This window comes from Psittacula echo (assembly GCF_963264785.1).
Source record: "Psittacula echo genome assembly, chromosome: 3".
NCBI classification, from domain to species: domain Eukaryota; kingdom Metazoa; phylum Chordata; class Aves; order Psittaciformes; family Psittacidae; genus Psittacula; species Psittacula echo.
The window spans coordinates 5283195-5801311 of NC_137736.1; the positions used below are offsets into that span (position 1 = coordinate 5283195).

The 518117-nt window shown below is 38.5% G+C and overlaps 2 protein-coding genes across 2 annotated transcripts; both read left to right on the plus strand.

Annotated features, from left to right (window-relative positions):
* Positions 1 to 13069: 13069 nt before the first annotated feature.
* On the plus strand, positions 13070 to 478048 carry EPHA6 (EPH receptor A6; the record flags this gene model as incomplete). The annotated part of the gene is made up of 19 exons (XM_080613276.1): positions 13070 to 13172; positions 52869 to 52933; positions 128914 to 129577; positions 245930 to 246085; positions 255368 to 255703; positions 334535 to 334659; positions 355126 to 355173; positions 355596 to 355758; positions 363733 to 363841; positions 367540 to 367610; positions 371014 to 371139; positions 378555 to 378740; positions 402072 to 402198; positions 414887 to 414944; positions 427885 to 428094; positions 463068 to 463217; positions 473225 to 473418; positions 474869 to 475018; positions 477934 to 478048. 19 exons carry the CDS (start codon positions 13070 to 13072, stop codon positions 478046 to 478048), a joined length of 3156 nt encoding a protein of 1051 aa, XP_080469402.1.
* Positions 478049 to 492971: 14923 nt separating this feature from the next.
* Positions 492972 to 505563, plus strand: ARL6 (ARF like GTPase 6; the record flags this gene model as incomplete). The annotated part of the gene is made up of 6 exons (XM_080613284.1): positions 492972 to 493094; positions 495554 to 495615; positions 496790 to 496858; positions 499549 to 499643; positions 503432 to 503561; positions 505057 to 505563. 6 exons carry the CDS (start codon positions 492972 to 492974, stop codon positions 505361 to 505363), a joined length of 786 nt encoding a protein of 261 aa, XP_080469410.1. The 3' UTR covers positions 505364 to 505563.
* Positions 505564 to 518117: the final 12554 nt, after the last annotated feature.

Below are 518117 nucleotides of genomic sequence, written 5' to 3' on the forward strand. Positions count from 1 at the left end.
AAATAAATTAGACACAGTTCTTTCCTTAAAAGTAACTCACCTGCAGTAAAAATGGTAGTAATTTTTAACTCCTGATTTTAAAGGTTGTCTTCTTTAAAGTTTGGTTTTATCACCTCTGGATTCATGTAACCATAATAGTACAGACTTGCCATGTTGTATGCTTCTTTCATATTAACATATATGACTGGAAACTCCTTGTGGGAAAGCTTTATTTAATGCTGTTGGTTTAATCAAAATGTTCCAGATTAGGTTTAGCAGGATTTTCCTTTTAACTGTTTTTCTTTCCATGGAATATGGGAAGGTCAGTAATCTATTTCGTTTAATGCTGTATTGTCAAATTCGCAATTCTCCTTGCAAGACTTAACAGAAAAACCATACACACACAAAATACTGGATCTGTCATTAGGCATTTCATGAGCAAAAATAATTGAAATAAAACGCATAAGAAATATGGAGGACAGAATTATATAAACCCAAACTTTCAATCAAACTAACAGTATCTTTTCTGAGTTTTTTTTGTTCCATTTTAACAACATGTTTAAGTTTCCTGCATTCTTCTTTAATAATGTTTTGTAGACTGATTCTAATATTTTCTCTACTATAATATTTTACTCTCCCAGTAATACAAAAGATTTCTCAATTTTTTACCATTTGATTCAGTCTGGAAATAAGAACATGATCTTTAAAGGCATTTTTGTGCAAAATAACATTACTTTCAAATTTGTGTTGGAAAGTTTTAAACGTCTTCCTTTTTCTGCCAAAAATACTATTTTTCAATATAATAAACACAGTTAACATCAACTGGAAAAGTAATAGAAAGAGATGATGATACTTTCTGTTTTAAATCAGATCCAGACATTTCAGTAGTGCAAAATTACCGATGTCTTAAATACTTTGACTCATTCATGTCTGGAATTTCAGAATACTGATTTTCAAGTTTTATACTTTTATCAGATCTAAAATTATACTCAAACTTCAACTGGCTATGTCCCTTCAATGATCAAAGTAAACAGGCACATGAAATGTGCTTCTCATGAATTTAAATTGTTACCCACTGCCTTTTCTATCTGCTAATATAAATTGGGACATTGTCTGGAATAAGTATGAAGCCAACTGTCAATGTATTTTAGCCACACTTTGAATTTTGCAGCAGGCAATTACACAGCCATCTTTTTGTGTTAGGTGGGCTACATATTTTACTGTCAAATTTTTTCTTACTCATAAGAATACAATGTTTCTCTTCTTGGACCAATGTTGTATATTTAGCTACCTGAAACAGATGTATAGAAAAGCTTGAAAGGACAGGTACATCATTTTGCTGCAGTTCAAGTATTCAATTTATAAGTAAAGGGCAGAAAATTCCTTATCCCATTTTAGCAGCTTACTCATGTGGTATAACTAGATCACTGTAAAGACCTCTTCTCAAAATTCATTTGAAAATTCTTCAATCCTTTCACCTCATGGAATATTCATTGTTTCTATATATGAGGTTTCTCTGTGAACTATGCATACTGTTTTACATTGCCTCGCTTGCACAGAAACAAATAAACTGTTTGAATTGCACAAATTGAATTTTAATCAAGGGGAGTGAGAGCTACTTAAAACATATCCAGAAGCCAAAGCAAAGTCTATGTGCTACGGATAATCTTAAAGGTATGCTCCTGATGATGTCTTTCAGGTTATCAATATTAGAAAAACCTAGGATACTCTCAAGGAAAGACAGAGATGGAAAGGCAAAGCTCTTTATAGGTGTGATTAAAAAATATGGCTATAACTACTTCTTATTAATATTTCCAGCTTTGTTAATAAATTATCCACAATTTTTTCTGAAGCTCGTGTAAGTTACTCTTGGCTTTACAAGTCCCTCTAGTGGCATCTTGTATGTAATAGATAACCTTAAAAGTTCGGTTCTGTTTCTTGTTCTTTACCATATACTATATAAAATCTGTCAACTGAACACGTAGAATAACATTCAGCTTTAAAATCATTCGATAGTCCCTGTAACGGTCCAGCTTGTCTTCGTGTTATTCATACTATGCATCCTTAAGATTAATTTCTTTTCCTGAAAAATTAGCATTGTTGATTTCACTGCCCTTTCAGTCTCAGAAAACAGTATTTGGAGTAAGGTGTGTTAGGATACTTGTTAGTTCTGAAACATTAAGAAGTGAAAGACTTCATGCTCTCACCCTTTTCTGGCTTCTGACTATAAAATAACTTAAAGTGGGTTTGTATGCCGCATTTTTAAAATACTCTTCCTTGTTCAAAATAAGTAGAAGTGATAGATTTTTAAAGTGGTATCAGTAGCATTATTTCATTTCATCTTTCTTATCTCTATGAAAACACCATTTACCCTAACACTTCTTAGGGCAAAAACATTAACTTCTGCCTACTGTTTATTTTCAGTACAGCATCAAGCAAACAATTCAGAACTACCAGCAATACACCTTGAAAAGATGTTTTGGAAACTTAGGCTTAAATCATTAAAAGCATCTGTATCAAAATACTTCAAATGCTTGTTTGAGTTGCTGTGATGGACTGATTATCCCACGATCAGCAGTTCAAATAGATTTGCTCGCTTCCAAACCCTCCCTTTTCTTAGAAGCAGCTACATTTCTAAATTGAAATGTCTAATTGTATATTTATATAATCTCCATTTGTTGCATTTTATAGCCAGTGATTATATACCTCTTTCAGATTCTGGAATGAAATAAAGATCACAGATCAAAAGATGATATGATTCATACTGTATAATGCATATAATATACTAAGATTTAAGCTGCTAATTCAGTGGCTAGGTTCCCAGAGATACCACCTACTCTTTATTATTGTTGTCTTCCCATCTTACATTAGTAGGTGATGACTACAACAAATATATTTAGTCATGTGCATTTACAGGAATAGCTTATTCTTCACAAAAATTATTGTGATGTCCAGATAGACTCTTTTAGAGTTTGTTTTATTGAGGTTTTTTTGGGGGGGTTTGTTTTAGGGTATTATAACTTAAGCTCATTCTTACATTATATAATAACCAATAACAAAGCTGACAAAGTATTTAAGATGATCCAAAAGAATAAATTTCAGGAACCAAAGTGGAACTGTTTCTGTTCTATATGAAGAAATTATTTGATTTAAAATAATCGGTTAAAACCAAAAGCATAATCTTACTGAAAGCCTGTCAGTTTCCACGAATTTCAGTGGAGAGGATGGTCCCAATAGGAGTCTTGTGTGTTGTGGACTGGAGATAAAACGTATGGAATAAAATGTTGACAACACTTGTTCCTCCAAGCCTTTAAAGAAAATTGTTTGGCTCAGTCCCTCTAAGCCTGAATGAGATCTTTTTAAACAGCCAATGCACATAGGTGTTTTTTATATATCTTACACAACACCGTAGTAAATTATACTGTGAATAAACCCTGATGAATAGAAGCAACCATGCATCTAGAAAGTAGGTGTTCAAATCCTGTTCCACATTATTAGAAAACAGTGCAAGGATTAGTGAAAGGCGGCCAGCTGAAGCTGTGGCAGCAAAGGATCTTAGCTAGCAACGTTAGGCAAAAGTTCTTAAGACACAGTGAATCATAGTGAAGATAAAGCAGCAGATACCTGTGTAGAGACAATCACTGCAAGCACAGAAGTTTCAAAGTTCAAAGTAAGCCCTCTGGGTGGTTACTGGCACAAAATTAAGTCATACACTCCTTGAAATTTCACTTTATACTATTATTATTACTTGACTTTTTGTTAAAAGAAATTTAAACCCTTTCCTATAGATTTTTGACAAGATATGCATTTTCTTGATTGAGGTTTTTTTTTTTCTTAAAAAATGCCCATTTTAGTAATTCTGGGGGTTTTCCCCCCTGTAGTGACACATTATGGGATAAATCTCACTTCTTTTGTGTCAGATTTAACAGCTCTTTAACAGCTATTTCTGCTCTTTTATTAGTTCAACCTGTCACACCTGCCTGAAGAGTCTTAAACAATAATGTATTACAAATGCAACTGGCATCTCCCTTTTATTCAATTTAAACCTCCTGTTATAAAGACTCCTTTTATATCCATCCTCTTAATTTGGTGGAAACTGAATGAAGCAAAACTGCAATCTGAGATGCCACATTGTATCACAGACTAATTGTTACGTGTGGGTCAAACCAAAAAATGTGTATCAATTTCTTTCTCATTTACCAAAGTTTTAGTTAAAATCATAATGGCTTTGACCGTGCAAAATTTTGGAAGGTCTTTTGCGTCTTACTTCCCACCAGTAACATCTCCCATGTTTCCTTACTGTTGTGTCCGATCAAACTAAGAAGTATATTCAAAATCTTTATGCCCGTAGAAGAAAAGTGGGTTGCAGTTAGAACAGGAGGTTATAGGAAGACAGACAGGGAGAGGGACATTCACAGGCAGGACAAAGGGACAAGACTGTTTGCAAACCTGTGGTCACTACCTCTTTTATCCATCACTGACAACTTCTACCTATGTGATCAGTTTAACTACCTGTAATTAGAATTGATTTCAGTGACTTTGGTGTCATAGAAAAAAGCTGTAGCAGAATTCAGGACAGAATTGAGTTTGTCTTCCTGAAGGCTACATTCTAGGACACACAAGTGTTGTTTGTAATACCTTGTTGCCTCACTTGATTTTACAGTCCTGAATACTGCTAGTGGTGTGCATTGAACGAAGCAGGGATCAGACACTAAACCGCGTTTTATACTAGTAAAATTTAAAAAATCTTCAATGCTCATTCACAAAAGTCTCAGTTCTTCATTTTTAACAATGAAGTTCTTGTCATTTAATTAATAATTTCAGCCAAAATTATTTTTCTTAATACAAATGGAATGTTCAAGATTTTATAAATAAAGCTTGTTGGCAATAACAACATTCTTCAACAATTCTCTTGATTCTCTGGACCCTTTGAATCCATTTGGACCCTTACCCTGCTACCCTAACTTCATTTCCTGAGAAGTTTAGGCCATTGTAGTCTAAGGGAGAAAGACAAGCGTAGAAGATAAATTTCATAGATCTTGAAGGCATTTTCAGGGTACCATGGCTGTCCACTCAATGCATTAAGCCCAAGAACTTGCCTTACGGTCCAGTCTAGCCCAGTCTCACTTTATGTGTTTTATTTCTAGCACATACAGGGGACCTTCAATCAGTTTGAAGGGGAGATATCTCTAGGAATACAGCTATATCCACAGATACTGAAAAGGGTCTGCGGATCACAGTGCCACAACCCAGCACCTAATGATACAAAAACATAATTTATAAAAACGATAAGAATGTAAAAAGCTGGGAAATTCGCACATGAAAAGTATGGAAGCAGCTAGACCCTGAGGATGTTCATGTAGTAGTTAATACCAGTCTGCAATTTGTCATCAATTTTATCATCTTTAAAATTTAAAAACCTTTAAATATTAAACAATCTCTAAATGTTAATTTGCCAAATGCATAGTTGGAATATGCATGCTACTTGATGTGCTCACAAAACAGGAAATTTCTTAGGATCACCAAAATCGAGAGCAACCATTTGAACTGCAGTGCTAGGTTGCGTATTCAGAAAACTGCATATGTGCTAAAATATGTATGTGCATATATACTTTTATATACAGATACATACACGTATATAAATATTTAACGGTAGGTCTGAAAGCATAATCCTATTACAGTTATGTGTAAAATTCCCTTGGACATCCAAATGCATTCCCCAAATGTCTAATAAATGAGTTATCACTGATGGTGGAAAGAAACTTGATGCCCAAGCAAAACCCCAATTTTAGGGCCTCTGACACTAATAGATGTTGTGTTTAAAAGTGTTAGACATTTTATGGATATTTAAAGTAAATAAACTTGATGGCATATTGCTATTTTGCAAAGATGAATTAATAGGTTTTGACTGTGTTCCAAGATGTCTTTTTGATGTTTCAAGGACAAAGGTTGCCTGAGAGGTCCAAATTTACTGAAGTCATTGTAAATGGCTACTTTCGATATGTCAGTTTGAGTGTGTGCCAAGGACAGACGTTTTCAGACTTAGAATAGTTTGTTTGATCCTAACACTTTTCCAAAACTGGTTGCAGTTAAAATATTTTGCGCAGAATTTAAGACCAAAAGATTACCTCAGGTTAGTTTGGTGATGCTATGAAGGACAGTTGCATATGACTGACAACAATTTGACTCATCAGTTCTGGAAGTAGTTCAGATTATATCAGTTATGTTGACATAATTGCCCCCCATGTCTCATGTACGATATAGTTACTACAGCCTGCTGCTAGTTTTTCATGGAACAATTGCTTCTCAGAGAGGAAATAAACTCAACTTGATGCAGAAATACAGAAATATATACATCACCTCACACCAGTTACTAAGGTAATGCAGGCATGTACGGGAGTTACTGTTCAAACAGAATATTAATCTGTGGTAATAATAAACACTCCTGCTCTAGTGCCTGAAGCAATTTCTGCATTAAGCTGTAGTTGGATAAGGGCAAAAAGATAATATGTCTTTATGATACGTGTGGTTGTTCAACTTTATTGTTTGTACTGAGCCAACCCTGATGTTTTCTCATTTTCATGTACAAGGCAGCAGTACCAAAAGGGAAAAAACAATCAGGAAGATTCAAATCTTTAAGTAGATACTGTATTAGTTCAAGTAAAATAGTATATAGCCACAAGGTTTGATTTCAGAAACATCTATTACAGCATACGAAAGTTTTTCCATTTTTCTAAAGTATTATAAAACTCAAGCAGAGTATTTAGATACAGACAGTTCCAATTTGTCCAAAGCTAACTCCATTCAAAAGCAAAACTCCAGTTTTATCATAACCTTCAATACGAGTTAATCTTTTGGACCTCGCTTTTGGTTTCACCATTATTAGGACAGTGTAAAATTAAAGTTCTTGCCTCTTCATAAAGAGGTCTGAATTTAAATGTAAGTATCTTCTAAAGTTTAAATGTGATTGTTTGGGGTATTTTTTCAAGTTTCAGCAATAATGTTTCAATAGCAATTTGAAACATAGGTCATTAAAACTGGGCATATAATCCTTTAAATGTAACCCAGAATGTTTCTAGCATTACCATTACATCTTGTTACATTTGGTTTTACTGTTACTTCTAATTACTGAAAACCACCCCACTACAATCATTACTCGGTTCTTAATATTCTTAGAAAAAAAAACCCCACAAGATTTATGTGCTGTTAAGAGTGCAGTAGAAGTCTTCTAACTTCCAGGAAATAAACAGTTTAGACACAGCCTTGAAGTACTCCCTCACTTCATCACTCCCAGTTATGTCAAGGGGACTTTTTGGGCAGTGTGACTAGAATCTGGTCCACTCTCTAGTGACTACAGGGTTTGTTGTTTTTTTTTTCTAGAGGATTTTGCTCATGAATATGATTCTTTTATCATTTTGAGATTCAACTCAATTTGCAATTAATTCAGCTGGAATTATTTAATTGACTGAGATGGATAAAGGCATTCTGTAAAAGCTTTCCTGCCTTGAACTCCTATTTGATTAGTATGTAATTCTGCTCTCTCCTGCATTTTAATTCAGATGCTCTACTAAACCACAGTCACACCTACATCTCTGACAATATCTCTGCCAATGCTATGAGGAAAATCTTGGCTCCTCCCTTGTCAGTGAATCCACAATATTTCTGTTTTGTTTTTTTTTTTGTGGTCTAGATGTTCTAGTTCTCTCCTTCAGCATCTGTGATTTAATTAATTTTACTACGTTTATCTGGGATCTCTTTGCCCCGCTGCAGCAAGATTCCACTCATGAAATTTAAATATTGAAAATATTCACTGCCAACCCATTTGTTATTCTTGAAAGATTTCCAGGACAGTTCTATTACTATTAGACCTTCCCGCAAAACATAAACTTCTTAGACTGTACCTTTTGCTTTGCCTATTAATCCAAATAATTAGATTTATTTGAAGAAACTGCAAGTGAAAAACAAGGCAACTATTTTGCCTCTATCACCACTTCACAGTCTGACTATTTTGTCTATTTTATACCTGAATATGGAAATGCAAAACGAAATACTGGAGATGAAGAAAGGGTTATTGTACGGACTGTTCTGTAACTGTAATGTGCAAACTTTGAACAACCTATGGCATTTTACAATCTTGTACATCGTATAATCTTGTAATCATGATTCAGTAGTTTTAGTGTAAAAATAATCTGAGACGATTCAAAGCTTGTGCATGAAACTACTATACTGCACATTTCATCAATAATTTCCCTAAAACATTTGGTATAATTGGTTCATTGTCACTTAATTTAATTGCATCTTCTTATATGGTGCAGAGCATGAGAATCAGTGTTTTCAGAATAGGTTCGTGCTATATACAAGACAACAGAAAAGAAAAATGTTGTCTAGTGATATAACTTAAATAATTAGCAGGCAAGATTTGGAAAATGGCTTTTCTGGATCCTATACATGTAGGAATCGTTGCCTATAACAAAATATTCTGAAGCATGGTAATTTCAAGACTAAAGTGCTGATGTTAGCTCTGTAATTCAAATAATAGTTTTCACGCCAGAATCCATATACCTATTCAGCCTAGCTTTAGTACTCTTATCTTTCTAGCAGATATCTCTGAATATACATCTTTCTTTTTGACTCCCATCCCTTTTTATTTCATTATCTTTTGCTGTATCAATAATAGGAAAGGCAATAAGCCTGGTAACTTATTAACCTTCTAACTTTTTTCCCTTGATGTTTGTAGGGATGCAGAAAACTGTCAAAATCTGCAAATACTTAGAAAACTTCATGTGAATTGCTGCACATACCGTAAGCATATTTGGGAACTAGGGTAGGAGGAAGGAAAAGTATCGGTAGTGATTAAGTTTCAGCCTGTCATTAAATATGCTGAAATTTAAAGGTTTTAGTAAACTAAAAGGCCCACTCATTCAAACAAACAAACAAAGTGTATAATTCTACAGAAACAAGAATATAATGTATAACAAAACGGAATTAACTTTCAGTTTTATGTGAAAGTGTAATTTATAACCCTGTATAAGACAAATACTGTTAAAGGGTTGATTTCTGGTTAGACTGCCAGATCAGCAGTGTATTCTGTTAGCTAGAAAGCTGTAGGCTCACACTGTAAGGGATGCATATGCGCTTGTATTTTTTCTTAGTATACATGCTATAGTTAAAGTCAGTATGTGCAAGTGTTCCTCTTGTAAAAAATCCTAATGCAGGTGTCTTGGTCCAAATATTACAGTAATTTTAAGATCACTAAATCCTATTGAGTGCTGCATGGACAACGTGTTTTAAGTTCACTGTAAATCTGTTCTTTGTCAGTGTCTTAATTAGAATGTTTACTTTGATCACACTAAACCACACACAGTTGTGAATGATGGTTCAAAGGACTAACAGACAATACAACACTACCTTATTGTGAATTTTAATAAAAAAGGAATGGCTTTAGTTTTTTTACAGGAAGTCACAGTTTTATTATAATCAATACAATCACGGTACATTAAAGATAAATTACGTATTGGTAACTACCCAGAGAAAAAAGGACTGCCTATTACATGTAATTCTATATCTTTGCTAGATTTTCTTTCTGGTTTGCTTGTTTTTAACAGAAAGATAGTCCATTTATTGAACAATAAAAATGGAAGCTATTTTTTTGTGCCCAGGACAGACCAAATTCTGGTTTGTTTTGAGAATGGGAATATAGGCATTTCCTTGCTTCTAAAAAAGCATACTCCAGAAATCTGAGGATGGAGGTACTTAAACCGGGGCTTCTCTTCTTTATCTTACCCTGTGCGATAATCCCTCGCAAAATTTATTGCTTCACTGTTAACAATATAAACTGGCTTTAAATTTCAGATAAAAAGTTATACAAATAGTACTCTACCTTCCTATATTTAATATTTCTGCTGTCCTCTGTTACATTTAGCATGTTTGCATACATCTGAAACATTAAAGCATGGTACTTAAGATTTAATTTGGAATTCATGATAATACAGACCGTTATAAAAAATTAACCTGCATGTAGATGAATAAGCGGTGTTTTGCCAGAGTTGTTCCCCTGGAAATTCTCTATCTGGTTAAAAGTTAGTGAAGGGATGCCTTAGAGAAAATGCCACCCCCCCTTCTGTCTTTTGTTACCTGACAGTATCCTGTGGCTTGTAGAGTTCCAAGGCTATCATGAGGCAAAGCTGTGCTTTGCATGCAAGAAAAAACATGAAAAGGTTCGTCTATGCTCCTGCCACATCTCTCTCTGCCTCCTTTTTGTATTCAGCTATAGTAAAAGCAAAGGAAGCAGTAAGCCAGACCTAAGCTCCTTGAAGGAGTCTAGTTTGGCTTTATTAGTGGCAAGCAAGGAAGCATAACATCAGCATGTCCACCTGAGATGCGTGCAGGTGTACATGGAGATGTACAGGCACATAAAAGTACATGGAGAGTACACATACATGTATAGCATAAACATATACGCACAAGTTACAAGGGCTGTCTGAGGAACGCCTATTACAAAAAGGCCAACTTGGTACTGCGCAGCAGCAGATGTGAGGGAAGGAATCTCAGTTTACATTTGCTGTGCTAATTGCCCTTTCATGTTAACACATGAAAAGTTCTTTTTCAGAGGTTGCAGTCACAGAGTGGCACTGATTGTGCTCAGGGCCCAAATGACTCATCTTAATTTGAGGGATCTTCATGTATGATGTCCTGAACTGATTTTTTCTGGCAGTCTGGTTTGGAAGCATCTTACTTCTGAACCAAGAACTGGAGCAGAATTAAAATCTGAATACTTACCCATTACCCCAGAAAGCTAACCTTCTAATGTCAGTGCTGCTTTCCTTTTGGCCATGTTAACTATAAGGCAGAACAGTGTTGTGACACACAGGATTACAGAATCATAGATTAGTTTGGGCTTGAATGGACTTTGAAGGTCACCTAATCTAACCCCCAAATGGGTCCTTTTTCCTCAACCATGAAACCGACACAAAAATACTAATGACTATATCACTATTTATAAATATTTCCTGAAGCTTTTCCTATTAACGTTTCTGACTAAAAGTTCATTTCCTTATGGGACATTTCTATTATAGCTAAATATGTGAAATACTGCAGTAGGCCAGCTGTAATCTGTAAAAATCCCCCTAACACACACCCCCACACCCCCCCCCATATTTCTCTGTTGGCTTGGCTCATAGAACAACTAATTTGAAAATAATCCTTAAATTAATAATTTAAAGATTATTTTATTCTTGCATTACAGCCTGTTTCTACACATAGCTTCTCTGAATGGTTGTTTAGGCACCTCGGCAGGAATTTTGCTATTCTCTGGTACAGGATCTTGTAGCTGCATTACCCATTGACTTCGACGGGGTTTATGGCCGCTCAGAAGCCTTGGGCATCAGGCAGTTTGTTTTCTCTTAGCTGTGGATTTAAGCGCCTGACTTTAGGAATCCATATTCAGTAATACGGAAGTGGGTATCTTCCTGTGCTGGGCTGGGTTTGTTTTTTTCTTTGTACAAATCAGCAACTGAAACGCTCGATGGGTTAAGAAGAAGAGTTCCCGTGTGCTTTGAGTAGGGCAGGGCTGCCAAGGAGCCGCACACCTGCTCAGGACGCAAACACCTCCACGCCCTGCGCACGCTCCTACCACCTAACCGAGGCGTTAAAAATCCCAACCCGACCACCCAAAACTAGAGCGAGCGTTCCGGGGAACCCCACCCTCGCTCGTCTCCTGTTCCCCCCTGCCGTTAACTTCAAGGAGCGGCGCTCAACCTCTACCGCAGCCGCCTTCTGCGCCGGTTAGCGACCGACCCCCGGGCGGCTCTCCCGCTCCCGCCAGGCGCTCACGGCGCTACCTGCGGGTGGAGGCCCGGAGCGCTATCAAACGGCGGCAACGCTGAGGCCCTTCCCGAGCGGAGCGCACCGGCCGGGCTGGGTTTTTGCTTCCTCCCTTCCCTTGCCTTGTCGACTAACCCCCTCTAGCGCTGAGCCGGCCGCATTTGACCAGCGGGCTGCCGCTAGCGGAGCGGCGAACGGGCGCTTCTCCTCGCCTGCCGCACGCACGCCGCCCCCCCACTCCCCTCCGGAGGGCGGCTGAGGAGGGGCCGCCGCCCTAACAGCTCTCCCGCCCCTCTCTCCATCCCGTTTCCCCCCCGCCCCTCCCGCTCGCACCGGGCCGCCCGCTGGCTGGCGGGGCGCGCGTTCCGGAGCGCCCCCGGCGCGGGGCCGCGCTGGCCTCCCGGCGGACCCGGCACCCGCCGGGCTGGGCGCAGCGGGGCGGCCCCGCGGCCGCACCGGAGGGGGCGATCGTTCCGAGGGCGGCAGGGGAGCGGCACCACCACCACCACCACCAAAAAACTGCAGCCGGCTGCGCCGCACGCAAATCAGGAGGGAGCAGCGAGCATCACACCAGAGCCGCCTGATTTCTGATTGCTCCGCGGCAGAGGGGGAGAGGCAGAGACTGAGAGGGGCGAGCGGCAGAACCGGGGACGGCGGAGGGGCTGGGGATGCTGCCCCGCAAGTTTCCTTGATCCCTTCAGGAGCTGGAGGAGGCGCCCGGCTCTTCTCATCCTCCCGCCTCGGAAGCGAGGCGCTCCACCGTGGGAAACTGAAGCCCCTCAGCGCTGCCGCCGGCCGGGGATGTGGGGGGCCGTGCGGCGCGGCCGGGGGAGGAGGAGGCTGCTCCAGCGAAGGAGGCTGCTGAAGCTGCTGGGGGCGCTTCTGTGGGGCTGACGGTGCCACCGGCCGGAACCGGCGGAAGGAGCGGGGCGCGACCCCCGCCCGCCGCTGCCCCTCGAAGTTGCCTGAGCGCTCCGGGCTCCCAGCGCCGCCGCCCCTCGCGGAAGGGCGGTCAGCGGGGTCTTCCGGCGCCCCCGCCCGCCCTCGCCCTCCGGGCCACCGCCGTGCTCCGGCACCCCGCCGGTGGATGCTCCTGCCCCGGCCCGGGAAGCCCCCGGCGGCACTGCAGGCAGCGCAGCCCGCCGGGCCGCACTGGACGCCAGTGAGGCGGCGGGCGAGGACACCGCGGCGGCGTTCGCCGCCGGCCTGAAGGAGGACAGGGAGCCTCGGCGGGCCGAGGACGAGGGGCGCTCGGCGGGCACCAGCCATGGGGTGTTGTGAGGTGGGGAGATTGCTTTGGAGAGTCGGCCTCTTCCTCCCCCTGCTGACAGCGCGCCCCGCCACCGCCGGTCACGTCGCCAGCAATCACGGTAAGGGCGGCCGAGGGTGCGGGTGCGGTGCGGGTGAGCTCCCGCCAACTTTCCGACGGCCGCGGGGTGCGAGGGACGGGCGGGCGGCTGCCGGCGGGGAGGGGACCCGCACCTGCGCCCCGCAGCGCTGGTGCCTCCCAGCCCAGGGAAGTGGGGTGGCAGCCGGGGCCGGTGTCCGGGCGTTGGGGGGTTCCCCACGGCAAGCTTGGCCGCCGCGGAGGTGGGCAGAGGGAGTGCAGGACCCAGCGCTGCCCGGCGACCCCCGCTTCCTGCCGCCTGTGTCCGCGACCCTGCGGAAGTTGGGTGTTTGGCGAGAGGGAAACCGGAGGACTCTGCTTTCCCCCCCCCCCCCCCGCCCCGCTCCGGGAGGGGCAAGGTTCCGACCCCGCCGGGCGGGGCTGGGAACCGGGAGGTAACGCAGCGGCGGCTGGGACTGTCGGGGCGTCTGCGGGCTCAGCAGAGCCACCGCCAGCCGCCGAGGCTTGTGTCTGAGCGGCCGAGCGGCGGGTAACCGAAAGTTACCTCCCAGCGAGCTGGAGCCGTAGAAGCTTTTTACTTGAAATATGGTTTTAAGGTTTCCTTCATTCTGCCGAACGCAAAGCGCCTTCAGAGTGGGTTTGGGTGGGCTCACTGTGCGTTAAGGGAAATTGCTGCTCGTCAGCGAGCTGTTAAAAGGTGCCTCACTGTCCTTAACGCCTCATTTTTACTTGCTACGTTCTGATTGTCCGAAAAGCCGGAACATTTAAAGTCTATGTCACAGGTGCATGCTCATCGGGTCTTACTCAAGACAGTATTTTAATTCGTAGGTTGTAAGGCGTACGTTAAAGAAAAATGCCTCAGGATTAAGAAGGGAATCATCCCATTTAGAAAAATATAAATGCATAGCACATCGTGGGGGTATGAAGTTTTGTTAGGAAGAATTGGAAAAAACTTGTGAAACATCGTGTTATATGTTATCGACCATCTGGATAGAGCAGAACATTTCCTTATCTGTTTGTTTAATGTACATCTCTATTTAAAGTTATGGAATAGGTAGGATGCATCTGTTTCTAAATTAGGAGAGTCCGTCCTACTTTTAATATTGTTTTTGTGCGATTTAGCTTTCATCTGATGGGGTATTAGTGTGATGTGAGTGAAAATATGGGAACTGAAGGGGTAGCCCTAATGTTGCTTCTGATAGAAGTCATTTTACTTGCTATTATTGAAAGGAGTGCTGAAAATGGCTAAGGTGGAAAGTAATGATCAGACAAGACAAACTGGTTTTAGTCGTGGAATACTATCAGATATATAGTTCATATATTTTCACACTTCTACGGTCTATTTTCAGTGTTCATTGTATCCATATGGGTAACAGTAAGAAGAGAGAATAAAATACCTAGAAAAAAGGAAAATATGATAGTACAGCAGCAAATACTGACTGCAAACACTGAGCAGTCAGGGGCAGCTACAGCAGCAATGTTCCAAGTTGGTATTGTTCCTTTTCCTCTTCTACACTGCATGTGATGAATAATTCCAGTTTGTAATTGTATAACATACGGTCATATCAATGCTATAATAGATTTCGCCCTTAGTCATGTCTTAGAAGCCATTGAATTTTTACAGTAACACAGTGCAGTTTTCCTTTCCTGTCACTGTCATTAGTGCATGTTATTCTCTGCCACATTAACATGAGGCCAGTCATGTAATGTGAATGTGGTTAAAAAAAATCATCTATCTGCTGTGTTATAAAATAGCCAAGACACAGTACATGCATCACAGGTAAAGAATTTTTATGGAGTAGTGCAAGTTGGATTATAAGTCTAAACTCAGATTTGATATTCCTGGGATTAAATGAGTAATGTTAAAGTAGTGTTTCAAAAAAGCAGGTGAAAAATTGGGGAAATAGTTACCAAAACAGTTAAGCCCAAAGGGAAGTCTGTCAAGGATGAAGTGGTTTTTTGATGTTGATGTAGCTTTTCCTAAGAAGTTCAGGTATTGCCTGTATACTACTGATGAATTACTGAACTTCTGAGTAACTGCTATTGCTGCACCTTGTTTCAAAACTTCCAATAAAATGAGTGGCTTCTTATCTTTGGTACTGTCACTGTAGCATGAAAGTCAAACTAGAAGCGTGTCACTGAAATCTGGCAAATGAACTCTCTAAACAGAAGGTGTAACTCATCAAAACTCACATGAACTGGAAATTTACTAAATACAGGTGCTTTAAAATGCATGTTCTACCGCATTAATGAAATGCTAGCCAAAGAGTTTGCTGTCTGTGATGCTTTTCTCGAAATACAGAAATTGGATGGAAGAAAATCAGTACAATGAAGAAGTTCCCCATTGTGTAAACACTTAAATGTGTGAGTTGAAAATGCTGGTTATTAACATTTGGAATCCCAGCTGTAAAGAATATTTTGAAATCTAGTGAGGAAAAAAAATCTTATTTCCATAAGGTGATATTTTCTGACTGTGCATCTTGGAAACATGTTTGCGATAATTGCTATTGGGCTTTTACTAATAATGCTAGTAATTATAACTTAGCTTGGCTTTACTCTCTTTTACATTTTGTTTCTGTTTTGTGTTTACAAACATAGCAACATTAGTGCTAAATAGCAAAGGAATACTTTATTTGGGTTTCTTGATTGTTTGAGGCAAAAAAGTGAAAGGAGAGTAAGTTTATTATTCCAATTTGGTAACAGACAGCCCTTCCACTTAATGGATTATTTCCCATTATTAAAGAGGGATTTTCAGAGAATTAATATACTCCAGTCTTATAATTTATTACTGTGTTGGGATTAATCTTTTTGTTTGTTCTCCTCAAACAGAAAGATAGATTTTATATATATATATATATATATGTATGTGTATATATATGCACACACACAGTTCCAAGACTCTTAGGTTGCTCATTCTTCACCCAGTAAATCAATGTGTGGTGTCTTAAAGTATCTGTAGCAAGGCAGACACAAACAATACTATCAACAGGGAAGTGAACTTACTCATTTATCTTGATGGAGTGGTAAGTTCAAAACCAAAGTATGACCAAGCCAAGGATTTTTTTCAGCTAAGAAAAGCCTTGTAGGTAGGCAAGGCCATAGAGCTGCATAAGAACAATGTACCACTGCAGCCTGAAACAATGCTGCTGGAAACATAAGCCTAAACTAATGGGGTAGGGTGAGTGCTTACATGTTTGTCTAAGTTTTCATTATCATAACCATGACATCCAGTTATGAACATGTTGCATTATTATGCAAGATATCAGCCTGTGTTATATATGTAACTATTCTATAAGTTTGTTGTTTGATTGCCAGAACACAATGAATTGGGCAATTCCTCTCAAACCTAAAAATACAGATAATAGCATCTGGGCTGTGAACTTCTTTGTGCAAAACTTGTGTGATCTTTTAAGATAACAGTTGCATCAGGTTAAGAGTTCAGTTGTTTCCTGTGCCAAGCACGTGCCTGCATGTATGTTTCCACGTATATGTAAACCAGAAAAGGTTTTTGTACCCTGGCTTCTTTTAAGCTGTAGCTTAAAAGATAATGGCTACATAAGGTAGCCATTATGTGTCACCAGACAATTTATTTCTGAAGTAAACTGTAGAACTTGATGAGCTTATAGCGTGTCACGTCTGTCAGTGAACTGTAAAAGGAAGCTGTTGCTTTGTCAAGTTACTGGGTATCTGTGTATCTTGTCAGATTATGCAAGGCTGGTCTTTTTATGCTTCCTTCTAAAAGGCACTTGTATTCATTTTCTTCCTCTTACAAAAAAAGTTGAGGTAAGAAATAATGTCAGATGTCAGTTCCGAAATTCTTATAGCCTTTATTTTCACAGTGATTACACTTGATGTAAATTGAGTAGCTCAAAGTAAGTAATAAAGCTTTTTGATTCTGGTGTTAAAATCTCAGGCAGATTACTAATGACCTTGAGTTATTCATCAGTTCAAAGAAGTTGGCTTATTTTTATTCACATATTTATTTTTATACAAGTGCAATCCATCACAGATAAGCACTCTTTTTGAATACAGCACTCAGAACCTTCTTGTAGCAATAAGGAGACCAAGGACTAAGCGTCTGTAGAAACTGAAATTCTCTCTGAATGAAACTCATGTTTTACTGCTAGAGGATATCTCTTACTTGGAGGACTTATGGTCCTGTCAGGCTGTGCTGCTGCCTGTATTGTATTTGTCCTGGTGGGTTCTGCTGCTCAGTTATCCAGCGGTAGTCTTTGTATTTACATCATTATGAAAAATGAGAAAACAAGCAAAACCACCGCAGTAGAAGTGTGTCATTCCCTTTGAAGTGTGCAGCTAAAGTCATGAGCAAAATAATATTTTAGTTTCAATCTACTAAGACATTTAAAAAAGGTTTTTACCCCTGTGTCCCACATCCGTATAGACTTGAGTGCTAAATGAAGACTTAGCAGCTCTGACGGTTGTAGATATGCGTAGAATGACTTGTTATCCAAAAACCTTGATCTGTATGCCATAAGTATGAGATGAACAGATTTGCAGTTAATGCCTCATGATACATTCCTGGTGGTGCATTTGGCAGCACTGAGTGCTGTTTGGATATTTTGTTAATTTGTTTTGGACAAATGAGAATGATTGGTATGGAAAGAATGAATATTTCAATATGTATGGCTTGAGCAGATAAATTTTTAAACCAAGTCGGCACAGTAGCTCTCCTGTAATTTGAGGGTGGCAAAACACCACAGAGGAACTAAAGTGTTTCCAAACCTGTTTATTTTTATATATATATATTTAATATATATATAACTTGGCCTTGTTGAAGAAGGAGGCAAGTCAAAATCAAGCTAAATGTTATAGGGAAATATGGAAAAACAAGCAGAAGAGAAGAGCTGACTGTTAGTGAGCAGTGGTTTTTCCATCTCTCATGATTTATTCAGAGATCAGTGTTTCCAGTTTCAGTCAGCATCTTGCCTGCATCAGGAAACAAGCCACCATAGTTCCTAGAAAACAGACTGACACCGGTGCAGAGGGGGTGGCTGTCCTGCATCTGCCTACTCTTCTGAGGCCCTTTTCAAAGCATCTGCTGCTGGCTGCTCTCAAATTGGCCTTCAGTATTAGATCAGATACAGCTTGGGGTTGATCCAGAATGACCGTTCTTCCCCTCCTACGAGTTTAACAGTTAATTTTTGGCCAGACAACACTTCTTTTGGCAAGTCTAATAGTTTACAAATGAGAGAAGGAAAAAGCATGTAGGAAACTGATTTTATTTTTTATGGAAGTCTCCTCTCTGTTTCCAGATACATATTTTTGAATCTAATTACTTAGATCTGAATTTGGTTTGAGGGTTTGTTTAGGGTACCTGATGTCGGACTTCTCACTTGAGAACTTCAGAAAAGTATTAAAGTTCAGTAAATTATATGTAAGGTACAGAGTAAATCAATATCCAATTTGTTGGCTGTTTCTTTAAAATGAAAAGGGTAATATAGTATGTTTAAAATCTCCTTTAACTGATTGGTAATATTTAGAAACTGATACACATGTGCAGTATGAGAAGGATTTTATTGTTCTTGTATCCCAATCTAGCATAGCTATGTTAGGATATGTTCTTTTTCCAGCTGTGTGTAAGATGGGATGTTTCCATTAGAATCACTGGATTTTTCTAACTTAACATTGACACAAAGAAGAGGCTGACCTTTTGTTTGTTATGCCTCTTTACATGCTGAAAGAGACAAGTAGGGAAAACAAAATACTTGTCCAAAATCTATCCTGACCTTCAGGAGCCACGTTGTCATGTAAGAGAGGTCAAGAAAAATCTGTTGGGAACAGTACATCTTCAGAAGTAGGTTTTGAACTTGTAAATGACATGCCAATCTTTATGGTAAGGCGTTGAAACAACGAATTGCTACTAAAAAGATTTCTCTTACGTGATATAAACATGAAATTCTTCGCAGGATTTCTTTCTGGTCCATACAAATCAACTTGCTCAACTTTATGGGAATGTGATTTTTTTTCCAGTCCTTTTTTTTTAGATGATTTTCTTAATTTTGAGTGCCACTTCCTTACCGTTTGGTTTTGTGAACTTGAATCTTGGCCACTTGTGTAAAATTCAGGGTTTTCCTATCAGTGCTTGTCTTTTCTTAGTTTGCAGAAGTGTGTATGAACTGTTACAAACCTAAAGATCTCCCTTTATTTTTTATTATTATTTTCAGTGCTTTTAAAATGCAGTTCTGAATGCTTCTTTCCATTTCAGTACTTACTCCTCAAGGTAATCATCATTCTGTTTGCTGTTGTAATGATGCCAGAATATTTCCAGACCATACAAAAGCCTGGACAATTTATCAGTGAAATTACCTTCTGCTGGTTCATTTCTCTTGTAATCCCCTTAGTCTTCCAGTCTACCACTTACTCCAACAATCCTATACTCGTTCCAAGTGTGCTTTCATTATCAACCTTGCAAAACCTTCTTCCCATGTCTAAAGTCCATTCAAAATAGGTAGGCATTAAAGACAAGTCACTTCAATTAATCCAGCATTCATTTGTAATGTAAGTACTAATTTGAATGTGTTAGAGAACACAGCTTAGAGGGCAATCTTGGCTTTAAATCAAATAACTGCATGTTTTATATGGATGTCTGAAGCTTGCTAATCCATTGTATTAAAAGCAACAATCCAAAACCATCCCAACAAAACCCAAAACAAAAAACCCTGCAGTTTTTCCTACTCTGTAAGAAAATTCCACTGATTTGACTCACCCACAACACAGTACTAATGTGTGTTAGCATTTCTGTTGCTTACTGGCTTGGATGTTTGTATTTGGACTAAATTCCATCATCCTGCTAAAAACCCATAAAGGTACTGAATACCTTGACAATGGTGATAGTTCAATAAATAGAGAAGTATTAATTTTAATCAATGAAGCTATTTTTATGATGCTTTAGGTAATTACATAGATAATAAAAAACCCCAAACACACTCAGGCAATGCACGGGTGCGTTTTTCCGTAGCTTACAATACTGTTTTCTACTCTTCAAACTGTTGTTTTACAGTATGTCATAATACACCTCAACTCTTAAGCCAGCAGATACTATTACTTTGGTTTATGAGTTTATTCACATTCTAAATATATACTGCCTCAATAATTATTATGTGTATTTAAAGAAAACAGCTGTATTTTGATCTTTAAACTAAGACTAGGTTAAAAAATGGTGTAAAATTCTCAACTGACGTTTATTTTGACAGTCCAGTAGGTCTGGTTTTTAAAAGTTAAAAAGCCCCACATTTAGGAGGAAATTGCATCTAGATTGACAATTAAATTTCCTTTCTGTAGAATAATCTGAGGACTTAAAACGTAATTTATCTCTAAATGTAAAAAGGTTGAATTCACATTTAACAACCATTCTGAAATCTTGATTCAATTCTCGAATCAATCGTGATTCAGTTCATTATTAAAAAAAATCATAATGAGATACAAACCAAGGTAGGATATACTGTATGAACTTCAAACACAGACTTGAAATAAGGTGAATCAAAATAAAGAGCTTTAGATTTGAATCTTTTTTTTTTCCTGTTCTCTGAAAATCTGTGAGGGATAGGATATTATAAAATGTATTTTTTTTTATTTTTAGTATCCCAGTGTTTTCAGGCCATTATCCTTAACTTTTCCCACATACACTTCTCTGGCAAACACCACACCATGTTTCAAAGTTCTATGTTACTGTGATTTATCTCTGTGCAATGCAGGAGACAAACTGAAGGTTAGAGGAAAGATTCAATCCTGATTTTGTATGTATTACCCACCAGAGTGGGCCATTCACTAGCTTCATGACTCTTAACATTTCCTTACTTGTGGTGTTGGTGTTGCTTGAAATACTCTGGAAAACATGGGGGTTAAGGGAGGCTGCTGCAAAGTAGAAACCTGTACACGCTTTCCAGGATGCTGCTGTGGGGAAGATGCACGATCAGGGCTGGTCCATGGATCTCTTTTCCTTGTACCAGCTCATACAAAACAGTCTCAGCATAAGAAACATGGAAAAGGTCGGTGGTCTTTTCCTCTCCTTTCACCGACATTTGCTTTTTCTCTCTTGCACTGTCCCCCATGTTGTATGTGTTCATGCTTTAAGTTTCTACTTAAATCTCAAGGAGGAAACAAGAACTTAAAGATGTAGTACTCTTTAAGAGAAATTATTGGTTTAGAGTTCTTCTCTCACAAGAGAAGTGGTTTTATTTGTTCTACATTGACTGAATACCAGGCAGTGTGTCTATGTTGAAGGTGTCTACTCTTTGCTGACAGGTTCTTCAAAAAGAGCAATACCAGGTTAATGAAGAATGCGCAGTAGCTAGAATGCACAGCAGCTCCTCATAGGTCGGTGCAGCTCTATTGGGTAGCATAAGGAATATTTGAGAAGCACTTATATAAGCATAGCAATCCAGGGTGAAGATTTTAATATATAGATCTGTTAAGTGCATTTGTAATAGAGCATTCCTTCATGACAACATGTTTTTCTAAATTATAGAGGTTTTAGCTTAGAATGAAATCCGTGCTGTGTCACTTCTACACAGAAAGAAAGAGGGGCAGTAGGCGCCACCTGTAACAAACCACTGTGAAGGTACACACACAGAATGAGGACAGAGTAAAAGGTGTGTTTACTGGGAGCTGTACCATCTCAATCCGTTTAATGGCTTCTGCACCTAGAACAAAAGGGGAAAAGTCACATACAGCAAGTAGTATCATTGATGCATGTAATGAGTGATTTGTTTTGGCTGGGAACCCTTGGTTAGAGTGCATTTGCTGCTGTAATTTGTGTTCTCTGGCTGCTGGTTGCTTCTTAGCTTAAAATAAAGGAATAAAAGAATGAATTGGAAAGCATTCCGTAAAATAGTGTGCTAGTGTTTTAATCTTGGTAGAAGTGATTATCTCTGAAATTTCCCAGGCCAGTTTTCCCAGTGGGTTCCAGCTGGTGGTTTAAAATCAAATTCTACGGGAAAAATTATGCTGAAATTTAGAATTAAGTAGTTCAAATATATTTTTGAACATATTAAAAGTATGAAAGAAGATCTAACAATTTTTTTCCTCTAGCGCTTTCATTCTTTGTGGCTGGAAATGGACTGCATGAAGAGCATTTGGATGAGGGATTTATATTTCAAAATGTGGTTTGAATCCTGCACTTCTTCTGCAAATCAAAGTGGGACCATATGAAATTGCATAGTCCTTCGTATCTTGCTGTGTCTTACTGCTGAAGATCTTTGAAGGGAAAGTAAGGGAAATGTAAAACCTGTGTCTCTGCTAGGTTGCTTTTGTTTGTATTACTGAAGTTGCTAAATGCTTACATGCTGGAATGATATAGTAGGAACACCCACTCAGAGGGTTATGTGAGATTTAATCATTCAGTTTAGTGGACTTTATTTTGTAGAGGAACATTTAATTTAGGTAAACAGGAATGCTGTTAGCATCTAGGAAAGAAGAAACATAATGAGAGGTGTGGCACCTGTGTGCTTCTCAGCCAAACTCATACACAGACTGCCATCAGCTCTGATGGAGACCCAAACTCTGTTGCTGCTAAGACAACAGTAGGAATGTTTATCCTGTGATTTTCGTATATGATAAAAAAGGTCATAAAATGTCAGATTTGCAGGTAGAGAATTTCAGAAAGAATTAGCTTAATTTGCTTCTTTAAGAAATATAGAAAAAATGTCTCCTGCTAAGGGTAAGACTTTGCTTTTGTAAAATGGTTATATCGAAAGTGATAAAGATGTGTTGTATTCAGAGGAAGAAGAATGATTGTGTACACTTCACAAAGAAAAAGGGTCTACCAGAGAGAGGTATTGTATGATAACTGCTTCTGAAGAGATCTGGGACTGTAAAAGTCAGCCAGGAAATCAGATGGTATTCTGTGTCATGTTAATGGTTCCTCTTGATGCAGGTGAATATAATGATGCTATCATATACTCCATTTTTCTATAGGCTATCTACAGGGCATCTCATCTAGTGTAGAGAAGTGAGTGCTGGTGGTTGGAAGGAGTCCAGCATTTCCTGTTGCCATTGTTTAATGCATGCTTCTGTGCAAACAGCCTGCATGCAGTTATTTTTTGAGTGTTGAATCTCTTCTAAACTATTATTTTTCACAGTATTCTTTTGAATGAGCCTTTTGTGTTTTTGTAGCCAACTGTACTAAAGAGAAGAGTTAAAGGCCCAAGCTTTTAGCTTAGGTGGCCGATTTGTGACACCCTCTGCGTATTTTAAGGAATTAATTTTTCATGTGCAGAGGTAGATGGCTTTCAGTGCAGTCTTCAGCAAAACTCATTGGGTTTTGGTGCTTGGTGGGGTTATTTTGTGTGTGTTTTTTCTTTTTGTATTTTTTATATTCCTGTGTATAATTAAGTTGTTCTCTGCTAAGAACACTTTGATCCTATTTTAAAAATTCATGATATATCAAAATGCAGATAAAGTGAATTTGTAGCACAGGAATTAAGGATCTGAAACTTCCTTGCCATTTTGTGTACCTGGTCTCTCACTGACCTTCCTGAGGTCAAGGACTCAACCCCAAAACATAAGTCTTGGCCAGCTGGCCCATGGAGCTGTTTGGCACTCATAGTCTTGGGAACCAGCTATCTTTCATGTAGACCATGAGCCAAAGGGCATACTTCAGTTCTGGCTTTTCCTGACTCTTTCAAGTGTGGGACTTACTCGTCCCAATAGCATAAAAATGTAGTTATTACAAAATTTCTTTTCCTACTGCAATTTTTATTTTCTAAAAAGTTCACTTTTTCACTCGTTCTTTATATATCATTCACATGAGATGGTGGTTTATGTAGATTGATGGTGTAATCCTCTATAAATGATCTGAATTACTTAAGGCACTAGAGGTACCATCATCCATGGCATAATCCTTAGACAGTAATGAAGGCATGCACCTTGCCAGTAGGTTATGCTGAGCAGCAAAGGAATTTTGAAACTTGCAAGTAAAATTGGCTCGTATTCAGGTAACACACCATGTTTATCCTCTCTTGGTTGAGTAAGAGCTCTAATGGTCATGACTTCCCAATCTGTGGCTCTTCTTGTTACTTCAGTTGTTGTTGCCTCTAGTGGGCATGGCGACCTGGTTCAGGAACGGTGCAACGGCCCACCCCTGGCTGACTGGACCATTAGCTCGCAGACACCAATGTGGTGGACGGCAAATGGCATTTATTGCTTAATGACATGGCATTATATAGCTTGGGTTTATAACATCACTTCCGTCTGCTTACATCATAAACTAAACGCTTTTGGCTATCAGGAGAGGGGCCCTATCTTTCCGTACCGCGCAATATCTTCCGGCCGCCAGACTCTGGCTACCCACATTTCCCCCCTCCCTATGCATAACTATATCAACTAAAATGTAACAAGCTTAAAGAATATATGTCATACTATTGGATAGAAAACATACTAAAAGAACCTTATTTTCACTTTGTGCCCTAAAATAATTTTGTCCTATATATCACAAACTCGAGTAGAAAACATAAGGCACATTAAGTAAAAGGTAATCAAGAGGTATATTGGAACAACGAGGTAAGATTGGGGGTAACTAAAGGGAATGTTGAGAACAAGTATAGCTGAAAAACAAGATCTCTCTGAGGTATTTTATTTCAGATCGAATTTATGGGCCCTGGGAAGACCATCGATAAACTATCTCCGAGAGGCATCACTGCTGTGTGAGGTGACAGACTCGACCCTAGCGGGCGTCCCCGCGCAGGCAACGTTGACCTGATGAGTTTTTGTTCCCTTCACTCAGCATGAGGCTCGGGCGTTCCAACTTTTAAAAGTGCACGCCTGTTACCACGTAGGGGGCCAGTCTGCATGGTAAAAGGGGGTGACAATGTCCAAAAAGGTCTCCCAGGGGTTTGGATTTGTCCAGATAGTTAAATTCAAGTAAAATAACTTGAGGTAACATTAACCAAACACGATATCAAAGCAATTGCCGGCGTTCTATTAACATAACGTTAACCATTTTTAGCCGGCTCTTAATAAACGACACAAGCTTATTTAATATACAGGGTCCGAAGACCAGTGCCAGTACAATCATTACAATCGGTCCCATCAAGATAGATATCAAGGAAGTCAGCCATGGTGATTGGGTAAACCAGGATGTAAACCAATAAACCCAAAAGCATGATCGCACAAAAGTACCGTGGCCCCCCCCGCGAGGGGCATTTTGACGTTGCTGGTGTTCCGTCGATGCGGGGTATTCAGTTGCTGTAGGGCTCTTAGGTGTGGGTAGGGAGTTTGTTGGCTCATCGTCCCCTTCTGGCAGTAGGAAGTACCAGTCACGAGGGTACCCAATGAATCGGTCCTGTAAACAAAAACTCAAACATTCTGCCACAACCGGGCCCTTCGCTTCCACAGGCAGGTTCGAAGAGTCAACCCCGGCCTGGAGACGATCCACAAACTGCGTAAAGCTTTCACTTTCGTTTTGCTTTATTGTGGCCCATGGCAATGGCTTAGCAATAACTCTAGAAGCTGTGCGAATGGCTTCTCTAGCTGCGCGAGTGGTGGTCATTACCTCGTGAGCCCGCAGGCCCTGGGCCTGCGCCTGGGGTGTAATCATTGTTGGGTCTGTACCCAGCAGCCGCTGCAAACTGGAGCCATGTAGTGGATGATCTACCCCGACTGCTTGGGCTAACTGTCTTGCACAGTTATCCTCCCATTCCTGTTTGAAAATGATCATCCCCGCTCCATCAAAAATCAATCTACAAGTTTGTTTTATATCGAACGGGAGCATATCGTCTCCCCCAAAGACACCATCTATAAGGGTAGAGACCATTGCAGAATTAAGGCCTTTATCTGCAATTGCTTTAACAATTGCTTGTATATCCTTAGGGTTTAATGGCGAGTGGACCCTCTGTCCCCCATCTGTCACTCGGACCGGAAACGCTAACATGGTCGATGGGGTCCAGTTGGCACACTCAATCTTCATTTTTCTCCAGTCCATGAGAGGGACCTCCTCCCCCCGCGATTCCTTTTTAATTTGGATGGGGATATTTTGGCCCTTAATTCTATTCATCTCCGTTTCTGGCCACTCTAAATTTGGACCAGTTGTGAGCCGCTCATCCCAACTATTGTCTGATCCCCAGCCAGTGTCTGATTCAGGATCAGAACTTGACTGACCGGTTGTATCCGGTGTCAGGTATCTTTTTGGCGGGCTCCGGCGCTGCCCGCTTCTCCTGTGGGCGGGCTGTTCTTTCCCCTTACGGGCGGGCCGTTCCCCCCCCCTTTGCCCGCCCCTCCTTCCTGGTCCGCTCCTCCCTCTTGGTTCGTCCCGCCCACTATTCGGGGGGGGGTACTTGCCCTATAAGGACATTTTTGCGGATAGCCACTCTGATTGGCTTCCCGCCCTTCCCTCACGCCTTCCCGCCCTTCCCTCACGCCTTCCCGCCCTTCCCTCACGCCTTCCCGCCCTTCCCTCACGCCTTCCCGCCCTTCGTTAGCGCTATCCCCCCTTCTCCAGTCGCTTCTGCCTTTGGTATCCTTCGCGTTCTCCTCCCCCTCCTGTCCGTGCTTGCTCGTTAGAGCCAGCGCTTCCTCCCTGTTCCTGCCAAAGGTGTCCTCGCCCCGCCCTCTGCCTTTGTGCTCTGCGCCATCTTGAGGCGCATAGGGCGGTGGCTCGACCCAACCTTCTCCGAGCTCTGCATTCCTCGCAGCACTTCTAACTGCCTCAGCTAGCCCACCCCAAAAGGATTCTGGCGGTTTCTGTTTATCCGGAAACAGATCGGGGTTCGGAAGATGGAGAGGTGCGTCGCCCTCCTGAGGTACCACAGGCTCAGGAGAGCCGGGATTGTCGGGGGGGTGTAGAGTCTGCGTGGCTGCCCCGACCCCCAGTTTTGGGGTGTCTCGCAGGCAGGATTTCGCCGCCTTCCAGGTTTACTGCTCATGTATGGCTTTCCGCAGGGCTTGTACAACCTTCCCCCACAACTTAAGGCTCTTGCCACAGCCCGAGGACATAGTCTCCTCAGCTAATGCCTTGGTGCATTTGTCCCACACCTCCGGGTGGAGAATATCCACCGGCTGATCAACGACCCCGAGTTGTAAAAGCCTCGCAACAGCGAGAGTAAAATCTCCAGGCTTACAATCAATACCCCATTGCCTATGCGTTTCGGATACGACCTTCACAATGGATTCCATCCTCCTTGTGGGTCCGGGAGCGTCCTCCCTGCTGGGCTGGTCCTGCAGCTCCGGCCGTCGTTCACCCGTCCAGGCGATTCCCGGGTTTCGGCACCACTTGTTGCCTCTAGTGGGCCTGGCAACCTGGTTCAGGAACGGTGCAACGGCCCACCCCTGGCTGACTGGACCATTAGCTCGCAGACACCAATGTGGTGGACGGCAAATGGCATTTATTGCTTAATGACATGGCATTATATAGCTTGGGTTTATAACGTCACTTCCATCTGCTTACATCGTAAACTAAATGCTATTGGCTATCAGGAGAGGGGTCCTATCTTTCCGTACAGTGCGATATCTTCTGGCCACCAGACCCTGGCTACCTACAAGTTGTCCTTTCCTTTCTTCCCTTTTTTACCTTTCTTAACCTCATTCTTCTGCTAAATGGCTTCTGCCCATGAGTGCCCACAAATTCCTTTTTATTTCTACTTTTTATGGTTCCATTCCTCGTTCTGCTGCATTTGTTGGCAGATGTTTTTCTTCCTTGTCCTTCCACTCTCTCTAAGCTCTGGGTGAGATCAGAGACTAGAGATGAAAGTTTTCTGTACTTGCCAGAAGATCCAGTGATAGGACCGTCTTGTGCAGTCTGGCAATCTTAGTATGGAGTATGCTTAAGTTCTCTGTGGTAACAGTATCAGCACAGTCAAATTGATATATAAAATCTGTTAAGGATTGAATTCCCTAAGCATAGGTAAGCTTTGGAAATGCCAACATTTCAAGTTTCTATAGTGAATATGTTTAGCTTGGGTAACTAAGCCTATAGCAGATGACATTGGTGAACGTGTATCAGGATGCTTCAAATCAGAAATGCAACTGTTCCTTAAGTAAAGGTGCAAAACATACTTTCCTTCCTTTCTCTCACTCTTGGAAATCTTTGAACAGGGTTTTTTAATTATTTATTATTATTTTTTTTGGGTTTTGTTGGGGTTTTTTTTGGTGGAAGTCCACTTCAAATTTGACCAGGAATGTTTTAGTTCAGGAAATGTTGAAAAGGCAAAAAATTATGTTAAAAGATGAGAGTTAAGTAACATGAGCCATAGCCATAGTTAGAACTGAGGTCACACTTGTAGCCACTTTCCTATTTTGTTCCTTTCTCATGGCACACTTGTTGTTGCCACAGTACATCAAGAGTTCCACTAATGCTTAACCTGTTCATTTTACTAGTAATAATTTTCCTTACTAATTTTGTAACGAGTAGTCTTGATTTTAAGTAATGTCCTGAGGCCTCAGCATTAGTGGGTTTCCATTATATTAAAGCAGATTAGGGAATTATTTTTAATACCTATACTCAGATATACTTGAGAGATGCCTCAAGAAATAAAAGCTGCTTGGAATTGGTGCCACAGATGGGTATTTTGAAAACAAAAAAGAAAATTAATTATAGATTAGGCTTGATTGGATGTTAACATTTAGAACTGCGCATAGATAATGTTCAGACTTAGTGACAACAGGCAGTCATCTTTCTGATTTACATTTGAACCTCCATTCTTGGTTCTGGTGGATCATAGTACATACAGTTTAAAGGTTAATGAGCATATAGCTCCCCTAATTGTTCAGGCTTTCGCATGGAGGGCTGAATGTTTTATAATCCACTTTGTTCTATGTGGAACCCAATTAGTTCTGGTTTTTTTTTTTTTTGTGTGTGATATGAAATTCCAAGTTGCTTGAATGTTTAGATGAATTAAAAATAATGTATGATTTTCTGTCTTACCTTCCTCTGTACACTTTTTTTACTCTACTGTGATTTAAGCATAATTGCACCTGACTTGCATTCTTTTTAAAGGAGAAGAATGTGAGGATCGTGGTCTTTAGTTACTTCATTTCTACAGATATATCAAACAGTGATCCTAACAAAGAGCATTGTTTCATCCTGCTATGTTGTTTTTGTTAACAATATCTAGCTGCTTATTCCTATTTCATTTTACCTTCTAGTCAGTTTTTAAAGCAAAACGGTATTTTTACCTTCCTGCACAGGATTACCAAGTTGATCTTTGCACCCAGTCGGCCTTTGCAAAAACTTAAGCCTTTTCCAGTTTATAACTAAAAGTGACTGAGAAGTCCCAAGAGGCTTGTTAACCCTGCCTCTCTGCTTTTCAATTCCAATAAATATCTTTTCCTGTTCAAATAATAGTCTGGGAAAGAACTGTATGTTGGTATTACTGCTGAAACCCTGAAGATTCTTTGGTGTTTGCACTTGGTTTTGTGTTTTTGATTTAAAGCTCACTTTTGCAGTTTGAGGGGAACATGTCCTTGTTAGCAAGTTTGCTGATGGCATACAACTGAAAGGAGTTGTTATGCCAGAAGTTGTGTTGCCATCCAGAGGAACCTTGACAAGCTGGAGAAATGAGCTGATGGGAACCTCATGAAGTTCAGCAGAGGGAAGTGCCAAGTTCTCCTGCTGAGGAGGAGCAATCCAGTGCAGTATATACTAGGGACCACCCAGCTGGAAAGCAGCTTGGCTGAGAAGTACCTGGGTGAGGACACCAAGGTAAATGATATTTTGGGCTGCATTAGGCAAAGTATTGCCAGCGGGTCAAGGGAGGTGATCCTTCCTCTTGGTGCTGGTGAGGCTGCACCTGGAGTGCTGTGTCCAGTTTTGGGATCCTCAGTGTAGGAGAGACAGGGACACAGTGGAAGAAGTCTAGCGTAGGGCCACGAAGGTGATGAAGGGACTGGTATGTGGAAAGGTTGAGAGAGAAAGGCTGAGAGGAAAGGTTTCTCTGTCTACAGAAGAGAGGGCTTCAGGGGTATCTTATCAGTGTATGTAAATGCCTGAATTGGGGTGCAAAGAAGACTGAGCCAGGCTCTTTTCCTCTGGTGCCCGGTGACGGGAGCAGAGACAATGGGCACAAACTGAAACACAGGAGATACCATCTGAACATCAGGAAACCCTTTTTTATGTTCTCTGAAACACCATGCTGTGGTGGTTCTCAACAGCGTTATAGTGGGTTTGGGTTTTGAGAACACCACGTTGTGAGGGTGACTAAGCCCTGGCACAGGTTGCCCAGGGATGTTTTGGAGTTTCCTGCATTGGAGATACTCAGAAGATGTCTAGACATGGTCCTGAACAACCTGCTGTAGGGTAGCCCCTGTTGAGCAGGGAGGGTTGGACATGGTGACCTCCAGAGGTTCCTTTCAACCTCAGCCATTCTGAGAATCAGCAAAATGCATCATTAAGCAATCTGAATTTTAGCTGTGGATGTTTCTGTGTCACTCAGACTTGGCTTTTCCTAGCCCAAGCAGTATCTATAGTAGCTTTCCATTGCATGTAGTTAAAGGGCGGGGACAGGGAAAGAATATCGGTGGAGGAGGAAGGTGAGTTGGTTAGAAATTGAGAGTGGGTTAAACCTTCTTCTTTGAATTGTAACTCTGTAATGATGTATTGAATTAAAAAAAAAAGAATAACAGTATGTTTGGTTTTTTTTCATCCATTTTGTTCTCTTTAACCTTGTGTGTGGACTGGCATAAGTGAATGTGTGTCATTTTGAATTGATAAGTAATTTCAGCATCAAAGTCTGCATTGATAAAAATGAAGCTGTGAATGATCAGTGTTCTCCCAGATATTTCTGAGCTATGATACCTTCTGCAAGATCATTTAAAGAGGACTCAGTAAGGACATAAGCATACCAGGCACTGTTAAAATGTGCAGATTGAAGAGAAATGAGCTTGTGTGTCAGTGAAAGACACTGTGACTTTCTCAAAGGGAGGTGTAGGAAAGGACAGCTGGACCATTTGTGTATCAGAGCGGAAAACCAAGACCAAAGCTAGAGAGCTAATAATCTCATAATGAATATATGTGCAAATATAATAATCACGTACCAAAATAACATGAATACATATATTCATGTTACTGCTGTAAGGCAACACCCCAGGGAAACACAATGCTTTCTAGATCAACTATGACTGAAGAAGTTATCACAAGGCATACCTTAGAGAATGGGAATTTTATCATGTCCAGTATACAGTAATGATGCCAAGCCAAGTTTGGTGATAGAAATCAAATGCACATACCAGTAGGTTTTAATAACCCCAAAATTCCAGGTTTGCGGAAGAGTCAAAAGTAGAGCCTGCAGTAGAGTTCATAGGGTTTTTTTTGTCTCATGAAACGTGGTAGGTCATTTCAAACTTTTCCATCTAGCCAGAAGTAAACCCCCAAGATTCTTAGGTAATAGCCCACTACAGCTGCTGGGTTTTAAGAAAATCACTAAATCATGGCTTGGGACTTGGTTGCATTAATATAGATCCTGGTCGTGTTTTTTGTTTACTTCCTTAGCTGTCAGTATTATTTCCATGTTGTTTGAATACAAGTGAAACGTGGCCATTTGAGAAGAAAGTAATTTTGAGAAGCTGTTGAGATGTCTGGCCTATGTATCTTATTGTACAGTTACCTTGGAACTGGAGCTGACAATGTGCTCTGTTACCAGAGGATTTACACTAGTGTTCTGCACAGCCTGTTCATCAGCTCCTAGGGAGTTTAGTAACTCATATGTCACTGTTTAGTAACTACATATGTCACTGTTGACAGAATCAGATTATTTCATTTATGTAAGTGGCTCACCTATGAAGTTGAAAGGTCCCATTAATTCACCTGAAATTCCAGAAATATGGATGAATGAAAAAATCCTCAAGTAGCAATTTTATTTCACAGCACAAAAATAATACACTGTATGTCCCCTTGCACACAGGGATGACTGAAGTGAGTCATCTGGAACTGTGTTATGTAAATAAAAATAAGGACACTGTAATTCAAAGGTGCAGTGCTTGTTTTATATAAAAGTCGTAAAGGGAATGGGTAAAACTGGAGTAGTTGCATTACAGAACTCAGGTCTAAGTACCAGACATTTACCAGGCAATGCTGATGATGTGGAGTATGAATGATACTAATATCACAGTGTATCAAAGCAATACCAAAGACTGGGAATGAGAGAGAAAGACAGTGGAGCATAATTGTTAGTTTGGGGTTACTGCTGTTAAGCAGAAGCTTGTTAGGTTTTGGTGGGGTTATTTTTTCCCTTTCTATTGTAGGAATTTTGTTTTAGAAACGTTAGAACTTGGTTAAAATCAATACTGGGGTTTGGGTGAACTGTTCTGATGCCCTGTATAAGGAGGAACCTTTTTGCAGGTAACAGGTTTTTGTGTCTTGCTCATATTCTCAAAGTAAGACCAGTTGCCACCATCTGAGCAGATAAGAATTTTTTACCTCTCCAGGTCAGATGAGACTGCCAAAGCAATTTGTGATTGGAGATTTTTTTCCTTCACTTTATAGCATGCCATATACTTTCTCATTAGGTTCTTAAGGACTGCTATTTTAGGAAAGGAAAAAGGAATAAACCAAACTGAAACTGCTGCAGGCAGTTTCTTCATAATAGCCTTCATTTAAGCATCTGCTTTTCATGCTACTGTATTTGAACTTTTAACTGTGATTATGGATGCTTGAGTCTTTGACCTAAGGAATTCTTTCTTTCTGTTATCTGGTGTTCTCATGTCCAAATGAGATGCGATTACACCAAATTCAGTGACTGCATTGTCCAAATGACCTGATTATTTGAGCTGCCAGGAAGTAGCTCAGGTTGAGTTCCAAGTTATTCAGCGTGCACAAAAAATGAGTCTGAATGTTTGGGTTTTGGGGCCTTTACCACATGGAACATATGTTAAAAGTTTTTTGGTCTGGCTTAAACCAAAAATGTGAAAAGAATTTAAGGAGTAGTCTGGGTATGAAATGATTGATGAATAAAGTTCTTGCTGGTGGGCTTTATGGGGGGTGGTATTCTTTGAGCAGAAGTAAATATTTATGCAGCTGTAAGGAACATAAATTTGACTATCATTGCAGTGAAGTGGTACAATTTATAGCTAAACCTCCTAAAATAGCAGAGGGCTGTCATTTTTTTCAGATGAGATGGAACTACACTTTTGATAAGGGGGAGGAGCAAAAAGAGGAAGAAAGAAGAAGAGAGCAAAAAAAATCAGGTTCTCTTGTTTCTCTTACATGAATATTTTAATTCACAAAATTTTGGGTTTAGTTTTAGCAGGAAAAAATGATTTGTTCAACAGTGTCATCCCTAGGTGTAAGCATCCAGATCTGTAGACTCCAAGCAGGTTCTAGTGCTTTTTTAAGATGGCATAATTTCAAAAGTATAATAAATAAATAAATTCCAGCATAGGGAAGGGAAGAAATGTCATCAACTTGAGTCCATTGATTCCACTTTTATTGCTCAAAACTGCTACAGTTCATAAAATGCAGTTTTACAGGCTATTAGTCCATAGTGTGGGTTATGTCCTTTGGAGACTTGCGTTAAAAGATAAATGCAGTAGTTCAGAAAGATCTATATTGCGGTTCTGGGAAAAGGGTTCAAGAATTATTTAAGTGCTTTTTACTGTGTTCCTGAAGGAAAAGGGTTGGAGGGGTGAAGTTACCACCGGCTTCAAAGACAGGGAAGGAAATTAGCAATGGGAGAGTCAGTTTGTCGTTCAGCAAATGGCTTAATTTCCTTGGAGGTGAGAAAATACTTTACTGTAACAGAACTGGCCTTGAAAGATTGTTTTTTAATTGTTCTTGACAAAAAAACCCCAGCATTTGTGTTAGTGGTACATGCTAAGACTTCTTACACTGCGTCGAGAGGCGCTGTTGACTGTAACTGTAACATAGGATTGGGAAAGAGCTGCTACCACAAGCGAATGCCCCCTGTGATGCTCTATAAAAAAAAAATGATTTCTTTTCATCTTAAATCTATTTAAGTGATGTTCCCTTATTGCTCCTGTTGGGAAGTTGCTCTGATTTTCAGTGCTATGAAATTAAAATGCATTTATAAACTGCATCTATTAGTGCTTATTATTTATGCTCATGCTGGCAGTGTCCCAGAGTTTAAGAATGAACGTCTTTCCATTCTCCATTTTTATCCAGCGGCACTGTTGCAGAAGGAGTGATATCTCTTCTTTTGGGTTTTGGTATGCTGTTTTCATCTCTCATTCAAGAGATTTCTGATCACGCTCACAGTTACAGTTGCCTTTGCGTGTTCTTCATCCTGTTTTAATTCATTCTTTCTCGAACAAAGGTGTCCAGATCCATATGCAGCTTTGCTGGTGAGGTTTTACTGGTGCTTTGTGCAGTAGTAGTAATTGCATTAGAAATACCTGACACTTTCTGTGATGGTGTTTGTCCCTGTACCCATGATGTTTGATTGGTCCTTGGTTTGTCTGTCATCAGCTAATATGTACACACCTTACCTTTTCTGTCTGCTGCTAGGCTCCCACTTTACAAAAGAAATTTTCCTTGGCTCCCTTTGGATTTTCTGATGATTTATATTCAGTGCCCTTCCTTTTTTGTTATCCTTGATACGAAGAATCATTCCTTCTCTACCCATAGCCCCCCATACAGTGTTCCAGCCTGCAATTGTGTTGACAATGCCTCCCAACTTTTCCCATGAAAAAATATCTCTTTAGAGCTAGCCTACTTTGGCCCAGGATATTACTTAAATAAGATAAATCTTATGACTAATCTTTGAGGAACTGCATTACGAATTGCACGGTTAAGTACCGTCTGTCTTGAAAGCATGCCTTTTACGCACTTCCCCACCTGTTTTGCTCTCTATTTAAAGCAACTAAAAACTCTTTTGCAGTTTGTTTCAGTTTCCTAACCCAGATTTATTTCTGCCATTTCTACAATAAGATATACATGATAAGCTGGAATGCTCACTACCAGTATGGTGTTGCCACACAAATAATAATAGTATCTTAACTATAATTCCACAAATAATATTTCATAATTTTTGTAGATTCAAAATGCTTTGCAGTTTGCATAATTCTGAAATAAGGCTGAAAGAAGTACTGCATTCTCAGACTCAAATAGGATGAAATTATCCTCAAATTCAGCTATAATTTTGCCTTAATGCATTATAATTCAGATGTCAGCCTTTTCTTCCGTAATTTGATTCTGCTTGGCTATTAGGATCGCTCAGTACTTACTCTGTTTTATTGCTCTTAGATGAAATAAATTAAGCTGTATAGCAATATAAAAGATAATATTCATTGTTATAAATTTGGCATTTACACAAATGAAACATCTTAAATTCCCCCTTCATCTGTTTCAAATTAAGTATGAGATTTAAATCACTTGTTCTGATTGAGAGCATGCACTGTGTTGTGGAAAGGAAGAGACTGTGGACAATCAAAAAAGCAGACTGAGATTCTGATCAGGGCATTCATTATTGTTGGTGGGAAACAGCATTAAACAATAATTGATTGCATTCCTGTTAGAGGGTAGAGAAACCTGCCATGAGATAGTATTGTGTTAATAGTCTGAGAATGATTTTGAACAGATGGAAAAGTAAGAGTAACAAACAGTATTTCGAATTGCTCTGGTGTGGTGGTAGCTAGCTCTTGTAAGAAAAGAGGCCTTAAATCAGTGTGGGTTTACATAATAGGTGTAATGAATTTGTATTCAGTTTTAGGCATGATCTCCCTTTATGGTTGCCATTTTCAACCTGGGATGTAATTGTGTATTTAATTTTCACCCTAAAATATTTCCTTTTAACACTGATTCTCTCTTAATCTCATTCCTTATTTAATTCTCACTGTAATCTCTCTAAATCCTTTTTATGGGTAGAAAGAAAATACGTGCAAGTAAAAAAAACCCTGTTCTTAGATTTAACAGTTTTAACTTAATGTTTGCTAACTCTATTGAGGATATTGTTTACTCCAGAATAGCTGTCATTACTTAAATGAAACCTTGTTTCTTGCAGACAGGCTTGTATTGTGTGGTATGAAATGAGAAGACAACTTCAGTTGTTGTAGTTTTAGTATGTCCTGTAAATTGCCACATTCTGAAAGACTGTGATTTAGAATTTTAGACAAATCAGTTACTGATGATATAATTTCAAATCTAGATACAGTTTTAGTGGCAAGTTATTTTAATGAAAGCAAGTTACATGAAAACATGTTAGCAGGCTGTTTCCAACTTGTACATCAGTCCTGACGTGCAAAGAGTTAAGAAACGTGTTTCTTTTTAACAGTCAGTGTTCGTCTTCCTGTGTAGCCCACATATCCATTATCACTTTTCAGTGTCTTTTCTGACTGTGTACCAGCCTCTAAATCCATATTTTCCTGCAACTTCAGTTCTGTCTTCCATTGTGATATTTTTTTTGCTGTTCAATGCAACACATTTTCTTTCCTCCTTTTCCTCCATCAAGTCTTCCCATACGAAGTTTGACTTCAGGCTAGCCATTTCTGCCTCAGATTCCTCAATCAATCTTTGGTCCCTCTGAAGCTCTATTACTGCCTCCGAAAGGCTGTATTTCCTTTTAGCCTCATCAGTTCATGTTATGTTCTTGCAAAATTCCTTGTCTGACTGCTCTAGTCTACCCACTCAATCCATTCTCTGCTCCAAAGGCATCATTGGTTTGTTGATCTTTAACCACCTTCATCAAAATCCTGTTCCCGCAGCATTATGCTTTCATTGGGTTTTTTCTTAACTGTAATGTCCACTCATTTGATCTTTGGGTGAAAAATATCTGGTTTTAACCAATTGGCTTTTGGTCTTAAGAGTTTGTTAATCTGAGTGTCCCTGGCCTTGTCATAAACAGCTAACCTGCTGCTCCTCTGCAGTGCTTCTTTCTTCTTGGTGCTTTGCTATTTGCAGCTTTCACAGATAACACTGTACTCTTTTTCTCCAGGTTTACTTCCATATTCTTTGTGGTCCCAACTAGACACTGACTGACTGCAGATAGAAATGTCACCCTTTAAAATCAAAAAGGGACCCTTTTTAGGCAAGACAAACCCATTGAATTATCTGTTCTGCAAGACTTGCATAACACCTGCAGTGCAGTAAATCTGGAGGTGGGTATACTAGGTGGTTCTTCTCCTCTCTCTCTTGTTTGTGACTTTTAGGGCAGCTAGTGCTATAGAGGCACTGCAAATCAGCCCACTGTCTCAAAGGGCTTCTACTCTGCAAGAGGAGCTGGAGGAGGAGGAAGCTGGTTTAGGCTCTACCCCATACCTGTAAGCAGGCATGTAACCGTACTGTAGTCTGTTTCTTTTAAAGGAAACTAGAATAGCCAAATGTCCCATTTTGGAAGGTTTCATTGGCAGAATTTAAAAACTTGTGTTAATGATAATTCTTTTAAGTTACTGTGCAAACCCAGTTCTCTTTAGTTACATCTGGTAAAATATTCATTTAAAGTTGAAACCAGGATATTAATATGGAACTGTGTATGTTAGGGCTTTAAAGGAGGGAGTCTCAATGAGCTACAGAATTTCCTAAAACAGGAGCATAAATTGCATTCTTCATATGCTTTTCTAAGTACTTATGTATAACAGACTTTCTTGGGAAGATGTAGAGGGGCAGTAGTATTTTTAGAGCCTTGGTCTTTGTTATGTTGTTAAAAACTTTCACACTAGATTATAGGTGTATATCCTGGATACATAGGTATGTAAGTGGATGTGAACTTCATGAAATTCAACAAGGCCAAGTGCAAGGTCCTGTGCCTGGGTCAGGGCAAGCCTCAGTATCAATACAGACTGGTGGATGATGAGATTGAGAGCAGCCCTGTGGAGAAGGACTTGGCAATACTGGTGGATGAAAAATTGGATCTGAGCTGGTAATGTGTATTTGCTGCCCAGAAAGCCAGCTGTTGCCCGGAGTAGTTGTGGATGCCCCATCCCTGGAAGCATTCAAGGCTAGGCTGGATGGGGCTTTGAGCAACCCGGTCTAGTGTGAGGTGTCCCTGCCCATGGCAGGGGGGATGGAACTGGATGATCTGAAGGTCCTTTCCAACCCGAACCATTCTGTGATTCTGTAGTTCTACAGTTCTCTGATATACTGGATAGACTTATGTCCTGGTTTTAGCTGGGATACAGTTAATTTTTTTCCTAGTAGCTGGTACAGTGCTATGTTTTGATTTTAGTCTGAGAAGAAGAATACTCTGGTGTTTCACTTGTTCCTGATGAGTAGTCCTTATTTAAAATGAAGGTCTTTGCAGTTTCTCATGCTCTGCCAGTGAGGAGGGGCATAAGAAGCCAGGAAGGAGCAGAGACAGGACACCTGACCCAAAATAGCCAAAGGGTATTCCATACCACAGGACGTCATGATGTATATAAACTAGGGGGAGTTACCCAGAGAGGACTGATTGCTGCTGGAGTTGGGCTCGGTATTGGTCAGTGGATGCTGAGCTATTGTATTGTGCATCACTTGGGTAGGGATTTTTTTGTTTGTTTTATCCTCCCCCCCCCCCCCCCCCCGTTATTATTGTTGTTGTTACTAGTATATTTTACTTCAATTATTAAACTGTTGTTATTTCAGTCCATGGGTTTTACCTTTTTTCAGTTCTGTTTTGTATCCCACAGCAGGAGGGGAGCATGGGTGGCTGGGTGGTACTTAGTTGCCAGCCGGGATTAAACCATGACACCTTCCCAGACAAACTGAACATTTTCCCTATATTATTGTCTTCAGATAGTAGCGAAGAGTAAGTTTTAAGTTATCCCCTATTTTTCCTTTAGTAGAGTAATACATCTTTTCAGTTGTTGTGCTCTTTGTCATATTCTCACATTTTCTGGGCTCAAACATTTCAGACAGAATGTCAAAAGAGGAGAAAATCCCACAGCTTTTGAAAAGAAAAGGTATAATTCAAATTTTAATTCAGCTGTTACCTGTGCAATAATCATTCAAATATCCAAGTTCTGTATTCTGCAGTAACAGTGTGGATGTAGTATTATATGGGCTATATTTGGCATTGCCTTCAAAGCCCCTTGGCAGCGCTCCAGCGATCCTCAGTGATCCTCAGTGACATTCCTCTTGCATCGGTGGGTTGTATAACAGGCACTTAAGTCTGAAGTAGCCTTTCAAAGCGGTGCTTTGAAGTAAATAAGTCACAGAGAGTGCTACTGCAATTCCAGCCCTAGCGATGCAGTGCTATACAAGACTGTTCATTTCAGGGCAGTGGAAGTCTCACAGTGCATTCCACCTTCATGCGTGTTATGCATGACAACCCCTTGTTACCTAAAAGTCTGTTTTCAGTCATATCAGAAGTGACTGTGTTTACTTCACACTGTTTTAGAATGAAGGGTTTTCTGGTTAATTATCTTTAAAAAAGTATTAGTACTATGCTGTTAGGTTCCAACTTCATCTTTTCTTCTGCTGGCATTTAAAGAGCTGTGGACTAGGAAGAAATAGATTAAAAAATGTTCCCTGCATCATATCCAAATCACCTCTTGCACTCTAGAAAATCTGCAAAAAAAACCCCCTAAAATAATATGGAAGAAGTTATCTTTTTGCTTTCTCTTCTTGATGTGAAATCAGAAGAAAAGTTTCTATTCATTTAGCTTATCATATAGTCACAGAAGGAAAAAACAGGGCAACTATATACTGTTAAATGTTAGACCAGTTATTCAGCAGACCAGGCACAACAGTTTGCTGCGTGAATGATGGCATTCTCAGATCCATTTTATGCTCTTGAGTTATCTTTGAAAGTTAATCTCCATGTATGTGCATTAAAAGTATATAGCATTCAGAGCTCAAAGTCTGCCTGTAGGAGAGGTGAGTACTCCATGATGTCCAATCTTTTAAAGCAATTTGATCTTTGGTTAGATAGTCAAAACTTCTTTCCTGTCAAGTAAATGACGGGATGTTGTATATTTAGCTGTTGAGAATGTTGAAAGTATTGCAAACCTGATTATTTTGTAAAAACAATTGAGCCTTCATGCTGATGTTCCACTGTAAGTAAAGAGACCAAGATTTTCAAAGCTACCCATTATTAGCATGTACTTTAGCTTGACAGCCTGACCTAGCACCTGTAAAATGCTCATGCTGTGAGAGCTTGGTGCTTGACACCATAAATTATAAATGATGACCCAGTGGAAGAAGTGACAGACTGATGCAGTGAAAGAGAGAATTACAAAGCTGAAAAACATTAAACTGGCTGGCTGTGTGGATGTTTAATCAAAGAAGATAAGAAACATTTTATCATTGTGAATATAAACCTGGGATGTCTCTGGGAATATATGTCAGGAGTGGAACAGCTCTTCTTCTAGTAAGTTGCATTTACTTGGGTGTATTTTTGAGGCTCTGCATTAAAAAAAAAAAGAAAGCATTCAATATGGACAAATGTTAACCTCATGTTTTCTGATTTGCCTTTGTTGCCCCTTCCTGGATAATTCTTTGCACATGAGTTCTGCTAAACTCTTTTTCTGTACATCATGGCCATTTTTAAACTACAGCAGTACAGCCAACTATATTAAATATTTGACTTTTAAAGTCGATAACTTATCAAGCAAATGAGATGCAACTTCAGGAAGCAAAGGAGAAAAACTGATCATTTTGATTGAGAGCATTGTCACCTTTGAAAGTCATGACTGCTTCTGTTTTGTTATGCTTACAGCTTGTGGCTATACTGATGGCTTGCCTTAACTGCTGACAGCTAAAATCATCACTAATCACATCACCTTTAACAAGCAGGAAAAATACAAATGTAGGTTTGATAGCCCTCCCCTATCACCTGTATGTCACTTGCTTTCTTAGGTCATTAGCAAGATCAGGGAGCATATCTTTTTATTAGAGTATGAAATATTGACTTCATGCTGCTTATATAGCATTGGCATAGATCTGTAATGCATAATAATGTATGTCCTGTCACTTTTGGAAGCTCATTTATATGATTTGTGGATAAATTCTGAGTGGTGGTTCAGATGGGGATTGAACAGCTATGCTTTTCCACCCTCTGTGCCACTTCATACGGACATTGTTAGCATTATTGTTAGTTTGGGAAAGCAAGGTAGTCAAGATGTGCCATTTGTGGGCTCTATGAACTCTTTGCTTTCTGTATTTTTTTCTGACTACAAAATAGGAATGGCCTTGTTTCATTTTATGATGTAAAAGTACGGATTGAATGTAGGTAAACTCTTATTTAGCTGCCTGGACTTAAGAGGTTATGCTGAACTACAGAAGCAGTAAAAGATGGGAATGGTTTTAAGATGACAGAGGGTAGATTTATATTAGCTATTAGAAAGAAGTTCTTTACTGTGAGAGTGGTGAGACACTGGAGCAGGCTTCCCAGAGAAGCTGTGGCTGCCCCATCCCTGGCAGTGTTCAAGGCCAGGTTGGATGGGGCTTTGAGCAATCTGGTCTAGTGGATTTGCCTGAATGTCAGCGTTTCAGACTCCTGATTCTTGCTCTCCGCCAGTCAGAAGCAGCATGCTCTGCAGCTCTGCATCTGTGAGAATGCCTTCAAGGGCCCTTCCAAAAAGCCTGAACTGGTCCCTTGCCTCAGTTCTTGAGCTAGAGCTCGAACAGCTCTTTACGGGGCTGTGTTGCCAGTCAAGCACGAACTCTTTAGTTGCTTCAGCCTTTGTACTTCTAACATCTGTCTATTCTGTTCCTTGGAGTCACCAAAGAGCTAATTTTTCATTATGGTTATTAAGTAACTACTTGAGTAAGCAGTGGCCATCTGTCTTCGCAGTCCCCATTTGTCACTTTGTCAGCTGTTCTCGTCAAAAATTCTTTCTATAATGGGACTGTTGTGGAAAAGTCTGTGTTGATTCTGGTTCTCACTCCACTTGAAAAGAAACAGATGACCAGGTTGAAAGGTGCTTTTGTATCAACCTTCCTAGTTATGCTTGGGGAAAAGGCAACAAACCTGCAATACTATTTCATATTTACTAATAGAGAGGCTAGGTCTTTCGATCAATGGCAGTGCAAGAAGGAATTGGATGCCTTGGGTGGGTTTTATTATCCTCTTGAACTCCTATGGGAAGTTTCTATGTCTCTTGAAGAGGGAGGTTAACAGCAAAGTGGAGAACATTAAATCATCATGATGTCCCTGCCCATGGCAGGGGGGTTGGAACCAGATGATCTTAAGGTCCTTTCCAGTCCTAACTATTCTATGATTCCACAACCGGAGTCCCAATCTAATAGGATTGACTTCAACACACAAGTAGTATATACTTTACCAGTGCAAAGACAGATAAATCTGTTTGTCTGAATTTCACTTGTTTCTAATTTCCCTAATGTCGATAGATTAATAAACAGAGCTAACAAAACTGTCAGGTAGTCATGTTCATTTAGAAAAACCTGCCCAATAGTCTGCTGTTGACATGAACGTGTTGGTGAATTGAATATCAATTAGCTTTTTTAAGTTGGAATGAAATTATTACATAGGGATCCTATCATAATTTTGTGTCTTCTGTTTTTATCAGGGCTATCTCTTGACCTTCTTGTATCTCACACATGAAACCAAAAGGTTAGGAAAATAGTACAGCTATGTGAAATAAACAAGCTCTGGTGCTATTTTCTGGACCTGCAAACAGCATTAATTTATTTCACTTCATTTTAACAGCAATCCCTGCTGAAGAGGAGTATCTTTGAAATGAAAGCTGAGTCAATAGTTAAGAACACACTGTTTCCCTGGTACCAAATGCTCCTATTTTCCCATCTTAATTCTTTGTGAGAAGTCCATTATAGCAGTCTGCTTCTACCTACCAGGACTTATTCTTCAGTTCTGTGTTCACTGCCTGTCCTGCAGGGCTGGTATTGCATTGCTAGCCCCTTCTGGTGCATTAACAAACATAGGAATTCATCCCTTCTGGATGATCTATGGATTTGGGAGCCTCCTCCTGTCTTGCTCCCCTGTTTGGAAGTGCATTGTTCAATTAAACAATTTTGAAGTCACTTTGACACTGCTCTCAGGGAAAAGTCTGTGTTACAGGCTAGGAGAGGTAGGATATTACCTATTCATTCTCAATTCCACAGTTACCTAAGGAGAGCTTGGCTGTTCATCTGTTTCTGAAGTAAACCCATTTCTTTTAGATGTGAATATGCTTTTTACTTCAGGAATTGTATTTTTTTCTCAAGCTTGTGAGTAAGACTCCCACTAGAGAAGCAAGCATGTATGTTTGACCTCAATATACATAATATTTACAGGTGTCTTAGGGCAAACCAGCATGCCAAGTGGTAGAATATGCAGTTAAGATCTAATTGTGTGAAATTTGTGATTGTGACTATTATCCCAGAAAGATTTTGGTGCAGAGATTGTCATGTATTTGTGTACTGACAGATTTTCTACATGCTGGGTTTGTTTGGTGCTACTGAATGTATTGGGTTGATTTCCAAGGCTCCCCCTGGTATTCATGAAATGAAACATGGAACCTGCCTTACCTTTTACTGACTGGTGTCACATGCCTGTGACTCATAAATTGTTTAATTTCTCCTCTTTCTTCGGAATATTTGTATTATGAAAACGAGTTAAAGTTGTGTGATAAGACAGCACACTGATGTTGAAGAAAGAAAGTGTTATCCTAGTAGAATAACCATTTAAAGATTTCTGTCCTTCATAAGTTGCTTTAGAGAGACATTTACCATGATAGTGGTCATATATGTATGTGCAGAAAAACCATTAAAGCATGGATGGATGCATCGGTGTGGAGAATCTCTAGTCTAGTTGCACTCCTGTTGGAGGTCATCATGCAGGCAATCTTTTTCTCAGTCCTATTGTAAAACAGCAGAAAAGGTATTTTCTCTTTCCTTTATTCATGTGTTTGTTGCTTCTTTTACACCAGAGAAATAAGTTTTTTCACAAGATATTTAGCACAGAAAGCTGCCATAAACATATCACACGTTGACTTAAATAATTGCAAAGGCTAACAGTTGGCCAAATGGTATCTATTTTAATTGTACTGACAGTACTTCAGGAATGAGCTCTGCCTATTACATGTTGTCTAAACAGAAAAACCCCTTCTTTTAAATGAAAGCATCTAGGCATAATTGACCAATTTTCATAATTAATCAGTTCTATTTTGTTTCTTTGTTGCTTTGTTTGTTTGGGATTTTTTGTTAAGAAGTATTTTAACACTATTCTAATGCTATTAAATGCTTAATGTTATTAAAACCAGGCAACAAAAATAATGGAAATAAACCCAGAACATAATATTTTACTACTTTTTTTTTTGGTGTGGGGATTCTTGTTTCAAGGAAATAAGTCTGTTTCAGGTTTTTTTATCATACTATGTCTTAAGCTTCAACTTTATAAAACAGATGTTTAAATTTGTCCAATATTTCAGATATTTCCTGATCCTGAAATAAAAAAAAGTAAGTATGAAAAATGTTATTTAAAGTAGAGGAGTGATAGGTATATGTTCAATGGGCTGTGTATGAGTTATAAATTGTAAATTATAATAATTGCTTATCAGAGCATTTTGATAGGTGTTTATAGTATTGAGATTGCTTATTTTACAGTAAAGTGACATAAGGAAGGAAATACATATGCTTGTTCGAATGAGAAATATTTGCGCTTGGATACTTCAGACACTGAAGTTAACTTAAAGTTTGTCAGCCTTTAAGTGACAAGTAGCCACAGACTTACCACTTTTCTTAAATCCTGATGCCAGAAACATAAGTGTTAACAATACTAAAGCCACAGTAGGTAACGAGCAATAGGTAACTAGCTGGCTATTTGTTCTAATTATGTTTTTTTATTATTGAAATAATACATAACGACCAGTGTCTATTGTTCGCTGACTGTGAAAGCCAAAGGCTTTCCCTGGAAGGGCAGACTTTTGTGACTATCTGTCAAAAGTGAGCATGATAATTTTAACATTTATTTCTAGATAAAGAAGGTTTAGACATGAAGTAGACAATTTATGAAGTCTTAAAAGATGCTGGTAGATGACTTTAACCTTTTTGTGCTGTAGAAGTCATAAAATGAATTAAGCCTACTTGCAGAGTTGTGAGTGTCAAGTACTGTTGGGTTTAACTCGGATTACCGTTTTGGTTTTGAAATCCTTTGGAGGTGCTGAAACACACATTAGGTTCTTTGCTTAGAATGTGAGGGTTTTTTTTCATTCTACCATGTCTACATGCCTTGTTATTTGGAAATAATTGTAAAATTGCATTCTTGTTAGTAAATATAAGTTGAGTGGATGTTCATATAAGTCGTTGATGCACAGATATAATTATGTATGGTGTTCACGACTTGTTCTTCTCAAATGATGTGATGATGTGGTCAGGGATCAGTTAGCATGAACAATGAATATAAAAATAACAGTTGGTTTGTGAAGCTAGTGGCTTATTTCTTCCTTCTACCTTCATAGACTCTGATTGCTGAAAAGTATGTGAAGCTGAAAATACAAACTTTTGGCAAATGAATTGCAAACAGAAAGGAACGCATAAGCTTGCAAAAGTGATATGTCCTATCCACTTAATTGTTCGCGTGAAATACCATTTCGTTCCAAGGTTCCATTAGTTGCTCCTTTCTTTTTCACTACCCTGAGGGGTTTGACAGTATGTGGAATAATGGTACCAAAGATACAGTTGGAATCAATTGCTTCTGCCTCCATCAGTTCTCTCAGTAGGTTCAAGGTTTACTCTTTCGTTTTAAATAATTACATAAATTAGATCTCTCAGTGTGGTGTCTGTGTGATTTTTCGGTAGCAGGAGCACCGTTTGGTTTACTTGCTTATTTACATGGTACAGTTGAATAAAAATATACATTTAATAATCCAAATTCAGTAAAGTCTTCCACCAAAAAAGCACAAGAAGATAATAAATCACAGCTTCATCTAGATTTTTCTGTTTAACCCTTTAATGCAGCGAAGTTACTCTGAGGGCTCTGCAATGGTTGACAATGCTGGTAATAATAAAGGGATTCATGTTGATTTTTTTCAAGTGAGAATGGAAGAAAGGCAATGTGAAAAAGAATAATGTAAAACTGAAGCTTTTGGTAAGAAAATATTGGCTTGCATTTTGGTTAGAGATGGAGCAGCAGGATTACCGCAGCCTTCCACTCTCAGGAGAACATATATGTTTGGACGTAAGATACGGAAAGGATAATTATATTGGCTCTGAAATAGCAGGAGCACTATGAAAGTGTAGGAAAGCATAAAATGATACAGCAAAGAGCATAAATTTTAATTTAATTTAAAAAATGATTTTGCTAAGAAATAGGCAGTAAGGTTTTGTAGGGAAAAAGGTTGAATAAAAAAGGTAGGTAGTGGCATTTTATGTAAAAAGAATCACTGTTTATTTTAATCTTGTTAGCTCAGAGCCACAGGATTTGAAATTACATCTATCCAGGTGGTAGTAGGGAACAGTAAGACTGAAACAGATAAGTGAATCAAATTAGGAACTAGGGTAAGTTGTCCCTTAAGCATCTGTATGCAATGCATGGAAAGAAAAATTGTGCTGTGGGGGGAATTAGTTTTTGAAGGTGCTCACCGGAGACCTCATGTAACTTGGAGTAAAACGCCACCAAGTTAAAAGACGGGCAGTTATCCAACATAAAACATAAAGCAGCCAGTCTAATAATGTTGCAAACTCTCAGGGCTGAGAAGGTGAATTTATCATGAATGGGATGTTGCATTTTGTACATGAAAAATTATTCTGACCAGTTCTCGTTCATTAGAGTTGAATTCTAATCACATGTTTGTGCGAGTGCTCGAATGTGAAAATGAAACAGTGGAAAGTGGAAATATGTTTTTCAAATTCTTGATTGGCTAATCAATGATCAATAAAAAAAGGCCAGTTTTAGGCAACAGTTCGACCTACATGAGACATGTTAGGTAAATAGGTGTTACATTAGGTAATGTGAAAGCAGAAGCTAGAAGTACGAACACTTGTAATAATTAATGGAAAGAGAGGATATATGTGGAAATAAGTACACATTAGAAAATATGAAGTACGGAAAAATTGTAAATAGGAGGTGAATATATTAGGTAAAAGCCCGAGTGTCACTACACTCAGGATAATGGGAATTTCTCTCTTTTATTATAGATAAAAATGTTCATGTGAATGGTATTGAACTATTCTAGAAAGACGCAGAAAATAAGGTGTTCAGACTTGAGAAAATTAGAAATCAGTGATTTACTCACATAACATGAAGAATATGAAATACTCCCCATCTGGCCTAAGTAGCTCTCTTCCAAGAATCCTGAAAGAATTGGCTGAGGAGATCTCTGGGCTACTGATGGTAAATTTAATGAGTTTTGGGACTTTGGGAATTCAAGAATATTGGAAGAGCGTAGGTGTTAGAGTACTGATTTGAAAAGGGAAGCACCATTAACCAGGTAACTAGATTTTTATAAAAATCACTGTATTGGAGAGGATTTGAGAAGTCATTTACCTCCCTTGCCCCAAGGCAACATGAGATTATGTAGAAACCAGGTCTGACAGTGTTTACACTGTCTTGAAAGCCTCCCACTGTGGAGATTCCCTAGCTTCCCAATTAGTCACAGCTATCCTTCTTCTTTACAACTGTAGGGGTAGTAAGGATTTTCCTGAAGTCTAACATAAAATTCTTACAAATGCTGAAGAGAGAGGAAGGATTACTTTATGTATTTTGCTGGCTATAATCCTGTTTATCTCAGTCAAACAGTGTTGGTGTTACTTTGTTTACTGTATGATTTGTTGTGACTCCTATATACTTTCCCAGCAGAATTGCTATCTAGTCAGGTGCTCCTCGTGCTTTATTACTGCGTCTCATTAATCTCGCCTAAACCAGATAGCTGTTGCATGCAAAATAATGGAAATTATGGAAAAGGATTCAATTGGCACTTATTTAATGAGCGCCAGTTCCTTTGTTTTATGGAAAGCAAACCTACTGAAAAATCCCAAGCATCCCAGTTGATTACATGTTAATCGCCAAAGGGCACTTGCATATTTCTCTCTTCTTTCTGTCTTCCTCAGGCAGACAAGCCACACAGGTAATATGTTTAGATTTTGTATAGTATGGTAAAATATCACAAAGTCTTCTGACAGTTAAAAGCTTATCAAATTTTTTAGTAAATGGCTTTAAAAAAAACCCTGAGGTCTGAGAAACCTCAAAGTAGTTTTTAGTGACCGTGAAATCACAGACTTTGAGGTTCAAAATCCTGAATTCTAACCAGTCAACATTTTTCATTAGTAACATGGAAATAAATATCAAATCAATGGCTGACAATAGACAAGTAAAGAAAGATGGTGTGTGGACAGGGAACAGCCCTTATCACTTTGTAAAGGTCAGCTCTTAAAAGTACAACTTGTTTTAATATAAACAAATGGATCTTTGTACATTCAAGAACAAAAATGCAACCCAAACTGAAAAATAACGATGAAAAGGACAGTGAGCTTAGTAGACTTACCAGCCTGTGAGTGCTGTGCTGCAGTCAAAAATAGGTTAATGTGACCTCAGATATATAAACAGGATATAAAAATAGGCAGAGTTCTTTGTCTTAATATATATGTTTGGAAGGAATTATTTCAGGATAGTGCAGGTGATCCAATTTTTCTGCAGCTCCCTGAGTTACTAGTGTTGCCTTCAGAAATTAATGGTTGGTTGTCAGTCTATTTTTCCTTACAAATCTTTGGCTTGCCCACCATAGCTGTAACTGTGGAATGTATTAGTTTGCAACGAGCAGGAGATCAAGCTGGGTTATCTCGTGGCCTATTCTGATGTTGGACTATGATTCCATATGATTGGCCACAACCCTTTATTCATTTAAAAGTGTTAGGGCAGTCTGCCTGAAGATGTGGAAAGAAAGAAAAGAAACTGGGGAAATGAATGCTTGGGGAGCTTTGTCCTTGGTTGTGCAGACAAGATTGTAGAGTTCGTCTTCAGAACAGCGTTTTGGAATTAGAATTAAAATTCCACACTGTCCTTGGAGTTCTGCTCGTCATAACGTTAAATAAAACAGTTCTCTCAGGACCAGGCAAAACCTCTGAAAAGATTAATTTCAGTTGTAAAGTCTAATAATAGTGGTGTCAGATATGTCCAGAAAAAAAAGGAAACTGGAGCTCAGTATGTCATAATGAGTTATAATAATGGAATCGCTATTAAAGTATGTACTAGAAAACAAAGATAAACACTTAAATTCTAAGTATGAACAGGGCACTTTAATACGTCTGCTGCTGTATGCTTAATTTCATATATTATTGTTGGGCAAGTTACAGTACTGTTAATTCAGTTTTTTAAGGAAGGACGTGAAAGTGCTGAATCTAAGTTCTTTCTATCGAAAAAGTTTATTTTAAAGCATCTTTGAGTTAATTTTGAATTGTGCCGTGACTTTGTAGTGGCAGACCTCCACTATTTCACTCTTGTTCACTCTGCAAGTTTTATATTCTATCTTGCCTCAAAAAGAAATGGCTGCTAAAGGTGGAGATTGGATATCAGAAATGTCAGTAACATTGCTTAGTTGCAGACAGTTTATTTACAGCTTTTTTTTTTCCCCTCATGTCAGTTCCAGACACATACTTTTGCTTATGCTGGCAGCTAATGTCTGTGATGGCTGTAGTGCATGAAGTCTAACGTAGGAGGGGACTTTTTATGGCATATAAAGGAGTAAATAAGTAAATGGAGGGACAAAGGTCATTCCTGGTTCCATTAGCTTTTCAGGGAATTTTCTCATTTTAAGCATCAGACATGTAGTGTCCATTATCTGTTTTTAGCCTCTTTGCAATGGCAAAACACTCCATCCCTAGCAGTGTTTAAGGCCAGGCTGAACAGAGCCTCGGGCGACATAGTCTAGGGTGAGGCATCCCTGCTCATAGCAGGGGTTTGGAACTAGATGATCTTAAGGTCCTTTTCTGTCTATTCTATGATTCTGTGAATTGTCAGTTCTCTTGAAACTTTCACTGGTTTGCAGTCAGAGGAGAAGCATTCACTCCTGTTTGTAATTTCAGATGTATCCATGTGGGCATTCTTCTTAGTCTGGGTTTCTTTGGCAGAAAAATGTTTTTGCTGGGGAGCTGTGAGTTGGAAGCTTCTTGGCAGTGTAAATTTGTCTGCCATCAGGTCTGTGCTGCTGGGGATAGACTGCTTCTTAATTACCTCATTTAAAGATAGCTTGGGTATCTCTGTCCCACGCTGAAGTCTATCATGTAGATATTTCCGAATCACTGAAGTGTATGCAGATTTTATTACTTTATTCGTGTCCTCATTTGTATAGCCAGCCCTGATGATTTTACCACTTTACTGGGGTTTGTACTTCTTTGCTATAATGTTTACTTGGTCTGCCAGTATTTGCATATTTTTGATCGATAATAATTTCATGTCTTTTAATGCAAGTACTGTTGGAAAAACTGTGTTAACTTTCATGATTTTCATTTCAGAGTCCAAAGGTGATAGCATCCTATGAAGGTGATAGCATCCTAATTCTGATTAGTAGCTTGGTGGTTTGAATTCTCAGGTTTGAAGTTCTAACAGATTTTGTGGGTATACGCAAGCATATGTAAACATACAAGAGGCTTGGTATGTAAAATGTATCAAAAATCATATTTTAACAAAACTTACTAATTTGGTAAACGTATATCCCCCCATAGCAGAGAAGCTGGAACTAGATGATCTTTACGGTCCCTTCCGGCCCAATCCATTCTGCGATTCTATGGTTATGGTTCAACTAAATTTAAACTTAGCATGCTTTCAGTGATGAATTTACTCTAGCTCTTAATTTTTAATGTGTAGCTTTGAGCTTTGAAGTAGCACTTGATTAATTTGGGCCAGAAATTAATTAATTGAATCTCCACTGAAGAAATGAGTTATTTTTCCTTGCTGTATTTTCGGGTCTGTTCCGTGGAAGTATTGCTTTTGAATACCTGGACAATGTTTATTAAATCATGGTCCTGCTGCCACAAAAGTTTTAAGGAATTAAAGTATCAGAATAGCACTTCCTAAGTAGCAAGGTATAACCTTAGCTGAAAACCGAGTATATTTACAGGGAGTCTGCTGGCTAGAGAGAGGTGGGGAGGAGAGATGGAGAGAATAGATCAGACTCTTAAGAGGAACTGAAATATTCTCAGAAACAAGCTGAGCATTTGTTCTTCCCTATGGAAAGGGGATAGCTGAACCCAGCGGCTTGATTCTTTTGGAGCTGACAGATCCTCAGTACATTGTAACTGGAAGGTTTACACTGGAAACTGCTGCTTCACAGGCCAGATGCTTTTTTGGCTCTTCAATAAGTGTATGGTAGCCTGATGCATGTAGAAAATACTGTAGCAGCTGTAAATCTCAGCTTTTTAAGTAAGCAGAAGGCAGCAGTAGTCTCAGTGGAGATAGTGATTTCTTTTTTTATTGTTTTTGAAAGTAAAATAGAGCTTGTAAAAAAAAAAAAGGTGTATCTTCAAGTTATTCACAAAGCTTCATAAACTGGTGAAGTGGCTGAGAAGTGGAGAGCGGAATGCTGCCGTTTGTTCAATATCCTTTTTCAAATGTCATTACTTTCTTCAAATAAATCATTAAATTTTTATTTGGTGAATGTTGAGCTTGTACCTGACTGTAAATTTGCTGATAAGACTATTTCAATTTCAGGTTAAAAGTCAACATACAGTTAAATGGAGAGGAACTCCAATTGTCACTAATACGAAAGACAAAGGAAGATGCTAGGTCAGGTTTCCTCTAATAAGCTGGCAAGCTCGTATGGTTCCCATGCCAAGGTGCCTTTTCCATGAGGCAAAAAGCCATGACCTGGCTTCTGCTATTGCTGCTGTACTGCTTTATAGAAACACATGATAGGTAACTGTACATTGATGTTTTGGACAGATAAGAGATGGAAGATAGTGCACAACAGCATAACCCCTCTCAAACATATGGGTAGTGGTGTCAAGTTCCAAACTAATAGCTTCATTTTTCTCCATCATTTAACCATCCAAGGAAGAACTAGAATTTGTGGGCTGTAAGGAGGAACTTAGCGTTCAAAGCATACCCACTTGATAGTTAAAGTAAGTGGCCCTATACAATACTTAATTTTATGTTTAAATGCTAAATTTGCAGTTCTTAAATTAGAGGGTCAGATGAAACAATTCCATTAGAGGGCAGTAGTACATGTAGGTACAATATCTCATGTATTAAATACTTAGTTTGCAGTTAGATTCCTTAACACTATGAGCTGTAATTTTTGCAATATTAGTGAAAAAGAAAAAATGAAGCCAATGTAATTTAACATACTAAGATAGTGCAGAAATATTTTGTAGTATACAAGCACAATAATGCACATCCTTTTTAACATATATTGAAAAACCAAAGCTAATGAGACAGAAGCGGTTCAAAATATACATATCTGCTTTCAGCATTGTGATATTCCAGCTAAAAAATCAACTCTGAAATTCTTAATCTTTCTGTTTTCTTTCTGAATTACACAATTTGTATATTGCATAGCTTTATTTCTGATAAGTTTGTGGTTTCTTTTTAAACATCTTACTTTTGAAACTCTGTTTTTCTTTGATTTATATGCTTTAACTTTCAAGTCCATGTGTAAATCTAGATTTCTGGGCAAGCGATTGCAGAAATGTTCACACCTGTTCAGGCACCTTTTAATGATTAAGCATCATTAATGTACTGTGATTTTACAGTGATTTCTTGCAAAGGCTTTAGGGGGGGTTTATGAGTTACATCTTCTGAGACATTTGATAATGAAATGTAAGCCATGAAAGCCTCAATGTTTAGATTCTGCTTTTATTCATACTCTGACATTTTATTTGCTTTAATAGCTTTAAGCAGACATACTTGGCTAATATGGCTAATTCAATTCATAACCTGTTTAATACTTGATGTTGCCTGTGTCTACCTAAGCAATACTGCAAACATACCATTTCTTTTTCCATTTACAGTTGTGTTACTTGACACTACAGCTGTTCTTGGAGAACTAGGATGGAAAACATTTCCTTTAAATGGGGTAAGTCACTTACCATTTTGGTTTTATTGTCTGGATTTTGGCATTCTGACACCCTGGAAGTGAATGGCTGTTATACCTGGGTGGATATTCTTGCAATCAGAATGATTTTAGTTCTCATGACTGGAGCAGCATGTGCTGTAAATAGGAATAACAAATGTAAAAATAATGTGAGTATGCATTATTATGCCCTTTTCTTGCTTTTCTGAGTGTTAAGAATATGTCTTACTTTAAATCTGATTCTCACTGTTACACATCATAAAGTTCCATATTAAAAATTCCTGTGCTAAAGGAATGTTAGGACTACACTTTTTTTTTTTTTGTGAAATAAAAGGAGAAATAATTTTTGATATTTTAACTTGAAACAAAACTTTAATAATTTAAGTAAGGATTAAGGTAGACTTCACCATCTGGTAAAATGGTATCAGGTTGGCTAAATCAGAAGAACATTATGGATTTGTTAGTATCATTAAACCAGTTTAAATATTTAAAGAACAGTTTTGTGGGGCTTTTTTTCCCTGCATTGACCATTCTAGTTTGAAGTTCTCTCTTCCAGTTTAGTGTCTTACATGGGTTCGCTGTGCTGTAACTAAAGATTGCCAGGAGGCACTTGACATTGTGTACAGGGCCCCAGAGTGATAGAGGTATCTGGTATACTTGGAGATGGCTTGGCAGGTGAGGCACAGGTGGAGAAGAGGAGCATTTTCACTCTCTGAATTTCAGCCATCAGTGCTTTCCCAGTGGCTACACTGACAAAACCCATCTTCTCTTTCTACCCAGGTAATGCACCTAACAGAATTTCAGAGGCATTTGTAGTTTCACTTTATAAGTGAGATAACATTATGCTGGCGCATTTAACACCTATTGTATCGGCTTCTAGTTCTGATGTCGCTGTGATTATCACCTCTTTTTATATTAGCTGGCGTTGTCTCTAAATTCTTGTGTATGAGGCATACAATTACTTGCTTCTCTGAAATGAGCTCAGAAAATACTGTTTTTCTGAGTGAAAAATCCTGTGTATTTTTAGTTATTTTATTTCTTGTGATCTGTTCCAGAAGGAAGTAGGAACTGTCTATCCTCAGAATCTTAATAATCCATTTCCATAAAATGTTGCCTGTGTTTTTGCCCTCAGGGGTTTAAAGCAATGTGGCATTTCTAATCTCAGCCTATTTTCAACTTTATGGATTACTCTTTTTCAGAGTTTTCCAGTTCTTTATATTCCTAGATGAAATTTCAGTGTGTTACAGATACTTCTATGTTTTACATTTGGCATGCAGGCTCATGCAGTCTGAGTTATAATTCTGAAGTCTTATTTCCTTCCAAAATTCTAGATAAAGCAAATACTGTCACATACCATGATGAGAAATGGTATATGTGAGGAATTTTTTGCTCTAGCTCTGTGAGGAGCGACACTGAATTGAAGAGGGAGATTGGCATTTGGAAAGCATACAAGATGTAATTTCATTTATTCTATGCATTCTTAAAAGCTTTAGTTATTCCAATAAAAACAGTCACAAATAAACAAGCACAAAATCAAAGTTGATTTAAAATGTTACTATTGCAACGTACCTATTTTGGTTGGTCATATGCAAAACTAACATTAGTTTTGCAATACACAGAGGTTTTCAGGTATCTTAGGACCTTTGCTGTGTTTTAGGAGTTGGCTGTGCTTACCAGAATAGAAGTTTACATTTGAGTCAGTACTTGGGATTCAGTTATTAGGGGTTTTCCCAAATAGGTACAATTTAGTTGTTAAAGAAGTAGCTGGAATCAGTAAGTGGGAGAAATGTGGTTTGTAGCTTGAGGAAAATATACAGAATAAGGCTTCCAGGGAATTTAATGGGCAGAAGAGCCTAGAGTGAAAACTGTGAGTCGAGCTGGGTAAATAGGTAAGAGAAGTGCACGTGTACTTTTAACTCAGGGAGAAAATATGTGTAAACTGTTAATGAATTAGCCTGAGCTGTAAATGGGATAAAGATTCATGTGCACTAAAACAAGTAAGTTTTTTGAACAGACTTTTGGGGAAGTTGTACAGATGAGAATCCATAATTTGGAGACGCATGATCCATTTAAGAAAGAGACTGTAAGATATTGGTGACACCCAGCAGGAGATGACAGGATATGCAGGCAAACAAGGTCCTCCATTTCTCACAGTGGAATGAAGGAAAATGCCTTAGGTCAAAAGGCTGCTGTGAGCAGTAGGACCTCGTGGCAGTGATGCTCCTCTGAAATGGTGCAGAAAGAATGAGCAAACAGAAACCCCCAAATAAATAGTGGAGGCAAATTATTTATGAAATGAGCGTTATTTCTCTCATGGAGAGTTATGCAGAACTTTTGATTAGAATCAATAATTGCTAATTTTTCAGAGTTAGTGTCATTCTGGCAAAGTGTATTAAAATATACCAAATGTACACGTTGCTTTAGATATTTAAACAAGTGAAGAATTGCATAAAGCTATTAAATATGAAAAGTCACATTACTTTGGCTTATAAAATATTGAATATGCTAAGTTAAAACTAAACTAGAATATATTTCTAAACTGTTTTGATATAGTTTATTTCTTTCCCAGTTTTATTCTGGGATTCTGTACCTTGCACAAAGGTAACAAGAAAACTGAGCTTACAAGTGCTCATGTAATTAACAGAATATGACATTTCTGCGCTTCTTCATGTCACTTTTGTACGTAGTCTCTGCAACAAAAGGTCAATATTCATGTTAATTATTATTTGATTCTTATTAAAACGTAAGGCAGAACGGTGCTTTTGGGATCATCTAATAACTTCTATAATACTTACTGATCTAGTAAAGAACAGTAAAACTGTTGTCTTTCTAAATCTCACACAAACATCAGAGATGTTATATGTCCACAGTCCTGTCTAATCCAAGTTACTTATCTGTTCTAATATAATTCAGAATACAGCCTAATTATTTGTGTGATCGAGATTATCACTGTAGAAATAAGAACCTATTCTGTCCTGTGATGGGTTGGTCCATCAGCATTTTCCCTTTTCTTGGAGGAGAATGGCAGGTTTTGGTTTGTTTGTGCGTTTGATTGATAGAGATTTTTGTTCAGATAGGCAGAACCTTCACCTCCCAGACTTATTTATGGTAGTTTCAGAAAATAATGTTTGCAAGCTTTCAGCAGTTTTGGTAACCTCTAGAAGTAGCTACAAGCAAGTAAAGATACAACACAGTAGTTTTCTATGTGGCATTTGTATGCAATCCCATCATTTAGCTGCAAAGTTGAGTTATGGACAACTGTGTTATCCGTTCCTTTGTCATATAATATGTGATTTTAGTTTTTCATTTTCTCCCCAGTTATTTGTGCAACCTTCCTGAAGCATGAGAATACAATAATTTTTCTTGCAAATGTGTTTTCTTTATTTTCTTGTCAGATTTTTTTTCCTTGTATTTTGAACAGGTAATAAATTAAGTGCTTAGAGCTACAAATGCAGCATAAAACATTAATATCTTTGAGGTCAGTAGGATCAGCTTTTGTTGATTGAATTCTAATTTAGCTTCTCAGTGATAGGCTGTCTAAGATTTCTACTTTAATAATGGACACATCTGATACTTCCTCTGTTCTTTGGGCTATAGTTCAAAATGACTGATTGATTTATGAAAAAGCATGCGCGAAGAGGTGAAAGTAGATCTTTAATCAACAAACTGTCACTCCATAACCTTGAAATTGTAGAACAAGTTGGTTTGGATTGGGAAGGAAACCCTTCATAGGTTTGAAAAGAGAATGCAAATGTGGCCTGGTGGGTAGACTACTTGAGTTAATATGAGCCATCATCCAGGGTTCCAGCTGAAGTCAGTTTGCTGACCTTGGGGACAGGATTATTTTGCTAGGTTTTCTCACGACAGCAGGTGGTGCTGTGCCTGTTAGAAGGGCAGTTTTTGTAGGGGATTAAGCATGGTTTGAGTGATTAATAAGGTTTTGAACATTAGAGAGGAAAGGAAAAAACTGAAAAGTATAACTGAAATGTGTTGGTCCACTAGTGGTAATGGTAATAAAATTATATACCTTGGGCAGCTCCAGTTGTCGGGTTTTTTTTTCTTCTATCTTTGGTGTAACTTCTTAAAATATTTATTTCCCATTACATTAAACAATGTAACACAATTTTGTGAGTGAAGTTTGCTCATGGGCTCTGGTTTGGAGGCTACTGTCATAAGGGCCTGTCTATTCCTGAAAAACTTCTACCATAAGCATCCTACAAACCTCTAAGAATGCCTTATTTCACGTGAGCTGAATCTACTTAGTAAATGTTAATTTGGAGTAAAGTCTTCTTAATTAAAGACGAAAACTAATAATGAAAACATGTGCTTCTACCATCAATCTAAATTTTAACTTGTGTGTGACCACTTCATAAACTCCAAAATAATTTTAAAATCAGTGTAAAAAATGGTAAGGTGACTCATAAAACAAAGCTGTGAGAACTTATTTACACGTGGGAGGGGCTTGTAGAATTTACCTTGTCACAGTAGGCACAATGTATAGCCTCAGCAGTAAAGAGCCTACTAGAAGCCCTCTAAGTTATTTGATGGCTTTGTGAATGATAAAACTCTTTTAATCGCATTTCCCACAGTTCTTTGAACAGCTTTCTTGTCAATTGGTAATTTTCCTATTGATTTATCCACAGAAGCCGTTCTGTTTTGAATATCTTCTTTGTTTGGGGGATCTTTTAAGCTTTTAAATAACTCTCAGTAATTTACAGTTTTAGTGGGGATTTTGTTTCTCAGTGGTGAATTTGTTGAGACTGGATTGGTCAAAAGTACTGATTTATTACTTTTTTTTTGCCTACCAGACTGATTATTTACCTTCTCTGTTCGAATAATCCTTCACACTAATGCATCAGTCAACAATTGACTTAACTCCTTCTTAGCTAATTAGAAGATACTATTATAGCTTATAGTAACATATTTTTGAATGGCTTGGTGCTAGTTTTCATCAGTACTCACTAATCGTTTTTCACGTTGTCATCAGAGGTGATACTGAGGTTATCCAGTGCTAATGTGTAAACATTTCTTCCAGTGTAGCAGCATCGATCTTCTCTTTCCCTTTTAAACTAGTACATCTGAAGGTGATTTGACCTGGGAATATGTCTGGGGACATTCTTACACAATACATAAGATTTTTATTTATGCATTTTCTGAAGTGGATTGATTATTTTTTCAGAATTCTCCTGATTTCTGTTGAAGTCACATGGAAACAAAACACTTCTAAAGAAAGAGAGAAACTTACACCCCTTCCTTTAGTAAAACTGTCAGTAAACAACACAGTATAGTAAGGAGTAGTATAAAGTGGGGAAGTGGTTAAGAGAGAACAGAGAAAGTAATGTGACAGTGCTGAAAAACAGGAAGATAAGCAAGTAAAACACAAGCATCTGAGATACAAGACTAAGATGCGCATAGTGAAAAACACTAATACACAAACCGAAAGTGATATTAGTGCATTAAACGTGCTCAGGTAGCAGTATGGCATCATAAAGAAAAGGTAGGGAGTAAATGGTATATATGGTGATGCTCAGTGTCCACAATTTAGTTCTGCATTTCATATTATCCAGTTATCTAAAAGCCAAGAACTACATTTTACAAAAGATGACATCAAATGCCTAGTACAGAAATATAAATGCTCCTCACTGTAGTTCCCAGTTGTTTTGATTTGCATAGAAATGGCATAAGTTATGTCTATTTGTAAACATACAGTTTGCAAGCCTACCTGGCCACTTGAATATTGATTTTTAAGGATGATGATAATTTGAACATCTCATGTAGCAGTGTGAATTACAAGATCATCAGTACTTTGAGTCTTCACCTTTAGTACTGTAACTGTTAGAACTCAGTAGATATTTAAATTATTAATGACCAGCAAGAATAATTCATCAGATTGGCATTTTTGTCAGAGGCTGTAAGATTTAAAGCCTCACCAGTGCGTTTACACAGAAACAAGTGTTTCACTGAAATAGATATTTTTAAAAGACATTGAGGAACCGTAATTCTCTTGGCTGTTGGTTCCATTAATTAATTAGAGCACTGTTTAAAAAAGGATTCCTACTGTCTGATTCTTCCTTCTCAGCCTCATACTGTATCTAAATCGATGAACAACTTGTGAGGCCTCACTTGGAGTATTGTCTACAGTTCCAATGTCCTCAACATAAAAAGGACATGGAACTGTTGGAACAAGTCCAGAGGAGGGCCACGAGGATGATCAGGGGCTGGAGCACCTCCCGTATGAAGATAGGCTGAGAAAGTTGAGGCTGTTCAGCCTGGAGAAGAGAAGGCTGCGTGGAGACCTCAGAGCAGCCTTCCAGTATCTGAAGGGGGGCTACAAGGATGCTGGGGAGGGACTATTCATCAGGGACTGTAGTGACAGGACAAGGGGTAATGGGTTAAAACTGCAACAGGGGCAGTACAGGTTAGATGTAAGGAAGAAATTCTTTACTGAGAGGGTGGTGAGGCACTGGAATGGGTTGCCAAGAAAGTTGTGAATGCTCAATCCTAGGCAGTTTTCTGCGCTAGGTTGAACAGAATCTTGGGTGACATGGTTTAGTGTGAGGTGTACCTGCTCATGGCAGCGGTGTTGGAACTGGATGATCTTAAGGTTCTTTCCAGCCCTAACTATTCTGTGATTCTGTATGTATAAGATAGCACAGATATTCTGTTCCATTCCATTCCATTCTCTTGTGTTCTATTCCATTCCATTTTATTCCATTCTATTTCATTCCCTACACTCACAATGAGTTGTACAATGAGGAGACCATTATTTACTTGAAATGCCAAGGGAATTTCATCAATAGAAGCACTTTCAAAGACACAAATCAGAATGGTTACAGGTGGAAAGAGTGTTTTATTTAGAAATAAAGTTATTTTAATTGTCTTGGTTTAGTTTAGCTTAGTTTAGTTAATTTTAGTCTGCTTTAGTTTAGACCCTTCAGTTGAGCTGGAAAAAACCTCCCTCGCAGCCTGACAAAGGCAAGGCAGGGCAGGAGCGGTGCCGTGGTGGTGTGAGAGCAGTGCAAGAAGAACCCAGCCAGAAAGGGCCAGGGAAGACCTGACAAGGGGGGGTGCTCAATGCTACAGAGGACAGCAGCAAGTCCTGGGGCCACGCTGGGGCCACCGTGGGAGTCCAGAAGGCTGCCTCCCTAAACCATGTCACGGGCAGGATCTCCTCTCTTGACCTGTTGGTCATGCTCCTTTTGATGCAGCCTGATTTTTTGTTTATGCCTGTGTTTCCTGTTAATATGGCACAAATCTTAATTTGCCTGCATAAATAACTTGAAAACGTTGGCCAAAGAAGTAGCTGTGACTGTGCTGAGAATGTGAGTATCTCCTGGACGGATGCAGGGTTACCAAAACATGCTTCATCTGAAGTGGTTAAATTCACAAAAGGCACTGTGAAAAAGAGATATTGTCTCCCTCATTCCTCAATTTTTGTGCATACATTTGGGCAGTATCCTGCTTATTTTTCATTTGGTTTTGTGTGAAACATCTAATTACAGATTCCGCGGAGAATAGTTATTGCCAAATACACTGTTGTGTTCTTACTTGGTTATCGCAAACACATTAGGGCCCATTTGTACTTGCCCATTGTGCAGTGACAGACCTAAAGCATTAGTAGCCTAAACAATGAGGTGGAATTTGCTGTAAATTAAACAAATTATAAGCCTACAACAAACCAAACAACAAAAGCCCCAACAAACCATTTGTAGGAAAGTATATGTAATGAAGGAGAATTATAAACATATTTGAATGGTTCAGTATAGAACAGCTATATACTTAAATAGTAACCTGTAATAATAAAGCAATAGAAGTGGTCTCTAAACTGCTCAACCAAAACCAATTGATTGTAGTTGTAGTGTACTGCGTGGCAAGTGTGAACTTTATGGTAGTAATGTTGCATATACTTTTTGCGTTATTCTTCGATTCCTGTTTAATTTGAATAGTATTGGATATAAATACATTCCTAGGAAAGCCAAAATTTCCTGTATATGACTCGAACTATGGGCCATCTGCAAAGCTGAAGCATTTTTCATACTGGTTTTCTAGTAGGATGACCTCTTACTAGGATGTCAAGCTAAGAGTTTGCTATCTCCATTTCGTTCTCTGTAACTATCCAAATATTTTACATAAAACATACCAAAGGGGGTAAAATCCATGTTGAATCAATAGCTGAAATTCAAATCTATCCATTTAATAGAGAAATGGTACAACACTTAATGAGTTTGGCTCTTTCTTGCCCAAGATCTGACTTCTTCAACTCACACCTCACACCAGGTACTCCTTGTTTTCTTACTTGTCTATATGCTTTCATGATCATTAAGGAGTCTGTTTTTTCAGGTTTTTTAGATCATTTTTGAGTAGCATGAGGAACATGATAAAGAAAGGGAAAACAAAGCAGGCAGTCTTGTAATCTTTGATGCAGAGAAGGGCTATTTAAAATACCAACCTTTTTTCCCTTAGAAAAGATTGTTTGCTCTTAGGTTAGTTGCAATTCATGTGTGCAATGCTCAGAAACTGCTAAATAGTAAACATAAAGCTATTTGCTTTATTTTCTTAGGATGCTGATCTTGTGTATCTTGCATATTATAATGCACAAAGGAAGTGTATTATTTTTCAATGTGTATAGCAAAAGAGGGCACAGGGTGGCAGTTGCAGTACTTATGTTTTATATTCTCATTCTAGGTGTGAGAAACATGATAGGTAGTGGAGCATAGTCAGCATTTAACTTTTTCAGTTGTGCAGTCCTACAAAATGAATGCTAAATCCTGGATTGCTTTTTCAAAATGCATTGGTTGGGAGTTACAGTAGGTACATGGGTTGCACATCTGCATACTCAGTGTGTGAAAAAGACTTTTAAGTCTTTGTAGGCTGCACATCCATATCAGAAGTTCACAGTATCTTGGCTTACCAAAAAATGCAGTAGGAAGAAGAAAAAAAGTATAATTTAGTGAAAATTAACACATTTTTGCCTTTTTTTTTTTCTGTAGAAAATTGTATTTTGAGAAGGAAAACATGCAGGGTTGAGGGAGAAGGAACGATTCATTTAAGTTGCATGGGGTATATTGTCAGAAGAGTTGAATTACAGAATTTTTGTGGTTTCTGCCAGCATGTCAATACTCCAAAATTCAAAAGATTCACTCGTATCCATTCCCAATTATATATAATATTTTTCTGACATAATTCAGTCTTCACTGTGCTTACACATGGAATGCCAAAGGAAAGAATGCGAAGTTGATTGCTGCATTCATTACTAAATCATGGAAAAGAAGGGTTAAAAGGAAAGTGGAAGAAAAGCAATATTTATGGAAATAACAGATGCATACTGAACATCTCTTTATCTGAACCATTGTATTTTCAGAGACTTAAGAAGTGCTATACTGAACTCCTGGGAAAAAAACCCTTGGAATTCCTGTGTGCTTAGGAAATGGCCTCATAAATGCTTAAGTAGTTGATAAATAGCTAGGTATTCTGAAAAGCAATCTCTCTGGATTGTTCAAAAGCCATAGAAATATTTTTTTCCAGGAGAGAAAGGTAAAAGTGGCAGCAGCAAAAGATGCTTCTCTGTCTCGTGACCAATTGCTGCTTTTTAGTCGTACGCTTTGTTCAGTAATTGAGGGGAACTAGGCAAACTGCCAAGACTTCTAGTAATTTCTAGTGACAGAAATAATCTGTTTTCTAAAAGTGCATCTTCTATGTCTAATTAAAATGAAAACAATATTTGTAAGGATTTGCAATAGTCTGACCTTAAATTGGAAGCCTTCTCTTAGAGTTAACAGAAAAAGAAGATAAAAAACCCCAAACAAACAAAACCAAAAGAACCCCCAAAATATTTACTTTTGAACCTTTCACAGATGTTTAAATACATTGAATGAATTCTTGAAGTTACAGCAAACTGACCGATTTGTAAAGAAATCTGCAAGCTTGAAGCATTCTCTAAGTTACTTTTAAACGCTAAGCACACACATAGTTCCCCCTTGAAATTGCAGTAAATCACTTGTGTTCTGATGGTGCTTCAAATTATGTTGGTACATGGGTACCAACAGTTTTAACAGTTGTAAGGATGGAAAGACTGTATGCTCATAGTTTTTCCAGTCTTCTGGAATTTTCGCCTGGTGGATCTCAGTATAGCAATTAGGAATGGTTTGGGCACAATGAAATACTGCTGTGTTTCCCAGAGTTTCTCCCTTGTGGTGCTGAGACAGACCTTCCCATTTCTTTTTGAGAAAGTGTGGGACAAGAAGGACACTATCACTTTGATGTTATCTGCAATTTTCATTTTAGTTGCAGTCTTCAAGGGGTTAATACATTCAGTCTTCATCCATGTAGGCAGAGACAGAGTTTTCCCTCTGCTTTTTCTTGCTCTTTTGCCTGTATTTTATATTCTGTTGAAAGGTACCTGTTTTATCTGCTTCCTCAGTGACATGAATTTTGTTGTTCATGTGTTGATGCTAAAAATTCAAGTAGACATAGAGGCTATGACTCTTCCTAGCTAAAAAATGGTCAAGAAGCTGTAGTAGAGTAGATTGTGCACATTCCTTGCCTGTTAACTTTCTCATTGCTGCGTTGCAGTGATCCCACTGTCTCTAAGACAGATCGTCTGTGAACTCAGGGCTGAGATGAGACCAAGCCCTCTTATAAATGCTGGAGTACTAAAACTAGGCCTGAGACTGAAAAAAATACTGAGTTGAAACGGTTGTGTTGAAGAAATTCTTTTCTGCTTTGCTCTCTGCCAGTCTGTCTCTAAACCCCTAATATGATGCTTGAGCTTGAAAACTCTTCTCTGAAGAACAGTTGACATTTAAAGTGTACAGCAATTGCTAGTCCGACATTTAAAGAGTTGAAAACTGTAGATTTAAGAACATAGACTACACATGTGATTCAGTGTGCATACTCTGCAAAGGGGTCCGAGCAAGTACAGAGGTCTTTACCACATGGATTATGTGTTTAAGTAAGCAGTCATAGCAGAAATGGATACTCATCAAGTAAGCCTAATAAGCTGCTTCAAAAAGTGGAAAACAGAAGTTGGCAGATATGTTTATTGACTTCTAATAAGGAAATGGAATTATTTTTAATAATCACAATTCTGTGGAGAACAAAATAGAAAGAAACCCAGTAGAAACTCCAGGTGTTTATGAATAATCATTTATAACTGTATTTCAGATTTAAGAGGATAATCCTCTATTGTATTTGATCAAAAGAATCCCTTCCTAAGAGTTTAAAATATAATATGTAACTTGCAGAAATAAATTGAAAGATCACAAATGCTGTTGAGATGCAGAACAGCATTTGAAGAATGCAGATGTTTTACTGGCTTTTGTTTTTCGGGTTTCTTTTTTGTAAGACAAGCATATGACCTTGAAATGAACAGGAATGGATGGTCTCACTTAGCAAAATAGTGCAGCTTTCATTCTATCCTTCTGGAAGCTTGATGATCCTGTGGGTTTTTTTAGAAACAAGCAAAAGAGTTTTCCAGTGCGCACACTGAGATAAGATGGAGATGAACGTGTCTCTGAGTATTTTAATATTGGGCAAGGATTTTATCAACCAGATCTGTTTAAAAACCCAAACCAATAAAGTCTCCCAAACAAGGCTATCACTGAATGGAACAAATACGCATAATTTCAACTAGCAACAGTTATTTTAAGAAGCCTGTGAATGCTTCTTTAGAATTGACTAGTAGTGTTAAAAAGCCAGGTATATTGAAGAGTAAGTAAAAAAAAGAAACAACAAAGTGTAACTTAGCAGACACAGAAGCTAAATAATGCAATGATATGCTTAACATGGTCTTGTTCAGTGATTTCTCTGCATGTAGAATCATAGAATAGTTAGGGTTGGAAAGGACCCTAAGATCATCTAGTTCCAACCCCCCTGCCATGGGCAGGCACACCTCACACTAAACAATGCCACCCAAGGCCTCATCCAACCTGGCCTTGAACACCGCCAAGGATATAGAATCAATGAATATAGAATGTCTGTTGGTAGTTTTCATCAGCTTTCCATGCTGAAAGGAATACTCCCAAGTTCTTAATTTTTCTTAAGGAAGAGCTCAAACGTTTTGTTTTGCCTCTCAGCTAATGGATACACAAATATTCTTTCATTATGCTTATGACCAGTAAGTCATGAAGTGGTGAGCGTTAGACATATAATTTATGCCCTGAAATTTGGCCAGTAATGTTCAACTTACTACCATAGATGTTACTGCATACATGCTGGGTCTTATGCATGTCACAAGAAGGCTAATAGTTTTGTATCAAAACAGTTTAAAAGGGTGATAGACTTCATTAATAACATTAGCATAGCGAAGGAGATTGCTTTGGTTGCCTGTTTCATGTAGGCTAGCTAAAGGGATTGACTTTAGCTCCCTGATTTTCACCATGATGATTAAGGGGATTTGTTTAAACACCCGATTTCATGTGGCATAGCTACTATAAAAGGATTAGTTTTGGATTCCACTTTCACGAAGGAAAGCTAAGGGGATTAGCTTTACCTTTTCATTCCATGACAAAATAACTAAGGGCAATTGCTTTCACTGACCATGTGGTTGCATCATAATTTTTCTTGCCTCTACTGTTCTTATTTCAGTTTCTTTTCGTCTGTTCCTTCTGCTCAGTCATTCTACTTCAAGTTTTCTTCCCTGCAATTAGAAGGCTCATACTGAACTTTTTCTCCATGTAGGGAAATTAATGAGAAGTAGTGAAATTCCATATGTTTTTGTTCTCTTCCTCAGTGAAACGCAAACATTAGTATTTCTTTGGCAGTACGTGTTCTTCTGCAATGTATTTCTGGCAATGAACATGACCATGAGCTTCAGCTCAGTAGCTGAAGGACTCAGAGGACTGTCTGTGCTGCCTATAGGAGCAGAACTGTAGAAATTCTTGGTTAAGTCTGGTGAATGGATCACCAGAACCACACATAGTATAGCCAGTTCCACGCAGCACCAAATCCAAGCCAAGAGGCACTCTGGAAGGGCAGGGTTTGTTAGCTGGGCAGCAAAACCCTTCACTTGAGTGCTCTCAGAAGCTCTCCTTGTGTTTCTGAACATTGTTGCTTCTTTGAATATGCCAGTCCCGGTAGAAAAATCTCAGAGGCCTTTGTATCAAATTGCATTGTTCAGCTAGGACAAATTAATATCTTTCAAACCACTTAGAAGCAAATGAGATGTCTGTATGTAAATTCAAAACAAGGTACTTCATGCACAGCTAATGAATTTATCTCTGTGCTATTAAATAAACCGGGATCTGTGCCCTGGCTTTGAAGACAGGTGTCTCTACAAAGCCATGATAAATACTTGCTCTTATCTGAATCTCTGTCTAGGGGATGAGCGTTTTAGTCTATAAATCCAGAAACTAATGAGCTTCTTTTTTTGACAATCTTTTTTTATATCTTTTTAATTGTTACTTATTTGCCTAATGGAATTGCTTGAAAATTTATGTATATGCTTACCAAAACACTGTGACATATGCGTGTTTTAAAGGTAAGTATTTATTTTGGTGTGCTTAAAGTTAAAAATCTGTTCAAATTCTGTGAAGAACTGCCCTTGTATATCTATATTGTGTCAGAATACATATGTATGTAAGCAGTCAGAAAAGAATGGATGTTGGCTTCTAGCTGAATGCCCTAACTCAGCTTTAAATTTCCAAGGCTCTTTTGCTGTGACATTTTTCCTTTGCCTCTAAAAGTAAACTGCAACAAAGCAATTAGGAAAGAAAGCTGATTTTACATGGAATTTTCCCCATTTCTGAAGAGAAAGAAATGCAATGAGGAAGTTCTTCCAGAAATGCTAACCTGCCAAGCATTGCTATCTTGAGCCTTTTGTGGAATAGGTAGTAGTTTATTAAGAAAAACATGCAGGAAACCACCTCAGTAAAAAATTAAATTCTCTGTAATGTGTTTGTGGTAGCAGTGCTATGAGAAATAAGGCTTTAACTCAAGCCCAGCTGATTTACCCACAGCGTAGCATCAGCGTGTGATGAAGATGAGAACAATTTAGTCTTTCCCCCCCAATTTGGGTCAGTGCAGGAAATTTCCTGAGGGAGCGTGTTTTGTTCTTCAGAATTATTTTGATTTATATGCTGAAGGCTGTTTCTAAGGGTGAAGGATTTCCTTCTTTGCCTGCTACAGAAGAGCCAGAGTAACAGGGTAAGAGTCACTGCAGTGGCTTTAATCTGAATATTCCTTCCCCGTGGGAATCATTGTGAATCTACAACCTGATTACGTGAGCTAAGTTATGATCAGTGATTATTAAATTTTACGTTTCTTTACTCCACTGGAATAAAGTTACTTCCTGCATGTATTTTAATATGAATGCACAGTACAATATGGTACTAGAGATAGCAAATTAATCACAAACAATGGGATAAATTTTGTGCAAGAGTAAAGCTTGAATCTTTATGGAGTCTTGAGGCAGGATTTTAAAAGCTGTCATATTTATGCTTTTTTGTGTAGTACTGTTGTATATAGTAGGGCTTTTTAAAATTTTCACCACTTAAGTGTGGTGCCAGCAGAGTTAGGGTTACTCAGAAATAAGACAGAACTTCAGTGAAGACAAATTTAGACATAGGAACATTTGCTAAGAGTTATGAGTGCAAGGGTTTTTTAAGTAAATGTCAAAAATAGGATTATAGCAGTAACTATAATACATGGTTATAGTCAACTGCATTAGATTATACAGAGGAATAAAGCATAGGAAGCTTTTTTGGCTTTAAGCCCCAGAAAAATGTTTTCATCAGGAGTTCCACTGAAAAGAAGTTTTTTCTTTTCAATATCCCTCTTTTTCTTCTCTTTACTAAGTAAATCAATTCAATGTTAGTGATAGGTTGCCAGTAAGCAAAAAACCCAACCTTCCTATCGTCATCATAGTTCACTTACTACCAACTATTGCAGAATTCCACAACAGAAATTTAAGCTGAGACTTGACAGTTTTTGAAAGCAGCGTAAGAATGATTTACTGTTTCTATGAACTGTAGTCCTAATTTCCCTAGCGTTTTACTTCTCTATGAACACTTCACTGAAACTTTATAATCGTGTGCGACTTTAGCCTATATGCTGCTGATTCACAGGATGCATTGAGGTTCAAGATACTTAATTGTATACGCTGGCTACACGTGATTTTTTAACTTGCCTTCTTTTAATATTATGCAAAGGTATATTAGTAAGATTTTGCTTACAAGTGTTAAAATTCAGGCACGTGATGCTGTTGAAAAGCTTCTCAATTTTAGCTAACGGAAATGGTTGCATTTGAAACGGCATCTCTAATTCCTTTTTTAGAGTTGTAATTTTAAATACAACTATTGTTGGTGCTATGTAGGAGAACTGAAGTATTGTCAAAGAAAGGTCCAGTAAGTGTTAAACTATTTGCTAAGAAGCAATATACTTTGCTGAAGCCACTGTTTTCTGTGATTGTACTGAAAATGAAATGGATTATCTACTAAGTTGTGATTTAAGAATAAGGTCAAGGATATCAAAGATACCAAAAATGTCTCAAAAGGGTAGTGAGAACTTGTTCCTATGCAGTTCTGTGGGTGATTTTGTACTTTTTTTTTCAGTTACTTTGAATAGAAACTTTTTTTGATTTGTTTTTCCTATGTTTTGACTTGCTCAGATTTTTCTTCATTACAAGAGTTGAATGTGTATTACTCATTTTGATCTGTTTACATTTGCACTGATACATCAAAGCTGGTTTGTTGAAATTTTAGGAGTGATACATAATCTTGTTCCTTAGCATAGGACACATAAATAACATTGAACAGTGTCACAACACAACAGTGTTCTGCATCAATTCTATCATACCTGGTTTCCTTGGAAGTGGAATTCAACAATTTCTATAGAGTGTGGTTCATATGGCAGGGGAAACACTGCCCTCCCTGTAAAGTTCATAGCCTTATGGGATATGATTTTTAATTACTTTCATTATCCTTAGGAATATGACATTAGAAGAATAATACTTTCATTCAAAATCTAAGTTTGTCTAAAATAATGTCACAGCTAATGCTGACTAACATGGTATTTGAGACAGCAACTTCCTTAATCCCTGGATTTTTAAAAACCCTTTTAAACAGTAAGGTACATTTTGAGACCTTAAATTAAAGGCAAATGTAAAGTTCTTACTATTCATGGATTTCCTTGCTCTTTTTCACTTATTAAAGAAAGCAGGGGACTGAATTTTACCATTTGCAGGTGAATGTAGAAGGAACAGGGAGAATGTCTTAGCCACCATCTGAAAGTGGAGTATTTTCCTATCTATATCTTGGTATAGATGCAGATGGCATCTGGCATGCTTGATGGAACTCCTTGATCTAAAATTGTATGCAGTATGGGTCATAAGCTATGTCTTTTGTACCTGTTAAACTCACAGATGTGGGTGATATATACAGTATTTGCCTCAAAAATGCGTGAAACCCTACAGATACTGCAATAAGAAAAATCTCTGAACCATTGGCAAACAGAAGTGGCATACATTAAATGCATCCTTGTCTCTAAACTGGAGTGACATACATTTGATGGATGAACCACCTGCTAGATAAAGAATTGGCTGGATGGCTATGCACAGATTGTTGCTCAATGCCCAAGTGGAAACTGGTAACAAGTGGTGTCCCTCAGGGGTCAGTGTTGGGACTAATCCTATTCAACATCTTTGTCAGCGATGTGGACAGTGGGATTAAGTGAGCCCTCAGCAAGCTTGCTGATGGCACTGAGCTGTGTGGTTTGGTTGATATGCTGGAGGGAAGGGATGGGATGGGATCCAGAGGGAGCTTGACATGCTTGAGAGGTGGCCAGTGCTAAACAAAGCAAAATGCAAGGTCCTAAACTTGGGTCGGGCCAATCCCAGGCACAGCTACAGGTTGGGCAGAGAAGAGATTCAGAGCAGCCCTGAGGAGAAGGACTTGGGGGTGTTGGTTGATGAGAAACTGAACATGAGGCAGCAATGTGCGATCTCAGCCCAGAAACCATATCCTGGGCTGCATCAAAAGGAGCGTGACCAGCAGGTCGAAGGAGGTGATCCTGCCCCTCTACTCTGCTCTTATGAGACCCCACTTGCAGCACTGTGTGCAGTTCTGGTGTCCTCAACAGAAGAAGGACATGGAGCTACTGGAGCAAGTCCAGAGGAGGCCACGAGGATGATCAGGGGACTGGAGCACCTCCTGTATGAAGATAGGCTGAGAAAGTTGGGGCTGTTCAGCCTGGAGAAGAGAAGCTGCATGGAGACTTCAGAGCAGGTTCCAGTATCTGAAGGGGGCCTATAAGGATGGTGGGTAGGGACTCTTCATTAGGGACTGTAGCAATAGGATAAGGAATGATGGGTTTAAACTGAAATGGGAAGTTCAGGTTAGATATAAGGAAGAAGTTCTTTATCACAGTGTGGAGAGACACTGGAACAGGCAGGCCAAAGAAGTGGCAAATGTTCCATCCCTGGCAGTGTTCAAAGCCAGGTTGGACAGAACGTTGGGCAACATTGTCTAGTGTGACGCGGCCCTGCCCTGGCAGTGGCATTGGAACTAGGTATCTTAAGGTTCTTTCTAGCCCTGACCATTCTGTGGTCCTGTGATTTACCTGAAATGAGAGCGGGCGCAGGACAATGCCTACAAACAAAAGCAAAGGAAGTATTATAGGAGCCTAAATGCTTGGCCTATGTTTACGGACTAAAAATATGCTCACCAGGGGCCACACTGGGCATGTAGATTTGTGCAAGAGACTTAACTGCATTTTCCATCAGAGGTGGAAGCATACCAAAATGGGGATTTTGTGCATGTAAAAATATCTGAATCTTTAGCTTAGATATGGCTCTTTTAGTGTACTTAAGGTTTAAAATATGCATCCAGGGATCTGACTTTCCATTTGCCTTGGATGAGGGCTACACAGTCAAAGGACATTTTGTCAGAAATCTCTTGCAGTGGACAGCAGTTATGCAAGTGTTGCTCAGAGCACAACTGAAAGGACCAACATTTTAGGGACAAGGGAATTCAATAAAAAGTTTCAGCTGAAAATGGATATCCATGTCCATAAAATTTTTAAATTAAATAAAATGCAAAGGATTCTTAAGTGTATTGATAAATTGACATAATCGTATAAAAAGAAATATCAATCTAATTTTAAAGACCCTATAGCCAAGTGACATATATAAGATTTTATTTTCTTAAGATCTTCTTGTCCCTTGTAGAAATAATTGTGCATTCATTTCTATCACAAACACAATGCAAATAGTTTTCAAGCTATGTGACAATGTGTATTTGGTATTGTACCTTGTAGAAGAGTCAAAAACTTTAGACCTCAGCTACCTGAGAGAAAAAAACCCCAACAAACCATTTAGAAGTACTAAAGGAATTTTGCTTTGTGAATCCTGCAATTAGTCAAGAAGAAAGAATGCCACATTTTTACTCTGATTTTCTTTGTATATAGATAGTGCAGTATGCTTTCCAGCAGAAAATTCACAATGTTTTCGGTAACCATGGCTGTTACCAGTTTTGTCACTTTCAGTTTAAATTAATTAAGATACTGTGTTAAGTGCAGAGAGCATTTTGTTTTTAATTTGTTGCTGACTTGTTGATAACAGTAATGCCATAGAGATGTGTAGATTGGTCTCTGTGACCGTATATGTCTTGTGATATGCGTCATTTTAGAAGTCACTATTATATTCCAATTGTTGTAAGTCTAGCTTTTTTGTACCCTGCTGTCTCACAAGTTTTCTGGCTGCATTTGTCAGTTCATTTGGCTTCCTTCTGCTCCCTTCCAGTCTGTCAGCAGGCTTGCAACATTTTCATTTCTGCTAGCTACATCGGTTAGATTCCCCTCAGTGTTCAATCTGTTCTGCATTCATTGTGCCACGTTCTGTGCTGAATTTGTAATTGTGTCCAGAAATAGTAACTGACAGTTGGTCAGTTGGAAAATGGGACAGCTAAGAAATTATGATGAAATTAGTTTAATGTACTTAAACCAAAAATGACAAATCATATATAGGATAATATAATAATAGGTATATCATTTAAGACAAGAGTATTATGATTGAATTTCTGAGTCAAGAGTGAAGTTTTGCCTCTTTAAAAGGTATTAGTACCTTGTAATTCAAATCTGTGGTCCACATGTTTTTAAACTTCCACTCCCATATGTAAAATATCCGCAACCCTAGCTAGCCTTTGAGATGTCCTGAGCCCACTTACCAATCACGGAGGGAGGATTTACTGCAGTCTACCATGTCCACATCATCTAAATTACATTATGGGAGGGTTTTTTTTATTGCTCATGTATGTTTATATTACTATATCAGATCTTTGTGGTTTGAGACTTGCATGCCAGTTGAGTATATCCTGATATCCTGCCATCAGTATGTCATAGGGCAGTATTAGAGTATCACGCAACTCTGATCAGTGGAGTCCTTTTTCTTTATTATGTTCATATTCATAAGCATAGCCTCAAAATCTTCAAGTTGTAAAAGATGTTATCACTTAATGTCTTCAAAGCATTGTAGATACTTGGAAAAAATACAAAGTTGTGCTTCCAAAACAGTACCAAACTGACCAGCCCCCCCAGACATAAATGCCTTGGCCTTACTCTGTGTAGGTACATATTGAAAACAAGTATGTTCATTTCCAGCTAACAACAATTTGGAAACATTGTGTTTGTCTCAAACAAAGGTATTTATCTCTGTAGCATAGCCACACTATGCAATAGCATCTACTTTTGCAATCTTAAACTCTTCTTTATTACAACTGTGCATTTGTGTTAAGAATATGCCAGCAAATACTAAAATGCTCCCTTGGAAAGTTTTGAATAAAAGATGTGCTCAGATTATTAGTTAAGAAGACCTTTCATATGAAAATTAGACTGGAAATGTTCATTACAGTAACTGCTTTAAGAATCAGAGAAGGTTTTGAGTTGGAAGTGATTTTAAAGATCGTCTAGTTCCAACACCTCTATTATGGGCAGGGACACCCTCCACTAGAATAGGTTGCTCAAAGCCTCATCCAACCTGGCCTTGAACACTTCCAGGAATGGGGCAGCCACAGTTCCTCTGGGATACATGTTTCAGAGTCTCACTACCCTCATAGTAAAGATTTTTTTCCTAATACCGCATCTAAATCTCCTCTGAGCTTGAAACCATTCCTCCTTGTCATGTCACTTTGTAAAAAGTCCCTCTCCAGATTTCCTGTAGGCCCCCTTTAGGTACTGGAAGCTGTTATAAGGTCTCCCTGAAGCCTTCTCTTCTCCAGGCTGAGCAACCCCAACGCTCTCAGCCTGTCTTCATAGTAGAGGCTCTCCAGCCCCTGATCACCTTCTGGGCATTCTCTGGACTTGCTCCAACAGATCCACATGATGAGAATGTCATGTGGGACAGTGTCAAATGCCTTGCAGAAGTCCAGGTAGATGTCATCAGTTGCTCTTCCCTTATCTAACAATGCTGTAAGCCCGTCGTAGAAGGCTACCAAATTTATCAGGCACGATTTGCCTGATCAAATTTGGTGGCCTTTTATGGAGTTGGAATTAGGAAGAAGGTGCATCCCTTTTTAGGTCATGTTAACTGGGTAATACTACATGTGTCACATTCAGAAGTCATTAAAAACCACTGGATTTGGACAGATATTCAGAGATTGAGAATAAAGAACTAGAGTTGCTGACAACTAGCCTAGCACTACTCTAGTTTAGATGATGAAATCCACACCTAAAGAAAGAGACCATATAGGAATTTTGAAGAGGCCATCATTTGGAGAGAAGGAGGGAGAAAAAGAGGGAGGCATAATGTAAGAATGATGAGGTCATCTTATCTTGTTACATATTGCTGTTACTTTTTGTTATGTATGACTACATTACCAAATATAGACATGCATTAGAATTCTAGTTTTTCTTCAGGCTGATGAGTACAATCAGATAGAACACATCATGCCAAATGTATACCAGATGTCTGAAGTACTTCAGAAGTATTGCATCTATAATATAACTAAATTGCCAGAAAAGCGAGTAAAGATAATCAGTGTAAGTAATCTGAAAGTGCATGGAAGTGACATAGGACAATTGGTAAAATTGATGCACTATAGATTAGACGTGAGTTCTGTTACTGTTTTAAAATGTTGCATTATATTTAGCTTGCAGTGGAATATACTGGTCTGAAAAGTACACAGTGTTATTTCCCTACAGTATGAATCTCAATAAAGTTTAGTAGTTGCATATATTTTCAATACAAATTTGACAGACCAGTTGCTATTTGGGAAACAATTTGCATCAAAAAATCAATAAAGAATGATGGTACGGTTTAATATAGTATTGCTTTCGATAGACTGGGTGATATAATACACAGTAGAAATCTTTCAGATCAGTAAAATAGATCATCTGAGAGGTAATGCAAATTGATTTTGGCACAACAGAGTTAGGTACAGGTTTGGAAGTTTGATCCATTCATAAATGTAAGAGACTACGAAATTATTAAAACAAATGTTAGAAATGCAAGGTTATATGTCCTTACTCCTAGGACAGTACTCCTAGGATTGATAGTAGGAATAGGGAATTTTTCCATACCTGCATTTCATAGAACTCAAACAAAACATGCTATCAATATGCTGGTCAGCAGGCCTTTGGTTAAGTCAATGATATAGTTATACCTATTTGTCTTTCGGGCAGCCATACAAGGAAGGTCTTTCAGCTAGGATTTAGTGATGTGCTAAGTCACCATGGCTTTTGCCTTCAGGAGAACACTGCTAGATAGCTCGTGTTTCGTTAAAAAACACCTACAGAAATAAACTCATCATTGCATGCAGTTCCTTTAGATCTGCTTCTGTAAAAGGTTTCTAAAAACCTTTGAATTTATTCATTTCTCTTTTTCTGTTGCAGCTTAGAGTCCTCTTTAGTTTTATTTTTTTTTAACATGTGTAATGCTCTTTCAATAAAAACCCAAAAGCAGAGATTGAAATGGGGGCTTACAAGTATTGTTTGTGTTGCTTGCAATTTATACTGAACTGTTTTGCCCCAGGCAAGTCAACATTGTTCTGTTGTTTCTCAGTTGTACTGACTGAATACTTTCCAACATATAATTTCAGTCATTCAGTAGGTAGATCTTTTGCAATGACTCTAAAGCCACGAGAGAAGGAAAATACCTTTGCTTATTGGTATTTTTTCTGTTGCTCTAAGCTGAATAATCACATCCATGAAGTTGTGAAATGTTTGCAAAACACAGGTGGGGGCTTGTTTTATTTACTCAAAAGCCCTATAGGTAAATAGAAACCATCTTTCCCTACTGAGCTTGCTTTATTCCTGTTAGAAGCTTCAACTCAACTCATACTTTCTTCGATACAATTTTGAAATCTTTTATCACTACATATAATAGTTAAAATTCTTTCTTAGGTTGTTTCTGGTAGTTGTAGACTGGCTCCCAGTGAACATTTTGTTTATGCTGCCAGGTCAAGAAAGAAAAGTGCATAGTAAATAAGAGAGGGGGAAGAGGACTTCACCAGGCACTAAACTTAGTTTTCCTTTTGATTAAAATAGGGTAAGTGCACCCCAGCAGTGGGACAGTCCTGTGTTTTACAGTGAACAATGGATGCAGTTAAGGAAGGTTTTGTTTCTTTGCTGTGGTGGCCTACATGTTGCTTTTCTTTTTGTTTTAACAAGAGGTTAAACTGAATTAATGGTGGTGCTTTCATAATACTAGTCTACTAAGAAAAAAAATCTAATTTGGAAACAGATAGGAAGTTCAAAAAAGGAAACATTTATATTTGTGGAGTCTACAATTTTTTATCCAATTGAAGGAGAAGAATGAAAAAACACACTGGTTAGGAAGACCGTGTATTTAGATGGTTGAATCGGGTTGTCCTTAGAGGATTGCCTTTTACTTAATCTCAGTAAAGATTATTCTCAGCTGCAATTTACTGTCACAAAACATTCTGTATTTTAGGCTGTTGAGACATACAAAGTTAAATCAATGGATGGAATTCCGAATGATCAAACTTTACATTTAATCTATTCATTGATAGCACAGGAAAGAAAATGGTGATGATTTTTGTAAACCATCTACATCTGTTAGAAAACTATCTTAATAGATAATTAATTTATTAAAAAAAAATTCCCATTCATGTGGAGATGTGGGATTATGGTCAACTAAACTCTGTAGTTAGGTCAAAAAGTATGGAAAGGAATTGTCTAGGTTTATGTAGTAGTTGCTGTTCAGGAGGATAGTTTACATATATGAACACAAGCAGTCACTTTTTTGATATGAACTGTGTCTCATGATTGGCTTTGCGAGTGACTTAAAATAATAGCTCTGCAAAGTACAGTTCTGGTGCTTTGTAGCATACGTGAAGTCTCCACTGCATAAATATATTCCTAAATACTCTATTACAGAATTCGTACATTTTGCAGAGGTTTCATTTAAGTTGCAACCTCTCCCTGTCCCGTAGAAAATGAGTTGTTCACATTCAGTGTCCAAATAATTCTGATGCTGTTAAGAGCAGACACAAGACAGAAGAGAAATCGCATACAATCGTCGTATGTGTACTCAATTTAAAAGCTAGGAGAAATTCTCCATGTTCACATTAGCTCTGCTTTCACTTTTGAGAGAATTTATTCTCACTGCTTCATCACTGCCTTGTACAGTGCCTACAACAGATGAAATACACCAGAGTTTTAATAAGGTTTTACTGTAAGTGTTTTATGGAGATCAGGAAGTGCTATCATATGATGGGATAAGTGGACACTTACCGTAAACAAACAAAACCACCACAGTGTTTTTTGTTACAGCTGTGGCTGTACCAGCTGTATGGTTTTTGCTAAAGGAGAATAAGAAAAAGCATGCATGAAGGTCACAACTTACTTAATAAAAGTGAGGGAAAAGTACACTTTTAATTAGCTTTTGTAGTGAAAGTCAGCTTCAGTGGCCAAAATCAGAATTTTGAGGTTGTCAGATTGACACTGACAGATATATGACCAGAAAGCTCATATACGTGTGTGATCTCTGCTTTTATTGGTATGGTTCTTTGCAGGCCAGACACCTAAGGAAAACTTTGAAGCATGTATTAGTCTCTTAAGTCTCTTATAACTGTAAAATGTTACAATATACAGATGGTTGGTCTTTGTTGGAGTACTAGAGTTTGTTTCTATTCAAGTTTCCCACTTGATGTTAGGTGTTGGCCATCATGCAAGAAAATTAATTCACTATGCTGAAGAGATGTAAGTGAACAGTAAACCAAACTGCAGTAAAGGTTTTATTTGGATACACAGGTTACAGTTAACCTATTTTTCCTATTGTCCCTTTAGCTTTTATTAGTCACCTGATCTCTTATGAGAATGGCAAAAATGAGTAATGAGAAATGGTTTAAAGGCCAGACAGCCTAGTTATTTAGGTACACAACAGAGTGTGTACCTGCACACTGTACTCTAAATCAGAGTTCTGATACGATCTAAACAAAGAAAATAAACAGCCAGTAAAGATGTTAGAAAGGGGTGACATCGTCAAAGCAACAGGCAATTAAAAGCAAGCTTTATCCATCACGTTTTGCATAGATTGAAATGGGCTTGTAAAAGTCAGAATATTCCTTTCTAGGAGACACGGTCCAAAGGTCATAAGGTAAAGGGTCATAGTTATGATCGTTAGGGAAGACTTCAACATTTGAATGTGGTCAGATGCCTCCTGAGTGACAGATCCTGTCACTGTTAAGTGGAAACGGCAAATTCTGTTTTGACGATGGTAAGATTGGTAAAGGTAATGCCAGTAAGTCAAGCAAGAAAACTCACAGCATCTTAAAGTCACAGATTAATTTAGCTTGAAAGGGATCTTTAGGGTCCAATCCCTTGCTCAAACAAAGCTAATTTCAAAGTTAGACCAAGTAGCTTTGGGCTTTTCCAAACAAATTTTGAATGTTTCCAAGGATGCAGATCCCTCAGTCTCTGGGCAGTTCAGAGCTTGACTGTGTTCATTGTGAACATTTTATTCTTTATAATTGACCAGAATTCTTATTATTGCAACATGAGATGTTTTCCTTGTGTCCTTTCACTATGTGCTTGGCAGTCTGGCTGTGACTTTTCTGCGAGCAGACATTAATTAGCTGCAGACAGCACAATAGATGCTCCGTTAGTGTTCTGTTCTCAGGCTGAGCACAGCTTCTGCTTACACCACATGTGCTCTACCCCGTTCACCACCTTCTTGAACCTCTATTAGACTCAGCCCAATATGTCAACATTATTCTTGTACTAGGAAGTCACATTGAACTTGTTGTCCACCAGGACTCCTGATCCTTTTCTGCAAGGCAGTTTTCTGGCAAAGCAGTCCCCAAGCTTTACCACTACATGGGCTTATTCCCTTACAGAGGCAAGATTTGACGGTTGCCTTTATTGAACTTTCAGAAGTTTCTGTTAGTCCATTTTCAAAATCTCTCTGAATGACAGCCCTGCTTTCCAGAATATCATCTTCTCCTTCTAAGTGTTGTATGCAACAAGCTGTGGGTTTATCTATCCACAGATACAATGGCAGAACATGCCAAAAGCCTAGATAAAGTCTAGGTAGACAGTAACCACTTCTCTCCCCTTGGCCACACAGGCAGTCATAGAATCATAGAAATCAAATCAGGTTGAGCAGGTGAAATTCGCTCTTGGTAAATCTCTTCTAGGTATCCTTAGTCACTTATTCTCCTTCATATGCCTTCCATAATCCTCACAAGGACAGATGTTAGGCTAACCAGTTTGTAGTACTCAAAGACTTCCTTCGTGCCCTTTTTGAAGATGGATGTGACGTTTGCCTTTTTCCTAGTCTAACATCAGACTTTGCCAGTAAAAATGGAGGCAAAAAATTTAGTGAGTGCCTTAGCTTTTTTCATGTCATTTATCCTCAAGTCCTCTGCTTCATTGTGCACTAAGCACACACTTTTCCTATTTTGTTGCCAGTGCCCTTACAGGAGCCTTTGTTGCCACCCTTTGTGTCCCACACCAGGTTCAACTGGGCTTTAGATTTCTTGATTTCGTTGCTGCATACCCAGGGTATGTTTTACTACATACCTTCTGTATTCTGCTCGGGATGGCTAAGAAATGCTCTATCATGCCTTATAAAGTATAAGTAGTACTGTTGTTAAGTTGATGGTGGTATGTGGACATAAATTAGACAAAGGTTGTAGGTGGAGGTAATTTAATTCATTAGACTACTTCATCACACAATCTTTCATGTATAAAAGCCTCTCTTCTGGTCTGCTTTAGACAGAGTAGAAAATTTATCTGCTTTTTCCATGATACCAATTCATCTAGGAAAAGCCGTAACGTCCACCTACAGATCTTTTGTTATCCATGGAATAAAGTAGGTTATCTCAACATGTAAAATTGCATGCAGCTAAACAATAATCTAAACCATATGCAAATTTCAGAATTTGAAATCTCAAAGCACAATTTTTGCAAATCCTTAAAATATGACAGCTGCTAAAATATCATTTGTCTAGAGGATTTAGTTAAGCACTGGATAATTGCAAATGCATTAGGGATATTGTTTCCAGCAGTATTTTTATTCAGAATTTAATAGAACCTCTTAAATTTGCATACTTTGGTGGGGCTGAATAAAAAATGCAAGTTTCAACTTGTGGAATGTGATCTAATTTGCATAAAATACACATTTATAATAAAAATCTAGAGCTCTTTGGGACCAACTAGGGCTACACTGTAGATAATTGAATCTTTAGCCTAAGTTCATTTAAATATATGGAGAAATTATAGAAATGACTACACTTAAGTGATTCATGTAAACAGATTTTAGTAACTGCTTAACTGTTCACGGTATAAAGACTTAAAAATGATTATATGTTTCTAGAGAAACCAAGTTTGACACAGAAGCAGAGAGACAGCTCACTAGAGTGTGGCTGAATGTGTAGGCTATGAGTCATTGCTCATTCATATTAAACAACTCAAGCTACTCCACAGATCGACACCCCTGTGAGATGTAACCAGGCATCAGAAGCCCAGGTTCTGTATAACTGAAGCAGTGTGAGATCAATAACTCCTTCACATTTCCATTCAGTTCACTGCAGAGTGAGACCATGAAATGTGCTGATTGTGGGAACACAAAGACCACAAAAAGTTTTTGAACTCTGTCCTGTTAATTTCCTGTTTTATTAAGGTAGTTAATTTCCTGTTTTATTAAGAAAATGGAAAAGCTGATTAGATATAATTTAGTAGATGTCTGTGTGGACCCAGTGAAATTATTTATGTAGTCCCCAAGCAGACACAGATTAAAAAGGATTAAGGAAGGAGCTGAAGCTATTTCTGTAAAGTATCTGAATATCCTTTAACAATGAGCAAAGTTTCATTCAAAGTTGTATGCTTCTTATACTACTGTTTCTGTTATGTTCTAATGTTGCACATAGCTCAGTGCAGGGGATGGTCCTTCTAGCAGTGGAACCCAGAAGCTGGGTTTTCTTCCTGCCAGTGTTACATTCGTGTCATGGTATACACTAAATCATGACTGTATGCCTTTAACAATACTGCCTTCCAAGTAAGGAAAACATCTTTCTTACTTGTCCTTGGAATACTCCATGTCACAAACAAATTACTTACTTAATGCTATTCCGGTTTACTGATAAAATGAGAGGCTATGTAATCAACTATACTTTGGAAAAAATGACACAGGCTGATGAAAACAGGTAAGGCATCTCAACAGACCATCTTGTAACCTGCTTTACTTAGCTGTGATGAAGGATATCTTTTGCCACAACAGCGTATTATTGCTAATCTCTCAAATCAATGCTTCCTTATGCAGTGAAGTTTCCATCAGAGATCTAATCCTGCTCCTGTTTAAGTCAGCGAGAAAAATAGAATAGGTTTGAGGCCAGTATATGCAGAAAACTATGTAATCCCTGTTAATAAACAGACATTGTACTTGAAATCAATTATGGGGCAAGTAGCAGCAAATATTAGGAAAAGACATGCAAATAATTTGCTTCTGTTACTGTACATTAAGCCTATGATTTTACTGGCTTAAGAATTTCAGTGCATGATAGTAGATAACAATGAAGTAGATGTTGCAAGGGCAGAAAATGATTTTTGTGTATTGCAATGCTGTGTCCCCCTGGGAAGAATAGAATGTGCTAGGAAAATGCCCTAGGGTTTCTGTTTAATCCAATGCCCAGCCAGTAGATACACACACTATGTATCTCCTTCTCTGATAACTCTGGAACATCTGTTCTGGTTTGACCCTTAACAGGTATAAAATGTTTTGAAGACTTTTCTTTCTAGTCACTGGCACAGCAGTGAAGACAAGAACATCATAGTGAATTAATACTGCTTGGGCTCAAATCTCATTTGTTTAATTTGTGATCTTGTCTCCTGGTATTTAGAATACCAGGCCTGGTTTTCAAAATGTTAATACATGGAAAATGATTAAATATGCTGATAAAGTGTCAAAAGACTGTTGATAAATGGTATTTAAGCTGACATATGTTGGTATTGTGTGCCACAGAAACATGCTATTTCCCCATAGAAGATGGATGCTTTTTCACTACAGAGGCATCATGTTTCTAAGACGGGTGCCTTGTAACTGCTGTTGATACTGTCTTTGTTCAGATGAAGTAACTGTCACAAGAAATACAATGTGGTGCTGTGTACCTTTGTCATGACTAGAAATAACAGGTCACATGTTGACTCTGAGATACTACCATCTCATCAGCTGTTCCCAGGGAAGCGGGCTAGGATAGATTGTTCACACGGGTTACTTAGTTTTCCTGTTTCAGTACCTTTATTATAGAAGGTGACCGTTTCCTGCCTCAAAAACATGTTCTGAAGATGAGTACACTAGTGATGGTGGTGGGAAAAGACCTAACTAGATATGATCTATTGTAGCAGCTCAGCCCCCTATATGCATAGTGAACATGTTTTACAGTGATAAAAACATTTCCAACTCACTCAGAAACTAAAGGTTGGAAAAGAAGTGGTGGTTTGCAGCATTGGTAGCCAGTGCCTGTCTGGTATTGACTGAGAGGGTATAGTTAGAAGTTTTTGGAAAAAGAACAATACAGACTGGTCTGTATCTGTAATATGATCTCAGATTAGAGATTTTAACAGAGGGAAATAGTTCTTCAGAAAAGCTAATGAGTTAGAATGATGAATGGAACTTTTCGTAGCAATTTACGGTCTTTCTTAGAGTTCTATGGTATTTTAATGTTAAGCATGAAAAGTAAAGTGTGAGGTTGTGTGTTGGTACCCAGTTCCTTCACTACAGTCTGCGCAGTTTCATTATTCACAGGCTCAACTGGCCCATTTATAAATCTCAACAAAGCTACCTAATGCAGATATTTTTTACAGAACTAGATTTTAGAGGAATATTGAAGTAGGTGATAAGAAATAATGTGTTTATTTTCTGAATGGGGACAAATGTGTTAGTTCTGTGTATACTAATAAGCTCTTTGATTTTTTTCTCTTAAATGCAAATAATGTGGGCTGAATGTTTAGGGGACAGATCCCCAGCATAAGGTTGCCAGAATGTGCAGTCTTTCAAATACAGAAATATGTAATAGGGATATCTACATCTTGCTTTCCAATAAACGGGGAATGGAGAAGGGAGGAAGAAGAGAGGGGGTTGTGTATAAGAAGATACAAATCACAGTTCACAGAATGAGTAACGAGCTTTGGCTGCTTCTCAAAACGTCTTCAGCTTCTTGAGCAATGTGCTACATTAGTGGACACTTCAAGCATATATTCTAATGTAGTACTTTCTATGTAGTGTAGTAAATGCAGTCACTTATACCTGTTGGCTTTTTTAGAAGTATATCACCAAATATATTACGTACCAAAAGGAAGATGGGAAAACAGTAATAGAAAAGAATACCTTCTTTAATGTAAGTTAATCTGTGAGACGTGTTAACAGCAAAACCAAGTTACCTGTAGATCTGTGTCCTACAAGTCCATTTTATTCTGCTGCTATCTCTACAGCACAAGAGTTTTGTGCTGGAGTTACCACCACAGCAAGAAGGATGTGCTGTATCTGGTTCCAGTTACATGCATGCTCTCTGGCAGCCAGTATGCAGCAGGGACCAAACAGCAGAGCTGCACTCTCCATTTGGGTCGTTATTTTCATGCTTCGATTCTCACAAAATATTTGCAGTTGGTGTAGCAGAGAGATTTTCTGTAAGGTAAGGGGTTCAATAGTTATTGATGGAAGGGATTAACGGACAGGCAGGCAGCAGTCACAGAAACCTCATTTCTCTAGGAGCTCAGCAATCTTCTTTCATATGTTAGTTGGTTTGAAATATTTTTCCTTCTTCTTTAGAGTCTCCTGTTCTTTTATTTTCAGTTAAAGCAGATGAGACACTACCATTAAAATACTACTGCAGAAGTTGAATCAAAGTTATTTCAATGCCTGTGAAATACTGATGTGAGGTGACAGAACTATGGATAAAGTCAGTGCATGCAGTTTGATGGAACCAAGTTACTGAGTCCTGAAGGTGGCCTTGGTCAGTAATGTATAAAAAATTAATGGATGTACCAGAAACAAAGGTCCAAGTGACGAGGGAGCACAAGTGGGAGTACACGTTGAGCCCTCAAGATGTTTAGGTGAAATCATAGGGAATTTGTTTTCATCTCTTTCCTGTGATTTGCAAAGAGGGCACAAAAGTAAATAAAGTAAACCAATAAATGCATATTTCAGCAATTTAATACATAGGGAGCCTGCATCTCCCTCTCTCTATCTAGATTAATTTTTCGCCTTATCTGCAGTAAGCAATATCCAATCCAGAAAGTCTGTTCACCTCGCTCAGGATATGATCATTTAATCTGTTCTTTGGTACACTTCCATATGCATGATCCTTTGTATCACAGACAAATTATTTCAGACTTCCAACATCATGAAATGGGTTATCCTCAGACTGTTGTATTTCTTCTTCCAGTAATTTCTCAGAACGTACCAGGTCACAGGAGCCAGTATTAGTTTCTTTTATTGTAGTGTTTTCAATAGCTAGCATTTCCATTACCTTTGAAAGACTCAGTCTACTTTTACAAGTTAAATAGATTTGTTGTGTAGTGGCAATTATCCTCAAATATATACTTGAAAGAGGGTTAGACGAATGGTAATCTATTTGCAAATGCTGTAATTAGAAATAGCAATCACAACATCTTTTTCAAGCAGCAACTGCCTCAGTAGTTTGCTATATGTAAATTACCAAGAATTTCTCCTTTGATATATTGGAGAGTCCTTTTTTCTGTACCCTTTAACATCTGTGACAAGTCCAATGGAATTCAAAATACAGCTTGATGGAAGAGAATGTTTAAGAGCATGTTTTCACTCTGTGATGCCTCAGAGAGGGATCATCATAGATTATTTCATAAACTGCTTGTTTTAAATAAGTATTAGAAAAAATCAATTAGATCAATTAGATTAGATCAATTAATTAGGCTAGGGAATAGATTGGAAGTTGTACTTAATATGTACAAAGACATATCTTCTGTCAGATGAATCCTAGGAGCACTACATTTAACTTAGCCTTACAAGAAGGTTTTCTGACATTTTCTCCTTAGACTCATAATAAGAAAACCTCCTACAGGATAAGCAGTGTAAGTGATACACTGCACAGCATTCAAAATAGAACACTGGGCCTCTGCCTAGCATTGCAAGGTCTGCCCCAGGATTGTATTGGAAGGTAATCAGATAAATCCTATTGAAAAACTTGAGCAGGGTAGAGTTTGTTTCAGGCACTTTCTCCTCTCAGTAAATAAATGCTGATATCACAGTGTGTATGGTGGAGCATATTAAGACATTGTGTTATGTGCTGGACTTAAATAATCACAAAATAGCATTTGCTGCTGTTTCAGATTTACGCAGCTATATATGCAGCTGTTATTGTTTTAATTTTTCTTCTTATGGTATTGTCCACATGCTATTACCTAAGAGAAAGACAAGAAAATTAAAATAAATTTAATAAAGAAGATGCATTTGGTATTAATGGATCATTTGGTGATAATTGTGTTGTTGCTGTCTGGGTAGGAGCACAAGGGATACTAATGTTCCTACCTCTGCTTCAGCAGCCCCAAAGCAATTAGTAAATACAATTAGTTGTGGCAAAAGATTGTGTTTCATTTGAATGCCAAGAAAACCTTGAAGACTGTTGCAAAGCAGCAAATAACCTCATTTGAAATATCTTGCATAAAAAAAAGAGATCTATGAAGATAGCAAAAGAAAACTGCCTTGCATTGGTTTAGGGGGCCTATAAGGATGCTGGGAAGGGGTTCTTTGTTATGAACTGGTAGTGGTAGGACAAGGGGTAAGGGGTTCAAACTTAAACAGGGGAAGTTTAGATTAGATATGAGGAAGAAATTCTTTTACGGTAAGGGTGGTGAGGCACTGGAATGGGTTGCCCAGGGAAGTTGTGAATGCTCCATCCCTGGCGGTGTTCAAGGCCAGGTTGGACAGAGCCTTGGGTGACATGGTCTAGTGTGAGGTGTCCCTGCCCATGGCAGGGGGGTTGGAACTGGATGATCTTAAGGTCCTTTCCAACCCTAACTGCTCTATGATTCTATGATTCTAAGTGAATGGTGCAAAGACAGAACCCTGCACAAATATGGGATTGTAAGCAGAGAAACATGTTTACAAAGAGAGTATTAAGTTGAATACTACTTACTAGAAAATGGATCATTTGTACTCCACATTTTCTAAGTCCCTTTTAAGTTTTGTAAAATTTTACCCCTTTTCTCTAATTATATCTACTGTTAGAGGAACAAATACTTTCTGATCTGATGTGAAAGGACAAACCCCAGCATATTTCCGGTGTAAGTGGGAGTTGAGGATAATTTGCTCTCAAGAAAGCACCAAAAAATGTATGACGTAATATCCTCCATGTTTTCTTGATTCTACCCATGAAGTACACCTACTTCATCATGGAAAAGATACAGGATTTGTTTTCACATGTTGCAGTCTGAGAACTTGCTCTTGACAGTTTTTAAACCTTTCTAGTTCAGCTATGAGAACTGTACCATATTGTCAGTGGTAATGTGTGTTTGTTGAGCGAACAGTATCAGAAAGGTCTTCTCATTATGATTTGCTGAAGGGTCATCAGCATTTTTCTTGGTCCCCCTCTTTTTTCCTATTAGATCCCTGGGAAGAAATCTGTAAGTATGATGAAAAATGCAGAAGGGACTCTGTGGTTAGAAGATTCAATCAGCTGCTTTTTCACTGTGGATTCAAATTCAGGTTTAGGTAAAATACCTTGAGAAGTATTTGTCTTCAGTACCCAAGCTGAACAGTAGAGTTGCAACTTTTGTTTTAATAATGGACATAAACAAAACACCTGGAAGAATACTTTGCTTTTTACACTGGGTTAAGCCTCAATAGTGTCCCAGATAAACACCCTGCTAACTTGCTGCGGATGCTATCCTGAAATACATCATTATAGGGATTTTATCTTCCTGCATCAGTTGTATTTCTGTGTGCTATGTCTCAATGTAATATGCGAGCCTTTACTTGCATATTGCTTGCTTTCTGTACTTGCTTTCCATTGCGTACATAGTTGCTTTCCAGTATCCTTTAGGAGCTGTAGTGAGAAGCAAGGCCTTCCCCTTGAATCATAGTGCATTTGAATGTATTCAGGAGATAGCAGTCCTCAGTCTTAGCACTCGTCTGCCTACATTAAGCAGCATTCATTCCTTTGAAGCTACAATTGTCTCCGTATGAAACACCAGTGGTGCTTAATGGTTTACCAAGGAATGGCTGATCCCTTCCCACCTCCTTCCTGACTGTACTCTTCCATCTTTCATGATGAAGTGCTCTGATGACTGACCTTTCTATTTTGTATGAATCTGTATATGTGTTATCAAATATACTTGATGAGAACATCTGATTAGGATAAGAATAGATCTTTTCATTGAGAGCGTATATAGTGACAATCAACTACTTAAAGCAGCAATGTAGCTGGAGTTAAGAATCCCTGAAATATATCTTTTCCAAGGGTTACGTTAAGCAGTTTTAAAGGAGTACTGTTTAAGGTAATCTGTTGTTTGGGGGAAACATGCTGTTTCAGGTAACAAAGTAAAAGCTTTCATCATATCCCTTCCTGGTGATTATGGGCAGAGTCCTTGTTACAGAAGTTGCAATATTCCTTGGACAGAAACGCAGTGATAAAATACATATTTTTCACTCCCTAACCTCTGCTTTTATCCTGCCAACATTCACATGAGATACACATAAAGGGAAAAGGTGCATTAAAGTGCATTACAGTGTTGATTTATAGTGGCTAGTAGTTCTTCTTCTGTAATCCGTCATACTGCTTGACCCAAAATGGATGGAGGGTTTTATTTCTTTTATTTTTCAAAGTCTGTATCTTACATGGAAGCTGCTGTATGTATTTTTAATTCAGAAAATGTCTTTTTGAAGTCCTGTCTGTATTTCTCTTTAATCTCTTTTTATATTATTTTGTCTGGTTTTTTCTATTTAAAATGTAAGTCAAATTAGTGCAGTCTGCATATTTTGTACTTTTAACGTGCTTCCAGCCCATTCCCTTACAGCTGTCTTTTCTGCTACATTGATGAAGATGCTTTTACTTTGCCTGTCTACATTGCTGCTTTTTTTTAACCGTCTTGTTCACTCTTTTTTCACCTTCGAAATTTCTGTTCTTGCCTAACACTAGCACATCTAGTAGGGCTCCTCTAAGTGTTTTCCCTTTGCTCGATATAGATCTTCTTCGGCTTATGCTTTATTTTTTGTTCTTTAACTAGTCCTATTCAATATTTCTGTTCCAACTTGATTGTTTGCTGCTTGTAGCCTAAGTAATCTATCACACAGGACTTCTATTAAAACTTTTCTACAACTGATGTAAACTGTGTATACAGCCATTGCGTACTTTATGGGGACCCTTTCAGTGGTTGAGGATAAAAACTTTTGATGACTATATCTGTCTGCATGATCTAGATTTCAAACTGGGGCTTAACTCAAAAGTGAACATCTGAAAGCTGTGTTCTAGCAGGAGATGCTGTTTCAATAGCAAAGTACATGACCTAGACTTACATTGCCGCAAAACTGGAGGGAAATGAATGGAGTAACAACCCTGTCAACAGATTGAATTGCAGTACACTGATGTGGCCACAATTCTATTCGTGTTAAGGAACTATCAGAAATGAGCATATGCTCAAGAGAGTAGTTGGCCAGGACAGAAACTACTGGCAGAATTCTCAGTGGGAAAATCTGAGAGGAAAAAACAATTTAAAAGCTACCTTCCTCTCTTACCAAAAAATACTATGTTTAAGTTTGGGTAAGTCTGTGCACCTCTTGTGGCCCTTATCTTTCATGACATCTTCCACAGATCAACTATTTTATATGAGTAGTAAGAAGATTTAAAGAATCGTAGAGTCATAGAATGGTTTGGGTTGGAAGTGACCTTTAAAGGTCATGTAGTCCTGTGCAACAATCAGGGACATCAACTAGATCAGGTTGCTCAGAGCCTCATCCAGCCTGACCTTGAGTGTTTCCAGGGATGGGGCATCTGCCACCTTCCTGGGCAACCTGTTTCACCATCCTCAGTCCAAAAAATTTCTTCCTTAAAGTCTGAATCTACCCTCTTTTAGTTTAAAACCATTATCCTGTGTCCTGTTGCAACAGGCCCTACTAAAAGGTCTCTACCCATCTTTCTTCAAGACCCCCTTTAAATATTGAAAGGCTGCAGCAACGGGAGTGTGTGCAAGCATGTGGGTTGCCTGATTTTGGATGTGAGAGCATCCTGGGCATGTTCACCTAAAAGGAGCTTTTATCGGGTTTGAAGCAACCAGCACTGCCACATTGCTGAAATATAAAGCAAGTAGAATGGACTGTGCTGTCTGAAAAAAAAGACCAGAAAAAGATTGCCAGCCCCCCATATCCTCAACCATAGAAATAGCTTGATGTAATCCAAGGGAATAATTGGTTCTTTTCTGGGAAAGATTTGATTTTCTGAGAAGAAAAAAAAAAAAAAAAAACAAACCAAAAAAACCAAACAAAAAAAACCCCCAACCAACCGAACAAAAAACCCCCACCAAAACCAAACCAACCAGCCACCAACAATAATCCCCCATCAAAATCCTCTGTCTGCATTTAACGCTAAGAAGCTACCATTGCTTTTAAAGATACTCTTTGTTAACTCTGACTTCTATTTCCCTTGCGACTGGCTAAGAAAATAAGGAAGTTTCTCAATGAAAAGCAAACTGAATACAAAAAGTGACTTTATGTAAATAATAACAAAAGCTGTAATCAGGATAAGAATATATAGTCTAGCCAGTGTATTTTCTCAAAGCAAGCCAGGTAATTTTTGTAATCCAGCTAAAGGCTGTTTAAATGAACAAATGAATGAAATTAGTATGTAAGTAAATAGGAAATCTGTCTTATTGCCGGTTCTAAATGATGCAGATATCTGGGAGCAGGCTTCATTTCAGTACCTTGTGTTGCAGATTTTTTCTTGGTTCCTTGGAGAAGAGAGCTCTGTCAGTATGATGGATTTTTTAATGCTCTGTAGTTTGTTCTCCTGCTCCTTTCTCTTTGGATTGCCCTTGAATTTAAGGTTGTTAAAATAAATGTCTGTGTTTTGCCAACGTCTTTGGCTGACCAAGTAGGGAATGTTTTGTCCATCTTAATAAAGAAAGGACACACTGGGTTTGTAAGGAACAGGCAAATTGCCAATGGTTGGAAATGACTGATGTTAGTTTGTGTATTCCCCCTCAATTTTCCCCTTAGCCTATTAAGGTCTGTGAAAAATTTCCCAGCTTTAGATGTCAAATTGATTATTTGGGTGGATGCATTAGTGGTTTAAAACCAAAATGTGGCCATCACCGTAATCAGTTTGGAATAGAAGATGAAGTAAAGATATCCCTTTCCTCCTCCCACATTTACCTTGTTCGACTTGCAAATTTAATCACTAGCACTGAAGCTAAGGCTCAGGTTGTTGGAGGCGAGGGTCTCCCCCTGATGTTGTTAGTTAAAATTTGTCTGATTTGAATGTAAATTATGAAAAAACAAATTAAAAAATCCAAAAACCCAAACCCAACAGAAATGGTTGGGGGCACTTGGTAAAGGTATTTTCCAGTTGAGCAAGGAAGGTGTTCTATTCATCAGGTGTATGAATTTAATAAAGAGCTGCTGCAGTAAGAAACCCTGTAACAAAGTTCTGGTTTTCGATGACCAAAGAGGGGTGTCTAACCACTAGTTCATGCTTCGTAACATGCACAGTTATGTCAAAATAAAAACAAACGCCAGTTTTATTAGTGTGACATCCTTTGCACTTGGCTTATGGTTGACCATCTTAGATTGAGTTGCAGTAAAATTCACTTGTATTTGCTGCATGTTTGCTCTAGGAAAAAAGTTTTTGAAGAGTGAAAACAGGGCTTTAGATGACTGCAGGCAATAGACACTGTTGAACAGCACTGCCTGAACTGAGATATTACATTAGATATTTTCTTACTTATTATATTGCCAGTTCAGGGATGGAAAACATATATATCACTTGGCTGGAGTTATTTGGTAATAACCATAATAAAGCCATGAAGTAGCTCTGAATTCATAACATGGACCTGCATTAATTTTGTTATTCATCGGTGTAAGAAGGAGTATTGAAATCACTGGTACTGACTGTACTTTAAGTACGATTTGTGTTGGTAAAGGGAGGTATACGTATGTTGGGAAATTAATCACTTCCACGCAGAGAAACTGTATTTTGATTTAAAATATGAGAGTTTACAATCCATAATCCTCTTTGGCTGTTCGTAAGTGCCAAGCTTATTGTTAACCACTGAATTATTTTACCTTCAGAACTTGTATTTGAATCTAGTATTTCCTCAGGATTCAAAGAGATACCATTGGTTAAACTCACTGGTCAGTATTTCTGAAAAAGGCAGATACGCAAAGTATATTAAAATCTGAAGGAGCTGGCGTAGAAGAGAAGCCTGTGATCTTTCAACAATGTTATTTCAAGTCTTTCTCAAAATAGTCCCTTTTGGGAATCTCTCTGGAGTTTTCTATTTCAGAATTGAAATGCGAAAACTATACATATTTGAAACATTTGGTAGCCTATGCTGACCTCGTATCTAGGGCCTGCATACTACATAAGCTCAGTGAACCTCCATATACTTGATAGAAACCTAATTTCTCAGTGCTTTGTTTCAAGGATCAACAGATAATCAAACTTACTAATGTATAATTTAGACCAGTTAGCATATTGCATGTATGAAATACTGAATGGACTGTTCTCATTCATACTGTGAATGATACACGTTTCTTTGGTGCTCATCCTGTCACTAATTCCAAAATTTCATTCTAGGAAATTAGTTCTTAATTATACAATAAGTCTGAAGATGGCAGTCATATTTCTAGTATCCTAGCTTCTGCTTTCTCTTGTCTCTTCCCTCTCTCTTAAATAAATAAACAACAAAAGACAATTCAGTTTACACAAAAATGTGTACAGTATTCATTTGCAACTTGCTAGTTCATTTCTCTGCTTATTTATTCCGTCTCTGAATCTTATTTCTCAAAATTTAAATAACATCCTGCTGATCAACTTTGCTGATGTGTCTGGCTTCCTTGTTTCACTATTACTGCTACTGATTTTTAGTTCAAATCATTATCTAACCTGTTCAACAAGGGTGAGTCTTGTTCTACTCTAGTAGCTAAATGGTATTCTCCAGGTAAAATATCATAGATCCTGCAAACTTTAAAGGTAAAACCCAAACCGAAGAATGTTCAAAGAATTTCCAGAGGAAACATCTCTAACCACAGGACAGCAGCGTCTTATTCCCCTCCATCACACTTTCACCAGTTTCATGGTAGCATCCAGTTGCATGTCGGCTGCATTGATAGTTCTCAGCAAATAGCTGAGATTTCACCAGATAGATACACTTGAGTTTTCCACGTGAGCCATGTGAATGTATCATTTGGTGTTTGCCAGACTGATTTGTCTTCTAGGTCAGCAAGCGAGGTGGTAAATGAACCAAGGGACAGAGACCTCTGCCCTGTATTGCAGACACCTGGGGAGCGTACAGTCCTTCTGGGGCAGGGCCTCAAAGTGCTTTCATTTAACAAATGTTATGGCCCTGTGTTTCATAGGCAGCCACAGACCTCCATCTAGTCTGGAAATCACTGCTTTAAAGGCAAATTGCTGCCACATTATTTTTTATCTGCATTTGTAGAACAAGTTCTAGTAGCAATGCCTTAAGTTTTCAGGTCCATTGAGGCATCCGTAGCTCCATGATTGCTCTTTGTTTCATGAAAAGCTTTGCCTTTCTCCTGCTTTTGCTCAAGAAATGTTTATTTTATCTTCTACTGCTCTGTGTTTCTTTTTGCTTTCTCAGTAAGGAAACAGGAGTTGCTTACCAGCTTCAGGAACATATTTTACATGAAAGTAAGGATGTGATTGCTTTAACCTGAGCCATGTCATACGAAACATTTTTTCTGTCTTGCCTGAAAATCTTAACACAAAAATGTCCCCCAAAATGTAATAACCAAGCAAAGCATCATGAAGTTCCATGATTTTTCCAGTAACTCAGAATCAGTACCATTTATTCATACTTCTGTATCCCGATAGAGTAATACCATCCTTTAAGGCTTTCCAGAGCAGGGAGAAAGGAGCAATCTTCTCATTCTCAATGTATACCTCTTGCAGCACAACAGTTAGATAAGATGATGAGAGATTTCTTTGCAAAACTTTCTGATTCTATTTTTTTCACGTTTAATAACTCTCTTCATCTTGCTTTCAGCTTTCCTCACTTTGCTGCATCATGCAGCAATATTAGTTTGACTTCATTTGAGGAGATAAAAGCTGGATACTACTGCCAGTGAACTCTGAAGATTCCTCATTGTCTAATATGGTGTTGCAAATATGGCAGTTCTGGCTACCTTACTCTAAGCACCTAGATGAGCTTTGCTTTTCTATCACAAATCACATGTGTTTTTCCTGTCTGACTAGCTTAGTCTTCTTACGCTTGCTCATGTATTTTCCTGACCTTGTTTCTCTCCATGTCTCATGTTTGACTATCAGTGCTTGGAGGGTGGCTTGTTATCATGAGACTTTATTTTATAGAATCATAGAATAGTGTGAATCAGAGAATTTGGTATTTTCCAGTTGCATTTGTTGTAGTGATTTTTAAATATTCATTCTTCAAGGGAAGTATTTGCCCACTCTGTATTAAAAGCTTTCAACTTGAGACAAGCTTTCCCAGAGCTATGGATTTGTGAACTTGTATAATAATAGCTGTTTTTCCTTGATAGATTCCTTATTTGGCCAATCCTGTAGCTCATAGAGACCTATTGGCCAGTGTGGTCTTGCTACAAAGAAGTCTTCAATTAAGCTTGGTTGATATAAAAGAGAAGTACCTATTTTGTCAGGATTCCAACAAACTCATGTGTCATAAATATTGGTGACTGCCTAAGCAGATTCTTTTCATATTTCTCTAAAGAAAAACATTTTACATTAGCTTTCTTTTTTGGAGAAAACTGGTCAGACAGATAACTCAAGGCTCTTTCAAAGGGAACTCTGTCACCAGTTCCCTTGGCAAATGAATCAGGAATGTCATTTACTCCCTCCGGCTGATGGGCCTGTAAGAATGTAACTTTCCATTTTTGAATTTCAATATTCATTGCACGCAACAGATTTCTGAAAGTACTTTTGCATTTCTGCTTTTAGAGAGTGAATCAGAGAAGTAAAATGCAGTTTTTTACTCTTTTACTCTATTTACTGTTTTCTTTGTAAACATTTTAATCTTTTATATTTTAGGGATTGCTGCTTAATGTTTTCATAGTGTTTTGGTAATTTGTTCCTCCTTTAGCTGTGAACACCCTGACTCCTATTTTGTCTGAATACAGACTCATTGGAGATGCATACCACCTATTGCTTGGCCCTTTTGTCTTTCAAAGGCAATGCCAGATCAGCTGTTGCAGAGAACCAGCAAATAGCTTTACTACAAGAAGTGCAAGGAATTAGTCAATATTTTCACCTTTTGACCTTTGGAGGCTGTGGCCATGTATTTTCTTCAGTACAGCATCATCCATCTGGTAATCCAAAGCTTCTTAATACTAAATCGAGAGAAAGGGATTTCTCTTTTCATTACTTTCTGCTTGTTTAACTTTATCACGATGCCAGTTGTACTACTGTGAGGAGACAAACAAAAACACCTAGAAAGATGAGGTGCTAATTTCCCATGCCAAAAGGATAAAAGCCTCAAGGGTCTGCAATTCCTACACATCTCCTGAAAACTGAGTGTTGTGCAGGTGGTGAGAAAGGCAAATTTTTAGTGGGAGAGGTACAGCTGCAGTGTAACTTCACAATTAGGAGGTCTGATTTGCTATCCTATCTACAGCTGGGGGCTGCCCAAGCAGGACATTGCTGGCAGCTGGCCGCACTGAAGGGACAGGAATGAAGGAGGAAAGGTGACTGAATATGCAAGGTAAATCCAGGGAGAGGGATTTTGATGTAGTGAGGTGTGGATTTAGATCATCATTTTATAAGAAGAAAGGCTGAGCTTCCATTCTTGAAGAAGAATTTCTTCGGTCTAGGTAAGTTTAATAAGTGTTTTAAATGGAGTATTGTGTTTGTAGGTATTTTTCTCATAGGTAGGGCTCTTCACCTTAGCTTTTTTAAGTAGAGCTTTTTTTCCTCTCTTTTGGGATTTTTTTCCAAGATGCTTATATGAATTTTAATCTTAGTTTAGCTACATGACCCATTTGTGAGCCATTTGGATGTTTTGCTGTTAAAGTCTAGCTGAAGGTCAGCTTTCCTCAGAATTTATGTGTCGGTGTTTTTATGTCCTGTGAAGATATATTAGCACCTCTTATAAATCCTTCTTGCCTTACTGTTGTTTTATTCAGGTTGTATGGGTGCCTATACACTGCTCTTCAGTAGATAACCGAGTCTGGAACCATCCTGAATAAATTCCTAATAAGGTTCAGTCCTTGCTTCAGAGAGTTTATAATCTAGTTCTGGCATAATGCTAGTGCCCTGCCTTCACAGAGCTAGTTTTTTCTTAGTCACTTTGTATAACTGGGAGCTAACTTTTTTTATGTTGAAGGCTGAATTCCTGAAGCAATTGCTTTGGCTAGTAGACTATGTGAAGTTCAGGTAGGAGTAGTTGATCTGTCATGTATGACTGCAAGCAGGTAACACCTCTGTTTCTGAAGTTCCTGATATGATGTTAATAGCTGTCTTTAATTGGTGTGCCCTTTTGACGATTTTGCCTGCATAACTTGCTTTTCCTAGCTAGCCTTTTTCTCTTAACCATTGTCACAAGGCTTTTAGCTGCACTAAAAACTTCAGCAAAATCATTCTAGGTCTCATGCTATTGATATTGGCTCTGCTGTCTTTGGCAGATAAAGCTATGTTCAGTTTCTGCAGCTCTGTACTCCACCTTACCCTACCTTTTGATTGTGTAAGTGAAATAAGTTTTGTTGTTGGTATTTAAGCCGTATTGCACTAACTAGTACTTCCTGCATGTTGGAAGTGTATGGGTGCAACTTATCAACTCCTTTCTGCCTAGCAACACTGATAGACTTTAATATACAAAAAAAAAAAGCTTTGTAAAATCCCTTAGGTACACTTCTGTTACCCCTCAGAAAACTTCTTCCAGATACCCACTTCTGTATTGTGCATGAGGACACTGTAGCAATCCATTGCCAGAGTATCCTCTTTAAAGGGTTAACTGAGAAACGGTATTTGGGTTTTCAAAAGGAAGAGGTAGAAATATTAAATTTGGGTGTGTGTGGAATACTTGAAATGGAGGCTGTTGGAGAGCTCAGAAGTGTTGGATCTTTGTGAAGTCTTACCTGGAGCATCTGTTCAGAGCAGGAAAGGTTCATAGCGCTGAGAATTTTACTTGAAGTTATGCTATGATGTGCAGGCAGGAGGGCAGCTGTAGGACGGTCTTTCTTTTAATGCACTTAAAATAGCTATGCCAGAAGTTCTTGTGGATGCGTGACTGTCTTCGTTAATGTGAAAATGCAACCTGCAGGTGTTCATTTACGTAAGTGGACCCCACAGGAGGTGATGTAGCCTAGCAGAGATGGAAGAAGGCCCCGTGTCTGCCTTCTCCAATCTTTGCTGTTACTGTAAGGGTTCTCTGTGTCTCTGTTCTTTCATCTATACCACAAGGTTGAGGTGTTTATTGGGGATAGCTGGCATGCTGCATTCGCATGCCAGGAGGAATGCAAAGTTTAATCTTTCATACCAAAATGAAAAGTTTCATTGTTTAAGTTACTTACTTATAGAATCATAGAATAGTTAGGGTTGGAAAGAACCTTAAGATCATCTAGTTCCAACCCCCCTGCCATGGGCAGGGAAATTTATGGAGCAAAGCTTTAATGAAATTGGCTTCATTAGAGCAGTTCATTTAGGTTCTTTTGTTTTCTGAAGGCTTTCTGAACTGCAGAATATTTGCAGAGTTTTAAGACATCATTTGTTTTTTAAACTCCCCTAACAGGCTGTCTTCCCACCATTCTTAAGAAGTCCAGCTTGGGAAACTGGAAAATCAGTCTTGTTTTGTGAACAGTTTCAACAAGCTGATCCTTTGTGAAAAAGTAATGAATTGCAAAAAGCAGTGGTAACTGCTAAGTATTTTCCCTCTTCGCAGAGACCTTTGAGATCTACTGATTGAAGTGATGATATTGTTATTTGTCCTGGTGACAACTGAAAAATAATGCATGGGAATTCATGTAGAAATTATTAATATATTGCTATAACACTTGGATACCTCAAGTGAATAAGTAATAGGTGGGTAATTGACAGAAAGTGATGCAAGTAATCTAAATCTCATTCTAGTCTTGAAGTCTGTCAGCAGAGGTGTTTAAAAAGTAGAATTTATGACCTGTGGGAAATTTGAATAGTTGAGCTACAAAGCATCCTAAAATGCTGTAAAGGATGAAAAAGAAAAGCGATGAATATTTTCACATAATGAAAAGTTTCCAGAAATATGTAGCTAAAAACTAGGAGCAAAACTCCTAAAACTCTAAAAAAAACATTTGAAGTGTTTAAATTATTTAAATGATTCTGCATATTAACATAATTTTTTGTATTGGAAATGGCATTTCCAAATTAAAATTATTCTTCATGTTCGTCTGAGTTATTTCTGTCACAATTAACCGAAATAAGCACACTTGAATTAAGAAATTTTGTTGTCCTGTTTCTGTGCTCATTTTAACTCGTACGGCAGCAGTAGTTCCTTCTAGCAAGGTCCTGATCATTATGTGATATGTTTCTTTGTAGAGCTTGGAAACATTAAAAAAACCCTGACCTTCTAGTTATGAAATTGTGGTGTAAGGTGGCATCAGTTACCTGTGCTGCTCAGAGGTATCTAAGCTATCAGTTATCTAAGCTGCTCTTGCAGTTCAAATAGGGATATTGGGTTCTTTGAAGTCTTACTTGGTTTTTAGGTTTCTGTGGATGGCTTGTAAAATAGGTATACCTTCAGTTAATAATTTAGTATATATGGGATGTGTGCTTGGATTTAGAGAATGCTTGGATTTATTTCAAAATTAGTAGGAGTCAATGTATGGAAGATGGCAAGATCTCTGAACCTTAGTCTATTTATTCACATGAGTGCTGCTAAGCAAAGAGGTTGTGTGTAAACCACAGGAAGAGGAGTCTCTCTTGAATGTAATTTTGATTAATTATGTTTTCAATTGAATCATGAAATGCAAATATTCCCACAGCATCAAGCATTTTGTTCATATTCAGAGAGTTTGAAGTGGAAGAGCATAGCAGTTTTGTTTTCACAATGCTAAATTAGATACCGTGATAGCAGTATATCATATGTCAGCATTTATTTCTAAGTTTAGTTTCATTAATCTTTTGCACTTTTTCTAGGTTAGCAGTTCCTCTGATACTTAGAAGAGCAGGCTGTATTTTAATAATTGGCCACTCTGTGTCCTGTCGTGCTGAAATATATTTCAGTATGTCCATGTCTTATTTTGTTTCATAAGAATTAAGATCTAAAAATATACTGACACTGGGAAACATGATTCACCTTAAATGTAATTCTATACCTTCTGTACATGGCACAATATTTATCTCAAAGGCTGGTTTTTGTGGTTGTTAGATTTAAATACCCAAGAAATCTCAGACTGAAACTCTCTTGCCATATGTTACAGTGACATTTGGCATTTCAGTGAATTAATACTACTAAAGTACTTTTTCTTTCAATAGGAACAAATTTATTTTATTTGAAATGTGAGTAACCATTTATTTTTATGCATGCAGACTATATAGGATTTGGCAAACTTTCTTAAGGTTAACAGAAAAGCCTAAAGAAGTTGTGGGGGAAACCCTCAGAATTCTTCAGCTTTTGAAGACTTGTAATGTTCATGGGGCCTCTATTGAATGCTATGAAGTATTTACTCTTTAACACAGTTGTATTCTCAATATTATTAATATATATTCCTTCCACAAGATTACTCCTCACTTATTTTTATCAGATGTCAAATGAGACCTATGGAGCAATCCAAGGGTCAGTATTTTAGTTTCCAGCTACTTCAAACTGAGACGAGAACTCTGGATTAGAAATACAGTTCAAGACAAATGTTAGTGTGCCAAGCAGAAGTCAGTTTAGTTCATTTGTGTTTGCTGAAAAGCTAACGGAATATAGCTTCCTGGTTGAAAATACATATGGCAAGCAGGATCCAGCTTTAAAAAGAAGGTATTTTAAATAGGAACAGTCTCTCTAAATACAGAAAATGCAGCTTAATGCTGTAGAGTTATTTATTTAAAGGTTTTGCCGAGCATTGAGTTTAAAAGGGAATGGTTCAAACTCTAAAACAGCTTTTTCAATTCAGGGAATTTTGTGATCAGAAAAAGTGTGGCACAAAGACTGAATTTTGAAAATACAGATATGTATTTGCTTTCGTATCTTCTAAACAGTGGGTTTGGTTTTGGGTGGGATTTTTTTGGTTGTGTTGTGGTTTTTGTTCTTGTTTCTTGTTTGGTTTTGGGGTTTTTTTGGGTTTTTTTAACAATCTGTATAATTTAAAAGGGATTTAGTTTGCTAAAAGTGAAAAGAAATCTTGGGGGGGGGGGGGGCTGTTTTAATCCACCATTCATTAAAGAGTGAATTGAGATTTCCTTGAGAAAAAGAAGTGTGTGTATCTATTTTTGTATTACTGTTTTTTTTCAACAAGCAGAACAATTCTTATTTTACTTCAGTCCAGTTATCTTCATCTTGGTCACTAAATGACGGAATAATTACTTGGCTCTGGGGTGCGTTGCCCTAATAAGCAGATGAGACTGGTTTTGTTGATGCATAAACTATTGCCTGTTTTACCTTGTGAAGGCATTCTTAAAGAAATTGCCTAAAAGCTTCCTGGACTTGCTGGTCTGGAGTTTCACACTTGATCCATTTTAAGCACATGTCTATGAAGACTGAAGAGCTATCTGAATAGCACATTTTGGGCAGGCTCTGGGCGTTTACTGCATTGGAATGAGAATGTGTTATTTCATCCAGAATTTTAGAGTACTGCATCCTGTTACAGCATCATGATCATTTGTATCTCTAACACCAACAAATGGATTTGATATCAGACTAACAACAAAATAAATTGGTTACTAGATGCTTCTGACAGTGAGAATTAGCTCGCCATTCAGTTGAAGACTGAGTCTTTCCAGTCAGTTTTGCTGACAAACATGCGTTCACAAGTGTCGTAGTTGGTACCATGAATACATCCCCATGCACTAGAAAGTGTTTGGTAATCTATTTGGCATTTAGCACATACCAGGAGTTAAACTCCTGTACCATGTATCAATTGCCTCATCTTTATGTATCAAGCACAGCACAGTAAGCTGTTTGAGAAATGTGAAAAAGCAGATGGCACGGCACAGAAGGGCCGCTTGGTGACCATGCCAGTGTGATGCTGTGCAGCATTCTTATTGTTCATTGCAAAGTTGCAAAGACCACCAAGCAAGCCCCATAAACCCTGTTTGATATAGCTTTCCTGTGGGTTTCCAGACCCACTCTCAACACTGCTCAAAAGGGGCAGAAAAAGAAGTTGCCCTTCAGAAGAATGTCCACATCAGACCCTGCTTTTATATCTATGGCTGTTGGTGCTGCTGCACCAATGGAGTCAGCTTTGATACATTTCTAAGAAGGAGGCAATGTGTTGTTTGTTTCTTTGGTTTGGGTTTTTTTGGGTTATGTCCCCTGTCATGTCCCTCCCCTTTCCCCCCAGTATGCTGTATAAGATACCTCTCCACACAGTGTTTCATACTATTTTACTGCAAAGTTACATCAGCAGTGTTTTCAAGTATTATAATATATTCCATGTTGGACTTCAGTATTGCTTATTAGGTGTTCTGAATATGAAAACTGATTTAAAACTGGATCCCAAGAAGGCAATTAGTTTTAAAATCGGCTTGTTGCATTTCTGGATTTGCATTTGAGTGAATTGGAAAAGCTGAATTTTCTCTGTCCAGGAGCTAAATAAGAAAGGCACTTGTTTATCAGCTGCAGCAATTCAGTGTGTAAACATTCCTGATGTGCATTTTAGTGGTCTCTTACTACCACTTTAAGAGCTTTCTGTTATCTGTGTCTCCTGTCACTTAAAACCTCACCAGCTACAGCTGCCCTGTATAAAAGGATTTAATGTCTTCAAGAGTTAACAGTTGTGAGGAGGATTTCTGTAGCAGCTGGTAGGTGAGAGGGCACTGACCTTTCAGTGGTGCTCACGGGCTCTCGTGGTTGTGACATCCTGAAAGTCCAGGCTGAGATTGCCAGAGGAGGAGATGGAACTGTTGGTGGCAGCATCATCATCTGTTGTTCTTTATTAGGACAACACTACCTGTGGGAATAGATTTGGATGAAAGATGGTGTTACAAATTTTATTATAAAGCCAACCGTATGCTGGACTGCATCAAATGGAGCATGGACAGCGAGTCGAGGGAGGCGATTCTGCCCTTCTGCTCTGCTCTGGTGAGACACCACCTGGAGTACTGTGTACAGCTCTGGGGTCACCAACTCAATAGGGGCATGGACCTGTTGGAGTGAGTCCAGAGTAGGCCATAAAGATGATCAGAGGGCTGGAGCATGTATCTTATGAAGATGGGTTGAGAGAGCTGAGCTTGTTGAGCCTGGAGCAGAGAAGGCTCCAGAGAGTCCTAGCAGCCTTCTAATACCTGAAAGGGGCCTACAGAAAATCTGGAGAGGGACTTTTTTCAAGGGCACATAGTGATAAGACAAAGGGGGAATGGTTTTAAACTGAAAAAGGAGAGATTTAGATGAGAGATTAGGAAGAAATTTCTTATTCTGAGGGTGCTGAGGCGCTGGCACAGGTTGCCCAGAGAAGCTGTGGCTGCCCCATCCCTGGAAGTGTTCAAGGTTAGATGGGGCTTTGAGCATCTTGGATCTAGTAGAACGTGTCCCTGCCTGTGGCAGGGGGGAGCTGGAACTAGATTATCTTTAAAGTCCATTCCAACCCAAACCATTCTAAGACTCGGTGATTGTATTAAGAAATTTAAACATGGGGGACTTGAGCTGCCATTTATGGATGAGCCATTTAAATCTTACTGAATTTAAGTTGTAAAGGATTCATAGCTTAATAAGTTTCCATTTGCCCTGCACTTTATGATATGATGTGAAGACAAGCTTGAAAGATGTGCTGGACTATTCAAATCAATTGGGATTAAACGTAACAGAGTGATATATTGATTCAGAATGCCAGTTTCTTGCCACCCAATAAACTTTAATTTGCTTTTCTGTTGTTTTGCCTGCAAGTGATCAATATTTAGAATATCAACTGTGCTGCTTAAAGGATATATATGTCCTTAAAGGATTCAAACCTTTTTTGTGTATTTTTTTTTTTATTAGTTATTAACCATTTAATTTCATAGATATAATGGATGCCTAAAAAGAGTAGTTAAATATGCATAGTGATTTCTAAATATACTTGTAGAACTGTTAAGCTCCTTTGGGAGACTGCTGTAGAAAAGAAGTAATAATCTAGGAAGGGGGGCTCAAAACATCAATCCCTGGTTTCCCAGCAAGCCATTACCAAAGAATCCTTCATGTTCTAGAGACGCTTGAAATACTGTGTTTGGGTTTGAGATGCTGTTGCAAAGGGTTCCTTTAGAATAGTTCCTTTGGGCCTTTTTAGTTATTAGAGTAAGTTGCCTTCCACTGAAACCAAAAGCACAAAAATGGGCTCAGCTGTCACAAGTGGTAGCTGTTAATTTTGGCAATGAGTGCACCCTCTCTACACCACAGAATGGCAACCTTTTGCCTGTAAAGACAACATCAGCATCTTCTTGCGATAAGCAATAGTACTATTTGTAGAGAGATCAACAACTTCTTAAAGGAGAAATGTTAATAGAAAATTATGAAGTATAAAAAGAAGTTGTAAGAATAGATATATAAATGCAACTATCTTGAATAGATACTACTTTAAGCCTTCCTAAATTGTGCTCAAGGAATTCCTGGGAAGGAAGCTCTGAGGCTGAACACTAGTGTAGCTCTGTTACCATAAACATGCCTTTTTCTTGTAAGAATTTTTTCTCAGCTCCTTTGTATGTCTGTTAAACATATCTCTTTCAGTTATCTTTCCAGTTGTCTTTAAAGTAGGAAATTGGCTTTCTGGCTTGTCACGTTCTGTTGTAATTTTGTTTCTCCCAAATGAGCAAACATTTTTTCTTGTTTTGTTTTTTTAATTAAGGCAAATATTTTAGCAATTATGTCAATTAATGTCTGAAAGAGTTTAAAAGAAGTAAGTAGGAAAATAGTGGACTGTGTCATAAAAGGAGAATTTAAATGGGACAGTGAGATTAACTTTGAAGAACTTTTTAAGCACTGGTATTATCCAGCAAGGCAAAATAAAGAGATATGTTTAACAGACATACAAAGGAGTTGAGAAAAAAATTCTTTGAAGAACTTTTTAAGCCTTCCTTATATGTATTATGTGACTTTAAGCTCTGATTTTAAACATTTTACTGTGAAATGGAAATAGACTTAAGGCAGCATTTCTTACTGCCAATTACTTCTTAGATGTTTTGATTCTGAATGCACAAGCATTTTAGTAAAATGTAAACAATTGTGTAGACAGGAGTTGAAATGTAAAGAAACAAAAAGCTGTATGATCTTGTTGTTTCATCACTAATTAGACTTTAATTATTAGTACACATGTTTGAGGAAAAAAGTTTTCAAAGTACTATTCAGCAGTAGTTATGTTAATATGTTAAATATATTAAAAGTAATGTTTGCAGTGTAATAACTGTAAAGGCATGAAAATCCCTATTTGAATATTGTCATTATTTTCTTGCTCTTGCGGACTTGCGGACTCTAAGGAGAGTTTTTCAATGTGGATGGCTGAATGTGAACATTTTAACTATAGCTCTTTGGTAAAATAATGTGAGAAGTTATTTCACATTTAACATTTCCATGACAAATTATAGTCCTGAATAATGTCTTGGAGCATTTATTTTTCCCAAGGAGCTGGAAAATTGCTTTATTGCTAATGGAAGTCATAGACAGGTATTAAGAAGGAAAAAGTGCCATCTAAAAGTTCTCTTGGATATATATTTAATTACACTTCATTTGTTTCATGCTATTTGCATTTTTAAGTTTCTCACTATGAAACTTTCAAAAGAAAGCCATCTTCCAATGCACTTAACTTGAATAGAGTCTTCAACAGCTATCTTGCATTGTCTAACTGCATTTTCCTTGTGTATTTACGATGCACGCTATGTATTTACCACAGCTCTTAGTATAGTCTCATTTCCCCTTGGCAATTTGCTGAACAGTTACAGGGAGGGAGATTGCAGTAAAAGGTAGGATTTTGTTATTGCTGCATGATGTATTTAGGATCAACAGTTGTGCAGTAGAACTACTTTCTCTGGTGTATATAGCAAAGGGGAAGAGTGACACTGAGTGACTTTTAGGATAATTCTCCATCAACTGTTACACAGTTGATGAAAGAAGAGGAGTATTTTTATTCTTGGTTGCAAGCTGGGATTGTTCAGCCTGGAGAGGGCTCCGGGGAGACCTTAGAGCTGCCTTCCAGTGTCTAAAGGAGGCCTACAAGAAATCTGGAGAGGGACTTTTTACCGGGGCATGTAGTGACAGGCAAGGGGGAATGGCTTCAAACTGACAGAGGGGAGATTTAGATTAGATACTAGGAAAAACTCTTCACTGTGAGAGTGGTGAGGCACTGGAACAGTGTGTTTTGAGTAACAAGATGATGCAACTAGAATCTTAGAATGAGTGAAGGTATTTCTGTAGCTTTGGCTACAGTGCTTTATTGGCTGTTTGTTTGTGGTTATTTTAGTGGAAATTAAAAAAACCATAAGCCAGTACCAAGTGCTACTTCTTATTTCATTACCTTTATGAAGTGCATCTTCTGTAATTAATACTGACCACAAAATTATTACAGCTACATTCAAATTTGTATAAAATCCTACAATATGTAAAGCACACCATGTGTGTTTCTTGAGGGGAATGTCTTTAGTCAAGTATTTGCCCACTTGGTTCTTCAGTGTCAAACAAGCAGAAGGGGTTTTATTTACTTAAACTTATTTTGAGCAGGTGTGCTTTGAAACCACAAAGTTCAGTGTCCTGTTTCATCATGAATATGTTGCTTCTAAGATGTTACTAGAATAAGCCAACTTTTAGTTCTGAGCAGTAACCATATTCCATACTGAGGGGAATGCACAAGACTCCTTTCCAAAGAGCATACACTTCTAAAAAGCACTGTTTTCTTGTGTAGAATATCCAGAAACTTTCTGCAGGTTTGTGACATCTATGGGTTTTCTTTATCTTTGGATTAAAAGTGTCTCTCCCATGTTCATTCCTGTTCTGGATTACTTCCATAACTCCTATTATGTTTTTCATAAAGTGTTCTTATCACTTGCAGTATTTTGGGTTGATGCTATTCTTTCTACACAAAAAAATAACTACTGGCTTTTTACTGTAGTGAAAAGTCTTGAAATAAGATTTAAATAACTAAAAGGAAACGATGCTAGATTTATTTCCTAAGGGAAATACAATCTTCTTTGTATTGTGGATTTGCCTGTACTGGGGAATAAGAAATGCAAATGATGTATTTCTTTTACCATTTTACAATTAGACTGTCATTGCTGAAGATGTGTTTTGTTTTTCATTACTCATACTATTTCCATAATCAGAGGAAGTTGTTCCACAATCAGTAGCTCTCTGTCAGCAGCAGCAGCATCTGAAGATGATCACTGGGACGGAAGTACAGACAGGTGAAACAGTGTGGGGAAATTCAAACAGCTATTGAGGAATCCTGGTTGTGGCTCATTTTGTCTTCTAGATTCTGTTCAGGAGCATTCCTTTTAAATAAAGGAGGGGTACAGACATTTTGTCATTCTGCAGGGCTGTGGTCTATGCCTTGCATTGTAATATAAAACCTACATTAAATGTACCGTGGAAGTGCTGTTTGTGTTTTGCCATTGGAAATTACCATTTGAACTAACTAGAAATAAATAAGTAGCTGACATTCTAAAGTATCTGTCTGTTAGGAATGGACAATATGCACTTTTACCAGAACAAATATAATATCTGAGACTATTTTACTTTTAGCACTCACATGAGAGGGAAGAGACAGGCTCTGATCAGCAACTGAAATCAAATGTTCGAATAAATACACTTTTGAGCAGTGAGGCATGGTTGTGAACTGTATCTCTACAAAAGATGAGAAGAAAACATCCTTTTATAAACAAAAAGGACAGTTCTTGTTAAGGATTGTAATCTTTGTATGACTGAGTATGAATACTGAATCTATAAAATAGGTATAAACTGACCACATTTTGTTGTGAAGACAGTAACAAAACCAATAGAACAGTAGTTCTTAATAAAGACAGTGATGCACGTGCAGTATATGATTGAAGACACAATTGTGGGACAAGCATTGCTTGATGCACACTAGATAACTGTCTCTCCATGAAGGAAATTCTGTTATATTTTTCCACTTGCATGTTAGAAGAATCAATGGGCCTATCTGATCTTTCATTATTATTGTTTTTTGTTATCTACTTGGTATGTTACAGCACTCCCAAAGCTGTTTCTAGTATGGGTTTTCTTTGAATTCAGAGTGAAACCTGCAGAATACTGAAAAGTAGAATTTTGTTTCATATTATCAAAGTAGCAAGGGTTTAGTTTGCAGCAGGATTTGAGCAAATTCTGCTCAAGTTTTGAGTTGAGTCTGAGTGAAATTCTCAAAAAGGCTGTGAGGTTCTTGGCACTTCTCTACAAGTATGAATATTAGCCTGTGCTAATATGAGAATCTAATGCACTGATGTCATTGTGTGCATTTTTGTGATTTTACAAATGTTTGTTTTGGAAAATAGTATGGCCTCAAAAATAATGGTTTATTGAAATCACATGCTGTAAACTTTGATTTTAACTGGTGTCACAGCAGTTGCATCAATGGCCCATCAAGTCTGTTCCCATTTCCTTACGAAATACCCAACTTTCTCTGCAGGGTCCAGAATGTACTAAACTTCAGCTGCTTCTTTTACCCAGTTCATTTAGCCTTTAGATGTGTAGAATTATAAAACTAGGCTAGAATATGAGGCAAAACTTTGATAATATGATCAGATTTTAATAATAAAATTAAATATTTGATTGTGTTGCATAACTTGCTGAATTAAGAAAGTCGTTAGTGTCAGGTTATGAATACAAATGGAATACCCAACTCTAAAAGGTTTTATTAATCAGTAAGACACATTCCAAATTAATTGAATTGTTAGATCATAGCATACAAAGCAGCTTTATCCTTGCAGTTGTGAGAAATACAGAATATTCTTCACCAAAGCTATTAAAATGGGATCAACATTTTGAATCGGGAATAAATTAACAGGAGGAAAAGACTAATGAATCTTTCCTTCCTTCAAAAGATAGAGGGAGAACAGATTTTCAGAAATGGAAGGCAGACTGAGATGGTGTTGGCTTTGAGACTGTAGGGTCTCTTTATTTTGGGGAGGATACATGCGTGCTGTAACAGGAAATCTGTGTAGACAGACTCATACATGTGCTTCACATCTACAGATCTTATCTATAGTGATTAAATATAAGTATTGAATTCAGAATAATTCTTATCCTCCCATTTTCAGATCTCTTGCTTATTTTTGTAATGTTGATGGTTAGGAAAAATTAAACTCTATTAGATATTTGGTAGCCTGAAATTCCCACATATGAGAAGACTTCTTTGAAAAGCTCAATGGAATAAATGATTGCTTGGATTTTTATCACTTTGCTATTACTATCGTACTTGTCATTTTCGGTGTGACTGTATATTTATGGCCCAAATCATATATCTCTATACTTGCAGACTGATGACCTGAAGTTTTCTGGTGTTAGTAAAGGGAAAACTAGAGCACAAAGAGGTTAAATATATTGCCCAGATGTGCTGCCAGGTCTCTCTGCAATAAGTGCCACTATCTGTACTTGCTAAACAGTGGATGAGATCTTCAGTCCCAAATGATTCTTCCAGCTTTCAACAGATTGTTGGTTTCCTGTTGCCGTATCACCTAAATAGAGAATGAGAAGATATGACAGAGAATCTGTCTTTTAGTACCGTGGTTTTGAGTTTTTGTTACATGACACCCTCATGTCAGAAGACATCATGGGTGCACTCCATTTGTTTCTCCCAGTCTTACAAAACTTGAGCAAAGATATATATATTTCTGTTTAAGTAATAAAAAGGCTTACAGTATAAGAATGGTATGAAAACTAATGTTTGTATGTCTCTTGGATTTCAAACACTTCTTGCAACTACCAATTTTATTCTTTATATTGTTAGAGTAAGGTGTATAACATGGACATGAATGGGAGGAAAAGTGTCTAGGTGAAAATCCAGGTAAATTCTGAGGGTGTTGAAGACTGAAGAACATTTCTGTGTATTCAGTTTTGAGAGACATACTCCTTGCGGTGGTGAGGGAAGTTGCAGGTATGCACTGACACCCCTCTGCCCCAGGCAAATCCTTGACAAAAAAGGGGTGGTAAATAGGGTTTCTTAATAATGAGATTTCTTCTTCCCCAGTGTGTTTAACAAAAGAATAAGCAAGAATTTTCACTAAATGATAGTACTTTAAACTGAAAAACATGACTTTAAATAACAGTATCTTTGCCCCCCCCTTCATCAGAATACTGATGTGTCAGTTTAGTTCCATTATGCAGAACATCAATTGCTGTTTTCTTGCATTGTCAGAATTTAAATTACCAGAGGTCTGCAAGATTAGTCCTGCCTGGTATGCTGAAGTTAAGCATGCTCTATTTAAATGAGCTGCCTTAAATTTACATTTTATAGGCGTGCTTCTCTTACAGAGAGTAAGTAATGTTAACTTCTAAGAAGAAAATATAGGTGTAATCTTGTGATAGAAAGTGTGATTCAGTTTGTGGAAGGAAGGGTTGAATGACGTGCAGCTATAGGGTCTGCAAAATAGAGCTGCAGTCCTCTGAGATAACCTTCATCTTAACCTTCACAGGTGGAGCTCGGTGAGTTTAAACCCCCAAAACTTTATTGCCCATGCCCAGTAGAGTAAAGGTTGTTTTTCTTTCTCTGGCAATGTTAATGATTTTCAGCTGACTGCATTTTAATTAAAAACACCAGGTAGCCTCTTGGCTCAGCACATGGGAATGCTGGTGTTTGGTGTGTGCGGGTGCTACCTGTGCATGCACACACACAGCCTGTGCAGCCAAAGTGACACTCACTTCTTTGTGTGAGGCAGCGCTTCACTCTCTTTGCATTTTGGGGGAATTGAATATCTCTTACTGCAGGAAGGCTGTCAAGGAGATAAATTCCTGAGTTTCTTTGGAGCTAAAGGCAGAAAACGAGTCTTTTGTATTTATTGCCTAAGCAAGTGCTGTGTTATAATAACTGCAAGTTGAAAATTTCTGTTCAAATGGATTTTTACACAAATTGTGCTTGTACATACAAATGCTGACTATTTTCACCTTCCTCAAAAGGGAAATGCTGCAGAATATACCACTGATCTTTTAATGTAGCTATTCTCTTGATGTTGTATGTACACAGAATTCAAGAAACATAAACCAATGCTCTTACTGTGAAAAGTTCTCTGTAACGCATACACAGAGAGTTAAGGTGATGCTGCTGCATGGTACAAAATACATTGCAGAAGGGGAAAGCAAACGCAACAGATACACTTGTCTGAAAATATTCAGTAGTTCTATATGCCTTATGTGCTTTTTAAGCCACCTCTACCTAGAAACTTGCATATGTGAGAATATTAAAAGATAAAAATAGGGCAGAGCATGGTTTCTTTTGCTCAGAAGAAGAAAGATAGACTAGATCAGACTTTCTTTTGCTTCCAAGTATGGTTGGGAAACAATGCTGAAATAGAACATCGATTTTTGATTGCATTTACTATTTTGTGAAGATGCTTTCACTGAAACTGTAGTACATGGATCCACTGATTTTAATGTGAATTGTTTGTGATCTATACTAGCATAAACTACTGTGTTCTTGCTGGGATGAGGAATGTACTCCTAACAAGACCTTGTGTTGCAGCCTGTATTTTGACAATAAGTAGTATTCATTTGCTTGTAGTTTTTCATCTTTGTTCTTGTGGACATCAATCTTCTCTCCATTAAAGGTTCCCTTATAAAGTGCTGTTAAGATTAAAATACTTAACTTAAAATACCTCAAACTAAGACTAAAATACAGCTGTGTAATACACTTTAGAATAGAAAAAAAAAATACATGGCATGAGCACACTCATGGAAAAGGTTAAAAATGGAGGGGCTGACTAAAATTGCCTTTTCAATGCTCCTGCGCTTTTCCTTAAGACTTTATAATGGGGGTGAAGCCTGTGTTATCAATACTGTCAAAGATGACTGGAGCACTTTGTTCCTTTTAGGCATAATAGGCATTTCAAAACATAATGTTGAAAGTAAGCAAAAGCTGACTTTAAAACCGAAAAGAGCAGGCTCATGGGGCTTAGTTTGTATTAAATATTGCATGCAGTGCTATCGATTCATGACACTTTATAGCATAATTGTTGGTATTCCGGTAGAGCATTCCAGCAGAACAGCAATTTTAAAGGCCAAGTGTTCTGTGGGAAAATGTACCTTAGCAAATTGCTGGGAAAAGCAAGAACCTATGCAGTTTCCAACTAAATTTTGACAGCACTATTTAAAATAGTATAACTTCACATAGATACATCATTCTGTTCTAAATACCTACCAATTCTATCAGGGCAAGTCCTGACAACCGAACAAGCCCACAAAAAGAGTTACTGTACACCAGAGCTTTTAAGATTACTTTATATGTGATTTACTAAACTCTAAACAATATGTTGTGAACACAGTATGGGACAAAAAGCATGGGCAGAATGCAGCAGCTAAGATAGGACCCAAAGTCTTTGATTTCAAAGATGGCAAATGTGCATTTACTAATTAATTCTCTTCCCCCCCACCCTCCCTTTTCTAGCCCTGTGTTTATTTAAGCTTTCCAACAGACCCTCTGATTCATCTGAACTGACTCAAGAGCTGTTGCTTTACGTACAAGAGACTATTGTTTTGATTTTAGTGTTACATTCACTACATTGACTGTCATCTTGTCATCCTACCTGTCATTCTCCCACCTGCTAAAATTCCACACAAAGGACAACTGTTTAGTTTATAAGTGCTCAATACCAATGTGCAGAGGTAATAGTGGTTGTGAAAAAGCACCCATTGTATATAAACCTCTCTTCAAGATATGCAGCAAGGGGCACTGGACTGGTGGGGTCATCCTTGTCCACTGGGAGCCTGAAGGCGATGGCTGACCATGGGCAGGAAGCAGCAGGAGAGGTAAGAGTTTGTGCCCCAGAGCACTTGTTCAGTTGGATTTCTTTCAGATCTGCAGGTCATGGTCCAGGGGCAGGTTATGGTGCTGGTGGTATTTGTACCTGCACACAGAATCTATTGTGGGAGGTTTTAGTTGTGCTCAACTTCAACACCAGCGGATGGAGCAGGGGATTTGCTCGCAGATGCATCATCAAGCAAACCAGCTTGTTACTGTGCCTATTGTGCACTTTATTGATGTTCCTGGTGAAGTCTCTGTGGAAAACTGGCAGGGAAATAAGCGGATTTTCTGGTAGGAATGGGGGGCTAGAACACTGCACAGAAAAATTAATGAGTCCTGCTGTCTGATTTATCAGAGAGCTGTCATTTTTGAATTATGATTTGTCCTAATTAGTTCACAATCATAAGATCTGTGTGCATATTTATACTGGATGTATCTATACTATCATTCTACAATTTCATGATACTTTGGCAGCCAAGGCAGTGTGCAAAGTCTATGCCCCAAGGTGCTTCTCCTACATCACTCTCTGTTCTCTCTCTATCATGCTATTGCAGTTTATCATAAATCATATTGCCAAGATGATGAAAAATAACTTTTCTGCACAGGAAAGCACTCAAAAAGCAGTGGCCAGTACTTTAAAAGTAACTCAGCTTGTGGAGTGCTGCCTGACACAACTACTGTTTCAGCCCCAAACAACTGAACTGCAGTGAAGTGCACTGCAGCAGGAGGAGCAGGCAGTGTTACACATAGCTTGTGTGTATGGCAGGGGTAGAATTGGTATTTGAAAATGTTTAACACAAGCAACTCCACTGCACTGTACATCATTAAATAACACTCTGAAGCTGTTTCCAAGGAGAACCTTCAAAATGTAGCTCTGAAAAAATTCTTAACAGTAGGAGGTGGAGATGATAGTAGCTCAGAATAAGAGATAACTCCTGGGAAGTACGGAGTAGCTATAAACTCTGAGTTCCTGGTGCCAATGGTTCCAGTAGTCTTGGGACCACTTAGTAAGACGTCTGTTATCTTGTTGTGTTTGGGCCAGGATTGGTTTATACCTTCTACATGTTATTATTAGATTATTTTTATCTTGAAACAAAAAGCAAGGCCATTAGTCTAAATAAAACCATCTTTTGTATGACAATATTAGGAAGCAAAGAATGGGCATATGGAAGACAAGACAGACACGCATTGAGTGTCCCCTCTTTCTAGGGCTGGCAATTGTGATAGAGTTGTGTTTATAGGCAGTGCTGACAAGTAATCTGTAATATATTTGAGGAAAGTGCAGTGAAAAGTGGGATTGCTGTCAAGTATCAAAGAGTCTGTGTTATCGATAGGCTACGTGAAGGAATTAGGATATGGAGAGGACCTGCTAATTCTGAAGAGCTCTTGAATTTATACAGAAACGTTACTGTATTTCTTAGACCCAGTGTGAGCTTTTTGCAGTGTGGTTGTTGGCTTGGTGGAAAACTGGGTGAGAGTTATTGAGTCTTTACAGGAAATGATTTTTCCCTGTTGGGTACAGGGTACGCAAAGTAACTTTCATCTGAAATTTTCCGAAATATTTTACTTTTTCTAATTTTTTTTATTTCCTTCCTCATCCCGAATCCAAGCGCCTCTTTTGCATATGCAGAATTCATGTAGGAATACACGTGCAGGGTAAAAAATTAGGAAATCTGTGAAGTTATAGTGAGTATTTGTGTCAAATTTTAAGTATGTGTCTTCTGTATAAAGCTGGACCTAGAAATCCCAAATCATGGCAAAAACATTGATTTATATCAATGAAGAGAGCAAAAACATTAAACCTTACTCTTGAGGAGTTCTTAATGCATTCATGTGTATTTACTGTGGTTTTGCCAGCTTGAGGCTTTAGTATAATTATCTTTTTTTCGATTTCCATTCCACAAGTATTACATCTCACCTTCCAGTTTATTCTGTGCCTGTCTTTTGTTTTAGTTAATCAGGTACTGGTTTTGTGTTTACATCTAAGGTGAAATTTTCTAGCTGTGGCCAGAACAAGGAGTAATACAGCAGCACATCAGACCATAAAGAAAGTGAATGTTGCTCATTCCTCTAACATCAAAATCACGTGTTGTCTCCAACATTTTATCTGCTACTTCTCATCTGTAGGAACTATAAAAGGTGAACTTTAGAGTACCTAGCTTACCTGAGCTGTCTGTCTGCCCAGTTAATTTGCCTTTCTGAAAACTAGCCTGTTTATTTTCAGAAACTAGTATTTAATAATGGGACTGAAATTAAAGTGCAGATTGTTATTAAGTGCTGTTATTTACTTTGTTATACACATTTTACTGCTTTCCTTTTGTTGGTGGCAGAGATTAATGAAACTTTTATAAAGTTGGATGGAAATGAGGAGGAAAGTATATTACACTACCCAAGCTTGCTGCAGACTAATTATTGTGTCAGATCTCGTTAGAAAGCAGATGCACACACAAAAGTATGCTTATTTGTTTTAGTATCTCTGCTTCAAGATAGGACTCTGCAAATGTGAGAAGGGATTGCAGGTAAATAATCTGCACAAATCAGTTTACAAAAGTGCTGTTCTTTTTGGCTGTTCTCCATCTCATGTTTCAGCAGAAGAATAAAATAGAATTAGGGGAGACTTGTACCGTTTAGTAGGGACAGGGGTGTGGGAAAGGACTGAATTCAGCACGTTGTACTCTAAGGAAGTACTTACTTTTGCAGGTATGGAATGTCAACAAAACTGATCATGAGACTGAGTAGCAAATTATATATCTCAATTTTTTTTAATACCTACACTTCATGCAAGACTTTTAAATCTGATAAATAAGGGCAGGAATCTTAAGATAGGTGTTCTCGTGAGAATCAGTTTTGTATTGAAAATGGGGTACAGAAAAAATGCAGTTTAGGTGACTAAATGTAACAAATACAATGCAGAAAAAAATATAGTATTTTGTGAAGTTAATAGAAAGAGTCTATTTCAGTTAATCATACATGATCGTTGTCTTTCTGCTCCCATCTACGTGGCTGTAATTGATGAAGGGGAGAAAAGTATAGTGAAGGAATAAGAAACTGGTCTCTGGTGTCTGTGGTTATATGGTTCTTTTCTACCTCCTCTGGGTTATGTCTTCATTTTCAGGTGGTTTCAGTCCCTTGCTCTTTGTATGAGGAGACTTGGATCCTGTGGTCTCTTCCTTTCTTAGAGGCTCCCATTTTTCTCTCCAGAATAATTAGGGTTGTAGAGAGATGGTGTAATTCCAGATCTCATCCCAAATACAGAAAGGTCAAAGAGTCAAGAAGTTTTGAAGTTTGTGTGGTCATGTCTATAAGAAGGGAGAAATATTGCTTGTGATTTCTGTTGTGTTCTGTCCCTGTGAGGGAATTGCAGAACTCGGCTTTCCAATGTGGTCATAGGTAATAAGCAAACTTTTAGGGAACTGAGGGTGCTGTATTTCGCCATATTTATTCTGCAGTAACCAAAAGCAGACAGTGGTATATGAATGTCAGGGAACTGCTAAACGGTTATATGTTCACTCATTTTATGATAATAGATAAAAACTGAACATGAAGTTGTCTTTTCCTCCCATTCCCTGGACTTTAAGTTCTTGTATTACCTCTTAATTCTACCGGATGGAATTTCTCTTTGTAATTTGAATTGTACTGCTTTCTTCCCTCATGTCCTGTGAGTACTGGAACATCCATGTTCTAGAAAACTGAAAAGTCTATTAAAAACTAAATTAAAATAACAAAAAAAAAAACCCCTTACAGAAGAGTTATAGCAAAAATTTAGCTTAGTCTACAGAAAGTAAGTTAAAGATTTTTGGTAATAAAGATTGTCTCCTTTTGGTGTGCATTCTTTAAATGACACTAACTGTTACGAAAGCTTTTTTCAGTGTTTTTAGTCAGACCAGATAGTCATGGCACTATTTTAAATAATATGTGAAGTCCTTCACTAATGTAGAACTTCTAAATAAAAATCTAAATCTTTTTAGCGTTCTTCATCAAAAAAATAACAGCTAAGACATATGCCAAAAAATCTGTTCCTTCTATTTTGGCGCTCAGAAATTACATACATGAATGGGTTTTACTTTCATGATAAAAGGACATCCTGCTGCCAGGCAGTATATTAAGTAGGGACATACGGCTTGTTGAACATCTCAACAATTGTGTTCAACTGTAACATAATAAAATATGTTTTCTTGGGCAGAGGTTGGTTGTGACAACTGAAAGAGAAAGTTTTTGAAGAGAACCATGCAAAGCGTAGTCTTTATTTCACTAAATGATGGCAGAACCTGGTGTCTGACTTGATATATAGCTGACATTCTATGACCACCCACAGCTGCAGTGATTTTTCATTAGCTTGTGGCTGCTCAATATATTTGCAAACTAAGTTATCTACAGTGGGGTTCAAATACAGTTTCAGCAGGGTGTAAAACACGTGGTGTTTGGATTTTTTGTTCTTAAAATAATAAAGTCAGTTGCTACCCTTGCTATTGCAGAATCTGGAAAATGTAAGGATAGTAAGAATTCCAAAATGTAGGAAATTAAGCTAAAAATTATCAACATATGTTTAAGTATCTCCTAGAGTTAAAAGTGAATGAAAATATGTGAAGTTTAAATATTTTTGCCCGAAATCATGTGCTTTCGAAATGACAGTTGTGGCTCAAGCTTGTTATCCTGTGTTGAATACGGAGATGCTTTTCAACTCAAGTGCTTGGGATGTCATTGAATTGCCTAAGCATTGTATAGTTTGTAGGAAGCTTTTAAGGATTTGGTACTGCTGCATGTTTTACCTTGTCTTGCTATTTTCATCCTTACAAATTCCTTTGTGATTTCTGTCAGACAGACGCATAACACAGCCATGTGGTCTTTGCTCACAAAAGGATCCGAAATACCTAGTAGGATGAATTGCAGGGTGGTCGCATGTTGTGTACTGTACTTGTCAACACTAACAGTGGACAGCTGGAAATATTTAAACTCAATTTCTAGTTTTATTTTGGTATATAACATAACTGAAACAAATATTAGTGGAAGGTTGGGACATTTAATGTTATTTCAGCTAGAAAGGGATCATTTCTACAGGACTGTGATTCTCTGAGGAACCTTCAAAATCTCTGCAGCAAAAGAATAAGAGTACAGCGAAGATGCCTTCATTAGGCATCGTATTCAGTAGGGGTAGATGATTTGATGTGGTGAGACATTCCTACCTTTTATTTTTATATCTATGTTCAACCCATCCCTTCAAAGGGATAAAAGATAGAGACATAAACATCCTTTATCTGTCACTGAGAAATGATTTCCCAGAAACTGCAGCTGTCTTGATCAGGATGCACTCCTACCACAGACTGCCCACATGGTGACTGAGGCCCCATGTTAGAAACAAGGTTCTTTTTGAAAGCCAAAGTTTATTTATGTATCTTAAGGGGAACTATGTGTTCTTCTAAGAAAAGAGTGAACTAAAAATACAACAAGTAAATAGATAAATCTCTCCACAACCCACTCCGTAGGTTTATCCTTCAGAAATATGAACCAGAGACCTATGGAAAAAATATGCTTACTGAAGGTCTTCACATCTCATTATAGGAAGTTATTCATTAAAGTAATACTTTCTATCTGTTTTCTAATTTGGGTGAACCAAATGAGATTGCAAACTTACATAAGAAGATAGGCTGGCCAAATATGCAGAAAAGAACAAAATGGTGCTTAATAGGTACCCGTGTTATTCAAAGGTGTGCATATAACATGAAGAACAGAGGGGATCCACTTTGCATAGGGTTGATGAATAAAGCTAAATGAAATCTTATTCTGTCTACCAAAATAAACTTATGTGAAATTTTCTCCTTTACTCTCATTAGCTTTGCCAGAAATTGATTTAGCAAAAATAGTTTTGATTTTTGTCTGATTGAAAATACGAGTAATGGAAGGATGAGAGGTTGAAAGAGTATGTGACTTATTTCTAATCATAGTTCATATGTTTTCTTATTCATATATATCTGAAGAATGCAGCACCATGTATGTAGAAAAGAGGATATGTCTGAGAGGTTGCTCTGATGGTACTGTACTCAGCTGTAGCGAATGGAGAGTTTTCAATACCGGCTTACATACACCATAGGATAACTAAGAATTTGATGCTTCCTCCATTTGTGTGCTCAAAAATGGGATGAAGGAAGGAGCAGTGGGAAAGGGTAGCAGGTTGTTTTCTTTCAGTACACTTTAACAAGTACTATTGAGCCTGGGCTCCCCCATGAGACAGTGCTATTTCACAAGCTCTCAGTAAATAAGCAATTACATGGGAAACATGAACAAACTGATTTGCTGGAAAACACTGGCGATGTTTTCTTTTCCTTTTTTGTTTTCCTGTTCTTTCTTTGGGGTTTGCAGACTTTATGCATAAGCTTGATACAGATAGCATTTCTAATCTTTTTTTATAATTATTTTTAAGTATTACAGACTTCTGTTTTCTATGTATTTATTTCTCTGTATATTTTGGATGCTTTGTTACAGATGTTTTCAACCTGTAATGGAAGTTACCCTGCCGAATTTGTGTGCACTGCTCTGATTTAACCTTGAAAATGAGCTAAGTTATACTGTATATAGCTATAATATATAAATAAACCTAGGAACTTGTATGCAAATAAACTGAGCTGCTATTTTACATTATTCAGCTTGCTCCATTTCCAGTAATTGGTTATTCTGTTCATCTCTCAGATTTTATTTCCAGAACTTTTGGGGTCAATTAAATGGCAGGGTATGAGGCCATTGCTTTTGGCTTTCACATCAGCGAGTATATCAGCATGATCCCCTGGAAGCCAATAATTACAGGGTTTTACCTTTACTTACTCCCATCATTCTAAAATTGGTTTTCCCCTGTTTGATACTCTGTTCAGCTTGGAAATAAAATGAAGTTGTGAATCGTGTTATTGGTATGTAGTGGAAGCACTTGTTAGGGTGATGGTGAAGGGCATGAAGGAATCTGTGAAGTATGCAAGTCTTCAGTTTGTTCATCAGCAGTTTGGTAGCAGGTATTCGAGCTAGGTGTGTGCTACAGAAATGGGCTCCATTTTGCCTGGTAGCATGTTGCTTATAGCTGAATGAAGGGCAGTTTTGAAGGAGGCCATCAGTAATGTGCTTAAAGGAATATCGTTGCGCTGCAGTAAAGTTTTGGAGTGGCATCGCTTCAATTCATGTGGGTTTGTGTAGTGTAAGATAAAGGCATCCACACTGATACAGCAAGCTCCTTATCACTCTATCTTATAGGGCATGCTAGTAAAAATCAGTGATCTGTCACTTAACCTTCCTCTCATTATCTTTAGTCTTGCTTCTTTAGTTTTATGTCTTAGTTTGAATTAATGAGTTAGGGTTTGTAAAGCACTTCAGAAATGAAAAGCTTTATATAGCTGCTTTGTATAGTTATTATTTTTAATTGTTTCCATTTGGTATAGTTTCAATTAAAAGCACTAATTGACTAGTACTAATTCAATGAGAATTTTACCCTTCTCCTTTTTAAACACTTGAGATGTTAGGAAAGAATCTGGGAGAAACAGGAAGACGGAATAGGCTGATACTCTTCTGGGTTTTACTTCATCCATATTAACTTCATTGACTGCTTGCTAATTGCAAGCTTGCTAAATGCCAATGCCCACATCAGAATGGACTCTGAGATCCACTACTTTAATGCAAAAACCTGTAACTTGAAGAGCTATTTATACAGCTGCTGCTGTCACTGGTACTGAAATGCTTTTTCTCTGAGCAATTGGTCTAGAAATGAAAATGGGAAACTTAATTATAGCCAGCTTCTGCATGTATGTAGCCACGACTGCTGTTTTGCTGCGTTTCTGTGGTATTTGCTTAGAGCTCTACTTTTTGGAGTGGTAAAGGCAAAAGATCTTTCTGCTTCTGAAGGTGGATTTGAAATATCAGAACTGAAGATTCAAAGCCTGGGAAGTAAAGGGAACAAGTGAAAAGGAACAAATATTTGTAACCTTGTGCATTTACATCACATTTGGGACTTGATGTGATGCACAATTTTTGAAGGGATTAACTGGTAAAAGCAGTCATTCATTCTACTCATAATACTGCGTGCATTAAATCATAAAGGAAACAAGGTCAGCTCTCAAACTGGGAGCTGAGAATATCTTCTACCAAGTGTTTCTCCCTGCCCTGACATTGTTCTGGCTTCTCAGGAGGCCAGACTAATTTGCAGGGTTGAGGTGCATGGGAAGCGGCAGGAGGGAAGTCTCCAATACCAGCTGTGTGACATGGGACATGTTGGGTCAGAGTCAGTGCAGGACTGCCGTGGCTGCACAGAGCTGGTCACAAACAACCAAGTGAGATTAATAGGTGACCTTTAAATTTGTACAAGTTTCTGAACTAGAAATGTAGAGATTGCCCATGGGTTTTCTTATCTGTTAAGGTACTTTCAGTCTAGGTTTTACTGTGTTTCTAAACATCTCTGCCCACATAAACATTTACTGTAACATTATCTCTGCTATTTTGGAGATCCAGCAAGTTCCCCCAGGCCACATAGCTGATGCAGCCAGCTATTGTGCAACATTACCAAAGTACCCAGCACAGCGGCTTCAATGAGTAGTAGTGTAATGTTCCTGCTCCGGTTACTCTGATCATACTAGGTGATGGGAAGGGAGGAGCCAGGATTGCTCCAGCCCCCCATACTCAGACATAAAGCAACACGACAGCAGTGTCTTCCGCTATTAAACAGCTAATATCTATTGGAGCCTGACTGAACTATATACATGCAGTCTGATTTATTTTTTTTATGATATCTCTTTCTTAATGGGTAACAAAGCTTGTTTCTTACGTACACACATTGGTTATTCCACAGCAGACCCATGTATTTCATTGCTTATTTAATATTGCTGTTCAGGGCTATTGCACTCTGCTTGTATTCTTGGTTAATCCCAAAAGTCATATTCAGCCAACTGAGGATTGCTAGATGCTTGTTCTCATTACTCTGCCATCATCAGCATTATACAAGTGTTTTGTCATAGCAGAGGGACTCTGCAGCTGCTGGCAGCCTCTACTAACTATAGCACAGAACTCTTACAATTGGGTAGATCCAACTCTTTTCTAGTAATAGATACCTGTAAATCACTGTTTTAAATATTTTAACTATTATTTCTCTTGTAAAACAGAGGTCAGCAAGCCATGGCACAAGTTCCAGAGATGGTGCACAGGCAGATTTTGAAGGGCACACAGCAGGGTTGAGTGCTAAGAGCCTTAGTGTCTTGAAAAGCATAGACTTTCTGCTCTCATGTTCCATTCAATTCTGAATACACTGGAAGTGTTGCATTATATAGGGATAAGATGTCCCTGGAAAGGTGACCAGCAGCACTTTTCACCACTGAGTTGTGGCATCTCTCAACCCCTACTGAGGTTTTACTAGTATGTCTCATTTAAAAAGTAAATTGCCTTCTGGAATGCTGTCCTTGCAGATCCTTGATGCAAGTCATTAAGTCCCTTATAGTCCATAACCCATTCAGGGAAACCATGGTCTTGTTCCAGAGCTCTGAGGAGAATGGCATTTCATATGTTAGTGGTTGGCTTCAATTATGTACCAGTTTATTATAAACAGACTTCATGCGTTACATGTATATGTGCAAATTCTGTTTTTCATTTTTCTTTATGTATCCGTTTTCTGAACATACTTTATGTTCTCAAGATCTAGAATGGAAAAAAAAAAAAAAGGTGTATTATTATTTCTGGCTTCTCTTTTATACTTTTTCTGCCATATCCAGACAGCAGAAACATTATTCCATAAATAACTTTTTTGTTAGTGCATTATGATACTGCTGTCTAGATTCTGGTCAGTTGATGGACTGAGTACCCTCAGTAGTTTGAGCCCTGCACCAGATTATGTTTTGAAATGTAAACCTGTTTCTTGGCACCTTGATCTTTTCCACTATATGCAAAAAGGTCCATGTTCAGGACCTGCAACTCCTTTTTCTTCTGGAACAGCCACAATGTGCCAACAATGCTTGAGCAGGGCTGTCCTATTTTGCCTTCTGATCCTAAGGTCCTATTCTGGTTAATCCCCAAGTGAGACAGTTGTTTCATATAGCTGAAGTTTGTCTTGCTTGGATGCCAAGGCTCATCCCTCAGTCTCGCCGGATCCTGCCTGGTCTTGCTGGCCTGAAGAAAACATTCACATGAACTAGAACAGTTTCTAGTACAGAGTAATGTCGGATCATCTGGAACAGCTCATCCTTGTTGGAGTTCGGTGTTCAGTGCTTCATGTAGATAACAGAAAAGGGAGTTGCTGTTTCGAATTTTCAATTTTGAATCCATTAACAGCTTCCTGAATCATCCTTCAGCCACAGAGCAGCTGTTCCACAGCTAAGACCTATTAACACTTGCTTTTGGAGAACACGAAATAATCTGCCACTTCCTTTCCTGTATTCCCTTGTTTATATTTCCTTAGTTATCCTTTATTTACTTTAAAAAAAGATCTGATTTTGTCCTTCCCTTTTAATTGCATTTACATTTACAAGTTTTATGAGGGGTTTGCCATTGAATTTATTAGTCTGTGCCTATATGCTGCTGTTTTTCTCTAAGCCTCTGTTGTGATTGCAGTTGCACAGAGCCAATCTAATGCATGTTATATATTTATATGCATTCTTTAAGCAACTTTGAATCAGCGTGATTTAAATGTAAGACCATAACTAGTTTAATTGCTGTTTTATTTTTCTATCTATGTCAACTTCTACTTGTTAGGAAATACATGAATAACTGTGGAGTTTGTCTGCTTTTTTTCTTGTTTCTCCCCTCCCCGTCCCTCTCTTCTTAAATAGTTACTTTTCATAAGCTGAGTATTATCATTTTTCTTGCTGGGCTTTGAAGGTCTGAGCATCTCTTTTCATATACAGAATTGTAGATCTCAAAAAAGGTGGAGGCAAAGAAAAATGAGTTGGAGTAATGAGTAATGGGGGAAAAATGTTAACTCAGTACCTTTAATTTACTGTAATTCTATGGTTCTTTTTAATATTCTTAAATCTTGCTGTTTTCAGTGTCATGTCTTAAATGCCAGCTGTGTTGTAAAATGTTCACTTTCTAAGCATGTTAATTTGAGAAGCTTTTTTTTTTCCCTGCGATTCTGTAATGTACTATAGCTGGTTTTGCTTAAATGTCACTACAGCAGCTAGATGTTTAAATCTGCATTCGCAGATGGCAGGCAGCAGCTGTGCATGCCAAGTGCAGGTCCTTCTCTATTGTTTCTTAGCTTAGACCTCTCTGATCTCATTTCTATAGAGATCATCTCACTGGAGATAGTATAAGGGAATTTGAAAAACTTTTAAAACTCTATTTTCATCATTCAGGTTGTTTCCATGGAAATGGGATCTAAAAGATTGTCAGTAGCGAACAGTTGAAAGCGAGAATTCACTGGTAGATTTCATTAGGTGACTCCCAGCTGAGAATTGCAATACCGATGACCAAAGTGAGTAATAAACCATTTATAAAAATGACAAAATAGAAGACGGAATTAAAATATCAGGAAAAAAACCCTCTGCCTTCTTTTTATCCCCATTGGATGTCATAAATATGGAAATGCTTGCTTAACTGTTCTTGTACGTGAGCTATGTGAACACACTTATTCTCCAGACTTTTTTAGGATAGCAGCAGTTTTATAGAATCAGCATAGAATCATAGAATAGTTAGGGTTGGAAAGGACCTGAAGATCATCTAGTTCCAACTCCCCTGCCATGGGCAGGGACACCCCACACTAAACCATGTCACCCAAGGCCTCATCCAACCTGGCCTTGAACACCGCCAAGGATGGAGCACTCACAACCTCCCTGGGCAACCCATTCCAGTGCCTCACCACCTTCACAGTAAAGAACCTTCCTCCTTATATCCAATCTAAACTTCCCCTGTTTAAGTTTGAACCCGTTACCCCTTGTCCTGTCACTACAGTCCCTGGATGAATAGTCCATCCCCAGCATCCTTGTAGGCCCCGTTCAGATACTGGAAGGCTGCTATGAGGTCTCCATGCAGCCTTCTGTTCTCCAGGCTCAACAGCCCCAACTTTCTCAGCCTATCTTTTTTAATTATTAGGGACCTGACCTGTTCCAAGTGGACATCTGTGTGCAGTGAGGGATGTGTGTCAGAAAATTGCATTGCTGCAGTTCAGGTTCACTGATTTTTCAAATACCTGCCTACTTTTTTGTGTAAGAAGTAGACAGCTGCATTTCCAAAATTACCTACCTCACTGAAACCAAGAGAGTAAACCGGGTCTCTGTAGCATGAACCTTACCTGTTTTGTTTCTTGATGTCATGGTTTAAGCCCAGCCAGTAACTCAGAACCACATAGCCGCTCGCTCACTCCCCCCCTTTCCTCCCCCCTGCTCCCAGAGGGATGGGGAGGAGAATCGAAGGAATGTAACTCCCATGGGTTGAGATAAGAACAGTCCAGTAACTAAGGTATAACACAAACCACTGCTGCTGCCACCAATAATAGTAATGATAAAGGAAATAACAAGGGAAGAGAATACAACTACTCACCACCTGCCGACCGATACCGGGCCCGACCTGAGCAGTGAGCACACCTTCCGGGTGACTGCCCCCAGTTTATATATACTGGGCATGACGTGCTGTGGTATGGAATACCTCTTTGGTTAGTTTGGGTCAGGTGTCCTGTCTGCTTCTTGCCGGCTTCCCCTCCTCCCTGGCAGAGCACGAGACTCAGAAAGTCCTTGGTCAGAGTAAACATTACTGAGCAGCAACTAAAAACATCAGTGTTATCAGCGCTGTTCCCAGGCTGAAAGCCAAAACCACAGCACTGCACCAGCTACTAAGAAGGAGAAAAATGACTGCTAATGCTGAACCCAGGACACTTGATATAAAAAGGAAATATTTCTTCTTTTGCCAGGGAAGTAGTAAGACTTATTACCATTGAGGACTTGCCTTTACAGATGTGTTTTATTTGGAGGTAGTTAAATACGGAATAGCTGAAGTCAACAGATTTTGTTCCCCGGTTTCCTATCCCGTGTTCTTTTTAGGCACAACTTTTTCCTTCAGCTCTCTGTGTGGAAATCCAGTGCTTATCACAGTATCACAGTATGCTAGAGATTGGAAGGGACCTCAAAAGATCATCTAGTCCAATCCCCCTGCCGGAGCAGGAATACCTAGATAAGGTTACACAGGAATGTGTCCAGGCGGGTTTTGAATGTCTCCAGAGAAGGAGACTCCACAACCCCCCTGGGCAGCCTGTTCCAGTGTTCCATCACCCTCAGTGAGAAGAAGTTTCTTATGTGTTTCGCTCAACAACAAAAGATTTATGTAGAATATTTAACCCAGGAGTCCCATTGTGTACTTAATATGGAGATGTTTTGTATGCTAAGTCTGCCACACGCTTTTCTGATTCAGGAGTGAGCTAAGATAAACTAGTTATGTGTAAGTGCAGAACCCTTCATTTTTAGAGAATTATCCTTTGGTTAAAAAGGATGAGAAAGGGAAGTGAACTTTCTAGCTTAGGATACATATGTAGTAAAATTCGTAAAGGTAGATGGTCTCTTCCATTTCTTCAACCACTGAGTAAGGGCATGGGCCTGAGTAACCGGCATCCCTGCATTTTCCTTAGAAGAAGTAAATATCAGTAGAAAGAATCTTGAGCTGTGCTAAATGCTAAAACTACCATCCTAGAATACCCAACTGCTGCTTGGTTTAGTGCCTGAATAAGTGTAATCTAAAATTAAGAACCCACTATTAATTCATCAATCAGTGTGACAACTTGTGGGAAAAGCATCTTTCACTACATATGAAGTTGTCTAGATATCATCTCATTATGAAGCAGACATTTTCAACTCCTTGACATGACTACCGCTATTAACTGGAAAAGCTTCTTAAAGTGTGACATACAAATAATATATTGTAATGAATTCTTCAAGCACAAATAGGGCTGCTGCTAAGTAGTGGGAATCTGCTTGGCCTTGCTTCTATGCAAATGGCATAATGGAGATTGCCAGTGTGGGAACCGAGAGGCTCAGGTAACATGGTGAAGAAGAGCCTGCAGTGCAGTTCTTCACATGGGAACAGATGCACTATTCCTGTCTCTGGTGCAGTGCCAGATCTGGTGCACTCAGAGTGACTGCTCTCTGCTGCCCATAGGCAGCACCTGGGACTGAAAGTCACAGAAGAGCTGTAGGGTTGATATGGGAGCATGCTGTTTTAGGGTGCTGCCAGAGAGGGCTGGGAGATGATAACAAGGTGAGCTAATGTCTTCACAGTCCTTCGTGTTCTCCATTCCCCCTCTAATTCCAATGTTTGTGTATGGTTAATACTAGGCAAATCGTGCCTATCATCAACTGAACTCTTTTTAAGCAGCACGATATGACCTCAAAGAGGTTGGCCATGGTTTAAGGGTAAGTCAAGATTCAGAATTTGTTGAACAAATTGGTGTCTTCAGGGAAGTTACGGCTGCTTCCATCAGACTGAAACTGGTCCGCTCTGTTTGCTTCTCTGTAGCATAGTATCACTAAGACATTGTCTTAACATACTGTAATGTGTTTTAATGTAACATAAAAGATGTGAAATGCAATCTCTCTTTTTGTAATGTTCATAGAGCCTTTGGCAATACAACTTACTGAATTGTAGTAAATAGCTCTTCCCAATTTTGTGTATCTGCAGTGTTTGGTTTAAAATAAGAATAACAAAGCGAGGAACACTGAAAACAGATTTTAGTATTATATATAACCTAGTACAAGACTTAAATGAGGTAATTTGCTCTTTATAGTGTTCTCTGTATAGCTGTTTAATATTAGTGAAGTTCTAAACTGAAACAGAAAGGGTGTAAAGCAGCTTGTAGAGATATGAAAACAGATGAGATTTCATCTAACTGAAATCTCAGAAGAGTTTGTAGCCTAATCTCATACTTCGTACTTGAATATGACAAGTAATCTTAAAATCTTCTCTCTACCAATCTTCAAATTGCATGTTCTTCTGTGTAAGTGACGTTTAGTCCTCCTTTATGCCACATGCGTAAGTAAAATGTAACCTCTTATCTATGCTGCTGTTGATTACGATTTCATATCGTACTATAATTTGGAAGTCTTTTCTCCAAACCTTGTTTTTGATGTTTTTCCTTCATAACTCCAGGTGTAAGGATTAGCTTTGAACTTCAGATGTAAGGATTAGCTTTGTGCTGCTGCTGCTTCCATTGTTATCAGTGGTTTTCCTTGTTTGAAAGCAATGCAGTGCATTGCAACACCAAGAGGCTTGCTTTGAAGGAAGTCTCAGCTTGTCTAAGCCAAACAGCAGCTAACTTTTGTGCATGTCAGGTTGGGTATTCTGGGGGGAGCTACCACGTTCTTGTGCCAGCATCATCAAGGAGATGCTTCTGTTAATCTGTTTTCGAAGTGTAGAATAGTTGTGCACAACTGAAATGCTTACAAATACTTTTATTTAATTAGGGGCTATAATATGAAATACACGCAAAAGAAAAGGAGTGTGTATTTGATAATTTGGTTGGAGTTTTTGTTGTCTGTGCAGAATCTAAGTATTGCTTTGTATTTCCTGGCTGTTTTTATCAGAAGGAAAAAGCAACACTTATGCAAAATTACAAGCAGATTGTATTTCACCCAAGAAGAATGTGTCCTTGTTAGAGGCTATCACAGATTGAGTTCTGTTAGGCTTTTCAGTAAATCACATTGTCATTTGGAGGAGGTGGAACTCACCTCATTTGCACTCAGTATCCAGCACATTAGGAGCATATGCCAATAAATTCACAGTTGCGTTTATAAGCATACCTTATACAGCATGTCTCAGTGCGACGGCTACGTTGAAATGGTACATGCTAACCTCTTTTGAAACTGTTTTATGTGTATGATGGTTAGGTTGTTACTTGTGTTAAACATTTTTGCAAAAGCCTTCTGAATGTTTTTCTTGCCCAGTGCATGAATTCTTTATAAACTGGGACTTGTCAGCAGGCTGTCTGGAGCTCAGTGGAAAGGCACAGGCATGAAGCATACAAGATCTCCTTTCAGGGAACCGCTGTCCATGTTTGATCAATCCTTCTTGTTTTATTCTTTAAACGACTTATTGAAGTGCTGAGCCTTTACTTTCCTACAGAAGTAATAGCTTTGTATTATTAACTACATGGTTAGCAGCTAACTTCAGGGCTTTAATTTTGAGGTTCAAATCAAGATATTGATTCAAATTGAATATATAAATATTTCTGAGGAGAGCTCCATGATAAGGGGAGGATATGTTGGATATATCCTTTTTTTACCCTTAATAGTTTTAAAAGGCAGTGATATGTTGAGGCTTTTTTGCTTCAAGCTACTTTACTCTGGTTCTGAAGACTCTTCTGTATTTTAAAAACTACATTGTCATCCCACCTACTACTCTGTTCTCCTGGGTTTGGTGTGGTGGGCTTTTTGTTCAGTTGGTTTTGGTTTGTTTTGGGGGGTTTAGGGTTTTATTGGTTGGTTTGTTTGTGCTGGGTTTTTTTGAGATCTCTCTGGAGCACACAGTGCATAGAATCATAGAATAGCTTGGGTTGGAAAGAACCTTAAGATCATCCAGTTCCAACCCCCCTGCCATGGGCAGGGACACCTCACACTAAACCATGCCACCCAAGGCTCTGTCCAACCTGGCCTTGAACACCACCAGGGATGGAGCATTCACAACTTCCTTGGGCAACCCATTCCAGTGCCTCACCACCCTCACAGTAAAGAACTTCTTCCTTATATCCAATCTAAACATCCTCCTTTTAACGTAGCTTGACACAAATAAATGCAGAAAACCTTTCGTGTTGTTTGGGGTGTGTGTGTGTGTGTGTGTGTTTTTCTTTGGGTTTATGTGGGTGGCTTGTTGTCTTTCTTTCTCCCTTTCTTCTCCCCACCCTCAATCTACATTGTGGCTATATTAGTGTATAATGTGAAGTTTGTGTAATAATGCTTAAACTTATAGTACATGTTTTCTATGTGACGAAAATGGTAGTATGCCCTTGGCTCATGTAACACATATAGTAGAGAAACTGGGGATCGGTGGCTGAGAGACTTATGTGCTTTGTTTTTAAAGAACCTCTTCTGATGCGGTTTTAAGGCTTGGGGCTGCGGATTTTAACTAGTTTTATTTAAAATATATTTTTGATCATTTAATCCTTCAGGGCTGTGGAATTTTGAATCAATTCAAGCTGTGTGGGTTCATGCTCGCCAAAAGGGAAGAGGCCTAACCAGCTAGAGCATGAAAGTCCCCTTTTCCTTTCCAAAAGCCAAGATCTACTTGGGGTGTTATAAGGCTTACTGCAGGGTAGGCTTTAATCATAATTCAGACCAGTTTAGGGAGAGTGGCATGAGAAGCCCTGTGCTATTTAGTTCATGATCAGTTTTGACCAAATCTGAATGTTGAAGCAGCAGCTTTGCCCTTTCTGAATACGTTCAGAGGTGAGAAGTCCTTGACTACATAAGAACCTCTTAAAAGTCAGCAGACTGTTTGCCAAATATTTGCCATTGTCTGACTATCATAGAAGAAGTATGTTTTGTGATTCCTAGGATAAGACCTTCAGATGATGATAATGTTCCTGCTGTGATAGGAAGAACCCCTATTTTTTTTGGCACGTTTCCCAGGTGCATGCTGCAGTGACCAGGAATCTCAGTCCTTCAGTTGCATCTGGCAGCACTTGGAATTCCTTTTTCCATGTGAATTCCAGAGATGATTTAAAATCATAGTTTTGAGAGGAGAGTAAAAAATTTCCTTCACATGTGAACTGTAAGAAAGAGAATTTATAAAGGCGTCAACCATGATATGATACCTGTGACTGATTTTTTTAGTGTAATGCAGACATTATGGAGCCAGAAATGTAGCATCTTTGTATATACAGTTAAACGCTTCTATGCAATTGTGTGACGCAGGACAACCTACACCGAACACCTCAGGCCCACCAAATCAGAGTGGCTGTATCCCAGCTGCCAATTGCTGCAGGTGCCTGAGCTGTGGGAATTGCCTGGGGGACTGTCAGAGCCAGCCCACCAGCATACCAAGGAGGACTGTTCTAGCAAATTCTTTCTGCACAGATGATTGAATGACATGCCCAGGAATGTTCTCAGGTTTACTGAATTTGTTACTATAAACATGGCCAGTATTGCCCTCATCTCTGAGCCATTTGGAAAAACTGTGTTTCTTAATAGAAATTTATCACAGAGCTTCTGAAATAAAACTTGTACCATTCTGGGGTTGGTATCTGCTTTTAACTACTGTCTTTCCACTAAAATAATTAGGCCCTAGGTTCATATACATGGAGCGTGTGTGTATGCATGAGTTCTGTGTATATGCATATTACATATTTTTCTTAGTTTTAAAACATTTTTCTTCTTTTCAGTGGGATGCCATAACTGAAATGGATGAACACAACCGTCCCATTCATACTTACCAGGTATGTAATGTGATGGAACCAAACCAAAACAACTGGCTTCAAACAAACTGGATCTCCCGTGATGCTGCACAGAAAATTTACGTGGAGATGAAATTTACCCTGAGGGACTGTAACAGTATTCCATGGGTACTGGGAACCTGCAAGGAAACTTTCAATCTCTACTACATGGAGTCAGATGAATCTCACGGAGTAAAATTCAAACCAAACCAATACACTAAAATTGATACTATTGCAGCTGATGAGAGCTTTACCCAGATGGACTTGGGTGACCGCATTCTTAAACTCAACACAGAAGTGCGTGAGGTTGGGCCAATAAACAAGAAAGGATTTTATCTTGCTTTTCAAGACATCGGAGCATGCATTGCTTTGGTCTCAGTCCGTGTTTATTACAAAAAGTGCCCTTTCACAGTCCGAAATTTGGCTATGTTTCCTGATACCATTCCAAGGGTTGATTCTTCCTCTTTGGTGGAAGTACGGGGCTCCTGTGTGAAGAGCGCTGAGGAACGTGATACTCCAAAGTTGTATTGCGGAGCAGATGGGGATTGGCTTGTGCCTCTAGGCCGATGCATCTGCAGCGTAGGATATGAAGAAGTGGATGGCTCCTGCCATGGTAAGAAAACATTGCTTATTTTGTGAGTGGTTTATTAGGTTTTTTTGGTGGGTTTTTTGGTTTTGTGGGTTTTGGGGTTTTTTTTATTCTTAAAAAAAAGAAAATAATCTTATGATGTTATATACACAGTGAAGAGCTCGTATAGTGGAAATATGGCATCTCATTTTCAAGGAATGCCTCTTGTGGAGAAATAAGGTTATTTGAAAGCAATATACTGTGGCTTTCTAAGAAAACAGTTACTTAAGAAGGCTTTCATGTTGTCAAACTATAGGTGCACATATGTATGTATCAAATAGTCACCTTGGCTCCTGTAGCTGCTGGAGAGAAGTGCATGCTTCGGAGGAAGATTTCTCTCCCATATTTTAGATCTCTGTCACAGGATGAGATGAGCAGTGACTGACAAAAAATACTTCTTTCCCCTCTGTATGCCTAAACAGAGAATCTAGTCACAGTATCATAGGATTGTTTAGGTTGGAAAAGACCTTTAAAATCGTAGTCCAACCATCAGTGTAGCACTGCCAAGTCCACCGCCAAACTGTCTGCCTAAGTAACACAACTGCACATCTTTTAAATACTTCCAGGGACAGAGGTTCAGCCACTTTGCTGGGCAGCCCATTCCAATGCTTAACAGCCCTTTTGGTAGAAAAAAAAATCCTAATATCCAATCTGAACCTCCCCTGGGACAATTTGAGGCCATTTTCTCTTTGTCCTATTGCTTGTTCCCTGGGAGAAGAGGTCAACACCCCTTCTCCTTTCAGAAAGCGATAAGAAAGATAGAAAGCGATAAGATCTCCCCTAACTACAAAGGGAAATGTATTTTCTTCCCTTATCAGTCCCTCACTTTCATAGGTAGGAGAGTGAACACATGCAGGAGCAAAAATGCATGTCTTCTTTGCAATCCAAGTGCTGTTGTGCCTCTACCACTTTTGAAAGTGTGGTTGCATTTGTCAGACTTTGTGATAACTGGATTTTGTGCACAAATGGAAAAATTCAGATTACTTTTGTGCTGTTTAGAACATGAACACATTGCTAAAACTGTGAATGTTGTGTATACTTGAGTCAAGCCCAGGTCTCTGAACTTTTATAGGTTCAATTTAAGAGTACTGTCCATGGAGAATGTGCAGATTGAGACTCATTTTCCACCTACCAGGACTGCTGGATAGGTGACAACCATAAAAAGCATGTATCTTTTCACACTGCAGAGTTTTTTAGGAGTTAGTTGTTTTGTTAGCTAAATTGCTGCTAAAGGATAAGTGTACTTTGTATATTCTCTTTTACTGTACATAATAGTTTGACAGTGAGTTGAGAATAAGGTACTTTTTCTGTAGTAGTGGTTGTAGAGAAAGCCTCAGTAACCACCAAGATACCAGTCTGCTTTGGTTCAACATTCACTTTGTAGCAAGAAGGAAGGAAAGAGGCCATATTCATACATCTCACAAGTGTCATTGCTGTTGCCCAAATATTTTGCTCTACAGCTCCTAAGATTTGATGGTATTAGGCAAGCTGCATGGCAACCTTAGGTAATACAGAGCATTAAAAGCACACTATGTGTTGTAATCAAAAAATGGAATTCACTTTGTCTGATCTTGCCTGCATTGATTATCAAAATGTACTCCATTGCAAAAATACAATTTTGACATTGTCATTACTGGAAGCAAGTATAATTTTCTACATAAGGTCAGAAGATGTCTCTCTTAATGGATAAGGGTTTTCTTCAAGACGTTCACACTCAGTGAATTTCAGCCCATTACATGAGTCATACTGTAGAACTCTACATCAGCAATATAACCAGCAAGGTCCACAAGAAAACCTGTCAGGAAACTTCTCTGCTGTGCATCGACTCCACTTGTTTCTTCAGTTGGCAGTCCAGTTTGCTGCTGAACAGGTACCTCCCAAGTGAAATGGAATACCCAGAGCCATTAGTGTTTGCATATTCTTATCTATTTGACCCAAAAGAAACAAATTACTGGTTTAAAAAATCATAATCTACTAGAGCTTCCATATATGTTTTGAAATAATTTTCATAGGTGTCTAAAGTTGTCCATTTATTCATCTTCAGTGTATTGTAATGTTAGTACTACTTTTTATCTCCTGTTTTCAAAGTAGATTTGTCTTCCATTCCGTCATGAACATCATGCTTAAGGCAAGCCCAAATGTATGACATACTTCCAGAAGTGAAGAGCAGCAATTTAATTTCACTAGTGCCTGTTCTCCATCTTCTGTGATTAAAGCATGAATTGGGAGGATTACTGTTGGGTGGCCATGTTTCCCTTTGTGCTAAAGCTGCTGGTGGAGATGTATGCTTGGACAGCTGGGAGTGCATTTTACAATGTGACTGTTTTGAGCATTGTGAACTGAAGAGAGATCGCTACCTATGTTGGTAGCAATCTTTCAGAGAACAGAAATGCCTTATTTTGAGACTTTGCTTCTTGCCCGAGGCACGAATCAGAAATTAGGAGTTTAAAAGATTGGTCACTTGTCAATACATCCTGAACTATTTCATACCCATTAAATTGTAAGATATCTGAACATTGCTAACTTTCTAAAGTAAAAATTGGAAAATTTAGCTTGGTTTTGAGGGATAGGTTGGGGGAAGGAGAAGCTGCTACATCTTAGTCTGGTAAGAAGCCCTGAGATGTGTTTATACAGTCTTCATGTCTTCTAGGTCCCTTGACCAAATCCCAACCCAAAGCCTTTTTGTCGCTTCTGTTCCACTGCTGGAGTTACAAATCTGAGTCTTGGATGTATTTGATGCCATTCTGTCGGTGCTTCTTGTAGACATACTCTGTGACATACTCAGAACTGATAACTGTTCCTTTCTTCTGCATGAAAATAGCTTTCAAAATAATAATTTTGTATTTTAAAATCTGTTCTGGCAAGTAAGTGGTTGGTGGGCAATACTTGCTAATATTTGAATATTTTTTTCTTACTTGCAAATGGTGTCAAACATGAAGTTATATACTAGCACGTATCTCAGTTGAGGAGTAATAAGCTCTTCATGGCAAGTATGGCTTATCTGTCACAGAATTTAAGAAGTAAATTTCTGTTTGATGTTTGTGGAGATACGCAGTCTCTATTCAGTAAGTCCTAAATGGCGTAAGGAATTATATTCTGCCTTTGTCATTGCTAACACTTTTGCAAAGGAGAAACACTGGGAATCAAAAAGTTTTTGATCAGTTTTACTACTGCTGTTAAAATCATAGGGAAGCAAGTAAAGCAGATCTTGGCAGTTGAAAATAACCTAACTGGCAACGCCTCAGTTACTTTGATCTGTGTAGTTTTATGCATATCTCTGTCTGTGAATCTATCAATATTCCCTATCAGTTGTATTTGCTTTTAAAAACATCATTTCTGAGTGAAAGAGTCCGAGAAGAATTCACAACTGGAGTAAAATATCTATACTTACTAAATGTACACCCCAATGTGTCGAGAACAGTTCATTTACTGTAGGTAACAGTATAGGTTGCTGTTAAGTAACCTACATTATCTGCAGGTAACTTGTTCAAAGCTTCTGAATATACTCAACCACATCTACCTGCTAGCATACTGCAAAAAACAAGACTTGATCTGAACTCAAGTTCTATTCACATTAGAGAAAAAAGTACATGTTTAGAGTAGATTAACACTTAAATGCTTATCTGTTGTGGGGGGTTATTGTAGATGCCACTGGTAGCAGTTTTGTGTTCATGCATACTGGTTTTAATTCCTGAATTGTAGGTCATGTGCCAAACTATTTCATGCTGTAGCTCACTTTTGTTTGCACTGTACTTTTTTTCTACTTACAAATAGAGATTGCTTTTGTCCTTGAGGCTCGCAGTTAGTGTGAATTAAAATGATACTGCTGCCTAGATGAAGTAGGAGGAAAATTATGTGTGGTGGACCACGTGAAATGGATGTGATATAACTTACTATCAGAAAGATGGATTTTTAGTGAGTTTGACTAGTCTGAAGAGATGGGACTTTGCTGTATTAAAAGACTTTGTCTTTTTCTCAACACTTTTGGGTTGGTTTGATAGCTTTTATATTTCTCAAAAATTAGTTTGTGCTCTTTCTTATACAGTGGGTAGGTACCAGGCTGGCTTCTACAAAGCTTGTAAAGGTATGCATGGTTTTGGTTTTGGGTTTGGGTTGATTTGTTTTGTTTGTGTGCGTTTGGTGCTTTTTTAGGAGCATTTTGTTATCTTCAGTGTTGTAAAGCTGAGGATATTTCTCAAGTTTGTTGCTGATTTTTTTGTTTGTTTGTGACTTTCTTACTGCCACAAAGTGTTAGGAGTTAAATGTATGTGAGGGCACCTGTCCTCAATGGCTGCCTGAGTTAGCAGCCGGAACATTCTCAGTACCATATAAATTCATGTTGCAGCTCACACCCCCTACCCTGAGCCCAGGACATTAACCTACAGCCATCTGCAGGTCTGTTCAGTTGGATAAATTGTAACACAAGAAATTTGATAAAACAGCTGGAAAGGGCACTGCTTCAGAAGTGAGGATTTATGAGAAGGCAAGCAAAAGACCTTTTATTTGATTTTATGTTGCAAGGAAACCTCACTGATATTAAATGAGCGCAAGTTGTTGACACACTTCTGTCACATCATACTGACTTATCTTGCATTCTTCTGAGCAAATAAGGAACCTTGCAGTAGCCACCATTAGCTGGTTTCCAGAATATTTCACTGTAAAAGTGCAAATTAAAACATAGATTTTCTAACTGCATTTGAATAAATTATGTATCTATAGGAAACGTGCTGTTTGTAAGTAGAATTAATCCTCAGAAATTACTCTTTTTCACTTTGATTCTGAAATGTGTATGGAAGTACAGTATTTGGTGTGAAACCTACTTTGATGGTTGAACCTCATGAGGTTCAATGGGGCCAAGTGCAGCGTCCTGCATCTGGATCAGCGCATCAATACGGACTGGGGATGAAGTGATAAGAAAGTACCCCAGAGGAGAAGGACCTGGGGATATTTATGGATGAAAGATTGGACATCAGCCTGCAATGAATGCTTGCAGGCTAGAAGGCCAATTGTATATTGGGCTGCCTCCAAAGGAGCTTGGCCAGTAGGTCAAGGGAGGTCATTCTTCCCCCCTGCTCTGGTGAGACCTCACCTGGAGGTACTGTGTCCAGCTCAGGGGTCCTCAGTACAGAGAAGATATGGACCTGTTGGGGATACAGGTTGGGAGCCCGTAGGGCCACGGAAATGGTCAGGGAGATGGAACACCTCTCCTATGACAAATGGTGGCTGAGTTGGAGTTGTTCAGCCTGGAGAAGAGAAGACTCCGGGGAGACCTAATTGTGGCCTTTTGGTACTTAAAAGGGGTGTATAAGAAAGATGGGGAGAGACTTTTTAGCATGACCTGTAGCAATAGTATGAGAGGTAATGGTTTTAAACTAAAAGAGGGGAGATTTCAGGCTTGATGTGAGAAAGCAATTCTTCACAATGAAGGTGGTAAAATACTGGCACAGGTTGCTCAGAGAAGTGCTGGATGCCCCATCCCTGGAGATATTCAAGGCCAGGCTGGATGTGGTTCTTGGCAACCTGATCTAGTTGAAGATGTCCCTGCTCATTGCAGGGGGGTTGGAGTATATGACCTTTGAAAGGTGCCTTCCAACCCAAACTGTTCTACGATTCTATGATGATTTATGGTGGAACAAGGAAGCCAGTTTAGGTTAGATAGCAAGTTTTAAACTGATAAACTGTCACTATTTTATGTTTGTACACATAGACATGAAGTTTCAGAAGCAAAAGCATGCTGATGACTCAGATATGACTTGCCTCAGGTTTTGTGTTAGTGCATCCTGTTGAATATTGATCCTATCAGCTATCCTTGGTAAGCAGTAGACAAAAATTGTCAGAGGACTGGAGTGATTGATTTTGTTGTTGTTGTGTATGACTGGGTAACACAGTCGCATGATTTGACGTTAGCAGCAGCCCATAGTAAATTACAATTATTTGTTCTTGCTCTGCTGAAACACGTACACTCCAGTGATGGTCACATGCAAAACTTGTAACTGCTAGAAGCAAATTGTTTCATAAAACACACGTATAAATACAAATGTATTTGTATATCTATTCAGCGGGGTATAGAATAAGTTCACTATAAAACTTTTGCTTGATGTATTACCATTTTTTAACCTGCTATGCAGTTTTCTTATCTACTTTGATATCTTCTTCTACTACCCACCCCATACATTAGGCTCATGTGTGGCACATCTCCCCACTGTAGGGTTAGTAGTGAGACTGCGTCCTAGGGTTGCATCACAGGGAGTAACAACAGTTTAAGTCCACAGACTCTCATGCTGTAAATGTGAAGGGATTGGCATATATAGCCCAGGAGATGGCAAGAGACTCTTGAGCTATGCTGCATGTGTGAGGTGCCAAATGAGGAAACAAGGATAAAGTCTATAGGTCTTATTCACAAATCTTATGTAAATCTGTGTGCAGATGGGTTTGCCTATATATAATAAGATGCTATGTTCCAACAGTGACAAGCTAGTTACAATTGAATTCTTGACTTTGAATGAAATTTGGTGTTAAAACATTCCAAGATGTTTATTTGTCAGAAATGAATATGCATGCCACCATACAAGTTTCTCTTGTATTGGTAAAAATGGGAACAATAGACTGACAGGTTGGGCAGTATAGCGTGGCAAGATGTGAAGAAAGAAGGCACTCATCCTGCATACTGTCCTGTGTTCCTCATGGTGATGGGATCTGGCCTTAAAACGTATGTTGCATCTTAGAGAGACTAACAGAAATGGTGCCTCACCATTCTTGGGTAATACAGTTTTTTCTTGCTTGCCCCTTGATTATTTTTCTTGTTCTGGGAATCAGTAGCTAAAGCTTGAGCTCAAATATTTCGGATTAATTTAAGTTGGAAAATGTTCATTGCTCTTTACACATGATCAAACTGAACTGTTTCAACAATCAAATATATTGAATGTAGGCAGGTTTCGCTTGAATGAAAAACTTGGCCTGCTGTATTTAATGAGTGTAAAAATACAGCACTGGTTGCTTCTATCTTGTTACAGTTGTAGGAGGCTTTCCTCCAGCTGGAAGTGTGATGGGGTTTTCTTATGGTTGAGTATCTTCACTTCAGCGTGTAGGTTTTGTCAATATGCTGAACAAACATGCATCTCTGAGTTCCAAAGAGGTCTTTTGTGACAAGCACATGGACAAGAGTAAAGCTGTAATGGTTCACTTGTAAAGACCTAGTAACACTTGTTGAATACAAAATCCCCTGTGTTAGGCATTGAATTTGTTGAAAGCTGCAGAAGAGAAGTACTTTGTGAGGAAGCTGGGATTTACCAACTTGACCGCTAATTGGACAAAGGAACACCTTGTGATCAGCACAATTGTGTGAAAATCATGTCTTAAGGATGTCCATAGCTGTGTCTTGCAACACAGTAACAGTTTTGACTTGTGGATTTGGTCTATTTGTCTTTGTGGAAATTCAGTTTCCAGAATGTTTGTTCATCACTGACTTTTTGTGGTGGAGCCCTTAGAAATAAAAAGAAATATAACCTGAAAAGTAATAGTAGTCAGGATGCTCAGTGAAAGTTTCCAAGTTTTCAACACTACAGTAGGCTGTAGATTTGTTTTAAATACGAAGACATTTCTCTTAATTCTTGAACCCTGTAAGAATGTATATGTTGATAACAGTCAGAAAATTCTGGATAAGAGAATCTCAGAATCTAGGAATTAGATTGAGAAAAAAAATACTTTTCTCATGCTGTTGCTGGGAAACACTTAAATTTATAGTAGGAAATAACTGAAACATTTTAGAATATCATTATTATTTCACTGTTGATGATGCCCCTTTGAGAACTCGTAAAATTATGCTCCAAAATCTGAAGATAATCACCAGTACTTCCTCCAAGGCAAGTTATTAATCAGTAACATATTCACAAATAAACCATAAAACCCATTCTTCTGTAATGGAGCTGCTCCCGTAGAGGTTTCCCATCATTTTATTCAGTCAATTATTAAAGCATTTTTGCTGAGAAATGTAATTTCAACAGCAATCAATAAAGGGTTTCCTTTTGCATAGTGTAGCCTAGAAATCATAAGCAAAAGTGAAATATCAGTGTAAAGATATTTCTGACAGAAAGTTTGTCTTGAATACAAATCGTGTGTATGAGTGTTTAAAACCTTGAACTATATTTGCTTTTTGTAACTCTTAGTAAGAATGGAACTGAGACGAGATTTGCTTTAGCCAGTCTTTTTCTTCCTAGAACTTAAGGTTGAAAATAATATCAGAAGCAGTTGTTTTTCACAGCAAGATTTATGTAGGCTATAGAGTCATTTCATGTCATGGACTACCTTAGATTTCAAGTGCAGTGATATTGAAAAGGTTCTCAGAAATCACCCCCACCAAATTTTGTGTCATCTTAGAGGTCTGCAGGGCAGTTTCAGTTCTACTCACAGATTTAAGTTCTTGCCAAATGAGAAGGTGAGAAGGGGAGAAGGAAATAAACCAAAACCAAACCTAAAGAACAAAACCCACAACAAAACCCTGTGTGACAAATGTAATGCTATTAACTGCAGGAGTTATGACTGACACCTTTCTATAAGACCAAAGGGAGAGAAGGGAGAACTCTCATTGAGTTGAGTGTTAGAGAGTTTTTTCTGTCTGCAGTAGTATAGGTTGGGGTTTGCACCGTGATGCTTCTTGAGGTTTCAGAAGTTTGACTATGATCTCAACTCCTCCCTAAGAAAAACAACATCCCCAGCAGTATATCACCTTGTGCTGCTGCTTTAGTGCAATATGTCCTGGAGCTGCTGCAGGGTCAGAGAGCGAGGGTTGCACATCACTCCCTAACCTTTATTATGTGGGGAAAGCTTGATGGAGGTGCAAGTGATGAGCAGTTCTCTGCTGTGACTTAGAGCACTGAGCCGGCAGCTTTCAAGAGAACTGATGAAGATGAATGCCTTTTGAGCTGCTGTTTGTAGGTCTCTTAGCAAGAAGAGAGGATCAGTAACTGGAACTTCAAAAGATCACTTGCTATATTACTTTGGGATGCCAGATTGTGAAAAGGAAACTGATTCTTTTGGGTCTATAGTGCCATAAGGCTTTAGTGTCTTCAGTGCTTTACAGTCTTTTGTAGGGAACTGGAAGACCTGTTCTGGGAACTGTGCTGGGCAGGCAGCATCAAGTGCTTGCTTGCATAACCATTTCACATGGCACCTGGTGCTAGTATAAAAAGGAAATGCAGCTGTACATCTGGAGGGGAGTGGGGTGGGAGAGAGGGAAGAGAAAGAATAGCATCTCTCTAAACATCTGTCCCTGCTCTGACATATCTGTGATCATCTTACAAAGATGGTGTTGCTGGTACTTATTTTACAGCTTTATTGTATTCTTACTTTTGTAATTGTTGTTTTTTGATCTACCCTGTAGAATATTCCTCCTTACTCGGTGTATCAGTTCCCCTATCTGTGTACTGTGAACAAATATGTTTGTGCTTCTACAAGTACTTGCAATTTGCTCTTTTGGTCTTACTGCTCTCTTAACATCAGTCTTGCTGGTATTTATGTAAATATATAAAAGTTTGTCTCTGACTCTTATTTCACATAACTTAGATTTCTTCAAATCTCATTTAGATTTTCCAAAGATGTGCACAAGGTATTTTGTACAGCTCTATGCAATATCAGAAACATTTAAAAACTAAACCAATAACCCCAAAACATTGAACTGAAGGCAGAAAATTCCTAAAACTTAAGGTTCATAATTACTATATGTAACAAGTGAATTGTATCCAAAGGGCTCATTTGCTGAGAAGTCTTTGGAAGATTCTAGTGACAAGTTTATATGTATATGCCAAAGGTCTTACTTTCATTTTCCTTTTAGGTAAGTCGGTGGCAGAAAGTTTTCTGTTAACATTTTTAGTGTTTTGTTGATTAAAAGACAAATTCTTCCAAAGGTAAATAGAACGAAAGAAATAGCCTGCTCAGTGATTCAAGTTAACTGTAGGATTTGAAAAGTCAAACTGAATACAGTGTGGGTGCTTTATTTGTGCCAACTGCATTTCCAGGATGTCTGTTGAACAGGTATCTAGTTGTTTAGACTAAAATCTTTGGAAAGTTGAAATGTGTTTATGTTCCATTTCTTCTGTATCAGCTTACTCTGAGCAGTGGATGCATTTGTCTAAGGTGAATTCAAGCAGAAGATTGCATTTGTTTGAGTGCATTTCTCTTCAATTTTCCACGTTGTTTGGGTTCCCTCTTTATATGATCCTTTGTATTACAACCTTTTTCTGTTACTCATACTTTTCTGTACTGAACATTGATGTTCAACTGCACAGGGTAGTTCTGTTGGGCTTTAGAGGAGCGTGGGTGTCTATTAGGTGTTTGGTGCCCACAGCAAGGGTATGGAAGAAAACAGCCTATAGAAATTGAAGGTAATTCTTCTTGGTTGCTCTATATTACCTTTTCCCTACAGGTTTATGCAGTTCATATGTTGCTATAATATGGATTTTTAGTAGTGCTGTTACAGCTGATGGTTCACAGCAGCTTCTTAACCATAATTTGAATCAATGTAGCCTGACATTTCAGGCAGTGAAAAGTGGCTCTGAGTTATCTATGGAACCAACCTCCACTGAAGCAGCCCCCATGGCTGCTCTCGCAGGAGCCCTTCACTACTTATGGTAGTCTCCCATGTTTCGCCCTTCCTTAGCCACTTTTCTGAGGCACTTGCATCCTGCATTTCCTCACCAGCAGCTCACAGAGAGTCTGCCTTAGACCTGATCTCCAGACTGTTACCTGTCACCTGGGTCACACTAGATTATAGGTGTATATCCTGGATACATAGGTATGTAAGTGGATGTGAACTTCATGAAATTCAAGAAGGCCAAGTGCAAGGTCCTGTACCTGGGTCAGGGCAAGCCCCAGTATCAATACAGACTGGTGGATGATGAGATTGAGAGCAGCCCTGTGGAGAAGGACTTGGCAATACTGGTGGATGAAAAATTGGATCTGAGCTGGTAATGTGTATTTGCTGCTCAGAAAGCCAGCCGTTGCCACGAGTAGTTGTGGATGCCCCATCCCTGGAAGCATTCAAGGCTAGGCTGGATGGGGCTTTGAGCAACCTGGTCTAGTGTGAGGTGTCCCTGCCCATGGCAGGGGGGATGGAACTGGATGATCTGAAGGTCCTTTCCAACCCGAACCATTCTATGATTCTGTAGTTCTGTGACCTCAGCTGGCATGTGCCCATTGTGTTTAAGAGTTGTCATAATCCAAGTGACAATAAACAGGTTTCAGTGATTGAAGTAGATCTAAAGGGGTAGACAAAGACAAACATTAACAAAGACTTGCTATCTGACACCTCAGAATTGGAGTCCCATAGTACTTTAGTTGATGTACTGAAAATCCTTTTCTTGAAGGGTTTAGGGGTTTTTTTCTGTTTGGTTTGGTTTGCCCCCCCGCACCCTCTTAGTTTTACTCTTAGGAGTCCCATCAAATCACATGAGAATATTCTGCAGGGAAGGATCCTGAGTTTACAAGAGGCACCTGACCTTATGATGGTGGTCTTTTGAACATCAATTTTTCACGAATCTTTCTGTCTCACAAAGTAAATCATTCTGCAAAGGAGGGTGATCCTTGGGAGCCTATCAACTGCAGTAGGTTTGTATTGTTCTAGTGATACATCTGGTAACAGTAGAATAAATTATGTAAAACAGGTCTCCTGCCTACCAGTGAAACATCTAACAGAGTCAAGGACTGCACTTGAAATGTCTTTCTTTAAAGAAGCATTGCTTCAAAGGGATAATGATCAAAGCATGAATACATTCCCTAAGGACATGGAAATGTATGCATACAGAGATTATACTCTAACAATGAATGTTTAGTTATTTGGTATCTGGCTATTATATAATAACAGTTATGTATGTGAAATGTCTTAATTTTGCTGTGACAGCTTGATGGTATTCCCAGATGTTAAATATTTCAAAGCTTATCTTACATGTATTCACAAACAAGATGAAAGTGTTAATTCTAATTAAAATGATGCACAGTTCAGTAGCAGCCCTAATAAAGTCCCCGTGGAACAGTAAATTTAATAGCAATATATCTTCTATGCAGAGTCAAAATTTAGCTTTCAGTTTTACTGTAAACCGATCTTCAAGGGAGAACTGAATAGTCAAGATAGAAAAACTGTGATAAATCATATTCAGAAGTCATTTGAATATGTGCAGTATTTTACATACCAGAATCTATGTGTATTGACAGTTCAGGCATGAAAGTGGGGGGACAGCTCCCAGACTTAATGGGTATTCTAGTTTCCTGAAGTAGTTATTTCACTTGGTAAATATGATCTTAATGGTCATACTCACTGTCATTTGCCATTCGCTTGTTACAGTTTTGTTTTCAGTTATTTTAAAGCAATATTTGAGAAACCACAGGTTTTTTAGTGTAACATACTTTAATCCTAACCCATTACATTGTGGAGAAGCCTTATACAGGTTTATATTCAAGATGCCTTCACAGGGGGGGTGAGAATTTTTAAGTAGAATTATTGAGATGTCACAGACTGCAATAATAGTTAAAGATGTAAAAGTATTTTTGTATTTGTCACTCAGAATAAATTTTCCACCACATTTAACAGAAAACATAGAAGAAGCTGTAAAGTCAGATGGAGTCAGGAGCCAGTAAAGACCCTGGGGAAAGATCTAGGGGAATGCCTGGAGGCATGGTTGGTTTGTAGCATTTAGGATGCTGATAGAGGCAAATCCCAAACTAGGAGAATATGTACACTTTCTTCTGAAAATCAGAATAGGGATTCTTTTGACTTACAGTAAATGAATAATACATTTGATTACCTCTGTACGTGCTTTTCTTTGTAAACTATGCATTGTTTTCATTTTGCATATTTATCTCAGTTGTTTACAATTATACACATAAATGCCATAGTTAACAGGTCCATGTAAGAGAAATTCTGTGGTTTGAAGGAATATGTTTGAAAAATGTCTTTTTCATTTCTCAATAAAAATCTGGATTCTCTTCAAAGGAAAGTTTTGAGGAAGAAATGCTTGAGGCTAGGACATCGGAAGATTTTCCCCCCACCCCTCACTTCTATGTGATGCGTTTTAAGTGTTTTCCTTAAGAAACATTAAGTACACTGATAACACAAATTTTTATAAGTAAAATTATAGATTTGGGACTGCAGTATCGAAAAGCCGAAGCTCTCGAGCTGCTTTTGGGCATCTTGATTCCTTTGTGGTGTTGATTCTTGTTGTTATTATTATTAGTAGTAGCAGTAGTAGTATTTTACCACAATCATGCAATGTTTCAATTTTGTCAGAAAATCGTATTCTGAGCATAAGTTATAAATATCTGGAGTTTATGGATTGTGGGGTTCATGTTTGTGGTTTTGTTTTCTTTAACTACTCTACTTTTCATATATTGACTTGGGTTTTGTGGGCTTTACTGGTTTTGTAACTCGATCAGGTGATTAAAATTTTTAAATCAAATTTCATATGTGAGAGTTCTTGACTTTTGCTGAAATTCCAAATATTTAGTGAGAAGTCCCCCAAATAAGCTACTGTGTTCATCTGACAGATAAGCAGGAATAGTGAAAGAGAAAGAAATCTGTTTACACCCTTAATGTCCCTTAGCAAATGGCCACCACGTTGTCAAAGTGCTCTGAACTGGTTGAGATCTCAATGGCTCTTGGTCAGTCTGTGGGAAACTGGCTCAGCTCCTCTTGCTAAACTTCATTAGACTTTCCCTTTGATGAACAGCTCAGATTAGCTGTGAAAAAAGTTGTCATGAGTTAAGATAAACATAGGTAATGAATCTGAATTTTGCTAGCGCAAAATGCAGGTTAGTGTGTTGTGTTTGTTATGGATCCTGGCAAGGCTGTTAAGAGTAGAAGCAGAGCAACAGTCGCAGATTATTGCCATTCGCATCCTTACCTTCTATGCAACTAATGTACGAGTGATTTATTAGCTTGTTTCTCAAGGTTTCACCAAATTCTACAATCATGTCTGTCAGTTGGTATCACCAATTTCAGAATAAAAAATGCAAAAAGAGAGGAAAAAATTATTAACAATAGCTATAGCCAAATGATTGTTTTGGACAAGCCTGAGCTTCAGAGACCTCTGCTAAAGCTTCCTCTTTGGTAAAGTTTTCACCTTACCCTGAATGCGATATAGTTGCCTTATCTAGGGAAACAGCCCCACCTATTATCCAGTAAATTCTCCTTCAGAACTTTGGAAATGGGGAAAAGATTTTTTTGCTATCCTGATTTATTCTGGGTAACTGCAACTGTTACAGACAGCACCAGAGAGCACTGAAACAGTTAAAAGAATGTGAACTTCCCTCTTACAGCTACATCACTATCAGTTATAACATAACATAGCAGAGTAATAAGTGATAGCTGTGAATTGTGAAATGGAGTAACGGGATAAGGTATAATTCATGTCATTTGATCACAGCTGAAAATGACCCAAGAAATACTTTGCTGAAAGGTAGTCTTGGACAGAAAAAATACTTTCTCTGTTCCTTACTTTGTGTGCTGATGGTAAACTGTGAACTTCTAAAGCTTTCTACAGTAAATAACTACAGAACAAAAATTGGTTATTGGTGTATTAGTGGATTGTGAAACTTAGTCTTTAACCTGATAGTAGGAGTGAGGTTGTAAAGAACCATAAGAAGCAAACTGAGTATTTCTTTCAAGTAAGACATGACGTAGAATTGCAAGTATCCTTATTTTATCTGTGGATTCTTAAGGGGTTGATTAGAAGCTTCAGTGATTAAACTGGAAACAATGCCAACTGCATCTTCCAGAGTTTTTCTGAAATGCTTCTTTTGAGCAATCATTATACACCAGGGATTGTTCAGTGCACATTTCAAACTGGGAAGCCTGCAATATCCAATGTGACTTTAGCTGGAATTAGTAGGAACTATATATTTTTGAACTGTAGCATTAGCTGTGTTTGTTATGGCATCAAGAGCATACCGACCTACATGTACTCAAGAACTAAACCCAGATGCATGCTCTCTTTAAATATATGTCTTAGAGGGTTTTTTCTGCTTGTGGAGAATGAGTGTGTTGTGGGTGAATTCTTCTCATTAATCAGGCTAGCATCCTTTGTTTTGTTGTCTCCTGTTGCTGGAGCTGTATTTTTAATACAGTAATTAGGATGAACCTAAGGGTAAGATGTTATTTAGCCAGGTCGTTTTCTGTTTGAACTTTCAAAGTGCCTCTCTTGTTCTTTGCCGCTTACGCTGGAGGTTAGGGCTGAGTTTTGGATCCTACAGTGCTGATGTGTGCACATGAAAATGCTACACAGTAAACGGAATTTTCAGTGTCTGGCTGTTTAGCAGCTCTGGGTTATGACCCTAATGGATTTCTGTAGTATTTTGGGGGTGGGGCGATGGTGCATTTAGGGATAGTGATTGAAAGTTTTGTAGTTTCAATAGGAAAATAGTGGCTCATTTCCATTAGGGTCATGGGAAGCAGAATCAAGTCAGTGGTTGGCTAAGTAATTGTTAATACATGTGTGCAGATGTAATCAGAGAAAAATGTAGTCATCAACTTTCTAGCTGTTAACTACCTTATAGATCCAGATTAGAGGGAGGATAACACAGGGATCAGCAGGCACACCCACCTTCATAATTCTCTATTAGTGTGATTTAATACTTATGCATCAATTCTTCACACAGTTTGTTGCATTTATTTATTTAAGTATAAATGAGCAGTATGTGAAGCAAAGTTGTAGGAGCAATATATTCTAACAATTCAAGCTGTTCTATGCTAGCAGTCTGACGTTTAGATGCAGATGCATCATGACTTTTTTAAACATGGAACTAACTTTGTGATGTGTTTGAATGTACAAACGCTGTAACACAAACTCCTGTGAATAGAGAACCCTTGCATAAACTAAATTCTTCCTCTAAAGGAAGAGTCGGCCTGACTAAATGAGAATAAATTTAAAAACAACCCACTCATGTTCCAGGTAGCTGTAGAAAAAAGAAGCAATCATAATATAAATCTAAACCATTTACAAGTAATTGTGGGATTCCTCTCTGTGGGCATATTTTGTTGTTTTAAAGAAATAGGTCATGCTAATGGCCATAGCCTATGGAGATAAATAAGCTTTTTGATTTTCTTTTTAACAGTAAACATAAAAATGTTGCTTGCAGCCTGTCTGCAGATAAAATGATGTCTTCATAAAATATATCGCCTGGTCTAATGATCCAAAACTAACCACATCATTTTAAAAGGCAGCGCTGAGATTGCTCTTACCCCATGAGTGTTGAATTAGAATAAATTTCTATGTGACCGTATCGTAAGGAAAAAAGATCCAAAGATGAAATATTCGTTCATACCATACCACTCTTGTACCAGTGCCTGGATGGTACTAGTTTTGTATACATCTCCTGGTAGTATGTTTGAGAAAAATGTAATTATGATGAATCAGATGTGACCCTCCCCTGTTTGTGTACCAAGGCAGTTGGAGGCAGGCAGGGGAGAGACCAGGGCTCGTTGCTGGGAGATGCTCCCCAGCAGACAGTGTCTCACTGTGGTCTTGGCCTGGGCTTCTGTGCTACCCTGGGGTGTTTGATGGAAATTGACATATTTGTGTGCATTATTCTTCCTACTCGTTGTGATAATGGATACGTACGGAGCTGAGTCTCAGGTCCTAGGGAAGGGGGCTGGTGTGAGCACAGCCACTCCTGCCTGGGAGCAGCCTCAGCAAGAACCTTCCTTGTAACGCAGTAGACTTATGTTTTGTCCTGGAAATACGAGCAGGGAACTGGCGTGTGTGACAGGGATGGCCAAGGGCTCAGGAGTGAGATGGAGAACTAAGTTATTTTACAGCATCAACACGCCTGTTTTATCATTTACCAGTCTTTTTACCCATCATCTCTCCTTAGCAGTGATGCAGTGTCCAAGCAAGATCTGCAAGCACTTCAGCGCATGTAGTCTTTGCTGGTGTGTTCTGTCAGACATGACCAGGTTAGCATCCCCGGTCCCAAAATCCCTGTAGTAGAGATTAATAATGATGCTGCAGACTATTTTGCATAAAGTTACTTTGTAGCTAAAAGCTACTGCATTGTAAATGTGTTGTGAAAGCTGTGATTTCTTGAGCGGAAAGAATTATTTTATCCACAGAGTGGAAGCCCTAAATGAAAATTTTAAAAGGGTGAGTTATTCAATCTTGTAGCAATAAAAATAATATAAAGAATAGCAAGCAGTGGTGGAATCTACTGGACAGTAGTATTTACAGTGGACAGGAAAGGAATTGTGTATGATCATAATAAAAAAATCTTAAAGAGAAACCTGTAAAACTGTTTTCTTTGTTTCTGGTTTATGGACTTTCCTACCCTTTAGGAATAAATTAGGTAAACCTGAAAGAAGTGAAGGCGCAGTAGCTATAAAACAGCCTATTGATTTTTGACTGTATCGCTGTCTTTGGTAATTTTTTACAGTTGCCTGCATCCAAAAAAACCCCCACAATGTAGTACTACAGAAGTAATGTAAGTAATCGGTATTTGGTTGGCTCTTTATACCTGTGCCTTGTCCCTCTTTACCTAAATGTTAATAGTATCAGCAGAGCAATTTAACATGAAACATGAGGACATGAGCACAAGAAAACTTTTTGGTTACTTCAGAAATGAATTGTAATAATGAAGATATTTATGTAGTGTTTATTTTTGGCTTTAACTTCCGGAACATCAATACTTCTACTTTTCCACATACATTCTCCTAGGTCTTTATGCACCTGTGTGGTTTTCCATTTCTGAAGGGTGTGGGGTTGTGATTTCTTGTTTGTTTTCAGTTGTGTTTTTTTGGTTTCGTTGTTTGTTTCAGTTTTTTGTTTCAGTTCTTCATTTTGTTTCATTTTCCAAGAGAACTACAGCAGGGATAGAAACATGGGCATTCCGAGGAACAAATGAATGGTTACAATAGCTATCATTACTGAGAAAACTCCATGATAGAGCTAACAAAATTATAATAGGTAGCTCCTTTTCTCGAAAAGGACTTGTAACTGAGAGCAACGCATGACCTCAATTCCACTGTGAACAATTAGATGTAGCAGGTATCTAGAAAAAGGGATAACTTGAGAAAAACCATTGAGTATTTTTCTTCTGTGCTGGCGATGGTTGGATGGAGAAGGTAATGAATACTTAAAATAAAAAATCAGGACACTGTGTAGTTTTAGTATATTGAATAGAAGGGAAGGGGTATCCTTCTGGGCTTACCATCCCGGTAATTTTGCCTAATACTCTGTTAAAATCATCAGTTTAAAAAATAGTATTATATAATCCTTGCTGCCTTTCCTAAAGTGATTTTTTACTGGTTCTGAAATGTTACCCTCCTGCTGTACTCTGAGCTTCATGGAGCATTCATTATACATCCAAACTCTGTACTGCAGAGGGCTGGAAAAGAGAGGCAATACTGCTATTTCACATACAAAAAAGAGGTTGAATGCGTTTGAAGACTGTTCTGGCTTCACTGCAGAATTACAAGCAAGCACTTCCATATTAATGGCCATTCATGAGGTTTTTTCAAAAGGCGAAAGTGACTGAAGGTATTTTATTTATTAGCAGCGTCCCTGAGACATTTCACTCTTCTCTTTGCATTTAAATATTGTCAAGATATTCCATTTCAAAGCATAATACTTCCCTCAGGAAAGCATTGTGACAGAGCTTGCCATAGTCAGTGTTCATAAATACATCTGCCAAGGAATGTTTATCTCTCTTGTCCCTCAGGTTGGGATGCTCCTCTTCTGAGGGGATGTCTGCTGGTCAGTGTATTTCTCATTCTTTCAGAACGAGCATTTGCATATCAAAGGCCTGATATGAGTAAACAAACTTTATACTTCCATCTGTCATTCTCTTCCCATTGAGACACAAAACAAGAACAGTGTAACAAGCAAGAGGGTTTGGGGTTTTTTGGTTTGGTTTTTGGGGGGGGGTGTTGGTTTTTTTTTTATTATTTTTTTATTTTTTTCCTTTAATTTTATACCATTTTGCTTTGAATTATGAAGGATGCCTAGATACTGATTTCTGTAGCTTTGTTTCTTCTTACTAAGGTCTTTTGATTGAAGCTATCCTAAAAATACAATCAGTACTCTTTGAAGAAGTGGTACTTCTGAGAAAAAAAAGAACACGTTCCTTTTTCATGTCTTAACTCTGTATTTTCGAATATTTATAAGGGAACATTTCAGAATGTTCGCAGTCTTTCTTCATTAACAAAACTTTAAGCATCTTTACCTTCCTGCAAGTTTTGTATTTTTAGTACTCTCTTCTAAAGCAGGCATAATTCCTTGGTATCTACTGAAAATGAGAAGAGGTTTTGTTTTTTTCCTCACTTTTTTTGCATTAGTTGTCAGTAGAAGTTTTTCCTTGTAATTTCAAGGAATGAATTTGTTCAGAAACTGGTATGAAGAATGTGTTAGAGATTCCTAGCAGAAATCAAATTGCCTTTATTCTTAGCATGTGCCTTCATGTTTCTTTTGAAAGCTGAACTCATTCATTTAGGGAGCACTTAGGTGAGCATCCAGCTTACCTCTCTCTGCCCAGTGCAAACAGGTCAGGTGCTAGCAGGGTCTCACTGGTCTGAGCAGCAGCTGCATGAAGATCCCAAGAACAAGTTCCTCTAGTTACTAACTACTTCTGTAATGGTCTCCACAGGCTCAGCAGGGAAAATACTATTGGTCCTTTGCTCTCTCCCATCTCAACATGTGTTTCCATGGAAGCAACATTTCTTCCCTTTCAGTTTGCATCTGTGGTTTTAAGGATGAAAATTGAGATTCAGTCATGCTGTTTCTGGTTTCTTTTCCTTTTTCCTTATTTCTGAAGCTCTGCTGTTTGTAAGTTGGCAGGATTTCATTGTGTGGAACCAAACAGAAGACCAGCTGATTTTAGTTTAGTTTGAAACCAAAGTTGGATTTACTGCCCCAAAGAATTAAGTTAGGTTTGATAGAACGTATGAGCTCACAAACCCTTTGGAGCATGGCTTTTGTATTTTCATTTGTACTTGTACAGTCCTAAGCCCAGTAGGCTGATAATCTCAAATGGGGTCTTTGAGCAGTATTTTAAAGCTATAAAATTCTAAGAGATTTGCTCAGCAGTTCAGAATGCTGGATGCGGTCAAAGGCCTCTTTCTCTGTTGTCCTTAGAAGTGTCTCTGACACACGTTAGCGTGGAAGAAAAATACTCAACTAAATGAAATGTCATCAGTCAACTCTTGTGTCCAGTCTGCCAAACAAACAAAACAGAAAATAAGAGATCTGCCAGTAGAAGATCTGTCAATGAAGCTGGAGGTTTTCCTTTTTCCCCTTGGTAAAGATTTCATAGAATCATATAATATTTAGGGCTGGAAAGGACCTTAAGATCATCCAGTTCCAACCCCCCTGCCATGGGCAGGGACACTTTGCACGTATTATAGGATAAATAATGCTGATAGAAACCACTGTTCAGCTGCATGGTCTCTAGACATTGGACAGATGTAGCTGCTGAAGTAAATTCTCTTTTCTAAAATCAGAAGGAACCTAATCCAGCAAACTCTTATTCACACCCACCTCCCTTAAGTGCTAGGACAAATATGCCAAAAAAGAGTCACTAATATGGCAGAATGCACAAAAGGAGCACATGCATATTTTAGGACATTTTGCTGCTTTCTTTTGTCATTTTGATTGATGCTTCTCATATCCCATCAACAACAGGACTGAAATAATCATGGAATGTGTGCAATTTATGGCTTTGTTTTTCCAAGTCAGGCTTTGGTTCATAAATCCTTCCTCTGATGGACGAGTTCATGGTAGGAGTTTCAAATAGAGCAATTTCTGAGGTGATGAGTAGATTTCCATATATTCTAAGGAGAGAAACTTGTTCCGTAACTAGACCTTTTGGTCTTGCATACTGTAACTTTACCTTTGTCCTCTGCATTGCTTGAAGGGGACATGGGTGCCCCAATATGAAGTTTTGCTTCATACAGATTGCTTTATAAATTTAGGAGAGTGATGTAAAGTGCTATCCAGTTCTTATTAGAACTTGCTAGAGGGTATGAGGCATAAGACTGATGCTATCAGTGTGACCTCAAGCGTGAAAAGAAGGTAGGTAGATACACTCACTCCTAACTGTATCTTATACATTATAAAGTTATGTTAATATTCGGATGTAGTGAATTCAAGTGACCAACACTGAAGGTTGACTACGTATTGGGTGCTTCATGACCAACTTTTCAGCTGACAGGGACGTTTCCTAAGAAGCAGAAGATAAAAGAAGGCCACTTGGAAAGCTGAATGATATTCAAGTTGAGTAAAAAACAATCAAACAAGATTTTATGGGTAGAAAGATCTACTAGACTTGTGTCAGAGACAGAAATACTAGCAGTTATCCCTTTCAGCGATAACTTGCTTATATGTTGATTTTTGTTTTACTTGAACTGATTGCTTTTCATTTTGGAAGCCACAAATTATGGTCTTTAAGCAATAGGAAATATCTCAAAACTTACATTCCGGCTGGACCATCTGCTTTTCCTTTGTAGAGTTAATAATTTTTGTTCCAGTTTGACTTACGATATAAAACCCCTAGCATTATAAAGATTTTACCTGAGACTTCAGGGTTAAAAAGACTTAAATATGTCATTGATATTTTTCAGAATACCAGTGTTAGTTTAACTAGATGATCATTGTAGATCCCATCTAACTGAACTATTAATTTAGCAACATTAAAGCAAGTAATTCAACTGAGATTTATTTTGGATTCTGAGCTGTATATTCAAAGATAACGATGGCAAGTTTATGTTTGTTATTGTAAAAAAACCCACAACAAACCAACTCGGAAACAACCAAATGAAAAAAGAAAAAACCCACACATAACCTCTCAAAACTGAGGAAAAAAACCCCCAAAGAGACCACTTTAAGAGAAATGTAGGCACTTAAATAGAATGCAGAGGAGTTTTATTCTTTATTAAGATAATAAATTATCTTAATAAAAAAGTAAGATTTAGAAATTTTAAAGGGGAAATGATGTTTTGAAAAGTCTAAATAATTATTTAGGTATACATGTTTGTTCCACGTGATTTCAAGTCATTTTTTTCATCTAACGAAACAAATGTACGTATTAGTCTTCCGATAACCTCCTTCCTAGATTAGTTTAGAGACTACCCTTTGCTATTAGTTTCACATAAGCTTTGAAAACTGGTACATTCAAGTAATGAAGAGGAACTGGAAAGCAATCTTACAAAGTAGGACAGAAATATCTAAACTGGGCTTTTATCCTCTGTTTTGCTGCAGGTGGCAGCAAAGGCAAGAAACATTATGCAAACAGAGACATTGTATGAATATTGATATCCTTCACTTATTCCTACTGTTGCTGAATGGGTATTAAATGCTAGGTCACTAATATTTCTTTCAATCTCTGTCATAATTTCAGGGTTGTGAAAAACAGATTCCAATAAAATATAATGGCATATAAGTAGTTTCAACATGACTGGCAATTTTAAAAGACTGCTCTGAGGCAGAAGGATGGGTGGTCTTTTGTATATTTGCTACACTTTTAAGTGAATTTTATCAAATGCTTTGCAATGAAAATGTCAAAATACTTTCTTTTTTGTCTTCTTTACAATTTCACACGGATTAGGCTAAAACGGTGTTGCTGGTTTTAAGTTGCAAGGTAAGAGTTCTGCAAAAATATTTCTGTACATACCTCTGTATGTCAGCAGGGTACCCTGCAGAGCCTGGCAAGACTAGAATCTTAATTGAAGGAGTTGCATATGTTTTACATCAAAAAGTCTTTAGCAGTCTCACCCTCTCTGAAGTCATTGAAACCCTATTGCAGCACAAAGTACAAAGTATCTGCCTGAATTATTAAAACAATTAAACAGTTCAAACTGATTTTATCCATCGTGGATGAATTTATCTTAACAGAAATTCTTAGCCTGGAGGTTAAAGTGGGAAAGATCCTACAATAGCTCCAGGAATCTAAGGCTTTATAAGGTCCACAGTATTGTGGAACTGCGCTTGACAAGAAGGAACCTAAACTGCCTGCATTTCTTTGGCCGATTGCAGTGTCAAAAGTAAGAAGGCTTTCTACTGAAAGTACATCTGTTACAGTATTGAGTTAGTCAGCAGCTGAAGGAAGACGGGATTGAGAATTTAAAACTTAACAGGAGGTTTGTTTGAGAAGAGAGCCAAATAACACAAACTGATTACTGTTGGAGGAATTATGGCTTGTGTTGGTGTTGTGGAGTAATCATAACAAAAGTGACAAGCCGGATGATTTGTGTTTGTCAGGAAAAAAGTTGTGATGTCCTTTAGAGAGACAGCAATGCTACAAAAATGGATTATAAAGTAAGAAGTAGTACCCTTACCATATTTTGTCATTGTTATTTATATTAACCAAGTACTCTAATGGTACAACACCAACTTGTTTTTGTGGGTGCTGTTTAAAAGTTGTAACAAGAACTTTCCTAAAAATACAGTTATAGCCTGTTTGGATAAAACCCCATAAATGAACGCAAAGAGTCAATGGGGCATTGTTGGGCAGTGCAGTGTCTACAATCTTAGCTGAGAATTACTTTCTAGATAGTTTTTTGTGCAGGCTTAATGGAAAGTGAAGGTGCTTTTCAATAGGAAAGATTAAATTATTCTTAAGTTATTTATGAAGCAGGGAAGCACAAAATACCTGAGGGGAAGGGTGTCTGGGTCATGTTGTGTATTGGTATCTGAAGCCAACTGGAGATAGCAGAGTTAGTAGTAGGCTGAGGTAAGTGAGCTTTGGTAGACCACAAGCAGGCTTTCATGAAAACAAGGTACTTGTATTTGTTGTTATAAAGGGGGAAGAAGGAGGAAAAAGATGAGATGCAAAAACATGCGAAGGGGGATCTTTGAATAGTGTTTTGAACAGGCACGAGCTGAGTAAGATGTGTTGTCAATGCAAGAGGGGGAGTTGCAGTAGTTCAGTCTCAATAAATGAACTTAAATGTGCAGATGTCTTGGGGACATAATAGGAAAACACAGCCAACATCTTTCTCAGTGGAGGAGAAATCAGGAGTTGGATAATAGCCTGGTCACTTAATCTACCAGAGAAGTGGGCAGGAACAGTACTTGTAAAGCTGGGCTTGTGATATAAGTTTATTGAAGTCTGTTTGGAAAGAAATACATGGTGGCCTTGGGCCTATTTATCAATAAATGGTTGTCCTAAAAATGGTGACTGTTTGCTTTTCATTGATAGGTTTAAGTAGCAAGCAGAAAACTCAGAATATATTCAATATTTTGTGTAAAAGCAGGAGTTTCTATAAAGAGGAGGGACTTACAGCCTTAGAAGCATTGTGTATAATTAAAGCAGTATATTCAAATTCATCTGAATATGCCTCCAAAGAAGGATGAATTGTTAAGCTTTTCTTTGCTGGCTGGCATTCCTTTATCTCACTATTTATTTTAGTGCATACTATAGAAACCCTTGACAATACATCATTGTCTAATATTTTCTCTTAATTAGAGGCATACCTACAGGTATTTTGATCCTCTGGATGTATATTAAAGACCATTCCACATAGGTAGATGCATGTGTACTCTCTCCCACATTCAGAACCTGTTCTTTTTTTTCCCAAAATTACTTTTGTGTGATGCAGCACTGAATTTCTTCACAGATGGTCCATTCTTGTTCTTCCCGTATCTGAGAATAATTATCCCAGGAATTAGATAGAGATTGCGATCCATTTCACATGGGATACTGTGTGATTTACATTAATCAAGTGAAAAATGATATGATTTTGAGTCTGAGTCTTGGGTTTTGGGGGCTTTTATTGCATAATTGTATTTTCAAATATTATAAAATGCCAGGGCATTCTTATTGTTTAATGCTCTCAGAACATATGCTTGTAGTCCCCAGTGCTTTTTAGATAACTCCAATACTGTCATTGTGTCTCAAGCCCAAGCTGCTCATTTTGACAAATGACTAGTAAACTTTAGAGGTATTTTGTACATTGTAGTGCCAGTTATTTTAACTTATTCCAACTTAACTTGATACTTTTTGTCCACATAAAACTTCCAATTGCTTTCATACAGCTTTGAATTAAGGCAGAAAGAGGAATATTTTCAATTACACTACTAGAAATTATTGCATTTTAAAATCCTGCAATTAGCCTATATCTTTTATTATTTTGATTAAAATTCTATGTATATTTACCAAGGAAGATTAATTTCTTTCCAAAAAATTGTTTTATAACTGCTAAGTAATGCAAGGTAGAGACGTTGTTCTACACAAATGTGATTTGGATTGAGAGTGCAATGCTAGCAAATATTACTGGAAAATAAAGACCTAACAGCAAGAAAATGTAATTCCTATTTCAGTTTTACTGTATAACAATTGACCTTTTATTTGAGATGATATATTTCTCCAAGAATAAGCTGCACACATTCAGGGATCTGAAATTGATTTGTCATCTGCTTCTATCTGCGTCTTCCAAATAGGTCTTGTTATTGGTAGAGTTTAAGTCTCAGTATGAGACTTGTTCCTGGAATGCTCTATTCAGTGGTAGAGTTTCTTTTTTTGACCTAAGGCATTAATTTTTTATCTTGCCTCTGTACAGCACTGATCTTTGCTGCAGTGGAATTTGTTCAGTATACTCTGAGGCTGGATAACCCTGCTGTGCTGTTTTCCTGGTGTGTGGTCTATGTCCCGCTGAAATGAAATGAAGCCTTTGCTCTTACATCACTAGCGACGATACTGGGACCTAAAAAGGCATACATGGAGTCCTTTTCAACAGTGGATTTCTATATGTTGTCCTTCACTTTTGTCAGGACAAACTGTAATGACAGAAATTTAGTCCCTTGAGGGAACATTGGTGAACCACATCAGAGAGCTTGTACAGCACAACTTAGACTGAGCCTAGCTGTAAGTGGTGCCATTGAATGTAGACTATCCTAGCCACCAGCGCTTATTTTATCAAAAGAAATCATGGCTTGGCAAAAAATGCAAAGAAAACACTGATTTATACAAGATGACTGTGTGAGGACAGTGATGACTGCTACTCCATGTAACTTCAATCTATAGAGAGAAGACCTATCTGTCTTAGCATTTTGTACTGTTACCAATCATCTGGTATCTCGCCACCTTCCATTTTTAAATCATTACATGGAAACATTCCTGATCTTGTTCACGGAAGAGGAATAAGCCTGCTTAATTCAGAAGGCTTTGATTTGATGTGTAATCTTCAACAGAATTACCAGGCGCCAGCCAAGTGCTAAGGGTAGAACAGATCATGCAGAGTCTTCCCTTGGGTTTATGACAATACTTATTAAATTGCAACCTTTGGTCCTCTTGAGTTTACCTAACTAGTGCTATTATTAGTACCAACCCAAAGGACTTGGAGCATAAATACTAGCATGAAGCTACTGACACCTCTCCTATTTTTTCCACTCCAGTGCATCATCAAAGAGAAGTATTTTTCAGTATCCCCAAAGGAAGGCACAGCTGCTGATCCACTTTGTGTTTCTTGAGTACAGCCTGGAAAAGGCTAACTGCATCTGCCAGAATTCTGTTTCAGTTTTAGCAGCAGCAAACACATCTTTGGTCACTTGCCCTCCTTTCAGGTCCATCCATGCAGTCCATAACATGGCTATAAATATGCAAGGTCACGAGGCAGTATTCAGGGCATTTTTGTTGTCTGTACTTACCTCTCCATTTTTTCCCCTTCTGTTTCTGTTCACGCATCTCCTTTGTTTAGCACAGTCAGGGCTCTGAAGCTAATAATGGCATCTCCCCCATCGCACTCACAGTCTAAAGGGGAATAGTCCTGGCCATGGCTCAGCATCCCAACAGCAGCTGGCCAAGCCCCACATGGGGCTGTCTCAGCTGGCACTGGACTCCTGCTCCTTGGCAGCAGAGCCCACAGGAATGTTTCTGCAGGGGGTTTGCAGAGCAATTGCAAAGCTTTTGATATGTTCACTGAATAATCACAAGCTAGTGGCAGCGTTCTGATCAGAGAAATGGTAAAGAAATTCCAGCAGCTCTGTGCTCTGTAGCTGGGTAGTGCTAGTTCCAGGTCATGGGTAGATCCAAATTCTGCTTTGGTTGTGCCTCGTCAGAGGATGTTCACATTTGTCAAGAGATCATGGTTCTTTCAAATAATCGGTCCATTCTTCAGCTTTTCTGTAACTTGGAGAGTTATCTTGTACCTTCTGAGCAATAAGAAAGTGAAGCTGCTCCCTCTTGCCTGACCTCATGAATGAAATCATAAGGCCTCTAGCTGTGCATTTAGGCACCTTGCTTCTATTTTGGTTCTTATGTTATTAATCCAAGTATGTCGTTAGCAGCTATTGAATTCTGGTGATGAAGAAACCTCACTTCTATGTGTGTGAAATAAAAACTAAAGAAAAGAAAAAGGGGTAGGATTAATCTTGTATGTAGGATTAATCTTGTATGTATCACTGAACTAGCTCAAATGGTTTGATTGCTAAGTTTTCCTAACCATGTTATCTGCATGATATAGAGAAGTGTTTGGAGTTTCTATAAACCTATAAACTTATTTGCCTTACTTTAAGTTTTTTCATATTGTCATCTTGTAAACAAGTACTTGAGATCCAAAACAAAACAGAAAATCAAAGCAGCAGAGTCCTTAAACTACTGTTAAAAACATATTATTCGAAGGATTCTGTGCCCCCCCAAAAAACTGTACTTTCAAATCTTGACTGAAGATGTTTATTCTCAAAATGCCTTACATCAAGTCTCTTTAACACTTGGAAGCTTCCAAATGATGTATTCTGGAGAACTCCATACCACCTATCCTGTACTTAAAATGCTGCAGAAACACTGAGATTACCTTTACCAAAGGTTATCTGAAGTGAAGAAGGGAAGTTACGTGATAGGTATAGCCACCCCAAACCTGAGAATATTTGAGTGTTGCCCTTTTGAAGTATTTTACAGGAGAAATCAACTGGAAGTCATTAGGGAATCACCAGGAACCGTGAAGAGAGAGGAAAGGAAGGGGACTGAGGTGATGTGACTCATGTTCTCGCAGGATTTCTGGGAAAAGAGTGCGTGTTTGGAGGCAAAGTATTTCCATGATTCCCATGTGATAATCTCACTGAGAACTGACCTCAGTATAGAACAAGATGTTAGAGAGCTAGTCCTCTAGATACGCTTTAATTGAAGCATTGTGTGGAACATCCTGACTGGTACATAATTTAACATATAATAGTCAATATAGTGAAATCAAAGAGTAAACTAATGAGATACTTAGTGGTTTGAATTCCTAGGATCAGATAGGCTGGACAGAATATTCTTGGTGTTGGAACCTTGTACATAATGCATTTTTTTCTTGGATAAGTTTGGAAATTATGTTGTCACTGATCAATTCTAATTGATTTTAACCTGTTTGTAGTGATCCAGATACACACAGTTTCATGTGTTGAGTTGCCACTGAAGTGAGGATAATTTAATCCTAATTGTATTTGTCAGATCCTGCAGTGACAATATACTACTTTTTCACTTAATACTTGAAGAATGATGTAATTGTTTACCATGAAGAACAAGAAAGTGTAATTGGATTAACTGCAGTTGAACATCTTGCAAATGTTTTGGTTTTTCAATAGTGTTACACTTTCCAGCATTGCTATCTGTTTTCTGTTAGACTAAATGACAGGTGATGAGGGTTAAAATAGGGGGAACAACAAATAAAACTTCTGCTAACCAAATAGATACACTCAGATTTAAGATGTGCTCAGCTCTTTTGATTCTGTTTTACCTCTACTTTATACAGAGTTGAGATGTATTTATATCATTTTGTTGATGGCCTCATCTTATCCATCTGCCTCCTAACTCTTTAACTGTTGAGCTGGTCACGTACCTCGTGCTAATCTCTCATTCATTAAACAATTTTACTTGTTAAAATTTCATCAGCTGCCATGGCTTTGGTTCCTATACTGCCAGTATGGTATCAAGAAACACAAAATGCAAGATTTAAATGTATATGTACTTGTGTGACTGAGGTTTATTTGCTTCGACTTGCCTTTTTATCAGCAAAAAGGGATACTGACGTTTGGGAATGAAGCTCTGCTGGCCTAGCTTCCACTCGTACTTCTACTCTAAAATAGCTAAATGATACAGACCGATTAGATGATCATAAATGAAGTGCTGTATTTATCAATATAGTTAAGTTGTTTAGCATCCCTTTGATGACAGAGTAGCTGTGTACTGAGCTTACTGAGTTACTGGATGTGGGTACTGATGATGTCTCTAATTATTTGCTAGTGTTTTTATTACTATTTTTGCTTGGGTTTGTAGTATTCCTATGTAAATTAGTTGGTTATTAGAAAGTTATTAGAAAATGTACACTAAAAGCTATGTTAAAATAAAAGTTAAAAGTATAGACTAGTAATTTAATGGAAAAATGCAAAAATACTGTTATTAAACACATCAGAACTTCTTAGAGAACATTTAGTTATGGTAATGCCTAAAAAAATGTTAGAGTCATTAAAACAAGCATATTTACAGTGTTTTATACTGATCCCCAAGAGGGAGGAACTACCCCAATAATGTTAGAAAATGCTCATATTTTGTAGTTACCATTTCTTGTTCCATGTGAATTCTACAGGAAAGAATCTGTAACAGCCAGACAGGGCATAGTGTTTTTAGGGCTGCAGAATCATCTTGGCTCATGAACTTTAAGGATTTGCTGACACAGCAGCATGATCATCATTGTGCTAGAAATATGCAGAGTTTATTACATAATGATATACCAAAGTTTTCATTAGCCCTTATGGTAATCTCATTACTGATTTTCAATATGAACATTCTAAGTATTGGGTGAAAAGAATCCTTACAATTAGGAATTGGTATGTATGACTATATGCCTATAGATGTCTATGTGCCTGTATTTATACACATATTAACATATATAAACATGCACTTTGGTGCATATACTCACACATGCATTGCTTCTGTCTTCCTGGGGAGAAATACTTAATTCAACCAGAGAGCAATTTAAAAGATTTATGCTTTATGGGATAGTCATTATCTCTGTCTCAAGCTTGAAGTATTTTTACTGTACTGGAACCAAAAATTTTACATCAGTGGGTTTTTATCAGATCTATTCCGGAGGTTTTATTAATCTTAAATTTTATGGTACATGCAGTAATTTATTTTTTATCATTATTTTTTTACTGATTTGGTTTTCTTCTGACTCTTAACATTGCTTTCTTTAAAACACAGGAAGTGTGCTTTTGACAATGTTACTTCTAGTTTACTTCATTTTTGTGAACTTTGTTCACTTAAAAGACTTGATTTCATTGTAATACACACTTCGTGTTAGATAAGTCTTGTTACCTTTCTGTACAATTAGGATCGTATTATCATACTTCATAGGATAGATCGGCATGGGTCTTCCAGAACTGTGATAAAATGTCAGAACAAATATTTCTCATCCTTCTTTACTCTCTGATATATACTGCAAACAACCTACTGTAGTATGTTGCATGAAATACGTACTTCATTATAATGGTTGCAATCCAACATAGACTTGTAGGAGTCCAGAGGAGGCCATGAAGATGATCAGAGGGCTGGAGCACCTCTTCTATTAAGACAGTCTGAGAGAGTTGGGCTTGTTCAGCCTGGAGAAGAGAAGGCTTCAGAGAGACCTTATAACAGCCTTCAAGTACTTAAAAGGGGCCTGCAAGAAATGTGAGGAGGGCCTTTTCGCAAGGGCATGTAGAGGGGAGTTAGCTTACACGCTGAACTCTGATTGTCCATAGTACTTAGCCATCAGCTCATTCCATGGCTTAGCGCTGGACCTCAGCAAGGTCCCTCCAAAGTAAATCCTGTGTGATCTAAGCAGCAAGAGCCATTAGGCTTCAGGGACTGCTTTTATCTGCAGTACATAGCCAAGGACATGAGAGAAGTAGGCTACACTCAATTTAGATGCTTTTTTTTTTTTTTTTTTGAAGTGTCCCGTTCCGCATTTTATTCCCTATAGGAATTAAGTAAAAGGTGATTTCAAGAAAAATAACACATCTCATTTAAAGGAGGGAAGAACCTACCGAGAGTGGGCATATAGGAGCAAAATTATAGCATCTTCATTAAAACGCATATTGACATTCGTTTCACAAAATACGGAAGATATGTCAGTGACTTTGCTAGGTTGTCTTCTTAATGAAGAAACTGAGAAAGTACGTGTGAAATAAAGCAGATTCTGAATTTTCTGTACTTTCCCTCCCAGCTTCTCAGTTTCCAGATTACAAGAAATAATGAAGAAAATACTTAAGAGCATCAAACCCTCTCCCTCAAAATTCAGTGAGGGTTTCCTTTCAAAGACTCTGAAATGTCTGTCTGAAACATCGGTGCTCTGAAAACTTTAATTAATTCTCAACCATATTCTTTGAGATAGGATACAAAAAACCTTTTTTTTTCCCCCTCAAAATCTCATTAAAAGGATGCTTCAGTGAGCAGTTTAGTACAAATCTGCTGCCTTAGATATTGAAAAATTACCATTAAGATTATTTATCATTTCAGTTCCAAAGTTCTGTTTTAGAGTTAAACTACAACAGGAGAGAGCAAAGCTTTTATTATCTGTTTTGTTTAATTTCATGTTGCCTAATACTAATGGTATTATAATCCTTCTGGGGTGTAAATTTTAAAACCTTATTACTTTACAACTTTGGGGAAAATATGCCAGACTCTTGTGACGTTGAGAGTTGTGTGTATTTTTTTGTCAGGTGCTTTTATACCCCATTATTTCATAGGAGCTATTTCTGTTAAATTCCCTTCCTGTAGCTGTCTGCCAGTTACTATCATAACGATAGTCTTTTCATAACTTTGCCAAACTCTTTTCGTTAAGGTACACCTGTGCAAATTCAGTGTTGCCTTACAACTGGGAAGGACAGGAAGACAGATGTAGGTGTTTGCTAAATCTCCCCTCTGTCTTTCTTCATAAAATTAAAATGTCTGTTTTCTGACCTTTCACAATAAAATAAACTTAGCATTAGTAGTTCTCCTGCAGAAGTGTCTGGTCATCCTTTCGTCATCCTTTTTCATCCTTGCCAATTTTTAGCATTACTCTTCATTCTGGTCAACATCTTTGTCTTGGACTGTCTTGTTCTTATGTTGGGGCTAAGCCTTTGGTATTCTCTTGGCATGAGATGTCTGTGATGCAGTCGCTTCTGCTCACAGAGATAAGTAACCTCCTCTTTCAACTGTCTTTCAGTGTCTCTCTGACTCATATACAGGACAACTTGTTGGACAGCAAGGCTGTCTTTTATGCTTAGATACACTAAGATGCAGAAAAGCCAATTCCCATAGTGCAGTATTTGAGCATGTTGTCATTTTGGTCTTGTTGTGTCTTGCATATCTTAAAAAACCCCCAAACATCACCAAACCAAAACACCCCAAAAAATGCTTTCAGCAATGAAGTCCTTTAGAGCCTGCCTGCACTACACCTGTGCTTGCTTTTGCCATGTAGGAATGCCAGCTCTCCTTGTCCAGACATTTTCGAGCCAGTACCTCCAGAGCTTTCCTTTTACTGCCTCCTGCAGCTGGAAGCAACTCTCCAGGAGTGTCTAAAGTCGTCTTCACACTCCTTCAAATCCCTGTTTCAAACTCTGCATGCATCCCAGACAGCCCAGTTTGCCAGAGCACGTATTTTGCCTGTTTTGCTTTTAATGAAAGAACTCTGGGGCAGGAGTGCCTTTTTGCAGTGTGTCCTGGCCTGAGGCTGGGACACCTGGGCACCATTGCAGTATTGCTAGTAATAATGATAATCATTGAAGCAATAAGCTCCAAATAAACAGGCTGCCTAAACAAAGTAGCATCTGTAGGAGAAGAATAGCAAAGAGAAAAAGAATTATTTGAGGTAAAATCTGATGTGACATCAATGAATTCAGGGTTGGAAAAATATTGTCTCTCTGCTAGGTCACAGAGTCTTATCTCAAAGTCAAAGATTACCTTTTGGTTTGTTTTTCTTTATATTACTAGGATTGTGCCAGAATTTTTTGAATTATAAAGACTAAAATCAAGCAGGATTTAGAGTTCACAAAGCCACCATTTGTTCTGTACAAGTGCTCAAAGAAGCTCCTGAGGCTATCCCATAATCTGGAGCTGGCTGAGACAGCAAGCTTGACTGTTCTCTTACAGTCCTGTAAAGCTACTATCTTGCAACTTACTGTAGTAGTTAACTTCTGTGATTTTCACAGAAGTAACAGTGAAAGAAGAATGGATCCTGCTAATTGTACAGTTGAACCTACTGGCTTAATTTGAATACAAACCTCTCTTTCCCCCTCCCCTTCACTCCCAAATAATAAATGTCAACTTTTATAACTATTTCAATAAAATACAGTTAGCCTGAGAAGCGCTTGCTTTCTACTCTTGCTAGAATTCCCTGCTACAGCTGGTGCAGAAGATCATATAGACATATCAGCAATTACTGATTTTGTAGTAGATACACAGAGGATGCTTTTAGAAACAGTTAATGCATTTGAATTTGATAGTCTACACCAATTAATACCCACAAGCTCAAGTATCTTGTTTATAGAAAGACTTTCTGACTGTTTGACTGGGTCATTAGGTTTTAGAAAGATTTGTAATCTTCCAGGAGTCGGATTCCACCGTTAAAGCACAGGGGACTCCTCACTTCTACTTGAATATACTTGAATTGTGATGGCAAGAAGTGAAGATGATTGTGTTATTGCCTCAAGTACACACTGAGGCAGATAATTACCTTAGGGTTTCTGCTCTCAACAACTGACTCATCTGTATGGAAACAGTGGTGGTTCCTGATTCTGATCTTGTGCTTGTTCTCATCTGATTTTTCTCTTAGTTCTGTGTCAGAATCACAGAAAGTAACCTCTCTACTTTATCACCCCCACCTCAAAGTTGTATTTTCTCAAATTGGTACAGTAGCCATCACCATGCTGTCTAAAGCACAGAGGATAGCAAAATGTGAGGTTATTTCCTTCAAGATTTTTGTAGGCAGAAAACAAGTTGGTTTTTGGTTGTGAATAGAATGTGGTTTTCAATAGGGAGGTAATTAATTTTTATGATAACAGGATATACAGAACAAGATAGAAAATGTATTAAAAAGTTTTATATTCATTACATTTTTAGTGTGAATGGGTTTGTAGGTGTAGTGGTTTTTACTACTTATATTTTTCTGATGTGAATACCAATGCTGTGAATGACAAAAGACCATATAAGATGATTCTATCGCAGTGCAGTAAATGAGTATGTCTCAGTAACTGAACCTGTGACAGGAATTTGTGCTGACAATTACAAACAAACCTTCAGGTCAACAACAAAAAAGAACAAACAACAAACCAAACCAATCCCTGCTTTTTAAAGACAGCTTCTGGCTCAGTTAAACAGGAGAACTTTTCCAGAGTTCAGGATCAGTTCCCCCTGTTTCTTCTTGGCTTATAGAGAAATGAGCTTACCACCAGTTCTGCATCCTAGCTAGTAAGTATGCTTCAGTAATTACAGTGCTTTCATAATCACTGTAAAATTGAAACTAATCAAAATGCCTTCTTGTAAAGAAATAATTGGAGGTCGCTTGAAGATGTCACTGATAATGGTCAACTCCTCTCCAGTGAGGTGCTTCATCACAACAGTGCCACAGGGACAGAGGTGAAAATATTGGTGTAGTCTTGTCTACTCAAATGGTTTGTTTTAGGAGTAAAACATGATGTCTTCATGGACACTCTTTCAGAGTATTCTGAGGAAAGGCGTGCATCATTACAGAGTAGTACTACATGATGTGTCTTTTTCCTTTTTCCTTTTTTCTTCCCAGTTTTACATGGGTTTAGTAAAATCCTAAACAAGAAGACTGCTAATATTTCTTAGTTTTGATGTAATACATGATCCTGGTGGCTGTGAAAACAGCAGAGGTGTTGGTGCACTGTCTTCAGAAACAAAATCAGTGGCAAATTGTTAAAAAGAGCAAGTAAGGGAAATAGAGTAGGAACAGGGGATGGCATTTCTGTGAAGTCAATATTTTCTAGACTTTTAGGAAAAAAAAAAAAGGCTTTGGGGAAAAATTGTAAGTAGGAAAAACAAAGGAATGTCATGAAATTCTAAAAGGAAAACTAAAATTAAAATCAGGCATAACATCCTGCTATTGGAAATGAGGGAAAAGCTCATGCAGAAGGAAGATAGCATGTTCATGCTAGTGGCAAATCTGCTGCTGATGTTGCAGTGAGAGCAGGATCAGGTCCCAGATGACTGGAATAGAAATACGGTGTAAAAGTGTTTTGAAATGATGGTAAGATTCCTGCAGAGCAGTTTGGTTTTGGGTTGGAGAACAGTGGTGTGAGCCAAGGATCTTCCCAAGAAACTGGAAATAGTTGAGGTAGTAGAAAATTCAAACAAGGGACGTGTATAAATTATAGCTGTGTAAAAAAGAATCAGTACTGTGACAGAATTGAGCAGAAAGAGAATGTCCAAGCAGCTGACTGAGTTAGATTTCTTACACTGTAGGAGGAGTCAGATCCATCCTCCAGGTTCATTCAGGATTATTATAAAGCCTTAATTTGAACCTACAGAACAATCTTCCTGGGATTTTGATTCAGTGGCTTCAATTTAAATTATCTTTAGCAATTCATCTCACAGTTTCAAGTGAAGTGCTTTCACCTTATTAAAGTGTTCTGTAGCATTTTCTTACTATGACACTGTAGGTTTGTGCAATCAGAGAGAACAAAAGAATAAATAAGCGCTGGTGTCACTTGGAGCCCTAGATGAGATCACAAAGGAGCCTAAAATTAGACCTGCTTCAGAGGAACACATTTAAGCTATTGAAACTTCAGTCAGAAAGTTTTAACACTTAGAGAATGGCTTGTGCAGTCATCAAGGGATGAAACATAACAATAGAAATGCTGAAATTTTACAGTTTTGCAGTGCCTTATCTCCATTATCCTATTTACTTGTAAAGTTTCCACTTAGCTAAAAGCTAGAACAGAAAAAGTGAGGTTTTAACATGAATTCCAGCTTCTGCAGGAATCTGTGAATTAATCCTATCAGGAAGTCACTTTTGTTGCTATACAAATACTCCATCCTAAACCTAAACTGTGCCATTGTGTATTACCTTGTGTAGCCACTGCTTGCCAAATCAGGAATGCCAGATATTCCAAAAAGCTTGAACTGAAGATTTCATGAGATACATGATGATTGTACCTTTCTTTGCTCATAATATGGCAATTTTCTTTTGGTGGTAATGGCCTTAAATGGAATCTTCTAGTGGCTTAGTGATAGTAATTTAGATCTAGAGTACTGGATGCAGTTCTTTTCAATACTTACTTTCTTAAAAGGAGTTGTCGAAAAAAGTGCAATTTAAACTTTTTTTTCATCACTGTTATTTGCTAATAAGCCAAAAGGAGCAATTCTGAAGAAATGCTGTAAATAAATAGATGTGGTTAATGCTTTGCAAGAGGAAAAAGTATGATGAAAGTGGCCTATTTTGGATCACATATGGGTATTTTGTACCCGAAGTTTGCTGACAGCTGCATACGTTTTGTGTTTGCTGTGATGCCTTTTCTCACCTCTTTAATTCCTAAGGACTAGAAAACATCAGGAGAGCTTAAAAACTGTAACAGGCACATTCAGTGCCAAAACAATCCAATTACCCCAAAGTTATGACAGTCCAATAGTGCACTGCCGGAAACTGTGTTCGGTAAATGCCAACCCCAGCACAGGTAGCTGAAGTTCTTTTATGAGTTCATGCCAAGTTTCTTTTCATGGAGGAGCAATCTGCTGAAGCAGATTGGCAGAGCTGTGACTGAACTCTGAAATGGTGATGGCAGTGGAGGAGTCATAAACGTTTAGCAGATGTTTAGAAGATGTTCAGAAGATGTTAGCAGATGTTTAGCAGGTTAGCAAAGGCTTGCACAGAGGCAGTTTGTCAGGAAATAGTAGCTATATCCTGTTCAGGAGTTAATTAGAAGCGTGAGGAAGTGATCCTATCAGCCAGAAAGGAAGGATTAATTTTATACAAACACTTGTTACTTTTGTTCAATCACTTTCAGGAGTGTTTTACTGGACAGTTCTGTAGGGATCTGAACTACTTTTGCAAGATCTTTTCTTGATGTTAATCATAACTTTAGTTACTAAATTTCAAACCTCTCTCACTAGAGAAAGAAATGGGTTTGATTGAGTGCATGTGTGTGTGTTTCTTCCCAAGTGTTAGTGATTGTTTACACAGTGGTAGCTGTAAGTAGAATGTGATGGTGTCTGAATGTATCATGCTGTGCCTGCATAATCCTTACTTCATCCTTTGTCTTAAAATATAACAGCAAGGGAATAGTAGCTTTGACATTTCTGAAGAGTATAGCTACTGACTGAGCTTGTAAAAGAAATGCAAAGTGATATTTGATAAACATGTTGTTTTAAAATAACTGTATTTAAATATCTGTGGATTTGTGTTTCCAGAATTTTAATTAATACACAGGAATCAAATACCTTTGCATTATCTGCCAAGATGAAGCTTACGGCATCTTTAGCGTTCTTGGTCACTGCCTCCCCTGTAATGAAGTTTTTGTTCTGTTGTAAAGGTGTGTTTGTGTACACACAGTTTTCTTTCCTGTAGGTTACCTGTGTGAAACAGCTTAGGTCTTCTTTTGCCCAATTTTATTTCATTTGGTCTCAAAACTGTTTCAAATGTATTTGAAGGGGGCCTATAAGGATGCTGGGGAGGGACTCTTCATTAGGAACTGTAGTGATAGGACAAGGGGTAACGGGTTCAAACTTAAACAGGGGAAGTTTAGATTGGATATAAGGAAGAAATTCTTTACTGTGAGGGTGGTGAGGCACTGGAATGGGTTGCCCAGGGAAGTTGTGAATGCTCCATCCCTGGCGGTGTTCAAGGCCAGGTTGGATAGAGCCTTGGGTGACATGGTTTAGTGTGAGGTGTCCCTGCCCATGGCAGGGGGGTTGGAACTGGATGATCTTAAGGTCCTTTCCAACCCTAACTATTCTATGGTTCTGTGATTCTGTCACTTGCACGGATCAAGTAAAACCTGCTTCACAAGAAGAATCTCTTACTTTACTGATTTTATTGTTGCAGCACCCCTGCATTTATAGCTTTTTACTTTGCTTCTGTCTCTTTTCTAGCTATTAATTTTATTTAAAATCAGGTAGTTCTAAGGACAAGTGGTCATGCTTTTGGTATCTGTAAAATAAAATCCTTTACCCAGAAATATGGTCCTTTATCTCTGTTCTCTGATACTTAGTGCATCATCTGTAAGTACCAGTTGAGGTTTTTCATGCCATGTCCAAAGCTCTGCTACGTACTATTAATTTTATTTAGCATCAGCTAGCTAGATCTTCAGGGTAGTTGGTCACACAGTCCTGAAAATGTAAGTTCACCCGGGAAGGAAGGCTTTGTGCTTGTTCTGTGCTTGTACGCTTGAAATGCTTCCAAGCCTTCATCTTACAGGTGTCTGGAGTGTTCTGTAGTACACAGATAGATTTTACCAAAATGATAAACTCTTTTATTTTTCACTGCTGTGTTAATAGACTAACAGCTCACTTTCCTGTGTGCTGCTGTTGATGCTAGTGTGAGCAGGACTGAGGCCAATGGAAATGTGATTCCCTGAAGTAGACTTAAATATCCTCTGGCTGTCAGTGACTTAGAAACCTATAAATGTAGATGTGGTGAGGAATTAATAACTAACAATAAAAGGAAACATAAAATAAGGCAAAAGATACATGAAGAATCTTTCATAACAGTCTAATGTTCTTTTTGACATTAGCTTGTTTTGAACCATAGAGTAAACTTTCTTTCCAATTCTGTTTCAAATCTATCTTGACGTCTGCCTATTTACCAATTTTAGCACTAGTACACTGGGAAAAGACTGCCTGAGTATGTAACTATGTATGTATGTTTATCATTCCTTTGGCAGAGGGAATTGGAAAGGCAGCGCTTCTGGCGTTGTCCCAGTGCAACAGAAAAGATTCATGTTTCTCCAACAACCGACTTGTGAAAAGATGTGGCAGAAAGGATGCACATTTGTCATTCAGCATTAATGTAGACCTTAGATAGCATGATGCACTGCTTTTTGGATATGGCTTAATGTTGAGAAGTGACTTCCAAAAGAAGGTCACAGAGTTCTCTGGATGTGTTGCTCCAGCGACTCCTTAACTAAACTAGTTAGAGTGCTCTGTCCTTTGGGGGCAAATCACACCAAAACAACAGCAAAGACCCTTTGGTCTTTCTACTGCATACAGGCTTCACTTTCTTCTGTCAAAAATAGCTTGACTGATGTGGCTGAAGCTATTTGACAGAGTGCCTAAGTGATACAACCCTCTGGGTCATAAAATTTACATCTGACTTGGAGTAATGCTACCATAAACGTAAAGTGACACACCACATAGCTAACATGCTCATGCAGAAGGATTCTGTAATACAGTGACTGAATATGACCTTCCTTTAGGCAAGCTGCTTCATGAGTAAGTGCTGAAATATACTGTGTGGTTCTTATGATACATGGTTTGCATTGGAGGAGCAGAGCATTAACTTGTCTGCAGCAGTCATTCAGGTTTTGCTTTGTAGAATGACAACTGAAAATGGAGAAAGGAATTCTAGATGCTTCCATAAAGAAAAGAATGCACACTGTGTAATATATCAATATAGACGTGTTGTTTATATAGTATTCTGTAATACGAGCGTAACAGCATTAATTCACTAGGGTAATATGAACTCACTGTTGCATGCGTGTGAGTTATAATATTATATATATATTATATGTTATGTATTATAAGCATAATACACACTGGTGGTGTGGATTATGCTTATTTTGTCTGGCATACACTTGCTTTTCTGTTAGCTCACATATGTTTGTGTGGAACTCTAAAGTGTGAATAGACCCCTAAAGAACATTTGCGTATCTGCTGTATGGCCATATGTGCATGTTGCTATGTACACACAGTCTTTGTTTGCAGAAAGATGCCAGTTCTACGTATCTTCTCATCCACTGAAAAAGGCACAGTTTGAAGAGGGCAAAGTGCTAGGTAGCCAAGAGGATATTGCTGTATGTGCAATGTTAATCTCTTTCTACATAGAATAGATGGTGATACCCTTGTCTATGTTTTGGTTAGTTTACAGATTGTCTGCTCATCAGTCCATATAAATAGATATTACCTATTTGAAAGGAAACAAGTGTTTGGATTCATTGACCAGATAAAAACAGGTAAAACTTTAACATTTAGGACACTTCCTACTTGTCTTACAGAGGGGAGTGTTTTGCAGCAAGTGGAAACTGCACATGCCAAGTTGCACACTTTGTGCTTCATAATACAAAGTTAATTTTAATGGCTCAGAGAATCATTACTGAAACAACTTCAAGTTTTGAAATCACACTCATAGCCAAGTTTAAAGAATGATTACTTTCTCTTTTATATTTCTTGTCAGATGAAGATTAACTGCTACCCTGTGAATTTCTTGTCTAGCTCACTTAATAGTTTTGTTTCAGATTTTTCTCTTTTGTAATAAGTAAGTTAATGCCATAATACAAATGTGGCATTAGGCATAAGTAATAGATGTTAAGTTAAAGTATAAGATAGTGGTATATTACCCTAGAATCAATAAATGGTCACGTTTGCTGAAGTATTAGATTCTTAAGCTTTTAACTAGAAAAAGGTCAAGAAATGTTAGTCCCAAATACTTAATACATTTCCTTTTTCCTTCTTACATTTAATTCATTCCAAAACGTTTGACTATTATGTACCAATACGTGAAAGGTATGACGTGAATTTCAATTTGCTGGCCTAAAGTATCTTTGACAATAAAGAACAAAAGTGTGTAAAATTAACACAAAACGTTTTAAATTTTTTTTTTTTTTTTTTAAAGTTCAGTTCAACTACAACATATTAAATCTTTGCCAGGAGAGAAAAAGGAGTTTTAGTTCCTATTTTATCTAATCCAGTCATTCCGGTTTAATTGATTCAAGCTTTAAAGATAACTTGAAATTGTTTGGTGAATTTTAGTTTCCCTTAACAACTTTGCCCCATGCTTAATGATTTTTTAGGATAATGCTTTCTCAATAGCTGGCCTACATTAACAGTTCTGTTTCTGTCCTAAAAAGCCCAATGCAAATAAAACCTACTCCTCTCAACAGTATGCTGTTATACATTTGTAGGTAGTTAATTTGTTGTTCTTTTGTCTTTGTCTCAGTTGACGATATCTCATTCACTTAATTTTTCTTCACTCTGGTTCCTATAACTCAATTTGAAAGTTTCTTAAATTATGAATATGGTCTCTTCGTTAGTTTACTGAAAAAAGAAAAGACCCAACCAAACAAAAACCCCAACAACAAAAAGTACAGAACAAACAAGTGAAGAACCCAAACAAACGAAACCCAAACCCACCCATGTAATACATTAAATGTATCTTTTTCTTCTAGTTATGTCTGTTTGGTTTTCTTTGGTTTACGTTAGTGAAGCATCTCATTTACCTTATTGTAACCTTCATGATTACTTTTGCAGTAGAGACTTCTCAAGCTGTATACTCTGAGCCAGGCAAAGCTGCTCTTTGTTTTGGCAGTTTTATCCGAGAAGGGATTTCAGAGTTATAACACAAATCATGGAAGTCTTAGCTTATCATTTTATTTTTTGCAAAACCTACATAGGAAAAAGAAAAACTCTGACTTTTCCAAATAAACTTTTGGGTTTTTTGTTTGTTTGTGTGGCTTGGTTTGGTTTGGAATGTTTAGGTGTTTTGGGGTTTTATTGCTTGTTTGGTTGGTTTTGATTTTTTTTTTTGCTTTAACTTACTGTATAGTTTGGTTTTGTTTTTTGTCTTCATAGAGCCCTGTTAAGATGATTGCTCTTTCCAAGACACACGAAATGAAGTGTATTTAAAGAACAGAACTTGTTCTGTGCACACACCTCTTTAGACACAGATGTGTGCTTGGCAATATGTCGAAAGCCACCGTAGACTTGTAGGACTCAAATGAACTCTGGAAGTCATTCAAATCATGTCCATGACACAACTGGGTTACTAATATCTGTAGCATTCCTAATAGTTATATATATATAAATAATTCAGTGATGGATACAGAAAATAAGTTCTCATGCTTCACTCTTCTTACTATCAAGTGTCCTTCCAACATCTATGTCTTCCTTGATCTACTTGCTATAAGATATGAAGTACAGGTTATCCCAGAGTTCTTAATTGGCCTTCTGACACAGCTGAAAACTGTCATCATGAATGTATTCATTTTATGCAGTTGTGTAAGTCCAGAATATTTAAGATTTCTTTAACAATCGTGTTTCCTAGATGCTGAAAGCTTGTTGCTTGCTTCTTGATTTTCATGAGTCAGTTGGAACTAGATGGTCTTTACTAAGGTCCCTTCCAACCTAAACCATTCTATGATTCCTTTCCCTTTGGGGAGCTGTTACTGGCCTTTCTGGCCCTGGCTATTACCATAAACTTTTCAATCTCCATTATCTGCAGTAAACAGGCCTTTTGCATTGATTATTTTTCCTCCTTGAAAAATGTGCAGTATAATCACTCCTTGTAACAAATGTATGACAGAACTATCGATTTCTGATCGAGAAGCTATTATTGGTTGTACATAAAGAAGGCTTGGTAAATTTATGCAACTGTGTGTGAAAACCCAAATGCCCGCTCAGCAGCACAATCTGATAAATTGCTGTTTGACTGTATGTGTCTTGTAGCATTGGGCTGGAGGACTCTGACAGCAACTGATGTATATTTCTACACATTTGAAGGACAGTCCCACGAAATACATGCTTATTATTCCACAAATACAGAGTCAGATCGTAGCACTGATGATATCAGACTTAAGTTTGTGTTACTTGATGCAAGCATGCGTCAAAGAGTGAACAGTTCCATGGCTATTTTTCCCCCCTGCCCTTTCAACTCTCTACAAGAATATTAAAGGTGTTGTCTGTGACTTAAATCCAGGATTTACCTTTTTCCTGCCCTGCAGGGAGTGTTATAACTGGCGTATGAAATGGGATTAATAACATAGTCTAATGTGTTACCTGCAGCGATCATAGCACTCTTGGAAATGTGAGGCGAGGAGAGACCGCCAGACACATTTAATACAGCTGTTGGCATTGATGCAGAATGTACTGTACTTTATATCAACCATGAAAGAGGTTTTGTTTAAGATGTTTAGAACTTCCACTGAAGGAGAAACAAGCTTCCTATTGCTGCCTTTCTTCATCATAAGATTGGAAGAGCTTTCCCTGTTATTTACTATGATTCTCTTTGTTGCAGCTTAAGCTGATTTTCTGTTTGTATATCATCATCTATTGGATAGCATCCCCTTTTTCACAACAGAGAAGGATGAAGTTTTTGTCCCTCTTCTGTCCCTCTTTTTTTGTATCAAACAAAACCCATTCGTTCAGTTCCACGTTGTATTTTTCTAATCTCATTCTCCTTACCTCCTTTCAGGCTGTTTTTTTACATACTTTTAGAAGTGTAGATTAATATATTCTGAATTCTTTGTAATTTAGTTCAATCACCTTATGTTTTATTCCAGTTACTGCAAATGAAGGAGAAAATTAAATATATGCAATGAACATTTTCCACAAAGAGCAATACCCAACAGTAACTTTCCAGAAATGTCTTCCCTCTCTCTTTTAAAATGAACTTGGATTTGAAAGAGACCCGCAAACATAAGATATTAAAGCTAGGTTTATTAATGGTTTGATTTATTTTTGGAGAGAGATGTGAAGGTCTTATTCAATGGCACAGCCTAGAAGTATATGATTAATAAATAACTTCAGGTGCGGACCATGTAAAAGCATGTCTTGGCAAGCTAATGATACCTGATCAACTTTCTTATTTATTTTAAAGATTTTTGTGTTCAGATACTCTGTGTGTGTGGTGTGTGTGTGTGCCTGCACGTGTTTGTATATAAATACCATATACCCATTGTGGTCTGGAATGAGTTGTGCATCCTCCTGAAGAAGGATGTTATACAAATTGGCTTAAGTTAAGAGACTAAACTTGGTAAGAAAAGAGTTTGGTCTAGATTGATGTCGTCATTGTTGTCAGTTGAAAGTCTGGTCTAATGTTTTAACAAAAAATGTTTGAACATTTAAAAACGTTTTAAACAAAAAATTTCAAAAGTAGAAGTAGTGGTTTTATCTGAAATAAGGTTTTTGTCACTATACTGAAAAAACCGGCATCTTCTCAAATCAGCTCAAAATGAGATAATTGCCCTTAGCCGGTTAGCTGAAGTGCTATTCTCCCATCTTATTTCAGGTTACCAAGTGTAAGATTACATTTTTCAAACCCGAGACTTGCACAAACTCCAGTGATACTCTCTCTCTCTTCCTACCCTATTATTTTTCACAGGGTCCCAGTTCCCCATAAGATTTATTCTCTTGACCCATCTCTCTAGGATTTTGCTGAGAGGGAGCGTAGTGACATTATCCCATGCCTGTGCCCTAATTATGCCAATCAACCAGAATTCCCTTACAGACCTGTAAAGGCTGTGGCAGTAGAGGGCAGAATTCGAATGTGATACGTAGAAAAAATGATAGAAGTTTAATATTCCTTATAATGCATTTAAGTGCTGCGATCCCTAAAAGCATAGGTCTGTTAGAAATAGAGTATGTATTGTAAATCAAGTTGAAACAACCGTGTGCTTAATACTGCTGCAGTCTTTAATGCAGAGCGTGAGCAGCTAATGGTTTGGCCTCGGGTCTTTCTGAAGTGTGGAGTAATGCAAGTGCCAGCTGTGGGCACAGTTATTTTTATGATACAAGCTTATGAATAGCACAGGCATTTAGTAAGTATTTAAATAATGGATTTTCTTAACACAGATAAACATTGCATTCCTAGTTGCCTCACTAGACCAGCAAATATTTACTCTATTACTGATTAATGAGTACATTTCAAATGTAGAATTCATGATACTGATAGTAACTACCTCATGAACTGGCCAGAAATGTCTTCCAGGAATAGGTATTAATCACATTTGTAATTGTGGCACCTATTGTACTGAGTGCTGCACAAATGTGTACAGGTTAATTGTGCCCTGCAGTACCCATCATCTGAATGCAGACACAGGAGGGGAGAAGGACTGTCTTAAAACTGGCTTAGAAGTGGTGTTCAGGCAAAGGGCTGTCTAAAAGTGCTTTGGAAATCTAAATGAGAAATGGTACATGACTGTATTATTTTCATTGTGGTGTTATTCATGTATTCACCAAATCAAGTCAGTACAATGTCACTGTGTGGGTCTGGCCGAACTGCTGTTATTTCCTATGTGATGTCTTTTGAGAAAGGACTCGATTTGAATTTTTAGTGTATCATTAGTTGAATTTGATGAGCTGGTAATTGGCAAGTAAATAATTTGTTTTGCCTGTTGCCTGTATTTTGGTCTGGTCATTGATAGGAAAGGAAAACCAAAGGTTAGTCTCTTTTCAGAGTGGAATCACTTTCAATAGCCTAAGATTTTATGCAAGAAAAGATGCACCTGCTAAAATAGTGGGAGAAGGAAAGGTGACTATGAGCAAGTCTTCAGTAACCATCTGTTACTGTGGCTGCATCGAAGTGCACTTATGCCCAGTGTGAGAGGTCTCTCATCAGTCCCAGCTCTGAGCACTTCAAGCCACACTCATTTGCTCAGACGATTATATCTTATAAAGACCTCGTTTTCTGTATCAGCTGACAGTATAATTTCATACCTCCAGAAAGATAATACTGGTTTGGGTTTGCACCAAGCATCTAGATTCTATAGTGTGTTCTCCTATTATATATGTACAAAGAGTCCAACTGAATTTGCAAGATACTGGCATGCTAAAGTACTTTTAATGCCGTAGTCAATCAGTAATAAAGTCTATTCAGAACTTTGTTTACTCTATTTGATCCTATCATCCGTTTTAATTGTGTTCAGATATCTTTAATGAGGAGAGATCTGCTAAACTATAAAGTTGGATGGCAGGCATCTTTTGTTCACAGTCTTATAAGTATACATATTGAAATACGTTACTTGAATCTTTGGGGAAAAAGTCCAAATTGTGATGTTTTGATAATTATGTCACCTCTGGTAGTACTTATTCTACTCAAATGATGATAGTGCCCATTGAAATGAGAGCACAGCACACATGAAAAGAAAATATTCGTTGGTTTGAATGAAGAACAGACTAATAAAAATTATACTGAAATTTGGTCTGTTTTTAATTGCTGTGCAGTGCACAGCAATTGATAGCTAAAGAGCTAATTATTTTTAATGCAATTACATTTAATTATCATAATTGCTACTCATATCTCCTGTCCTAATAGAGAGATGTTAAAGGCCTTATTCACAGAACTGTTACGTTCCCATCATGCAGGAAAAAATGGATGGAGATTTTACTGTTGTTTCTGAGACAAACTGGTCTAGTGACTGCTTCTTTTGGGGACTCCAGTTTGCAGTACGCGTCCATTGCAGTGTGAAACTGAGAGTCAGCTTTTCAGAACACTGCCCGTGGCTTTTCCTCTTGACTTGTGTAAATGGAAATCCAGAAACTGAGGGCAGACACGAGATATTCCTGTTTCTGGTCTTAAATTTTATCCAAAAAGGTATCCTTCCAGCACTTAAAAAGCAATCAGCAAATTACACTTGTGTGCTATTACAGCAGTGATTAAATACGAGCCATGCTGATTGATTTGTAATATGAACAAACACTTTTGTTAAATCAGTATCACGCAGCTTCAGTTAAGATATACTGTTCAGTATTTCTGGTGGTAAAGAGATATTTCATGTTTTATGATTAAACCATGTTATATCGTGTTTTATCATTTCATGTTTTATCAGAGTGGGGTGTACATCTGAAGATACTAATATACTACATTGCAAATAATGTATAAGGGAATTTGGTTTCTTTTATAAGACACTAGCAACTAAGTATTCAGAAGTAATCACTTGTGCCAGCCTTACTGGAGACATAATTGAATTATTTCCTCCCATGCACTTAAAATAATGTAAGGTCATGGTGCTTGATGTGTGTGACATTCAAACCTTGAGCAATAGACACAGTCTTTTGGACTTTGATCTTCACGATATATAAATGGTAGGCACAGTATTCTTGGGGAGGGGGTCAAGGTCTATTGTGGAAACACTGAATACTATAAAGTCAAGTGACTGTTGACATGGTTAGCCTTATTTTAAAATATAGCATTAAAACTTCAAAATAGTATATATCCAATGGGGAAAACAAGTGTGCATAGGTGAATGGCTTAGGGAAACATGCTATGCTAATGCAAGACAAGCCTTTTTGGTGTGGACTGAAGTGGTACTTGTGCTTCACTGTGCTTTTGATGTATCTGAAATGTAAGAAAGCATTGCATGGCTGGTTGGTTTCTGTTCAGTGACTGTGTCTTCAGTGCCATGATTCAGTGCAGTGACTGATAAAGTCTACGAAAAGTCTAGTTTTCTGTATGTTTGATATTCTATTTTTATCTTTTGTAGGTTGTAGTAAATACTGTAACTTCTTGCTTGCAGAGATGTGTCTGTCAGCCTGTTCCAAACACCACTTCTAGATCTCCTTTCTAGTCTGCTTTTCATCAATAATACCAAGAATATCCGAGAGCTGGGTTTTGGATACTGCATTCAGAATGACTGAATTATGTTTGGGAATCTGAGGTGGGGTGGGTTTTTTTGTTTGTCCGTTTGTTTGCTTGGGGCTTTTTTTGTGTGTTTCTTTTCTTTTGGGGTTGTTTTTTCCCCTTTCTTCAACAGCTAGTTCTGAAGTAGGAAAGATGGGTTCATACATTTCTTTTTTCCAATGCTGTAAGGTACATTGAGCATTAGCAGAGAGCACGAGACAGGACAGGGTGGCAGCCCACTGTATTTCACCTGCCAGTTCAGTACATGCATTAATCTACATTTGTCAGGATGCTTTCCAAAGTTACCTGATGTTATGAAACAATGTTTAAAAACCCTACATAGACAGTACTGGCAAAAAGTTGCTGATACTTTCATTTCTGTTGATCTGTACTGATTGATTTTTTCGCATATACAATAGAGATGCCCATTATATTAAAAGCTGAAAGCAAGACATCCATTAAGCATGGCTATTCTAATTGGTTTTGAACCAGGGAAGAAGATGCAGGCTCTCTGCATAGTCACAGGCCAAGTGCTGTAGGAAGAAGTATGACTAGGTGGCGTTTTCATATAGATCTTTTGTTCATCTCACTTCCCTGAGTCAACTTTTGTTTTGACCCCTTGGTCATTCTTGGGAAACCACTGATAATTATACTGAATTCTGATGTGGAGAACTGTTCTGTGGTGGACTTGTTTGTTTGTTGGTTAAAACTCATTGCTTTTTCCTTTTGCATGTTTGCATGTTCACTGTATGAAATAGTTCTGTTGCATTTCAAGTGCTATCATATACATAACTTCCCTTGTTCATTATCATATCATTTTATCCTTTTTTCCTCTAGGCTTTGCTTTCATGTGTATCTTGTACAGTACTTATGAGTCATTATTGTTCTATAGAGGTTTTTTTATGTTGTATCACTATACTGTCTTGATCTCATATTCACAAATTCTTCTTTCATATTGCATATCTCAAAAGGAAATTAATCTTTTCCAAAGCACTATTAGCCACAACAGTTGCAGCATGAAAAGTATAATGCACTTCAGCATTTTATTTCCCAAAATAATAGTAATTACTTCCATACAGTCAAAACTTCAGTTTCTCAGTTCCACCTGAGTTTTGGTCCCCTCAGCCTGCCCTATACAAATACATTATTTATCACAATTCCGAGGATGGTTTGTTGTTAGCACTTAATCAGTAACTAGAATGGGTGAGATGTATTTCATTAGCTCAGCCCTCACTTTAACATTTTAAGTTATTATGAACAGAAAAAACATCAGAAAAGAGCAATTGTGATTTAAAGTCAGAGCACTAAATGCTACGTAATGGGAACATGGCCAGTTTGCAATGAGGGAACTAGCCACAAGCAATAGGGAAAATGTAGTTTTGTATTTGTCAGCTTGGGGATTTTATGCTCAGCAGTGTGAGGCTGGGTGTCATTTGTGGATTTATAATTGTGTTTAGAATATTTTAGTGAACTTCAAAACTGTTCAAACTGGATTTGTGTGCAAATCTAATTTGTGTACATAAAACTGTATAACACTCTTACATGTAGTAATAACTTATGTTCTTCAGTGTAGGCACTGGGAGATGATGTTCTTTGTAAAGGAATAATTGCTTTAGTAAATAAAATTAAATTTTTTTTAATAAATTAATTTTAATAATTGCTTAAAAAACCCAAATAAACAGAAAAAAAAAAAAAAAACAACCCAAAAACAAAACCAAAAAAACAAACAAAATCTCCCCCCCCCCAAAACACCGTAAGTGAGAATGGGAGCAGAATATAAGGGGGAAAATAGAAAAAAGATCGCATGAAATATTGTCTATTCAAGGAAAGGAATTTGGAGATGCAAACCACAAAAAATAGCACACTAGGTGCAGATAATGCTGATGAGGGTTTTAATGTCCATTTCTTTAGATGTTATGCCAGTATTGTAAAAATTGATACTTAATTTCTTCTCATAATTAAAAAATCATAATTCAAAAGTGTTCTCATAATTAAAAAATCACAGCATCACAGAATCATTCGGGTTGGAATGGACCTCTGGAGATCATCCGGTCCAACCCCCTGCCAAGGCAGGTTACACAGGAACACGTCCAGGTGGGTTTCGAATGTCTCCAGAGAGGGAGCCTCCACATCCCTCCTGGGCAACTTGTTCCAGGGCTCTGCCACCCTCAATGTAAAGAAGTTCTTCCTTATGTTGAGGTAAAACTTGTTGTGTTTCAGTTTATGGCCATTGCTCCTCATCGTGTTGCTGGACACCCAGAACAGGAGATACACAAAGCTATCAGTTTCTGATTATGGCAGTGAAATCTCAGTAAGTTGTATAAACACAAATATCAAGTTATATTTTACAAAATGTTTTAATTGACAAAATAGAAAATGTTTTCACCAATTTTGTATAATTTGGCTTTCGTTTTCCAATATGTAGAGTCTGACTAGGGAAAGAAGCAGTTCGGTATTGTATTGTGTTTTTCTGGTACCAAAAGAGACTCTTGAGAATCACACTCCTGCTAACTTCCATCTGACTGGAAATGTCCTTGTAAGTCCTTGTAAGATTTTTGAAGTACCTTTCCTGTTCAACAGTGTTTTTCCAGCTCAGATTACTTGCAGTTTGGTTAACTTGTTTGCCTCGTTCTAGAAGACACGTGGGAGTTAGTTTTTCACCCTTTTGAAGCAAGTATGGATTTTTGCCCTTGTTCTGCCTATTTCTCGCGCATTTTGCAACCTTTAAGCAGAAGTGTCTGCACATTCACATCCTAGAATCATCTGTGTTAGTCTATAATTGTCCTGACTACTGTACATTCTCTTGTCTGGTTGATCTTCCAGTATGCATCCAGTGCATTTTCCAACCCTTCCTACCTCCATCACTGGGCTATTAGGGCGAAATCTCCACTCATATCTAGGAGTTGCAGTCCTCTAAAAAGTTCGAGGGACGTGTATTTCAGCAGTCACAGATGTTTCATCTTACAAAACTGGAGTATAGGGTCTTTGTAGACAATATTTCAGCTGTGATACTGCAAAGCTGTTTCTGCCAAAGGAAATATGTAACAGGAAAGAGAAGAAAAAAATCAGAGCCTGAAGAGGCTGGTAACAGGTTTCTAAGTGCTACAGGTTTTATTTTCTAGGCATTAGGTGTAGTTAGTAAAGGTGACTGAGTCTATTTGAGAGATCTTCACTGTTCAGAAGACATGATTCTGAACAGTTCTTGAGCTAAAATTGGAAAGATTTGTCTTTTCTAATTGGAGTTACCTGCATGCATGTTTTCCTGCCCAAGTACAGATCAAGTGTCAGAGAGCAGCAGACTAACTGGGAGAAGGTGGTATTTAGTAGCCATGGTTGAAATACCCAGAGCAGTGCAGATGCCTGAGTCAACTGGTCATAAATGCTGCAGTTGCTTTAGGTCAGGACTGTGCTCGGCATCTGCATCCTCTCTGCTTGCAAAGTTGCGTTGCAAAATACAGGTGTGGTAAAAATGTCTTGATACAGGAAAGGATGCTGGACCAGAATCCCCAGCAAAGTCTGGTCTGTGATTTTCCGGCATACTGTAATGGATCAGGCAGATGTCATTGTAGCTTGGGATTATTTGTGGAGTAGAGGAATGGCATGGTTGAACCACTGTGGAGGAGGGAAATGAGGTGGCCAGTGATTGATCTGTGTATGCAGTATAGGGACAGACTTGTGTACTGATGTCTATGCGGACACAGGTGACATTCTAATTTGTTGTATGGATACATGAGTAAGTCCTCGTTTGGTTTTTGCCTCAAGCTTTACTGTAGTGTGAAAGATAGCAACACAAAATGGTATTACACCTGAAATAAGACAATGTAGTACATGGTTTTAGTGTTCCTTGTTCGCCTTGTTGCACCTTGTGTTTATGTTTCACTTTGTTTTAATTAACTTCTCACCATAATGAGTTTTCCAAATTCTAACAAGCACTTCTTAATTCAGTGTTTTTCAAGTGACAAAATTTAACATTTGGTCGAAAAACCCCTGGTAGATAACAAGATAAAAGGCTAAGGTTTTAATAGAAGATTAGGCTTCTCTATGTCTCTGGGAATAGTTAGAGACCTAGTTGACCTATGAATATTTATAAATATGTTAATTAAGGGATGTGTGAGTGAATCCACCTTGCTGTGTCACATCCTCATTAACCCTAGCAACTCCCAGATGTTCATCATATCTGTGTTAAGGACAACCCACAATTCCACTGTATTTTACTAGTTTGAGGAGGTCTTTCCAAGGTGGTGGTTAAATTTGTGCATTACCAAAGTAGAGTAGCACAGGGTCAAGAAACACTCTATGCCATGTCTGAGGCTTCAGTGTTTTCACCAGTGTAGGTGTAGCAGTGATGCTTACCATTCGTTGAAGAGACAAAGGGCTTTTGAAAATTGTATTTCTCGGTTATGTTATTTATTGGGATTTGATTCAGTACCTGTGTGTCTTAGAAATGCCAAAAAACCCTTATAAATGACTTATTAAGGGAGAGGCTTATAGTCCGTGCTTCCTAATATTGATTAAAAAATACTGAAATTTCGTGCACTATTTTTTCTGAGATTGCACTATTATTAACTATTTAAGCATCTCAATGAATTAAGACAGTTTTCAGCAATGTAACTTTTAATTTGGATAGATTGAGGAATTGTCCTCAGACATGGCAAGCGCAGTGCCTGGCTGAAAATTCATGAGCAAGAGCCGTTTCTGACTGCATTGTCAGTGTTTGTAAGCACACCTGCAGCTGGAGTGGGGATCTCAAAGGCTTTAATGCTGAACCGATAAGGCCAGACTGGACTGTAGCATTGCTATCTAGTGGCATGTTTACAAAGGGTCACGTTAGCCATGAAAGGGGACTGAAATCAATTCAGAAAATGGAAATGTTGTTTCTGAATCAATTTTTGAGAGTTTTTTCCTCTTTTCTGGAAGAAAATTATTTGCTTCTGTTCTCAGGAAAGCCAGCGCTAAAGGCACCTTTTATGAACGTTGACTAGTCACACTGGTGTTTTCCAGAACATTATATGGTACATAGTCAGCCTTATGATATGGTTTATAAAGCCAAGTCATGGATGTTTAATTGAAGTATATATTGCGTTTTGCTAATACAAGTCTCTTTGAATTGCATCCAGTCTCTACTTGGAGATACTGAGGGATAAGAAACCTTCCCTATTTTGTTTTAGTAGTCAGTCTGCTGTTAAAATGCACTGCCTTAATCTGGGCTGAATCCGTCCAGCTTCTCTTTCTGGGCAAAGGAAGGGATTTGGGGTTTGCTTTTGTTTGGTTGGGTTTTTTTGTTTGTGGTTGGTTGTTTTTTTGTTTGTTGGATGGGTTGTTTTTTTTTTTTGTCTTGCCCTTACTTCCTCCAGTATATCAAAAAGCTCTTTAATATCCTTTGTTTCTTCCCTATGAAAGTCCCATGTACTGTATTTAGGTTACCACTAAATCTCATTTATGATAAATAAATAAATAAATGGATTGAGTTCATTAAGACTGACCATAAGACATTTTCTTCAGATTTCAGGTGGGTTTTCTGTACTCTTCCTAGCTTTTCAGTCACCTCTAAAATGTACTCCTCGGATCAGGACAGGGAGCAGTAGTGAGATTTGTTAATCAAGATCTGCAAGGGCTGCATTAGGCTTTTCTTACGCCAGCTCCTCAACAGGGAAGCGCCTGTTAACTGTGAATGTTATACCTCTTTTAGGATCAGTGATTTCCCCAATGCATTCTGCTCTTCTAGATATGTGTCCCACTCTTTTCCTCAAGGATACGTTGTGGAATAGTTGCAGAGGAGGAAGGCGCAGAAGAAAAGGAGAATCATGGAAGGGTTTTCTAAAATTGGCACTGAAATTGTTTTTAGTACCAAAGCATAACATTCATTGTGTGGTTTTTTTAGCATTAATGTAGTTTTAGTCTGATATGGGAAGATACCAGTGGCATGTCGTCTGAATGGGGACAACTGTTCTGTGTTACTGAATCAAAGTTAGTAAAGTATGTCTGCATCCTCCTTATTGCACTGCTATTCTGAATGAAAAGAGAGTAATATTAGGAGATAGGGATTTTGTTTGATGGTGGTGCTGGTGTTAAGTTCACATTACATTCATTTTAACAAAAGTTTTTGACTGGAATAATATGCAGGGCCTCTTAGGAGAGTGGTAATCTGGCCTCGGGCTACATGGAAGTAATAGAAGAGGTGAAAAAAGTCCTATTAATTACATGATTTTTATATCAGCCATGGAAACCCTTGCTACTTTCTGTGTATGCAAGAGCTGGATTTAGAATAGTTTAAACAGCACATGGCTGACTTCTGAGTTGCCAGCATAAAAAATTTAACACTGAATGTCGCCTCTCAAGAACTAGGAATTTGGCTCCAATGTAATGACAGCTGTGCTGACTCCAAATGAGTTGGCTGCCCAGCTGCTGCAGGTCAGGTTAAAGCACTTGCCTCCCTGCCAGATGCTTGACAGGTCCTAGGGGGTTGCCTGGGGCTGCTTTCAGAACTACCTGCAAGTGCCTGTGGCCTTCACAGGCCAGCTGGACAGGGCTGATGAAGAAACTGCGTTTATTAAGTAACCATCTTTCTGTTTTGCCGGCTCTGTGGGATGCTCTCGTGGCTAACAAGTGGTGGGAATTGAAAAGGATTGAGGCATGTGGAGGGTCTTTGCTGTTAGTTGTTAATCCTTACAAATACATTTCGGTTTTCTTATTGAGCTGCAGTGTTTCCCCGCTCTCTCTCTTTTTCCAGTCTCTCCAAGGAGAAGGGCCATACCCAGTTGTCCACTATGTTCCAACAGGAGGAGGAGGTGGAACAGGAAGGGGTGGTGATGTAGCTGCTCTCACCACTCTGCTCTTGGTGGGACAGGGTACAGGGAGAATACCACTTACTGCAGTAAGGACAGGATAGGATCCCTCCAAATGAGGGCTGGTGGCTGTTGCCTAGAACAAAGCTTAAACAAGTGGTCAGTGTTTTGTGTGTCTTTATGTGAAAGAACAGACAACACGACCCTTCCAGTAAAGTATCGAAAATAACTTGGTTTCCCCCCCAGTATTTTCCATAAACTACATATTTCTCAATTTTGGGTATTTTTCACTTGTTTTTTACATGGCATTCCATAACTTGTGCCAAAAACCTGCATATCGCACAACTTAAATTGAGGAGACTTCTTTAAATTAAAGTTGCTTTATTAAACTACCTTTCATTCAGTATTCACAGCCATTGTGTTCCTTACCAGCCATTATAAGATTCAGTTGAAGATAGACTTGAAGCAATAAAGCCTTGCTTTGTCAAAGGAAAAAGATTTATTAGTCCTCATATTTTATTGGGTTTAATAATAGTAAGCATAGTTGGATCTGTTTGGGTCAATTATCTGCATATTGGCAACCTAGGACTCTCCCTAGACTGATGAAAAATACTGAAGTTCATAATCAGCTGTTTTGCTTGAAGAGCATAAACAATTTAAAAGGATAGAAATCTTTAAATGTCAGACTAATTATCCCACTGTGGTCATTCTCTCAAAGGAGAATGATTCTCTGCAATGCAAATGACTACTCTTCTCTTTCCATACTAACATTTTTTCCCATGAAACTTATCTTGCAATAAGCATTGTTGTTAAAGTTTACAGAAACTCTTATATCAATATTCCAAGCATATCTTTGGTTGTATCCACCTGGCTATTTCCTTCTCTCATTTAAATTGTAAGCTTTTAAGTGTATTAGGTTTTAATTTTTAAGATTCTAAGTGTATTAGGGTTTGGTCTTCTGTAACAGGGAGGGTATGGTGTGAAAATTAACTTTAAAATAGATGGGGTTTTTTGGATCAACACCCCCTTTGTTTAAAAAAGGATAATTAATGGAAACATTCTTAACAGGGGTAAATGGCATACATGGTAATGGTAGAGCTCTACTTTTTATTTGCATATATATTTATTTCCTAGGTCATGGTGTATACTGTGATTTTTACACTTCAGAAAATACACTTCTGAGTATACATACCATGATGCTAAACTCGCTTTCAATAGAAGCAATTGAAACTGGTTTCAGGAAAAGCACATAACACACTCTATCTTTTCCCTGGTGATCTAGTAGAGAATAAACACCTCAAAAGGAGATAAAGAGATTAACAAAAGGCACGTTGTTAGCAGCTAGTAACACTTAGTGCTGGCCAAATACATTCCTTGGGTTTTAAATGTAGGGTTTGTTTTTGTTTTATTCTGTCATTATCATCAGCACTAAACGCATTTTAACACAATAGCCTTCTAGGGGAAAAAAAACTGGTATTTCTGTTAGTTTATTTTAAAGGTATTGTTGGAAGAACAGATGACTGCATGGCAAACTAGAACAGAGTTTTTAATGTAGTAATAACATTAGAAAGCTGTATTATAAGGTAAAAATATAATGAGCTGCGTTACATCTGGCTTGTTAAGATGTAACTTGTCCTTCAGTTGCTTCAGTGGGTGGGTTTTCAGAGGGATTCAGCTGCACACCAGTCAGAGATGCCGGGCTACTTCTTGGTCCCTGCCCCGCAGGTGTGTGTTGTATTATCAGTCCTTAAATTAAGGTAACAAAATCTGTGCTCTGCCCACTCCTAAAGTCCATTCAGATAAAAGGAAGAGATTTTCTGGCACTTTGTAAAGAAACAACCTAGGGGGAAATCTTAAGAGTAAAGTTTTATTTCAGTATCTCTAGGTATTGCAGTATCTAGCTCTTCTGGGTGTGTGCAGATGCTTCAGTGTAGTCATCTTGAGATACACAAGCTCCCACATTTGTCCAGAGGGGTTTGCAGGAAGTAGAAGTCTTCCTGTATTGAGAAATGGTTTTAGGTTCAGCAGTCTGTTTTATATGGGAAATTAAAATTGAGCAAACTCTTGATTGTAGTAGCCTGGAATACATGAGAAGCGGCCGTCAGTCTTTGAATGGCTCCTTAGTGCCATTTCTGAACCATCCTCCAGTCTTCAACCTTTCCTGATCTTTACCAGAAAGTTAATCCAAAGCAGCCGAAGGTAACAAAATCTAAACATTAACAGAAATCAGCAGAAGTAAAATAGAGGGGCTATGCAAAGCATGATAAGTCTCAAAACTGTGCAGCATCACACCTCATCACCTGCTCAGGCTGGTTATACCAGTTAATGACTGCCATTGCTCACCACGTTCCCGGTGATGCTGTTCTAAACTGTTCTTAGCATGTCTGTTTACTTGTTTCATCCATACGTTTAGAACTTGATACAAGAAAAGTTTTGTTTCTTGGTTACTGGAATAGTTTAGTTAACAACAAATTAAGATCACAATTTTTACATTAAGATCTTGTATGGTATTGAAGGGGTGGAGGGGCAGCATTTTCAGGAGGTAGATTTGCTGTTTGCTGAGTTGTTGATATGTTAATGTGGAATAATTATTCCAGTGAATTGAAGCTGAAAGTCAAAACGTATATTCATTAATTCAGAATAAGCTGCTTCATTGTTAATCTTGGTTGGGATATGTGTTTCCAGAACACCATCCTACAGCCTTCTCAATATCACTTTGCCAAAATAGCGGATACATTTTTGAGGATGTTTCTTAGAATAAACTGTATTCTAGTAACGCTACCTTTAGGACTCCCAGCTGAAGGCACTTTTCTGAGGTAGTTATTTTCTCCAAGCATTTTGCACTGGCAATAAGGATAGTTGTATTAAATTAGTTTCTGTAAAGAATTGTGCTTATATTGCAGTCAATGCAACGGACAACCAGAACAGGTTACTATATTTTAAAATTACTATAAATATATAATACCTTTATTCTTTTATAAACTGATTTCTTCTTAATCCTGTGTGTACCCAGAGTTGCACAGCCAATTAAATAACATCTTTTCCCACATCAACGTCCTTTAAATTTATTTATAACAAGTTTTTGTTCAGCTTCGTTGTTAATGAGATGCCACTAAGGAATCCAAAATCAAGGCTGTGCCTTTAGCTCAGATGTAATTCGAATGTGCCCGTGAGAAACTGAAACAAATATGTTTTCTCATGACAAACTATCGACGTTAAGGGTGTACTGACTAAATTGTCATGTACACTTACTAATAAAATTGCGTATTACCAAGGCATTTAATGATCCCAGTGAGTTTAGGAGCTGAAATATTAAAATGATCTCTGAAATTCAGTGTCTATCTAAAAGGTGGTTCTTCTGATTCTCCTAAATTTACCAAGCGAGTTTGGTGGTTTTTTCTCTAGCTTAAACCAAGGCTGATGGCCAGGGATGTTCTTTATTTTTTTTATGTAGAATGTACAATATATTTATGCATGGGATGGTGAATTCCTCTAACCTCCAAATTTACTCTTCCTTAGTCTATAGCTATTAGATCTATTTCTTTATTTTAATCTGCTGTTCAGATAACCAGCCTCAGGTTGGTACAATGAGGGAAAGGACCCACTTTGAGCATTTCCCGTCACCTTGGTAATAACATGGATTTCTCCTCTGGAAGCTCAGCTGCAGAGAAATGAAACAACCACTATTACTAACATGAACAAAGTCACTTTGGTGACACAGAGGGTGTTGAAGTTCATTTCCAGACTGGTTCCAACCTCCCGCTCCCAACCCTGTCCTCCAATTGCCCTGCATGGGATGGGTATGCTCAGGAGGGCACAGGCAAAAGGAGTTGCAGGTCCTTCAGCCTTCCTGCTGGGGATATGGGGGACTTCAGAGGTAACAGCTTTGCCCATATTTTTCTGTCTAAAAATAAAAAATAATTTCCAGTGAAAACGTTTGAAATGCAGAGCTCAGGGTTGGTTGTGTTTGACTGTGCCAACTGCTCATTTTGTGTCACTTAGAACCTTCTAGCATGGTTGCAGCAGCTGTGGTCCATGACCTTTAGGCTCCTGCAGCCTTAAATCAAGCACCCGAACTGATTCATATCTTCTGTCAAGAGCAACAAAGCGGCTTTAAAATTCTGTGGGTTGTTTCCTCCCCCCCCCCCCCGCAAAGATTGCAACTTCTTTAATAAACAAGTAAAATTATATCCTATCTGGGTAACTAATGTTATCTTAATTATAGATGCAAAAAACAGATGGAACTTGTTGAAGTTGTACAAAACCTGGTTTTTGTAGCTCAGCATTTTCTTTAAAGGGTAGGATTTATTTTGGGGTTTTATATAACGAAAAAAGGCATTTTCAGAAAATAGACCCTTTTCTGATAGTGAGATTTGCAAAAGATTCATCTCTCAGTAGCAATTATATTAGAGAAATATTTTATTAATAATTTATTAGACAAAACCCTTAGAATATTAAAAGTTTCCCCTTGAGTATTCCTGCTTCCTGTTCTAGCTGTGTGAAAGTTAGTAGTTAAAGAGTCATTAAAAATTTGGACAACTTCATTTTGTTCCTATAAGTAGCCATTTTTAACTTGAAGTATGAAGTAAAACCCTTGGGGCAAAACTCAGCTGCCATTCCTTCACATGAAGATGCAAAATGCATCTTTCCTTCCTCTCCTGCTCTGAGGCAGACAAATCTTCCAAAGATTTCTCAGCCTACAGACCATAAGGCATTAAGTCCACAAACTTATTGGAAAGAAAGAAAGATATTAACAATGTGGCAATTAAAATGAATATTGAGCTGTTGCTTCTTCTGCAAGTAAGGAAATGGTAGCGGTGATAAACAGCCGAAGTTTAATTTGATACCTGCTTTATGTTGTTTCTGAGGATATTAATGGTCTGTGAGTTTTCTTAGCTATTGTTTTTAATGTTTAGGTTATCTGCTTAGATACAAATGGGTTGCAAAACAATATTCTGCCTCACCAGTTGCATGAAGTTACTGGTTCTGTGACTTATAGATCCTTACCATTCAGGTCCTGCGTAGCGTGGGGAGAGACTCTTGCATCCTGAACTTCCTGGAAAAGAGGGTTTCTTTCATTCATGTATCTGACAGTCTGAGGGGCTAAAAAGACAGATGGAGAGGAAAGTATCCTGCACAGTATTTGTGCACATGAATCAAAACTCTGTTGTGTACGTTCCTCCCTTTTCTGTTGCCTTCTAAATGGAATTAAGTGTTTCAGGAAAACGCCTATTAGGAAAGCAGAGAATAGAAAATCTGAAGGTTTCTTTATTGAAGAACTTGCAACTCTAGAGTCTCAGCTTCCTCCCTGTCCTCTGCTGACTGCCTTTGGGATGGGACTTCACAGGGACTGAAGTTACATGTTGCATATTAATGCATGCAGAGCACTTCATGGCTCTGCAAGCCTTCATGTTATATATCAACCTATGCTTACTGCAACGGCTGTATCATTACCAGGGATTATAAGATACCTCAGTTTTTAAGTGAACTACGTAGAATAATATGCTATATAATTGAGTCCTTCTGCAGATTCTCTTAGAGTTCAGTGTATGATGTTCAATAGGAATACATGTATCGTGATGGCAGTAACTTTGTAACTTTTCTCATGCTGCTTTTATTTCTGAAAATGCTGAGGTGAGAGCTTGTTTCTTAAAAGAAAATAGTGAGCTGATTGCTGAAATGAGCTTACATTTGCAACCTGGAAGGCAAGGAACAGATTGGATATCAAACAATATTTTCTCTGTCAGTGGAAAATAGTAACAGAAGGATTTTCAGTTGGAGTAAATCAGATGAGTAATGTAAGTAGGGTCTAAAATTGCCTGCTATTTAAAATGGGAAGAAAATTGCGAATGCGGTTGGCAGAGCATTATTTCAGTAAGAAGGCCCAAACAGGCAGATGGTTAATGGTATATATCAGCTACAAAATGGGCCTTTTTTTTTTTTCCTCTGCATCTCTACTTCTAGATTTCAGAAAACCTTTATCTTTTAAAAACTAGTTCAATGATATTCAGCAAATTGGTTCACAGCCCCCATCTGAATAGTCTGTGCATTAACCAAAGGTTTAGCTTTGAAGTTCTTGAAACAGCAAATAGTGACATAATATGACTGATAACTTGACTCATTCTAGCTACTCTTTTTTTGAAGGTTTGAAGGACAACCTCCTTTTTTTTTATGTTTTTTACTGATTTATTTAGGGACTATTCTGCACCTACTTCAACAATTAAAAATAGTAGCAACTTTACAATATGTTTTACCAGGAAGATGTCTTGAGATTCTCTATGATTCGGGAAACTTCTCGGTATGCAACTGGTGATTTACAAAGTCGGTTTCCCATGGCTACCTTATTGAATTACAGCTGAAAATCTGACGACACTAACATTTAACACATACAAACTGATAGAAACCAAACAAGATGGGACTCATACGGGAATAAGAATGTTTCTGACTGTTTTCAGAAGTTTGATCTGTTCTTACAAACATCCAAAGTACCAGGTTCTTGCTGCAGATGTATGATCCAGGAGAACCTGTGATTGCTATCAGTGGCTACCATAGTATCTCTAGCGTTAAACAATCTTTAAAGTAAGAAGCTATACTGACAGGATATAATTTCTGTTCCTGAAGACAGTCTTCCTCAAGGGAAGCTACTACTGACAGCAGGAGGTGGCTATTGCTGACCAGTTCCCTCAGTTTAGGCATGGCCTGGGCAGTGGCCCAGTTGCTGTCTACCACTCTGGCTGCAACAGAAAAACTAGCAATATCCCCATCGCTGTAGGTATCCATGTTGCCCGTCATTGCTGGTTGTGATGTAGCTGTGCAGCATTATTGTGTCCTTGACTGATGCCATACTCTTCATGAGAGAAGGATTTCCTGTGTGAACATACTGATGGGGAATCAGGGGAATGTAATTGATTTAGAGGCTGTAAGGACCCCCAGTTTCCAGGGTGCCCAGCTTGTGATTTGCAGCAGCTTGGAAAATCAGGACTCAAATACTCTTAGATCCCATTGATTTAATAGGACTGAGGTTCTGACTAAGAATGCCATCCCTCCAATTTCTGAAGCTAAAAAGAATTTCAGTCTCAGTGTGGTATGCTACATTTGTATAACTGAACCAGAAATTGCAAGGATAGCTGTCAAAAATCGAGGGGATTTACTATGATTTCAGTTTTTAGCCTAATAAACAGTATGTGCTATCAAAAGTATCAATTTTTATGCCAAGTAGATGGTGACAGCAAGGAAGCAACACACCAGGCATATTATCATCTGGTGATAAATTGCAAGATGGAAAGATGGGTGTCTGGGTCACTGTGATTTATATTAGGCATTTAAAAGATTTTGCTAAAGAAGAGAAAGAAAGTTGTTTTCCCTTATATGACTTCAAATATGAGAGTTATTTCTGTATAATGCTGTAACTTTGCATTTCAGGTTTTATTTAATAGATCAGTCTTTGTTGAAATATGCGAGGCATTATATTGGCAGAAAGTTCGTGTGTGTGTGTGTGTTAAAAGAATGAAAGGAAGTGTGACCTCTTACAAATCTACAGGCTCTCTGTCCGAGCCCATTATGCCTTAAAATACCCCCTACTCATTTTGGTTCATTAGTTTAGGAGATGTTAACATAGGATGTTTTCATGCAAGAACAGAAATTCAACTAATGTTCCTTTCCTCTCACTATTTCCCTGTATATTTTATTTGCTCATACTGCTCACTATGTAAGAGGTCTCTTACTATAGTAACCCTTCCAGTGCATGAGCTTATGTAAAGGAAATAGAAGTAAATACAGCGAGTTTAATTGGAATATATGTATATTCAGTGAAGTGTGATGAAGCACTCCTGAAATTCCATTCTGGTCTGGGGATGGATATCACTTTAAATTCTGTCCTATTTCTTAAACGTTTCAAAAAATGGCAATGTTACCAATAATATTATGAAATATTCCTACAGAACTCCGAGATCTGGAGTTCTGTAAACACGAGTGCCTTCCCCAGCCACAGGCTGAGCTCATGTGTCTCATGCATTCAGATCTTGTCACAGGTACCGCTGGTGACAATCGCAACCAGCTTTCCGGCTCACCCAGAAGAGGTCTGTCGTTTTACAACCTTGACAGCTGAAAAATATTCTTCTACTCTTTCTGTGACAGGTATCTTGTCCCTCACTGCAGTTTCAGATCATTGAGATCTTCCTCCAGTCACTTGGCTCAGCTGGGCTCTGGCAGCAGTCACGCATTTATCCTTTGTTAAACACACAGGTGGAAGCAGCAGCCAAGTGGCACTCATCAGGCTCTTGGGAGCAGTCAGTGTAGTGTGCCTTAGCCTGGGGCTGGGGTGATTTTTCACCCCTGCTAGAAAAATTCCACCCATTAGAAATCAAACTCTGATTTATGGAGGAAGTACAAGTACACAAAAAGAAACCTGACAATTCATTCTGTTTCATCACTGTTTGTGAAGCACTTTTGTTATGACGGGCTGTGATTGGTGGTTTGGGGTGGGGCTTAGGCAATGCTCACATTTCTGTTGTCATTAAGCACAGCTTTAGACTGTCAACTAAATCACTTTTTTCATTGAAAGTAAAAGGGAAGTTTTTATTTAGACTTACAGAACCTCAAGGTACCTAGTAAATAGAACATTTTAAGTAAGCTTCAATCCCTGATAAATTACCAGGAATGGGGAGTGGTGGAGAGCTGTTTTTCCAGGGTTTTGTGAATTGCAAGTGAGGCACTCGGCAAAGGCATAGCTCACTATCAGCTGTATCCTTTTGGTTGCTTTTCAGCATAATCTTATATACAAATGTTTTCCTAGTCCTTTATTGTTTCTTCTCTTGGCTCAGTGTAGTACCTAGAAGTTCCCTTCAGACTGAGGAAGGCCTGTGTCTGCTCCTTGACAACCCAAGGTAAACCAGAGCCAGCTCAGGAGTGGTCAGATGTCTGTGATGACAGCCCACAGGAAGCTGCAGTTCACTTGCTCAGCCTGTGGCTGAGGAGATGGGTCTTGGCTCTTCCCTTACCCCTAAAAGGGCTTCCCTACTGTCTGCAGAGAAAAGTCCAGATCACAGAGGAGGCCACCCCTGGTCCAGATCACAGTGTATTTCCATGCATCACTGTTCAAACCAGAAAGCACTGTTCTCAGATGCTTCTGCACCTTGTACTCTTGTGATCTTTCCTCTGCACCACAACCAGTCCTTCCCACTGGTGCAGAAGGTCCTGTCCCTCACCCATCTCTCTTCATTTGTTGCTTCTCCAAAGCCCACAGAGGCTCAAGCTGAGGAGCAGGGGAGGATGTGGAAGAGAGTCCTGAGAGGGACCCCTGACCAGAACACAATAGGAATGACAGTAGTTAACCCTATCCCTGCCAGCTCCTGGAGCACTTACCTCCCTGTGAAACCCCATCTCTCAGCTAAGGGGGCTGATTCATTTATGGCAGCCGTATAGGTAAGACTGTGGAGGACCAGTTGTGTGGCTGAATGGAAAAGTGGAAAATAAGAAAAAGGAGCTGTAGAGAGGAATGGTAACTGAGCGTTGAGACGGAAATAAATAACCCTATGAGCTAATTGTCTATAAAATTTCATCTTTTAAAGATTATGCCAATGTTTTGTTTAAACATATGAAATTTTATATCTGCACACATAGCCCAAAACAATAATTTTCAAAACAATAAAGGAAAACACATATTATGAGGGTTTTTTTCTCATAGGCTGAATTCCTGCCCTGGGATGATTTTGCTATTGAAATTATAAATCAATGGTGCATTACTGTTGCAAAGTAAATGTGAGAGCCCTAATTTGAAATGTAAGTCCTGAAGGAATTGGATGATCTTGGATTATTAAAATACTTTTATGGTCACAAACAGAACAAACAAAGCAATCTGTCGTGGTATTGGCCAACTAGTTTTTCAGGACTTACCTTTTCCTCTTTGCTTTAGCAGTAACTATAATGCACACAATTTGCCTTCCATCTCCTAAAGAGTGCTATTTGATGAGTACGTGTTATTCTCAAATGGGTTTTGAATACCTCTGTTTTCAGCAGTAAGTTTTCAGAACGGTGTTTTGCTGTCATGTCTCCTGAGTGGAGGGGAACTGTGTGTGTGAAGCTTTTCAGGATCCTGTGCTTTCTTTCAAGTACAGAAAAATCATTCTGCCTTTTACTCTCAATGACCAAAGTATGATCAGCAAGATGACGAATTAGCAAACTCGCTGATTAAAATCATCCTTAAGCGTATGTGGACAGGGTGGTCAAACCTGGTGCTCTCAGTGCCCCAGCAGCTTTCCAGCAAAGAGTGTGGTGTATAAGGCTGTTAGTTAATTTTTTGTTTTACTAAACTCCCAGCAGTTGCCTTTAAAAACCTTCTGGTTGTTGCAACCTTGAAAGCCAGGCTTTCAGTTTTGACAATCCTAGAAGCTAAATTGCATTTGAAGGGGATATCCACAGCGGCATTTTATCAGTGTTGGTAGGTTTAACTCCAAAAGAAGTGATCCCTGAACAGTAAAAATGGCTAGCAGCCTGTTTTCCTAAAGATAGAGATGAAGAAGCTTTACAGCCAGGTAGAATAACAAGAGAAACCAGTTGTGCTCCTGCCACCAGCCAGTGTCGGGCTCCCAGAGTCCAGGGTACATGCCCTCAGAAAACTGCTTTTTGAATGGAAGGAGTGGATCAGCAGTTCATGCACTGCTTAACTGAATTACCCAATGCATCACTCAGAGAAGGTACATTTTCTTCATCATTCAAAAATGTAATCGTCTGACTGGCAGCACAGATTCTCAAATTTAGATATATTGGTTGTCCCTGTTACCTGGTGTCAACTCCTCCACTCCTCAGCAGGATCCTAACAAACGGGCCAAAGGAGAACGAGTATCTCGTAGAATTGAAGTCAGTTGAAGTTTTAAATAGTAGCTGATACAATGTGAATTCAGGGCACTGCACCTCAACAACAATGGACAGATTGCAAAATCGGACACAAAAGTCTGGTGTTCCCCCAAGGAGAGAGAGACCCCTTCACTTCTCATACAGAAACAGTTTACCTAATCTTTCTTTCTATAATCATCGAATCAACTAGGTTGGAAAAGACCTTTAAGAACATCAAGTCTCAAAATCGTAGAACTCAACACAGCAATAGAGTCATACAAATCTGATCAGGGAGTAAGATATGAGGGTGAATATGTCTACATAAAAAACCTGACAACAAAGTCCACCTTTGCTCAATAACTACTGCACTGTAACTTTCTACCCACTCCCTCTTCCTTTGGACTGTTTTTTTATATAAAGTAGATGCAATTAATGGGCTTTAGAATGACTCCTCAGTAGTGGATCACACGAAATTATTATTACATCAAATGCTCAAAATGCTTACAGAAAACTTCTTTAATGCTAGCAATATATCCCAACCGAAGCATGCAAGTGAGCACAGTGTCAGGCTGGTTTTCTTCTGTAGTTGCAAGAGGATGCTAACAGCAGCATCAGATAAAAAAAATGTAAATGTTTCTTGGAGTAGCAGCCTCCAGTATTTGCGGTATCCTTGTGCTGCATCAGATGAGAACAAAAATGTATCCTCTTTCCATGCTCAGCATTTAAAAGGTGAATGCTGAAGGGCAGTGAAATAATTACCAAGGAAAGAATACAAACTATTTTGAGATAATAAGCTTTTAAACATTAATTAATGGGGTTTTTTATATACTTAGAGTTAGTGAACCATCAAAAGTACTTTTACACTTCTAATAAGCTCTATAGCGGTTGTCAGTGGTGGTAGGAGTTAGCCAAGGTGTAGGCTTGTACTGTGCAAACAAATTCCAGCATTCCTTCAGTTTGGGGCCAACTACTGCAGTAGATCAGCAGTTTGAAAAATCGACTCAACCACTTTGTTTATATCTAAGATACAGTATATTTATTAATTTATAGAAAGAAAGAAGAAATGTGTGAGCTCAGGTATTGGGGGGGGATTTTGAATAGACAATAGTAGTTTGTATCTTGTGCCAGTACAGCTGCCATGGGGGTTTTCCAGATAGCCTTTTCCTGCTGCCTTCCCCTCATGTGTCCTCTCCAGGATGGCTATTTTGAAGCCTTTTATATCTATGTCAAAAACAAATACAGAGGTATTTATTTGGCAGAGGGGACAAGCTGCGTTGTAGGTTTGGAAGGATTCAGCAGACAGGTAAGGGCAGTGATCAGTACTGGTGGCCACTAAGAATGGATTGGGATGGGATACAGCAGGGTAAATTAGAAAGTGGACAGAAAGGTCATTAGAGCAGCCACAGATAATAGGAAGTGATCTGAGGGAAGAAAATATGAGGGTCTTAAGAGAAGTTTTGGTTCGGGAGCATGAAGCCTCTAAGCAGCCAGGTTTGCAAGGAGAAGGCAGTTCTAGGGTAAGGGAGGATGGGGTAGAAAGCCTTTATGAAATGCAGACTAGGTGTAGTGAAGAAATACCAGGAAACTCAATGACAGAAATTGCTGCAGGATTTCAGCTGTGAGGTGAGGGGCTTAGGGAGGGACTGGGGAGTTAGTGGGGATAGCCCAACCCTGGCATGTCTGACTTGGTTTTGGTGCATGAGCTCAGACAAGAATACCATTGATACCAGAGCCTGGGACCCTTTAAAAAAAGAAAGAAAAACAAATAATAGAAATGTTGTAGCCTTACCTAATGTTCTTATTTTGACACAAGCTTACTGTGGTTTTTCTGCTTTATATATCATGCTTTTATGTATTTGGGGCATTTTCAGCAATGTGGAGGTCAGAAGGGAAGCCTCCCTGTCTCAGCAGATGCATGTTCAGAAACAGGAAGGGTCCAAGACCCACACATAGCACAGAAAGGAGACTGTGATAATGGAGATGTGGTGGGAACACTGCCACCTTTCCCAGCCTGCAATATGTTATTTTGCAATACCACAGTGTGTAAGAACAAGAGGTGGTGCTACTGTGGGGTGAATGTGCAGATAAATTAAAACTTTCTGCTAAATGTTTTCTCATTTTGAAAAGTTGTCTTTGTAGCAGCGTATGTGGAGGAGAGGAGGGTGTGGAATACAGATTCTCTTGTTGATGCATGTCAAGTTCTAACCATAGAATCAGTCCTTGCTTCAGTTCTGTTTCCTTTTTAGGTTCTTATTGAAATCTTTAGTTTGTTTAGTTCCTTTTATGCCATGCAGTTACCCACAAAGATGAGTCTTCTATTCCCTGCATGATAATTCATTCCTTTCCTCCATAGTCTGTTCCAGGCTTAACTAATTGAGAGTCTTCAACCAAACAGTTGGCAAATTTGGCTATATAGGTCTTGCCGTTTACAGTCGTCATTATTTTTCGGCGTCTTTACTATGCTTTCTTTCATAAAAATACCATAGTACATAAGTATCTTTTTCCTCTTCCTTTTAAGATGTAGTCATAGTACATAAGCATCTTTTTCCTTGTCATAGTACATAAGCATCTTTTTCCTCTTTCCTGCTTCGTACAACCACAGAGTTTAGAATGTATTTCAACTTGATTTGCTGTCTTATTTAGTTGTCAGTTTTTCTATTTGGTAGCACTAACAATCTGTTTTCTTATGCTTCTGCCACTCTCAAATTAAATTCCTTCTGTATGTACTCATATTTTATTACATATTTTACAATAGCCATTATAAAAATAGTAACGAACTAAATTTCTGGACGTAAAAAGATAAAACTCAAATTTCTCCATTTAAATAATAATGAAAGTTGTTTGCCATTATGCTTTACAATTTGCCAGAATATGGAGATATTTTTTAGTTGTTACTTGGTAGCATCTTTCTATTCCCTAAAACAGAAGCATTGAGATTGTTTAATACGCCTTGTATTGGTCAAAAAGTTCTGTGGGAATGGGGATTCTGTATCTTTGCCATTACGAGCCACTACAATGTAGCCTTTTAAGATAATAATAATGAAATCCCACATTTTCGTTTGAAATAAATATCCCAAGGATTCTTTGGTGGTTTTCATCCTTGCATCATTAAATTGTAAAAATACATAGCAACATATTCTTTTTTACAGCCCACAAAGCAATACCGCAAAGCTTCAAGTTGTTACTTTTCAAGATGCAGAAAATAAACCCCCCAAATTGTCATTAACTGAATAACTTGAATCACAATAGTGACAGCCTGGTTTCCACGCTGCTATGCAAGTGCAACTTGCCATTTGTTTTTATACATTTATAAATAGAAAGCAAAACTCAATTTAGATAATTAGTCAGAACTTGGTTAGGAAAAAAGGAACAAGTTTGTCTAGTATCTTTTAATGATAAAGCAAACAACATTTTCAGCACTATCAACTGTAATATGGATATGAAATATCTGAAGCCAAATGACTGAAGCGTGTCAATTGTTTTAGGATGCTGAGCTATGTAAACTGTATTAAATGAAGTGGAAAACTAGCAGTGAAAATTAATTTATCTAAAATGTCCTGTGTTTGAATCAACACTTTATATTACTTTGCTCATCAGGATGCAGAAATAAAATCCATCTGACCTTAAGAATAAAATTAACAGTCTTCATGAGATCCATTTATACATCTTAGCTTAGGGCATGATAGCTACATTGCAGTATGAAGCTGGATCCATTGGGGTAATAAAACCTTCCTAATTAGTGTACTTTATTTCATTGCTTTTATTTTCTCAGTTTTGTTGTACTTTCCTCTATGTTAATACATACCTGAAAAATAATGTTCATGGCCCTCAGCGTGTCTTTCATAATGTTGACTAATAAGTTCCAATTCCAGATAATGATTTAGTCCTGATCCTGGACAGCGTCACTTATTGAATAATTGTCACCTTCTGCAGTATCAGTTCATCCTTGAAGTGCTATTGCATTGATTATTAATTATATTTACAAGTAATAATAAAAAGGAACTAATCTTGGTTTGAACCTACCTGTTAGAATACATTCTGACTTTCTCTGAAGGTTTGATTGAATAATCAATGAAGTGACTCTCAGTTGTCCTGCATATTTTTACTCATTTTTATATACTTAATTCTAGTCTTTATATGAAGCATAAAAACTAAATATGAATGTAAAGAGTTGCTTAAAGATATTTGCTACAAGCTTCAAGTGATTTTTCTTTAGAATGACAGATAGAGATAAAGGTGGTGCACTTGCAACTAGATCATGAATTTGATTCTGATAATAATTTAGGTCCAAGTCTTCACTTAGCATAAATCAGCCTCCATCCTAAGTGCATGAGACTATTTCAGTTCTTTACTGATGCATATTTGTCCCTGATAATTTGTTATGTACACGTTCACTCCTTCTAGTAAAAAATTCATAATATATTGCAGCGTTACAACTGACAGGAGAATAAAGTTTGACCATTTCTTCCCAATAATTATACTGGGTTTTGGATCCACAATTGAGTTCGTGAATAAAAATACGTGAATAGGAAGCCATCTGTGTCTGCTGAATGCTTTGATTCACTTGGAGATTGATTGCTACCTCAGTAAAATAGGCATGTATTTGTTTTCTCGAAGTATTATGTGACATGAGACAAGGTTTAGCAAATGGCATTCAGACTGCATTTCCTCTTTCCCGCTTTTATCATTTCACACAACTGAAACTCACTACAGAGTATCTGTAGATGCCTGCCACAAGTATGTGAGCTTTTCTGTTACAATGGTCCTTTCCCCGGTTAGTGGCCCAACAAGTAGTTGGTTCCCAAACCCACTGCTTTGGGGTTCTTATCTGCATGTTCTGTCATTTCTGCCTTTCTCTGGCCTGACGTCCAAATCTCTGAACTTTACTACACTTACGTATACATCCATCTTCCACTATCTTTGTAAGACTACTCAAGTCTAGTCATGTAAGGGTTATATAGACTTCTGCTAAGTAACATAAAATCAGAGCTGTTTGACCCTGCCCTGAGCATGTCTCTTGAAAACTTCTGGTTTATTTTTGAATCCTGCCATCTAGGATACAAAGAATTAAGTCACTCCAAATGATGGAGTATGTCTGAGATGGGTGAAGCTTTCATAATGTCAATGGATTCATGTACTTACTATTTAATTGCTATTTTCCTTTCCTTGCTTTTTTGTTTCTCAGTCCAGTGCTAACAGAAATGGCACTACTCACCTGTGTGTACAAGTACCATACCAAGCAGTCTCTCTGTAAAGAAATAAAATGCACTGATAAAACAAGCAAAAGTACAATAAACAGTACCTGAAATATTGCCACCTTCCTAGCAACACGTCTGCCAGTGCTACTTCCTACGTTGGTGTTTAACATTGTTTTGTTTTACTTTTGATAATCAAGCAATTAAAGTTTAATTTGTGACATCTGCGTCATAATATTGTTAGGTTAAAATTAACAGTTCTATACTCTTTTACATTTGTTCTTTTCTCCACAGATTTTCTTTCAATTGTATCAGTTTGCATCAGCTTAAAATACGCAGTGTCATTTGAATTTCATCCTATCTTAAAATAAAAAGCCCCTTGGTCAAAAATGAAATAAGTGAAACTCCCACTCCTCATTTATAACCTACACCTTGGGAATAACTTTTTTTGATTAAAGGTAGATGATCTTGTAGTGAGATTGTAAAACATTCTAATGCTTTTAGTAATTTCTGTGACTGAAGCATTCTATATTAGTAGCAGCATATTTGTTTTGTGCTGAAGATTTCTGAGGGTTTTTTAGCGCACTGTTGCTGTTCATGTTAAGCAGATTATATCCGTTATATTCATCACCCCTTTTCTGTCTGCATAGTGAGGATTAAACTTCACATTTTACATGTAGGTAATAAATTATCTGACTTACAAGTGTTCAGAATTCCTCCTTGCTGCTACTGAAGTAAATGTGCAATGCCTATGTATCATTTGTTTTCTGATGGGCTAGAAAGCTGGAATTCAGCTAAAGTGCTTCAGGAGTCAGAGACACTGCAACAAAAATATCCATCTGCACTTTGGAGGACGTTACTAAACGAATTGTTGTGAAAGAAAAATAATGTGATAATCTTTATATTAATTTCATGCTCTTTGAAGCTGTTTTCCGTAGAATATAGAATATAAAGGAAACATTATGTATTACTATGAGGACTGAAGGAGACTTCATCTTGAGAAGCAACAATGTGTTTTGATTATTAATGGTCTTGCTAACTTAACAGACTCCTTTTCCTATGGTATCATGACGTAGCTACAGTTGATAACCCATTAATGATCACTGTGTTTTGTGATCATTAATGCTCAGAAGCACAGAGCTCAGTGGCACATTTCACCACATGTGAAGGATTGATTCAGAGCCTACAGATGTTCAGAAGCGGTGCAAATTTATTGCCTTTCCCAAGGCTTCTAATAGGCAGTTCCCCTCCTGATATTCGATTGACAGCTGTAGGGAGGCTTCCTTTATACCTAAAGAGCAACATTTTCTGAAGTATCTTTTAAAAATGACATTTCAGTCGTTTTCTAAAAGTTTATGGAGTTGTGTATCTGCTTACAGTAAGTTCAGTGCCTGCCTGTCAGGTAGGTAAAAAGGTTGTTAGGAAACTTCCCATCTGTTAAAAATAGTGAGATGGAACAAAGAATAACTTTATTTGTGGAGGGCCTCATCAAACTAAATGCTGAAGCAGTGAAATGTGAGGAGCACATTATGCTTTCGGCACTGCAGTCTCCTTAATAGACTTCAGTAAATTACCCTCATTCAGTCTCTGCAAGCCCCAGTGCCATTCACGTTCACTGCTCCAGGCAGGTCATGACAGAATGCCAAAATCAAAACGCTGACAGGACTCCCGACTGTCTTTCTGCCTCCTTTTCACCCAGATTTCTGGACGCTATAGAGCATCATCTGATGATGTATGGGGGCATATTTATTCATAGTAATCTGATAGTGAGCAACATATTTTCTGTTGGTTTAGGTTTCAGAAGAGTCAATAAATTGCATGAATCAGACAAACATGAAAGATCCTTTTTATAAAGGATGAGAATAAGTAAGATGAATTATTTTTCACTTTAAACCATTCTGCAAGGATCTGAGATGAGGAACCTGTTGGGATTTTTTTAATGCAAAAGAATAAAAGCCAACTTGAGTCATTTGCATTGTGAAAATTAATACTCTGAAGTTTAAGAGAGTGTGGGGAAGAATTATTTATATGGTAAATGCTAGAATTAGTGTCTCTTCAGGCTACAAGTAACTAATGAAAAGATGTCATGAACTGGAAAATAACAAATACTTGGGAAGGTCTTTTAAGGAAAAAACAATGAATTTGTTTGTAGGAAGAAATGTCAGCCTTAAAAAAAGACCTGGGAACTACAGGCCAGTCTGTCTCACCTCTCTGCCCAGAAAGATCATGGGGCAGATCATCCTGGAAACTATGTTGAGGCACATGGAAAATAAGGAGGTGATTGGTGACAGCCAACATGGTTTCACTTAAAGCAAATTGTGCCTGACAAATCTGCTTGCCAGGAAGATGATCAGGGGGCTGGAGTGTCTCTCCTGTGAAGACAGGTTGAGATACTTGGGCTTGTTCAGCCTGCAGAAGATAAGGGTCCAGGGAGACCTTCTAGCAGTCTTCCAATACTTAAAGGGGACCTACAAGAAATCTGGAGAGGGACTTTTTACAAAGGCAGGAAGTGACCGGACAAGGGTGAATGGCTTTAAGCTGAAGGAGAGTAGATTTAGATTAACTGTTAGGAAGAAGTTCTTCACTGTGAGGGTGGTGAGGCACTGGAACAGGTTGCCGACAGAAGCTGTGGGTGCCCCAACCCTGAAAGTGTTCGAGGGCAAGCTGGATGTGGCTTTGAGCAGCCTGGTCTAGTGGAAGGTGTCCCTGCCCTCAACAGGGTGGGTTGGAATTAGACAGTCTTTAAGGTCTCTTCCAACCCGAACTATCCTGTGATTCTATGATTAAATTGCTTCCATTTTTTTTTTTCCAGTGGATGACTGCTTAAGCTATTATGCTAATGTACCAGTGACATTTCTTAGCTGTTGTGTTTGTGAGAACCTGAAATCTTTATTACACATTCATTGATTTAAAACACCTCTATTTTAGTGAAAAACTGTCTTTTGCTGCAGTACAAATTTATTTCTGTGATTTTTATATTGCAGTTCAAGTCTTTTTTAGCAGCTGGGTCACAACATTTCATTTGGTAGCAAAATGTAAGTTGCCATGCTGACTCAGACAACATCCAGCTACTCCAGTTTTCTTTCTTTAATAAAGCCAATATCAAACACTTCAGAGTGAAGAGGTCCTTACAGAGTGATATCAGCCACTCAGTACCTATTATCTGAATATCTAATAATTAGATTCTTTAAACTTAAAGAGCATGAATTGTATACCTCCACATTTTTTGTTATCAATTATTCTGAAAATTTTTTATATAAAAGTATTTTTTTTCTTTGAAATATGACTGAATTATTATTGATCTTACAGTAGCAAGCATCATCTAGATACCACGTACTGTTTGGAAACAATACATCTCAACTTTTATATTCACTTCATGTCCAATATCCATTCACCCTGATTGGGTTGCAAAATAGGAAGAAATTAAATTTCTACAGTCTCTTGCCCCTTAGTGTTCATTACCTCATTCATTTTTATCATATCTTTACTATGGTCTTCTATATTTGACTTGACACTGCACAACAATTTGATTAAGGAGCTAGAGCAGTGCAAATCACTGTGGTATATATTAAATAGGTTAAAGATTGTCTGACCTGTGGATTTAAAGAAGCAGATGTATTTGGGGAATCAAAGTTGAAGTTTTATGAAGAACAGTTCTTGTCATGAAGAGGATGCAAAGTAGAGTTTTCAAGCCACTCAATGACCTGTCAAACTCAGTAGGTGTTGGGCTACAGCAGACAGGGTGTATTTGAGCAACAGACAAATATAGGGTAGTGCATCCCTGGAAAGGACTGGAGTCTCTAAACAAATATTTACAGTCTCTCAGGGAACGATGAATTACTTCAATAAACTTATCCTGTGATATTAATGAGAATTCTTTTGATTCCAGCTTGGATCCAAATACAGTCTATAATTTCATATATGGTTGTAATTCTCCCAAGACATAAAGCATTTGGTCTTCTGAACATGCTGTATTGTGTGTTTTGATAAAGAAGACAGGTTAACTCCTATTGTTACTTTATGTATACATATGTATATTCTTTAGTGCATTATGGATGTAAAAACTTCCATGGCAGTGGTTAACTGTGCTAAGTTGGATACAGGTTAGCAGGTGTAGTTACATTTTAGAAGGTCATCAGTTACTTTGTATTGAAGATCCCTTAGCACATGGAATTCAAAATGTCAAATTGAAATAATTCATGAAAATGTCCTTACTGGTTTTGCAAATGCACGGGACACATGATCATGGTTGGAATCAGATGACGTTACGGTCCTTTCCAACCCTAACCATTCTATGAGGTGTTAGCGCATATAACATGCTTAAAGAAAAGAACTAAATCTGTGTTGACTAGACAGCCAGCATAGGGAGCAGATCATGGAATTTCTGGGTGTAAAAATTGGGATCAGTTTAAAATTGTCAAAAGCACATCTGTCTCATTTTTAAAAGCCAATTTGATGTGCATATATGACTTTGTGGAAGTCTTCAGGAAGCCATTGAGTAGACGTATTTTTAGAGGTGCCAATGGATACTTAACGCAATTTTCACCAGGAGGAGCTGAACTTTCTCTGAAACCCGTAGGTTTAGATCCTCACTGCATGCTACTGGTGTATGTTCCAGGCTCAGAATTTTCAAGGCTAATTATTACAGCAGCCTGTTCTTTCTTCCCATCTGTGTATTTATCTCTGAGCAGCTGAAAAGATCAGGACTGTGCAGGCATGCTCCTGGGTGGATTATTTACAAAAACACGTACCTGTTACAGCTAGCAAATCCCATTATTGAGGTAATTACAAGATGTTTATGAAACGCTTTGGAGATGCTGCAATTGAAATGACAAGGTCATTTGGCTAAAGCCACCCGCAGAAAGGACTCTGAAGCCAGTGGCCCCTGGGCTCAGTGGTGGTTATAATGGCCAGAGCAGATTTTCCAGTGTTTTGTGTCAAGAGTCATGTTACAGGAAAGTATTTTTCCTCATAACAGTCTTTAAGAATACAAACAAATGAATTAAGCTTTGGCTGTTTTATAAATGAGTATGAATAAACACAGCATGAACCTGACCATTTTTTGTCAAGAATTTAATACAGAGGATAAGAAACATTCAGAAAATCACTTCTTAACACACTTGTAATATAAGCAGGCTTCTCTGGGTTTTGGTAAACCGTGGATATGTCAGTAAAATTCACAGCTGTATAAAAGAATGAACACAGAGCCTACACTAGCATGGACTTTTAAATAAGCCTCAGCTGCAGGTGCCTCTCAGCCTTGTGGGTTTTGGAATAAGTGTTTCTAAAACAGAAACAACCAGTTGTAAATATCTTTTCCTACTGCTTGGTTTTCTACAGCATTTGCTACACTAACTCCTGCAAACATCTAAAGGTACAGGGCTTATTATAGCTGTCATGACAACTAAGCTTTTGAATGCATAGAAATGAGAAAATTGGTTTTTAAAAATTAAGATTTATGCCTTAAACATTCTGTTGCATCCAAAACCTGTACTAACACCAAAATCTTCTATTTGAAGTCAATAAGTAACACCTGACTTAGGGGACCGAGCCAAAGCTAGTACGAAATCAGTTCAAGGGCTCCGTCTGACTTCAGTAGACTTTAGATCAGTCTGAGGGGTACTGTGTTATAAACCTGCTGCTTACAGCCCTGGTGAACTGATTTCCAGAAGTTTTATAGCTGGTATGAGGTTGTGCATCCACTGCGCACATCTGACTGTGGCTATACTCAGTGGGCTGCACTAGAGATGGCTCTAGGGGAATTACGGAGCTTTCCCAAGGGGCAAATATCCCTGTGACTTACTGGATGTGGGTGTCTGGAGGCGTTGCTAGATTTAAATGGTTCTAACATCTGGCAAGGGCCTGGTGAACTTTTCCCAACACATTTTGACTGTATTTGGGTATGTGTTGGTATGAATTTGTGTGTATACATATACAAATGAGTCTAGTTTTGCACATTACATTACTTGATAATTGCAACTTTCCATTAGATTTCATGGTAAGCTAATCTAGAAGGTACAGCATATTTCCCCCCTTAATACGTACAGAGGAGACTAGTAAACTCATTTAGTATGCTGTTAGGATTGTGTAACTGCGACTATGATGTGTGCAAAGTGTTCTGGATACTTAGGTTTATTACTTTGGCAGTCATAGATTGCTTGATGATATTTCAGAGAATACATAAAATAAATGAGAACCCTTCCACTTACGTTGGCTTTATTACTGATGAGCATGACCTGTTAAAAATGTTTTTTCTGACTGGCTGTGGAATTTGATTCCATCTGAGAATGAGAGAAAATATGGCTATATTTTATACTTCTATTAATAGATAATATACTAAGTATATTTATTATTCAATTTAAATTTCTATCAGTATAAGGGGGAAAATTATATTTAAAAGTAAAGGTGTCTAGTTAATTGAAATTTAAGTTATATCAATCAAAAAATCACAGCTCAGTATCTATCCTTACAGGTATATAGAAGGCACACTTAGAAATTAATTCTTAGTAGACTCTGACTGACTCACCATTAATAGTCGTTCCTGATGTAATTAGGAATCTAAGCAGAATAAATAGTATTCTTGCTTTTTTTTTTCCCTCTTAATTGTTAACCAGATTATAGTGCTGTTGCTATTTTAAGTATATTCTTTATTGGTTTCCATCTGTACCCTGGAGGAGGCTAATTCTAGGTGAAAGCAAAATTCAGGAGGGCATAATGCTCATTTGTCTTTTTGAGTTGCTGGTGTCACTAAGACCTGGTATTACCTCTTCTGTCAATTCTTCTCTGTTCTCAGCCTCTCTATCTCCTCCCTCTTTGACTAACAGAGAGCAGTAGGGATTGCCCTTCTCTGGTGAACATCCTCCTGAAATGAAAATGAGCAACATTATGGTTTCTACCAGTTTTGGTGAAACTAAAATAGTAGGAGGCTTTGGATTTGTGGGTCCCATTGTACTGTTTGTGGACAAGCAGGCATACATTCTTTATTCCCTCTCCTCTTCATCCTCTGCTCACTTGATCTCTTAAGCATTCTCCGGTCTGACACCATCCTGCTCTTTCAATCGAGACCTTGATGCGCTCCTTGTCTCCCTTCATTCCCAAACCCAGTCTCCATTTATGAGGTCTCAATGTTTACCTCCCACCTCGCTTCACATTGTTTGGCTTCAGGATGATCTCCACACACTGTAGTTCTCCTGTCCCCCATCAGAGTCCCTTTGCTTACGTATAAACCGTTCGTGATTTGTTTCTGCATTCTTTTTCATTGGCTCCTGGCCATAGGCACTTTTTCCCAGAATTGTCATTCAGTCACATTCTCCTCCACTTCCCTCATGTTTTGTCTTTTGTCTTTGATTCCTCACTGTTCCCTCTCTCCTTCAGCTTCTCATTTGAGTCCTTTCACTTCCACAAGTATCAGTGGTCAGATTTTCCTTCCCCTTGCTCTTATTTCAAGTATTAGTCACGAATCTAGCCAGCTGCAGCGAGCGCAAGGAAGATCTGGCTTCATTGTTGTGCCTCTGGCCTTAATCATGTTGGTATGTTCTCTGGGGATGATACCTGTGATGGCTCACGCACAGGGACTGTGTAGTTCAGAAAAATCCAAGTTTCACTTCAGTGCCCTTATTCCAGTCCAGCTGCGTGTCTGTCAAAAGCCATGGCCTTGTCTCATCAGCCACATGCTCCTGTCCCGGCTTTCCAGTCATCTGTGTTAGTAATTTGGCAACCACACAGTGAACAAGATCAGTTCTATCGTTTGTCACAAAATAAACCTGTCAGAAAAGCTCAGCTCTTCAGACTGATCCATGTCACTTGATCAATAAGATCAATTGAATCTTATGCAAGGGAGGAGTCTGCTCAAAGTGACCAAGTTGAGGGAGGAAAGAAAAGACTTCCCTTTTTGGCCACAGTCTACCTTGTATATCAGATATGCAAGCATTTGGAGTGGCTGCAAGTGCCATCAGCCCTACATATGGTTGTGCTAACTCCGTGTGCAACATTTTTTTCCTCTGGAAAATCCATAATTTTCTAGTACTTTGCTTGTGCCATTGGGATCACCCAGCAAAGAAAACCAGCTCACTTTCCCTAGCCATTTCTTTTTTCCTTCTCTGCTTTCCCGTGTTTTTGCAAGGAATTACTTTTTTTCTCCTCAAGCTGAGCAATCCTATCTCTGTCCATTTCATGTCCTCTTGGAAAAACCAAGCTACTTTGTTGAGGACATCTTACAACACACGCTTAGCTCTTCCTATCTCTTCTCCACTTTCCCTTTTGTTTTCCTGTTTTTATTCTTCATAATCAAGCAAGTCAGCAACAGGGGTTCTTGCTGGTTTTCATTCTGTGAACTTTTGGTCTCATCAGTTCAGTACCTTGGGCATGGAGATTGTACTCAAAAGAAAACAAATGATCTTTTCCATAATCGCTTTGCACACACACACACACAAAATGCTGAAGTGTCTCAAGGGAAGGATTTTTATCTAGGTAATCATAACCTAAAATTGAAACCATGACACGGAAGAGACAGATAAGTAGGAATGAAATTAGTACTTATTCAGGGTAGCTCATCCTTATCATCATTCTGCACACTTCATTATGAACTATAGATCCTGAAAAATGCTTTTCAAACCATAATTTCTAATGTTCTAAAATACACTTTATCATCAGTTCCTCTTCTGACTTGTATACAAGGATAAATGAAGCAAATAGCTCTGCCACCTTTTTTCCCATGGAAATGAGAAAAATTAGAAACTTCACAATCCAAACTTACTGATGAATTTAGTAGAATTCTCTCAGCTATACAGTTTGCCAGATATGTATTGAATAGCACTGAGCATCAAAGAACACATATTTACTTAAGTAGATTTGCAAGGATGAGCAAAGAAACAAGTTTGGCTGCTGAAAAAGCTTCAGCTAGTGCTTGTAATGCAGGAGCAAACAAAAGAATAAGTGAAATTTTAAAACCACATTATTTTGGCAGCTGCAGAGTGTCTTGACGTCTACCTTGGTGTGAGTTCTGAGGTGGACAGGGGTGGTTACATTTGGGTGAGTGCTCAGTGCTCTCTCAGTGTTGCGCCACTGGCAGCAGCTGGATGGGTACAAGGTGGCAGCCCAGAGCAGAAATGATTTTGCAGAGTTCAAGAGGGCACCATGGGCCTCTATCTGTATTATGACAATAAGAAAATCCTGTGCTACTATCAGGGAAATCAGATATGTTGGGTTTTTTCAGTGTATGGATCTGTCCCTTAAACCATAGACATGAGCTTATTGTCACTAGTTATTTGGACCATGAGTGCTGTGTATCTCTGATTCTGTGACAGTCATTTATCAGTGGAGTGAACTGCACAACTAACTGTTTCTTATCATTTAACTGTGTGCATTTCATAATGTCCAAATTTAGATGCTTATGTCTGAACTAGCAACTGAGGCTTTAATTTAGTAAGTAGAAAAAACCCTATTTTGGTGCAAGATCAGTATGTTCTATTTTGGATATTTACTTTAAGACGATATATATATTAAGACAGGATGAATCAGAGCTTGAAAGAGCTTTTCCTCATTGTCTAGAAAAGGTTTCTAAAAGTGACTAGCTCAAGTCAGATGCAAATATGTAAACGTTTGCTTTTGTCCAGACAGATGCTACCTATAGCATCCACCACTTCCTATAAGACATCTGTTTCGTATTTTAGAGGCAGTGGTAAGAAAAATAGATGCATCTTGTGAGTGTTATTTTGTTCTTTAAGGAAACTTTCCTCAAAAGAAATACCTGAATGTCTTGAAAAGCCAACATTCTTAAAGGACTGGACTACCTAACTCTACATCAGATTGAAACAGCTGCTGAACATTAGAGGCTTATAAAAGCAAGAAAGTGAAAGGCTCACAGGAAGCAAGCAGAATCAACATCTTTGGTGTGTTTTCCTGAGATAGCAACGTGAATATTAGGAAAGCTTTTATTACTTGTGATGCACATGCTGATACACAACTCTTATTAACAATGATGATCATACAAAAGGTGCAGTTCTGTTCAATCTGAATGGGAAAGGCATCATGCGTACAATCTGTACTCTCTCCTCTGGAGTTCAACTTTAAGTGTAAACGTAACAGAGAGGATAACACAACATGAAAGTCTGCATTATCTCTGTTTCAGTGTTGTTGTCTTTGGCTTTACCCTACAGGATTGTAACTCACTGTCCTTGCAGTTTTGGTGAAGCTAATGAGACACGCTTCCCACTGTCAGCAGCTGCTGAAACCGTTCTCAGGCGAGTGCTGATAGCAGCCAGTGATGGCAGCCTGTGCCCATCCAGGGCTGCTGCATTCCTGTTACCAAAGGTCTATTAAAATCAGCTTCCCTGCTGACAGGCAAAAATGATGTGTTTTTTCCATTACTGTCAAGGTGCCTATTGCTAAATATTCTTCTCCTCCAGCTACATTGCCTAACTTCATGTGTAGCCAATTAGCAAGGTCTGAGATCCTCTACTCTGTACTTTGACAGGATTTGGCTGATGCAATTGGAAAACACAGGTTGAGAAGAACGTGGTTTTAGACCGGCTGAAGCCATCCAAACATTTTGAATAATGCATTGCTGCTGTTTCTAAACTATACATAATACAAATGGAAATGGCCTTTCTTACAAAGGAGCTATTTCGGCTCCTTGTCCTTGTCGGCTCGCCTTGTCCTGCGAGTTACACCTTAGAATTTCCTGGTGAAGTAGTATGTGGAGAGAGGAAAACAAGTGATCTCCTGGCTTTCTATATGGAATTAATATTTAAAATGTGGAATCAGGTTTGCAAACATTTTGAAATGCTTTCCAAAATTTAACCTAGAGGAGAAGTTGTGGTGTTTGTTGTGTATCTGATAGGTTCCTTTAGCTGTGAAGGGCTGTAAGGGAAGGAAATCAGCATGATCGTATCCAGTAAATTATTTCATCTATCATTAAATTGCTAATCTCCTTTAAAGAAAAAGAATAAATATATTCTTGGGCTCTGGGTTATCAATTATGTCCTTTGGCACAGAAGTGTTGGATATCCCTGATGTTCAAAAATGTCTTAGCTCTTCATTTTCCATGCTGTTTGGCTACCTTAGTTTAGTTGCTACAGATTAAGCAGAGCAGACTTTTTCTGTAGCTTGCTTTGTCTTTCTAACGCTTTCATAAGGACTAAAATAATCAGTGGTATTAGGAAACATGGGGAAAATTACCAACGTCAAAAAGCAAACATTTTGTAACACTGAAGGTGAAATGTATTCCTTCACATAAGTGTTTTCAGTTTGAATTCAGTCCGATTGTGAACTGAAATAGCTACTCCAGTTTGGCAGGTGGTGCTTCTACGTTCTTCTCTCCCAATAAAACATAACAAAGCTAAATAAAACCTCTGTAAATGTAAAGATCATAGCGAATTTGGCTATTTTGCTGTATGGTGATTTTGCGCTAGATTTCTGGTGTTAGTGTAATCTCTCTGTAGTGACCCTCACAGTTATCTCCTGTATGAGGGCCACTGCCAGCTTCAGCCAAGCCTGTGTTCCCTCATGCCCTTAGAAGAGAATTTAACCTTGGGTATCCTCGCGTCTCAAGATTTAGCCATGCTAAGCCTAGATTCCATATAGGGAAAGCTCTTCTCAGTTTCTTTGAAAAACAAACGATCAAAAAGATTAAAAAGCAAATACAAAGAAAAGAAAGGTGTTATGGGTTGGGTTTTTTTCTTTCTTTTTCTCCACTAAGTTTTATCCTTGCTAAAGCATTTGGACAGGATGTTTTCCTTTAGTTTTGGAGGCAGCATTGGTTTAGAGGGTCTTTGTTTGTGTGCTGTCTGCTTAATACTGTGACAATTTTCATTAAGTTTGGGCTGGGGGGAGGTATTTTGAGAGGAAGAGGAGATCTTCAGACGTAAAATTTGTTACGTTTTCTTTCCAGTGGCAGATACTGCTAACTAGTTTTTCAGTTGTACCTGCTTCTTAAAGCTGTTTTAGGACCAAGTTGAGAATACTTTCTCCTTTGTGCTCTACATCTACTTGTATTAAGATACAATTTAATAATGCTTTTTTATGCATTGCATAGTGGTATTTAACAAGGTTATGTGTAGCTAGAAATAATTTTGCTTTCCTTTCTTAGTAGACCTATTTGCTTCTTCACCCCCAGCTCAGTGTTGTGCACAATACTGATGAAGGTCTTCAGACTTAAGCAGGGATTTGGTAGGACAACTTTTAGTGGTTGCAAGGGGAAACGTGATTTCTTGATAGGGAAAATGAGCATGAATTGACTACTGTTAATGCATGATTGCTTTTAGTACTGGAAGTGACTTAGTAAAGGGTACCTCTGGGTTTCTCTGCAGTACAGACCTCTCTGTAAGTTCTTTACTTCAGTTTGTAGGTAGCTGCCAATACATTTGTACTCTAATGACTTGAAACTTGCTCTTGCTGCCATTCTGCTCTGTTCTTTCCATTGAGGCATTGCAGTTCTTCAGGCCCTGTTGCTGTACAAATCACCTGCAACAGGTAGCCCTTCCTCTGCAATCTGACTGTGGTTCACGTATGGTAGAAATGTTATGCTCACAGCTTTTTCTGAAGGAATGCCTGTCTTCAGTATGCACACCATAGCTTGTCCACTGTGTAGACATCGTTTCTTAAAATACCTGACAGCTAATGCATCTTCAGGCTTCCTTCAGGAGATTCTAACAGAACTGTGGATGCACCGTACCCAACAAAGCTGATAGATAATGTGTAGTGTTTCAGTTGTAAAGCATATTTTTACTTTGCTTTTCTTTCTGAAGCAGAACAAAAGCAACTGTTGCTGAGCTGTCCTGTGACATAACTTTCTTCTGCAATACCATAATTTATTAGAATGGTAAAAATATGACTTTTAAAATCGTTTTTATCTTTGTATACTCCAAACCAACAAGTAATGCTTCTATATTTTTCTCCCCAAATAACACACGATAAAGCTAAATAAAACTACATCTGTGATAAGACGCTGACAAAATAAAAACTAGAAGCGGAAAAGAATGGCCGTCTGTAATAACCTTTTGTAGTTTATCAGCTATAACATACTGTGCTGGACATGAATCAGTAGTTTTTCTCACTGGGATTAATATAGTAAAGGAACTTTTCTCTCTGCAATAAATATTCATAATTCCATTTTAGTACTGATAAGGCATTATGTACACATACTCTTAGACTAGAATTTTAAAGTAAGTATGAGGAGAGAAGTTGCTGCAAACCAAAGCCATGCAGAGGAAATGAAGAATCTTGTCAACTGCATTGATCCTAGGGCAAAATTGCTAAGGGTTCCTCTTTATATCTGTAACTTCAGGAGAGCCTGGTGAGTATCAGAACGTGTAGTGAGGGTACTGAAAATATTTCCTATTAAAAGATTTTCTGGAGACAGCAATGATGATGATTTGTAACAGCAAAGCATAATGTGTACTGCCAGACATTCTAAATCTCTTTCGCAGAGGAAATCCTTTCTGTCATATGTGATTCATTTACGTTTTAGGATTTTAAGATTGATATTTGGCAAAGGTTTACTGTTGTGAAATAGGGGAGATGATTTTTGTTTGATCTGGGATGAGACCAGGAACAGGCATTTGCTGCTGCACGTCTCCTGTTTTTATCAACGAGACAGAACATAATACTTAATTATGCCTCCTTCAAAATTTATCATCACAAGCGCAGTGCCTTTTTTATGCAATTTATAGGAAGTTGAATGACAACTGGAAAGAATGCTGTAGTGATCAAGACTGCCAAAAATCGGTTTGCTTTCTCAGTATGTAGATGTAGACTTGTAGACTCCAATGAAATACAAATTAGTTTTATTTCTGCTTTCCACTGAAATATGTTTATGGATTAATATTGCAGACCACAAGCCATAGTATGTATTTTCTAAACACTTCTCTAATGTGAAAATCCTGAAATATCAAGGCAAAAAAGAACTGTTACTATAGTAATAAAGCAGTGCTGGAATAAAACTCCCTCTTTGGATTATCTGAAAAACCTATTTGATGGCACCTTGGAAGGCAGGAGCATATAATTTTTTGGACAAAATCTAGCTCTTATATTACTGTGTTGCTATTTTAATGACCCCATGGAGTAATATACCTTTATGAGCTACTGAGTAACCCTTAGGGGCATAAGAAACTCAGTTTCCCAAGATCAAAGATACCTTCTTTTCCCCTTGGGAGAGGAAAGTGTAAGGCTGTTTCCTCCATTATTAACATTTTGCCTCAGGGCAAGTGGCAACGTAATCCCTATCATTTTTACCTCCTGCTGCTCCACTGGGAAAACACAATCCAGCTGCGTGTGTTTGTGGCTCTTCCTTTCATTTGTGTTTCCTACTGTGCCTGTGCTATGACAGGGCAGCAGCAGGTGGCATAAATAAAGGAGAAACCTTGCAGTAAACTATAGACGGCTTCTGAGGTTTTGAATTTGTCGATGGTTTTGGAGCGCCATTATCTCTAGGAGAAAAGAACGGGTTTCATTTTGTCAAAACTCTCTGCTTTCAGCCTAGCAAGGGTAAACTCCCCAGCCTTTAGCAGGAAGCAAAAATAAAAGCGATGTTTTCACTGCTCCTGAGAACAGTTTCTAGACTTAAATGATGTTTGTGTGTTTTCCACTGCTGTTGGTTTTTGAAACTGGTTTAAAATACTATGAGTGAACATTAAGCCTGTATGTGAAATACTGTTCATCTGCTTGTTACCTGTGGAAAGGCTTTAGTGGTTCCTGAAAACAACTCAAAAGAGCGTTCTTAGCTTCAGGTCTTTTGGTGTATAATTAAAATAGATTCCCATTAAGCAAGCTTCTTGTTCTTTTCCAAGGCAAAATGAGTCAGGCTGCCTCTTTTACCAAGACCTTCTTGAGGAACATAGCAGTTTTGGGAATGCATGGGACCTCTGCCCTGATCAGGATAGCAACTATTTTCTTACATTCCAAGTTCCCAGTGTTAGCTGCCTTTTATCCTCAGACCAGAGAACTGAGGATGCATTGTACCACTGATAAAGTGCTATTGAAGAGAATAGTTACACGTTGCTTTTCTTTCTGAATCACAGCAAAAGCATTTCTTGTCCAGCTATCATAGGACATCTTTAAAATACTGACTTAATAGAAAGATAAAAATAGAAGTTGTTTTCATTTGTGGGTTTTTTTTTGGGGGGGTTGCTGTTTTTGTCGGGTTTGGGTTTTCGTTTGTTTCGGTTTTTTACTTTTATAGGTACATATTAAATCTGTGGCATTTCATGACAGGATGCTAACAGAAGAGAAGCATTATAATAATGTAAAATTGAGTTTTATAGAATAGTTTAAGTAATGCTAAATTAGTATATCTTACTTTAGCTTACTTTATGCTTGTCTTTTCCACTTGATTCTGTGAAACAGTTTTTCTTGTGTTGTAAAATAAGTTGGGACTTTGATCTTTTATTTAGAGCATCTTCTCACGTATCGTAACAGAATATAAACTAGGAATGAAATATTTTAATACATAAACATTGTATTTAGACACAGATTTCAGTTTGTTCTGGAAAATGTGGGTTGAAGTATTTATTTACAGTTTTGCTGGAGTTTTCATTGCGAACAGTGTTACTTCACATGTTTCTGTTTGTAACAAGTAATGGCAGAAGGTTTGAAGGTCTCCCTGAATTTGCTCTGCGGAAGAAATATAGAGTGAATGGGTAATCTCTACATAATTTCCTGACAGAATGCAGAACTTGTATTCGTGACAGTGAATCTGCCTTTGGGTAGCAAGTAGATACTTGTGCTTTACCAGTGGTAATCATTTGGCTGGAAATTAATAGGAATAAGAGCAAAATTTGCTAGAAGAATTGAAGCCATTGAAATTAAATCTAAATATGTGACCCAAAAGAAAAAAATATGTTGAAGCCACAAATAACCTTTATGAATCTGAACTATGAATAGCTATATGAATCTGAACTATAAATAACTATATGAATCTGAACTATAACTATATGAATCTGAACTATAAATAACTATATGAATCTGAGGAGTATTGAGCACTTCAGTTACTTCAGTAAATTGATAACAGAAGACTGTATGTGTCGCTTAGAGGAGTAGGATTGAAGTGACAACTATTGCTTTCAGAAAATATGGCCACAAATAATTAAAGTGAAGAGCGAAGCTGTTGCAGTCTCTTGAATCAGCATGAAACTGCATGAGCATTAACAGAATTGGGTAATAAAAAGCTTTCTGCTTTGCATCCTACAGAAGATTGCTCACATTCAGTGAGCAGAGAAGTAGTCACTTGAATATGGAGTATAAATAGACTGAGGTTGATGATTTTCAGTACAATTAGACAAAGGAACTCAAGCATAGAAAATCCTGCATTCCCTAACTGAACACTCAGGGTAGAAAGTTAACAGATTGAATAAGGGGATTTCTCTGGCCTCTCTTTTGCATGGAGTGAAACAAATTATTATTACACCTGGAGATTCTTAAACTTGGCATAGGTGACATACTTCAAAGTGCTTATGAAAGGCATGTATCAAGAAGTTTCTTTCTGAGCCTACAAACAGACAAGGAGAGAGGCTGTGAGCTGCTTCTGTTGCCACTGCAGATGGTAGGATGTGACCAAAATATTTATAGTCAAAACTGTCTTGAAAAACACAAGTTTTCAGGAAAACAGATTCCTAATGTTAGTCTATATTTTGCAGTGTTTGGTTAGATAATGAATCTATGCACCTAGAGCACCATGCCCAGTTTTGGAGCTCCCAGTAAAAGAGAGGCTGAGGTACTGGACCAAGCCCAGTGATGGGCCACCAGGCTGATCAGGGGCCAGAGCACAGGATGTAGGAGGAGATGCTGCGAGAGCTAGGCTTGTTCAACATGGAGAAGGGAAGGCTGATGGGCATTTAATCAGCCAAATAACAGTGATCATTATAGAGAAGACAAAGCCAGACTCTAAAGACCATATAGGCAAAAGAAAAGATGCAATGGGCTCAAGTTTCAGTGTAGAAACAGAACAAAGAGAAATTGTTTCCCCAGTCATTTTGAAGGTGGTCAAGCACTGCAGCAGGTGCCTGGAAACGTTGAGGCATCTCCATGCCTGCACATATTTAATACTTGACTGGTTGAGTCCCTGGGCATCTGATCTGCCTCGGACTTGCTCGTTTGGGAATGCAACAGATGTCTCCACAGATTCCTTTCAACTTGAATTATTTTGTGATTCTATAAATTAAGAATGATTTCTGATGAGTTTGTTGGGGTTTTTTTTTGTTTGGGTTTTTTTTTTCCCAATTATTGCCAGGTAATATTGAATTAAACCATCTTCCTCCAACAAGCAAACAAACAAAAATGTATTCATACAGCAGAATACGCTTAGACTCTTCATGAAAATGTAAAAGGAGCGAGAGTTAAGAGAGGCTTTTAGGCTCCCTTTGACTCTTCTGAAATATCAAATGTTATTGCAGGTAATGAGGTTTTGGAGGATGCAGAACTAATAAAGTTTTAACAGTATTCAACCCCGGGGTTGTGGTGTCTTAGCTTAAGTTCTTCCTCTCCTCTGTGCATATAACTAATCAGCTTTGAGAGCTGCAGCACATATGTGCCCTTTCAAAGAACAGCATAGCAGCCACTCTTTCCTCTGGCCTTATGCTCATTCTTCTATTACAGTCAATGTTTATATTGGAAACCTGTAACCTCCAGCAGCTGGCTGTGAAAAACAAGGTAGATATAATGAACAGCAGTGCTTCCTGCTATTCTGAAACAGAATTCGAAATGATCCCTGCTTTGCTTTCTGGCATGTAATAAGAAGGCGTATTGACTTAGTATTTGGGTTTTCTTTAATTCTCGCTGGGGAGTTTGCAGGGCATGGTAAAAAAGACAAAACTCACAGACCTGTCTCAATATCTAATCCAGATACATTTTATTATAAGAAACATATGCATTGTGTGTTTCAGATTTGTTATTAAGAATAATTATGGCAATCACTTATGCAGAACATTTAAAAGCAGATTCAAACACGGCTGTGTTGATGTTCCTTCTGAAGGTCTGATTCTGTAACAGCATTTGATCCTGTCAGATAATCAGTAGCGGTGAGATTCAGTTGCATAAACATAATGCTTAGTGCAGTTTCAAACATCCTAAAGTATTCTCTGTGGTCTCCAACTATTCCTCCAGAAGGGCATAGGTTTCTCCCAAGTCCTGTGCTGTATCTCACCAGCCCTGTGCATGCCTCCACATAGGAGAACAAGTACACACAGGAGTGGTACTAAATGTATTTATATCATCAGATGTATCAGTTAATGTGATTGTACTTCTTGATTTTGTTTAAGACCATAAACAGGTGCTACAAGACAGTGGGGTTCTGTTTCTTTCTTGTGACCTTTTCCAGTTCGTGATGCTGACCCTCCTTCAAGCCAGAATATACGGAGAAAACCATAAGGAAAACCACTGTGTATAGATCCAAAGGCTTTGGCCACCTTTCTATAGTTCTTTCCTCTTGCTGCTGCTTGCTAGTTGTCATTGTTTATTTAATTTCTGTACTTGAACCCCCCAGGAGGACCGCTTTGCCTCCATGAGCCACATAGGAAGTGGCACCTTCCTTACTGCAACCTTCCTTAGTGACATCCTGTAGGAGCGGCATCTCTTTTTTCTATATATGATGCTGTATGTGTACATGAGTATTGTTCCTTAGTCCTGGAGAAAATGAATGAGTACCATGCGAGTCAGGGCCAATAAAGCTCTACCTGATTTGTCTCTCAGAACTCTGATTTTTTATTATTTATCAGACTTATGCATTATCCTTTCTTTTGCATCTGTATATTTCCTTCTTATGACTTTGTTTGTGTGTGGTAGAAGCTCATTTATTATTTGATGTAGAATGATATCCAATAAGAAGTTTCTTCTTGTCTTCTGTGTCTCTTAATCACAATAAATATTCTTCCCCACTACTGGACACAAAAATATGTCAGGAATTAAAGCTATCAGCCTTAAAACTCTCTTTGCTATCCTTTCATAAAGGTGTTTTTAATAGGAAAAGAATTTCAAATGTTACATTACTTCTAAACCCCTCCTATTCCGTATGCACTATGGAATTACATAACTTGAGATAAAAATTCTGACTGCTTTGTAATTATGCAAAATGGTTTTTTATCCTCATCATTGTGCTAGCTTCTCTGGGAAGTGACCTTTTCACTCCACCAGCTGGGACAGAATTCTCTCAGTCAGTCAGGGTTACTGGAAGAAATTGGAGAGCTGTAAGAGGAGTTTCTGTGTATCACAGAGAGACAGATTGTACAAGGTGATTTGTTTCTTTAGAGCACTCCATTACATATCCCTGTGTAGAAAATTATAAGGGTTTTCTTAGGAACTGATTGTTGATTGCATCCTGTTTGCGGAGAAAACCATGTTATCCAGTCCATCTTGTTTTGCTTCATACCCTATTTTAGCCCTCCTTATCACCTTGAACTTCATTAACAACATTTCTTCAATGGTTAAATATCCCTAAATGGAAAGCCTTAAAAAATTCTTTGTATCGTTCTGTGTAAGTCAAATTCTGGGCTTGGAAACAGATCATGATGCGTAGACTTCCTTAGGTGTGTGTATATTTGCATGTTTGTCTAGGGAGATTGGACTTGGTTCAGTTATTTTTACATTCTAAATCAGATTTGGTACTTGTGACAGCACTTGAGAGTGTGAAGTATATGCCTACCTTATTTGAGAAAACGCAGTCATGCTGAAGTGGATGGAAATCAATTTAGAAGTGTGGCTTGAAAATGAGGAATGTTCATCCAATATTTTCATGATGAGTTGGAAATAATTCAATTCAGCACAATCATACTTGAAATATAAACCCATTTAAAACCTATTATTGTAATTGCATCCACTGATACGACAGAACTAGCAGGTTTGATTCTGAATATGTATATGGAACTTACTAATTTCTGTTGGAAGAAAATTTGTTGGCCACTTGTGCAGGCTGTGTTTTAAATTTAAACATCTGAAGTTTGAATTCCTCGTTATGCTTCCTGATTAGTTTCTAGACTTGTTATTCCTGGTGCTGAAGAATATAGCAGGTACAGGAATCATCCTATCCCGATAATCTAGGATGATATCAGGACTCAGTTTCACGTTTTGATGAAATATTGAAAGATACAACGTGATTTGGTTCACCATTCTTTAGATAGTAAGATTATATTTTAGCTCTTTTGAAGGTAGCAGAGCGATCAAGGGGTTTTTTGAAACAAAAAGGGCAAGTATTGGTATATTCTGAAGTTAACAACCTATCCTAAGTAAGTTTCAGTGTTCAAAGTGGCATAGAAGTTTTCATTAAGTTTTTAGCATCTTCTATTTCATTTCACAGTCACCGTGTTTACTTCTTTGTTGATGGTTCTGGGATGCATCAAGTTTGAAGGCAACTGAATAAAGCACAGTTTCTGTCTGATATAATCACATCAGTGGAATTTATTGAATGTTTCATGGTTGTTCATTGTTTGAGTGCTAATGTAATTCTGAGTTGCCATAGCAGATGTGCAAAAGGCCTAGTCTTGCATCAAATTTATGTCATTCAAGATCCCTTAAAAATACCTAGAAAGAGCAGCCCCTGCCCTGCAGAGCTTGGAATGCAAACCCTGTGTCATGGAAATACTTAGAATTTGGCATGACTGTCAGTTTTAACTATCTTCACATTAAGGTAGAATTCTACTCAAAAGGACAATAGATTTTAAATTGAATCAGGACTAGAAAGGGAAATTGACTTTAAGCCCACTTGAAAGCTGGTCTGATTGTGTCACATTTCCATCCTGTAGCTGTTCCAATACCAAATGATGAATAAATGGAGATAGAAAAATAGCAGATAGCTTTTAAATAATTTTTTATTAGTTCAGAATCATTTCAGGTATTTTGTCAACCTTCTCATCACCAGTGATGCCTATCAATAAGCTACCTACTTTTAGTTCTATTTCTTCTTATTTTACTTGATCCATACATATTTGTTTGTATCTGTATGTGGTGTGTGGAAATATAGAGGAAATAAAAAATATATTCCATAAAATTTATATATTCTATAAGCATATAAAGGGCATATAGAGGAAATACCATAACAGCAAGAGCTGCACTTTCTGTAGTTCTCTTTATCAGTATGTGAACTGGCTTTCTACAAACTGGCTTTCTTCCTTGCTCTACTGATGACCAGTTGCATAGTGTAACTAAACACGTTTATAGTTTCACAGAATGAAGGATATTTACATTTTTATTGCACAGGCTGCATACCATTCATAGCTTGAATGGTTACTTCTGTTCAGAATGGAACTTCATGGCCAGTGTGAATTTTTAAGTACGGATTTCCTCAAGAGTCACATTAATATTAACCTAGATCTCCTGGGCTTTGTCATTTTCCATAATTTCACCTGTCATGTACCTCTACAAACATATTAAGTTTTCCTTGATTTTGAGTTGTCTCATGTGCTCTTTACCTGCATTCATGTAAGTAATTAAAACCCATAGAAATTGGATGTTTATGTATACATCTGTATGGTTAAGATTCTCTGCTTATAGGGCTAGAATGGTGTGTGTGTGGAATGTGCTTTTCAGGTGTTGCAACTACAGGTGTTTGGAGAATAGTTTGAGCAGCAAAGCCTGGCAATGTCAAGGATTCTGTTCTTCCCTTCCTCAGGAAGCCCATGGTGAAGCTGGAGGCACCCATGTGTTGCCAGATTTTCCCCCATTTCTCATTATGTTTTGTCATGTTTTACTAACACCACTGGACTCTTGTTCTTAAGCTTTAGGGCAGCTTACAGTGCTCATCTGTGCGTGGTTTGGCAGGCCAAAGTGAGCTATTACTAATCTTGTAGCTGATTCTTGTTCAGGGAAATTTTCCAAGTCAGAGACTACCTTCCTCAACAGTAATATTTACTTTTTCCGGTATTCTCTTATTTCAGTTTTATGCTGGGAATACTAAGCCTCAGTGCATTTGATGGAGACAGATACACTGAATATCATTTAATTCCTTCCTCTGATGCAGTCCACACAGCAAATTCACCTCTGAGCTGTTAGAAGCTATTATAAGGTACCTCTGTCCTCAGACAGCCTTCTGGTCTTGTGAGCTCAAGTTGCTCACAGTCTGGGATCCCCAGCAGTTCTTCTTTTCCAAAACATCCAATTTCTGCAACTAGCATTTTCCAGTAGGAAAAACTATTTCAGTGCTAAATTGCTGATCTGCTCTAAACACCACCAGCAGGAGAGGTCACTCTTGTCAGTTTGGAAATCTTATTACACAGCTAATAGCTGTGGTCCTGTAAGTCACAAGCATTCATTTATGTGAATTGAATTAATGAGAAAAAAGAGTATATCCTAATTGATACAATGCCTCAAGTAGGGAACAGGGCAACAGAATCTGAGTGCCAGTGATACACATTGAGTATCTACTAAGAGCTTGGCATGTTTAGACTGTGAAGTCTTTACCTGTTTGGTAATACACTCTTTGGTTGAGAACAAAAGCTGGGGTCTGCACAGTGAGGACTTTTGTGGCATGGAGCTATCCCCAGGAGCATCTGATCTTTAGTTGGAACTTGTGCTAGTTTTCTTTTTAATAAGAAAAAATACACTGTTTTCTCTTAAAGATAATTTGGATCTTCACAGCAAATAGGAGCATGAAATATGCCAAAATTGATTTAATCACTATTATTAGCAGCTAGAAGACAAAGGGAATAAGTCTGTTGTTTTGATTATCCTTTCTAATTATAAGAACTATTTTCTAACAGTCACATTTCTGTTTAGAATCATCTTGTAAGCAACCTGCCACATTGAAAATCTTTACTATTTTAAATCATGTGTGAATTTCTCCTATGACAGTGTTACCAGCTTAGTCTGGCAGCAGAACTTATCAAAATCCTGTCTCCTCAGCATTGTACATTTGTTCACATTCGAAAACTTTCTTTTTATTGAATTAACAAATCAATAGCTAAAAGGATCAATGGATTTGGTAGCAGCTGGTTTAATCTCAGCAGAAATGGATTGCTGCCAAATTCCATGTTGCTGTTTAAATTGATTCAGCCAGACATCTTTTGCACAGAAAGACAACTGTGGTGCAAGAAAAGCATTTTGTCTAAAAATTGTGTATAAAATTGGTGGTCCTTTGTGCGTGTGTGTGCACACATACACTGCCAGCTTCTCTATTGAAGAGACTGTAGGAAAGAGAAATTGCTTTACTCAAGACACCATCTCAGTACCTTCTTTTTTCCCAAAGCTGGCACTGCTGTTATAAAACTCGAAAGGGTTTGGGTTTTGATTGGGTTTTAGTTTGCGTGTTATTTTTTCTCTTCATGTGGTGGTGTTTTTCTGCTCTACATGTCTAAGCATTTGATATTACTTTCTATTTTCTCAGTTGTTGAGTATATGTGTACGTAACAGATAATTTTCTTTTTTGTTGCTGAATCACAAATAAAAGCTAAGTACATAGTAGGCATGTTAGAATGCTTATCACACACCATTAGACACTAATGTACTGTAATAATGATCTTGATAATTGCTCTCTCACCTCACAGCACACCTGAGATTCAGATAATATATTTTCAGATCTTTTTTCTTTTATATAAATTGAATCTCCTTATCAGTATTACATGATGAAAATTCTGCTATTAATGTCGAATGGTGAGCATGTAAAGTACCGTGTGTAGAACTGTGATTTAGATGGGCATGAAACATTAGGAATTCCACTGTTTCATGAGGCTAGTCTTTGGAGAAATGGATAATATAAATGTTCATTGACTTTTGAACATTTAAGATGGAGTGGACAAGGTCACTTTCTCCAGAGCTAGAAGTTTCCTGTATTATTTTCTTAATGTTAGTGACTTGTTTGCGGTGGATTTAAAATGTCATAGGTTATAGAACTTCTTTATCCTCTGGGAGAATATTTCACAGCTGGATAGGTATTGCTGTCTAACATTTTCTTCTTTCATCTGGGCTACACTTTTTCCTCTGTTTTTCTTCTTCTTTCTTTAACTTTGTACTGTTATTCCACTAACCTATCGCCCACCTTATCCTCACTGATCACCTCTTCTCCGAGTTTATGTGCTCTACAGATTTGGACGCTATTTTCATCTTCTGGAGTTTGCTGCTTAGCCAAACTCCTCGTATTTAGCTATTTTAATCTGTATTAGTTTCTGTGGCACAATACATTCTCCTTAATGCTATTCTTTTAAATAAATCCAACTACTTAAGCTTTTTCTGGAAAAGGGGCTCTCAGAAATGCAGATGTATCATCAGAACCGTCCATCAAAGTTCCTCTCAAGGTTGTAGTTGTGAGTTGTGTACTTATCAGGTGACCTTGCTAAAACCTTTAGTTATAAACACAAGCTTGTTTTTCTGTGACTTCTCACACTTTGAGTCAATATCATTGGTTTTTGCCACTTAACAGCAATCATCTTCAGAATGTTTGTTCCTAGTTGTTTATCTTACATACATTAGGTTGGATTGAGGTACTCATATTAGGCATCACCAGGTGCTCACCTGAACTGCTTGGCTTTTAGCAAAGCCTGGAGGGAAATGATTTGTGGTATCATTCAGCCAGGAGAATCTGTAAAAACATCAGTATGCCTGAGAGAAGAAGGAAAGCAGAGAACTTTAACGTGCTTGGAAAGCTGCAAGTCAGTTTTTTTTATGCATTAGGAGGACTTAATTCTGATTTCAAGGCTGACATTTTGAATGTCACTTCAGACCACCTTTGCGTGAAGGTATATCTCATAGCTCACATTGAGCAGCATGGGCACAGAAAACCTCTGTCTTAGCGAGCAGATGTCAGAGACTTCTGATGTTGAGCAAGTTGGGTTGATAGAGTGTATGCACACTTTTTAATAAGAGTATGAAAGCATCCTGAAACCCCTGGACATCTCCCAGGTTTCCCAAAGATTAAAAGAGTAGCTTTCCATGGGAGTCCTAGGACCTTTTGCGATAAGAACTTAGAGGTCTCACTCAGAAATTACGAGCTGCATTGCTTTGGGAATTTTGACCCACTTCTAACCATCTCCCTTTGTGACACTGCGCTAAGAAACAAGTATTCTCTTCACTTCTTCTTCTGTTTCCCTTTACACCTTCACTTCTTTGGTACTAGTTGTCATGGTAACGTTTTATGAGGCTAGGCTGGATCCTGGCCATTGGTACTATAGAAAAGGCATGACTCAGTTTACACCTAAGCTACCTACCCAGTCTAGTCTTCCCATCCCTTTTCTGCTGCACCTTTCCTCTGGCAATAAAACTTTGCTCTTTTGGCTCTAGATGTTTTCAGGAAGTTACTTTCTCTGTTTTTTTTCTCTTTCTTATCTTTTTGTCCCTCAAATGAAAGAGACCTTAACTGTCATTATTTTCTAATGCTGTTGGGCATTATGTAGGATTGACACTTGTCTTCAGAAAGCCGAATGCCTGTATGTGCAGGTTCATGATGATGAGAGTAATTGCAACACGATTATAGCAGAAGTGGTCGGGCTTGCACATAGTCACATTGTGATTGCAGCTTTCTCGTAGAAAGCTATACATATTTTAGTCTATTAACATTTTCAGAACATATTCACACCTCTTTCACCAAAACTTTTGTAGATGAAATGGACTAGATCTCTTCACCATGCTTTGGCAAGTAACTACTGGCTGGCTTGCAGCTCTGTGGAGAGCATGTAGAGCTCCATTTAATCTGCTTTCAGTCTTCAGTTCCCCTTTAATAGTTTGACCTTAGAATACACCAGAATTTGGGGATTAGGGATGCCCACAACGTGAATGTCCATATGAGCAACAAATCTTGAGGCACTCCCAGTGACTTACGCATTGTATTCCCTTCCTTGATTCCCTCCACAATAAGTTAACCATGTTCTGGGGAGAAGCAGAGCATGGTGTGTTTCCTCACCTCGTCGTTCAAATTGTCATTACTAGCACCTAGCATTTCTCGTCACTCACCCCAATCCATCATAATATTTCAGTGGGATGGAGAGTGGCAGGCAATAAAATGTCTCCTGGAATATAAATAGGCTCCTAATTTGTTTTTCTCTAAGCCATTATTTCTTGTGCAATGTCTTCTCCCAGGTGTTTAAAGCCTGTCAATCAGTTGTTGCAGGCACTTGTTTCCTTTTTCCAAGTTGTGGTATCTCTGGACCTGGCAGTAACAAAGTGGAACACCCAGCAGCTGTAATGCCATGTTAAACCCAAGCAAAATGCATAGCTTGTCACAGACAAAATCTGGAACACAAACTGCATTACCGGAAGGTCAAAGTGTTGCTCACTAGGACCTAGTTCAGTTCCCTGGATGTTCATGTGAGAGTGCTCTGAACTTTCCTGATCACTGGTGGAAAATTAGTTACTGTGAGACATTGACTGATAGAATAGGGATGTCTGTGCTTTCTGTGCCACAGAAGAGTATGTGGGGACAGTAACAAGAACTTCTGCACTCCAGTGCTGCCTATATATGCATCACAGATACTTGCCTCATAGATACGTTTCTCAGCTGCTTTTGCTGAAGCTTATATTTACTATTTGCTCATGTCCTGAAGGCCGACAGAATGAACTCACTGGCTGATTGTGTTCCAGGTACTCAGCTTTGTCCAAGAGGGATTGGTTAGTTCTGCTTCATTTGTGAGCAGGTCTCAGAAGAAACTTTCTTACAACATGAGAGCACTCAGCAAGCCACCAGTGCTCATGCACTGAATTCAGTCATAGGGGATTTTGCGATAACACTGCCTATTGGATTATTAAATTGAGATGGGCAAAACTGGGCTGGAGTGCCTAAAAATAAAAAAAAAAGAAAAACACTAGGTCATGTAATAATAAATAAAAATAAATAAAAACATCATCATCTTGCATGCAGTGAATAAAACTGAAATAAATTAGGCTAGTTGATAATTTACCATAGGCAATTTAGTTTGGCCATTTTCTTAGCAGAGCCCAGTTAATGTTCTTTGTGGTGCTTACATGAAGCATCCAGGTTTTTGCTTGTACTAACAACAGCAAATTATCTCTCTCTTTACTGTTTCCACTGCCCTTTGGTGCAGAAGACTCCATCTACTGGACTCTCCTCCCTAACCATGAATGCTTTAACCTCAGGATGCATCTTCTGCAAGTTCACAATAAATTCACAATGATTTACTACATTAGTGAAAACAGCTTCTAGTCTGTATTAGTAGGTTTCAAAATAGTTGCAAAACTAAGGGTTACGATTAGCTAAGGGTTAGGTGTGATGTATTATTATATCTTTGGTATTATATTTGTTATTTAATATACATTGTATCACCATCTGAACAGGCCTCCTCTGTAATTCAGCAGCAGTGCGTGTTACATATATGTAAGTGTTCCCATTAACTGTCTCATCAAAAGGAAATGCTGGCCAGCTGCTAGGGTTTTTTTTACAGTTAGATGTACTAACAAATTCTGTTTCTTTCTATTCTGCCTGCTCTACTCTTGGTAAAGTCTACAGTCAGTAAAACGCTGCGTTTTTGCTGTAGCATCTTTTTTGCCTTTGAAGCCCAAAAGAAACCATCAGTCATGTATTTGGGTCAGTTCTATTTCTGTGTGCTTTGCTTGAACTTAATGTGGCAAAGAAGTAGGGAAAAACATAAGAAAAGTAAATCCACATTCCTTGAATTATGGCCTGAAGACGAGTGAAAGATAGAAGCCGTGGCACATTGCATCTGAAATAATGTTCAGTTTGTTATATTAAATCCTGGCCACTGCACTGCTAACATTGAACGTGGTGATACAATTGCCAAATTTGCCCTGCCACTGGAAGGGTGCTATTATCTGCTAGCATAGCAGTTTCACGCCATGTTTCTGGTTAGTGCGTAAAAGGCCTGCCCAGCATGAGGGCAAGTCAGCAGTTTAGCTGAAATCACTCACTTCAGCAGTGAGTTGTTCAGTATTAAGTAATAAAGGATGTCTTTCATGAAATATAATGTTTAATAAAACAAAACCCAGCACTAAATTATCTAAAACTGTGTCCAAATAATAATTAGGCAGCAACAGCCCACTCCTGTGAAACTGATCATTAGCTCCCCATCATTGCTTTGAATGTGTGGGCATCTTATTTTTTATTTCAACAATGTGCCAACTGCAGGCCGTGCTAAAATGCATAACCAGCCGTTGCAACAGCTTGTCTGGCTGGCTGCACAGAAATTGCAGTAATTCCAGCTGCTTTCCCACTCCACTGTGTATCAAACACCTCATCTTTGCTTCTGTATGTTCTATACAAAACGTGGGAGACAGATGATACTGTTAGTGGTCATTGAAATGTATTTGTAGGCAAACAGACATCCCTGCCTTGGGGATTTCCGAGTTCTCCCTTATCTATGAGAAGATAACACAAAAAAAGTGTATCTTCATTTTTTTTATGGTTTAAGGGGTGGCTTTAGAAATCTGGGCAATTGTGCCTGTGTAGACTAAAGGAAGCCTTAAGGGGGGTTACTGTTGTTTATGATGTGAAGAACATTCCTTCTTTTTAGCTTTTTCTGGAAAGTCAAGTTACTCTTTGAATTCTAGCACTTTGCTGCTGGCTGTGAGAATGGATCATCCAAGAATCCTGATGGTTTCGCACATTAGCCTCAGCAGTGGTGCAATGTCTGCCCAGCCTGCCTCCCAGGCTCCTTGACAGTTATTGAAGAGGGTGGGAAAGGCACTGTTTACATCTTTCACCTCTCTCAGGTACATTAGCAGGCTAAATCACGTTGTCCTGAGCAGTGCTCTCATCTTCATGGCTACAGTACTGTATCATGTCAAAGTGAGCTCTTAGTAATCCAGATGAAGTCTCTTACTGCTTGCTGGAGGCAAGTTATAACTGCTACTTGTGGGGACTCAGAGATAGTATGTCTGTCTTTCCCCAGTGTCCTGTAGTGTTGATGCACCTGATGAGCGTTAGCATCAAAGATAGGAAGGTGGTTGCAGCTGTAGTGCAATATCAGCACAGCCTGACCCTCCAGTTCTTCACAGACACCACAGGAGTCTTTTCCTCTGCCTTGCTGCAACAGTGATAGCTGACAGGGACTCTTTTCTAACAGCTCTTGCAGAAATCTTTTCCTTTTCAATTGAGAATTGGAGTTTAAGTTCCTCCTGACTTTGACTTTGACCAGATGAGGTGGAAGTGGTTCTAATCTGTGAGTTCGTGGGGGCTCCTCATGAAAACATGCGGTTTGGCTTTTCAACTAACCTGTTGGGAAACCTTTCAAAATACAGCTCTTGCTTCAGCCTGTTGGGGTGGGATGCTGAAAGCAGTGCCAGTAACACAAGTAAGAGAGTACAAGAGGGAACACAAATGTTGCTAAGGTGGCTTAGCTTGTGTGACCAGGATGGACTTTTGGAATTTACATTACTGTTTATGATTAATTTTTTCCTAACCTCCTGCTCAGCCCTTCAGTGGAAAGGCTCATGTTGCAATCTGGAAGCTGATATTGCTGAGTTTGAGTAGATGATAGGGAAAGGAGATTTTTCATCTTCCCACACCTCTTGCCAATTAAGATTAAGAGTCTCATGGTTGATTCAAATCTCATTTTTAAGATTGCATGTACTTCAGTTTTGCATTAGAAAGCAGTGTACAAAGAAGCAGCTGTAATATTATGGGTGAAATTTTGAAGACTTAATTGTGATCATGAACGAGATACTAGAAGCATTATGAAGCTTAACACTCTATGTACCGCAGAGTTTGCTTCCAGTTTTATATTTCAGCAATATTAAAATACAGTAACTCACAGACATCTCCTTTGTGTTGGCTTTTGTTCTGTTCTTATGCTTCTTGATTGCTATGTTAAGCCTTTTTTTTTCTGTCTGTATCTCATTGTTTCTTCAAAATACTACCAAAAGTGACTGGGGATGTAACTGACACGCCTTTTTGTGTGATGTTTGTGTGCCTTGAAAGTTTAGCTGTGCTATATAAAAGATACTGATTAGGATACATTCTGCAAGTGCAGTATTTATAATAGATAATGGAAAAAAAGGGGGAGCAGGATGCACAGAGCTTGTGATTAATCCCTGTTTATTATAAGTGTTGTAAATTTGTAGCATGAGTTGATATCGAACATACTGTTGTGTATGTTTTCCCAGACCAATACAACCTGTGAATGAAATGACCTGTAACTCCAGTCTTGTTCCTTTCTTAATCGGACTGCCAGTCAAATTCCTCTCTGTCAGTTGTGGTAGATTTGATATGTGTACATGCAAGTTTATAACTGAGATGAGACTGCTCATATTAATTTCCATTTTTGACCCAAGATGCTGCTTCCTTTGACCCCTAAAATATTCTTCAATTTAAGAATTGCAAATCTAATATGAATAGGTGGATTTTTATTTACTATCCTTAGGTAATCTAAGAGAATATTCTCATTTTAATCAGTGTTTACATTTCATAACGAAACCAGTTATTGTGTCGCATAAATGGCATTGTGCGTCATCAGATGGAAAGATCTCCCTTTTGTTCTTCGGTTTTCTTGAGTTTTCAAATGAACTTTTCTGTTCCCTATCTGTTATATGTGTGGCATAATGAAGACTACAGTCTCATCCAGAGCTCCACAACTGTAGGTTGCAGATTCAACCTGTGATGCAGTGGGATCAAAGTCTCATCTATTTCATACTTCCCATGGAACAAAGCACTTATTCTCTTTTGACTCTCTGATCACCTGACCAAGATGTACACATGCTTTCACTGAGTATTCATATATACTTTTTTGGCACAAAAGCAGAGAGAACAGCTGCTGTCTTGTAGGAGCTTTTCAGATTGGGAACTCGGAGTCCTAGCCTCAAACAGCGCTAAGAATAATTCGTACTAGGATAGAATACAGCTGGAAGAAGTTGAAAGGCAGAAAAGGCACAAGATAATATTTCGAAACAAAGCAACAGGAAGACTTAAAAAAATCCCAAATACAATGAATGCATTTTTTTAATGTATCCATTAAAAAATTTCAGTAGAGAATATATATGTGGTATTATGGCCCAATACTCGTAAAACCAGAATGAGTAGAGGAGGAAAGCAGATTCTGGAATAAGTGCGGAAGGAAAGGCCAGGAAAACCATCTTAGGAGGTAAGATCACCATGGTAGACAAGAAGAATTTCACGTTCTTAGAATGAAACCAGCAAGGAAGTGAATAAAGGAAGTGATCCATGATTTCACTCTAAAATACATGATATTTGAAATAGATCTCGAAATTGCTAAGCAAAGATAGAATTTATTTATTGTGCAGGAATACAGAGTAGATGGTCATAATAATCATTACCTTTGAGAATACGGTGTGAATACGGTGTAATTAAAATAATTAAGTTATAACTAAAATAGTCTAAATGCTGAAAAGGGTGACATTATGCGACTTGTGCACATTTGTGATTTAAATGTTAACTGCAAATGTAGATTGCAAGTGTCAGTTACAGAATTGTGGCTGAGCTTGTTGTCAGAGATGTTTGTCCCTCTCCAGTTTTCTCTCCAAAAATGAGTCTATTAAATAAAACCAGTGTAATATCAAAGAAAAACACCAAATGGAACAGTCAGTTGATATTATTTTGATAAATACAGACACTGAGTTTTATAGTTCGAAATACTGAGCAACGATAACGGATCTCATCTACTATCAGAATGGTAGACCCTGACCTTTGCCTCCCAGTCATTTTGTTCACAGTATGATAAACGTGAATATAAGAGGGGAAAAAAAGGTGAAAATTGACCACATACAAGCAATCTGTCATCTCCATTGTGAAATAAATGTAATGTTAACTGCTGTAAGGCTTAAGACACAACCAGGGTCCATAGTTCAATGTGTGTGTGGTAGCTTTCTTGCTTCCTGTCATATGTCTGCACCCCAGTTTGAGTAGCCGATATTTACTCCAAAACTAATCGTCCTGCATGCTTCTTAATGAATTTCTTTAAAACCTGAAATGGAGATAGTCTTCACTAGAATTGTATTCACAATCTGATAAGAATTGGGGATGCAACATGAGTAGTTTTCAGCAATGTAGACTCTGTAATCCTTATTTTGAGCTTTCTTTTCTTTTGGCATAGGGATTATTCCAGGTAGCACTGATCATCTGTTAAATGTCTTCAAATGTATATTTAGAATTTGTTTCCAGGGTTTTTTTTAATGTATGATTGCCCTGAAATGTTACCAACAGCACATTGGATATTGCAAAATTTACACTTTTTGTTTTCAAAATTAAAACTGTCATGTGAGCTTACATATTTAAAAATAGCAGGATACCGTAGTTACACAGTCATATTTGACTGATGCCAGTAACTTAAAAGAGAATCTTTAAGCTAAACAATCTCTACTTTTACAGTGTGTAGTTAAAAGGTCAATTTTACACCAAATCCCTGTCTGATTGTTTGTTTGCAGCTATGGAAAAGTGTCAAAGTGAAAAAACAATTAAAAGGAATAAAGAAAAAGAAAGTAAATTCAGTTGTAGGCTGACCTGTTGGTGCTGGTTACTGTTCTGTGGTGTTTGGCTCCTCATTTAACTAGCTACAGCCCTGCCTGGCCTCTGACTCGTGAGGGCATATAGTCAGGAAAACTAGATGGGTGACCTTGTCTCTTGTACAGGGTTGTTAGACAGCCTTGAATAACTCGCGCTGACCTCTCTAAGCATAAGGTTTAGGTTGGAAGTTTTTGAGGATGGGGATGATGATTTTTACTTCCCTTGAAAGCACTTAACACTGTAGTGTGCAGTCAATATAGTTGAAAACAAGAAATAAGCTATTCTGGTACTTCTTCAGCAAACCTGGGGAACATTCAGATTTTATGCAGAATATGTATGTTTTTATAGTAATACTTACCTTTGTTCTTATGCTTAAATTTCACTGTTGATATCAGAAGTCTTATTGGAGGGAGTATTTTTCACATCAACCTTGTTATTGCGAATTTATATTAAATTCATTTTTCATCTCTGTGAGATTCCTGTGCAATACCTTAGGAGGTTCAGTAGAATTACTTAATTCTGATACTTGTCATTAATCATGTGAAATATTCTAGGCACAAGGATTGAAGATCTGTCCCACATAACTACCTCAGTGAAACACAAATTACAAACCTTATTCTGCTAAAGGGCACCTTCATGATTTCTGTTTTATTAAAATGGGGTTGGATTTGCATCACCAAAGGGTTTAGTTATTCCTGTCTTATAAAGCTAATAGAGTCATATTTGAAACAGTATTCAGAGTTTTCCATTGGGTTACCAAGGCGTTGGCTATATATTGAAATTCATGTAAATCCAAGTGAGTAGTGGTGATGGATTTGGAGATGTTGGCTATGTTTGGTTATGAAATAAAAAAATACAAGAACGTTGATGTGAGCGCTAGTGGGCAATTTGTCTGCCAACAGCTCTCCATTTCATTTATGAAAGATATATATGAGGTATATATGCACACACATATACATATGCTTTTATATAAGCAGGAATAACAAAGAAGAAACGCATACCTGTACAGATCACTCAAATACGTGCTTGAGATGGCAAAGACTTATTAAACAGAAGTTTGTATTTTGTTATTTCTTCTGTTGTTACTGTTCATCAGTTCATAGTAGACTATGTAGATAGTCTATTCATGGAGATAGTAGACTATCTACACTGTTCTTTGCCATTGCATATAACGCTACTAATAATTTTTTAAGTTGTAGTCTGTGCTTTATGCTAAGATGAAACTATAAAGCACATAGTTTTATTTTGTTTAAATGAATGACTCTTTCTACCAGAACACTTTAGTCTTGTTTGCTTCTTGTTTGCTAGTTTGCGCTAGGTTGCAGTTCTTACATAGATCTAAGGCTTCACATAAACATTCTATATTCACTATAAAGACTTCACATAAACATTCTATTCACTATTTTATAGTCAGTATTCCTGCTGTAGAGAAAGCAACATGCAGTATATTCAGTGACGATAGTCATGAATGTGTCTGTGCATATGTAAAGACAATTTGGTAATTGTTATAATTTGGGGCTAGTGCTGCAAGTGGTTCTTCATGAATCCTCGGGAAAGGGAAAGGAAAAAGAGAGTTTAATTGGACTAATTACAGAATTTTGTGTGTTGCTTCCATGGCAAAATGGGCTGGAACTAAGATACAGGAAAACTAATCGTTACTGAGGTGAGCTATAGGTGAACGTAGTTGCTCTGACCCTGATCATTAGCTGTAATTAAGAAACACTTTTGAAAGATTGATAGTAATATTTGAAAACACAAAAACAAAGACATTTTGTGCCCAAATGGATATCAGTTTGGCCAGTGAAGTGTTGGAGAGCAGAATCTACTTCTGTAGTAAATAGATCAGTAAAAAGCCCCAAAACCAAAAATAACCTCCAAAACCCAGACATAAAACAAAACCTGCAGTTCTTTTAGTGTATAATATCATCTGCTTGTACTCAATATGGACAAAAACTGGACATTTCAATGGATGGAGAAATTCCATAGTATAATGTATGGACTGCAGGTTGGTGAACTCTAAAATAATTTTAAATGCTACATTAACAGCCACAGCAGTGATCAGTGTTTGAATATTGTGTATGTTGCAGACATTAAGTGTGACTTTATTCCAGAGTACCACATTGTGTTACTCCATGTCTTACAATAATGCTAGAATAGAATGAAATTACATAATATTTAATACAGTAATGTAGAAGATACAAAGATGCGTTTGAAATAATTTTTAATGACCAAGAAGATTATTTTCTTGTGAGCTTAGGAGCACTCAGAGATAATACAGAAGATAATGGTATTTGATTCCCACAGAAGCATGAGCACTCCATTTTCACTGTTAGTGAATTTGGTAAATCAGAGCTGAAATAGTTTGGGAGTCACTAATCATGTTTGGTGTGTTTGAAAATTGAGCTTGTGAGTTTTTCTATGAAGATGTCAAAAAGGATTCTGTTTTAAAGACCAAATGCCCAGATTTATATGAACATTTCAACATTTTTTACATTAGAAGTTGCACACCTGTACAACTACCTGTTTCTAGTCACATATTCTTAACATACATTTATTATTCATGTAATATTACATGCTTACAGTAATTGCTCTTGTGTGCACAAATTCCTGACTTGTACATGCAATTTAAGCAGGGGCTTAAATAAATTGTACATAGAGATACATACTTGAATGTGCAGTCCTGGTAACCATATTTAAAAATATAAGTGCATTTTTAAGCCTCTCCTTTTAAAAATTGGATTATATTTAGTAGGTTATATTGTATTCTCATTGCTGTGATTTCTTGCTAATTATAGTAGTGTAAAAGAGACAGTTACACAGAGAAGAAGAAGAAAAAATAAAGAATTGTTTAGCTTTAGCTGATCTATTATTAAAGCAATTGGTCTCAGGAAAGTTGTGAACCCGAACAATGAGCACTGAGATCTTAAATCATTAAAAACTACAGTCTTATAATAAGGCCATAACGAGAAATGGTATCCTTGTAAATAGTGACTGTACTATTCTTCAGTTCTTTATGTTTAATAGCTGCCTGTAAGAACATTACATTTCTTCAAGGTATGTCTTCTCTAGGAAGCTGTTCTACAGTTTATAATAAAGTAGTAAGTCATGTCAGGGAGAACTTCAGTAGGCTTTCAGTGTAAGCCTCAAGTATGTTCAGAGGCATGAAGCCAGGTGCCATTAATTATTTGAGAAGTGTGCTGGTAACTTACTATTCTTACACAGCAAATCTGACATAATGCCAGCCAACTCCTGTCATTGCAACAACTTGCAGGCTGGAAGTTTTGATATTTGTCAATAGTTGAAGTCTTATAGACTCAGAAAAATTGCTTTCTGAAAAAGCACCTGCAAAGCAAATGAAATAATTGCTATCATGGAAATTAATTAACCCAACCTAGCCAATTAATTTCTAATGGACAGAGAGAAGTGTATCTGCAGATTCAAATGGTCTGGTTTTGTCCACAGAAAAGAGAAATCCGTGATGCAATATCTATCTTACATACAAAGTGGAAAACAGAAAGGTTTCTCGTACTGGAGGGGGGGGACCTCAGAATTGGGGCGAAGGATAAGATATAAGGTACAAGTATCAGTTTATAGTATCGGTACAAGGGGCAGAGATAAGAATCACATGTATATGGTAGCATTTGGTAAAGGATATCATAAGATCAACGCTGTTCTCTAACAACAATTTTTGCACATACATCTAGTAAGAAAGCACTTTAAAATTTGTCCATGTATCTGATAGGAAGCACTTAGAATCTTTCTCATAGTAGGAGGTATTTTTCTAGCATTTAGTTACGCTCTGATCAAGATATGATGATTTTATAGCTGTTATTACCACACTCAGAGAGCTCTTTTTTAGCATCCAGTAGAGAAAATTAGTTTTGGAAACCAGCACCACACTGGTCGCTTTCTGAACTTATTTATGGTGCTGGGGAACACCTTACAAACAGTAGAACTCAAGCCAGACCACAAAGCTAGCCATGCAGCTCTGAATTGGGAGATTCATCTTTTTACAGTTTTTATAATAGAAGCCTAAAGAAGAAGAAAAAGAGAAAGCCCTATCTTAAATGGACTTGAACATTCAGCCCCTACGCTAGCACTAGCTTTGCAGGCAGTTGGTCTGCTGTGTGTTTGCATTCATTGTGATCATGAAAGAGAAAAGAATGAGCACCTCCTTATAGAAATGCTGCTTTCACTTTTATGACACAGAGACAGATAATGTGCAAAAGGAATTGGCCATAAAATAGGCCTGATATCTGCAGACCAGTTTTTCCTCTTGCAGAAAGAAGTATTTGATGCAGTCTGATACCTGTTTGCAGTGTTTTCTGATAAGGTAGGAGTCCTCAACTGTACTTAGGAATGGAAATGATTCTATGAAAACAGGAGCCTTCACGGCCTTTCAAGTTGGACAGTAATTCCTCTTGAAATCATAGGTTTCTTCCGCAGTTATAATCAATGACATTTCTTACTGCTGTTTTTCAGACTTCTCTTTTGTAGCATTCACTGCAGTGTTGAGAAACTTATCATACCCCTACCTTATCCCTTACCCCCAAAAGCCCTTCCAGCTACAACGGTAGCTTCATCACTATTTCAGCTTTTCTTTATGAAAAGCAACTTGATATGCTGAAGAGCTCCCAGCAATGTTAAATAAAATACTCCCTATGTGCATTAATGCTGTGGTGTCCTTGATCTAATGGATTTTCTGGATTTCCATATCTGGGGACGACAGCAGCAACAGTTTCCTTCTTTTATTTTTGGAAGTGGTAAAGAAACCTACAGAAGAATGTGTCCTCCTCAAAAATGCAAGAAGGGGTGTGCCAGTGCAACATTGGATCACCAGGAGTGGATGTGCTCCATTCACAGTGCACAGATTCTTCCATTTGGCATTGGCTTGTGCATCTACAGAGAGCTAACCACACCGAATAGAAGTTATTAAAGTTTACCTGGAGATACAAGCATTCTCTCTGCTATTCTGACATGTGCCAGTGAGCTTTCTTGTTTAGTGCTGGCTACTTAAATATGCTCCTCCATTTTGATTCTTTGTGTTACGGGTTCCCAAAGAAGCCAGGGCAGCTAAGTAGAGGAATACTTCTACCGTAGAAGATGGTGGAGTGTTGACTATTACAGCTGATAATCCAGTGTTTCAGTTTTCAGGATTTGCATAGGTGCAGAATGCTCCTTGGCATTGCCTTTATTCCAGGTCACTCACATACCAGCTTTTTACTGGTCAGGATTGAAGGAATGAAGATAGTATTTTCTTAAAAATAAAGCTCTTCAATAATGGAGCAATGATGAAAAAGTGGTAAAACATGTTATTAAGATTATACCTTAAAATGTTTTTTACAGCTACTGTGGACAGGTCTTGTGACTCAAAGAGTAACTTCTGCCGTTTACTCCAGCGCTGCATTACCTTAAAGTGTTCTTAAGATTATGTTTCTCCTGCTTTTCCAGTTATAGTTGTTGGAGATGGCTGCTTGGAGATGCAATGATCTTTTCCTTCCATTCTTTTCCTACAGACCTTCCTGATCCCAGGAGTATGCAGTAGTATACTGCAGGAAATTAATTCACTTCTTTTTCCCTTTTTGCAGGGATTGTTTTCCCTGCTTTTTCACTGCTGTCACATTCCTTCATTACCATTTCTATTGTGCACCTTAATTAGCTTGACTGATTTGCTTTGTTCACTATTTTCCTGAAACACAGTGATTTCCTTTAAAAATTATGCAGTGCAGAAAGTAGTATTTATACTATCTCTTTTAAAGATTAACAAAGGCTGTCTAATTATGTGCTTTCTATGGGATCTATCCGTAAGATATCAACAGAAATAAAGACTAATTTGAGTATGGAGCCATGCATTTGAGTAGGCATAGCTCCCACCTCAAACAATTTATTAGATTGCAGGGATCCCCCACAACAGAGTCAGCAGCACAAAGTGGCAAAAAAATAGTTGCTTGCCTGTTTGGGGAGGTGCACCCTGTTATTTTTCTCTCCCTTCTTCCATCACTAATAAGGTACCACATTTTTCCAGCCATTTTTGTCACTTGCCATTTCTGTGAGACATCTTGACTTTTTGTTCTTCCGAAGTCCACAAATATAGCCAAATATAAGTGTATTTTAATTCTCTGGCTAATAAGAGCCTGCCTGTGTATAATTGGTACTTTGCGCTTTGTTGAGACAACTTGAAGACACTGTGCCAGGTGAGCATCTTCCAGCATCAGTGTCGCTGTCAGAAACTGCTGCCAGAAAGCAGCAACAGCCATGGAAACTAGGGTCTAGATTCTGCTTTTAACACCTTTGCCAATTAACAAGAGGTCTTGATGGCCACATACAGTACATTCATGTGAGGTGTCCCTGCCCGTGGCGGGAGGGTTGGAACTAGATGATCTTAAGGTCCTTTCCAACCCTAACTATTCTATGATTATATGATTCTATGAATTACAGTACATTTAAGCACAGAAGTTTTCCTTGCATGGAGGAATCAGAGATCATTGCCATTATAGTGACCTAGGTTTGGTAGTCGTGCTTGAAAATTTTGAGCCTAAGTCTGCAAAGGCCATGTGTGTTTCACTTAATGCTGGTTTCTTGTCATAATGCCAGTAACATAGTGCTGCAGTAATTTGAATGTTTAACTGCAGAGTCTCTGTGCAGTTAAAAACTGGAGTCTTCCCATTTGAGTAGCTTCTGTTCTTTATCTAGGCAGCCTTTTTATTGACTCAGATACCAGAAACAAATGTATGTCTCCTAAATCACATCTTCAGTAGTCAGAGGATAATCATTAATTTCTTCCAGACCTATTTAAGTGGCATGAAAGCTTTTGTTTAGGTTTTATCTCAAGTTTGGTTTTCACTGTCAGAGCTTATACAGATATACACAAAATGACTTAACAAAATGAAACTGTACTGTCACCTCTGGGTCCCCTTTTAGGAAGGTGTACCTGAGCTAGACACACAAAATAAGTATCGGTAAGTTGCAATATGGCAACTTTCTCAACAAAATAGGTGTTGACAAATCACTGCAGTTTGTAAAATGTACTTAAAGAGTAATTTTAAAAGGTTGCAGACCTTCTGTAAAGTAGGATAGCCTGCATTATGAATAGCTTTTATTTTTAATTATATGGTCTTGATCTGTAGTTTCAGTGCTTGATATTTCCAATCAGAAATCCAGCTCATTCTTATAAGTAAGTGACAACCAAAGTTTTATTGGTATTGAAGACATTACCCATCTCTTTCTTTGAATAGTACCTATGCATTTAGAATCATATTCTTAAATTCTAGTCTTTGTTTAGGAAGTGCTTAGGATGCTCTTTTTTTATTTGTTTGAAAGTACAAAAATGAGTCCTTAGTCAAGATTTGTTTTTTAGTAGAGGTTAACAATACAGAATATACACCTATAGAAAAATATATAAATAAGGTGACAAATACAGTGGGTAGGCAACCTATTAAAGCATCATTCTGCTTGTGATTTGCAAATAAAAGAGCACCAGTTACCTATATTATTCCTGCATTCTCACTTGCCTCCATCTTGCCTGTGAGTTAGCAGGAAACCACAATACAGAAAGTCTTCCTCCCAGATCTCTGAAAATCCTTCTATTACTAGGCAGTAATGGCCTTCAGCATCAATAGGAAAAGCACCTTAAGTCACTGAGTGATTATTGCTGTGTGTGAAAAACAAAGTTTAATGAGATATTTTGTTTTCACACTACAAACACTATTTCAGTCACCTCAGTGGCAAACAAGGTGTTTCTCTTTGTTGTTATCAGAAAGCTTTAGTTGCCAGTTTAAAAGTCTTTAGGAAGTAGCTGACAAAGCATCTTAAGAAGTGCAGAATAGTATTCACCTGTGCTGTGTAGTACAGTTCACAGCTCTTTGATGAGCTATTGGATTGCACCTAGTATGACAGGCAGTGATAAAATTAATATCATTGACTGTTCTCCTTGTCTGTGTTAATATGTTTGATAAACCACAGATCCTTTAAAAACATGGTACATGACCTGAATCACTGCCGAAGTTACTGTCTTGCAACTAATATTTTATAAAGAAAAAACCCTGCATTGATGGGAATGGAAAATCCTGTTTGATATATACCAATTATCTCTTGTCATTTCTTCTAATCATTCTAATAAACAACTGCAATAGATACTGAAATATGGGAACGACAGAAAATGAGTACCAGGAAGTGGAGTAAGAATTGTCACAAAGAGAAAGAACATTTAATTTAATTTACCTATCGTCATTATATAGTTACACTTGAGGGAGAAGCCTTATACCCGTCACCTTTTTTTCCTCTCCCTTGTTCCTCTTCAAAGTCAAGGGTGTGAGTAATGCTTTTATCTGTTCTCCACCTCACAGAGTAGAAATATTAGAGAGCAAAAGACAAGAGATTGACTGGAGCGTACAAACACGATGCGTGTAAGTGCATGCTGAAGCACACAGACGTTCTATATGATCCATCAGATTTACCACAAACAAAAAAGGAAAATCAGTCTACTGTCCCCCACTAAGTTTCCTAGGGGTGATTGTTGTCCCCTCCTTACCATCTGTAGGAACTGAACCAAACTAAAGCCTTGTTTCTTGACACATGATGTCTTATAGTCTTGTGGTTTCAACTAACCAGCATGTTCTTTAATTCAAAATCTGTCAAGGCTGGTCTTCCTCCAGTGGGTTCTTCATGATGTTTCATGTTTCTAGCAACTCCTTCTGCATAGTCTCGCTATCATTTTGAACATGACCCGAAATTAATCCCTTCTCATAGTCCATTCATGACCTGAATAAAACAAGGATCATGTGAAGAAAGAAAAGATACGAGATTACTTAGATAATACTCACAATCAAAGCTTGTCCTCATAGCTTCAGTGTCCTAATTTTGTAATATCCTAATCTTAACTTTGAGATCATACTCTCTTTTGTAATATACAATATGGATCTTTTGTTGTGTTCTTTTCTATATACTTTTTTCTTTTCTAGACACTTCTACTAAAATATAAGCTGGTTAAAATAATATTATAGTTCCTTGTTTCTGCACAGTGGTAGAATAAAATAGGTCTTATTGAATTGCCGTTTAATAAGGGGATCGGATGAGGGGTGAGAGGACTTTAAAAGTGGAATAATTCTGTATTGACAGAATGTAACAGCTACGAAAGATGTTAGTCTCATGGTGCAGTAGTGGTTTTCAGTAAGCAATTAAAAAAAATGTGTGAGGTGGAATAGCACAGCAAATTATGTGTTTCAGAAAGATTAAAACACCTCTTCCACAGGTACTGATGGTTGCCATTCATTGTAAATGACAGCAGAGTCTTCTCTGTTTTAATTTGATTGATGAGTTCTCCACAAGCTATAAAAATCCCATTTTCATGAGAAATGTCTTCCCACAAACAGACCAACAGTGTCAGACATACTTAAAAGTTTCCTAATTTTCCTTTGGACTCTCTTTACTTCAACTAACTTGATAGCAGTTAATTCACATGTAGTGAAATGGAAACAACTGAAAAGTGGGATAATTTTCTTTCTTTCACAATTGCATGCTCCCACGGAACAGTGAAAATGCTCCTTTTTTAAAAGAACAAGGAGGTTTATGACCATGAAGATGACCAAGCCCATATCCAAAGGCAAGGGTCCGCCTCACGAGCAGTCTATCAGGAGCCTTTCTGCATGGCCCCAGCAGGATGGGGCCACCCTCAGCTGCACTGCTTCCAAGCTGGCCCTGAGCTCCACAGCCAAAGCCCTGGCAGGGGGATGAACTCGGGTCCTTAGGGGTGCTAATGGCCATAGGCCAACCACGCAGCTTCCCACAGCATCTCACACCACACACGTGCCGTCCTGTTTGGAACAGCTAAGATTGTATCTCATTTTAGGCAGTAAGCGTACAGGGCACCTCTGAAGTTTTTCTGGTCTGCTTCAATACCTCTGCAAAGAATATCAACAGCGCCAAACTTTTGCAGCTTCTTGATAAATGCTTTCTCTCACCCTCTGCCCAGGCTGGGAAGCCAGCAAGCCATGAATCACTTTCTTTAAGAGTTCACTAGAGCTTTGCATAGCATTCATTTCTCTTTGCATGCATCTGTGTATAACACAAAACTAAATGCCATGTAATAAATTATAAACAAGGAAAGTTATATTAATTATCAAGTTTCTATAGTTTAAATACCTCGTAGTAATATCCTGATAGTAAAGCTGTAGCAAAGCACATTTCTAGATGCGTTATCCTTTATGAAGTCGGTTAAAGTAACAGTGCTTCTCTGCATGATCTCTGGTATTTCACTGGAGAAAACTTTAGTCTTTTAATTGTTCATTCAGATACCCTGCTAATTACTTAACCAGTAAGACAATATATTATCTTCCCCCAGGCTTTACGAAAGTCAAATCTCATACAGTTCATATAATTAGTAATTCACAAAGTCACTTCTGTTAGATAATACTAGGGAAAATAAGGTGCCTCCCATTGAAAGGTACAAAAAGTACTCTGTGGTAACAAAGATAAAAACAAAATTTATGGTATTTTTGAATAGTCATCATTAGAAGATTTTTCAGATGGCAGCTTTTCAGAGTTTAAATTTTATTTTATACCAACTTATGCACAAATAATTTGTGAAAATTATACATGCAATAACTATGAGCTGGGTGAAGAACATGTTATGAGAAACACTTTGAAAATACTGATTTATCAAGCCATGCAAAATGAAACTTTCTGTATACATAAGCACCTGCAACAACAAGTATTAAACTTACTTTCAGTACACTTACATAGGGTATGATTTTGCATGGGAAAGATGCCTTTTTTCCTTCTCCAAATACAAAACCACAACCCATTTATAATTAAAAGTTACTGAGTTTCTGATTTGCCCGTCAGGCAGTTTGAATATTAAGTAATTTTGTGTGGCTGAAACTGCCACAGAGAATAAACAATGGAAATAATAGGAGGCTAGGCAAAATCTGAGGTTAACATTAAACATAGAATCACAGAATGGTTTGGGTTGGAAAGGACCTTAAGATCATCCAGTTCCAACCTCGCTGCCATGGGCAGGAACGCCTCACACTAGACCATGTTGCTCTGGTCTAGTTGCATATTCATGGCTTTTGGCAGAGTAACAGTTTTATTTTCTTTGACCTTGAGTGTTGGCAATCAACCCTGAGCTATCCAGAGAGCTGCGTTACCCCAGGCTTGTGATCATTTGTGGGTTTTCAGCTTGTGTTATCTTGTTTATGAAGGGCTGGTTTTTACTTTAAAATATCCAATAATCGTGCTTGTGTGCTTCTACATTTGAGTGGTTATAAGCAGCTTTGTAAACTTATCCATAGAAAAGCTTCCTTGATATCTTCCTCTGCCTCATAATATATGGAACATACCTGGCCTAATGGATGAATGTGTTGGATTCAAAACAAGTAAAATGGTCCACATATTCATCCGTTATTTTTTCCCATCTTTTCCATGAATGTATATGTGCTTTCTTTTAAGAGACTTAGCATCTCAAACCCATAATTGCTTTAAATACATTACAGAATACCATTTCATAACAAAACATTCACAGTCTTCTCCTTGAGTTTTAGTTTAGAACAGTGGGCTGCTTGAAGCTTAAACATTTCTCTTGAAAGAGAATGCTGTGTTTCTTTTGATCCGAAGTGGTTTGTCATTTTGGGGGACAGAAGGCAAGAAGGAATGATTTCAGAACAGACAGACTTGAATTTCATAGGTAATAAGGATTTTAAAGAACATTCATTTTACACTGATCGAAACTGTAACTTGGAATTGCCATCTCCTTCATCACAAACTTCTTTGTATTGCACCACATATATGAAAGGCAAGAATTTAATATTCATCCTCAGATCAGCCAGGGCAGGCTTTGGGCATGAGAAAAAAAGAAAAGAGCAGGTAAGTGTAACACCTATTCCAGGTTTTTTGCCTTATCTCCAATCTTCCTCCCAGCAAAGCTAAGAGGAGTCAGTGCCTACAGCCTGTATCTACAATGCTGCCTTCTTCCATGCACCAGACCTGCTGTCTTTCCAATCAGTAGAAAGTTACCACTCACTATAATCACAGTTGTATCAGGCCAGTAGCCTTCTTTCAAGGGGAAAACCCCTGCTGTTTCCTCCGCTCTTATCTCTAACACCAGAAATACTTCCTTTTTTTTTCTGTTTCTATAAGTGACAGCGGGGCAGGATTCCTCCCTAATGTCTCTTCAGCAAAGTCAGAAGAACACACTGGGAGGAGAATTGCTGAAATTGTTGGGTCGAAATTAAGTTCTTAAAATTACATTTGAAAAGTTGGCTCTTGGATCCTGATAGGCAGTCAACTGTTATCTTTCTCAGTCCCATCTTCTCACTCCTTTTCCCTCAGCTTCTAGTGAAACTGCTTTTATATCAAACAAGTCCTTTGGAATCAGAAGCAAAACTGATCTCTGTATACGTTATCTATGAGTTAATGCTTTCTAATAACTCACTTTATATGAACTGACAATGAATCCATAAAATGCATTATTTTGGATACTTTTGAAAAACACCTCATTTTATTGTTGTTATTTTGTCTTACTACAAGAGAAGGAAGTGCTGCCTAGTTCCTCTGGCAATGTAGAGAGAGAAGTCTTGAATATGTCAAAATGAGAGTAAAGCACATGGATCTTCGAAATGATATTTATAGCAGTGTATTCTATCTGTGCTGCTGGAGGAGTCAGGAGTATGAGTCTGTGCAGTCTATACATGTTTTGAGTTGCTCTTTCATTTGTTTCAGTTCTGTTTTCGGATCGGGAAGCCAGAAGACAGTAACTGCAGTACATGCTGTCATGTGTAAATGTGGTAGCTGACAGAAGAAAGAAATCCCTGTTTTAAACGTGTGGTGAAGTCTGAGGGTGGTTTTAAAATAATATTTCAGAATGCAAAACCAGCAGGTGTATGACAAGATTTATTTTAACAAATTGTTTCTGTTTTAATGGCCAGCAAAAAGGCACGTAAGGCTGTGCAATGGTCAAGAACAAGGACCCCTGCTCTAAGTAACTGGGAATGCAAGCTCTGACTATCACAACATCCCCTGTCCCCAGGGCAGCTGCTCTCTAGGTTGTTTCCTGACATAGTTAACAATAGCCTCGGGCTTGCCGTACTTTATGCTAGAGGGTTTTGGCATCTCCTTCCTATATCTCTGAAGGTTGTTACAGCAGCACCTCCCAGCCTCTCATGCCAACAGGGTGCAGAGGACCCAGCTGATGTGGCCTTTTTGTCACAGGCTTCTCAGGGGACGGTAGGGAAGTCAGACCCATCTCTAAACATACAGGGATGTCATCCTTGTCTCATCGAGGCGTTGTGAGGATAAACATTAGGCATTGCAAGTCTTCATTACTTAAGTAAGGAAGCCATATAAATAGCTTTGGTGGATAAGAAGTTCTCTCGCTCTTTCTTATTAACAGGTGGAAACTATGTGAAACATAGCTAATGTTCTTTTGGTTAGTGATATTAGTGATGTTGCCTAGGTAACCATTTCAAGCATCAGTGAGGACTGTGTAAGTTTGGAAGCTGTCTCTTTAATGATTTCCCATTATATACGAGAACATCTATTTTTTTTAGGTCCATATACTAAAATAAGAACTGTAGCTCTATAGAACTGTGTGATCAAAATAGCATATATATCTAGGCAGGAAAGGAAAGAAGGTGCATTATAACTGGATGGAGCAGATTTTACTTATGGCCAAACCTTGCTTCTAATACTGAAACTCATTTTCTTGTTTTGCAGCTTGCAGGCCTGGATTCTATAAAGCATTCGCTGGAAATGTGAAGTGCTCCAAGTGCCCTCCACATAGTTTGACTTACGTAGAAGCAACTTCTGTCTGTCAGTGTGAGAAAGGTTACTTCAGAGCTGAGAAGGACCCACCAACTATGGCATGTACCCGTAAGTCAGATCAGTACCAGTGTCTGCAGTTCTCTTCTCCTGTGCCTTATTTATTTATTCTTGTATTTTACAAACGTCACATGAATCTGTGTGTTTTGTGAAGAATTCCATTCAAGATAACCAAAAGGGATTTTTAAAATCAAAATTCAAACAGCTTCAGTTTCTATGTAGTGTAGATATCCCTAAAAACACTCACTTGTTTTTCAGGTTGGTGACTTTTTAACTTGTAGTTCTGAGAGATAATACAAGGTGTGTAATCATTGTCACATAGATGAGGTTTAACTACCAGTATGTATTTCAAATACATGAAAATATGTTTGTACAAAAACTTTCAAACACCCGAGGAGTCATGTAAAGAAAAAAAATGATGTGACTCTGCTGTCTCCCTGGATTTAAATTAAAATTAGAAGGCAAATATCCCAGCACGATCAGATCAAAACGAAGCTCTCTAAGAAAGACAAGAAAATCATAGAATCAACCAGGTTGGAAAAGACCTTTAAGCTCATCCAGTCCAACCCTTACCCCAGCACTGCCAAGGCCACCACTAACCCATGGCACTGAGGGCCTCGTCTACACAGTGTGTGAACACTTCCAGGGGTGATGACACCAGCACTGCCCTGGGCAGCCTGTTCCAATGCCTGAGCACCCTCTGCGGAAGGAATTGTTCCTCAGCTCCATCTAAACCTGCCCTGGTGCAGCTTGAGGCCATTTCCTCTTGTCCCATCCCTTGTTCCTTGGGAGCAGAGTCCAGCCCCCTCCTGGCTCCATCCTCCTGTTAGGCAGTTATAGGGAGCGATCAGGTCCCCCCTGAGCCTTCTCTTCTCCAGGCTGAACCCCCCAGGTCCCCCAGCCATTCCCCATCACACTTGTGCTCCAGGCCCTGCGCCAGGTTCATTGCCCTTCTCTGGCCCCACTCCAGCACCTCCATGTCTCTCCTGTAGTGAGGGGCCCAAAGCTGAACTCAGGATTCGAGGTGCAGCCTCACCAGTGCCCAGTGCAGGGGCACAATCCCTGCCCTGGCCCTGCTGCCACACTGGTGCTGATACAGGCCAGGATGCCAGTGGCTTCCTGGCTGACTGGGGACAGGCTACTTGTGCTCAGCTCCATCAATCAGCATGCCCAGCTCCTTTCCCATGAGCAGTTTCCAGCCGCTCTTCCCCAAGCCTGGAGCGTTGCAGGGGTTGTTGTGGCCCAAGTGCAGGACCCGGCACTTTGCCTTCTGGAACTTCATCCCATTGGCCACAGTCCATGGATCCAGCCTGTCCAGATCCCTCTGCAGAGCTTCCTACCCTCCAGCAGATCAACACTCCCACCTGGCTTAGTGTCATCTGCAACTTTACACATCCCAGTATGGAGCAGTATGGACCGATTTGCACCAGTGTAGACCAGTACAGGCCACTAAGGCCTAACTAACCTTTGACTAACCTAAATTTGACATTAAGACAAAACTGATGCCCAGCAATCTAGAGGCAGAAATTCCGAGAAGAGATTTTTATTACTTTGATCAATATGCTCATGTCTAAAAACATACAGCATACATTTTCTTTTTACGTAATATTTCTCATAGGTTTTCATTCATGGTTCATTGCTCACAGGGATTCATTTATTGATCATAAAGCAGCTATACCTATTTAATCTCAAAATTGGCAACAAACAGCAGCATTGAGAAATCTGTGGGTGAAATACTTTATTTACACATAAAATCCTATTATTTAGTAAAGATGATTAACACCTATTGGAAAATTCCCTGAGATACCTAGTTTTCTATCTAGTATTTTGTTAGCTCTTCTGGTGGAGGATTCGATTCTAGTAAATTTTGTGCCACAGTCCTTTTGTTAAGAGAATTCTATAAAAAATGACATGGCAAACAAAGTATACAAAAAGCTTGAAAGATAAAACCATAAAACCAAAATACTGTTGCAATAGCTGATTTACAAAGTCATAGGCGCTCTGTATTCCCGAGGTCATTATGTAGACCAAGGCATTGTCCATCTCCTAATAAGTCACTAAAAATGGTGTTCCTCAGATCCAAAGTACTTAGCAAAAAGGCCAAAGGGTTTTCAGAGGGGAAGTGTGTCAGCCTCCAGCTCCTTAAGGGAGATAGGGTTCAGAGAGGCACCCCAGTCCAGTGCGCACAATCTGCTGTCAGCTCGCTCTGGAGCAAGGCACATCTTTTTTGCACAAAATGTGTGAGGGAGTAAGCGGTGCTGTTCCAGACTTTCTGCAGGAAAGTGATGATTACAGGTACTTCCACTCAGATGAGTGCTCCAAGCTTAGGCCATTAAAAACTTACCCACAGAACTGATACACATACCAGGCACTCTCAACAGGTTCATGCTTAGAAAGATAGTTTCATTCATGCGTTATGCAAATGTGCTTCATATTATTTATAAGTCACTGAGTTTTCCTCTCCAAAAGACAGTTCTTCTCTAAAAAAATTACCTGTACGTGGCATTATGTTTCCATAAGTATCTTTCAGAGCCCAGTTTTAAGCCCTGCTACCCATTAGTCTTGATAAGGTAGGGAGGAGTGTAAGAGTCCTGTGGCATCAGGGAATAGGCGTGTACAACACCGTGGTGCTTTCTCAAAGCAAGCAGGGTGCTGAGAGCTGCTTTGGCTGAAAACTGCCGGGGAAGACTCGCTGCCAGACCTCTCTTTTCCTGCTGAGGAGGTCAGCCAAAGCAATTGAGTAAGTGAGGGCAGGGAGGAAATGAGCCACAACAGGAGTACCAGTGCCCCATCTCACCCCAATTTGGGACAAATAAGAAAAGAGGCTGTGAACCACATCCTAGTGTCCGCTTTGCTCTTGGTTCAGGGTCTTCATGCATTGCCTCTTATTCAGCCTGAACTGCAACGTAGGAGTGCTTCATTGACTGTAACAGCAGATGTATTCATCTTATACCTATAATGATGATTATTTCACTAATTGTCAGCTCTGCAAATGACACTGACACTCATGACAGGCAGACTGCGTTCATATCTTCTTGCGCATCATCAGTAATGAAGAGTCTGCAGGCCAAATTATTCCCTAAGAGATATCTTTAGCCCCACTGCTTTCAAATTATGCTCTCAGTTATTAAAATTATGTTTCTGTCATGAATACAACCTCACTGCCTTCGGTGAATGTGTGCAGATGTGGCTAATTTAAATCTAATAAACAAAGGTACAGATATGAGTGGAATTTAGATTGTTCCTTCCAAACTGTCATGCTTTACTGTAATAAAAGGATTTGAAAAGTTAGGGGGGAAAATAAGCCAATTTGACTAAATAGAAAAGGCTGCGCAGTAAGAAAATGCCTTTCCTACATAACCACTTTCAGGGCAGATCTGCCCCTACATTTGTACATTTGTATTCTGATATGTGACACATACGTGACAGAAGAGATGAGAAATTTTTCTTGTGATGTTTTGAAGGAGAGTTGTTCTTGGGTTAAACAAAGAATGAATAGTGGATTCCCCTTACAAATTTATTCATGTTCCAACATTTTGAACCAACTCTAGTAATACCTATTTTATTTGCTTCCCCAAGTTCTGCAAAGCAATAGGCCTAAGATAGGTAGATATTTTATTTTCTCCCTCTTTTCATTCCTGTATAGGGTTAGACAGTATTCCTCACTCCAGAACTTTTTGTCAGTGGAAAACTTGCATATGCAGCATTGTGGAAAATAAAGACCTTGATTTAAGAGACTGAAATTAAAGAGTGTAGCTTCCAGCATCCACTTTTTTCAAGATGAGCTTCAAATCTAATTCCGTTAATTCTGTGAAAGTGCATACTGTATGCTTTTCCAAAATTGAACATTTCCCGTTTTGTAAAAGAAGAGTGTGCACTTTGCAGAAAAGCATAATGGAAATCCAATTTTAATAAGAGGAAAGAAAATTACATTAGGATACATTGTTAATCACTTTTTCCTAGCCTTTTTCCATTTGATTGGCACCTCTTATCAATCTCTTGCTTCTACTCTTTCTCCTTATTGTATTTCTTTGCCGTATGTGAGTACTCTCTCAGTGATCTCTCTGCATACACAGTGAGCAACAAATAGCATCATATCTAATCCCCTGTCTGATTACTCTGTACATAAACTCTAACATTTCCCACTATAATGTAACTGGATAAATTGATCCCTCTTTTCAAGATCAGAGGCAGGCAGGCTTATATTGGGTGTCTGAGTCTGAATACATCTCTCTTTATGTTATGCTCAAAACAGTTTTGAACCTGACAAACTGATGCTCTGCTCAGTAAAGTCTGCCACAAACTACATCCTCTAGGGTTGAGTCAACACTGCACTCCGCAGCAAAATCAAGCAACATGCTTGAAGTCTTTGACTATACTGCCTCTATTGTTACTTTTATATATATATATAAAAGTATATATCTACTTGTTTGCAGTTTACCATTACGCACAGATTTGGACTGTTGGTTTGCAGTCACTAGCTTCCGTTACCCACCTCACAGAAAAATAATAGGTTATTGTGAAAAGAAAAAAATGTAATACAGCGTTCTGCATCAAGTGACAGTACATATCTGTGGTTTTATATGGATGCATGCATATAAAAAAGCAATTACGACCTCAAGAGGCACAGCCAGATGCTGATTCTGAGTATTCTCAGAAGACACCAGTTAATTTTGGCCTCCTACTTTGAATTCAGCAGTCAAATAGCACATAAGTCTAAGAGTCCAGTAGTGGATGACAGATATTTCTCAGTTAAACAACAACGAAGTTGTTTCCAGTCATCACTCTGTAGTGTTTAAAATAACTGCATTGCCCTCACTAGACTTCTGCAGCATTGGGTTTGCTTTTCTCTCCTTCCATAAACAGCAAAATGCACTTCACAGAGGGAGAGGATATGCAAAGCACGATGAGGTGTGAAGCACTGCATGAGGCATAAACTCAGCTCTGCTGCTTTTACAGTGGTCCTGCTTCTCCATAAGACATCAATGCCAGTCTACTCTCCAGGGACTGTAGAAACACTTCTTACATTATAATGTGTAAATGAAGCAAAAGGCTGCTCGCACTCGGGCTGTGTTTCACCTAAGAAGCAAAAGGGCTGCATTTTTTTTAATGCTCATCCACCTGAACTGTTTTACGCTTTTGCATAAAATGCAAAGTCATGAATTTTACTGTGAGGAAAGGATCCATCATTTTTACCAATATATTTGTTTTCGCTAAAAATCAATATAAGGAAATCCCTGAGAGCTTTGCACACAGATGTCTGCAGAAGGGTTCTTGCTGCCAAGCCTTTCCAATGTGTCACATAATCTTTGTATAATTTATAAATGATAACAAAGCAATCAGGCCACATTCATAAAAGCCCAGTGACACATAATTTAGCTGAATCTGAGGATTAGAATTAATTGTCTCTCTTTGTTCCAAGTTCTAAATCTTAGTAAATGATTCACTGCATGTCATTACAGCTTAATATTTGCATGAAATCACAGTTTAACTGGCATAATTTAACGGCAATTAAAAAGCTATTTAATCGTCATGCAAATTGGCATGAGGGGCCTTGAGTATGAAATGTGTCGCAGGTTTTTGTCAGTATTTGCAGGCGGACAATAATACACTCTCAGACACCGCTAACATAATTGTTGTTTTCCCTGTTCTTTGAAATGGGAATGTACAATAACTCATGTTTTCTCTTACAATTGAGGATTACGTCCCAAATCATTAATATAAGAACCTTCACGCTCCAGTGCAAATAAAAAAGGTAGTTTTTACGAAGTGTATTTTACCTGCTGTATTGATGCCATCTACGTACAGTACAGCAAAAGTCTGATAGAAAATTGAAGTTGACAAAGCCAGATAAAACTCCTATTGCCTGGATTAACACTGATTCCTACTTTGGCCTGCCAAAGTTGAAGGAGTAACATTAAAAAAAATGAGCTGTGATGACCCATTGTTCTAATATCTGTAGTTTATGTAGGCTTAAATTTAAGCCACTTTTAAAACATTGGCTCCAGTCCTTCAAGCAATTACACACATGCTTAGTTTTAAGTGCATGGGTATTAACCAATTATTTCAAGGGGATTACTGATCCGCTTAAAGTTATTCACATATGTAAGTGCAATTAAGGCTCATCCTCTGTATCCTAAAACTCCTCACTGCGTTTAACAGTGGGAATTTGTTAAGACCGGTCATTATTTAATTCTCACAGTTTTTAGAAGAAACATAATTATTCCTCTCTTCCGCACATGAATAATAAGAGCTGAAGCTGAAGTAATCTGTGCTTAGTTTAGCTTATTCTGATCTCAGGACTGTTTTCCAGAGTAGCTAGAATGGTAATTTTCTGCGAAGTTTAGAGATTTGTCAATCTGAGATACTCCTAAGGTTGTAACGGGCTTTTGGACCACATCAGCATCTGTAAGGCTGTACCTTGTCCCTGTTTTCCACACCACTGGAAAAAGATGTATCAATATAATAAGCCTTTGTTAACAAGCTGCGTTTATAAATACTTATATATTACAGTATTTCAAATGCTTCAGTGTTAGATTTATCCCAAGGTCACAGTGAAAGATCAGGAAGGAAATACTGAACATATTCTCCATGTTCGTAACAATTGCAAATTACAAGTTCCATCTGACAGGTTCCAGAAATATCAATCCTCAGTACAAATGAACCACGAATGAGCTAAATGATTCCTTGATACACTGAAAAAAATAACAGGTCTTTACTGTCCAGGGATTTTTGGCTGCTAACTATAAACTCTGCACACATAGAAATAGGAATAAATAATCATACATTCAAAATAATTTGAATTTTCTTGACTAGTAAAAAAATGCAGGGCAACACCACTTCCAGTTATTTTAATTATCAAGTGCTTGAAGTCCAGCCGCTAACTCATCATTACTTTAGGGCAAAAATAATTTTAATGAAAACATAGCCTCAGCTAGTTCAAGTTACAAGTAAATACAGGAAAGAAAAAAGTAACCCAAATGTTCAGCTACAGTTCACAGAAAACCTTAACATTTGTTAGTTCACATTATCCCCTCCACAGCAGACAAACTTTTTTTCCCTTTACAAGCATTCCAACTTTTATACCCACATAAGAAAGCAGAGACCATCACTTTAAAATTACAGCTGTTGGTGAATAGTGACTTCTTTTTTCCTGCAACTATTACTGCCTCTTTCCTTCATTAAAGTTGTTATTCATTCTTGCTGCTATGTGTAGGTACAACTCTATAGGTCCTTACTGCTGTCTAATTTATTAGTAAAATGTAAGTTATGGTAATGTTTTCTGTTAAAGTATGGTCCAGTTTAGTATTCAGGGTCATCTTCAAGAATGAAGAACTTGAATAAATGGATTTATTTCAGTTGTAGTTGCATATTTCAGAACCACTCATGGGCTTGATTTTCTAAATCACTACTTCTTTTTTGGTCAAATAAATAGCTAAAAGTTCAAAAATCAAATCAGCTGATGAGTAATTCTGCTGTAGTAATTGCAGATTTAAAGAAGAAAGAAATAATGGTTTTCAAATGAATGATTTGAAAGAAGTAGGTTTGTTGGTTTTCAGGTTTTCTTCCTGAGATGTCAGATTCTGATGTATGTATGAAATGTTAGGAGGAGCTTTGATATCTTGATGTCCTTCCTAGTGCAAAGTTCTGACCATTTATCCAACCATCCTTTGGGCATAAGGTCTTGCCTTCACGCTATAAGTTGTGGAGCTGGAATTTACAAGAGTGTTGATCAATGTTTTTGTCTGTTTGTTCAGTTCTCATTGTCTCACAGTTTTTATGAAGAATATTGTGATATTTTAATTATCTAACTCTCAGATCTACTATGCTCTTCAATTTGTTGGGTGAAATACATTCTATGTAAGAATTAGATAATGTCATTTGCAAATGTTTCACGTAGTCTTTCAGTCTGCTTAAGAGGCCCTGAAGTAATGAAGAGCTCACTCAAAATGTGAACAGTATCTCTTAAGCCTTGCTGGCAAGTTGTATAAATCATGGAAAGCTACAAAGCAAGATGAAAGCTTTCAAAGTACTGCTAACCATTGGCAAAGCAATCCATGTGCACTGTGATTTTTATGTTGAGAGCTGGAATATAATGCTTATTCAACTCATTCTGCTCAAAAGCCCCCAGAGATCACCAGTTGAGTTTACCACAGTCATCTTGTATATATCAAAGCTTGGAGTCTAAGGTCTTTCATTTTGCCAAATCTATGTTTCTTACATGATTTTTATGGACATATTTTGGGACTGTATACAAATTGTTTTTTGAAACTATGTGTCTCTAAGTGCTTGGTTGAAGTATCTTAAGTGGAAGAAGAATAATATAATAAGAAATGGAAAAGTTCTTCCATCATGCTGTGAAGCTGATATGTAAAGCCTCAGAGGCTTTACATGCAATCTACACAGTAAATCAGCATGACAGCTTAAAACTAGTTGGACATGCGTTGCCTGTTGTGGGAACCATGGGAAATGGGTCACTCGTGCTTCACCTGACAGTACATAAAGAGCTTTACCACCTGCTTGGTAGCTGAGAGCTTTCCTATAGTCTGCCTGCTGCAACTGTCTTTGCATCCCTCTCTGCAGTCCACAGAATTAGTTTTATTCCCGCTTCATGGCCCTCCTGTTAGACCTTTAGCTTGCAAGGTTGATGTCTTCACTGTTATACTGATGCTGATGAGGTGACAGGTGGGAAAGAAAAAAAGCTTGTAAACTGTCTCTTGTGCCTAATAGTCTTGGCTTGATGCCATCTAACTCTGTTAATGAACAGCAGCAAAGAAATCCCTGGGGATAAGCAGTGAAGGACAGAAAAAATATCTGGCACTGCAGAACTAATACAGACAATGTTATCTCTGGTAGTTATTCCAATGCTGTTATTTATTTGTTATTCAATTTGACTCTTTTAAAACATCAAAGATTATAAGCATCAGGAAAGCCTACATTCCTAGACATAACATAAGGAAGTAAATTTTGTGGTTAAAGCCCTACACCAGTACCCCGCAAGATCAAGAGCTATTTAGGGCAAATTTGTGTTACTGAGTCTAGGTTTGACATTCCCAAGTCACTTTTATGTTGCCTTAAATTATTTCTGTATTAATTCTAATTTATTTAGATTATTCAGCTTTTTATGATTTCACCCATTTATTATTCCTGCTTCATTTTCAAGGATTTTACATTAAGTCGGTTAGTGATACGTAACTCTTGTAGCTTCTATTTGCAAATAACTGCCTTATGACTAATATATTTTTGTGGTTTCTTTTATCTGTTTATCTATTTATGTATTCTCTCCAAATTAGACAACTGTCACTTATTAGGCTTTCCCCTCCTTCTCCGCAGGGCCACCTTCTGCTCCAAGGAATGTGATTTTTAACATTAATGAAACAGCTCTCATGTTGGAATGGAGCCCCCCAAGTGATACTGGAGGAAGAAAAGATCTCACTTACAGTGTCATCTGTAAGAAATGTGGGTCTGATGCCAGCCAGTGTGAGATCTGTGGGGGAGGTATCCGTTTCATCCCCAGGCACACAGGTCTCATCAACTCCTCTGTGACAGTGCTTGACTTTGTGTCCCACGTGAACTACACCTTTGAAATAGAAGCCATGAATGGGGTCTCAGAGCTGAGTTTCTCTCCCAAGCAGTTCACAGCTATCACGATTACCACAGACCAAGATGGTAAGTGCCAGCACTGTATGTCTGTTACTGTGCCCCTGTCATCTATACTCTTCTAAGAGGGATCATTTTGTTTCTTGGAAGTCTGGGTCAGCAAGTTAGGATGTTTTGCAGATTGCTAAGTGGTTTTAAGTGCTTTTTGTGAGGACTTTCAGCTTGTGCTGATGAGGGCATTAAATGCTTTTGGCAGTCGGCCTTGACCCCATTACACAGGGCATGAAAATATACCTTCCTCTTTAAAATTAAGTGCAAGCTTTAATTACCTGAGACTAACTGTATTAGTGGTTCATCATAACTGGAGTCTGCATCTGATTCTTTTCCATGTCTTTCATTACGATTTCAGTATTGAAAGAATAAAACACCATAGTATCCATTACAACTTCAGAATTCAAAGGTGAAATGAAAGTGAACTCACTTCCTTTACTATCCATGTTTCATAGTACTAATGCAGCATGCTTCGCTGTAAGGTATTTCAGCATCTGTATGAACCATTTCCTTATGTGAGGTATCCTAACAGATTTTCTTGTTTCTTTAATTGCCAACTTTGTATTATTGCTTTTGAGCTATTTTTTTTTCCCTGCAATTTCAGTTCAAATTCATGTCCAAGGTCAACTTTTATGAGAAACATGGGAAATTAAGAACTCTGTGTTTTTGTTTATTTCTGCAACCTTTTCCTTTTTCATGTTTAGAAATACTTGGCTATGCTAGGAAACAGCATTGTAGCTTACCAACAAAGCAATCTCTATAGCAGTGTTATCTTCTGGCTTGTGTTACTGTAGATGAGAAGGCTATTTCAAAATGATCCCTTGCTGACATTTGTTCCAGAAATGTTTTTCACCTGCTGTGCAGTGACATTGCAACTGTAGCTGAAGTGTTTAATGTAGAACAGGAACCAAACTGGCAAAACTACCATTTTAAGTAGAAGACCTTTGATAATATGAAAGTATTTCGTGAAATTGCTAATGTTCAGGAGGATCCTGTTATGTTCCACTTGTAGGAAGGCCCTGGGTTCTTTCACTGATGAGGCTAGCAAAAATATGCTTACCTGTTTATTTAGGACAAGTAGTTGTGTTGATGAGTAAGTAATTACTTGTTTGCCTTTGGGCATACAAAAATTAACAGCTTGCTGTGATGATGATAATGACAGTAATGGTAATACTAATAATATTCATTAAACTGGATGAGAAAAAACACAGAAACTTCTGACTCCTTGTTCATGTGAGGATGGTAAGAGAAAAACTACTTTTATAAGATGCCTAAAATTATATATGCCTTGCACTGGGAATTGCCTTAAGCTCTAAGGCTGTGTATCATGTTGTGAACCTGTATCTCCCTTTTCCTTTCTCATTAAAGGAAAAAAACCCCATAGTACCAGAAACTACCGCTATGTATATTTACTTTTAGATGTTTTGTTACATGGTATTAAATGCAAGTCACCAAGCATGCACAGGTGGAGGTCACCAGAGATACGGTTTGATTTTAGACTGGCTAACAGCTGTGTGGACACAGCTTATGGTGTGTATTTAGGTGATGGGCTTTTAAAAAATAATGTGTCTTTTTCTGTTGCCTGTTCCTGGTTTAAGGCTATAGATTTTCGCTGCAGTTTACTCAAAACAGGGAAAAGACCTATCTTTTGATAATTTACGACACACTGACAGTAAACTCTAGAGTGTAAACTGCTTGCATTCCCTATAATAATTCTAACATTACTAAAAATGCTGTTGGAAGGGCTTCAGAGAATTTAAGACCAGGTTTCCAGAATCTCTGTAAGTTTATTTGAATATAAATAGAGAGCTCTGCAGGAGAAAGCATTGTAATAAGTGAAATGGAGGCATCTATAAAATGTGGTTATAAAGGTAAAACCATTTTTGTAGGCTTACAAATTGTGTGGTTGTATAAAATTGTAAGCACAGTAACTATATTTAGCAGTAAAAGAGGGAAAGATGTCGTTATGAAATATGGAAAAAGATTAATGGTGTTTTCATTGATGGAAATTATTGAGAGGACAGTAAACATTTTTGTGAGTTACTTTTAGTCATAAATAAGTGATACAGAAAAAACTAAGGCATCTAACCTCAGAAAAGGAAGCTGTAGAACTAAAACTTCAGAACATTGCAGAGATTTTACTGATGTTTATAAATCACTTTGAAGCTCTCAGATGAAAGCATTAGTGACCTTTTTTATTTTTATTGTTAGTCAGCTATCAGTAAAGATTTTGTAGTTTTGCTTTTGCCATATTTACCAAAAATACCAAATAATCACCTCTACATTGCATTTCTTTTTCTATCTGTGCCACCAAACAGTAAACTCACTGTTACAATCTTTCCTTATAATCTTAATTACACTGAAAGGGATAGTACTTATTGCATGGTGCTGCTGGTTTGCACGCATGTTCATAGAAAACAAAGATCCAAGATTATACACCTGATGGACTCTTCATTAGCGACTGTAGTGATAGGACGAGAGGTAACGGGTTCAAACTTAAACAGGGGAAGTTTAGATTGGATATAAGGAAGAAGCTCTTTACTGTGAGGGTGGTGAGGCACTGGAATGGGTTGCCCAGGGAAGCTGTGAATGCTCCATCCCTGGCCAGAGCCTTGGGTGACATGGTTTAGTGTGAGATGTCCCTGCCCATGGCATTTTGGGTTGGAACTGGATGATCTTAAGGTCCTTTCCAACCCTAACTATTCTATGATTCTATGATGTGACAACAAATCCGAAATATCTTAATGTGCGCAAGGACTACATTACCAGAAGTTCATACATATTGCTTTAAACCAATTATTCTATTCTGATTTGTGGCTAATATGGAAGATCTAGATCTATAATAAATTGTACCTGCACAGCATATTTATCCCGTGTTAATACTACCTTCTTATATGTAATTTTTTGTTACATACCGTTTTGATGTTTTTGGTATCCACATTGCATGAAGTACTAGACCTCTTTGAAATAAATCAGTCTTCAAAAATATATAAAATCTTCTATTGTTTTATCTCTGTTAAGAATATAGAGCGATACCTTCAGCTGTTGTAAATCCAGCCCATTGTGTTACCTGCATTAATTTATTAATGTAGAGGAGCTAGCATTTTTTAGCTAGCTCCTAATTTATTTAGCTGAGGAGCTTGCGTTTTATTTTCTTTGAGCATATTGGATTTACTTCCCTCTATTGGCCCTTTCTTTTTGATGGTTTACGTGAAATTAGCAGATACTTCTTTAAACAGGCAATTTTTTTTTCTCTTTTTGCAGAAGATTCTGCTGTTGGCATTCTGCTGAATAAAGTAATGCAATAAAGAGTACTGTAGGCATCCATAGAAACTGAAGAATTGTTCTACCATAGGTAGTGAGCGGAGTAGTCTGAGAGCATCAAAGAGGGGGAGAGTATTTGCTGATAGCAGAAGTGAACTAATTCAGAAGCTATTAAGGCTCATCTTTATGCACAGAGCTCTACCGCAACTAATATTAAAATTTAACTGCCTCCTCATGCAATCACCAGCATCAACAAGATTAAGTTAACTGCTCAGCTCTGACAATGACAAGAAGCAGACTAAAGGGAAGTAACACTTTGAAAAGGCTTTGTGAACTGCGTCCAGTTCGCAAATTGATGACCTAAGCATTACCAGACCTGATCAAATACTGAAGAAAATAATTAAATCATTAACATTAATGTAAGAAATACAAAATTAACTTTGTGGCATTCTTGGTTTGTTTTTTTTTTTAGTTATTAATTTGGTAAAAGTAGTCATAAATTTCAATATTGGTTTTGGCTTTTTCTGCTCCAGACTTCATGAGGAAACAAAGTTTCTGCGGTCACATTGTCTGTCAGGCTCTGTAAAGAACTATGAAACTATTAGCCGACATGAGCTCAATAGCAGAGAAATAGAATTCACAGATATAATGTTCTCTTGAACAGAGTTGTGACAAATAGTACAATCATAGAATAGTTAGGGTTGGAAAGGACCTTAGGATCATCTAGTTCCAACCCCTCTGCCAATATCACCTGAGAGTCCCCAAGCTCTTGGCTGGATCTGTAAGTTGAAAATCAAGTTTCAGCTATATCATACTTACTGGACTAGAGATGCTGCCAGCTGACTGACCACTTAACCTGTCTGTTGGATAGTCAGTAAAGCTCACATGTAGCTCCTCTATGATCACAGCACGTGCTGTGTCTTGTCCAACACAAACAGGGATGGGGTAGGGATGTGTTAGGATGTGTAGATGCTGCAGATGGGGAGATGAGGAAAGGAAACTGTATTCTACTTTTGTGTGGCCTTGTTGCAGAATGTTTCGAGATACCAAAATAATCATGACTTTAAATTTAGATAAACGGACAGGTAGACATGAGGTTTTGCTCAGAAAAGCACTTAAGCAAAGTCCCTGTTCAAGGAAGAACATTAGTGCACATTAACTTCTTTCCCAAAACACTGCTAAAATAACTTGAAAACAACTGAAAGGTAAAACATGTTTTTTGAAAATCATAATCAAAAAATGTTTAGCAATACTGTTGCTCAGAAAAGTGCCTGGATGCCTTTTCTTTGTGGGAGCAAGGAAGTTTTATAAAGCAGTAAATATGCTGAGTATGAAGTAGTTGTACTCAATCGACTTTAAATCATTGTGTGAAGAAGCAGAGAATTATATGCTGACTTGTAATCTATGTTTCTCTTTTGACTAATGGAAGGAAGAGACACTTCACTATTTAACTTTCTTAGCATGCCTTGGAGTCTGCATTGCCTAAAGAAAATTCAGAACTACTTGAGGTTTCTCATGCATAATTAAAACAGCAAGTAATGAATAATTAAGCAAAACAGAACTTAAAACAATAGTTTCTATTTCCAAATAATAGTCCACATACGCATTCACCCAGTGGATATTCATATGTTCTATTCCCTGAGAGCAGAGGGATTTTTAACGTTACACTATGCAGGGCAGTAGGAGAGTCATGAGACATCCTAAATACGTGATTATACAGACAGACAGCGCCCTGCTCCGTTTCAGTCCACCATTTCAATGGCATTACTGAGGAGTGGCACTGCAAAGCTATAGTGTTTCTCTGACTGAATATGTTCCTCATTGTCTGGTCTGCATCTTCACTGTTTCATGTTCCTCCTGTGGGACTCCATGCTGGCAGCCCTGAGCTCACGTTTCACCTGCGAGTACCACAGCAGTGACCTCCCCTGTATCACAGTCCAGCCATGGGACACTTTACAGGCATTGCTATGCATGTCTTTCCTGCCTTGGTGGAAAGTTTACACTAGGAAAATGCTCCTCCTGCCGCTGCATCCCAGAAGTCTCATTTTCTCCCTCCTCAGTTCTGCAGTTTGTGAGTGACTGGTCCCCATGACATCAAAGACCTTGTACCAGTGGACAAAGTTTGAGGCGTGAGAGACTTCACTCTGTGAGGGCACACTCCCTATCACTATATTAAAGAGCTGTCTAGTTTTGCTGTGTCCGTCTAGTGTTGGCAGCCTGTGACTAGCCGACATTTTCAGGCAGACTCTGAAACTGCAAATCTGGCAGGATTCCTTTGTCTAATACATTTTCTTTTACGTAAGTCATGGCCAGACATATGCTAGGTGACGTTTTCTAATCTGATGGTAAAATCTTGCCAGTTTCTGAAAGGGATTGCCTTTCATTTAATTCCTGTTTCCAAATAAGTTACAGCAAATTTATTGTTCCAAGTACAGGTGGCTCCTCAGACATATTTGTAGCCCAGTGTGGATGGTGTATAGCAAAAGCAACTTCTTACCACTCTCTTAGAGCTGTGGAACTAAGGAATTCATGGGAGGATTTCAGTATCTCTTCCAGGAATAAGCATGATCATCACCATGAATTAATGGCACATAGCATTAGAATAACAATGCAGATGATGTAAGTCGTTAAGAGCCCCATCCAACTCTCAGAAAAGTGTTTAGTTGTCGCTACCAGGACAGTTTATCCTCATTAATCCTTCTGGCTGATGACAGTATAGTTTCAGGATGCTCATTGGAGTGGCAGGGGAATTCCCTATTCTCAGTTGCTTCCCACAGTAGCATCTGACTTTCACCGTAATAAAAGTCAACTTTCCTTTTTTCTCTAATACTTGCATATCTACAGATGCGATTGTCCTTTGTAACTTTAAAGTCGAGAAAGCTTGTCTTTTCATAATGACATGATGAAGCCCTTTGAACTGTCTTCCAAACTGTTTATATTAAGGGTTTATAAATCTAAAGGTACAGCTATTTCTAACCACTGTTGAGATGGAATATCAGGTTGCATAAAAGCCTGCTACCTCCCGCATGAAGACAGGCTGAGAAAGGTGGGGCTGTTCAGCCTGGAGAAGAGAAGGCTGCGTGGAGACCTCAGAGCAGCCTTCCAGTATCTGAGGGGGCCTATAAGGATGCTGGGGAGGGACTCTTCATTAGGGACTGTAGTGACAGGACAAGGGGTAACGGGTTAAAACTGAAACAGGGAAGCTTAGATTGGATATAAGGAAGAAGTTCTTTACTGTGAGGGTGGTGAGGCACTGGAATGGGTTGTCCAGGGAAGTTGTGAATGCTCCATCCCTGGCGCTGTTCAAGGCCAGGTTGGACAGAGCCTTGGGTGACATGGTTTAGTGTGAGGTGTCCCTGCCCATGGCAGGGGGGTTGGAACTGGATGATCTTAAGGTCCTTTCCAGCCCTAACTATTCTATGATTCTGTGAAACAGTCACAAAACAACGTCCATCAGATATTGCTAGATCTCAAGCTACGTTAAAGAAAGATGAAGTTTGCATAGATGATAATAGCTGAGAAATTTATGGCATTTGTGTACCTGACAACTACAAGTGTATTGATAGTTTTACCCTGTACTGTTACGGGAACAGACCAGAATGATGCTGCTCGTGCTAATTATGTGAAACTTTTGAAAAGCAGTATCACTTCATTGGTTACTGACTTGGGACAGTCTGTAAAAGTCCATATTGAATGTGATGTGAATACAGTAAGAGGGATTACGAACAAAAAGAAGAGTTTGAGATGTGTACTCTCTACTTTCAGTCATTTCTGAGCATTTAAATGATCCATTTTGAAAAAGTTATTCAGCATTATGCAATGAATATTCAGGCCGGTGTGTTAAATTATATGAATATATATACATATTTATGTCAGTGTATATAGAAATTAAGCATTGGGAAGAAAACCACAAGGCAAAAATGCTGTATCTCAGTTCTCAGACTTGTTTAACTAACATTCTGCTGAATGCTCTTCAGGTCTGCCAAAATTCAGAGTTTTGAGGGCTGAATTTGTGCAGCACGGTTGTCACCCACATATTTTCATCTGCTGATCACCTCTATACATTTAAACTACTTTTTGCTGATGTTTCTTCACGCATATGCCTCATTACTGCACAGTGATCATTGGTGAAAAATGGCTTTAAAACAGCTTTGATTTATATCCTGAAGATCTTTTAAATATTTAAAAATTTTCTTTAACAAATATGTTCATTTTTTTCTGGCAGATATTGATGTCCAGTCATTTCTTTAATGCAGGAAAAGTCAACCTGACTCATTCACTTTTTCTTTTCATTCACCAGTGTTACCCATTGAGGCATTCAGAATGTGTTCCTCTAAGTTATGCAATATGAGGAAAACAAAATGAAATTCTAATTTGAAGGAGGAGGGGAAGGAAGTTAATCAATACTGTGCTTTTACCATAATATACCTACTCATGATCTTTCAGCCTTTATAATAGATTCCTTCACTGCATGACACCCTATTATTTATAACCATCAGCAATTTGTGTGACATGCGTTTTCAGCAAGTTTCTGATTTAATTTACAGTAACTAAAATACCACATCCAAATGCTGCAGCAGTTGTATATTTAATAATAATAGGGTTTTTTTCAATTTGTAAAAAGGACATTTGTGGATAAAATGTAAAATAATCGTTATGAAATTGGTAGGCAAAAAGCACTGGTATAAGAAATATGCCTTTATTTTCTTTGTTCCTGTTGTAGTCAGTAGCTGCAAAGGGCACTGAGCACATTCTTAAGGCCCCTAAAAATAAGATGTTTATTCATCAACTTTGGTGATTTTAAACAAGCATTTCAGATAACCTTTTTGGCGCTATCTGTACATCACTCAGCTAAGAACCATGTTAGGATGATCAAGCACATTTCAATTAGCTGGAACCTTTCACAGTGAGTGATATATATAGTTAGAAGAAACATTATTGACTATTCTACTTAGGGTAGGGTACACTATATTTTAGATATAAACTGGTGACTTAAGTAATTAGAAACCTCGGGTGCAAATGTAAATTGACCAATTTCTTCAGAGTTACATTAGGAACCTTCTGTTTTGAAAGTTTACCTAAACATTTCTGAAAGCTATTTAATTAAAAAAACCCCAGACAATCTAAAAACCAAACACAACCCTGGTGTTCCCAGTATTGGACAAGTGAAACGAACGCTTCTGTTGTGTTCTTGGCAACAGGAGTGATTTTGATCAAGGGTAGTAAAGGAAGACATTCATCACAGCTAGTCAATCTAAAACAGATTGTGTTTGTAGATGTCATGACTTTCACGCAAACCTTCAGGGACCATGCTCAAAATGAAGGACATAGTAAATTACAAACCCGTTTGCTACGGGACTTTAGAGCGATTATGTCAGTAGCAGGTTGCTCCAATTCATTTCTTTCTTAAAATGTAGTTTTTTCATTACACTCAACAACCCTTCTCCTTCTACTGCTGTGACTCTTCCTTACGCATTTGCCTTAGGCTCACGGTTTGGAAATAGTTTTCATTTATATACGATAATGGCATTAGTTTGTGCATATTGGAATAAGGTTGAAAGCTGACTCAAAATTACGTGATTTCCTAAGCTTCAGAAGCCTGTTTATTTTACAGTTCTGTTAGCTTCAAGGTAATATTTCTAATAACATGCTTATGCCTTTTTCTGCCCAGACTAACAATGAGAGACATCTATTTACTATCTTCGTGTCTGTGTTACATATTGAAATGTTTTCCCACTGTGTTAAAATTTATACTGGGTCTTCCAGTGAACGTCTAGTAAAAATTGTTCTTCTGAAAAGATTATACTAGCCAGGATATGCGCACTTAATAGTTAGTATAGAAATGCATCGTGCCTTTAACAACCCCTGTCATAATTGAGCCTTCATATTCTACTCTCAATGCTAGTCTGACAGAGATGAAGCAGGAGTTGACTACTAGTGTCAAGATTGGCCAGTGTGTTGGTTGGCCAAGAGTGAAAGAAGGAAAAAAAAGACAATTTGCTAAAAGTTATTTCCATCCAGCATGCAATCTTTGGTTTCCATTGAGAAGTGATGTTTGCATATTAAATATGCATATTTTTCTTTATCCTCTTTAAGACTTCCCTTAAAACCTTCACTTAAGCAGGAATATTGTCAGGTATACAAGACATGGCTACAGGTTCTAAAGTGGACTTTTTCAGTAAAGACATTTTAAATCAGTTTCGTACTTTGTTGACCCTCTGGAATGAGTGCAACTAACTCTGTGAAGGACTAACTGTTCAGAGTATTTTGTGTAAGTTGTTTTCACTTACTAAAGTGACATGAAAGTTAGCAATCGCTGCGTTAGGTTCAAGCGCTTCATTTTGCTGTCTATGTGTAGAGTCATGATAGATAAAATGGGAAGGAAGGTGAATCAAAGAACCACTCCCAAGGAAAACATGAGCAAAAGGAAGAGGCGTGTACATCAAAGAATTTATGCTATGAAAAGGTTTTAAAATGTTGAATATAATGCTTTTTAAAAAGTGTATTCAGCAAATTAGACCAATTTGATAACTGTATTTCTTCTCTGAATAACAATACCATCTTATGCACTAAACTACCCAGTATTTGAAAGCTGAAATTTTAAACCAAGCATTTACAAGGAAAATAATTGCAAAATTAGGTCCGGTGTCCCAAAGCTGTTTCGCTGGCAGTCAGTTACAGATGTCCCACTAGACAAAAAAGCAAGGGGGGGCCTGGCTTTCCTGAACACTCCTGTTGTCTCCTCTACTCTTGCTTATTTCCTTTGCCTTCAATCCACAGTATTTGGATAACTGGTTGCAACTTGTCTGCTGAAGTTAATGGCGCAAACCCTCTAAATTGCTGCAGTGTTAATTAAATCCCGTTCTTCATTGAATTAATCTACAGTTGCAAGAATTTTCTTTGTGCTATGCTGTCTGAATATAAATATTTTTAAACTTGGGTTTTGCGTATCATTTTACGTAAATACATAAAGCAGCTTCTAAATCATGTGCTTGATCTGTAATTGTGTTGAAGTGTTTGGAGATTAATGTACATTATCTAACTGACTTATAAATTCTAACTTCTTATGCATTGCAAACAGCTGATGTATGATCCCATGAGTTTCTGACAAGTTGCTCAGACAGTTTCCAATAATGTAGTTCGCAGTTTAGAAATAAATGATCGTTTTATTCTATTAAATCTGTCTATAAAGCAGATTGTCTGATTCCTATGGCTGGTTCATATATACATATTATTAAACTGTAAGCTTGGTTTTTCAAAACTATATTGTCCTCGTAGAATTATCTAACAATTCTTTTTACCCTGTAATTGAAGATCGGTGAGGGCTGAAAAATAGTTTTTTTACAGGATAAGGCAATGGAGTAATGGGATTCAGGGAATTCAGTCTATAGTTCAAGGATGATGGGCTATGGTCTATCAGCAAGAGAAAATACAGGAGCCTGCCATCTTTCCTCAACTCATACATTTTTCTGTCAAGCTAGAAACGGTCATTTACTAATTCAACATGAGGTGAATTTTTCATATCTCATTGCCATATACTCTTAGATATGATTTGTTCTCATAAAGGGAAAATATTTTTACTGATACTTAGTATCCCTCTATTCCAGTTTACAGAAAGTATTGATTTCAGTTTATGCAACTCAGACTAGAATATGAAATATTTGGACAGAGTGAATAGAGCAAATCACATTTTTCTAATGTGGTGTTAAATACTATTTATCTTTAAAAATGATTGCTTTTATTTGCAAGTTGATTTTGTATGGTCAACGAAGCAAGTTGACAGCACGGAAGAGTCAAGTCTGTACGTTTTTAGAGACCATGTGTGACTATAGAGCTGTGTTAACATAGTTCCCTGGTGTACATTATTTTAGTGCTGGGAGAAGAACATAGTTTATTTGCATTTGTCTCCCTGAACTTTTCTTGAAACAATCAGGTTCTTCAATGCCAAATTCAATGGTAACTTTTGTTACATGCAACATACTGTAAGACTAAAAAAGGGATGAAACTCAGGTGAGCAAAGGGATGTTTGCAAGCTCTTTGAAGTGAAATTTCACTGTGAAGAGTTTCTCATGTTGCACCCCATAGGAGCTAAGGTAAAAGGAAATAGGTTGTCTTCCTATACCTCCACCCTTTGCCCACAGAGCCACCTGCACCAAACACACTGCTAAGGCATTAACATGATACTGAAATATTTCTACATCACATTTCAGCATATGTATTGGTGCAGTTCTGTGTGTGTTCGCAGACCTATTGCAGGTTATCTTTATCTGCTTTCCAAGCTGTCTAACATCACATTTGCTTCATTATCTTCCCCTTTAAAATTTTTGCTTTTCTTTTATAATCATTGACCTGTGACACTGCTGATTCATAAAGATGGCCCGACATTTCTGTGTAAGCACCCAAGATGTCAGCCACAATACTGGGTGGTGAACAATTCCAAAAGGCAGGCTACTGCATGAAAAAGCGGTTCAGATCTTGGTTTTCCGTGTTCATGTACACAGTAACTTTTTGGATAAACTAAATCTTTACATTCTCATAAACGTAATAAATCTAAGCTCTTTTAAGCAGCAGTGTGATTTTTTTTCTATTTTAAGATGGTGGGTATTTTGTAAGATGTTAAAAATGTGGCTTTCTCATGCAGTTTCATGGAGAATAAGACTAACGTCTTCAAAAATAATTTGTGTGGGTGCAGTATGTGTTTTTATGAGCAAGTCGCTATTATTCAGTCTATCAGTTGATGGAAGGATTAAAGTTAATTACAATCAGAATCTGGAATTTATTCTGCAATTAAATGTAATTTAAAGGATAAAAATGCATAGTATTTTCTCTAAATAGTTTTATTTCTACATGCATCTATATATTATAAAAAGCTACATTAGATCTATAAATAGTGTGAAAATAATGGTTTGCCACTGATTCATTAAGCCTAACTTATACTAAACACATACTGGTATGTTAGTGTCTTTGCTGTAAGAAAATGTGATTTTACTTCCTTGAAATAATTTAGTAATATTGTAATATTTTCATGCTTACCGGATTGATACCTGAGCTGCGTTTCTTTGTAACACTAAAATTGCATTTGCATTGAAACTATCCAAGCCAACTCTTCAAAGGATTTCATAGATGAAATGCTCTCCATTACTTACTCTCTGTATCTATGTAAAATGTCTTCCCACCTTTCTGTTTGAGTTTTCTCAGTGTCAGGCAAACGTTTTAAGTACCTGATATATGTGGGGTATTGTGAATTAGGTAGCAATGCCATGACTTCTGAAAGCTGTAGAAAACAAAGACCTGAGTCACAAGAAGTTGGGTACCTCTTACACAGTTACGATACGCACTGAAAGTGTTCCACCAAGTGAGAGAGTGCACACGGGGAGTAAGAAAAGCGTGTGCAAGTTTTCTGCAGGACTGACGGGTTTTCCAGGGAGCTTGGGTCTCATTAAGCATCTCGGTGAAAGGAAAGCAGTAAGGGCTGCAGTTCACTGGGCACCTTTGAAAATCCTGCCCCATCACAGAGATGCTTAATGGAAACTGGCGTGTTTTACAAACCAGGCCATTAGTCCTTTCTCAATCAATAAAATTCACTGGAAGTGTAACATTTCTCTCAGAAGGATGTGGGGTCACGTATTATCTCGTACTGATAGAAGTGTAGAGCAACTGTGAAAGTAAATGATTTAAGCACAGCCTGCTCTACTGGTACTTCTGATGTCTTGATATAAGATGAAACATCTGAAAGTGTGAGCTTTACACTCTCAGCCTTACACTGAGTGGCCAGTGTTTTGACCAGGTTTTTCAGTTCATAAAACATTAAAAAATCAGCTTATAGATTTGGGGGGGTTTTGCTTTTTTGTTCTTTTTCTACTTAGAAATGCCTGCTTATCTGCTGAGTTTGTTTAGATGCCTTTGCAATAATTAAAGATAAAAAGATTTAATAAGGGTAAATGTTATTACAGTATACTGTTTGGATTTTAAAGCATGAAAAGATTCCATTATTCTGAGTTAAAGCAGTATGAGATAGTCATTGTAAGAACTGCAATTTTGCAACAGGAAACAAGACTATCACAGATTTGTTGGCAGTAATACAAATGCTCGAGATTTTAATGAAAGAGATTGTTTAACTTTTGGTGACTTTCACAGCCATTTTTATGCAAAGTAGCATATTCATGTCTTTAAGAAATTATTTTTATCTAGCAATACTAAATTCAAACACCCACATTGTACAGAAATTTTCATTTAAAAAACCCTTGAGGTTCCAAATTAATTTGCTGGACAGTTTTTCAAGAAACCTTTATTCATGATCATGTTTTATTCTACAGTCTAACGGCCTACACATTTTTGGTCGTGTCTCCATGATAACAGGCCAGTGTTATCCCACATCACCCTCATCTGTATGCACGTTACAAACATTAACCCAGTGATCCTTGAAGGCAAATAGGTAGAATTCCTCATGTTTTAGAAAGTAAGGAACAAGTCTATGAGTGTAAGACCATGTAGAGCATAACCATCGATTGGGATATAGATACCCTGCTTTTTGGACTTGGGAGAACTCAGAACGACACCCTCCAAGAAAGAACAGGAGAAAAATGTTCACTATTCGTCCAGTAATTTAATTCATTTACTTTGAAAATTCGTTATTTCTTTTTACCAGGATAAACGTTTATGATCTATCCTGTAATTGGTACTGCTTTGCTTCATTTTTTCTTGAAGCATATTTCCTGTATGAGAACTTTGGTTCCAAAGCACAGCAAGCTGCTTTTAGCTACTTCGTGGAATGACTAATTGGGAAGGTAAATAACTGAGGGTAGCAGAGTAGGGGTTGATAATCCTGTAAATTACAAGAGCAACAATGAGTTCAGTAAAAGAGAGAATAACCTTCAAATCATCTTTGACTGTTCACAGCTAAAATGTGGAAAAAGTTTCAGGTTTTGGATGATACTGATGATCTCAAAGCAAAAAATACTGATTCACCAAAGATCATTAAAGATTTTAGAAAGTGTATCAGACTTTTCCTGGATGGAAAACTGTGTTTGAGGAAAGGGTGGTTAGAAAAACCAACAAAAACATGCCCCCAAAATTTCCAGAAGAAGTCTTCCTTAAAATTTTTAAGTTCCTTCTTAGTTTCCATAGAATGAGAGTGGTTCGTTGTTTCTTATTCCATAATATAGAGTAGTGTGGAATAATATGCAGATTTCTGTTTCTCTCCTTCACTCTATTTTTCTGATATGGGTCGGTGAGTGAATTTATGCCATCACTGTACACAGACGTATGTGGATGGCTCTCTGCAGTCCTTATTTCTTAAAAAAAATATATTCAATTTGTAAAAATGTTAGCAAATGATAATGGTAGAAAAATATGTGTTTATTTATTTAACTTTGTAAAGGAATATAAAAGAATTCCAATTGAAATTAACAGCTAATTGAGAGATATTGGACCAAATAGTCCAGATTATTCGCCTGCAAGGAAGTTCAGAAACGTAGCTGACGTTTATTGTCACAACAGTAACTGTAATGAAATGTGTTCTCCTGTTTACTGTTTTTTCTTAACCTTTTGCTATTAACTTCTAACAGTGAAATAATATATTGTATCATATACGCTAGCAACAATCAGTCCAGGGACTGCCGTTTGGATCCTAGTGCATGCTTCCTTAGGTGGATGCACTCGCCTTTACTTGCTTTGCAATATTTCCTGAGAACATAACATCAATAGTCCACTTCTGTCCACCAAATAGAGGCTTACTGCTGCAATAAAAAGTTATTCTGAGTATCAAGGTGGGAAAAGAACTGTTTGAAACATTAGATTCTTTCTGTCAGGCGGCCGGGATTTAACTGGAGCACACTCAGTTATAAAACAGGTTTTCATTGATCTGAGTGTTGGAATTCTTAACTGTCGTGTATTTTCCCTTTGATTTTGAAATCCATAAGTGCCAGTCATAGCTTTAAGAACGAAAATCATTGGCATGGGAGTCTAAATTAAAACTGATGAATTGAGACTGCTAGTGACCACTCCCTCAGCCAAACACAAATGCCACTGCTGTAGCTCTTGCTGCATGCTTCACTTTTAAGTGTGACGAATTAGGCGGGAAGTTGCTTACTAACTTAGAATAAAGATGATGATACTGATTGGAAAAGGCATCATAAAACAACGTTTTTATTTGCAGCAATCCCATCTGATATATCAACAAATACAGAAACACTAACAAAAATTAGTCTGATTGAAAAAGTGGGCATTTGTTATGGGTGTATGTATCTGTGGTGATAGCTATGTGTATGTGAAGGTGACTTTCCTTTGAGAATGTGTTTGGCAGCTTAAAAATGTAAGAGCAAATTGAAAGATGCATGAGACAGTTTTGTGCCTAGGTTGTAGGTTGTTGGGGGTTAGGTACATATATCTCTATCACCACTGACTAGATATTATAGTTGCTGTCAGCTGTCTTAGTGGCAGCGAGTGCCAGGATGAACAATTACTCTTTAAGAGAGTATGACCTTAAAGACCAAGCAGAGCTGTAAATCTTACATCTCTTTAACTAGTCTCTCATTTATTTCACTTTATGTCCACTATGCACAGATTCAAAAGGAGGCACAACAGCACTCAGGAATCGACCGGACGTTTCCCTATTCTAAAGTTTCAGTATCAGTGAGACTATTTCACAACTGATCAGTTACTTGTTCTTTCTAGCAACACATTAGTTACTCAGTAGTAGTGTGAAAAGGCCCTTAGGAGTATATAAATTGGTGAAATATTTCTCCATTTGCCTTAGGTGAAGAGAAGTATTTTAAAAAGCTGAAGTCTGTGCAAATGAGTCTTTACCTGCTGAAACAAAGACATAAGTATTTGAAGTTGAAGATTTAATGAGTTAATGCAGAGCTCTCAATGCGAGTGTGAAAGTATAAATAAGGGTACTAAACTGAGCTCTTTTTCCCTTGTGGTTACCAAGCAGCTTCCTTGGCACTCTCTTTTCTACCCTCGCACTCCCCTCCTGGTCTCATGCTTGATTTCTTTCCCACTGAGAAGTTGATGGGTATTTGTGATATTGTTCTGCCTTGGAGTGACTGGTACTACATCCATTCATACATACATACATCATCAGTTGTCATGGGAAGATTGCTCTATGTTACTTAATCCTGGAGGGCATAGACTTAAAGGTAAAAATTGCTTTAGCCCTTCAAGTGAGTGACATGAACACACATCGTACTTTGAGTATTCTCTGCAGTTTTAAGTGTTGTACGTGTTTGCTAATCATGAAGTGAGATAGTTGCTGTATACGCACAGTCTGTTACTGTGCAAGGCCTGCTTCTTCTGGAGAGAGCTGTACAGTTTTAATAAAGGTTTGTTACTGTGCTACATCATTCTGCCTATATAGTTAGCGGTCTTCCAATATTGCTACCATACACATTTTCACAACTTTAAGACTCAACCATAAACACTTATTCAAGTTATAATTTTTGTTGTGGTGCCTCAGACCAAGTGTTAAATTCAGTAAACTCTTAAAATAATTGTGTTAGTCTGGTATCATGCCCAGAAAGAAGGTCTTATTACTTCAGAAACCTTTTCTTGTACAACTAAAACTTGCCTTGCAGCAGAAAAATTGTTGCAAGGCACTAGATAATGAAGACAGAACAACTGCTGTACGAGAACTGAATGCTTAAAAGAAAGTGAGTACTGAAAGGAAAAACACCAAAGCTCTGTGTATGGGTTGCATAGAAAGCTGTGACTTCTCACTTCATTTTGGAAGGACAGATTTCTACTCAGTTCAGACAGACTATTCTGTGTCTTGTAATACCTGCCTGCATATTGTAGGTACTGTCTGAACCCTAATGTTAGGGCTAGATAAAGGGACGCTGAGACCTTGAAAGACAGTTTGCAGTCTTCATGCAGTTCACTGAAGCTTATGTAGCTGTACATGAGCTCACTAGAGAAGCATTCAAATATTCGTGTATGTTTGCACTCTCTTCTGGCAACTATTCAAAATTTTCAGCGTTGAATCTGAAGATAGACCCTTTGCTTTATCACTGCTTTATCACGGCTGCATGGTATTGAGTTACCGGCTGGGCTTAAACCACCACAAAACCACAGAAGAGATTCCTTAAATTCTTCTTTCCAAGAAGAAGACCTCACCATAAGCAGTGTAGCAGCAAATGCCACTTGGTGTATTGATAAGGAGTGGTGAGGAAATGCTGTATGCTCTCTACGTTTCTGCAAAGTTTATGCAGAGGGAACCCAAACCCCTTTCTTTCACCTTTGGGATCGCCACAGTCAAATGACTGTGGGGTATAAAAGCCTTTATTGCTACGGTCTGAACATACAGATTTATTTACAGGGGCACCCTGCAGCTGTGCCCAGTTTGTGACCCCCAAGGGCAGGGACATCCCCTGGGGTCTCCTGGGCACAGGCACCATCTCAGGGCCAGCAGCCCAGAGGCCTTTCTCCAAGGGATGCTGGGAGAAGGGGCAGCAGCAGCAGCAGGGCTGCGGTGGGCAGGGCTGCGGGGGACCCATCACCCCTATGTCATAGTGCCAGCACCCGGCAACGCAGCATCACAGTGCTCTGGGGCAGTGTGAGTCCAGCGCCCTCCCCTGTCCCACTGCCAGAGTGCCCGGCGCTGCCACCAGGACAGAGCTGGCCGCCTGATGGAGGAAGAAGAGGCAGTGCCAGTGTCCCCTTGTCCCCTCAGAGGCATAACCAGCAGGTGGACCAGGAGCAGGTCTTGCTCACATGCTCAGGGAGTAGCCGATGGCCAGCACTGGGGTCAGGAAGGAATTTTCCCCGGGGGCAGATTGGCACCGGTCCCCGGGGGTTTTTTGCCTTCCTCTGAGCACTGAGCATCACCACTTGTCAGGGCTCCTGGGGCCGTTCTGGCTGCGTTATCGCCTGCTGCTCGTGCCCCACGAAGGTGGCCCCTCGTGTCCTGCAGCTGGGGGGGGAAGGCTTTTTTCTCCCCAGGCTGGACTAGCAAGCGTCCCTGGGGTTTTTTGCCTTCCTCCGCAGCCGAGCACGGCCCCTTCATGGGGCTCCTTTGGGTCCCCATTGTGGCCCAAAGGCAGCTGCTCGTGCTCCACGCAGGTGGCCCTCGTGCCCCGCATCCGGGAGGAGGCAGCCTTTTGGACTCCCACGGTGGCCCCAGCGTGGCCCCGGCACTTGCTGCTGTCCTCTGTAGCATTGAGCACCCCCCCTTGTCAGGTCTTCCCTGGCCCTTTCTGGCTGGGTTCTTCTTGCACTGCTCTCACACCACCACGGCACCGCTCCTGCCCTGCCCTGCCTTTGTCAGGCTGTGAGGGAGGTTTTTGCCAGCTCAACTGAAGGGTCTAAACTAAAGCAGACTAAAATTAACTAAACTAAGCTAAACTAAACCAAGACAATTAAAATAACTTTATTTCTAAATAAAACACTCTTTCCACCTGTAACTGTTCTGATTTGTGTCTTTGAAAGTGCTTTTGGTGCTGAAATTCCCTTGGCATTTCAGGTAAATAATGGTGTCCTCATTATACAACTCACTGTCAGTGCAGGGAACGAAACAGAATGGAATAAAATGGAATGGAACTGAACAGAATACAACAGAAAGCTATGCTGTGTTATGCATATCGAATCATAGAATAGTTAGGGTTGCAAAGAACCTTAAGCTCATCTAGTTCCAACCCCTTGGCATGGGCAGGGACACCTCACATGTCACCCAAGACTCTGTCCAACCTGGCCTTGAACACTGCTGGAGGTGGTGGATCCGTAACAGCCTTGGGCAACCCATTCCAGTGCCTCACCAGCCTTGCAGTAAAGAACTATTTCCTTATATCTAACCTAGATTTCTCCTGTTTGCGTTTAAACCCATCAACCCTTGTCCTTTCGCTGCAGTCCCTGATGGAGAATTCCTCTCCAGTATCCCTGTAGGCCCCCTTCAGATACTGGAAAGCTGCTCTGAGGTCTCCACGCAGCCTTCTCTTCTCCAGGCTGAGCAGCCCCAACTTTCTCAGCCTGTCTTCATACAGGAGGTGTTCCAGCCCCTCATCATCCTCGTGGCCCTCCTCTGGACTTGCTCCAACAGCTCCATGTTGTTCTTACGTGATACTTAACTGAGGGGTTTAAAACAGTTCTACAAACTGAGCCATTTACTTTCTCTTCCTGAGTGTTGCAGGGAAAACCTGCTCGATCCAGATGGCTTAAACCAAATTGAGATCAAAACACTTGAAGCTTTCAAGAACATGGAATTAGGCATCAGTCAGAGGTGCGTTGCATTCAAGTATTAATACAAGAGGTAAAGCCCCACACTTGACACATGAATGCTAATAAACACAAGCAAATATCCAAACAGCCTGTACAAGAAACATTACCCTGTGGAACAAACTGTCCTGGGTTCAGCAATAGCAGGCATTTTTCTCCTTCCTAGTAGCTGGTGCAGTTCTGTGGTTTTGACTTTCAGCCTTGGAACAGCTCTGCTAACACTGATGGTTTTAGTTCTTGCCAAGTAACGCTTACTCCGACCAAGGACCTTCTGAGTCTCTTGCTCTGCCAGGGAGGAGGAGGAAGCAGAGACAGGACACCTGACCCAAATTAGCCAAAGAGGTATTCCATAGCACAGCACAGCACGTCATGCCCAGTATATGAACTGGGGGCAGTTACCCGAAAGAGCTAGATCACTATTCAGGTTAGGCTGGGTATCAGTTGGCAGGTGGTGAGCAGTTGTATTCTCTTCCCTTTCTATCTCTCTTATCATTATTATTATGGGCGGTAGCAGCAGTGGTTTGTGTTATACCTGAGTTACTGGACTGTTCTTATCTCAACCCGTGGGAGTTACATTCTTTCAGTTCTCCTCCCCATCCCTCTGGGACAGGGGGAGGAATGGGGGGGGGAGTGAGCAAACGGATGCGTGGTTTTCTGGGTTTCCGGCTGTGCTTAAACCACAACAATCACTAATACTATAAAAGAACTGATGCTTTTTGCAGCCTGTTTGAGGAAGCCTAGATGGATTGTTAGCATAATTTGATATTCAGTAGTCCACCATTTGCATCATCAAAAATCACCATTTTGAAATCCAGTTTTTATGGAATTATTAAAGTTTTATTTCTACATTGCTCAGATAAAATCTGCTAATTTGGTTTTTATTTTTCAGAAATTTCTGCTATAATTATGGTCAAAATATGCTTAATACCTCATTATGTCCTTTGGGAACCGTGGAGAGTGGGAACAAATAGAAAATATTGCATTCAACATTAGAAAATATTCTGCCATCTCACTTAGTTGAGCCAGCTAAATACAGCCTTTCAGTCCCTTGACAGTAGAGTGGATTGTAGGTCCGTGGTTTGACCTGCAAAGGAGTCACTGGTGTAGTGCATTAACATATGCAGGAGTTTGGCAGTGTAAAACGTCCTATCATGCACTTATCTCAGTAGGTAATTAATTTATTTTGATTCATCAAATGTTAGAGAATGTGTAAAGGGCAGTTTGCAGTCAGGATATCTTGCAGTTCAAAAGCAAGTGTTTCAATTGTTTCCTAAATGAATGGGTTTCAGGCATTTGATTGATGCTCATATTGCTCCGTTTGATATGCCTGAGTACCTCTATGAAAACGTATTTAGGAATAGATGCTCCTTAAATACACTGAAGCTGTCACAGATTCTACTGTGGCTTTTTCAGTGAAGATCTGTGTGTAACCATTTACCAGCATACTTTTGAGCAAAGATATTTAACTACTCTACATTCAAAATGAGGCATCAGCTAGGTGTTGAGTCTCTTAAAAGACTTAACACTGATGTCAAAATCACAATATTTTCTTTTATTGCTGGTTACTGAACTCTTATCTCAGCCATACATAACATGATGCTACTTATAAAATTGGTTCCACTTAATTCATCTCTGGAAATCTTAATTATCCTTGTACTGTCCTTTCGTAAGAACAGGCCTTTAATTTGAATTTTGTTAATTTAATAAATTGTGCTTTTCCTTTGCATTAAGTTTTAGAAACTACTCTTTTCATATCCACTGATATCACTGACTGGATATAGGAAAACAATAAATTAATACATTTATAGAGTCCTTATGTAAACTTCAACCTGCCTAATTTCATCCTTCCACTTCTTAATAGATTCTGTATCAGTGTTTTTTGTAAAAACACCTTTTATTTTGTTGTTTGTTTTTTTTTAACCTTAAAATGAAGTGATTTGTAGTATGAGTAGCAAGACTGGTATAACTTAATTTCCTTCAGATTTGTGCTTCGGGCTGTTTCTTATGACTCCTACTTATTTGGCTACAGTATTGGCAATAATTGCTGCGACTAGTTCACAGTTACGCATATATTGTTGGATCCGTTTTTATGTAGATATTGATTCTCGGGGACGTTATAGAAATGTATCTTTTGTACTTCTCTAAGTTTGTCTGAAATTCACCAGTTGCCTCCAGAGCTGTTTGTGAAGACCTAACAAAAAGAGGGCAGATGATGGGCAGTCATCCTGCTCCCATAAAATGCTTTTGAGAAAGAGAAATTTGGTTTTATTTTTAAAAGGCAGTATTTCATCTTAGCTAGAATTTTGTTTTGTTTTGCTTGCTGAAGGCACAGACAATGACAAAGCCTGAATAAATTCATTACAGTTTTTCACTCTAAACAGGCCTGCATTTTCTATGTATAAACACACATACGGACCTATATAAAAAATGTATGTGCATGCATCCATCTATGCCTGTTTATGCAGAGAGGGAAAAAGAATAACTTAAATTTTCAGTTTGACATATTTTGACTTGTTCAACAGGCAATGCTTGGCAAGTACCAGCTTTGTTCTCTAGCCTGTGGTGTGGGGCCGTTCCACATATCACTGCATCTTCGCTGTTATTAAAGACCAGTTAGAAAATAGAGACATTTCCGCCATTTGGAGAATGAGCTTTTTACTTTATTACATTGCATCTCATCATAGCAGGCTTAAAACAGTTGTATCTTTTCCCTAAGCTGTCCCACAGAGCTATATAGCAAGGCAGTAAGAGCAGTAGTCTCACCCTAAAACTGACTGAAGGGCCCACGCTCCAGTTTCTGTTGCAGCTCTGATTTGGGGTGCCGGAGCAGCATGCCCAGGGGTGGCTGCTGGTGCCCATTGCCAGCTGATGGCAGTGCCTTTTCTCTGTGTCCTCAGAAACAAGGCTGATGCCAGCTCTTGCTCCTTCCTAGGACAGAACAGCTTTCAGCATAGATTTTTGTCTAATGCTTGGGTACGGAGGGACTGTGAAAGCTTTTACAAATTGAGTTTTGCTTTTCAATCACTGTTAAATCAGCATCACAGTAAACCTACTGGATGTCATGCCTCACAGTCATGTAGGTGACAGATCTGTCATGTCATGTCAGACCTCAGTGAAGGCTGAAAAGGGAGAGACCCTCCCTCCCACAGCTGCTGTACTGGAGAGGCTTGTGCATTGATCTGGAAGCGGAGATTTCTGCATGCCCTCTGACTTTTGTCAGTCAAAGCCTCACACTTCTGTACTCAGGGCAGCAACCACTTTTTTACTCTGAAGGCACCCGAAAAATTGGACAAGGTCATTTCTGGCAGACCTGGCCTCTTCAGCATAGCCTTCATTTTGCCAAAATCAAGTTTCTTCTGATACTCATCCATGACTATGTGTAAACTTCGTGTGGACTAACTTGAGTTAATTAGGAATCGGTTTAAATTCAGTTGAAATAAGTAACTTATAATCTGTAAAAAAGGGGAAAAACAGATTCTGCACTATATTTGAATCCTTTCAGAGAACTGTTTAAAAGTTATTTATGTTAAACCATCTGAGCGTTCCCTCAGCAAGGGTCTCAGTTTCTGGTGTCATACACAAATATTTTTGTATGCTTGTAACCAGTTAACAGGTGAAATCCCACAAAGCCAAAAGTCCTGAAAACAGTAGATCCCCAGGGAAGAGCTAATGTTTGAGAACATTCTAATGTGAATAGGGAAATCTTACCTTCTTGCTAGCTGTACTGCAGGTAAACAGAACTTCATGAAGGAAAGCTGGTAAGGCATCCCTTTCCCCACCACCAAATCCATGCATTTATTTAGTTCTCAAGCTTTCTGCATATGCAAGTTATGTGTGAATATGCGATTTAAATTACTAGAGCCAAAGCTGCAGGCTTGAAAATTATCAGAGCTTGTTTTCTGTACTCTTGAATTACACAGAGGTCACTTGTTGGGTGCCTTGGAGCTCTGGAAACAACACTGTGAGAAAGGATGCAGCCAGGGAAAAGAGTGAATGACATCTTTGTATTTCTAAAGACAGAACAGAAATAGAAATACCCCAAGCAGCAAAGAGCTAAAGACATTTTGTTTTTCACGTATGCTACAGAGTGGAGATTGTGACAGTTCTGATAGTTCTGGCATTTTCATGTTGATTTCTAGACCTGTAGGGTTCAGAAAAGCTGTGAGTAAGCTCTCCAATTTGTGGCTCAATAGCAAAACCCTCACTAATCATAATGCAGCACATCAGTTGTTATTCTATCATTTTTAATACTACTACTGCTACTACTACTAGTACTACTGCTATTGCTATACTACTGTAATTTGAAGTATCACCATCCCTCACGTGATCCTGATGTACTGGCAAGTGCTTGAGAGTTAAAGGAAAAGAGAGTTGGGTTATAACTTTTCCTACCAAGCTGCAAGATGCTAATGTTATTCGTGATGGAATTCTTCAGGTCAGGTCAGGAATCCAGTTTCCATTTCAAATCAGTGTTTCAAAAGAACGTATTTATCGCATTTGCTAAATCTTGGTTTAGGAATGTGTTGTATGGGCATTTATTTGGTTCTTTGGCTGAGCTAATTACTTGTATCAGCCTAATTCTTTAGAAGGGGGTTGGACCTAGATGATCAAAAGGTCCTTTCCAACCCTAACTATTCTATGATTCTATGATTACAGGCTAAGTCAATCCAGAAAGAGACCTTTGCTTGCTTCTAAGATGAAGTTTTGGTTGCTAGAACAGATTGGTACAGGTTTCCATCTTCGTATGTTCTGCAGGAATGCTCACTAGCGTTCATTCAACTTTTATTTGAAATTTTAATTGCCTCACATGCATTGCCTCAAATGTAAAGGCAAAAAAGCAATTTAGGAGAAGAAGACTAATCATGTCTTTATAATTCCTCAGTAATACTTCATTATGTTTGTACAACATGCCTCCTAAAGGTAAAAGGCGTACTTTTTGCTGCAAAAATGTTATAAGAAGCAGCATTTCCTATTATTTTTACTGTCCCAGTTGCTGTATACTGCATATGCACTTACACAGCAATTTACTAGTTTCTGCTAGGCAAACTGAAAATGCATTGTTTTCTGAAAATCTACTATGTTTTATTACAAGTCACTTTACTTGCAGTAGTTCCTTCTGAAGTCCTTTCGTGTGTAATGTGACAGTCATTCATTAACTGGCAGTTATTTGTTGAGAGGTGGTCCTGTGCACCTTTTAAGTATACCGTCAAAGTTCTGCAATGAAACAATGTACTGAAAGAGCACTGTTATCTGCTGGTGCTGCTGAGGATGGTGCCCATGTCAAGAGATGAAGGTTTCGTCTCTCTTCTCCCCCATAACTAGGGAGATCCTACTCAGTAGTCACCATTTCACCAGTGTCTCTGCTTTCTGGTTTGCAAGGGTGTACCTTGGACAGTGTGTTTGGAAGTGAGGCAACCAATATTTGGCTGTCATTTTTTAAGTGAACACATTCTAGACCATCAACTGAGCTGTACAAGCTACCCCAAATGCAATAATATTGTCTTAAGTGCTTCTGACTGTGACCTGAGCATGCATACAAATATTGCATGCTAGTGCAGCATAAAATTCCTAGCAATGGGCTGCCATATAACTGCTCTCCACTGCAGCAGTGTTTGAGTGATGCTGGGAACAGTCATGCTGTAATTTAGCCACAGTCCTTTAGATTTTGTATTCATGTCAACAGTGAGAAATGGCAAAGATTTATTTAGTTCCTTACTTAAATAATTCTAGAGATATTTGAAACCATTTCAGACATTTGAAGCAGTTCTTGTCCTAAGAAATGGTTTTTCTGTTTTCAGTAAAATACAGTATTAAATCCTAGAGTCCAATTATACAGTTTTCTGATAGTTGAGCATTTCTTGTAATTGAAGCAGATATAAAATAATGTGAAGATAACATACCTTTATTGTAAATGTAAAGTGGTCAGCTGTCTGGTTAATAAAGCACTATGCCTGTGCAGGCTTCATCATTTTCACTGCAGTGTATTTAAGGTTGTGCGTGCCTAAAGGCAAAAGCACTGAACTTTGAGGGATGGGATGGAGTGAGTGGAGACATGTACCTCTACTGGCATTTGCAACGTAACTAGTCAGAAATGCGTTCTGAAGTATGATCGATTCAGACAAATATGCTGGTGAGGAAATTTTAGGTATGAGCATTCTTATTCCTATATACAAGTTCAGTTTTTCCACAAAGAAGTGAAGGGTACAATTGATTTTCTTGAAGCTTTGTATGCTTACATATTCTTTTCTGAAGTTTAAAAGCAAGGCTATAACAAATCCATGTACCAAAATTCACACTTTGGAAAAAACAGGGAGTTATGGGCTGAGAAAGGCAGCAAACTGTTAAACAGCTGAAACCATGTAGGATTTTAGAAGTGGGTAATTATAGGAAACAATATATAGAAATAGGAAACTATTCAAGCTTTAACTAAAAAAAACACCCCAAAATCCTGTTCAGAGGGTTTACAAGTTCAGATTGTGTCTCATGGCCTAAGTAAATGTGGAAAGCCTTCAAATAAGCTGCAATACTTTGTGGTTTTTCATGATTTCCCACCTCATCACCACTTAAGCCTTCGGACCAAAGCTGTGTGACTAATTGATTTTTCATCTCACTGGCCATAATGAATAGTGAAAAAAATTACCCTAATTGAGTATATATATATAAAAAAATGAATCTCTACCACAGGTTTCATTTTTGGCATGCGGGTAGGAATCCAAGCTTTAGTCTTTCTTCAGATACTATCAATTTTTGAATTTGCTAGTTTCACCACCCGTCCTGCTAATTGTTTGTATCTTACTCGCCTGGTAAAACCACTTAGACAAGATAATTAGGAGTTAGACATGATGGAGGGTCCGTTTAAAATCACAGTTTTTGTAAATGACAGGTCTGAGAAGCTCTGTGCATTATAGCCGGTGATTTCTGTCAAATGCCAATAATAAGGACTGAGATTTCTGTCTGATAAATAAATTGCTAAACATATTTGCTTTAAAAAAACAAATGTGACATTAGCCATAGCTCTACCTTGTCATGGCTCTGTTCTTTGTTTACAGAGATTTTTCATCCTTCCCTCATAAAGGGTTCTCTTTTTTAGCAATTATGAAACCTTTTCGTGTCAGTCAGTAACTAAACCAAAGATACAAGATGATTGATTTATACTAGTTTGTTTGGGTTTTTTTCTTTTTATTATTATGGATTAATTCTAAAGGAGTGACTTTGGAAATGCATTTAGAAATACAGAGGAAAAAAAGTAAGCTGATAGCATACAGTGAGACTGTATGGTTCCAGTCGCTGCGGAAGTCAAGGAGGTTTTTTGCTCCCTTTCCTTGAAGATGGAGCCCAGAATTTCTGTTTTAGAATTTCCTGTGGCATTAGGTCCTGCTTATGCTGGGAAATGAAGAAACCTGTCTTTGCTTTCCGAAATTTCTCCTGACAGATGTACTGTGTAGATATGATTTACAAACGTAAATTTCTTGTGACAGTGAATATCCTGGACAGAGATCATTTTATTTCATAGAATCATAGAATGGTTAGGGTTGGAAGGGACCTTAAGATCCTCCAGTTCCACTACCCTCCACTAGACCAGGTTGCGCAAAGCTCTGTCTGGTCTGGCCTTGAACACTGCCAGGGCTGGAGCATTTACCACTTCTTTGGGCAACCTGTTCCAGTGCCTCACCACCCTCACAGTAATGAAGTTATTCTTTATATCTAACCTGAACTTCCCTGTGTAAGTTTCCCTTATTTAAGTTTAAACCTATTACTCCTTGTCCTATCACTACAGTCCCTGATGAGGAGTCCCTCTCCAGCATCCCTGTAGGCCCCCTCCAGATATTGGAAGGCTGCTGTTCATTCCTGTTCTGAAAGTTCTGAATTTCAAGGCCCTTTCTGACTGACAGGGAAGAGAATTGTATTAATATGTTTTTACTAATTAGTATGGGCTTGTTGGGTTTTTTCCTGACATTTATCAGTACCAGATAATTCAGAGGAAAATTTAAGAACTATGTGCCAGTTGCAAGATTATTATCTGGAGTGAAATGTCATGTATTTCACAGTATTTGTTAGATCTTATCCCTTTCAAAATGTTTATTTGCTTTAGAACTTGTTTATATATCAACAAGCAGATGTATTTGGTAAGCATTTCCCTTAGCTAGTGACAATTTATGACAGATTGAATTAGATTGCTATTATTTCACATGGCCACATAAAGATAGTAAAGGTACCAGAAAAGGTCTGATTCATTTCTTTAAATTGATGATTTCCACTGCTGCAGGGATTTAAGTTCTGTAACTTGATGCAGGAAGACTTAGGAAGAAAACATCAGTCAGTTTCCAATTGCATTTTACACACCTGTACGCAGGGCGCTGTGACACTGCAACCCAAGGCACCCTTGCTGCCCAGGATGGATGAGATCCCCCTGTTCCTACATTTGACTGTCTGCAGTGATTTCAGAGGGGTTTAAATCCTTTTGGAAGCTAATAGAGATAATGTGGTCATGTAACTGTCATTAGGAAACATTATGAAATCTTACTGAAAGAAAACTTTAGATTTTCCTTCTAGAAAGGTGAATATTCCTTTATTCTGTGCATATCTTTGCATTGCCCTCTATTATTTGCACTTTAAAAAAAGCCGTAACAGTTCTGGTTCTCAGAGGCTTAGCCAGGAATCTGTTCACTGTCAAAACTTCAAGGTAAAGCTTAGGCCTTTGGAGGCTGAAGGTGTGTCTGACTTCCAGAGCTGGGGACAGTTTACTGAGACCTGTCTTGAACGGTGCAAAGCCAGAAGGTTACAGGAGTGTCCGTGTAAGGTAATTGGAACTACTGCGGGATGATCCAGTGAAACATAAAATTCTCCATAAGGTAGCAAGACCATTTTGTCCAGCCTTTTGCCTGGGGAGCAGGGGTACACTTTTTACTTGCTTTCTTGCTTGTTTAAGCATTTTTTCATTTACGTTTCTAAACCCTTCACTACCTGTTTAGAATAGAATCATACAATAGTTAGGGCTGGAAAGGACCTTAAGATCATCCAGTTCCAACCCCCCTGCCATGGGCAGGGACACCTCACACTAAACCATGTCACCCAAGGCTCTGTCCAACCTGGCCTTGAACAGCGCCAGGGATGGAGCATTCACAACTTCCTTGGGCAACCCATTCCAGTGCCTCACCACCCTCTCAGTAAAGAATTTCTTCCTTACATCTAACCTGTACTTCCCCTGTTGCAGTTTTAACCCATTACCCCTTGTCCTGTCACTACAGTCCCTGATGAAGAGTCCCTCCCCAGCATCCTTGTAGGCCCCCTTCAGATACTGGAAGGCTGCTCTGAGGTCTCCACGCAGCCTTCTCTTCTCCAGGCTGAACAGCCCCAACTTTCTCAGCCTGTCTCCATACGGGAGGTGCTCCAGTCCCCTGATCATCCTCGTGGCCTCCTCTGGACTTGTTCCAACAGTTCCATGTCCTTTTTATGTTGAGGACACCAGAACTGCACACAATACTCCAAGTGAGGTCTCCTGAGAGCAGAGTAGAGGGGCAGGATCACCTCCTTTACTTATAATATCCTATACCTTTTCCTTTTAGTTTTTTTGATTTTGTACTCTTTAATTGTGTGCTGTTGGAGCATATCTACATGATCTGCTGAAAAGGCTTTGTTGCTTAAACAGCGTTTCTATTTGTTTGACTGCTGTATTACACAGTAAAAGGAACACAGCCGCCAGAGGTGTCAGTTTATCACTGTGGGGTAGAAATGGCCCATAGTGGTAGCGTATTTTGTAGTGACAAGAAAAATAGTGGAAAATCTCAAGATTATTTCATAAGTGATTGATCGAATTACGAGACAAGTAGCCTGTCACTGTTGGATATTCGTGTAAATGGTTTTCAGAAGAATGAATTCACATGAAAATAATGCAGACATTTTTACCGTCTCCTATTATTTTAACTATTTCTTAAATATCTTCTGTACCATTTTCTGCATTTTCACCTGACCTCTTTGCAGTTAGAAATTTTCTGATGGCACTGTAGTGAAAATGACTATGATAATTTCAATGTCAACCTGAGAGATGTACCAGTAATGCTATCTGATGGATTTACCAAGTGTTTTATACAACATTTGTGAATATCTGTTCTTCCCATGTTAGCACCCAGTGACCCAGAATAAGAAGGAAAGTAGAGAAAAAGAAAAACAAAAAAAGTACGGGGAAAAAAGCCAGGATTTAGGGTCTGAAAAAAGAGGAGGGGGTAAATAAGGAATTATAAAAAGGGGAAGGGAAAAGATAAAGCAGACAGGTGTGGTTGCATGAGCCAGTAAGGTTGTTACCAACCTACCATTTGCCCTAACTTAATTTTGGGGGCATTTCACTGGGGCAAGATGGTAGGTAGGGTCTGTATTTCTTAGTTCAAGCAATGGAACAGAACACCAGAATAGTCCAGTCAGTAACAACTGACCATCTAATGATTCCTTTGTCTATTCTGAATATAAGAACAAGAATTAAATAGAGGTCTCATCCTTGGGATGAAGAACTTCCAAGTGAATTATGAGTTGGTTAGTAAATCATACTGTTTGTATAACTGTACAATTATTCAATCATTAGATTGGCATATTTGTTGGACAGTATTTAATATTGTACTTTCCTGACAAAACCCCGTGTCATAGTAGACTATATATATGGAAAGAGCTAGAAGTCACAAAACAAGATGTAGTTTCTAGGCTGAAATTAGAACCACAAAAGTGCAAGTGAAATGCCTTTACAAAAATTAAAGATTAATTTCATCTGTGTAAAACAAAAAGTGCTGAATCATAAGGTGATGTTTTCAGGAATTCTGCAGAATAAGCCTAAACTCAGATGACAAAAGTGTTCCTGAACAATGTCAGTAAAACTGACAGCATTAACATCTCGTTAGTAAGTTGATCATTACTAATGCCTGGATTGATATCGCCACCCAGTAAACAAGTTAAAGGAAGATGTGAGGGAATGCACTACATCTCAATTTAATGCAAAAATAAACTATAATTAGAATTAAAAAATAATAATAAAATATCTGAGGGAAGTCAGGAAAGTGAAAAAAATTTGGCTGAAGTATTCTTTACATTATTTATGGAGCTGTCAGCCTGCCTGTGCAAAACTCCTTTGCATGCTCAGGCAGTATCAATCTGAGAAAGGATAAACTTTCTGTTAGACAGAAAGTAAATCCAATTTTCAGGGATACAAGATGTCTTAGAGTGAGTATATGCTGGGGAGGGACTCTTCAATTGGAACTGTAGTGGTAGGACAAGGGGTAACGGGTTCGAAGAGGAAGTTTAGATTAGATACAAGGAAGAAGTTCTTTACTGTAAGGGTGGTGAGGCACTGGAATGGGTTGCCCAAGGAAGTTGTGAATGCTCCATCCCTGGCAGTGTTCAAGGCCAGGTTGGACAGAGCCTTGGGTGACATGGTTTAGTGTGAGGTGTCCCTGCCCATGGCAGGGAGGTTGGAACTGGATGATCTTAAGGTCCTTTCCAACCCTAACTATTCTATGATTCTATAATTTCCAAGGGCTTCTTGTTCTTGTCTGAGGTAGACTCTGTGCTTGTGGGGAGAAGGCACAGTGGTATGAGGACCACTGTAGTAGATCCCAAATGCAGTTAATCTGATGATCAAGAATAGGTGAGCTGCTGACAGTTCTGTTGCTCTTACTTAAAATGGTCTATCCTGTAGTGTACTCTAAGTAACTATCAACCCCTCTGCAGGCATATTATCCCAGGTGAGGACAGAAAAGGATATACTAACACATGATGCAAAACTTTTGAATACTAATTAGACACTAAGTGTTTCACTCCATGTATTACTGTTCTGACATGGAAGTTACATACCTGTAATGTAAGTAGCTGGCTTTCTCTAGGCCACTGGAAACTCAGCTGTGCTTTATTGGTATTTCCTTACAGGTTGCATACATATAAACCCATTAGTTGGCTTTTATTTTCACTTCTGTTTGAATGTCAAGACAGCCCATTTTACTGGCCTTTATTTTTGTTTATAAAGCAGAACTTTTACAGAATCATTGTGATAATCCAATTTGTATGCACGCTGAACAGAAGTGCAAAAGCTATAGAAGTAGGGAGGCAGATAAAAAGAATTCAAAACAGAAAAACTGATCTTTGGAAAATAATGCTTCCTGTTCACACAGAAAGACTCATGAAATATAATATGTTTGTTAGAATAAATGTGCAGTCTTACAAAACAATATGCTACGGCATTCCTTTGTTTTATTTAGTGGTAAAGTTCATCACTGACTTTGGATTTGTTTGGGGTTTTTTTCCTTTTTCATGGTACTGTGAAGGTATTTGCTTAGTGAAACTCCAAATCACATATTTGACAGACTTAGGTTTCTTTGTGGTGTTGCCTTCAGCATTACACTTCAGTGAAAATGTTCCCCAGGTGGTTTCCTTTGTGCATGTGACCAAACTGTTCTTGTAGTCATCACCTCACCTTAATTCCTCAGTCAGGTTGCACAGAAAGAGGACGGATGACAACAGGCCAGCTTTTGTTGTCATCTCTGTGTACCTATGTGGTAAACACTAGAGCAAACTGAACATATGGAAAACTTCACCAGCTGACAGCAAGCCAGAATAGTTGTTGTGCAGCAGTTAACTGTTAATCTTTAGTTCAGCATGGCTGGCACATGGTTTATCCCATGCGTATCAGTATGGGCTTGCCTATGCCTGACAGTATTTGAGAGGAAAGGTTTATATTCCACATCAAACTGACAGACCCTTATGCATAGCAATTCTCAAGGCAAATAGCTGTTACATGGGCTAGAAAATACTCTCTGAGGTCTGTAACAGCAGTGTGTTATATTCACTTGCAGGATGCACATAAAAAATTCAAATGCGGTACTTGATTTTCTTTTTACATTTACTTTTCAAGTACGAATTTAAAGCTCATGAAGCCATTTTTAAATATCATGAATATCAGTATTTTTCTTCTCCATGTATGCTTCTCAATGATTACAAAGAGGAAAGAATCAGACTGTTGTGTTTTCTCTATAAACAAGCAACTGTTCCATATATATTTTTATATGTATCTATAGGTATCTATCTATATATGTATATATACCTATATATACATATATCTTTTTATACAATTTTCTGTAAATGACTAAACACAAAAATATTATGCTTCAACTTCTATATTGATGGTAAAAAAAATAGCTCTTAAAAGACTTAGCAGATCAGCAAGTAAAGAGAGAGAAATACAGAATCAATAACTGCAATTCATAGCAGAAGTTTGGTTGGTTGTTGTTTGGTTTATTTCAAATCCAGAATTAGGTAATAGAACAGCAGGTAACCCGGTAATGGGTAAAGGACAAGATAAGTCTATCTACAGAAATATTTGAATCGTTTTTAGTGCACTATCCATCAGATTTATTTGGGTGGGATTGTTAGGTAAAAAGGATTAACAAAGGAAATCATCAATTCAGAAGAATGTATTTATTCAGCTGTATTACAGGAAGAGACTGTCAGTCCCCTTGTCTCCTCTGACATTAGAGTACTGACATATGTATGTCAATCGTAACATGTAAAAACAACCCATACCAAGGATATATAAGTAATATGATACATGCTTGAAATACTAACTTCTAACTCATTTTCTCTCCAGAAAAAAATTACATCCCTTCTACAGTTATTTTCAAGAGAAGACTCAATTCCTGTTACTCATGAGAGTATGCAGCTTTTCTGATTGCCTGTTTCACTAAGTCCTATATATTCCTTTTAAATCTCACTGATCAGACTCAAATTCTGTGGCTTCAGTCGTTGTGCATGATTTGGACATGCACAGCTAATGGGGCCTACTTCATGCCCTTCATACAGTCCTGCAGGAATTTCTACAAGAAAATATCTAGCAAGCTGATGCAGAAATTGGAGGGAGAGAGTTTGGCTGTTCTTCATGACTAACAATCTCTTTTTCCACAATAACTTCCTTAATAATATTCTGATCATGGCTTCGTACCCACAAGGAAATGAGGAGAAAGCTACTAAGTACAGCATAGACTTAGGAGAGATGCCTTTTCCTTACCTGTTTCGGGATGGGTATCAGTGAGTGATAAGAGATCAGTGATCTGTAAGAAAAAGGCCATTTGTCTCAGTGTAAGAGGGGAATTAAAATATACTCAGTAATCTATACATTATTACATGGCAAAATGGAGATAATGTTGTGGTACTGAGAGCTCTGCTAGAGCAGAGCTTCACAGTCTGCTTCAGACAGAGTTGTTTTATTTAGTAGTATGAAAAAACACTGAACCAGGTAGCTATTAGCTTTTCATATTCTTTTTTTTACCTGTTTAGTTACCAAACTACTATGTTCTCAGCATATTTTCTTTGCTAGTTAACACCTTACCCATTAAAAGGCCAAGAAGAAAACATAGTTCACTTGCCTTTTTTTTTAAGCATTATTCTATGTAAAGTAGGAAATATTATTTGCATTTTCTTTCAATTTATAAGGAAGTTTCTTGGTAACAAATGGAACCTTCAATACAATGAAATTTACATGAAACAAGCTGTCATTGGAGAGCTATGTGGTTGGAATGACACCAATAATAGATTGCATACCTCTGGTTAATTCATTAGCCACCTGTTCCAGAATCCATTACAAGAGCACATTAAGATGCTCTCAGGTTAGGGCAGTATTTTGAGCTTCAGGCCTTTGAACAGTAGTGTGTACTCCTTTCCATAGAGGAAAAAGGGGAATAATACTCTATAGGTTGCAATTTCTCCTTCCCCCTTCTTTGAGAAATAATACTTTGTTTTAAGAAAACATTTTCTCACTTAATTAAAATGGAAGCTAATGAAACTTAATAATGCACACAAACATTGCAAATGTTAGTGCCACTGATGGCCTTTACAGACATGTGGGAACGTTGCGAAATTATAAGTTATCGTAGGCTAATTTGTTTACTGCCTTTCATGAGAGAGGAGTCTTCTTCCATAGGCATATTTCTGCAAATCAGAGCTGAATTTTTCATAACCTAACTCCTCAGGGCGTATCAATGTCACACGCACAGTTACAAAGTAAGATTACAAGATCATAAACTAAGAAAGTAGGATGGAGAAGTGGTAAGATGGTTTTTTAGCCTGGAGAAGAGAAGGCTGCAGGGAGACCTTATAGAAGCTTTCCAGTACCTAAAGGGAGCCTAAAAGAAATTGGGAGAAGGATTTTTTAAGGGGCATGTAGTGACAGGACAAGAGGGAATGGCTTTAAACTGAAAGAGAGTAGGTTTAGATGAAGATACTGGGAAGAAATTCTTCAATGTGAGGGTGCTGAGGCACTCGAACAGGTTGCCCAGAGAAGTTGTGGAGGCCCCATCCCTGTAAGTGTTCAGGTATTTTGGGACAATTGTCAAAGGAGAAGAGATTTTAAGAATATGCTTGTATAGAAAAGGAGATGATCCCTTCTATGTGCTCATTCAGCCTGGACCACTGCATATTGTCCATGCACAAATGAGACAATCAGAAGATGCAGATTTGCAATACTGAGAAATAATACTGTTGCACTTAACATGGGGATCTCGTGGAAAAGTTCCCAAATCCCAAAAGAAAGTCAAAGTTAAGCAGCAGGGTCCAGGAAGGAACTATCATACCACTGTTTTTAGAAAAGGAAGAGAAAGAAAACAGAAGAAGTGGAAATAACGTACGTTCTCAAGTTAAATGCATTATAAATAGTACTAATGAAAAATCCTTTTGTGAATTGACTGGCTCTCAGTGAACAGAAGTTTGGGTATATATCTCAGTTCAGAGAAATGGTACATTGTGACTTTAGCATTGACTCGGTACTGATTAAAGAATAGTAACTGCTGAGCAATCAGAAACATGCTTCTTCAGTATATGAATTGTTACAGAGGTATCTTATTCAGATATTTTACTGGCCTGACATGACAAGGTGATAGCCGGAGGGGTATTGCTGTAGGCCTGAAGGTAAAGAGAGAAGAGCTGAAGTTGACAATCTTTATTCAGCATCTCATCAGAAAAGAAACACCTGTGATTAAGGCAGTATACCACAATTACCAGAATTGATTGTTTAATCTTAAATGCGACAGCAATAGAGTTTTCATGATGTATCAGCCCCCTAAGTGATGGACACAATTAAGACATTTTTAACTGCACATTATATAATGCTAAGGGAAGAACACAGTTCTGAGGGAGAAATATGTATTCTTGAAACTATTTTATTGCTACCACTTTTTTTCTGGGTGTAAGATGGAGTCACACTGCTGAAAAAGTAATTTTGGGTAGTTAAATCTATCTCTAATATTACTACAAGATATTCTCAATTGATAGAGAATGATTGAGGTTCTGCACTTACGGCTACACTTGGTTTCAGCCAGAAGGAAAAGTAGCAATAAAGCACATGGAAATTAGGGCCAGATCCTTTACTGCTTTTCATCTTGTGTAGACGTGTATAGTTTTGCAAAGGGAAAGGAAAACACTGTTATTCTGAGCTGATGCCTGTTAGCTCTCGTACTGCATGAATGTAAGTACTTACAGAAGATTTATTGAAATAATGAATTAGACTCAATATCTCCTCGAGGAACAGCCTCACTAATATGCCATTCTTTAACAAAATGTTACAGATGCCTGATACAGGCTCTGCGAAGTCTTACACATTTCTCTGAGCCATCCATATGTGCGGCTTTCCTTCAAACAAACTAATGCTGAGAAGTGCAAAGTAAATAGATTTTTTTTAAGAGTGATGGTGTGGGGCAGGATTGATATTCAGTGGATCATAGTGTTGTGGTATAGAGCGTTCTCTGCTTGTATTACCAAAGCAAAACGTATGTTCGTAGCAAACTCTCAAAATGCTCTCAAAAGCAATATCTTTGATGCATTAGTTGTAAGGCTTAAATCTTAAATGACCAACACAGGTGGCATCTATCTATCAAATATAAGTATAGAAAGGCTGATTTCTCTCATTCATTTTCTCCCCTTTGGTGCAGCATGCCATAAACAGAACAAATCCTTTGAGAACCTTCTTTTTACAAAGGTGCTTGCTCTTGGAAACCCTGTGACCACACTGTTCCTTGGCCACCCAGAAAGACTGAGCAACCACAGGATGTTTCAGGCTGTACTAAACCTGAACAGCTCCTATGGTTGTTCTTAGCTGTACTGGGGGCCAAACATCCCAACCCAGACTGCCCCAGTGACACAAAGCCCGTGTTTTATAGAACCATAGAATAGTTAGGGTTGGAAAGGACCTTAAGATCATCTAGTTCCAACCCCCCTGCCATGGGCAGAGACACCTCACACTAAGCCATGTCACCCAAGGCCTCATCCAGCCTGGCCTTGAACACCGCCAAGGATGGAGCATTCACAACCTCCCTGGGCAACCCATTCCAGTGCCTCACGACCCTCACAGTAAAGAATTTCTTCCTTATATCCAATCTAAACTTCCCCTGTTTAAGTTTAAACCCGTTACCCCTTGTCCTGTCACTACAGTCCCTGATGAAGAGTCCCTCCCCAGCATCCTTGTAGGCCCCCTTCAGATACTGGAAGGCTGCTCTGAGGTCTCCACGCAGCCTTCTCTTCTCCAGGCTGAACAGCCCCAACTTTCTCAGCCTGTCTTCATATGGGAGGTGCTCCAGTCCCCTGATCATCCTCGTGACCTCCTCTGGACTTGTTCCAGTAGCTCCATGTCCTTCTTCTGTTGAGGACACCAGAACTGCACACAATACTCCAAGTGAGGTCTCCTGAGAGCAGAGTAGAGGGGCAGGATCACCTCCTTTGACCTGCTGGTCATGCTCCTCTTGATGCAGCCCAGGATACGGTTGGCTTTCTGGGCTGCAAGCACACACTGCAGGCCGCTCATGTTCATTTTCTCATCGACCAACACCCCCAAGTCCTTCTCCTCAGGGCTGCTCTGAATCTCTTCTCTGCCCAACCTGTAGCTGTGCCTGGGATTGCCCCGACTGAGGTGTAGGACCTTGCACTTGACTTGGTTAAACTTCATGAGGTTGGCATCAGCCCACCTCACAAGCGTGCATGCTCCCTGATGCTTAACCTATTGAGGAAAGCGAATTCTTTAAGACAAGAAATTTTAAAACTTGCTGAAGAGGCAGTGCTTGTATTTTCATGTTCTTTGCAATTTTTAATGTTATTTTATTCCAAAATTTCAATCCATTATTAAAGTGGTGCCTATCTTGCAAATGGTTGTTCATTGTGCGTAGTTGTAAGTACTGAAAGGAGAACAAAAGATTAAGAAATCACTACTGAGCTATTTATTGTGAAAACATCCCCAGATTCCTACTAGATTCAAAATTAAACTAAATGGATTTTAAAACAGCAACAGTGTTCCTTGTGTTGAACTGTCACCAAGATTAGCAGTGGAAGGCTTAGTTTGGAAAAAAATCATGTTCTTATCATATCAGGAACTTCTTATTTAAGATTCTGAGCAGAACTAAGTTCTATTTAACTGTTCACGGTAAATCATGCTACAGTAGTTATCCATTAAACAATACATAGGCCGTATAAAGCCTGAATAAATTAAAGCTTTTTGAAGAAACTTTATCTGAGCCTTTACAACATTGGCTGAGAACTGAACGATTTCATGTTGGCTTATGATAAAGTGTATTTCATGGCTCTAAAAATGCAGTTAAAAGTAGAAGGCTTTCTAAGCAACTCCTGTCCTCTAAGCTGGATGGACTCTAAGCTGTAAGATATCTACCGTGGCTGTTGGTAGAAGATAAACTTGCTCAATATAAACAGAGCAAAATGTAATGTGTGCATCTTCACAGCAGACGGGTCTGCTATGAACAAACCCTGGAGTGAGGCTAAAAAGTGGCTAATGAAAATATAGTTACTGAGAAACTGCCTTTCTAATAGTGAGAACCTAGGAGAAGTCTGGCATAGAAAAGTCATATGGAAGAGACATAAAAAATTAAGAAAGGGTTGAATAGCAAAGAAACTTCCAGATCATTGCTAAGAGGCTATTTAGAGGAAGGATGAAGAACAGGACATTTTGCTGAAGGCTTCCGATGCACTGGACCAGTTAGACTTTGACAAGAAAGATAAAGGCCTTCACAGAACTGTAGAGCTGTTTATAGGTGCCTGGCACCTTATTCAGATTTAATATGAATAGTTTTGCATAATCCACGTAATTTGCATGGAAAGTAACTCTGCCTGTGAAAAAAATATTCTGAAAGCTTTAGTGAAGTGCAAACAGTCCTCTCTCTCCCACTGTTCTGCCACTCTTAGTGGCAGATCTTAGTCTTATTGACTCAAATGGTCAATAGGCCATTTCCTCTGAGGATAGCAGATGTTAGTCCACCCTCATGAATATGTTAGCATTTCAGCTGTGCGTCCAAAGAGGCTAAGAGGAGGTATGAAGCGAAGTGAAACACTGAATTCACTCTGTTGAAAAAACCCCTGCCAATAGAATAGGAACTGCTAATGTTCACCAGCAAGAGTGAAACCTGAAATCTAGAGACTGTGGTTTGTTAAATGTTTTTATGGACGTCACATACAGTGGGCCTTGCATTAAAGCACTGAAAACACAATAGCAGTATAATAGCATTACAAAGTACAGTTTAGTGACTACAAATAGAGGCTACTAAAATAGGCCTGTCTTAAGTCTGGGACCACATGGTTCTTCAGAGCTCTTCTGCCTCAGCAGCTGAAGGTCAATGTGGAATATAGAATCAGAGATAGTTGGAAGCAACCTTAAAGAATTTCTTACATTTAATCAAAATCTACCCTCTTTCCATTTAAAGCCATTCCCCCTATGTGCCTTTTTAAAAAGTCCCTCTCCAGATTTCTTATAGGCCCCCTTTAGGCACTGGAAGCTGCTCTAAGGTCTCCACAGAGCCTTTTCTTCTCCAGGCTGAACAACCCCATTTCTCTCAGCCTTTCTTCATAGGAGAGCTGCTCCAGCCCTCTGAATATTTTCATGGCCATCCTCTGGATCTGCTCGAACAGACCCATGTCTTTTTTGAACGCAGTACTCGAAGTGAGGTCTCACAAGAGTGGAGTAGAGGGGGAGAATCACCTCCCTCAACCTGCAGGTCACACTCCTGTTCTTGCAACCCAGCATACGGTTGGCCTTCTGGGCTGCAAGCACACACTGCCAGCTCATGTTGAGCTTCTCATTGACCAGCACCCCCAAGTCCTTCTACTTCAGTACCAGTTCAATATTCATTGAACTCCAATCAGTAGCAGACTGACATTTCATTGTAGAGCAAAATCAGTCTTAGAGTACTTGGATAGATCTCATTTTGTTCCCATTTTCCTCTCTCTGTGTAGCTTATGATCATTGCATCCCTTCAAAAGATAGGAAACTTGGATTTTAAAAGACTTCAATATTAACCATCAGCACAGGATGTAGAATTAGGCATCCAAAGCCCTTGTCTTGCTGTTCAGTACATCACAGGACACACTCTATTGCTCTGGGGTAGTATGTGAACACACTGCTACTTTTTCCGTACTGAGGGCTGGCAGAAATTCTGGCAACAACCTGGAAGAAACCTAATATATATTGCAGGCTGACATTGACCCTCTCTGAACAATCTTTAGCTAGTAAGGTTTCTTTTCTTTTCTACCTCTTAAATGATTGTAATATGCAGGAATGAATGTGTTTGTGTGTGATGAATGGAGTTTGGCAGATTAAGGGTTGTTGGGAAAAAAGTGAAAAGGATGTGAAGTTATTAAATGCTGGAGAACAGAGAGGAATATAAGGGGAGATGGTAAGGGACTTACTGTAGGATGATGAGAAAGAATAGGGAGCATTTTGTTGGTGGGAGGTTTCACATGCACTTTGCACTAGCCAGTAGGCTTAGCTGTGTCAGGGTAGCCACTGCTGAGAAAACTTACCAAGTTTTATTTTCCTGTATGATGAGGATGTGTCTAAAACCCATAAGTTTTACAAAACTGCTGAGGAAAGATGTGTAAACTTATCCATGTTTATAATTTCAATTTAGTTGCTTTTCTATGAACGCATTTCTACTCATAAGTTCTTTCAAGAGTCATCTTTTCATTATATGAATTAAGCACCTCACACAACAGGATGCTAATCATAGGGTCTAATCATTATTCCAGAAATCATAACTTTAAATATTAAAAATTATATTTCCATTAGATTTCATACACATACTCATTTAGACTCAGCTCAAGGAAGTCTGTGATTCAAGCCAAATGTTTCTTGTTTCAATGCTTACTATAGGTGCTAGAAGTTTTCAGGGTTTGCTTTACCAAGTAAGTGAAGAGGGTCTGCTTGCATAGTAGGAAAATAACAGTAATAAACTGCACCTTTTTAAGTACTGAAAGAAGCATATTCTCTACTGCCATTTAGGCTCAGATTATCCTGTATTTCAGGCCTGAGTGCTTATAATCTTTGCAGAGGGGCTGAGGCTGGGAAAATCTACCTTTGTTTGCCAAGACCCCAGCTGGTGTCCCTCCTGTGCTGAAATCCTTTTGATGTATCATCTGGCCAGCTAAATAATGAGTGCTGGGCAGCAGCTCATTGTTCCCAAATCTGGTGAGGTGTCAGGGTATGATCGGAGCTAAGGGAATGCATGCTGTCTTCTGAGCTGCCAAAGCAGTGAGTGATGCAGAATATATGAAAAGATCTGCCAGTTAAAGTGCAGTAAGCAAGCTCTTTCTTTCCCTGTGAAGAACTACCACAGGTAATGGTGTACTTCAGAGAGTGGAGAGAGTTGGCACAACAAGAAACTCTTCGGGTTGACAAATTCTTCTCAGGTAAAGCAACAGTGACAGGACAGAAAGCAACTCCCTGCAAGGTCCTATCTTCCCTCACAAGATGCAAGTTGCATAGATAGTCAAAGTAAACATCTGCCTTGGAGGTTGGACCCAACCCTGACTATAAATTAAGAACAATTTTGAGAAAAGAACAGAACTAGTAGGGAATAAAGGGCCAAAACAACACAGCTGGCACCTCTTCCTTAAAGCTGTATAAACGTTTGCCATCTCAAAGGATCCTTTTCGCTTACCTTTGCTTTTGATCACTGTGAAAGCAGCAGATTACAAAGCCCCTGAAACCAAAGGGTCCAGGGAGATCCATGGCAATTATTCCAGCTCTTGCTATGAGGGTTCCCCAGCTAGGATGTATTTCAGATTTCGTCTTGTGAGCGAATCAGGAAGGATTGGACGAGAAGTGAGATATGTCCTTAATCCCCTAAAGGGAAGTAATAACTTGTCTACGTTTGGAAATTATCTGAATAGCTGTTGCACCATAAATAATTCCACAGTTGCTGTCTTTATGCACACATTATTGTGAAATATTTATTGCATTTTCTGACTAATTAGTCAAAGAAAAAATAATTTTTCAAAGATAGAATGACCACACAGGGAGTTAAACTGCTAATTCTTTAATAATCATTCTTGCAACCTAGGTAGATGGCTTCTTATCACTGTTCCAAGTGAAGAAAAATGTTTCACTGTTACCACCAGTTGTGCAAAGGACATAGTAAATTACACTCAGCCGGTAAAGTGCAGTATCAGTATGCATATTCATTTAGTGATCCAGCACTGTTTGAGATTTAATTTCTGTAACAGTTCAAGGAAATAAATGTCTTTTGTGATCAATTACTCAGAATAAAATACAAATGAAAGCCACTTGCGAACAGTTTGTAGATGTTCAATGAATAGATCATAGGCATCCTATTCTGTTATGCATTTAATTCTGTCATTTCCCTTCTAGCACAAGTTTTGGAGTGGGAGGAAAGAAAGTGGTATCCTGCTGCAAAAAGGCCCACAGCCAGTTTTGTTCTGTTACACTGATGGAATTAGTGGGGCTGCAACATGTAATGAAGATAGAATTTTGCATCCCGTGTTTACTTTCCAGTAACCCTGTATTTCCCATTTAATAGTAATTTATTTCAAAATCCATGTCCCTGCTTCTTTTCTGTTCATATTAATTAAACAGATTTCTTGCAAGCAAAATTCTACCAAGTACTGGCATTTGGATTTCTTTCTCTTCTGTGAGTTAAAATGTGAGGCCTTAAAAACACATTTGGGAAATGAGTGGGGGCCAGATGAGTCATCAGAACTCATTCTGGCTCTCATTTAGTAGTCTGGTCTCCTCAGGATGCTGTATAATGATGCTTAATTTATTATCTGCCTCTGCTAATCTAAGATAGGTTGTTCTGCAGGATTAAAAACAAATGCGTATTTAAAATACCTGAAGAGAGGGTACAAAGAAGCCTGAGCCAGGCTCTTTTCAGTGATGCCCAATGACAGGAGCAGAAGCAATGGGCACAAACTGAAACACAGGAGATGCCATCTGAATGTCAGGAAACTATTTTACTGTGATGGTGACTGAGCATGGCAGAGGTTGCCAAGAAGTGGAGTCTCCATCCTTGGAGATAGAGACAGTCAAGTCATCTGAGGATGCAGAGGGGTTCTCTGGGCACATAAAATCCCTGCTGACAGAATCTTTAGCTTGCAGGAGTAATTCCTAATACGTGGCAGGTATGAGATTAGTTATTAGATTTCACAAGACAGCAGATCGCTGTCATATAGCCAGAATTTGCTTTTCTCACTATTGCTGGTTAATTTGCACCGTCTATAGCAGGAGCTGGTATGCAGTTTCCCTTCGGGTATTCAGAGTCAGTCTTGCCATCAGACCCAGGCAAAGTCAGGAAATTGTTTGACGGAGGCTCTTTTTATTAGGATATAGTCTGGTTTGAGATTGTACCTTTCCTATGTCATTGTTGCTTCATGCTTAAGCGGGTTTGTTTCCTGTAATCCTTTACAAGGAAGTATCCCAAGTTGAATTAAGATTAAATTCCAACTAAAAAAGCCTTGTCCTTTCACCGTAAGAGACAATAACTTGATGGAGAATCTTTCAGGCAATGAAACAGCAATACATCTCTCATTTAAAAAAAGTATTTAAAGTTTCTTCCAGCATAGTAGCTGAATAACTGCTGACACCTCTGTTCAGATTAAAACTGGGTTAGGTACTTTTGTCAGCAAAAAACCTAAGTGATTTAATTCACACTTGACTGTCTGACCCAACTCAGTGTGCATCCGTCTGCCATAAAAGAAAGCTAGCACATTTGCACAGTGCTTCACCAAATAAACGAATTCCTACTCTGAACTTCAGTAGGAATGCAGAGTGAGAAAACAAGCAAAGGCCAGGAAGATTTGTATGACACCAATACTGAGTATGTCTGATTCCATTTAAAGTTATTCCTTTGTGTGAAGTCATTCATGCTATTTTAGAAGTTCTGTGGGTTATGGACCCGTGTGGGTGATGCAAAGATAGGAACTGTTTACTGTGAAAAAGATGAAGATGACTGGGATGCAGCTGAAGTCTGTCACCAGCACCTGAACAATTTTATGTTACTTGACCTTGAACAATACCTTTTTATCAGCAGGAGACAGAACTGGGGCTGGCATGAGAGCTGGGGTTGTTCATCTTGGAGAAGAGAAGACTCCAGGGAGACTTTATTGTGCCCTTTCAGTACTTAAAAGGGGCCTGTAAGAAAGATGAGGAGAGACTTTTTAGCAGGGTCTGTTGTGACAGGACAAAGGGTTTTAAACTAAAAGAGGGGAGACTCAGGCTGGACGTGAGGAAGAAACTTTTTACAATGAGGGTGGTAGAATATTGGCACAGGATGCCCAGAGAGGTGGTGGCTGCCCCATCCCTGGAGACATTCAAGGCCAGCCTGGATGTGGTTCTGGGCAACCTGATCTAATTGAAGATGTCCCTGATTGTTGCAGGGAGGTTGGATTAGATGAGCTTTGAAGGTCCCTTCCAATCCAAACTATTCTATGATGGCTGTTAGCTCCTGGTTTTGCAGACTGCACTAAAATATGCCCATATTTATCCTGCATAAATATCCAGGTACCTGTGAGTGCCCAGAACTTTTGAAAAGCTACTTATTTAGCCAGCATGAGCTCTTAAGGAGAAAAAGTCTGTATGTCACCTTGCAAGGCATAGACTTCAATTGTTTAGTTCGAAAACAGGCAGGGACAATTTCCAAAACTGCGGATCCAATTTCCAAAAAAGAGGATTTTGTTCTCTTTTTTTTTTTCCTCCTTTTTTTTTTTCTTCTTCCCAGCCCCTGAGAGAATGCACATCCAGCAAATGCCGGGGTTGATACATCCCTGTTGTCCACTGAGTGGTCTTCATTCAGTTCTGAAGTTTTGTACTGCAAACTCTGCTTGTCTCAGATTTACAAGTAGATAGAAAAGCTAAGGCACAGAGGCATGAGGCAAGTGAGGATTCAGATTTCACTTACAGTGACACCACAAGCCTCAAGAAACCTGTTTAAATTATAACCCTGCATTATGCTCCCTTTCCTCTCTCCAGCAACTAAGGCTGTACTTCAGAGCTTAACTAAAATGGTTTAGTGTAGCAGTTAACATTCTAAAAGTCCTGTTTCTTTCTACAAGTATAGTAAATTGCGTGTTAAGAAGTATACTGAAGTATTTGAACAGGTAAGAGCTGATGAATCTGACTAGTTCTGTTTTATAGATGCAGCTTAGGACGTCAGATATTAAATAGCTGCATATATGTATGCAACATAGATTGAACTGATTTTTTCAGTGTTGCCTTAGAGAAATAAAACCTGATGAATACTGCAATACCATCCTAATTTCCTTTTACTTCGATAATAAAATGGATGAAGAGGCCAGATTAACTGCAGGAAGGAACTTCAGACATCCATCACCTGTTACAGATGAGTCCAAATGTTACTGTGGGACACTCTGGCCAAACCCAGTGTACCTGCTCAGGATTTTTATTCTGCTGGACAAATGAATTCATGACAAACACCAGTGCTAATGTCAGTGGGAAGCCTGACAAGGCCACAGCATTTGTGTACTTTTAAACCCTTATGTGAGAAGACATATGACAGTCATTATTCCGTAGCTTGTTGGTTTTTTCCTATGTCACGTACAACACTAACAAGGTAAATTGGATGGATTTTGCTCACAGTGAATGTTATAACAACTTGTATAAACATTCTGGTGCTGTTTTAGTAATGAGTGGGAGAGGTAATTTATTTTTTTGTGTATTGCTTCACTGTTAATGCTGTTCCCAAGACAATTTCTCAAGTAATTCTGATTAAGTCAAAGTCAAAATACTGTTTGCTACCATGCTCATGGAATGATGCTTACTGAAGGTACTGAAATGATACTTATTGAAGAGCAAAAAATAATGGGAAAAATGGCAAGAGCTAAATTGCCTAAGACAAACTCTGAACAGATTGAAGTTTTGTTATCCCTCAACCACCTGAACAGAATTTCTAGTTTATAGCTTAAAATGCTCCAGGAGATATATATGAGCTTTTTTTGTTTGTTTTTCTTTAAGTCAGAGCTGTTGGTTGAGGAAGATTGTTTTCAGCAACTCCAAGCATTAACTTGACTGTCAGATGTTTATTTTGATATGCTGTTAGTCAATACTGCAATCATGACATTTTATTCTGGGAACTGGCATGTTAAGAAGCCCCTTATTCTCTGCAGGCAGTGCAGTGGCATGAAAAGAAGAAAAGCAAATTCCCAGATTTTACTTCCATACTGTGCAACTTGCGATATCTCTGATTTCTATAGATTATTGAAGCAGTCTTCTCGTTCAAAATGTGCTTTTAATTAAATCCACACCAAATGGCATGCAAACATGACATTCATGTAAGCCCATATCCTCCTTGGCTTGCAAACAGTTTATCTTTGGGTCTAGTACTACGTGAAGAATGTTTTGTCATCTTGAATTATACGGTCTTAATCCTTGTTTAATACTTGAAGCAAAAGAAATGTTGAAGTTCTTTCTTAATCTAGGCCCTATTCTGACATCTCATCAAAATAGTGGGGTTTATTCTTTTCGTCCCGTAGATTTCAACTGATAAAACCCCATCATTTTCAGATGCCTTTGAGCCTCTCTTTCAAATCAGACAGCACACCTACTCCACGTTCTCCCCCTCAGCTGGGTTTGCTGCTGTGTGGTTTCTCTCCTTGTTGTCTTCTGCTAATTTTCTCTTTGTCTGGAGTTTCTGTCCCTGTTGTTCCTCTTTCATCTCAGCATGTGGTGTATCAGCATTTTACGCTTTTTAGCCCAAAAGCTCCATCACTTCGCACATATATGTGCCGTGGCTGAACTTCTTTTTGGTCTTTTTTATTAGATCTGTGCTTCTGAATGCTGTATCTCTTTCTGTTTAACAAAGGAAATGGGTTATTAAGATGTATGAGGCAGTATGTGAAAGCAGGATATTCTGCTGTAATTCCCAGTATCAGATGCTCCTAGGTCAGTTCCACCAGTTTGATTAAGATACATCAGGCATTAATTAAGGCTCTGGTGTTGAACTGTTTTTTTCAGAACTTAGGAAGAATATGTGATGCACAGTACTGGTTTAGTTCCCAGTATGTCATAAGACCATAAAACCTCTGAGTTATGGGGTTTTTTTCTGCTATATTGTGTAATGGAAAATTACAGTCTCACAATGTAGATTACGCTATGTCAAGGAGAGCATGCATGTGTGTCAAGGAGAGCATGCATGTGTGTCAAGGAGAGCATGCATGTGTTTCAAGAAACATCGGTTCGAAATCCTTGTCTTTGGGTTTTTTTTTTTGTAAAATATAGAAAGTAAAACCAATTCACTTCACAAAGATTTTGACAGTATATTTTGGTACCAAATATATTACAAAATCGCAGAACAGGAACATGGCTCTTTAGAGCCGCAGAAAATATGATCTGGGACCATGCTGGATTAAGATAAGAAATACTGAATGACTTCCTATTCAGTGAACATGATTTATCCTATTCAGTAACTGAAGTGGTGGAATAATGAGTTCATGCATGTAATTAAGAATTGTATCATGGTTTAAATGCATAGTTTTTAATTTAGTTGATGGCCAGCCATAATTCTGCCTCTTCTAAATTTTGAATGCTTCACTCTGCAACCCTCTAAATATAATTTACTATATGGATGCCAGTGATAGCAAGACGTACAACATTACCAACTTATGCTGCTTTATCATAATTCTTAACTAATAGAATCCTAGAATAATTTAGGTCAGAAAGAGGCATCTGTGAATGATACAGTCCAAGCCCAAATCAAAACAGGTCTACTGAGATCAGGTTGCTTAGAGTATTGTCCATTTGAGTTTTGAATATTTCCAAGGATAAAGGTACCACAGTGTGTCTGGCCACCATATTCCAGTATTTGACCATCCAAATAGTGAGAAAAATATTCCTTTATATCTAACCAAATTCTAATGTTGCTGGCATGAGGAGCACTGTGCAGAGAGACTAAATAGCCAGCAGATCTGAACATGAAAAGCAGTGCTTGAAACTTACCTTTATAATTGACCACAAATTTAATCACATCCTAGAACTGGTGCTTAAGAGCTTTGGGTTTGTTTTTTATGTAACTGCGTGTTCTTAGGCTTTTTTTTCCAGAGAGGTGATTTGGATTTGTTGAATGATAGGTTTATCAGTGCTTAATTTACTTATTCAACTGGGCTATCAAGCACTTGGCAAACTAAGGCTGAGCTAAAAATGGTTGGATGGCAGAGTTGAAGAGAAATGGACCTTGTAGATCTGATATTTTCTTATGGAGACTAAGATCTTTGATAATTCAAATTGTTTAAATACTTTTCTATCCACTGAGAAATAAAAAATAATCATGGGCAGAGAACCCAGCTCCAGATCATATGAAAGAATTGAACTTTATAGTTTGAACTACTTAGCTGTTTGAAACTTGTTTTCCCTGTATACAGTGATGGAAAACTTAGGTTTATTACACATTTTTCAGGTTAAATCTTTATTTTAATTTAATTCACGCTCAGTTATTTACCTGTGTATTTATTACATTAATGTAACTCAGCATACACAATTAATGTGATGCTTTAGTGCTAATATATTATTGTCATTGGCTATGGTGTAGATTTTGGACAGTTTTGTCAGTGTTTTGTGAGGTTTTGTCCTGCAGGCAGAGTATCTAGTTCTGAAAACAATGAGCCCAGTGAAGCCTCATGCACTGTGGTTTCAAGTCTCAGGCACTCCCATTTCATAAGGGTTGAGAGCAGCCCTCCACTAAAGTGAAGGATGTTAATGAAAGCTTTCTGCTTTGCTGAACTACTTATGTGATACTTGTGGAAACTTGATACCCTGAAGAATTATACCCTATCTTTGGAAATATTCAAAACTTGACTGGACAAAGCCCTGAAAAACTTTATCAAACTGAGACATGTTGTGAGCAAAGGGTCAGACCAGGTGCCTTCTGAAGTCCCTTTACCAATGAAATGCAATGAAATGTATTGGTTTAAGTATTAGTTATTAATAATTGATTTAATCTGGTACATGCTTATACTGCAGGAACATGAAGATCCCAAAAGATACTGGAATAAATGAATAGTTCTCTGTAACAGAAATTCTATTTGATTTTGTTTAAATGAGTTTAAATAGGCAAGTTCAGATGTCTGAGGAGGTCAGATGTAAACCTGAGAAAATCTTACAAGTTACAGTGGGGTCCATACCTGAAAAATGCTTACTGCAGGAATAACAAGACCACTGTGTCTTTTATGTAGGAAGAAAGAGACAGTATAGAAGAGTAATTTATAGCTGAGGTTGTTGAAGACAATACTTCTCTAGGGTTGCTTGTGAGTTTACCCATAGGACCATGCAGTTGCTTTGACATTTTGATTTTTCACATCTCTGTCATGGTTTGTCACCAGGTATAATTAACTAACTAGTTCTTATTTGGTAAGAAAGTAAATGGTTACTAACCAAGGGATGCTGTCTCTTTTTTAATGGTTTTGGGGTTTTCCCCTAGAAACATCATAAAAATAAACAATGGTGGAAATTTACCCACATTTCTGTTGTGCAATACATTGGTTATTTTTTCAAAGAGGAAGCTTTTTCACATGGACTGAGAATGTTATGAGCAAGGCTGAGAGCCCTTTCCATGATAAACACTAGCTTCGAAAACATATGCTGTGTTCTCCATAACATTCTTGCCAGGATTGGGTAGATGAAGAGGGTTTCCTGTCTTTGACAGGAAAAAGAAATCATGCCAGCATTAAATGATTATAAGGGATCCTTCTGAGCTCTCAGAAAGCAGCATTCCTTCTTGTGATTTCTACACATCTATGTGTGTGAGTGCAGAGCTAAATTATGTATTTTCTTCTACATTGCACTGTCTTTGTGGATTTTTATCATGTGGATATCGTACATCACAGTCACATTACTAAATTTAAGCTGTGTGAATAAAGCAGCTCATATTTGCTTTTCTGTATACTTACTAATAACAGAAAGAGAAACAGGGGCTTTCTTCCGTCTTCTTCAAAGGCATGTTTCTGAATGCATGGCTTTGGCAAAAGCTGAGATTTTTGAAGAAGCTATTAAACCATCAGTTCATCAAAGACAATAAATATTATCCTGTTTTACCTTTATTGATCACATTAATTTGAATAAGATTCCTACCAGATTTGAGGAAGCAACAAACCATCATTCATGCTCTGAAATGCCCTTGTCTGCTCAGTAATTACAGAGAGAACTGACACCAGCTGGTGTAGTTTGACACCACAATTATGTTAGCTCTACAGTGGATGCTTGAGTGAAAAGTCTCATTTCAAAAGCTAGCTGGTTTTTTTTTTTCAGCTGTAAAAGAATCTTAAAATGAGAAAACATTTTTGATATAATGTACTCATATCCTTCGAAGTGAGGCTTTTCCCCCACTTTCTGTATAAACAGCAATAGAAGATATTTATAATAACTATCATAGGAAAACTTTAAAGAAAGGATCACAGACAGCTTTCTTTTACTGGCGCTAACTCTATTTTGTAAAATGTTTGAGTCTCCATTTTCGTCTCTATCTTAAAGCTGTAAAGCAGCTCGGGCTATAAAAATACACCATTTTATATGGTCCTAGAAGGACTAGAAAGGTTTAGGGATGGTATTGTGAATTAATGCCATTTATCTTTAGAGTCTAGTTTCTGACATCAGTCATTGTAAGTCTCTAATACCAGTTTAAGCATCCTCTTTGCTCTGAAATGCTTGTGGGTTTTTTTTTCTTTATTTTCAAATAAAAATTGTCCCACTGATCAGGTAGAAAAAGAAGCAAAAGATTCTCTCTCTCAGTCCCCTCTTAAAGAATTATTCAAGAGTAATCCTGTTCCACTGCACTTTTGTTTTTTTCCCTAAGTGTAAATAGTGCTGCATTAAAAACACATCTGCTGGTACTCCCTGTCTAGGCTATGTTTTAATTGAGAAGCCCGTTAAAGCTAAATAAAACCAGCTGTTGCAGGTAACAAGAAGATCACTGGCATATCCTTATCTAGAACAATAAGGGGTTTTCCCACTTGGTGATTATCCTTCATCACTTACGGTACCTGTCAGTATTCAGTAAGTTCCTTTGGCTAGTCCAAGTGCAATACCAGCTTTTCAGGCATTTTTCCCAATGTATTAGCAATCACATTATCAGATTGGTTGTATTTGGGCATGTAAAAGTGCACTATAACAGAGTGAAAGATGCCTATCTACATGCAAACAACCAAATGTTAAAGACATCAATGTGAGCTTTTGTCACAGCATCACAGAATCATTAGGGTTGGAAGGGCCAAGGCAGGTCCACGTAGAGCAGGTTACACAGGAACGCGTCCAAGTGGGTTTTGAATATCTCCAGAGAGGGAAACTCCACAACCCTTCTGGGCAGCCTGTGCCAGTGCTCTGCCGCCCTCAGTGTAAAGAAGTTCCTCCTCATGTTGAGGTGAACCTCTTGTGTTTTAGTGTATGGCCATTGCTCCTCATCCTTTTGCTGGACAGAGCTGAAAAGAGTCTGGCACCATCCTCCTGGCACCCGCCTTTGAGATATTTATATGCATTAATGAGATCCCCTCTCAGTCTTCTCTGGACTAAACAGGCCCAGCTCCCACAATCTCTCGTTATAAGAGAGATGCCCCAGACCCCTGATCATCCTTGCAGCCTTCCACTGGACTCTTCTCAGTAGCTTTTCTTTAACTGAGGAGCCTCACTGCAAATATGGCTGAGAATCAGACTACTCAAAAATGATCAGTATGTTCAGTTTTTAAAATAAATTTAGAAAAATCCTTACTTTTAGTACATGAAAGAAAATTAAATGCCCTAGGTCTGCTTCTTAACAATGTACAGTGAAATACAATGTGGAGGATATTCATGATGTCTGCATGTCCATTATGAGCATAAGACAGCCACCTTGAGCATCCACCTTCAGCTACCCACGTAAGCTGGGAGTGAGAGGCATGTGCTCCTTTAAAATGTGCCCAAATTAGGTGGTAGGAGAACCCTGGTAGTGCTGTCTAGTATATTTATGATACACCTATGGCTTTCGCAGGAAAATACTGGTTTCTGTCATAAAAGAGTTAGCAGCAGGCTCAGGACACATTTCTAAAGCAGGGATGATTTCTTAGCCTTTCTTTTCCCTCCCCTGATTATAGCTTTCAGTTACCTGGCAGGAAAGATATATCAGATTCAAAGGAAAATTCACATAACATGAAATGCTGAGGATAATGATGGTGAACTAATCTCAAGGATGCATTAAAAACCTTTTTGGAAATGTGTCATTTTATTGCGCCTTTTCTCCAGGGTCTAAAACAAAAATGTTTAATAATTTTATTGTTAAGAGAGAATTCAGTCTTGAAAATTAATCTCTAGTGTCTTTCAGATATTGTACACTTTATAAATGCTGCTGTTAAAAAGACACGAGTGTCCTGGCATTGGCGGTACAGTACGGTTGACCTCACATTGCTTCATCTGCACAGCTATTGATTTTTCTTTTTCTCTTCATTTTGACATTTCACATGGTTTAATCCAAGATTCATCACTTTGGAAATGTCAAGTTTAAGGTAGTTTTTCTTATTGTTTGGGAAGAGTAATCTTTGAAATGGTTTGCTACTTATCTTTTTTCAGACAGTCAGCTAAACACATCGGCACTGAATCAGCTTGGGACTGACTGAGTCTATTTTTTATTCTTCCGTAGTGTATTCCAGTGTGCATTTTTACTGAGTAGCTAATTGTATTGAAGTCAAAGATAGCAGCCGTATTTTGGATAGATTTCCAGCATCTCAGCACATTTCATGAAAAAAAGGTCTCTTGGGATAAAAGCCTTTATGCAACATCACACTATGTGATGGGAAGGCAATAGAAAGCAAGCATGGAACATTCTAATGCAGTATATATTACAGAAATAACAGATAGCATTGCTTGACATTTATTCAGCACCTAATAATTAGAATTATAGTCAACAGATGCATGGGGCACAAGAGAAGAGGAACCCAAATGGAAACTGGCCGTCTGAACTCAGTAGAAAAATGTTAGCAGTACCGTGAACTCGAACTTGCTGATATGGAGCTGGTGCAACTGCCTGGTTCAACTTAATTACCCATTTCTCTCTAGATAGAACATCTGACTGAAACATTAGTTTCCAAAACACAGTGCAGCCTGGAATCTGCTTCTAATGGGTGCTCCAACACATGTTTAAAGTTCTGAATGGCTGCTGAAAATAAAAGTGTTTGCTCACTGCATCCTCAAACCCTCAGAGCCAGACACCAAACCTGTCCCTGACGGTGTTCAAGGCCAGGTTGGATGAGGCCTTGGGTGACATGGTTTAGTGTGAGGTGTCCCTGCCCATGGCAGGGGGGTTGGAACTGGATGATCTTAAGGTCCTTTCCAACCCTAACTATTCTGTGATTCTATGTGTGTGCCACAGATCAGAAAGAAGAGAGAAGCTGGCCACCAAGAAATTGTAGAGGCTGTCTCGTGTAGGATTTCATTTTGATACAGAACTGGATTCAGAAGACATCTGACTCCCAGGTCAACCTAGGGAGATTGCTGCCTTTCTCCCATTTTTTCTCCCATTTGTTGTGTTATTTAGCAGCCCCTATGGCAGCCCTGCTCCACTGCCAGGCAGATTTGCTGCCCTTGAACCATGCTGGAGCTGCTTACTTGGTTCCTGAGACAGCCTGAGAGCCCAGGGCTGATCACTCCTCTGGAAACCTGATTGCTTGTGCCTTGATGCTGCTCCCGTTGTGGCTGGTCTCTGGTGTATGGAAGTATTTTCTTTGTACAGATCTGATCTGGAAAGTGATTTTCATTTCCAGGTCATATCCCTTGCATTCTCTTTCTTTTTTTACTGACTTTTCTTTATCTGACCGAATTTGTTTAGTCTGCTCTCTCTCTACGTCACAGTTCCCTGTAGTATATACCACATCTTTGTCCTACTCCACAACACAGCATCTTGCCTCAAGCTGAGACTAGCTACTGCTTGTTACCTTCAGCATTTGCTGAAATGCTCATCTCTTGCTGTCCTTGCCAGTGTGTTAACTCCCTAATGGGCAACATTATCCTGACGTTACTTGGAAATTTTCCCTTCAGGGTTAGTGAGAGAGGACAGATAAGTCTCACTCAGAGCAACCCCGTGTTTTAAATGTCTTGATGGAAGGTCTATAGGCAATATAATAAACATGGCATGGGAAATGTGTTTTGAAACAGTCAAGTGTGTCTGGTTTACGTATGTTATGGAGGAGCCGAAATTAAGGTGGTGATTTATGCAAGCAAAAGCTGTCAAAAGAACCATGGTAAAATATTTCAAAGAAAGTATTGTCTGAGTGGGATGAAGATTGATTAATTAATTTTTGAAAGGCTTGTCTGCTCTTCTTCTATTATGTACCTAATATTACCTGGGCATGGCAGTAGCTGCATAAAGCTTTGTCCGGTTCCTATGTCTTCATCATCTTACTATGCAATACACTTGTTAGGACTCAGTTTTCGTCAGTGTTGGTGATTCAAAACTTCTTCTATTAACTCCTACTAGCATTCTCATGACATTATAGAGATGCCCGTAAGCAAATAAGAATTTAATATTCTGTAAAAGAAGTTAATCTAAATTTGAAATACATGTTTTATGAACTGCTGGTTCCAGTACACCTAACATTCAGCCTTTTGATGAGATTGTTCAATTTCTTACCTGGCGGTTTCATAGGTATGAAGAGTGATGTGTTTCTCTTTGTAAAAAGCTTTCATCATACTCAGTTGCATCAGATTTTAGCAAGTCGCATCGATGTTTATTTAATGATTATGCATAAACAAATTGAACTACCTAGTTGTCTCTGCCACTATTCCATTAATATTGACAGCACCTTCATTTTTGAGTACTTTGTGGGTAAATGTGGAAACAAAGTTATAGCTAGTTGAATAACCTGCGTACATTTTCAAACCAAAAAAATACATTTATTGAAGATCAATTTAATAGTAGTAGTACCATTGCAGTAGTAAATGTTTCTTTTTAAAATCCCAGAAAAACCTTCTTCTCTCCTGTATACTTGATGAGAGGCTAGATTGCAAGTCCATTCAAAATGAGACTATGAACATGATTTATGTTTTCATAAACTATTGATGTCTTCATAAGTTGGAACTGGCACAGCAAAGGGGAAATTCAAGAACATTCTGAAAGCTAATCAATAACCAGCAGTAATAATCTCTCATTTACTCACTTGCCAATGTGGGGAAGTTTTCCCCTTATAAAAACTGTTTGAGTAGCTGTATTGCTTTTGTAAGATTACAGATAGCACTATTTGAGGCTTAACTCATATTAACATGGAAAACAAGACCAGTGCTGGGGCCAGTGCTTTGAGTTCTGACGCTTGACCCATCAGCATAGTTTGACTCTGATGCAGATGCACCATATCAGAAAGTCGTTTATCTTGATCTGTAGCATTCCACCTAATACTGTGAGAGTGACAGAGCACTGGAACAGGTTGCCCGGGGGGGTTGTGGAGTTTCCTACGTTGGGGATATTCAAGGCCCGGCTGGACAAGTTCCTGTGTGATGTACTCTAGGTTACCCTGCTCTTGCAGGGGGGTTGGACTAGATGATCTTTTGAGGTCCCTTCCAACGCTTGGGATTCTGTGATTCTGTGATTCTGTATCCCTGTCCAAAGCAAGGGGGTGATCGTCAAAGGTCCCTCAACCCAAACCATTCTGTGGTTCTATGATTTATATCAGACCTGCTACTTTGCAGCACCTAGTCAGGGTGTCTTATCTGCCTATCAGGAAATTAAATGACACTATCAACCTCTATAATTTTTATTGTTAGTTTTATATTTGTGATAATTCCTTTACTTTTTTTTTAATCTGTGAAATGTTTAATACTTTTTGTGAAGTGAGTAGAGAGCATCCTCTGAAAAACAAAGCAAAACAGAACAGAGTTGTTTGTGTTTTATTAAATGATCTTAAAGTTTGCTTTTAAAGTAACTCTGTCATTGCTGATAGATTCCAAATATTTCTATTCAAATGGCTTCTTCTTGCAATATTTTTACTACTGCCGCTACTGTTTCTAGCCGTTGCTTGAGCAGATGCATCTTACAAACCAAAAGACATAGTACTGCTGTGAGGTACAGGGAATGGATGCCTTTGAAATGGTGTGTGAGTTGGATGTATGTGGAAGAAAAAGAAATACTTTGGCGTGCTGAAATTAACATTTTGCAGAAAAACATATTAGTACTAGAAACTGTATTTGTCTACTAGAAAAAGTACGTGTTGCAAGATGGAGATAAACAGTGAAAAAGAATGAGGGAAGAAAAACAAAATAAGGCTGCATACGCCCAGCACTGACTCGAGCCCTTATCAGTTGTGACAGCCATGCAGTCCACGCGTTGTGTGCCATTTTAAAAAACAATAAAGCCTCCAGTGAGTGCATCTGCTGACTGATTGATATTCCTGAAGGCCCCATAGTAGTTGAAGCTAGTAAAAGTGGGTCAGCACAGTGATGTACACAGCAAATGGATAAAAATAGTTTGTTAAATGAACATGTTATCTCAGCACTTTAGATTGTAAGAAACAGCTCTTATCATGAGATTTATAGTTGACCACTCTTAAATAAATACATATGATGCCAGATCTTGAACAAAGAGGATGACAAGAAAAAGAGCAGGAGAAATTTACTCTGCTGTTTGTAATTACTGGATACTCTGCAATCATGTAGGATAAGTGTTATCAGTTACATTATTAAATGTAGCCAGTAAATCATTTCCTTACACTTTCCCTTTTGCATTTTGAAGACAAAAGCTGTATTTTTCAGAACAATTAACGAGCATATTTTGGCAGCTATTGGACAATATTTTAAAGTAGAGCTACTTGACTCAGTTGTAAGGAATTATTCCTGACAAAAAGGTTGACGGTTTTCTGCAAATAAAATGTTTGCAAATAACAACATTGCTACTGATCTCCATTTCAACTTTAACTTTCTTATTCTGTGTTATTTATTAAATTAGCAGGTTTGAGACTGTAGATCGAAGGCGATATTTTCCTGTATGTAAATATAGTATTTATGCTATTCCTTTATCAGCATCTCTACACCAAATTCTAGTGCAAAAAGACAAGGTGAAGGGCCCTAACTTACTGTTTGCTGAGACTTTTCTTGACCAATACAAGTAGTTAAATATAAATCTTAAGTCCTGGGATTTCACATTTGGGGTTTGGTTTTTTCTTAATTCCATATTTGCTGTTCAACATAATGTTCACTCTTCTTCAGATGAAAGACTTCTTTACATGCTCTCTTGATCATGCCATGGCTTCGAAATGAACAGTGAACAGTTTCTTAATGTCATGACATACACTGTCGCAGCATACATTTGTCAAATGAATAGTCTTGCTGTGCAGAAGAGTATTGTCTGAAATGCGAACGAGGACAGTTTGAATAGAGCCTTTTCTTTAAAAGTCCTCCTCAGAAAGAGACCTGGGATTTGGAAGGGGGGCATGAAGAGGCCAGAAGGGCATGCTCTGAAAGGATGGGCAAGAGATGTAACCCCTTCCTCCCTGTAAGAAGTCAGTGAGGCAGTGTGTGCCACAGGTGCAAGGCAGGGCTGCAGAGGACTAAAGTGCTTGCTGGCACTTTCTTGTGATTTCTTTTGATAAGAAATCTGACTTTCTGCTAAATGAAATTGGAAGAAGTCTTGGAACAAGCATTCCTTAATGAATGCTTTATTGGCTCCATCTAACCTCATCCCTCATATATACATCCCTCACATATAAGGAGGGCAATGCTTCTCTTCTAGCACACTGGGAAACCACGTCAAAAGTAGAAGGCTGTGATAGTGGCTCTTTGGCAGGCATCAGTTTATTAAAAAAAGTCATGAACTGCCTTGAATAAATTATTGCTGATTCCCAGATGAATTAACTAAGTCATGTTCCAGTTAACTGTGCCCATCTAATAGCTGTCTTTGTTGGTGAATGCCAGGACACCCAAGTAAGAAGCAAACATTCCAGTGCTACAGAACCCTATAAGCTGTTGATCAAGTTATGCTCTTTTCTAACAAATTTTGTCAGATCATAATTCAATGAGGAGTTGCAAAAGATAAATAAAAATAGAATGCTAATGTGATTTAAAACTAAATAAGGCATCTGTCATCACTGTCAAATGGGGCAGAAATACAGGTCTGTGAATGTACAAACACATTGTATGCAATTTCTGGCAGTCGGCTTTCTTAGAATGAATAGGAGCAGCAGTAGCATACTTCACATGTGAATTACATTAGGCATAATCGTGTAGCAGGTTCTAATTGTGAAATGTTATCTGTAAGAAAACAAAGATGGCCTTTGGGATGAAACTGAAAGATGAGGTGTCAGGGAAGGAGATCCATCCTGGCATGTACTATAGTTTCTCCTCAAGGGTGGTAATTTGAAGTAATGAGTAGTCCTTGTTGAATGACCTTGTACATCTGCTGCACTGCCTGTTCAATCTGTAGCTCACTTTCCATCAATTGCACTTTTAGTACAATTAAATGTGCCATCATAAAGCCCTAAAAATGAACAACACAATCACTGCATATGTTCATAGCTATTTAGCCTGGGATTGGGAGGGTGGCAGAAGTCCATCTTAAACCTTCTGTTCATGCCAAAGTGCAATTTGTTGATTGAAAGATGCTAGCTGATAGAGCTGGGAGAGGATGGCAGGATTTGCTTAGCATGCATAGAAGCACACACAAAACAATTTGAGATTGGAATGTGTGCTTGAGCCAACGTGCTGCTAAGAGGCCACCTGGATGGTAGCATGAAGAACAAAATGCCCTTTCTCTCTCTACCCCCACTGCTCCATTCTAGGCAATTTAAAATCCCATACCAGCATAGCATGAATAAAAATATGCTGCCATGTTGACGACAGAGAGATATGCCTGTTTTGTCAGAATAAAGATATCGAAGTAAGAATAGTTTGGACAGGTTTTGTTTTCACATGGGTTCTGGTAGAGCCAGAGTCTTTATATGCGTATTTATCATTTGGTATATATTGTAAAAAACTTAAATCCCCTCGAAGCAGAAGTGAACAGCATGACCTTACAGGTGATGTAAAGACAGAACATCATGCCACAAAACTTTGGAGGGATTTCCCTAGGGCTGCTGGGCAGAAATGTGGCAGACACTTTGCTGGCTGGAGTGCTGTTCATCCTGGAGGCACTTCCTGTCTGACTGTCGCCTGTCACCACATTACCACCAGTGGTTTGCCCACAGCAGAGGAGCAAGTACCCATCCCCTCCTGGTCCCATCTCATACTCCCTGTGCTTGCTATAGCTATGCCTTGGAAACAGGAAGATTCATCTTCCTGGAGTCTTGCAAGACCCAGGGAAGAAGTTGTGATGGCAACGTAGAATAAGTAATACATTTGAACAATAAATCAATTAATAGTATCTAGAAGGTTGTATTCCTATGCAACAATGGGCTAAAAATAAGGAGGAAAATAGAACAATACTGGTCAAGTAATTACTTGGAGATTTAGGAGTTTGAAACCTTTAGCTACAGGGGAGAAAAGTCCATTCCAATTTTGCACACATCTGCACAGTATTTGTACAACAGACTGCTTGCTTTTATTTGGAACTAGCACTAAACAAAGCTGAAAGGCATGGATGTTGGTGATTCCCAGGTTATTCTTAATATTTTTGAAGTTTTAAATTGAAGAATAGTTTCAGAATTTTGTAGAGACACATAAAGCAGCGCTGTGAATTTTCTCCACTATTCAAAATTCGTCTTTGTCTCTGCATTTTGGCTGTAGTTCTTTGCTCAAAATCTGTTTTCAAAATTACTTAAATGTGTAGGAGCTGATTGTATTTGCATTAGGGCCAAGTTATGCTGTGGAACAATAGAGTTGCTTTATTTCATTTGCCTTTATATATTGAGACAACCTGTTTTGGAACAGTACATAAACAAATGTAACAGATTTAAATATTTCTGCTGATTGCAATATACAGTGAAGAACTGTGTTAAAATTTCCTTTAAAATATCTTGTCTTTATACGTATCTTAGAGTAGCTTGGTAGCTTTGAAACAGTTAATTTACAGGATGGATTCTTTTCATTGTTGATATTTAGTCAAAGCGTAAAACCAAGACTTTTGTATCTATGTAATTTTCTTCATTATGGTAGGAGAATATGAAGATTTCATGTACTGAAGAAGTATCTATTTTGAACCACCTTTCAAGAAGTATGACTGTTAGGATAAATTGTCCACTTTTGTAACAGAAGTCTTAGAATCTCAGTATAATTGGGTGAGCTGCTCTGGAAAAAATCATTTAAAGATCATATGCATTCCTTTTTATAGGTAGCTTTAATGAAAGCTCTCTACGTAGTCACTCTAAACATGCAGAATGTACTGTGCTGTTCCAAATTCTAATGAGTTCCCTGTGTTCCTGATCTGCAGAGAAGCTGGGCAGCTGTAACTCCATCTGGATTTCATTCTGGATCTCATTCTCTGAGAGCTCAGAAAATCCAGGATATATGACCAAATACATGTATTTCAAAATTGGTAGCAATTTAAATTTAATCCTTAATTGTAACAGGTTATACCCTGCATTGTAAGGCTCTACAGCTACTATATAAACAACTTTGACCATAATGAAGGGCTCATAGACCCATGCCATTCTCTGTGAAAGGCAGTTTCACTGTAATGTGCGGAGAAGCCATATCCATCTCATTCTGGTTATAGCAATGTTTCTAACATGGAATTAGTCCCATCTGAACCCAACAGTAACCAGCACTGCTTATGCATTATTTAGAATACAAATGGTCTCAGATCATTTCAAGTAATTTTATTAATGTTGTTACATATTCCAAACGTTTGGATAGCCTACTAGGAGTGAGAGGAAAATGCAATTTATATCCTCACTTAGGAAATAATCTCTTCCTTTCCCTTCTGTTCTCTCTTTCATTCCTCATCTCTTCGATTCAAGCCTTTTAGAAAGGGACCTTTTCCTCCTACCCACACTTTTCTTGCTAGATCATAAATTATGGATCATAACCAAGCATTTTAAAGTACTTGTATTGGCTGCCAGTGTTATCTCCAGTATTTATCTTGTCTACACTTTACTGCAGTGTTTCCAAATGCGGGAAAATCTGAGACTCAGGACTGGTAACAGTCAAGTCTTGATGAGGGGGATTGGACTAGATGATCTTTTGAGGTCCCTTCCAATCTCTAACATACTGTGATACTGTGATACTGTGATCTCATTGGCTAAAAATTCAGATGTACAATCCCAGTTTTCCCTTCTGTCACATCTTAAGAGCTTTCGTTTATCTTGTTGAACATTGTGCAGGACTCGATTTGTTCTGTCTCAGGAACAAGATTTGTATTTAGTCCAATCTTGAAAATTCCCCTCACTCGTCAAATGTCTCATTTGCAATGGTTGTGGTGAAGCCAATCTGTGGAGTTCTGGGATTAATTTTATTTCATCAAGCTAGCTGTAATCAGACGTGGTGTATGAATTCTGTAGAATTTTAGTGCATGATTTTAATTCCTTAGAAAATGTACTCTGCTGTTGTCTCATATATTCAAAAAAAAGCCTGTGTGCTCCTGTGTGTTCACTAGCATCCAAATCTTTTGTCCTTCTGACATTTAAATATGTAAACATATCATACAGAGAAAAAGCAAAAAACTTCCATATGTTAACATAGCCAGGCTGGTAAAACATTTTCCATTAAAATCCGCATTACTGTTCATTTTTATCTAGACAAAGTCTGGTTTTATTGAAAAGCTTTTGCTTTCCATCTAAGAAACTAAAGTTTGAAAACTGAAGTTTGGCCGTGATCAGAGCTCTAATTTTCTTACATCGCTGCCTTCTGTCTCCATCAGACAATATCATCTCACATTAATCACAGGTGCCTGATGTCCCAAGCATTAATCGTCTCCTTCACAACTAGAAGAGGAAACTATGGTGTGTGTAGGAAATCTTATAAGGGAACAAAGTCACTGAAACATAATATAGGCTTTCCCAAATTAAAATGTTTGGGGTTATGGACTGCTTTATATGACCTTTTTGTTCTTTTTAACCAAAGACTTAAGTGGATAATTAAAATAAAAACAAACTTTATTTTCTGGTGAGATTTTCTATGGGTGGTAAAACCACCATTGTCTTCAGGTCTGTTAGGAGACAGAAAGGGACTAGGATGGCTTCTAGGTAGGAAACTTAAGGACAGAAGTATTTTCTCTGTGCTATTACTGGCCAATTTGACAATGTGCCATCTTTAACCAGAGTACTCTTAGAAGGGCCAAAATAAGCCATGTGAAAAGAAAAATAGCTAGACTTTTGTGGCAAAATCAGTTCTATTTTCTTTGGTTGCTCACCTGATTGATCCTACCAGTAGCATAATGTTTGTTCACGAGAGTAAGCCATACAGTTTTGTATTGTAGTTGGACACATTGAGATAAATAATCTTACATGCACTTGGTTTTTAAGTAAGCGATGCTTAGCACAGTCATTAGATAATAATTATAGACTCTGATCTATACATAGTTTATAATCCTTTTTTTTATTATTATTCATTCACAGCAAAAGGATGTTTCAAAGAGTAACTAATATGAGTGTCTGCAAGTTTTAGGGAACCTAACATGTTCTCTGTCTAAGAGCTTTTTGGTAAATCAGTAAAACTCAATGGTAGCCATCTGACATATCTCTGCATTCATACTGTTGTTTCTTACCCCACTGGATAAGAAAACTCAGTTTAAACTTCCAAAGAAGTTTTGTGTCTTTCTTTATTTTCCATTGCATGATAGTAGTGTAGTCATGAATAGAAAATGTGGGGTAGGAGGGATTTTTTGTTTTATTTTTTTACATGCTGAGTCATATCCGCATTCTAAAAATAGTTTGTAATAAATGTACATGTAGACATGACAACAAAAAATGTAACGCATTGTAAAGCCGCCCAGGAGCTGCCCATTTTAGTGCATTTTTAAGTTCACATGCCAGGCAGACTTAAAACCCCTTTGGAGTTTTGCTTTCTGGACAGTTTAGACAAAAAGTCAGTCCCTGTATAAAGTGATCCATTGAACTAGCGTGGGTACAGCATATAAATGTGTCATTGTAGGCAATGACACATCCATCAGTAGTGTGGCTGACAGCCTGACATGTCACCCTTGTCTCTCAGCCTGCAGATGCTTACCCACCTGCAAGCAAAAACGATTGTAGGTGGCTTTCAGCACATAGGCAGGGCAGGAGTCAGGCTCATGTCTCTGATCTGGTTGCAACATGCCTCGGGCAGTTGGCTGCCAGAACACAAATGAGGCACCCTCAATCTCTACATATTTTCTGTTTGATTAGTAGACAAACATGCTTACTATTTTTTGACCTGTGGAAGGAGACTCCTTGTTTTATGTGCTTCAGGATTTAGGCAGTGAATATTCAAGGTTTTATGATTTGTATGCAGACTAAATGTGCTGCACAAATTTTATGAAGTAATAAATCTTGTCACGTAAGTTTTTCAACTCTGTCCTGTCTTTACTGAATTAAATGGTTGTTGTTTTGGTAGTGATGAATCTTAAGACAGTGCTGAGTTCTTTAACAAAAAGAGCCATGTTAAAGAGTATAGCTGGTACTTTAAAGAAAGTAATGTCTCAGCCACTCTATGACTTATGAAAAACATCAGTCCAGTGGCGTATTAATTTCAGACCCTACTTTGTGTGATCGTAAAAATCCCCAGGCAATGCAGATGTCTCTTGGATAATGCACTCATACAGGTGTGCTAGTATTTCAGCTTACCCCTTTTTTTTGGTACAGCTCCCTGCAGACATTGTATAAGTTTCATTTTAGTGCTTCCCTCCGAAGGATCTTTCCTCCTATGCTGCTACAATAGTCACAATGTCTTGAAGTCTCTTTGCTCCTGCATTTTCACTGAATGCACATCCTGCAGCTTTCACTCATCCTCAGTCCCAGAACATGGATAACAAATGGAGCAGAGAAGTCTCCCTCTGTTCCTGACCATCCCAGAGCAGTTTATCCACTGATGAATGTGCCCCAGGCCAGAGAAGCAAAACAAATCTTCCGCAGGGAGCCAGCCAAATGCGTGTACCCATTATCAAGAAGTTCCCACATTTTGCTGAGCTGTCTGCCTAGCAAATTACGTTCTGGTTGACTAGCTGGCTGTCCAAAGAGTGGATGTGCAGTGATTTGCTAGCTGCCTGACTATGCGGGTAGCATACTCTACCTCAGCTTACTTGCAAATTAGCTGAAGGATTACGTAGCGTGTTGTATGTAGGATCAAGTGAAAGTATGGTATGTTTTGGGTTTACTTGTGTATCTCAGTCCTTTGTCTTCATGCATGGTTAGGACTTTGCCAACATATGATAAACTGGCTCGCTTCTTATGAAATTGCTGCTGAATGCATGCAGGTGGACTCCATGCTGAATGAATCTACTGATTCTACCAGTGGTGCCACAGGTTGTGCAAATCCATTACAGTGTGCAAGGTGAAAGCAGTTTCTCCATCACATGCAGTAGATTCAGGGGGAAGACAGCAGATTATCACCACTACACGCACACACAGGGATCAAAACACACCCCAAAAATAAGATTCTTCTTCAAGCTACTAAATACAAAAACAAGCCGGGCAGTAACCCTGGTCTCCTCATGCATTCATTTTCTATTCCTGTTGATTATACAGAAGAGCAGCTGTATTGGATCACACCACTGGTCCATCTGGCCTCATATCCCCTCTCTGACAGTAGCCAAAACCTGAAAATTAGAGATAAGGAAGAGAACAGAGAAAGTTTACAAGCTGCATTCCCTGAGTACTCACCTGGCTTCTAACAAGTTGCACTTCGGAAACGTCCTTGCCCAGTAGCAGTTTAAAAATTTATTATTAAATATATGTTAAAAAAGAATCTATAACATCCTGTGGCAAGGAATTTTGCAGCTTAATTTCACTTTTTATTAAGAATCACTTCCTTTCAATTTTGCTTGACAGTGTTTTTGCAGTTTTTATGCTGCAAGAAGTGGGATCACTCCTTAATGTTCTCCATATCATTCACAATTTAACCTTCTATTGCATCCTCCTTTTTAACTTGGAAAGCCCAAATCTTTTCTGGAGTCACTTGTGTGTAAGTCATTCCACAACTTTGGTGTACTAACTATTCTAGCTATTTTCTGAACCCTATCCTGTTCTAATATATCAATTTTGAGATGAGACCAAAACTGCACACACTATTCAAAATGTATTTGAAATGTGAACTCATGCCATGGCAGTGTGAAGTTTTCTGTTTTGTTCTCTTCTCCTTTCTTTGTAATCCCTAACATTCTGTTTAATCTTTTTATTTCTGTTGAGCACAGAGCTGGCATTTTCATCGATTTGTTTATTACAACTCCAAAATCTTGCTCCTGGGTGGAAACAGTGGTTTTGTGAATGTGGATTAAAGGTGAGACATTTCTACTGGTTGAGAAAACAGAACTCAGTGTTTTATAGGCTTTTCCGCATCCGTATTTTTTTGTGAGCAAAATTCATTAGCTTTTATGTCAGTGCAGATATTTGTAGCTTATGTGGAAGACTGACCTTAAAGTTAAAATGAATGCATGGTTATAGAGATAGACAGTATGTTTTAAATATACAGTTGTACACATCATAGCTACTTCCACTCTTCTGTTGCGCAGCTTCACTGACCCAACAGTGCTTGAGGGACAAATTAGAAACATAAAGTACACGAGATGCTTCCAGCTGAAGAGGTGCATTAGCAGAGACGCGGGGTATGTTTGAGAAAGTGCTTGGCAATTCGCAGGTCCTAGATGGGGAGAAGAGCAACATTTGCCTTACTCTTTCTGATCTCTGCAAAAAGAACCAGGGGGTACCTTGCATCTCAGCTCTGAGTTTCCAGTCTAGCCACTGAGAAGAGGCGCAGAGCATGGACCAGATGGGCTGAGGTTGTAACACTTTTAAGATGCACCATTATATAATCTTCAGAAGAAATTTAATTGCGAAATTTCTCCTGTAGAATGGGCTTTTGTTGTGTCCTCTAAGGTCTTGTTTCACTGTTTGAAAAGCTAATGGTGCAGCATATTTTTTGGAGGACGGCAAATTCATCTGTCTCTGGGCAAGCAGCACTGAAAGACAAAACCCCATACAGCTCCTGAGGGTGTGTTTCTGAGCCTTAATTACTTGGTGCAGCACCAAAGAAGGTGTGCAGTGTGTTCAAATAACTTTAGACATCTAAGCTGCATTCTCTGCATCTCCATCTGGAGGCACTCTCTGCCTGCCCTATTTGTAAAGGGTTCTGATGCTCCTAACTTTAGATGTTCCCATTGAATTATATGCCTAAAGTAACTGAGAGTAGGTGATCTGAACACCCTGGTGTAAATATAATGGGAATTGATCAGCAAGTGAGGACTCATAATAACCACTGACAAACTCAAAGCTGTTACAGTTAGATGAGTTCATTCTCAGAGCAGCCGAATCCTCTGTCAGACAGAGCCAATGAATTAATTATCAAAACAGCCTTTCTTCCTCAAGATTTTATGCCTTCAGTTGAAGTGGAAATTTTTGGAAGGACTTTTCAGGGGAACATCAACTTGCATAATGTGAGCACTTAAAAATCCAATCACAATCTATGAGACCACCTGTGGCACGAGTAGTTAAGTCAACACCATAAATACTTTGTGATCATGATCATTAATGAAGCACAGAAAAATCTGATTTATGGCTGAGTTAGCATGATGGCTCAGCAAATTATGCGGGTTCTTCAAAATGATAACAAGTATATTTTAGGATGAAAAACTGCAATACCTAAACAGCCCATTTGTTTTCATTAATACTTCCCCACAAGGTTATAAACACAGAATTATTCTGTGCAAACAGAATATTATTTTTAGAAAACTATTATACAGTTAATTGTGTATGATTTATTTTGCTGATGTTTTTCAACTTTCTTTTTGATTGCATTTTACTAACCTGTTTTTTCTGAACATATGTTTGTAAGAGTATATAAAGAAGTAGATCTGGAGTGCGTATCTGAATTCGTCAGGACCCTTTCATAGCCATAGTAGGGTAGTATCCTTTACACAGCATTCAGGGAATTACTACATGTGTGGAGGGTGTTTTTTCCCCTATATTAAAGATTCCCTTATTAGTTGCTCTGTTTCAGTGGTTGTTTTGCACATGTTTCACCATATGTTTGAATACAGAGGGACTTGAGTGCCTGTTGTAGAATATTGTAAGATGAATGTGACAGAAACAGAGATCGTTGCCAGTTACTGAGACATGGATCTGAATCAGGGGATCTTCCTGTTTTTGTTTGTCTGCCAGAGAAATTGAAATACCCTGTGTGAGCACATTAATTTCTCAAACTTCTCCAATCAAACTCCAGACACACAATGGAATTATTTAAGGAGGATTTGAAACGGGAAGATTGACTTAATAGTAAGACTAAGAGGGTAAACAGTATTTTGCTCATAAAAGCATTATCTTGTGGATTATTCCAATTTAACAATATTGCTTATAAGCAATAGTACAATACCAGTGTCTAACCCTAATGGCATTTAACACCCATGTGTACCTAACAGCTGTCAGTTTGAAAGTTGTCTAAATTCTCAAGTTCTGCTTTTGTATATGCTCTGGATTGCCGCTGTTTTGACAGCATTAAGGACCTTGGACACGTGGCATAATTTAACTCCAAATCTCCTTCTGAGGATCAAGTACTTAAAAGTGAGACCCTGAAGCACTCAGCTCCACATCGCTAGTGTGCTGTGTAGATACAAGCCATTATTTCTTATAGACAACTACTTAAGCTGCATGGCTGGGTGTTTTCTCTCTATATGATTTCTGCAGCTCAGGAGACTATTTAGAGATAGATAAAAGCTTATTTTAGAGGAGAGCTGTACGTAACAAACTTGCAATTCTACTTGGGGCTCAGTTACATAGAAGGCTTTCTAATCAGATACTGCTTCTGAATTTCATAAGTTTAATCCATTATTTTCTCTCTGACAATAAGAAACAAGGGCACCAATGGAAGAAAATCAGGAAACTATCAAATGGTACTTCTCCTATGTACTCTTCTGGCTCTCTGTAGTGTTCGGTAGCATGTTAGTTAATAAGGCGTGTTTTCTGTTTCTTGCCTGAATGTCTGTCAGCTTCCTAACTTCTTGGAGGCCACAAAAGTTTTACAGTCTTATTCTTTACAAAATGACCAGCTCAAACAGTGCGTGTGTCAGCAGATCACCTAGACTTTGTCTCTTGGACAGGAAGAGGTGAAGAGAAGGGCAGCAGTGCTCAGCTTCTCTCTTCAAACCTTCCTGCTTTTCCCTTTTGTAGGAAACACCTTTGTTGTGCTGGTTTGGCATAGGGATAGGAGATGAAGAATAGACTTGGAAAAAACATACAGGGGCAGAGTTCAGCATGCAAAATATTGAAGAACACAAGAACTGGTGAAGACAGTGCCAAGAAAAAGAACAGAAATACCAAAGGGGCATAATGGAGAAGCTCTGAGAGTTCAGAGGCTCTTGCTAAGAGGGCAATTTCTTGGAAATAAAAACCAGGTTTCCTAAGCTCAATGATGCGCTGATCCAGAAGCGTGAATGCTCAAGTTTCTTTCTCACCTGTATCTCTGTCAGGAGATTGCCTGTGAGTGCATAAGCATAGATATGTGTAATAAGTATAAAATCACAAGCTTCAGAGCATGAGCTAACTACCTAATAGTTGAAGAAGCTTGCCTTTTGAAAGGTTATTCCATAATTGCTCAGGATTCCGCAAACTTTCCTTTGAAACATCTTTCACTGCACATTGTCTGATCTAATTTCTAGGCTGCTCTGTTTATTGGTGTTTTAGTTCTTACACAAGTCAGAAGGATGAAAACTCTTTAGGCTCCAGTTGAGGGGGCAGGGGTGTGTCTTTGTGAATAAGAGACTCAGTGTTCTTGAAAGAGAAAAACAGAAAAAATGCTTCTTTTTTTTTTCCCCCAACCACATTTAATACTAGTGTGACATGTTTTCGGAATATATGAGTGCAATAGTCCAGAAAGAGCCTCTGCCCCTTCTGAACCTCAGGTCCTAGACGCAATAGAAGTTAGAGGTGAGAAAGACTATCCATCCATTCCACCTGACTGCTGTTCGCTTTTAGGGTTGCCTTGCCCTGATGCCTCAAGTGTCATTGCTTCTATTCCCACACGTTGAGAGCCATCCTCAGACTCAAAGGTGTGCAAACATCCCCGTGCTCTGATAGAAGACGTAAATGCTTTCTCACTATGGAGTGTGTTCACTGATATTTTGTCTGTGTTTCTTAATAACTTGACCATGCTACTTCTCTTTGTTAATTCTCTGCCATTAGCAAAAAGCAGGAAAGAATTACATTTGTAGACTGCTCTTATTTGCACATAAGCAGTGTGCAGCATCTTTCCTTAACCTCACCTCATGAGTTTCCTATTAATTGTTCTTTTCCAGTTCTTTATATCTTTCTGTGGTATTTCCAGCACAGCTCAATACTGGCTCAGTGTTTTCTCCAAAGAGTTAATCAGGCTGAGCTAATGCAGATGTATTAGTTTCAATTTAAATGCTAACTGGCTAACTCAGATAACCTGAGTTACCTGTGTTGGGTCATAGAGAAACACCCAACTGAGAAAACCACTTTGATGTTGACATATCTAAAATTACTTTTGCATTGCTCTAGAGGTCACCTTTAAAGAAGATCTGTTGCTGATTTGTACTAAGCTTCTGTGCAAATAGCAGGGATGCAAGTATTGAATGCTGTGGCTGAAACTAGGGGATACATTTGATCTGCCGTCTCAGAGTTCAGATGTAAACAGGCAGCTCCAGTGGGCAGTCTGTGCCACCCTAAGATGGCGGCTATGACAGGTATGATAAATTGCCATTTGGAGTTGTCTGTCTCCCTCTAACTATAGAGGGAATCAAGACTTGTCAAAATGTAAACCCAGTTTTTAAATTGTCTGAGACATATAAATTAATTCCACCCTACTTGACTAGAAATTGGCCACCTAACATATGTTGGACAATAACAGTGCTTTGCAGTGATTCATGTACATAAAGTATAAACCATTGACCTACTGGTCTTCTAGAAATGTTTCTCATTGTCTGTATGACAGAGTTTAAAAGAGTCTGCTTTTCTGTGCATAGGTCTACATAGTAAAGATTTAAAAGGTACTTGACCCTGTGTAGAACAGGCTAAACCTTAGTGCTTATTGTTATCTAATGATTCTTTGTAATGAACAGATAAGAGCATACCTTTGGAATCTTTTTAGTCATATAGCATACAACATATATATTCTATTAAACATAATATTTTATTATATATTGCATAGTATATATGTTATATTGTATATAAATTGTGTTATGTATCTGTCATATATAATATATATCATGTTATATATGGTATGTATAATATATAGCAAATAGTATATAATTTTGTTTGTATCACTGGGAGAATTAATTTATGAAGGCATATTTATTTATCATCACTATGATTTCTGCTTTGCTTTGCAAAATCAGTGGGAAAATTGTTTAAGATATACAGTTTTAAAAAGTATCAGATGTGTCCCCATGCACTTTTATAGTCACTCAAAATGTTGAAGTACAGTAGCTCTGACATTCTCTGCACAGGCCAACAAACAGCTTTTACAGAAGGTTCTCAGAAGTTTATATAAAATATTCATTATTTTACTTGCTAAAAGAAAAACCTCTTTCAGACCTGTGAAAAGTACTGTTTGACAGAAAATGAGCTGCAATCTGATGTAGTCTAATGTCTTGATATAAACAAGAGCAGGAGAGATTTGCAGAAATGAGTGTACATTTTAGGTTTGTCTTTGTTACCTAGCGGGATGAGTAGCAATTAAGGGAGTGAAAAGATTGCAGATTTCCTAGTGCTTTTTAACCTGCTTATTTCATTTTCAAACTTCTGAGATCAATTTAGCAGCAGGAAGTTCTGCAGAGCAATTTGGTTCCAGTTGACCCTGGGAGGTTGCTGCTGAATAAGACTTAGTTACAGCTCTGTTTCCATAATGACACCTTGCTGCAATAAATGATACCTTCTTAACCTCAAGTTGCATTTCCAATACATTTATAACAATTCCCAAGTCACATAAGGAGATTGAAAACAAAGTCCTCCAGAGAAATGTGTCAGCACAGGATGTCACCACACCATAGGGCACCTGGCGGTGCTGGAATGGTATTTGTAACTTACATAACACATTGGATGGAACACATATTTTCTCATGCTGATTAATGTCATTGTAGTTGAGATCTGAATCTTCTGATAGCAAAGTTTCTCCACCTCTTTCTTCTTCAGCAGAGGTTTCCTAAGGAAAAAACCCTGTAAGCCGCTCTGCCTTCATTTTTAAGAGGAAAACTGCATGTCAGGGATAGTTCCTTCAGGGAGCACGTGCACCAATTTCAATGGTATGCGCCACCGGCCAACAACCTGTAGCTTGCCCTAATGTCTGGGTCAGGAGGGACAGTGAACAGTACAACATATAACACTGGACCTTCTGAAAGCAACACATCAGCTATTTAAGAACAGAGTATTCTGTTACTTCTGCTGTATAGGTGCCACAACAGGGTTTATAATCGTCTTAAGAGGTGATAGGAAGGGAAGTGATTTTCTGGGGAGGGGGCCTCTTGTGCCCTTCCCTGTGCCATCAAGTAGTGTGTTATGTGATCCTGAACAAAATGCCTGGAAGAAACAAATGAAGTGAAGGGCTTTTTTTTTTTTGGGCCCCCCCTGCTCCCAGTTACCATATTCTTGCTGTGGCATTCAGCCACATAGGTTGTTGCTACCACACATGAGCTGATATGCTGGTGCCACACAACCATAATGGTGTGTTCTGCCAAACAAGGATAGAGAAGCGCTGATTTTGGGAGAGCTGTTCTCTCAGGAATCCCAGTGACCTATTAGGTCTTTAAGCCACTTACCATCTCCTGCTGCTCCTGCAATAAAAGGCAGTGGAAGGGAACCAAGAATCTACTTATTCAGATGCAAATACTTGTGGTTGTCAGAGGGCATTGATTTGATACGATTTCCATTTATGTGACAGGCAGCCCCTTTCAGTTTTGCAGATTTTTTTGTTTCCATATGATTCCTGGAATCACACCCTTCCGCTAAGCTTGTTTGAACTGAATTTATCCCACTTGCTTCAGAAATACAGAGCATATAAAGTAACTCCTTAAAACATACATTTATGTGAAACATTTGTGTGATCTTTTTTAGCTACTGTTATTTTAAGAAACATGTTATTAAAATCTTTTAAATTGTTCACTGCATTATAAATTAAGCCAAATGCTTTTTAACTTTGACCTTGTCAGAGAGAACAGAACCATCGAACCACAGAATCAGCTAGGTTGGAAAAGATCCTTAAGATCATCAAGCCCAACTGCTACCCCAGGACTGCCAAGTCCACCACTAAACCTCCTCACAGTCTGACTGACAGCTGATGTGGCTTTATTTTATACAATTGCTTTTAACATCTTCTTCTATAATCTGCTTTGAAGAATCAGGAGCAGAGCAAGTCCTGTGAGAAGTAAAGATCTAGGAGGGCTTTTGTCTCAAGCGTGTGAGATAATGAATGGCGGCACATTCTAAGAGTGAAAGAAAATTTGTAGTGTTGCAGAATCATATGGATGAATAATTACTGTCTTCGTACATAATATCAAGAATAGATGAGAGAGAATTAAGCAACGAAGAAGAAAGAACTGCATTATGGAACGCAGAAGCAAAAAAATTGTTGAGCTTTGTTTAGCCTGGAGGAAATTTGGGGGTTGCATCTATCATGACCTCTAGCCTACAACACTGTAGCAGAATCCATTTTCTGATAATGGTTTTAGGTTCACTTGGCTTCCATCCACCATTTCTGAGCAAGCAAAGAAAATCTGCAAGGGGAAAGAATTTAAAATGGAGGGAGAAATGATAATTATAGCTTGCTGGAGGCCTATTTTTCAATAAATGAAGTGCTTCAAAAAAAGCATACTGTTCTGCTGTCTTTTGAATGCAAACCTTCAGGTAACTAGTGTAAGAAAATAAAGTAAAAACATCATTTTTCACCCCAAACTTGTTAATTTTCTAGCTCTAGCGCCTTGTCAGTAAAACTCCATGCTCAACTTTGAACTCCAAGGTTAGTGACAGTAATAGTATTCCCTCCAAGCATTGTAACTGTGAATTACCACGGAAGTGATTAGGAGGATAAGAGACTCTATTATGTAAAGAATCAAATATCTCATCTAGTCACTCTACTAATTGGAATCAGCCTTGTGTGGTAGGAAAAATAATTCCTACTGAATTCAGCATAAACCCAAAGATGTTTCAGCCATGTGGACATCTTTAACATACAGAGAGATGGGCTACGAATTTATATATTGAATTTAATTTGTGTTCATATTTCCATGATTTTTTCCATGTAAACTTGTTTTTAGTCTTTTATATAGACAGACACACACGTCTAACATGAAAGTGCTCACATATTGTAAATAATGTGAGGTATTGACATTCGCATTGTACGTTAGGATAGCTCAGTCAAAACAGTAAAGAAAATCTTTAGAGCACAACCAGAAATGAACATAAACATAGGCCTTCTCAATCTATATTGCATTTGTCGCTCATAAAATAGTCTCTGTTCCCTTATTCGACAAAGATAGCAACAGAAAGATTAACAAGCAAACACAAAAGAAAAGAAAGGATGAAATGTGTCTCTGCTGGAGGACATATTGTAGGAATGAAGACCACTATAGATGATAGGCAGTACAGCTACAGGGTTGTCTGGTGATCACTAATATGTGTCATCCATGGCTTTAGTAATGGAGGCTGAAAGCTTTTGGCCTCTTAACTTCCCTGGTAAATCCTTCCTTGGTAAATATCTCAAGTGTTGATAATACTGGAGGCATTATCACTGATCAGGAAACACTGTTCTATTACTTTCAGTTCTCTTACTGGAGTAAAATGTCTCCCCTAAGAGAACATGTTTTTATTGCATTATTACCTTTCTTACAGACTTTCTAGAATCAGAACTAAAATCAATATTTGTTTTTACTGTGCTCTGAAATAATATTTTTTCCAAGTCTGGGATCATGAGTAAAATCTCAGCCTTTTTTTATTGCTATGTATAATATAAAATCATACTCAGTGACCAATAGTATAGAAATTCTAATACAGTTACAGAACCTAGGCTGGTGAAACACTCTGTAAATATAATAGCATTTTCTGGTATAGAAACTGGTGCAGAGGTTGTTTTTACCATCCGGAAAAACATTTGAAAATTGGACCTTGTTACATTTCTGTAATTAGCAACTAAATACTACATATGTATGGTTTAACAAAAAAACTGACAGTGGTGTTTTTAAACTATAGCTATATTTGTAAGGAGAAACACAAATATAAACCACTTTTTCGTTTCCAGTGTTACATCAGCTGTCCTTCCCTTAACAAAAGATATTGGTCCTCAACAAGAGGATTGCAGGCTCCCTGCAGGATGTTAAAGTAGGTTTCCTCCTCTAATTATATCATATGAAACAAGGAGGGATCAATTAGAGTTTTCAAAGAGAAGCAAGGTTGCTGAGTGGGTCTTAGTAATTCCCTCCAGCTGCAGTTGGGAAGTGGCTGAAGTAGGAGAGAAAGAAGAGGCAGGGAAGGGTTTTGATTCCCTCCTCTGTTGGGAAACCCCTACTGAGAAAACGTATAAAGCCCTATATTTTGGTGAGTGTGTCTTGAGTCTTTCCCTTGTCTTGAAGCAAGGAGAGGTCTTGATGAAAGAAGAACATGTAATTATGCAATTCAGATTATTATTGGTGATGGTAGAAGTATAGAAACACCTAACTAAATTAACCAGTGTTATCCCAAATGGCAGTATTTTACACCTTGAAACTCACAGCCTTCTCATGAGGATGGTGTCCAAAGGAGTGAACTTGCAGTCCTCACTGCAGCATGTGTGCAGTTCTTAGATCTCTCTTCTGCTCCCTCCTCTCCAAATTTGCACCTGCTGGCACTTCATTAGCTTTGGCCAAAACAGATCCAATGCAGAGGGGGAAGGAGGGAAGAGGACCATGGTGATACAGCTGTTCTTGCTTGTTGAATGGTATATTCTTTTGTAACAAGAGGGTGATTGTGCATATCTGGTAGGGATAGCTGCTCTGCCAGCCGGTGGAACACCATTGAGCTGTCATAGTTCCTCTGCACCAAAGAAATACGATCCATAATGAGATACCAGAGGAGTAGAGTACTCCATGTACAGACAGACATCAGGTGAGCTTTTAGTCGTCAGCTGCTTTTGGGTCTGAAGCTTCTTCATAGTGAACGGGCACCATATCAAAGTTGTTCCACCCTGGAAACCAGGGAAGAAATGCTGGCAATACTTAGCTCGCTTTCAACAGTGTGAAACAAGAAATTGGAAATTTAGAAAATGGTTTAAAGGAAAAAAGCTTCAGAAACCTTGCACATCGTCTGTTTTGAAATCAGAAAGTTAGAGATAATGGAAGTCAACTTCAGAAGAAAAGCAAGTCTCTAGAGAAGTGACACCGGAATCCAATCATCATTTAAAATATACACTTTCTGTCCTTTGTATAGCCTGTGAGAAAAGGGATTCTGAAAAAGGGAAGCCAAAAAAATTTAGGATAAAATAAGCTCACTCTGAATGAAGGAATGGACTTTCATTATTCAATACAAATTTGAAAAGACAAACTTAACAGACTAAATTAAATGAGGAGCTCACAGCTTTGTAGATGACTCATCGTACTTGAAGAAATTTATGACAGTATAGAGGAAAATATAAAGAGCAGATGGTGCAAAGGATCCTCAGTACAAAACAGAGATCAGCACTGAGCTCAAGAGCCAGAAAACATCATTCAGGCTAGTACCAGTGGCAAGGAAATGCTGCCATTAAAGTGATTAAAAGCCATGCTGAGCTTCTAAGCACTTTTTTTTATCAAATGGTTTCATTGGGTAACCGAATTAGAGCACTCCTGCAGCTACTGGATTTGAAGCAACTAATTAAAAGAACTTCCCATTGATTCATCATAGCAACATTAGAGCAGTCTTTATAAGTGGGCAAATAGGATTTACCTATCTTAAATTTTCCAGTTAAAAAGAGCTTTAACAATAAATGGATGGGATCTTTAGGGTCTAAGTAACTTCTGCTCTAGTGAGCAACTATTACAAGAAGCTGAAATATCTCCATACAAAGTATTGCTTTCAGTAGCATTTCACAACAGCTGAAGAACTAGAAAATGAGCTAGCTGCAGCTTTTAATTACCTGGGTTTATTTGTCGGTTTCTTTGTACAATAAATTTTTGACTTGAGTCCTTTTCCTAAAAGTCATTATTTTGTCTGAGATGTGAAGAGATAACCTCTGTATGATAAATACAGGGTCATCCTTCTGAACATGCAAGAAATGGTCAGTGGGGGCTCTTTTGTGGCTTTTTGTTGAAAGGTACATGGGGTTTTTGCCAGGTACCCTAATACAAACAGATATGGTTCTCATATTCACAGCCATACTCACAGCCTCTGCGTTTTGATTTAGGGGATGCAGTGCTGGCACAGCACTACAGGTGTGATGTGAGCCTTCCTGTATGGGGTTTTCAGTTTCAGGTACAGGTCAAGCACAGCTAGTTTAGGAGAAGGTTGAAGTAAATATTTTCCCGTTAATACACTACTGAGTTGTTTCCCAGGAAGAGGAATGGGGCTGTTTCTTTTGAGAGGATCTTCAGATGTGCCAGGACAGTGTTTTGATATGCAGTTCCTCAGATGGCAGAGTTACTGCGGAGAGCTCAGGCTGAAAACCTGAACAAATTGCTATATAAACTTAGAAATCAGAACCCAAAGGGAAATGCATGGCATGAGGTACATATGAGAAGCTTATACAGGGTAGGTGATCATTTGAAGAAGTGTAATAGCAGTAATCTATATTTAAAAATCCTAGAAGGGCCAAGAATGTGATTATGTCTGCAGTTTAACCTAGTGTTTTCTGTAATCAACCTCAGTCAGTTCACAAGGATTTAATTGTCTGACTAGTGAACCCCCAAATGCAGTGAGATGAAGCCATGATGTGCTAGGGAAGGTGGTCCAGCTGATGTCCATCATCTGTGAGCAGGCACACAGGGTGTACCGAATATATCTGAAAGGTTGCTATAGCTCCTCAAACCCACCTGTAAATTACAGCTGGATACCAGTGAATGACTCAAAACAAGAAGTAGTAAACAAATTTATATAAGCAATGCCCTTGTAGGAGCTTGCTCAGCATTTACCAAATACAAATCCATGTTTGCTAGCTACTGTTTTTCTTTAAACAGACCTATCTTTGTTCCCTGCTCAGAGTAGCTGATGTTACCCTAGAGAAACATTACGAGTGCTCAGTCTCACCCTCAATTTCAAGAGTAAGAATTTCATTTTAACCGAGGGAGTAGTTACACGTACCCAGGGATAATGTTTTGGCCCAGAACCTATTAATGCTTTTTATTTATTTATTTGTGTTTTTCTTCTGTTCAGTCACTTATATTATGCTTTTAAAGAACTTCCTGAAAAATAGGTTAATCTTTATTCAGTGTGGCAGGAATTCTTTTTCTCTCTCATTCCCTTACATCAGACCTGTAATTAAACTGGCATTAGTACAGGTTTACGACAGTTCCCTGAGTAAGCTCTGTTTTGTCCACTTAATATTTTTGGTAGTTTTTTCCGTTAGTGTTGCATGTTGGGCTGTGTGGGGGTTTTTCACATCAGGGAGGATTGGACTATTATATCATAGAATTGACAGTGAATGGAAGTTAATTTTCTCTCTCAGATAAATGCACTGTCACAGAGAAAAAGATTGTTACGTGTATGTGTGTGTGTAGTTTTCCTTTTTTCAAAGGAAAGCAACCGTTTTGGTTTTCTCCAGTGTTTGCTTACATTCTAGAATTCATTTTTCACTTTTCATTTCTTAAACGTCCTGAAATATTTACAGGAAAGAAAACTAAGGCGTGAAATTTTGTGATCAGAAGTAGATTTTTTATTTCAATTTCCTAGGGAGACTCTTTCATTCTAAAGATAAAAACAGAAGTCATAAAAATGTGTTATTTTTAGAAGACAGCTCGTTGGAAGCTTAGAAGAGGTTAAGTAAGATCCATAATAGAGAGGAATGGGGAGGGTGTGTAATAAACCAATCTTTGTTAGTGGGAAGACAAATAGTGAAAGCTGTGAACCACTGGAAGAACTTTTGGGGGTTTTTATGGTAGCTGGTTTGTTCAAATGGCTCAGTTGTCTTGAAGGCTCTCGTACAACATGAGTGGTTTTGTTGTGATATTTGGGAAAGCTGCATATCAATACTATTAAAACAGCATTAGTGTCTGGAGAATATTAGACCTCCTTTGATATGCTTGACCAGATTAATAAAATAAGCAAAGATCATTTTCTAGAATGCAATTTTTGCACCATTTGAAATTATTGCATCGGTAATAATCCACCTTCTTTTCCAAAAGGGCAGAAAATCTGTTTCTTAAAAATCAGTTAACTCCCTAGTGAGATAATTTGGCTCATGGGTGAACCAGCCCATGCTGGGCCCCTTGCAATAGCTTCTAGAAATGGTTCCTACTAGCTGCACTGCTGCAGACCTGCAGTATCAGTTACAGTAGGTAAGTTTGGGGGTGCCTTTGCCCTCATGGTTTGCCCATAACCCAATCCCTGCTGCTGGCTCTATGAAGCTGGCTCTTCTGGGCGCATAGCTACCTCACAGACAGGCTAAAATGCCCTTGCTGCTGCCAGCCAGCTAGCAGAAATGGGATTCACTGCATCTGCTTTAAGCTGTGTCACTATATTTGGCCCCAAAGAGTAAACTGAATGTACATTTTACACAGGTGGATTATAACATTTCATGAAGATTGTCCTGAATGTAGAATTTACTGTAACTGAAATGTGGTTCTGCTCTGGACGTCATTTCCTCCAAGCCAGCAGTGCAACCTGGTTGCACGCAGCTGGTAGTGGGAGCTGGCACAGGCTCTTCTTTCTACATTTTTTCGTACAGCCGTTTTCCAGAAGCTGGTCTGCACTTTAACAAAGGAGTTACTAGTATGTGCTTGAGACATTAATTCCAGGTTATATGGTTTCCCTGAGAATTGCCATCTGTTATGCCTTTCTGTGTGGAGGTCACTCCAAGTTACCTTGGGTTGGTATCCTAAAACAGGTTGAAAGGATAAACCGTGTGCTTTGTCTTTAACCCTTAGTTATCCTTTTCCCTTTCAGCACCCTCCTTGATAGGTATGGTAAGGAAGGACTGGGCTTCCCAAAACAGCATTGCCCTCTCCTGGCAAGAGCCGGACTTTCCCCATGGAGCAATTCTGGACTACGAGATCAAGTACTATGAGAAAGTAGGTCTCACTTACAGCATCACCCAAACTCAGATCCTAAAGAGCAATATGTTTTGTATTTTTAATATCTTAAAAAAGACTTTAAACTTTTCACCTGATCCCACATACAATGCTGTATAATTAGAAGGTTTATTCTGTACCATTTTTTGGTAGACTTACTTCTAACATGTTAATTACTGTCTTGTTTCACATCAGAATCAAGTAGAGCAGCAAGCAGGCATTAGATATACCTGCCCAATAGTAACTACATTTATGATCATGTATGGATCATGTGCCTGAACATATTTTGATTTATGGACTGTAAAAACTTCACATTAGAGTGACCCTGAAACAAAACAGTTACGGTGAATGACAATGTGATTTCGTTTTGTGGCATTATTTAGCAATAACCTGTTCTAAAATAATAGAATGAACTAGCCTTGTTTAAAGGGTTGCAAAAGGTTATAAGAAAGAGAAACTGCATGGCATTCATGTGAAATTTCTGGAATTCTGTCCAAATTGGGTGATTTCACAGAAAAGAGGGCAAGAACATGCATTGCAAGTAAAGGTACAAGGTACACGCACACAGCGTGTCTTGTGAACGTGTATTTTGAAGTGTGCTTCTCCCAAACCACAAAACACATTTTGTCATTTCCAGTTCACTACAGGGTCTTGTACCACTATAAAATTTAGTGCTAATCAGTGCCTTCACTCCTAAAGATATGCACAGGAAATTTTTGCTGTCCATACCTTAAAAGGTTGCCTGGTAAGTCAGTATTTGCTGTTTATCTGCCTGCATCTGAAAGTCACAATGGGACTAATGGATATGTAAGAAGACCACAAAGAACAGAAATATAAGGCAAGCCATGAAAGAAAGATTTACGTTTCTTAGGCTCCGTAAATGTCTGAGAATTTTCTTCCCTGGCTGCACTGCTGTGTTGAGATGATGCAGCTTTAATGATGCAGGAAAAAAGAGTAAATTAGAAAAAAAATCCAGAAAAAAATAAATATCACAGCTACAGGTTGGGTGGAGAAGAGATTCAGAAACGCCCTGTGAAGGAGGACGTGGAAATGTTGCTCAATAAGAAACTGAACGTGAGCCAGCTTCAGTGTGCACTCGCAGCCCAGAAACCAACCATATCCTGGGCTGCATCAAAAGGAGCGTAACCAGCAGGTCGAAGGAGGGATCCTGCCCCTCTACTTTGCTCTGCTGAGACCCCACTTACAGCACTGTGTGCAATTATGGTGTCCTCAACATAACAAGGACATGGAGCTGTTGGAGCAAGTCCAGAGGAGGCCACAAGGATGATCAGGGGACTGGAGCACCTCCCGTATGAAGACAGGCTGAGAAAGTCGGGGCTGTTCAGCCTGGAGAAGAGAAGGCTGCGTGGAGACCTCAGAGCAGCCTTCCAGTATCTGAAGGGGGCCTATAAGGATGCTGGGGAGGGGCTCTTTGTTAGAGCCTGTAGTAACAGCATAAGGGATGATGGGTTCAAACTGGGAAGTTTAGATTTGATATTAGGAAGAAGTTCTTTACTGTGAGGGTGGTGAGGCACTGAAATGGGTTGCCCAAGGAAGTTGTGCATTCTCCATCCCTGGCAGTGTACAAGGCCACATTGGACGGAGTCTTGGGTGACATGGTCTAGTGTGAGGTGTCCCTGCCCATGCCAAGGGGTTGGAACTGGATGAACTTAAGGTTCTTTGCAACCCTAACTATTCTATGATTCTATATGCATAACAAAAATGGTTTAAGCCATCTGGATCGAGCAGGTTTTCCCTGCAACACTCAGGAAGAGAAAGGAAATGGCTCTGTTTGTAGAACTGTTTTAAACCCCTCAGTTAAGTATCACGTAAGAACAACATGGAGCTGTTGGAGCAAGTCCAGAGGAGGGCCACGAGGATGATGAGGGGCTGGAGCACCTCCTGTATGAAGACAGGCTGAGAAAGTTGGGGCTGTTCAGCCTGGAGGAGAGAAGGCTGCGTGGAGACCTCAGAGCAGCTTCCAGTATCTGAAGGGGGGGCTACAAGGATGCTGGAGAGGAAGTCTTCATCAGGGACTGCAGCGAAAGGACAAGGGTTGATGGGTTTAAATGCAAACAGGAGAAATGTAGGTTAGATATAAGGAAATAGTTCTTTACTGCAAGGCTGGTGAGGCACTGGAATGGGTTGCCCAAGGCTGTTATGGATCCACCAGCTCCAGCAGTGTTCAAGGCCAGGTTGGACAGAGTCTTGGGTGACATGTGAGGTGTCCCTGCCCATGCCAAGGGGTTGGAACTAGATGAGCTTAAGGTTCTTTGCAACCCTAACTATTCTATGATTCGATATGCATAACACAGCATAGCTTTCTGTTGTATTCTGTTCAGTTCCATTCCATTTTATTCCATTCTATTTCGTTCCCTGCACTGACAGTGAGTTGTATAATGAGGACACCATTATTTACCTGAAATGCCAAGGGAATTTCAGCACCAAAAGCACTTTCAAAGACACAAATCAGAACAGTTACAGGTGGAAAGAGTGTTTTATTTAGAAATAAAGTTATTTTAATTGTCTTGGTTTAGTTTAGCTTAGTTTAGTTAATTTTAGTCTGCTTTAGTTTAGACCCTTCAGTTGAGCTGGCAAAAACCTCCCTCACAGCCTGACAAAGGCAGGGCAGGGCAGGAGCGGTGCCGTGGTGGTGTGAGAGCAGTGCAAGAAGAACCCAGCCAGAAAGGGCCAGGGAAGACCTGACAAGGGGGGGTGCTCAATGCTACAGAGGACAGCAGCAAGTGCCGGGGCCACGCTGGGGCCACCGTGGGAGTCCAGAAGGCTGCCTCCTCCCGGATGCGGGGCACGAGGGCCACCTGCGTGGAGCACGAGCAGCTGCCTTTGGGCCACAATGGGGACCCAAAGGAGCCCCATGAAGGGGCCGTGCTCGGCTGCGGAGGAAGGCAAAAAACCCCAGGGACGCTTGCTAGTCCAGCCTGGGGAGAAAAAAGCCTTCCCCCCCCAGCTGCAGGACACGAGGGGCCACCTTCGTGGGGCACGAGCAGCAGGCGATAACGCAGCCAGAACGGCCCCAGGAGCCCTGACAAGTGGTGATGCTCAGTGCTCAGAGGAAGGCAAAAAACCCCCGGGGACCGGTGCCAATCTGCCCCGGGGGAAAATTCCTTCCTGACCCCAGTGCTGGCCATCGGCTACTCCCTGAGCACGTGAGCAAGACCTGCTCCTGGTCCACTCGCTGGTTATGCCTCTGAGGGGACAAGGGGACACTGGCACTGCCTCTTCTGTCTCCTCCTGGAGCCATCTCAGGGGCTTCCAACACCACCAAAATGGTGCTGGTCTGATGAATCCTCGGAGCAAGAATCTTCCTGTGCTTGGCAGTGGGAGCTCCAGAGCACTGGGGGAGGGCACTGAGCCATCTGTGCATCCTTCTTCTTCTGGCTGCTGCCCCTCTCTCCCCAGGAGATGAGGACGGTGAGCTCCCCGACAATGGAAGCAGGATTTGCATCCATCCATCCATCCGATGAGCGTTGAGTGTGGTCCCTCCAGGAGCTGAAACAGCAGCAGAGAACCTCCTGCGGCATCGTGTTCCTTCCCTCTGTCCCCCCCTCACCTAATTCTCTGGTGCCCAGGAGAGGAGGACAGCAAGCTCCCTGATGACTGATGCAGGATTTCCATCCATCCATCCATCCATCCATCCATCCATCCATCCATCCATCCATCCGATGAGCTTTGAGTGTGGTCCCTCCAGGAGCTGGAACGACAGCAGAGAACCTGCTGCTGTTTCGTGCAGCTAAGTGTTCCCTCCCTCAGCTCCCCGACTCGCCTGATTCTCTGGTGTCCAGGAGATGAGGATGGCGAGCTCCCAGAGGAGTGAAGCAGGATTTCCATCCATCCGTCCAATGAACTTTGAGCGTGGCCCCTCCAGGAGCTGGAACTGCAGCACAGAGCCTCCCGCAGCTTCGTGCAGCTTCAAGTGTTCCCCCATCAACCCCCTCCCTCTCCCAGTAATTCCCCCGATGCCTCAAGGCCTTCCTCTCGGATGCCCTCAGGCTGCCAGCTCTGTCCTGGTGGCAGCGCCGGGCACTCTGGCAGTGGGACAGGGGAGGGCGCTGGACTCACACTGCCCCAGAGCACTGTGATGCTGCGTTGCCGGGTGCTGGCACTATGACATAGGGGTGATGGGTCCCCCGCAGCCCTGCCCATCGCAGCCCTGCTGCTGCTGCCCCTTTCCCCAGCATCCCTTGGAGAAAGGCTTTTGGGGTGCTGGGCCTGAGGCATGACTGTGTATTTTCAAAGCAAAGATTAAGAATCATTTTCATCAACCCCATTATTTTTAGTTCAGTGTATGATGTACAGTGGAGATACAGATGCTGTATGCAAGAATAAATTTCAAGGTAACACACACTACTTCAGAGCTGATAGGTAATTGATTGAATTTTTCAAACTAATTTATATTGACAGAATACAGTAAGTAATAGGTGGCGATTTATCTAAAGCATCATAAAGCAGCAACTTCTTTTGACACAAAAAAGCAAGAAAAATGCTGCCAAATATGAAGCATAGGTACTGCTTGATGGCAAACAAAACTGCTAGGGTTAGAAAACTCATTGTATCACTATACCTCCTATAATGCACCCTTTTTTCAAAGCTTTGTCTTCATACCTTCACCCATCTCAAAATGCAACTTCTCAACCACGCTACTGGTACACTGATTGGGGTTGGGAGTTCAAAGAAGATACGTACCTTGTTATATCCGTTTAGACCCATCTAACTTCTACAGACACCACCAGTACTCGCTCACGTTCTTTCTACAACAACTACTCACCTGCTCAGTTCAGACTTGCCCCAGATTTTGAATTTGCCTTTCAAAGACCACTTTCCCTCCAGTTAAAGTCAGTTTTGTAGAGTGTCTGGAACTCCTCATTTATACTCCAATCATTACGTTAACAACTTCCAGTTGTTCACCAGGAGATAACTTACACACAAGCATCTCTGCTCTTCCTGGCTCTTCACCAAATCATGAAAACAAACCATTATATTCACAACGAAACTGTATGGAAAGAAAGGTAATTATTTAGAAATTATTCAAACCGTGACACTAATTCCATCATAGTTTTTTTTATTTATTTACTTTTTTAAATTTTTTGTTCTTTTTTAATTTCTGTTTGGGTTTATCCAGACGCTCCATTTTATCTTTACATGGGGGTGCCAAAAAATCCTTACATATCCGGAGATCTATGGAATATTTTCTCAGTATTTTGCAGATCTAAATATCTAAAGGGAGCCTACAGGGGTGCTGGAGAAGGACTCTTCATCAGGGACCATAGCGATAGGAGAAGGGATAATGGCTTTAAAATTAAAGAGAGGCAGTTCAGGTTAGATATAAGGAAGAAGTCCTTTAATGTGAGGGCAATGAGGCACTGGAACAGGCTGCCCAACGAGGTAGTAAATGCTCCATTCTCGGCAGTGTTTAAGACTGGGTTGGACAGAGCTTCAGGCGATGTGGTCTAATATGAGGTGTCCCTGCTTATGGCAATGGGGTTGGAACTAGATGATCTTAAGGTCCTTTCCAACCCAAACCGTTCTGTGATTCTAGGATTCTAAAATACCCAGAATGATAACATAACAAAATCTTGTTTGGCTTTCTATCTCTCTCTAAAAATTAAATGTTGAGAAAATAGCAAAACTTCACTGTGAGCCAGTTTTGTATGGGTTGTAGAGAGTTTTAATTTCCTATTTAGGAATACTCTGGTGCCTATTTATCTGGTTGACTGACAAGAGGTCACTTTGTTCTGCAGCTTTTCAGCCAAAAATGCAGTGAACATAAGATGACCTAGGCCTGTGAGGAAAACAAAAATTCCTAGACGTTGTCCAAGATGGTTTGAGTTTCTGTCACAGTAAGGAGAAAAAGTTTTCCATTGCTTGAATAGTAATGTGATGTAACCAGAAAGAGAATATAATGAGCCTGAATTAATGCTGTATGTTGAGTCCTGGTAGCTGAAATACCTTATTTCCAGTAGATTATGAATCATTCTGAAAACTATTTAGTTAGCAACATTTGTCACCTTACACGATAAGTGAGTCTTTACAGCAGCACACAAAGAATTCTTTAAATGTTTTACCTTAGACCACTAAGATGCACTCTGAAAAGTATTTCTTCATAGACCTGCTTTGGAGTCTTCGTAGATACTATGTATTTGCAAAGTATCTTTGTTGATACAGGATGTCTGCCCTATTCTGCAGCCTGTTATCTATCCATGAGCAGTCTGCAGTCTGTTATGTATCCATGAATAGACCACTACTTTTAAAAGAAAAAAATCTCTCATAGGCAGTATTGTCTTTCACTTTAAAGATCAAACTCCAGATATCAATATAACCTCTGTTTCATTGCTAATAGGAATCAACCTAAAATTGTCATCAATTTGATGACAAGTGAATCAACCAAAACTTGTACTTTTTGAAAGATTCCAGGACATTGTAATGTATTTACGTCTCACCAGAAAGGCTGCATGTTCAAGTCAGATGGAGGAGCAGGATAAGATATGGCCTTGTTACAGCTTTGTAATGACGCTTAAGTCCTTCTGTAGGAATTCCCTCACGGAAAAGGAAAAAGTACATAGTGGATATAAACCATACCAGATGCACTTGAGGTTGTGCAGCTGAACTGGAAAATGCTTATTCCTCCCCTTTTCCACCCAAACCCTTAATCATTAAAAATTAATGCTCCCTGAGAGCTGTATTAAGCATACCAAGCTGTGTACGTATCAGCAACTGTATTAAGTTTGTTCTCCCGTATGGCCTGAATACACAGCTGGATTATATTTTCTGTTACACACAAGATAATATATAATTAGCTGAGAAAGCATGTCTATGGAGAAGAGATTTTAATGGGATATACCCAAGTACTATCCCAAGGCATTGCAATGACATCTCTGAACAGAATATCTTTTGGAGCAGGATGTAGGATGGCGGGGCTGGCTGATGTTGCTTTGCTTTCTTGTCTTTGATGGAATTTACACTAAAGCCAAATCTCTTTGACAAAATACTTCATTTTGTTGACAGAGTCAATTTGCAACTCACAGGCAGTTTTTACATCAAAATTTTAACCCACCTCCATATGACAGTGAGTGCATAGGATATGTAGGATGTCAGGTATGACTTTTCCTCCGTTCCAGTATTATTTAGAGTTGAATTAATAAATAAAAGAGAGAAAATAACTGAACAGTAGAGACAAGAGGGAAATTAGTTTTCCAATGAGATTTTAAAAAGAGATGAAGAGTGATGATCCAGAGAGATAGAGAAAAGTATCAGATTTAAAGAATTAGAAAGCAGTATGACCTTGTTAATTTTGCTATCAGTCTATAGCTGTATTAACTTACACAGGAAACAATGCTCCCTCTTAAAATCTAATATTAAAATAAACATCACTCTTTCTTTGAATGTTCATTAATATGAATTAAAATGAGCCATCCTGAATTTGAGTAGTAAAATACAGACTAGATGTTGAGGTAAATTACTTCATAAGAAGTGAGGATTTAAGACTATCAACACATAATGTTTTGAATGACAGAATTATTTTTACAAAAATTAATATGGAGAATTCTAAACACAAAAGTAATATTGTCTTTCAGGATAGTTTGCCTACAGTAGTATCCTGTAATATAAAGTAAATCTGTCTGTCTTTCTAGACATGCACCATATTATTTCAAAGCCACAAAAGTGTGTATGTACAATTGATTACATACTCTGCACTTTGATGACAAAAAGATGTGGCACTCAGTGCATGTACAGACATATGAACTGATACCCTTCCTATTTTTTTCTACACACTTTGAGGAACAGATAATTTTGTGCTATGCTCAGTATCACACTAAACTAGCACACCAATAGCACAGTCCTGGGAGCCTTCAGAGTGCTTCAAGCTCCTTTTCACATACGTGCCCAAGTTGCTTTATTGCAGCTTTTTTTTTCCCCATATGAGCTGCCAGTGTAAGGTATGTGACTTACCCCGTTTTAGAGCAACAGATGTTCCCCTCTGTCTTCTCCAGCTAAGGAGATATTTCATTGCGATCTTCTCAGATTAATTCAGTTCTGCTCAGAAAGAACCTGACCCTACTTGAGCATCGCCTGGAATCTAACCTCCATGAACAGGAGTCATTAGACAAGATATAGACATTTCTTATAAGAAGCCACGTCATGTAGATCAGAAAATCCTCTGAATTTCTCGGTGACATTTTGGAAAGGTGAAGTAAAATCAGTCATTTCTTTTCTATAGCCCTATGCCTTTCTGTAGGTGTGTATGACACGTGAGGTTCATTGACCCTCAACCTCCCAAGTACTTAAACAGCTAAACCACTCCAGTCTTTCCATTTCTTTTATTACAATTTTGCCTAATGTTTAACTGAGTTAGAAGGATTAAATTTTGTCAGACACAACTATGTTACAACTTCCCTATTTCCCTTAAATACCAGCTGTTACTTTCTTGGTTCAGATTTTGCTTTTATGTTAGATTTTTAAATCATGTAGAATAATATACACACCGTCTCTAATCCACATGAGGCTGAAGAGAGCCTACAGAGTGTGTGACATTATTCATGAGCAGGCAAAGTTAATTTGGTACTGCTGTGGCTGGATTGCTAGCATCCACTGGCTCTTACTCCAGGCATATTCTTTTATTGTTGTTACATCTACCATAGTATGCTTGATAACCTTGTAAGCTTCCTGACTGTATTTTAAAGTCAACATCAGTGACAAGACTGAGGAACAGGAAAAGGCTTATAACAATTGGGATTGAGCACTTAATTGCCTGGGCAGTCAGTAAGTATACGAGCCCTATGCTGGTAGTGTTGACTGGTTTTTTATCATGGGCAATTTTTAGCCTCATGCTAATCGTTCTCTTTTAAAACAAAACACTTTGCTCCTGTAGTATTTTTCAATTATTCAAATTATTTGAGGTGTAAGTAGCAATCTGCTGCCTACAAGTAAAATGTTTCTGATGTGAGTAGGAGCAAGAAATCTAGTGCTCATGCAATAATATGTTTTCATTGCATTTTCAGCACGTTCTTATAAAAACAAGAGCATTGGGTAATTTGGATGCATAAGAGCTTTTAGATAGTAGTATTAAGCAGACCTTAGTATTTGTTCATAGCTGCAGGAACAGACCAGCATGTCACTGTGAAGCCCCAGGGCTCCAAGGAGTGCCTCTGGCGTTCTCATCCATTCAGAGCTCCTGGGAAATGAACCATGTCTGGTGAATGTTTTTAAAAAATAGTCACTACAAATGTGCTTTGGGAGATAATCATTAAAATGAAATCTCCTAGCTTATTTTAGCATGGTAAGTGATGTTAAACAAGCTTCTCAGTTTTTCTATCCTGGTGTTATTAACCTAGTTTCCCAGGGGAAGAACTGTAAAAGCCTTACATTCTAAAAACAGAAGAAAATAGTTCTCAGAACTGTTGAAAGCGACAGTGAATAATTATGAGACTCTCTGAGCAGATATAATTTTTGCCTGCAGGAAAGAAACTATGGACCTTGCAGCAGCCATTATTAATGACACTGATATAATTACTGTTAGGAGAAAAAGAAATCTGGCCTCTAAATATCAATTGCATGCAGCAATGGGTTTATCAAAGAAGTTCTGAGGTAGGCATTCTTCATTAGGTGCCTGGTTTGGCTAGCCTCCTAATAGTTGTTGTCAATTATTTAGAGATAGCTTCTAAGCCTTTGTATTTAATAATAAAGTAGCCTACAGAGCTATTACTGTTGTCGTTCCTGCTGAACCAAAAAATCTGAATGAGAAATATAATGTTGTTTAAGCAAGCCTAGTGGGTTTAATTTAACAAAAAACATAGTTCAGTCTCTGCTGATCTTCTGTTCTTGTCTGTAGCCAATACCATTTTCCCCAAGGAAAATTGCATGTACAAAGCTTATTCCAGTAAGTGCTAGAAGAGCTGCACAAATGTAGTAAAAGTGCATTAATGGTTTTGAATAAATGGTTTTCAAACTCTTCTAAAGACATAGGCATAGGAGGTACGCAAACTGTTACAAGACAAAAAACCACAGCTACTTCCATACTTCAAAGAAAGCTAAGAAAGCTAACTCCACTATGGCAGAGGTTGATTCCTAATAAAAGGAATTATTAAACATTTTTTCTAGACATTAATCACTTAAACTTTAGAAAAAAATAGTCTTAAAAATAGATTACTGACACAGCAAGAATAATAATATTAACTGCAGGAATCAGCTGTTAATCTTAAACGTGATTAGGTAGGGTCAAAAATCAAAAGCATCTATTTCATAGTGCAATAAACTTCAGCTGCCTCTGGAGGACAAACTTCAGATTATTTTGATAAACATACAGTAAAAAAGAAATGTCTATTCAGAGAGACTATATCAGTTGCACAAAAGAAATTGGTAAGGAGTTTAACATGTTTTATCGTGAATTAACAGAATGGAGAATGTACTCTCAAAGCATTTTATTACTTTTGTTGTTATTGTCATTGTTGCTGTTATTAACTAATTGCGGTGTGTTCACTTTGAGTTTAAGTGCAGTAAGTTTTAGTAGCATCTGAAGCTGGACTTGTAGTTCCCTCAGGTATCTTAACAGACGTTCAGGAGTCAAACTTTGGGGTTGAATGTTTAACACATTGTCACAAAAAGAATAGTAAGTTTCATGAGCAGTGACCTAAATATAACCAGTGTAGTTGCCAAAAGATGGTCATCTAAGCAAAAAATTATTTCCTTATTTATGAGTTATCTATAATGTTGAGGTCACCATTTCTCTAAAATACATCAGAAACTTTCCTTTAGAGCTTCTTAAAATAAAAACTAGCTTAAAAGTTCCCAAAAGGCTTCATCTATGGCCCAAACTGTTTTAAAAACTGAAGCTAGGATAGTGTTCTCATAATACACAACTACTTATTGATCATAAATTGTTCTTTTGCAACCAAAAAGGTGGAATCAGAGGTTAAATCAAGAAGATATGTACTTTGAGACATAAGTGAGGTTTCATCTTACCTATGTGTGAAGGAATGTTCCAATATGAGGTATCATTTTAACTTAGTTTTTTTCCTGCAATCCCTCACGTGTTCAGGAGATATTTGGGGAGGTACAGATAGAGACGTGTATTTTGGGAGGCAAAGGGGAGAAAATAGAGATCTCTCCTTTTTTTTTCAATCTTCTTAGACTGCATTACAACTGCAAACTAACCATGCAGAAGGACAGATTGTTGTTAGTTTTCCACTTTTAACGGGTTTTTTTCCATGCAGAAACTTATACAAAGCCACTGGCTGCATAAGATAAGCAACTTCTTTTTTATTGAGTTGTGATGTCCCCAGAGCAGTCATTCTGAGTGAAAGGGAAAAATATTCAGAGGGAAAGAAGAAGCTCTTTTAAGGAAACCCGTTCTGTTTTCATGCAAAAGAACATACTGTTTCCATTTTTAATATTTGTATAAACATTTTACCACATATTGTATAAAAACTGTGGGTTTGGCTGGGTGGTTGTTGAATGAACGATGAATATTAGAGGAGCTTTTCATTTAAATACGTGAATTTATTAGCCAACTTGAATTCATAGAAAGGGTATGCTATTCAGTAACTACCATGTAGGCCTGTTAGTTTTGTATCCTAATAAAATAATGAATGTTTATTTTGTTGATTTAAGGAAACATAATGTAAAAATTTCCTTTTTTTAATGTATTAGTATTAATAGTTTCAAAGTGCCCTTTCTTGATGTTCTTGTCAGGGAAGCTGAGTTAACAACCTATTATTATGTACTCCTTACTGAGCTGTTAATAGCTTTAGAGTCTTTTGCAGGAATTCACCTGCTGCTCATAAACACATTTATGTTGCTGTAGGAACTTCACCAGGTTGATGCATCTTGTATTTGCGATGACCTTGCACAAACTACCTGGTTTTCCTGCATATACTGCCAGAAGTACTAATATAATGTAGTAACAGTAAGGCAGTTCGTTAGTGACTGAGACAGCTTTTCCTTTTTGAAAGGCTGTTGTCACCTGTGTGTTTAATTTATGAAATTAAACAAAACAAAACAAAACAAATCAGACTTTTTTGGTTCGTCTTTACCAACTCAAAAAATGTCATTTCTGCTGAAGTTCATAAAACTAGAAATGGGCACTTCCCTGATACAAATACAGGAACAAAACTTGTTTTGTCAGTTTTGGAAGTGTAAAATCAGCATTTTAGTTTACTTGCTAGATTGTTAACTTTGTCCTTTGATATCCGTGTTAAACTAATTGGAAAAATATTTTGATTTTTGCTTTTTAGTCCTGGTTAACTCACTGAAGTGTTTGAAGAAAACATAAATTTAACTAATATTCTCTATTTATTGTTGATGTAGTGCCAGGATTTGCTATATAGTCACGATGCCAGAGATGAATTCAGCCCTTTGGAGTTAACGTTACAAGATAGATGTTTGCTGAATCCCGGCACTGAGACACAGAAAGATGCACACACATGCTCACAAATACACAAAGAATGTAATATCTCAGTGACTTTTCAATAGCTATTGATATATTTATAGCTGAAGAGGTTTGCATAATGAAAAACTCTACATGATCTCTATGAATTATCCCTATATATAGATCAGCAGGTTCCCTCTTGCTTCTCATTTATTATTTGTATTGGAGTGATTAAAGTCAAACTATAGTTAGTGTCAGACTTTGTATTTTATTGCCAAAATTCTTCCTCCAAAACTGATTTTTGTTGAGTGGTGTTGAAATCTATATTAATATTGTCAACATTATTCTATAAATCCAGATTTTCTTGGAACAGGAAAGTGTCTCAAAGAACTGTATATATAGTTAGCATGTGAAAGACTCATTATCATGTAACATTCATGTAGATTTAAATTAATCTTAATGGCGAGTCATTTATTCCAGATCCACAATAGCAATCTGAATCAATTCCGTCTATAGAAGTATTTTGCTAACTTAACTAAAAGGGATAGCTTTATTAATATCACCAAACCACAGCTAATAGCTTTCTTGTGTGTATCTATAAGCCAACTAAACAACTATGAGTATTTTTGCTTTAAGTATGGCTTGTTTCCAAACTGTTGTATATCAATAAGGATCTTTTCTTTATTTGCCAGGTAGGAAATATCCACTAACATACGTGTACATTAGTCTGCTCTTCCAAGAATAAAAGAATCTTCTTATCTAGAAGATTCAGCCTGGGTTCTAACCAATATTAAAACAAGCCCAGTTACTCTGCCTGTCGTAACACCGCTGAAAGGCTGAAATACATTTTTAAAAGAAGTTGAAATTAGGTAACTTAGGCAGTTTTTGTCACCAGCACCATTAGAGCTGGCTTTTGTATACCTGACTCAGTGCTGTACCAATTATATTGTAACAAGTCAACATCACTGTAGAAGTCTTGTGAAAAATTCGATCATTGCTCTTGTATTGAAATTCCACTTCAGTTGTAAGATGCTTCCTTTATGTCTTCACACTTCAAGGTGAAACTGGGAAATCACAGTTTCAGGTTCTGCCACGAAGGAGCAGCAGTTTTGTTTGTACAGCTGTGATTTTACCAATGCTGGTAATGTTAGGCATGAAAAGCTTGCCTGTCATGTGTGTCAGCAACTTACAGGCCTCCAGGTGTTTGGATGTGGATTTTGCATTGCAGGTGTTTTCTATCACAGGAGCTGTACCTTTTTTGTTATCTTTCCTCCAGGGTCTTGCATTTTCAATTTTAAAATTTCATTATCCAGTGACCTCCTTGCTATCTGTAACTGGAAGTACTGTTCCTATGATGTACAGAGGTACGCTGAGTTTGAACAAATCACTGATATTCGTGATTATTCACAACAAAAAACAAAACCAAACAGTATTTGTAAAATAAATAATTTCTATAATTAAATAAAAAATAATTTCTTATTTTTTGTAATTAAACTTGTTACCTGGCAATGTTTTAGAAGCCACAAGCAAATTTGGATCAAAAAATAATTAAGTAAACTCATGGAAGAAAGTCCTTGAGCTGTAAAACATGATGAAGCAAATTTAGTTAATTCAGAAACCCACTAATGTGCACATTGCTGGACTCTGGGGGAGTGTTAAAGGTGAGTGTGGGGAGAAGGAACTTGTACCGCTCATGGCGTCTCGTCTACAATAGCGTGTACGAGACCTGATTCAGAAATTTGAACTATGAATTTCGTATACCAAAGGAATGAGTTGGGAATTAGCCCACTGGCTGTGTGTACATAGTTCTTTGGGCTTGTTTCACATAAAATTATAGAAGGCTTCAATCTTTACATTTTGCAGGATTGCATCTGTTTCCTGATGCGTTGTATTTGTCAGTGAATCTATATATATAATATATAGTATATATTATATTATAATATAATATACCTTAGTGTAAGGTATCTGAGAAGAAACTGTGCTTTGCTGTCCAAAGATGCCAGCAAAACTTTTAGATACTTCTTGAGTTGATTTTTACCCTGAGTGGGCTAATTCATGCTTGCAGTAGTGCCTTGCTTTTTTCCAACTGTAAAAGATACTGCAGGGGGAAAGAAAAATAAAATGAGTGAAAAAATAAGAAAAATCTTTAGGGGCGAGTGGAGAGGCTGCATTTTTATGTGCTTAAGTTCGAAAGGCTCCTGGAAGTCCTCTGCAGACGTTTTCCCTGGTAAATATTTTTAATTAACAAACAAATTTTATCAGAGTAGCTTATAGCTGCTAGGAAGATGGAATTTAATATCTGCGCTTATCTGATAGGTCAGGTCATGTCCTCAGCTCCCTTTATTATATTCTGCATTGCACCCTGTTCCATCACCAACTTAAGGCACAGACCTGGTTTTATTCCTTTCAATTTAATCTCCTTGTCAATACGATCAGCACAGTCCTATCTGCTGATCTCACGCTTGGTGTTCCCATTTGGCCTGCCATGTTAACCACACAGCTTTTGCTCTGCCTACCTCTCACCTTGTGCTCGCAAGAATGTGACCACTCATTTAGAGTCACCCTGTCATCATCACTCCTCATTTAACTTTCTTTTTTTTGTGGTTTACCTCACATCAACTCATTTCTGCCTTTCCAGCTATATAATCCAATTAAATTGAGGTTTGGCTGGGTTTTGACCTTTCCATATTTTCTTGATGATTGGTTATCTGTTCTTCCCCTTTGCTTGTTGACAGCTTCACTTTATATATGGAGAAAGTGATGAGCTGACTGGCAGGCAATCAAAATATAAAATATTGAATGGCCAAATAGGTAAAGCTGCTGTACTGCAGTCCCCAAACTGTTGCATCTCAGATTAATCACAATGGAGGTCAAGAAGGGAAGGGAGAAGATTACAACCTGAAGTGGCTGATGCCTTAAAGTGCTGCAGGTTTCTTCTCTGAAGCAATTACTAGAGCCACCAGCAATTTTCTGTATGGCCCTACTTTTTCCTGTCAGAGTTTTCATCTTAGTTCCTATTGGTCCTCAGCTCTTTATAATCACTTTTCTAAATTTACTTTAAGTTGGTTGGTCAGCTGGAAATGAAAGCTACAAGATTCTTAGGAAGTGTTTTCAGAAGAATATGAATAGTATCTTCCACTATTATTTGTATTATTGTAGTTTTTCTTATCACTCTGTTGCAATGAGAATTTACATAATGCTGTTGAACATATTGTAATTAGAAAGTAATTAATGCTAGAAGCATGTTTTTGAACCAGCGACTGTTTTCTCTACTATCTGCTAAATATTATTGCTGTCATTCATGTTAGTTGATATACCCTAGGTCAAAATAATCACCTAAGAGAAAATCAGGCACAAAATAGGTAAATACAGAGAGAGGCTTTCAAAGACAGATTGATTTTCCCAGGTGTAGTTCATTTTACTGATTTCAGTGTAATTACACTTCATCTACAAGAATCTATGGAAGATGAGAAGAGAGAGATGACTAGGGGCAATAGGCATTCAGAATTCATATTACGGAAATACTTTATTGTGAAGAAAGAAAACAATTTTTGAGAATTATTGGGGGCAAATTAGTTGTGAAAGGAATATAGGCAGTATAAATCAAAGGCAATTTCTGTAAATTGGAGCTGTGGGGGGCTGTGTTTTCCTTGGAAAACAGAGACAGTAGGAACAAACGCAGTTAGCTGTTATTTGTCTTTAATAGATTCTACTTGGACTGATTAATCACATATTGATTATACCTAATAATTACCTACTGTCTTTTTCTAATGTGTATCACAGCATTAAAGTTCAGATGACTCTGAAGGTAATTAAGTGCCATCGTAGATGATTCCATAAGAAAAGTAGGGAAGGTGTTGGAGATTTCATTTCACAATAGATCAGAGCTATGATTAATAAAAATTCCTGTCTTCCATAATCATGGTCTTTCCTTTAAAGTAATGATGCTTCCTCTGTAGGTCACATTGTGTATATCCTTGTATATCCCTGTATATCCTATAACTATATATATATATAACTATATATCTTATATATCCTTGTATATCCTATAACTGATGTATCAAGGAAAGAGGAGAAATGTAACCAAATAATCTCATAAAAGATTCTTTTTTGTAATTGGTGCTTTTATTTAAACATTGATGATGTCTGAATCATGGACCTCCAAATCTTTTTTACTTTCATGTGGTACTTATTCAGCTTATACATTGTGCTTTAGTGCACAGGAGAAAGACCTGGTCCCTGTGGTATATAGATTGAATTTCTATTAGTATTTCTTTCTGTTAAGCGATATGCTCTGAAAAGGCCAAGCAGTATTTTATGGCTTAAGTACGGAATTTTCATGTCAGAGAACAATGGATATAAACTAGAAAATGTATTTGCAAGCAGTTGATAGTAAAATCAGATACTGTCTCCTAGGATTCTTTCTGTACATATACACTTGGAAGTTGTAGGTACACAATAAATAGGTTTTCAGCTGGCAGAAGCCTTTAAAAACTCTTTCCCCACTAAGAAGGCTTTTCAGTTACTCATGGGACTCAATAAACTGAATAACTTGACTGTCATTCGTAATGTAAGCTAGACACAGAGTGGTAGTTCCTGGAGTTCCTATTATATATTCTAAATGTTAGAAAATTATGTTCAGTTATCTTTTCAGTTGCTAAAATAAGAACTGATGTGATTTCATTTAGATCCATGTTTCTGATTCGCGCTCAAATATTAACAGTGATATATCTTGTATGCCTGAAAGTGCCTGGATTTTTATCAGTGCTTTACTGGTAAAATTAATCTTTTAAAGGTTATTTGCACACTGTAAGCAAAATTCTGTATTTTCAGCTTTTATTTCTTTTTTTTTCTAACCATTTTTAGCCATATATACTTTTTCTCACCTGTAGCATCAGAATGTAAGCTCTTTGATTGCTGTATGAGTGTAAACTGATGAAAGATGTTCACATTTTGTTTAGTCTTTGTCAATATTTTATTTCATTTATGTGCACAGTCTTCAATTCTGTGCTGTTTCCCTCTGAAGTAAGGTGGGAATAAAATTAGAGAGCAGCATGTTCACATAGGTGTGGCAGTTGGAGGTGCATGTATTAGTTTGCAGGTGTTAATATCAACAGAAGGAATGCCCTTTCTTTTGAGCATATGAGAAAAATTGCAATGCTCATAATGATAATGTAACATCTGAATAAATGAATATGACATTCATTAATAAAGTAGTTGATTTCAGTGAGTGATGAACTCTCATTTAATCTGATGATGTCATACAGTGGAAATGTTTCATTACAGGATATGCTGATGGGACAGATGCAGGTAGTCTGGTGCATTGCGAAAGCAGAAGGCTTTTCCTTATTTTTTTACTCGGATCCTGCTACTCCATTAAATCAGTTTGTCTACTCTTAGACCATATGCACCATTGCAACCTTCATTCAGTCTGTCTATTTCTTAGGATATGAAAAAATGTCTTGACTATAGAGCCAGGTATAAAATTAGGGTGAATACAGATTCAGATACTCATGCAAAGGTGGCTGCAAGAAAGGGTTTGATTCTGAAAGGTGTTCATGTTCATGCATAGACCAAACTGTCACAGATTTGTGGACATTGTCTCTCTCATAATCAGTCTGAATCCACTGTCAAGAAGAATCACACAAACAGTAAGAAAAATACAGTTTCCATAGAAATAGAGATAGCATTTTCAAAGTTATGATATAATTCTGTTTAGCTTGTATAGCTATTCATAGGCTTTCTGTTGCATTGTGTAATATCATTGGCTTCACTTATTTTTTGGACTGTATTTCTGTCTTAATTACAGGTTTTCACCAAGATAAATTTGCAGTAGGCTATAGAAGAGGCCTTGTGAAGTTACTCTTATCAGAATCTGACTAATAGTTATATGAATATATTGTATTGGATAAACTCCTTTAACTTAGGTTTACGTCCTCAGCCCCTGTGTTCTCAAAACTGCTTCTTGTGAGTGCTGTGCCATCTTAAGATCACAAATGCTGCTCTGATACTAAAATGAAGGATCAGAGCGTTTCTTGTACTTCTCCTTTGTATATGAACTCCTTGACGTTTCCCATGGTCCCATCACTGTCCACATTGGAGATCTATCACAGAGCATACTGTAGCTCCTTCTAGCCCACAGAATCATGCTTCCTTCCAGTGGAAATCGGGTGCATGGCAGAAGGGCTGATATATGTGTAAATTTTGCCACAACATGAAATCAGAGCTTGGTGAAAGCACACACTAACATCTGTGAACTACATCTAAGTCCTGCAGTTTAAAATTCACTTTTTGAACCCAGAATCCATGCAAAAGTGTGCTTTATTTTTATTAAATTATAAATATATAATAAATAATATAATAAATAAATATTTATTTCTTATAAGACAAAGCATCCCATACTACTTCTCTGCAGCCTAAAATTGTATTGTTTTATCTTAAGACCATCTTTAGGTTTCCTGGGAAAGACCATGGGCCAACCTTGAGAGCCACCCCCATCAACCTCAAATTGCATCTGTCCGTGGAAAGCTTTGGCTTGCTGGGTAGCTTCAGATCTTGAAATTGTAATGAAAAAGGTGTAATGGCAAAACATCTACTCTTTGGAGAATTGTCTTATGTGTGAATCCAGTCCAGAAAGGCTGATGTCTTTGTGTGAAACGTTCACATTAAACAATGTGAAGTTTCCAGCTATTTTGTCTCGAGTTTGAGCACCTTTCTCCTTAGGTACAGGCTTCTGAAGCTTTTTCTTCTCAAATACACCAAGGTGGCAAGTTCCTTTTCCCTCATTTCACTTACAGTTACAAATCCTACCACCTTTCCCATATGATAGAAGTATTACTTTTATGATTGTGAACTCCTAGACACCATTTTGACTGTGATGGATGCCATAAGAGGCTGCAGAAGCGAAAGAAGGAAAGAGGCAGGAGAACACAGAGATGGGACCCCTCAGGGCCTCCTGCAGGTGTGTGATGAGGGCAGCAAGCCAGACAACCCTTGGAGGTGACCAAAATACCTTCCAATGCCCAGAAGGACAGGCAGAGATGGCAGCCCCTCAGGAAAATGCTGTTAGCCACAGCCTGCCCACACAGATGGAAGGACCCATTTTGTTTGTTACATGTTACCATCACAATCCTTGTCACAGTCATTATCTTTGACCAACTACAATAAGAAATTATACTCAATAACTGTCCAAAAAATCTCATAGAAAAAAATATGTATGTGTGTTGCTCAGAAGAGGTTGAGCCCAATAGAATCTAACTGAAACCTATTCTTCTCCTGGTTCTATGTGTTCTGTGAACCAGATTGCTTCTTTTTTAACAGACTGAAAGCACCCTTTGAATAATGTATATGTAATCTTAATATTACAGTATGTTATAATATGTTATAATATGGTGCCCTATGGATATCACGGCTGGATTGTTAAGCATATGCCAGGGACATTTCTGTTCGTTTGTCAGTTTGAAGACAAATCCTGCTGCAATAAAGTAGAGCTAGCCTTAAGGCACCATATAAAATGCTGCAGATTACTGATTTATCAAGTGACAGTAATTAATGACAGGGAATAAACTCTTCTGAGGTTGGATTAGGCCTTGGGTGACATGGTTTAGTGTGAGGTGTCCCTGCCCATGGCAGGGGGGTTGGAACTGGATGATCTTAAGGTCCTTTCCAACCCTAACTGCTCTATGATTCTATGATCCCTTCTTGTAAAAGTATCATCAGCAACCTGTCTAGCAAAGCAGCATTTAGTTTGTTCACAGCAATTGATGTGGCTGGGCTCCATAATAGAGCAGGTGTCTGCAGTGGTAATTCCCAGTGATATCTACACCATAATTCTCAGTGATCTGAGTCAGGAATTTCCTGACTGAGTTCTCAGCAGATGCCCAGAATCAACTGCTAGGAGATTAACAGGGCATTTTTGCAGAGAGCGTTTCGCCTTATAGATCGTGAAAGGGAATTTCATGTGCAACTACATTACAGCTACATGGAAAGAGAAATTAAGTTCAACGGCAGTGATGCAGTTGAATCATTCTAGAAGTTTACAGACTGTAAAGAAAAAGTTAATTTTTATTTTCTTTTACCCACAGGTCTACCCACGGATAGCGCCGGCATTTTGGCACTACCTGCGGGTAGAAGTGAGTAGCGGGTATTTGAATACTCCAACATCTTTACTTTACAGCTTACTAGTATTTACTGACCTCCTAGTTTGTCCATTGTGCAAAAATAATTAGCTACCATTCTAGCTGCCATTATCTCTAAATGTAGTCTTGTACTAATTCCATGTTGTTTTGACTACAGTGTAATTACTAACCCAAGTCACAAAGATGTGATGTGATGTTTATATGCAAGATCAAAGACAAAAAGATGAAATCTAAGTCAAGGCCATATCATGCATTATGACTATAGCACAAAATCAAAGTACAGAAATCCATGCTTTACCTCCTTTTATAAACACATTTTACACTCATGAGAAGAATATGGAGCTTCTGTTATATCATTTTTTGCAAAATTTGTACAACTCAACTTGATATCATTTCTCCCCTCTTTTGTCCCTCAGGAGCATGAGCAGCTCAGCTATTCCTCCACAAGGTCCAAGGCTCCAAGTGTTATCATCACAGGTCTCAAGCCAGCCACCAAGTATATATTTCATATCAGAGTCAGGACGGCAGCAGGATACAGCGGCTATAGCCAGAAGTTTGAATTTGAAACTGGAGATGAAAGTAAGTTTCACTGAAGGAAAAAAAAATCACATACAATAGGAGTAGCAACTGTTACTAAAGCATTGAGACATTTGGGAGTTCGAATGGCTGGATCTATACCACTTGCTTATCACAAAATGACTACTACTCTATGACAAAAACAAGTAGGCTTCAGCCTCACAAGTCCTAACAATAGACATTTTAGCCCAACACTGCAGCTGAAGGAATCTTTTCTTCTGATAGACTTCCTTATGGATCCCTTCCAACTTGAGATATTCTGTGATTCTGTTGCTTAAAGAAGGCCTTCCTTTTGACATCTAGAAGTACCCTTAGTCAGACTTTATGTAAGTCTAGCAGCTTCATGCAGGCTTGCAGAATACAGCAATGAACTCTTTTTTCTGTGGTTATTAATGCTCCCAGCATCTACAGATTAAAACAAAAATAAAAATAATAATAATAAAAAAAGTTGTATGCATTTCCATCAATCAATAAGCCTACTAAATTTACCAGTAAAAAGCAAAAAGCCTACATGTTCCTACATAATAATCAGGAAGGCTTCATGCTGTGGATTATGTTCATGCTTTAAACAGTTTTACTATATTCATCATATATTGCCCTCCATGTTCAAAGAAACTGCAAACAAGGTATCTACAAGCATTTGAGATAAAATTAGTGTAGTAGATACGACAATAAAACACCCATTAGTGAAATTGCTTTAATTGACCAATTTTTTATATCACGTTTTTCATTAGTGTTCTAGAACTCAAGTTGCTTAAGCTAACATACGGACTCAGAACTGTCTGTTTCCAAAAGCACCCATGAGTTTGTGTTCTATTTTCATTGCTTCTTAACTTCAATTTCAAAAACATTTGAGAGATAGATTTCCAAGCACTTAGTGCCTAATTGTATGCTTTAAAATCTTCTGGGTACTGAAGCCAATTGATTTGAATAGGAGTTGAGCACTTGGGTGCTTTCAAGAATTCCAGTAGATGCTGTCGGCATCTTCTGATGCAATAAATACTAGGTACCCAAGCACATAACTAGTCAAAAGTAAAGGGTACTTAAACCTCTATGAGCATATGTTTGTAAATGTGACTTACCAATTTAAATCAGGAAGACTGTGGTTCCAGTGACGTTTCTTTCATTGGCACTGCTGATAGAAATATCTCCTGGCAGTGAGATTCCACCCCTTCCTTGCCAACCTCACATCTCCTTCTCAATTGCATTAGTGCAACAGGCTCTTGGGCTGCATGGTGAGCTAGAGCTCACAACACTTTAGCGTTTAATGCTTCTGTTACTTCTTAGCACTCAGTACAAATCTTGATAGTGAAACATAAATACATATTGTATATTTGCTGTTTACCAACATCTATTGCTTAAGTTTGTGCCTGACTAAAGGTATGTGATTTGTTATAAATTGTGATTGAAAGGAAATGTACACAGAAGAGGTCTTGTTTATGATGAATTGAAATGGAGGCCAAGAGAAATTCTGCTGCATTTTGAAATGGTACCCAGAGCTAGATAAAGATTTCAGTTTAATTAAATGATAGTTCAAATGACTGTGGTCTTGTCCAAATATTTATACAGTACTGCTTTAGATTTCAAAGGGGAAAAAAATATAGTGAAGTGCCTGCAGGTAAGTACTACTTATTTCAGATGAAAGCGGTCAGTGACCAGTCGGATGATGCCTTGTTACTCTCCAAATATCTCACTTTCTCACAGCAATAATTTGAAAATTGGCCTATTCTAAAATTTAACACAAGGTGAAGGTGATTTTGATCATTCATTTGCACCCCTTTCATAGCGCGGGCCAAATGTCTGTAACTCTGTAACTTTTTCAGATAGCTAATGACGAGATTGAAATGCAACATCTACCATATACCAATAGTCTCCCAGTAATGGGGAGCTCAAGATATTTATAGGTAGATAGATAGTGCCAGTGCTTAAGCCTCATAATCAAAAATTTTCATCTTATTTCTAGCCTGAATTTTGTTTCTCTTGTACCTTGTGATCGATTTCTGCCAAATTGAGAAGTTACTATCAGAAATCTCCTTCTCATCTAAATGTGTTCATGCCATTTCAAAGAATCCTCTTATCTTTCCCCTAAGCAATATAAATGTGCTCTCTCTCACTCTAAAAAAACACCACCCTGTCTTCCAAACATTGATCATTTTGTAGCTGTCCAAAATTCTAATGTCCTTTTTGAAGAGAAGAATAACACCAGAGCTGAACCTGATACTTAATTAAGCTGGAAAACTAAATCTGTTTACAATGCCATAAACTGACCTGACACAGCTTACCTTCTTATAATTCAGTTTTCTTTTACTTACACATCTAAACATTTGCTGCCTGAACTAGAGCATTGTCTTACACAGCTGAATAACTAGAGCATAGCAATGTTTTTATCAATACCATTGTATTGTAAGATACTGACCTACATGGAAAAATTGGGGAGGAATGTGCTGAGACATGGACTGCATAGTTATATCAGTACATGTAAATGTTAATTTGCCCTTGCTGGCATGCATCTATCTTACAAACCAGTTCAAGTCAAGCTGTGTAGGAATCTGTCTTCCTCATGTACTACTCTGGCATATACAGCTCAGCTGAAAATGGTCTGATTTTTTGATACATATTCTCAATTATTCTGAAAGGTACCAAACAATATTAGACCAAGGCAGGCTATTGCAGCTCCCCCATCCCTACCCATTAGAAACAAGTTACTTGGTAAAAATTCCACATTTGCAGTTGCTTTTTGTAGTCTTTCAGTTAGCCGGATTTTAATTAATTTGATGTCAGCTAAACTGATTTTATATAAAGTTAAGGTTCTCATGAGAAGGCTGGGAAGAATGCAGTCTTCTGAAAGCCTGTGTTGACAACAGAAAATGTATCTACCAACAGTCTCAAAAGTTACAAATAAGTATTTCAGGTCATGTGTTTGATAAAAATCCTTCTCAGGCACAGTAGCTTGTAACATCCTTCAGCTCTCTACCAATTGTACATGTTATAGTCTTAGCATCTAGAGAAGGATTCCAGGACATGATGAACCTCCAAGGTTATTCCATTTACCCTGCTTGAATATTGACATGATTTGTTAATAAATAAAGGTAAAGCAAGCAATCCAAAAGTAGGATTTTTCTTTGATAGCCAAGTTGTAAAAATCAATGTCTCATCAACTGTGCAACGTGCATATTAATATCCTAAGACTCACTGGTCTTGGCAGGACAGTGCTGTCCTGCCTTCTCCAGTTTACTGGTTGAAACACTGTTATATAGGATAAAAGCAGAGGCTGCTGCTGGGAAATGCAATACTTTTGCAAAGCGTAGTAACCACTGCTTTTGACCATTTTCCTTATTACCATTTTATTCAGTCTCCCTGTTTCATTATGTTACAGGCGGAATACTTCCAGCAAAGCTGACTGTTTCATACACTCCAGTACATGCGCATATACCACTGTTGTGGCTATAAATCAAAGCATAACTTCACTTATAGTTCCTGCTTTTATGTATCGATAGTACCAACTATTTGAGTCACCACAAAAAACTCTGGTCCTCCTTAGGATAGAAGCTGTCCCTAGGATTTTTAGAAATACATTGGATTACCAATGTGAAATGGATTTTTGTGGTGGTGGTGGTAGAATGTTTGATGCTTTGTTAAGAAAAAATTAAATTTCCAGTTGAAACAAACAAATGAGATAGCACATATCTCATATTTAGAAACTGTCTTGCTGGACCTCTCCCCATGTCTGCCTCGTCCTACTGTTGATTCAATAGGAGTCAGCACTGGACAGTTCAGGACGTCTCATTTTAATCTTGAAGTATTTCCTTACTATATTTTATATTTGCAGCTATTTGTTCTTCAGTTTTGGCTTTGGCCTATCTGATTTCTCTACTGTATGTGCCCAAAAGCATTCCCTCTTAGACTGGAGCCCACCAGCTCTCTGGAGCGCAGGAACTTCAGCACTCCTGAAAATGTGAAGATTACCCCAATTAGACTCTGTACTTTCTTATTGTTCTTAAGCACTGATGTTTACAATGCCTTGTAAATCCCTCTGACATCCAGTTCCTGTCTATTAGAGCTCCAGTTCTCACAGTCCACACTTACCTATCTTGCAGCTGCTCACCATTATCTGTCCAGCTGTCTTTCTGTCATTTTTTTATCTTTGACTCTGCTGGAAGGTCTGCTGCCTGATAGATATCACATTGAAATAACTAAAGGATGCAGCTAAGAGACAGAAGTGAGCTGTCATTAGGGCTTCCAGCCCTTTTATACCAAACACACAACCTTTTAAAAGATTTTGGAGAAAAGAAAGGGGAACAGAGCTGGAAGATTCCCTGTCTTTCATCCTCTCACACTGTGACAAAAATGTCTGCACCATTTCTTCCAGTCTGCCCAGTGAAGAAATGAAGAAGCCTCAAGATATTTGTGCTCAGCCCAGAGAGGAAGGAAAGTGCAGCTCCTCCCCACAGATGGGTGAAGAACCCAGAGAGGAACTGGGATTGGATGCCAATGTATAGAGTAGATGGGGGTAGAACTGATGCCAGGCTGGATGCAGAAGGGATTTCTGGGCATAGTGTAAAGCATGGAAGCTGGAACAATGCAGTTAGGCACTTTACATGTAATTTTGGGTACATAGCCTGAGTTAAGCATGAAGAGTAATGGGAGTGAAGAGTTCATCTCGATAACACGTTTCTCAGCACATGTATGATGTGTGGTCATTTTAAAATCAAATCACCTGTTTGACTAATCACACCAGTTGCTGCTACAAAGAGTTGTAGCACCCAAACTTTATAGAGTACTATCTAATCATCTTCTGGGATAAGAAATAAATCCCCTCTTTTCACTCTCTTGTGCTACTCAATTCAAAGTATGGTTTTGTCAAAATGCTTACTGAGCAGACAGGCAGAGAGAATGAAACACGCTACCAGACAAAACAGCCACCCAGTTAGACAGACGAAGCTCCCAGAAGTGTGTTAGCACTGCTGTTGGTTTACATATTCCTGTAGAGACAACAAAATACTGATTTTTAGTTATATGAATTCTGGTCTTGTTGTTTAACTTACGAGATTCTGTGAAAAATGTTAAGTACCTCTATGATCAAGTACAGCACTCTGATATGTAGACACAGAGAAATGAAATAAGGTTGCAAGAACTTGAATGGCTTTGCAACCTATTGTAACTGGTTTTAAACTGAGTTTTTCTGGCTTGTGTAATCAAGAATAGTCTTGAGGAGAAACACAGGGCCATATACCAGTATGCACAGCTGATAGAGAGGAAAAATGAGGGAGGAAAAAGCAGGAAATGACAAAAAAGGTTCAAGAACATGCACAGCAGAAGCAATGCATGTTAAAGCTCCTGTTCACAACTTGACCTTTACCTTAAGAGAAAACGGAAGAAATTAGGACAGAGAGATGGAGGGACATGCTGAATTTAATTTAGAATGGCAAAATGATGTAAAAACTTTAATTATTGAGTGTCTCTGATTACTGTTTTCTAACTGGCTAGATAGTGTTTTATGAAACCTTTTACCTGCGTGTGAGGAGTCTGTGTATGCATGTACACGTGTGCTTATATATGTGCTGTTCACTGCACTGTGCTTTTATTGATTTCTGTAAGGATCACTTCAAGCAAAAATAAGTATTTCCATCATTTTCCCTTACCTGCCTCTCTGTCGGGTTTTAACAAATCCACATTTTCCGGTTATACTTGTCTGTCATTTGACGTTTTTATCTGACAAGTAAATGAAGTTCATTGGGAAGTTTCAGGCTTGAAGGCCCCTTACAGTGATTTGGCTACTGGAAAAAAAAAACCTAATGTATTGGACTGTGGCCGTTCTGCCAACTCAGTAAAATACAAACAAGAGAATCAGGATGATCACTTTTTAAGTATGTGCAATCTCAGCTGAAAATCATATTGCTTAGAGGTGGAAAGAACTAAGTCTGGAATTTCTCCCCTTCATGTATTTCACTCTGGTTCCTAATAGAAAATATGCTGTTAAACTGACATATTGCATTCTGGTTTAGCTAGAACACCACAAAATAGCAGCTCCATTCAGCAGAAATGATCCAGGGCATGTGACTTTCTTCATCTTGATAGCGGCAGAGTGCTTCTTTGGACTATGCAATCAGTCCCTACGTTTGCACCTTTAATTCTCAGGATGAAAACCCCTGGGTTGTCTCCTTGCCAATGAATGCCTGCTGAAGAAAACCACAGCTAATTTATCTGAGGTCGTGCTTTGCTTTTCTCCGGCCGAATTCACTATTTTAGCACACATCATCTTCCTATTAGAAGAAAAAGAAAGGGCTCATCTAAAACCTCCTCCTGCATTTACAGCTTCAAACTGTGCCTGGCTATAATGATCTTTGCAACATTTAGCACAACCCCCTCTGGACTGAAAGCAGTATTCAGCCTGTGATTTGGAGAGCCTGTTATTATTTGCATAGCCACTTGTGTGATGTGATACTTGTTATGCTGTACTTTCAAATAAATCTGACCCTGTGAAGCATAACACAATGCAGAGCTAGAATACACTCCCCTAATATCACTAGGTACCATTTTGGAGATTAGCCATTCAGTATTTGCTACACCATTTACTGGAAGATGTATTTAACTTGTCTGTGGAGAGCTTATGACCACGTATACTGAATGCTTTATAATTTCCTGCCTGTGCTGTACTGCCATTAAATTATATGGGCAAAAACCTAATGGCAGAAAATTAAAAAGTTGGTTTTGCTGAAAATTTGACATAAACTGCTATTGTTTTTATTTACTTTACAACTATTGCAGACAGTTTACAGTGCTGATTTCTAAACCACTCACAAATATTATTTAGAAGCCAACTGTTTTTCATTTTATGAGGCTTTGGGCAGCAATGTGTGCGTTGTATTGGACTTCATCAGCTGTGAAGTGAGAGAATATAGCCTGCTGAGCTTTCTAGGCTTTCTACATGATTTCTCTGAGCTTTAATCATCTGGTGCCTAAAGAAAGCTGAAGATTTTGCTTATAGCACAGTTTTAAAGTTTACAAAATAGAAGTTGCATTCTTGATGAATCTAAAATTATTCTTTTCTACATTTACTGCTGTTGTCAGAGGTCATTGAATGGAATTATGTATTCTCCTGCCAGAACAATGCTATGCTTCTTATGGAAACAGAGAGTTAGAATTAAGTGAATGGCATGTGGTGAAGATGTTCCCATGTAACTGAGTTAAAGAAATAAAACCGGATTCGCAAGACAGTAGATAGAGAAAAAACTGAGCCTTATTCTTTTTCTGCTCATGTAGTATTTGGACAGTGAGGACCAACTGGACTATGAGTACTTTGTGTATGTAAAGATTTAACATTATTCAGAATAAATTCATAAAAAGAGCAAGTGTCTGGAGACAAGATAATTTCAGGTGATCTTTTTCAACTCCCAAATGTTCTACAAAAAGCAGAGATAAAAATACAAGGTATAAGAAAACAGTCCACCAGAGCATGCTATAGGTAAAACTGCATGCAATTTGTGACAACCAGACTGAACGCCAGACATACAGAGAAGTGTGTGAGGCTACACATTAAGTGTGCTTTTCCCTGTTTTCTCCTAAACCCAGCTTAGTATCTCTTACATACATAGCACTGCTGCCGACTTCACTGGGACAGTTGGATGATGCAAAGTTCTGAATGAGATGCAGGATTAAGCTAGACAAAGCCAAAAAAAAAACCCAAACCAAAACAACCCCCAAATATCTGGTTTTGTGTCCCAAATTCCATCATATTCAAATTTCAACAAATTGCAAGTGTCTGATAATACCAGCTCCTCATTTTAAAAACCTGTAAACCTCATCTCCCCCCCGTTGTAGCTGGGACATGGATTATGGCTTTTTACGCATTCACATCTGATATCCTTGCTAAGCAACAAGGAAACTATTACAGAGTCCTTGCAACATTTGACCAGTGAAATGTTACCACCCATTCTATAAGAACCCTGGATTTAACCTCTTTGTGCTTCCTTTCAGCTTCTGACATGGCTGCGGAGCAGGGACAGATTCTTGTAATTGCCACTGCTGCTGTTGGTGGATTCACTCTGCTGGTCATCCTCACTTTGTTCTTCCTGATCACTGGAAGGTAATTAACACTGCAGTGTTCTTGTTTAGTCAGAGTCATCCAAACCTAAGAATTTCAGAATAACAGTTACACATTTCCAGTGTTTAAGTAGGGTTAGACATAGCAGGGTGAATGTCCTCTTGGTTCAGCACTGCTCATGCTCCCAGGTCTATTGTGAGTGTTGTTTTTCGTAAGAACCCAGTTTGAGGAGCAAAGCACTTACGTGAAATCAGGAAATTGGCTATTTTTAGAGCAAGTTTCTGAACCTCTTGCCTGCAGAGCGAGAATTGAAAAATGCAATACCTGCGCAATTATGTATATGTTTTATAAGCACATTTTTGCAACTATTAAGGTAAAATACAGGAATTACATAATGAAAGTAAACTAAGGAAAGCTTTGCTTTAGAATGCTAGAATGATTCTACTGCCTGTGCTATCACTGATGAACAGAAAATAGTTTCCTGGAGGTCCTGAATTACTGCTTTTTTGGCTTTTCTTAAATTGGATTGAAGACATCTCAATTACATCTGCTTTACAACAGTACTGTTGCACTGGCGGGGGAGTTCACCAAGCTGGAAAATGATTAGTTTTTATAGTCACCCTGGTTCTTATACTTGCAATTCTTTTAGCAAAGTGCTGATTGTCCACCTTTCTTCAGCTGATGTGTTGATCAGGGTCAGATAATGACCTTATGCAGATTGGATGAGAAAGCATTTGATTTATGTGGTCAAATGCCATGCGCAATTAAACACTGACGGCTTTAAGGGAACTCACAAATTCTAATTTGGACATGCTAAACACCACATGTAGAGGTCATCAGTCCTTGCTGGGACTCAGATTACCCTAGGCGTAGATGCTTCCATGATGCCTTGTCTCCTTTTCCATTGAGCCTCCAAGTGTTTCCCATGTGGTATCAGGATTTCACCTGCTTATAATCAGAAAGCAAAGCAGAATTTGAAAGGACAAAGACATTATGTCTCTATCTTCTCTGTTAAACATCAGTGGCACCACAGTCCTGCCATGGATCAAGAAAGCCTAAAACCAGACTGATCCCTTGTAGAGGTTATGGGCCCTTGAGCAGAGGAGTCATACTCAGCTCCTGCAGTAGGCTCTGTAGGGAGTGTATGTGTGGAGACAAACTTTCTTAGAACATAACTGTAGAGGAATCCTTACGTGGCATCCTGAAACAACTCAAATGCTTCTTTTAGGGAAAAAAATCACTAAACTCGGGAACAAAAAAAAATTATGTCAGTGGGTTTCTTTCAGTGTTTATTCCTCTTATTTGCTGATGTTATCGATATCAGAGATTCCATAGAACCATAGAATAGTTAGGGTTGGAAAGGATCTTAAGATCATCCACTTCCAACTCCCCTGCCATGGGCAGGGACACCTCACACTAAACCATGTCACCCAAGGCTCTGTCCAACCTGGCCTTGAACACTGCCAGGGATGGAGCATTCACAACTTTCCTGGGCAACCCATTCCAGTGCCTCACCACCCTAACAGTAAAGAATTTCTTCCTTATATCCAATCTAAACTTCCCCTGTTTAAGTTTTAACCCATTACCCTTTGTGCTATCACTACAGTCCCTAATGAAGAGTCCCTCCACAGCATCCTCATAGGCCCCCTTCAAATACCCTTAGCTTTCTAACATCTTACTCAGTGGGACCATTTCAGTAATTAAGATATGAATTAATTTTGAAGTGCTGCTTAAACGCAGTGATAAGAGTGTATTCCACAGAAAACAGAGCAAGAAAACTTTGAATAAATACTCCATTTCCTCTAGGACTGGAGGTAAATTTCTGCACAGCAAACGGGAGCGGTACCCTGCAGATGTGCTCTGCTTCACTTAGAATTCTGTTTAGAATTAACAATTTGATGAGCTATCAAGTCCTAGGGCTGCTGATGAGTCTATTCATAGTGGAGAGGCTGGGTTAAATGAGCACCTGCTTCTGCACTTTGCTGAGTGATTATCCAAGAGCAAGCAGGAAGCATGGCTGTCAATTGCAGAGAGAAAAAATGGAAGCAACAGAGACTTTGAGGGACAGGACATGCAGTGAGAGTCTTGGCTAAATTCTAGGAAATGTGATGTTAAAGCTCAGTGTGTTTTATTCTTATCATTACAGAAATTATTCCTCTCTGATTTGCTGTATCCAGCAGTAAGAGGGAATGGGGAGCTGGATGACTGCTCTGCTGGTGATTACTCACTGGCTTCTGTAGTCAAACATTTGGGCAACATGCTCATTTAAGAAGATTGGAGGGTTAAAGCCTTTCTTTGGCTGTTCGCTTGGGCAGACAGTTTAAGTGTAAGAGCTCGTGTTGAGTGTTCTTGGCACTCTACAGATTGGTTGTTCAGGTCCTAAAAATGGAATTGGCATGCTTAGTGGTCCCAGCAACTAGAGTACAATTTAAAGATTTCCACAGAAGCTGAGAATCCACTGGTTGCCACTTCCCTCCATAAGGATACATAGCCATAACAGCTTCAGAAGTTTCTGCCCTTAAGGTGTTCGTCATCATCTGTAGCAGTGAATGAATTTGTGAGTGTTCCTACACTGTTTCAATGTTTAAATGAACTGTTGTAGTGGTGTTTTCACATATTTCTAGTATCTTGATTGTTAGTATTTTGCTGGATATAATATATATAATTATAGTTTATTTTATTTTATAAAGCTGGTAATTACACAGAGGCCAGTGATTTTGTTCAAGCTGGTCTTGGAATATCTGTACACCGAACACATATCTACACACACTGCTGTTCACTATTGGGGTCAGTGACCCAATAGCTGTTAGCCTAGCTCTTAGACCAAAAGTTTTCACTGTAAATCATACTACTTAGGCTGTTCAGTGCCTGAGAAACTGCTTTAAGACCAAGAGCAAATACTTTGTTTTTATTTGATTGAAACAGTTGCTCCTAGCGTGTCCCCCTCTAGATCAGCATGAACGGTCCTGCAGGTAGGCAGCATTCAGGAAGGGAGAGATTTTATTACAGGGAACCTGAAAGCTTGCCATGTGTCAGCTTTCTCCAGCATAGCCTTGCATTGTCAGGTAAGGTTGCTAACAGTTCATGAATATCCAGAGTTTTGTGTTGTTTGCCAAGGATTTGCAGCAATCAGACAGGCATATGCTAAATCATCATATTCACATAGCAGGCTATGTATTGTTTATCTTACAGGTTAGCTGCTGTCTTGCTAGAAGTAAAAAGTCAGTGTCTGGCTCTGACTGCACAGAGCTATTAAGGGAAAAAAAAGTAAGGGAAAAAACATAAAAGTGGTGCTGATGTGAACAAATACTTTCTTTTGTTCTGTGAAAAATGGTAAAGTCATGGAAACTGTTATAAAAAAATGTGAGCTTTTTTGACCCACTGAGTACGGAAGTTAGTGGGATAAGGTTTAATTAGCACGAACCAATGTTTCCAAACAAGAATGCAGGGAAGTACTCATTTATTAAAGTATGAGGATTCTTTGGAGGAGTCAAACTTGGAAATAAAGTATTGCATCAAACATGAACTTCAGTAGTCATTTTCACCCTAATCATTCAACCATGATTTATTTGTTATCTAATCTGTTTGTAGTTCTTCATGCATATTTCTCTCTGTAGGTTCATAACTAAATTTAAATTTAAAGATTTTGGCTTTTACAAAAGTGCAGATAAAACTTAATATATGTTTATTTTATGCACGACAAATATTTTAATTAAAATCTCACTCGTTTCTCTTAAAAGATGCCAGTGGTACATAAAGGCCAAAATGAAATCTGAAGAGAAAAGAAGGGCTCATTTGCAGAATGGACATTGTAAGTAGTTCAACACTGTGTTGCATAATATCTATATCATGTTTTAGATTTAGAATGTTCAGTCCTTGATGTTTTAATCTGACCATTTGAATCGTTCCTTGTTATGTGCCTCATCAAGGGTGTTTTTATTTCTACATCCTCTTGAACAATTTCACTAAGTTCACTCTAGTTAATAAGGCTTTTAGGTATTCTGCTAATAATGTTTATCAGTTTTTCAGGTATATTTCTTTGAATACTCAGGAGCATATTGAATTTCTGCCTCAAAAATCCCTTCTTTGTGACTCAATGCCTTATTTGTATCCAGTTCTCTTCGTCTTGAGAGGTCTACTTTTCCAGCCACCCAAGAAATAAAAAGGGGTATGGGTTGTCTTCCCTCATGTTCTTGCTCACTGATGAGTACAGTGAGAGAAAGTCCTGGCAATCTCTCATGGGCAGTATATTCGTTTTATTTAGTTTAGTTTAGCTACTTAGTTTAAATTACTAGTCTTGCTGGGTTATGTTAGGGTAGCTATTTAAAGTATTGATTTATTCAAAGGATATTATACAAAGGCTATTAATTTTTTATAATTTTTGTCAATTTTTATAACATCCTTGGAAATACTATGTTGAAGACAGAAGCTAAGTCACCCAAAGTAGTCTTTTTTCAGATGGCATGATTATATCCAGCCAAGTGGCTCTTTCTTTCAAGGAAAAGGACACATTTCCCCATAAAGGATACTTCCTTGAAGATCTGTTTGTCATTTGTTTCCAAATATGGTCAGAAAGGAAAGATGAGAAAACTTTCCTGTTGGAGGATTTGATATATGCCTCTGAGACAGTGACTGAATTGGAGAAAAGCCCCACTCAGTGTCTTTCAGGCCAAGGTAAATGATGACTGTATTTCATATTGACACGCATCTTCATCCCAGAGGCTTCTCCTTCATTTGCGGTTATCTCAGCATCAGACTTGAGGAGGGGAAGTCTCTACTCATGTATGTGCACCATAGAACCAAGGATAAAGAAGAATTACTTTGATTTACCCCAGCAGCTAAGTCTGTATTGCCAACAATACTCCCTCTTTCACACTGAGCACTCAGTACCTCCGTAAGAGCTACTTCCTTCATGCTAGCAGCAGTCTTTGACTGCTGACTACCTGCAGACTTGGTATCCGGCATCTCAACTTAAAACAGTATGTGGAGCTGCACAATCTCTGCTGGGATCAGTAGAAGGGTGACCTCTCCTAGGCTGGCTGAAGCTGTTTAAAGAAAAAAATCCTCTGCACTGATTAGCATCACATGTTCCTGTTTGCAGGCTTGTCATGTCCATGCTTTACATCCTATGCTTCTGCTGTGTGCAGAATAAAACCATCTCCTGTTCATCCTTCCTGTCTCCCTTGGGAGCTTGGTGCGAGTCAGGAAGATTTCAGGAAATAAAGTCTTTGAAGGTAGTTAGAAAGGGATCTGTGATCTTGCTGATAATACGACATCCCATGATGGTCTGGTGTCCTCTCTATGTGGTGTATGCACTCTATAGGCAGTGGTGTAAATGGCTCTTGCACACTACTTGACGTAGCGCAGTCACACTCATGTGTCTTGAACATGTGTTCTTCACCTAATGCATTTAGACTCATCAGATAATGAGCTGCTTTAGACTTGGCTACTAGGTGATAAGAGGAAGAAGGCTGAGGTACTTAATGCTTTTAAGAGGTTCTCTGGACCCAGCTGCAGTACTCTTCTCTTATGCTGATAAGTTCATGCATTATCTACATCAACTTCTGTTAATGGATTGAAAGTTTTCCAGAACTTAATCACCACATGGCAGCAGCTTAAAATAAATCCCATCCAGATAGTCCAACAAAACAGCTAAGTTCTTGGACATGCTATACTCTAGAGCACAAGGGATGTTAGCCATGCCAGAAAATGATGGCATGCTGGAGACTGCCAAAGCAGTCTGGCAGCAATCCACTACTGCCATGGCCATCTCCAAGAAATTATAAGCCTTCTAAATGGATTGGGATATTGTTGTTCTCGTCTTGCATCTGGCTCTCTGGTTGTTCCAGCTAATCAGAAGAGAACAACACAGCACAGTCCTCCAGAGCCCATCCTCATAGAAAAGGATCTCGAAAATTGGACCTGTTTGGCAAAAGGAATGTTCTGCCATCCACCCTTAAATGAAAGGAGTGAATTAGAAAGCACTGTTTTCAAAGTAAAGGACAGATTGCCTAAATTGCCCAAGGAGCAGCAAAGGGGAATATAAACTGCTTTGGCAATAATCACTGTTAGTCTTGATGATCTGGTTTTCTCCATATTTTTGAGGTGTCTCTGTAGACACCTTTTCAAGTGACCAACTTGAAGCTCATATTTTCTCTCATGACTTGCTTCGTTTTCCAGATTTACCAGCTGTACTTGAAGCATTCTAAGGATGTGAGCTAAGTGCAGAGACACCAAGGAGCCTCTTCGAACTAAAATACTAAATAGTATTTGGAAAGGAAATGCTTACAACAGCAACAACAACAAAACCAGTAGTTTCTTACCCAAAATAGTGTTTTCCTTAAAACTTAGCCAGGGCTGTTATTTTTTCTTAGAGAATTTTCCAAAAACTTTATTATCCTCTTAATTTTCCTGGCTGAAATGCTATACTTCAGGACATGCTTGTGTTCAGCTGGGAGAGTGACAAAACAGCATAAGAATTTGACACTGTCTTATCAGTTGAATACCAAAGACTGAATTTTCTAAAGGCCTTTGACTTATTGTTCCTGTGGGACAGGATAAAGTCTGGGACCCATGTAGCTAACAAACATGACAGTAACTAGAGTTATAAGTAACACTCAGAGAACCCAATGCCTGTATTTCCTCCATTCTTTACACTAACACTGGCCGACAGGATGCTTGATGTAACAATGCACTGCAGGAAGCCTGAAGAAGTATCCATGCTTTCAGTCACCCCGAACATCTCAGGAGGTTTGAGCAGGGTTCAGCAGGACCTTCCTTACAGTTTCAACCAGTACTTTTGAATGCTTTTGCTACTGTTGGGTTGGCAGAGCTTTATCTTCTGTCTAGGGAGTTGTAACACTCTCTTCTTCAGTGTCTCAGAAGCCTCATCTCAAAAAGCTACTTGAATGGTAAGAGGAAATGTTCAAGTCTGTGATCAGTCAATCTTCAAAGGCTTCAGTGCTGACAGCAAATAGGGAAAATTTGTTCATTCTACAGTTGGTTTCTGTGAAATCAGTAGCAAGCATTAGTAATTTTTGGTAATTATCCTCTTCTGTTGGGTTCTGGAGCTTTAAATGTGGAAGATTTAATGTATTATTTCCAATCCTTTCAATTGTATAGTCAACCAAAAAAAAAAAAAAGATAAAACCATATTGTTACAGTGCATGAATGTCAAAGAATTCTTGATTCCGAGTATTCTCTCTTTTTTGCAGTACGTTTTCCAGGCATCAAAACATATATTGACCCAGACACGTATGAAGACCCATCTCTTGCTGTCCATGAGTTTGCAAAGGAAATAGATCCATCAAGAATTCGTATTGAGAGAGTTATTGGGGCAGGTAAAAGTATACCCACTTTAAAAAATGTCTAGGCATGGAAAGGCCGCTTTTTTCGAGTCACCAGGATAATGCAAGTATTTCTCTGACAGCAGCAGTTCAGTTTCATGTGGTGTATATGAGGTGTTGGTTTTGGCTAATGTTCCAAACGTGAGTTTATTCAATTAAGGAGCTCTGGAGAGGCAGATTCTCCAAAGCGATAGGTTTATCCCTTTTTTTAAGGCTTTATCAATTTTTTTTGGGGTAGGATTTGGTTTGTTTGGGGTTTTTTTTTGCTTTGTTCCAAATGTACTTAAAACACCATCACTCAGCATTTGCCATAGTCACATATTCTCTGTCACTGAGGGGGAGATTAGGTCAGAATTTTTCTCCTGGAGGCAGATAAGAATTTAAAGGACTAAGAAAAAAATATTCTCAAATTGAAAATAGGAGGAGTACAAGCGGGAAAAGAAGAGTCTGGCTTGGGATAGGCTTTCCTGTAGCTGTGCAGAGAAGGGTCATTGGCAACGAGGGAAAAGTAGAAGATCTGATGAGAAGGTGTAGACAGCATGAAAGGTGACATGAAGCTGGGAAGCAAGATGAATGAGAAAAATAGCAGGAAGATCTACTCTCACATCCTATTTGTCTTTGAGTGCATGGTGGGGACGCAGAGGAATTACATTTAACAGGTATTTTGGACCCTGTTTTCATCCATGGGGTGTTTACCATCAGTTGAGAATATCCCATTGAGGTTGTAGGTCATTGCACTGCTGTTTGAATATAAGTTTCAGAAGCTCATTAATCCTTTATGTATATTGGCTCCCTTTTTTTTTTACAAAGGGATATGACATGCCCCTTGTGTTTTCAGGGATCTTACCCTGTGCTAATGTGCTCTGTTTATAGGCATGTCAGTTATGGGCATTGGGTGTTAACTTCTTGCCTTAGCTTTTGTTTACTTGTTAGGTTTTGATATTCAGGAAAGTGCTGTGCAAGTTCACTTTGCGTTTGCAGGGATAAAGGCTCACGGCTGCTCTCTAGAGTTCACTAGAGGTCCTGGTGGCAGCTCAGTGGTGACAGAGAGCACACCTTTGTGGTTAACACAACTGAAGTTAAATCCTTGTAAAGATCAGTCTTGTAAAACCATTCCTTGTAACTTTTGTACTGACTGTCTAGGCCAGATAGCATTTCATTACTGACCAGGTCTTGGGATTGTTTGCTCTGTGGTTTAAACACTGAGAACTTAAAGAGAAGGGACTTACAAACTTACCTAACTAGTGGGTCTCACTGCATGGCTTGTGACCAACACGTCATTCAGAAGGCCCACTAACATTTCACACAGTTATAACAAATTAAAACAACAGACTGACAAGAAGGGTCTGAAGTTCATGTGGTACATTACATCCTCTGTATTGTTACCCACACACTGTCAGTGGCTTAGGAGCATGAATCATTTCTCAGCCCCAACAGAAAGGGAAGGTGGGAGAGCTAAGGATCTGTATCGGAAATTTGGATGAGCATGGAAGCAGACTCCTGAGCTCTAGCTCCAGCTCTGAAATTTAATTTCTCCTGTGAAAGATACTAACATTATAGCTGTCTGTCTTCAGTTTACACAACATGGATATTTCTCTGTGTCCTTAAGATATTAAGAATGACTGAGTTTTGTAAATCGCTATCTTAAAGGTACTTATAATACTAACTACATAGAAGTTTTGTTTTCACTTCACAGTAATTTTATTTCAGTATCAATAATTAGTACGTTCCATACTTCAGTACCAATCTTTGAGCTATCCATTTTGAGTTTTCTTTAACAATGCTGTTTAATTACTTACTATGTAAATGCCAACATACAAATGCTTTTTTTTAACCTTTTTTACTTTCTCTAACTTTAATGTCATTAAGAAAAAAAAGCATTTCACAGTACAACGGACTGCAATAATCAGAGTTACATCTTGTAGAAAGAGGGCAGTGGAAAAAATGTGGTTTTATTTGCTCATTGTGAGCCCACCAAAGAACTCATACTAGCAAGCATTGTCAGGAGAATTACTATCAGAAGATATAATATACTGTGATCCTTCTTTTTTATCTTTGTTTCATTTCTCTTAGTCACTCTAGAAGGCAGGGTATTTTTCAGTGGAGATCTCTCTTTTAATGATACATTACTACACTGATAGCAATGGAAATGTCTCCAGCGTTGCTAAAAGTCCATTAAAAAGTGGATTAATGCACTAGAAGATGTCATTCAAATAACATAACAGAAACAAAACCAGGCCTGTTAACAAACCAGGGAGAGAAAGTATCAACCTGAAAGAGAGAAAATTGTTTCATGCTGCAGTCCATTTCAATAGAGTACTTGAGTTTACCTGGTTGCTTAAGCTAGATAACGTGTAGCTGACACTTTGCACCATAGGAATTATGAGCTTGAGAGAGTCACCCCAGAAGGCTGACTTCTGCAAAAGCATTCTATCTGATTTCTTTTATTTCTTCCTTTTCCTCAGACATACAATAGATATTACTGCCTTAGATTATAAAGCATACTAAACTACCTTCAGCATTATGGTATAACTGCTGATTTCAGAGCAGTTGAATACAACAGACAAGGATTGAGTTTATTGATTTTAGTTCACATGAAAATTGTGTCCTTATTCTGGAGTTAATACCATTATGAAAATTCTTTACTCAGCTTCTCTCTCCCTTTTACTTGTGTGTGTGGAAGTGAATTTTTGCCTGCTTTGACACATTTTGTATTTTTTATCTTCTAAACTTACTTGGGTAATCTACTTTCTTCAAAGATATTTGCCTAGCAGGGCTTGCAAACTGACTGCAATGATATTTAAACCCGTTTCCATACAGGCAAGATCCATGCCTGAGGCATGGAGAGTACAAATTCTCACAGAGTTTTTGATAGCTGCTAGGAGATATAACATATCATTATAATTCACAGCAGTCCTAAAACATTCTTTATACCTTCTCTCTAATTCTATATTAAACATTGCAACTGCATGTAAAAAGGATTGGTTTTGATAGGAGAATTACTTTTAAAAGATATTTACATTTTTCACCTAAGTGAAACAAAAAATGGAAACTTCTACAAAATGCAACCTTAAAATCTTCTAAGAAGTTAATTATTGGATGCATTTGTTAAATTTGTTTTAACGGTTTATTTTGATTAATGATTTTCAGTTTGAATTTCTGCGTCTTTAAATTTTCAAAACAAAAATTGTTTCCAGTCAATACTAAAAGTTTTCACGTTGAAAATGTCAAAGTGGAACATTGCAAACACCAGAAATTTGTTTTCCTAGCATTTCTGGCCAAGAAATTTTTGAAACTGGTCTTTTATAGAAAGCAGTTTCCAGTTTGTTTTTTCAATGGAAAAAGTCGTGCCCAAGAGCTCTTGACAACTCACTAGTAGTAATGCAGTCTTCTAATAACTTCTGCTGATATCTTGGTTCAAACTGGAAGGTAAAGGCAGTAAGGGAAGGAGTTTGCAGCTAAATGGAAATTGCAGTTTGATCAAATATTTATAATAGCAAGCAGATTGCAATACCAAAGGCAAAACAGAACCTATTTGTAAGTGCTTTGCTTATGTTCTTCATGGTACCATCAACCAAATAAACAGGTATTAATGAAATTCACATTCTAGCAATAGTTACTGTTGAAATGGTGACATTGATTAGTCGATTCCCTTTTATTTTATCAACTACTTATGACAAAGTTTTACTGTTGTCCAACTTGATACTGTATATTCTTGGATTCAGAATTCTTGACTGAGAATTTTATCACTAGTATTAAATATTCCATGGGAACTGCAATTGGTTCAGTGCAAAGATCCCACGATTTGCCATCTATTAATTGCTGTAAATTTTCTTCAGATGGTCCATTTCAACCGCTCTTCATATTCAGGGTTGCTGAACCTATTGACATGTTACCATATCAATTGATTTTGTCACGTCCATGACACTTTTTTCTGCCCCATCAAGAGATTTAAGGCATCAGCAGCTCTTCATGGAAGGAATTCTCATAGGTACTTCGCCAAGTCTTAAAAATTAAAATTATCCTTTTGTTTTCTTAGTTAAAATGTTGTAATTCAAGGAATTCTTTGTTTTTTCCAAGTAAACTGTATTCTTTTTATAAACTAAATCCTCTGCCAGTTCTCCCACAGGTCTAATGACTAAAACTGAGGAAAATAAGTTAAGTTGTATTTGGTACTGTGACCTTTCGGTTCTATCAACAGCAACTGTCTGTGTTGTAAGACATTTTTTTTGATCCTATGTAGTAATACCAGACTACATACCAGATTTTAAGTGACTGACATTCCTGTTTTATTTTAAATAACACATGTTATCACTGAATGAGAAAAGGGATGCATGGTTTGCACAGGGTAAGTTTCTAGACTGCTACATTAGCTTCTTTTTGTATAACATGCAGTAAGATATGTGGGGTTTATATCATTAAACCAGCGATTATTTACACTTTATTAAAAATGGACAGAAAATGAACTCTTATCTTTTTTTCTAGTTATCACCAGCTTTTTCCCTGGAGCAAAGAAAGATGTTGACTTCATTGACATCTGGCTCCTAGCTTCTACTTATTACACATGCAGAACCTTTACTGCTGCAGGGTCAACACTTGTCAAACTTAAGTAATGAGACTTAGATTCTTAGATTTTAAAATTCCCTTTTGTTGAATACATTCCCCTTTGACTAAAAACATTCAAAATTCTTTATGTGAACAAAACTCCAGAAAAAATACTTTGGGATGAAATCTTGTCAAACTGTTTCTCAGTGCAAGTAAGTCAATGCTTCGAAATATGTCATTGATCTCCATCTAATCTAAATCAGAACTAGAAGTTATTGCGCATACCTTAGGTTTCCAAAAGTAGTAACTGTTTTGTGAGCTGATGATCACTTGCTGTCTGTTTGACATTATGTCACAAAAAAAATCACTGTTAGACTTTAAGTTCACCAGTTGATCAATCTCAGTAGCCAAAAGCAGTGAAATTACGTCCTAACTGCACAAATCATTCATCCAGAAAAGGGAAAAGAAACAGGTCAGGGAGAAGACACAGTTTTCCCTTTGCCTGCTTTGGATGTTATATAGATAATAAATCTTGGGATTTTAAGTCATTCACCTGCCTCCTTCAGTTTAATTCATTTTGAAACACTTGGTGAACAGCCCTTAACAGTCCCTGAACTATGAATGCCATTATTTATGAAATTCTGAAGTTGTACTATTCTTGTATAGTCTTAAACTAGCAAACCGATTTATTCTATAACCTGTGCTTTCCAAACTATTCTCAAAAATGAGATTTTGCAGTTCTGCAAATTTATTGATTGTGAAATCTCTTTTAAAATCTGGATAGTAAGGCTCTAGTATTTTTACTTTTCACATCAACAGAAAGAAATTGGAAATTTTTCTCATTTTAGGTATTTGAGTTTGAAAAGCCAGAGGTCACGGCTTTAGAGATTCATTCTAGCACTGCTCCATGTATCATAGAACAAAAGATTGATATACCATGTCTCTTTCAAAGCATTCATATTTCATGACTTTATGATAGGACTTTGGAAGTCCAAATTAGATACTACTTTTTCACTGGAAGTAGTCAGGCAAACAAAACTTTTAAGGAGTTTTTCTAAGAGCTAAAGGGGCAAAATCTGTAGGAAAATCATTATCGAAATATCCCTTTTGTTGAAAGATTCCCAAAGCATTAGTCTAATGACATATATTTTCACACATATACACACATTTTCAGGGAAGAACATGCTTTGATTTGTTTCTTAAAATTAAGTAGAAATAAAACAAATGGGGGAGAGGGGTGGTAGAAAGAACCCTTGAACACTTGGCTTTTGTTGGCTGTTTAAGAAGCTGCTAATTTATTCAAGGGTTATGTTCAACATCTGTTAATTGTACTCTTGCACTTGATGATGTCTTTGTTTTGAAGGGAAAGACAAGCTATGAAATTGTTTTTTTAATCCCTCCACTCTTTCTGGATCTTACTGGCTAATAAAACCTTATTTTGTTTTAGTGGAAGTGACAGAACCTAATAAAGTAAAAGCTGTATAACAATATCCATTCTAATCCTGTAACATCAGGGAGTTATAATTTTCTGAAGTGAAGCTTCTGCCTTTAAGGCCTCTCTCTTCTAGATTCATATCTGAACTCATACTGTTACAGGGTAGAGCTCTCTTGTTTTGTTTTCTTTTGTTCTGTCCTTAAAGTTTAAGGAAAACTACTTCAGACAACATGGAATGGAGGGGCTAACAAATTATTTCCTCCAGATACATGTATATCTGTTTATGATGGGGTTTTTTGTTTGTTTTTCAACAGTTCTGATTTCAAAATGACGGGTACAAAGTTTAATTTTGCTATAGAAGTACCCTGCACTGAGGCTTGCTCTTAAATATTTTTGTGAACATTGTTTTATATTCTCTGAATGATGACCCACTGAAAACTGCCCCGCAGGCATCCAGAGTGTATTTGCTAGGGGCTTCAAATAACTTCTGGCTGGATTCAAGATCTAAGGAACATTGTGATTTCCAGACAAACTTAATTAGTAAATCTGTAAAGGGAATGAGTGGAGACATGCATTCTTCCAAGGCGCTAACATACACAGGAAAACATCAGCTGAAGCAAGCTTTGAGGTTCCTCTCATATGCAGCTCAGTCTTGATCTGCTGAAACTGTTGGCCCTTGACTGTCTGGACAGTGAAATATGTAATTTCAAGTAGGTGTGTAAATCCATTTAAATAAACCATGTGCAACTGCTTTTCTGTGACATAATACATTAAGTACTTTCACGTGCTTTCTGAAATTGGAGGATAGTCAGGTATTCTGATATTCTCATGGCATTTTTTTTCGTATAGGTCTTATTGCATGACACCCCTATAGATAGATATTGCTGTCAATAGGATTTTTTGGAGATAGATATTTTGCCTTCCTTAGAATGAAAATCTAAGTGTCATTACATTCCTTCCTCATAGCATGCTAAGTTATATCACAAAAAGATTGAAATCATCATTTCAGTCTCAAAGTGTCAGTAAAGCAAGATGAACAACACTATGGACGGCAGATGGTTTGGGACCATTATTGCAGTGAAAGTACAAGTGCCTGTCATCTCATGGTGTGGCACAAAAGAAAGGTGATTATTTATTGTGAATTAATGCTGAATATTTTGCTTTTCTGGGATATGATGAAACTCGGGAACTTGAGTATCCCATCTATTATTTCTCTGTCTGCGTCTATGGGATATGTGTTTCTTGAATATTTTTGCATTCTTGTTTCACTGACAACTACAAATAGCTCTGAACTCATAAAAAAAGACAACTTTAAAGATGGCTACTGAAGGTTATTTTGAAAAACAAGGCATATAACTCAAGCAGTACAAACTGTACGGTAGCTCTTCAGGGACTGTGAATGATCTAACAAGTATTTCATCTATTTAAGGTGAGTTTGGAGAAGTGTGCAGTGGACGTTTGAAGACACCAGGAAAAAGAGAGATACCTGTTGCAATTAAAACTCTGAAAGGTGGCTATGTGGACAGGCAGAGAAGAGATTTCCTGCGAGAGGCTAGTATCATGGGACAATTCGATCACCCAAATATAATTCGCCTTGAAGGAGTTGTTACAAAAAGTAAGTTACTACTACTAGTTCTTTTATCATTGTTCCCATTCTGTGTCATGTGGTATCAAAATTAAGTGTTAATCCCACATTCAGTATGGATGGCAATTCTCAGAAATCATCCAAATCATAAAATGACAGTAGCTACTGCAGAATTTGAGACTATAATAGGAAATTCATAGCTGTTTTCATTTTAAAATGTTTTATTTCTGTTTTTTAATAAAAACCCTTCTCTTTCAAATAAAGCCTTTACAGGTTCTTATTAAATAGACTGTAAAATTTGCTTATAGGAAAGTGGAATACAGTAGAGAAAACCACAAATATAAATGACTTGATAATGAAGTCAAATCGTCTTGCAGTGTAGCAGCTATATTCTTTTCCCAAAAGAGCTCATTAATTATTTGGTTGTGGTTTACTGATTTCAGTACCAGAAGAAATCAATTTCCTATATTTTAAAGAAATAAAATGTAAACTGTCTTAAACTTATTGTACACTTGCAAATTATTCACTAAGATTCCAGAACAACATGTGAAATGTCTTACTCTTTATACCTGTTGCAGCTGCCAAGAGACATCACTTGCCTCTGAAACCTAGTGTTATGGACTTTTCTGAAATGCTGAAATATCTAACTTACCATTTAAGTATTAAGTAAAAAGTCTTATTAAAATGCATGTGATTTCTTTAATGCCAACTTTTTGCAGTAATGAGTTAAAAACCTCGTGTTATACTCTTCTCAAAATTCATCGTTGCCTCAACTAAGCCGTGTTGTTTGCTCATGTGAAGTACTTACGTTTTTCCTTTAAAGATCAAGTGCGGTGTGTAGAAAACAATGGTGTCCTCTTATTTTAACAGTAAATACAGTAAATATGTTATGAATATTTCCTATTTTCCCCTTGTTACAAAGCTATGCTTGGAAAACACAATATACTGGAACAAAGAGGAAATTATAGCTCCTGTACTCATGTCATAGAATCTTAGAATCATAGAATGGTTACGGCTGGAAAGGACCTTAAGATCATAGAATCATAGAATAGTTAGGGTTGGAAAGGACCTTAAGATCATCTAGTTCCAACCCCCCTGCCATGGGCAGAGACACCTCACACTAAGCCATATCACCCAAGGCTTCGTCCAACCTAGCCAGGGATGGAGCGTTCACAACTTCCCTGGACAACCCATTCCAGTGCCTCACCACCCTCACAGTAAAGAATTTCTTCCTTATATCCAATCTAAACTTCCCCTGTTTAAATTTTAACCCGTTACCCCTTGTCCTGTCACTACAGTCCCTAATGAATAGTCCATCTCCAGCATCCTTATAGGCCCCCTTCAGATACTGGAAGCTGCTCTGAGGTCTCCACGCAGCCTTCTCTTCTCCAGGCTGAACAGCCCCAACTTTCTCAGCCTGTCTCCATACAGGAGGTGCTCCAGCCCCTGATCATCCTCGTGGCCTCCTCGGGACTTGTTCCAACAGCTCCATGTCTTTCTTATCTTGAGGACACCGGAAATGCATGCAGTACTCCAAGTGGGGAGTCGTTGGAATGCAATAGGTTTATGATGTGAATTGTTCAGTTCTGTCCCTGTGGTTCAAAATTAAGATGAAGAGGATCTTTTGTGGGTTTTTTTTCTTCACACAGTATTGCAAGGATAAATTCATTATTATTTAAGAGTGTTTGGTTACTAGAGTAAAAAAAACCAGTATGTTGCAGGTTTCTGGAGACATATGGCTTAGTGTTCTCCATTGCTCTCCTGTCAGTAAGTGCTCTGCTCACACTAAATGAGAACATGAGTTAATGCTGGCTGAGCAGCACTGGAGATCTTTGTGTCAAGAGATGTGAATATGTAGGAATCTCATTGAATTTAGCTCCTTGCTTTGTAATGAGCAGTATATCAAAAATTAAATTCCACCAGTCTTCACCAACATGGGCTGTTTATAAACAAGTATCACAGGTGTGGCTAGGATCCATGTGGTGGATCTAGTAGCATATGTCTCATTTCTGAAAAAGGCTAATGGCTGTGATTTACGAACATTGTTTGAATCCAATTAGATGGTACACACAGGGTGCAGTATAATGTGCTTGGCAATGGCATGATTGTTTAATCTTTGCACATTTATACATTTTCTTTCTGTAATGGCTCATTGTCAGTCTAGAGAAAAATGAAGACTGCATTCAGAAAACAGAAGCAAACAGATAAATCAGTGCTCCGGCATTAGAGTATGTGTTCCTGTTCTACAGGAAAAGTGATTATACAGACAACTGTAAGTCAAGAAGTCATCATTAGCAGTTCTGCTTTTCTCTAAGGAGTCAACAAACTTTACTGTTGTTTTTGGAATGTTTGCTTAGAGGTATATAAATACACTAAGTGTTACTGTTATAGTCATACTGTCCTATGAAAATATGTATCTCAGGTATTAAAAAAGTAGAGGAAGTTTGAGAGGAAATATGGGTCAGGCAGGTTGAAAAAAAAATTCAGCAATAATTATGGAATGAAAAAGAATACATGAGTTATCAACAAATTTCTCCATAATGCATGGAAAGGGCAGGTTTTATAAAGGGCAAAGTTGTGCAGTAGTGCTCTGCTGCAGGAAAGAAGCTAGGAGGCCGGCTAAGCAATGGCCTCTTTTTGCCGATTTATCTTTAGGATGTTGCCTTGCATTTATACTGCCCCATCTGTGGTATTTAGAGAATAACATGCTTAAGCTGGCAGCAGAACCACTAAATCCTAAATCTAGGGTTGCACAAGCCAACACAGGACACAAATTTCCTGTAACTAAAAGGTGTGCTGTAAAAGTCAGACAGAGCCTTGTCCCAGCCAAATTATTTATGTAATGATTAAAAGGTGTTTTGTGTTAAAACTTACATTAGCAACAATAGAAACTGAATGCATTACAGTTCCACTAAAGTATAAAGGCACATTGGATGCAGTAAATTTGATTAATAGGCATGTAATGCTGTTCTTAGCACATGCTTTCCTCTTTGTAGCCATTAGTCATTAGCTGCTAGCAGTTGCTGATATATATTGTATCAGTTTTTAAGCAGTACCTTCCATTGCAGTGTCATTGACTAATAAAAATTAAAAACTAATAAAAATAAAAGACTAATAAAAATAAAAAGAAAGTGGATTTGATTGTAATAAGCAGAAGTGCTTTACCAAGTCAATAGCTGTTGACTAGGGCAATGACAAATTCTCCTGTTCATTACAAATGAGAGCTTCTATCTGGTGCTACCAGCTAAGCAGATGTTAACTTTTAAATTATACTGTTTTCAAAATTGCCATGGAATATGTACTGTACAGAATGAAAAAAATGCTAAACTAAGCCTGCTCAAAAGTAGGGCTGAAACAGTGTTTTAATGCCCTTTTCTGATTGCTTCATTTCTCATTTGTCCTAACTGTGATTCCTAATCACGAAGAGCAGTATGCAGAACAGTTGCTGTAGCACAAGCTTTCTGTTAGCAGAGAGTTCATTTCAAGGGCAATTTGCCAGGCCAAGGCAAATACACCATAGCACAGAATCTGGATCCGATTTTTCAATTACATTGCTAATCAGAAGTTCAATGGGAAACTTTATTCCTATTTGGTTTGGTTTAGCAACACCATTCCTTGCATGGTTTGCCATAAAAGGCTGCATGTTGTCTCACAAATCTATGAAGGATGCTTAGGTACTTCATAAAAACATCCCTGTTTCCCTTTCAAGTCACATTAGCACAATAATGATTTAGGGATGACTTCTTGGGTATGTCAGGGCATGCTCAGCTGAGTTGTGTGGTGTTGCCTGAGCTGATGCTATTTCATAAACAGGTATAAGAGAAATAAAACGTTTTTCTCCAGGATGAGTCTATGTAACCAACATTGCGATTTGGGCTGTATAGAAGTACGATCTGTCGTCTACATCATGCTAAAGTCTGTGTTGCAGACTTTAAAAGTCTGTAAAGTAAATTAAAGGCATGCTTACAGCAAACGCCTGCCAACATAACCATGTCTACAAGAGACATGAAAAAGTGGTCACTGAGTATTGTAACTGTACTGGAAGAAACCATTGGTGTTGCATTAGCCAAACTGGAATCTGTAGTTAGTTTAGCTTTATGATATCTTACGTAATAGTTTACAGCACAGCCTTGTCAGTACTGTATAATATTGTGTCAGTTCAAAGTATCAATACATGCAAGGGCTTTATTGTAGTAATAATCTTCATTTGTTCCCCTCCTCCTCAGACTTTACCCCAAATAACTTTCATTTGTTAGAATGAATTCGTAAGGAATTGCTTCCCTTTCCGAACTCTGGCTACTGGAGAATTTGAACCTGTAAGACGTACAAGAGGAATACTTTTAGCACATTCATTTTCTTTAACAACATTATGTATCTTGTTATTCTCCAGAAGAAGTCTCAAATTAATACCATCACAAAAGGAGGATGAATGAAGGCGGCACCCAGAGTTTTGGTTCTGTGTAAGCTCACATCCTCTTAACATCAATTCTGGATTTGGAACAACAACTTCAACTCCCTTATTGTCTCCTCACTGTTTTGCTTTAGTGACTTTCTGCTTATTACAATATAAGCTTGTTCTGAAATCTTTAGTCAGTCATCTGGCAGATTAATTCAAAGCTTTAATCATTAAGTTTCTCTTTAAATTGTTGTGTATAACCTATTCAGTGCAAGAGGAGTCCCGATGTCAGGACGATGATCCACTTTCACTACAATTTACAGGATATAGCTCTTCGTATCTGATCCATTTTTCAATTTTCAAAAGTGCTGTGGTAACAATCTTTGTAGTTTTAGGGTTTTTTCAGCTAAGACACTGTGTTCTAGGCCTGAGAGCTGCTGCCCTTTTTTCCAACCAGTTAACAGGTTAAGACTGTTACATGGAGTTCAGAATTCAATTTGAAGGGTGACATATTTTGCAGTGCGTGTGTTTATTATACACAGCAATGTCTATTTGGCTGTTATGCAAAAGGACTGAGGAAATTTTGTGGCAGTGTTTGTAACCTCCTTAACTTAGTCATGTATGGTGAAATTGTACTCCCAAGAAATGTGATTGTGCGAAGTTTAAGTGTTGACCTTTTAAGAGTTAAGTTGTGACTATTTGAAGTAGGCTACACTGTGATAGCTTACAAAATATGATTAGGCACTAAAAAAATTGTGACCTACATTACAGTACTTATCCTTGATTTCTGAAAAGTAAAACCTTTAGGGCCAACAGAAAACATACAATGTTAATAAATTCCATGTTAGCATTATAGTAGTTTATAACCTGCAGTGTAACCCATTTCAAAGCTTGACATTTACTTCTGTTAGTAATCTCAGTACATCACTGAGACATCACTGGCACCTCCAGGCACAGATGTACTTGTTGGAGACCAAAAGAGCTTCAGACCCACCCCTTGAAGCCAGCCTTGTACTGGCAGGCTGCCTTGTGCAGCATAGATGCACAGCAGGGTATGAAGACATTATTCATCCCTGAATATCTTCCATTCTGCCTATGGACAATCCACTAGGACACAGAGTGGTGGTGAGACTCTATATGTATTGTATTAGCCAGTGGGCTAATACGGCATTAGGCATAAAGCTTAATTTGTCTGATGAAGCGTATCACTCAATGTCCAAGTGGAGACTGGTGACAAGTAGCTCCAGGGAGACCTTATAAACAGTCTTCCAGTACCTAAAGGGGGCCTACAAGAAATTTGGAGAGGTACTTTTTACAAGGGCATGTAGTGACAGGACAAAGGGGAATGGCTTTAAACTGGAAAAGCATGGATTCAGATTAGGTATTAGGAACGAATTCATCACTGTGAGGGTGGTGAAAGACTGGAACAGATTGCCTAGAGAATATGTGGATGTCCCATCCCTGGCAGTGTTCATGGCCAGGCTGGATGGGGCTTTGAGCAACCTGGTTTAGTGGAAGGTGGCCCTGTCCACGGCAAGGGGGTTGGAATTAGATGATCTTTAAGGTCCCTTCCATTCTGTGATTCTCTGATTTCTACACATGCATGCATGCATGTTGGTATTTCAAGTAACACAATCAAACTACCATGCACTCCATTTGTTGAAGGTTGCTGGCAAAAAATGATTCTTGATTCTCCTCCATGGCAGATACTTAAAAGAAATTAGCTTTTAAACATCTGGAAAAAAAGAGGTTTTCGTTCATTTATTACATTCTGAGAATCGTTTGCAAAAATCAAAGTGCTGTTATTGTTTCCTGCAGCTCAAACAAGCCACATTTCTGCGTTCTGATTTTCTGGTTTGCAGCTAGCAAGCTATACATTATAACTGTCAATTCTGTTGTAACATCTTTGACAGAACGATAAGCAATGAAGAAAAAGCATATTGTCAAACAGCTAACATCTTGTTAGCAACAGCTTATTCTGACCATGATACAGCATCTAACATAACTAAACCTCTGTAATTCTACTTTATAGGTTGCATCCAGGAAACACAATTTCACTTTCTTCAGGATCCTTTGACTTCAGATGTCTGTATTCAGACATGTTGGACTTGACTTTCAAAGATATTTATATGCCTTGTTGTGGGATGTGGTTCTAGGAGAAAAATAGGTAACAAAAATAATTCATACCAACAGCCATAAAAAGATGAAGTCCTGTAGATAAGAAATTGCCAGAGTTCATATTTGCTTTCTTTTTAAGGAAGATCATGGTTTTCAGTTTGCATAATTGCATCATTATTAGCTGAAGTGATTGCATTTCGATTCTGAATATAGTCAGCAATTTCTTCCTCCACCATGACGGTAGAGAATCATGTGGCATAATAAGTTAAAGGGCAAGATAGTTATAGCGTGTAGGTAATGTATGAAGGGTAGGAGCTTTCATAAAAACTGTAACCAGAAGATTTAATGAGTGACAGGGGAAGACAAGATTGCAGTGTCCTGACGGGTTTGCAACAACATGGCTGATACATTGCCTGTGTAGGAAAACCATATAAGCAATGATGGGAAAATTATAAATGACAATTGCGATTGCGATTGACAGTTAAAGGAGTGAGAGTGTTAAAGAGTGTATATTAAGCAATTAATAATCCTGATTCACAAGCTGTGTTTGGTTGATTTATTTTGGTAACTGTACATTCATTTCTTATTCTGTATAGAGGCGATAGCACACTAGTAAGTATACATGTGACTGAGTATGGGTAAAACCCGTTTGCAACTTCGTTATTGCTAAATCTTTGCAGAGAAATTAGATGCTGTCACTGAGATTAATACCAAGACATGCTGAGTTTGAGGATAATTGATAATGATAGCTGAGAGAGGTTCTGCTGTATTTTAGAGCCTAGTGAAGTCAGATTATACCAGAGGCATTATTTGGTAAGCTTCAACCTGATGGTTAAATATTGCAGTACGCTCAAAACTGAAGTAGGGTTGCGTCCTCTTACAAGGCAAATTAAATAAACTTTGTATGATTTTTCAACAATAAAGCATTCTCTTGTAGTTCACAGAATATCAGCATTGGGCTGTGAAGGACACTGGAAGGTCATCTTGTCCATCTGCCTGCCACAGGGCAGAATCAGTTATATTTAAAGTAGTCTGGATAGATGGTTGCCTCTATCCTATTCGCAGAGACCTCTCCTGGTGAAGATTCCACAGCCTGCCTGGGCAATCTGTTGAGTGTTTAACTATCCTCATACTTAACCTTTCTAGTGTTAAATTGAATTATTTTTTTACTGCACCTTAAGGCCATTGACTCTTTTCCTGTGTGTGGTGGAGCAGTTTGTGCCTTTCCTCTTTGCAGTAATATTTTACATTTGTAGACCATTATAATGTCTTTACTGTCTTCAGTAAATCACCCAGGTTCTGTCAAGTCTTTCTTCATGGTATATGTTTGCTAGACCTTTGCTCATTCTTAATGCTTTCCTTTGGACTCTTTCCAGTCAATTTGTATGTTTTTTAAAGTATGGCTTTCAAGAGTGGGTACAGTGGATGCTGGATCCACTCTTGCAGGAAATAATTATTTTTAATGTAAACTCTGCTACTAATCTTTAAATATGTATGGGTTTCAGTAGCGACCACTGATGGCTTTTACTTTGATTTCTTATTACACGTAGATCTTCCTCTGTGAACCAGCTGGTTGTCTAGTGTTTCCTCCAGGATGTATTTGTGTGGCTGTTTGCTGCCATCTCCATTGACCCGCTTTGTGTTCCAGAATTTTGTCCTGTGTTTTCTCACAGTTTGTCCTAGCATTTCCTAACATTGCCTAGCATGCCTAGCATTCCGTTTTGGTCTTTCTCATATGTAGACACACAATTGTAGTTCCAGCATAGTCATGAAGGAGAAACCGGAACAGTAGCAAAAGCCCTGGACCATACTATTTGTATCTTTCCAGGCTGACAATGAACCACTGAGGACAGTTTCCCAGCTGTTATTACCCTGAATGTGCAGTAGTTTAATCAGAAATTTCCTGGGGAAGTTTGAGGAAAGTGCTAAGGAAAAATAATCACACAGTACAATTTGGAATGTATGTGGATAGTGATGTAATGTAGTCATAATTGTCATCTCATTGGCTCAGATTAATTTGCTTACTAACTTTCTTTTGTGCTGTCATTAGTCTGTTAGTTTGCATTTGTAGTTCTTGTTCTACCAATCACCTAAATAATGAAAGAGTAGCAGTAAAACTACTCTAGGCTGCAGTGGCATAAGATAAGGCCTTGTACCAGGAAGGCTGTCACAGTTAAAGGAATATCTCTATATTTTCATGGATTACAGTTGGTTCTTGATAATAAACTAACAGATGTGTCTGGCTTAGGATAGAAGCCTTTTCATACCAAGTTTTACCTTTTTCATGATAATTTGAGTTAAGATGTTATACTAAGACTGAACTTTTATGGGAGAAATCTAGATTAGATATCAGAATAACAGAGATAATTTGACGTTTCAGTCCCATGGCAGATGTTTGTCTAGATCCATATCTGATACCAAGGAACACAGCTTCTCCTTGAGGTGACAAGTTGAAAGATGGGAGACATAATCATGGTGACTGTTCAGTTCCCACTGTTATTTTTTTAAGAGAAACAGCTGCTATTCTCACTGGCTTAACTAAATTCAATTTACATGAATGTATCAAACTAACAAGATAGCCCTGGTGCTTTCAAGTTGATTGTGTATCTTAATGTCACCCAAAGTTTGCTCGTGAGTGAAGAGTTTATGTTCACCCTCACCATTTTGCTTGCATTTTTCTGATTCTTTGGATAAGCCTACCTTACATGTATGCAAAGTTTAATCTAGGAACTCACAAGTTCATTTATCATAGAATCATAGGATCATTTAGGTTGGAAAAGACTTTTAAGATCAAGTGCCACTGGATTTATGAAATGTTTAAAAACCCAGGGGGCAGAGTGCTATTGAAGCCAGAATCTAAGCTAAGTAATAATGTTGGAACCTTATTACAGAAAAGTTGTAGTGAATGTTGTAAGTAATAGTAATCTTTTCTAATCCAGTGTATTTTAGGTATCTAAGGATGGAGGTATGTATCTTAGTACTCTGCAAGCCTCAGAAAATGCATGTCTCATTAAACAGGTATAAGATAGCAACTAGATTTTTATTGGCAAGTTGAGACCCTTAAATAACTTTTTAAAGCTAATGTAAATGTCTGTGTCACTGCTGAAAATAGAGCACTGTTATCTGTGCTTTCTCATATTGGATATACTGACAGTCTTTGTGGACCAATAGCATTGGTGTTAGTACTTTTGACCATGTTATGCTGCCAGGTTCTAATTACTAGCTGTCTGAGTTAAAGCCTTCACAGAAGAAATCAGCAATGTGTAAACCTACCCTAATTCACCTACTGTGCAAATAGATCAGCTTGTATGCTGGAACTTTGGTTAAGTGGATGAATGTTTGAGGCATTAAAGCTGTTCCAGAAAGTTGTACCCTTTCTCTTGTTCACAACTCTAAATTTTACATTTGTTTGCAAGTATATGAAAAAGGAATGAAAAAACAGTTTCTTCTTAGTCTATGTCGCTTAGGCCTAGCAGTTCACTTTGCCAAATTTGTGATGAAACAGCACGTGCAAGACCAACAAGTAATTAGTTGAAGGGGTAATGCCAGCAATGTGGTAGAGATTAATATGTAAGGACAAGTTGTGGTCCATAGATTCACCTGAACTAGAACTAGAAAGAGCTTTGTGATTATTCTCCTGTCACCTCAAAGTAGAGCTGCCATCGGCCATAGTTCATAAGGTAGTTATGGTAGGGGCTATCCAGATGTCACGCATGTAACTTGTCATATGCAGAAACATTGTCATATAAACCTCTGCCTCAAGAGATTGTATTGTGATTTTTCATACATCTTAAGGATTATATCTAATTTTCTAATGGAAGGCAACAAGCTTGAGATATCATTAATAGCAGATTCATATGAAGAAGAATTAAAATAGGGATTAGTAATTTTCTCATATAAATGATCTGATATTGTATTTTATGGAAACAGGAGATTTGGATGAAACCTTTGCTTATTTACAACATCATCTTTCTAAAGCAAGGATTTCTATAATCAACTATAGTTTTAATGCATTGGAAGGGACAGAAAGAGAACAGAAGAGAGAAGAAAGGGACATCCCAAGAAGGAAGTGCTACCAGTTTGTTATAGCAGACCACAGATAGGTTTCTCTGAATAAGTTTCTATGTATCTCAAACCAGGCGCATCCTTCTCACACATGAATCAAAGCACTTGTGCAGAATATTGCCAGCTGGGACATGCTTCCCACATGCAGATTAGTTTTCCAGTGTTCAGAAATGAAAGCTACTGAAAGTAACCATTTTCAGTGATTAGCAAGAAATCTTTGACATTTGGAAGCAGAACAGTCATATTATGCAAAGAAAATCTGTTCAGACTTGTTTGAGCAATGGTCTGTTGAAGAGTGCCATGTGTTTTCTGTGTTCTGCTCTAGAGAGCAAGTGAGAACTTTAATGACAGACGTTTGCAGTGAACACACACTCGCACATTTTGCTTCCTGATCTCAGTCAGCATTGCAGCTCCAGCCAAGGCAGATACAAAATTTCTGATTCCGCCGTTCTTCCAGCACTATCATCAGCATCCACACAAAATAATGCCACCACTTTAATAGTTTTTATCTGTAATCTGTTTATTCAGAATCTATTAACTTAGCCCATCACTTGACATCCTTTGTATAGTTCTGACCTCCACATTCCTGTCATTACTTACTGTGAGTCTTGCTGTATCCATCTGTCAGACTATAGTTATCTTTCTGATTCTTAATACATACGCAGTTCAGTTTCCAGATGAATTAACAATTTAGATGCAAACTCTCTGGGATCCATTCCAGACTCTTGAAGTTTTGGTTAGAAATACAGTCTGCAAAAATAACTGCTTCTTACATCTCACAGTTCTTTACAGATAAGCATAGCTTTGGCACTACTTATAAATCAGGAGGAGATTATAAACCTTTTAAGGGGGACACAAGTGAAAGAGAGAAGCAATGTGGGAATAAATAGTTATTTAAAAAAACATAATTCAGTGACATGAGTTTACAGAGTATTCAGCTTAAGTATGTTCTAAATACAAGCACAAAACACTAATAACAGTCCTGAATACATTTGAAGACACAAATGTATTCACTCTGACATTTCAGAATAGATTTATGACTGCATCAGTTGGTAAATATTGTCATTTTTCTATTAAACTTGAAGAAGGTAATGTCTGCTGAATAAAATTTGAACATAAATAAGTTTAGCTGATAATGGCTTTATTTCAGTATTTCATATAGAGAAAGCATAGTACAGAATTTTCATAATAGTAGAAATCTGAGATAAGCTACTGTACTGTTGCTAGAATCACATAATTGGTTTCCTTTCTTCCTGAAACAACAGAAACTTCTTAATTTCTCCCTAGACTGATAATAACTTACTCACTTTGGAAATGAGTGTCCACTCTTTCCTTTCTGCTTTTTTCCCCTCCGCTGTAGTTGAGTACATTCTTCAGCATGCACTGTTCTGCTGTTTTAGGCAAGACTGGCAATTTATTTCCTGTTTTCAATGAATACCTTCATAAGCTTTGAAAAATGTGATTTTGTGGCCTGTGTAAATTCTGACTGCCCAATATTCGTCTTGCTAGAATTGCTGTTGCCAGAACTAGCACAAGATCAAAGGAGAGAGGTTTTACTGCATGGCATTCACCCTTAACACCAAGTGGTCTTTGAGCTTGGAAGAAAATCCTCTGTATACACTGATGTCCACAAAGAGATAATTAACAAGCACAGCTAATTGGTCCTTAGCATTTTCCAAAAACAAGGAAGCAGAATGCCCATGCATATGCCACAGCCCATCAGATAGCTACAGGAGCCGCCTGCAACCTGGCTTCTAACATGGATTATCAGATGTGGGCTGGGACATCTGCACTGAGCCTAGGCAGAAATGGTTTTTTTATGTAGCATATGGATTTGCAAACGTAAACCAGTATGTAATACATTTCTAATCAACAGTTCATCTGAGGTTATGGTAATGATAATGATGGCAGTCTTCCTAACTTCTGATTTTGGTGTCGCTTATTTGAGGGAGTCACTTGGTGTTAGTAACCAAGAAGAAAATCAAACCTCTGTCCTTAATTTCATTGATATTAGTGAAATGTGAATAATGAAAGGAATCCTCACCCTCAAGTTTATACTCTGCATTTGTTTAACTTTTTGGCAACTGACTCTTTGGAAATTCATCTCCAAGTGATTTTCTTGACTGGAAACAGCCTATTTCAGTGGTGCTGATTACTGCTTGGAAGTGGAGCCGTTTATCTCCTGCTCTTTGTTCATACTGGTACAGGCTAGCAAGGCTAAAAGTGGATAATCAGAGCTTAAATTGCAGAACTGCAGAATGTACAGCAGGCTGCGTGAATGCATTCATCTTCAGATGTCATCCATGAAAAGCTACTTCACTCATTAAATTAAAACTCACTGCAGTTTTTGAACATTAAGTACAAAATCAAAACATCATATCTGTCTTTTTATGGAACATACGAAAATTTAAAAGCCCATAGAACTTCTTAACCATCACATTTATAAGACCCCATCAACATTTCACATAGGAGGTTTCTGTCTTAAAGGATGAAGAAATCCATATCATAGGAATGTGCAGGTTGTATTTGAGATCTTTCTTTCCAAAATCACAAAAACTGGGTGATCAAAAGATGACTGAAATGAAACTTGTATTGCTAATTATTAATGGTCATTCACCAAACCAGGATGTATACAAAATGAATGACAGAGGGTTTGGCCAATATTGCAAGCTTGGTTTTTTCTATCATGAAAACTGTAATCTTAAAGTATTTTCTTTCCAGCTAATTTGATAATACATGCATGATCATGAAATCCAAATGTACAGCCTGCAGTGCTTGGAACAGCATTCTGGGTATCATACATAACTTTAAATACGTAAAGATTTCAGAGTTCTTGTTTGACATTGTGCTAAAGCTATTTTCAGTTTAAGCACTGACTGAAAAATACTTATTTAATATACAGCTTAAATATACACAGATTGTTTTATCTCGTAGCTGAAGCACACTATTTCCAATTACTATTCCATTAAGACTACAGAGATGATTCAACACAACAGTTGTTGTTTCTGTTAAAAGCCTTAATCATATTAATGTTGTCACACCAGTCTTCTCAGCAACCAGAACTTCAGTGTGCACTGACATTTAACACATCACAAAATAAATGGCTATAGTGTTTGTAGAACTCTTTCAAGCAATTGCCTCAGTTTTTTCTCCCAAATTGCCTGTTTGTCTAGAAGCAGCAAGGGAAATTAAATTAGATGTTAATACTCTATCCAAATATTCTGTAATTTCCATCAGTTCCTCCTTAGGAACTGTAAGCTTCTTGCAGCATTTGCTTTTTCTCCCAGAGAAGTCATAAACTAGCTATAATTGCAATTTTCTGTAATAGTGTCATTCTATGTAAATATTCTTAAGTCTGGATTTATTCCCATCCACCAATCAAGAAATAAGAGTATTCCAGTACTTCAGGCTCGTAGGAAAGCATTGTCTTTCACAAGGATCTCAAGGTTAAACTCACCAGGGCTGGAGACCAGAACAGCAACTTTGCTCTACCAAGTGTTTCTCTTCCTCATGTTTCCAGGTGGATCCCATAAGTTTCAGTCTGGAGCAGAGATTAGGAGACTTGATACAGAAAAGCAGGCCTTTTAAAGTATTTCCTCCAAGAACTAGGTTATGGTGGCCGTCTTCACAGAATTGAGGCCAAAACGTGTGGATGCTTTATTATTCCCAAACCAATAAAATTAAGGAAATTCAGAATTAAAATCAAACTGAAAGTAAAGTAAGTTTTGCCACTGTTTGTAACTGAAAACTGATTTGTCAGCAAAAGTGTTACCTTCCACTCCCTGGATTTCTTAGAGTTGTCCTCTACAGGTGTGGGGTTTTTCTGTTGCTCTTAGGGCGTATTTACACCACATATATTTTGGTTACAGCATTTTGTTACAAAAGGCTACTACATCATATTGTTTCCAGTGATCTAATGGCTGTCTTAAGACCTATTTCTGAATCTGGGCTCATTGAATGCTTTGGAAAGCTGCTGCACTCTTCAGGATAACCACCTAACTGTAGGCAAGATACCATTGAGAATAATGTCAGCTGACTTTGGAAAAAGAGCAGTCCTGCTGGGGATGTCGTGTAGTAGAATGTTACTTCTTATCCTTTTCTGAGAAAATTTATTATGCAGAATAACACGGAAAAAATTGCCTTTATTTTTTTTTTTCCAAAACTATTTTTTTCAAGTGCATAGAATCTCGCTAAAATATAGCAAAAAGAGATTTTAAGCATCTGTTAATCCATTTTTCAGACTATTCAGGAGAAATGTATGATGCAGTTTGTTCAATTTCTTAGAGAGTTTTTCCTAGAGTGTGTTTTGATTAAGGATAACCAACTTGCACACAAATATATTAAAAAATCAGTTTAGTTTTAAAGAGTAATACTTATAATTTGGGATGAGATGCATTCTTGTTTTAAATTTAGACAGCAGAGTTTATTCTTAGAGTAAATCACTAGTAGTGTCTTTGTTACAGCGGTCAAAAAAAATGAAGTAACATGGCGTTGCATGGTGTTGCAGACAAGTTCCTGTGATCCTTCTCCTTTTCTGTCACAACTAAAGTTAAATCTGGATCATCTTTTGAAGTGAGATGCTGAAAACCCAGTGAAGTGAGATAGTTATTCAGAGGCAGACAAAAGGACCTCTGGATTATTCCAGGTGTGTGGACAGCTGTATCACAGACTGAGAATGTGGCTGAAGCTCAATGCAGCTCCCTTCTAAACAAGACATGCAATTTTCTTTTCCGTGGGCACAGGTCAAGGAGCAAGTATATACTTATGCCACATCCTCGGATGAAAGTGCTGCCTCACTGTTGTGGTTTAAGCTGCTGAACCTAGGACACTCACTATAATTAATCTTTAATCTTAAGAACTAGCAAGAGCACCCAGGTTTTATAATAGAGAACTTGCTTGAGTTACTATTCCCCTACACGGTTTCCTCTCAACTTCATTGCTTAGACACTGCTTTGTATTTGAAACTGTGAAAATTCATTATCTGAAGAGGTTCTGCCAAATAATTCTCTATCTTGCCTAAGTTCCAGACCTTAAATGAGCACAACAGGTGCAAAGGACTTTTGCTGGTTTAGATGTTGACAGGAGTTCCTTCAGAAGGAATTCCAGTCTCACTGTTTAGAAATACCAGTGAGCAGTCCTCAACTGCATCCCTCCAAGAGTAGTTCATACTTTGTTTTCTTGTTTCTTGGTATTCATATACTTTGGCATCTTGCTAAATCTACTAATGTGAATGATGTGATTTCCATAGTAGTTGTTCCCTTGGAGATGTGTCAGGTAATTACTATTTCTAACTTAATTAGTCAGAGTCTACCTGGTAAATGAAGATGTTCTCAGTTTCACATTGGCTGCATATTTAGAATATTTATGTATTCTAACAGTACTTCCTACTTTGAGTTAAGATTCCAAGCTCTATATTTTACAGCAGTGGTATAAAACAATCAGGCTGCTTTGCTCAGATGAAGGCAGTTAAAGACTTACGAGTTCTTGAAAGTGCATTCAAGAATGACAGAAATATTTGTGCGTGCTCTGTGATGATGTCGTTTACTCCAGTGGAATCGGGGGAAATAAGTTTAGGCCACCCTTTGAAAATTTGCTGCTGAACATTAGAGCATAAATTTCCCTCTGCACAGCAAAATGGTCTTCATGCAGTGTTGGTTTTACTAGCTTAGGTACCCAAGAGCAGAATTTAGCCTTCATGCATTTTCACTGTATTATTTGTAAAGTAGTGGAAATCTTCCCATGATTTTGTTGGACTTGATGACTGCTAGAGGTCCCCTCCAACCTCAACCATTCTGTGATTCTGCAGTGTCAATAGGGGCAAACACAGTCATTTTTGTTAATTTTTGTTGTGCTGTAATATATTATGATCTCTACTGCAAAATACTGTTTGGTGGTCTTCAAAGTTACATTTACTAAGGCGTATAAGTTATGTGAGTAAAAATTCAGGCGTACCGTTCTATATCGCCTTTGCTTGCATGTGTCAAAAAGCTCTAAAATACATTATTAAAACTATCTTCTAAGTCTCCAGATGAGTTCATTCAAAACAGTTAAAATCAATTGTACAGATTAATGCTTTCTAAGTGTACTAAAAATATGATCTAACAAATTCCTCAGGAAGAAATTTTAGCCCTGCTTCTGATCTTCTTTTTCATTCCAAGTCAAGCCTTTTGAATGCACTACAAATTGTAATCTGACATCATAACTTCAAGTTTTATGAAGCCATTCCTCATTAAAAACTTCCATACGTTCCCCCATAAAAGATTATGAAGTAATGTGCAATTCCTGATGGTCTAGAAAGGATGAATCAATAAAATCCTGTGAGAGAGAAGTTGACCGGTTTTCAGTACTTTCCATAATGGATATATTACAAATAATTTTGGAAAACATGCTCTAAACCTTGTTTTAGCTTCCCTGTGGAAACACTAGTAACAATAGGAAACAGGTTTTATGTTAGAATGGAAGGTGCTCATAACAGAGCCAGCTTTTTTTCAGGTACTGAGTGATAGCATCAGATAATTCAGAAGCAGGAAAACTCTTTCTACATTTTGTCCTCTAGTATTTCATTACTAAGTGTTACAGTCCCACCTTCCTGAGAATGTAGTTAGGAGTGAAAACACCCTGAAGTCATTCTGTTGCTTCCTGCCAAACTGAATGCAAAAGCTCATTATAGCCCTGTTTTGGTTTTGGCTGTGATAAAGGTTAATTTTCTTCCTAGTAGCTGGCACAGTGCTGTGTTTTGGCTTTAGTATGAGAATAATGTTGATAACATACCAGTGTTTTAGCTGTTGCTAAGAAGTGCTTACCTTAAGTCAAGGGATTTTGAGTTTCCTATGCTCTGCCAGTGAAGGGATGCACAAGAAGTTGTGAGAGAGCAAAGCCAGGACAGCTGACCCAAACTAGCCGAAGGGATATTGCATATCATAGAACATCATGCTTAGTATATAAACTGGGGGACCTGGCCAGGACCTTTCAACTGCTGCTCAGGGACAGTATGGGCATCGGTCAGCAGGTGGTGAGTAATTGTAATGTGCATCACTGGGGGTTTTTTCCCCTATTTTCCTTGGGTTTTATTCCTCTCTCTCGTTTTCATTATTATTGTTGTTATTATACTTTACTATATTTCACATATCAATATATGTTCTTACCTTAACCCATGGGTTTTTCTCATCTTCCTCCCCATCCCACAGGGGTTGGGGGACAGGCAGTGAGCGAGCAGCTGCATGGTGCTTACTTGTCGCCTGGGGTTAAACCACGACAAGCCCCTTTACTGAGCTCCCCAAAGCCTTCATCTGCAGAGTTGCTAAGAAGTGTCTCTTAGCTATATGTTACAATCCCTGTATGAAAAACATCAATGCAAGAAACTATATAAAACAAAAATGGGGGGTAAGAGAGGGGAGCATACTGAACACGCTAACTGTGCATTTTTCCTTTTTTTTTTTCAAAATTCTACGCAAAATCTATGGGAAAATAGTAACAAACTAAAGTCTTCTTTAGTACTAATGTACTTTAGTACTTCTGTACTAATAAGGAGAGGGTACTAGTAAAAAGAAGTGTGACCTCTCTAGAACATCTCCTTCCTGTTTTTTAAATTGAACAGCCAAAGAGCTCCTTTGGACTTAGAAGCTGTTAAGATGCGCAAAAATACACGACACCTGAAATGGTCAATTCCACCTGCAGAAAGTATTGTATCAGTTTAAAGTATAATAAACAAGAAAAGGCACCAACAAGTAACATGGCTCAAGAGCTGTCTGCATCTTCAGTAGGCTTTCTAATAATGTATTTCAGCCAGGTCATTAGACACAATGCAGAGACTCTTGAAATGTTGACGGTATCATAGCATCATAGAATAGTTTGGTTTAGTAAGGACCTTCAAAGGCCATCTAATCCAACACCCCTGCAACAGTCAGGGCCATCTTGAACTAGGTCAGGTTCTCCTTTTTAAAAGCAAATCTCCACAAGCTGCACTACAAGCACAATTGCTGTAGTGAGAAAAAAAGTGGTTTGTTTGCTCTCAGTAAGGCCCAGGGACCCTGGCACAAACAGAACAAGCTGACTGATGGCCCTGCCTGCCTGTATCTACGTAACTTAGGAGCTTCAGATGCCATCCCTGTGAGTCCTGTGGACCCAGGGACTACCATGGCATTGGCTTAAGTGCTGCTGATGGTAGCAGGGCACAGAAGCCAGCAGCTGGAAAGAAGGAAAGGGTGGGATGTGGGCCCCAAAGACAGCCGTTAATGTGCTGGCACTTTACTGCATATGGGAGCAAAACTGGTGGGAATGCTTAAGCTCAGGTCAGCAGATGTGAGTAGGTATGTACTGCCATTAGCAGAACAAAACTGTCTTCAGTTTCTGAGGGTCTTATGCTGAAGTGTCTGGAAAGTGTCAGCGGCAAAAATAATGGGTCAGGTTAACATTTATCAGCTGGGTCAATCCCTGAGAGTAAGTTAGTTCCTTTTAAATGGTTTTTACTACAGCTAACAAGGGCCCCCCCACCCCCTATTCAAACAGAAGTTGTGTGTTCCACTCTAGTTCATTTTGTTCCACCAGTATTGTACCAAGTGTGTTTGGCACCATTCTCTTCATCCATCCATCCATCCATCCATCCATCCATCCATCCATCCATCCATCCACCCATGCATTGGTTGAGTCCTATTGCTGAGCTGTGTGGCAGAACTGTCTGTCCTTTGTGTATCTAGGACTCTTCAGCACAGTTACACTGCTGCTGGACCTAGGCCATGGGATGTGCCCTTGGTGTGGGGAGAAATGACTTTTCCTTCTGGCTGGCCATGCTGTTGTAATGCAAGAGCTAATAAAGGTGTGTGAATTAATGTATGTGCTCTGGAGCTGAACTAAGCATATGTATTTCCTAAACCCAGCTATCTGCTCTTGCCCTTCTTCTCTGTGTGATAATACGCTACTAAAACTATGCCAGTTTAGGATGCTATGCCAGTGATTTCCCTATCAAATTCTACAATTTGTGGGATGATATTCCCCCTGGAACAAGAGATGAAGGTGGAAGGCAGGCTAATTGGTTCAGCACTCCCCCATTGCCTCTGAGCACAGGCACTTAGCTACGGTAATTGTGAAACAGAAGAATTTACCCTTGAGTTATAAACTGGTATCACAGGACTCAGTAAACGGGGTATACTTCATGAACTGTCAGCTATTCAGAGTACTGTCATATATTTTTACCATTTCAATGCACTTTTCCAACTAATATCTGTAGCTAATGTAGTTTCCCATGTTAAGGTGGCATAATGTTCATGGAGCAGGGAGAGGTTGGCGTTTTTTTCTCCATAAATCCATGCCAGTAAGCTGCTAAATAACAGCTGTATTTCAGAGCCTTGAGGAACTGTGGCTTAATATTAATGTCTCCTTTGCCCAACTTAGAACCAGGAAGGCCTTATACTAAAAGCTCTTCCCATTAGTGTAACTTCACCCACTGCAAAAATAAGTGTTAATTTTTACTCAAAACAACAAAAGGAGCGTAAAGCAGTAATCTCTGTATGATGTGCACCGACAGAATAGCATTTCTCAAGGAATTTGTTCAACTGAAGGAATAATATCCTAGCATCCTGAAAGTGTCCAGAGTGGTTGCTTCAAAGGGATTGTTTAAATTAAGCATTAAGATTTCTATTGCTAGCATACACCTCTAAAAAATGAATATTGCTTTGGCAATTTGGAGCATAAAGCAGCAGGATATGAAGCAGCACGAACGTTTTTGGTGGGCTTTAGCAAAGCATGATTTTGGAAAAAAAGAGGAAAGACAACGTCTTCATTGCCCAATTGAAAAAAAAGAAAACAGTTAGAAGGAAATATAATCATTCTGAATTGCTTTCCACACAGAATTTTGTATGTCTGCAAAACTGTTGTTTTCTCCTTAATGTTATGCTCACACCTCCCGTCTTTTTTTGTGGTATTTGCAGAGAGCTTTCTCCCTTTCTGTCTGGAACACAAGTTTTTGTTGCAGATTTTCTTGCAAATATTTAATGAATGTTTTAATGCAGACAAGTGAAAATTTGAGTAAGCTTCTATATTACTGTAAATGCCCAAGGCTCTTATCGAACCTCTGTCCTGGTGATGGTTGATGGGATGTAAGAGAATTAATTTTCTTTACCCACTATCTGCAGTGATAATCAATGTGCACATATATAGTCATGTAATTATCTCAAACCATTTTCCCATTTTGCAGGTGATAATATCAAAAGACTAATGAACCTTCAACCTTTCCTTTGTCTGCAGTTTTGTGTTGATGGATACTGATCAGGGCTGAATGTTATCATCCTTGTCCTTTTCAGAAGCTGTTTCTGGACTTCTAGAAGAGACTAAGTGAGGTCTTGTTCTTGTAACTCTCTATTCTACTTAATCAGAGACATTTTTGAAGTGACAGTAGAGTATTTGAATGGGATTAAATTGCCTAAAGCAACACTAGGTGGCTACTCATAGATACGCAATTAATACTGCTTTTCCTCCTCCTGCCACTTACAAAGAGTGCAAATCTCCTGCAGATATTGTCAGATCTGCCAGTCAAATATGAGTGTTGATTTTCTAGAGCATAAAATCATAGAATCATAGAATAGTTAGGGTTGGAAAGGACCTTAAGATCATCAAGCTCCCACCCCCCTGCCATGGGCAGGGACACCTCACACTAAACCATGTCACCCAAGGCTCTGTCCAACCTGGCCTTGAACACCGCCAGGGATTGAGGGATGGAGCATTCACAACTTCACAAAGATTTTACACTTACGCAACTGAATCTTTAAAGTGTGAGAGTAGAACATTATTCATATGTATTTCTTCAGTTATTTGCTGCTTATAAAGCCTCAATAATTTTATTCCTCCAGCTCTTAGTATTCACTGACTGAATTGCTCCAAAATTTGCTGCTCCTTGTTTTTATTTCTGAATATGTACAGTAAGTGAAATGAATTTGATTGTGTCTTCATTACTTCCCATGACAAAGCAACTTATTGTAAGACTGCTAGGAAATGAGTTATTTGGCATTTAACACCATTTAAATGTAAGAAAATGTCGATGGTGAAGCTCAAGCTGTTTGGCTTTTCTGAAGCTTTGTACATATGGTATGTGACTCACAGTGGGTGTACTTTGTGGTTGGTATAATTCCTATTTTGAATCAGAGAAGCAAAGTTTTATTTGGGAAGTCTTTGTATGTTCATTATTTAGCCTTCATGTTTTAGGATGCTGTTTAATACCAGACATCTTGGAGTTAATGAGACAATTTCCCATTTTAATATTGAATTTCTGTGTATTTCATTCTGGACTCTCTATCCATGATTACTTCTGAAAACATTTTACAATAAAAGCCATGGACTTTGGAAACGCTTTTACAGGAATGCTGAAGGCTTTTCAGGAGTGGTCAGAGGGAAAACTTTTATGCCTTGTCTCTAGCCATCGTATATAAAAATACTGCATCCAGAGCACTAATTAAATTAACTCTCCTCGCACGGACTGTAGCAGGTCTAATAACAAATTTAAAGGGCAAGTGTATTGAGAAGAAACAATGGAACTCTTGCTTGAAAACTGCAGAGAAAAATTCAAAGCTCTTTTAAGCTACTTTAAGTTCACCAGTGTGTTTTGATGCTAGATTTTCCTCCCTGTATTTTATTGGTTAAAAAGCCAAGCGAACAAACAACTATTACATTAATTTCAAGAGGGCCATTTATTTTTCTCATTGTATATAAATACTAAGATGTTTTCCTTCTTTTAAAAAAACAATCATGTAATACCTGCAAGGTGATGAAAACAAATTTGCCAATGCCTAAAATTTTGGATGGATGCTTGCTTGATGTACTTGCAAAAAACCCTAAATTATTCTGATTGTCAATTTAAATTTATTGTAAGAGGGGAGAATCTTGACTCTGTGCTTTTAAGCACGATGTGTAGAGCTCTCATTTCAGATCCATCTTTGATGCTGGCGTTAACTAAGCATTAACACAAGCTAGCTGAAATAATGTCTCTAGATCTCTGTACGTGTGCTGAAAGCTGAAACAGTGGATCAGATGATAGAGTCACTATCACATATCATCACTCTAATAGATATGTCACAAGTATTTATTTTAAAAGAGGTGGATGAGATAATCATTGTTTCCAGAAATAAAACTGTACATTTAGGCAATAAGAAGAATAAAAAGTTTATTCTGTTGAAAGCATAAGATGTGTTAAGCTTCTGGTGAGAGCAAGCAGAAAGGGGCCATGCCTATTCTCCAGGTTTTGGCCTGCATCCATATATTAATAACAGTTGTTAGGAGATGTTAGCTGTGTCAGCTGCCCTGACACAGAAGTCAGTAATGTAGCTCCAAATTCTGGTTCCCCTACTCCTCTTGCCTGACATGACTTCTGTCAGGTGCCTTTAAAATACTAGATTAAACACACCTTTGGTGATATAGCTTCACATCTACTGGTCTCTCTTTGGTTTGCATACAAAACTGTAAAATACCTCTATAGCATAGTTATTTTGGAATGCATTATGAATATCCAGTAGTTGTAATTTGCCTTTAAAATACCTTTTTTTTTTCAATTCCTAGAGGTGCTGGAGTTCTTCATTTGTGAAGTATGCAGAAAACAACCTCTTTCTGGTTAAAGCTGTGTATTGTATGACTTGGTTAAAAAGCAACAAAGGCTTTTAACTGGTTTTTATGAGATCTGTTCCAGTGAAACTGTTAACTCTGCATAGATTTGGTTATTCTTTCTTTAAACAGTCGACTTCTTTTATCAGCCAAAGAACAAGTCATTTGATTAATGATCATTTTTATCTCTTTGAAAGGATCCTTTCCGACCATTGGGGTGAAGTCTCTTTCCAGATTCCTGAGGGCGGGATTTTTAAATAGCATCCTGGCCTCACATCCAGTGTCAGGGGGTGGATCTTTACCCCCCAGCATTTCCTCTGGTAGGTATTCCAGCCTATTCCCCTGCCATCAGTCTTTCCTTTCACCATTTGCCCCATGTCTCCACACATCTTAGGGAAACAAAATCTGGTATTGGTCTGGCAGGGAGACTAGATGTCCCTTCCAATAAAAAGCCAAACTGAAAGGAAATGGTAAAGATAAATTACTTTTCAGGAACCTGAATCAATGTAAAAGAGAAATTATGGGAGAAACTGATGTGTTGTTAGGTAATCAAGCTAAATATTGGAGGAGAAGGCCTGGTATTCTCTAGTCATACACTTCATGAAGCATGCCCACATGCACCAAAGAAACATAACTTTAAAAATGCCTCTACAAAATCACAGATTTTATGTGCTTCTGTGACTCTTCCCTAAAAATTTTCATTTGCTTGCTAAAAATCTCAAAGCAAGACTAATTTGGAAAAGGAAAATTTAATTATGTATTGATGTCGTGTTTAAATCCTTTGTATGCTTCTGTGTTTGCAACTTGTATCTCATGAAAACAGCCTTAACGTTTATCAGTAAACTTTTATGACAATTTGAACTACTATGATTCTCTTAAAAGGAGTGAGAAAGCCCCATTGCCTGTGTTGCCAGTGTGGCAATTTGTACTGCCTCTGGCAAGGTCCCCAGCAGAGGCACAGCCGATGATGGCAAGAGGGACCCCAGAGGGTTGGCATAAGGTTGAGTGCAGGCCAAGAATGAGAACACCATGCCAGGTAAACAGGCTGCTCTCAGGTACTGGGCTGAAACAGGTTAGAGGCATCCTTTCCCAGAAAGGCTGTATGTGTTTCCATTCTCTTTTGGAGCTATTAAACACCATCTCCCATCAAAACTAAGAAATGAAGAATAAACACATGCACCTTAATTGCAGTTAAAACTGGATCAAAGTTCAGTTCTGCTCCTTTCCAAATTACATATTTCTGTGTAAAATTAGTCTGTACGTGGGCCAATGTCACATTCGTATCCTTTCAGGACATCTTACCTCTAATGTTACTTACAGTTTTTCTTGAAAAGAAAAATCTCTAACGGTAAAAGTAGGGGAAAAAATGAAAAATTACAGTCCGTTATTGATTTGCTGTACAAAAGAAACTGTTCTGCTTCTCTCTGTTCCATTTTATGTATCGCAGTAATTATAGGCCTCACTAATACAAGATAATCCTTTTCCTTTTTTTAAGTGGTATTACGTCTTTGTTTATTTCTTTCTTTAAATAGAAGATCCTCAGCAACTTTGATGTCTTTTCTTACAACTGTTTGGGTGTCTTTTTTTAACAGTTTGTTAAACACTTTCATATTTTTCTCCTTGGGATGTCAGAGTGTTTAATAGCCCCTAGGCTATTGGTAGTCAAAATCACAATGAGATTGGTATCTGTAACCAAGCAACTGTGTGGAAGAGGAAACAGTCCAGGTCCCATAAAATTCTCTGTTTTGAATATAGTGTTATGTATAGCATAAATCTATTAGATTACAAATGGTTTAACTGCACTCATGAACTGACAACTACGAATCTACCTACAGGTTTATTTTATAAGGTCCTCAGGACTGTTGTTTTCTGAGTGCTTGTAAAGCTTTTTATCACATTTTTTGGACTTAAATCAGAAGTCTTCAATGTGGCTTCAAAATTTCTTGCTATTAAATGTCTTTTACTAAGAATTCTGATTCAATCTGTTGAAATATTCAAAACAGAGAAAAAAATTGAAATACAGCTACATGATGTGCAACATATAGCCTAGCAAGGTAATGGAAATACATGTCATTGTTTGATAGTGTCAACAACAAAAACGCAGCAACCCCAGAGAAAGGGAGAGACTGCCCACCTTTTGGATAGTGAGGATTGCCAGGTAGTTGAAAGCCAATGAAGAACTGCAACAGAGGCAATGGACAAAACGTGTTCCTTTGAGAAAGAGTGCATATGGGGGGCCAGGTGGCATGGAACTCCATAGTATAAGTCAGAAATTGCTGTCAACAAATGTATCCTAACAATGTCGCCTGTAGAGCTGCTATTTAACTCTTTATTTTTTACCTTATCATATTCGTATTTACATTAAGCATAATCTTAATTCTGGATTACTTCTTTTTGTTACAGAGATGACCAGAGGATGCTATTTCCATTTCATGATAACTGTCTAAATTGCTAAAACCAGCTTTGCCATGCATGTGAGGAAAAAACCCATACGTTTAATACATTTCTTTCTTTTTAAAGAGGTCTGTTGAAGGGAGTACTGATGTAAGATGTGGGAGACTCAGAACTGAAACTCTTGCTGTGTATGATTCAGTGGAAAATATAAGTTCATCCTGGTATCGTGAATCGCTTAATACGAACAGAAGGGATGTACCCTTTGTTCCTTTGTATTGAAAACTACTGCACTAAACACCTGACCTTTTTTCTGACTATTGCTTTACCAAGGAACAAAGACACCCAAGGCTCCAAGAAGGTATTTAAGCAGTGATGTCTGTGTTATCATGGCAGCCTCTGGCTGTTGGAACAGCAACAGGCAGGCGAATCAATTCCCCATTGCAGTCTTGATGCGGCCTCCAAGGCTTCCCCTCTCATTAAAGTGAGAGGATTGCTGTTTGTGTATTGGTACTGGAGGGAGGCATGCTCAATTGCTGCCTTTGCTAGCACAGTGACCCCACTTTCATTATCTGAGATGCTGGGCTCATATTGGCCAGCAGCTTTCATAAGCCTACCAGAAGTACTTAATGTTTAATAACTTTGTTGAATTATAATGTAATTGCTTCAGATGCAGCTTTTGTGTAAGATTTCAGTGAATTTAACTACATGGAAGGCTTAAAATGCCTGCATTATTCTGCTATTACAGTCATTGGAACAAAGATAATGGGATGGTTTTTATTTTCCAAAGCCTTTAACTCAAGCTAAGTGGCAGATTTCCTCCAAAATAGCTGGAAAATTTATTCCTTACTAAAGACAAAATGCTTTTACATCTTTTCTTTCTCTACAAAATCCCCCACAGATGTTTTAAAGGAAACACAGAAATAAACTGGAAAGCATGCTATAAATAAGTGTTTGAAAATCAGCTTGGCAGGGCAATGTAGCTGTTGGTTTCTTTTTTTCCCTTTTTACTTTTCATTCAGTAGTTGTGGGGAGTGCATTTCTTTTACCATTGCACTGACAGATGACGTTCGGTGTTGTGTAACACGGTGTCTGCTTTTGCACTCTGCAAAGGTTCACTTTTGTGAAAGGTATCCTCATTTAGCCAACTTAAACATTAATATATGCTGCTGGCGTGAGGCATTACATCTTCCTATAAAAATAGATTACCTCAAATGTAGGTGGTTTGTAAGCCTAGACATAACTATGCAAATGCAATAGGGCTTATATTTGATAGTTACATCAGGAGTCTGTCGCTGCTGTACTGCCATTTCAGTAGAAGTAAAGCTTTTGGCAGGCCTGCAAGTATCTATCCTAGACTTTTGCAAAAACAAGCCCATTTTCAGACAGCTCCTTTTGATTTATTGACCCTTTATGTCACAAATTACTTAGTTCCTAATTATCCCACCTGTTAGCAGTACAAATTCACATGACTTAGTTGATGTAGGTCTATAATGACAGATGGATTCACATAAGTAATAAGTATATTTTTTTCATGTGATAGCCTTACATATATTAAATAGAATTTGTAAACCACTTAGCAGTTTACACTCCTCATCAGACTTGCACTGGCACGAGCTGTGGAAGTTTACCCCTTCCTTTTAGTTACACACACACAAATATACACATATATATGCATGTTGTGAAAAACTAAATAACTAAATTCCCAGTGCTTCATCTATTTGTTTCAAATTCCAGCTCTTCCAAACCAAGTTGAGTGTTATTTGTTCCATTTGGGGGAAATTCTTAGCTTACTACTCTTGCTGTGTGTTGGCAGCTCTCGATTTCAGTTGTGTGTACAGGGTTTCTTACATAAATGCATACCCATATTGCCTGGCAGAAGTTCCGGATAGAAAAATTTATGGTATGCTGCTGTCTTTGAAGAGTGTCAGACAGATTGTTAAGCTTGCCGAGTTGGAAAGCAAAGGAGGGAAAGCCAAATGCCTTTCCTGTTTCTTTCAAGCTGAACTCCTTTCCTAAGCTTTTCTGTTCACAAGAACAACTAGAGATGGGTGTCAGGATTTGAGAAACTATGGAAAAGTTCGTGTTAAGCAAACCTCCCAGACCCCTTTCATGCTGTTCAGCATTCGAACTACATTAGCAGAAGGAAGAAAAAACATCAAAATTACTCTTTCCACATACAGCTTTCTATGAACATAAGTGGTGTGATTTGCTTGTGAAATATTCTGATCTCCCCATATAGTCAGCAGCTGGATCATTGCCCCATATTTCATTCATAGAGCACAGGATGACTCCTCCACATGAAGTACATGTACAGGGGATATCCCCCTTTCACTGTTTTGCTGCCTGGTTTTCTGTGACTGTCTAACATACATTGTAATGTTCACATTTATTACGGGGAGCTTCTCAAAGAACTCAGATATAACTGTAGAATACTAAACCAGATGATTATCAGTTTTCTTTTTCCCCGAAATTAGTATTTTATTACCGTTTCCAAGTGCACCTGAGTGAGCCCATTATTCTCGATATTGTATAAACCAACAATTGAAAGGAAATTATATTGACAGATCCTTATTGAACAAAATTACTCAACAAGAACCATCAAGGAGCCATTGTTCATAGTGAAACTCAAATGCAGTTATTGATACTCCAATAATGAGAAAAGTAACTTCTTTTTTTTTTTTCAGTTAATGCGTTTTTCCCTGCTCTAGATTCCAGCACCTAAACTGCTGTATTTGTTATTAAATGAAAATTGCTATTTCGTTCTCTGTAGCTAACAAATTGATTCTTTTATTGCATACGTGTTTTCTAGTATATCTAAAATGGCTCTTCCGGTTGATTTTTTCCAGCCTAAATGCTATTTCGCTGGCATGTCTAACCTATAAACCCTACAACTAATACATAACGGTGTGCATTTTCTGAGGATAGAAGTCCAATGAATATGGACTTTTCCATTAGGCAGGCGGGAAGTACTTCAGAACCAAAATATTGGGATTGAGCAGTAAGTTACATCAGTAGTGAGATAAACTTTTTTGTGTGTGCTGCTCCATTAGGGTTTAGCTTGAACTAGAACTGGAATTAAGTTCTGAGCATAGTACAGGGCGTGATAAAAGGAGGTCATTCTCCACCCTTGCTAAATAGCAATTTCCATGCTTAGATGGTCATCGTAAACAATTCCAAACATTTTATCCCTGGAAGTTCAGAAGCATTTATTGGCCTATGTGGTCATTTTTACATAATGTACATCACTGTTGCATATTTTTTAAGATCTGACTACAGAAAAGGTGGTAATTTACTGTAAGAAGCATGTGAATTGAAGCAAGTTGCTGTTCATTGCTAACGGGAACAGAAAGGTAGGAAGAGGAGAGCTGGAGGAGCCTGATGGATACACACAGAGATGTGTTTGTAAACAAGCACACATTTGTAGATAACACACAGTTATTCTTTGTTTCAAGATGAAAGGGGAGGGAGGAAACCTGAGCTCCCTTTGTAACGTAGCAGTAAAGCCTTGGATGTGAAAGCAGATCCAGACTGATTTTTTGTGAGGTGGAAGTTGGAGGGAATAGGTAACTTGTATAATGTTTAGGGTTTTTTGGTCTGTTTCAGGTAGGAAGCCAGTGCACCTTTACCAAATACAACTTGCTGAAATAACGTTCCTATGTGTATGAAAAATAATCTGCCTAACTCTAGATTTTACACACTGATATTTAATGAGCCTATTTAGGTGCCTTATAAGGTTGGTGAACACTAGACAGTTCTGGACTGATGCATAGGACCTGTTTGTGATGTCTAGTCATGAAAATTTGACTCCTTCCACTGAAATGCCTTTTTGTTGCTCACGAAAAAATCTAGTTATTGCTAGCTATGTCTGCACAGTTACAGGAGTTGTGTTAAGGGAGATGAATGCTTTCGGTTTTCTTCTTGTGTGTCAATGAGTTTCTATATTTTTCTTATGTTTTCAAGATATATAAAACTCTGCATCTGAAGTTTGCTACTGGATCAATCTTCATTTTAACTCTTTGGGTTTTGTTTATGATCAAATAAGAGTTGAAGGGAGAAGCTTGAGAATGTGTGCCTTCATGTCCTGAGGGTAGAAAACCTGAAAGAGAAATAAGAATAAAAACCCCAAAGAGATCACAAAAATGTCACAAGGTTAGGTCCAGAGCATAATTTGTTTGTTAGAGCCCTGACTCATGATGTTTTGTTTTCTTAATTCTGGATTTAGTAATCCACACATGTTACGAAGCTTCCTTTGTGGATTTTAGACAGCTGAGGAGTATTGATGTGTGGCCTCCAATGCCTCTTGAAATGAGAAATTATGCCTTTCTCATCTGCAGAAAGCAGTAAGACACTCATAAATAATGAGGAAGGAGGTGGTGGCTCATCAGTTTTGTATAGCTCAGGAGTTTAAAGTTTATGTAGACCAAAGGGAAATAGGAGCAAAACATGCACTCAAATAGCAAATGGGAAAAAACGCATAAAGGATGTTCTGAAGTGCAAGACATGTCAGAATCTTACAAAGCTCACCATCAGGCATAGCAATAAAGAATCGCTTTGTTTAGTCTTATCTCTTTAGCTTTAGAAGGGGGTAAGTTTGTGGGGAAACAAAATCAGGACATGGCTTTAGAGTGAAAAAATGCCTGATAATGAGGTAATTTTCTGAGACATGCGAGTTTGGACTTGCAGAAGGTATAGAGCAATGTTCTCTTACATGAACAAGAGAACCGAGTCCAACTTTTGCTGGTTTAAGTGGAAGTGTAAGTACCCTGTGTTTATGTTAACAGATCTATTGACATAATGAGTAGTAAAGATTTCATTATAAGTAAAGACTATAGAAATTAACAAGTAGCAACTATATTCGTTTTGGTGGATTAATCTTACATTAAAAAATCATTAAAGTAGGCTTTGCTGTGTTATTTAAAATGGCAACAGGAGACAACAAGCTGACTATTTTGTCATTAATACGACTCTTCAAAATCTCCTTCTTATTCATCACGCTACCACTCAATTAAATTACACACTCTCAAAATCTTGTGCTGTGGAAAAAGAGAAGGAGAACTAAAAATAAATACAATGTAAGTTTTAATTACAATTCACATCTGACATAGTTCTGCAGTGTTTGTGGTTTTTCTCTTTTGCATTTCTGCTTATTAAAAAAGATGTCAAGCAGATTGATCAGTGCAAAATACAAAATTGCAACATATTCTGAGGTGGCATGGCGTCACCACAGATTGTGCTGATTTTATTAGAATGGCATTGCAGTACAGCTGGGTGGGAAAATTCCAGTGAAAAACTTTCTTAGGGAAGAAAACCCACCTTGGCAAAACCAGTCAGCTTCTTACGACAAGGTAGTAGTTGCATTTAAACAGTTAATAACTCCTGCACCTTCTACAGATTCATCTAAGTTCTGAGTAATTAAATTCATATCCTTTTCCTGCATCATGCCAAGTACCAATACTGCACTTGGGTGTTGAGTCTGGTTTTCCAAGATGGTGGGAGTCTGAAATGGATTTGTCAGAGCCAGAGTTACTCCATATGAAAGGAGGTAAAGCTGCTTTAGCAAATAGCCCACACACATTTCTGAGCTGGGAATATTTACAGTTTCACAGGAAATATGATGAAAACAGTGAATGTGGCTGTGGTATCAGTTTATGTCATGTATAAACACAATTATAATTTCATATTGTTATCTTAGGTATGTAGTAAAGTGATAGATTTGTTACACTAACGTGCTGCAAACGCTAAATGTGATATATATACATAGTGTGTAAAATCCATATTTGGGATTAAGACCTGTTGCCTCAGAACACTGTATCATTCTTATACTTTAAAAGTCTATTTTCTCATAGTATTTCTTACTCCAGCACTACTAGGTATCCAGAACTGCTACAGGAATGATTTGTTTGATTTGGTCATTGCATCCATCTTCAAACTTTTTTTGCTCTATCCTTCCCCAGTTTGAACATGAAGTTCTATGCTCTCCTCCAGCAGCATCCGCAGTTTTTAGCTCCTAGGTGCTCTTGACGTCTGTCTTTTATTCCAAGTCCTCAGCCCAAAATTGCACCTTTTTCAGTGTCCTTTTTCCATGCCTTCTCTTATGTGGACTTTGACTGTAAAAATTAACTCAGCTCTTTCTCAGGTCCTTCTCCAATGCCTGTGCCTGTATCTGTGTGAAAACACTCAGCTGCTCAAGTCTGTAAACTAGAGTCTGGGTGTCCACCTACCTGGTGAGGTGCCCACATGCTGCAGATAGGACTCATCATCAGTCACAGGAGTGTCTTTTGATCCATGCTCTCTTGTTCCCTGGGGCTACATGTGAGCTCTTGCAGGTGCTTATGTGCTTGTGTAGCAGGCTCACTCAGCACTGGCATCACTGTCTCTGTGCTGCAGCCTGTGTCACCCTTCTGAGCCCTGAGTGCTTTCCAGACTTCCATCTGTACTGCTTCCCACTGCTGTATGTCCTTAAACCCATTTCTTCAAGTAAAGATGTCCATGTTTTATACATGTAAGCAACCATAAATATATGAAAATAATTTGATGCCTTCCAGAATTGCATTAGCCTACCCCATGATAAAATAATAGAAGATTACTTCTCTATTTCAGAGACTTCTCTGACCCTCGCCTTTATTCATTCCTGTCCTTGCTTTGAGGATGAAGAATTAATCTTTTTTAATACCATGAGAGCAACAAGGATTTCCATAATTGAAGTAATAGTCTTTTTTCTTTCTTTCTTTGTCTAGAGGCAAACATCACACTAGTTTAGAAATCTCCCAGTATTATTTTTCAAACTTGATTTTGTTGTCCTCTTTAAAGCAAAAGCAGTATTCTCCCTCTGTACAGGGTTCAGCACAGGCCTTAATCTTTTCTGGACTGCTCTTTACAGCTAGAATGAAATAACATCAACTAATGTCATCCATAGCCTTTTGTCTTACCAACAACTTTGTTCAACACAAGTTGGCTGCCACCCTCTGACTCTTCGGTGATTAAGTATCGTAGACTGCAGTCTGATCTGTCCCACTGCATGTCCTTAGGACTGGTGACTTGGTCTCTGAACTGAGATGCCCAGTGTTGTATTACACCTTTGTATGTGCCAGAGTCAGCTGCTCATCTTCACATCTCATCAGCTTCTCCAGAGCCAATTGCTCCCATGCCTTCAACTGTTTGTGCAGAGTCTGTTCACACAATGCGAATGCACGACGGAGTCACTCACGTGCCTCTCCGGGGTACTGATCTAGAGAAGAAAATACAACATTGTGAATTGGTAACCAAACACAGCCTGGTTGGGTATACTATACTGACTAGATGGAGAGGCCCACTTGATTTCCTGAACCTGTTCTTCCTACCACACCTCTGAAATCAAGATGTTTCCTATCTGACTTTTCCTGATGCTTGAGGTACTTTATTTGTAAAATGTTTAGGCATCCTTGTATGAAATTTGCAAACCTATGAGATTATTGGAAAAGAATTGTTTGCCGGGAATAGAACCTGTGTGTTACTGCTTTGATGATAAATGTACCCCCTGCAATCTGCTGTGTAGCAGATTTTTGCTATACCTTCAAGCAACTGAATAGTTGAGGTATTTTTGATCTACAGGTACTCTAAAGACAAATACTGTGCTGACTGGAAGTCTCGCTGTGTTGCCTGTCACAATCCGCCTATGAATACATAAATATCTTCAGTGATACATCAAACTTGCAGCCAAAATAGGATGGCTTTTATGAAGTGCTGACACAATAAAAGGTTATTTGATAAGTTAATGCTAGGATCCAGATTTAATCTTTTTGCTCCAGATAATCAAATGGTGAAGCTGGGTTAATTTTTGTGGTGTCTTGACACAATCTTGCATCAAGTTCATTTGAGATTTAGGTAGGATGGCAAGTGATGCAGACTGAGTCTGTGGGAAGCAATCAGCCTAAGTGAGTGAATTTATAGTTCACCAAAATTCCTGAATACATAATGATCTCCAGTATACAGCAACCTGTTTGAAGGTAGATGCTACTTATTTTGGTGTGTTTAGCAGATCATGCTACTCCTGTGCTATCGTGTAGAAGAGCTGGTTTCCTGTTAAGGCTTATCATTTCAAGTGGTTGAAGGAACACATCAAGCAGTTTAGGAACTCATTAATATTATCCAGTGAAAAACACTGAAATCTCTTTCCTAAATCCACAGAAAAATTAGTACAGATACATTTAATAGTTACTTTAGCCTAGAAGCTCATACCGTTGTTCTGAGCAAAATGAAGTACAGTTTGTTGGGGTTTTTTTGGAGAGGCGAATATTTTGTGAGAGCAAGAATTAAAAATTGCTTTTACAAAGAAAATGTGAAAATAATTTGTGTTGAAGGATATGAATCTAAGGAGCATGAAAGATACAATGAGAGCCTATGTACCTCAAAAAACCCTTACAAAATAGCTTCCAGAAAGTGTAGGGTACCAAAGGATTACTAACAGGAAACTAGGGGCGCTGTTTTGAAGCTCAACAGCTCCATTTGTCATTCCCTTCAAATGCAGATCTTCCACAAAGGGCTTGTTGATTTACCCAGAAGGATTTATTACAAGATGCTGTTGTCTGCTACAATTTAGACATTACTACTTGCTTGAGAGTGTTCCGCACATAGTAAGATCCTGTAGCATCAGGCTACTGTTTGTTTACTTCTCTAGATTATAGAATATTCCTTTCACATGGAGATGTCAGCCCCTTGACAGTAAGAAAATGGTAAAGGTAAAGGAATCTAGGACATTCATGTGCTCGAAACTAAAGAGGTTAGGCTATACAATGTCATCATTAGCAAGCTGAACAAAGAAAACATCAATTTTTAAAATGCTGTGATGTCTAAGAGCTTAAAACTGATGTATTGTTTAAGCTTATAATGCAAAACCAGAGTATAACCGATGGGTGCAGATGAATATAAATTGATTTGGTGGCAGATGTAGATCTGCAGCTGAGATCAGGCATTCAATTAAACAAAAAGAAGCTGGTAATTCTTCTTACTTGAGAAGGGCAATACAAAGATGTTAAGGCATCTGAGAATTTTCACAGAGAAAAAGAATGTACTACTGTGCCAGCGTTATGAAGCACGTTGTATTCACTGAGGACCTAAACGTCAGGGTGAATACAGAAAGAAGCCCAAACTTTATTAGAAGAAATGAAAGATTATTGTGAGGAACTCCAGAAAAACTAGACTAAGCTACGTGAATGAGCATCACCAGGGTGCCTGGAACTCCAAGTCCACATTTTGGGACAGAGAAATGGCTCATTCGCTCTTTAAAATTCAAGGGTGGCTCTAAGACCTCATGAGAAATAAATACCTGGCTGTGGCTTATTGCATATAGTGGACAGTTTAATAAGCACCTCCTCTGTTAGCCAAGCTGAACAGAAAGTTAGCATGCACAGAAATGGACAGTTGTGCTGGAAGAATCATTGTGCCCTTCCACTCTTTCTCACCATGAATACTGTGTGTTTCTCATCTTCTTTTCCAAACAAAACAGAAACATAATTTGAGATGCACAGAGAAAAAGTAAAGAAAGAGGCTTCCTTTGGATTTGAAACATATTGGAACAGTTAGTGTTGTATCGAGAAAGTGAAATGGGCAGATTGTGGTGTCATAAATTGGCACACTCCTGGTTTCCCACAAACCCCAAAAGAGACAGGCATTCTTGGGAAAGAAAAGGTTGTCATTTTAAGACTCTTCACCTGCTTCCCAATCTTTGTAACATTCTTATTCATTACCTTAGTTTTGCATCTATTGGAATGGTTCCTTTGTAATAGTAACAATTCTAAAAATCTTTTTGCTGCATAGCCTGATTGGGCTTTTTGGTCCTTTCCCATCAAGCAGTTCCAGGGTGGTAGTTTATTCCTGGTGGTAGTTTATTCCAGGAATAATAAGTGAATATTAATAAGTGAATAATAAATAAGTGAAATTAGATGTGGTTAAGTACTCAATTTAAAAGTTTGTCTTCAGATTTGGATATTCTTGTAAGAAATAAATGTACCATGTTATTCTACTTCAGTTTGAATATTATCCCACCTGGAACCATACCGGAAAGCTGTTGAGCAAAACTGTGATTTGAATAACATTGTGTATGTTATGTATGTACAAACATATGAATTCAGAGTTTTGCTGGATTATACTCTCCCAACACACACACCCAATCTAGGAGAGCTTTTTCTGTGGCATGCCCTTCAGTCTGTCTATCTGTAGGCCCCTAGATCATCGAGATGTTTTTCTCAGAGAGGAAAATTGCCGCACAGAGTTTATAATTTCTAGGACACGGTTTATGAATATGGGGGGGTTTGCCTTAACTCAAATATGTTCCAAAATGTTACACACCTATGCAGCAAGTGTTGCTATTTGGAAACAGCAGGCTCTTCTTTGATCCATTGGAAGGGGAAAAACACCAGGGTGAATGATGCACATTCAGCTAATCCAGTACCAAGAAAAGAACAGATAGAAAATATTTCTTAGAGAACAAATAGGGAATTGTGCTGTGATATAAATGAGGATTTTGAAAATACGTAACGTATTCGACTACTGTGAATAATCTGTGTATAACAGCTGGACTTATAAAAGCCCCATAATATATTTATAATCCTAATGTGTTTCTTTGCTGTTTTGCAGGCAGACCAGTAATGATTGTAGTTGAATACATGGAGAATGGATCCCTTGACTCCTTTCTTCGGGTGAGGTGCCATTTTCTGATGACATTTGAATGAGACACCATTCTAGGTTAAGATTTTAAATCATTTATCATAAATTAATTTCTACATAATGTTATTCATGGATTTTTAGCAAAGAATAGAAGCATTTTCCCCAGGGTACCTTTCTAAGGTACAGTTATACATTAGAGCATGGCTGGATAAGAGAAGATTTAAACTTAAGAATATAATTGATTTCTTCTACAAAAGTACTTCCAATGTTTAGAAAAATGTATTTCAAATAGTGGTTTTGTGAAGGGAGAGATAAAGCACAAACACCAAGCATTATGGAAGCAGCTCATTTTGCTCAGTCACCTTCAAAAATACTCTGGTATGATTTTTTTTGGTTGCTGAAGTGTAGAACAGACACAGTAATTCATTTATAATTATTTACGGTTACTTGCATTTAACAAATTGAATCAGAAATCAGTTCATGGGTGAAATGTCCTGGCATTAATTAACCCCCAAAGGTCACTAATAAATAAGAGGGTCTACAGAAAGCATGAATAGTATGTTGCTGCAGTTGTATTTAATTTTCTTTGAAACGTAGAGCAAAAGGATGATCCCCCTTAGTTAAACTAAGTTAAACTTGGCCTACAATAGTCTCTTTGTTAACAGAACGCCTGGAAATGCTCCTGAGGCCCAGTGACATAAGACCCTATGTGGATAATTTGATTGTCAAATTAGTCTTAAAAAGTGAACACCAGCCCTTACTAGCCTTCTGTCTTGCCATTGCCATCTTGCAGAATGGCAAAGCTGGGGTTGTAGGCAAGGTTGGGGCAGCAGGTAGAGGGACCATGGTTTTGTGAACTTGGTTGAAAAGGTGTTCCAAGTGCAAAGGAGAGGTGTTCAACAGGGAGCTGTGAAAATGTTTGCATGAATACAGATGGTGGTGACCCAAGGATGCTTTGGTAGCAGGAAGATGGGACTGCTTAGAGGAAAGCACGAATAAGCAGGAGGGGGAAAAAGCAGCCAACACTTTAGAAAGAAGACCTAAATCAGAGAGAGGGAGAGGAAGTTATACAGAGAGTACACGTTTAACAGCAAGTTAAGAAAAGAGGTAGCCAAAGAGCATCTAGAACAGAGGGTGCTGCCTTGAAAGCACATCAGAGCCATTATCTTCGATATTTCTAGACCTTTTTTTTCCATTCCTTTGGCTTTTGATTATTCCATAGTATTTTTTCTCCAACATTTCATCTTGTCCTCTTCACCGACTGTCCCAAATAATTCTTTACTTTCCTTTGTCAAGACACATGACAGACACATGCTTTTAGAAACACACCAGCACCACAGTTCCTGGTGAGATTTTGCTGATAACTCGAAATCACGTTATTTTTCTGGAGAGTTTGATATCATCAAGCTCGTCTTACAAACTGGGTAGGTTTTAAAAATCACCCCCCTTGCCTTTCTGGCTCATCTCTCTAACCGTCTGCAGCAGATCTGCCACTGATCTGAGTACCTGGGGCTTCCCTGGTCTGTGATTTTTCAGCAGTGTCCCAGGAAGACTTGTCTGGGCCTGAAACCCCACTCTGTGCATGTGTGTGTGCATGTGTGTGTGCGTGTGCATGCAGAATTTTGTAGAAGAGAATAAAAGCAAATACTGAAATAATTCGTGAAAGAGAATTATGTTTCTCTGAATTGCTCTGGTATGATGCCTGTATTCCAATTTTTCTTCACATGCATTTATTCATCAGAATAGTTACGGCTTATGAGGATACCGTAATAGAAACTGACATCAGCAAAATTATGATGTGACTGCGAATCAGTACTTCTCACGTCGCATGAGATATATTTGTAGGCAAAACTGCTTGGGGGGAAATGTGAGCTAATCATTTCTACAGCTGGTTTCCATGTGTATTATTTTCCAGTTTTAATTCATACTTCAGATATGGTTTATTCTTCTGAAATGCTTTTTTAAAGGACTTCAGATAATATTCAGCATCCCAAAGCACTGTAGATATATCATCAGCGTTTCTGTTAACAATTAGCAGAGGAAATGGCTGCAAAGTAACCTATTTAAAAAGAAATACAGCTGCTTCATTAATAATAGTTGTTCCCTGCCGATAGCAGTCTACACTTTTTAAAGCTTTTGTGAAGATACAAAGAAGCAGGAAGGATTGGTTTATCTTTAGTGATCCTAAGAAAGGTGTTCAGTGAATAAAACAATTCTTATGTGGTGAGATTTGGCAGAGCTTATAAGATAGTCTATCTTATTATTTAAAGGAGTCCCTAGTTACACTGTGAAGTGGTTTTACAGAGAGAGGAGGAAGTCAATTTCTCAGCATAAGAAATACTTCTCCACACACTGCAACCTGCAGAAATCCACCAGCACATCCCTCCAACCTGTCCTTCTCCAAAGCATGCAAAAATGGGTCAATCTTTCAATTTCAAAGTGAGTCTCTGTGTTGAACCATGTAGAGGTATTCCAGAAGAAGGTGATCCTGCCCCTCTACTCTGCTCTCATGAGACCTCACTTGGAGTATTGTGTGCAGTTCTGGTGTCCTCAACATAAAAAGGACATGGAACTATTGGACTAGATGATCTTTTGAGGTCCCTTCCAATCTGTAACATACTGTGAACTGTTGGAACAAGTCCAGAGGAGGCCACGAGGATGATCAGGGACTGGAGCACCTCCCGTATGAAGACAGGCTGAGAAAGTTGGGGCTGTTCAGCCTGGAGAAGAGAAGGCTGCGTGGAGACCTCATAGCAGCCTCCCAGTATCTGAAGGGGGCCTACAAGGATGCTGGGGATGGACTATTCATCAAGGACTGTAGTGACAGGACAAGGGGTAACGGGTTCAAACTTAAACAGGGGAAGTTTAGATTGGATATAAGGAGGAAGTTCTTTACTGTGAGGATGGTGAGGCACTGGAATGGGTTGCCCAGGGAGGTTGTGAATGCTCCATCCCTGGCGGTGTTCAAGGCCAGGTTGGATGAGGCCTTGGGTGGCATGGTTTAGTGTGGGGTGTCCCTGCCCATGGCAGGGGGGTTGGAACTGGATGATCTTAAGGTCCTTTCCAACCCTAACTACTCTATGATTCTATGACTCTTCATGGAAGACGTTTGCCATCACCCTCCTCACAGATTTGGTGGAGGATTAGCTTCCATGCCACATGCCAAGTTGTGCCACTGATCATAAGCTCCAGGTAAAACTCCCCTGAATCCCAGGCTACCAGCTTACACTCATCCTTCATCGTATTTAGTGCTGTATTTTGGTTGCAGTTATGTGACCCAAGTCCCCAAACCAGTGCCTTATTTTCTGCTGTTTGTATGAATTAAATAGCAAGCTCAGCTAGATTATGTCTTCTCCACCCCACAAATATCCTAGATACTGGCTGCTAACTTTGAGCTTTTGGGTACAAAATTTGTTATGCATATGCAGTATGAAGATGCTTCAGATATGTTCTTAGTGTAAAGGCATCAGCTAATTAGAACCAATTCTGTAAGATGATGGTAATTAATTACAGTGATTGTGCACCGTCAGACCTCCTAAATTGCTGCAGGTACTTGACACTAACTTTTCCTTGGAAATCATGCTTTTTTTTTTTTGCAGTTGTATAAAACTAATTTCCATAAGATGAAACTCACTTCTCTTTTATTCTCATGTAAGTTAATCATCCTACAGAAGTATACCTGAAATATGCTGTCAATATAATGGTCCTTTGAACAGAAATAGGGTACATGTGACTTAATTTCTGGTGACACTTGGAGGAATTTCTCACCTGTGTCATAGAGATCTTAGCAATCGCTTATTCTGCAGTCATATGAGGAAAATAATAAAACACACACAGAGTTGAAAGAGCAGCTATCTGTATTGCTGGGAAGATGTACTTAGTCATTAGATAGGTCAGTTGCAGTCAGATATGTTTGCTCAGGCTTACAGTACAGCCTATAGAAGATATGACAGGACAACAGAGATGCCTGGTACAATCATGGAGCAGATTCTCCTGGAAACCATGCTAGGACACAAGGTGCTTGGTGACAGCCAGCGTGGCTTCACTAAGGGGAAATCCTACCTGACCAATTTGGTGGCCTTCTATTATGGGGCTGCAGAACTGATGGAGAGGGGCAAAGCAGTTGGTATCACCTACCTGGACTTGTGCAGAGCATTTGACACTGTCCCGCCCGACATCCTTGCTCTGAACTGGAGAGACATTGATTTGATGAATGGACGTTGCAGTCAATGGCAAAATGTCCAAGTGGAGATCAGTAACGAGTGGTGTCCCTCGGGGGCCAGTGTTGGGACTGATCCTGTTCAACATCTTTGTCAAGTGGCATGGACAGTGGGATTGAATGAGCCCTTAGAAAGTTTGCTGACGCTGAGCTGTGTGGTTCAGTTTATACACTGGAGGGAAGGAATGGGATCTAAAGGGATGAGAGGTGGGTAAATGCCAGCCTCATGAAGTTCAGCAAAGCGAAGTGCAAGGTCCTACACCTGGATCGGAGAAGTGATTGAGAACAGCCCTGAGGAGAAGGACTTGGGGGTGTTGGTCAACGAGAAGCTCAACATGAGCCGCCTGCAGTGTGCGCTCACAGCCCAGAAAGCCAACCGTATCCTGGGCTGCATCTAAAGAAGCTGTTTGTGCTGGACACCACAGTATTTTCATCATTCTTGCCTGTCAGATGATTCCTATGAAAGTTCTTTGCCCCAAGGTTGGTCCTTTCACCCTGACGCATCCTCCCCCTCTAAGCTCACTCTCTGAGTAGATGTCTCATAGACTTTCAGCTATTAAATCTCATCTGCTGTTACCACAGATCACCTGAAGGGTCATTCTTGACTAAAATAATTGGATTTAACATCACATAGGTATGGGGTGATTAGGAGGCTAGGTGTCTTGGGTGCCTGGGGAGAAGGGCTACTGCTTCTTGGGTTCAGTTGCACAGAATGATACCTGGGGAGCATTTGCTGGCTGTGGTCTGTGCTCATCCTTCTCATGCATCATTCAGTATGGGCATGGATATAAACCACAGAAAAGGAATGCATCTAGAAGCTGTATTTTGGGGATGCTTGTTTGTGGTTGGCTGCGTTTAATAATGTAAAATGAACCAAAAAACTATCACCAGAGTACTTTAACTTCTTTCAGTATTTTCCTGCAGCTGCAGACTACCAGACTGCTGTTAGTGTTTTATTCTTGCTCAGCGTCCAAAGTGTGCTAACCTATTGTCAACTCGATAAGAACCAGGGACATAGCAATGTTAATCAGATGAGAACTCACGGTATTGCGGCAGGTTCTGTAACAGGCCTGATGCTAAAATGATCTATCAATCAGCTGTATCGACCACACTGCATTTGCTCACCCTTCTTTATTAGGAAGGGAATGTGCACTCTTCAGGGATCAACATGGGAAAGCAAGCTCCTCAGGTTTTGCAGCATTTTCCCTTAGCTACGTCCTGAAGAGGTAGATGTTTACATTTGAAAGATTCTCCACTCTTGCCCACTTCTGTGAATCTCTGAGCTGTAGGAGAAAGGGATTCATTTACCTAGGGTAATCATAGGGTTGTCTCGCTTTCTTCCTCGTTGTTGTTTGCAATAGTGATGCTCGTTTTCCTACCTAAAAACTTGTGACCGATAGATTTCATTTCACTTCACTTCAGAAAATTAAAATACTTGTTAAAACAAGTTAGATTTATTTACAAGCATGCATAGTAGGTAAAAATGTTGTAAAATATGTTTTCTTCTTCCAAAAAGTCTATAAAAAATATGCTAAACTCCCTTAGAGCACTAACTGCAGCGGGCTGTACAGCAAATGCAACCTTGGAATTCATCACCAAATTTCAATCCCTTGAGGCCTGTCTCGCAGAGGCTAAGACAAGTGTTACTAGAAGGAGAAAATATTATGATATATTGCTCTTTGATGCAGTAATCGTTATGAAGTTATTCTCAAAGCAGCTTCGCTATCAGGCTCACCCTTTTTTCAACTAGAGTTCAGATGCTGCGGCAGACACCTGCATTTACTGAGTTTGGGGGAAAGGGAGAGGAAAGAAAAATGAAGGCTTATATAAAGTTCTACAAAACAATGTTGTAAAGTATGTGTTGTATATCCATCTAACATGGCCTCACTGGACAGAGTCAGCTTTGGGGAAAAGGGGCCAGATGGCCTTTCCTGAGTTTAATGGTTCCTGTTATTATTCATCTCCATCCAGAGAGGCAACAACATAGAGCTCATAACTAATACTCTTTCTTTTGCTTTCACATGCATTCATCTTTATTGGATGCGTGTTCCTTTCCTGGCAGGATAAAACAAGCATTTTGCTTTCAGGAATGACTCTGTAAAGAAGACAGCCTGTCGTGGAGACTGATGAGACAAATACTTCTTTCTGAACAAAAAAACCAAATAAAGCAATTAGAAGCTGAGTTTGAATGAATGAGTTACCTTAATAGTGGAATTGTAAGCAGCATGTATTTATGCAATCTAAGATAACACTGAGACACTGTCACTGGTGCTACAGAGCCAACATTTGTTCTCAAGCAATGTTTTATCCTGCTAAAATTAGGTAGGAAACGGTATTTCTGATAGTGCTGTGAGTAGTTCATTTACATATGCTGGGTATTTTTAATCACTGTAGATATTCTTCTTACTGAGCAACTGTCTTGTCTTCCTAGCTAAAAAGGATTTTATATATAATGTGGACATTTTCACCATGCTCTTTATCTTTGCAAATTTGTGGAGAATATGTAAGATACCAGGAGATCAGAAAGAAAGGGAAAAGACAAGGAATTGCAGGCCAGTCAGCTCAATGTCACCTGCTGCAACATTTCTGGAAGAAATTATCAAAAATGTATTTATAAGCACCTTAAAGATAACAGTGAGATAAGTATGAACCAACATGGATTTGTCAAGAACAAATTACATCAAACAGTCTGATTTCCTTTTGTAACAGGGTGAAGGCTTTGTGGGTATGGGAGAAGCAGCTGACATAAATCTTGAGTTTAGTAAGGCTTTAAAACTCCCTCACATGAGATCCTTATGAGCAGCTAGAGAAATATGGTTGTCATGAAATTTCTGTTAGCAGACACTGTATAGGCTACATACTGTACGGAGAGAACAGATTTTTGATAGGAAAATATATGAAGTAGGCTTGTTCTGCAGTCTGCATTTCCTCATCTTTCCATTAACCTTCTGCATCCTGCGACCGTGCCTAAATTTTCAGGCAGTGCAAAGTGAAGTAGGAACACAGGCAGATAGCAAGACAGAGCTAGAATTTTAAATCATCACAACAAACACAAGAGATAATTTAGTAACTAATTAGTTTTGATAACATTAGAAATAAGTAAGGACAAGGGCATGATACTGCACTGAGGCTAAAACAGTCAGCTATGGATTAGGGGACAGAGAATAACTGTTCAGAAGAAAGTCTGCTGGAAGAAATGAAGTGGTTGGAGTAGGTCAGGGGCATTCATGTTGCTGTGAAAGTGGCAAATAACCACAATGGAATGTAGAAACAGGAGTATCTCCTGCAAGGTCAGTGAAGTAACTTTTCTTCTCTTCATCACACTGGTGAAGCTTCGGATTCCTGTGTATCATTTGGACCATAATGCTTCAGGAACTGTATGGAGTAGGTGGGCAGAGTCCACAACAAAAGCAAAAAGAATAGTTGCCAAGCAAGTGAGAGCTGTGGACTGAACCTCTGTTAAGCCCAAAGAAAAGGCCAAGAAAGATACTTAGTCTTCATGGGCATAAAAAGCAGATACAAAGAGGAAAAGAAATCTGTGCCTCTCAAAGTGTCATGCTGAAGGGAGGCATCTTATTTAAGATATGGTGTAGAGCAGGTAGGATAAGAAATATTTGCCCTAATGGTCTTTAATTACAGGTTGGAAAAACATGTCAGGAATAACCCAGGGAGAGGAGATGATTTGCTCCCCCCTCATAGTCCCTTCCAGCTCAGTGACAGCTGTAATCCAGTGCACTAAAGTGGGCAGGGACACCTGGTTATTCCGGGACGTCCCTTTCTTGTTGCTGTAGCCGAGTGAGGAAAACAGCGTCACAGATTGTAAGGCTACTGCTGCTGTTCTGTCTAGGTTTGAAGGTGGCTGTAGTAACGTAAAGTAAGCTTTGGCGTGGGTTCATCTTGCAACGTGTTTGGGGTTTTTAATAATAAAAAGTTTGCCTGTATTTTTAGTGGTTGAAGAGGCACTTAGATTCTTGTGTAAGCTCTTTCAGTAGCATTATTAAGTATAAACTAAGCATAAGTAGCATAAACGAAGGTAATTTCAGGGTTTTATGTATTATATTTCATGAAATTAGGTGTTACTAATTGTACAGAGCCCTGATAACAGTTGATTAAAGAAGAAATTGACAGTTGGCCTTATTCAGTACTAGTAATATAAACCTGAGTGCAATCCACAGGATAGTCTGCAGCGCGTGTTATACTTGCAATGTGAATTTTGGTAGATTTAGCCTGGTAAAGTTCAATACAGAAAAATTCAACAACCCCACCTCCAAAAGGCCGCTCAGTAGTAAAATAGAAACTTAAAGCACTGAATTATTGCATGCTGGAGCTGGAAAGGAGAGGGTGAAAAGCAATGAGAGAAACTTAGGGTATCATCTTTCCTCCCCTATAGTAGCTGACCCTGTTCACTACCCCATTATACATCACTGTTATTGAAGGGTCTGTAATAGGAGGAGGATACTTAATGTACATAAGTTTTCGAAAGCAAACTGTAGCTGAATTAAAAACCAACATTTTTTCAGGGTGTTTGCAGGGCTGCATAAATGCAATGGCAACTACTCAGATATTGCATCTGTACTCAGCTGTTGAGCAAAGTTTATTTAGCTAAGCCATTAAAGCCTGATTAAAATTTGGTGGGATGATAAGACAAACATGGTAAGTCCACTGAGGTCTGAGTTGCTGCCAGTATTGATTAACACCCTTAACACCCAGTGAGAATCCTATCAAAAGCGTATTTCACATCTAAGCTATGGGAATCAGAATAAAGCCCTGGACAACAACCAGCGCATCATTCAGACGAGTGTTTTATATCCCTATATGACAAGCATATGAAACAAGATAATGAAAGGTTGCCAAAGGATTGGTTTGACTCACAGATGGACATAGGGATTTACAATGCTACAAATACAAGGCCAGATTCATATCTGGTATCATTTCATCAACTTAGTTGATTTTTCAGGGGTTAAATATGGCCCATATTCGCTAACCATCAGCTTAAATCAGACAAATAGTTTGATGCCTTGGAAGATAACAGACTGTAGATTGCAAGGGAATACAACTGCCATGGAAACTGATGCAGATGTGATTACAGAGAAACTTAAGAGAGAGAAGACTCTTGCTGGCAGGTAAAATGTAGCTGTTCCAAATGCAAGGCTGGCAATGAAATGATATAAAACCAAGCATGAGAAGGGACAGAGAAAAACAGATGTAGAAGAGGATTCAGAGAAAAATACAGAGGGAAAAGAAGGACAATAAAATTGCAACTGGTATGTTAGCAAGTCTGTCATTTCTTCAAAGGTGAAGATGAGAAACTTGAGCTTTTTGTGTCAAGGCAGAAGCCCAAAGAAATTCGAAAGAAGGAGGAAGAAAATGGCAAAAGCATGAGATTGTTTTTAACTCAGGCATTTCTGCTGTACCAGTAAGGCAAAAAGCGAGACTTAGAAAGTGCAGAAAAAGGTTACGTTTTATGAAAAATCAGTCAAGCATGGTCTAGATTTGAAAGAGTACAAATTAGAAAAGGAAGGAATGAATGCTTGTGATCCAAGGGGACAAAAGGTTAAGGGAGGTGTTGCAGATGACTCTGAGGTTTACTGGAAGAATGAATCTGTTAATGGTGATAAGGAGGAGGTAAAATCTAGAGGGGGGTTGGTTTTGTTTCATGCTTCGCTGGGGGGACAACGCTTCCTTCCAAATCCTAATAGGGGGCATAGAAGGATGCTGGGGAGCGACTCTTCATTAAGGACTGTAGTGATAGGACAAGGGGTAACAGGTTAAAACTTGAAAAAGGGAAGTTTAGATTGGATCTAAGGAGGAAGTTCTTTACTGTGAGGGTGGTGAGGCACTGGAATGGGTTGCTCAGGGAAGTTGTGAATGCTCCATCCCTGGCAGTGTTCAAGTCCAGGTTGCACAGGGCCTTGGGTGCCATGGTTTAGTGTGAGGTGTCCCTGCCCATGGCAGGAGGGTTGGAACTAGATGATCTTAAGGTCCTTTCCAACCCTAACTATTCTATGATTCTAATTCTGCAATTAGCTAAAAAAGGTATCTATACGGGTAAGTGTGGAGAGTATTAACAGTTTGCAACCAGCTCAATAAATTTTGAGTCAATTGAACAGTTAGAATTATTGAATAAAAAGCAAAACCCAAATCCCATGTATTTCATTACATAAAATACTGGATAGAGTTAGTGTCCTTCCTTTACTGAAATTGTATAAAGAATATTTATTACAATAAATACAATATTTATTAAGAATATTGTCTGTATTTTTACTTAATTGCTAGCTGGAAAGTTTTACTTGAAAGTATCTGTCAGTGGCATGTTTGGGATTCTGAGAGGCTCCCCTTATTTTTGTGATAGGAGCCTGTGATAGGGAACGTAATGAGCCCCTAATAGGGGATGGCCTGTTGTAAAATATCTGGTTATCACACTTGTGTCTTGACCCCCAGGTGAGTGTCATTTGGAGAACTAACAGCTTACAGGTTGTTTTGATGGAGACAATAAAGGAAGAGGGTTTCATACAGGTGTTCCATGATTACTTGGGGAGATCTGCCTCTGCTTTTGCATGGGGAATTTAGAGACAAAAGGGCTCTAGAGTGCTGCTGAGGCAGAAACAGTGAGACTACTGAAGGGAAAAAAGTTGCTATGAATCAGTCATAAATAGCTGTTTTCCAAGAAGCATCATCAAGTGTGATTTAGGGAGGCCTGTGAGATGGCTGTGGCATCTGATCTCTGATCGAAGCATGGCTCCTTAAATACAAGTGGTTTGGGGAGATATGATGATGGTGTGAGGTGTATTAGTATCTTAATTTTTGCTTCTGATTTATTGTTTTAGAATAGCAGCTTGGAAGCCAAACTGTGTAGCAACCGTGCGTATCTTCTGTTACCATTTTCTTTCTGGGCTTTTTTTTGGCTTGTTGTGTTATAACCTGATAGATAGCGTAACCAGTTATGCTAGTCAGTAACTGCTGAGTGTTGCCCATAATGTAGGTTTTCATATGCTGCTGCACATGGGGTTTTCTGCCAATTGATTTTATGAAAGGAACTGGAAGAGTTTCAAGTCGCTCTGCAAGTTCTACAAACTGTAGAATCTGCATTGTTTCTGCCTTTTCTGCTGCTAAGTTTGTCTGTCCTTCTGTTTGTACCCAATAGAATTTAATTGAGTAATGGTGACTTCAGGAACTAGTTCCTCCAACTGCTTTATAGGCAAACAACTTTTTCAGTTTAGCAGCCTGTTATGCACATTAAATGGTTCATCATTTAAGACTGTATAATTTCTTGATTTAAGTAGAGGTATAATAGCTATATTTGAGGCAGGTCTTGGTCTGGTATTGCTTCATCTCAGAAGACTGATAATGTGAGGAGCAGGTGACATCAAATTTCTCAGTGTCTGGGGTTTGGTTTGTTTGTGGGGTTTGTTTGTAATCTTAATTACATCTGAGTACTAATTCCCTGTTTCTTTAAATATTTATGTCCTTACTAGCTAAATATAAGCCTCAAATCATTAAAGCTGAAATACTGTGGTGATCAGGTTAAGCGTATCCATACAGTTCAACCTGTTGCTTTGCTGAACCTAATGAATTTACAGAATTTACTATAAATGCTTCCCTTGAATAAAAATCATTTTACTTTAATGTATGAGCCAAGCAATAGCAATGTTCTGAATGCTGATCAGAACATTGCTACTTGTCTGTAGCTCAATGCTGGAGGTGTTGAAAGAGAAAATCAAAAGTTAACTTTCGGGAAAGAGTTGTTTGCTTTTGTTTGGCTGTTCCTGCTAACATAAACCCCTGGCTCCCTGAATGATGAATGAGAAGCTAAATGTGTGCCAGCTGAGGTCATGAAAATACTGCTGTAATAAGTCCGCTGTAAATGGTAGGTAGGTCAGACCTAAACAAGGCAAAGAACCCATAACTGGATTTCTATACAGGTACTCACTTAGTCCCCGCTGCCACATAATTCAGGAGTGTTCTGATGCAGGAGATGCAGAAGAATTAACATTAATGTTGCAGATAGGAAACTGAGGCCCACCAGGACTGACCAGATAACAAGTGTGGTTAACAACATGACTCTTATTTGCATGTTCAACTCCAACAGATTTCAGCAGGAGTTAAGCAGCTTAATGTGTTCATGGGTCTGAGCTTAATAAGCTTAGCCAAAAAGACTTTGGAAAAGCCAAATAACCCCTGAACTTAAGCCCAAATCTTATTTTTAGCATACTGTTCAGAGGTTCTATGGCATTAGGTGCATTACCAGGTAAAGCCTCAAGTGTTTTCCAGGGTTGCCTTAGGTTTTGTGTCTGGGGGGGTTGGTTTGTTTGGGTTTAAGTAACTCCCCCCCCTCCCCCCCCCAAAAAAAAAGCAAAAAGTGAGATAGCAGCAGTACCTCATGCAGACAATCAAGGCTGTGGCAATAAAAACAGGGCAGTTTTTTTCCTGAGGCCATGGAGTAAGAGATGAAGAGGGGGTTTGTGTGCATTGTGATTTTTGACTGGAAGAATAGTTTCGGGAGAAAGTGATCTTGGTAACTGAGGATAAAAGACACTCAATGCTGCTAGTGCAAAGATTGTGGAGGGTGTGAAAATTTGGATGAAGAGGGGGGTAACCTGTGCCATGTTAAATGCTTGCAAAAACAAGCTTGCAGCAGGCAGGTTGGCTGGATGGATTACAAATGTATTTTAAACATGTGCTGTAGTTAATAGCGCTATTATGAAATTAATGGAAAGTAGCTGTGTTCTTTGAACTTGCATCTTTATTTGCAGAAGCATGATGGGCACTTCACAGTCATCCAGCTGGTTGGCATGCTGCGGGGGATTGCATCTGGCATGAAATACCTCTCCGACATGGGCTATGTACACCGTGATCTGGCAGCCCGCAATATCTTGGTCAACAGTAACCTCATGTGCAAAGTCTCTGATTTTGGTTTGTCACGAGTGTTGGAGGATGATCCTGAAGCTGCTTACACAACAAGCGTAAGTTTGTCTTATCTAATTTGAACAGTTGATTGCCTTGTGCCTCTTTTATTCCGGTTTCAGATTTGTCTATGCTATAGACACAGTAGTTTGAATTGTCTTGCTCCAACTGCCAGTGTATTTAAGAGAAGTTGTTTCAATTTTTGTCTGTGTAAGTAATGTCTAATAAACTTTTGCCAAATATTTTCTTTAAGCAAATGTGCAAGCGTAAGTGAGAGACCTCTTCCATTCTTTGGGGTTTGCTTGGTTTTTGGGGTGTTTTTCCACATCATTTCCCCTTCTGCTAACTTGTGTTCATTTACAAAGGTATGTTTTTAAAAGAGGGAGGAGAGAATCTCACCATTTCCACTGTTGGTGGTGTCCAGCCTTGTATTCGTTAATTCACATTTTGATTTTATTTCCCTTACCCTTCCGTTCTAACAGGAAATGTAGGACCTTTCTCTCAACATTTGTTTCATTAATGCTTCAATTCCTTATGTGATGTAAGTAACTTGTCATACTGGAAAATGGTTTTTTGGATGGGTTTGTTTTGGGGGGGGTTCACTCTAGTGAAAAGGTCTTGAATGTGGAGAAGGTTCTTCAAATCTGATTTAGAAGAAAAGCCAATTGCACCTGAAGGATGAAGAAAGGAGTGGAAGGAGTATGGTGGTGCTAAGACAATTGTAAGTTCAGATACAGCATTTTTTTCACCCTTCTGAAATGTTCAGTTACATTCCTGTTATGATTATAGCCACAGCATTGAGAATCTTAGCTAATTATAAGCTGATTTCAGCCAACTTTCATATCTATCACTGAAACTAGGATTATTTCAGAGCCAGAGTGCATTCTCATTAGCACTCTCACAGAATGCACAGAATTTATATGTTCCCATGATAGGGCACAGTGCCAGAATTCTAATGGAGATAATAAATTAGCATGAAATAATTTATTTCAACCTTTTTTCCATTTGACTTTAAAAAGTGGTGTACGGCTAAAACAAAGAACTCATCTAATTGAACTGTGTTGTACTGAGTACTCTGGTGTATATATTTAATTTAATATAGCTATTATAATTACAGTTCCCCCCCTTTTTTAGCCTAAAATAGGGGTGTTCTGATAAATTCACTTCTTAGAACATGGTCTGCACAGAAGTGTGAGCTGACTGGAGCAAAACAAGTCACTTTGCAAGGCTTTCTATCAGTATTAATATGCAAGCTGGGGTGCGTGGGGGGAATCACAGTTTTCTCCTTTATCAGGGAGATTTCCTTCCCTTAGTTCTCAAAACCTCTTTTGCTTCACACTGCGTCTTAGTATGAGGCTTGAAAGGAAAAATAAACATTACTGCATCTTAACAAGTTACTGCGTATTGGCTGAGCCTTGCTAATTGTCCATGTGAGTGTGCTCAGCTGGCAGCAAATGCCCCCAGTGACAGGCACGTTACATTTCTCAGCACTGATCATGGGCTAATCACAGCTCAGCTGGTGGAAGGCGCTGGAAATTGCCAAGCAATCTCTCCCAGTTAGGTTCAGGAGAAATACCAAATGATAATTTGAGGCTTTCAGCTATTATTTGTCCTGTAAGTTTCTTCTGGATACCAATACTAAACAATTAGTTTTTCAGAGTAGTTTGTGCCTGTCTCTTTCATCATAGCATTTCCTGATTAAAAGCAGCTCTAGCTATGTTGTTAAAAAAGGAGTGTTTCATGGCAGTTTATCTATGTTGAAGGACTTTCTTGAAACATAGGACAGCTTTGATGAAATGTTTTCACTATTTTCCTATCTGTTCACCTAGCTAGTTAACATGAGACTGAGACAGCTGTTGTACATGGTATACCTCAGAGCCACTGATTCTGTCCTCCAAGGTTTCAGCCACATGCTGAGCAGGTATCTTTAGCATGTCAATTGGGATCCTGCAGATAAGGAGGGGCATTACAGAGGCTGATGGCCAGTGGCAGGACTTTGTATCAGCCAAGTATTTAAGATGAATCTGCTTCCACCATGAAGATCAAAAAGCTTAGAAACTCAGGTAGGAAAATGCAATGTGTCATTATAAAATCAACTAGAAACTTTGGAAGCAGGAAGAATTCAAAGCCGCAGAATCAGGCATAATAGAACAGCTCCCTCTGCCCTTGCAAATATATCATCACATCCAGCCTGTTGTAATCACTGTAGTTGAGTCTGCCCAATTCTCTTCTGTCACCTCTGGTCCTTGGGGGATGTCCTTTCCTCATCCCTGAGGGTAGACTGATGGCTACAGTCCCAATTTCATGTTGCTTTTATTCTGGGCAATCTGCTGATAGTCAAGTAAGTTTTCTGTGAGATGCTCTTGCCAGCCATGTGCTCCATCCTTTGGGTCTACCTCCCCTTGAGCAAGTCCAGTAGATGTTCTCTGTAGGAGGCTCTGTAGGAAGTCACTTCTTAAAGGAACACTGTACAATTATAACTAAAATGGGGTGGTGGGAGGAAGAAGGAAGTGTTTGTCACAGCGGCTGTGGAAGTCTCACTTTCACCCTTTAAGCAGTCTTTCATGGTAACAGAAGAGAATAGAACCTTGCATCAGATTTCGTCTCCTCTTGCAGCTTGCCCTGATCACCGTTACGTCGTTGATCTCTGTCCTTCCTCATCATGAATTTCTTCCCAACAGCAGGCCACATGTATTGCTAGGTTTTATAGCATCTCTTTAGTTCCATAGTGTGCTTTTGCCATATGAAGGTTAAACCTTCAGTGCTTACAAAGGTTCTGAGCTTTTAGAATTCGTGTTTCCCCTCCACAGGGATTTTTACTGATAACAGCGCAGTACCCGTAGATACAAGAAATACATAAGAGTGGGTCTGCACATTGAATAGTAGCATTTTTACGTTCATATCTCCCAGTACACCACTGTCTGTCACTGCTCAGGGGAAACTGATTATTCTTTATTCCCCTTTTTGTCTTGGGCCTGGTATCAGAAATAGAATGGCGCAATTGAATGTTTTCTTTGGAAGCAAGAGCCACAAGACAACCTAACCCAAGCAGAAGCCAGAAAATAGAATTTTATACTTGTAATGCTGCGGTCAGTATTGTGTGACTGTATTTCCAGACATAAAAATGTGAACTGATGCAAAAACCTGGCAAAACAGGTTGCATTCTCCCAAAAATAAGCCAGAAGGCCCTTGTATCTTGTGAATTTACCACATCTGAGCAGACACAGCCTTGAGTCAAATGATAACATCTTTTGCTTTGTCTTCATGTTATAATTCAATATACATATCGCTGCCTTTACTTGCTAGTTTCTGATAGATCTTACATTATTTCTATTGGCACATCCTCCCACATGCGGGGTGAAAATCAGGAATCTAAGCCTAGGAAAAGCAATAACTGACAGTGAAAATCTGGAATGAAAACAATCTAGCAAATTCCTACATTCGATTCTCGCATTGAAACACTAATTTAGTTAGGAGACTGTATTCAACTTGATGGAAAACCTCACAAATGCCCTAAAATAACACAGTTTGTTTGCCAAGAAATTCAGACTGTGACACTGCTGGTTGGAGAACTGCTGAATGCTTTAAAACAGTACATGGAAAGACTGAAGTATCAGAATTTGACTTTTGTAAAGTTTTTGGGTTGGTATTTTTTTTGTCCACCAGTCTGTTGAGGCAAAAGATGTAAACACGTTTTTGATACGAGGATTGGTAGGAAATAAGAGGTTGGTTTCAATTTGCTACCAAGAATTGCAAAACTTAAAGCAACATATAGTTTTAGAATAGGACGGAGGAATTAAGAGTAGAAACATCTGACTGCCAATACTTGTGTTTCAGATAGATCAAGAAAAGAAGGTAAATTTTGGATAACTGCATAGCATGGGGGTTTTTTCCACAGAGGTTAAATTTTCATTTGTCATAGTGGTTTCCAAGGCAACAGTTCCTCATGAAAAAACCATTTCTAGTATATAAACAAGCATTTCTGTCAATAGAGAGGACATCTAGGCTCTCGCATCCCTGTTTTTTAGATAATCAATGTTATATGATGTAGACTCATTTAGTTTAAAACTAAGTTTTAAAGTTGGGGTTCAAATATACTTCAAGAAGATCCACAAGCCTCTAGAAAAATCATTTTCATGCAGCGAAATGTGTACGTATAAATAAAATCAGAACAGGATCTGTGGCACTACCGCAAAAAGGACTGAACTGGTATTTCTGTTAAAGGTGACACCTTAATATTCTCCTTTAAGTCTGATTTTTAATGAGACAAAAAAGCTGCTACGAAGTGAATTATATGTTGCATAAAAGAAATATAGAATACATTTTTATCAGTTGCATTTCTGAATTCAGCCTTAATATAAGGAATATTTCCATAACAGTAGAGAAGTTATTTATTGCATTTCATTTCCTGAATCATTTAATAAACTTTATGGGTCTGACTCTTCTCAAGACAGTTGGACAAAATACCCAGTCCAGGGAGATTTTAGGCTTAGTTGATTTATTAGAGGAGCAGAGCAGATTGATGCCTTTAGTCTGTATGAATACTGGCAAGTAGCAAAACTTTGGGAGAATCAGGATGAAGAGTTGCTTGGTTTTTCTTTTGCTTTTTTACATGATTTCCATATATTAAGACATTTTCCATTTTCTCTTACCCATACACAAATAATGGGCTTGGGGGAAGAAGTTCTAATTTGCTGAAAAGTAAAACAAGACACAAATGATTTTCTAGGTAATTTGGGTTGTGAACCAATGGTCTCTGAATAACTTGAGTGCTATGACAAGCACAGTGCCTATGCCATTGTTTCATTTAAGAATCAAATTAAACATAGACAATGGAGTAAACTGATTATTGACAACGTTCAGAAAGGAAAAAGAGAGGCTGTGTACTGTAAAGGTCTGTATTAACCTGTTTCCTTGAAAACTGATTGTAACTGACATAAGGTTGAGCGCAATCATTGTCAACTGTTTAATTCTGTATATAATGTGATACGAAGGGTCTAGAGCAGAAGTCTTATGAGGAGTGGCTGAAGGAACTGGGATAGTTTAGCCTGGAGAAAAGGAGCCTCAGGGGAGACCTTATTACTCTACAACTACCTGAAGGGGGGGGGAATCGATCCCTTCTCCCGGGTAACAAGCAGTAGGACAAGAGGAAATGTCCTCAAGCTGTGCCAGGGAGGTTTAGACTGGATATTAGGAAAAATTTCTTCACCGAAGCCTTTGTCAAGCATTGGAATGGGCTACCCTGAGAAGTGGTTGAATTGCCATCCCTGGAGGCATTTAGAAGACATGTAGATGTGGCACTTAAGGATGAGGTTTAGTGGCTTGGCAGTGTTAGATTAAAGGTTGGACTTGATGGTCTTAAAGGTCTTTTCTAACCTAAGCAATTCTAAGATTTTAACATTTTGTCTGACACGTTTTGTCATCACCAAGCTAAGACAAACATAATGATAGGCAGGATGCATCATGGCCATGTTTGGTTCTCAGACTGAAACCAGGCAGGTGTTGTGTAATTCCACCAAGCCTTTCCCTTATCTGGAGGGATTTTTACATTTGATTTTGCTGAAACTGGCTGTGAAATTAATGTACTAATGTGCCTTATAACAGATAAATGCCTTGTGATAAGAGTAATATTTGTTCCCAAGCTTTGCAACTTCATCTTGCCAGGCTGAAGCCTGACAGAGTTACTTTGCCTGAATACTCTGTTGAAAGCCTATTTGAAACCACATCGCCCAGGGCTGTTTGCAACCCCACCTTTCTCCATCTTTCCATAGGCAGGTAAGCTCTTTACAGCAGCCCTGCTCTCTTCACAGCATCTGTCCTCCTTAGCATCTAAAAGGAGGGCAAGCATATTCACAAATCCTTGCAGCTTGTAAGGCAGTCCTAGAGTCTGATACCTCCGAACAGCTTTCTCTAATGACTCAGCAGGATGAGTAGCACAGATGCTGCTCTTCTTCCTGGTACTTATGCCACCCTATAGTCTTCCTATTCAGTCTGAAAATCCCTTTCTTGTTGCTCTTTACCATCATATCTATTCTATAGCCAAGTATCAGATGCAGGATATTTGTTCAGAGAGTATTTTGTAAAATGACAGATTAACTGGAAGTGAGGGGAAAGGAAAAGGGCAGGTATTTCTATTACTCCTACTATTTAGTTAAGAGGTAAATATTTAGCCCTTGTGGCCACAGATAAAAATATGCCATTCATGATCTGGCTATCTTTTGAGCAAGTGCTGATGTTTGCAAAGACCTTTTAACTAAAGGTTGTATCTGCTGTAAGTTTATACTATTGTTTGCCAAATTACAGGTACAGAACTCAATGGGATCCTGAAGGGGTTGTCTTTTGATAAGGCAATCAGTATCATTTTTGCCTCATCAGGATTATTGTGCTTCTGTCCAGGAATCCAGCTGCTAGCAGCTGCTGCTTATCTCCTGACAGTGCATGTCCCTGTTCTTAGCTGAACATCAGCCTCCTAATTGCAATGGGTTGCTTTTAACTACAGTATAACAGTAGGTATTACTGTAGTCAAACAATATATCATACTTTGGTGCAGTGGTTGTCAACCTTTCTCAATATGTGGATTCCTGAAATTTGTCCAGTTGAGATGCAGACTTTGTTAGAAGTTTCCCATTTGTGGGTTTTGCAGATTGCACTTTGGTATTTTCAACAGATCTCTTCAAAGTATTCCACAGACTCTCAGGAGGGTTTCTACCTGGGGCTGAAAACCCACTCCGAGTATTTTTCCAACCCACACTGTTAAAGTGTTTTCTGTTGGTTCACTGCATACATGTTTTCATTGAACTCATGTTAGCTGCTGCAGCAAAGAAAGGCATGGATAGGGATCAGGGTTATGAGAGGCATCCCAGGTTATGAGAGTATCCCAACACTCAGAAAAGGTATCTTTAGCTCTGTGAATGCCATTAAAACCTACTGTTCCAGAGGATTAACAGCACAACGTACTTGTGATCTGCAGAAATGTCAAGAGTAGCACAAGAAATTCACGTTAGCAAGTCTTCTATCTAGACTAAAAATTCGGTTCAGATGATCACTGGAAACACACTATGTTGAATAATGAATGGGCTAGGTCAGAAATACACACTCCTGTTTCATACGGTATAAAAGGTTTGTTCAATTAAGTTAAATGATAGGAAATTCAGATCTTTTAAAGGTGGCAAATAGTGTTATTGCACAGCATGTGTGATCAATCAATCATGGAGCTGATTGATTGCCATAGAAAACTATCTGGGACAAGATTTCAATGAGTTGGGGTTTTTTCCTTGGTTGTTTTAAAAAAGGGAGGTAAATATTCTTAGGAAGAAATAATGTCCACTTACTACAGTCAGTAACAGTTTTAAGGAGAGATGAAACCTCATATTTCAGCCAAGGGAATCACAGAAGGAGGACAAGAAGAAAACAAATGTGAAAGGGAGAAGTAGCTAGGTGTGGATTGTTTTCAAGCTTTCACACCTTTCTCTGAAACACTGATATAGCTACTGCACAGGTTATGGGCTTACAGCACCTTGGGTTTGATTCACTATGGTAGTTTTTGGACTCTTGATCTTAAAGGTCTTTTCCAACCTAAATGATTCTATGATTCTTGCTTCATACAGCAAGAGTAACTCTAACTGCTTGTGCTGGTTATGGCTGGGATAGAGTTAATTTTCTTCATAGCCGGTATAGGAGCTATGCTTTGGATTTGTGCTGAAAACAGAGTCGATAACACAGGGATGTTTTAGTTATTGCTAAGCAGTACTTGCACAGCTTCAAGGCCTTTTCTGCCTCTCACCCCACCCCAGCAGGGAGCAGGCTGGGGTGCACAAGTAGAGGGACACAGCGGGGACTGCTGACCACAACTGACCAAAGGGATGTTTCGGACCATGTGACATTGTGCTCAGCATATAAAGCTGGGGGAAGAAGGAGGTATTACCCTTCTGATTCTTCTCCCCATCCCATGGCAGGGGCAGTGAGTAAGTGGATGGTTTGGTGGTGCTTAGTTGCCAGCAGGGGCTAAGCCGTGACACCGCTAAAACTGTCTGTAGGTATGCAGGATGCCTGTTTGTAAAAGTCCTTGGATGAGGACTGCACCGTTCTGACGTCCATGCCCTGTCTTGTACAGAAAAGGCTGTGCAGGATTCACGCAGTGAAATTCTGTGCCACCTGCTACATAGATGGAAAATAAATCAACCTGGCCTCAAGATTTTTTCAGTGAGTCATTACTTTTAAGTAGTTTAATTCTGCAAAATGCATTTATGAGCAAAAGCAATAACAAAATGTGTCTGTGGGACCTGCAATCCAAACGGAAATGGTTATGTAGTGGAGTACAATCCTCCAGAAAGACTTATAAAATTAATCTGTAGGTTACTTTCAAGAATTAACAATAAAAAATACCCTTTTTTTCCTTTTTCTGCAGTGCTGAGATTCTGATTTTGTTTTGCAGTTGTCACACACCATTGGGGGAATTCTACCTGGCTTTACTTTTTAATTTGGGTATGAAGAAACACTAAATGAAATACAAATCATCAGTGTTTACTTGACGGTTTATGGGACCATTGTTTTCCATTTCGTTCTTTGTTGTTTGGTTCAAGACACTATTCTAGAATTGATAGAGCTTTGTGTCCCATGTAAAAAAAAAACCCAAAACTTCATCATTTGTAGTTTAATTGCATAATATACAATTGTCTCTTCTTTGGGAAATGCAAGTTTCGTTGTCATGAGATACTGATTTGTTCCATGGGCTTGAAGTGTACCTGTTTGTTGGAGTCTAGATGGGCAGGCAAAGGCATGAAGCAGCTATACAACATCCTACCTGTGCAAAGCAAAGAGACTCTATTAGCAGACCATTTTAGCTGTTCATCTTCCTTTGTGTAGCTCATTGCAGCATTGTCAAGTCCCTGCTGGTAGGGAACACAAAAGAAGTATGACTATAAAGAGAGATTGCCATTTAGAAAGGAAACAAAAATAAGCTGGGGAGCCTCTGTAGCTGCCATCCTTCAAAATGTGGCTGTTTGACCATACCACTGTCTTTGGGGTATTCAGTAGCCTGGCAATTGTCTCTCTTTACCTCTACAAGAAGTCGTCATTAAACATCTGCATAAAGCTGCAAAGAGCTTTGTTGTGGGTTTGTTGTTTGGTTTTGTGTTTGGTGTTGTTTTTCTCCAGACAGCTTGGATTTTTAAATGTTTAAATGTAACAAATACCCTCTTTATTTTCAGAACTATAATTGCCATTGCTTCTGGTGACCCAATGATCTGATTAGCACTTTGGGGAAGGCAGTGACAAGGGTCAGTTTCCCTGCAGAGCTTAAGTAATACCTTCCATTGCATAAGAAGAAAACGATAAATATGTTTTACTTCTGCTATAGCATAGAATGAAGGATTATTTATCAAGTGTGTTAAAGCACTGACTGGCTTTAAGATCACAAAGGCTGGTGTTATTAACTGGTAGAAAATCTACAAAGTTATTTTGGCAAAAATGATCATTCCTTACTTGTGGTTACATAGCTAGTGGGGGAGCTAAAAAAAAGGGGGGGCTCTTTCTGCCCTTTCTTCCCCTTTTCTGCTCCTTCCTCCCCCCTTTCCCGTCCAACAGTGTTATCTCAGTCATGAGTATTAAGTCTGGCTTTGGTAGCAGATTCAAAACTTGCTGGTATTTAACCCATAGAAACAGGCAGTCCTACTCCTCTGAGCAAATCTTATATAGCTCTGCAAGTGGGGCAGGGAAAAGCCAATGCACTTGCAAATCATTTCTGCAGTAATAGTCAAGTGAAGATTAGGATGCTGGAGAGGGACCCTTAATCAAGGATTGTAGTGATAGGACAAGGGGTAATGGGTTTAAACTTAAACAGGAAGTTTAGGTTAGATACAAGGAAGAAGTTCTTTACTGTAAGGGTGGTGAGGCACTGGAATGGGTTGCCCAAAGAAGTGGTGTATTCTCCATCCCTGACAGTGTTCAAGGCTGGGTTGGACAGAGCCTTGGGTGCCACGGTTTAGTGTGAGGTATCCCTGCCCATGGCAGGGGGTTGGAACTGGATGATCTTAGTGTCCTTTCCAATACTAACTGTTCTATGATTCTGTTTCTATGATTCTATGTTTATCAGAAAGCTACACGTGATGCTTTCAAAAAGACTACCAATTGACCAAGGCACTAAAGCTATTGACATGAGAACCTCAGAAAATTTTGTTCAAGCACACTACTCTTCTTGTAAACCAAGCCCAATAAAGTTAAGCAGTGTACTAATATATATATGTATGCTTGCAGTATACTCTATAAGCAGTCATAGCATTTTATTGTTAATTCCTCATACTGCTGATAGGTATTTTTTTAAGGCTAATTATTATCAGAATATGAATGCAATTCTAAACACAGCTGTTCTTTTATCTGTATAGGGACTTGATTACATGCATTTACAATTGTTTAATTTTTAATCAGAATTGCCATTTTCAAACTATAATTGAAGAAGCTATTGTAAAAATGCATAATATGCATACGCATTAAAGCCATACCTGCGCACTTAAGATTAAAAATGTAAGTGTACAGATATAAAATCAAAGTTATCGCTTTGTTGCTAATTATGTGAGTGGATATAATCCTAAACACCTGTTTTCTTAGGCTAGTAAGGATCACATTTCACTTAGTATTTTAATGGTCAGAATACAGACTAAGGAGCAGTGTATTGTAAAACATCTTTACTGTGTTAAATACATTGGAACATACCTGCAGTATGCACAGCTCCTGATATACTGTTTAATGACTTTAAAGTCAGTCCATTAAGGTCAGAGGTGTTGCCTTCAGTAGCATGTCAGCCAACAGTAATTACTGCAGGTTATTATAGTATTGTGAGACACAGAACAAGCAGAATAACCTCCTGAAAGCTTTGAAAAAGAATGGGGCTTAGTTGTACGTGTGGTGTGTTTTCTCATTTAAAGTTATTGGTACTTTTCAAAGATGGGTTAAGAAACTAAATTCGTTTAGTGTGTGCTGTTGAAGTCAGAGCAATTCATTGGGAAAAGAAAACCATTCAGCTCCAGTGATCCAGACAGCCTAACTCTAACTCTATTATTTAGCTGTTGTTAGGTGGAAGGAAATAAGATCTGGATGATGTTTTTGTTTTCATTTGTTGCACCACTCTCCAAGGGAATTTATGACCCGCATTAAATACTGCTGTAAAAAGTAACCTCTGCATGCAGCAGTATGAAACTTCTGGGTTGAGAACTTGAAGCAGTTGGCTTCACCAGGGTTTTTTGAAGCTTCATAATTAAAGCTTGACATATTCAACAGTAGGATGTAACTCTTTTGTGTGATGTCCATGAGTGTAGTCAAATGAATTCCTGACTCTACTCCCATAAAAGTCATTTAAATTAAAAACCCCACCTGTTAAACTTGGTTAGTTAAAAGCAGCCAGTTTTTCAGGCACAGATACATATTTCAAAGCCCACAAGGAAGGAGCCTTGAGAGAAGGAAGCTCATGCTGTGTCTTCAAATGCTATAGGAGATCATCTGTGTTTCTGTCTCAGTTTCCCCTGCTGTACTGTGTCAACTGCAGAGGAGCTATTACAACACTGGAAGAGACCAGAAATTCTTGACAACACTCCTAGACCATGATGCAGTCTTATTTATTTTTTGGAATTGAGAATTCCTGTGTGCTAAACACCCAACACTTGGATGCACCAATTTTTTTCTGTTGGTTGGTTTTGTTGCAGTTTTTTTGTCTGGCTCCAGAGGAATTATCCTACACTGCAGTTGCATGTGGCCAGCTAGACCTGTGTTTCCTAATGACTTCTATCAATTTCAAACTTATCAAATTAGAAAGTGGCATTACAATTTCAGAGTCACTCTATTCTTATTTGATGAAAATAAACAGTAACATAGAAAATAGAAATTCTGTTCGTTTAGCAAGAACTTGACCCCCATTGATTTTTAGCCTGGAATGCTGACATCCAATCTTCACAAGGCAAACTTGGGCAAAACCAGTTTTCCTTTTTTTTCTTTTTCTTATGGAAGGACTTTTTTGGGTGCTGTTCGTTTGGTTTTGTTGGATTTTTTCTTTTTAATGAGGATCAGTGTTAATGTATTAATGTCATCAAAAAGAACCAATCAAAAATGAGGGAAAGTATGGAATACTGATGAGGAAAGCGTGATGCTTCTGAGAATAAGGAAAGTTAGTACTGTTTTGATTTTGTTATAGCCTAATATTTGCTTAAGATAGTAATCCATAAAGAGAGGAAATAGGGGCTTTTGTGGGAAACACAGCAGTGTCATGGAGAAGCTGAAGTCCAGTCTAGGCACCTTTATTTAAATGGATGAGGAGATTAAGTTTAGATGCAGAACACTGAGAAAAATCTCAGATGCTGTAATTTCCTGAACTGTGGTCTTCTGGAGCATGAGTCACCTTCTCCATAGCTGTATTGATCAAAGAGAATTGGTTCTTTTTCCTATAGCATCTCACTGCCTCACCTGAAAATTCAACTGAGGCAAAGCAAGCAATACTACTCTTTCAGATCTGGTGGCAAAACCCAGAGCAGGCCGAATTGACAGGATTTGTAGGTTTTTCATTTTCAAGGACAGCTGCCCTTTAAAAATCTTACGTTTAATTTCATAATCAAAGGCTATTTATCTGGCTGACTGGTACAGCTACTTACTTCTTGGAGTAACATTATACCAGTTGCACAGTTCAGAAGGTTTAGGATACATTACTGATGGAAGAGCTCTCAGATAAATCACACTGATTAAGTACTGTTCTTTTTATATAAAGGCATCTTGCAAAGGGTAGATGCAGCTGAACATGGAAGGAGGGAGTTTTAGCTTGGTATGAGTTGTTAGTGTTTGCAAAATGCAGTACTTTCATTCCACTGTCTTCCCCTTGGCCTTCAAGGAGATTGGTCCAACTGCTGCTGGTGTCAAGGTTGTTGTTATTCATTTCAGATAGAAGTAGGAAGCCCAAAACATGCACGTCTTGCACACTTATGAGGTTTTCTGGTCACTTTGATACCAGTTCTAGTATTTCTCCTGTACATGATACCAAAGGTGTTGTAAATGGGATTCTGGAATCATAGAAGAAGTTTCTGAAGCAAGGTATATGCATATGTTAAACGTAATCCTCTTTTATATTTGTGTAATAGAAATGTTAAGTTAGGAGCGAGACAGGCCTAGTTATTCACCTGAATTAATTCCCCAATTATCAAGTAGAGGAATTTCTGCTGACCATGTAGGAATTGCAGTTTGCCCTCAATCAGAAGCGTAACTATGGAAAGAAATTATCCATTGTTGCCAGTTTGCTTACAAGAATGAAAACCGGATTATTTTCAGCCACACACAAGCCTTTGTGAATCTCACTTGCACACTTCCTGTATCGGATTTCCAAAACTTTCAAGGGTAAACTTACTCTTTTTAGTCTTGTGCTTTGGCAGACTCAAGATAGCTCACAGCTCGGCAAGGAGCTGCTTTTTCCTTCATTATATACATGAGAGGGTGCAGGGAATGAGTCATAGTTTACTGTAACCGTGTTTTCCTTTAAACAGAAATATTGCAGCACAGTGGTTGTCTGGCTTAAAAACATGTTAGACCTAGATTTGTATGACTCTGATAAATCTAGGTCAAACATCATAGTCTTTGCTCAGTACTTACTCAGGCAAGACTCCCATTGGCTTTAACAGGAGTTTTGCTTGACTAAGCACTGTGGGATTTGCCCTCAGTATCTAAAATATTTGATCTGTTCCTTGTACTTCGGAAGCGTTAGAGAATCAAATCGCATGGCTTGTCCTTGACTGCCCCACTGTGGCTGCATCATTGTCAGCTTAAAAGGTGTCAGAATCTTCTGTCTCCTGACATTAAGCATATATTCATTGTCAGAATATTAAAAAAACAACAAACCCACATAACTTCTTATTTATTATATTTAATTACAAAATCTGTGCATTAATTCTGTGTATTACTGCATGAAAAGGAAATGTGTTATTTTGTATTCTAGATTCCTTGTTCCCCTTCTTTCTACTCTACAACTTCAGCTTTTTGTTTTCAGTTATGGAGGGCTTTATTCTTAAGAAGTCCCATGGCTTTTTTATTCTCTCATGTAAAATGGCTCACAGGTTCATATTCCTGTGTATTCTCTACGAGGCCTGTAGTTCATAGCTCAAATGTCAGAAATGCATTCAATGAGGGTTAAGGCCAGCTTTGTGAAGTAACAGAAGAGGCAAATTGAGTCATTGGTAATCTCAAAAATTTCAGTGCTTTCTTAAAATACTTTTTCTTTGCAAGGCAGACATTAGATGAAAATGTTTCATTGGCCTCACCAAGGAACGTGCGGTATTCGGAAATAAAGGCATATAAAGACTTGAAACCACATGGAAGGACTAGTTTTATTCTAAGCAACGTAGCCATGCTTACTGCCTCAATTTTGTGGTGGTGTTCTAAAATTAGCTGAAGTACATTTTTAGGTGAGATCTGTCATCCTCTCCTGTAATACCACATCACCAACTGGGCTTTCATTTCTACCCTAATTTCTGCCTGTCTTTGCTCTCAGTGCATTACCTATTATTACTCCCTTTGTTTTCTCTTTTCATTGTATCTTGTTTTATATTGAACCTTCTGAATGGAACTAACACATTTTTATCCATAAGCACTCTGCTTTTGATTTATATTCCACATTTAAGGCTTTAATTCAAGCCCCCTTGGAATAGAAATGCTGTCGCCGTACTCTTTAAAATAAGCTCTAGGGTGAATTTCATAATAAATGTGTTACGTGTTTCCTTAGGAGGTTTCTTATCCTTACTCAGGCTAAATAGCTCCCGAATCTTCAGTGCTTCCACTGATATAAATACTTCTAGTCATGAATAAGCTGTTATTCAACATGAACAATTAGCTTGAGTGTGTATGCTTTTTCTCCCACTATAGTACTCGGGGCCAATACAGGAGTATATTTGCTAAGCAGTCAGTTCTAGCCTGAGAAAAACATGCTAGATTTGTCTCTCCAAAATGAGGAATCTGGTAACAATATTGTGACAAGTAAGAAATATTTGACTTTCTTTACTCAGACTCCCTTTAAATTCTTCTTAACACATACAGCAAATTCTCATGAAAATTTGATTTTTTTGCCCAAATCCTGCAACTCAGCCACCACTCTTAGCCTTTTATTCTATTTCAGCCTCTTTAGCAAAGTCTGTTATGCTTAATTGATTTTATTTTTACACAGAGATTTTTCAATGCAGTTACACTCCCAAAATTACAGAGCAGTGCTGCTGATTAAGCACTTGGGTAGACATTCTCTGTCCGTAGTCATTTCCTCCTGGAGAAGCATGAAACATTCAGCAGACTGGTCCTGGATTGGTTGTGTATCAATGAATAAACACTGCACAATCATTGTAACTGCATTTTCATGTTATGCTTAATGTACTTCTTAAAAATACCTTTCTCTGATAATTTCGGGGTTTTTTTGTGAATTATAAATGACATCATTAGATTCATAAGAGTATCTAACCTGAAGAGACTGTCCTCAACCTTTTCTCTAACAAACTAGAATAATTAATTGAAATTGCCAAATAATATATTCAGCTACAGCTTTAAGTAAATCTTCTTGGTATCAAGTTTAATTTGGTCTTTGTTCCCTTGGTCAAATTTTGGTATCGTTTTCTCAGGCATAGCTCTCTGACTGATCTTTAGTTCAGTAGTTCATCATAGGAATTGAAGTCATTCAAATGTGGTCTAAAATGCCCCCTGAGCTGGGGCTATGGTTTACTCAGGATTCCTACTTTTCAAATGTACAGATGTCGATTATGGGCGGAAACACATCCTCAGAAGTTGAGAGAGCCTGTGTTGTATCTGTCTTGAGTAACAACTGCATCAGTCTTATTATTCTGAATGAAAAGAATGCATCATGTCCTGGTCTACATTTTACTAAGTTATCTACTTCTAAACATTTGGAGTTGTAAAATGGGAAGCCACCAGGCCATCGTTCAAAGCAGCTAGGCATGTCAAGGAAGCCTGTTACGGCGTTTATTATTAGCACTGTGGAATTGCCCATTTAATTATTTTCTTTTAATTTTTGAGTGCTCAACTAACAGCCACACACTTTGTTTTACAGACTTTCCCAGTTATTATGTAATGTAAGAAAAGTATTCTTTTAGCCAGCTATTCTGGCTAAGAATGGAAGCAGGAGTACCACAGTTTTCCGCGGCTTTAGGATCAGATAGATAGGTGCTGAATTGCCTTGTTAAACTGGGACCTTATCCCATGTGCTAATCTGAAAAGCGCTTTGCCCTCTCTTGTAGATCTCACTAAAGACAGCAGCATTTCTGCTCATGATTTTGTAGTCCTGTGCCACCAGTGAGACATGCCACATGGGCTAACCTACCTGCTTCTCCAGAGTTCCATCTCTGCACCCTGTTGCTTGGTATTGTAGAGGTGCTGGGTATTTCCAGCTACAACAGAAAGGTGCGCTTTAGGCCATATAAATGTATTATTTGCTATAAGCAATAAATTTTCTGCACTAGGTTTTTTATCAGAAAGAGGGAAAAACTGTCTGGGATCCCTTTAGTCTCTTGATCAAGCTGCCTTTGTTCATGGTAGAGCAACGTTACAATAAGAGGCGTTGTAGGAAAAAGAGAAATAGGAAGATACACCTAACAGCTGTGACTAACAAAAGGAATATCTTTCATTACTTAGTGAAATGTATTCTTTTTCATTGCTGAACTATTGCTTCAGAAACCTCCTCAATTCATAGAGTGGAGGGGACACCTCACCTCACTCAGTGCACTGTAAATTATTCAATGAAATTAATGCACGCTGTGTGTGCAGACTCTCGTTTCAAAGTCTTTTCTAAATGGGAGCTGCCAAAGGTTCATGAAACTGTCATGCTCGTAAATTATTGAGCAGATCTGCTACACTCTTCTTGAAAGAAATATATGGGGATCCGTAGCTTTAGTAGTTTTTTGAGGTTTTAATACGTGTGTTTCTTTCCAACTGCATATAGAACATTTGTACTCCATCAGAAATAAAACCGTAATTACAATCTGCTTCTTAATTAGGAAAGGATAATGAGAGAGGGCTTGTATATGTTTGGCATTAACTGTCCCCCACAGAATAGTAATACTGCTTTGTGATGTGTAGATGACTGAATCATCTACAGCATAATTTGATACGCAGAGGATACAGTGTTTCTGTAGTTAAATATTTTAATGTCACAAGGAGTTATTTTGGGTTTCCTTCCTCTCAGGGCTTTAGCTTTACCCTGTCAGTTAATGGGGAGAAAGAGCTTGTGACAGGACCCCAAGTCAGACAGAACTTTAGGCAAACATGTAGGTCGTGCTTGCAGGTTATGCTTAGGCAATTACTTTATGAATTGTACCAACCAAACCGTAAGAGAACAGGGACTGTTGCTTGGGGTAGTTTTTGTCCTTTCACATGTAGGTTGTTTTTTCCCTTTTCATTTAGTATCCCTACCAGTGCCAGCATGGTACCCCAGGGCAAAGGTAGCAAGCTCTACATGCTTCCTGACAGCACATTTCGGCGAGGTGCCTTTGGCTCCTCTGGAGGCCTCTCTCCATTACAAAACAGTTGGGCAAGTACTGTGTTTGCTGCTTATTTTGTTTTATTTAAATTCTATGCAACTGTCAGTTCAGCTTTGCCTTTTGACCAGGTGTTGTGAAATCAAGCTATTATACAATTGATTCCAATGGTCTCCTCATAGTCGTGGATTGCAACGCAACAAGCTGTATTTTCTCTGCCAAGGTACCTTTTTGTAGCCTTGTGTATGTTGTACTGGAGTTAAATTCTTGTGTATTATAAGGTGTATAGATGAAAGCAAGAAAAAGCCTCTTGAAATTGTTACAGGGGCAACATAACACCATCCTAGGTACCACAGATGCAACATAATACTGGTGGTTTTTAATGTTTTGAGGTTTTGCTTTTAGTTTTCTGCCTGTGGTGTACTGTATTGTCCTGGGCTTTTTGCACAGACCTGTTATAACTGATAGTAAAAGGTATTTGTATTAGCCAGCTATACATCAACAGAGGTTCTTTGGTAATCTAGGAAGTAAAAAAAAAAAGAGTATAAAAGTAAAGATTGATGTGACATACTGAAGACTCATTAGAAAGAACTTTTAAAGCCCAAGTTGCATCTTTTCTGCTCAGAAGGTCTGCCTGTTAAGAGGGATAGCACCACTGTATGCTTCAATTTGCATGTACCAATTTAATTATAGCGGACAGAAGCCATGCTCCACCAACCAGCATCTCACTTGTCAGCACCTGTGATTTTAGTCTGAGTTATCCATCCAGGGAGAATCAACTCTTGGAATAACATGGGACTGACATAGTGATTTTTATTTTCTTTCCTTTTTTTCCCCTAGTTCTTAGTAAGAAAATCATAAAAACTTGTCTCTTAAAAGTACTTGCTTGAAAAATAATGAACTTTTGCAATTTGAGTCATAACTCTTTCATGGAGGACAAGGCTGCGACAAACATTTGTGAGGAACCTACACCAAGATCTTCCACCCAAGATCTTACTGTGTTACTAGAGGATGTGTGTATTGGTAGGCTTTCTATGGGAAAAAGCTATATCTCATAGTTAATATGCACACAACTCTTCTGGTAGCTGTGCAACACCAGTTTTATACTCTGTGTGAACAGCACCTCAAACCTCTTAAGCATTCCTGCAGGTTCCATAAGCGTTTTTATTTGCAGTTGCTGTGTTGCTAACGTGCCCGTGGAGCTAGCTGTTTATTGCTTGTGAACAGTTTCTTCATGTATGCACATGTATTCTTTTTTTTATGTCAGACTGCTTCAAAATACCAAATCCCAATTTTCTGTTCTATTAAGTTTTTATACGCCAATATCTTTTGGTAACATAACAGAAGTTGGTACGACCTCATGAGGATTCTGGGAGGGTTATTCACAGTTATGAGCCATTACAATCATCTCGCTTCTACCCAGTACTAAATGTAATTTCACAGTTTTTTCTGCTTCTGAGTATAAATACCTCTACCTACCTCATTGTGTATAAGGAAATGTGCATCTTGTCACAATAGGCAAGACTACAAAGGAATCTTCAAACAAGAAAATATTTAGTGATGAGGCATGAAGACCACAGGATTTTTACCTTTTCCCTAATTTTGCCTTTGCTACCCTTGCTTCCTGCTTCATGTCAGCTTGTCAGAAGCATAGAGCTATAGACAGTAGATGAGGGGGCTTAACTGATCTTACTGCTTACTTATATAGGATTGTGACACTGTAGATAAAGTAAACCATGATGTTTATCCTAGAAATGGACCAAATGCCATGTGTTCATTGAACATCTGTGATTTTGGCTTGATGACAAGTCCCAGAGCAACACATGAAAGCCAACATTTTGTTCCTGAAGCTTAGTAGTGGTGATGTGAGTTTAATCAAAATAATAATAAGAGAAACAAAATGTATTAAAAAATAAAAACCCATGACTGCAAGCCTAAGATATGAAACTGAATTTTCGTTGTGAAAGTTAGCATGCAAGTCAAATAACAAAAGAGGAGTTATTCTTAGCTTGCTTTCTGATCTTTTGAGCTAAACTGAAAAAGGGAAGATAGAACAGATTGTGTGTTCTTAGAGGTTAAATATCTTTCTGCTGGTTTTGTAGTGTTTACAAAGATCGGAGATCAGACCCCAGCACCATTGTACTTCAGGAGATGCACCACAGCACTGCACTGAGGAAAAGGTTTGATTTATTACAGTGAATATGAGTCACTGTTTAATAACAGTCTAGAGACTTATATATGTTGTTGATGCTTAATACCTGTGGCAACACTTCTCAGCTGTATGTGGAATATAATGCTAGAACTGGTAAGCATTGTAAAGATCGCTCCATGATGGAGATATTAAAGGTAGTACCTTTCCTTGCGTTGTGTATTTCATCCTTTCCTGGTGAAGTTCATACTGTGAGAATAACTTCTATTTCCCCTTGCCAAAATAGAACTGGTTCTGCTTTGTCTATAATTATTTCATTCTTCAAAATCTATTAATTGATTTTTTTACTGAAGTAGACAGGCTGCAAAGGAGGAGGAAGGTGTCTGTATAAACATTCATGGCAGGTGACTGTCAATTTGTCCTTCCATTTTTCTAAGTACAAAATCCACCGTAAAGTGCTCTTTACTGTGAGATGAAGGCACAGCCCAGGAAGCCAACAACTGCGTAAGCTGGAACTTTCTCTGTGATTCTTGCTCTTGTACCTTACAGTTTTACCTATCATAAATAATTTACAGCTTTCGGGAATAGAAATCCAGGTATTGCCATTGGGAGTTGCAGGTATTCAGCATATTTGACAGTCCTCAACCTCTGTCTTTTTTTCTTACTGTTAAACGGACACAGTATCTTCTTCAGAGGGTTGCCATGAGAATAATTAGTTATGAGTTGTAAAGCACTTTGAAAAGCAAAATGGCTAAGCAGTGTTATTGCACCATTTTAATGTTTAATGAATTTGAGCAAAATCACTTCTTGTTTTTGGAAATACTTGTAAAATATGAAGTGTGAAAAACAACTTCTTCATTTGGTTGCAGTGCTTGGAAAAATCGTTATTGGTCAGCACACCCCAAACAAATGCTTTATAGGCCTTTATGTAATTATGGAGACAATTGGGGAACAGTACAAAAACAAGCTTGTTTTTCTGAGTCAAGATTTTTTGTATGGTTCATTTGCTGTGATTACTGTGAATTTAAAGAAGGCAGTTTCAACACTAAGCTTTTCAACCTTCAAATGCTAAAATAAACACAACTATTTCAATATCCTCGTGCTTATTTTTGGTAGACGCTTTTAATGCAGCAGCAATTGTCCATACTCACTGCTGAATGTCTTAAAACAACCGATGGATTTTTGAAGTACTTTAAAAAGACCAAACGTGCAATAAAATGTCATGGCTTTAGTCCGTGGATGCAGTGTTTGTGTATATTGCAAAAAGCAATACACATGAAAAAACTGATCAGCCCATTGCTTCCATTAAATCTACATGTCCATGAGAAGTTGAAAACTTGTATTTCCTCCTTCTTGGTTTCTTTGTTTGTTTGAGTTCCAAACTGTGGGTGAAATGGGAAAGGAGAACTAAAAAGACTGAGAGCATGCCCTCAACCACTTCATTTAGACAAAATGAAGTTTCGTGAAGCGAGATCATGAGTGGGAAACATTCTTGAGGTTGTAATTACTGAGCTCTCCTGTACCTTGAATGAATTAAGTAGTGTTCTGGAAGTTGCTTATAAGGGATGGTGGCTGCTTTTCAGTGTTGGTTTTGGTGAGGTACAATAGGTGGAAGCTGTGTTTACCTGACAAGTTTTTCATCTTGATACTGCTGGTTTTACCAGGTTTATGCATGTTACCCATCCTTTGCAAGATTCAAGTTCTCTCTTCAGTTCTTTCACTGGAACTAAACAGACCCTGTGGGTTGTAGGGAATCACTGAGAATGACCACCAGTTCAGCCTAGAAGTTTTCCAGTCTAAACTGAAACGAGCAATGGAGGGATGCACGTACTATAAAATATACACCACTTTGTTGTGAGTGTGAAAATGGGTGGTGTTTTCGTTAGCATTCTGGCTCTTGAAGTGATAAGAATTTCTGGGTTTGAAGATAGGCTTGAGCTTTAGCACTTTACACAGATCTTAAAAATAAGGAATCAAAACCATGCATTAGTATTGCATAATTTCATACTTGAGTGATACCAAACGCAGTTGCCTTTAATTTCCGTAAGTATACAAGGTAATAATCAGAAATCAAGGGGAGCAAAAGAATACATTGTCATCTATCTACAGACAAAGGAGAAAAATGCTTTTTCCTAAAAAGTCATTGAGTTCTGCTGAGTGGTTTTGATTCACTCTCTCTTACCCAGTGTTGTTACTTGAAAGAGTGCCTTCAGATGCTGCAGGCACAGCTGTGCTGGAGCTGTTTGTTGGAATTCATGTTGCTTTGCTTGTCCACCAGAAGAGCTTTGAAAATCCATTTCCTGTATGTATAAGCATATATATGCATATATTCATTTTCAGTATGCAAATATAGAATCATAGAATAAGGTTGGAAAGGACCTTAAGATCATCCAGTTCCAACCCGCCTACCATGGGCAGGGACACCTCACACTAAACCATGCCACCAACCTTTGTCCAACCTGGCCTTGAACACCCCCAGGGATGGAGCGTTCACAACCTCCCTGGACAACCCATTCCAGTGCCTCACCACCCTCTCAGTAAAGAATTTCTTCCTTATATCCAATCTAAACTTCCCCTGTTTCAGTTTTAACCCGTTACCCCTTGTCCTGTCACTACAGTCCCTGATGAATAGTCCATCCCTAGCATCCCTATAGCCCCCCTTCAGATACTGGAAGGCTGCTCTGAGGTCTCCACGCAGCCTTCTCTTCTCCAGGCTGAACAGCCCCATCATTCTCAGCCTGTCTTCATACGGGAGGTGCTACAGCCCCTGATCATCCTCGTGGCCCTCCTCTGGTCTTGTTCCAACAGTTCCATGTCCTTTTTATGTTGAGGACACATACGTAACAGAGATGATTGAGAAAAAGAAAAATGTCAGTGCATATGCTTTGTTATAACACAAAAGGGAACTTCCTGTAGAAGTTGCACCCTTATATTATGGGACCTGGCCATGTAAACATAACTGCCCTGCATCTGCGTCTGAAGGCAGGAGTTCAGCCAGCTTTGCCACAACTTAACTAGGTGCATAGGCTTAATTTGCATTAAGCCTGAGTGCTAAATTTATTTAAATGGCTGCTTCTCAGTGGTTTTGTGGTTAAAAAAGATCTGTCATTTGCCAATCTACATCTGCTAAATTAATATTTCTAAATCAAAATATATATATAAAACACAAAACCTCCTCATTATTCTGGTAGATTTTTATAGAGAAATAGGCACACTGGCATTTTTTTTATTTGTAGAGGCACTCTGAATTGTCAAAACAAGTTTCAGCTACTTTGAAGCTTTTTGGCGCATTCATGAAGGTGATACAAAAGTCACCTCTGCTTTAGAGGGTGTATAACAATTCAGATAAACTACGATTCCAAGATAAACCACCAGTGGCAAACCTGATATCAGAGAATAATCACAACTGTCATTATGCCATGTATCTTCTTACCTTTGTATTACACCATTCTGTTAATCAAAGTACCCCTGAGAGCTGTTTATCCTTCGTTAATAGGCTCTACTGTTAAATAGAATCATAGAATCATTTAGGTTGTAAAAAACCTTTAAGATCATAGAGTTCAACTATAATCTTAGCCCTGCCAAGTCCATCACTAAACCATGTCCCTAAGTGCCACAGCTACATGTCTTTTAAATACCTTCAGGGATGGTGACTCATCCACTTCCCTGGGCACCCTGTTCCAGTGCTTGAAAACCCTTTCAGTGAAGAAATTTTTCCTAACAGCCAAGTGTCCAAGTACTACTGCATCAAAATGTTTCCTTCTGTTGATGTCTTACTGTAATATATTACAGAAGAGACAACTAATATATTATATGATAAAGTAAAATAATCCCCTGAGCAAGGTACAGGGATGATAAATTATGTTAATCTGTTATTCCCATTACATTATCATCAGTCAGATGATGATTTAGTGTGATGCATCACGAGAAAAATATAATCTAATAGGGTATTACTCAAAACTTTATGCAATCTAGGGAATACAAGAAGTCAACTGACGTATGGGACAAAAGGTATCCCAGTGCCACAATTCATAGCATATATTAAATCCACAATTCTGAATATATTAAAATATATCTACATATAGAAAATAAGTACAAAAGTCTAGGAAGTGCAATACTACTTGTCAGAAGCAGATTCTCAGTGTCTGTAAACCAACATTACACTTGTATAAATGCTATATATTAAAATGGCATTGCCATTAGTATGATTGGAGCTGCTATCAGGTGCATCAGTCAGTGCTTCATCCTGTAAGCTGCTGCTGATAGTGAAATAGAAACTAAGTTGGCGTTCAGCGCCCTTTATGCAGACATTTGACAGAGATTTAGTTGAACGTGGATCTGCAGGAAGGCTCAACCACATTTCTGTGCCAAATGATTCATCATCAAACAGATGGTTATCCTATTATTCAACAATTTGCATGCTGCCATGCTGCAGTGATCTATGGACAATACCAATATGTCACTAAACTGAATAGAAATATCAGGGAAACTTTGTGCGGAGCACAAACTTGGACTGAAAACTACTCTCGTGTTCATTTCTTTGGTGATATGCTACATGCGTGTTTGTGCAGTTACGGTGTGATAGCGCTGTATTGTAACTTCTACTGTAACAGAATGCCTTCTTTAGTCAGAAGATAGGGGAAAATTTATTTCACAAGAAGCAAATTGATGAAGCCTATGTTCTAGGACTCTATTACATACATCAACTGCATTTTCGTGTTCTGAGGCTGTCTTCTGCAGCCTCTATAGCGTAACCTCTGATCTGAGTCTTCTCATGGCACCCTCACGGTACCTCTAGCTTCTTGCTGTGCTCCATCAGTTTCACTTCCCTGGTAAAGGTTAGATCCCTCCCATGTCCCTGTGGCCTCATACAATAACGAATTACTCATGAGACCCTTCTCATCCCTTTACCATTCTCCCCAGTAGCCCAAATGTTTGCCTAGTTTGCCGGCTGGACAAGTGACAGCGTGTTGTCCCTGACATTGTGCAGTCTGAGCAGCCATCTTCTAGCTGCACACCGAGCTCTTGTATCTTTCTGTCAGGAGAAGTACTGTCATTTCTCTCCTTTGCTTAGATACTGTTTTTCATTAAATATGTGGGAAATCAGGAAGGGATCAGCTGCCTGTAAGTAGAGGTCCAATGCCCTCTGAGATATCATGGGGAACCTGAGATCTCTGCAGAGGACTAGCAGTCATGAGACGGTAAGAAACCTGCACTTCCCGAAAATGACAGCTAGCAAGCAGACACCACATTTAGATGATTTGATCTAGCCTTTGATGTCTTCCCTGCCTCTCCCTTTCTGTCATCCATGCTTCTTGAAATTGCCAGCAGTTCAAATCTCCTAGCCTGGAGGCTGGCTGACAAGACAGTCACTTCATTTCTTTGGGAAACCATTAGGATGGCACTGGGAGCGTTTTAGCTTCATCCCAGAGAAACATTACTGGCTGTTAACATCCTCTGCTGAGCCTCACTGCCCACCCTCGCCTTGGCAAAGCCGTTCCTTGCCTTCATCCCAGCCGGTCCCCAGATGGGAAGGCAGCAGATAGTGCCCAGTATTTGACAGGTCCCTGGCCCCATCATGCTTCTTGACCCATGGCCTTGGACTCAGCTGCTTCATCTTCATCAGCATCTGTTCTCCCATCTCCCCTACAGTACATAAAATTTTTATGCAGCATGAGGTCTCAGAGACGTGAAACTTGCATGCTTCCCAACAGTCCAGGAATACTTCTATTCCCTTTTTTCTCCAAAGTAAAAGCATTTATTGCTGATGAAAGATATGAGGCCGAACTATTTACAAGATAGTGTCATCCCTCCATGGAGCAAACATAAGACCGTTTTGCACACTCACCCAGTAGCCAGCCCTCACTATCTTAAGGCAATATTTTCACATAGCTAATAGTTTGCCAGTTTATCTCTTTAGTACTTGGTCCTTTTTCTGTAGCTAAAACTTACTAATGATAGAACTATATATTTCCTTTTGTCAAAGGGTTTGGTTGTAAAGGGTATGTATAAATGTTGGGGTCCTGGAGACCTAGGAAAGTAGTCATAGAATCAATAACAAAACCCAAATGTCTTGTGATCCTTCAGATAGCCATCTACAATTATACTGTCTCACATCAAAGAACACCTCACGTCAGTGCCTTTCTTTAAATCTAACATTTTCATTTTCTTTAACTTTCCCCCAAAAGGTTGAGGACAGGTTCACCATCCACTTTTTTCCACTCTACGCTATTATAGTGCGTGTTTATATTTCACCTGCAAGCGAACTGAGATCATAGGAAGAGAATAATGATCAAACTCAGACAGCTGCAGTGCTGGTGAGCTCAGAAGTATGTCTCTAAAATGCAAACAAGTAGTGAATTACACTGGGTTCAGGGTTGTATAGAAATTTTTAGTGTCTTTATTCTGTACCCTTGAACACCCTTTTTGTACAAGTCTGTTAGTTTCAATGGGGGGGACAGGGGATCGAGACTGCAATGAGTAAGCAAAATGCCGGAATATCATAGGTTTTAACAGTGCCATGCTTTTTAGTTTTCCTGATTATTTCTATCATTTCATCTCATTTTTTTCCCTTTAGTCTGCTTTTGACCACAGAGTTGATAGTGTTACAGAGCCATCTATCTGTTATAACCACAAGATCTGTCTTAAAAAGCAGTAGTTTTGTACAGAGTCCTGTTAGGTTTTTATGTAGTTAGGAACATTTTACTCTGTGCGCATCACTATGACACTGAATCTTGTGATGTTTTATAACTTGGCAACTCAGTATCCTAAGAGTCTTTGGCTAATTTTTGTGGTCAGTCATCTTTACTACCATGAATACCTTTGTATTGTTAGCACAATTTTACCTCTTTGCCATCCAGCCTGTATTGTAGATTCTACACACATTGCTGGGACAACATGAGCACTGGTCCCAGGGGGATGCCACTCAAAAAACTGACCTTTTCTTTCTGTTTGTTTCCTATCTTTTGACCAGCTACTTATCCATAAGTTGACTGAAACTTAAGTAACCAGCAAACTCCTTCAGGATAAAATGAGAGGCAACCTTACAAAAATGTGAGCAGAACATTTAATTCATCAGTTACTGAGATATTAATTCTCTGCACTTCCTGGTGCAGCCGGGATGAAAACTAAAGCAATGATACTTGCAGAGTAGCTCAACCTCATAATAATTCTGATCATGTGTATATCTGTGTATGGCACTGTAACTCTCAAAAGAAAACCCTGATTTTTCTGATGTTTCTGACTTATCTCTGGAATAAAGTTTTAAAGAAGCCTGATATAACTAGAATCTAGTGTACGCCAGAGAAATCTGTACGTGAATTCAGTACGAGGTTCCTGCGCGTTCTCTCTACTACAGCATCCCAAAGAATGGAATATGAAAATTCATACTGGAGACAGTACCGTAGCCTATATGGTGTTAATTTTGCATTTGAACCCATTTCACTTCGTCCTCAATTTTCAAGTTTCCAGATGCTCCTGAGTTTTTACTGGCCACTTCAAATTGTATGGTGTGGAAGGAATTATGGCAAGGCAGTAGTAGAATGTGAATGATCTGGCCATTATGGCAGCACAGAAAGAGGCTGCTTGAAACATAGGAACTGTTTGTTGTGCATGTCAGAGAGCTATGCATGTGGAAATCACTAGCTGTGAAATCGTTAATGGTAGTTAATGACATGAAGTGTTCAAGCAGCACATGGTAACAGTTCACTTTGATCCAATAATAAACACTTCTTGAAGCCCTGGGCAAGTCAGGGGCATCATTTCAGAGACAAGGCTTTGTTGATGCTTCTAAGAAAGCGTAGTGTCCAGTAGCATCTTTTCTTTTTGAATTTAAATTACTTGGATTTAGAGATATATTTGTATTCAGTAACCCAGTTCTACTGTAAGAATTTATTTCGTTGCGAATTCCTTTGTTACAGAGTTGTGCGATGTAAGGTATCCTTCAAATAAGCATCTCAGAACAAATCCTTTTCACTTACTTCAGTAGGGCTTCTTGTGTAAGCAAAGCAGATAGGCTCAGGATGTGCAGATGGAAGGACTCCGTAGTTTACTTTCAAGAAATCGGTTACGGCTGTAATGTGAGCTGTGCTGACACAGCTGGCAGATAGCTTGAAATTGATGCTCTTGAAAAGAGATAGATCTTTGCCAGAAATATTAGTTTCAAGAAAAATGACGTTTTTTTCCTATCATTACTGTCAAGTAGCGCTCTAGTTTCTAAACTGGATTTGGTAGAGATGCATGGTTCTGATATTTAATTTCAGAAAAGGAAAGGATTTCGCTATGATTGAGGGCCAAGCACCCAATACTGTAAAATTCACTGGTGCATTCTTAATCCTAGCGAATGCAAAGTCCCACTCTCTACAATGTTGTGCAACTCTTTGGCCCCACCAGTCTCACCATGAAAGAGGTTCTGAAAAATGCTCATGTTTGTTTGTCTTTGTACAATTGTCTAGTTCTTAACAGGGCTCTGAGGACCAGTCCTTATAGGCCTGCCTGGCCTCCCCTGAGACTTCACCCCACCCATGCCCGCAGGCCCAGCACCCTATTTTAGCTCAGCCTGGGGCCATCAATCTGTGCCCCAGTGACATTGCAGGTGGCCAACTCCAGCCCTGTTGGACTGAATTTGTTTGGGCTTGCTTGATTCACCTTTGCTTGCTACCTTGCCTTCAACCGATGCTCACAGGCCTGTCTATGGTGCCCGTTGTCATCAGCATCTTGCCCTGTTCATGCCTCCCAGACACAGTGGGGTTCAGCCTGTCCACAACGTCATTGCCAAGCCTCCATGGTGGCCAGCTGTGGCTCTCCTATCCATAGGGAGCAGCCCTGCTCTTGCTGCTCTCTGAGAGCTCTAGCTGTCTGTGCTGATGTGTAAACCTGTTAACTTCCGAAAGCTGAACCTTTTTCAAATCTCTTTTATTCTTTCTCTTCTTCCTTTTTACTTTCTCTTCCCTTCCTCTTCTAAAAAATGCTTTCAACTGAGCTTTCGACTCTGGAAGAGTGAGATCCCTTCCCATCTTCAATCATGGACCCCTTCTGCTCGATCTGGGGAATGAACTACTTTGTTCATTTAAAAACTAAACAAATGTATGTTCTTAAAATAAATGTGTGAAAACCTCGAGTCTTTCAATGAGGACCTTGGAGAAAAAAGCATCATGGCTAGCAAAAAAAGATGTCTGTGGTCCAGTTAGTTACACAAACAAGAGAAAATGGTATCAACCACTTTTACGTGGTAGTTTACTGTACATTTGTCATTGCCTAAAGTTCTTTAAATTGCGCTGTCAAGAAAACATGGGTGCAGGACAGATGTAAGTGGTCAGAAATATTCATGGCCTTTTCACTTACATGTGTTTTGAGGGTCAAAGCTATGCGTTTTTCAGGCTTCTTATTATTTCCCAACCCAAGTGACGATCAGTGCCTCAGAACAGGCAAGGGGACAGGCATGTTGAAGTGTTTTGTTTCAAAGGAAATGCTACTACTACTACTAATGAGAATCCCAGCTGTTTTAGAGAGCAGTCCTGATTTCATAATTCTTCAGTGTTTGGCATACTAATCTAGTATTTTAATTCTTTATTTTTTACAAAAAAAAATGAGGGTAGGATATAGATGTCTTTCTGGAGGTTTTCTGCGTATGCATACCACTACTCAATACATCTCACTGATGATCTTGAGGAAGACAAAGTGAGAGCTTTCCCTCTTTTGGAAAACACAAATAGATGTGTACTACAGGGGTTAATATTTACTAAAATTGGCTTATTCTTAGAATCATAAATAATGTGTTCTGACAAATTGGATAGCTAATTTAGGAGGAAACAGTCAAGTTGCACATAGCTAACTTTCGCATTGTTAATCAGAATATTTTGAAGAGCATGAATATTTCCCCAGAGGTTTAAAGTAAGTCCGGTGTTTTTGAAAATGAGGGGGTTTTGTTCATTTCAGTTCTGAGGGAAATGAAAGACTGGTGGAACTGACTGGAATTCGGCCTAATGAGAGCCAATTCCAAAATGCCTTTTCAGAGCAGTTTTGTTATCTTGCCTTTAGTTTCTCTGATATTTATTCCAATAGACACTAGAGAAGACTGTTGATAATACTGAATAATTCTAAATTATGATTTCAGGATGCTAAATTCTGACTATTTGTAACTTTGTACATGAAAAAAATTGATTCATATGCTCAAATAAAAACTTCACCCCAGTAGGGTGGCATAAGGCTTTTTGTACAGAATGATGAATTATGTACAATATTTAAAACTAATCTCTCTCATTACTTTTGTCTCTCTTCACTCCGAAGTTCTCTTTTTTCCCCTATTTCTGTCACTTGAGGTGGAGAAAAAGACAGATACCACACTTCTGTCACAGAAAATCATTGCACGATTCAGTAACATCATACATAAAGAAATACTGACAGATGCATAGGAATTACTGTGCCAGATTAGACTAATGGTGCACATAGTTCAGTAGCTTTTGTCCTAGAAATAGACAGTTCTAGATGTCTGTACATCTGGAACTGATGGGTTTGCACCTCAGCCTTTAGTAAAACTGCAGCCAGCTCTGTGACAGTCCCTCTGCAGTGCCTGTCATTCAAAGAAAATACAGAACAGGCTTTTCAGCAGAAAAAGGCATTGTTTCACATCACTGCTAGTTCGAGGGCATTGCGGGTCTGATGCGCTGTGTTTGATTCTGGCTGCTTATGTGTATCACTGTCTTGGCACATCCACACATCTTACCTTCAGTTTTATATCTTAGGTTCTCAGTGGTAGCATTCCTCACTTTATTTAGCTAGCACGGCATGCCAAAAGTTCTGGGTGTTTAACAGGCTTCCTTCTTTGCTTCTGTGCTCCCTCTGCCATTTTTCACATCATGCATTTTGATAGCGCTGATACATCCTGACCCTCATCTTGGTAGAATAATGGGCCTTGGCTGCCACTTACATTGTTCTGCTGGAGTTTTAAACTATATTTAAATATTTGATTAAAGAAACTGCTAACATTTCTTGGCTTTAAAAAGATGTCTGATATGTAACATTAAACAAAAAATCAAATGAGATCAAATCAAAAACGTGCTTGTGGCCTGTTGGACAATACATGCAGTCAGCTTAGTTGCCTCACCAGGGTCTTTTCACGTACCAGATCGCAAGCACTTTTGTTGTTGTAAGCTCAAAGAAGAGACAGCATTTTAGGGAGTCTGTCTCTCTCTTATGCATAGCTTGATGTAAAGAGTGAGGCATTCTGCAACATGTAGTTCCCATTCTGTCTTTAAATGTGTGGCAAACTGTGCTGTTGCTAGCTCTGTAGGGAAAGTGAGCGTGTGTGTAGGTGTGGGTGAGCAAGGGGTGAATTTCATTTCAAGGGCTGATCTCTAAACAGTTCTACAAGCTAAGCAATGTGAGCCTAATCGAATTCCAAGGGGAGTCTTGACACTGCATAGTAAAATTGGTTATTAAATTACAATCAAGAAAAAAATCAGAAGATGGACAGTATTCAGCTGGCAGCATAGGGCAAAAAAAGACTGAATTACGATTATTTGAATAGCACTGTTAGTGTTCTTTTACTGTGTGAAAATAAAATTAGCTTATCAGTGATATCGTTATTAATGCATGAGATGAGACAGAAACATAATTTGGTTCCTAACACCCCTTATGCCCCTTCCCCCTGCCCTCCCAAAAGAGGAAGAATAACCTAAAAGCAAAACAGGCTTGCCTTAAGGGCTTTCTGATACAGAGAGCTGTGACAGATTTCATTGCTACAATAGAAAAAAAGTAGATTCTTTATAAATTACCTTAATTTGAAGGTGGGACATTGTGTAAACAGTAAGAATTGCATTTATTATTTTCCCAGTTAGATCAAAATGTAAGAAGACAGTCCAATATCAGTAACACTGTTTATTCCTCTAATCAGAAACAGGAGATATACTTTCAGCTACACTAAACCTTATGTGTTCTTTTATTATGCATGAGCAGCCATTGCTACTGTTCAGTCGTATATATCTCTTAAGGTAGTCATACTGGAATCTCCTCCTTTTGAATGGCTTTCAAATAAATAAAGCAGTTTTTTAGCATGGAAAGATATTCTGCAAACATAATAAGTACTGAGATTTACATTTTTATGAATATAACGTCTTCATTCATCACAAGATGAATCCACTGTAAAAGTTTTAGAGGCTTTGCTTCACTTTGTCATTACAGCCAGCACAAAAGATGTTTATTTTACATTACAACACTGAACACAACACAGCCCTTGAACAGGAACTGCCTTGAGTTTTCGTAAGCTTCTGTACTCCGTTCTCATTTTCACACTCAAGGAGCCACTACTGTTTCAGTCCGAAAGGGATCAGTAAAGCTGTGTCATGAAACGAGATGTAGTCTAATCAGATTCTTTAAAACTCATTTATATTTAGCCAGTAGTCACAAATTTAGCTGCGAATGCTGCTCAAGATGTTGCTTCTTTTTGAGTATAATTTGGGAGTGCATAATCAGATTGATGAGAAGGACACACTTTAAAAAATAATTTTCCTATTATTTTATAGACATTAAAAGTAAAATCTATGAATAACCAAATGCATTTTATTTGCATGTATAGATTTATGTTTTCCCTACAAGTATTTAATTATTAATGTAATAGTTTTCATTAATATTGAAAAAAATAAGAAATTATTAATAAAACGCTACAAATTAGAAATCGGGCTCATGGTAAACCTGTTGATTCATCAGTTTGTCTTGATAAACAAAGTCTTCCATTAACACAACCGTTCCTGTCACTTCCAGAGACCTGTAATAAGGAAAGAAAATACGGAGTTTTTATTTTTGCATGCTCCCTCAAACACTGTAGCCCTCCAAAAAGTATCTTGAGTAGACACAAAGCCAAAGGCATCAAGGGGATTGCTGTGTAAGACAAGGTTAAGACAGTGAACTCCTGTGCTGGGACAAGTGTCTCACATTCTCCATCATTTAACAGCCAGGACTGATATGGTGCTGGTGAGGGAAGGGCATTGAGGGTTGTCTGGGCAGTGTCTCTTGGGATACAGATTGGTATGACTGTTGCTTGCCTTTCTAAAAGTGCATGTGCCCAGGTACAAAGGAGTTAAATTCCTACCTGTGACTTTGGCTAGGAAAATGTCCCCAGAAAGCTGCAGAAGCCAGGGATCTAAGGGTGGAATTACATACATTTGACAATAAAATGCTTAAAACTAAAGGACTGAGCCCAATCCAGTAAAAAGGATAAGGCCCATAATGCTGTGGTGTGAAGCAATATTTTGAACTGTACTTTGCACTTACACCCTAAAATGTTCTGCTTCTCAGAGGACAAATCCTTTTGGTTGGACAGCTCCGTGTGTAGTGTACATTTGAGGCACTGAATATCTATGTCTTCCACTGCCTCAGGAAGCTTGGACATATCCCGTATCCCACATACCCACCAAAACACTGTTGTAACCGGACTGCGAGATCAAACACAAAATGCTCTTATCCAGTCTATTTAGAAGGTTTAACTATCTCCTGGGGAAGAGACAGGATTAGGCTGGTCTTTCCTTGGAAAATGTCTTCTCACAGAACTCCATTGTCACCCTGTCTTCATTCTCATACCCAAAGCGTTTGTAATTGCTTCCCAAGGGGAAGAGCTGTACTAGGAAGGGACTGGTAGTGTCCTGCAGTGCTGGCAAGGGCAGGCTCAGAGATGGCAGCAGGTGGGATGTGAAGTCCTTTGCACCTCACAGGAGTGGTCTGACCACCAGGTTATTGAGCTAAGAAAAGCAGGTAGGGGAGGTGCTTTGGCAAAAATACAGTATTTTTTAATACTGTAAATACTGTAAATTTAATGCTTAAGAGATCTATGAGACTGAACAGTAATAGCTGCTTATGCATAATAAAAGAACACGTAAGGTTTAGAGTATCTGAAAATATATTTCCTACTTCTGATTATAGTAATAAACAGTGTAATGAAGTGTTACCTTTACCTTGCTACTGCTAAAATCAGTAAGTGGTTTGCCACTGACTTCAACTACAACTGAGCAAGCAAAGGTTTTAAAAAAGCAGCTGCAAAACACATAACATCATACAAAGGACATCTTGGCTACTGTCATACCTACCATGCAACATAAACGTTAACCATACAACATAAACATTAACCATACCACATAAACATTAACCATACAACATAAATGTTAACTGTAGATTTTTCATCAGCAGGTGAGACTTGGTGATGAGAATTCAGCTTACTGGCACATCAACACAGGCAGAGAGCTTTGCTTTTGAGCACTCTCAGTAAAACAACCATCCTCTCAGTCAGTTGAAGTCGGGCCTCAACAACTCACAGACAATTCTTCATATATTCAAAGCAAATTAACAGAGATTTACAGACTTGGTTTTAACTGTGGCTTCTGTTTGATTGCCAAGTGGATGTTCTAGTTCATTTCTGCTTTTGTTTGTCAGAAATACAATTATAACGCTGGGCAGAATCTATTACTGCTTGTTGAAAGGAACTACTGTTGACTGCCTCCTTCTACCATCTAGTGGCACCTTAAATGCACTGCTCTTTATATATACTTTTTAAAAAGTTAAATGGAAAATGTTAAGAAATATATAGTTTTGAACAGAAAACTGTATACTTCTGAAGCAATAAGTATATATTTGTTCTGAAATGGAAAAGTAGGGTTTGTATGTAAACTATGGGAGAGTAAAAGAGGCTGAATGGTTTAAATTACTAATATCAGAAAAGTTCTGCATCCTGTGGTAAACAGTAAGTCAGGTTTGTTGATTGCATTCTTACCTTTGGTTGTTTGGTTGGGTTTTTTTTGTTCATGGTAGTACTTGGATTTTAAGTTGAAAGCTGCAGAACGAAACTATCCAATATCCCAAGGGAGCACCTATTAGACACACATTCAGTTTGCTACTTGCCTGGATGTTTAAATGCACAACAAAAATTAAATGAGATTATCTAAAGCAAAGAACAATAGAAAGCCTATAGTTTCCTTTCTGATTATACAACTGCATTAAGTGCTTTTGTTGTTCCATTTTGCAATAGATGTTTCTTTCATTTAAGGAAAGAGTTTTAATGTCAGTGTCCTAGGAATTTCAGGCTTCAGATGTTTTAAATCAAAAGGCATGCTCTAATGACGTGACTAAACAAGCATGAATCATCTAAAATGCTTTCTGTTCTTTGAACTGAGTTTTGTTTTCACAAAGTGCTGCTTTTGGTGAATTAGGCTACAAAGCAAAATGAATTCTTATCGAATCCTAGAAAAAGTGTATTTCTTCCTTTCCACTTGCAGCAAATTGACAAGGCAAATTGACAGAAGAGACAACGTCGAATCTCAGCACCCAGGATATTTTTTCTCCGTTTAAACACGTGCTATTCTGTATTCCAGTCATACTGACAAGTTTGCAACCTATTTTCCAGGGTGGAAAAATCCCCATACGATGGACTGCTCCTGAAGCTATAGCTTACAGGAAGTTCTCTTCAGCAAGCGATGCGTGGAGCTATGGGATTGTAATGTGGGAGGTGATGTCCTACGGTGAGAGACCATACTGGGAGATGTCCAACCAGGATGTAAGTACTGCCTCAGACTAATTGGCAAGTTATTGAACTGTTCCTTGAAACCGATTGGCACTCCCTGCCCTGCTTTGCTTTCTGATTCACTGTCTAGGCTGGAACCTCAACTTACTTAAATCAGCTTAACTGTCAACTTCAATGGGACAGTTAATTCATGCGACGTGAAGACTTGGCCCTCTATAACTAAAACCTTGACTAGCTTCCTCCCATGGATTAAAGACATATTACAACAAGTCATAGCCAGCATGCCAGGTTTAATGGTGGCTGTATGTGGCTTTCATCCAAATCCCTGGAAATCAGCATCAGATATGCAAGTTGATGGAGTTCTAAGTAAAGCTATAAATCAAAATTTGAGGGAATACTGGAACTATAAATGGGCCGATTATCTCCAGTATAGTCTGACAGTACCCTTCAGTGGACATACATGGTTAAAGTCTAGAAGAGTTAAGCTGCCATGAGACAGGCTGAAAAAGTTGGGGCTGTTCAGCCTGGAGAAGAGAAGGCTGCATGGAGACCTCAGAGCAGCCTTCCAGTATCTGAAGGGGGCCTATAAGGATGCTGGGGAGGGACTCTTCATCAGGGACTGTAGTGACAGGACAAGGGGTAACGGGTTAAAACTTCAACAGGGGAAGTTTAGATTGGATATAAGGAAGAAATTCTTTACTGTTAGGGTGGTGAGGCACTGGAATGGGTTGCCCAAGGAAGTTGCGAATGCTCCGTCCTTGGCTGTGTTCAAGGCCAGGTTGGACAGAGCCTTGGGTGGCATGGTTTAGTGTGAGGTGTCCCTGCCCATGGCAGGGGGGTTGGAACTGGATGATCTTAAGGTCCTTTCGAACCCAAACCATTCTACGGTTCTATGATTCTATGTATTTTCTGATTCTCATTTCTAAGAATTAAATGCATTCAGTGTACCTTAAAAACTACACATAGGCTTAACCACAGTACAGCTCATAATCTTTGCTCGTAACAACGTCATGTTTTCCTCTGCTTTTTTTTGCAAAAGGCCAAATAAGCCCTCCCAATTAAAAAACTTCTACTTCCAGCAAAATTGAAGGCTAAAAGTGAGACATGGGAAAGGGGAAATGGCTTTTTCTCCAGCACAATTTAAATTTTCACTCAGCCTCTTGTTTGATAGATCCCTATGACAGCTCAAATCGGTATATTCAGTCTTCACACCGGCCATCAATCTCTATGTCAAAATGCAGAATATAAGCCATCCCATCTTAACCTTTTTCATAGATGTGCCTAGAATACCTCTGCACTGGTTCTGAAGAGTTGACAAGACTTTTCCCAGATGGCTGTTTTTATATTGTTGCTAAGTTATTCAGCTCTCTGAATAACTGTTCAAGTCTGGTTGCTTGTTAACGCTGATCAGTCATTTGGGGATAAGGATCTGAGAGAGATTTTCATTTAAAAAACATCATTTCAGAGTGGTGCAGGAAGAAAAGGAAAAAAACAACTAGAACTACCTAAAAGAAAAGACTAGCAGAACTAATAAAGCCTTATTTCCTTCAGGTTTGTACTTTACAGCTTCACCAGTACCATAATCCTAAGTAATCTCCAGCATTTCTCTTGTGAGTTCACCCTTTGGAATTAGAGCAGCTCTCCTGTAGATCACTCTCCCCTGACAATGCCTACAGCCTCCATGCTCTCTCCACGCATCTACCTGCCAGCAGCCCAGCTCCCTGCTGTGCTCCTCGATTAACACCAGGTATCAGATGTTACATAGTGGGCCTGGTTTTGAGCTATGCTTCTGTTGATTGACCAGGCAGTGGTGGCTGGTTGCTCCTCTAGAGAGACCAAGCAACCCCTGAGATGAAATAGACCTTTTCTCTTCAGTGGAGACATTATTTTGGTACTGTCTGAACTATAAACACATCACGGATTTACTGTAAATAAGTAGATAAGCCCAGTAGGCTCAATTCTGTTTCCCAGAGCTAGCAATCTTTCGGCATTCGAGATACCCTAGAGTAATGAAGATGTCCACATGCGGCTGACAGAGGACATGCAGGAGACCTGAGTCCTTCTGGAGCAACAACTGAAGGCCAGACAGGATACTCAAGGGAGTCTAAAATTAGACACCTGAGCTTAGACTACTGAATTAAGCTTGGTTTTTCTTTTCCCTGGGGCACAGTATGAAATCATCTGTGTATAGATTTCTCATATATTTAAGTCTCTGTGTCCTACAGCAAATTTCATGCCTCTGCCCAGCTGCTGATTCTTACAGAACTTGTTTGATTTGATTGAAGTGGGCCAATGGATTTGAAGTTAGTAACACAGAATACGCAAGCAGGCGCCAACTAAAAATATGAGTACCCCAGCCTCAGTACTTTGCCTGAACTGAGAGCCCCTTATCAGCTCCTGAACTGCCACAGCTTGCAAACACCATTTTAAGGCAAACTGCCATTATTTTCCTTCAAAGAGCCACATTGTAAGACCTTGCTGGAAGGTTACTCCCAGCCTTGATGCCAGGCTGAGGTGTCCTGCCATCCTTCATACTCTTCTTATCTCCACCGAAGGAGGGAATTGGGATTGGAGCCCAGCTCTGACATGATGGGCATCCACGTGCCCCACAGGCTTCCTGACCCACACACGCCGATACCACCCAGTACCGCAGCAGTACCTCTCATCACTGAGCCACCTCCTGAGCAGGCTGCGAGCGCTGCAGTGGTTCATTAGGGAGCAGAATCTGAAGGACAGGTAGGAAGCAGTACCCTTTCATCTTTCTGTTGCTCTGTTAGTTTCTGTTCTCCCTTATTTGCCAGCACTGACACTGAATGCTAATCAGATCGGGGTTTATCCAGCCTCAGGGTGCCATTTCCAGGTAATTAGTCCAAATATCACTTTACTCCGACTTCTCGTATATTGAGCAACTTTGGTAATCCGTGGGCATTTCAGAAGCATGTCTGAGACCTGAAAATCTCAGCTACTGCCACATCTTGTCTGAAAGTTAAAGAAACTGTGCCTTACTGTCATCACAACTGTAGCATGCTGCATGTTACAGAATATCATAATTGTATAACTGAGAGGCTCTTTACAAGGGGATATAGGGATAGGACAAAGGGAGATGGCTTTAAGCTCAAAGAGGGTAGATTTAGAAAAGGTATTAGGAAGAAATTCTTTACTGTGAGGGTGGTCAGACACTGGTACATGTTGCCAAGAGAAGTTGTGGCTGCCCCATCCCTGGCAGTGTTCAAGGCCTGGTTGGATGGGGCTTGGAGCAACCTGCTCTAGTGGAAGGTGCATCTGCCTTTTCTGATTGGAACTAGATGATCTTTTAGGTCCCTTCCAACCCTAACTATTCTATGATACGGTGTTTAGGAGCTGATTGCTAAGGAGTTGAGGCATCGCTTCAGCCTTGCAACAGCAGAGGGTGGTATTCTTGAGCTAATCTTCCATTCAGAAGCAAAGCTGAACACAGCAATGGCAGCATCAGCCTGTTCATCATTAGTATGCTGTTGCAAAACCCAGTTGCTCTGCATTGCATGGAATGCACTTTGATATAAAGTAAGACTCATAGAGACTCAAATTCTCTGCCTTCCCAAAGTAATAGATGCAATGGTTAGGTTCACTGTGAGCCGCCTTTTAATGGGAGATTGAACAGAAAAAGAAGCTGACAAAAAGGTTCTAGCAAATCCCACAACAGCTGAGGTTGAGGGACCTTTCAAGTCTGGTCCAGCCCCCTGCTCAAGCAGGGTCAGCTAAAGCAGTTAGCTCAGGGCTGACCAAGGATGGAGGCCCTACAACCTCTGGGCAGCCTGTGCCAGTGCTCGGTCACATGCACAATAGAAAAGTGTTTTCTTATGTTCTGCTGGAATTTCAGGATTATCATTTTGAGCCCCAGCAGGCACAGATTTGTCCACTCAACACTCCCTGAGTAACAAGTGCAACTTTACAAGAAAAGGCTCACTGGGCAGTTACTTTTCCCTTCCATGCCCATTAGCACTGCCTGGTTGAAGGACTGCGCTGACATAAATGCAGTATTTGGCTCACAGTCCTTTCTGCTGTTGCCCCTGTCAGTTGCCAGTGGCACATCCTCTGAGCATATTGCGGGCAGTAGTTTTTGCCTAGTTTTCCTCACCATGTAATTGGTATTTCATTTCTCCACTCCCTCTGAAACACCCCATTCATGGTTGATTTTTAGAGATCTCTCCTAGTCCTTATCTTGATCCACGAGCCTTTTGTTGGATTTTCTCTCCTATGTCCAGCTGAGGAGGGGAGTGATAGAGCTGCTCTGGTGGGCACCTGGTGTCCAGCCAGGGTCAACCCCCCAGTCGTCATGTTCCATTGTCTTGCAACCTTGTGATACAACACAGGGAATTTCAGTCTCTATTCCAGTTGTGAGTGATTTCACCTGGTGCTGGGTCAGCTCTCTATGAGGAACCCAACTGCCGTCATCTCTTTTACTTCAGTAATTATAATCCTTCTCCTCTCAGTGGCTCTGTTACCAGCCCACCTCTTGACTCTCCCACTGCTGTTACTGCTAACAGGGAACGGTGGGGAGAGAGACTTACAATTAAGTCCATTCAGCCCCACTATTCACCTCCTGGAAAGAGGGTTTGGATGAGTGGTAGGACCCTCACGTAGAATCCAAGTCACCAGGTGAGAGTAGTAACAACACAGACCTTCATTCCAGCTGCCTCTCTCTTTTTTTGAGGCTGGCTTCTGCCTGTCCTCTTCCCCTCTATAGACCTTATGACGTACCTATTCAAGGCCAACCATAAGAATTCATAAAGTGACCGCTTCATTCAACGTATATTAAATATTCTACTAAAGAATGAAGATAGCAATATGTAATTATGCCTACATCCAAAATAGAAATATCTGTTAATACAGAATCATGATGAGAGCAATATGGATGCTGTTTATGCTGTGATGCTGACTCCTAAGGGCTTTCCTTGAAGTTCAGCAACACACAGCACAAGGGACTCCTTTTCTCTGGAGCCTTCCACCCAGGCTTTCAGTGCCCAAATGTTAACAGTGGGCACCTGTGGCCTTCTAAATTTTGTGAATCTGAGTGTTCCTGGGAAATTGCAAGCTATCAGACATATTGTAAAGCTTACTTTTCTGCATATCGGGACATTTCCTTTAGTAGAATAAATTACCCCGAATTCACATTAACTTATTTTGCTGAAATAATAGGACTTTTCCAAAGGTCACTGATACTGTACATATGGGCAGGGAAAATAACAGAGAGGGAGAGGCACTAAACAGATTCATGAAAGACACATTATGCAAACAAACAGGTAAGTACAAAAGTACAGTCAGAGGTTCTGCTACAGCAAAATGTCTGGCAACATTAACATTACCGCATTGTGTTTTGATCATAGTAAAACTCCTCTCTAGCTAGCAATAAAGTACTTATTAAATTGGGTGGGGTTTTGTAAAGTACTAGTTTCCCAAGTATAAACTCCACAGAGCCAGATCTGGTTTTTCACGTTCCATTTTACAAATTGCTTTTCTAATTAAACAACTTCAGGAAATCAGTTCGCCTTTTTAGACCGTAGCTAAGTGATGTTCTGAGTAGCCGGCAGTTAAACGTTCATTTCTTACATGCATAACATAGAAGCCAGTGATATGCCCACCCCTACCCAAAGGGAAGCAATGCCAGGAAAGGCAAGTTCAGTGTTGCCTGACGCTGTGCCTGTATGTCATGTGAACACATCTTCAGTCAGATGAAGAGTAGGGCTGAGCTAAGTCCACCAAGGGTCTCTTGTTGATTCTGTGATTCTGTGAGTTATCTCTCAGTCACAGCAATTGAATCCCAGCACAGGTAACGCACAGTCCAAGCTGATGTGAAGTGTTAAATTAACACTTGCCACCTAAATAAACCCAGTCTGATTTTGAGAGACTACGACTGTTCACAAGTACCCATTGAGTCAGTGCAAGCCACAGAGACTCAGCACCTCAACAGATCTAGTGTCCTCTCTTTACATTCCTAAGCAGGGATTTGGAAGCTGAACTTTAGGCAATTGAATTTGAAGATGCCTCTCAGAAATTTTTTAGTACTGTATACAGTATAATATAGAGGTTGAAAACTGTTACTTTGAGGAATGCTCTTGTTTAGGTAAAGAACCATTTTATTATTGCGGTAAGTCACTTCTGACCTGTGTTGATGCTCATTAATGCACTTCTTAGATGCGTGGCATGCACCAGAGGTGTCCATTAATTAGGGCTGCTGCACAGTCTGTCGTGTCTTATTGCTTAATTAATAAACATTAGCTAAGATATTGAACATTCCAAGGAAAGTAATATACTGATGAACAGATTGTGCTAAGAGCCTGCCTTGCTAATGCTCATGTGAGGAAAGGAAGATTTATATTCCATGCATTTGGGTTGTAGAACAGCTGTGAGTGAAGTCTACTGGGACACCTGTTAGGGACCACTGTATAAATGAGTGCATGTTGCAGAACTATGGTATTAAAAAAGAAAAAGCAGAATATTTAATGGATTGGCATCAATATGCAAGAAAACTACTGTAGGAAACAGAATGAAAGCCCTTACGCTCATGAAACTTTCTTGTAATAGTAAAAATAACTTACCCTAATACAGTTCTTTCAACCCACAGATATCAGAACACTTGGCAGGCCCCTGGAATTGGCTCCACACCAATGAGGCATGAGCAGCTGTCTTTCCCTCCCGGTAGATTTTCCAGATGTCAGCAGGACACAGGGACAATGTCCCTCCGGACTTTCTTCTGCCTCAGTCTCATTAAAAAATCTGTCAGTTACCTTTTGAAAGCAAAAGTTTACGTTGCTCTTAATAATGAAGCTATCCGAAAGATTACAGCTTAATTTTCAGGTGCAGGTTTTGCCAATTTCCAAGTATTTTGAAACTAAACTCACATAAATTTCAGGTACAAGTCCATAAACTATTGTTAGGTAATTTTGATTTATAACTAATAACAACTCTGTCTTCAACCTTTACAGCTATGTCTAACATCATACAAAAAAATGATAAAATGTATTTAACAGGCTCCAGTGTTTAATATCATCTGTGTTCAAAAATATACGTCCCCTTCTTATAGAAGTAAAAGCATGAGCATTAAAAAGCATGGAAATCATTAGCTCTGTTACCTGTAAAAAATACTCCCTTTCCCTTACAGTTTACATTCTTATCTGCTAAAAAGCAGTGCTTGTAAAAATACACCCTGGCTATTTCACTCACATGAATGCTGACCCACAGGACCTTCTAAGGAGTTTTGAAGTTACTGATGGCTGAAAAGATACCTACAGCCCCTTTCTCAGTGTTTGAAGGCGGTACAGAATATCTGCATGTTTTCCTCCTTTGATACCCATCAAGTGTTCATCACAAAGCCAGAACTAGAGAGCAGTGACCAGCCTTTTGGTTAGCAGACTCAGGGATTCATTTGCATAGGAATTATGCTGATGCTCCTGTTCTTTCAGGTTGAAATAAACGGGACATTGATTTGCCAATGTGGAAAGTGTTACACTGATTGCTAGAGCTCTTGCTATATGCCTCTTGTAGATACAGACATTTAGACCATTTCACGATTCATGTGGTGCTTCTTCAGCCTTAAACTGACAAGGAAAAAAAGCATGTAAAAGATGTTAACATGTAGAATCTTTACATATTATATAATATACAGTTTTAGATTACCAAGAAAAATGTAATACTTTAGGTATGTGGATATCTAATTCGTCTGTTCAGAGATAGGTGCTATGCAAGTAGCAGAGCGGGAGCTAAAATAAATAAGTAAATAGGGAACTAAAAAGCTCTAATTCTTCCTTTGAGACCTGATTCCCATTGCAGCAGTAGGCACTTAGCACAGTTTTACTCTTGCTTCTTAGACTCTAAAAATAATACTTGCTTCACAAGGGATACTAATGAGGGAATAGTTGCAGTTTATTTTTAAAATGTGCTGGTATTAATGAGAAATTATAATTATCCCAGTACCAGCTGGCATTTCTCTTCATACTGAAATGTTCCTTTTGAACAAGAGAGGAAACAAATGCACTGTAACTTCTTTTTCAAAGATCCGGTAAAACAGAGTGTGTCAGAGAAAACGTAATGTCTCTAAAATTGGGGTTGCTTTTGGGTTTTTTCCTGAATAAATTATTGTAGAAGAACCTCATCAGCTCCCTATTGTTGTGTTGAGCAGATGCTGTATGTCTCATAAAAGTAGAGAAGCTTTCCCTCTGCCTTAAAACCAAAATACATCTCATAAATTCGTCATTTTTAACCGGTATAGTTAAATATAAAGATGAGAATAGCTGCATTTCTGGGCTGCTGAAGATTGCCTCTTCAGTGACAAGTATCAACTAAGCTATACCCCACACTATAACAAGCACCTGTGTTTTATGAAGCCACTTCTGACAACCTGTTTGAGATACGTGAGCTTTGACAGTTTTGTGAGTAACACTTTGTGCACGGAGGGTTGAATTTCACCCATCCTGAGTCCGTAACAGGATATTCAGGATCAGGAAGCAAGGCTTTGGAGGGAATATTTCTTTGGCAATCTCATGATATTTTTTCCTATAGCAGCCATTTCAGCAGTCCAGATTTTGGACCACTGAAGTAAAATCAACAAGTAGCCAGAAAAGCAGGTGGAAGGATTATCATATTGACAAATCATTCACTGCTAGATATTACCTCTGTATGTGCATGGCGAGGCCTGTCTGCACATATGTGATCTGTCCATGCTCACGTATGTGTAAAATTCAGAGATCCCGATGGCAAGTAACACTGCCTTTGGAGTAGCCTGTACTTCCCGCTGCTGTCGCTGATGGGGCTAAAACTTACCCTATGCAAACCTAATTCCCTGCGTTACTGCAAACACTTGTTTTTCATGCATAGGTGTTTCTGCCAGGATACAAGAGGACTATACACTGTAGGACTAAATCACCTCATTTGATAAAACTCAGAGACCCAGCTGTGTACAACTACAAGAGCCTTGTTCCATTTTCTAAGGTCCTAACGTAGCCTCATTACTCTTATTTATTTGCATAATGCTTGCAGCATAAGCGTTAGGCATTGCTAAACAGAGCCCACAACATTAATTCGGAATTCAAAAAGAGAACGAGGATATATTCCAGGATAATAAGATTGAATATATTGAAGCTACAGCTAGTGCTATAAAACATTGATTTGCTGTAAACAGTTTAATGTACCCCTTTCCAGCTGCATTAATATGTCTGCAGCATGTAGGAGAATGATAAATGTCCCCTTACAGCAGCATAGGTATGAATGCAGTAGGTATGTTTCTCATAACTGCACTGTGTTATTATAAATATTGTGTACAATCATTTGTACTTCAGGGAACATTTAGCATTGGTTGGATTTTTACATGGAAGGGATATGTGTGTGTGTGTGGTAGGGTTGGTCTTATTATATACAAGAAATCCTGACTGTAATTTCTGTCATCCCCACTGCTACTATCACTCATTGCAGAACCTCGTAACCCTCCCTCTTGGTTTTTTAAATCTTACATAGAATGAATCCAGACAGCTTATCATGGACCTTACCTACTTTGCTACCTCCTATTACACATTAGGACATTAGGGCTGCTAATGTCCTTTTCAGGCAATGTTTTTTGTTTTACTAGAAACAAGCCTCCCTTCAATTCTGATCAAATGTGATTTTTCATACATGTGATTTATCTGTGACATCAGATCTGGGTTTTTCCACATCCTGCCTAAACATCTTTTTCACATCAGCTGAATCTAAAAGCTACCATATACACTTCAGGGTATATGGTAACACCATAATTTTACTAACTCACAAACAGTTTGGACATCCTAACCATAGTGATCACTAGAAACATATTATGACCAGGTAAATTTGCCTAGTGCTGTCATGTGCATTTGTAGTGCTTGATTGTATCGTGACATTGCCACACTTCCCTCTGTGAAGCCCACACAATGCATAAAGTGAGGGTAACTGTGCCATTAATTCTGATCAGTGGTTTCTAATTGTCAGCTTTACACCGTCCTTTCAGCATTTTATTCTCATGCCCAGTAATCATATGCATTGTATTTCCTCAGGTTATACTGTCTATCGAAGAAGGCTACAGGCTTCCAGCTCCCATGGGCTGCCCAGCTTCTCTTCACCAGCTGATGCTTCACTGCTGGCAAAAGGAGAGGAACCACCGTCCAAAATTTAGTGACATTGTCAACTTCCTAGACAAACTGATCCGCAATCCCAGCACCCTTCACACTCTAGTGGAGGATGTACTTGTGTAAGTCCCTCTTTGGTACTTTATTGCTTGTATAATACATAGTGGCTATCATTGGACGGTTTAGGGCATTAAGTAGGGGTGAGAGAGAGCCGCAAAGTTCTGAATTCACAAAGTTATGGGGTTTCAAATAACTTTAAGCCACTTTTAAGGCTTGTTTTATTAATACACTGAGTATAAGGACGCTTTCTCTCAAGTTGTGCAGATTGTATTAGTAATTTTTCTAATTTTTTCTGAGCTCTCTGTACTCTGTCCTTAATCTTTGTGAATCTCTTTGTTTGTTTGGGTTTTTCTTGGTGCTTCTCCTATGTGCTTGTTTTCTCTTTGTAGTATTTTCCCCCTCTATTCAAACAGCCTGTCTCTCCATCTGACAGTGCTCAAGCAATTTCTGAACTGCCTTGGAGTAATTTCCTGCAGAAAGTAGCTGTGTCTTAGCTTGCTAAATCTTTCTTTATCTGCAGAAGAATGGCAACAGTGAACAAATAAAGAGATTATGCTATTACCATTCCACAACAAATTCGTGATGCTGTTGCCCTAAGTTTTTTTCCTTTACTAATCCTACAGAAATGTATGCAGCCACAGGAGAAGTAAGGCTGTGGTAGAAGTTGTCAATTTTTGTACACTTATTGATCCAAGCTGTCCCTGGATATCAGCTGAAAAGGATGAAGGTCCAGGTGGTATCACTGTCTTCATTAGCTGAAATTCACCTTTAGATAAAGGTGCTTTGATGAAGACCTGCATAGTTTTTTCTGAGAACTTTAGTGGGTTTCTCCATCTTTCTGTTTCAGTCACACTAATATTAAGGAAAAGACCTGAAACAGAAATGGGGCTAAATTAGCTCCTTCATTTTTATTTGCTGCTCTGTGTAATTCTATGTAAAAGCAAAGATACAAAATTACATTCTTTTTGCTTCTTCTAATATTAGTTTCAGGCTTTTAATCAAAGTGTTCCCATTGCACAATGGTGTAGCAATAAGAAGCTGTTTCAGGTGAGTTTTTCTGTAGATATACGTGAAAATCATCTTGCAGTGTTTTAATGTTTTTAAATGTTATGTTAAATTCTGTTTGTCCTTCACTTTGACTACTGTATTTACAAACTATTATAATCCTGAACATATAAGATCTGTAAAGAAACACTCTGTGGGAACATAAATAAAAGCAGTGGGAGAGCTTCGTTCCTCAGTTTGTTACTGAGTTGTAATGTTTAATGAGTTTAAAATTATAATTAATGTTAATGAGTTTAAAAATATGTATTGTTTAAGTAGTGCAACTTAGCAGACTGACATGATTCTTCAGTTACAGGCAATGGGTTAAAGAGATCCTCAGTTAACACCTGACCTTTACAGCTCAGGCTCTTCTCTCATTCCTTCTGCCCTTTAATAAAACTAATGCCTACCAGAGTAAGTTGTCGTATTTTGTAGTGCTTTGGTAACCTTTGCATTTTGTTTTTACAGAATGCCAGATTCACCTGGTGAAGTTCCAGAATATCCTTTGTTTGTTTCAGTCAGTGACTGGCTGGACTCCATAAAAATGGGTCAGTATAAAAATAACTTCATGGCAGCAGGTTTCACAACTTTGGATATGGTCTCAAGAATGAGTATTGAGTAAGTATGTAATCTGTTATCCCTACAGTGATTGATCGGTCTGAATTTGTTTGGATCCTGCAGTGACATAATTATAGTGATGTATGGAACAGTGCTTTCATTTCCTTTCCTACTTGAAGCTACTAACAGACAAATACAGGTTTTTACCAAAACACCACTGGAGAAAGATACGATTAAGATACGGAGAACTCAGTTTTATTCTGTGACCAAACCAAACACTACCAAAGGCCAGGCAGCGAGCATCTTGAAATGTTTCTTGGGGAATCAGTTCTGACCACTGAAATCCGTGGCAAAAACCTTTTCTTACTTTGCTATTGACATCATCATGCCTATGTCAGTCCTCATGAGGCAGTCGTTCCGCTCTTTGCTGCCCTTCTGCAACCATCTCTGACATTACTGTATAATTTTTGAAATGAAGATCCCGCACTTAGTATAAAAGGGGTTTGGGCAAACTGTGGATTAATGTGGTATCATAATGATATGATATGTTTTGCCCTCTATTCCTTTCCCGTGAATTCCTAATCTTTTATTTGATGCTAGGACTGTCTGTATTAATACTGATAATGGTCAGTCATGATTCAACAATTTCACACGTGAGGTTAGGACCAGTTTTCTCCCACGTGTATCTCTTTACATTCACCTACATTAGATATCATTTGCTGCTTTTATGGCATTGTCACTTAGTCTTGTGAGATCCTTCTAAAACTCATCACAGCTGCTCCCTTCCCTTACTACTATGAACAATTCAGTCTCATCAACTGGCTTTTTCACCTCTGTGCTCACCACTTTTTCCAGACCATTTACTGATTTCTTGAACATAACTGTTCAATATTATCCCAGTATAGATCCCTGTAGGTTTCTATTGATGACTACATCGTAAAACTTGACAATTTACCCCTACCCTCCTGACTTTAAACCATTTAGTCATGCAAAGACCTCCTTATGCCATAGCTACTTATTTTCCTTATAAAGCTTTGATGAGGAATCTTCTCTAAAGCTTTTGGAAATCTAGGTGGGGTGTATCAAATTAATTGCCTTCATCCATATGCATGCTGACTCCTCCATCGAAAACAAGTAACTTCCTAAAACAGGACTTCTCTTTGCTGCAGACTCCAGTAGATAATTCACCCAAGCATCCAATAATTCTCGACTTTACTGTAGTTTCTATTATGCCCTGTAATGATTTCAGACTCACAGGTCTGTAGTTCCCCAGATCTCCCCTGGAAACTTTTTCTTTTGTCTGTCAGCACTCTCCATGCCTCAGGCTCTAGGAACTTTTTAAGCATGTGGAACACAGCTGATAACCCCCTCTCACATCCCTGTTAGTAATTCCACTATTTCATCCTTAAGCTCTTGTAAAACTCTTGGCTAAACACAATATTGTGCTGGAGGTGGGTTGTTGCTTGGTTTTATAATTTGTCCTATAACCCCTCCTGCAGTCACTTCAATTTCAGGCAGATCCTCTGGCGAGTGCCCTATAAAGGTTCTGGCACAGGAGTCACTTTGATTTCTTTCACAGTGAATATCAGCTCAGATAATCAGTTGAGTCTTCCAACAGTGGCCAGTCTTTCTGTGATCTTTTATACCCATCATTAAACTCTACAGACACTCTGGCAGGCTGCTTGTACCCAGTGCGTTTGCCAAAAGGTTTATTATGAGTTTTTTTATTAGGTGTTTCTTTCCTCCTTTTCCTCTAGTTCTTTTTTAGCCTGCCTTACTGTGCTTTTACAGATAATCTCTCTAAGGTTATCATCCTTTCTACTTGCTTTAGATACCACTTGAGCTTTTTGAAAGATTCCTTCTTTCTCCAAATAACCTCCATTCCCCTAGGCCTGCTGGCTTCTTTCTGAACTTTGTAAGTAGTAAGCATTGTACTTGCATTTCTAATACCACTCCCTCTGTAAAGTTTTTTATTCTCTTTCCTGACTCTCTTTTGATTCTCAGATGCCCAATATTTTTGCATATTCCCTGCTGACCCTAAGTGTTGTGTATCATCCACCATGTGGCTGTTAAGCCTAAGTACATAATAGTTGCTACTATCCAGTGGCTTTTTATCTGGAGGATACAGAGGCAGGTATCTTGTGCTGCAAATCTGAAACCCATAAAGGTCATGCCTCATCCTGTAAGCTCCTTTACTAGCTATATTGGCAAACAATTTTTGAGGATATCTATACAGGCGATGTCTATGCTATATCTTAGTGTGGGATTTGCGCAATTGACGACAAGGCGTATCTTAAGTTTCCTGCCCTTGCCACCTTTGTGATCTTTCTCAGCATCTTGCAGTTGGCGATGTTCAGAGAACAAATGAACTAGTGGATTGTGTGGGATGCTGAGGGCTGTTGACTTTATTCCTGCCAAAGAGTCGAGCTCAGCAGGTGAGCTGCCCACTCCAAGGTGCAGGTCTAGGTGAGATGAAGGGACAGTGGGAGGGAAATCTGGGTCAAGCTGGGGGATTCACTGTTATTCTGGTCTTTTAGAACATCTCTCACCACTATAGTTAGGGTTAGGGTTCCTGATTCCCAAATCATCAGAAGCACAGCCTCTGTTATTGCCACTTCAGAACTGCAAGAGTGAGTGTATCAGCCCCATTCCTTTGCAAGTATGAGTGGGAAACATTTGCTAATAACACATTACTAAAAATGGGCTATTAGATCGGGTTCTTCCTCAAGATTTGGAAAAATTACTTGACCATCAATATAACAAAAGATACTAGTGCTCTAACTACAAAAGTTCTTTTTATTTCCTTAAATGTCTGTCTTTAAAAATTTGGAATTGAGCATTTGCAGCTTTCTTACGTGTCCCAGACAGGAAGGTAAACTGTCCTGAAGAAGAGCAACTCACCTTATATTTATACACTTTTGTGCACAAGAGACTTTACTATACTTGCATCCAAGCTGAAACTTTTTATCTTGCAGTGACGTTAGAAGAATTGGAGTTGTACTCATTGGACACCAGAGACGAATAGTCAGCAGTTTACAGACTTTGCGGTTACACATGATGCACATACAGGAGAAAGGATTTCATGTATGAAAGTGCTAGAATCAACTGTGTTCTGTGCCTCAGCATTTCTAAAATGGAAAATATTCCCAATCTTCCCTTCTGCTCTTCCTAACTTCAAGAACTGCAGTCTCCTGTTCAGACTATAAAAGTACTTCTATGTTAATGCTTCCAAACTGGAATTTTTAATCACACTGCATAGCTCCGCCACCAGTTAGCTGCCAATAAGATCCGGGCCTACTGCAAGACTCTTGCTACACATTGATGAATAACTCAGCATGGATGTGTAACTTTGTATAACAGTATTTGGGAAACTTTCATGAACTTCCTTGAAAGTAATAATCTATTTGGCCTGGTGTGGCTTCTTTATCGATGTATTTAGAGTTTGCTGGTAGATCAAAAAGTATTTGACTTCTTTCATGTTCTGTGACCATGTAACTTCCAATACCAAATGTGCAATCAAAAAAGTCTGACATAACTAGTTATTTTATTTCTTAACTAACTCCAAATGTATGGGTCCTATCATTGTATTACTTTATAATACTTTGAATGCTGATAAGCTGGTGCCTCAAAGCGTTAATATTGTTTGCAGGAATGATTGATTTTATGTAGTGAATTTTCATTGTGTGAACAATTGGGAGGATAGTGAGAGAAATCTGTTCGAAATCTTCAGGTCCTTGATTTTTAATTACTTTAGCACTTGACACTTTTTATGCTTTAAATTTTAGATTAGGTTGGGAAACTCGTTCATCCTTGGGATTCTTCACCATCCTAAAACTTCTTTTTTTTTTTTCCTTTTTTTTTTTTCTTAAATACTCAGCATTTGCTTCTACTATATGGCAAATGTTCACTGGAAAACTGATTGTAATGTTCCCATAACCACACGTGAAACATGTTTGTCAGCTATATTGTGGCCACGTAGACTTCAGAAAGCTTTCTGTTCTTAAAGTGCAGGCCTCTGCTGCTTGAACTAAGCATAACTTCCATCAGTGGTAGTAGACCTTAGAAGGCCAGCCATCAGTGGGGTGATGTGCTTATTCCCATGGGAGCAGAGCAGCCATATCATCCTTCAGTCGAGGGCAATGGTACAACCACCAACTAGTGCTGGAAGTTACATGCAGCAGTGTGCAGCTACCTTGTACGTAGGCAGAAAAGCAGATGTAGGACAGCAGTGTAATAATATGTTGCCTTGAGCCTACTGACTGCTTTCAGAAGTGAAAACCAGACTGCTGAAATGGAGCTCTGGTTACTATAGGCTAGATCTTCATTTAGTACAGATATCTAAATGACATCAAGACAATTACCTTTAGAACCCTTCAATAGCCATATTTACATGCAAGAAAATGTCCAGAAAGGCCTAACATAGTATTGTACCTCTCTAAGACTTACAGCTTTTATGTTTTACTCAGACAACTTACACGGAAGTGCTGGGCTACGTTTCCAAATTTCTGCATGGGATATACACCACTGGGAACAGGGGAACAAGCGCACAGTAGAAGTCGTGCGCAGACCTACATGCATGTCCCATGTAAACTGGGTGCAGATGCTTTTGTTGATTTATACATAGTTTGAAGGATGTTTTCAAGTTATGTGGTATTCCAAATATACTCAAGCATTACAGCTCTTCCGTTAAAATGTGCGTTTGGGTAATTAGTATAATATATGTGTATATCAAAATGAACTAGCTACTTTATGTAATCATAGTGATATTTACTGCTTAATTTACAGCTTGTAAATCAAAATACATTTCCTAACTCTTGGAAAAGGCTGCCATTGTGTATTGGTGGCAAAGAAGGAAAATCAGAAAGCAGCTCAGAAAAGATTATGCTTCCAACCTAGCATGTCACAGAGTAAGGCATGCCAGGCCTGAGTCACTTTTGTCACTTTATGTTGGAATAGCTGCATTAATTTAAGAGGGATAACAGTAGTGCAAGAAACAAATTTTCCCTTCCTTTGTTAGAAAGAAAAACCAACCCAGATTTAACTGAGGAGCAAGTTTTCCAATGATAAGGATTCACTAGGATCTACAAAGCCAATATGAAGAGCTTGTTTAAAGGAGGGCAGTTCCAATGCTATTTGAGCTACAAAGGTAATTTTGCCAGTATGAATAGTCTTGCTGAGCTCAATAGGACTGTCAAGCATGTGCGTTTTGCAGGATCACAGGTCTCTGGGGGGGAGAAAAAATGTTTGTTCTTTCCTGTGACTATCACTTCAAAAATTTCTGCCCCAGTTCCACATCTGAATAGTTTATTGGGAAAGGTTCTCTCATGGAAAGAAAACCACACTTACCTGAAACCTTCTGAAAAATACTGTCTTCATAGAGTAATTTAAAAGTTGATTTTTCTTTTATAATTTTGTTACCCATTTTGCCTGTCATTGCTTCCATGGCCAAAAATGTGGCATCTGTGGAAGGAGCCTCTCTCACAATTAAATACATTATCGAGGAGGTATGAGTCTGTTATTTGTTAATGGGGTGTCAAAATCACTCAGGAGTAATCCAAACCATGTATGTGCACTTGCATGAGGATGCAGTGGCATGTTATCTGCACGCAGCCTGGCAATTAACTTCCAAATTTCTCACACTACTGAAAATACATTTTCAATCGAAAAAAGAATTAAAACCTATATTAATCAGATATATTTTTATATAAACAAGAGTTGGGGTAAGCAGACAGGAAAGAACAAAGGATTCTTCGGGTAAGGATATTTATTCGAAACATTGTAAATCCAGGATATTTTGGGTTTATACAGCTTGGGTTTTTGTTGTTGCGGTGTGGTACGACACTTTTATATGAGTTAGCTTGATCAAATTTATATTTCCCCCACTTTGGAAGCATTTTATTTGTTCTTGCTCTGATTCCAAGCCTACTCTTGGTTTGTTTTGGGGTTTTTTCCTATTTTTTTTTTATTTAAAACCAATAAACAACAGGTGTTACTTTTCAAACATGAACTTAATTCTGTGCAGGCCACAAGTGTATATGAGAAGCTAGCGTAGCTTTCTCTGTTACTTTTTTTCAAGTGAAAATGAGCTCTATTTAGTTATCCTGCATATTACAGGGTGCCGTTAGAGTTTAAACATAATGATTTCAAGCAAATCTAGTAGGCTGGTTTTGAGAATCTGGCCCGCATTGCAGAGTGCTTTATGACTAAACTGAAAGTTCACAAAATACAGTGTGCATTATAAGCAAGCAAGGAAAAAAACCCGCATTATAATATTGACAAAAAGAAATAGCTCTTAAGTTACTTACAAGTAATATCAACACATAGATTTTTCTCATAGATCTGGTTGTTATTAATCTAGAATTAAATCTGTCCATACCACTACTCATGTACCACTTGAGCCTCAAAAGCATAGATTAAGTGACGGCTCTGACTGCTAAGCAGGACCAAGTTAGTGTTTCTTGGCTGATAAGTGCACAGCCCCAGCTTTCCATCATGTGCCAAACACAGTGCTTCCAAAGTTGACTAACAAGCAGCTTGGACGTCCATGCAATCAAGTGGAGTGGTCATCTGACATGGAAACCATATCAGTCATCCTTACTCAATCTATCCCCTCTTGTCAGTCAGTGAGACCTGCTGGGAGGAATTCTTCTCACCAAATGCAGACCTGATTATTGAGGTCTGCATTTGAAGTAGTCATCTAAGATTCCTTTTTAATCAATGAAGAGAAGTGGTCCCTGGTAGGATGTAACTCATCTGATAAATCTAATTACTTCTCAGATGAATTGTATCAAAGAAGCACTTGTGTCTCTGCATTCAAAGAGATCAAAATCACAGGCATCTGTGCTTGGTCAGTTGAATCTTGTGCATTGATTGTAATCAGTCGTTATGCTGAACCTGTGAAAAAGAGAGGATCTTATGCATAATGTTGGTGTTAAAATTGAACAACTAGCAGCAGAAGATTTAGTAACTTTGCTCATGAGGTGTTTGCCTATTGGAATTACTGAGAAGCAATAAGACTCCATGAGGTGAAAGGAAGAGAACTGAGCTACGTCATTTAAATTTTTCTAAACAAAAGTTACCCTTTTTGTTTCCCGTGAATATAAATTCAGTGTCTGTCCAGTAAAAACTGAGACACGTGCTATGCTTTAAGGCATCAGCCAAGACTTTTTCGCATAAGGCAGTCTTTAATTGCAAATAGTGCGCTCCGTAAATTCAACTAAATTGGTTGCTCTGGACAATGCATTCTGTGTCCAAAATTGTATTAGGTATTAGCTGGATTATTCTGACATGGAATTCATAGACTGTAGTACTTTGATTTTCCTGTAGTTTAAGACTGACTTTCAGTTTTCCATTTTTTATATGATGAGCCTAATACTGGGCCCCATTAATTTCTTTTTCAGTGCAGATTCATACAGGATCCAAAGGTGGGTCATAAGTAGCATACAGATGGCCTTTATTCAGATGCAGCAGAGATTTACTATGCAGAATGGCTTGGATGGTGGAGGTCCCTAGTAAGACTGTATTAACAACAGCAATTTCCATGTTAGAATGACCCCATGGGACCATCTCAGGCACCGAGGTAAAGCAGCACAGAACATATTTAACTTGTATTGAAGACCAGCTGCTAAATTTCAGCTCGCACCATTGCAAAAGGAAGCATGGATTCAGCTGTTTTAACTCAGCTGATGGAATGGTTCTATGGGACACCTTCTGGCAGCTGAGAAATTTTCTCTTACGAATACATGTAGTGTAACTACCCCATCATGGGCTCAGTCTGTCTTGGAATATGTCCAACAGAAAGCGGAAAGGAGGACTCTCTTCTAATCCAGTCCAACACATCTTTTAGAGTACAAAATTTAGAGTTGTAATAAAAAGTCTGTCTTCCATCGCATCTTCTAGGAAGAGTATTAAAAATAGAGATACTTCACTTACAGCATTTGCACATGGTTGAAGAGCACTGTATTCTGTTATGCAGTTTTCCTCCAGAATACCCTTGTTCACCAACTGCAATTGATCTTCCTGAATAAATGGCAAAGATAATATTTTTTACATTTTTTAGTTATTTTTTTATAATGTTACTATTACCATTTCTTGAGAGTGAAGGAAAGATGTGTTGGTTTGCGCTAACACTGAGTAGGACAGTGATCTTTACATCTCCTGGAGAGACAAATGAATCAGCACTGAAAAGGAAAAAAATCGCTAAAGCCTAGAATAAGGTGAAAAAGGAAAAATTATTCATATTGTGCTAAGGAGCTCTAACAAAAAACCCAAAAGAGTTGCATAAGGCAGTTCCATGCATTTACAGTATATAATGGTAGAAGATATTTGTGAGCTGCTCATCCATGAGTGCTATGGTTGTATATTGTTCCTCAGATTATGGACCAGGATATGTTAAGCACATTATGGATATAAAATATTTGTCTATATGTACATAAAGAATTGTAAATGTAATGTATATTACAATGTCTGAAATTTTTCAAACCTGCAGGAATAATTACTTAACTTCCAATAATGCTAATGGGGTTAATCTGCTCCATTGTCTTTTAAAATTCTTAATGGCATGCACTGTGTGGGTACAGAACTTCCCAAACTTCCTTGGTTTGTTATTTGGAAATGGACAGCCTCTCTTTTCCTCCACAGGCAAAAAGAACATTTTCAAACTGGCTTACACAAAGCTGCCTGGTCACCTGATGCTGACCTTTCTACCACCACCACAACAAACCCCTTCTACTGATTCTTTTCCATACAACTAATTGTTGTAGAAATCATCAGTGATCATAAAGGGGAAGCAAGGTGCTCATGAGCCAGCATATCTAGTAAGATGTAGTCTGTACTATAAAAAGTTTGAGTCCCTCTGCTGAAGTCACCAAAGATGTTTAAACAATATTTTCTTTTCAGTAGCCCTTGACAGACACTTACAAAGATAAGATTAGAATTGAAATATATTTCCATATTTTACATGTGAAATAATGTAACACCAGTTCAGTAAAATTTGTGTGTTTGTGTTGCTTAATTCATATAAGAAGGTTGATTAGAAACTGGACCACTTGTGTGGAGTTAGGCATAAAGGACTTGTAAATCAAAGTCCCTATAAAATAATTATAAGGCATCAAGAGATAACATTTTGTAATTTTTAACTTCAGTAGCACATATGGTTTCCTTGAAGAGTCTAGTACATGACATTATCACAAACCTCCTTATACATATTGTTATTGATATGTGAGGAGATACTGCTGACTTCTTTTCTTCATTTGGGAAATACTTCATGTTTTGGGGAATATTCATCGCTAACATGCATGTCAGCAAGTGATTAAAATTTGTGAATAAACCATAATAGTATCCTAATCTTCTTCATTATTGACAATTGAATGAAGAACTGCCAAGCAGCAGCAAGTATGTTGGGTGGTAGATAAGCCAAAATCCTGGGACTCAAAATTCACAACTGAAAGAGAAATCTAGCTCTCTGTATTCTGAATGTGTGATACCTGTGACTGATGAGGAAGTACCCACTGAAACAGTCTAGGGAGTATTTTCATAGTGTCATCATCACATAATGCTCTGAAGCTCCTCTACAGCACTGATAGCGAAAAAAATATCTATTTGCTGGTTTTCCAGGTTCTAGACTGTGATCAAAAAAACAGGTACAATTGTCATCATTTAGATTAGAACTTCTAATGGACACAATTTTGTAACTGAAAGGCTACTTGTTCTTGTTGTATACTGGCTTTTCTTGAGAAGAACCTACATAAACAGTAAAGAGTAGAGCTATACAGTTGAGAGTGGCTTGCAAACTGTTTTCAGTTCTCCTTCATTCAGACTGAGCTCTACTTGAGAACGATGAAGAGGCAAAAAGCAAAACAAGGTATTTTTATTTTTTTTTAACAAGCTGAATGCTCTAAGCTGTGTAATTTACCAGCACAGTCCCTTTATATACATCAGGATTAGCTGAAAAAGACAAAGCGTAGCCAGTGTTTCAAAGCTGTAGATTATTTTAGTTACTAAATACCAAATTCACAAGTTTCACTTTTGTCTTGGGAAGGTTCAGTTCTAAAACACGTGGTATTCCCAAATCCTGCTGAAAAATTTCAATAAACTTCTTGATGGATTAATTCCTTGGGCAGTGATGTAACTATGAGAAATTAGATGTTTCATTGTCAATAGGCACAGTCTTTCTGTGACCAAAATCCATGAGTTTGTTACTGACTTCAGTGGTGGTGGGATGAAGCCCTACATTATATGCACTGTGTGTAGGATTCAGCTCTCCAAGCAGATTTTCCTTTCCTGCATCCCACTACCTGTCATGGTTGATTTGTTGTTAAAGTACCAGCACTTCTTAGGATGCATGCTGTCTTGTCATTCAAATGTATTGCTAAGACTTTTTGCTAGTTTTAATTTCTCTGTTGAGAGCTTCATGTTAAGATGTAGGTTGGTCCTTCAGGGCACGATCCAAAGTCAGTTAAATCCATAAGAATGTGTCAATAGACTGAAACAGGTTTTGGATCAAAGGTTTCTATAGATTTATATGGAATGGATGGCCTCATTTAATAGGTTAGAAGACAGTGCACTGAGTATAGAAGACAAGGCTACTACCTCAGGGATGTGATGAAATAGATTATGGTTACCTTCAACATGGCAGAGCTGAACTGCAGCATACAAAAGGTGGTTGCTGCACAGTTGTTTTGTCTGGAATGGGCTGTCGTCTCTGAGTTTAGAATAAGTAAGTTAAAATGACCTACACATCTAATAGAGAAATGGTTTTGGTTAGTTCGTTGGGGTTTTTTAATTGGAAAATTCCCCAAATACCTGGATTTAAATTCAGGATAGAACCAGAATCAAACAAACATAACCATAGGATTTGTCTATCTTTTTTCTTTCCTAAATATATACCATTATGCAATATGATCTCCCCTTCATAATAGAAGTTTTAGCTGATTATTTGCCTGTTTGAACAAGCTGTTTCATACTCCTAGTGCACTGCAGTGTAAGTTCTGAGATTTGAAAGTTGATGAAAGGCACAGTAGCAAATAAAATAACTAATGCCCTCCTAGTGATTTCTGCTTATTGGTCTCTCATTAATTCCCTATCTCAAGAAAACCATCCTACTGTAAGACTCCTGACACGTAAATGTTTAAGCATTTTAAAGGTTATGGCCATGGTTCCCTATCTGCCTCCCCCTGAGAAACAGTTAGCTTTGAGTTGACAGTATAGCGTTTTTAATACCATTTATTTTGCAGCAATTCCTTCTCCCAACTTTTCTACATAAGGTAGAGAGGGGTATTTCAGATTAGAATGGGAAACATTTCTTGGTTAACTTTGGTGAAGGAACTGAATTCAGTCAGTACTTCAGTTACGTTGCTCTTACCTAAAGCCCTCCATCTGCTTCTGTTGAGGCCAATGTAAAAAGCTAGAGACTAAAAACCAGCCTTGTTCTTGTCTGTTGCAGTGTAACTCCTAATGACTTTGGTAACAATGACAGGTACTCTGCATTTCTCAGGATTGCATCTGCAGTTTCACAAGGGGGAAAAAATACCTTTAAAAGATCATGTGAAACCCTGCTTACTGAAAGGCAACAGTTTATTTGCTAGCAAAGCAACCTTCATTGATCAAGTTGGAATTAACTGGTTTAATTTTGTCATCAGGTTGGTTTTTGGGTTTGTCTTTTTTTAAACAAACTGCTATGGCATACAGAAAAAAAAATACAAGAAAAATATTTTACCACCTTCCAAAAATTAGCTTTGATTCACTCGTGGAAGATAAACGTGGTTGGTATGTTTTCTCAGGATATCCTCTATCTATTTCTGTGTGTTGGTTTTAAACATATCTGAATTAAAAGGGGTTTTAATCTCTGTCTCTTCTGTGAAATTAGATTGTACACAACTAATTAGGACTGCTCTTCATAGTTTGCTGTTCTAGCATAGCCATAAAATGTATCAACGTATGTGTATATATTAATGACTATTTGATGACAGACGCTTTAGATTATATATTTAAGCAGCCATGTCAAAACTTTAAAGGTAGATGGCTTCAAAAGTAACGGCATAATCATAATACTTGCAAACTATTTTACAAGCAAACCGTGGCCTCAGCACAGATCTCTCATCCTTACCAACAGTCTGAAATCCACCTTTTCTTTAAAGAACCCAAATTACATTTGTTTTGCCATTGCTTGTTTTCCTCTTACCAAGATGTATTTAAATAATGACAACTACCTGTGACTCAGTCTTCGCCATTCATCTCAGAGAAAAGCAGTCTTGGTACTGTACCTCTAAGTTGTATCCTCATTGGTCTGAACTTGTGTCGCATTGCACACAGCAAGCACGATCTACTCATTCTGAGAGACTGAACATTTCACAGCTGGTATCACTGGTTTCCCCCTGGGACTGCCTCACTGTTCAGAATGACTTTTCTTCACGTAATATATCCCTTGTACATGTTCCCACTGCATTTTTTCTTTCTGCCTTTCCGCCAGTTTATAACAGTATTGTAGGAATAGCCATGAAATAAAAAGCTTAATGTACTGATTTGCAGTCCCAAGGGGAATTTACATTAGAAGTGAAGTTGTTATTATTTTCTGAAAAGTGGTGTTATCTTCCTTTTTATTATTATTATTCTATTCCTATGATAATATGATGTTCCATGTAAATTTTCATGTGCTGGCATGCCTACAAGTTAATAGTGTAATAGAATGCTCAGCTCTCAACATTAGGGTGTTTTTAAGGTGAATTGCATTACACATGCCATCTCTTTGCAGAAAGAATATGGGGTTTGGCAAAGCTACCTGCTGAGCAACATAATAAGATTTTTGTACAAAGTACAAGTTACTGATTATTATTGTATTTTATTTTTCTATGATTTCCTAAGAGGCATTATCAGGTCTTACAGATGGGGTAAGCCTGTTTATTAAGATATTTATTAGCAAATAAAAGTTACAGTACTGGTGGTTATTTTTGAGTTAATGGTGTTTGTTTTGCCTTAAATTACTAATATAATGATACACGGTGAAGCCTGTCATCCATGATCATGCAAAAAAACCCAGATGCTTAACACAGGGTGGTGTACTAATAAAGACGGACCGGCAATATGTTTTAACACTTGAGATGCTTCAGGGTGGTGGTGTGTTTTTTCAGCTAAAGAATGCTTCATCACAGTGGCCTCTTCTGTCCTTACCACTGAGCATTTACGCTCTGATAAATGCCTTGTCAAAATGCACATACAGTTAATCAGGAAAAAAACGTACGCATTAAAAGCTCCAAACAAAAGCATACTCTCCTGCTTCAGAAACACTGGGAATATGAATTCTAACTAGATTTTGATGTGCTATCAAGATTCTGCTGTACTGTTTGCCCTCCTTGGGGCGGTTCACTGAGCCATGCGATTCCTTCTCTATTTTTTTTTCAACACTCTTGCTGATAAATGCAATTTTAAAACTGATTGTACTACGTAAATAATGCTAGGGCAGTACACAGTGGTTTACAAATAAGTGGTTGCCATAGGCAATAATCAGACCTTACCTCGAAAAGTTTAAGGTTATAATTAGGCTTTAATTTCATAACATCATATACATGCAATACAAAAGTGAACAAGTGTGTGTAGATTATAGGAAATGAATGTCACATGTCCACGGTCCGTTACATCTTGCATCTTTTACATGGGAAGAGCTTTCTCACTAAGGACTGTCAGGTTTAACACAGTGTATATAATGAAGAATGAGTATTTCATTTTAGATAAGGTTACAGAAATGCCTTTGCCATTCTTTGTCCTTAATTGATTTCAATATAAAAATGTAGAAGATGACACCCTCCTCTAACGTATACTTACACCACAACCACATGAGCTTTTAGGAAGTGTTTCAACCCAGAATTTCACTGTGACATTCATGCTACTTGCTTTTCCTTTAATGGCATCTCACCTTTTAGTCAGAGCCCTTCTGGTATAGGGAGATCATGAAATCATTATTACAATTTACCTCAAATCTTTACGGAAGCAACAATAAGAATTAGAAAGCCAAACGACAGACAAAATGTTTGTAGTATTTTTAATCTTTGAAGTTGAATGTAAAGCACATTGTAACATCTCTCTCAAACAGGCGTTTCCACTGCTCTCACTCCTCGTCCCAGGACAGCAGTTGAGGCAGAAGACTGAAAGCTCCTTCAGCACACATGAAACTAGGATAGTATTTTAGAGTGAAGGTGGAGTTCCATGAAAGAAAATTGCTTCTTTGAGCCAAGGAGCAGTACGAGCCATCTTTGGGGAAGCAGAGGCAGAACCGTGGCCTCCACCCCTCTTTGAAGTTATTTTTGCTCAAAAGTGAAGGACAAACCCAAAAACACGCTTAAAATTTGGAATTACAGAAATACCAGATTGTAGTGAGGGGAGCACAAGGTACTGAGTTGCTCTTCCCTGCCTTGACCCCTGGCTTGGCCATGCAGGGTCTAATTAGGGCCTGCAGTATAGGGTTATCAGTCCAAACACTGGGAGTGGTACATGAATGATCATCCACGTCCTATGAGCTTAGAGTGAGCAAAACTCACACAACCATTCCAGTTAAGCAGAGAAGCAGTCTTTTCAACTGCATTTGATAATTGCTGCAGCACAGGAAGTTGCAGCAGTCACTTTTACAGCATTGAGAACAATTTTAGCAGCTGAATACATCATAGAAAAAGAGACCAGGGTTTAGTTTATATGTGTCCCTGGTTGAAGCTCATTTAAGTAACTGAAGCTGGTGCCGCAGATCTAGAACCAGTCTGCCTGCTACAACAAACTACCTAAGAGCGTTTCTCGCCACTGTGCCCCATCTAAACAAGGAGCCATCTTCCCAAATCCCCACTGCTGCAGTAAGCAACAAATGGATTTCAGACTTTCCCTCAACACTGTGCTCCACCAAACTGCGCCCTTAATAACCGGAGTTGCTGTGAACACCCTTGGTGGTGTTTATTAGACTTTTCTTCATGCGTTAGCTGTAACTCCCAAGAGGATTTATCTCTTGTAGTCCAAGAAAGGAGCGGAGGTCAGAAAAACACTCCGCAGGCGCTGGATACAGAGGATGAAAGGGATGCTCTTCGTCTGTGTGCAGACACAGCGGACACGGCAACACCCAAAGCTACCGGAGAAGATGAGGGTGCCCCCCTGGAGCTTTGTCTTCCCCCACAAGCCAGTGACTGATCACCCAGGCCCCTAAGCTCGCCGGAAGGAGCGGGGCTGATGAGGGCGGGCGGGGAGGAGGAGCGCGGCCTCGCCGGGGAAGGGATTGGCGGGGCGGTGGTTTCCTCGGCAACGGTTCAGGCGGTGGCGGCGGTTGTTGTTGGCGGCCGGGCCTGGCCGGTACCTGTCTGCGCCGAGGTCTGTGCTGCGGCCGCGGGGAAGCCGGAGCTGCCGGGTGCTGCCTGGGCGGCCCTGGCCTCCCGTAGGGGAGCTCTGGGAGACGGGACTCGCACGTCCTGCCGGTTGCCGCGGCAGCCGGGGGTGGCCTTGCCCGGTGAGGTTCGGGGCCTCGGGGCAGGAGCGCCCGCTGCGAGGGGTGCTGCTGAGGGGGGCTCGGCGGAGGGAAGGGGAGCCCCATCGGGAGCAGCCCGGCCGCGATCGCGGCCCTCCTGGAGCTTCCCTGCTCCGGTCCCGTGCGCTGCGGGGGGAGGCGTGCTGGGCCGCGGGTACCGAGTGCGGTGGGACTCGGTGGTCCTGGGGAACAAAACAAAGTATAGCTAGAGTTTTAAATGATGCTCATCGAAAAGAGCCTTCTGTGGGTGGCTTGGGCAGCCGTGGTCTCTCACCGGTTTGATTTGAATTAAATGGACTTCTAGTGTCCTTTAGTCTGGAAGGGGCCTCTGCAGGCTGTCTGCTTTGATCGCTGCCTCAAAAACTGAACCCCCACGGTGTGTGTAGCACTCTATGGACTGAGGCTTTCGGCGCAGCGTGCCGATAATAGGGGTGGTGGGTTGCGATGCCTTGATTTGAGCAGGCTGTGCGCGGCCGAGCATCGCGCAGGGGAGGAGTGTGCAGCGGGTCACCGCGCCTCGGCACGCTGTACATCCCTGGCTTGTTTTCAGGAGGCTGGCTGCCTGGTTAGTCACAAGTGATAATCACTGATGCCTCAGACAGATACAAGTTCATGGGGTTTGATAACGAGTTCCTGGGCCGGACTCTATCTTAAATGATTTTAGGCTATGGCTAATATATGCTATATAGCACTGTAGGCTAAACATGAGCTGGCACAAGAAGGAACCTGTGATAGCTGTAACTGCTGTAACCTCACAGCTGAGGAAAAGAATGGGAGAAAAGGGACAGAGCAGAAAGTCAAGGGTACATTTTTCCCGCTGTATCCTTAAATAATGACTTTGCCAACTGTTTCAGAAAACTCCTAGACAAAAAAATGGCTGTAGTTAAAACGCTGCTAGAAACTTGTCAAAGTAAGTGTATTTGGGCTTTTAGGTTTGAAAGTGAAGTCCTGGTAGTATCTTTTAAGTGCTTGCATTTTCTCCTTTTTCATTTTAAGAGTACTTGCAAGGTATTTTTCTGGACCTTATAATCTAGACTATCTAGATAAGTCTCTTGATTGGACTAGAAAGTAACGTGTCTTGGAGCAGGCTTTTGTCAGGTTAATTTGCTAATAAACAGTAAGCCTTAATCTGCCTCCAGTGTTGTATATTAAAAAGGGAGTGGGGCATAAAACACATGGAGTTAGAAGAAAAAGAATTACTATTTTTTCTTTGAAGGAATTGCTATAACTAATATTGGGCTTGTTTAATCCAGTGACAGCAGTGTGTGCTGTTACATACATAGCCATTCTTTACATCACTACCAGTCTTGAATCAAAATCAGTAGATACAACCTTAAAAAGGATCTGTATTAAAATGGAAAACAAAATCGTAGTGTAAACAAAGGTGTTGGCTTATGGGACTTTATTAAATTCAAAGATTTAAAAATTATTTCTATTAAAATGCAGTAAATAATCATTCTAAAATCAGTTACTGAAGAAGTGAGACCAAATGTTTGTCATTGACCTTTTTTCCTCTTCCTCCTCCCACTATGATTTCTGCGGTAATTAGCACCACAATCTGAGTCGTCCACTGCTGTGTGTTTTGTCTTTATTGATGGAAGACGCAGCCTTCACCACTGCACAAAAATCCTCAGACGTTCATTAAACGTTTTACTATTGAATGTGTCACAAGTATCTCAGCTGTTTGATTGCTGAAATTACGATTCATTCAGGGTAGACAAGGGTTATCTTCTTTGCCAAGTATGTTCAGCCAGGTACTGCAAGGGAATGTGTGATGTAAGCAGCTTGGAATATGCTACTGCCAGGTAGCTTCAGTCAGTGTCTGGGCAGGAGTAGGAGCTTGGCATCTACTTGACATGAGGGTGAATGTTACTGAGTCTGGCTTCATGTCTGTTGGATCTGTTATAATCAGTTTCTATTTGTAGTGAATGAGTTCCTAATTTATACATGTTAATATCAGCAAAGCCTGTTACAATTAGAGTTTGAATTGAACTGACAGAAGGTACTTGATTTACTTCCGGGTTCAGTAAATGATGTAGCAGGTGTTAAGAAGGGAAACACTGTTTTGCTGTGTTGTCTAAATTATGATGAATGACTGGACTACTGATAGTTTGAAGTAAAATGCAGCGGTCTTCCTTTGTTTTCAGTTTGGTAGAAGGCAAGGAGGAGTTGCCGTTGTGCTCCTATTTGGACTGCTCAGCATCATAGCAATATTTCTACCCAGTGAATCAAGGACATTGTATTATATAGACAGGGCTATAAACGGCCAATCTACTTTTGTATCAGGCCTCTTCACTATAATCAGCTTACACTCCATTTGCTTAGTATACCAAGCAAACCTGCTGTGACAGTGTTTGTGTAGTGTCTTATTCACTCTGTCCTTTAAAAAGTTTAAGGACTGCTTAGCCACATGCCCACCTACTGTGCTGGCACAGCTGTGCATGTTATGGTTTTCCAACAGCTATTTCCTTCTCTGATTTTCTGAACAACAGGTGATCCCTGTGTATTTGAGCCAGAAATATGGGATTGTTTGACAAGCTAGCAGGATGGCTAGGGCTGAAGAAAAAGGAGGTTCACGTTTTGTGCCTTGGCTTGGACAATAGCGGCAAAACGACGATCATAAATAAACTTAAACCTTCAAATGTAAGTAACCTACTTAGTTCACTGTTGCTGTTTTTACTGCAGAGTTGATGTTTGCTTAAATTGGTTTTGCATGCTGTTATACTAAATATGACCTTGGAAAGATGTGAAGAGCTTTTTGATTTAGTACAGTGGAACAAATACATTTTAAGGATTTCTAACTACTTAAAACTAAATGTAAGCATCCACGTCCATATCATGAATACATTTCCCAAAAAACATTGTTAATATGGCATGTTTTTTCTAAGATCACTAAATAAGGAAGGGTTTATGATGGCTGAAATCAGGATCTGAAACAGTTTTCTTAGGTCACTTAAACAATTGCTGTAGGATTGCAGTTACTAGTGATGTGTTGAACATTTGTGATTAATACAGTTGTGTAACAGCTTGTCTACATTTATCATGTTTATTTTAATATCTACCTGAGAAATAATAAGTCTATAATAAATAATAAATGTGCAGATGCACACTTATTTGTGACTTCAGCGTTTTTAAAGCAGAATAGCTTTCAAAATAAGTAGCATGTATACTTGCAGTCCATTCGTCCAGTGAAAAGTGCCTCAGGCCACTAAAAGTGAACAGTATTCTGAGCAAAGTTGAAAGTAGGATTACCTTGTTTCTAAGTATGTTTATGGAATAGAGAGATTAATTTTGGTGGGCATGTTCAAAGCCGGAGGCTTGTGCATCTTGGTGATTATGCATCTAGGAAACCGTGATTTTTTGCTGTTTACATCAGGACACAGTGTTTGTTTTTTTAGTTTCCATTGGCCTTTTCCTGAAGAGTACCACTGGAAATTGATTAAAAAATGTACCATAGTAAAGAGTGCTATTTTTGCATTCCTGGCAATTATTCTTCCACTGAAAATTAAAGAGTTTTATAAACAAAGACTACAAACTATTTGTTATCTGCTGCCAGTCATTTGGGGGAAATGTACGATTTGCACCAGGCAGACCATATATTTGTGTAATTTTTGAGACCTTTGTTGTAGCAGGGGTTTTATGTTGTGTCTTAAGCAGTAAAGGATTCCTAACTAGAGCTGAATACAGACTTTAAGATTTATTACAATAATATTTATTAGAGAAGGTCCCAAGGGAATTACACAAGTAGAATAAACAGAATTTGTTTGCTTTGCTGTAAATCATGTAATGAAAATTTACTTCTGAATGTTTTAATTTAATGTGATGCTTTAGGAATGTAGTTTTGCATACAGCTTGTGTGAGTCCTGTCCTTGCAAGACATGACAAATTCTGTAATGTGCAACAAATGTCATTTGATCAGACTTGATTAAATTGATTATTATTAGTAAGTTCAATGGACAGATGATTTTGAGCTCTGGATCAACCTGGTCTTCTTAACAAGAACTGCTACTTTGCCTTGGGAGCAATATGTTAGGTGTCTGGCAAATACAGGTGTTTCTCCAGGGCCTAATAAATAAATTTGAAATAAATGTTAAAGAAATAACATTTCTTCTAGTCTGCACAAAAGTTTTCCTTGGGAACAGGAACTTTTGACTAAACTGTTTACAATGGTGAAACGCCTATTTCATAAGGAAGCTGCAGGTGAACAAGCTAAGTTTGCTTCAGTCATATGCAAAAAGTCAACTGCTTATAGATAGCATGTTTAATAAGGGGCTCTAGAAAGCCTGAAGAAGGATTGCATGTCACTTTTTCAGGTAGCTCTATAATATAAGAAAAGTTACCTGTCTCCCGACTCAGTATTGATGCTTCTTAAAAGAGTTACTCCGTTGTTCCAGCTTAACTGATGGGCTTTTCTGCTAGCTCAGCAGTAAACCTGGTTATCAGACAGATCTCTTAATAATGCTTTACGGTTTGGCCATAATTATGGTAATTGGTGATTTCTTCCAGTGCTGTAATAGTTTGAATTCATCTATAGTTAAGCCATTTTAGAACGTCTGCTGTATAATTCCCAATGTCAAATAAACTCCTCCAGCCTGTGGACAGAAGCTGTGAGTGCGGCCAATCTAATATCTTGATAGAATTATAGCCTCTTTTATGTAAGAGGCTTGGGGTGTTGTGCAGACTTGTTTGGGTTGACATTGTGGTTTCCAGACTGCACAAATATTGTTAACTTTGACCTCATAATCTTCAAGCTGATAACTTCCATGTTAGCCTATTTTCTATTTATTTCACAGGTAATATCCCCATATATGCGTGCACACAGGCTAATGTAAAGGGTAGAATCTCATTCTTGATGTTCAAATGTTTTCAGTGCTCTTGTCCGATAGCATTCACTGTATTTCCTAGAAAAGACAAAACCTTGAGTTTGAATTACAGTACTTTTCAGGGAACTTTTTTAATATAAAGGATCTAGATTTGTAGAAAGGCTTTGTATTGCACAGCTGGGGGAAAAATAGTTCTGTAATGTATTCATGTTTCAAATATATTTAAATATTTGCATTTTTCAACTTGGTCATAAAACTTCTACTTTCTTTCCTTTAAAGGCTCAAACTCAGGACATCGTTCCAACAGTAGGATTCAATATAGAGAAATTCAAGACTTCAAGGTAGTAGTTCTTTCATTTTCTCCATTTAGGAGTAGTAATTAATAAGCAATAGTTGGACTTAATTAGCTCTTCTAGTGGGATGTAACCGAGTACAATGTATGGTGCTACAATAACATTACATGCCATTTGGTGAAACGCTGTAGTACCCAGGAGTCAGAATCATGATTCGGGACTGACAGTGCTAGAATATATTCTATGTTTTGTGCTGCTATAAAAGTATGTGTGTGTTAAAAAAACAAAGTTTTTGCAGTAGTTTGTATAAGCATCTGATTTCTGTCTGTTAACAATTTCAGAATAGGGCATTGTTACAGTCTTGGGGAGAGACAGTTGCTCAGATGGTAACCTATATTTCATTAAGCACTCTCACTGGAGGGAGTCTGAAGGGATTGTAGTTTAATCTCATTAAATGAAAAATGGTGGCTACAGCGTTAGCGATAGAAAGAATGCAGGGGCAAAGGTCAGGAAAAGGAGGAAGAAATCATTAGTTGAATGAAAGCTAAGATTTAGAAAAGGAATGTAGTGAGACAAAGATACTTCAAGGAGGTAACATTAGCTATTATTTTATTTTCTGTAGCCTTAACAGTGTATTTTTAATGGGTGCAGTAACTCTTCAAACCAAGTAGCATGCCCAACTGGATGAGAGATCTGCAAGAAAACTGTTTATTCCTTGGGCTGATGTGTGGGACAGATAGGGTTCATATTTTTATAGAAGGCTCAACAACTATATTCTGTCTTAGTAAAGCGCATCAGACAGGTTTGGGGTTTGGCTACATAAATCAATTAATATTGCTTTCCTTTGTTCTGATCCTGTAGTAGGACAGATGAACTGCAAATACACCATGTAGCATGATGGATACTGACATGATAAAAAAAACAGAGGCTGAATGGGATCTTATTTTGTGTTTGATGTAACTTCTCATAATCGTTTTAGTTCTTTTATTCAGAGAGTAAACAAGCATATTTTCCGTTGTGAAATATTTCTGTAACATGACCACAAAACTGGGTAGGATATTTGGAAAGCAGATAGAGTAACCAGAGTTCATTTGGGAATCTTTCTCAGTTGATCAGGATACAAGTTGATCTGTGGGTTTTTTCTGCCAGGGTAACAAAGAAAATAGTTTGGCTTTGAGTTTTGTTCTTTGCCTCATACACTTTTTTTTTGTCTTTTTTGCAGTTTGTCTTTCACAGTGTTTGATATGTCAGGTCAAGGGAGATACAGAAATCTATGGGAACATTACTACAAGTAAGCTTATAATTTATTTTAAAGCATTGGTGTTCATATTAGGTGGTGTTGTATGTTATTTAAACAGCAGGATGATATCTAGTGGTTAGAAATGATTCAGAGAAGACTTATGTGTGGTGTTTAACAGAAGGTCATTCTGGATAAATAAAACTTTCTGTTCTAAAAAAATGATAATTGTTATGTGCTGTTAATCAGCATCATTCTGGGGACATCTTCTTGACTCAAATATTGGCTGATGATCCCATAGTAGAGATGGGATTTAAATGTTGAAAATCACTCCTGTAAGAAAGCACCAAGGTGAGTTAGGTTTCCAGTTTTTCTGTTCTTCTGTAGGTTGGTGACCTAAGACCCAAAAGGTTTTGGCTGAAGGCTGAGAATTTTAGAGGTGTGGGAAGCTAGCCTTAGAGAATGAGGTACATGTAGCTAATAACTTGACCAAGTATTCTTACATGTTAGTTATTAAGTAGGATATTCACTGTATTTTATAACACTAAGGTATTTCCATGTGATAATAGACACCATGTTCTGTTTTACTGGCTTCTCATGAAGTTTGAATCTTTATTTATGTTGTCTCATTGTTATTCTCTAATATTGATGGTGGTCTAAATAAGGTGAACAGTAGTAAGCCATACAGAAATACCTGGGTGAAATAGAATGGAGAAATTCTGAAAATGACAATATAGATTAAATATTAATATTTAATGTGATAGAGCTTAAAGTATTCTTTAATTGAGGCTTAAAACTTCATCTCCTTTCTGTGCAAAGTATGTGTTAGCAAGTTGAAAACTTCCTGTGTGGGTAGGAGATCTTCATTGTTCAAAAGTGTTAGATGTATGTCTTCCAAATCTTTTGGTTTTCAGTAACGGATGCCCTTAGGCTGCTCTCAAAATGCCACCCAGGTGCTTCATAGCAATTTTTTCCTGATTCCTGTATTTAATGCAGTAACTTTTCCTTTCTGTGGCATAAACAGGTTTTTTTCATCTTAACAGTAAGAAAGTTTCTTAGGTAATGCTGACAGTGAAATGTGCACTTGTATGCACCTGTTTGTGATCTACTGCAGTGGGCACATATTTAAGATTCACTTCTATGAATAATATGAAACTAAAAATATGTTGTTCAGTTTGTAAAGTTAAGCCAAATCTAATTTTGCAAGTATTGCAAAATGGCAATCAAATCTGATCAAGAGTCTTAAGTAGTTGCTTTGAAGTACTTGCAGCTTGGCCTTTTCTTCTATTTGGCTTGACGCTATCTTATAAGATGTCCTCAAAGTACATTTGTCTTAAATATATGTAACTAATGTTTTGTCCCCATTACCATTACTTGTTTGTGAAGTTATTTTTTGGTAGTAAATACATGCCAGGACTCTGATTCCTCTAGAAAAAATACTGTATGCTCATAAATATTACTTAGGCGTTTTCAGCTAATACGCAAAAGCTTTACTTGGTGTCAGAGTTCTTCTGTACTCCAGGAAAGAATGGACCTTCTCATACAATCTTAGGTTCGTCAAGTTATTTCTGGTTTTCAGTAGGTCTAGGTCTGTCTTGTATCAAAATACAAAGATAGATGGGGGGGAAGGGAGGAAGGGAGGGAGTGTAAATAATGTATGTGTAGTTGTCTCTCAGGGAAATATAAGGAGAAATGAATATTACATTAAAATGTGATTTAGAAATATTTTTGTGGGTGTTTATAACTGTTCATCTGAATTAGTCTTTATTTTGCTTTCAGATAAGTTACAATAAATGGAACATCAAGTCATAAAATATCATATGTACTCTGAAATAATGAGTTGAATAGTCAAGGGGAAATTGTTTTAAACTGAAAGAGGGTAGATTTAGGTTAGATATTAGGAAGAAGTTCTTCACTATGAAGGTGGTGAGACCCTGGAACAGGTTGCCCAAAAGAAGTTGTGGCTGCCCCATCCCTGGCAGTGTTCAAGGCCAGGCTGGACACGGCTTTGAGCAACCTGGTCTAGTGGAAGGTATCTCTGCCTGTGACAGCAGGGTTGGAAGTAGGTGATCTTTAAGTTCCTTTCCAACCCAAACCATTCTGTGATTCTATGACATGGTGTTTAGGAGCTGACTGCTAAGCTATGGTCATGTTGGCACCAAGATGTCTTGATGATTAGAAATAGTTGGAAGTTTTTACCCATTATTTAAAGAAAAAAAAGATCCTGTTCTTGCAGACTTTTGTAAGTTACATTAATCTGCATGTGCCTTGTTGTTAAACAGGTATGGACACATGCTTTTTTCCTAGAAAGGTAATTAACCTTTCTTTCACTAAACTTAGTGTAGTGAACTTAAATAGTGCAAGAAATGAAGAATTTCTACAAAAAACCCGTCTTTAGATTTCCTGTGTCTGACTACACTATCAGAATAGCGGTGGATTACATTTTCAGAGGTCATTTTTTCAACCTCAGAAGTGAAATGAAGCTCTTCTGAAGGGTCTGTATAGACTCAACCTTTTTTGAGTTACTTGGCTAAAACCTCGTGTCGCAAAATATTAAGCAGGTTGCCAAAAGATTGAATTTCGGAAATAAGGCTGGATTCAAATGTTTATGGTAAATACCAACAAAATTCACAGGGGGGGAAAAAACTCAGGTTTGGGGTTTTTTGGTGTTTCTTCTGAAGCCTTTGCTTAATCAGTTTAAGAGAACCTATAATTTGCCTCTTTGCTTTTTTTATGTTATGCAGAGAAGGCCAAGCCATTATTTTTGTCATTGATAGCAGTGACAAATTAAGAATGGTTGTGGCCAAGGAAGAACTTGACGCCCTTCTGAATCATCCAGGTGAGGAGGCTTTTTTCCTCTTCTGTTTCCGTATTTATTATGTTGTCTTAAGAAAAGCCCTTTTCTGACACATTCTGTATTCTGAGTAATATGCAAATATTTTAGTCATCACAAATACTAGAATAGCCTTCAATAAGTTCACATTTACAAATTGATCCTACTTCAGTTGGCTACCCTGGGTTGGATTGGTCTCTTATTAATCAGTGTAGCTCAAGAGTTGCATTGTTTAGAGGAAGAATAGACTTTTACCCTTTGGAAGCTGAAAAGCCTGTATGTGATGATCAACACATACAAAAAAGTATCTCTCTGTCTGGAGTTTTCATGAAGAAAGCTAATTCTTATAATGTAACTTTTATTTTCTTTTTTTTATCTTCATTATCTTTTTAAACTATTATTATACTTTAGCCAGAAATAAGGAGAGGTAATTATACCAGCCAGTGTCAATTGCCTGTAAAAGGATACATGGGATGGAAGAAGATAGGAGATATGAACAGGGGAGTGGGTTTAGGGATTTGGTTTGTTTTTTTACATGAAGCTACACTTTTTAAATCAAGTTCTGAGATTAGTCAGTTCTTTGCTTCTCTGTCCTCCTCTATAGCAAACATTACTGGAATGGTTTTTGTAAGCAGTATGCAGATTTGACTTTCAGCACTTTAGGTAGTTGCTCTAACGAGATTATAAAACTACATATAGGAAATTTAAAACTTAAGTAAGCCTGTAATTCCTTATTTATTTATTAAGCTGGTAGAGCCTTAACTTCTGGGGCTACCATGCTGAAAGTAAGAGAGGAGAAGCTGACTTGCATTTATAACCAAGAAAATTAGTATGTGGTAGGGGCAGTTATATTACCATGATTGTTATTTTCCATGAAGACTGCATGTAACGCACTAGTTCATCAACAAAGATGCTGTAACGGAGGCGTGTGTGAGAGCTGACTGGGCCCTCTTAATTTCATGTTCAAGGGTATGGGTCATTTCAAGTGCAGACACTGAAAAGACAGACTTACAAAGGTGAAAGGGGAGGATGAGTTCATCCAAAGGCTGCAGGTGGATTAGATAGAGGCCAGGGAGCTTTGTACCAAAACAGGTATTAAGCACGGTAGTAAAAGGTGGTCCTGTTGGTAAAATAGAAGCCGCATAGGACCAAGCGTGGGAGGTTGAGAGTGCTGCAATAAGTTACTGGTTTATTAGAAGGCAAAAGAGTGAAAATGTTAAGACTGAGGAGATGCAGGCTTAGGCGGGGCTTTTTATTTAGGCATTAAGAGGTTCTTAATGCTGATCTACCAGGTCAGCGCAGTTCAGTTGCTGATGTGTTTATGTCTTTTAGTTCTGAAACATTGTGGCTATGGCCACCTAGTATATTACCTAGAACCAGGAAAGGGTAGTTGTGTATTTCTGCCTTGGAGCAGCTCAGCTCAAATGCAGCAAGTGTTATTATCATTTCTAATTTCAATAGGTTACACCTAAGAGAACCAAGAAGAAGAAAAAGTTCTTCTAGTAGTAATGCTTGATAAAATGAGCTGTTAACTAAATCAATATATAACTGGGTTACTATACCTACATTTTTATTTGTATTACTGTTCAGCTTCCTACATAGCCTACTTTCTCCCAGTCTATGCTTCTGCCTCTCTGAACCTCTTGGAGTGGGTGACATTTACATGTTTACTTAAGGTTTACATGGATGCAGGGTAACAAGCTTGATTCAGTTCCTGTGTGAAAATCTTAGCAATCCTTCAGAAAAACAGTTCCCTCTCTTTTTGCCAGACGTTGCCTGAGGTTGTCAGGTGAAAGGGAATGTGTACTGTGAAGCATTAATGGGCATAATGGCTGGGACTGTTTTGTAAATCAGAACTAGGTATTATTTTTACTTACATAAGTTACAATGCCCTTTACAAGTAACGGTTTGTTTGGTGATCACTGTTATTTTTATATCAAACTCCATTCTTCAGCGTGGAGTCTGTAGATGGGAGATGTAGATTACTTGTTTTACTTGGAGATGGTAGACTGTAGATTACTTATTTTAGATACTGGCTCTTGGGTCACTTGACCTCCATCCAGCACATGCTTCTAAAGCAAACTGACACTTCTGAAAATTTGAAATTCTTTGTATAAAATTATACATCACACATATCTAATCTAGTGTGGGGGATTTTTTTTGATGTGTTAACTTGTAGCTGCTTGCAAGTAGAAAATTTTACTTTCCATTAATAAGTATAAAAAGGAGTGAGGGAATACTGTATAGTAAGAAACAGTGTGATAAGGTAGGACATAATGTCAATCTCTGTGGCCGCCACTTTAGCAAACATCTTTAAGTGTACATTTTTGAGTGTACATTTTTAATTTTTAATTGCTTTAAAAAACCCTAAAGGTTCCTAGATTAACCTGGCTATTTGTATATGTGATGTCAGCTAATTTCTGTCATTTTAGTTTAGCTATAACCTGCAACTTGTGGGTACTAGGGTTCATTTAATGATATGATAGATTAATGCAGAAGTTTTAATCAGTTGAACAAAAACTGTTCAACTATGGAATTAAAACAGAGATTTAATGATACTCTGTGCTGTATTTTGAGGTCTGGCTTTTGTGCTAGATGATATCAGAAGATAAAATAGCTCCAGATAGGGTAAATAGTTGTGAAAATTGTGAGCGCTTTGGTCAGCATTTCTGATCTCTGTGTCTGGGTAGACAGTGTTATCTGCACTGATTTTTATGGAAAGGTTCAGTAGGGGGTTGAAAAAACCATAATTAAGAAGGCCAAACTACATCAGTGTTGACAGTTTGTCAGGGTTTTGTTTTGTTGGGTTTTTATGTTGTCCCGTCATGTCATGTCCCACCACTCCCCCAGCAGGGACAGCTGGCTTATGGTTGAAGTTCTTAAATAAATCCTTAGCTTGTTCCTATGTGAAATAACCTTTTCTTTTTACTATTTAAAAAGGAGCTTGTATAACAGTTTTTGGGGGGCTGGGGAGTGTTATTTTCCCTTTAAGAATTGATTGATAGACTCAAATCTAGATTTTCTAGATTTTTCTAATCCTGTAATTCTTCCTTTGTTTGAATAATGGGAAAAATTCCTACAGTTAGTGTTGGTGCTGGCAGTTTTGCATCTGTCAATTTGAAGATGGTATACTTTGTCTCCTTCCAATGACTGTCTAGTCTTTCATGGTAATCAATGAAGCTTATGCTTTTGAATGTGTATGCCAGATATTGCCTGTGGACTTGGTTTGGTCTGTAGTTCTCAGTGCTAGCTGAGAAGAGCTTCTGAAAAGTAAGTTCTTCAAGTGAAGCTAGGATAAGGGATGTCCAGACATGTGCATGTTTTCCTATCTTATTAATTTCATGAAGTCATGGATGCTCTTCAGGATGCAAAAGGATAATTCAGACTACCTGCAACTATTGTTGTGAGGTTATAAATGAACACAAATCATTTTTCTGCCCATTTTGCACATCCAGTCCTCACCAAGCAGAGATGTGTAATATTTGTAGGCAGTTGTTTGATCTCCTGTTCCTCAGCTTCACCAGCAATTTATACCTACAGCTGTAAATGTAAGTATAAGGTAGGGGGAACGGGGGTAGAAGATCCCAAAGACTCCAAGAAAGTTTGTGAGCATTCTTGAAGCATGCTTCAGAGGCCATGTGACCCAACAGTATTCAACTTGGTAGGATACAACCATCAGAGAATTGCAGTTACAGGTGAGCAAATATCTTCCTGTACTGTTTGTAGCTTATTACATGTAGAGATTAACAAGTGTTGCATAATGCCATGCTAGTTCTATTTCTGCTCATGTCTAGATATAAAGCACCGTCGACTGCCTATTCTCTTCTTTGCTAACAAGATGGACCTCAGGGATGCAATGTCATCTGTGAAAGTATCTCAGTTATTGTCATTAGAAAACATCAAAGACAAGCCCTGGCATATCTGGTAAATTTCCCTTTTTTTTTACCCTTTTATTGGTATTACTTTTTACATTCATGTTTCAGCTGTACCATGCCACTCAGTATCATATAACATAAATTGCATTGACTGGATAAACTGCTGTGTTGCCACATGTGGAAACAGTAGTAATATTAAAATGCTTGCTATGAAACTTGTTTTAAACACATGATGTATTCATGTTGACTGTGACTTGATAAATTTTCAAAATAGAACTGTTGCCCAAATAATGAAATGGAGAAATTCTATTGGAATCAGAAAGCAGTGTTCTTATCTGAAGAATAGCTGCTATTATTTTTTGCTGGGAAATTGAGTATCAGTGTTTTTATTATCAGTGCTGCTTGCAGCTTTCAGAATATCAACAATTAAACCTTTAGAGATGTTATTTAGCTCTGCAGATGCTTTAGTAAACTACTGTTGAAAGGCCATTTAGTAAACTGTTCTCATATGAACTCAGAGGGACACCACACTCTTTGTACTGTGTCATGTTTGAGGGATTTTTAGTTGTAGGAGCTACTGTCTTTTCTTTCTGAAGGATGTAAGCTTTCGTGTCAATAGAGGGATTTTGTGCCAGTGTTCACAAGGAAGAAATAAACCCCTTTTATCAGAAGTGTTTTACGGAAGTTAGGTTTTTGTCTTATCAAAGTCCCCAGATACTATAATTAGAAGTGAAATCAGCAGCTAAATGCTGCTGAAAACTACAGTTTTCATTTAGGCCCTTTTTAATATTAACTTGATTACCTGTGCATTGTTTTGGGGTCACTGCTTTTTGTCTCAGAAATTTCCCTGATGAATTCTGAAGATCTTTGGCAGGTAATCTTATAACTAACCACAGTAACAGTTCAGGTTCACTGCTGTGCTAGTTTTCATAAGCTGAAGAAGCACAGTTATGACCTTGTGATTCAAGAGGTAGATTTATACTCTTCTTGGTATAGCTTAATATTGTATGTATTAACTGACACTCCTAGGATTGCTGTTACATCGAAGTGTACTATACTTTCTTCTCCCTGTATTCCAGCATCCTCGCTGTGCATAGGAACTGCATGGGAAGATGCTTTGACTCGATGATCTTAAAAGTCATTTCCAACCTAAATGATTCTATGATTGTATGATTCATTGCTGTTATTGTAGGTAGTAAACATTTTTTATAGCGTAATCTGAGCAGGGAGTTACCTAAATGGAGGTGCTGCAAAACAAGGTGGATGCCTTGTGTGGGACCTCTTCCAGAACCCTTCATGTTCTAGGAATAATTCATCTGCCTTGAAACTGAAATTAAAATAGATCACATCTTGAAATGGTGTTTCCATATTTATCTGGAGGGTACTCTAGAATACATTGGTTGAGAAGCAGCCTTCTCCACGTGAAGAAAACTTAACTGCATTTGATGCTATTTTGCAGTCCTGCAAATTACAAGTATAGTGATGACTGCACTAAAACCGGTGGTTTTGCAATGTTTTCATAATTTGATTTTTTTTTCTTTCAGTGCCAGTGATGCTCTTAAAGGGGAAGGATTACAAGAAGGTGTAGACTGGCTCCAAGGTATATCCTATGTAATTCTCTTGCTCAGCTTTCATTCTGTTAAGCTTTTTCATTTTGTAAGGGTTTTTTTCTTTATTATTTCCTTTGTTTTCTTTCTGTCCATTTCTGCTGTCAGATCAAATTACACAGTGAGTACTGATGCTCCATCTCATATTTGCCTTTCATTTACCTCCTTAACATACACAATGTTAACATACAATTTGTCTGTTTCTCTGACAAAAGCATGTACTTTTAATCTAGTGCCAAAATAAGAACAGCTTACATTACAACTATCACAGAATATGCAGACACTCATAACTACATAGAAAATACCAGACCCAGCCTAGAGGATGTATTACAAGTTTTTAATAACAAACTTGGTATGGATGCTGTATATCCTTCTGGTTGCATGTTGGTAAGGGTCTGGTCCCTTTAGTCCTCCCGTATACTGCTAAATGCATAGAATAGTGAAGTGTGGTATTGTTTTGGTAGACTCATCCTAATGTTAGCTGCCTAATTTTCGTTGCTTACATTGTGTGTGTACTAGGTAGTGCAGTATAATCTGAATCTGCAAGGAAGTTTCTCTGTACTGGCCTGTCCTGTGCTGTGGCAGCCGCTAGATGTCAGCGATGTTCCAGAGTCAGTGCCACTAAACTCACTTCCTTCAATATGCAGCTAAACAATATCCAGCATTGTCCGTGATTTAACATATCTCCATTTATCTGTTGATACCAGACAGCCCTTTGTACTTAGCATCCTCACGGCTAATTAGAAAGAAGTGGTTTATTTTTACTGTGTTATTACAGACTACAAAAAACATTTGGTCCAGTTTTCAGAGGAAGGGACCAAAAATAGGCTTTATAAAGAGATTTACTGCCCTACAGAAGATCCATTCTCCACCGTCTAAAAGTGTTCTGTGGTGGGCAACTAGAATCTTACCACTGAGTTTCCTTCACTGTATATCCTATTATCATAGAGGAAGATTCCAAATCATGCCTTTTTCCTCATTTCAGGCATAGTTCTGACTTTGTAATACATTCCCATGATTTTTCAAAGGCTATGCTTATCTTTGAGGAACCTTCGAAGTTTCAATCCCGATTTTAAGTTGATGGGTTTGTATGTAGCTTCAAGCTACTTAAAAGGATCTTAAATGCTTGTCTGAATATTTTGTCAGAAAACATTCAAGTTGCATATGTAGACTTTTAAGCACAGTAAGCAGATGATTCTGCTGTCCCTCACATAGCTCTTCATAGCTATTCACTTCTCATGGATTGTTAAACTTAATTTTCTGAGCTGAAATTCTTCATGGATGGGCTTTATCTAAAAGTTTCCTTTAACTCCTCAGCTCAGTGTCCTCGACAGCTTAAAAGGGGTTGGGTTTAAACCGTATTGTTGCCTAAGCATGTGCAGTGTGGCACTTACTTACACTTTTAATGGATGGAAACTTTGATATTGCAAGAACTATGATTCTTCTGCTCATTCCTAGACCCCTAGATGGAAAAAACTGAAATAACTCTTAAGTCATAGTGGTCCCTAAGCCACTGCCTGTGGATGCCATAAAATTCAGTGGAGGAAATAACACCTGGTTAATGAATGCTCAGTTCTCCTTGTCAGCAGCCAGGCTTTCCTTAGTTACCTTTTGCAGACCTATTACAGGTAGTTCATAGATTTGGGGCAGCAGGGGCAGAAGGGTTTACATTTATTTCCTCCAGCCTAGTGAAGGCCAAGTTTGCATATTTCCCGGTTTTGTAATGCAACGACACATCATCAGTAGGATAAAACCAACCTGTCTCACAACAGCCTAAACCCAGCTCACATTCCCTGTTAGTGGGGCGAGCTGCGCCAATTTCCACATTTTGTAATGGGGATGTGGTATATTTATGCTAACTAAGGAAATGTTTGAAGTGAACTGAGAAGTGGCAATCAGGCAGCAGTATGGAGAAGTGTGGCTATTGAGAGCAAAGAAGTTCTCATGCAAGTTACTAAAAACCAAGCTTTACAGCCTTTGCTGTTGGGGAGTTGGTTCATGTTCAGTTACGTGGAAGCTGAAAAGTGTACAAGGAGTTAAAATGCATAGTTCATAAAGTAAACTTCTAGGCCTTATTCTCATAAAAGTTATCCAATAAGCCCAAAAAGAAAAGATAAAAGTTATGTGGTAAAGTCTTCCTGTTTAATTAGCAACATTCAGGAGAAACAACTTGGCTGTGGAGGAATTTTAGAAGAGGATGAGAGACCAAGTTGAAAACAACTGCATTGTCCCCCATTTTTATTACTACACCAAAATATCTTTTGGTGTACTTCTGTAACCTGGACAATACTGGATTATTTTGTTTTCAAAAAGCAAAATATAGCAAGAATTCATCTTGTATTAAGACTAGTCGTTTCTTTTTCTTAACAGATCAGATACAAGCAAGGAAGACATGAGAGATAACTGAAAGATGGCGTTCTTTTACAGACTTTGTCATTAGGTGCACAAGTTCCTTGGAAAAGAAGAATGATTTAGATAAAATTAGCAGTTCAGCTAAAATATACTCTGTTGACTTGTTCCCTTTCAGTATCTCTTCCAGGAAAACTGAATGTAGACAACATAGCACCTCAGGTATGCGCACTGATGAATTGAATCTTGTGACTGGAGAGCATATATATTAAAAAGTATATATATTTCTGTTAAACATCTGCATTCATTTGAGTTTTAGGTGATAATGAGGTGTCGTGAAATGTCCCTCTGTTTTTTGGGGGGGCATTTGGACACTTTTTGACCAAATGGGAATATTTCTTTTCCTGAGAAAGAATGATCAGCGCTTTCTGAAATAGGGCTGCACGAGATACCTACTGATTTTAGGTGCCCATTTTTAGGTATTTCTGCATTTTTTTCACTGTAAAATCTGATGTTGGGGTTTTAGTAACCATCTACAATAGGCTTCTAGAGGAATATTTTGATGTAAGATACAAGGATTTGAATGTTCAGTGTATTTGTTATAGATGATTGCAGATGTTTTTAAGGAACTGCTTTTAATGAAATGTTATAAATTGTTTCTGTAATATGCCATGGTTATATTTGCTTTCAATAAAACTTTAAATATACAACATGCCATGGTAATTTTAAACTTATATATGTTCATTGATGGTCTTTATGTCTTAAATTTTTTGGTTTTCTGTTAGTTTCCTTTGGAATTTGTCCATTTTCCAATGGAAATAGCATTGTATACAGTAATAAAATGGTATCTCCTTTGCTAAGTGCTTTATTTCGTTTTTAATTGAATATATTTGTTACTGTTTCTGATAAACTAGACTGTTCTGCCAGATATTTAAGGTGCATATGGTTGAAAGCTATATTTTGAAAGCAGAGTTAAGGGACTGCTCACTAGTTTACTAGATCATTAATACGAAATGTCTTGTACCTCTCTTGTGTATAAAAACTGTTCTACTTTCAAGACTAATTTTTCCTAAACTTTGTGATTTCAAAGATGCATTATAGGTAACAAAGTAAGACCTTTAGTTTTTGTCATGCTACCTCTCTCCCTTTTATCCCTCCTCCCTTGCCCAAGAAATGAGCAGACTGGCACTGTACTGGTAAGCTGATTCCTGTGGGAGATGTAATATATGGGTCTTGCAAAAGCTTCCCCCCCCTCTTTATTCACATATGAAACACACATATGTTCTGTAAGCATCCTTTCTAGGGCTCACTTAATAGAGGAATTTTTGGAGCAGAGGGCCCTGCCTGAAATGGTAGAACAGTTTTATGTACTTTTAGTCCTTATTAAACAATTAACTCTCTTTGCTAGAGGGAGGTAAGTCTTGCTGTAAAAAAGCTTTCTTACAGGATTCTATAATTCAGGCAGTTCAGTCTTTGTGATGCCTTTGGCCTTCTGTCAGCTCTGAATCTAAATATTTATACAAAATCAAATACAAAGGAGGAAAAGCCCCATAATTCTGAGACTTTTTCTAGCTGAATTGCAGGGCAGATAATTTTCTGGTTTACTTTCCATTGGTTAATATAGCAACAAAATAATACTTGTAAACCTTTTGCTGATTGTAAGTATTTTGTAATTATTTTTCTTCACTTAATATGGCTTATTTATGAAATGTTGAATTTTAAGTTGGCATTATTTTTTTTCTACCAAAGAATATATAAGTCCTTATATAAAAGCACTGACTTTCTTGAATAAACCAGGCCTTGATAGCTTTCTGACTGTCTTTGTTTATGCTGGACTACACAAAGTACCATGTTTTCTCTCACTTCCAGAACATTTGTTACCTTTCTATGAACATAAATCTACCATATTCACCTGCATGTTCACCTCTTCCCCAACATGGTGTACAGGCATATAGGTCCATAACCTACACAGTTGGTACAGCCTTGAGTTGCGCTGATATCAGTGAATTTGGTACAAGGATCACATACTGCACAAACCCCTCATGCATCTTTGCAAAAAGGCTTCTTTGGAGCTGTTTTGTGAGGGCCCAATGGTTGTCACTCTTAAATGCTGTTCTCCCACTACGTTTAGGATGGTAAAATAATGTGTTCTATCTGGATGCTCTAAGACAGTTTACATGTCTGAGTTCATTGCACCTTAAGAACAAAGCAGACAAGTTCCTTTGGAGGTTTAAATGAGACTTGCAGAATATTCCTATTTTCTTCATGTTACTATAAGTGTATTCATGAAGTAGGAACTTGAAAGGCAAGAGAGTGACTGAATGAGATTATGAGAGAGTTTGGTCTTCACACCCCACGCGTTATATGCTTCTATATATATATATTGCTTCTGTGCACTAAGCTGCCTTTCTATGTAGTTATGAATTTCCTTAAAATATGCCTGGTAATGCTTAAGACTGTAGAATTTTCAACTGAAACATCAAGCAGTCATTCTCACATACAGTGTTGCCTTCTTTACTAAATGGGGGCTATCAGGTAAACTTGAATCCTAATTCTTTCTAGCCTTGCCTCTTTGGTACTGAGGATGCTTGACAGTACAAGCTCCCTAGTAAGGAAAGTAGCCCCATCAAACCGCTGTTGTAGAGCAAGATAGTTGGTGCTGAGGACCTGAAGTCCCCAGTCTGTGAGGTTTTGAGTTTCCTTTCAGCTTGACTCCTTTCTGGCCCTCCACACAGTGCCTCTTACTTGCTGGAGCAGGTTGGGCGCACTCTGAGCTTTCCGGTGTACTTTTCATCCAGAAAGAGTTCAGTTTGTGTACTCCACTCCCAGCCTACTTTGAGATGTAAACAAAAGCACTGTTAGTGAGGGTGATCTTTAAAGTACCCTTGTGACCTGAGCTAGCGTACTAGTGTGGGCATGCCTGTACAAACTTAAGAGGGAAACAATCCCAAGGTATTAAAGCCAGAGTTGAAACCATGTAAAAGACTAGCAGAACTTGGCAAAAGGTGTCAATTCCAGCGAACTATCTAGTAAAAATATAAGTTTGTAGTACGGTCCAGTCAGAACTGGGGAAATTTATTCTGTTATTAAAGGATATAACCATTAGACAGGGATTAAGTGGTAACAATTCCAATTTAGAGGAAATGGCATAATGTGAGTTGTGAAAAATAGGCAGCCATGAGTAAAGGAGGAGTTATCAGCTGTCAGGCATCATTGCTGTTCCTGGCATTGTCTGCATTTATGAGCACAAATTAAAATTGTTATTAGGGAAAAACTTTGCAATGCTTTTCTTAATATATATATATATGCTTAAAATCTCAGACTGCAAGTAAATCTGTATGTTTTAATCTTATCCGCCAACATTCATTAGCATAAACCGAACAGGAAAAAAGTGTCTAAAAATTGGTGTAATACATAGCAAATGGATTTAATGAACCAGAAAGTCTATGTTGTTTCAATTATAACAACAGTCCAAGAAAAAATTCATCATTTATCATAATAGCAATGGATTACACGGACGCAACTTGGTCCAATTTAACATCTTCATCTGTGATGTGATTTCGTTGGCCGGTAGTTACCTTCTTTCTTTAGAAGAGGAAGGATAGACAAAGGGTTTCTTCTCAAGGGTAGAATTTTTCAGCTGGGAAAAGTGATGCTTTTCTCTTGTAATAATTCTCCTTCCCTCTGTCCCCAATCCCTCTTCCTTAGATTCGTTTTGTTTTGTTAGGTTAGGTTTTCAAAGGGAAAGGGTTACTCTGTTTTGAGGTGCCTAGAACCCATGGATTGAGGTTTGTAAGTCCCCTGCTGAGGTTTAAATTAAGTGCAAGTTAATGCTGTAAAAAATTTCTGGCACCAGTTTCAAAGCAGGCTGACTTGATTTCTAAACTAATCCAATCTAATGGTTAGCAAGTGTTGCTGCATGTTGCAATTAAGGTTTGACCCTTACTATTTCTTTAATTGTTACCATTATAAAATAAGAATAATGACATTTATCTTGGTAACCAGCTGCAGAATGGCCACTTCAGCGCTGACTTCAGAGTACTTGCATATGTACAGGCCTTTCCTGTTGTAGCATTACAGTTTATGGAGAGTAAAAAGCATATATCCAAGCTCAACTAGTTTAGGAGGTAGGAGTATTTTTTTTTAGCATCAAATTTCCTGTTCACCCATTTCATAACTGTTAAAGTACCGCTTAGTTCTCTGTCTACTCTGTCATGCAATGGCTCAGAAAAGGATTTAAAAAACCCCTTTTGTGGGTAGTAAGTGTCATGCTTTCCTTGAGGTGTGTGCTCTGTCATCATGTCAGTTACTGCATTTTAATAAGTAAGTCCTTGATTAATGCAGGATACAAAATACCTATGCGCTTTCTTCAAGGCTGTAGCAAAATGCCTAAGTTAAGTGAATGACAGTTGATCTGATGTTGGCATCATAATAGGAGCACTTCAATCAGTTCTTAATATAAAAAAGATTCTACATCTTTATTCAGGGAATTGATTTAATGAAGAGATAATGTGAACCTTCCTTGTCAGCAGCAGTTCAGCACACCCTGAACGAAATTTGGAAGAGCTGCTGTACATCTAATATTTATGAGCTACAGTAAGTGCATCCTATACAATGCTATCTTCTATTGCAGGGAAACCATTTAGTCTTATTACACATATTTTATTTGACTACAGCTGTACATCACATGCAGAAAATACTTCTAAAGAACAGCATCAGATAAAAAGACAGAGTCTCAAGCTCATATCCCTGAGTTTTCATCTTTAGCCACACATGGTGTTTACTTTGTTTTACAGAGCTTTTCTTCTCTGACTTCAATAACAATGAATGCTTGAGTGAGGAAACATGGATTACTTGGAACTGTTGTTCGTGGGTATTAAGAGAAATCTTTCCCCTACTAAAGGTTCTGTGTGTTGAGCTTAAAAAGGCGGGGGGGAAGGAGTGTTACTTACCCATGCTGTTACTTATCCAGCTAACTACTCCGATTAACAGTCACTTGCGTTCTTAAAAACTTGGGCTTTAATTGTTCTTTCTTACCCTTTTTGTGTGTGAAACACAGAAGTTTCACGTAACAGTAAAGAGTATGCCAAGAATTCGACTCTGTTTTTCTGTTTGCGCTGTAATAAGATTGAAGTATTTTCTGCCTGTTTGGAATAACTTATGGATATAATTCGTAAACATAAGAAAAGGTCTTTTCTTTGTTTTCTTTTCTCTTTTTATTTTTTCTGGAAGCTTAAATGAAGTGGATAAGAAAATGAGTTGTTCCGTGAAACCAGATGGGATTCTGCAACATTTGCAGCTGAAAGCTTTTATGATCCCATTTGGCTCAAACCCATAAGAATTCTGCTTGTTAGAGACCAGTGTCCTTCGTCATTTCTACATACAGAATAGTTTGCAGTGTATTTCTCTGGACACTAAAGATGATTCTTCCGTTTGGTATATACTGACATGTGCTTGCTATGAATGTGGTAGGGTTTCCTGGTTGGCTTTTTAACAATATATATGTACATAGATTTTCTAATTGTGAGTAAAGGGCTGGGATCATTGGGTTAAAAAGTATTCTGTGTTGTGAAATGCAGCAGGACAAAGAGGTGGAATTGGTGTGTCTCTAACAGTGTTTTGCAGTCAATGCTTCTAGGAAGCATTGAGGTCCAGGGACTAGTTCTAAGAAATTCTTGAAAGGTAATGAAAAAAGGCTGATCTGCTGTCCAGAAGCTTAAGTTTACTGTACATAGGCTTGCACCATAATCCAAGACTGTTTAGTAATCTGCAAATTGGAAAGTGTACTTTTACGTAGATGCATGGAAATAGGGTAAGCCTTTAGAAAATTGGTAGTTTGATTTGATACTTGAAAGTGTAGATTTGTACAGAAACATGTATATTCCTTTTTAACTACAAATCTGATACTCAAAAACATTCTAGATGGAAAAGTGTTCAATGAACTACACAATGTTCAATGTTGAACTACACATGTTGAATGAACTACAGTGTACAAGTTGCTGGTTATATATTTAATGGGTTTCCTCTATTTGCATGTAAGACACCTCTTTTCAAAAGCTCTTGCATTCTTCTGGACACTAAATTATTTGTGCTGCTTTTTACCATACACACAATATATGTTAGAAGTTGGATAAAATTAGCTTACTGAAGCACTTTGACCGTAATTTTGGTAGTAAGGATGGCAGTGAATACAGAGATTGGCTTAGCAAGGAAGCACAACCCGGTATAGGATGGTTTTACAGAGACCTTGTTACATGAAGTGCAGATTTTCTTGAGCTCTAGGTAGAGTAGGGTGTTTTGCAATGATTAGCATTGGTAAGAGCACCAGTGAGTTTCATCTTTAGATTCACATGAGTGTAATTGATATGAGGTGCTATCAAAAATTGTTTGGAAGCCTTCCAGACAAGCTGTGCTAATCAGCTGAGAGTTATCAGTTCTATTGGAATTAACAGAAAAAGGACTTTGGTCCTCATCAAGAGTAGTTAGTATATATATCATATATATATATCTCTCTTACATATATATATATATCTCCTCATCAAGAGTAGTTAGTATATATATCATACGATAGTACGAGGCTTCTGAATGCTTTTTGTTCCATGCCCAAGGGCAGTGAACATCTATTTTAGGAAGAGGTGCTGTAGGTACATTGGTCATCTTTCATTTTCTTCTGTACAATTAGTTTTCCATAGCACTTCTGCTACTAGATAAATAGAAATGCCACAAATTACAGTGTGGAAAACAAATTGGAGAGGCCTTCCAAAAAGTTGATTTAAAGGGGGTTTTGTTTTGTGGTGGTTTTTTGTAATTACTGCATAGAACTTTGGCCATAGGTGGCACAGTGAATAAATCTTACCCCAAATTCTAACGAAAACAGTTACAGCTCTCAATAACCGCAGTTAACAAACACCATGAGTCATTTCCAGCTGTCTTCCCCAGACACGAAGGCATCTGAACAATAGCAGCTGACCCTGTGGCTCTCTCTTTTTTTTTTAAGCCATTTCTAATAAATCAAATGGAGGAACTGTGTGCTCACAGTAAAAGGAGGAGGGTTGCTGGAAGCTGCGCAGTGCGTGCTTTATAGCAGAAGGTCACAGCTAGATAGAAAATATATCCTAGAAATCCTTGCTAACATGGTTCATTTGTGTAATAACATATCCAAGACCCAAATCTGTTGTTCGCCTTCATTTTAGAATAAGCATAGATTAGAGATTTTAAAGTCATCAGTCTTTGTTCCAACATCTGGACAACCAACATTATGGAAATGGCTAGAAAATACTACGTGTGATGGCTCCATTATGTGCGTTTATTAACTCATGGTCTTGTGCCACCTATTAGAAACTTCACTATAATATATTATACACTGGAAAGAAAAAGGATAGATAAGGGACCATCTGTTATCAAAGTACTATTTGTGCCACATCTAGCTGTAGTCATGTTCTGTAACAGCCTGGAGAATGGGACTGCCTACTAACAAGAAAAAGTAGCCAAGACATACAGAATCATTTTATAGATCAGTGCATTAGATGTGTATGAAACAGAAAACTGAACTATGCTTTTGTTTGGCAGGGTTGTGCCTCAGAACAGAAGACCATTTCTTGTCGTAGCGATCCAACAATGCAAAAAGCTTGAGGATGCTTTTTCATCTAATAGTTGTGCTAAAATATGCTTGTGGGGAAAATGTTCGGTTTGGTGGTTTTTTAGACTGTATTTCTCCCCTAGTTATGACTTTGATGTATCAGAAAAGTTCTAAAACTGGATGTGAGGGCTCTTCATAAGCCAGTACAATGGAAACTTGCTTTCCTTTTTGGTATCCAAACAAAACAAAAGATTTGACTCAAGACTTTAAAGACCCATAAAAAGGAGGAAATTCATAAAGCACAATTAAAATTTCACCATCTGCTCACTCTAAAGCAGCAAAGAGAAGGGGGAAGTTTCCCTTGTGCACAACCATTGTAATCTGAATTGCAGTAGAAAATCAGTGGATATGGAATAGGCACAGCATCTTCCCCTCTCCTGTTCGAGATGCTGATTCAAGTTAAACTCTGGGCAGGATGAACTACAGGGAAAAAAAAACGTAGTGAGAGCGTTGGCTTGACGTTTTCCTCTTCTGTATCATTGTATCTCAGTACAATTGTGTTTTAATGGTTTCTCACTGCCTTGGGCAATGCCACATTACCTCGCATAGGCCACATGTGAGTAGCCTTAATCTGAGGCAGAAAGGAACCCTTTTCCCCCCCATCTGTTTTGGCTTGCATGTGTTGGTGCTGCTGTTAATGCTGACAGCTGTGTTAATATGCGAGGCCACCTGCCACATGGTAGATACTGCGTCTCTGGGTAAAAGCCTAACTTGTCTCCCTTTGTGGAAGGTGTAGGTGGCTAAAACTGGGTTTCTGTTGGCAACTCTGCTGGTGGTTCCCATTTTGTTATTTTACATGTGTCAAGATTAGTTACTCTTCAGTCATGTGGCACTTAATTACTCCAGGGTATGGAAAAAGAAAGGATTATCCAACGTGGGTCATGTTCATCTTTTATATTGATATAGTTTTACTACTTGTATTGGAATTTACTTATGTGCCTCCGGTAGAACCAGCATTTCGTGCATTTATGTATTTTCTGCCTTTAGATGCAGTGAAGAAAGGAGAAACAGATTTGAGCACAAAATGTTACTGTTTGGGATTAGCATTTCTGATTAGGTTGGCTCTTTGTTCCTGGACGAGCGCAGCCCTGGTAATGCTTCCCGCTGCACTGTGGTACCCCTCCAGGCGCCTTGCTGGTAGAGTGTGGACAGATTTTGGATGCAGCTAGGTGTTTTGACTGCCTCTGTGTGCAAACCACTCACCATAATATACTTAACTACATCCTGAGGTGGTTACGAGGATTAATTAACGCTTAGATCCTTTGAAGGTACCGGACGCTTTATAAATGCTAATTATTATATTCAGGTTTGCTACAGTTTAGGGATTAGACCCTACTTAAGCAATAGGTAGGGAAGCTGCGAGATGTAGGTGGCATAGAAGAATTAAAAGTAATAAACAGTCACTGAGAGCCTAAGCCTCCCTGCAGCTTGTTGGTGCAGTCTCCATAAATTGCTACTCTTCTAATTTGGCTTTGGAGCCTTTATTACTTTTATTTTCAATGTCAGAGGGAGTGTCTCCTCTATAATGTTCCATAGGGGCTGCTGTTATGTTTTGTAGTATTAACCCTGACTGCTGTTTCCCTGAGGGTGGGCAAATAGGTATAGGCAGTCTCAGCGTGGTTTATTTTTCTTCTATACTGTTCTGGAATGAAACACTTCATATTTTTGTGCTAGTTTAGGGCCATCTGTTTGACTTGGAGAATTGTCTGCACACTGAAAACTAGGCACGACCTTGTTGTGTAGTAAATGCTGTTCCCCTGAATAAGGTTTGTGACTGGCAGTTACACGATGAAAAAGGTCCTTTGTGTAACCTGTTAACCAACCAGCTAGTCCCAACTCAGGCTGGTAAAGATGTAAGCACATGTCCAATATCCACCTGTGTCTGTGCTTTTACAATCCACATCAACGCTGCACGAGACCTGGACAATACAAAGGGAGCTGTCTGTGCACTTCTTTAACATTTTGCTTATAGCTGAGGCAGTGGAAAGTAGGCAGAAAAGTAGTCAGTAGTTTATTTCCAGGCTGTTTTATTGATGCTGCTCTGCAGATGGGCCTAGAGTAGTTTCCCATCCACCCCAAGTTGCAGCCACGGCAGGTTGGTGCTATGGCACAGTGGTAAAGAATACAGGCAACTAGGCCTTGGGTATAGAGGGCAGCTTGCACCAAGTGGTCTCTCAAGGTCCCTTAGAACATCAGCTACACTGATTCTGTGAGCTGGCACGATGGAACAGGGAACTGATTGATAAAAAGGTGAGGTTTAGAACACAGAGAACAGTGGAGATGCTCATGAAGGTGAGAAATGAAAGTGTGGCTCTGAATTGGAAATCCTAACATCAAGGTTTGTTTATTTTACTGGTAATTCACACTCAGTGAATCATTCAGGTTTTGTGCATCGCCTCTGTCTATAAAATGAGGATAATATTTGTCACCAGGTTGTTGCAATGGTAAGGTCATGTCTATCGGTAGGGATGTTAACTCTAGGGAGGCCACGGTCCTCAGAGGGAGAAAAATGAAGGTTTCAGTATTAAACAAAACAGAACAAAACTCCTTTCTAAGAAGAGATCTCCTGCAAGTCACTGGTCCTCATCGGCAAGAACGGCCTTAACTTACTGCAGAATGACAGAGAGAGGCGAGTGGTGGAACTGTGCACCTTTACACGATTGAACTGCTGTACCGTGCAGGTGGATGTGGTGTGCAGCAGCCGGTGCAGGACAGGGTGAAGCCGATTACTGTCTTGGCAGTGCCAAACGTGTGCTGTCTCAGAGTCGGCACAGGGTAGTGCTGGTGTGTGCAACCAGGCGGGAGCGTGAGTTCTCAACGCCGTCTGTTCTTTTTATTACAGAGTTAATGTTCCCTTCTGATCTTTCCTCTCTGCTCACGCTAATTACGCCGCATTAACTTACAAACACAGCCACCTCGGTTGGTGGCGGCAGCCTGCGTGCTGCGCTGCTTCCACCTCCGCTCCCCCGTACTCCGGCTGGGCAGGAGCAGCTTCCCCACGCGTCTGCGG